This window comes from Toxorhynchites rutilus, chromosome 2, assembly GCF_029784135.1.
Source record: "Toxorhynchites rutilus septentrionalis strain SRP chromosome 2, ASM2978413v1, whole genome shotgun sequence".
Lineage (NCBI taxonomy): Eukaryota > Metazoa > Arthropoda > Insecta > Diptera > Culicidae > Toxorhynchites > Toxorhynchites rutilus.
Window position 1 is genome coordinate 22,863,157 of NC_073745.1, and position 576,716 is coordinate 23,439,872.

Below are 576,716 nucleotides of genomic sequence, written 5' to 3' on the forward strand. Positions count from 1 at the left end.
TTTTTTTAAGTAGAGCCAGTTTAAGACAAACAGTGCCCGAAACAATAAAATAGTTCAATAGCTCTGCCACTCTGCCACTGATTTTTTAATTGGATATTATCATCTATTATTTTTTTTTATTATCTCCTACAGGATTCCGCATATATGTAATTTATTATGGGAGAAAAGCTGTTTTTGAATTTAAGGAAATTAATCCAAAACTAAATTCTTCTTTTATATTCAAAAAACCAAAAGTATCTTTATATAGAACAATTGAACTAAAACTTTGTTTCGATTCGATCAACTATATACAGTGAAAAGAATTGGAAACTATTTATTTCAACCTGAAGGGTTTCATCTTCTTTTTCTTAAATGGCACTAACTATGCCAAATAACAGGCCTTTGAATGCATTCTGAGTGGCAAGCTCTAGAATACGCGTGACCACATTGCAAGTCGGAGAAAATTTCTATGACGAAAATTTCCCCCGACCAAAACGGGAATCGAACCCGAAGCCCCGGCATGTTAGGTGCGACGCTAACCACTCGGCCACGGTCTCGTGCTACACCTCAAACGACACTCAGAAGTTGTTGCAGCAACATATGCCGTTCTAGAAAAAAAATCCATCCAGCCCCGGATCTTAATTCATTGGATTACTCAGTGTCGCTCTTTATGGAGGATCAGACACGTTTTCTACGCCATTCAAGTACTACAAGTATACCGCGAGTAATCGGTTACATATTACTAACATAGTTGTAAGCAAACATTGTCGAAATATTGAACTCCCGGCCCCGTTAGGCTGACGCCATATGAGCCTTAATAAAATATATATTTTGGATAAAAAAAATAGGAAGTGGGTTATATCGATGGTATAACCGCAATGATGACGTAGGACTATCGTTGATTTAGTGATCATTTGTTTGAAGTTGAATCTAAATCCATTCTGAATGAATGAATAAATGAATATTTGGGGGACTTCGAAAATGAGAGCGTTACGTTGGAGGCACAAGGTTTTATGCATCCAATATTGGATACGAAAATATCCTACTGATGGGGAGGAATAATCTTCAGGAGCTTTCCTGCTAATTGCACTTGATTGAAAAATCACAAAACCAATTGAGGGCCTTAGAATGCAAGGGGTGTAAGTGACTTGATCGATTTTCCTTCATCAACATTTTCTTTAGTTAATAACTCAACTGCAAAAAAGTTCCAATTTAAGTTCGCTATAGAATCCGATAGATGAGGTTCTGACCAATCTTCCACATTGTCAAATACAACTGAGAATGTATTTGCAGCTAAGTTATGACCAGAAGAGAGAGTCGAAGTAGAGAATTCGATCAAATCACTTACACCCCTTTCATTCTAAGCCCCTCAATTGTATTTGGTCGCAATATTATATGGATAGAAAACGTTAAAATAAACCCTTTCGCTTAAATGTAATTTTCAATTCCAAGAGGAACAGGAAGATTATTTTGCAGCAACGATCACTTCTTTCCGGATTCTTCTCGATAACCAGCAAACGTAGAGAGTTGCGCGCGTGTATGTGTGTGTGTTTGTGGCGGTTGCTCCGATGTCTCAAGCGGAACCAATTTTCGATGTTCGTATTCTCTCGGTCGTCTTCTCTTCTCTTTCTGATGAATCGGCTTTTCCGCGCTCCGTCACAGTCCCAAACAAACTGAATGCGTTTCAGGTTAGGTCAGGCCAGGTAATGAATCCCTTGATCCCTCACCATCCAGCTCGTCCAGCTCGTTCAACTCGTTCAGTAACGATGTTGTCTTGTCGATGTCCTCACGAAAAATGAATGCGTTTCACCACCAGAACATCGCTTAAGTATGCTTTTTGTCCGTGACTGAATCGAAAGAAGGTGTGGTTTACGATGGCAATTTGGAAGGAAAACTAGAGGCGAATGAACTCTTTGAGTTTGAAACTTTCGGCGACTGAGCAATAATTGATTGAAAACTATATGATTTTTGCGATGCGAAACATTTTCCATTGCGCACGCAAACTGTATTCGATACGAAAATATTCTACTAATTGGGGAGAATAATCTTCAGAAGCTTTCCTGTTAATTAATTGCACTTGATTGAAAAATCAAGAAAATCTCTTCTTCTGATGGATCGGCTTTTCTGCGCTCCCTCACAGTTCCAAACAAACTGTATGCGTTTCAAGTCAGGTCAGGTCTGGTAATGAATCTCTTGATCCCTCGCCGTCCAGCTCGTCCAGCACGTTTAGCTCGTTCAATTACGATGTTGTCTTGTCGATGTCTTCACGAAAAATGATTGCGTTTCACCACCAGAATATCGCTTAAGTATGCTTTTTGTCCGTGATTGAATAGAAAGAAGGTGTGGTTTGCGATGGCAATTTGGAAGGCAAACTTGAGGCGAACGAACTCTCTGAGTTTGAAACTTTCAGCGACTGAGCAATAATCGATTGAGAATTATGTTTTTCGCGATGCGAAACATTTTCCGTTGCGCGCGCATCCAATATTGGAAACGAACATATCCTACTGATGGGGAAGAATAATCTCCAGAAGCTTTCCTGCTAATTGCACTTGATTGAAAAATCACAAAACCAAATGTATTTGGTTGCAGTGTTATGTGGATAGAAAACATTAGAATGAACTCTTTCGCATCAATGTATTTTTCAATTCCCAGGGGAACTAGCAGAGTATTTTTCAGCAACGAACAGTTCTTTCTTTCCAGATTTTCCTCGATACTCGAAGCCCACCAGTGGTTAATGCTAGCTCGAAAACTACCTGTTAATAGCACTTGATTGAAAAATATTTGGTCGCTGTGTTATATAGTTAGAAAACATTAAAATAAACTCATTCACATGAATGTATTTTTCAATTCCCAGGGGAACTGGCAGATTATTTTTCAGCAACGATTGAATCTTCCCGGAATTTTCTCGATGCTGAATGGCATCCAAACGAAGAGTTCCGCGCGTGTATGTGTGTGTGGCGGCTGCTCTAATCTCTTCCCGGGGAACCGTTTGTGGCATCACCCTCCTCCTGATGGATTCCCTTCTGGCCTAAGGTGCACAAACAGGCTCTTGGTGACACCGTTCATCCACGCTTTGATGATAAACGAAGAGCTTCACCACAACATGCTCCCATCGCTGTTCAATTATAACTGAGTGGATTTCCGAGCGGCGGCCGCTTATATACCGGTTGGTGATTTCAATAGCCTGTTTTGAAAGCAATTTTAATACTATTGAAACAAGTTTTTGAATCAAAAAGTAACAAGTATATAACGCGTAGACATTTTATCTTTCGAATGAAGTGTTTATCATACCATTTCGTTCAGTCAGAGTTCATTAACACTCAAAATCTCGGTCTCCGGTGTAAGGCTTTCGTTTTCGAAACTTTGATTTTACACCCCGATATAGAAATGAAAGACGTAGTCCTACGTCAAAAAAAGTACTACAAGCCTCAGACAAACTTCAACCCACATCTGGTGCCAAATGGAACCGGACTATATTAGTAATAATAATTAGCAGTTTAATCGATTTTTTTTTTTTTTATCCAAAATATATATTTTTATTAAGGCTCATATGGCGTCAACCTGACGAGGCCGGGAGTTCAATATTTCGACAATGTTTGCCTTATAACTATGTTAGTAATATGTAACCGATTACTCGCGGTTGGCTCGAGGTTAGTATTACAAGTGTTCTCATAATTGGTATGTTGCAGTCTTCGATGCTCTGTACGTGTGCCCGACACGGGATACTTCCTTTTGGGATGCAGCTGACCATTAATCAGCAACGCCCCCTAGTCTGTACCCCATATCTAGCGTGGTGCGTCTTCTCGACTCGAGGAATCCAGGATAGAATGGTCACTAGCCGGCGCAAACATCAGCTCGTGTAGAGTTGTCATGAGCGGTACAACCTTTGGCTCTTGTTGAATGATCAGTGAACTGCACAACCTTTGGCCCGTGTATCTGTAAAGAGTGTGTGTATGTATTGCCGCGACTAAGTAAAAGTTTATAGATCGGATAGGAGGGATATGAAACAGGGACACAACGAAGGAAACATCATTAAACGTTGACATCGGCGTTCCTGAGGAACAGGTATAGATGAAGCAGAAGATCAGGATCACGGCTACTTAAGATATCCCGGACGGGGATATCCGATTGTCTGCCTTTTGCTCTCAGTGCTCTAGAGAGCTGAGAGCGAGCAGCATGGAACCGGATACACGACCAGACAACATGCTCGATGTCGTGGTAGCCATCGCCACAATCACAAAGATTGTTTGCTGCGAGCCCAATGCGATAGAGATGCGCGTTTAGGTTGTAGTGATTGGACATAAGCCGAGATATCACGCGAATGAAATCACGACCTACATTCAATCCCTTGAACCATGCCCTCGTCGAAACCTTAGGAATAATCGTGTGTAACCAGCGACCGAACTCATCTTCACTCCACATGCGCTGCCAACTAACGAGTGTGTCCTGACGAGGAATGTGAAAAAATTCATTATAGGCCTTTCAAAAAGTGTGCCTTCTGAAGCGCCCACCTTAGCTAGCGAGTCCGCTTTCTCATTCCCCGGAATCGAGCAATGAGAGGGAACCCATGCTAAGGTAATCTTGAATAATTTTTCGACCAAAACACTCAATAGATGTCTTATTCTTGTTAGGAAATAAGATGAGCGTTTATCAACGAATTGCCTCTATTGAGCTGAGACTGTCTGAAAAAATAAAATAATGGTCGATGGGCAGTGTTTCAATGATCCCTAGAGCATAGTATATCGCACCCATTTCTGCGACATACACGGAACAAGGATATTTGAGTTTGAAAGAGGCACTGGAATTTTCATTGAAGATGCCGAAGCCAGTGGACCCGTTTATGAATGAACCGTCAGTAAAGAACATTTTATCAGATCTAACTTTCCCATATTCTGCCGAAAATATCGGCGGAATAGAATCGGAGCGTAGATGATCTGGGATTCCATGGATTTTTTGTCGCATGGACAGATCAAAATTGACAGAGGAATTGCAAAAGTATGGGAAGCAAACTTGGTTGGAGATGCCCGGGTACACTTCATGGGTAAGGAAATCATGGTACAAAGACATAAAACTTGACTGAGGAGTCAGTTGGAGTAGATTTTCGAAGTTATCAATCACCAATGGATTCATGATCTTGCAACGGATGAGAAATCTGTAGGATAATTCTGTGAATCGAAGAGTAAGCGGGGGTACTCCTGTCAAGACTTCGAGACTCATCGTATGTGTCGAATGCAAACACCCCATGGCTATATATTGTAACGATATTGTATTCTCTCCAGCTTGAGACTATGAATCCTGGCAGCTGATCGGAAGCAAAAACTGCCATATTCTAACACTGATAATATCGTTGTTTTGTATAACTGAATGAGGTCTCCTGGATGGGCTCCGGTTATTGTTTGGAGAAAATTGATTCTTTGCTGGCATTTCTGTTTCAAATACGCAATGTGTATTCCCCAGGTACATTTAGAGTCAAAATATACTCCAAGGTATTTGAAAAACATCGAGTGCCTGATCGCTTTACCGGATAGGTGAAGCTGGAATTGGGCGGGTTCGTGCTTCCTAGAAAAAACGACCATTTCGGTTTTCTCCGTAGAGAATTGGATACCCAGCTTGAGAGCCCACGTGAACAGGTTGTTCAGGGTATCTTGCAAGGATTTTTGCAGAACGGCGAGATTAGTACCGGTGATGGAAATAACTCCATCGTCTGCAAGTTGTCTCAGCGTGCAGTCTCTAGTTAGACAATCATCCATATCATTGACGTAAAAACTATACAAGAGGGGGCTTAGGCAGGAGCCTTGTGGTAGGCCCATAAAACTGTATCGAGAAGATTTCAAGCTGCCATGATTGAAAAACATGTGCTTTTCAGAGAGTAAATTGTACAGGAAATTATTCAGAATTGGCGAAAGTCCACGATTATGAAGTTTCTCTGAGAGAATTTCCATGGAAACTGAATCAAATGCCCCTTTGATATCGAGAAAAACGGAAGCCATTTGTTCTTTGCGAGCAAATGCGATTTGGATTTCAGAAGATAGCAGCGCGAGACAATCGTTCGTCCCTTTACCTCGGCGGAAGCCAAACTGCGTATTTGACAGCAAATTGTTCGCTTCAACCCACTTGTCCAAACGAAGTAGAATCATTTTCTCTAACAATTTACGAATACAGGATAACATTGCAATCGGCCTATACGAGTTGTGATCGCAAGCCGGCTTGTTGGGTTTTCGTATGGCTATCACTCTCACTTGTCTCCAGTCATGCGGGACTATATTCAGCTCCAGAAACTTGTTGAACAAGTTCAGCAAACGCTGTTTTGCCAAGTCGGGAAGATTCTTCAACAAGTTGAATTTAATCTTGTCCGACCCCGGAGCTGAATTGTTACATGAGAGGAGGGCAATTGAGAATTCCACCATCGAAAAATTCTCATAGTCGCATTGGAGCGGAATGTCGCGTACGACGCTTTGTGCAGGAACGGAATCGGGACAAACCTTTCTTGCAAACTTGAAAATCCAACGGTCAGAGTATTCCTCACTTTCATTTGTATGGTTCCAGCCACGCATTCTCCTAGCCGTATTCCAAAGAGTGCTCATAGCGGTCTCCCTTGACAAACCATTGACGAACTTTCGCCAATATCCACGCTTTTTTGCTTTAATCAGCCCTTTTAGTTTGGCTTCTAGAGCTTGGTACTTTAGAAACCATTCCACTAATCCAGTTTTCTTGAATTTTTTGAAAGCGGATGATTTTTCAAGGTAGACCTTTGAACACTCCTTGTCCCACCAAAGTGATGGAGGACGACGTCGTAAAGTGGTAGCAGGAACACGTTTCTTTTGAGCTTGAAGTGCGCTTTCGTAAATCAAACTCGATATAAAGTTATACTCTTCGAGTGGAGGAAGTTCATGCATTGAAACAAGTGCTTCAGATATTATTTCTGCAAATTTTCTCCAGTCAATATTTTTCGTGAGGTCATACGCAATATCGACTGACTCACGAGAACCTGATTCATTGGCGATCGATAAAATTATTGGCAGGTGATCACTACCGTGGGGATCTTGGGTTACCTTCCACGTGCAATCCAGGGATAATGAAGAAGAGCAAAGTGATATGTCTAGCATACTTGCCCGTGCAGGAGGGTTGGCTATCCTAGTTGCTTCCCCTGTATTTAAAACTGTCATGTTGAAGTTGTCGCACAGATCATAAATAAACGTGGCACGGCTGTCATCGTAGTGTGACCCCCATGCTGTTCCATGGGAGTTGAGGTCACCTAAGATTAGCCGCGGCTCCGGCAATGCCTCGATGATATCAAAAAACTGATGGCGGCCGACCATAGTTCTTGGAGGAATATATATCGAGGCAATGCAGAGGTCTTTGCCATTGATTTGTGTCTGGCAAGCGACAACTTCAATGCCTGTCATCGATGGGAGAGTGACTCTATAGAAGGAGTGACATTTTTTGATCCCCAATAGTACGCCACCAAACGAGTCATTTCGATCGAGGCGAATAATGTTGAAATCGTGGAAATTCAGCTCGTCGGCTGAAGAAAGCCATGTTTCACAGAGGGAAAATACATCACAGTTAGAACTATGAACTAAAAATTTAAATTGATCTAGTTTAGGGATGATGCTTCTGCAATTCCACTGTATTACAGTGGTCAAATCCTTGACCTCTTGCACTGAATTAGGCATCGAGGGAAATGAACGCTGCTAAAAAACCACATTTTTCTTTCAAAAATGTTCTCACAATCGGAAGCAAACATAATACTATGCTTTTAAGAGGGTCATTTATATTTAAAGCATTTAAAATGTTGTCCACCAGGTCAGAAAGCGTAAGCAAACCAGATTGTGGCTGTTGCCTCGACCGCGAAAATGGAACAGACGGGGTGGGTGCTGCTCCGGGAAGTGCTGAGGACCCCTGGTGCGTAGAAGAACCGCTTAAACCAGGAGGTACTTGCTTCGGCCTATTCTCAGCACGTTCAATTCGAGTTTTCATTCCAACTTGGGAAGTTTCGGTCGTCTTTCTGGGGAGTGATGGAAAAGAAGTAATTTTTCTTTTCCTGATGGCACCCTGGGATGTACCGGAACTTCCTGCATTGGGAGCGTCAGCAACAGGCTCGTCGTTCTGCAGAATGGAGTAGGGATTGTCCTGATTCGTTGGTACGGAATTCTTAAGCATTTCTGCATAAGTCCGCTTGGAACGTTCCTTTAAGGAACGCTTGATTTTCTCCCCTCGTTGTTTGTACACCGAGCATTGGATAAGATCATGAGGGGTCCCGCCGCAATGAAGACACTTGTGCTCTTTCGCGCAAGGATTCTCATCATGGCTGTCTCCACAATCTGCGCAACGTTTTTTATTGCAACAATAGGCGGCCGTGTGACCGAGTTGCATACATTTGTTGCATTTCATTACCCGGGGTACAAACAACTGAACAGGTAAACGAAGTGCACCTATTGCAACGTAGTTTGGAAGGGCGGAACCCTCAAAAGTCTCACGAAAAGAGTTTGTCCGATTGAGAACCCTTTTGTCATTTTTGTCATTTTGTGACACAGATTTCAGTCGATCGCATGCAAGAATCTTCACAGTTTTTAGTGAAGAGTTCTTGAAGCGACCGACACCATCGATAATCTCTTTTCGAGTCAAACCCTTTTCGGTTATTACGCCGTCTATTTCGACGTTGCAACAGGGCACGTATACGCGATACTAAATCGCAAAGAAAGGTCACAGCGCGTGATTTCGTTCGCTTGGGTCCTGCTTGAGACGACAACTCGTAGTTTGTCTGGCCCCATCCGTGTAATCTCGGTAACTGCAGAAAACTTCTGAGTAAGTTCCTTCGAGATACGAATGACATTGAGAGGTTTAGATTTTCGTCTAAAGTATACAATGAATGGGCCTTTGGAGCCTTCATGGTATTCTTTTGGACGAAAATCCTGTTTTTCGTCAATGTCCTCATCTTCGGAACTTCATTCGATTCAATCGATTGTTACCCGTATTTTCAGGGTGCCAACAAACATATCCCTTTTAAATAAAATGGAAAAAAATCCTATCAAACTCATTTTTGGGATCGTGCTAACGTAAGAACTAATGTACACAACACTATACGCGGGACGCGACAGGACACACCACTTATTGTTCTTACAATCGTAAAAAGGATGTTAAATTTACCTTTTTAGTCGACCGGTTTCGGGATCGATGCTGCCCATCTACGGGACGATGTCCGACTGATTACAACAAAAAGGAAAAACAGCTATGTAATGTTGTAGTACGCGTTGAAGAGTAGTCAGGTCATTGCATGTTCTGTTTCGTCAAGTTGAATAAAGATGATGCTTCAAGTTCATTCATAAGCGGCGGCTCAGCAACATGGATTCCCGTGCATTAAGATGGGACGCCTTTCTGACACACTTCTTGAGTTTCGCGTTGTCCCAGTCAATTTGATGATTTAGCCCCGTAGAGTGAGCTGCCACACTCGATTCGTTAGGTCGCTTATTTTCCACGGCGTTTCTGTGCTCCCTCAATCGTACTTTCAGCTTTGGCGGGTTTGGCCAATATACACAGCCGGGCAAGATTTACACGGAATTTCGTAGCTACCGGACTTTTCATCCGGCGGGATCTTGTCATTGTGGGAACATAGGAGATATTTCAGCATATGGACGCTCTTGTAGGCTGTTTGAAAGCCGTGTTTATTCAGGATCCCTCGAATGGCATTCGTCACTTTCGGGTAAAACGGGAGACTCATTCTTTGAAAAGCTGAATATTCTACGGCTACGAAATTAACTTAGTCAACCTTCTCGAAATTTACCGCTCCAATCACATAAAATTCACTCGAATCTCAGGAAAATATGTTCCGCCCAGGTGTACCGCCTCCCTGATCACTAACGAGCCGAAAAATGTTCACCGCCAATCTGAAAGTCTGTTCTTATACCAAACGGTAAATGCAACGGGAAATACGGAGTGAACATGTTGTTGTCAGAACCGTAAACAAGCTGGTACCCATGTTGGCAAGACAGGAAGACACACAAGAATGGAAATAACATACATTTGATTTATCCGAAACACTTGGTACCCGGAATGCCGCTGGAAATGAAAGCGAACAAGCAAAATGCCTCTGGAGCAAATAAACGCAGCTGGGTCGCAACGTATCTTCATCCACAATTGGTATCTGTTTTGTAAATTCAATGAACTTTAATAATCGCGTTAGGGCCCCGGATTCAAACTCTGTTGCAGTTTCAATCTGTCTACTGCCACGAAATGAAACGGTTCGTAGTCCTGCCAACGATGTTTGGAACGACCAAAACTAAACGTTTGCATGAAACATTAATACTTTGGGAAACTGCAAATCACACAAACACACACACGAGCTCTGGTGGTCTCTGTCACGTTCCACCGTAAATATTCTGCGACACTGCCGCTCAAAAATGCTCTTCCTCGACAGAGCGGTTATTAGCAGTCCCAATAATGGGTCGCCCTGGGGCCCACGTGTTCGCAGATCGAATTTTAAATCAGTTTCCCGAGAGCTTGATGAATAAAGCATGCACACACGGGAGACAGACGGAACACACCGTCGGACACGTCCTGGCGGCACAGCAGAAGCAGCCTGCCAATGCGAAAATTAACATGAAAACTCTCTCCGGAATGTACGGCACAAATTAGCTTTTCGGAAAATGTCAGACCGCAGTGAGGACCCAGAACTGGAGGGGCGGGAATCGGTATGGAAATAGACTGTTAGAGTCAATTGAAAGCAAAACGAACAGCTGTTTTTCAAATACACAAACGTGCGTCAAACGGTCATAGCAAACTGAAATATATTTTTAAGTGCGGTCGTTTGCTTGTGAATTGAGCGATTCCATTTGAATTCGAAGGTCGATTTTTTCTTGTATTTTTTTGTTTTGGCTCTTGGCCTTGTAAAAGATATTCATTTTGTACTTTATTCTTCTCTACTGAAGTATCTCTTGCTTCTCACTTGATAAACATTTGTTTGTTACTTGTTTATCACTTGCTTGTGTTTTTGCTGCATCGGCACTGTTTTATATACCAATATGGGTACTTGAAACATCTATTTAATATTTCTGTCTGACCACAAAAATAAACCATCATGCATACTTGTAGAAAACATCAGGTCTGTTTGTGTTGAACAACTTGGTAATGTTACTCCTCTACACATCGAGTTATTTTTTTCGATCTGAACATATTCCATTATCTTAATAATTAAGGACCGCAATGAAATCTGTAAGACATACTCCGTGGACCGCGCGTTTTGGGGCAAACTTGTACGCTTCATTTGTTCGGATTCTACGAATGAGATCGTTTCCTTCGGTGTGGATGAGACGAAGGCGAGCCATCGGTAAGCCTTGTTAGATTCTTGGCAGACCAAGGATTAACAGACGAAACGTGAAACACTAGTAAACTCGTGAACGATCTTTAATATGCTAAATCGATTTGAATATATTATGTTGGGGAAAGAGTAATCCATTATTTTTGGTTGAAATTCAAAACTTTTTCTAATATGCTTCGGATTGTCCGATTCGGGTCAAATATACACCGTTTGTTGTAAAATTTGTTGCCATTCTAAAGGTAGCTTCCTAATGTCCCTATCATAGAGGACTTGATCCTTATTGGCGAAAAACTCTAGCAATAGACTTTCACAATCTTCTCTTGATCCCAATTTCTTATAACCCTGGAAATTTCACAATGCGTGAAAAAGGTGATAATCGTTCGGTGCTAGGTTCGGACTATATGGTGGATGCATTAAAACATCCCAATGAAGCTCTCGGAATTGTGTGGCCTAGCGTTGTCCTGATGGAACACAACACCTCTTCTGTTGGCGAATTCTGGACGTTTCTGGTCAATCGATAGGCTCAAACGGTCCATTTGTTGACAGTAGAGATCTTAATTTAGTGTATTGCACTAAAATAAAAATTTAGAAAAAAAAAATTAAAAATTTGAAAAAAAAATAAATTGCACGTACTTTCCTGTGGCTGTACCGACATCATAAACACCATTCACAATTTCAGCGGCCTGACTTGAATTTCGCATTTATGAAAGAAAAAGTGTAAAATGTGCCGAATTTTCCCTTAGTTGACCTTCGTCGTTAACGCCCTGTAACTCACAACTAAATGGAACAAACGAATAACAGCAAAAGATTTTTTTTGTGTGAAGTGTACCCTTTACAACGCTACATAAAACTTTTTGTTCTGAGATGCAACATCCAAAACAATTCAAACATCAAATTGTCAGACAAAATTCGTCTCGGAAAATAAAAAAAAAATAATATAATAAGATTTATTATCTTCTTCTTCTATACAGGGTTTTCCAACTTTAAATTCCGAAAGTAAATTGAAATAAAACACACTTAGAATTCGAATTTCGATGAAACTTTTATTTCAAATTAAAGTTTGGTTTATGCCATTATGTGTGAAATATGTGTTTCAAATGTTCAAGAGTTTGCGGAGAGTTGGCATAGACACGGTCTTTCGCATAACCCCACAAAAAAAAGTCACAGGAGGGTTGTGGCCAAGACACGACCGCATAGTTGACGTAGGATTCCGTTAGGCTATCTGCTGCATGCTGACTTTGGATATGTTTGAAGAATTACATTGTTAAACTCTTCGATAATGATCTGGTTGTTAGGTTTTGTTTGTTCACTCCACCAGTGTCCATAACCGAGTGATAATGATAGAAGGATGGTGTTTAGTCATTAGATGGTGCGTATCACGTACCAAAGCCGCCCTCTGTGGTCCTGGACGAGGTGGCTCCTGTGTTTTGTGTGTTATATGTCATCAATGTAAAATAAGATAATTATCATTATCGAACACAAGTTTTCTCATCAGAAATAAGTGTTACTTTAGTATACAGAAAATATATTTGAAATGGAAAAGGTAATTTTATTTATAATTTTTTATATTCAGAGTGTTCATTCGACCCATTTCCTTTTCGCTTTAAACCCTACGGAAAACGATGCTACATGCTTCAATGCGAATTTCAATTGGGCTAACAGCACCCAATATGATATGTAGAGCATAGGTGAAATCACCTTTTCGAATATTCCTTCATTTTTCCAATTTTGCTCGTCGCATGAACTTTCCTTGGGAGAAAAAAAAACATTCATATTTCAAGTCATTTTAACACAATAGCTACCATGTACAATTTTACACTTACAGTTGTGCTAAAAGTTTTACAATACATGATCGGTCATTGATATGAAATTTCACGAAGCAACCAACATAAAAGTTCCAAATTTAAATTTTATTTATATTCTATCAAGCATAAGTTCTATTCAGTTCATTGAAACATCATACTTCAATCAACCCATCGAAAGAATCTTATTGGAAAGAAAAAACACTCGTTCATCGCTCCCAACTTATTCGCCAGCACGTATGCAATCAGCAATGCCCACGCTAGTTACAATGAGCACTATCCATTTGTGCGCGTCGTTAGTTAAACTATCGACCACAAGGGTACTTACATGCTGATTTCCCCTAGACACCTTGGATTTGAAATCTCTGTTAGGGAATACATGTCGGTGGGGAAAAAATCTCCACCTACTTACATGTATCTGCAATGCCAATTTCTTCCAGGCAGCTTGGTTTTGATGTCTCTGTTAGAGAACACATTTCGATGGAACAAAAGCTCCCCCTACTTTCATGTGTTTGTAATGCTGATTTCCCCCAAGCAGCTTGGTTCTGATGTCTCTGTTAGGGACCCGCCGCATGTGTCTTCAGTTTCTACCAATCAGAAATGGGTATTTCAGTTAGGATAAGGGTTGAGATTTTTCAATTGTTTAATAGTTAGTTTCATGACGTATATTATTTTATTCAATGTAAAAAATTGTTATGGAGTGCCGAAATTTATTGACGCAAAAATCTCATCAATCCATCATGAAATGACTGAGCAATAAGCATTTGAAATTGGACAATTTTCACGGTGCGCTCGATTTTCGATTTTCAATTTGTACCCCAATATGTTCCCGAAAGACGTAATCCTACGTCAAAAGTCTAGCGGGTTCAAATCGCATGATCTGGACGGCCAGTTGGCATCACCAAAACGCGAAATTATGCGTCCCTCAAATTTCGTTCGCAATATGGCCATGTTCGGTCGTGTTGTGTGGCACGTGGCGCCGTCCTGCTGAAACCACATGTCATCCGTATCCATATCTTCAATTTGTGGCAAAAAAAATCGGTTAACATGCGGCCATAGCGCTCACCATTCACAGTTACCGTCTCGCCGTCCTCATTTTCAAAGAAATACGGCCCGATGACTCCACCAGACCATAATGCGCACCAAACAGTGACTTTTGGCGGATGCAATGGCCTCTCAACAATCACGTGTGGATTTTCTGAGCCCCATATACGGAAACCACCTAGCCAGTGTACCAGTTGGACTTTATATGGATGTAGGTGCAAGTCCAAATGCAAAATTCGCCACAATGATGTGTTTGACAAGCCCAATTGCTGAGCACGCCGTGGAATCGAAACATTCGGGTCATCATCCACACTGGCAGCAACAGCAGCAATATTTTCGGCCGAACGCACATTACGATGATGCACAGGTTTCACAATATCCGCTACGGATCCAGTTTGTTCGAATTTACGCACTACATTAGCGATTGTGTGCTCCGTCCATGACGACCAAAATCCGTCCGTAATGCTCGAAAAACATTTGTCGGGTTTTCATCATTTTTGACGTAGGACTACGTCTAACCGGAAGATATAGGGGGTGAAATGGAAATCTAGGCACTGAACAAGTAGGAAAAAATGCAAGATTTGGAACGCTTATAACTCGAGCATTTCTCAATAGATCGCAAAGGTTTTTGCATCAATTGATAGGAAATATATCTACGCATCTATCATAACGAATAACATTTCATTTTTCTTTAGATATATAATTGAATAATTGTGAAATATCAAGCATTGTCAAAATGCACTATGTGCCCATTTTTCATTGGTCCCTTTTGTGCTCCTCAAATCGTACTGACCAAAACGGGCAACCAGAGCAGCAGCGAAATAGAATGAAGCACGATTGGAAATGAAAAAGAAAAAAATGAACGAAACATTGGTCGCAGTCTCACACATGCGTAATTCTCGAGCCAGCCAGTCAGCTTAAAAATCCCCGCTCCGCTGCCGTAACGATCATTCTCATTCAAACCGTACACCACATCGGTTCGCATCACAACACATCAACAAACCAACCCAAGCAGCCATGTCTGGACATGGTAAAGGAGGAAAAGTGAAGGGAAAGGCAAAATCCCGCTCGAACCGTGTTGATCTGGAGTTCCCCGCAAGGGTAGCTAGGCCGAGCGCGTTAGTACCAGTGCACCAGTCCACCTAGCCGGCGTTATATAGTTTCGGCCGCCGAAGTGATCGAGTTAGCTGGTAAAGCAGCTCGCGACGATAAGAAAAACCGCATTCGGAACAGAACACATCAAGACAACGGGCAGTTGCAGCGAGTGGCGAGTGGCAAACGCAATCGCAAAACGGCATCAGGTAGCAGAAGAAAAAAGTTTGTTCTTTATACAAACTGCTTTGGTGGCAAATCCAGAACAAGGCGGCATCGAGGGCGTTCGAAATGGTTTTTTTTTTAAAACCACGTGTACTAAGTTTTCTAAATTGGAACCATTCCATAAAACAAGGCGCTTTTCAGGGCCATTAAACCTTCCAAAAAAGAGTTTAGGAAATACAGCTCAATGCTTTCTAAAACATTATCCAAAATAATAATAAAACACAAATTGATTTTTTCATAATTTGTTTGCCAGGATCTGATGAGTATGTGAATCTGGCAGTTGTTCTGAGCTTATTGATAGTTGGGGACTTTCCTGATTATTCAATTTTCACCAATTCTTAAATTGTTTCCAGATTGAAATTACAGTAATTTACAATTAGTTCGACATTTAGCTAATTGGACGGACATGTAATGCGACTTATTATGACCCCACATTGAAAGTCAACACTGTACCACTGTCATCGCAAATGTTCAATTACAGGTTAAAATCGCCTCCAATGCGACACTGAGTGGCGCTTCGGCACGTCGCATTGAATGTAATTTACTGTACAACATGTCACATAGCTGGATGGGATGAAATTTTCCAACTGTGAAAGCTGTGGCGAGTGGCAAACGCAATCGCTAAACAGAAAGGTTTAGCTGAACAAGATGGGGATATCGAGTGATAACAATACAATAAACTCTTTAGATTGAAGATAATTTTGTGATCCTGAAAAGGACCCTTTTTAGCCTGCATGTGAATCCAACGAGCGAACAAATCGTAATGAATTTTTTTTTTGCCATCGCTCCCTTTTAACGCTCATTCGTTCGTCTCGTTGGACTCGCCCCTCTGGCTGAGTCTGCCGATTTGCCTCTATTCTGTGAGTGTGTACCGCTAGAGTATAAAACACGCGGCCCCAAAAAAATATCTTATTTTCTTTCAAACCGTAAACCCGTGTGGTTGTACGGCATCGGCATCGTGGACGTAACAAAGGAGGACAAGTTAAGGGAAAGGCAAAGTCCCACTCGAACCGTGCAGGTCTCCAGTTCCCTGTTGGTCGCAATCACTGATTGCTCCGCAAGGGTAACTAGGCCGAACGGATTAGTGCCGGAGCACCAGTATACCTAACAGCGATTATAGAGTTTGCGGCTTGGCTTGCAAAGCTGTGGCGAGTGGCAAACGCAATAGCTAAACAGGAAGGTTTAACCGAACAAGATGGGAATATCGAGTGATAACAAAAACACGACACCAAAGGTTCTTTTCAGAACCATCAACATGTTCATAAAGAGTAAACAGTAAACTAATCCATTTTTCAGGTGGATAGATAGGTATTCACGTAGGAGAAGAAAATAAAACAATATATTTAAAATATATATTTAACAAAAGCTGTCCCTTTTGTATAGTCCTACGTCACTCCGGTTATGTCCCCGACATTACCCACCCGTCTTTTATAGTATAATTTAACAAAATTAACACGTTGTGCGATACTAAAACGATCCATATTGTAAAATGGCAGACATTCAACTAACGCTATGACGCTTTGGTTGACAGCTATGTCAAACGGTTGTCAGCGCAGGGCTGTATACTTTCGGAAGCCCGAAATGGAAAACCCTGTATATATGCCATATAAATGGAACACAAATTTATGAAATACTCGAGAATTAATGAAGCAAACAAAACAAATTTGGCATGTGGATATTTTAGGGTGCAATAAATGGTTTTATGGTGGTTAGACACAAAAAAAATCCATCTTCACGTACGTTTCGTCAGCCATGAGGACCACTTTCCCAAAATCCATCTTCACGTACGTTTCGTCAGCCATGAGGATGCATCCGTCGTACTTCGTTAGAACCTTGTTGTATAACTTCCGGGCACGTACTTTGGCTACTACATTCTGCTTCAATGTCCGGTTTGGTTGCTTACTGGCCCGATAAGATCGTATTCCTTCGCGCAGACGAATCCTTCTGACGGTGCACCGGTCGGCATTGAATTTCTTGGCGATGTCATAGTCCGACTGCCCTGGGTTTGCCTTGATCGTTCTGCACCTTCAAATGCAGTTTCCGATCCTTAGTTCCACTATGACGCTTGGTATGAACCTGCCGATCGATAGTATGCATCTCACGGAAACGTTTGAGAACGCTGCACACGGTCGATTTGGCCAATTTCAACGATTTCGCGATTTTTGAACATGACCACGTCGGGTTTTTGACGTGGGTGTCCAAAATTAATGTTCGTTTCGCGGCTTCCATCACGTGTTAATTTTTTCGAAGCAAAACGAATCGTAATGAAATTTTCAGCACTGATAGAGGAAACATTCCAAAACAAACTGCTGTCAAAACATTCTAGATCCGATCACTAGGAGCGCTGTGGTATAATATACAGTGCGTTCAGATTTAAAATGAACTATGCTTTACAAATGAAACACAAATGTCTGCATAACTCAAGAACTAATCAAACAAATGAAACCAAATATGGTATATTGAGGTTTTAGGGTGCAATAAATGTTTCTATGGTGGTTTGACACTCCTCCTCTCTCACTGAGAGGGGGCTGTATTACTCGAGAACTACTCAAGCAAATGGAGTCAAATTTGGGATGTGAGGGTTTGTGGGTACAGCAAATGTTTCTATGATGGTATGATACCCATCCTTCCTCTGGAATGGAGAGGGTCCCGTGAAAATAATACACATATTTCAACCAAACATATTCCAACAAAACATGACAATTGAAATTTTTCGAAAACTCTGGAGGAAAATGGGAAAATTCGAAAAATTCAATTCGCATATGTTCTACAATTACATATTGACAAGCTTTGTTAGTCCATTTGATGTTTGCGCTAACGAAATTGATTTTCGCTCGAAAGTGGAAATGGATTTTAATGGGATAAAATGCACTCCTACATCTTCTTCTATCTATATAAATAAAAATAGATCACCGAATGTGTTGATACGAGCAAAACTCGAGGTAGGAAATGTCCGATTTAGGGCTGTTTTTATTCTATTATATTTTCTGTACCAAGCATTTATTCCATGTAACGGACAAATCTTGCACGAGAATTGTGTCTGAAAACTAGAGTCAAAATGACAAACCGATGATGCAAACTGTCCTTTTCGATTATAAAGAATGCGTCTGCATTATTTGAGCCAAATAAAAAATACAAAGAAAACAAAATTTGAAAAAAAAATCGTTTTTGCTGTAGAACAGCTCAAAAGTTTTTTTTTTTTATGTAGGACAATGTCTCAGATTTCTATATTGAGGGTAACATTAATTTTGAATTAAAATCAATAAAATCGATATGTGTAACAAAAATTGGGAAGATATCAAACGCATTGATGCAAAATTGTTATTGTGACAGCCCTAAGCTGGTTTTTTCATATTCAACTTAAGTTACCTACAGGTTTTCCATTTTCGAAGAACTGAGCAGGAAATCAGGGAGCAGGAAAAATTTCACCATACAACCAAATTGTCAGCATTGCAACTCTTTTCCTTCGATACTATTGAAAATTCGGTAGGTAACGTCATTCCTAAGATCCAATGGACTACCAATTTTTGTATGAAAATTGCAGTGAACAATGGAAAGAATGTAAGCAAGCGATTGTTTGTATTCATTTTCTAATTTATATTAAACCAATTCATGTTTGTTTCAAAAGGGTTTAGCCTCCTTCCCGCTTTTGTTTGTAAACCATCCCCTCTCACACTCTTCGCCATTTACTAAAGATACGGGCTCACCTTAGTAATACTTTCTATTCGCCTGGATTTCGACGAGTCCGAATCTAGGTAGTGCGGACTTAATCAAAACGGCTGTCAAAAAAGATCCAATGATCAGGAGTGTTATTTTTCTTATGATAATCAACACTATGAAAATGGTATTGTTATCGAAGGCAAAAATAATTAAACTTATAAAATGAACGAACTACATTCTTCCGTCAATTTTTTATTTGACCATTGCATCTCTGAAAGAGCATCTTGTATTGCAAGGTATCAGAACCTGACAGAATATAAACAACCTACGAATAACGCTTAGTTCACTACAAGATTTTAATGTGGGAGCAAAAATAGACATCGCCGAATTTCGATACGTACATGCATAGCAAAAGTTTTGGAGACGTTTTTTCTAACTTCGGTGAAAACAACTTTGCGAGTGAAGCTGGCCGAATGAAATCCGCTTAATTATGATCCGCTAGTCCTGGTGATGAATATAACGGTAAAGCAATCTGCGCTTCGTGTTGATGATGGACGTAATCTTCTGAGTCAACTACCGGCTTAATTGTGGAGAAGGCATAACGGTTTCTCACGAGGTTTCTTTTCCGGTATAAATGTAACGATGTATTTCTATCAAAATAAACCTGAAAATGTGTATGAAAGGTTTGCTACACTTTTGGTCTCCAATGATTGAAACATCGTACTTACTCCACAGATACGGGAACCCTTATTCGGAACTAGATTGTCTTCTCAGCAAAAATCGACCCAGCGCGTCTTTAAATATGTTTCCGAGGGTATGCGATCAAACCTAACACGAACATTTTCACTCGTTTTCGGGCGGCCATTCACTGAGCAACGCATTTTTAATGTCCGCTTTCCCTGATATAATATTTCTCCGAACGAAATATAAACAACCGAAGCCACAGTCACGTAAATGTGTACTCCTGTGATTTGAAAATATTCGATAAAAAGTGGAACGAAGAGTTGCTAGATGATTTTTTGAAAATGTCTGTAAAAATATGTGGAAGTCTGTTAGAAGTGTGGAAATGTCTGTAAAAGTGTGCGGATCTGTAGAAATGTCTTTTAACGTTAATTTTAATAGATTCATTAATATTTTGTGCATCGCGATGCACGTAAGATTGTCTTTTGTGTATTATTGTATATTTTGTATATGTATATTGTTTATATATACAGCTATTTCATGCCAAACCGATATACTGGTTCTCAGATTTCGATGGAAAGTGGTAGTTTTGTTCTTTATCGCATAACATTAGACCAGTATTTTTTTATTTTTTCGTTAGGGTGACCATTTTTATTTTAGGGTGGTCCGAAATTTTTGACGTAGGATTACGTCTTTCGGGAACATATTGGGGTACAAATTGAAAATCGAAAATCGAGCACATCGTGAAAATTGTCCAATTTTAAACGCTTATTGCTCAGTCATTTCATGATGGATTGATAAAATTTTCGCGTCAATCGATTTCGGCACTCCATAACAATTCTTTATATTGATGAAAATAATATATGTCATGAAACTAACTATCTAACAATTGAAAAATCTCAACCCTTATCCTAACGGAAACACCCATTTCTGAGTGGTCGAAATTTACGACACATGCGACGGGTTCCTAACAGAGCCATTAAAACCGAGCTGCCTGTGGGAATTCGGCATTGCAAATACATAAAAGTAGGGGGAGCTTTTGTTCCTACCGAAATGTATTTCCTTACAGAAAGCTTTCCCCCAGGCATTTGACTTTAGCGTCTGATCCCTTCCTCGCAACTACCAACGGAGGTTCTTGCATCGATCACGTTCACCAGGAATGTGTGAGTGGAATGTAAGAGATATTGCTCATACTTCTTATACCGCAGACCTATTCTCACAGTACTGGAAACATAAAATTGTGGTATGTTTTACAACTTACACAAAGAAATTACTGTTTATTCATTCATTCTCCGTATATATTTTCATTATCTCATACATACAGAACGCAGGAGCTCGTTCAGGCCAACAGAAGGCGGATTCCAACATATTACATTCCACTATCGTGATATCGCATCACCCAAGGACTAATCACTGGTGGAGTGAACAAACAATACCTAACAATCAAACAAAATGGCTCTTTTCAGAGCCACCAAATCATTATCAAAGAGTTTAACAATAAAGTTTCTCAAACGTATCCAAAATCAGCATGTGGCAGATAGCCTAACGTAATCCTACGTCAACTATGCGGTCGTGTCTCAGACACAACCCTTCTGTGACTTTTTTTTCCCAAAACTGCCTTTTTTCAAAAATTCATAACTTCAGAACCGCTGAACCGGTTTAGATTATCGACATATCTAAATGAAGCCTATGAAAAAAAAATGGATTTTATTTTCGTAATTATCGATTGTATTTGTTTTTTATTGTATTGCTTTGGGCTAGAGGGCGACATATTTTTTATTTTTGAGATATGATTTTTCAAAGTTAACTGGTGGTCCGAAAAATCATTTTTCCCCTTGAGAACGCATGGAGTGGCTGTATATCTATATATATATACTAGCTGACCTCGCGAACTTTGTCCCGCCCAAAATTATTGTTTTGATATGAACTCTTTAGCTCTTATCACAACATTGTTCTAGGGGCAGAATACAAAAAATACAACAAAATGAAGATGGCTCAAAAGGAACCTTTCCACCATCGGATTTTGCGATCAGTAACACATTTGGCCTTCCATTTGATGATGTAATTTTCGGTCATACGGGAATTCAATTTTCCAAATTTTCCGACATTCCTTCAGAGTTTTCCGAAAATTTTCCGATTTTCCTCACCACTATATTGATCTACGGGAAGAGACGAATACAACAAAATAAAGAATGCTAAAATCGGGCCACCCCTTTTTCGAGTTTTCCGCTTACGAACAGATTTGACTTTCCATTTTTATTTATAGAGATAGATATAGGCTAACAGTGCGAGGTTGAAGGGACGTCCATGAACTGGGATGAAACGATCTCCGTTATCACTTGGATGTAGTCAATCTTAATATTACTCAAAGATGTTTAGTCAGGGCTTTGAGAATCAAGTCATTGTCGTTTACTCAAAAGAGACCCCTCTAGAAGAGTTACTTTTAAGGAAAGTAGCGACGCACATGTTGCCGTCCGCACGTTTGCTAAAAAATGATTCGCTTGGCGCTGGCAGCGCTAATTCGGTTTACTTGGTTTGTCGCCGGCCATTCTTGACATTATCGGGAAATTACAATCTGTTAAGTATTACCAGTCTCATCGATAGTTCTCATAGATTCTCGACACTGTTCCCTCACTGTCTTGATTTTTCGAAGTGTAAAGGGTGTGTCACATCAAATTGCATCACGGAAAAAACGCTGTAGAAATTTAATTTTTAGGAAGTATATCTTCAGCTTTCACTTCCTACCGAAATGTATTCCCTTACAGAAAGCTTTCCCCCAGGCATTTGACTTTAGCGTCACTTATAATCAGATAAGAGTGTATAGATCACGTTGGCCATGCTTCACTGTCAATTTTTTGTAAATTTGGAAAAATGTCGTCGAACGAAAAAGAGCGTCGTGAATTAATCCTGCGCACTCATTTCGAGAATCCGGAGTTGTCACATTGGGACATCGGTAAGATGCTGGGAATCGTCCAATCCACGGTCAGCAGAGTACTAAAACGATACTTCTAGAACCTAACCATCGACCGGAAGGTGAACAACGGCAAAAATGGATGCTCCGTCAGTGAAAAAGATCACAAGCGCGTAGTTAAGCAGTTTAGACGTGATCCGAGAAGTTCGGTCCGAGATGTCGCCAATAAGCTGAAGTCAAGTTCATTCGTCCAGCGGACCAAGCAGCGGGAGGGCCTGCGTACATACAAGGTTCAGAAGGCTCCTAACCGCGACGAAAGGCAAAACATGGTGGGGAAGACGCGAGCCCGGAAGCTGTACACCGAAATGTTGACGAAGCCGCATTGCCTGGTAATGGACAACGAAACCTACGTCAAAGCGGACTTTCGTCAGCTGCCGGGCCTGTTGTTCTTCTCCGCAGAGGACAAATTCAGCGTTCCGGAGGAGATTCGCAAGCAGAAACTATCCAAGTTTGCCAAAAAGTACATGGTGTGGCAAGCGATCTGCTCTTGCGGAAAGCGGAGCGCCCCCTTCGTGATGACCGGCACGGTAAACGGGCAGGTTTACCTTAAGGAGTGCCTACAGAAGCGCTTACTACCACTATTGAAGCAGCACGAGGGCCCGACCATCTTCTGGCCGGATCTCGCTTCGTGCCACTATTCAAAGGACGTGTTGGAGTGGTACGAAGCCAACGGGGTCACCTTCGTGCCAAAGGAAATGAACCCGCCCAACGCGCCGGAGCTTCGCCCAATAGAGAAATATTGGGCGATTATGAAGCAGGCCCTCCGGAAGAACCCAAAAGTTGTCAAATCGGAGGCGGACTTCAAGAGAAAATGGATTTCTGTTCAAAAAAAACTACAACCCGACGTTGTACAGAACCTTATGGACGGGGTAAAGAGGAAGGTGCGAGCATACGGGCTTGGGCTCGAAGTATGAATAAAAAGAAAATGCCAAAAGTTGTTTAATAGTTTTTATTTTACTGTCTAAAATTTTCAAAAGGATCGGTCTACTGGGCGAATTTCTACAGCGTTTTTTCCGTGATGCAATTTGATGTGACACACCCTTTAGTATAGTAAATGTATGGTATCTATAGCAAATGAATGCAATTTTTCATTCATCGTGAAGAATCGTATCGTCTCTTTCATCTGCAATGATGTCAGGGCAAAAGTACTTATGAAATCATAAAAAACGTTGACGTGTACAAGTTATTGTTACCAAACAAAACACCAACAGAATGCAAAAGATACTGAAGTACTGTCGTCGGCCACTGAGCGATACTATGCTCACGACATCACTGCTACATAAACTAAATATGAAAACTTTTTATGTATTAAAACTATGGAAAAAATGACATACGGTGGGTAAAATATCTTTGATGTGATCTATTCATTTTTCATAAACCTGTGAAATATTGTTATATCCAAAAAGTATGCAACAAAAACAAAAAGAATTTCACAGATATGTCTGTGAATTTATCTCTGGTGGTCTGGGAATTTATTGCAAGAAATTGCTCGAAAAAATGTATGAATTTGCTTGAAATTGAAGTGAATTGAGTCCGCACCACTTAGGTCCGAATGAACCAGCGTTGTTAACTTTTTTTTTATTTTTCAACAGCAAATCGACAGAGCTTCAGAAAAATTTGTAAATATGCGTGAATATGCAGTGTAGTGGTATTTATTGCATCAAGATATTCTGACTAGATTATGTAGGGTTGATCAAATTACCTACTTTATTGTTAATATTCGATTAATCGTTATTGGTAGCAAAAATGTTTACTTTTCTTTTTTCCAATACTGTACACGTGGAAGTACCTTTTAGTTGGGCTCATGAACCATACCAACAGGTAGAAACGATAGTAAAAGAGTCTTACTGTACATTTCAATACTGAAGTCTTCAAAAACAATTATTTTAGGTACATAATGGTCTTTACACTTAAGGAGTCGTTTAAGTTAAGCGCACGTCAAACGAATTTTTTAATTTACAATATCCACTTTTTACTGAATTGGATGTTTCATTGTCTATGATATGTGTATCATTGAACTAATTACTTGTGATATTGATTTACGCCAAGACAAGGCGATAGAAATACCCATCGTAATTTTATTCATGGGAGACTCCAGAAAGTCACTTGTGTATATCATCGAAAAACCAACTTAAACTGAGATTGAAGTCGCTAAACGGATGTATGCTGCAGTGACAATGAACGAGATGGAGAGGAATCCCAGAGAATGCAACCAGCGCATGGTGCGGTGCACCGATGTGGGATCTTCTGGGGGCTGAGTATGGTTTCCATACTCAATCGTTCTACTGAAATGACTCGATGAAGGAGTGATGGAGCTGAGGGCAAGCATCGGCAGCCATGGAATAACCGAACACATGAAACAGAAGAAAATGGGATCATCGGTTGCATCGGAGAGGTCTTCATGCGCAAAGTGTCCGAATACACCCACGGTCAGTTCTGAGTTCATGTTTTGCCACTGGCATTTGTTTGATACATTTATGCCATTCCCGTCGACTACATGCCGCCCAGAGCGAACTGCATTCCCATCGGACATGGCTGATCCCAGTCAACAACTATTATGCACATACGTAAGCAGGGTTTCCCGACCGTTAAACCCACCTACCAGATAGGGACGGAAGGCAAGTGCAGAACGAGAGCAGCACCAGCAGCTCGACACAAGACATTGTTTGAAAAATAGATTGATTTTGCTGATCTTCTTCTCGCTTCGGCTCCGATTGGGGTTGCAGCAGCGAAAGACAAATGGAAACATGGATTTTAAAATGCAAAAACTTTGTACGGAACGAACTGTAATGCTGTCCTCTTCATTTGAAATTCAATTTCCCTGTCAGCAGCGCAAGTAATGTACGTATCCATCGTAAAGCGGCGGAATTCCTCGGAGGGAATCTTCCCATCTCGTTCAATTTATTCAAAATGGGTGACCATCCTGAAACGTGCGGGAGAGGAGAGGAGGTGGGACGGAAAATGCACCAAAATTGGACCGTCATTAAAGTCCTGCCGGCTGTTGAACGGGAGCGCAAACACTCGACTTTCGTCTATTCGGCACTCCGAAGCGCGGGAGTGTCATCGACGGCTAATGGGCTTCCTGGCAGTCACGTGGCGAGGATTAGCAATCCCGTTTTGTTGGCTCTCTAATGAAGTGTTGATCAAACCACTTGAGCGCACTTTTTGGTGTGACAAATTTTCGGCCGGCACGGCTGCAGGGATGGGGGAGAGAGTGTGAGTGCATCGTGTCTCATTCGGCAGAAACGTTTATCTCCCCTTGCTTTCTGTGATCGGCGCATTATTACGGAATGTTTTGGATTGTTTCCTTTTTTGTTGGCTGGAGGGTGGAAAAAGATGAAAAGGTATCTCTTCCCCTATAAATGATTGATTCGATTGGATGTGGGATAAGGGTTTGATAGGATTCATTAAGGTGGAATTTATCGAATACCAGTCGACTGAATCTTTGGAATTTAACGAGTCCCCCGAAAGTAATATAATCTAATACGTCTATATTTTCTACTTTGTTTTCTTGTGGCTGACTAAGAAGATTAAATGTGAAATAAAAGGATAATAGTCCTTGTCTTGTCTTTTTCTTTTGAGGAGCAAAAGATTTTGTTTCTCTCTGTTTATCGCTTGCACGTGTATAGTATTCAAGCCAAGTAAGCCAAATTTCTAAACAAAAATATTCCAAAATATTCGTTAAACATGGCCATTGGACTCACCGAATAGTAGCCGTATTCCTGAATGCCGCCAGATCACGCACGTTCCCGCACTCGCACTGTCAGTAGATATTACATTCCTCGTAAATCCTGCACCTCGTATCCCATTATTGAAATGAAAACTGAAAGCCCTCCAAAATGAAAACCAAAAAAAAAAAGAGAATGATCCAAACAATTCCCTCTTCAGGCGGAAGCGAATTTGTGTGTACGGAAGGGATACTTTTATCACCGGTAGCATCTTTATGTCTCCTTTCGGGGCAGTTCCGAGCGCTTCGCCGTGTTATCGCCGACGGCAGATCATTATCGCGTCATGGTGCCAGTGGGTGATCCTTGCTAATTTGTGCGTATGTGTTTTGTGCGAGGAGAATGGACATAAACGATCCTTCCATTAGTCAAATTGACCAACGCACGGAACTGAGCTGTGTCTTTCCATAAAACAATTCGCTACATTTATTTCCGGTGTTAAACAGGGCAACATGTTGCCGCCCAGTGACAACGCCGACCAAAAATAGATACAAATCAACCGAATAATCACAGAGCGATGCGAGTAGATAAATTCCGCAGAAGTGAAATCGCAGGTCCGAATATGGTTCCGAACAATCAATCACGCGAGCTAATTAAAATTTTGATTCCGGCTAGCGGGAGCACCATTCGCCCACAGCTGCAGAGTGATTGGGAGCTGTAAATTACCGAACATTCATTAAGTTAATGAGAAAAAATGTTGCGCAATTGAAAATGAAGAAAATTGTCCATGCCCGGGTCGACTGCACACCGGTGATTGCTACAGATTGCAAATGTGTCACACAGATTTCGATGACAGTCGGGTAATTACCGCTGCAGGGCAGCTTCCTTTTTCCCCGCTCGTTTTCCTCACCGGCATTCCGGTCTGAGTGGACAACGTCCGGTCGCCATATAGGTATGTGCGCGAACTGATTGGATTGGCAAAATTGATTGAGCGTGAAAATTGCACCAAACCCGTCGTCACACGTCATCCACTGTGGGTGTGAATAGAGGTAAACTTCAATGGGAAAGTGCGGCTAATGGTTCGATCAAGCTGATAATGATTCTGTGTAATACGCATTTTTGCTTTTCCAAATTAATTAGAGCAAAATACAAGCGAATGATTAAATACGCATATTATAGTGATCTTTATCTATATTCAGCTCGATTGCGATTTGTTGACGAAGGAGTACGTCTTTCATTAAGGGTGCCTAATCAGAAAACAGGCCACGTTTTTATGAAATGAAATCAACGTTAATAACTGTTTTTGCTGCGAACGGATTTTGACGATTTGCATAAGAATTGAATCAAAACTTCTCTAAGATCTGTTTGATATGCTATACATTGCAATCCCCTAGTCGGTAAATTGCTTAAATTTGTGAAAATTTGAAGCATTCGCATTTTCCCATACATTTGTTTTGTCCAATTATGTGCTTACCTAACCGTCCTATCAATAACTCGCAACTCATGCAACCTCGATAGCATGAACGACGAATACCACCCTTGCAAATGTAAGTGCGCTGTCGCTAGCGTATAAATATTACATCTCCTATGAGGACAATTCTCAGTCTCTTTCTATATCCAAAGCAGCGAATATCACTCAAGCCGATGACATAGTGAACGCGATTCGATGCGGAATTCAATGCGGCGAAACTGTTTGTGGAGTGTTTTGCCACGTGTGAACGCAAGTGATGGTTGCCAGATGATTTTCATAAATATCTTCACAATCGAGCTCATCGAACGAAAATAAAAATTGAGTTGTTAACATATTAGTTTCGTTTTGTTCGATAAATCATATAACTTTATTCTAATTTATATCATGCATATAATGCAAACGTTACGTTGAACGTTATAAGAACGATCTCACAATCCAACTGTTTAGAAAATAAAGACATGTTATCATATCTGGCATCCTTGTGCTGGGTTGTTTACATGTAGAATGAAGTGGAATGAAACGTCAAAAAACTCGCGATCTAAAGCGATCAGTATGTCATAGCATCGCAAAACGTTAGACCCGTATTTTTTAATTTTTTCATTAGGGCGGGCATTTTGGGGTGGTCCTAAAAATCAATTTTTTGACTTTTTCCCAAAAATGACTTTTCAAAAATTCATAGCTTTTGAACCACTTAACCATTGCAAGGAAAATGAGTTTTATTTTAGTAATTATTGATAGTAGTTGTTCGATAGCTGGATGGGGTTGCCGACTGGATTCCGATTGGATGATGCCCCACCAAAGTATTAGCGTTAATCGCCGATGCAGTCCTGCCGATTCGGTTGGATACCCTGCCGAAATGTGGGTTGAACTCCAACGCAGTCCTTGCGTATCCGTTAGATCGTGGATATTTTCAGTACACGAGTAAAAGCGCGGTTTTAAAGAAATCACTTCACAACAACTTCATAACTTTATTAATAAATTTAAATAATACAAAAAAAAACTTTCTCGATTTCTCTAACTGATTTCAGTATTCCAAAAGGTGTGTGTGTGTTGAACAATAGAATGATACCAGTATATATACTGATTTTGTTGGTAGCAATCGTTGTTGCATAGCTATCACGCGATGATGACGATACATCAAGTTGAGGGGTTTCTCGATTGGTCATTTCGCTCACCAACAGTAGTAGTAGTAGTTTTTATTGCTTTCATGACTTTGGACTAGAAGGCGCTATATTTCTTTATGTATATTCTTGAAAGCTGAGGATTTTTCACATAACATATCTCAATATCAGAGATGCCTTTTTTTCGTTTTCGAGATATGATGTTTCAAAGTTAATCGATGGTTCGAAAAAACAAATTATATCAAATTGAAGCTGGCAGTTATGTTTCTTTGAAAAAATATTACAAGGTGGATTTTTCGTTTTTGCAATTACTGATTGAGTTAGTTTTTCATTGTATTCTCGATTAAAGATAGAGGTTGCTATATTTTTTATAGAAAGCTGAGGATTTTTTACATAAGATATCTCGATATCAGAGATGCTATTATTATCGTTTTTGAGTGTTAATTTTGCAAATCAATTGCACATTTTTCTATACAACTACAGATCGGACTTGATTATATACAGACTCGATTGTATACAATTTTGAACTCGATTATGTACAGTTTGAAAAAAAATGTTTTTTACATTTTAAATATGACTTTTTTTCAAGAAAAAATGTAACCTTTCAACGTTAAGCTGAAATTAATGTAGCTATTATAAGTACAGCTGGGTCAAAATTGTGATTTTTGAAAATTTTGCTTGAACTTTCATCAGAAATTGTTTATATCGATATTGTAGAGAAATTAAGAAAGATAGATAGGGTGTCAAAGAACAAATTGTAGAGCGGTTAGAGAGCTTTAACTCAATGTATAGAAACAATCAAGTGTACTATGATTTTTAGGATAAAATTAATAATAGCACATTAAAAAATCCTAACCTTTAAGTTTTCACTTCCAAAATGTTATTTAAATACACTAATTTAGATGTTCCACTATTATACCCTGTACTAATTTTCCTCAACTTTCAATTGGAAGCAACAGAATCGTTTTCGGTAGTGTACTTTTAAATGTTTTTTTTTATTAAATCGTTTATTTTTACAGGCTCAGTTACATAAGTTTAAAGGAGCCAAACTCCTGACTGTATTGTTACAAGTATATATAAACATTTTTCCTTAATTCTAATGTTAATGGTGTAGAAAACCGATTACTCGCGGTCTACTCGAGTTTAGAAGGGTGACATATTTTCTTCAGGAAAAGAAAGGGATAAAAGGATATGTTAACAATGTTCACTCTCACATTCACTCTCACATTCATTACACTCAATTCTTAAGCCTATCTTATATCTAATATGTATTTACATTTCACCTTATTCTATTGTTAATGAGAAGGGATTTGATTTCTCGCGAAGGAAAAGGAAAAGGAGAATATAAGGATATAAGGACAATCAGACACGAAGATCGATAACATTTAGGAAGACATATATTTGGGACATGTAATCAAGGTCTAAACCAGCCAACACATCTCTCACCGTTTTTAAATGTTGAGCCAGTTCGAGATAATAGAGTCCGAAACAAAAAAAAAGTTCTATAACACTGTCATTGTTGGAATTCGAACATTTGCGTAGATATTTTGCGTAGATATTTTGCGTAGGCTAGTGACCATTCTATCCTGGATTTCTCGAGTCGAGAAAGTCGCACCACGCTAGATATGGGGTACAGACTAGGGGGGCCGTTGCTGATTAATGGTCAGCTGCATCCCAATAGGAAGTATCCCGTGTCGGGCACATGTACAGAGCATCGAAGACTGCAACATATATTTTGGGAAAAAAATTAAATTTGCGTAGAAGGATTATTTTCGTCGAATATGATCGTCTATCACCTCCTGAGAGATTCTGGATAAAATTATTGTTTTTCATGTGAGAAAGGTGTTTTCTGACTTTAAGGGGATGGATAAAAAATTAAATTCTTCTTTTATATTCAAATACAGCGCGGACTCGATTATATACAATTTTTGATATATAATGGAGTCAAAAAAATATTTTTTATTCGTTTTTTTTGCATGTATTTTTGGTTTTTTGAATATAATTTTTTTTTGAATTTGAATTTAGATTCATCCCCTTAAAGTTAGAAAACACCTTTTTCATTGAAAAATATAAATTTATCCAGATTCTCTCAGGAAATGATAGACGATCATATTTGATGAAAAAAATCCTCCTACGTGTATGGTCGAATTTCTACAATATAGAACTTTTTTTCTATTTCGGACTCTGTTGCCTCAAACTGGCTCTGCATTAAAAAGTACGCTACGAAAGACGATTATATTGCTTTCATTTAAAAGATGAGAAAATCCAGTACAGGATGTACTAGTGGATCATCTAATTTAGTGGATTTCAATAACATTTTGGAAGTGAAAAACTTAAAAGTCAATAATTTTTGATGCGTTATCACTAATTTTATCATAAAAACATTATATTAAACTAGATTGCTTTTATCAATTAAATTGAAGCTCTCTATGTGCTCTACAATTTGTCCTTTGACATCCAACTTCTATCATTCTTAATTTGGCTGCAATATCGGTATAAACATTTCCTGTTAAAAATTAAAGCAAAATCTTCAAAAATCACTACATAAAATACATGCATGAAAAACGAATAAAAAAATGGTTTTTTGACTCGATTATATACAGGATTCGATTATATACAGTGAGAAGCAATCCGAGACTGTATATAATCCGGGGGCGGTTGATCTCACGTGCTAAAGAAAACAAACTGAAACCTTTGAAGGCATTCTTTAACTAAATTAAAAACTTTTATATATGACAAGTTCAATAATCATCTGTAGGTTCTTTTCGTCAGTCTGATCGAATCGCTTATTTGCACGAAATATTGCTTATACAGGTCGGATTCAATTATATACAGACTTGATTATATACAGACTCGATTATATGTGATTCGATTATATACAATACAGTTTGGAAAAAAATATTTTTTTATATTTCAAATATGACTGATTTCAAGAAGAAATGTAACCTTTCAACGTTAATCTAGCATATCCGCCTGAGTCCGCACCTGAAAATAGAGCAATTAGTCTAGCTATTTAACTTAATTTAATATTGTCATTTACCTTTTCATCGGGCACAAAAACCTGATATACATTATACCTCTCGAAACACAAGAGCACAACAAACAATATGTAAATAATCACAACCCACAAACAATAACTCAATTGTCAGAATAGGAACAGATGGAAATGAATCCGCTATATAAAGCGTATTGATTATAGCGAACATTCGAGAAGGAACCCGACCAAAAAATCAATCGCAATTATAGGCTATTCAGATGACTATGGGACCTATCATGTTAAGAAATGTTAAGAACGAGCTCAGTTGCGAATCAACAATCGATTAGTATAGATCAGCCTTTGACTATATTCGATCTCATTTCTTATCATTCAACGGGTAGCCAGTCTATCCTCATCTCAACACTCTGGAACTCCGCTTAGAAACTATCAGGGCGGAGACAAAGGTGTTTTTTGACTTCAAGGGGGTGAGTCAAAAATCAAATTCCTCTTTTATATTCAAAACACAAAAAATGCATGCAAAAAAACGAAAAAAAAATTTTTTGACTCGATTATATAGGATTTGATTAAGTATAGTGAAAAGAAATCAGAAACTGTATATAATCTAGTCCGCCCAGTATTGCACGAAAATTTATATTTTTCTGAACAGCAATTACGTTTCCATTTTTAATGGTGAAGAAACAGGTATTCAACACATCAAAACGATTTTAATAGACGCTAAACACATTGATTCACACTCAGTTGATTCTTTACGAGATTAAATAGTGATCAAATAGTTACCCTTATGTACTATTCAAACGAGCGAGAAAAAATAATTTCACAAAAAAGCATGAAAACTATGTTTTAGTAATACATAAATCATCAAACTATCCATATATAAGGTAATGTACACAAGTGGTCAGATAATCTAAAAATCAAGATCAAAGTTAAAGAGCAAGTGCCTTCCTCTCACTGACAAATTTTTGGAAGCTCTACACAATTACTTTGGAACTCGCTTTTGCGGATAATCCGCACCGCAGATCAAAACATCTGTTTTCAAATGGTTGTTTCCTATATCAACTATTGATTAATTGCTTCAATGATACATAGAAAATCTTTTTTTTTTTTGAGTAAGTGCGAAAATATTCAAAAGATGAAAACTGGTTTTGAAGATAAATGAGGGGCTCAGAATGCAAGGGGTGTAAGTGACTTGATCGATTTCTCTTCATCAACTTTTTATTTAGTTAATAACTCAACTGCATAAACGTTCCAATTTAAGTTTGCTATGGAATCTGATAGATGAGGTTCTGACCTATCTTCCATATTGTCAAATACAGCTGGGAATGTATTTGCAGCTAAGTTATGACCAAAAGAGAGAGTCGACGTAGAGAAATCGATCAAATCACTTACACCCCTTTCATTATAAGTCCCTTAAATGGCTTTGAATATTCCGTTTTTGCAGTTTGCAGTCGCCAGGTGTTAATCCGTTAAGTTTCATTATTTGGGTCGATTAATCTATTCCTGAGATTCCTGACCACTTGAAATGCTATATCAGAGAACTTGAAGGCAATCATAGCAGATAAATGTTAACGAATTGAGTTATAAGTGTATCCAGTACAACACTTATTTTTGTTATTTTTGCTTCTCCGATTAAGGCTCACTCTGTGAAAAGTAGTTCAACCGATTAAGGCTCACTCAGATGTTTTTCCTTCGGCCAATCGACATGCACTTAATTTGAAACTAACTTGCAACCCCTATTCAAGGTCCCAATATATGGTCAGGATGATATGCCGAATTCTGTGAAACTATTTGCAAAATTGGAACTGCTTTAAATGCAGATGCAGAATGCAGAAAATCCTTTTACGAGATTGAAATTTTTTTGCTATTGATACATAACCTCTTAATCTCTTTGTTTCGGTAAAAAATCAATGGTTGATCAGAATAACTCAGTTCTCTGGAAGCAGAAGTTACTCCCCGTGCGATTAGTCCTTCGAAAGTATATCATCCAACGATCAAATTACGTCGACTAAAATTAGCACCGCAAACAATTGAATACTGTTGGCACAGTTCCTAGAACAAACAGAAAAAAAAACTTCTACCGACGCTCTATTACCAGCATTCAGCGCAAAACAGAGAGATGAATAAAAAATGTAAATCACTCGCAAACAAAATTCAACAAGAATTCTCAATGCTTTCCGCGAAGCTACCATCACAGCCCATCGAGCAGCATCCACTGTGTTGGGGTATAATTATCATAATTGCAAAAACAACATTACGAGTGAAAATCCTCTTAAATACGTTAGGTTCGAGTGGGTGGGGAAAAAAGGTCCGCCACCGTCATCCAGTGCCATCAGTTAGTGCAAAACCGACTCCACTCGACTCCCGAGCAGGGAGGAATAAATGAATGCGGATGAATGATGCTTTTTTGCTCCAAATAAAGTAGATAGATGTGAATGGGAGGCAAAGTCTCACTAGTGGCCACACAAAAAAAGTCCTTCGCTTGCTCTCTCTCTCTCTCTCTCTCTCTCTCTCTTGAATGAAAAGTGACTGGAAAAACGAGTTGTACCATATCATCACTCTTCTCCCCCAGCGTACGGAAGCAAAAACTGCTCCAAACGCAAACCATTAAAATGAAGAAGAAAAATCTTTCCGTTTGTCGGTCTTTTAAACCCTTTAGTGGTTGCAGCAAAACATTCTCCCACTCACTCTCCCGTCCGTGGGCTCAATCAAATAGAAATGCTAGGCCATTCATCTAAAACTAGGGTGGGGGACCAGACGAGCGAAACAAAAATTGAATCATTTACACATGTTTGATGGTTCCGTTTCCGGATGACTGACTGACCGTGTTTCTGTTCACTCGCGTCCTCGCGGGATCGCGTATACAAAAATAATGGCTCCGCTGACACTTGTGGGAGAACTCGGTTATTTGACAATTTAATCCGATGCTGAAACAGTCCCGGAATGATGGACTCCGGTCAATGAAAGCTGTGGTCATCAAATCCAAATTCGGTTTTTTCCCTCTACTGTTCTCGGTTGATCAATTTCGATAATTAAAGGCTCCTAAAATGGGGCGATTGGTTCTGTTTGTGGAAGCCAAAACGAGGTTTTCCTATTGGGTAGGAGAGAGAAAACATGTGGCAGTGTTTTTGGGCCCCATCGGTGAAAGGTTCAATTTTGCTGATGAGTTTTGCAAATTTGCTGATTGATTTTTACACCTGCGGAGCATTTGGGATCGGATGAAAAAAACGCGGATCCGACGCGGATTTCACCTCACGTGACTGAATACAATGGCGGGTTTAGGAGCGTCATTCCAAGACCATATTTCGCTCATCCCTTGACAACGTTACGGTGGGACAATATATTGAAATCAGTTTGGAATTAGTTTGCCTATCAGTCCCATGCACCACCGCATTGAATCGTTCTATGTGAAGGGCTTCAAATGGTTGACAGCACTCGTCTCTTAGCATCAGTCGACAGTTTTGAACGGTATGATGATTTACTGGACTTGAGTTCGGAGGAAAGAGCGGGCAGAGGTGAGGAACGAGACGGATTTATTGTTAAATCCCGCTGTCTATATTTGACACTTCCTGGGTTTGGCGAAAAGAGGTACGCGGAAATTCCCCCGAATTAGTCACTATGGTGATCTTCAGCAGATGACGTCGCTCGAAGACTGGTTTCCTCGAATAATAATTGTGCTTCGGAGAGTTGCTCTAGAAATAGAAGTTCCAATTATTTTTTAACGTAAACATATTCAAAGAAATGTTTTTTTTTCTTGAGCGGGGTGTTGGGATGATGGTTAGGATTCATTTCTGAATCGAGGTGATTTAGATTCGGATTTGCATGCTATATATTAGGCTGTCAAAAAAGTCCTGCGGTATTACCGCGAGGTGTCGTTGTAAGCGCGTAGTTCTAGTTGTATTCATTGTATCGAGTCATACTATAGCTTGTTGGAAAGGTATTTTTGCGCGCTATAATATAGTCCTTGACAGTGTTTTGTTTGGTTAAGTCGTTCGTGAGTTATAGTGTCGCAAATATGGAGCAAAATAAAGAGAAAATCCGACATATTTTACAGTACTACTATGACAAAGGCAAAAATGCATCTCAAGCTGCCAATAAAATTTGTGCAGTTTATGAACCCGATACAGTTTCCATTTCCACCGCACAACGATGGTTTCAACGTTTTCGTTCTGGTGTAGAGGTCGTCGAAGATGCGCCACGCTCCGGAAGGCCTGTCGTCGAAAATTGCGACAAAATCGCTGAATTAGCCGAGAAAGACCGGCACAGTAGCAGCCGTAGCATCGGCCAAGAGCTGGGGATATGTCATCAAACCGTTATTAACCATTTGAAGAAGCTTGGATTCACAAAGAAGCTCGATGTATGGGTGCCACACTCGATCTGCTGAAATTTGTCAAGAACAATCCCATGACCACGGCAAATGAGATTGTAAGCACCGTTTCTCAGATCATTCAGAGCTCACTGTCTGAATTGAAAGATGATTTGCAAGAAACCAAAATTTTGACAAAATCACTTGCCGAAAAAATGCATTCGTATGATTCCGAAATGAGTTGCGATAGACCGGCCTGGCCAAAGATCAAGCGAACTCGTGCTACATCTGCGAAAGAAACGCCAAAGGCCCAACTGAGTTCAAAACTTGTTGGTGGCACCAGGTCTGTTGAGACGCAAAATATTATCGTCGAAACTGTACCCAAGCCGGCTGAAAAATTCTGGATTTACCTGTCCAGAATTGCGCGCCACGTCACCGAGGATGATGTTTCTAAACTGGTGAAAAGTTGTCTGCAAACGGAACAAATTATCGAAGTTCGAAAACTCGTGCGCAAAGACACTGATCTGAAACAACTAGCATTCATCTCATTTAAAGTTGGAATTGATCTGCAATTGAAAGAGACTGCTTTGGACCCATCAGTCTGACCTAAAGGGATTTTCTTCAGGGAATTCGAGTCTCAGGAATCTAAACGGGATTTTTGGATACCTGCAAAACATCCACGAATTGGCGAAGGAACTCCTGGCTTTTCTCACACCCCGACAGCTACTCCATCGCAATAAATGACACCTCCAGCTCATTGCCATATTTCCAACCTCATCTACAAACGGAACGCACATCAAACAGCTTGATGGAAGTCCCCGAGCCTCCCGACACAGTCGCGAACTGCCGCTCTTCTAGATACATCGACCATTCCAGCCATCCCAGTCGTTCCGTTCCTGTGATCGGAGTTGGTGAGGGGGTCTTCCAACTTGCTAACTCTGGCAAGTATAAACACTATACCGCTTCTTCGCATTATGTATTCGGACCCGTTTCCAGCGATACCGCGTATCCTCAACTCAACCTCGGTGGAACCCGCCCAGTGAATTCAACCAGGAATTATCTGGAACCGGAATGCATTGCTAAAGTTTCCATGGGAGCCCCGAATCCGCTCGACACAGTCGCGCCCTTTGAGGTATCCTGTCGTCGGAGTCATTCCGGTCCTGATGTCGACGAACGGATAGGGGTCTCCCATCCGCCTACTCAAGGCAAGTACTGCGATTCAAACAGTTTTGATTCTTCTGATGGACCTTCGCTTTCCAGCAAACGATTGTCAGTACGTACGCCAATTCACCACATCAACGTACTGAGCTACATGCGTACTACCAGAACATTGGTGGTATCAACACCCGCCTCAATGAGTATCGACTCGCGTGCTCAGATGGTTGCTACGACATCATTGCTCTGACGGAAACTTGGCTCGACAACCGCAATCTCTCTAATCAAGTTTGTGGAGATAACTATGAAGTCTTCCGCACGGACCGAGATGAATTTAACAACACAAAGTCATCCGGGGGTGGTGTTCTTGTAGCTGTCCACCGACGACTGAAAGCTCAGCTAATTAAAGAATCCGGATGGTCCTGCGTCGAACAAGTGTGGGTTTCTATAAAACTGGAAGGTAGGAAGATGTATCTCTGCACAATTTATATCCCTCCTGATCGTACTCGAGATGTCACATTAACCGATGCGCATGTACAATCGGTGTCGACAATAGCTTCACGTGCGCTTCCTGCTGATGAAATTGTTGTATTTGGCGATTTCAATCTCCCAAATTTAAAGTGGCAATTTGGTTCTGGAAATTTCTTGTACGCTGATCCTGCCCATTCAACCTTCCATGCTGGAACGAATGCTTTACTCGACGGTTATAGCTATAATTTGCTTCAACAAATCAATTCCATTAGAAATGAAAATGACCGTATGCTCGATCTCTGCTTTGTGAGCAAACCTGATGAAGCTCCGATGTTATCAGTGGCACCTGCGCCCTTAGTGAAATCAGCGCCTCACCACCCTCCACTTCATTTCACTATGAATATCAGTTTGAATAGCTTCAGCATCGTTCCTACCGCCGTCCACTATGATTCTAAAAGTGCTGACTTTAATAGCATAATTGGAGTGCTTTTAGACATTGATTGGTATGAAATCTTGGACAAGGACGACGTCGATGCTGCTGTCCAAACCTACACGAACATTGTGAACTATCTGATCGACAGACATGTTCCGAAGAAGTTTATACGATCATCCACTCATCAACCCTGGCAGACTACCGACCTTCGTCGACTCAAAACCGCTAAGAAGGCTGCACTTAGAAAATATTCCAAATACCGTCTCCCATCCTTGAAACAACGATACCTACAACTGAACCATCAGTACCAAAAATCAAGCAAACGATGCTATTCAATCTATCTACGTCGTATTCAGCGCAAATTCAAGAGTAATCCTAAATCTTTCTGGAAATACGTCGATGAGCAGCGTAAGGAGTCTGGATTACCGTCTTCTATGTTTCACGATGGACATGAAGTGTCTGACACACAGGAAATTTGTAGCCTCTTCTCTGCAAAGTTTTCCAGCACTTTCTCGAAAGAGAATCTGTCCCTAGACCAGCTCTTGAGGGCCACAAGAAACGTTCCAATACAGAACAGTTCGTTGTTCCGAATCATCGTGGATAATGCAATGTTGGAATCGGGCATCAGCAAATTAAAATCCTCGTATTCCGTCGGACCAGATGGAATCCCAGCATCAATTATGAAAAAGTGCGCAGCAGGGCTGTTATTTCCACTATGCTTATTGTTCAATCTTTCATTGACAAAAGGCATCTTTCCATCGCTTTGGAAGAAGGCTCACATTTTTCCCGTTCATAAAAAAAGAGATAGAAGAAACGTCGACAACTACCGAGGTATCTCCGCTCTGAACGCGGCTTCTAAACTGTTTGAGCTTGTAGTCATCGAATCGATTTTCACTCACTGTAAGCATTACATATCAATCGATCAACATGGTTTCATGCCGAAGCGTTCCACCACAACGAATCTTCTTTCGTTTACGACATACATTGCTGACGGAATGTCCGGAGGTATGTCCCAAACGGATGCGATTTACACGGACCTGTGCGCCGCCTTTGATAAAATCAACCATGACATTACGGTGGGTAAATTGGATAAGCTTGGCTTCAGCGGCAATGTTCTACATTGGCTCACATCATATTTGGTCGGACGCTCTCTCGCGGTTAAAAAAGGCGATTGTTTCTCCGCAGAATTCCCTGCTACATCAGGAATACCTCAGGGGAGATGCTCCTCTAACTAAACTTGACTGCGTGAAGGATCTAGGAGTGTATTTAGACTGTAAACTGGATTTCAAAACTCACGTCAACTACGTGGTTGGAAAAGCTTCCCGTAGTCTTGGATTCATCATGCGCACTGCGAGGGATTTCACCGATGTACACTGCCTCAAATCTATGTTCAGCGCTCTAGTTCGTTCAAGTCTGGAATACTGTTCAGTAATTTGGAATCCGCACTATCTGAACGGAGTCAACAGAATCGAAGCTGTACAAAAGCGAGTAACCCCCATCAGCTACCTAGCTATGAAAGCCGGTGCCAACTAATGGCTCTTGACACGTTGCACGTGCGAAGGGATGTGAACCGCGCCTTATTTGTATATGATGTGCTATTGGCTAGGACAGAATGCCCAGTTATTCTGGAGAACATCAACCTTCTGGTTCAACCTCGAACTTTACGTGACCACTCTTTCCTCCGAGTTCCTTTTCGTCGTACCAATCATGGATACAACTCAGCCATATTGGGTCTTCAGCGTCTGTTCAACTACTCTGACTTCGACTTCCACTACTCAAGGAATGCGGTTCGGCAAAAAATTTTTGAACAAATACGTAGATTTCATTAATATCATTGGGGCGAAATTCCGCCTGTTGATAACGATTGAATAAATAAAAAATAAAAATAAATAAAAAATAACTCGAAAACTAATAAAGCAAATGGAACCAAATTTGGCATGTGAAGATATTAGGGGACACGAAATGTTTCCGTGGTGAATAGACACTACTCCCCCCTGTCTGAGGGGAGAAGAGAGGAGGGGTCTGACTTTATTCTATCATATTTTCTGTATCAAACATTTATTTCATGTAACGGAGAAACATGTTAGTTGCAAGTGGTTGAAAAATCTTGAACGAAAATTGTGTCTGAAAATAATCTGATATCATAATGGTGAGTTTTGGTAAAAATACTAGGAAATTTATAGTAAAAGATAAATTTAACGAGGTCGATTAGAAGATCAATCAATAAACGCTCTGCGATTGGACTCATGAACTTGCGCTTAGTAAGAAAACGTGAATGTTTGAAGGTATTGATAACAAAAAAAAAAACAAATTTTGGGTGGGACGAAGTTTGCCGGGTCAGCTAGTGATTGAATAAAATTGTATTCCGCCCAGTATTAACACATGCGAAAAAAAGATAATAATAAAATAAACGGAACTGAATTAATTGTTTGAACACTGTTGAATGGGAAGTTATAATAGCTCTGTTCAAATTAAGATACGAGTTAACTGATTCTCGGGAGTCGCATTTGTTGCATTTTCCGGTCCGAAATGGAAGAAATTGACAAGAATTTGGTAGAAGGTTAAGAACACATTCAATGAAATAAATAGAATGGCCATAACAAGGTTATAAGTCGAATAATAAAATTCATCGATTTTTTTTTCAATTCTAAATTTCTAAACTTAAATGCATTTTATGCGTCATTTTACTACTTTTTAAGACCACTTCATTTATGATATCTATAGTAGATCGCCGTGTATCCCACATTCACATCTGTTCTAAACGTTAAGGTGAATTATTCTTAGCATGAATAACAAAATTAGAATAGTCGTCATCATCTCTGTTACGAACATTGAAAAGCTATTAGCTCAAACCGTATTAGCTAGGTATTTGAAGAGGTTAAATTTTCAGGCTCTTCAGCCTAATTTTCACGATTCGACCTTTGGAGGAAACTGTATAACGCGCACATCTGCCCATCAGGACACCGTCGTGACATTTCCACCTCGAAATGTCCTTCGCCGTAATCCCACACCGTGACAAAGTCAATTGAAATGATCATTTCCTCGCTGATATGAACGTTTCACTGAAGCTCTTAATTAACGGTGGAATGTTGAAATGTTAATCCTTCCCTCGCCATTCGCCTGACGTTGTTTGTATGCGCTGGAACATATGGCACGAGAACCAAACGTCAGGCTCCATGTTCCCTCAGCACATCCTTGTACACAACTTTTATCAAATCCAGACACATTTCAAAATTTCAATACGCTAGCAAGGCCGCTGACTGACAAGCGCATGTAAGCGCTGCTATCAGAGCGTCGTCGCATCGTGCGAAACTTTGCGTGTAAAGATTTATGATTGTCGCAACGAAAATGGGACTTATGCTCACAAGGACGCTCGGTTATTTCTCTCTCCCAGGACTGACACACTCATTATTAAATACGCTTGATTTTCCATTCCCAACCAACCAAGGAGTCGGGTTGCTTTTGCATAATTGGTACTTTCGCTCCTTTCGACGTAAAGCAGCTTAGTCGTTTAGCGACAGAATGTAAACATTTTAATGTTGATAACTGAATGAGTTGAGCCTCCACTCGGTACGACTGCAGGTTGTTTTTTTTTTCCACGAAACATTATTATTTTTATGTCAGTCGGAAAGAATGGTGAAAAAAAGTTATGCCGTGAAATGCTGACGCTGGGAACGGTTTTTCATCGTAATGAAGATACGTTGTCACATGTTTATGACTGCTCAAGATTTTGGGTCGTTAAAATATTGACGAGTTCACATATTTTTTAACACATTTAATAAAGCAATGCATCTTTGCAAATTGAAAAATCTACTCAATAAGTTTGAAGATGATTCACAGTGCATTACGATGGAATCCCCAAAACAAACCGATCAGAGAATATATCACGCCTTCTCCAGGGAGTCAAACTAAACAATATCATGCCATGTGATAAAATGCTTTCAAGCAGTGTATAAACACTGATGGTGCGTAAAATAGCTTTTTTTTCTGTACTCTTCCATTACATTTCTTTTATCAAATTGAATAAACTGCTTTGAAAGTAGATGAATCTAAAATGGATGGAAAGTGACGGGGGAAAAACACACACACAAAGTAGGGTGCACAAATGTTGTTGAAGAACCATACTTCGACCGTGGCATCAAGATGGAATTCCCGCTCCCCATAAATCAATCACATTTCGACAGCTCCGTTCGGACTGAACCGAACTGAGCAGTACGCAAATCCCTACGAGGGACCCGAGCAGGCAATCTCGTTTATCAACATAATTACATCTACGGCAGAGGAGTTTATCGAGCGACTCGCGGAAAACTTCACCGGTAACATGTTTAATTTTCTTTTGATAGCTCCGGGGGTAGTCTCCGAACGAGTGTTGTGTACCTATAAATCAATCGAAAGTATTAATAATTTCTCGATAGCCCCTCGAGACTCATTTCGCTCTGAAACACAAGTAACTGTTCGACACAGTCTTTTGTGGAAACTTTGGCGTTTCATCTCGGCCGAAGAGAAGATGTTTTCGGTGGGTTGAAAAATAATAGAAGCGAGCACATTTTTCGGGCGCCCCGAGCACTTCTAGGTTATAATTCCGAGAGCTTTGCGATGTAAATTGTTCACTGTCGCCTCCTGGGGGTCCATCGATCAGCTGCCATGATTCCCAAGTGTCGACTGTAGTGGAGATTTTTAGGAAATATCGGTAGCTTGGGTATCAGCGCTGTTTTGGTTGTTTCTGAGGAACAAAAACACCTTCAATGCCAAAGAGTTAGCCAACGTCATAATGAAGAAGTGGTCGGGGTACTCGGAACCAAAAAATTGGGCACAACTTTGTTTATTGAAAATAATTAAATATTTATCGCAAACGATCGAGATTGTAAGTACGAAAGATGTGAATTGAAATTGAGTGAAAACCATTTCCTGAAATAAGGATTTGAATACATCAAATTATGATGGAAATATTAAAAATAGAAGTTTCATCACACGAAGACGTTGACGATTGTTTGAAGTAATACCAATCATTTTTGTAAATATTTCTCATAAACAGTACATTTTCATACTTTATTTCTGCTATTTCATTGATAATATGCTGGATATGCTAAATTGGGTTACTCAGAATAATTATATTCTATTTAAAAATAAAAGACTTTCATTATTTTGATTTCGTCTTTCGGGAACATGTTGGGGGGACAAATTGAAAAAAAGGGTTGATTATATTGCTTATTGCTCACCCATTTTCGGTGGATTTAAGAGTTTCTTGCACCAATGAATTTATCTTAAAGTTAATTCACCTCCAAAAGCGAAAATCGCTAAATGTGTTGCTGAGCGCGTCCTAGAACGAATTGTCCGATTTGCGCTGTCTTTATTTAACACGTTAAACCCCAAATTTTTCTTGCTGCGCTTTCCATTCAACCCGCTTCAACAGCGTTTGCATAATATCAGTGTTGGTCCAGTCAGTCAAAGACACCTATTGTATAAATAGAATATAGTCAAAAATTTGACTAGAAAGTAGCCACGGTTTATAAAATATTGGAAAACAAACCGTATACACTTTTATTTTCTTATTTCGCAACTGTCAGTCCCAGTCAGTCAGCGCTTTCCTATCAAAAAGCTCAATGTCGGCCCCTAGGGACCGACGCGGGGCTTAACGTGTTAATTGTATTTGTCTCTATACATCGGACGAAACAACTATAGTAAAATAGATGAAATGTGGCAGCACTGTCTACGTTAGCAAACCATTTTTTTATAATCTAGCTGACCCGGCAAACTTCGCCCTGCCCAAAATTTATTTTCCGTTATTACATTCACGTTTTCTTACTAAGCACACGTTCATGAAAAAACTGTTCATTGACTGATCTTTTAATCGAACCTTTAAAATTACCTTTTACTATAAAATTCCTTTGACTTCTACCAAAACATATCAAATTATTTTCAGACATATTTCTTGTTCAAGATTTTTCAACCACTTGCAAATAAAATGTTTCTCCGATACATGGAATAAATGTTTAACACAGAAAGTATGATAGAATAAAGAAAGTCCTAAATCGTACAATTCCTTCCTCGAGATTTGCTCTTATTAACACATTCGGCGATCAATTTTTATTTATATAGATATAAGAAGCTATAGGAGTGCGTTCTATCACATTAAAATCCCTTTGCACATTCGAACAAAGATCTATTTCGTTGGCGCAAACATCAAATAGACTAACAACGCTTGTCACTATGTAGTTGAAGAACATATGGGAATTGAATTATCCTAATTTTCCCATTTTTTTCAGAGTTTTGCGAAAATTTTTACAGAAACATTTCTTGTTTCCAAAAACCCTCACATCCCAAATTTGGCTCCATTTGCTTGATTGGTTCTCGAGTTAGGCAGAAGTTTGTGTTTCATTTGTATGGTAACCTCGTTCCTCTTAGGGAAAGGGTAGTTGTGTCAAATCACATAGAAATAGAAACGTGTATTGCTCCCTAGAACCTCCGTGTGCCAATTTTGGTTCAACTTGCTTGATTCTCGAGTTTTGCAGTACAACGATAGTCCTACGTCAACCTTGCAGTTATACCACAGATATAACCCACTTCCTGTTTTTTCAGTTTTGTTTCAACATTACATATTCCATTTTGCTTCAACGAATGTATGCATCTATTTAAATAAAAATGTAAGACAAAATCTGTTGGTAAGTGAAAAACCCGAAGAAGGGATGGTCCGATTTTAGCATCCTGTATTTTGTTGTATTCGTCTCTTCCCGTAGATCAATATAGTGGAGAGAAAAATCGGAAAATTTTCGGAAAATCCTGAAGGAAGGTCGGAAAATTCGGAAAATTGAATTCCCACATGTTCGAAAATTACATCATAATAAGCGTTATTAGTCCATTCGATATTTGCGCTATCGAAATTGATCTTTGTTCGTAAGTGGAAATGGATTTTCAGGCGAAGTAACGCATTTCCATATCTAATATCTATAAAAAAAATGGAAGGTCAAATGTGTTGGTAAGCGCAAAACCCGAGGAGGGAATGGTTCAATTTGAGTCATCTATATTTCATTGTATTCGTCTCTTCCCGTAGATCAATATAGCGGAGAGAAAAATCGGAAAATTCGGAAAATTGAATTCCCATATGTTCTACAATTTGTTAAGCGTTGTTAGTCCATTTGATGTTGGCGCTAACGAAATTGTTCGAAAGTGAAAAAGGATGTTCAGACGAAATAACGCATTCCTATATCTTCTATCTATATAAACAAAAATGGAAGGTCAAATGTGTTGGTGTGCCCTAAAAATAATGGTCCGATTTGAGCTGTCTTTATTTTGTAATATTTTCTGTATCAAACATGTATGCCATGCAACGGAGAAACATGTTATTTCCAAATGCTTGAAGAATCTTGAACGAGAATTGTGTCTGAAAATAATTTTATATTATAAGGACGATTATTTGTAGAAGTAATAGACAATTTATAGTAAAAGGAAATTGTAAAGGGTCAAAGGGTAATCAGTCAATGAAGAGTTCAGTGATTGGACTCACTAACGTTCATTTAGTAAGAAAACGTGGATGTTTGGAAGTATTCAAATCAAAAAATCTATTTTGGGCGGGACGAAGTTCCTCGGGTCAGCTAGTGTAAAATAATAATGTATTATCGTTCTCTGAGTTAGAGTGAGGATTTTTTTTCTATGTAATTTATTCGGGTAATCTATAAGTGGCTTGTATCTAAAGCAGGGGTTTTCGAACAATTTTGACCAAAAGACCCCTTTTCCAGAATGGAGTGATATCTCATACCCCCATAGCCAAATTTCTTTGAGAATTCTATCTTTATTTTTTTTCCTCGTCCCCGACATTCTTCCATAAATGAAAATAATGTGACTAACCAGCCGAAAGTGTTGAAAGTCACTGTAATACAGAAAAACAAATTTCTCATCATTTCCAACAGAATAAATAGACATAAAATTCAGTAAATATCAAGTGTAATTAATAATTGTTAATACAAATTGAGTAATTAAAAAACTATAAAAAACATTCAAATCGCAAACTTATCTATCCGCAGTTACCAAAATACGGTTCAATATTGGTTAGTTAAAGCCTTTAATCTCCGCGTTCGTTGATTTTCAATGGTTCCTTCGGTTTCGGGTTGAAGCCTTTCTCGACGAAGATATTTTTCAGTAATGTTCCTCAACGCAGGATACCGTGTTTCAATATTGTGTTGTAACCAGAACTTATCACAACCGTAGTTGTACTCCTGCCTGAGCTCCTCATCTGTGCTGATGATAATCAACTTTTGTTGCATCATCTCATTGGCTCATTCCATGGCATATCCACCAGCTGACCCGACGAACATTGTCCCGCCCAAAATTTTTATTTTGATATGAATTCTTTAGAACAAATTTCTAAACTCTTTCTCAACATAACATAGTTCTATGGGCAGAATACAACAAATACAACAAAATGAAGACGGCTCAAAAAGGAACCTTTCCTTCTTTGGATAAGATTGGATAAGCATTTATATAGATTACCACATTTATATTTTCACCTTCAAACAAAGATCAATTTCGTTAGAGCAAACATCGAGTGGACTAACAAAGCTTATCATGATGTAATTTTCGAACACATGGGTATTCAATTTACCGAATTTTTCGAGGTTCCTTCAGAGTTTTCCGATTTTTCTCCCCAAAACATTGATCTACGGACAGAGACGAATACATCAAAATAAAGATGCCTCAAATCGGACGATTCCTTCTTCGGGTTTCGCGCTTAGCAACACATTTGGCCTTATTTTTTTTATTTATATGGATTGGGAAATTTGAAATTTTTGAAGAACCCAAAACATCTTAGTAATATACTCGTGTAATGCGTCCAAATGAGTGACACATGATAAAACACAAATTCAAAAAAGCTGAAAATCTTGCTAAGTAGGAGCCTCATGGTGGTCAGCGAACTACAGCGTGTAGAAGTAACCGAGTAAAGATTGCGTCGTTTTACTCATATAGCTGAGCAAATAATCGAGTGTTCGAAGAATTGCTTCGAAGCTTATTGAAAGCTTTTATAACATACTATCTTGATCAAAAAGTTCCCGGAATCACCACCGTGTGACGCTCTCGGTCACCCGTTTTTATTTTTTCATTTTTTTTTGTAGGTTGGCACATCTGTCATTGACATTCGTGGACATTTGGCTAAAAACGAAACGAATACCATTCAGCAACCACCGAATTTACCTGATTTGGCTCCCTGTGACTTTTTCCTATTCGATCGACTCAAGAAACCACGTCCCACTAACAATTTTCCCTCCCATGATAAACGCTAGGGAACCACGCTATAGAGGCGACCCTTCTGGCCTTTGGGCGGCGATTATCATACTAACATTCCTTCCCTTCCCCTGGTGACTGTAAGGACGTGGCCGGCGTCGTTATTGACCATTTAAAGCTCGAATCGCCGAAAATTGCACAAGGAGAATGATTTGCTAGTCCCAAGCGTCATTCTGCGTGTTCTTTGTGCAATTTGGTTGGTTCAAGTCAATCACGGAGAGCAACTACGAATTGTACAGTCTTCCCAAGCTCAGCTCAGCTCGATCGACTCAAGAAACCACGTTTCAGCCCCGAGATGGGATAATGGAAAAATCGAATATGGCGCTGGTGGCCATACCACAAATCGAATATAATCAATGTTTCGAGGATTGTATCAAGCGCTGGCATAAGTGCGTTGCAGTCGATGGGGAGTACTTTGAAGGGGACAATATCGAAATTGATGTATGTTATCTTGTATTTTTTGTTTCCTGAATAAACTCCGGGAACTTTATGATTTTTTCTACATAATGCTGTATGTGAATCACGCAGTGAACGACCAACCATAGATAGTGCACAATAGCCATCAGTTCCATGAAATAGCTTTGTCGGTAAGAAAAAAAAACCGTTCCGCGACATGAAAGATCGATTATCAGTGTCCATATAAGTAGCAAAAATATATCTATAATGAATTGAATAACATGTTTCCCTCTTCGAGACCCATCTCAAGTTTCCTGAATTAATTTCAAATATTTTTTTTGTTACGCCAAAAAAACGCTGTAGAAATTCGCCCAGTAGACCGATCCTTTTGAAAATTTTAGACAGTAAAATAAAAACTATTAAACAACTTTTGGCATTTTCTTTTTATTCATACTTCGAGCCCAAGCCCGTATGCTCGCACCAATCCATTTTCTCTTGAAGTCCGCCTCCGATTTGACAACTTTTGGGTTCTTCCGGAGGGCCTGCTTCATAATCGCCCAATATTTCTCTATTGGGCGAAGCTCCGGCGCGTTGGGCGGGTTCATTTCCTTTGGCACGAAGGTGACCCCGTTGGCATCGTACCACTCCAACACGTCCTTTGAATAGTGGCACGAAGCGAGATCCGGCCAGAAGATGGTCGGGTCCTCGTGCTGCTTCAATAGTGGTAGTAAGCGCTTCTGTAGGCACTCCTTAAGGTAAACCTGCCCGTTTACCGTGCCGTTCATCACGAAGGGGGCCACACCATGTACTTTTTGGCAAACTTGGACAGTTCCTGCTTGCGAATCTCCTCCGGAACGCTGAATTTGTCCTCTGCGGAGAAGAACAACAGGCCCGGCAGCTGACGAAAGTCCGCTTTGACGTAGGTTTCGTCGTCCATTACCAGGCAATGCGGCTTCGTCAGCATTTCGGTGTACAGCTTCCGGGCTCGCGTCTTCCCCACCATGTTTTGCCTTTCGTCGCGGTTAGGAGCCTTCTGAACCTTGTATGTACGCAGACCCTCCCGCTGCTTGGTCCACTGGACGAATGAACTTGACAAATTCAGCTTATTGGCGACATCCCGGACCGAACTTCTCGGATCACGTCTAAACTGCTTAACTACGCGCTTGTGATCTTTTTCACTGACGGAGCATCCATTTTTGCCATTCTTCACCTTCCGGTCGATGGTTAGGTTCTCGAAGTATCGTTTTAGTACTCTGCTGACTGTGGATTGGACGATTCCCAGCATCTTACCGATGTCCCGATGTGACAACTCCGGATTCTCGAAATGAGTGCACAGGATTAATTCACGACGCTCTTTTTCGTTCGACAACATTTTTCCAAATTTACGAAAAATTGACAGTGAAGCATGGCCAACGTGATCTATACACTCTTATCTGATTATAAGCGAAAGCTGAAGATATAATTCCTAAAAATTAAATTTCTACAGCGTTTTTTCCGTGATGCAATTTAATGTGACACACCCTTTATGTGTATTATTTCTATGGAGACTCCTATCCATTCCAGAGAAGGGAGGGGTGTTATACCATCATAGAGATATTTCTCGTACCCAAAAGCCCTCACATCCCAAATTTGGCTCCATGTGCTTTATCAGTTCTCGGGTTATGCAGAAATTTGTGTTCCATTTGTATGGTAGCCTCCCCTTAGAGAGAGGGGAAGAGTGTCGAGCCACCATAGAAACGTTTATCGATTCCTAAAACCTCTATATGCCAAGATTGATTCCATTTGCTTGATCAGTTCTCGAGTTATTCTGCGCACAGCGTAATTTCCAAGTCCATAAGAATCAGACGGACAGAAATCCATTTTTATAGATATAGATGTGTAAACACATTGTAATCTAGTGAATTCAATTAGTAGATGAGTGTAATATCATTGAAGCTCCAACGTATTTCAGAACGCAAATGAACATGCAACCTAAGGGCAAGCTTGTTAAACAGAGAAATATCAGTAGCATGTTTGGACATTAGAGTGCCAATGCAAATGGTCATCTCGAATATTCAAAGCGAACTTGATTGAAAATGTTGATTCCCACGAAAAAAAACAGGAAGTGGGTTATATCTATGGTATAACCGCAAGGGTGACGTAGGACTATCGTTGATTTAGAGATCATTTGTATGAAGTTGAATCTGAATTCATTCTGAATGAATGAATATTTGGAGAACTTCGAAAACGAGAGCGTTACGATGGAGGCACAAGGTTTTATGCATCCAATATTGGATACGGAAATATCCTACTGATGGGGAAGAATAATCTTCAGAAGCTATCCTGTTGATTGCGATTGATTGAAAAATCACAAAACCTAATGTATTTGGTCACAGTGTTACATGGATAGAAAACATTAAAATAAACTCTTTCATATGAATGTAATTTTAAATTCCCAGAGGAACTGGCAGATTATTTTCAGTAACGATTAGATATTTCCACATTTTCCTCGATACTGGAAGCCCACCAGTGGTTAATGCTAACTCGATAACCATCTGTTAATAGCACTTGATTGAAACATATTTGGTCACAGTGTTACATGGATAGAAAACATTCAAAAAAACTCTTTCACATGAATGTATTTCTAAATTCCTAGAGGAACTGGCAGATTATTTTCCGGATCTTTCTCGATCCAAACGGAAAGAATTCCGTGCGTGTATGTGTGTGTGTGTGTGTAGCGGCTGCTTCGAGATCTTCCCGGGGAACCGTTTGTAGCATCACTCTTCTCCTGATGGATTCCCTTCCGGCCTAAGGTGCACAAACAGGCTCTTGGTGACACCGTTCATCCGCGCTTTCATGATAAATGAAGAGCTTCACCACAACAGCGACAACATGCTCCAATCGCTGTTCAATTAGAACTGAGTGGATTTCCGAGCGGCGCTCGCTTATATACCGATTGGTGATTTCAATAGCCTATTTTGAAAGCAAACTATTGAAACAAAAGACTATTGAAACAAGTTTTTGGATCAGAAAGTAACAAGTATAGAACGCGTAGACATTTTATCTTTCGAATGAAGTGTTTATCATACCATTTCGTTCAGTTGTTTAGGAGCTATTAACACTCAAAATCTCGGTCTTCGGCGTAACGCTTTCGTTTTCGAAACTTTGATTTTACACCCCGGTATAGAAATGAAAGACGTAGTCCTACGTCATTACCCTATGCAATATATCAGCTCAATCGGAACTCATTTACTAGTGTCGCACAGCGGTCAAAGTTTTAGTTTTTTGAAAACCAAAAAATCACTCAAGGGGGAAATTGGGGTTTTCGATTATTTTTTTTCTGATACCAAATGTCTTCAAATTGCATGAAACAAAAAATCGACACTCTGGGACCTTACCTTGGATGTTTTTTAGATTTTCAGAAAACTCAAATTTTGACATCTGCGACAATAATAAATGAAGTCCTAATGAGCTATATTTTGCATAGCGTATTTTATCGTGCAAATCAATATTTCGCAAGGAGCAAGGAGCCCCGGATGAAAAATCGATCTGACGATTTTCATTGGCACCCTAAACCATACATTTTGCTTCGTATTCCGAAAAAACGACTAATCCCCAGAGTGTGGATTCATGACAAAAAAAATTTTTGAGATGACACTAGATCTCGACGTTTTATGCAATTTTAAGACGTTTGGCATCAGAAAAAAATCGAAAACCCCGATTTCCTTTACTCCCCCTTTGGGTGATTTTTCGGTTTTCAAAAAACTCAAACTTTGACGGCTGTGCGACACTAGTAAATGAATTCCGATTGAGCTGATATTTTGCATAGGGTAGTTTTTCGTGGAAATCAACATTTTTAATCAACAGTCAGCTCGCGCAGTTCGAAACCGCCGGACGCAAAGTTGTTCGTGTCCGTTATTGTGTTGGAACAATACCGTTATCGGTTTCGCTGAAGTGATTGTTTCGCCCTATCGGGGTTTCCTTTATTGCAAGAGTGAAGTGATAAGTAATCACAACCAGCGGGAGGGAGAAGTCCTCCACTGCGGGCGCTGTGAGCGTGTGTCGTTTCATCGTCATCGTATTGTGGTGCGATACATCATTGCTGTTGTGCCAAGCGATCATCACGTGGTACTGTTGGAGCACCGTTACAAATCATCCGCACCGTGCGCTTCAAGTATTTTAGTATATATATATATATATATATATATATATATATATATATATATATATATATATATATATATATATATATATTAGGTTAAGGGTTTTTTTTTTTAAAAAGTATAAAAGTATATCTGCCATAATGGCAGAGTGCGATCCTCTTGATATGGACATTGAGTTTGATGTTTCCTCCTCACTAACTACTGGGAAGTCGCTTAAACGCGTTCCCCCCGCAGACGATGTCTTTTCAGAGGAAGAGTTAATCAACCTCAACAAGCCCCCTTCAAGAAAATTGGCAAACTTTTCCACTTCGCCCCCTCAATCTCCCGCTCCCGCTTCCGATTATCACCCGAACTTGCCTCCCAGCCCAACTGTTCCCGCTCCCGCTCAACAATCGACCTCGTCCTCCCCCTCAGTTGTCCCCTCTCCGCGTGTCAAGGTCTATCCAGAAGATGCATCTGGATCTGGCCCATGGGTTGTTTTCTTCCGGCCAAAACCCAACGGGAAATCGCTCAACGTCATTCAGATCATGAAAGATCTGACAAAAAATTATTCCTCCGTGGTCGAAATTAGAAAGGTTCGACCGAACAAACTGCGTGTTGTCGTGGCTGACCGGAAGCAAGCTAACGAGATTGTTGTCGACAATAGGTTCGTACTAGAATATCGCGTCTATGTGCCCTGCCATAACGTAGAAATTTCGGGGGTGATTACAGAAACGGGTCTGACGAGCGCATTAATAAAAGAGGGAGATGGCAGATTTAAAAAGCTCCCTTTGACGAAAGTTAAAATTTTGGATTGCCATCAATTAGGAAAAGTGTCCCAGGAAGAGGGAAAAACAAAATTCACGCCGTCCGACTCGTTTCGAGTAACTTTTGCTGGTTCCGCCCTCCCTGACTACGTTATGGTGGACAAATTGAGGCTTCCGCTGCGTCTCTTTGTGCCAAAGCCCATGACTTGCAACAAATGCAAGTCAGTTGGTCACACAGCAGACTTCTGCGCCAACAAGGAGCGCTGTGCCACTTGCGGAGAGCAACATGTGGGCAAATCCTGCAGTGCGACTGAGCATAAGTGTCCATATTGCGGGGGGACCCCACATGAGCTCTCAGCTTGTGAAACTTACAAGAGTCGCTGGGAGAAACAGAAGCGCTCTTTAAAGGAACGCTCGAAACGCACTTTTGCGGAAATTTTAAATTTTTTTTTAAAATTTTTTTTCTCCACAGGCCCAACAACAACAACATCCAATCTCCTCACACAATATCTTTTGCACGTTGCCAGTTGACGAAATGGAAGCGGACACAGCTCACGGGGGCACACCGTTTATTTCCCAAGGGAATCCCCGGCGCAAAATTGTGACCACTCCCAAAGTTCAAGGACAAGTCCCTCCAGTGACAACCCCTGTTAGCTTGCCTAAAAAATCGAGTGCAGCGGACAAGCAAAATCAGTTTCCTCCTGGCTTCCGTGGGAATAGTTCACCTTCGAACGACCCAGCACTCGAGGGGACATCAAAAACCCCAACTGTCCCTATTTTTCCGTCCAGCTCAACTTCCCAATCGGGATTTATAAAGTTGTCTGACCTTTTGGATCAAATCTTCAAGTGTTTTAACGTTTCCGACTCCATCAGAACCATTGTCATTTCAATGCTTCCAGTATTAAAGACAATTTTGCAACAATTGATGCAAACATGGCCCCTCCTTGCAATGATTATCTCTCTTGATGTCTAATTTAAATAGAGAGGTCGGAGATATCACTGTTTTATAGTGGAATTGTCGTAGTCTTATCCCTAAATTGGATACTTTCAAATTTTTAATTCATAAGTTCAATTGTGATGTTTTTGCTCTGTCCGAAACTTGGCTTTCTTCGCGAGATGATCTCTCTTTCCATGATTTCAATATTATACGTTTGGACCGTGATGACAGATACGGAGGGGTGCTATTGGGGATCAATAAGTGCCACTCATTTTTTCGAATTGACCTTCCATCTATTGGAGGGATTGAAGCTGTTGCTTGTCATGCAAACATCAGAGGCAAAGACCTCTGTATTGTCAGCTTGTATTGGCCTCCGAGAGCTGCGGTTAGCCGCAGCTCTCGGAGTTCACTCGAATTCACTATCGTTAGATTGCAAGTGGAATGTAATCCAGGACCCCAACGGTAGTGATCACTTGCCAATCAAAATTTCCATCACCATTGGGTCGAATTCTTCTGAATCTATAAACATGGCATATGACCTCACAAGACACATTGACTGGAAAAAGTATGCGGACGCGATTGCTCTAGCCATCAATTCCATAGATGGTTTACCTCCATTGGAGGAGTATAGCTTCCTTTCTCGTTTGATCTATGACAGCGCAGTTCGCGCTCAAACGAAACCCATTCCAGGTTCCACCATTTTCCGAAAGCCTCCCAATCTATGGTGGGATAGCCAATGTTCCAAGCTTTATATAGAAAAATCGAATGCATTTAAAGCTTTTCGGAAACGTGGAACTCCTGAAAATTTTCAAACGTATTTAGCCCTTGAGAATCAGTTCAAAAATTTGATCAAAGGGAAAAAACGTGCTTATTGGCGAAATTTCGTGGGAGGTTCGTCACAAGAAACGTCAATGAAAAAATTATGGAAAGTGGCTCGAAACATGAGAAATCGCTCTTCAACGAATGAAAGCGAAGAGTATTCACATCGATGGATTTTTAATTTTGCACGAAAGGTTTGTCCCGATTCCGCTCCCGTGCAAAAAATTGTTCGAGATATACCACAAGATAGGTGCGATCTTGATTCCGAGTTTTCGATGGTAGAATTCTCTATTGCTCTCCTTTCATGTAACAATTCTGCTCCGGGATCGGATCGAATTAAGTTCAACTTGCTGAAAAACCTCCCTGATGTGGCGAAACATCGCTTGTTGAATTTATTCAATCGGTTTCTGGAGCATAATATTGTTCCAGATGATTGGAGACAAGTACGAGTTATAGCTATTCAAAAACCCGGAAAACCCGCGTCCGACTTCAATTCGTACCGCCCAATAGCAATGCTGTCTTGTATACGGAAATTGTTGGAGAAAATTATCTTGTTTCGCCTTGATCGATGGGTTGAAACGAATGGCCTACTCTCAGATACACAATATGGGTTCCGCAGGGGCAAGGGGACGAATGATTGTCTTGCGTTGCTTTCTTCAGAAATTCAAATGGCTTCAGTATTCTTGGACATAAAGGGGGCCTTCGATTCTGTTTCAATAGAGGTTTTGTCAGACAAATTACAATCTCGGGGTCTGCCGCCTCTATTGAATAATATGTTATATAACTTGCTTTGTGAGAAACATTTGAACTTTTCTCACGGAGATTCGGCAGTAAGTCGGGTCTCTTACATGGGACTCCCCCAGGGCTCATGTTTAAGCCCTCTTTTGTACAACTTCTATGTAAGCGACATCGACAATTGCCTTACACAAAATTGCAGCCTAAGACAACTTGCAGATGATGGAGTGGTGTCTGTCGTTGGATCAAACGAATCCGTCCTGCAAGGACCCTTACAAGATACTTTGAACAATTTTTCAGCCTGGGCCATTGGTCTAGGGATCGAATTCTCCATGGAGAAAACAGAGATGGTGGTTTTTTCTAGGAAGCATAGACCAGCAAAACCAAAGCTTCAACTTTTGGGTAAACCGATCACTCATGCTATGTCATTCAAGTATCTTGGGGTCTGGTTCGACTCCAAATGTACTTGGGGGGCCCATATTAGGTATCTGAGTAAAAAATGCCAACAAAGAATAAACTTTCTCCGTACAATTACCGGCACCTGGTGGGGAGCCCATCCCGAAGATCTTATAATGTTGTATCGAACAACTATTCTCTCAGTGATGGAGTATGGCAGTTTCTGTTTTCAATCAGCTGCCAAAACACACCTCATTAAACTCGAGCGAATTCAGTATCTTTGTCTCCGTATTGCGTTGGGATGTATGCCCTCAACGCATACCATGAGCCTCGAGGTTTTGGCAGGCGTACTCCCACTAAAAGATCGCTTCAATTTATTATCTCTTCGGTTCCTCATCCGGTGTAAGGTTATGAACCCATTAGTGATCGGAAATTTTGAGCGGCTGATCGAGCTAAATTTTCATTCTGGATTCATGAGCTCATATCATGAATTCGTCTCCATGCAGGTTGATTCTTCTTCGTATATTCCCAACCGTGTTTGTTTTCCTGACTACATCAATTCCTCTGTGCATTTTGATCTGTCCATGAAGCAGGATATCCATGGAATTCCAGATTATCATCGATCGGGGATCGTTCCTACGATTTTCGAAGCAAAGTATGGGCGTGTCAATTGTGATAATATGTACTTTACTGATGGGTCCTCTATGAATGAGTACACAGGATTTGGAGTGTTCAACATATTTTTAGCACCTCACACAGTCTTCAGTATCCTTGCTCAGTGTACATTGCTGAATTGGCAGCAATACACTGGGCGCTGGACAGCGTCGCCTCACGACCTGTTGAACACTATTACATTGTAACGGATAGTCTTAGCTCTGTCGAAGCTATCCGTTCAGTGAGGCCGGAAAAGCACTCGCCGTACTTCCTTGAGAGAATACGAGAAATTTTGAGTGCTTTATCCAGACGCTGTTATGTCATTACCTTTGTCTGGGTCTCTTCACATTGCTCAATTCCGGGTAATGAGAGGGCTGACTCATTAGCAAAGGTAGGTGCAATTGAAGGCGAAATTTATCAGCGTCAAATCGCCTTCAATGAATTTTATTCTTTAGTTCGTAAAAATACCATCGTTAACTGGCAACGCAAATGGAACGAAGATGAATTGGGCCGGTGGCTCCACTCAATTATCCCTAAGGTTAGCATCAATCCGAGGTTTAAAAGTCTGGACTTGAGTCGGGACTTTATTCGCACCTTCTCCCGACTCATGTCCAATCACTGTTCGTTAGACGCGCTGCTTTTTCGTTTTAATCTTGCCGACAGCAATCTCTGTGGTTGTGGCCATGGTTACCACGACATCGAACACGTTGTTTGGTCGTGCGAGTTGTATCTTGTCGCCAGATCGAATTTAGAAAACTCCCTTCGGGCTGGAGGAAAGCAGTCCAATGTGCCAGTGAGAGATGTGTTGGCTCGGTTAGACCTTGATTACATGTCCCAAATATATGTTTTCCTTAAAGCTATCGATCTTCGAGTGTGATGTTCTTACATCCTTTCCCCCTGCTTTTCGTCCTTCGCGAGCTATCGGTTCCCTTCCTACTAACATTAGAATAAGTTAAATTGTAAATACATATTAGATGTAAGGATAGTTTTAAGAATTGAGTGTGAAGTGTCAGTGTAAATGAGAATGTGAATGTGAATGTGAGTGCGAGTGTAAACACACATCTCCTTACATCCCATCCTTTTCCTAATGAAAATGTGTCACCCTTCTAAACTCGAGTCGACCGCGAGTAATCGGTTTCCTATTTCATTAACCATAGAATTAAGGAAATAACATGTTGATATATGCTAGTTGAAATATACGTAAGAGTTTGGCTCCATTAAACTTATGTAACTGAGCCTGTAAAAATAAACGGATTAATAAAAAAAAAACATTTTTAATCAAGTTCGCTTTGAAAATTCGAAGGTCATTTTTTCCCATACATTAATTGGCACTCTATTGGACATGAATTTGCTGATGACTTCTTTCGTGTTAAATCGCGTGTTTAACACGTTGAGCTCAGCGTCGGTCCCTAGGGGCCGACGATTTCTTTCTAGTCGAATTGCTGACTATTTTCTATTTATACAATAAGTATCTTTGGGAACTGGGACCAACACTGATATTGTGCAAACGCTCTTGATGCGGGCTGAATGAAAGGCGCAGCAAGAAAATATCGAGGCTCAACGTGTTAAAATACAGAGAAATTTAAAACGTGCCTGAAGGATTTGTACGCTCAAACACATTATCTTGCGCGAGCCTGTTAACGTTTTTTTACTTGCCGAATTTTTCATCTTGTACTTTTTGTACACTTTTCTTTTCATCTTGCGCACGCTCATCGCCTTGTTGAGTTTTTAAAATGTACAGCAATAATACTTTCTACTTAAACTACAGGGTGGGCCATTTAAAGTGGAAGCATCTGGCAACCCCATAACTTTTGACAGAGATGTTAGATTAACAAATGTCATACCGCGTTGGAAGCGTCATTTCAGTACAATTTTAACCATGGAACAATACACACCTAAACAACGCGCTGAAATTGTTCAGCTGTACATTCAAAATAACTTCTCAATTGTGTTAACTAAACGTGCGTGGAAAAATAAAAATAAAGTTAAAACATCGCCTGGAGACAACACTATACGTCGATTATATGCCAAATTTATATCGTCTGGTAGTGTTGGTAATGCCAGTCATCTGTCCAGACAACGACCAAGACGTTTCGACGAGAATATTGATGCCGTTCGAGCCAGTGTTGCAGAGACTCCATCGACATCAGGTCGCCATCGATCGCAAGAGTTAGGCATCGCTCGAACCACTCTCCGACGCATAATTCGTGTTGATTTGAAAATGTTTTCGTATAAAATTCAAATGGCGCTACAACTTAACCCATCTGACTTACCACGTCGACTTGATTTTGCGAAATGTTCCCCGGAAGATTAATATCGAAAAACGGCGATTATGACTGGCCACCGAGATCACCTGATTTGACGCCTCCTGACTTTTTTTTATGGGGATATTTAAAATCCAAGGTATAAACTGGTAAACCAAGGACCCTGGCTGCGCTGAAAGACAATATCCGACAAGCAATTGCTGCCATATCGGCCGAAACATTGGGCAAAGTGATGGAAAATGCCGAAAAAGGGCACATTTTGCGGTCAAGGTCAGAGGCGGTCATTTACGAGATATCATAATCAAAAAGTAGTTAGAACAAATCTCCTTGGACCAAAATAAATGAATTTCAAAAAAAATAATTTAAAATTCCACTTCTTTACTTTGCTATTGCAAAAACAAATCCTTCCACTTTAAATGGCCCACCCTGTACTTACTACTTTTAAACACGTAACATAATATGCAGCTTCTTAAATATTTCAAATAGGAACTTTTGTTATTTTATAGTGGTCGATTTTCAGACCTTGTCGACCCCCAAAATCAATTTTAGTGTGTGTCGACACTTGGGAAACCGAAATCGACCCCAGGGGGTCAATATCGACCACTTTGAGAAACCCTGATCTAAACTAACCTTGCTAACATAATCTATCTTCAGGTCGCGGGAAACGAAGATTGTTTGCTTAGGTGAGTGGAAGAATATATGTATTTGTTTTTGTTTTTCGAAAGATTCAGATTCTCTTTAAAATACATGCGAAGAACAGTTAGATCATATGCAATATTTGAGACGACAGATCAAGGCAAGAGCAAGGATAACATAATGCTGTTTCGTCAGCAAACAGGCTTATTGTACCTATCAATGGCAGGTTCTTCTTCTTCTTCAATGGCACTAACGTTCCTAGAGAAACTTCGCCGTCTCAACGTAGTATTACTTGCGTCATTTTTATTAGTACTTAGTTGAGATTTCTATGCCAAATAACACGCCTTGAATGCATTTTGAGTGGCAAGCTCTAGAATACGCGTGATCACAGTGCAAGTCGGAGGAAATTTCTTTGACGAAAAATCCCCCCGACCAGAACGGGAATCGAACCCGAACACCCGGCATGTTAGTTATGACGCTAACCACTCGGCCAAGGGAGCACAAAAATGGCAGGTTACCGATATCATTGATTTACAATAGAAACAACAGAGGTTCAATATTACTACTCTAAATAACGCCAGTATCTATTGAAAGTAGGATACCTTGCTTTCTACTGATGAGATAGCAAATAACGAGAACACTGGATCTTCCTCGGATATCTCATGTATTCATCTCGAACTCAAGTAAAAAGAAAATGAAATCTCTTTTGGTAGCATTTCATTGACAACCACCGAAAATCGACTCGTCGGAATAATCAAAACATTTCAGAATCTATTGAAAACGAACCCAACAGTATGAACGAACTAAACTCAATCACTTTAATGTTCCCCACTCTCCGAGTGCTTGCCGTAAAAACCTTTACTGCGCGAGCAGCCATCAATCCAACAAGTACATCAGCCAGCGGGAATAAATAACTAAACGGCAAAAACCATTCATTCCAGCACGAAAAATCATTACCGAAATCAGCTCCTCCGGCCAGCGGATGACCCGCGCGTGAGAAGAACCACTCAGCCCGGACTGACGGTTGTGTCATAAAGTGAAATAAAATAAAATAAAATAAAATAAAGTAAAATAAACAAACACGCGAGTGCCAACGAAACTCCGGTATCCATCCTTCGGAAGAACGTGTCAAAGCAAAGCAAAGCCGTTTCTGACAGCATAGAAAAGTTTTGATGACGCGGCACGAGACGCGAGAATTGCACCTTCAGCCCGCTGAAACAAAAACAGAAAACCTGAAAAAGTAAAGTACGCCACCTCCCTCCCACCATCATAGAGCGATTCACCGCCACCGGGTGGGTGGTGGAGTTTCTCTTCCCAGCAATTTTCCACGCTTCCTCGCCCACATCATCAACACCACCGGCGCGAGAGTGAACAAATATAGCGTGCCGAGGGTAGCTATAAATTGAAAAAGCTTTCCGCTTGCATTAAATTTTCTGCTATCAAATCGAACATAATAATAATAACATTTCATCGTGACGATGTGGAATAGAGGGCAGGCTCTTCTGCCATCCAAATCGATGGTGGGGTTTGCAGGTTGTATGAATTCTAAAAAAAAACACTTGAGAGTGGGGAGTTTGCATTTGAAGTAAAATGTTTCTTCACCGTAAATTATTTAAATGTAGACAGTTTTCTGGAAATGGCATCGGACAGATCGGACGGTTTGCATTGCATTCGTGGAAGCTTTTCATTTTCACCAACGTTTTTATTACAACATACTCCTCGGATGGTTACACTTGCCCAGTGCCTGAACCAAAATGTGGGGCATTATTACGTATCAAAATGAGAACTTTTTCATTACTCAACATTCCGATTGAAGCGTCGGGAGCAAATTCACGAGGTCGCTGTGTTATCGAAATGATCAAGCCGAAACAAAGATTACAGTACAGTGATAGACATTCGTTTAGCCGCACTTGGAAAAAACTTGAAACACTTACAAAACAACAAGGAATGTCCTTTTTTCGGGATATTTATTTGCTGTAGTTGTAGTATATTTAAGCCAATTTTATTAAAAGGACAATCACACACACAAGGCGGCATCGGTGGATATAAACATTCAAACGTTGTTTTTCCCCGAGACATACGTTTAGCCGCGGGGCATAAAAATCAGGTTTTCACATAATCACCAAGCCTTTATCTATCTTTTTTGAAAAAAATACTTGGGAATGTTTAATTTACAAGGTAAATATTAGATGTGCAACGTGAGAAGATTAGTGATCTACGTAAGGTATTCTATTGACGGAAGGGGGGCGGATAATAATAAAGATATTAAGTGAACAAAAATTTCCTAATCGCTCGATCGTAACAAAAATTGGTCGATCTGAGAAAGTGGTAAGGAATTTCTCTAAATAGTGCCAGAAATATGGGATATAACGAAGCTATAAATTGAAAAAGCTTTTCGCTTGCATTAAATTTTCTGGGAACACCAAAGTTACTTTGCGTCTTAAAGGTCGAATAAGACACGAAGTACCAGGAAACGATGTCCTGCTCATACATTAAGGCAAAATCGGTTATTCCAGTGACGAAGAGGCATATTGTGCGCATCTTGAATGAGTCACCAAACATCATGTGGAAGAAACCTCAAGGGAAGCCGAGACTGACCACCACCCATAAGCAGAACCATCTCATTTTCGCCCGGCAATACTTGGAATGCAAACTGGAATGGAGAAATGTTGTATCCGGCGAAAAAAGTTCAATTTGGATGGACCGGACTGTTACAGTTGCTATTGGAATGAACTCCGAAAAGTATCTTCAATTACTGGAGGACCATATTGAGAATAACGCTACCGAGGATATCGTTTTTTCAGCAGGATAATGCATAGGTCCACGTTTCCAAGCAAGGCATGGTTTGCTGAGAAGGACATTCCGCTTCTTGAATGACCTGCTTGCAGTAGACTGCAATCCCATAGAGAATCTATGGAGAATCTTGGCCGAGATGGTCTAAGCAAACGGATGACAATTTGACAACATTTCCAGCCTCAATTCAAGAGTCTATAATCAATATGGCAACACTTTAAAAGCTGTCTGACTCGATGCCAAAACGAGTTTTCACAGTGATCCGAAATGGAGGTGGACATACTAAATATTAGCTACCGATTGGACTCGAAATTTGCCGCACAAATTTTCTTATATTGAAATTTTAGGATGCGGCTAAACGAATGCCACCCTGATTCCACATATTTCAACTACTTAGAAAACAAAAAGTGAATTTATCCTTTTTTTTTAGAATGAATTCGATGAAAATAAATAATAATAATCTTTTATGAACAAAACTGTGCAAATAATTGACTTATTTTTAAAAATATTGAGGAAAAATTAGGTGCGGCTAAACGAATGTCCACCACTGTAGTAGAGTATTTTTTGAAAATTAAAAAAAAATGAGCCTGATGAATAAATCATCAATAACGTCGCCAAATCGAAAAATAAATTATCACCCGTCCCCATTCGCTCCACTGCCGGTATAATGAGCACTTCCGTATAGCGGGATCGCAACGCTGGATTAAAAATAATGGCTCTGAAGAGATATGACCTACGTTGTACTACGTGGAATTTATGATTGGTACGTGATTATATTTTTTACTTCCCACTCGCCAGTTACTCATTCTCCTCCCGAGAGGATGAGTGATAGCAGCTGCTTAAATTGCTTTAACAAGTTAAAATTCATGCTAAAGTCGTTCGTTTCGTAAAACTTTCATACCCGCGATACGGTCGTGTCTATTTTTTTCTTCTGTAAACTGCTCCCGCTGTAATTACAGCTCAATAGTTGAATGTTATGACAAGGTAATTATAGCAACTACAGGAACAAAAAAAAACAACAAAAACAACAAAGAATAATGGTTCACATTTTTTTTTTGCTCTAGAGAGTGAAGGCAATTCATTTGCTAGTCGTGAGAAAGCGCTCGACTGAATGACAGACGAAAACAAACATTGAATCAACTCGTTCATTCTAGCTCCCCTTGTTCTGTGGAAACGATTAGAATTGTTTTTAATTTATTTTTTCCGATTCGCTTGCTGTAATTATCTGTTGCCAATGGTATATAATTGGCACTATTATTAACTTGTGGTACCTCCGGGAAAAGCGACACCTGATGACTATATTACTAACGTAACAGTTAAACTAGAAGGAGAAGAAGATCATTGAGTGGCGGACAAAAAGGGCATCCATTCCGCCCAAGGGTTCTTGTCATCAGGCATATCAATATGCTCCGTTTTACGTTCCGAACTCGACTGTCCTGTTGTTTATTCACTTCACCAAGTTTTATCAATTCTTACATTTTGTTTCCTTATTCTAAGTTAGTAAGAGAAATGAACATAAACATAAACATAGAAGTTTGGTTTGTTTGGCGCGCGCTTGTTATGTTTCATCGAGTATACGCGCACGGTCGTAAAGTGGGTCAGTTTATTACGCTCGCTTATGGTCGTAAAGTATGTGTTGCGCGCTGCGCTGCAATTATGCGTCAGCTTTACTATGATGATTGAAAAATAATCAACATGACTCACAGTCATTGTTCCGCCTTAATCAGTATGTCGATTGAAACAGAATAATGTTAGTAAGCACATGTCTAGGAAATGAACTGATTTCGTTGTATAGTGTTTAAGATTCGTTCCAGAATTATATGGGTGTAAAAGTCCAACAAAGTCATAAAGTCATAAATGATAGTCGGATAATTCATGCGTATGCTACAATTGCATACAATGCCAAGTTCATATCGTTTTTTCTCGTCCAATTCGTTTGTTGTGAAAGAAATCGGGGATTTCGAAAAAAAAAGTTGATGCCAAATGTCTTAAAATCGCATGAAACGTCGAGATTTTCTGTTATCTCGAAAAAAAATGTTTCGTCAAAAATTGACATTTCAGACGAAAAAACGACCAAGTGCCAAAAAGTCATTTTTTGACAAAAAAATTCTTTTGATAACAGTGAATCTCGACGTTTCATGCAATTCTAAGACATTTGGAATAAAAAAATGGGTGGGTTATATCTATGATTTAACCGCAAAGTTGACGTGAGACTAGCTTAGCTTAGCAATCATTTGTTTGTATTGATTCATTTTTTGATTGAATGAAACAATTTCCGAATTCAATATATTTGCTTTTCGAGTAAAGAGATTGAATAAATGGCATGTGAGGTCGATTAATGCATTGTGATTATGGTCTTCGTCACAAGTAAATTAAATGACAGTCCTTCTACGTTTGGTACGATACCTAGGACAAAATATATGAATGGCAAAATTATCAAATTTTGATTATTTTATTTTACATTTCCCTCTGAAGTTTGTATCTCTCAAGTGTACGTACTTCTCGACCGCGAATTTGCTTGATTTGATGAACTTCAGGTACTCAGTGCCAGAAATTCAGTGAGCAGAAGATATGAAGTCATATCCTTCAATGCAATCTTGAATAACCGAGCCAAAGCGTTGTGTTTGTACCCGTTTTGGTAATCCGTGTTAGCAGAACACTTTTCGGAGTGCAAAAAAAAGAACATGCGGGTGCAGAAGTACCCCCGGCTTGCATGAATCAACAACTTCAACTTATACCATGTTCAGGAAACATATTCTAGCCTGCACAAAGCCAACCGAGTACAAAAGTACTCGCAGTTTGCATTTATTTTTGCAAAACCGATTTCCCCAGACACCTTGGTTCTGAAGTCTGTGTTAGACAAACACATTTCAGTCGGAACAAAAATACCCCCGACCTGCATGAATTTGCAATGCCAATTCCCCCAGACACCTTAGTTCTGAAGTCTGTGTTGGGGAAACACATTTCAGTCGGAACAAAAGTGCCCCCGATCTGCATGAATTTGCAATGCCAATTCCCCCAGACACCTTAGTTCTGAAGTCTGTGTTGGGGAAACACATTTCAGTCGGAACAAAAGTGCCCCCGATCTGCATGAATTTGCAATACCAATTTCCCCACGCTCCATGGATTTGAAGTCTTTGTTGGGGAAACACATTCCAGTTGGAACAAAAATACCCCCGACTTACATGTATTTGCAATACCGATTTCCCCACGCTCCTTGGTTTTAAAGTCTGTGTTAGGGAAACACATTTCAGTCGGAACAAAAATACCCCCGACTTGCATCAATTTGCAATTTCAATTTCCCCAAGGCTGCTTGGTTAAGATGGCTGTGTTGGGGAAACCTTAAATCGAGCCAATCAAAACGAGGTAGTTAGAGCGTTTAGATAACGCTTAACATTTTACAGTTATTCAATTGTTTATCTAATGATAAATAACATTTTATTAATTGTGATAGATGCGTAGAAATATTCACTATCAATTGATGCAAACATCTTTCCGATACAGTAAGATATGTTCGAGTTATAAGCATTCGGAATCTTTCATTTTTTCCTGCATGTTCTGCGTTTAGGTTTTCATTTTACCCCTCATATACTCCGGTTAGACGTAGTCCCACGTCAAAAATCCCTCCGATTTCCTTTGCTCCCTCCTTGGGCGATTCTTCGATTTTCAGAAAACATAAATTTTGAGATCTGCGACAATAGTAAATGAAGTGCGAATGAGTTAATATTTTGCATAGGGTATTTTATCGTGCAAATCAACATTTCGCAGGGAGTCCCGTATGAAAAATCGATATCACGATTTTCATTGGCACCCTAAATCATACGTTTTGCCTCGTATTCTGAAAAAAAAAACCCAGAGTGTCCATCGCAAAATTTTTACTGGCTTTCGGTCTGTTTCAATTGCAGTAAAAACCATTGAAAAACTCTTCTTTGTTAACACATTCAGCCGAATAAATCGAAAAACTGTATATTGAATTGCAATAAACTGCATTTAAGTTCTTCTAAAAATGTCCGTATTCCACCACCTTCCCTACTTATAGAAAAAGAAAACTTGTTTTAAGTGTAAGTGTGTAAGTTATTGTAACCTAAACAAGACATCAACAGAATGCAAAGCTCATGTACACCAGTGTTCAGATAATGTGAAAGGCAGCACCAAAACAAAAGAGCAAGAGCCTACCACTCACTGACGAATTTAGAGAAGGTCACGAGAATTACTATGAAACTCGCTTTCGCGGATAATCCGCACCGCGGTTCATCCACTCGCGGATAATCAAGGTTCCACTGTATAACAAATAATTAATCAAATAAGACATAGACACGAAAGAGTAGAGTCGAAAGCTATCAGACCTTCTCGTTTATTCGGATCAACTCGCATCAGACTTTCTCCTTCCCACTCAGATATCGATCACAAACTATGAACCCTTTTGCTCCTATATTCCGCTTGAGATGTGATCGAACCCTACAACATGCAACAGTAAGGTTACCCTGCTGGAATTTTAAAGCACACTTTCATGAAATATACGTTTACCTAAATAAATGCAGTGTATATCTATATTCCAAAATACTGGATTAGAGACGTCGGTTAATCGTTCAATTAATCTAAATATATCTGCAATTATAATCGAGTAATTTTGTATCGAATAATGAAAAATCAAAATATAATTAAAATATAATCAAAAATGAACCATTTTCAAGGTGAATATATTTTTAGGTTAACAGTTAGGCCATGTTCTCACTGCAGCGGGGCGTCAACGTGGCGTGAGTGGGGCGTGCTCACTTCTCGCAACGAAATTTTAATTCACTCACATTGCACCGTGCCAGCGTGTCTTCGGCGTGTTTTAAACAAATTGTCAATGTGTGTTTTTGAATGAAAAAATGAAAATTGGTTTATTTCTAAATATTCCAGAACCGTTGGACGTATCCGGGACAAAAATCGGACGGTAAAGAAAAAACGCGAAAAATTAAAATCATGTCACTACTACAAAAAAAACATATGCAAGAGAGAAGCGGAGTGTTTGTACAAATATCGCCGGCATGAATTGTTTTCGTTTGCACGCCAGCCACACGCTCACGACACGTCAGCCTGGTGTGAACACATCGGTAAGAACACACACGATTAATCGTAAGTATCACACGCCCCGCCCAAGCCACGCTGACGCCCCGCTGCAGTGAGAAAGAGGCCTTAGGCTACGCAATTATTTTATTCTCGCTATTATTATACATTTTAAATCTTACGGAATCGTAAATTCCGTAAGATTTGTTTAATATGCCATACATTAGAATCCCCTTGTTAGTAAATGGTTAAAATTCATGAAAACTTTAAGTGTTTCTATTTTCCCATACATTTGTTCTGTCCATTTGAGTGCTTTCCCGAACAGAGCTATCAATAACGAGCAACTTATCGACGACCAACGGAGGGGAAATCGTAGGATTTAAAGTCTCCGTGAACAAAGGAAAAGAAGAAGAATGAAGGGGAATACTTGCCTAGAGTATAAACAGTGGATCTCGCAAACTTTCATTCGGCATTCTTTGTGTGGACACCGACTGGACAACATCGTTGCTGGACGAGCTGGACGGCGAGGGATCGAGTGCCTTTCTCAAGGCAAGAGGGTGGAGGTGGTAGCGCTGGAGTAGAGTAGAGTAGAGTTTTCAAAGGGCCTTTCTCAAGGCTAGAGACGAATGAACTGCAAAAGTTTAAAGCCTCTATAATACAATACCTTCCTTCCTTCCTTTCATTCGGCATCGGACTGTTGAGTAATCCAGTTCACTTTGCTTTCGCTGCGCTTCGATCTAAGATTGGACCACTGGTGGGAATCCAACTTGGAAATCGTCGTTTGATTTTTCTGTTCGTTTTTCGCGATATTCATATCGTGTGTTCTTCTTTCCGCGTCATAAATTGGACGCTTCGCGTAGTGTGCAAGAAGAAGAGGAAGGCAGGATCGAGCCCTGCAAAAAACGAACGCATTGCCAGGGGCAATAAAATTTCGAGGTAAGCGTCATCTAATGATGCACGCGGTGTTGGTGCAGTGAAAAGCGCTCGCACTGAACCAAGCCTTCGCGAATGTGACACCGCACCGAACAACAGCGTAGGCGATTTCGGCGCGTCGGTCGAAAATGTAAACGCCCAGGCAGCAACCAAAATCAAGCTCCCCCCGCTGGTGGTGAAGGCGGTCACTCTTGACAAACTCATCAGCGAATTCGCATCGATGGGTGTTATTGCAGAGTACAAGCTGTGTGGCATAATTCAGTCTTTTTCCAAGCAGTTAACATTGTTTATTTTCCGTCTTCATAAGGGCTTTGTTTGTGCCCTTGAGAATGCATCAATGCATTAAACTGACGTTATGGCGAAGCAGACGTTAAGGTTGTGCACCAAAAAATTATTTGAGAATACTAAGCATCTTGAATATCTTACTGGAATGTTATAAGTTATTTGGGTTCGCGTGCCAGTCGCAAAACTGCCTTCAACTAGAATTGCATTTGCGCTAATCTTGATCTTAATGAAGCATTGCTACTGTTTTCGAGGTTGTTATTAACAAAAAGAGTTTATTTCTCTTGTTTAGTCATCAAGAAAGTAAATGTTCTGGAATTTTGTATGTGATTAGGTTTTGCTTGCCAGTAGCAAAACTTCCTCCACTAAGGGTGACAGCTGCGCTTATCTCGAGCATGAGAAAGTAATGCAACTCTTTTCGAGGCCAGTAATATTAACAGAAGCGTTTCTTTTGAGAATAGCGCAAAATGATGAGAAATGTTTATATTGCTAGTAGTTTCAAACCACCAATGTATGGCTCTGTATGCATGCTATGGTGAACGCTTGTTTGGCGCTTAGTTTACGCTTAGTTTGTACGAACGATATCTAGAGGTGCGATCCCTTTGAAGCAATACTAAATAACATGTAGCATGATATTTGATACTTGCAAAGTGTTGTCATTGTTGTTGTTTACATGCGGTGCCAAAGATATATTGATGTAGTTATGAGATATGGATTAATGGTGCTGGTGCAACATGTATATAATCGACTGTAGCCGAGTCTATGTCAATTTCGAAAAAGACCACCGGAATAGCCTTCGAGGTAAATTTTCAATGCATTGACATGAAATAAATTGCGACATACGATTGTTTTGCGAGGGCAAGAATGAATCATCAATCAATTATCGTCAACTGATTCTACAATGAAAAAATAATTTCAGAGATTATTCTACTAAACAGTTGTTTCTAAAATTTCACAGCATTATAGAATAATATCCGAAGGTATAAACAAGCGACTTACATAAAATAACAGCGTAGTTCTACGTCAACAATGCGGTCGTATCTTGAACACAACCTCCTACAATTTTTTTTTAAATTTTCATTTGTTCATAAAATTAGTTGCAATCATCTGTTTTAAGTCAAATATGCGCCGTTTTGTTCGATGACTTGTTCCCAACGAGATGCCAACTTCATAATACCCATGTTATAGAAGCTCGCTTCGTTATTGGCAAGAAACTCGGATAGCCAATTTTCACAGGCTAACTTCTGACTACCTAGCTCGTTCGCCATGAACAAAAACAGGTGGTAGCCACTTGGTGCAAGGTCCGGACTATACGGCGGATGCAAAAGAACCTCCCATCCGAGCTCCCGGAGCTTCTGGCGCGTCACCAAAGAAGTGTGTGGCCTGGCGTTGTCCTGATGGAAGACAATGCGGCCTCTGTTTATCAAAGATGGCCTCTTCTTCATGAGTGCTACCTTCAAGCGGTCCAGTTGTTGGCAGTACAGGTCCGAATTGAGTGTTTGGCCATAGGGAAGCAGCTCATAATATATTATTCCTTGACAATCCCACCAAACACACAGCAGAACCTTCCTGGCCGTTAATGAGGGCTTGGCCACCGTCTGAGCCGCTTCAGCGGGCTTCGACCACGACCGTTTGCGCTTCACGTTGTCGTAAGTGACCCACTTTTCATCGCCAGTCACCATCCGCTTCAGAAAAGGGTCGATTTTGTTGCGATTCAGCAGCGATTCACATGCGTCGATACGGTCAAAGATGATTTTTTTTGCGTCAACGTGTGTGGCACCCATACATCGAGCTTCTTTGTGAATCCAAGCTTCTTCAAATGGTTAATAACGGTTTGATGACTTATCCCCAGCTCTTGGCCGATGCTACGGCTGCTACTATGCCGGTCTTTCTCGGCTAATTCAGCGATTTTGTCGCAATATTCGACGACAGGCCTTCCGGAGCGTGGCGCATCTTCGACGACCTCTACACCAGAACGAAAACGTTGAAACCATCGTTGTGCGGTGGAAATGGAAACTGTATCGGGTCCATAAACTGCACAAGTTTTATTGGCAGCTTGAGATGCATTTTTGCCTTTGTCATAGTAGTACTGTAAAATATGTCGGATTTTCTCTTTATTTTGCTCCATATTTGCAACACTATAACTCACGAACGACTTAAACAAACAAAACACTGTCAAGGACTATATTATAGCGCGCAAAAATACCTTTCCAACAAGCTATAGTATGACTCGATACAATGAATACAACTAGAACAACGCGCTTACAACGACACCTCGCGGAAATACCGAAGGACTTTTTTGACAGCCTAATATATGCTTTTAGTGCTATCCCGCTCACTCTTAAAAAGTTCGAAGGAAAATATACCATACTAGTGGTCAACGATTGTATATTTTTTTTTTTCTACTCTTAGTTATAGGAAGCTATAGAAATTTTCAAACAAATCTGCTATTTCAACAACATTCGAAGGACAGGTAATTTTGAACAGAAAAAAATGTATTTTTGTGCAAGAAAAAATATTGTGTATCATTTTCATGATGTGCTCTTTTATAAATCGTCCGCAAAAAATCATGAAATGGTGAATTTATTAATCTACTGAAATACCATTTCATTCAAAAACTATTATTTTATCGAATACTGAAAGACAGTTGTTCGAATGAATCGAATATTTAAAAATGGCCCCACGATTAATCGACAATCAAATAAACGAAAAATTTAGACATGTCTTTTCTGGATACTCTCCCATATCCGCACTAGCAAACAAAATTATCGTATGGTGCTCTTCTTTGTCTCGATACAGAGGGCTTCCTCTCCTTGTATCGAGCTGTGTGTGTATGTGTGTGAAATCAGCATTAGGCATGAATGATATTCGCTCGTTGTGTTATGCTAGCTCACTCGCATCTGTGTTTTCATTCAATCCTATTTTTGGTTTCAGCCTCTAGCCCTGAGATGGGCCCGTGTGGAAAGAAATTGTATTCCATACTCCTTCTTCACCCGACAAGAAAACAATCCTCTCCCGTTCGACGCTCTGCGGCAACCAAACGAGAAGTGGTGTGGCTTCAGGTTAGGTTAGGTTTTTGACTTTTTCAGTTCATTCGCCTTTAGCCTTGAGAAAGGCCCTTGGAAAACTTTACTCTACTCCTGCATCACACCTCCACCCTCATTGCCTTGAGAAAGGCACTCGATCCCCCAAAATATAAAAAAATATAGCGCCCTCTAGTCCAAAGCCATGCAAACAATAAAAAACGACTATAATCAATAATTAAGAAAATAAAATCCATCTTTTCTGCAAGTTCAATATTTTTTAATAATGGCTTCAATTTGATATACATTTTATACCACCATCTCTGTGTCGATTGCTCAATATTTCGATATTTCTCGATTGGGCGAAAAGGGAGGCAATTGAGTAGGTTTAGCTCATTTACGATTACATTCACGTCGCGGTCACAATAATGTGGCAAGTGACCGAATCTTGCCAAATTATCGTCGTATTATTGCTTCAGACGCTCCTCCTTCAAGATTCATGAGTCCGTAGTCTTACCTCTTGATTTCACATCTGCAAATAGCTTCCCAGATAAAGAGTTTACCTGCGAATTTAATGATCACCAAGTCGTTTTAAGTCGGATATTTTTGAAACTCTCTGAAAATAAATAAACACATATTAGCTATGGTTTTGCAAAGTTGTTTTTTTCAACCTCCTCTCCTAGACTAAATGCCCAGTACCTTGGACTTAAGGCTACCCATCAAATCCTGTGCAAGACGTGCGCCATTTTTCTTCTACACTATCTAGACACTAGACTTTCTAGACTTTCTAGACTTTTTAGACACTCTTTCTTCAAATCCTGGTCGTTAGGCAGTCTGCAGAGTGGCACTGAGGATTATTTTGAAGACTTAGACGTTTAGTACTACAGGAGAGGAATCGAAATGTTGAAAACTCGCTATACCAAGGGTAGTGTCGAAGGAAATCATGTTGAGGCTTTGCCCAAAAAACAATTGTTTTCATTGAAAATCCTGGTACTTTTCAGCTTTTCAGTACCGTTCCGAATCATATTTCGGACGCTTAAGGCATATGATGCAGAAAACAGATATAAACTTTATGCACAGGTATTATTTGGTAGATATTTGTAATAAATTAGTTAAATATGCTTTCAAGCTTTTTACTTTGGTACCTATTTGATTGAAAATATAAAAAAATCATCGAATAAAATGCTTTTCAAATAAAGCGAATAAGAATCAAACTTCGGACACTAAATCAAATTTCGGACAGATTGAATTCAACTTTCGGACACTTTATTTTGTAATTTTATGGACGAAAATTACATTACACTTGATTATATTTTATAGCCAACTGCGAAACACTTACCAAGCAATCACAGTAAACTGTTAACGTTGATGAGAACTGATGAAACACGGGAGAAATTTTAATATTTATTAACGGGTAAATTCTACGTGCTCACGCTAATGAAACGTCAAACACAAACGATAATGAGTGGTGCTGTTGATTTTTTTGACGTGGGACTACGTCTAACCGGAGTTTATGGGGGGTGAAATGAAAACCGAAACACAGAACATGCAGGACAAAATGAAAGATTCCAAATGCTTATAACTCGAACATTTCTTACTGGATCGGAAAAATGTTTGCATCAATTCATAGGGAATATTTCTACGCTTCTATCGCAATTAATAAAACGTAATTTTTCATTAGATAAGCAATTGAATAACTGTAAAATGTTAAGCGTTATCTAAACGCCCTAACTACCTCGTTTTGATTGGCCCGATTTACGGTTTCCCCAACACAGCCATCAAAACCCAGCAACCTTAGGGAAATCGGCATTGCAAATACATGAAAGTCGGGGGTATTTTTGTTCTGACTGAAATGTGTTTCACTAACACAGACTTCAAATCTATGGAGTGTAAGGAAATTGGCATTGCAAATTCATGCAAAATCGGGGGCATTTTTGTTCCGACTGAATTACACAATCTTTTTACTCACAAAGCAAATATATTGAATTCAATTGAATTCGGAAATTGTTTCATTCAAACAAAATTTTAATCAATACAAACAAATGATTGCTAAGCTAAGGTAGTCCCACGCCAACCTTGCGTTTATATCATAGATATAACCCACCCTTTTTTTCTACTATGTGATAATTCAAATGTTATTTTCAAATAAAGTGATAGTGAAACTAAGGGATCACTCTAAAGAAACAATTGTGATATTGAATTTATAGTTATATCATCAGTGCATGAAGCATTTCAAGATATTAGAACAAAGTGTCTGAAATATGATTCAAAACGGTATGCTATTCGGAATAGATGAGTTATGCTATTTGATCAAGCAGTTTGGGAATTTATCTTTGAAGAGTTTGTGGCTTAGGATGTGATATTATTTAACTTTTTTTGACGTAGGACTACGTCTTTCATTTCTATACCGGGGTGTAAAATCAAAGTTTCGAAACCGAAAGCGTTACGGAGACCGAGATTTTGAACGTTAATAGCTCCTGAACAACTGAACGAAATGGTATGATAAACAGTTCATTCGAAAGATTAAATGTCTACGCGTTATATACTTGTTACTTTTTGATCCAAAAACTTGTTTCAATAGCCTTAAAATTGTTCTCGAAACAGGCTATTGAAATCACCAATCGGTATATAAGCGAGCGCCACTCGGAAATCCACTCAGTTCTAATTGAACAGCGATTGGAGCATGTTGTCGCTGTTGTGGTGAAGCTTTTCGTTTATCATAAAAGCGCGGATGAACGGTGTCACCAAGAGCCTGTTTGTGCACCTTAGGCCAGACATGAATCCATCAAGAGGAGAGTGATGCCACAAACGGTTCCCCGGGAAGACATCGCTACACACACATACACGCGCGGAATTCTTTCCGTTTGGATGCCATTCAGCATCGAGAAAGTTCCGGAAAGATCTAATCATTTCTGGAAAATAATCTTCCAGTTCCTCTGGGAATTTAAAAATATATTCATGTGAAAGAGTTTATTTAAATGTTTTCTAACCATGTAACACAGCGATCAAATTCATTTGATTTTGTAATTTTTCAACCAAGTGTAATTAGCAGGAAAGCTTCTGAAGATTATTCTTCCCCATCAGTAGGATATTTCCGTATCCAATATTGTATGCGCACGCAATCGATTATTGCTCAGTCGCCGGAAGTTTCGAGCTCAGAGAGTTCATTCCCCTCTAGTTTGCCTTCCAAATTGCCATCGTAAACCACACCTTCTCTCAATTCAATCACACACAAAAAGCATACTTAAGCGATATTCTGGTGATGAGACGCATTCATTTTTCGTGAGGACATCGGAAAGACAACATCGTTGCCTAACGTGCTGGAGGAGACACATTCACGCGCAGAATTCTTTCCGTTTGGATGCCATTCAGCATCGAGAAAGTTCCGGAAAGATCTAATCATTGCTGGAAAATAATCTGCCAAATATTAACCACTGGTGGGCTTCCAGTATCGAGGAAAATGTGGAAATATCTAATCGTTGCTGGAAAATAATCTGCCAGTTCCCCTTGGAATTGAAAATTACATTCAAGCGAAAGAGTTTATTTTAATGTTTTCTATCCATAAAATATCCATATAATACATTTGGTTTTGTGATTTGTCAATCAAGTGCAGTTAGCAGGAAAGCTTCTGAAGATTATTCTTCAGAACAAGGTTTTTCGTATCCTATATTGGATGCATAAAACCTTGTGCCTCCAACGTTACGCTCTCGTTTTCGAAGTCCCCCAAATATTCATTTTCTCATTCATTCAGAATGGATTTTGATTCAACCCATAGTCCTACGTCACCCTTGCGGTTATACCATAGATATAACCCACTTCCTGTTTTTATCCCATTTATTTATTTTAGGCTCATTAGCATTTTAGCTGTAACAGAGCCGAATTTTAATCGTGTACATGTCACATGGTTATCATATCTATAATTAGCACATTACACAGTTGCCATTCGCCAGTATTCCTTCTATACCATTACATATGGTACATTCACACAGTAGCCATTTAGGCGTAAGAGTTATTCTTTCTGTTCTTCCATTATCCAGTTGGACCACCGGACAGCGGAGACAGTTGATTGATCATTGTTGAGTTATTTATAGAACAGTAGCCCGATGTGTCTGGCAGAGCAGAGCAGTTGTATGGATGAATCGATCTTGTTTCGACCGTGGATCGATCTCCATCGCTGATGATTGTTGATGTGGCTACGGAGACCCCCTGATTATTTAACATTGTTTTTCGTCAAGGGATACATAATTATAGAGCGGTGGAGTTTATCATCTGGAGACTGAGTCATAATAGAAATTCAATATATGCGTATTGGCAACGGCTAATCAACTCAAATATGAATTTTATTTTTTTCCTGGACTTATTAGATGCTGTAAGCTTCAGTGTTAACGGTCATTCCCAAATGGAAGATGATTAAACTCAACATTCCACCTAATATTAGCCAGAAGAAAATCTTGGAATTGCTGGAAGAATATCTGAAAAACAAGTTGCAGTTTTAGCCAAATTCACAGTAGTGTTAGAATGCATCTTCTTAGTATGTTAGCATTTTTGTTTTTGAAACAAACAATGAGCTTTGATGAATATAAGCTCATATAATCCAAACCTTTTCCAGCTGTGTGATACAATCTAAGTAATACAGGGTAATATTTTGGATCCCATGAAAAAAACAACGGGGACGGTCCGAATTCTTCGGTGCGACTCTTTCCCTTCGCTCATAATCATTTGCACGTAATTCTTGTTTAGCACCCAAATATCATCACCCACACGAGGTCAACGTTTTATATATTTATGTACGTATGTGGGTTGGTTTTTTGTCGCCAACCGCCCCCCCCCCCAAAGGGGGACCCAAACGAGGCGAAGAAATAATTCAATTTGCTTCAATCTCGCCCTAGGTCAATTTCGCCTTCGTCAGACACTGGGGGATCGTATGCGTTCCCCACAGTCTCGACGTCTCGGTGAGAAGTAAAATGGCGCTGTACGAGATAACGATCAAATCCGAGACAGGACGTAATCTAATTTGAATAAAGAATCACACTGTTTGCTGTCCTTTTTGGCGTCTTTCTGCTTTCTGCATGGGGCCTTGCAACCGGACGGTCTCACTTCCCTGCGGCATCAATTTATTTTCATTTTTTATTTTTCATTTTTTGATAAATATATTCGACAGACGTCGGCTGTCTCCAGAGGGAAAATAACACGCGGATATTTCCACAAGTGCTATCATTTTTCTCCTGGGGACGTGGAAATTTGACTTTCGATACTTGGGATGGTAATAAAGCAATCGTTTATGCGTTTTCTCAAGTGCTCCGGAAACGGATCATAAAATTGCGTTTTACGGTCAGCTGGCTCCGGGTGCAGCTTCGTGAGGCAACGTGAGTGGACGACGATCAATGGCGGTAAATTTGATACATAAATTTACAGTTTATGGGTCCCAAGGCCTCGACTGGAGGGCTCATCGATTCTGCGAAAGCATTTATACATTGGGCTCGGACAGGAAATTATTGCTTTTTTTTTGCAATTACGGATGTTTTTAATGTTTGTCAGTATCCTTGAAATGTAATTTCGACTCGGAAAAAAGTCTGTGAATTTCTATATAAATTGGGTAAATTTTTATTGCAATCACAATGGCTGCAAAGCGAGTGGCGCAAATTATTTTGAATGATGTCAAAAAATTGATACAACGAACCAACAGAAGGATCCGCTTCCACCGAGGTGGAATTGAGTTATTTCCAACCGTCTTTCTCTCGTTAATTTGCATGCTCTTGAAGCTTACTTTTGCGGTTTGATTCCGAAGCGAAAATATGTTGACACGTGTGGAAACATGAGTGTAAAAGTTTTGCATAGGGCAAAAGGAGTTCGCCCGTTGTCGGATTTTTCCAAGCGTGTCTAAGAGGATGTTCTTGCGATATGGAGGAGAAAGTTCTCGGAAAATGCTCCGAATTACTCGCACCGTCATGGTGCGATGCCGTTTACAAGTTCCTCGGCATGGCATGTGATGCGAACATGTGGTGTAAACATTGTCGGTAGCAGGTGAAGTGAATCGGAATGACTCCTTGTTTTTTGCCGCATATTTAAACCAGAGGAGTTATAAGTTTATCGAAAGGTTCCGCTGAGACACCCCCTCAATTTAATTTAATCACACCTTACGAAGTGGAGATAGCTATCTCCAATTTTCTGAAAGTTCGCACTTTACCTATATTCTCTTTTTTTGCTAAATTTGAGAATTGAAGTCTAATCCCCAATTATCCTCTTCGGCTGGACTTCGAACGATTTTTCCAGCTCTTCATTTGGGGACGCGAAATGAGTGTAACAGCTTTCCCAGAAAAGGGTGGTCCTCGCGCTGTTCTCGTTGTTCTCGGGAACAAGAGCCGAAAGACGATAAAAATAAAGACAACGCATTCAATTTATTTTAGTGCTCGGTGATCATTAATTTATATTAGCATCCGGCAGGAGGCCACAAACAACCACAAAAGTGTGCTTCCAGCGGCCACACCGTCTGAGCCAGGTGACAGCGGGAGCAATGACCATCAGGCTCTCTATTATGGATGGGCAAATAAAACGAGGCGATAATCCTACATCTTATTTATTTCCTGCACTTCGCGTCGACTGAGACCGTAGCTTTGCACGTCCTGTCACGGAACAGTCGTCCAGGTCCATCGTCAAATCGTGGAAACCCCCCCCCCTCCTGCTCCAGGCCAGGCGTCGGCATGGAAAATAAGGCCTTTTTATTTCTACCTTTTCCCCATCATCCATTCTATTTCGCAAAGATAGCACACGTTGAGTCAGATTTTCGAAATAAAATTGATATAAAATAAACATGAGCACTAAAGCCCCATCATATCGACTGGGGCGGAGGGGGACACAGGAAGGTACTTCAGGTGGTGAGCCCATAGTCGGGAGTGGTGTCATGTTAAATTATTTAGTTGTTTTTTTTACATGACAGGGAACTGTAAATATCGGAAAATAAATTTAACAGAAACAAACACTACAGATAGGGTGAATTGAGTCATAACTTCCTAGTTCAAAATTATAAAGTTGAGTTCATCAAAAAATCGAATGCACTTTCTGTCAAGATGATTGTTTTACATCTCATGAGAATATAACACAGATAATGGTCCATATACAGATATCAATGTTCTCACTTCATTCTACTACAAAGATCGAGTAAACTTTTAGATAATTAAATATTTGGATGTTTTTTATAGCATCAAACTGAACCAGTATGTACGATAAAAAAACGAACTGGATGTGCTACAGTTATAGAATTTCTAAAAAATAAAAAAATAAGGCATTAATATGCATTTTCTACCCGAAAAATAAAGTCTTTCCTGGTTGAGAATTTAAGACAATACCTACATCCGTACTAGCCGTGAATTGACAAGACAATTTCTGCTATATTAGATTATTGATAACGGTCTGCTGATGCGATCGTTTTTCAGTTAAGACAGCTGAGCTAACGCCAACCTATAATTAGGCAATAATTAGGGCTTTTCAGCATCGGCGTATAAATATGACTATTTGAACTGGCGATCTCGGATTGATTCTAAGAAGATCGATCTTTTTTATTGCGATTTCCGATTTTTTAGATCGATCGTTTTTACTCGAGAAAATCGAGAAAATCAATTTTTTTGCATTCGATCTTTTCGTTCTTGGAAAAACTTTTTGTAGATTTGTTTTTCAGTATTCATCGATTTATTATCTCACCAAAGGCCACATTACGTTTTTGTTAAACATAATATCAACATTAAAGGCCTCCCAATCCATGGTTGGATAGCCAATGTTCCAAGCTTTGTCAGGATAAATCGAACGCATTTAAAGCTTTTCGGAAACGTGGGACCATTGTAAATTTTCAAACGTATTTGGACCTTGAAAATCAATTTAAAAACTTGATCAAAGGGAGAAAACGTGGTTATTGGCGAAATTTCGTGGAAGGTTTGTCACGAGAAACGTCAATGAAAAAATTATGGAAAGTGGCTCGAAACATGAGAAATCGCTCTTCATCGCATGAAAGCGAGGAACATTCACATCGATGGATTTTTAATTTTGCACGGAAGGTTTGTCCCGATTCCGCTCCTGTGCAAAAAATTGTTCGAGATATACCACAAGATAGGTGCGATCTTGATTCCGAGTGCGATCTTGATTCCGAGTTTTCAACGGTAGAATTCTCTCTTGCTCTCCTTTCTTGTAACAATTCTGCTCCAGGATCGAATCGAATTAAGTTCAACTTGCTGAAAAACCTCCCTGATGTTGCGAAACATCGCTTGTTGAATTTATTCAATCCGTTTCTGGAGCATAATATTGTTTCAGATGACTGGAGACAAGTACGAGTTATTGCTATTGAAAAACCCGGAAAACCCGCGTCCGACTTCAATTCGTACCGCCCAATAGCAATGCTGTCTTGTATTCGGAAATTGTTGGAGAAAATTATCTTGTTTCGCCTTGATCGATGGGTTGAAACGAATGACCTACTCTCAGATACACAATATGGGTTCCGCAGGGGCAAGGGGACGAATGATTGTCTTGCGTTGCTTTCTTCAGAAATTCAAATGGCTTACGCCAAAAAAAAAACAAATGGCTTCAGTATTCTTGGACATAAAGGGGGCCTTTGATTCTGTTTCAATAGAGGTTTTGTCAGACAAATTACACTCTCGGGGTCTGCCGCCTCTGTTGAATAATATGTTATATAACTTGCTTTGTGAGAAACAGTTGAATTTTTCTCACGGGGATTCGGCAGTGAGTCGGGTCTTCTATATGGGCCTCCCTCAGGGCTCCTGTTTAAGCCCCCTTTTGTACAACTTCTATGTAAGCGACATCGACAACTGCCTTACACAAAATTGTAGCTTAACACAACTTGCAGATGATGGAGTGGTGTCTGTCGTAGGATCAAAAGAATCCGACCTGCAAGAACCCTTACAAGATACTTTGAACAATTTTTCAACCTGGGCCATTGGGCTAGGGATCGAATTCTCCACGGAGAAAACAGAGATGGTGGTTTTGAAAAATTAATTTCAATTTTTAAAACAATTTAGTTCAATGTTCAATTTTTATAAAAATTAGAACAATTTTCTACATTTCATCCTTTGGCCAGAATTTCGTATGTAGTATAATTTATGAGTTATATTTTTTTTATAAAAAATATAGGAACAAATTTTTAGCCCTTTTCAAAAAGAAGTTTATTCATTTTTCGAAAATTTCAATCATGCAAAGTTGCATAAATGTCCAATGTTCTTACACCCACAACGTAGCACTGCAATCTAAGATTTTGCTGTCTATGGACAGCGGAGTTGACATGAAGTACATCTCTTATCCCCTTTTAATTTGGATTACACCTCGCTTTTGAAATATCAGTGAACAGAAGCGAGAAACAAAGAAGGGTGATATAAGAACTGCCAATTGGGGAGAAACGAAAAACGCGGGATTGATCAACGGACCAAGGACGATAGAGAGAGAGAGAGAGAGAGAGAGAGAGAGAGAGAGAGAGAGAGAGAGAGCGAAAAACGAGATAAAAATTGATTGTGTTTACCAGTGGTCAATCTATTAAATCTACTACATGGTCAGAGACAACATTGAAGTGAATAAACTTAAATACCTTAGACCTTATTTTATGATAATATAATAATAGTATACAATGACTTTTAATTCACTAACCACAAACCCCATAGCGACCAATGATTTTTTTTTCAATCAAAAGCCTATTTTGCACATTATCATCATTCTAACCTTTGCATTAATACCACATCAATTAAACCAAGCCTAACTATGCGGAACGTTATGTGTTTCATACTACGTTTTTATATGCAAGGAAACATTTCAATAATTACTCTTGGTGAGTGGCCCCATCATATTTCATACATGTACCTACTGTTTCAGACTTATCTCACTTCTTAACTAGGCGAACCTAGCCAGAATTTTCACCTGCCCCCGGGCTTCTGAATGCCAAAGGGGGACTAGGCTCTGCGGAATGCACGTATCTGCATGCTCGTGCTGTTTTAGTCCTGACCGAGGAATTGTCGGACAATCGCGCAGGTGCTAAGGATGACCGACTTTTGGATGCCGGCTAATTCCTTCTCGATGTTCAACACCTTTAGCGCTTCCAGAAGTGTCTTCGGGATAATTCCAGTTCCAGAGAGAACGACTGGAACAATTCTTGGGACCTCCCTTAGCCCCCACAGTTCCTTGAGCTCCACGGCCAATGGTCGGTACTTGCAGATTTTGCGACCGTGGGTCTCCTCCAGATTCTGGTTCAGTGGAATAGCGACATCGATGATGGTGACTTTGCGGTCGCTCTTGTCGTAAACCATTATATCTGGGCGGTTGTGGTGGATCGAGAGGTCGGTCAGAACAGTGCGATCCCAGTACAGCTTGAAACGGTCATTTTCCAGGACAGGTGCAGGCAGGTACCGGTAGTTTGGTACGTTGTCTTCCAGTAGAGCACATTGGAGCGCCAGTTGTCGATGAACAATACGGGCCACGTTGTTGTGGCGCTCGGTGTAGGCTGCGTTGGCCAAAACGGGACAGCCTCCCATAATGTGCTCTATGTTTTCACCTGGTTGATGGCACATCCGGCAAATGTCATCAACGTCTTGATGCCAGACGTACCGCCTGCAGTTTCTCGTCGGCATTATCCTGTCCTGGATGGCTATCATGTCGGCTTCTACTACTGAAGAGAGTTCACCACGCGTTAGCCACAGATTAGATGCGGCCTTGTCGACGTGTGGCCGGTCCAGTTGATGGGGGTGGGCACCATGCACTGCCTTCTGCTTCCAAGCTGCAATCTTCTCCTCCACTGTCTGCAGATTGCAGTTGAGTTGGTACTCCGCTTGCGCCAAGTGCAGAGCGCTGTATCCTCTGTCGGCGGCGCAGACAGCCCGGTATAGCGCGTTTTGGTTGGCGCGTTCTGCGAAGTACTCGCGCAGTTGTCGTACCTGGGCAACACACAGTGCAGAAATGTCGACGATTCCAAGTCCCCCTTCTTTGCGTGGTAGTGAAACTCTCTCCAGTGCCGATTGAGGATGGTGCATTCCGGCCTCTTTGAATGCTTTCCTCATCCTCCTCTCAAGGTCTTCTAGGTCAGTTTTGCTCCATTTGACTACACCAAAACTGAAGGTCAGCAGGGGAACCGCGAATGTGTTGATCGCGCGTACCTTGTTCCCCGCGTTGAGGAAAGTCCTCAGGACACAGTTCACTCGACTCAAGAACTTGTCTCGCAGCTCCGTCTTGATGTCGGAGTGGCGAATCCCGGTGAGCTGTCGGAATCCAAGATATTTATAGGATTCGCCACGAACCATGTCTCTTATAAACTCGCCGTCATAGACCTCGTAGCCTCCGGATTCGGTAAGTTGTCCTTTCAGCAGGTGGACACAGCGACACTTGTCGAGGCCGAACTCCATACAGATGTCCCTGCTTATGTCTTCGACAACCCGGATAGCTACACCTAGACGCTGACGTGAATCAGCGTAGACCTTGAGATCGTCCATGTAAAAGGTATGGGTCACTTCTTCGTGGGCGCCGTCGCCATACCTTATTTTATAGCCATGACCGTTTCTATTGAGCGTCCTACTGAGGGGGTTCAGTGCCAGACAAAACCAAAGCGGGCTGAAAGAGTCGCCTTGGAATATCCCCCTCTTTATCTGCAGCGTTCTAGACTGCAACACATTTTCCCCATCACTGAGGTGCAGAGACGTACTCCACTGCCTCATCGCATGCTGCAGGAACCTAACGACGACGGGATCAATTTTGTAGAGCTCCAATACCCGGACGAGAAACGAGTGAGGTATGGAGTCATAAGCCTTCCTGTAATCGATGTAGGCCATACTTAGGTTCCGCTGGTTATATACCGCCTGGCCGACTATGGCTGCGTCGATGATGGCCTGGTCTTTGCAGCCATGCGTATTTTTCCTGCATCCTTTCTGCTCTTCTGCGATGATGTGATGCTGTTCGCAGTGAGCAGAAACTTTGGCGGTAATTATGCTGCTCAGTATTTTGTACAGACTCGATAGGCACGTTATCGGTCTGTACTTTGATGGGTTCAATGTGTTGCTGTCTTTCGGGAGGAGGAAGGTGACGCCACGGGTGGCGAATTCAGGAAGGTTGTGTGGGTCACGTAGCACCTTGTTGAAGCACTCAGCTATCTTTGGATGTGCGACGGTCAGCTTCTTGTGCCAAAAGTTCTGGACACCATCGGGGCCCGGTGCTGCCCAGTTCCTCAGGTACCGCGAGGCTTCGCGGACATCGTTCTCTCCGACGATGATAGCTGGCATCTCTCCAATTTCACCACAACTCTCCTCCTCCCGTCTTAACCACATTTGCCCGTCGCGATGTTCTACTGGGGTCTCCCAAATACCAGCCCAGAAGTTCGTCACATCGCTAATATCTGGCAAACCTTCGCGGTAGTCGGGCTTCTCGTCGCTAATGTGGTCGTAGAACGCTTTCTCGTTATCTCTGAACATCCGATTTTGTTCCTGGCGCTTTGCAGAGTCAGAGTAACGTTTCAGCCGTTTAGTTAGGACGCTCAATTGCTGTACCAGTGTGTCGAGTTTTTCCGTCAGCTGGTGAGCTCCCAGCTGGCGAAGTTCAGTAGGCCGCACGATCACAGCAACTTGGCGACATAATTTCGCCGATCTGCTGCCTCTTTTGTACGCCATCAGTCTTCCAATTGCGGCGCGCTTGTTTAGGATCCGTTGCTCCAATCTCCTTCGCCATGGAGGCTCACGCCTTTCACGGAGATGTTGGAGCAGTCCGCCTCTTGGCCTAATACGGTATCCTAAACTTTTGGCGGTCGCCACAGCAGCACAGTAAACTTTCAGTTGCAGCTCCTCCATGTTCTCAGCATCAACCAAGTGCAGCGGAAGAACGTGCTCGTTCATGAGCTTTACTGCACTTGTCAGCCTGCGGGAATGCTGCAACTTCGGGATCCTGGGGCGCGACAAAGGGTCCGTGTCGCGGAACTGTGAGATCGCCTCGTCGTAATGGAAGACCAGATCGCGTAGTAGTTGTTGATCTGGCTGTGGATCTTCCGGCTCAGGGGGTTGTTGTACTGTGGCCTCCACTGGTGCTGATTCGCGTGCCCCACTCGCGAATGAATTGCTCAGCCGTACTGAACTTCGTCTCGACACATCGCTTGCTCTGCTTGTTCTGGAGCTTAGTTCTCTCTGCACCTGCTGCTTGATCTCGTCGACTTGCGTTTGGGAGAGCATATTGTTGCGTACAATCGCTCTACGCCTCGCGTTCATCGCGTTTTGGTCAAGCCTCCCGACGAACTCTGGATACGCTTCCTCGAACATTGCGAGTATTCGAGGGCGACCGCTCATGTCCGTCTCCAAAGCAGTGCAGATGTAATAGGCGCGGATCACGAATTCATTCATTTCATGTGTCCACATGATCCGTCGCCTAGTAGTACCCACAAGTGTGGACGACTGTCGTCTGACAGTCGCAACACGCCTCGTAGGCGCAGCGTTTCGTTGGTGATGTCGATGGCTGCTGTTTCCGTGTGGCGGTAGCTCTTCGGGTTGAACCCGGCTGGTGGCCCGCTCTTGCACATCGCCCTCCAGCCGCTGGCCGCTCGCTCTTACGCCCGTTCCAGGACCAGCTCCAGTTCGGGGACCCTCCTCGGGCGATCGCATTCTGAGTATTCTTCGTGAACGTAGCTCCATTTTCTGGGTGTATCTCCTTTGCCCGGGAGACAGCGGGTTGGCAAGGCCTCCATGACCCGGGAGGCCTTCCCCGGGAGAGATATAGCGCTCTGACTCGCTCGCACCCCCTCACTTAGCCACTTTCGACACCCGTTCTCGGAGCCAAGACCAGGTGTGTGTTTCCAGTTCACGCCCGATCTAAAAATGTCGTCATATGATCAATAGTTTTTTTTTTTTTATATTTTTTATCCCTTTTGTTTATTTTAGGCTAATTAGCATTTTGGCTGTAACAGAGCCAAATTTCAATCGTGTACATGTCACATGTTTATCATATCTATAATTAGCACATTACACAGTTGCCATGTTTTCGGCGTTAGAGTATTCCCTTCTATACCAATGCATATGGTACACATTTACACAGTTGCCATATAGGCGTAAGAGTTTTCGTTCTGTTCTTCCATTATCCAGTTAGACCGGACAGCGGAGACAGTTGATTGATCATTGTTGAGTTATTTATAGAACAGCAGCCCGATGTGTCTTGCAGAGCAGAGCAGTTGTATGGATGAATCGATCTTATTTCGACCGTGGATCGATCTCCATCGCTGATGATTGTTGCGTGGACGTAGCTATTCTGTAACAACACAAAGATGCTCAATTGAGGGCCCTGAGTTTGAACTCACGATCGATCGCTTACTAAGCGAACGCGCAACCAATGTGGCTACGGAGACCCCCTAATTTTTCAATAGTTATTTGAACATATTTTGATGAAAAAACGCGTGAATTTACATCTTTTAACATGACATACGCAAGTGACCACTTTTCCACCACACCAAAAAATGTTCGATCTTTCAACTTTTTTTCCAATGATGAAAAATGCACTATTTTAATTTTTTTTATAGTAAAAACCGTTTACTATCTTGAACAGCCAGCAGGCTACATTCTTCGAAAAACGAGGATTTGAACGGTATATGGACACAGGAAATGGACATATTACTTAGGGTGACCATTATGCCCCCACTTTCCTTAAAGCAACTGTGCTCCATGGTTTGTGCGTACAGGGAACTCCACTTCGTTGCGAAGAAAGTGAACATTGTAAAGTACTTTGAGCCCACCGGATACGCCAGTTCCGGTATTTATAATATCCTTACACTTCTGGAGAAGAATGAGAGTATTGGAGACCAATGAATTCAAATATTTAAAGTGTAATACCTCCGACAAGTAAAAATTACAGATTGTTGTGTGCTATACCTAAAGGGTGGAGCGAACAAAATTTAGTGGAAGAAAAAATTTGTGTAGTTTGATTTTTTTTTATTTGATCAATAATTTTTAAATGATAGAATAATAGATAGATAATTTTTGAATGACTCACTAATTGCAATATCCTAATCCACAATTCTGGAAAAAAGAACTTGGATTGTGGGTAGACACTTTTGTCGCGACCTTACATTAATATTCCTGCTGAATTACATTATAACCACAATCCTTGATTGGGCACGAAATCCCCCAACAGTTTCCAGCATCTCACACACTGGCAACATTGCGGCAGCCGCTGTCGCTGGCGGGGCATAAAAAGGATAATCTGCTACGGTAAACCTAGGAGCTAACAAGGCCTTGTTTTATTTATATTTTCGCTTTTTACAGGAATCGGCCGTCAATATGCCCGCGGAGAGCAGGGATCGAAAGCCCCGGAAGCCGGTTGTGGTGGTGTTGATTGAATATTTCCCCTCCCGGCTGACCTACCTTTTCCCGATCCTTCGAGTGGGCGAAACTGCCCCTTTTATTGGTTGGTCCAACCCAAACAACAACAACGAAAAAAAAACCTGGAGGATAGAGTGAGCGTCTCGTTATCTCTGACACTTGAGCGGTGAGATGCCAGCGATGAAAGTATGCGTTTATTCTTCGGCCGCTTCAATCCGCCCAACGCACGTATTTTCACGCAAAGCGCGAAGGTATTACGGATTGATGGTATTCCACAGCCATTCGCCACTTTCCACGTGGGTGGCTGATTGAATTTGGTGTTTTTATCTTCGCACTCGGTTTTGGGACCCCCATCCCTATGGGTGGTCGGTAGTTTTATTCTGATGCTACCGGGATCGATGGAAGATTACTCACTGACGATGATGAACTTGTTATTCAACGAAGAAAGGGAAGGTGGACCAACAAAGAAAAGAATCCGATTGATTGGTTGATTTCTCCGGTTGGTGGGTTCGGGAGTACTGTTGAAAGTTATATTGAATTTATTGAGCTGGTTGAAGATTTCTATCTGAAGTTGTAGACCAAATCTATAATGTTTTGTGGCTACAGGATTTTTTTTAAAAGACAAGCATAGGTGAAGGTATTAAATGAATTAACATAGTCATTGTCTAACATTGACATAAAAGCGAAAACCAGTCTCTAGATTTTATCTCATTCCGAAAATGTTCAAAAGAAGAGTTTGATTGTTTTTCTAGCGAGTGTTCCTTCTATTTAATGTCAATTCATCAGTAATCACTCACATATCCTCAGCGATGCTATTCAATTGCAACATCAGGTAAAAACGTTTTACAATGCTACATCCCGACATTCCACCATCCTCAATTTGTCTAATGACACATGAGAGCCCTAATAGCTCTTGACAGCATCACTTTTTCCCCGGAATCATATCCCTAGCACAGGGTAAGCTACACCCCTAATCGAAACCGATCGTCGTCACCATTATCATCCACTTCGATTACACCCCCCATCCTCTATCAGCATGTTTACAATGGCAACGACAGCATCGCCCGAACAGCGTTGACCCAAAGATAAAACAGAGCATACAAACGTCCACCCATATCCCTGCCCGCTTTTCGGAGTGAGTCGAGCTGGTGGGACCGAGTTGAAAATTGACTCACCTGGCAAAGGCAAACAAATAAACTTAAGTTTATTGTTTTTCTTGTGATCTTGCTACGATGGAAACCACAGCCTCTCTTACTTCTCTGATATGCTTTGGGAAAATTGGTATCATCTCGCAAACAACTTTAACTTGTCACCAACTTGGGCAGGTCGTCAGGTGAAGTGGTAACTGTCGGGTTCGGGTGCTACATCCTTCCATCCTTCCCGCCGAGATAGTTCCATTGAACTCCCACTACAGAGCATGCAATGCGACGAAGCAATTCGAAGACAGCTCAGACAAGAAGCGGGTCCCCGATCGTCAAACAACACTTCACTCTAACTGGATGACAACCGAGACACGGCACTATCGCATTTACTAACAATAACGGTGGTGGTAGCCAGGATGAAAAGCTACGCCAGGGCTCGGTCGGGGTTGGATAAATTTCTCCAGGGAAGGCATCTGGAAGGTTTGCAGGCTCCAAAGCAAACAAAGCTGAACGATGACACAGTGTGGAAGCTGTGTAGATGTTGACTTTTGATTAGATTATTGAATGTAATGTCTTGCTCTTCGATGCATACATTCCCGGCGGCAGGAGTACGACTTCTGGGTTGCTGGATTGCTGACTGGTAGGGATGATAGTTATTGAGTGTGTTATAAAATTGCCTTTCAAAATTGATAAATAAAACGGTTTAGAAAAGCGCTGCAACCATTATTTGATTGGATGAATTTAAATATCCATATTGTGTACTCATTTTTGCAGCTTATTTAGTGTTTCTACGTGAAGAAGTGGTGAATAAATACACGAAAGAGTTTGCATTATAACTTTCATAAACTATCGATTATTGACTTCCAACAATTGGAGTTTTTTTTGTTGTAACATGTTGTCATCTAATGTGAAATACCATAATTTTTACCGTTCTGTATTCCTACTTGAGCTTCTAAAAACGGACTAGTTATATACAGTCAAAGCTCTCTATAGCGACAAAAATCTATAACGACATTACCGCTCATACATATCTTTCCCTATTGCGACAATTTTCATTGCAATTCCATTCACAGTGCTATGATAATGAGCCGAATTAAACTTAGTATATGACTATGAACGAAAATAGTCGATGTTATGTTTTGTGAACATTAATCATAACAAGCTAAGCGATACTGTGTGGATAAAAAGGAACACAATACAGATTGGTTGATGTGGATCACGTTCTCAAGATGCTCAAACTGACTTTGTTAAAGAAAGGCAAAAAAGAAATGTGTGGAATTTAACACAAAGTCAGTGAAAATAAAATATTCTCACTACAAAAAAATATCACTATAAATACCGTTCTGAATCATATTTCGGACACTTTGTTCTAATATCTTGAAATGCTTAATGCACTGATGATATAACTATAAAATTAATATCACAATTGCTTCCATAGAGTAATCCCATGATTTCACTATCATTTCACATGAGAACTACATTTAAATCATAACATAATCGGCAGAAATCTTACAACACTACTCATTATCGTTTGTGTTTGACGTTTGCTTAGCGTGAGCTCGTAGAATTTACCCGATCATAAAAATTTTAATTTCTCCCGTGTTTCATCAGTTCTCATCGTTGTTAACAGTTTACTGTGATTGCTTGGTAAGTGTTTCGCAGTTAACTATAAAATAAAATAAAGTGTCCGAAATTTGAATTCATTCTGTCCGAAATTTGATTTAGTGTCCGAAGTTTGATTCTTATTCGCTTCATTTGAAAAGCATTCTATTCGATGATATTTTTTATGTTTTCAATCAAATAGGTACCAAAGTAGAAAGCTTAAAAGCATATTGAACTAATTTATTAAAAATATCTACCAAATAATACCTGTGCATAAAGTTTAGATCTGTTTTCTGCATCATATGCCTTAAGCGTCCGAAATGTGATTCAGAACGGTAAAGGCGCAAAAAAAATTCGTGTTCAAAAGCGCGGTGTAAATAAACAGAGAGAATACAGTGAGCAGTGATTGCTGCGATGACAAAATGTACAAGAGAACGGTGCGGTCGTAAACACTCAGAGAAGCTTATCCTCAACTCTATAGAGGAAGTCTAGATCAACATGTCAAAATGGCCTATCTTCTTTGATCGATTCTCTTCATCGACTTTCTCTTTCGATAACCACGGCCTTTCAGACAGACTTAGCCCCAGTTTTGCCATGTAGTTTGTTAAAGAGGTCCCCTTTTACACTTGAGGGGCTCAGAATGAAAGGGGTGTAAGTGATTTGATCGATTTCTCTACATCGACTCTCTCTTTTGGTCATAAAATAGCTGCAAATCCATTCCCAGCTGTATTTGACAATGTGGAAGATAGATCAGAACCTCAACCATCGGATTACATAGCAAACTGAAATTGAAATGTTTTTGCAATTGAGTTTTTAACTAAAGAAAAAGTTGATGAAGAGGAATCGATCAAGTCACTTACACCTCTTGCATTCTAAGCCCCTCACTTCTTATCGTCGAACACATCTGGAAATGCTGTTACAGCTGAGTTATTAATGAAAGAAAATGTAGATGAAGAGAATCGATCAAAGAAGATAGGCCCTTTTGACATGTTGATCTAGAAGTATTAATTGGTTGCCGTTGACACCAATGTTTTTGTTATATCAACATTTAAAGTCCCTTTCTAATCATTGTTTCTTTAATGAGCCCCCACAGGAAACATCTCTCACTCTCCCATCGTCGAAGCGGTGTTTTTGAAGACAATCATCGACGATGGTGTGGCTGAGCAATGGAAAGTAACAGTCCCACTATCGGTGATTGACACGTAGGTAATCGACCAGATCACCGCGCACTATCAAATATTCTCCCATGGAAATCGTATGGTAGCATTCAAATACAACATCACCGGCAACTTTGACGTCGGCAAAATAAGTCCAAGAGAATAGTTGACGGTGATTTGTATGTGTAGCGCACTTAAGGGGGGACCCCGGTCTGGAAAATCGAAAAAATCGAATTTTCGTTTTTGACGTAGAACTACGTTTTTCATTAAGGGTGCCAAATCAGATCACAGGTCACGTTTTTATGAAATAAAGTTAACTTTAATAACTTTCTTTGCCGCAAACGGATTTGGGCAATTTACATACTAAACGAATCGAAAACTCCCTAAGATTTGTTTAATATGCTATAAATTAGAATCCCCTGGTTTTTAAATGATTAAAATTCATGAAAACTTTAAGCGTTTCCATTTTCCCATACATTTGTTCTGTCCATTTGTGTGCTTTCCCGAATAGAGCTGTCAATAACGAGCAACTTATCGACGAGCAACTAAAGGGAAATCGTAGGATTTAAACAAAGGAAAAGAAGAAGAATGAAGGGGAATACTTGTCAAGAGTATAAACAGTGGATCTCGCTGAGGCAAATATTCATTCAGCATCGGACTGTTGAGCAATCCAGTTCACTTTGCTTTCGCTGCGCTTCGATCTAAGATTGGACCCCACCAGTGGTAATCCAACTTGGATATCGTCGTGTGGGTTTTTCGCGTTATTCGTATCGTGTGTTTTTCCTTCCGCGTCATAAATGGGACGCTTCGCGTAGTGTTTGATGAGCAAGAATTTCGAGGCAAACGTCATCTTATATTGCACGCGATGTTGGTGCAAAAGCGCTCGCTCTGAACCGAGGCCTTCGCTAGTGTGACACCGCATCGAACAACAACGAAGTAGGCGACTTCGGCGCGTCGGTCGAAGATGTAAACACCGTTACCTAGGCAGCAACCAAAATCAAGCTCACCCCGCTGGTGGTGAAGGCGGTCACTCTTGACAAACTCATCAGTGAATTCGCATCGATGGGTGTTGCAGCAGAGTACAAGCTGTGTGGCATACTTCAGTCTTTTTCCAAGCAGGGTTTCGTTGGAATGTTGGAATGGAATGTTATAAGTTATTTGGGTTCGCGTGCCAGTTGCAAAATCTGCATTCAACTAGGGTTGCATTTGCGCTAATCTTGATCATAATGAAGCAATGCTACTGTTTTCGAGGTTATTGATATTAAAAAAAATTTATTTGGCTTGTTTAATCACCAAGAAAGTGAATTTCGTTCTGGAATTTTGTGTGTGGTTAGATTTCGCTTGCCAGTAGCAAAACTTCCTCCACTAAGGGTGACAGCTGCACTTATCTCGAGTATGAGAAAGTAATGCAACTTTTTTCGTGGCCAGTAATATTAACAGATGTGTTTCTTTTGAGAATAACGCAAAAATGATGAGTAGTGTTTATATTCCTAGTAGTTTCAAGCCACCAATGTATGACTCTGTATGCATGCTATGGTGAACGCTTGTTTGGCGCTTGGTTTACGCTTAGTTTGTACGAACGATATCTAGAAGTGCGATTCCTTTGAGGCAATACTAAATAACATGTAGCATGATATTTGATATTTGCAAGTGTTGTGATTGTTGTTGTTTACATGCGGTGCCAAATATATATTGATGTAGTTATGAGATATGGAATAATGGTGCTGGTGCAACATGTATATAATCGACTGTAGCCGAGTCTATGTCAATTTCGAAAAAGGCCACCGGAATAGCGTTCGTGGTAAATTTTCATTGCATTTACATGAAATAAATTGCGACATACGATCAGCTAGTGTATTGTTCTGCGAGGGCAAGAATGAATCATCAATCAATTATCGTCAACTGATTCTACAATGAAAAAACAATTTCAGAGATTATTCTACTAAGCAGTTGTTTCTAAAATTTCACAACATTATAGAATAATATCCGAAGAAATAAACAAGCGACTTATATAAAATAACAGCGTAGTTCTACGTCAACAATGCGGTCGTATCTGGGACACAACCTCCTATAATTTTTTTTTTGCATTTTTAGAAATCTTATGCTTTTAGGGATGTTGTCCTAAAAGTATTTTTCGATATTTGATTTCGTTGGAAAGTTACAGCCAAAAGTATAAATCACCTCAAGGGATGTAGTATTGCTGTACGAATTTCTGAACGCGTTTTTCTCGAAACAATGTTTTTTCAACTGATGGTATCGATATCTCAGGGTCTACTCGACCGATTCGGCTGGAATTTTATATCAGCATGTAAAAATTAATTATCCAAAGCGTTACATAGCCGTTTTTCGATATCTAATTTTTTAATTTTTTATTAGCTTCTAAACAGCGATTTTTCATAAAAAATGTCTAATTTTTAACAAAAATGACCGTCGTTTTGGCAATTTTTCGAATTTTCAAAAAACCCCTATGTAACGCTTTAGGAATTGTCCTAAAGTTTCAATATATTCATTGGAATTCGTTCTGAGACAGAACCTGTACCACCAGCAAGGTACCGATTTCAAATCATCAAACTGTCAACAGCGTAATAATCATAATCAGTGTTGAAAAAAATCATCTTCGTTAAGCTCAAAAGCTTATATTTTCGAGCTAGGTTGCATTGACACCAGTGTTGCTAATGGTCACCATCGTGGAGACGTATGTGCTGTGTCATTAATGAACATCATAAAATGAACAGTCAAACATCCGTCGAACTAAAAATGTCATATGACATTTCGGCTTTTTTTCGTCCTATACATTTGATATCCATCGCCCCGTAATTAAACAACAGTGTTCACGGGGAATGCTCACCGCTGAAAACGTTCATTCAACACATTCGCACTTGATAGGGGAGAGTTCAACGGTTGCTTTGATATAGCAATCCGTCTGAATACCATCCATCGTGTATAGATGTGTGAGTGAGCAGGTGGATGTATATGTGCAGCTACGCTTGAATGCAGAATAAAGGGAGAAAAAGAATGCACACCACTGCAGTTTTAATGTCAAATGACATTAAAACTACAGTCATATTAGCCGGAATTGAGGGATGGTTATGAGCACGAATGGTAGAATGGAAATAGCATATTTTCATCGCTCTTCTGGGTACGGTCGACAGAAAGAGAAAACATATAAACGTTCAATTGATAGTCGTGTTTGCGGCCGTGCGTTTATTTCTGATGTGACTGTTAGACCCGAGCAATGCATTCTTGGTTACATTCGCAATACATATTGAGCCGTAACTCTTGAGCAAGGGCAGTATGTGATGGTTGAGAGAAATGTCGACCGTTTACAACACTGATTGAAACCCTATATACTCCAAACGAAAATCAAAATGACAGATCCATACAACCAGTGAATATGAGCAAATGAACTTTTGTTCATCAATATGTTTTGATGTTTATTTTTCCACCCAATGTCATTTTCATCTTGATTATTCAGGATGCCAGAACTGAATTTCATTTTAGCCAAATGAATATCAGCTGTTGTTACTTTTAACCAGATGTAGCTGTGTGCGGCTGGTTTTTATGTAGGTCGGATTGTACTGATGCCTAAGTCCTTCCGAATCAACGCAGGCAACAAGAAGATTATGATATGTTGTAATCAATTTGACCATCGAGTCTAGGAGCAATTGCAATACGATGTTTAGGGATCGTTCGCGATGCCGTTGTTACCGTCTCGCCAAACAAAATCCTGCGCGATTTCTTGCAAAGATCATTTCATCGAGCTCTGGCGTTTTTGTTTTCTAAATGGTCTAGCCTGACTAATTTTATTTTATTTTTGAATTTTGGCTCAAAATCAATGTCAGAACGAATATCGTTTCGAATGTGAGGAATATAAATTTGTTGCTTTTGATATTAAAAGTATAAATAACAGCGAAGTTATGAACCTCACTCAATGCCGCATTCATTCATTATAGCAAATTTGTTCATGCATCAGCGAAATGAACAAAATGAACTCGTTTGTTATTGTCATCAATATAATGAGGGCAATGTGTTTCGAGCTGAAAAAAAAGTCATTTACACCGAAATAAAATCATATTCGTTACTCGTGAATATTTGTTGATATTCTAAGACACTGATCATAATTCGTGCAATCAAAAAAATCGAGAATACATCTTCAAATATACCTTAAACAATAACCAAAATACTCGAACACTTCACTACATTCCCAACATCCGAAAAAAATCACAAAAATTCATTATTTTTCGACCTTCCTGACAGGGTTCCCCCCTTAAATTAACAAAAACCTCTAAAATTTCAGAGTCTGCTTACAGTAATCTACTTTATTTTCATAATGTCGTTATTCTAGTACTTCTTTGTCAAGGTTTTATACTGTCTACTTATTGATGAAAAACCACTGATTTCGGGAATAATTTACGTGTTTTTTCCCGCTTCATTGAAGCTGCCAATTTAGGTTGGTTGGTGGTGATGATATTACTGCTGTTGTTGCAAAATCGGATGTGACTGAGGAAGATGTGAATAATGAGTCTGTTCGAGGGATGCTACCATTGCAAAACCCGCAGTGGTGGACTACCATGTCTAACAGATGGGTTGAATCACTTTGATTAGTACGGTCATGATCGGCCATCGTTGCCATTGGTTATAACACTAAATAGAAAAAATCGCTACTCCCCCACGAAGCAATCGATGATACCATCCTGGGGCAAGAACCAGTAAGGGAACTTGTTTTCCAGCATAGATAGATCTCTTTCAAATCCGCTTCTCGTATTTTGCGGAAACCAGGTGTTTTCGTATCATCTGACAGTTTATGCAGTTTGATTGTTCTCTGCATCGTCATGTTCCGTAAGAGATGTGGAATTTCAACCTGCAGCCATTTGATCAATAAGCCAATCTGCGAAAAATCTCTCAAGCCAAACCGAATTTACCTCAACCAGCTTCTTCGGGTTCAGAGACCTATTCCAGTGGCGAAGAGAAGCGACCGGTTTTGGCAGCACAACATCTGCCGTATAGACCGCTTGAATGATCCCAGTGAGATTTACCCTTCTGATTCTGCATTGAGAGTGCCAGGAATAGCCGAAATGAATCCTATCAGCCGACCGAACTTGACTACTCTTACTCCACAGTGGCATTCCGGGCACCAACCATATGGTTGAAGTGCTCACTTCAAGAAGGTTAGCTGATAATCGAATGTAAACATGGATTTGTCTGCCCCTATCGGTTCTATTCATCCGTGCCTTAGGCACCTGCTAATAGTTGGTCGATTCATTGGTTCCAGCGGACGAACAAAACACAGCGCTATTTATCGTCCTTTCAATTGATCCTCGGCCCACCTTAACGCTCTTGTCATTGTGAACCTTGTTTTTCTTTTTCTTATTTAACTTAGCAGCGTTTCCTGGGCCGCTCCAATTTGTCGTGCCTGATATCACACCATTTGTCAGCGTCACAGATTTTTTCTCAAAATAAAATTTATGTAATGCTGCTCGGTGAAATTTGAAACGGTGGTAGACATATATTTTCTTAGCGGTTGCCAGGAATGACAATCGTCAAAGTTACCAACACCGTGCAGTAAAATATATCAATCGTTGGTAGGGGTGTATACACTGCGTTAGAACCACTCATTTTTTTCTGAGTTTCCAGAGACATGTATTCTCGGATGAATTGAAGTATATAGTGTAGGACATAACAACTAGCTTCATATAAATTACTGGTCATTTGAACTTTATTGTTGTGTTCAGGCGAGAAACAATCAAAAAACAGAAATTCTAGTGTTTCATAACTATAGAACCAGATTGAAAAACTTTCACTCCTTTACAAAATTAACTTCTATTTCACATGAATTACAATAAGTTTCTAATTCGTAGGTTATCTATAGTTCTTCATCAGTTCAAATAACCCATTAGGGTTGATTTCGACCAAGCTGCGCCATGTTGTAGTGTGTATCTCGTTCTACGCAGAGGATATTTCTCGTTTAAGCTTGTAGCACGGTACAGATTTGAGTATTTGGAAGCCCCTCGTTCCTTAGATTTGAAGTTCAGATTCAACACAAACTCGGTTGTGTTAATCTGAGCTCCTCCTTCTGTATTTGTTTGGATGAATGGCTGAGCGAGCGCCTTTCCTTTTTTAGATTTGAGCAGCTTGCCATAATGGGTGCTGGATGTGATTCGGCGGCTGTGTTTTAGCCAAGACACCCACATACCAATACACCCGAAAGACTCATGCTTTCCTTTTTTTCACTTTTTGTCGTTTGGATATTTCCTCCAAACAGCAGAGTCTTTCGGCGGGGGTTTTCTTGTTCTTGGATCCTCAAAAATCCGGCAAGCGACTCGATTTGAACTGCGCTCGGGAGGTTAAAGGTGATCGCCCGAGAATGTTTTAATATGAGATCGATGTAGGGGCAAGGGAATTTGACATGACTAGCGTAATTATTAACTTCGTTAATAATTACGCAGTTCCGGTCCTATTGATTAGTGCGCTGATCTGAGGACCAAAAATTATGTTCGTCCATTCCAACGAGGACCGTGGAAGAGGTCGGAGTGGTGTTAGTTTTTTTGAACCGCGAGGAAATTCAGAAAGGTAGTCTGTGCTTTTTCATATCGCTAGTTTTTTTTTTTTTTTTTTTATCTTCGCTTATTTTTCGTCGGCCTATTTCCGCCACTTCAGTGCCAATCACCGACATCAGGGAGGCGACTCCACCTGTTCCTACCTATCAGACTCAACAACTCATGAGCCGGGCCAACTTCTTTTACTCATATCGCTAGTTAGTAGTGTTCAAATTGAGTTTTTCCTTTTTTTTTGTTTTCCGTTAGTTGTTAAGAAATCGTAGTAGGCGAATATAAATTTATCCTCTTGTGCACCAGCAACACGTAATTAGAGGTAAGAATGGTATTGTGACATTGTAAAATGTAGCGTGCATTTAAATGGCTTTTTGTGTGTGCTTCTCGTGTGACGTCATTAGAAAGTGCCGCTTCTGACCCACGGAGTCAATGTTGGAATTTGCCCAAAAATCAAGCCTGGGCTCATCGAACTCGCATGTTTGGGAAACAGCGCTGTTCTCAGACAAATTGCAGCAGCGGCACGCGAACCGGTAGTTACAGCTGCGCATCGTCCCCCCCGCTTGGAGAAGGAGCCACCGCCGCATCACCTCACATAAAACCATGGTAATGAGTACCTTTGTCCTTATTAACATGCGCATGTAGGATAAGAGAATTTTGAGCGAAACACTATATATAGCCACTAACAAAAAGTCACACACCGAATGCATTCATCGGAAAGCTCACTCCGTTCACTTATTTAAGGTCAACCGATATGAGCAAAACCATTCTTATCTGAACTGATGGAGTAGTCAGTAGAGGCGTCGTTATACCAAGCTTAGGGTAATGAGTTCGAGGCTGGTTAAGTAGTTTAGAAACATAAATGGATTTTGTGTGGATAAATATTCAATGTTTATGTTTTTTCGATGGTTAGTTGATGCTTGATGTAGTAACGAGTTCATAGCATGTTGTAGTATAGAAGAATAAAATCGTTGAATTGAGTTAATGTTTCTGTAGTAAGACACTTTGTTTATTTACTGGCTAGCGGTGTGGCCTAAGTATCGTCAACCCGATTGATTTTATTGGATGAGTAGGTCACGAGTCTGAGTGGAGACTCCTTTTTTTTTGCACTTCCACTCTCACTCGTACGCTCCGAAGCGAGCTCTGAAGTTGAGAAGGAGAACATTTTTAGTAGGTCCAGTGAGGAGACTTCAGTATAAGCGGTAGTCATTGGGATCGACTCAGACTCCCTTGTGTCTGCATTTGTGTCTCGTAGACAAACGGTGTCGCGGGTCCTCCAGAGAGCGCAGAAAAAGTCGCGGGTTCAACCGGGTTTGTGAGGGAAAAAGGACAAACCCGCCCTCAGTGGGTGTCTCATTGCCGGGCAATTCAGGAACAACACGGCGGTCGGTCTCCCTCGCGGGAGTGGCGCTTAAGCCGACCGCTTATCTGCGCAAAACCCCCGGTAGCGACGAACTCGCACGCTTTTCCGGCGTCGCGGGTTACAAGCTTTTCAAATCACTCATACTGCTTGTACGCTGCGTCTACTATTCGTACGATCACTCCTCATAAGTTCTTGATAGGGTTTCGATCTGGTAAACAAGCTGACCAGTTCAGAATCTGAAGCCTATTCAATAAACCATGCCTTAACTTTCCGGATTTTATGAATCGATGCCAAATTACCCAATTATCACATTGTTTGTCACGTAAAAACAGCAGTAAATAATTCTGAAGAACTTCTTTGCACTTCTGACTGTTCATTCGTGTTGATGGTAAGGTTGATGGAATGGGTTGTTTGAACTGATTGAGAACTAAAGATGACCTACGAATTAAAACTTATTGTAATGCATGTGAAATTGAAGTTAATTTTGTAAAGGAGTGAGAGTTTTTCCATCTGGTTCTATAGTTATGAAACACTGGAATTTTTGTTTTTGGAATGTTTCGCGCCTGAACACAACAATAAAGTTCAAATGGCCAACGAGATGCCAACTTCATAATACCCCTGTTATAGAAGCTCGCTTCCTTATTGGCAAAAAACTCGGATAGCCAATTTTCACAGACCTCTTTTGTGGCTAACTTCTGACTACCTATCTCGTTCGCCATGAACAAAAACAGGTGGTAGTCACTTGGTGCAAGGTCCGGACTATACGGCGGATGCAAAAGAACCTCCCATCCGAGCTCCCGGAGCTTCTGGCGCGTCACCAAAGAAGTGTGTGGCCTGGCGTTGTCCTGATGGAAGACAATGCGGCCTCTGTTTTTTAGTGCTACCTTCAAGCGGTCCAGTTGTTGGCAGTACAGGTCCGAATTGAGCGTTTGGCCATAGGGAAGCAGCTCATAATAGATTATTCCTTGACAATCCCACCAAACACACAGCAGAACCTTCCTGTTCGTTAATGAGGGCTTGGCCACCGTCTGAGCTGCTTCAGCGGGCTTCGACCACGACCGTTTGCGCTTCACGTTGTCGTAAGTGACCCACTTTTCATCGCCAGTCACCATCCGCTTCAGAAACGGGTCGATTTTGTTGCAATTCAGCAGCGATTCACATGCGTCGATACGGTCAAAGACGTTTTTTTGCGTCAACGTGTGTGGCACCCATACATCGAGCTTCTTTGTGAATCCAAGCTTCTTCAAATGGTTAATAACGGTTTGATGACATATCCCCAGCTCTTGGCCGATGCTACGGCTGCTACTATGCCGGTCTTTCTCGGCTAATTCAGCGATTTTGTCGCAATTTTCGATGACCTCTACACCAGAACGAAAACGTTGAAACCATCGTTGTGTGGTGGAAATGGAAACTGTATCGGGTACATAAACTGTACAAATTTTATTGGCAGCTTGAGATGCATTTTTGTCTTTGTCATAGTAGTACTGTAAAATATGTCGGATTTTCTCTTTATTTTGCTCCATATTTGCGACACTATAACTCACGAACGACTTAACCAAATAAAACACTGTCAAAGACTATATTATAGCGCCTTTCCAACCTTTCCAACAAGCTATAGTATGACTCGATACAATGAATACAACTACGCGCTTACAACGACACCTCGCGAAAATACCGCAGGAGTTTTTTGACAGCCTAATACTTCGATTCATCCGACTTATTACATATCTCTGGAAACTTGGAAAAAATGAGTGGTTCTGTAGTTGTGAAACGCAGTGTACGGCATCTGATATTCATTTTTCATACGGTTAGTAATATGTACAGACAATATGTACATTCTACTAATGTTTGCATTACCAAATATTTGGTAAATTCTTTTACCCAGGATTTTTCTGGGTGTGTGAAAACTGGTGTATCAATTTGCTAAACCTACCTACGATCATATTGAAGGTCTACTGTAATCTAGTGTATTGTTTGTGAACTTTTTAAAAATCCGACCAGAAATGATTGGAACGTATATTTCCATTTTTTTCAAGTTTGAGGGATGTTACCAGTACTTCGCATGAACATTTTCAAACGCTTCTGCTTTATACAGAACAGAACTCCAAATGTCCTAGGCAACTTTGGCAGTTCGGGTTTTTATCGTTTTCGAGGTGTTGAGACCAAAGAGACAGTTAGTATCATGAATGAAACTTTTCTTTAAAAGAAAATCCCTAAAAAAATATGTTTTTATCAGAATCTCTTACAATTGTGTTGTAGGGTTACGAGTTGCAGAAAGCATAACACGAAACAAGACAAACGATATATCAATCTAAAGACAATTGTGAATTATTCTTAAAGGCGGTGAAAAAAAGGCGGTTATGATTATTTGGAGTTTTTTCTATAGAAAGTATGCCAAATTTGTTATTCCATTTAAGATGAAGATATTTTAATTTTAAATAGGGGAATGGGGGTATGCCCGACCCCCTAAGGGAAAGAATTTTTTTTATGAGATCTGCGAGCACATATTCATTGTCTAGTTTATTTGCCATGAGATAAAAGAAATATCAGTACATTTAAACGGTAATTTTCTCAAGTAATAGTCAATTAAAAAACTGCCATAAAAATGAAGCTCATCCACCAGTGCGGGTGGAACCGGCACCCCTTGGGGGTAACATCTCAATTTCTCAATATATATACTTGGCAACAGATGAACCAGTTTGAAAGTGACAGTCGGCAAATAGAAGGTATTCTAATTCTAAATGTCGCTGTCGAGTATAGCTCGAATCGCTCAACTGATTCCGGAGATATGGAATCACCATATCTGCCATAATGAGTATAACACAAGAGTCGAGACGCGTGAACTTTGTCTGGTATATTGATCGAAAACAGCATGAACGAATTTCGAAGAGCCTATATTCAGGCACTATCATTACTGTCAATAAATTTAGGTGATTATCACGTACGTTAAGTTGATCTTCATCGCTCGCAGTGATTTTTTATTGAAAACGTGTCACCCATTGCGTGTCATCGTGCTCCCGTGGCCGAGTGGTTAGCGTCATAACTAACATGCCGGGTGTTCGGGTTTGATTCCCGTTCTGGTCGGGGGAATTTTTCGTCAAAGAAATTTCCTCCGACTTGCACTGTGATCACGCGTATTCTAGAGCTTGCCACTCAGAATGCATTCAAGGCGTGTTATTTGGCATAGAAATCTCAACTAAGTACTAATAAAAATAACGCAAGTAATACTACGTTGAGACGGCGAAGTTCCTCTAGGAACGTTAGTGCCATTGAAGAAGAAGAAGAAGTGTCACCCATTGCACACATAAATGGTGGTGTATGCCATTTCCAAGCAATCGTAAGTAGATTTATAAAACGTAGCAAGAGTTGTTCTATACATTCCATTGCAGAAGTCGTCATAAACAAGAATTTTGTGTGATGAATTGCCATCCTTTACCATCAATCGATTGCACTCTCAATTGATGACGTTGAATTTTATGCTCTGATTTTCACTAACACGCAATGATCTTCATTTTCGACCTTACGAATACCATGATGAAAAGGAAGATGCAAATGAAAAATGAACTTCATGGCAAGCTGATGTTGATATTCATTCCACTGGGGTTCATTGATAGTGTTGTTTCATATTTATCGACTCTCGCTCGAGCAGTAGATTATCAATACAAGGAAGGCAGAAATTCGCCGAATTTGGATGTCGTGAACGTGACTCATTTTCAGTACTGCTCAAAATCAGCTAGAAGTTGCTTCCCAAACTCTTTATCCTGATTTATCAATTAAAACAAACTAACCAAAGGAGAGTATTTTTTTTTATTTAAAAAAAATGTTTTAGGGAGAAGATGAGCTGTATTTTGTATCTATTGTTCAGTGTTTTATTGTTTTTGTTTCAAGATAGTATAATTTAATTGTTTCGTTTGACATTGAGCGACTCTCTCTCTCTATAACGACATCCGAATTCTCTATAGCGACAGTTCTTTATAGCGACAATTTCTTATAACGACGGTCCCTTGCGATGTCGCTATAGAGAGCTTTCACTGTAAGTGCAAATCGACAAATGACAAAACACGAGTATTTTTGATTAGAATGAAAGTATGTATCCCGTTTGGGCTGGAGGAAATATGAGTTTTCCACAGTTATTGGAATTTGTTTTAATCAAGCGTAACTTTTGAAAAGGGCGTATCGATTTTAGTAAGAGAAATCTTCGATGACTTTTCCAAATACATAATTATGGTAAAACTATATGTTTTGGAGTTGGAGAACATCTGAAATCATGTGGGTTAATACAAATCGTGGCTAGATTAAAAAACCTTTTTTTTTTATTCTAACACATTAAGGACCGAACGTTTTGGGGCAAACTTGTACGCTTCATTTGTTCGGATTCCACGAATGAGATCGTTTCCTTCGATGTGGATGAGACGAAGGCGAGCCATCGGTAGGTCTTGTTAGATTCTTAGCAAACCAAGAATTCAACCTTCAAGTGTAGAAAACACGGATTGTTTCGTAATCCATCTGTAACAGACGGAACGCGAAACACGAGAAATCTCGTGAGCGGCCCGCAATGTGTTAATACAAACCTTTAACATATTACTCGTGTTGCACAATCAAAACACGAACAGTTTCAAAAGTAGAATTGAAATCCCGATAACACCAACAAACCTCGTTGAATCAACCGGACGTTATGGATACAGAAACAATTAACTTGTTTACGTTATGCCTAGATTGTACCTGAAGTCAGGTATTTTAAGGGTACCTCTGTATACAGCCATTCCATGCCAAGCCGATATAGTGGTTCTCAGATTTTCGTCAAAAGTGGCAATTTTGTTCTTTATTGCAAAACATTAGACCCGAATTTCTATTTTTTTTATTTTATGTGTCGATCGTCTGTATCGGTCCAGTAGATCAAAAGTTATGAATTTTTGTGTTGGAAAAAGAGGAAAAAATTGATTTTGAAAAACTTTGAAAAATCATAACTCAAGAACGAAAAAACGCCTCTATGGTTTCGACATATCTTATGTGAAAAAACCTCAGCTTTCCAGAAAAAATATAAAAAATATAGCGCCTTCGGTCCCGAGACTATGGAAACAATAAAAAACGAATACAATCAATCGAATACAATTTTTCGGACCACCCTAAAATCAAAATGGTCACCCAAACGAGAAAAAAAATAAAAATACAGCCAAAAAAATTTTTGCGATGGGGAACAAAATTACCAATTCTGATGAAAAACGGAGAACCAGTATATCGGTTTGCCATGGAATGGCTGTATAAAAAAACAGCTCATTGCAGGATCACCATTTGGAGTTTCACAATAGTTGAAACAACAAATTTCCGAACAATTAAAAGAATTACATTGAATAATAATTGGTCTGAACAATCAAAGTCCTACGTCAAACTTACGACCGCGCCGCTAGGGTTAGACCCTTCTACTTGTTTGCTGTTGTGTGAGCTAACTACGCTAGTAATGATGTTGATAACCCCAAGAAAAACCCAATATGCTAGTAAGATCGTAAGCTAAAACAAATGTCTATCATTCATTACCGATAGCATAATATAAAACATTGATAAGCTAATCTAAGCTACCTTTGCGCTAACAAGCAGTCACCGAGATCAGTTATCTCTCAACTCGCAAGCTACCAGGAACATTTTTTAACATGAAAATGTTCGATGTCTTCATCTCCACCAGATTCGCCAACGGCGTATTATCGTTGGTAATATTCTGTTTCGTTGGCTCATGTTCTGTTTCATCAAATAGTACAGAGCTAGCGGATAATATGGGATTCGGGTTTGAGTTGATTCTCGCTAAGTTGGAACACCTAGAGCACAAGTGAGTATGGATCGTTATGTAAAAACAGTTAGGTTCCTTCGCAATTCCTTATCAATGCAAATGTACGTTTATATTCTTGATTGAAAGAATGAATTCAATGAATGAATTGTTGATTAAAATGTTGCCAACTCGGGAGAATCCACGGAATACACGACCGGCTAGTACACAACGGCCGTATACACGACCGCTGAATACACGACCGCTGGAAACACGGCCACCAAAGGTCGGTGACAGCACGGTTTATAGATTTTGTTCTGAAGTTCCTGTAAATAACACGGCTATTTATCTGATTCAACCATCGGAGCGAGCGGATCCATTCAACGCGAGATGTGTAACAAACTATGACGGGGAAGGATGGACTATCATACAGCATCGTAATAGAGGTTCAGAAAATTTCAACAGAAGTTGGGTGGATTACAAAAATGGATTTGGCATTTTGGAGGGAGAATTTTGGTTTGGATTGGATAAGATACATCTTTTGACAAGTTCTCGAATGCACGAGATATCTTTCTATCTAGAAGACAAGGATGGCTTAGTGAGGACAGCAAGGTACGATCTATTTGCAATTGGTGACGAATCGGAGGGGTATGCGCTCAAAGCTGTCGGAAGATATAGTGGTACTGCAGGTAACGTGTTCCACCCTCAATTGGGAACGAAATTCACCACGTATGATCGTGATAATGACTTATGCCCTACAAACTGCGCTCAGGATCATGGGGAAGGATGGTGGTACACACGTGGTCACAGGTAACCCGTTTTGATGTCTATAAACTCGCCTCATTTACAATTGATTCTCACATTACAGCAGACTCAACAGAGGACAATTGTTATACTATGGTGATTCCAAATCCATATGGATGGATTTCCGAAGCCAAATTGGGCTGGATATGTCAACGATCATGATAAGAGAAATTTCATTTTGATGACTGGTTTCGCAGTAGCGTCCTATCGCGTAGTGTTGGAATTATTCGCCGAAAAAATCATGAAATACTCGAACATGACAAATTCCAGGTTATTCCCTTACTCTGCGCAACTCTAATACAACATTTGAATCGAATTTGACGATGGTTAACGAGGTTGACAATGACAATTGTAGATATATAACTCATAAAAACAGTTCCGAATCACTCTTAGTAATTTTATGTTAATTTTTTAATGTACATTCGCGGTTCTGAAATGAAGTTGGCGAAAATAATAAATACATTAATAAATTAAGTAATTTTTCCATGCTTGCGTACTGTTTTTAGTTGCCGGATGCTGTGATATAACGTCATAACGAACTGCGGAAACTCAATTCTTTGGGGGACGGAGACATAATCGGAATTTATCTGTGTTAGTCATTAGGAAAGTTTTTTTTGTGGAAGTTACTGTTTTCCAGGAGGTAAAAAAAATAAATACACTACTAAAAAAGTTTAAAAAAAATCAACCAAACTTTTTTTCTGTACATATCAATACAAAAGTTATCTTTTACGTTACAAAACTCACTTTCGATATTGCGTGTCAATATTTTCCTTTATTTCGTAGAACCATATTCAATCTTCATGGAACGCTTGCCATCAATTTTTTACAAGTAGAACTTGGAACGTCCATTAGTCTGTTTTATCATTCGAATGAGGTTTTGCAACCGCGACTATCACAATCTTCCATAGATTTTCTATAAGGTTTAAACTGGAGACTGTGCTGGCCAAACCAACAGTTTTATATTTTCGTTTGCAAACCATCTTCGATTTTTCAATGCTGTGTGTTTAGAATCGTTGTCCTGCGAAAAGATCCAACGAAGTGGCATGTCCTCTACGGAAGCATCACGATTCGTAAAATATCCACATAGCTGTGAGCATTCATCCTCCCTGTTACCAAATGAATTGGTCCTAACACCAGCGTCAGAAAAGCAGTCCCACACCACTGTGTGCCCACCTCCAAATTTTATTATTTTCTTGACGAATCGTTGGTTGAGGGCAGTATTTACGGATCTTTCCACTAGCTGCCGGCCAACTGAACCAAAAAGGTTAAATTTCGACTCTTCCGACTATGAAACAGTGCGTCATTTAGTTGCACCCCAGTGCAGCGACCCCATAATAATAAACGGGGGTTTTACCCAAGTTTATGATAGGGCCCGAGCGAAGCTAAATAAACAGATCTTTATCGCACAATCCCTTTTGCAGATTGTGTGGATCATAGAACATAGTTTTATGATAGGGACGGATCGATCCCAAATAAATAAATGCATCTCTCTTACATGATCCCTCTTTGTGGATCGTGTGATTCATAGGTCTAGTTTTACGATAGGGTTTTGTTTATGTTTTAGTGTTACGATAGTGGGAAGTTTATCGTAAGTTCGTTTAGTTTTATGATACCTCAAAGAGTAGGTAACAGATTAGACAAACTCTACCTGGAGTTTGTCGATAGGATTTAGAATAGTGTAGGTTTCGTTAAGATGAATGAGATAAAATAAAAGGGAGTTGGTTCTGAGACACAGAGGAGGATGGTTGTGACGTTAGTGTTTTAGTAAAAGAAATCCAGTGCGAGTCTTTGTCGTCGGTGGTGTTGCTGTCTTCCTGTAAGTTAAAGTGTTGTGTGCTAAACGGTTTACACATTTTCCCCAAGAGTAACTTTTAGAGTTTGTGTACGATCGCGAGTTACGCTGTGAGAGCAAAAAGGAAAAAAAAATCCTACTGAGATTGTTGCTGTTGTCGCCGAAGAAAGTAGTGATAAAAGTTGGACCCAATTTAGTGCTTGAGTGTCTAAAATCGGCGCCTAGACCGCGAGGTAAACGCCGCACCAGTCTAGGTACTTTTTAGCAATTTCAGTTCTTGAACACAACACGACACTTAGTAGGTGCATTCGAAGGTCGCAGGTCGTAGAAGGTCACTCATCAAGCACAGAACGCATGATGAGGCAAATACCATTTAATGATAGCTGTAGGATCCTTGCTAACATCCACTTCTTTGCAGTGATCAAGACTCTCGTACTCCTCTATAAAGTCTTGGTATTGCTTTCTCACATCTGGATGCTGCGAAAGTATTCGTTCTAGCGCATAGAACCTTCTTAATGCAAGTGGTTTGGAATCCCCAACTCGCTTACAGACTTCTTCAAGGGCAGTTGGACGATGTATTGTCCGAAAGTATCTCTAATTCATCCATCGAAACGGTGTGCGACCCGACCAAATTTAGTCTCACGAATCTGTGAAGATTGTGAGCCAACGAAAATTCTCCGGGTAGTAATAAGCTAAGAAAACATTCGTTACACAGGAGCATATCCACTTTACTTGGACAGAAAAACTTCGGATCCGCTAGCTGAAATTCTGTGGGAATCTCCAATACCCTGATGTCACCTTGTGAGTCACAAGACAGTTTATCTTCGCTTGAAAATCATTGTACCTTGATGAAAGATGTATAACCCCACAATGATGATGATTCAGTCCTCATACTGTTCACCTCGAATACTGTGAAGTTTGATGAATCCAGTTTCAAGCCCAACTTATTCAGTAGAAAGCATGTAATTAAATCGGCTTGAGAACCACTGTTTAACAATAATCTACACCAGCTAGAATCAAACAGCGGGTGGCGGACCGCATATTATTACATATTACGCATCCACACATTAGTTCATTGTCTAGTTAAGTAGTATTAGTAGATCAAATATCTATTGAGTATATTTAATACGATCATTAGAGATAATCCTGTTGGCGTTAGTGAATAAAACCATCGTTAGTGTTTCCGAGGCCGAATTTGCATCAGATACAATATTTAAATATCACTGTTAATAAGACGAGCGTAAATCGGATGCTCGAAATGCAAATGCAGCATTCGTTCTACGGACAATGTGGATAGATAAAATATTGCAATCTAAGCTCCACCGTATTCTAATCATTGAGTTCAAGTGATTCAAATTACAGTATTCACAATCAATCAGTCATTGAACTAGCGACCAGATGGCAGCAAGGCTTTCGAAATTACCTTTCTCAAGGCCGAGTGTTTAGTTTAGCTTTCCAAATTGATTTTTTTTTCCAAATTGTATTTTTTATGCCTGCGATGCACTGCTGAAACGGAACGAACTCGACCCATTTTTGAAGAAGATGGTAATTGGTGATGAAAGTGTATCACGTACGACAACCTAAAGCGAAAAAAGTCGTGGTCGAAACGCGGTGAGCCGGCCCAAACCATCGCCAAAACCCGGATTGACGGCCAGGAAGGTTTTGCTGTGTGTTTGGTGGGATTGGAAGGGAATCATCCGGTATGAGCTGCTCAACTATGGCCAGACCCTCAACTCGGTTCTCTACTGTGAGCAGCTTGACCGTTTGAAGCAGGCGATTGAACAGAAGCGGCCAGAAATGATCAATAGGGATGGTGTTGTTTTCCACCAGGACAACGCTCGGCCTCACACATCTTTGATGATCCGCCAGAAGCTACGGGAGCTCGGATGGGATGTCCTATTGCACCCACCGTATAGTCCAGACCGGACTCCAAGTGATTATCATCTCTTCCAGTCCATGCAAAACGCTCTTGTTGATACTAAGTTGGCCTCAAAAGAGGCTTACAAAAACTGGCTGTTTGAGTTTTTTGCAAATAAGGGGGGGGGGGGGGGGGCGGTTATTATAAGGTGGGATAATGAAGCTGCCTTCTAAATGGCAACAAGTTTGCGAACAAAACGGCGCATATTTGACTTAAATTGGATAATTTTAAGTTTGTTAGATAAAGCGTCAAATTTCGATCAGAAATACGACATTTCTTTTTCCCCAACCCTATATATAATAACGGTACCGGTAAGTTTCTTCATTTTTATTCAAAAATTTATGCTTTATTCTGTAAAAATGGTTACAAATTTAATATTCAAAGTATTGCCCATCGCTAGTCACAACTTTTTTCTATATTTCTGGCAATTCACGGATACCTTTGCGGAAATAATCGGCCGGTCTGTCGATTAACCACGAATCGATTAAATTTTTGACTTCATCAAAATTGGAGAAGTGTTGGTCAACCAGGTCATGTTGTATCGATCGAAGGTAATCGGACTAAGAAATGTCTGCAGAATACGGCGGGTGGGATAGGAGCTTTTGGAGCTTTTTCTTCATATTGAAGTAACACACCCCGCAAAAACACTCTCGTTGGTACGAAATTCGACATATTCGAAATGGCAAAACACTATGTTGTATACGCTTATGGCTGAATTATTATATAACAATATTTATAATATTTTAGGTTCTTCGAAAAATATTATTTTCTTGATATTTCTTCCCTACTTGTCCTGTTTTTATTCTGGAACTATTTGGTCAGCTTACTATGTTTGTCACGTTGATTTCCCATCGGAAACCTGAACAGGTTTATATAGATCTCAACGGTACGAACGTGTTGAATTATAGAGGCTTTCAACTTTTCAAATCATCCGCCTCTATCTCTATTTATTCATTTATTCATTTATTTATTATGGTTATACTCATCTAGCTGACAAACCCTAATGAATAATATCACAGTACATCATAAAAGTATTCATATCTAGCCACACTTCTCGAAAAACAGTTGGAACGCTCGACAAACTCGAAAAAATCCTCAACGTGAGTAAACGAGCGAATCATCGATGATATGGGCTCATTAGGGGCCATATACCACGTGGACAGAAAAAGCACGATTTTAGACTCCCCCTCTCCCTCCTTGGACAAGCGTGGACATTCTCATACACCTACCTTCCCTTTTGTCCACGTGGACATTTTTATTTTATTTCAAATTTTATTTCAAATTTCATTAGTAAAGATGACCAGATGAGGAATAATCCGCACCTGAATATAAACTACACAGCTTTAAAGATTGATCTTGAGCTTTACTAATTGTGATTGCAAACGCCAATCGAATAAAAATAAGAGGGTTTAAAATTATTTTCAAACACAATTTTAGTTCAGGATTTTTTCAACACTTGAAAAAAACACAATGAAATGTGTTGATATCACATATAATACATTAATACAATAATGTTAATTTGAGTTCTCAGCTTCATTCAGCATTTCAGAAGTGTACTTATTCCAGCTGGAAATCGAATGAAAAATTATCCTTTCATTTCGGATTATGCATATTTCATGACATAACGATCGCATAGCAGATCGACGGACAGTTTTGAAATGTTCTATACAAGACCCAGTTATTGCTTTGACAAATGCATTGTTTTATGACAGAGTTACAACGTTCCAAAACCCACTCAAAATTTTTAATGCCGCATTTTGGCCCGATTCATCTTCACTCTGGATCTCCGATTCACCTTTAGTCGGTAGCGCAATACAAAACCTTTTTCGCCATAGTTCGGAGAATTTTCAGAGGGTATTGAAAACGTAGTAAAATATTTTATCATTTTTAAAAGCCTTATCGATCATTCTGCAATTAATTAACCCTTTGAGGTCGTATGTCTGCTCTCAGCCACCACAGCAAGGAATCATACCAAATATTTTATCCAACCACATGCAATAATTTACACTTCTTTTGTACGAATTTTAATGTCTAGTGAATTTGATTACGGATTAATACGCAGTTTCTATGGATAAATGCATGAAAAACTATACTGACATTTTTATTCTAACACTAACTGTTCTCGAGTTAGAAAAAAATCTATAGAAAATTATGTTTGATGAAAAGACCATATTCGTAATATCATGAAAACTCAGCCATTATGAAATTCTCGCGTAACTTTTGAAAAGGTCCTATGTAACAAATCGAGTTAATGTGTGCACGCTATTAGGTTTCAATCATTGAATGCATTACAAAAAAAAAATCGTTCACGTATCTATCTTCTTCATCTTTTTATCGCCGATACAGAAAATATCCAATGTATAGATTAGGATTTTAAGCACCCGGCTGTTACTTCGGACGCCACCTTCCTCCGACGCCAAAGTAACAAAGCAGTCAAAACAACACGAAGTCGTACTTCGGTCGTTTTGAGTTTGTGTTTCTTTCAGGTGTTGTTATCTATTTCAGTGCAAATCAACGAGTGATAACAGCTTTGCGCAGTGGCGATATCGTAACCAATGAGGTTCTACCGAGGTGCGATTATTGCTAGTTGAAAAAAAAAAAAAAAAAAACGAGTGATAACAATGATAATCTGTCTTTAGAACCAAATGCTGATATTTGGATTGTCGTTTAGTAGTGCAAACGCGAGCAGTCGACACGTCCAATGTAACATTTTTCGCTCCGAGGCTTCAACTTTAATCTCAAATCACGGAACAACAGTTACGATTGGTTTTTCAGGGTTATTCTTGACTGCTAGTGGTGAAAGTAGCGATAAAGATCAATAACTTTTAAGACAATTCGCGGAATAATGTTCGGGTCTTCTCGAGTTGACGAAAATGTTACATTGGAGTTTACGTGAGTTTTTTTTTTCAGAATATGGATTTCAGTGAAGAAGTCTAATGATTTAGTAAAAATATATGAAGTACTCTCAGGCAACTTAATCAGTTTATTGATAATTACGGAATACTCAGGTTGGGCGGAGTTTTAAAACTCTTGAATACGGAACAGTTTTTATTTAATTTAGAATGTATCGGTGATTATTTTTGAAAAATATTTATTCTCCGTGTCCACGTGGACATAGTCTATACCCCTTCCCCCCACCGTGGTCAAGCGTGGACATTTTGATACCCCCTACACCCCCCCACCCCCCTTAAAGTTGTCCACGTGGTATGTGGACAGCCCCTTATATCCAAAAGCTGTGCGATGAACTCTTGGATGGAGCAAAACGGTGTTTCGTAGAGCTCGAGATGGAACTCGCAAATCGAGTAGCGACAGCAATCGGGGACAGTCAACTTCATTGTTCAGCAGCTTCGCCACAAATGCTGAATCCTGCTGAATCTTCCCACGTCTGGCACCAGTCTACGAACACAGTTGTCGATTTGATCTCGTTGTGTGAGGACGTGCTTTCAAATCTCTTAATCACATTGTTTTCAACCTTAAGCGTCTCATCGGTTTAGCCACTTGGTGGCTGTTTTTTCCTTTTTCTTCTGTAAGGGAAGTGTTACAATGAATGACGGACTCGTAAAGAATACTCTGGCTTCCCGGTTCCCTATGGGAGCAATAGCACCATCCTTGGTGGAAGTTGGGAGATTTGTGAAAGATCTCGATGCAGATTTGGACACAATCGAAACAACAAATTTATGCCGCGTTGAGAGGTATTGTAATTCAAACTCGGTTCATCAAAATAAGAGCATTCGCTGACGACTTGACAATTGTAATTAGAAACAATGATGAATTCGATACCGTTTTGAAGATTATTAGTGATTACTCCATTAGCGCTAGAATAAATCTGAATTTTAAAAAATCTGGATATCTTAGGTTCAACAATTGTAATATTGGGCCACAAATGGTGGCGGAATGCAAAGAATTGAGAATTTTAGGTTTGTTGGTCACAATTTCATGGAAGGAAATGGTTGAAATCAACTTCAGGAATGAGTCTCGAAGTTTTGGCAGGAGTACCCCCGCTTACTCTCCGGTTCACAGAATTATCCTACAGATTTCTCATCCGTTGCAAGATCATGAATCCATTGGTGATTGATAACTTCGAAAATCTACTCCAACTGATTCCTCAGTCAAGTTTTATGTCTTTATACCATGAGTACCTTACCCACGACGTGCACCCTTCACCAGGCATCTCCAACCTAGTTTGTTTCCCATACTGTTGCAATTCCTCTGTCATTTTAGATCTGTCCATGCGACAAAAAATCCATGGAATCCCAGATCATCTACGCTCAGATTCTATTCCGCCGATATTTTCGGCAGAATATGGGGGCATAGTTAGATCTGATAAAATGTTCTTTACTGACGGTTCATTCATAAACGGGTCCACGGCTTTGGCATCTTCAATGAAAATTCCAGTGCCTCTTTCAAACTCAAAGATCCTTGTTCCGTGTATGTTGCTGAACTGGGTGCGATATACTACGCACTGGGGATCATTGAAACATTGCCCATCGACCACTATCATTCAACAAGAGCCAAAGGTTGTACCGCTTATGACAACTCTACACGAACTGATGATTGCGCCGGCTAGTGACTATTCTATCCTGGATTCCTCGAGTCGAGAAAGACGCACCACGCTAGATATGAGGTACAGACTAGGGTGGCGTTGCTGATTAATGGTCAGCTGCATCCCAATAGGAGGTATCCCGTGTCGGGCACACGTACAGAGCATTGGAGACAGCAACATCCCAATTACGAAAACACTTGTTCGCACGATCACAGCACCGGCAACCCGGCCCACAGCGCCTTCACTGTAACCGACTTATCGAAGATTGGTTCGCTCCATCAACGGTAGGTTCGCTATCGTTGATGAAGCGAACCAATGCAACAACAATAGAGCAATACATCAATTGATCATCTGCCCACGGGAAAAATATATTGTTTTTATAGAGATATTATGCAAATTTGAAATTGTGCCTTAATTTACCTTAAATCTATACTTGTAAGTAGCTTATGTGACTATGTGAATTAAATTAAGTAACTACTTATATCCTATTCTTAAACTACAGCTTAAATTAAATTATATCTAGCTAAAACAGTGAATTGAACTCCGAATAAGGAATTTGAACTTCGGGTAGGTTAGAAAACCATTGAAATAATTCCTACAATTGGATAACCTAAATTAAAATAACTGAATTTCTACAGAACAGGATTCTAATTAAAACTAGATGCTAAAGCATACAGGATTGATCGATCGATTAATCGACGGATAAAAAAGCTGTCTAATTGCACTATAAAATGTAAGTGAATCAAGTGAATTTACCGCAACCAATATTTATGTTTCAAATAATTTTAGCTTTAAGCAATTACAAATTAAATTGCTCTAAAGAGTAGTGCTTGTTTGTTGATCGCAACAACACTTGTAATACTAACCTCGATCCAACCGCGAGTAATCGGTTACATATTACTAACATAGATAATAAGAAAAATTGTATTGAACTCCCGGCCCCGTGAGGCTAACGCCATATGAGCCTTTATGAAAATATATATTTTGGAAAAAAAAAACTTCAGGAAATTGATGAATAGCATAAAGCTTTCCATTCACTTATTTTCGTCACGAAGGTTAATCTTATTGTAAAAAGTTATAGTTTCAAATACCTTCTTGTTATCTAAACCATGGTGCATAGCCCAGGTAATTCCGCCAAATAACAAGCAAATAGCAGAAATTAAAATGATTACATGACAATTTCTATGGAGTCATCATACAATGTTCAGAGTTCATCGAGATCAGTTGTGTTTGGACGCCACGCAAGGTGGTTTGAATTTGATTGACCCTGAAACGCAATGTCAATCCTTATGTATAAGAAATTTAATTTACAAAAGCGAAAAAAAGATAGATCATCCTCTGATTAAGTTGAATAGGTGGAGAAATGTAACAAGTTATACTAAAAAAAAACACATTAAACCTCGCCTCAACGATTAAGACAATGGATCATATAAGAACGAATAAGGCAATCTATAATTTTCTACTTACAAAGAAAGCAATTGAAGTAAAAATCGAGCAAAAATTTCCGAATCTTCCATGGAAAGTTATTTGGGAAAATTTATCCAAGAACTTTATATCTACTCAGGCGAGGTCATTATTGTATGAAGTATTCAATGATTCGTTTCCTAACAGAGTTAAAATGAAAAATCATAATATTGCTAATGTTGAAAATTATCTCTGTGATGTTTGTGGTGAGGAAGATACAAATTTCCATAGAATCAAAGAATGTAAATTTTCGAGGAATATATGGAATTGGATGTCGAACATTGTCAAAACGAAACAGCAACAAGTCTTAGATTCATCGAAAGATATGCTATACTAAGGAATTAAAAAAAAACTTTGAAGCAAAAAGTGCATTATGGCTAGTAGCAGAAACAATGTTTTACAATATGAATAATTCTAAAAATGCCAACCTATTTTTTTCAAAAAGCATATTAGAGAGATAAAATAGGATAACAAGGAACTATTTGAAAAACACTTGAACAAATTTCTTAATTTTTGTTAAGGATGGAAAATATGGATAGGTGATTTCGAACTTAATATTAACATCATGATTGTATGGGTAATACTATTGTATGCATCTCTAAGTTATGTTTGTAAACTGATATATGTAAATAAAGAATAAAAAAAACATACACACATTCAGCAAAGGTTGATTCACATAAATCATAGCGCAATTTCGAGTAATTTTGTTCTGACCAACACACAAAATCCAAGAATTGATTGAGGTTAGATTACAGTACCAATCGTCATAGATTCAGCAATTAACCATAAGCATTCCTTCCTCAGCATCGTCCAGCATGGCCAGATTCTCCACCATTTGCCCTGCTAGTCGAGATGAGACCGAGATTGAATGATGATGGTGAAAGTGAGATAAAGCACCACCACAACTGGCAGCTGGCGGTGGATTGCCCTCCCACTGCGACTCCGCCGCGCGATCCCTTCGGGCATTCACGGATCTATGGATATGGTTCCGAGGAGCAATAATATCCAGCTGTCTTTGTAGCCACTGGGGATGGGATCACCCCTCACCGCGCGCCGAGGCGAACATTCCTTGTGACGGTAATTTGTTGTTTGCTATGGAATAACCCCAATTATGTTTTGATGCTTTGTGACAAGACAATCAATTGTGATGGCGAGTGGTGTTTATTCGAATATATGATGGGTCGCTAGAGGCGGGTTACGCGTTACGGATTAATATTATCATTATTGCTTGATATGGTGTGCGAATGAATGCTGCCGCCGCTGTTGATTGAAACAGTTGTTTACAATACCGATGCCGCCGAAAATATAGCTGGGAGGAGGCATTCATTTCGGCAAATAAGAAATCCCAATTAAAAACACTCATTAATTATTGGGAAATTTAAAATCAACACTCCATCTTGGCCGGCTGACAACAAATACTAGCTCCGGGGGAATAACTTCCGGAGCCAATATCCACACCACAAGGACAACGGTGTCGTTGAGTTCAACGCAAATCAGGCCAAAGCGTGTCGTTGTATTAATTTTTCACTTTATTATCCAACTGTTTTGTGAGACGGTTTGCGGTGTATTTTTATCGGCGTGCGCACCAGAGACGAGGAGAGGTGGTTTATTTATTGGAAATAATTGTTTGGCGAATAATTTCCACTCCCTCGCAGTATTTGCCCGGATTGACGAGGCGGTGGGTGAACGGAAAAACAGTGTGCCTTTCAGTTCCCACTCAGTGTTTCGCCTGCGGCGAGGTAAAGTTTAGGGTCTCGTTTGAAATTCAATTTTCAATTTGTACATGCGATTGTTTTATTCATATTGTTCGACCCTTCTCTTCGCTGCTGTCCTTCATTTAGAACGTGGAACTTTTATTTGCCACGCGGATACCGCGATGAAAAATGGGCGTATGACGCAGGCTAGGGGGAAGCTAAGAAAAAAATAGTTTTCACCTTTGATATGTTTTGTTGGGAGGTAATTAAGTTGTTGTTTTCAGCTCAATGGAAAGTGGCAACATGCTAGTTACGCCCTTCCTTTGATTTCAACAACAACATTTTCATCACGTCGACTGGAAGTTGTTCGGAACAAAAAAGAAAAATTACTTTAAAATGATGATGATGGTCCCGCCTCCTTCCCTGACAGAGATTTGAGTAAGACGAGTTATTTAAAAGATAATTTAGTTATTTTTTCAGCATTGGAATCAGTTAGACAAACAAAAAGAACAACGAACTGATTTCATTTACAGATATTTACATTTACAGATAAAATCGCAATGTCAAATGACAAGCCAATACTCAGTCCGGCACAGAGCCGATACGGTCCCGATGAGGCCCCTGCAGCCAAGTGGTCCACCAGAGCACAAGCCCAACCGCCAGCCTTGTATTGGATTGACTATGAACATCCTCATCCAGAGAAATCGAGAAAATTTCTTTAACGAAAATTTCTAAACCGGCACTTAGAAAACTTTCAATTTAATACTCTTTATATTTGTGTTACGTGCGCGACGCTCAAACTTATGTAGACTACTTTAATTTTTTTTAACTAATACAATATCAAAACAACAAAATAAAAATAAAAATAGTCGATCATCACCAGGATCATGACGGACATAATAGAGAGGTCATAAATATAAATTAGAAAAAAAGGTAGTTCAAATTAAATTAATCCGTTCAAAAAACTTAGTCAGGTTCATTGAAAATATTAAAACAAACTTAAAAAAAATCCCACATTAGATTATCCGTTCGTATAAAACTTCGTCAGTAACAATCTTCGCCATAAAATTTAAAAAATATATCGGTCAGCTGTTAATGACAGCAGAGATACAGTGCCTCTTAAATTATGTAAGTGTTGTTGCACGTTTAATATGTCTTGGCATCGAGTTGAACCCATTTATACCTTTGTAATACAACGAATTTTGTGAAGCACATGTCAAGAAATTGGGTGTTATCAATTCATTCGCGCTGACGGCGCCAGTGGTTGTATGGTTAGCGTAACAGCCTCACAATCCGATCGGCCTGGGTTCAATCCCAGCTGGCGTCGTTGGGATTTTCTGAGGCGAAAAATCTCTGGTTACGTCTTCCTTCGGAGCGGAAGTAAAAGAAGTTGGCCCGGCTCATGAGTTGTTGAGTCTGATAGGTAGGAACAGGTGGAGTCGCCTCCCTGATGTCGGTGATTGGCACTAAAGTGGCGGAAATAGGCCGACGAAAAATAAGCGAAGATAAAAAAAAAAAAAAATTCATTCGCGTTTAGTTGTTTTATAACCAGTGCCACAAATTATCAAAATTTCTTCACGGGTGAAGGAATTAGATTTTTCCCAGTATCGGATGAACTCTCTTCTGTTTAAAATTCAACACCATATCTGCCATAATGAGTATAACACGAAAGTCGAGACGCGTGAACTTTGTCTGGTATATTGATCGAAAACAGCATGAACGAATTTCGAAAAGCCTGCATTCAGGCACTTTCATTACTGTCAATAATTTCAGGTGATTATCACGAACGTTAAGTTGATCTTCATCGCTTGCAGTGATTTTTTATTGAAAACGTGTCACCCATTGCGCATATAAATGGTGGTGTATGCCATTTCCGGGCAATCGTGAGTAGATTCATAAAACGTAGCCAGAGTTATTCTATACATTCCATTGCCGAAGTCGCCAAAAAACAAGAATTTTGTGTGATAAATTGCCATCCTTTACCATCAATCGATTTCACTCTCAATTGGTAGCGCTGAATTCCATGTTTTGATTTTCACTAACACGCAATGATCTTCATCTTCGACCTTACGAATACCATGACGAAAAGGAAGATGCAAATGAAAAATGAACTTCATGGCAAGCTGATGTTGATGTTCATTCCACTGGGGTTCATTGATAGTGTTGTTTCATATTTATCGATTCTCGCTTGATCAGTAGGTTATCAATACAAGGAAGGAAGAAATTCGCCGAATTTGAATGTCGTGAACGTGAATATTTTCAGCACTGGTTATAACAGTGAAAGTCACTTCCTCTTTCAACTCGATCACACAAATATCGAGGCAGCAAATCGTGAACTACTAATGAACTCCACAGTTGAATAAGCAATTCTTTGCTTCACGGATAACCATTGCAGAGCGTTCAACATTAAAAATAGGGAAGTGAATCTGTTACATTTTAGTATCAACCGCATTATTTTGTTTTGCAAGCGCTGTAATCTCAATATGTGTATTTCATTACACAATGGTCCAGGAGATGCATTTAAGTGGAAATTAGCATTTAGAGCTCGACAGTTATTCTCTAGACAAAACCAGTCTTATACAAAGTTGTTACATATGATACAGCGCTCATTATTATGTTATCAAAAATAGGGTGACCAAAATTGTCGATGGAATAAAAAAATATAACTTTCTTATCTTTAGAGATAGGGGTAAACATGGTTCGACAATGTTGTAGTTCTAGTTATTTGAGATATCTTTGTAGAACAAAGTTTTTCTCTATATCTTGAAATAATTGAAATTGAAAAAAAACCATGAAAAAAACTATTTTTTCGCTCTAACTTTTATATTTCACATTCTACATGCAAACTGTCTTGGAAAGACTTCTAGAGCTTACTAATACAAACATTTTTCGATGCAGAACTTGTCAATATCTCAACTTCAGTCAAAGTTATTGATATTTCTCCCCAAAAATACGCTCTCTTCAATTGTTTGTCATTCTTTCTTGGACAAACGTAAACAAAGTTTATTGGCATTATCTGAAAAAGCATATTTCACTCTACATGATGTGTGATTTTAAAAACTATGTTATTTTTCACGTTTGAGTAAATTAAAATTGAAATCATGAGCTTTTGGGTAAAAATCCATCAATAACTTTGGGTAGGATTAAGATATAGACAAGTTCTGAATCGCAAAATGTTGGTATCGATAAGCTCTAAAAGTCGTACGAAGACAGTTTTGATGTGAAATTTGAAATATGAAAGTTAAAGCAGAAAAAACACGTTTTTTCATGGTTACCCTAATGCAACTTAGAAAAAAGCGCAAAATCGATTATTTTAAAAGATAGAAAAAATCTTTGTTCTACAAAGTTGTTGAAAATAACCGGTGCTACAACATTGTTGAACTATGTTTATCTCTATCTATAAAGATAAGAAAGCTAGATTTTTAATTTCATCTATAATTTTGGTCAACCTATTTTTAATAATATATAAATGAGCGCTCTATCATATGTAATAACTTTGTCTAAGACAGTTTTTGTCTAAACAATAAATATCTTCCACAAAGTTGTTTTTAGCACTTTGTATCTGAGTTGCATTAGGGTAGCTATGAAAAAACGGGTTTTTTTACTCTAACTTTTATATTTAAAATTATACATCAAAATGGTCTTCGTACGACTTTTGAAGGTTATCAATGCCAATATTTTGCGATACAGAACATGTCAATATCTTAATCCTGCTTAAAGTTGTTGATGGGTTTTCATCCAAAAACTCATGATTTCAATTTTAGTTTACTCAAACACAAAAAATAACATAGTTTTGAAAACCACATATTACATAGAGTGAAATCTGTTCTTTCAAATTCCATCAACAAACATTTTTCATGTTTGCCCCAGGAAGAATGACAAACAAGTGAAAAGAGCGTGTTTTTAGGGAAAAAATATCAATGACTTTGAGTAAAGTTGAGATATTGACAAGTTCTGCATCGAAAAATGTTAAGCTCTAAAAGCTCTAAAAGACTTTTATTTCGAAGACAGTTTGCATGTAAAATTTAAAATATAAAAGTTAGAGCAAAAAACCAGTTTTTTTTCATGGTGACCCTAACGTAACATTGAAAAAAGGCGCTATATCGGTTATTTCAAGAGATAGGGAAAAACTTTGTTTTACAAAGATGTCTCAAATAGTTGGAGCTACAACACTGTCGAACCATGTTTACCTCTATCTATAAAGATAAGAAAGTTATATTTTTATTTCATCAACAATCTTGGTCACCCTATTTCTGACAACATAAAAACGAGCGCTCTATCATGAGTAACAACTTTGTCCAAGACAGTTTTTGTCTAGAGAATAACTGTCAAGCTCTAAATGCTAATTTCCACTTAAATGCATCTCCTGGACCATTGTGCATTGGCCAGAAATAAAATGGACGAGCAAAAGTCTAAATGAGGAGAGACGATTGATTTGTATAGCTGTATTGACGAATTTCATGCACACTCGTCTTAGGAGTTGGCAGCACCATCTCAGATAGTAGTGAAACGTTGTGGGTGTAAGGACATGGGTCATTTGAGCAACTTTGCATACTTGAAATATTCGAGTTAGAAAAATTTAAAGTTAGACTACTTTTTGGAAAAAGCCATTCCTAATTTCATTTCTTAATTTTTACAAAAAAATATAAATTAAAAATTCACAAAAAAATTACCAAAAAAAATTTGCTGACAAAATTTAAAAAAAAAAATCAAAATTCATTTTTCTCAAAAACGTATTTTTGAAATTCCCAAAAATAAATATAAATAGCCCTTACAATTAACAAGTCGTTCATACATCGGAAGATGGGCACTTCCACAGGGAAAAAGTTTTTCGAACAACAACTTTTTCATGTTTTCTTTGAAAAAAATACATCTAATCCTAATTTTGTTTAAACTCAAGATAGCGATATAGTATATTCGACAAAGTTTTAGATCTTATTAAAATATAAACTTTTGTCGAAGACATCAACTTTCTATCTTCAACAGTTTTTGAAATAAAAGTCATTTTTGTATGAATATTCCTGAAAAAAATAATGTTTTGTTCGTTACTTTTTTGTGTGTAAATTCTCACGTTTGACATGTTCTCGGCATTTTTCTAAATAGAGAAAAGTTAGCAGAGCATTTAAAATGCGAAAATTTTTACATAAAAATGTAACGAATTGAGCATATTCAAAGAAAAACATGAAAAAGTTGTTGTTCGAAAAACTTCTCCCATGTAAATGTGCCCATTGTCCGATGTATGGAAAACTTGTTGGAAATTTCAAGGGCTATTTATATCTATTTCTTTCAGAATTTTGAAAACATATGTTTTCGAGAAAAATGAATTTTAATTTTCAAAATATTTTTTTTAACGAAATTTTTTCCCAATTTTTTTTTTGATAATTTTTAATGAAAACCAAAATAATTTCCTACATTTCATTCTTTGACTGAAATTTTGTAGGTTTTTTTTTAAATTTTGAGTTTTTTCAACTTTTTTCGAAAAATCTTAATTTAAAAACTATTACATCTACAAAAAGATGGCCAGGGAATGAATGTAGGAAATTAATTAGGTTTTCATTAAAAATTATACCAGAATTTTTTGGAAAAAATTTCATTGAAAAAAAAATATTTTGAAAATTAAAATTCATTTTTCTCGAAAGCATATGCTTTTAACATTCTGAAAACAAGATAGATATAAATAGCCCTTAGAATTTTCAACAAGTTTTCCATACATCGGACGATGGGCACATTTACATGGAAAAAGTTTTTCGAACAACAACTTTTTAAATTTTTTCTTTGAAAAATACTATTAATGTTTAATTTGTAACATTTTTATGTATAGATTATCGCATTTTAAATGCTCTGTCTACTTTTCTCTATTAAGAAACATGCCAAGAACATATCAAACTTGAGAATTTTTTTTTAAATTTTATTCAGGAGTTTTCATACAAAAATGACTTATATTTCAAAAACTATAAAAGATAGAAAGTTGATGTCTTCAACAAAAGTTTATATTTTAATAAGATCTAAAACTTTGTCGAATACACTATAAAGCTATTGTGAGTTTAAACAAAATTAGGATTAGTTGTATTTTTTTCAAAGAAAACATGAAAAAGTTGTTGTTCAAAAAAAAATTTTCCCTGTAAAAGTGCCCATCTTCCGATGTATGGACGATTTGTTGGAAATTGTAGGATATATATATATATATATATATATATATATATATATATTTGGGAATTTAAAAAAAATACGTTTTTGAGAAACATGAATTTTAATTTTTAAAATAACTTTTTGGTCAGCGAATTTTTTTTCAAAATTTTTTTGGTAATTTTTTGTGTTAAACAAATTCCTACATTTCATCCTTTGACAAGAATTTTGTAGGTATCATAGTTTTTGCGTTATAATTTTTTGTAAAAAATTAAGAAACAAAATTTGGGTTTTCCAAAAAGTAGTCTAATTGTTTTTCGAAAATTTCAAGTATGGCAAAGTTGCTTAAATGACTCATGTCTTCACACCCACAACGTTTCACTGCTATCTGAAATGATGCTGCCAACGGCAATTCGAGTTATCATGAAATTCGTCTATTTTGCTGCAAATAGTTAAATCGTTTTTCAATCGGCATAAAATTCCATACTTCTTGGCAATTTTCTTGATGACATTGTCAATGTGAGTGTTGAACTTGAGTTTGTCATCAATAATCACGCCAAGATATCTAATTTCCCGAACGCGATCAATAGTTTCATCATCAATAACAATAGAGACGTTTTCATTTGAACGATTTCGCGAGATTACCATATATTTAATTTTACTGATGTTCAATTTCAATCGCTTATACTTCAACCATCTACTTAAAGAATTAAAATCTTCATTTAAATGTGACGCGACCTGATTTAAATCATTAGCTGCAATGAACAACACAGCATCATCTGCAAAAAGATTGATATCACAAAATCGTAAAACTCATCGCATGTCATGATTGTACATAATAAATAAAATGGGCCCTAATACACTTCCCTGGGGTACTCCAAGATTATTCCCTACGGGTCTGGAAATGAAATCGTTTAAAATAGTCCGTTGAGTTCTGTCATACAAATAGCTTTCAAACCATTTATATGCAGTACTCGTAATTCCAAAGTGCTTAATCGTGTTCAACAAGGGTTTAGAAATTGTCTCGAAAGCGTGTTTTAGATCCAAGAAAACATCAATGATGGTATCTCTACATTCTAAATTATCTTTCCATTTTGCTAACACCAAGATCAATGCGGTTTCACAGGAATGACCTTCCCGATATCCCGATTGTTCTGGTATTAGCAAAGTGTTATGATTAAAATATTACAAGAGCGGGCCTTTAACAATTAATTCCAATATTTTCTCTAATGTGTACAACATGTTGTTGGGACGATGGGACTTCGGCTTTAATCGTTTTAGCAACCTTTCGAATAGGGACTATCAGAGATTCCTTCCACACCTGAGGTACATGCCCAGTTTGTAAAGATTTATTAATAAGGTCCAGCAATATGAATTCAATAACATGAAAGCAATATTGAATAACTCTAGCATTAAAACTATCCACTCCAGCCGTTTTCAAATAGTTCTAGGTTCATTCAATGTAATTGGGTGAAAACTTTCATAACTACAATTACTATTGACCGGCTGTTTTATTTCATCAGGTTCATCGACCAATTTAATAGATTGATTGATCAATGAAACACTATTGACAAAATAATCGTTAAACTTAGAAGCTATTGTATGTTCAGACTGTTCAAGTGTGCCATTAATAGTTGTGGAACGCGGTTTGCTAGTATTAGGTTTCAAAAGGGATTTCAAAATTTTCCATAACTCTTTGCTGTTGCTTTGATGCTGATCAATCTTCCTCTGAATATATTCACAACGAGTTTTCGAAATAGATTGTGAATATCTATTGCGCGCGTTCGTGTCCATACTGCAATGATTTTCCTTATTAGTTCTACTAATTTTATTGTACCATCTGTCTCTCTTACGTTTAAAACGCAAAAGATCCAAATTGTACCAGCTGTTCGAGTTTTTCACACATACAAACTTTTGCGTAACTAATCGATTGGTACACGTTTTCAAGACATCAGTTAGAAAAACTGCTGATTCATCTAAATTACTAGTCCTGAATGGTAAATTCAGGCTTCTTAACACAAGATTCGAGACGGCATGTTTCGAATATTTCCTCCAGCAATTTAATTTCACAAAATCATCGTTATAAACGAAATTATCTACTACATTAATAACTAAGGTCTCGTGATCGGTTATTTTCAAATTTGTATCAGTGACAGAGCAGCAACTGTATCAACATTGGAATAAACATGATAAATTAAAGTTTTACTGTGCCTGGAAATACGCGTAAAATCATTTACTGTTTGTTTTAAATTGAAGAAGTCTACTAAGCGCTTCAAATGGTTTGAATTACGGTTGTCTCGCCAATTGATATTTAAATCACCAGCCAATATATTTCATATGCTGGAATCAAGGAACATTTCTAGCCAATTTTATAAAATTTCAACAAAACGTTGGTCGCTGGAGCTTGGAGAATGATACAAAACACCATAGTTACCCATCTTCATGCCACGTTCAACTGTAATGTCCAAAAACCAGTTTCTATCCATAACTTCGTTGAGGCGAATATTGAATTGAACTTATTCTATGACATAAATAGCAACACCGCCAGTATGTCTAGAATGTGATAGACAAGCAGCAACATTATATCCCAGAATACTATACTAATCAAACGCTTCTATTTCAACGATGTGTGTTTCCGACCAGAGGACCAAAAGTGGACGCTTTTCTTCAACAATCTGACGCAAAGCTACAAAGTTTTCTTTCACATCTCTATGTTTTCGATGGAACTAATAGTAATAAATTCTCAATTTCATCACAATTAAAATGATAAAGGCATTGATAAATGACGTTCCAAAGGGAATGGTACAGATTCTTCCGATCCGATCGAATCGTAAACTCCCTATCGATGTTTAAATACTTTGGAGTAGGTGAATGGCCATTATACGGCGGCCAATTAAGGCCTGTTTTCGTAGAGTTGGGTTTTCTGTAATGACATTTTGGGTTAAAGATCCTTTTCCTAGTTTCGTGCTACACACTTTCATTTACCCGTATTTAACAAAATTCGCCACCAACTCCACCGTCCGTTCGTGAATGTCCCACTCGAGGGCGAAGGCGCTCCGGTTCGCCAGTGCTTCCTGCAAATTGTGCGGTGTGAAAATGTACCCCAGCTCGTCTCCATGTATCGCCCCATAATGCTTAATATCGGACACTCCCTCGTAAAATTCTCGCTTGAAGCGACCAAACTTTCCATCGTACTGAAACCTCAAGAAGTACGTCTCGTTCGGCGCCCACTTGGAGTATTCCTTCAGCAGATGTTTGCTGGGGAAGAACCAATTCGCCGTGTTGGCCAGCTCGAGATAGAAAGTATTCTTCTCCGTTTCGATTCCGTTTCGCACGGCTAGATCGGCCGCACTATCCACCATCGATCTGATGGAGCTTTTCAGCGTTTCATTTCTAATGTTGGGATAATTTTCCCCCATCCAGTAGCTGTGAACATAGCTCAGAAAGAGTTCAAACTCCTCCGAGGATTGGCCGAATAGTAGCGGCACAGAATTGATCGGTTTCTCCCGAACCAGCTCCTGGGGCGATCTGGTTATGAATGCACCTGGACTGTCGTTTTCCGCGCTGGGAACACAAAACCCGTAGAACACGGTTGCGAATTTGTACACAACATCCTGACTCCACAGTGTTTTGAAGGGAATTCGCTTGAGCTCCTCTACCGAGGTCACGTTAAGATCGCTAAAATACTGATGCGAGTAGCTGTCGGCATCGTAGAGAAAAGCCCACGGAGCAAGCATGGAACCGCCGAGAGCGAACGCTTGCTGGAATAGTCCGGAGGAACTTCTCGAATACAGGTGGTACGTCACAGAGGCAGCACCTGCGCTGTGTCCCATAAGTGTGACCCTGCCGGGGTCTCCACCGAAGTGGGAAATGTAACGCTGAATCCATTCCAGTGCGGTCCGCTGATCCTTCAGACCAAAATTTCCGCTAATATTGAACTGGTTTGATCGGAGAAAACCCAGAGGATCAAGACGATATTGAATGCTGACCACGATGATGCCCTGCATTAAAAACATAATGTTGCAGTATATCGTTCCTAGCGGAATACTTCACAGTCTTACACTATCGAGTAGCAGATCAACTCCGAAGAAATCGCTCGACGTATTTCCAACGGCAAAGCTACCTCCGTGGACGAACACCAAGACGGGCAGCTTGTGTTCTGCGCCAACACCACCACTGGAGGGTTTATAAATATCTAAAACTAGGCAGTCTTCATCCCCTAAAATGTCCGTGGCATAATTTAATTCGTTGACCTGAGGGCACATGTGCCCAGGTTTTGTGAAGTTCTGCAACCCTTCCGGGGAAACAAGAATTGGGTTCTGCAATAAAATGGTCAACCTCAGTAATCTAATATGTGTATTTATTCTTCAAGCATTATTTACCTCGAATCTAAGAGCCCCTTTCGGGGGATGCGCGTAGCGAATTCCCAAAAACACGCAATAGTCGGTTCCATTGAAAGTTTCCTTCGCCAGTCCTAGTCCTTGATTGTCCGGAGAATCACCGAATTGTACTGTGCAGGAACGCTCTGCAAGAGTACTCACCGCCAGCAGACTAACGAGAGTGCATAACGCAATCACTACAGGCACAATCGAGAGCATTATGCAGGTATCTCCACTACTCTATACTCGAGTTGAAGGTTGTTCAACAACATATATTCCAAGTAGCGCACTGAGAGTGTGGCTATAGTGAAAAAGAGTAAACAGCCAAACTCAACCTCCCTAGACACAACATATCAAGGTCAATCTTTCACGTAAAGCGCAATCGATATCGCTAGCAGTGTGAATCATTTACGTTAGCAATTGATTTTCTACTTGTGGATTTTGAAATGGAAATAACGAAAACAATCTTGATCATTGGAATTTTTCTCCTGGAACGACATACTGAATGGAGCGAAGTCTTGTAAATAGGTCGTACCTGAAAGTAAATCCAAACAAAACGATTATAATGACAATAAAGACATTGTAAATTCAAATTAGTGCGACCCTGCATATCTTTGTTTTTCGATGTGACAAGATGTAAGATTAGCCTTTCAAGTCTGGACAGCGCAAGCAATCAGTCGTTTACTTTCGCGTTCCCGTAATCGTGATCGAGTGCCGTAAGCTGTGATTATTTTTTCCTCGCCCTGTGGTTTTTTTTATCACGCGTTTACCGTGGTCTTGTAAACATTGTGTTCAACCTCGCCATCAGCGAGTGGGAGGCCGCAACAAGGCCTGCCAAAGTGGCTGGCTTTCATTTCTTGCCAATTCATCGCCATTGGAATTGGAGTCGGACATCGGTGATCAGTCGCACGCACACGATATCAGTGTAGAGAATCGCGCTTAGGTGTGTGACATATCATCTTATTTGTGCCGAGCGCCCAGCACGTGATCAGTCGATCGCTGAGTTCAATTGTACTGGTGCATTTCGTGTGAATCATTGTGAGTGAGAATGAGCACCGAACTGAAAAGTGCACAATTGCAGTGGAGTCTGCGATCATCCGATCGAGCAGCAGCCGTTACCGCAATCTTCTTACAAGTATGCGCTAGCAAGCAGTTTTGTTATTCTTATTGATTTTTCTTTTTAGTTTTTAGAAATCATTTCAAATCATTGTATTTATCAGCCAAATAAATGATGGACGAAGGTGAGGGGTCTTTTAATATGGAGATCTCTCACGATGACTCCCTTTCGGTTGCACAAAAAGGTGCCGTAAAGTTGCTTAAGCACGTTCCGTCATCAGTAGATGTCCCCCTCAACCATCCACCTCATCTCCTTCCTCTATCACCACAGTTCCCACTCAACCCTCAACCTCGTCTTCCCCCTCAGTTGTCTCCTCTCCCCATGTAAAGGTCTATCCAGAAGATACACCTAGAACTGGTCCGCGGATGGTTTTCTTCCGGCCCAAACCCAATGGGAAATCGCTTAACGTCATTCAGATTATCATAGATCTGACACAAAATTATTCCTCCGTGGTCGAAATTAGCAATGTTAGACCGAACAAACTGCGTGTTGTCGTGGCTGATCGGAAGCAAGCTACCGCGATTGTTGCAACAAATGCAAGTCAGTTGGTCATACAGCAGATTACTCCGCCAACAAGGAGCGCTATGCCACTTGCGGAGAGCAACATGTGGGCAAATTCTGCAGTGCGACTGAGCATAAGTGTCCATATTGCGGGGGACCCCACATGTGCTCACAGCTTGTGAAACTTACAAGAGTCGATGGGAGAAACAGAAGCGCTCTTTAAAGGAACGCTCGAAACGCACTTTTGCGGAAATTTTAAAGGGCGCTTCTCCACAGGCCCAACAACAACAACATCCAATCTCCTCACACAATATCTCATTGCCAGTTGACGAAATGGAAGCGGACACAGCTAACGGGGGCACACCGTTTATTTCCCAAGGGAATCCCCGGCGCAAAAATTTGACCACTCCCAAAATTTAACCACAAGTCCCTCCGGTGATATCCCCTGTTAGCTTGCCTAAAAAATCGAGTGCCGCGGACAAGCCAAAACATCAGGTTCCTCCTGGCTTCCGTGGGAATAGTTCACCTTCGAACGACCCAGCACTCGAGGGGACATAAAAAACCCCAACTGTCCCTATTTTTCCGTCCAGCTCAATTTCCCAATCGGGATTTATAAAGTTGTCTGACCTTTTGGATCAAATCTTCAAGTGTTTTAATGTTTCCGACTCCATCAGAACCATTGTCATTTCAATGCTTCAGTATTAAAGACAATTTTGCAACAATTTATGCAAACGTGGCCCCTCCTTGCAATGATTATCTCTCTTGATGTCTTATTTAAATAGAGAGGTCGGAGATATCACTGTTTTACAGTGAAATTGTCGTAGTCTCATCCCTAAATTGGATACATTCAAATTTTAAATTCATAAGTTCAATTGTGATGTTCTTGCTCTGTCCGAAACTTGTCTTTCTTCGCGAGATTATCTATCTTCCACGATTTTAATATTATACGCTTGGACCGTGGTGATAGATACGGCCTTCCACCTATTGGAGGGATCTAAGATGTTGCTTGTCATGCAAACATCAGAGGCAAAGACCTCTGTATTGTCAGCTTGTATTGGCCTCCGAGAGCTGTCCTTAGAGAGGGGTGTATGGTAGACCCCCCTTAGAGAGGGGGGAGGAGAGTCTAACCGCCATAGAAACATTTATTGCACCCTAAAACCTCAGTATGCTTAATTTGGTTTCATTTGCTCGATTAATTCCCGAGTAATGTAGAAATTTGTGTTTAATTTGTATGGTAACCCCCCCTTATAGAGGGGGGAGGGGTCTCAAACTATCACGAAAACCTTCCCCGGCCCCAAAACCCCTACATACCAAATTTCCAGTTGATCGGTTCAGTAGTTTCCGAGTCCATAAGAATCAGACAGACAAACAGACAGACAGACAGAAATCCATTTTTATATATCAGGCTGTCAAAAAAGTCCTGCGGTATTTCCGCGAGGTGTCGTTGTAAGCGCGTAGTTCTAGTTGTATTCATTGTATCGAGTCATACTATAGCTTGTTGGAAAGGTATTTTATAGTCCTATAATATAGTCCTTGACAGTGTTTTGTTTGGTTAAGTCGTTCGTGAGTTATAGTGTCGCAAATATGGAGCAAAATAAAGAGAAAATCCGACATATTTTACAGTACTACTATGACAAAGGCAAAAATGCATCTCAAGCTGCCAATAAAATTTGTGCAGTTTATGGATCCGATACAGTTTCCGTTTCCACCGCACAACGATGGTTTCAACGTTTTCGTTCTGGTGTAGAGGTCGTCGAAGATGCGCCATGCTGCGGAAGGCCTGTCGTCGAAAATTGCGACAAAATCGCTGAATTATCCGAGAAAGACCGGCATAGTAGCATCGGCCAAGAGCTGGGGATATGTCATCAAACCGTTATTAACCATTTGAAGAAGCTTGGATTCACAAAGAAGCTCGATGTATGGGTGCCACACACGTTGACGCAAAAAACATCTTTGACCGTATCGACGCATGTGAATCGCTGCTGAATCGCAACAAAATCGACCCTTTTCTGAAGCGGATGGTGACTGGCGATGAAAAGTGGGTCACTTACGACAACGTGAAGCGCAAACGGTCGTGGTCGAAGCCCGCTGAAGCGGCTCAGACGGTGGCCAAGCCCTCATTAACGGCCAGGAAGGTTCTGTGTGTTCGGTGGGATTGTCAAGGAATAATCTATTATGAACTGCTTCCCTATGGCCAAACGCTCAATTCGGACCTGTACTGCCAACAACTGGACCGCTTGAAGGTAGCACTCATGAAGAAGAGGCCATCTTTGATAAACAGAGGCCGCATTGTCTTCCATCAGGACAACGCCAGGCCACACACTTCTTTGGTGACGCGCCAGAAGCTCCGGGAGCTAGGATGGGAGGTTCTTTTGCATCCGCCGTATAGTCCGACCTTGCACCAAGTGACTACCACCTGTTTTGTCCATGGCGAACGAGCTAGTAGTCAGAAGTTAGCCACAAAAGAGGCCTGTGAAAATTGGCTATCCGAGTTTTTTTGCCAATAAGGAAGCGAGCTTCTATAACAGGGGTATTATGAAGTTGGTATCTCGTTGGGAACAAGTCATCGAACAAAACGGCGCATATTTGACTTAAAAGAGATGACTAATTTTATGAACAAATGAAAATTCAAAAAAAAAATACCGCAGGACTTTGTTGACAGCCTAATATATAGATTGTACGTGATAGAATCCAAGCGCAGCAAAAATATTTTGTCTTTGAAAATCCATGAAAATGGAGAACTATAAGGACAATAGAAATGGAGAACCATAAGGACAATAGAAAGTGTTGAGCAAACTGAGTCAAGAGGTACTTCTTCTGTATCTTTATCGATGTCTAATATAGTCAGCTCCGGCTCCTGCTCCTTTTACCAGATTTTTGTATTCTTTTTTTAATTAAAAAAGCATGTAGATTGTTATCCAAAAACGTATTTTCAATTGCTTTCCTCAGTTTGTGGAATCGTTTAACCCTCCTGTACTCGCGTGCAAAATTATAACACGTATACTCGCGCACGTTGTCACAGACCGAAAATTGAACTTCTCTGTAATATTGCCATTGTGTATTGGTATTTATTTATATTGGTATTGGTATTTATTTGAAGAAGATGGTATGATTGAATGAAAAAACTCCAAAAAATATGTTTTCTTCATCTTTATTATGCTTTAATAGTCATCTAATTCAGCCTCCTCAATACAGAGTAATTTTTGATACTCCAACACAAATAATGAAATTCGAATTTTTCACTGTTATTAATTAAAAGTAAGCAACTGAATATAATTCATGGAAGTATAAAGAGCTATAAAACAACATAAAAACGTATTAATCGATTGTGGTTTCATTGGAGTAAGAATCAGAACATAGCATAACTGCATGCTCGAAACAAACATATTTTTTACATTCCATGCGGTGGTTGCGTATTTTTCGGGTCTTTTATAAAAGAGAAGAACGTATAACGGCCTTCTAGACAATTACCAGATGATAAAGTTTCTGGAATACAAAGCTTGCATATTTCTCATATTCTTTGTCCCTATATTCTTGGTTAACTAGAAATTAGTGCCTTTTTTTAGATGGGGCATAAAAAGATTATATAAAAGGATTTCTAGGAACATCGTTTTCTTTTTCTTGTTTTCTTGTCGATATTGTCCATTATAATTAAAATATCCCCGAAACTGTAACTGTTAAAATTACCATAAGCCACCGATTAGTTTATATTTTTTGTTTATTGTTTACAACTATTCCACAAGTGAAATTCTTCCACAAGTGTGTATATGTATGACCATTATATTTAGCGAATAACTATACGAAAGTAAACATTTATATTTTGCTTTTGAACTTATGAATCTAACGACGAATATATCGACGAAAAGTTAATATATGGATCCGTTCAATCCAGTTACAAAAGGGACTGCAATCAAATAAGAATAGTCCGGTAATGATCTTATGCATTATATGCAATAAATATTCCACGCCACTAACATTAATTTATACATTTCATTCAACAATATTCTAGAATATGAAAAAAGGCACTTGTCCAAAAAAGTTACTCCTACACTCGCGTCGGTGTGTCAGACCGAAAGCGTTAAAAAAGTGGCACACGTCCCCTTTGTACCAACGCATGCGATACGCTAAACGATGACGAACGACGAAAAACGAAGCTAGAGAGAATCGCAAAGTCGTAGTATTGATATTTTCTAAAAAATGAACGAATTATTAATTTCTCGGTCTGACAGACCAATGCGCGAGTATAGGAGTGTTAAGCATCGCTTCTAATGCTTTCCACCTCGTCTTACAATCCAAGGTCAGCTAGACAACACTTTTAAAAATTTATTTTTAAAAGGTATTTTACCGATTTTCTCCAATATGAATTTTTAGAGCCCTACCAACAATCTACATACAAAAACTGCCTTTCGATTTGCTGTGGGGCATTTTTGGAACATACTTGGAATCAAATGAAATCAAATTCATGAGTATTATTTCTGTGTTTATTGATGATCCTACCTAGAAAACTCATTTTTAGTTCCTGAGTGGCAATCCTTGGGTCTTCGAATTCGTCCGATTCTACAATACTTTTCAATCTCCTCTATAATTTTAATAGTCACTTGAACCAATCGTAACCGAACAACCGAAACCAGATGATTCTGAATGAATGAGCTTATCAAAATATAGTGGCTTGTGGTCTGCCACGTGGTGACGTATTCCTCGCGATAAGCATTCCTGAGAAAGGAAATAAAATACTACAACACCGATAAGAATTAGCACCAGACGGGTAGTAATCAACTCGCGCACATATGGCTTGTAGAAGCTAGTCGTCAGTGATACTAGAAGACCAGTGAGTGACAATGTAACGATTGAAGCTCTACGACAGAGTTCTACCGGAAATAAATACTCAAATCGCTAGATTCGCATTCCTAGGTTAGCTCAATCCAATTACAGCTTCTGTAGACATTGCGTTTCTCTGCGTGGCAAAAACGACCATTCCGTGTAATTACCTTCTCCGTGAGCCATCCATTTTGCTTATTCATTCGGCAAATATAAATTAGGTCCGACTAAACGAAACGAAATGATTGGTATTTTTCTGTGTATTTTTTTTTCTTTTGGTGTCCTCCAGCTGTCTTCCAGCGAAAAAGATGAACCAGGGTGATTAAACGTAGAGTTTGCGCGAGACCTTCATCTCATTAGAACGAAACGAAAGTCTGTCGGAGGCGAATGACTTGCGGGTTCCGTGCGCGCTCTGTTACGAGATATTTTTTTTTCGTTCGTTCCTTCACAACAACACTTCGTGGAAAGTGGCACGATCTTCTAAAGTCACCGCAAATCTCCTCGGGCAAATTACGCCACACAAATGGTTCCCTGCTTTTCAATGTTCTCCAACCCTTCCCAGTAGTGCATTATTTTTCCACCGCACCGCGCTATGGCAAATACTGGCGTGGCGAAGGCCACCTTTTGAGTAAACTTTTCATTTTCACACGACCAGATGCAATCCTGGATGTGTGCGCGCATGTGTATGTGTGTGCCTGTGTGAGCGGGTAGATGATTTACTGCTTTGGTTTACATTAGGGTGCAAGCTGAGGTGAACAAGTGCTGTCATTAATTTGGATTTTCCCGAGTATGTTGCTTTCAATGCAAATATGTTTTTTTTTTGCTCCAGCTCTATGTGAGTACTTGATGAATTAGAAGAGCTGTTACGGAAACAAATATGTAGTCATTACGTGGAACGGATGGATGGCACAAAACCATTCTGCACCATCATTCAATGTGTGCAAATGCATGAGTGGAAGTCGTAGGAGATAAACTGTATCTCGATGCATTTTAAAATCGCATGTTGTGATGGAATCATTTATGCAGCGCTTAGAATTACTTTGTTATCATATCTATAGTTCGATACAGAGCAATTCCACGCCGATTCGCTGACATCTCTCTCTTAGTTTTTAAATGTAATACATAAGGTGGCAGCTACCTAAAATTACAATTATTATTATCCAATTTTAATTACGAATGAATTTTTAAAAGAACATATCCATAATCATCCCTATGGATCATCGTGGGGCTCAACATGTTAAATTTCTAATTTTCAAGACATGAGAAAATATCTCATTTTCCGTAAATTTGTTTTTTTTTTACAAATTTTGTCATTTTCCAAAGTTTGTAATCATTCAAATTCAGGGCGGACTCGATTATATACAGTTTTGAATTCCTTTTCACTGTTTGTATTTGGGTAGGAAACATTTTTTGTTTGATGTTTTCTGACTTTAAGGGGAAAATCAAAAATAAAATTCTTCTTTTATATTGAAAAAAAAAAATACACTAAAAATATTTTATGCATTTTTCGTTTTTTTTTTCAATATAAAAGAAAAAAAAATATTTTTGATTCATCCCCTTAAAGTCAGAAAACACCTTTCTCAAGAAAAAATAAATAAATTAATCCAGAATCTCTCAGGAGGTGATGGACGGTCATATTTGATGAAACAAATCCTTCGAATGGTCCAATTTCAACATTGACAAAGAAATAGAACTTTTTTTTTGTTTTAGGCTCTGTTTGCCTTAAACTGGCTCTTCATTCAAAAGTACGCTACGTAAGATGATTCTGTTCCTTCTGTTTGAAAGAAAAGAAAATTTACAAAAATAGAATACAGAATATAGTTGTGAATCATCTAAATACGTTGATTGAAATAACATTTCAGAAGTGAAAAAACTTGAAAGATAGTGATTTTGAAGGTGTTATTATTATTTTATTCGAAAAAATCATAACAAACCTGATTGTTTCTATCAACCAAATTAAAGGTTTCTAACCGTTCTACAATTCGTTCTTTGACATCCAACTCTCTATCTCTTTTGATTTCGCTGCAATAACATTTGAAACAATTCCTGGTGAGAATACAATCAAAAACATCAAAAAACACGATTTTTGCTCCACTGTACTTTTAATAGTCGTTGTTATATAACTTTTTTTTTCTTGAAATAAGTCATATGTGGAATACCTATTTTTGAAACTGTATATAATCGAGCCCGACCTGTAGTGCCATTTTTCATTTTTTTTGTAACGTCCGAATTTTCCGAATTTCGCAACTTCTATTTTCTTCAATTTTCTGAATTTTGAAGTTTTTAGTTTTTTTCCAATTTTTTATGTGTCTAGCTTCCAAAATCTTGTAATTTTTCAAGTTCTGTATTTTTTACAATTTTCAAAATTAAAATTTTTAAATTTTTAAATACCTAATTTCCGAAATTTTCTTTTTTTCACATTTTGTAGTTTTTCAAATTCTCTAATAATACAAATTGTAGAATTTTTCAATTAGTTTAATTTCCCAAATTATTTCATTGTCCAAATTTTGTAATTTACCTAATTCTATTATTTTCCATTTTTTGTAATTTTACAGATTATACAATTTCCGAAATTCGTAATTTCCCAAATCTCAAAATTTTCTAATGTTGTAATTTTGTAATACTGGGTGGACTCGATTCTATACAGTTTCCGATTTCTTTTCACTGTATATAATCGAGTCCTGTACATGACCGAGTAAAAGAAAATTACAGGGTAACTTCGATATAACGTTCATTTTACTTTCAAAATTGTACGTTGTATCGAATTGTACGTTATATCGAAGCATAATAAAGAACTCTGAAACGTAGCTTATATTACTTTATTGTGTTGCTATTTGAGTAAGGTTGATGAATAAAATCAATAAGAAGACGAAGCCAACTTTTCTCATGATGTTTCCCTTCGTTCTGTTGATTGATGTTTGATTCATTTAGAATCCGGAACCACAAAACAGTTGTATTTCGGTGAAAGTTACAATACAAGCTTTAGTATCAAAATACAGATAACTTATTGTTCTTTCAGAAAAACAATATTAAAAAAATATTTTTTTAGACTTTCATAATGTGTACGTTATATCGAGCGACGTTATATCGAGGGTACGTTATAACGAGGGTACGTTATATCGAAGTTTCCCTGTAGTTTGTTTTTCATGCATATATCGTTTCTTGAATATAAAAAAAAATTTTTTTTTATTCATCCCCTTAGAGTTAAAAACCTTCTTTCTTACATAAAAAAAAAAATCATCCAGAACCTCTCAGGAGGTGATAGACGATCATATTTGATGAGCAAAATCCTTCTAAGCATATGGTCGATTGGTCGAGTTATAGAACTTTATTTGTTTCGGGCACTGTTTGCACAGTTTGAGGCAAACTGGGAAAAATACGCTACGTATGACAAATCTGTTGCGTTTGAAAGATAATAAATTGTAGTACAGAAAATAGTTGTGAAATGTCTGAATTAATGGATTCAACAACATTTTTCAAGTGAAAAACTGAACTGAGAGTGGTTTTGAAGGTGTTATTATTGATTTTATCCCAAATAATTATGATAAACTTGATTGATTCTATTAACCAAATTAAAGGTTTCTATTCGCTCTACAATCTCTTCTTTGATACCCAATTTCTATCTTTATTAATTTCGCTGCAATATCGTTATAAACAATTGCTAGTGATAATTCAATTAAAATCATCAAAAAACACGATTTTTACTCCCCTGTACTTATAATAGCCAATTAAATTTCACCTTAACGTTGAAATATAATTTTTTTTCTTAAAATAAGTCATATGTGGAATAATTTTTTTTAAAACAGTGATTATATACAGTTTAAAAAAAATTATTAAAAAAATTAGTCCAAAAATGTATATAATCGAGTCAGTATATACAGGTCGGAGAGCTCGATTGTATACAAATTCAATTATATATGATTCGATTATATACAATTTCAGACTCGATTATGTACAGCTTAGATTATTTTTTATCTTTCAAAGACGGTTTATTTCAAGAAAAAATGTAATATTTCAAATTTAAGGTGTAGTAAAGTAAAAACCATTGTTTTTGAAGATTTTAACTGAAGAATCGCCAGGAATTGTTTAAAATTATATAAAAAGAAATTAAGAAAGACAAAAGTTTGGTGCCAAAGAACAAATTGTAAAGCGGTTAGAGAGCTTTAATTTGAATGATAGAAACAATCATTTTTATTATGCATTTTAAGGGTTAAATTAATACTTGAAAAACTATTAACATCTAAGTTTTTTACTTCCAAAATGTTATTCAAATCCGCTAATTCAGATCCAGTACTAACACATCTTCCAGATGGGAGCAATTTTGTAATATCCTCCTACTTAGCTTACGTTTTGACATACGGAACAAAAAAGAAGTTCGATAACTCTGTCAGTGTTGAAATCCGATCACATGCGTAGAGGGATCATTTTCATAAAATATGATTCTTTATCTCGTTCTTGAAGATTTCGAAAATGCGTAAAATTTTTGTGTGAGAAAGCTGTTTTCTGACTTTAAGGAGATAAATCAAAAATTAATTTCATCAAATTCAAAAACACACAAAAATATGTATATAAAATGAATAAAAACAAATTTTGTTGGCCTGGATTATATAAACATAGGATTCGATTATATACAGTGAAATAAAATTGGAGACTGTTCATAATAGTGTGATTGGGTCTGTATATAATCGAGTCCGACCTGTACTGTTGTTTTTCCTATTTTGTTATATTGTATTTTGTATATTTGGCTTGTAATTTTCCAAATTTTGTATCTACTCAAATTTGAAAATTTTAATTTTTTTTATTATTTTTCTTATTTCCTATTTTTTTTGATTTACTACATTTTGTAATTTCCCCCATTCTTTAATCATGCAAACTGTAGAATTTTTTAATTAATTTAGTTTTCCAAGACATAATTCCCCAAATTTTGTATTTTGCCAAATATTTTGTTATTTTCCAGATAATGTAATTTCCAAATTTAACAATTTTCCATTGTAATTTTGTAATTTTGTTGTAATTTTTTAAGCTTTCGTTGAAGACATCAATTTTCAATCTTTGTTAGTTTCTCGAATACATGGCATTTTCGTATGGAGACTCCTGAAAAAAATAATGTTTTTCTCATATCAGTTTTGTGTGTAAATTACAGCGTTTGACATGTCTCTTGACAAGCTTGCAGAATATGCAAATCGCAATAATTTATACAAAAAAATGTTACGAGTTTAACGTTAATAATAATTTTTCAAAGAAAACATGAAAAAGTTGTTGTAGGAGAAACTCATTTCCTGTAAAAGTCATCCATCTTTCGATGTAAAGTCACCCATGGAAATTGTAAGGGCTATTTCAAAGTTCAAAAAAACATATTTTTAAGAAAAATCGATTCTAATTTTCAAAATATTTTTTTTCAGGGAAGTTTTTTTTCTAAATTGGTTTGATATTTTTTAATGGAACCATAATTAATTCATTTCGTACATTATATTCTCTAACCAAAGTTTTTGAGTCCAAATTTTTCGAAAAAAGTAAAAAAAACTCAAAATTTCAAAAAACAAAAACACTCGAAAACTGTAAGACGATAGATAAGCGGATCTCTTTCAATGGAATTAACTTCACCCACAAAGGTTTAATTTGTATTTTTTGCAATTTACTATTTTCATTACTCGCCAGTTTTTGTTTCTGATTGTGTGTTTTTTGCATTTGTCATTTTTATTCAATTTGTCAAATTTTTTAATATGTAATCTTGTTTTAATTTGTGATTTTTGTAATTTGCAATTTATTTGAATTTTTTTTAATTTGTCAATTTGTTAAATTTGTTTATGTTTAAGAACTATACATTTTTGAGCTTGTATTTTTTTAGATGCAAAGTGCAAGAAAACACATCATTCATGCCACGCAGATTTGTAGCTATATCGGAAACTTGTAACCCGTAGCAGCAAAATACAAGATTTAGACCTGGTTTATCCATTCCGTTGTGTTGCATATGTCACAATTTTCCCACCCAAAACCACCCGTCGCCCAAACGAAAACATCATGCCCTAAACACAAACGTACCGAAAGCCGCGTCTCGTTCGGTAAGACATCGTCGCAGCATCTGAATGTTTAACAAGTGCTGCAATTCGCACACATTATCCAGCCTCTCCCCACAACCGAACCTACCGTTAATGAGCTGAGACACCACCGGAGTGTACCTTCCCCTGCTTTTCCAGGACTTCCACTCAACAACAACGCTGTGCCGTAGTCGTCCTCGTTGTCCTCGTCGTTACCATCATCATCATAAGGTTTCCATTGTTTATAGCTTTACGAGATGCGCGGGTATGTGTTTGTGTGCCTCGGTTGGTGTGGTTGTTTCTTTTTCCGCTTGGTTTACACGCTGTCAGAAGCTTCCATTTGCATACAAATTAGCTAATACACTTTGGTTATGAAATAATTTGCATGTAGCGCACCGAGCCCCTCTTCGTATCTCTAGCTGTGTATGTGTATGTGTTTGACAAGGATAAGCAGTCTTTCCAAGATTAATTCCCGTGAGGTGAAGGCGGCAGTGGGTTGGGGGGGGTTGGTGTGTAGTATTTACAGCAGGTATCGTTAGGAATAAGAATTTTACCATCAACAAGCGAAGTTCTGAAAGTGTACATATATTTGCATGCCAAACAGCGGGGTGACACAGCTTATTTACCGACCATGTTAATCTTCAGCGGGGAATGGTGGATGCAACGGCGGAATGTTCGGTTCGACGTGATTTGATATTCCATTAAATACAAATCTTACAGACTATTATTCTCTTTCAATTAAATGTATGACAACTTAATGAAAAGCAAAGTTCCACAAAAAATGTACTCAAACCTCAATCCCATTTCCTTTCAATGGAACATTGTTGCGAGTGAATGTTAAAGCTCAAAAGAAACTGCTAATCTGCGAAAGCAAGCCACAAAAAGACTCTGGAAGTGTGGTGAGAGCAACTTGGACAACTAGGAGTCACAGGATAAACACAAGCATCGCGGTATGCCAGGGCCGAAAGTGGGCGGATGTGAGGTGGACAAACAAATCAGTTCATTATTTCACTTACTCGCTTCGCTCGTGGATCGGTCAACCCAAACTGCTTGGTTCAGGTTCTCTGGGGGTTATTTGAGCTTGTCTGCAAGCGGTTTTCAATGTCGGAGCTGGTCATCCTCGAAGCGGTGCCCGAAGATGGAACAATTCTGGTTTAAAAAAATATATAGAAAAAAACTCATTTTCTATTTCCAATCTATAATGTTCCAGAGCGATACAGAACGTAATCAATCTTAGGAAAAAGCTCCAATTAGCCAAACACCGCTAAACACTGTTCACATTACGACTAATGGTAATGTTAGAGCTCGACATTGCCGGGTGGCTCCGACTCCGGCTCCGCACACACCGCAAGAACCGATCGGACTCTGTCGCTGGCGATGTTCCATTACCGTCATAGTGCAATGATTGTCGGTCAAGTAAGGCGGATCCACCCAACGGCTCGACTCGAAGCTCGCATGCAGACCGTTATCACCAGCACGAGCAGAGGAAGAGGTGGGAACACAGAAAGAAAAACGAAAGGACAATGTTTTATCTGATGTCCTAGTACTTAGGCTGGAGTGCGTCCTTCCAGCAGGGGATGGAACGGAACGGAAATAAACCTTGTAGTTAGCATAAATTTCTCTTTTAAGTAGCAAGCGATGCAATGCGATAAGAATGAACGAGAGGAAAATATTTAAAGACAATTTAATTGAGATTATAGTGGGAGCCGGGGGCGATGACAAGAGTAATTGTCGTATGGTGAACGTGGAAAGATAGCTGTGATTTATACGAATCGTAATTGGACGCAAATGGCTTTAGAGAGGGGAGCCTGGTTGATAGACTCATATCGTACGAATGGAGTATCTTCATTTAGCTTGCCAGCTAGTACTTCATTTCAGACCAAAATGAAGATATAAAATGAGATGATAAAATGAGTATTTATTTTTTTTATTCAATATTTTTGACGTAGGACTATGTCTTTGATTTCTATATAGGGGGTCACTCTGCGAAAAATTTATTAAGAGTTTATTAAGAGTTTTCAAATGTATATTACGCAGAATCGTTCTTACGATGTATGTTATAATATATACAATTAGACGGCAAATTTATCCACATTTTTTTTTCGCCTGAGACATCAACAGTGGAAATAATACAACAAGAGAGCAATTTAACAAATATAAGGGGTATTTTTAACGAGCGGATGCGAAGGTAAATCATGTATTATGCATTCTTTCTTCCAACTTCGTCCCCATGAATGTTGTATGTAACACAAAATTGCGTGCAATAATTCGTTCTATCTAACAAATAGGCAAGATGTTAAAGTAATCACATGCAAGATGGCATGCATCACTCAAACTTCATTCAAGATTTAATCAAAGCAACGAGGAAAGTGTTACCCATACAGTGATCGTTTATTAATTAGGAGGTGGCAGCGATTATGTGAAGACTTATTGAAATCTGCATTACATCGCAACACAATAATGAAAGGAAATGAAATATTAATATTCTCAATGACTCAATTCCTTCTATGATAGATTGAGCAGTAGAACCAATACGACTTGATTGTGATAGTCTGCAAACGAACATTATTTCACCGAAAAAGCTACTGCTCCCGAAGCCTAATAATAAGAATAAGACAATGGAAAGAAATCCCGATAACATAGCTATCCATTAAAAATAAAGCAACTTCATGATTTCATGTGTATTTTACCTCAAAATATCACGAAATCGTGAATATTTTCAACTTGTTTTTCGTTTCTTCCCCATAAATTTCATATTCAATTTAATCAATGACGATATATTTTTTGTTTACCAATTCACATATACTTCATCTACCATTCCACCATTCATTAATCATTTCCAATTAGACAGTTGAATTTCCTGCCAGTAGCTTATTGTCTTTCTTTGTTCGTTACAAACCATTTGAAGATTATGAGTAGATACAACAAAGGGCTCTTTTAGCGCTACTATTTAGAGTTCCGAAAGAGTTAAACCAACAGAATTCTGAACAATGAAAACACACATTTAGAATAACCAATCACAGTCCTACGTCAAACTTCCGTCCGTGCCCCTAGGCTCAGACCCTTCTACTTTTTTCAATTATTTTTAAATCAATGTTTGTACCGTCGAGCGGTAACCGGACCCTACGTTGTGTTATCTTTCTTTTCCGGATCCACTCCAAGCGTTTTATTTTTACTTAAGTATCTCTTCGGTTAACCGATTCCATCCACCTGTAATTTGACTACGGGAGATGGAATGAAGAGAGCGAAGTAGGAAAGATGGCGATGTTATTTGCGCACAACTTTTAGCATAGACCACACTACATCGACTGACTTGTATATACTAAAAAAAGTTAACTATGCTACCGACCGCCGTCGCTGCCAGTGCGCGCTTGTGTTGGTGCAAGCGTTAATCGCATTTGTCAGCGACGGGGTTCGGCTCCTAATGTCAACTAGGCATTACACCGCAAGCTCAAAAAAATAGCAGTGGGCGCAACATACCCGCCGCCTTGAATTGTTATGATTCAACACTAATACTAACATAATTTGTTTACAAACATCAATCATGCGAACTATTTTCTAAAGCTTACTCCTAAACACGTAACAATTAATTATTTTTCAGGATTGGTACATGAAATATTCGTTGCTGTTTGGTCTGCTGTTTGTTCACTGGTCGCTGGACTTCCCTCTGTGTCGGTGCTGGCATCGGAGAACGGCAACAAGCAGATTTTCGTGACGGTGCGAGTGATGATTCCTCTCGCTGTTCGAAGCGATACGACACGGACGATTTTGTCTTTTCCTGGGTGGACTCCAGTTATTCGCGCAAGAGGCCACCTGAGAGGAGCCTGCATCTCATCCACTACGACGACCATCCGGCCCGGAATGATTTCGTTGTTTCGGCTGCGATGTTTCGAATCCCGCTGGAGTTCGTGCAAATATTCATCACGCCAACGGATCCAGAATTGTTGGACGTGCATCTGGAGCTGTTGGTAGTGCGTGAGCCGATTTGTTGGGACTGTGCTGATGTCTGGGTCGGGCAAAGCTGTCGCTGAAGTGCCGATGAGAAAGTGTGTAGGCGTTAAAACGCTGAGGTCGCACGGATCGTCAGAGATGGAAAGCAGCGGGCGTGAATTCATTATTGATTCAATTTGTGTCAACACCGTTGCCATATCCTCGAACGATAGTCTGGTGGACCCCAGCTGGCGAAACAAGTGCCTTTTGGTGATCTTCACGGCCGCCTCCCACAGCCCACCGAAGTGTGGGGCTTTCGGGGGCGTCAGATGCCATTGTATGCCAATTTCGGCGCAAGCGTTGCGAATTTTGTCTTGGTCGGAGTTACTGCGAAGCATCCGGTACAGTTCAACGAGCTCATTTTTGGCTCCCTCAAAGTTTTTCCCATTGTCTGAGTGCAGATGAGAGGGACTGCCACGACGTGAGATGAAACGTCGCAACGCCTTCAGAAAGGTGTGGGTGGATAGGTCGCTGGCAAGCTCAATATGGACACCCTTCGTTGTGAAGCATACGAATATGCAGATGTACGCCTTCATCGCAGGCGCCCGTGGGTGTGTTGGTTTGAGATAAACCGGGCCGGCGTAATCTACTCCGGTGACTTCGAACGGTCTTCCTGGCACTACTCGTTGGGCAGGTAGCTGGCCTATTTGTTGCTCTACGGGCTCTGGATTGAGACGAGTGCAACGGAAGCAATTGCGAACAATGCTTCTAACCAGTCGACGGCCATCCAAAGGCCAGAACTCTTGCCGTATGGTGGCCAGTAGATGGCGCCCGCCGCCGTGGAAGAACTTGAGGTGGTAATGTTCGGCAATTATGCGAGTGAAGGGATGATTGGCAGGAAGTAGGGAAGGATGTTTCGTGTGGTAAGGCAACTGGGACAAGTTTAATCTCCCTCCAACCCTTAGAACTCTCTCAGAATCTAGAATAGGATTTAATAAGCGAATGGTTAACTTTTTTGAAATGGATTTTCCCTTCTCGAGTTCCCAAATTTCGTCGTTGAAAGCATCTTCTTGCGCTAAACGAGTGAGGCGTGTTTTTGCGATTCGTACTTGTTCCACGGTTAGAGATATGCTGTGGGAAGTATCGGGTGATGCTTGCAGGCTGTTCCTCGCCTGAATCTTCGCTCTGCTGTTGGAAATGAAGCGCAAACAGTAGCCGACGATGTGCAGTAGACGGGTGAAAGAACTGTAGCGAAGGAACAGCGGGTTGATTGTAGTTTGTATTTGCACAGCTGCTACGACTTGACGAATCTCCAGTTCTTCGTCGGGAACACCTGGTAGAGTGAGTATGGGCCATTCTCGGGACGGAAGTGCTAACCAGTGTGGTCCGTTGTACCAGTAGTCAGAGCTAAGAAGTCCTTTAACTGTCGTGCCTCGAGATACCAAATCAGCTGGATTTTCACTTCCCGGAACGTGCCGCCATTGGCAGCCGTGTGTGTGGTGTTGCACTTCAGCCACTCTGTTGGCCACGAAAGTCTTCCAGACGTTTGGTGGTGATTTTAGCCACTGAAGAGTAACCGTGGAATCTGTCCAAAAATGGGATGACTCGATCTGCAGATCTAGGGCTTGCTTGACGTGGTCGTAAAGGTGAGCACCGAGAACAGCAGCACATAGTTCCAGACGTGCGATACTCAAACGCTTCAGAGGGGCTACTCTAGATTTCGCGGCTAGTAGTTGTACTCGGACATTTCCCTTGGGGTTTTCGCATCGTGCATAGACGCACGCTCCGTATGCATCCTCGGAGGCATCTGTGAATGTGTGCAGCTGCACCTTAGATCTGGGTAGAAAAGCGTAGCGTTGAACGCGAAAAGCAGACACTTTTGGTAGGTCTTGACAATAATGTTTCCATTTAGTTTGTAGGTTGTCCGGTACTGGATCGTCCCATCCGCACGGAAGCACCCAGAGTTGTTGCATGATGATTTTCGCCGTGACAACCACCGGAGCAATTATTCCCATCGGATCGAAAAGCCTCGCTATTGTAGACAAGATCGAGCGCTTGGTCCAAGGGTCACTGTTAGGCTCGATCAGAGAATCAAAGCGGAGGAAACCAGCCTCTGGTTCCCAACCAATTCCCAGCGTTTTCACAGTTTCGTTGGGACCAAACTGCAGAGAGGATTGTGTCCCGATCTGGTCGTCGTGCAAACCGTGAAGCACTTCGAGATGGTTCGAAGTCCACTTTCGCAATTCTAGACCTCCCTTCGCTAATAATTCGGATAATTCGGTCCTCAAACGAATAGCTTCCTCAACCGAGTGTGCTCCTCCAATGAAGTCGTCTACATAAAAACCTTTTTCGAGAGCCGGCCGTCCGAGAGGATAGGATGTACCTTCGTCAGCCGCTAGCTGTTTCAGTGTGCGAGTTGCGAGGAAGGAAGAGGGAGCTATCCCGTAAGTAACGGTGAGCAACTCGTAGGTCTGGACTGGAACCTGCCTCGAGAACCGCCAGAGAATTCTTTGCAGTGGTGTATCCTCAGGATGGACAAGAACTTGTCTGTACATTTTGGCAATGTCACCGATGAGCGCTACAGGAAAAGTACGGAAGCGAAGAATAAGCGTGAGCAGATCGTCCTGCACTACAGGTCCAACGCAAAGAGCTTCGTTGAGGGAGAAGCCGGACGAAGTCTTGGAAGAGCCGTCGAAAACGACTCTGACCTTGGTGGTCGTGCTTGTGTCCTTAATCACGGGATGGTGAGGCAGGTAATATGACACGGGAGCTTGATCGTCTTCCGCGTTGACCAGTTTCATGTGGCCAAGGGAGAGATATTCCCGCATGAATTTGTCGTATTCTTCCTTCAGTTCTGGGTTCCTATCCAGTCGTCGTTCAAGTAGTTGATAGCGATTGAGAGCGCTTGCTTTCGAGTCATTCAGCATGATGTTGAAATTGGGTTTTCGGGGCAAACGTACTACGTAGCGTCCTTCATTGTCACGGGTTGTAGTGGACTGGTAGAACGTTTCGCAGAATTTTTCTTCTGCCGAGTAAGTGTCGTTGGTAGATAGACTCTCAGTCATCCAGAACCTTTCGATGATCTGCTCGAGGGAAACCATTGAAACTACCGTCGATTGTAGCTCTTCATCACCATCTGAATCGCCATCAGACCTAATACAGGGAGCGGATCCAGCAACAATCCACCCGAATACACTCTCCACCAGCAACGGTAATCGGTCGTCGTTCTGTAGTCGAACAGCAGTGGGGAAGAAGGTGTGAAAGTGCTTGGCACCTAGCACCAAATCTATCGGTTGACTTCGATGGAACTCGGGATCGGCAAGCGTGATTTCCTTTGGAATCCTCCAACCTATTCTAGACACGTCTTGTGCGGGAAGATTAGCAGTAACCTTGTTCATCACGAGGAAACTGACGTCACAGCAGAAATCACTGGACCGAGACTTCACTTGGGTGAAAATCGATTCACGAACGGGCTTCGACATTTGACCAGCGCCCATAATGGTAACGTTGACTCGATCGCGCTTCACGCGCAGAAGTTGTGCTAGACGTTCGGTAATTAAATTTGGCTGAGACGCGCTGTCTAGGAGAGCACGAGCTGGGTGCATTTGTCCGAAGGCATCCACAATATTAACGATGACCGTCATCAAGAAAACGTTCTCCTTTGTTTGGTTGACAGGTGTACTGCTTTCGACACGTGGGACGACTTCGGCAGTCGCCGCAGCTGTTTGCTTAGCTGACTTGGCTCGTGGAGCGGGTGTGGGTCGGATTACTACTGGCGTCGTGGAATTGTTGATAGAACTTACTCCGTTGGATCTTCGGTCTTCTTCGTGAGGGTTGGTGTGCAAAAGCGAATGATGACGGCGATTGCAATGCTTGCAATTGTAATTTGACGAGCAGTCACGTGCAATGTGATCTGCGCGTAAGCAATTATTACAGAGTCGCTTTGTGTTGACTACCTTTAGGCGTTCGATGACAGTCAGTCGATGAAATTTCTGGCATTTCAGCAACGGATGCTGCTGACCACACGCTGTTCATTTCCCATTAGAACTTGCAGTGAATGGGTAGGATGAGACCCGCTGATGGTTGTTGAATCGTTTATGGTTTTGTTGCTGCGTGTTGGTGATAGAACTCGTCGGGTGGTGGTTTACCGAAATTGATTCCAACACTCGGATTCTTCGCTGAAGGAAGTCGATGAGGCAGCTGTAGTTCGGGTCCTCGACGGTTGACGCGTAATCCTCCCACGCCTTGAGAGAATCATCGTGCAGTCGCGTGCACAACAGGTGCTCCAGAATCGTGCTCCAGCTGTCAGTTGGCTCCCCCAGTTGGTGTAAGATTTTGGTATGTCGTTCGAAATCGTCGACCAGGCTGTGGAGCGTAGCGGCTGTTTCTTTCCTCACATGTGGTACGTCGAACAACGCCTGTAGATGTCTCTTCTTAAGCAGATACTCGTTAGCATACCGACCTGTCAGCGTGTCCCACGCTAAACTGTAGTTGGCCGACGAAATGGCAATCGACTCAACTAACTGAGCAGCTTCGCCTTTCAAAGCTGCTCGTAAGTAGTGGAATTTTTGTACTTTAGGAAGGTCGGGATTATTATGAATGAGAGCGACGAATGTGTCGTGAAATGGTAACCATTGAGCATAGTCACCATCGAATTCGGGTAGCGAAATCGTTGGTAGCTTTATTCCAGAGAGAGAGTTGGTAGAGAGAGAGGGTGGAGGTACTTGTGAATTGATGGGAGGAGAGGTAGGTAGTTTGGAAATCAAGCTTCCTTTTATTTGAAACAATCGTGGTTCAAAATACGCTCGCTTTTCGGCATTCTGTGCCCTACCTTCTTCTGTTGTTTCGATGTCCTCGAGTTGACCCTGTACCTGCTCTAGCGACGCCCACATCGAATCGAGGTACTCTAAACGCAGCTGTACTTGCGACTGGTCCCGTTGTTCGTCATATCCAACGAGGAATGCCTCTGCCCGACCCAGGGCAGCAATCATCGTATCCCTCCGTGAGAGCAACTGGGCTCTCTGAAGCTCGTTGGCCATCCTTTAACCACCGGCGGGAAGAGAGGAGCGGAGCGGGAATCGATCGATGATTCTGTGGAAATACGGACCAAAGTAGCTCTGGTACGCCTCACATAGAACGGTCGTCTAACGTGGTTTGATAGTATCCGGGAACCTATCACGTGGCCTGGTGGCCCAGGTGCAATGGCTGGATTGCAGGAAAAAATCTTTGGCCAGAAGGTATCAGGCCTTGTATAAATTATTAATCATCTGTCCGGCAAGATGGCTGGCGCAAAACGTGGTCGATGCTCCAATGAATGGAGAACAATAGCGATCGCGATGGCGGCTCCAGAAGCGATCCTGGTCACGGCACCAATGTACCGTCGAGCGGTAACCGGACCCTACGTTGTGTTATCTTTCTTTTCCGGATCCACTCCAAGCGTTTTATTTTTACTTAAGTATCTCTTCGGTTAACCGATTCCATCCACCTGTAATTTGACTACGGGAGATGGAATGAAGAGAGCGAAGTAGGAAAGATGGCGATGTTATTTGCGCACAACTTTTAGCATAGACCACACTACATCGACTGACTTGTATATACTAAAAAAAGTTAACTATGCTACCGACCGCCGTCGCTGCCAGTGCGCGCTTGTGTTGGTGCAAGCGTTAATCGCATTTGTCAGCGACGGGGTTCGGCTCCTAATGTCAACTAGGCATTACACCGCAAGCTCAAAAAAATAGCAGTGGGCGCAACAATGTTATATAATAGAACATAATAAACAGTTATATATATATTTTTTTTATTAAATCGTTTATTTTTACAGGCTCAGTTACATAAGTTTAAAGGAGCCAAACTCCTATCTGTATAGTTACAAGTATACATAAACATTTTTTATTAATTCTAATGTTAATGAAGTAGAGAACCGATTACTCGCGGCTTGCTCGAGTTTAGAAGGGTGACATTTTGTTTCAGGAAAAGGATGGGATATAAGGATATGTTGACAATGTTCACACTCACATTCATCATACTCAATTCTTAAGCCTATCTTATATCTAACATGTATTTACATTTCACCTTATTCTATTGTTAGTACGAAGGGATTTGATTTCTCGCGAAGGAAAAGGAAAAGGAGAATATAAGGATATAAGGACAATCACACACGAAGATCGATAACTTTTAGGAAGACATATATTTGGGACATGTAATCAAGGTCTAACCGAGCCAACACATCTCTCACCGGCACATTGGGCTGCCTTCCTCTAGCCCGAAGAGAGTTTTCTAAATTCGATCTGGCAACAAGATACTCCTCGCACGACCAAACAACGTGTTCGATGTCGTGGTAACCTTGGCCACAAGCACAGATATTGCCATCGGCAAGATTAAAACGAAAGAGTAGCGCGTCTAACGAACAGTGATTGGACATGAGTCGGGAGAAGGTGCGAATAAAGTCCCAACTTAAGTCCAGACTTTTGAACCATGGTTTGAGGCTAACCTTAGGGATAATCGAGTGAAACCACCGGCCCAATTCATCTTCGTTCCATTTACGTTGCCAGTTAGCGATGGTATTTTTACGGACTAAAGAATAAAATTCATTGAAAGCGATTTGACGCTGATAAATATCGCCTTCAATTGCACCTACCTTTGCCAATGAGTCAGCCCTCTCGTTACCCGGAATTGAGCAATGTGAAGGGACCCAGACAAAGGTAATGACATAACAGCGTCTGGTTAAAGCACTCAAATTTTCTCGTATTCTCTCAAGGAAGTACGGCGAGTGCTTTTCCGGCCTCACTGAACGGATAGCTTCGACAGAGCTAAGACTATCCGTTACAATGTAATCATGTTCAACAGGTCGTGAGGTGACACTGTCCAGCGCCCAATGTATTGCTGCCAATTCAGCAATATACACAGAGCAAGGATTCTGAAGACTGTGGGAGGTGCTAAAAATATCGTTGAACATTCCAAATCCTGTGGACTCATTCATAGAGGACCCATCAGTAAAGTACATATTATCACAATTGACACGCCCATACTTTGCATTGAAGATCGTAGGAACGATCCCCGATCGATGATAATCTGGAATTACATGGATTTTCTCCTTCATGAACAGATCAAAATGTACAGAGGAATTGATGTAGTCAGGAAAACAAACACGGTTGGGAGTATACGAAGAAGGATCAACCTGCATGGAGATGAATTCATGATATGAGCTCATGAATCCTGAACGAAAATTTAGCTCGATAAGCTGCTCAAAATTTCCGATCACCAATGGGTTCATAACCTTACACCGGATGAGGAACCGAAGAGATAATAAATTGAAGCGATCTTTTAGTGGGAGTAGGCCTGCCAAAACCTCGAGACTCATGGTATGCGTTGAGGGCATACATCCCAACGCAATACGGAGACAAAGATACTGAATTCGCTCGAGTTTAATGAGGTGTGTTTTGGCAGCTGATTGAAAACAGAAACTGCCATACTCCATCACTGAGAGAATAGTTGTTCGATACAACATTATAAGATCTTCGGGATTGGCTCCCCACCATGTGCCGGTAATTGTACGGAGAAAGTTTATTCTTTGTTGGCATTTTTTACTCAGATACCTAATATGGGCCCCCCAAGTACATTTGGAGTCGAACCAGACCCCAAGATACTTGAATGACATAGCATGAGTGATCGGTTTACCCAAAAGTTGAAGCTTTGGTTTTGCTGGTCTATGCTTCCTAGAAAAAACCACCATCTCTGTTTTCTCTGTGTAGAATTCGATCCCTAGCCCAATGGCCTAGGTTGAAAAATTGTTCAAAGTATCTTGTAAGGGTCCTTGCAGGTCGGATTCGATTGATCCTACGACAGACACCACTCCGTCATCTGCAAGTTGTCTTAGGCTGCAATTTTGTGTAAGGCAATTGTCGATGTCGCTTACATAGAAGTTGTACAAAAGGGGGCTTAAACATGAGCCCTGGGGGAGGCCCATGTAGGAGACCCGATTTACTGTCGAATCCCCGTGAGAAAAGTTCAACTGTTTCTCACAAAGCAAGTTATATAACATATTATTCAACAGAGGCGGCAGACCCCGAGAGTGTAATTTGTCTGACAAAACCTCTATTGAAACAGAATCAATGTTTATGTCCAAGAATACTGAAGCCATTTGTTTTTTTTCGGCGTAAGCCATTTGAATTTCTGAAGAAAGCAACGCAAGACAATCATTCGTCCCCTTGCCCCTGCGGAACCCATATTGTGTATCTGAGAGTAGGACATTCGTTTCAACCCAACGATCAAGGCGAAACAAGATCATTTTCTCCAACAATTTCCATATACAAGACAGCATTGCTATTGGACGGTACGAATTGAAGTCGGACGCGGGTTTCCCGGGTTTTTGAATAGCTATAATTCACACTTGTCTCCAATCATCTGGAACAATAAATAATTAATATATTCAACAAGCGATGTTTCGCCACATCAGGGAGGTTTTTTAACAAGTTGAACTTAATTCTATCCGTTCCTGGAGCCGAATTGTTACAAGAAAGGAGAGCAAGAGAGAATTATACCATCGAAAACTCGGAATCAAGATCGCACCTATCTTGTGGTATATCTCGAACAATTTTTTGCACAGGAGCGGAATCAGGACAAACCTTCCGTGCAAAATTCAAAATCCATCGATGTGAATATTCTTCGCTTTCATTCGTTGAAGAGCGATTTCTCATGTTTCGAGCCACTTTCCATAATTTTTTCATTGACGTTTCTCGTGACAAACCTCCCACGAAATTTCGCCAATAAGCACGTTTTTTCCCTTTGATCAAGTTTTTAAATTCATTTTCAAGGTCCAAATACGTCTGAAAATTTTCAGGGGTTCCACGTTTCCGAAAAGCTTTAAATGCATTCGATTTTTCTACATAAAGCTTGGAACATATGCTATCCCACCATGGATTGGGAGGCCTTCGACGAATAGTGGAACCTGGGATGGGTTTCGTTTGAGCGCGAACCGCGCTGTCATAGATCAAACGAGAAAGGAAGTTATACTCCTCCAATGGAGGTAAACCATCTCTGGAATTGATGGCTAGAGCAATCGCGTCCGCATATTTTTTCCAGTCAATGTGTCTTGTGAGGTCATATGCCATGTTTATAGATTCAGAAGAATTCGAACCAATGGTGATGGAAATTTGGATTGGCAAGTGGTCACTGCCGTTGGGGTCCTGGATTACATTCCACTTGCAATCTAACGATAGTGAATTCGAGCAAAGCGAGAGGTCAAGAGCACTTGGGTTAGCAGGAGGTTTAGGTACACGTGTTGTTTCCCCAGTGTTCAAAACGGTCATATTGAAGCTGTTACAAAGGTCATATATCTACAATGAACGATTGTCATCGTACTGTTCCCCCCAGGCAGTTCCGTGAGAGTTGAAGTCTCCCAAGATCAATCGTGGCTCAGGAAGAAGTGAGCACATGTCATCAAGTTGTTTGCGGCTAACCGCAGCTCTCGGAGGCCAATACAAGCTGACAATACAGAGGTCTTTACCTCTGATGTTTGCATGACAAGCAACAGCTTCGATCCCTCCAATAGGTGGAAGGTCAATTCGAAAAAATGAGTGGCACTTATTGATCCCCAATAGTACCCCTCCGTATCTGTCATCGCGGTCCAAGCGTATAATATTAAAATCGTGGAAAGAGATATCATCCCGCAAAGAAAGCCAAGTTTCGGACAGAGCAAAAACATCACAATTGAAGTTATGAATTAAAAATTTGAATGTATCCAATTTAGGGATAAGACCACGACAATTCCACTGAAAAACAGTGATATCTCCGACCTCTCTATTTAAATTAGACATCAAGAGAGATAATCATTGCAAGGAGGGGCCATGTTTGCACCAATTGCTGTAAAATTGTCTTTAATACTGGAAGCATTGAGATGACAAGGGTTTTGATGGAGTCGGAAACATTAAAACACTTGAAGATTTGGTCCAAAAGGTCAGACAACTTTATAAATCCCGATTGGGAAGTTGAGCTGGACGGAAAAACAGGGACAGTTGGGGTTTTTTATGTCCCCTCGAGTGCTGGGTCGTTCGAAGGTGAACCATTCCCACGGAAGCCAGGAGGAACCTGATTTTGCTTGTCCGCTGCACTCGATTTTTTAGGCAAGCTAACTGGGGGTATCACCGGGGGGACTTGTTCTTGAACTTTGGGAGTGGTCACATTTTTGCGCCGGGGATTCCCTTTGAAAATAAACGGTGTGCCCCCGCTAGCTGTGTCCGCTTCCATTTCATCAACTGGCAACGTGGAAAAGCTATTGTGTGTTGAGATTGGTTGTTGTTGTTGTTGGGCCAGTGGAGAAGCGCCCTTTAAAATATCCGCAAAAGTGCGCTTCGAGCGTTCCTTTAAAGAGCGCTTCTGTTTCTCCCAGCGACTCTTGTATGTTTCACAAGCTGAGAGCGCGTGTGGGGATCCTCCGCAATATGGACACTTATGCTCAGTCGCACTGCAGGATTTCCCCTCATGTTGCTCTCCGCAAGTGGCACAGCGCTCCTTGTTGGCACAATAATCTGAAGTGTGACCAACTGACTTGCATTTGTTGCAAGTCATGGGCTTTGGCACGAAGAGTCGCACAGGTAGTCTCAATTTGTCCACCATAACGTAGTCAGGGAGGGCGGCACCAGCAAAGGTGACTCGAAACGAGTCTGACGGCGTGAATTTAGTTTGGTCCCCATCATGGGAGAGTTTCCCGAGTTGGCGACAGTCCAAGATCTTTACTTCCATTGAGGGAAGCTTCTTGAACTTGCCTTTTCCTTCTTTTTTTATTTGTTCGCTCGTCAGACCCGTTTCAGTTATCACCCCCTCAATTTCTACGTTATGGGAGGGTATAAATGTTCTATATTCGAGAGTGAAGTGTTGGTCAGCAACAATCTCGTTTGCGTGTTTCCGTTCATTCACGACAACCCGCAATTTGTTCGGTCTAACCCTGCGAATTTCAGATACAGAAGTGTATCTGGCCAGATCTTTCATGATCTGAATCACGTTAAGGCTTTTTCCTTTTGGTTTTGGCCGGAGGAAAACAACCCACGGGCCAGTTCCAGGTGCATCTTCTGGATAAACTCTGACACGTGGAGCGGAAACAACAGAGGGAGAAGACGAGGACGAGGACGAGGACGAGGACGAGGATTGGGTTGGATCGGAAACATCAGAAGGGTGAAGCGAATTCGATGATGGGAGAGGGGGAGTGGAAGTAACAGTCGGTTCAGAAGGGAGGCTTGCTATTTTCTTAGAGGGGGGCTTGGAAGGATGAGCAGATTCGTCCCCAGAAGAATTATCTTCTTTTTGAGGGACTCGTTTATGTTTTTTCCCAGATCTTAAATGGGATTCATTATCGGAGATCTCCATCTCTGGAGATCCTCCACTATCCTCCATCTTACAAAAATTTCTGTCTTATTTCTAATATATTATTGATTTTAACAATAATCTCGAAAAAAAAATTACAAAACAAAAATAAATTATGATAATAATATTAAACAATGAACAAATGAGTTGAATAATAATATTAATATTAAATATGTGTACCTTAAAATAAAAGTTGTTCCGATACTGCGCTCTACTGCCCTAACCAGGGAGAGACAGAGGCTACGCGCTATGGATCAACACAATAGCGCAAGAATAGCTCACACGGTCACGTGATGATAATTCCCGTTAACGACAGCCACACGATGGCGATCCCGTTATGCCGATGTTCAACAGCCGCCAAGGGCTGCAAGCTGCAAGAGCGCTGCTTCCTTTGCTCCACTTCACAAAAGGTCAATTCGAAAGCGGACAGCAATGACCTTCACTCGTACACTACACCAATCGCACAATAGTAAAAGTGGCAACGCAAGCTCGATGTATGGGTGCCACACACGTTGACGCAAAAAAACATCTTTGACCGTATCGACGCATGTGAATCGCAACAAAATCGACCCGTTTCTGAAGCGGATGGTGACTGGCGATGAAAAGTGGGTCACTTACGACAACGTGAAGCGCAAACGGTCGTGGTCGAAGCCCGCTGAAGCGGCTCAGACGGTGGCCAAGCCCTCATTAACGGCCAGGAAGGTTCTGCTGTGTGTTTGGTGGGATTGTCAAGGAATAATCTATTATGAGCTGCTTCCCTATGGCCAAACGCTCAATTCGGACCTGTACTGCCAACAACTGGACCGCTTGAAGGTAGCACTCATGAAGAAGAGGCCATCTTTGATAAACAGAGGCCGCATTGTCTTCCATCAGGACAACGCCAGGCCACACACTTCTTTGGTGACGCGCCAGAAGCTCCGGGAGCTCGGATGGGAGGTTCTTTTGCATCCGCCGTATAGTCCGGACCTTGCACCAAGTGACTACCACCTGTTTTTGTCCATGGCGAATGAGCTAGGTAGTCAGAAGTTAGCCACAAAAGAGGCCTGTGAAAATTGGCTATCCGAGTTTTTTGCCAATAAGGAAGCGAGCTTCTATAACAGGGGTATTATGAAGTTGGCATCTCGTTGGGAACAAGTCATCGAACAAAACGGCGCATATTGGACTTAAAACAGATGATTGTAACTAATTTTATGAACAAATGAAAATTCAAAAAAAATACCGCAGGACTTTTTTGACAGCCTAATATATATCTGGAATGGTAAAGATTCTTTCGTTACTTTTGGTACAGATTCTGTACGGTACAGTATACAGATTTTCGTCAAAAAGTACAGATTGGTACAGATATTTTCCATTTGTGAAATTTCTTACATTTGAACAAAGCAACATTGAGGTACATGAAAACTTTTACGTTGCAGTATCGCTTGGTGCTGCTGGTCATAAAAGCATTTTCAATGCAATGATTGATCAGTTTCATAAGAACGAAATTCCTTATAAGGACCGTCTGAAAGGATTCGCGTGGGACGGTGCGACGTATGTTTTGCCCCAGATCAACATATTGAATCGTTTGTTCCAGGCTGTGAAACCTGAATTCACGATGCTACATAAAGACATAATGATCGTTTCTCATTAATATCTGCGAGGAATCTTACGTTGTTTCAATGTCCAGTGTTTAGGTTGGAATAGTAGCAGAAGAAATTATCTGAACAATAGACAGCAAAAAGCAGATCATTTTAAAGGATATTTGTCGCAGTGTTTTCGTGAAGCTGATCACACAAATGAGAAAAAAGATTCGATTTTGATGATTCGACGCTCAAGTCTACGGCGATGTTAAATTCCAGAACAAATTTCCAATTAGACTAGCATTAACGTTGTGTTAGAAGCGTTTCCAGGATTCTACAATGGGGATGTACAAAATGTGAAGAATTAATTGTGTAGCCTAAAGATAAAAAGATAAGGAAATCACAATTTCAGAAAACGATCATGTGCAGGGTTGGTGGACAAAAATCGGATGCCTAAAAAGAATTGACGGTCCGCTCGCTTTCCGACGCATCGATGCCTTATTTGTACCGTTCTCCCTATACCTCACTCCTCACTTTTCTGAATATAATCAGAACAAAAAAAAGCTTTGAAATCGGCTCAGCAACGATACGATGTACGCTATTTTGAGATCAAACGATTTGGTCAAACATCGTGGTGGCAGCTCGAAAATTTTAAGAAATTGTAGTATACAGTCTAGATTCGAAAAAAAAAACTATCTATAAGCATCATCAAACACACGAATGACTTGCAAATGTAGTTGTAGTATTTGTAGTAAATAAATGAGAATTTTTGTAAAAGCTAATAAATTTTTTTTTCTCTGCAACGTATTTTTTCGATGGTTCAGATGTTTGGTACAGATTGTTGGAAAAAAAAGTACATATAAGAAAGATTTTTGACCTCTCTGGCACAGATTTAAACGTGGCAAAACTGCTTGTAAGATTGCTGGCCTCCCCTTTAAATACCGTGATCAAAAAAATCGGTCATCCGTTTGATTGGTCGGATTTAATTGGATCATAGTTTTTAGTGTATTTAAGTGCACCCATGGCCGAGTGGTTAGCGTCTCACATTATCATGCCGGGTGTTCGGGTTCGATTCCCGTTCTGGCCGGGGGATTTTCCGTCAGAGAAATTTTCTTCGACTTGCACTGTGGTCACGCGTATTCTAGAGCTTGCCCCTCGGAATACATTCAAGGCGTGTTATTTGGCATAAGAAATCTCAACAAAGTATTAATAAATGACGCTAGGTCATGCATACGTTGAGACGGCAATAGTTCCACAGGGAACGTTAACGTCATTCAAGAAGAAGAAGAAGTTTAGTGTGTGTTTCGGGAGCTGCAAAACGAGAGATGTAAAAAAGATCGCGAGAGTTGAAAGGTTGACGTGCAGATGATAAAATTTTTTTTTATGGATAAAAGTTATTTGTTTTCGACCAGGTTTTCTTTCAGGTTCCTTTTCCCCCGCTGAAAATAAGAATTTCTATTTTTCGACGTGGGATTATGTCTTTCGGGAACATATTTAGGGTACACATTGAAAAAAAAAAAATATATATATACAATGAAAATGGCCATCTCGAGTTCCAAAAAGCTACCCCATAAAAATTTTCACCACCTCGAAAAAACACCCTATGCCAAATATAAGCTCAATCGGACTTAAAGGAGAGTGGCGCAAAGCGGTCAAAGTTTGAGTTTTTTGAAAATCGAAAAATCACCCAAGGGGGGGGAGGAAATCAAGGTTTACGAAAATTTTTTTTGATTCCCAATGTCTTAAAATTGCATGAAACGTCGAGATCTAGTGTCATCTCGAAAAAAAAATTTTTGCCAAAAATCGACACTCTGGGACTTTTTTCGGCATGCGAAACGAAAAGTATGGTGATAATAAAAATAGTTATCTCGATTTTTCATTCGGAACTTGCTACGAAATGATTTGCACAATAATATACCCTATGCAAAATATTAGCTCATTCGGACTACATTTACTGGTGTCACAAACGTAAAAATTTGAGTTTTTTTAAAATCCCAGAGTGCCGACGTTTCATGCAATTTTAGGACATTTGGCATCAAAAAAAAAAATTTCGAAAACCTCGATTTTCTTTACTTCCCCCTTGGGTGATTTTTCGATTTTCAAAAAAATCAAACTTTGACCGCTTTGCGCCATTCTCCCTTAAGTCCGATTGAGCTGAAATTTGGCATAGGGTGTTTTTTCGAGGTGGTGAACATTTTGTATAGGGCAACTTTTTGAAATTTTAGGGTCGATTTTTTCCCATACATTCATTGGCACCCTAATATACAGCCATTCCATGCCGAACCGATATAGCGGTTCTCAGATTTCCGTGAAATCATGTGATGGGAAGATTATCTTCACATTCGTGTTTGTTCAACTGGACGGAGCTGAAAATTCAATAACATATCTCTACAATCTTCGGACGACTACGCAACACGTACGAAGACAACAAGTATTCAGTCGGACATTGTCCCGTAGATGGGCAGCTTCGCGCCCAAAACCGGTCGACATTAGAAAATTTAATAAATTTTTAATCCGTTCAATAAGTAAGAACCATAAGTATTACGTCCCGTCTTATGAGTGTCGTGATGTCTTACGTTGCACATGAATTAAAAATAATAAGTTTAAGGCTAGCCTTCTCTGAAAAAATAAAATACTTGCCAAAAATCGGATTTTGTGTTTGTAATAATTGTTTGTTTTTGTTTTTCATAGTTTGCATGGTGTCGGGACCAAGGGAGCTATATAACTTTGAAAAATCATAACTCATAAACGAAAAAAGACATCTGATACTCGGATATGTTATGTGAAAAAAAACCTCAGCTTTCAAGAAAAAATATAAAAGAATATGATGCTCTTGGTCACGAAACCATGTAAACTATGAAAAACAACCAATAATTACGAAAACTTTTTTCTTTTTTTCCCAAGTTTAAGGTAAAGGTGGAAGGAAGCCATTGTAGTAGTATAGGTAGAAGCACTTGTAAAAATTGAGTAATAGTGTTTGTGAGAGATAAGCGAAGCACACGAAAGTAGATCAATTCAATTATCAGACTGTGTGGCGTGTATTTGCATAAAAGTAAAATTTTGATTATGCACGAGCGTAACATGAGCAAATTTATAACACATGCGAATTGGGGCTCTTTTGGTATTAACAAGTTCTTCCGCACAGTAACTCGATGTTGATAATTCCTTAATATTTTCATTCGTTGATTGTGTTATTTTGACATATTCACGTTGAAGAGCCTTAACCCTTCTCTTCGTTGGCCGAGGCATTTTGATTGAATGTAATACTTTTCCGTTTACTATCTTTGAAAGCATAGGCAGCCGTGGCAGTGTTCCGAGCTCTGCAATACAATTTTCTTACTCAATGTTAAAGTTGCTAAAACTTACATTATAGACCCATTAAACGTAAAACAATAATTGTATTGATATTAACACAAATTTATTTCATTGATTTTCATGACATGAAACGCTATGGCTCAGGAAGAATATTTTATTGAGTGGTTTTTATAGCTGTTTCGAAGATGTTGTCTGGCATCAGTGTCGAAAAAATATCGATGCTTTCATCAATACAAACAAAACCATTGTGGAAAATTGAAAAATGAAAATTTTACTTCTAGAGCACTAGCTCGAGTTTTTCGACGTTTTTCACTGTGCAGTGCGACGGCAGATGAAAAGTTAACATCTTGTGAGTAATTGATTAGAGTTTGGTTGATATTACTTGATGGAAAGTGTGCGAAAACGATCATTTCCATCACACTGTTTCGCAATATTATTGATTTTCGGGCGTGGGATGAGGGAGGGAGATGAAAGAAATGAGCGCCATTGTGGAAGCCATTTGTGGCTTCCTTCAACCTTCATCTTGAGCGCGATTTAAGCGCATGGTTATCCCGGAACAAATGCACTATGTACATCCATTCCATGCCAAATCAATTTACTGGTTCTCAGATTTTCGAGAAAAGTGGTATTTTTGTTCTTTACCGCAAAACATTAGACCATTATTATCCTATTATTTCATTAGGGTTTTTTTTTTGAAAACAGGAAAATCACAGGAAATCGGGGTTTTAAAAAAAATGGAGCCAAATATCTTAAAATTACATAACACGTCGAGATTTACAGTTATCATAAAAAAAATTGTCTAAAATCTACTTTTCAGACGGAAAAATGTTCAACAGCTGACCCGGTGAACTTCGTCTCGCCCAAATTGGATTTTTCAATATAAATTCTTTCGAACATTCACCTTTTTTTTATTAAGAGCAATTCGAAATGAAATCGACAAATGACAAAACATGAGTATTTTTGATTCGAATGAAAGTCAGCATTCCGTTTGGGTTGAAGGAAATTTGAGTTTCCCACAGCAATTGGGATTTTTTAAACTCAAGTGTAACTTTTCAATAGGGCGTACCAATTTTAGTAACAGAAATCTTTGATAATTTATATCTCAAAAACTATGAGTCGTACCGAAATAGTGTCTTTGAAAGAGTTATGTAGTATTGATGTTTAAACGTGAAAAAAATATACACTGAGAATAAAAACAAATTAGTACTCTTTTTTTATTCACAAAAAAAAACTAACATTTTCAAAAATTTTATGCTATTTTCATACAACATAGAAGTCATATAGAAAACTCAAAAAATGAGTCCAATATGGTAAAACTATTCATGGAACATCGAATTTCTATGAATTAACTTCAGTTTCTCGATCACTGACACGTTTCAAAAACGTTTTTCAGATGAAAATTTCTTACCGTTTTTTCGGGAACGGTCTGCAACACGAGAAAATTTTGTTGAAGTCCATTGTGGTATACTGTTATTTACTCTATAAGGGAGATTGTTCGACGGATGAACGATGTTTGAATTAGAGTAACTTTAGATACAGGTACCTTAAATATACCTGACTTCAGGTACAATCTAGGCATAACGTAAACAAGTTCATTATTTTTGTACCCATAACGTCCGGTTGAATCAACGAGGTGTATTTGTGTTGTTGGAATTTCATTTCATTGCATTCGTACAGCTGAATTCGTCGCGATCCAGTACATTCAACATACCATCTGGTGTACCACAGGGAAGTGTGCTGGGTCCATTGATATTTGTCCTATTCATCAACGACTTATGCTTTCGTATATCCTCCGGTAAGCTACTATTTGCTGACGACCTTAAAATCTTTCGAGTCATCGCATCTCCATTAGACTGCATATTATTGCAAACCGACATTGACGTTGTTCTGAGCTGGTGCAGAGAGAATGGTATGAGTGTGAACATAAAGAAGTGCAAAACGATCACCTTTAGCCGCAGTCGATCTTTAGTCTCACACCAATATCTGATCAACAATACTCCATTGGAACGCGTACAGTCCATTCGCGACTTGGGAGTTATAATGGACTCTAAACTTCGTTCTCATGAGCACGTTTCTATCAGTATTGCCAAAGCTTTTTCCGCACTTGGTTTTATTCGTCGTAATGCTGCTCAGCTACCCGATGTATATGCACTGAAATCGCTTTTTTGCGCATTAGTGCGTAGCATTATAGAATACGCTGTTCCGGTTTGGGCACCTTACCACACGTATCGGATAATCCGCATTGAACGCATCCAGAAGGTGTTTATACGTTTCGCACTTCGAAACCTGCCTTGGAATGATCCACTAAATCTTCCTGACTACCAAGATCGTTGCCGCTTGATTATTCTCGAGCTCCTGTCGATACGACGACTAAGGCTGCAACAGCTGTTCGTATTCGACGTCCTGACGAACAACATTGACTGTCCCGATATACTACGTGAAATTCCACTTATTGTACCCCCTCGCCAGCTGCGACACTCCGCTCTAATCGCCATTCCTAGGCACAGGACTAATTACGGATACAACAGTTCTCTATGCTCATGTCTCAAAGCTTTCAATGCCATCTGTGATAAATTTGATTTCAATATAACCAGACAATGTTTCATCTGTAGACTTAAAAATTTTGTATAGGTTAGGATTAGTCTGTACGGTACCACCGAAGACCGAATACAACTAAATAAATAAATAACAAGTCGTTTTGTGAAGACTTTTTAAAAGAAGTAACAAAACATTTACCATCAATGAGTACATAAGAATACAATTCTTCATACCGCAAATTCATAAAATTTCATGAACACGACAAACATATTAAAAGAATATATTTACTATAAAAAAAACAAAAAATTAAAAATATTTTTATAAATATCTCTAGAATGGCTGCATCTAGAAGGAGATTGGTAAAGAGCTCTATTATTTTAAACCATACGAGGATCCATAATTTGTGGCTAAAAATGATTCTTAACATATACAAATTCTAAGTTTCCAAAACTCATAAAAATTCGATGTTCCACAAAGTACGTCAAAAATAGTTTTACTATCTTGAACTCATATTTTGAATTTTCCACATGAGTTCTACTTTAAATATAACTATAACTATAACTCTCTCTGAGACACTATTTCGGTACGACTCATAGAAATAATTGATAATTTATATCTTAAAAACTCTTACTAAAATCGATAGATCCTATTGAAAAGTTATACTTGAGCTGAAAAAAATTCCAATTGCTGTGGAAAACTCATATTTCCTCCAACCCAAACGGAATACAGACTTTCATTCGGATAAAAAATTCTCATATTTTGTCATTTGTCGATGTCATCTGGAATTGCTCCATTACCGATTTAAAATTAAGCAAACGATTCTTGTACATAAACAATTTTATAATCTTAAATTTTTCATTTGTTCTTTCCTCGAAAGACTTTGAGAGTGTATAACAATAACGGATTTTTTTTGTTTTTTTTCAAGTTTGTTTTAAATTTATATGCTTTCTGGAGTGTAGTACATGATAAAATATTGTTCGAGTTGGAGAATTTAGTTTCTACGTTTCGAACTATTATGGTACATTTAAATTGGGTGTGCAACTTAATTCTTTCCGTTTCCATAAGATGGCTCAGGCTGCTAAAAATAGCGGACGATGACAGTTGGTTTTTGCTGAATCGTGAAGTGTCGACATCTGTCAAACAAATATTCTTCAGAAGTCTTTGAGTTTTGCACAACAAGTTCAACTTTTACAGCGTTGAAAATGTCGAGTTTCGTTGGTAACAAGCACCATTCGCGGGAAGTTTTGATTTCCTGTTTCCATTGAGAGAAAAGTGCATCGAATGCTTGTCGAAGTTTATGATGACTCTTCACCATCCGACAGTGTTTGTAGGAAATGGCTTGGACGATTTGACAGACAGAGCTTGCGGAATCTGTGAAAGTAACTTGACAAGCTATTTCTAAACTTTGAGTCGTTTAGAAATAGCTCGTGCAGGATACATCCATATGAATTGAAAAAAAAAGCTGTCGAACGGTGATGTTTCATGTCCGAAATGTTTCTTGAATGGTGCGGAAGAAAGTCCTTTTTGCATCGAATCGCTACCGGGGTCGAAAAATGAATTCACTACGACAATAAAAAACAATCAAAAGATCGTATGTAAAGCCCAGCCAACCAGGAACATCAACAGAGAAGCCGAATATCCACGTCGCCCAAGTAAGGTTTAGCATTTGGTGGGATCAAAAGGATCCACAACGATCCGTTTGAAGTGAGCTACTGCCGAAAACGTCCAGATTATGCGACCAGACACGAGACGATAATATTGCATCGTGACAATGCTTGGCCTCATGTTGCTGTTCGTGGTTCACGATTATTCAATTTTTGCACTTTCGTGCATTGTCTCCGGGTTAAAAGTGACTCTTGATGTCGGGAATTGTCGGGATGTCATGTTGATCACGAACAACGACCTGACTATCCAAAATGTCAGTAAATAAAAAAAAACCTATCGCTTGCATTGATTTTATTGTAACTACTTGTGGAAGTATATTTTCGTGTCCCTAATCCGTTATAAAAGGGTGTGAAGTCGACCAATCCTGTAATATGTATATTTGAAGGTATTTCTTAATACTTTTCTTCTTTTCTTTTAATGTAGAATCATATGGTCCTAGGTTATTTTGGTATAGACTTCAAATGATTGGTCAATATTAGTCATGAGGTAGTGTTATGATCGTAAGTCGTTTTCTCTTACTGGATTTTGTAACTGCTTTCCCATAAATTCCACATTCCGCATCCAATTATTCGAAAAACATCCAATTTTCGGATTTTTTCAACTTTCGAAACATTATCCATGTGACAAAAGTATCCACAATCACCTCGAAATCAACTTTTTTATTTCGCAAATTTGTAACTCGAAGGCCAAATGTCTCGTAAAAATGTAATGTTTGATACATTTGTTTGAGTCAATAATTTTCCTTGGAAAAAATCAACACTTCTATAATTGACTAAATTCTCATGTATAATCCAATATACAAAAATTAAACATTTTTACGTACTTACTTTACTCAGCGTAGTAAGAATAATCAGATTAAGATTAACTGATTACCGTGTTGCCATTTCGGAGGTACTTCCATTATGTCTCTTGCTATGAAATCCAGTAATCGTTAGCAAAAAATCTGATCAGTAGATTTTCATAAGCTTCTTGAAAAACGCAGGTTTTTTTTCACCAAAACCATCCTCACCGTGAAACCTTACAAGGCCACCGTTTGCGACCGTTTTCGAGCTTCAACGACTATTTACCAGTCATCATATGCCTAAGGATGCGTCAATTTTGTTGCAACTTACCACCGATTCGATGATGAAAATGCATCCAGTATTTGATGTCTCTACAGTTTTAGTTTGGGCACAAACAATTTGTTAGAAAAACTTTTTACCTTACAATCGTCCATTTTGCGGTTCATGCCTGATTTGAACAAGCATCAAGCAATTTTTTCATTTTTTGTGGTAAGTGTCATTTTCGAAATAACCGTTTTGAGGAAATCGAACTTTAGTTTTTGCAATCCTGTTTTTCGGTGGTTTTTTCATATTATATCTTTATTTGTTTTAAATTTAGATGATTTACGAAAAGTCTTTCATTGTGCAATTTTTTGTAAAGTGTATCAGAAAAGGTATTAGTTATCCGCATCTATAAAATGTACAAAAAATTAAAAAGGAGTGATTGCAAAAAGTTTTTCGTCAGAAATACTTATTTTGGCCGATTTGTAACGTGTTGTTTTTAAAATAATAAAAATGCTTTTTTCCCCATGTAAGGGAACCGCGGGTAATACGGACATTTGGTTAATTTGTATAGTTACATTTTGAATTCCAAATTTCTGTTAATGAGAACACCTTCTTCATGTTATTCTATAATATTTAAGCCAATGGCAATGAATACTGATCAAAAGTGGAAAAGGGAAACAAAAACCGAAAATCATACATGATTCCGCGTGTGGATGTAATTTTAGCTGCTTCGATATTAAGCATTTTGAGTGGTTTAATTTCAAAATTCAATTCGCTAATGGTAATATTTCGGTTTGTGAGTTAACAGAGAAGCAATATTAGGTATGTACGGAAAAGTAATTTCATTTTTGAGTGGAAAAATTTAAATTATTTAAATATTTCTTCTGGTGGGGTAAAATGGACAGTTGCCACTGGGAGTGAGATGGACTGTGAAAAGTCTGTTTAATCTATTCCTAAGGAATGCCCTGCGTCTATAAACGGACATTAATTCGCCAAATTTGGACTGTTTAGAAGCTGACTGGAACCAAAAGCAAATTCGTTGAGGGTCTGTCCGTTTATACTGATGAAAAGCACGATATCACTTCTAGGTTGATTAATTCGTTTTTTCATCATTTTACGGACATTCGTGATGAGTTCAGACCTTGGTTGAATAAAATTATTCCTCTCGCGATCGATAAACCTTTACGCTTTATGCGTTACAAATCTGTCCATATTACCCGCATCGAAAAAAAAAATGTATTTTTCGACCTGTTTTAATTTCAGTAAAAAAACCCTTTTTTTACCAATTAGGTTGAAATACAGTATATTAAATTGCAAGAAACTGCATCAAAATTTTGGGAAACATGACTTTCCAAAGATATAATTGAAGTTTTTTTTAACATGTCCGTTTTACCCCCACATTTCCAGAATTCCAGGTTATGAAGGTTATGAAAATGCATTTTTTCTCATATAATGTTTCAATTATATACATATATATTTTACTGCGATATATAACTGGACCTTGTATAAAATATTTTCAAGTTTGCGATGGGCAGATTTGACTATCGATTTGCTGTGCGTTCATTATTTCATGAAATATTCTCAATTCAAAATTAAAGGAGAATTTTTAATTCGATAGAGAATACCTCTATAGTAAATATTTTTACTGAAACTTTCTTTGAATCAAATGGAAGCGAAATAGCAGGTTGATTGAATTGTTATTGGGAATACATTTTCAAAATCTATAGAAGATTTGAAAGAAAACCAAAAACGCTTTATCTTTTCTTGAAATTCTTTTTAATTGATAACGGGTGTTAAATAAAAAACGAGAATTGTTTCAATACTTTTCAGTAACTCAAATAAAGAGCGTAAAATTTTCTTTCTCCAAGAAAATTGCTCTTTGGGCTCCCTAGAAACAGTAGGCGTGTTTGGTTTTGCTAGATTGAATTTAGTCAAAGCAAATATGGCGTCGAAACAGCACGTGCTCCGCGAACGCATTGTACGGTTCTACGAAACGCATTTCCAGCAAGGAAAAAAGTTCACGGTGGCACATTTTAAGGAAGACAATGTACCTGTCAGTACGGTATATCGTATCCTGGGTTCCCTGAACGTAGAGCGGAAGGTCGGAAGTGGTCGTCCGGTGACGATAATGACGAAGCAGAGGAAGACATCGTTAAAGAAGCTGTTTGACAACAAGGATGCAACCAGCCTGCGTGACGCCGGTCGGAAATATGGCTGCTCCCGAGTATTGATCCATCGGACCCTCAAGATGGAAGGATTCGTCTGCAGGAAGAAGACGAGGTCGCCGGAGTACACGGAGGAGCAGATTGAGACGGTTAAATCATAGTGTCGGTGGATGACCAAAAAATACCGCGAGACGTCTTTCGTTCTGGACGACGAAAGCTTCTTCTTCTTCTTCTTCAATGGCACTAACGTTCCTAGAGGAACTTCGCCGTCTCAACGTAGTATTACTTGCGTCATTTTTATTAGTACTTAGTTGAGATTTCTATGCCAAATAACACGCCTTGAATGCATTCTGAGTGGCAAGCTCTAGAATACGCGTGATCACAGTGCCAGTCGGAGGAAATTTCTTTGACGAAAAATTCCCCCGACCAGAACGGGAATCGAACCCGAACACCCGGCATGTTAGTTATGACGCTAACCACTCGGCCAAGGGACGACGAAAGCTATTTTCCGCTGTTCAAAACGCATATTCCAGGAAATGATAATTACTACGCCAGCGACAAGTCATCCACACCGCCTGAAGTGAAATACAAGTTCAAGCACAAGTTTGAAAAAAAGGTTAAGTTGTACATCGCCATTTCCGACCGGGGCATTTCAAAGCCTTGGTTTAAGCCGAGCGGTCTGGCAATCAACCAACAAATCTATCGAGAAGAGTGCCTCGATAAAATCCTGATGCCGTTCCTGAACGAGCATTACGCGGATGGGAAGTACGTCTTCTGGCCGGACAAGGCGTCTTTCCATTACGCCAAGAAGACGCTGGCGTATCTTGAGGAGAAAAAGATACCGTTCGTGCCGAAAGATCGTAACCCAACAAACTTGGCCCAATGCCGCCCAATAGAGGATTTCTTTGGCTCACTCAGTGCCCTAGTGTATAAAAACAATTGGAGGGCCAAGGACACGAAGCAACTGACTACAAGAATCCGGAACTGTATCCGGAAAATGGACGTAAGTGCAGTACAACGTTCTTGTGAGAGCATCGCGACAAAGTTGCGTCGAACAGCAGACCACGGCCCATACTCAAACATTCACCGACATTTTTTTGAAGAAAATACATCATGTTATTAATAAAAAATATTGAAATAGATGAAAAAAATAATTTTTTTTGTATGTGATTGAAAAAAGTCTCATTTTATATTTAACACCCGTTAAAAAAATTTTTCTATGTATATAAAATTATTCAAAAAAAATAAGGAAAAATGTCCACGTGTCCACGCTTGTCCACGGAGCGGGAGGGGGAGTATAAAATCGTGCTTTTTCTGTGCACGTGGTATGTGGACAGCCCCTAAGCAATTTTGAATGTTTTGAATTTTTAAATTCAAAATTCAATCCACTGATATTACGTATTTAACAAACAAGTAAATTCATTTTATACTGAAAAATTTTAATGATTGTACCGGTGGGCTGGAACGGACAGCTGACGGTGGAAATAAGACCGGTTTTGTTTCTGAATGTAATGACTAGGTTCCGAATTTGATTCAGAAAGTTCATAAACTATATTTACATCATGATTAAATCAGGAATACCCGTTGAAGATCAGTCCATGAAATACCGATAAAAATTCATCGAAAAAAAAACATATAACAGTGAACCTTTATTAGTTCAAGGCGGAAAGAAAATATCACGATAGAATGATTTTTCAAAAATACTAAAAATGTGAGGTGCTACAAATGAAGAGTACTTCGAATGGAACAACAGTAATTTATTAAAAGTTATTTATTCAATATTATTATTATGATAATCAGCTCGTGTACTCAGTGATCCAACCTCGTATGTTATAATCAGTCGGCTTTCACTGTCAAACGCATTGTGAGCTTTGTGTTACCTTGTCGAAATAAATTTACGGTATAATCCCTTCTTCCAATTATTTATGTACGAATGTACGAATTAATATAATGTTATGTTCATTAAATTGCTTACCTCTGATTGGCACCTCGTGAGATCTGTACACGTTTGCTGGTGGAAGCGCATGAGATGCAGAGCACTAATTAAAAAGTCCGACAGAGCGTACCGAACTCGCATATTTCCAATTAAGTAAACAGTAATTAATTTATAGCGAATTGGATTGAACTTTTCCGCAGAACGCAAAAGTCAACAGCAAACTCGAAGCGTTGTGGAGTTGGGGGCATGGGAATTGGTGATACTTTCGATTGTGCTCTTACCATACATTCATTGCAACATTGTAAGTTGGGTTTTGAAAATAGCTTTATTAAAAAATCCATTTTATTCGTAGCTCTAGTCTTATTTCGTTTCTGTGTTTTTTTTTTTGCTTTTTTTTCTTCATTTTTAGTCGTATTCACAAAGGATAATCTAGTCAATTTCCAGAAATAGGATTGCTCTCTACAGTACACTTACTTATTCTCTAAATTACACCTTCTTTACATTATCAATAAATTATCGTTTCTCTGTGTGTTGTTTGTATTTCATCCCTCGTACGATTTACATCAATGCTCACCCAACAAAATATGCTTCGATTTGAGCTCTGATGTAACTCCGATGAATGGTTACTAAATGGGAGGGGGGTGGTGGCAATAAGAGCTGTTTCATACGGAAAACTGGAACTCTATCTTTCTATTCAAGCTTGCTCCCAGCTGTACTACCCTAAATATGCGTCACATAGAGAAAAATTAACAGGTGGTGCAAAAAGCGATTTGCGAAAATAATTATGCATATTCGGGGTCGAAGTACTATACTGGCGTAGCTGAAACAAGCTTGTATATTTTTTTCTTGTATTTTTATATAATTTTAGCACAACTGACGAATGACGTTAATTGTTTCCGAAGATGTCGAATAGCTCTTGTTGCCATACATCTCAATCTTCAATAAAACAAAAACAATGTTATACAAGTTTTAAAATACAGTTTCATCATCCTTAGCCTAGGAATGTTATTTTTATTTTCAATATACAAAAGAAAATATTTGCTCTAAATCGCTAGAAACAAATAAGCTACCATAAAAATATGCAAACTGAAGCGAGGCTCGACGAAAGTTTTGCTCCTTAGAAACTACCAAAAACTTTGATCGAAAAAATCACCGCCGTCAACAGAAGCATCCAGTTTCGGTTGAGGCTCGGTTGGATACTGCTGGCCCAGCTGAAGGGATTGCCGAAAGCGGTCGAACCTAAGGTCTGCTCCACGTCCTCCTCTGGCATATCGGTACTCAGCGTGTAGAACTGGAAAATATCGCTGACCTGCAGGATGAAAGGGAAAATCTAGTATCCACAAAAACAACGACTCAAAATTGGCCGAACTGCTGCTGCTGTTATTCTCGGAACATAATCTAAATTGTTTTACATTTTTGAAGCGGGAACAACGCCGATTATGATTAATTAACGCACACAAATTCACCGGTGGGAAATTTGATTCAATTCAATTTGAGCTCAACGAGGCTTAAACTTTCGCATCATTTTCCGACTGCAAAATTAATCCCATCGTTATCTACAGTGTCTCGCTTCTGGCCGGAAACTGTGCTCTGAATGCATCATCACCCACTGAAATTGGTAAATCGGTCTTCCCTTGCGGGGGTTTCACGAAAAGGATTATAACAACATCATAATCAACAACAACAACAACAGCAGCAGCGGCGGCCGGAAATGATTTCATCGAAAATTAACATTGATCCGCTCGCCGCTCTTTTTGCAGTTACGAAATCGAAGCGCAGGCCACGCTTACCTCATTCCAGCCGTATCGGTTCTTCGCCTGCACGATGGTCTCGTAAACCGAGTTCGGGTCCAGGCCCCGGATTGTGTACGTCATTATGTGACGGAACGATTCGGCTCTGGTCGACGGGGGGTTCAGGATGACGTCGTGCCATCTGCCCGGATGCTGATAAGACTCGTTCATCTGCAAAGTGGACACGGACAAGCAAACAAACGCATAAATATTAAGGATGTGAGCGGGTGAGTGCTGCTTTGGCTGTCCGACATGCGGAATTAGCCATTTGCAGCAAGGTCAAGTCCGATTTATAGAATTAGGCTGGAACTTATATTTTGGATGCCACCATCGTTCGCTTCCGTAGGGTAGGATTTGGACACAAACAGCGTTGACACGATATAAACGATTACTGACGTACTAATTTGAATTATGGCTTATATTGCACGATACGAAAATTCATCTAAAAAGTGATATAATATAGGTAAAAACTGGGCATACAAAAAACATCAAATATATTTTTGAATTGATGTGTACATATTTTTTTATACTACTTGTTGTCAATTTTGTTGAGTATCTAAGAAATATTTTTTATGTTGTGACCGTTGTGATCGAATTCAATAAAAAATAAAATGAAAGAGGCTTATATTCTAATAGTAAATTTCGTTAAAGTACAGTAAAACCTGTTTTTGTGCGGTTTTTTTTTGTGCGATTTTGTTGTTTGGATTAATATTCTTGTGCGGTTTTTTGGTGCTATTTTTTTTCTGCGGTGTATCAAAATAAGCATATTTGACGAAGTTATCATCCATTTAGTTTTTTTCGATGGTTTATATGCATTTCAGTGCAAAAAAAGCATATTTGCGTCTCAATTATCCACTTCTGAAATCATTCCCCTCCTCTCATCAAATGCTCTAAGTTTTTGCATGACATGATTTCTAATAGCAACACGTTTCGACATGCAACTAAAACCACAAAACAGCCACGCTCAACCGAAGAGGCAAAGTGTCCCATCGCAAAGCAGGGAAACAAATGGAAATTGTGAATGACGTGGATTTGCGTTATTTTCTTGGGGGAAACTTTTTTTATGCGGTCCCTATCTACCGCATAAATTTTTTTTTTTCAAAATGTGTACCGAACACGATTTTTTAAAGCTGCTGGTGAAGTTTTGCACGATTTTTTAGAATTTGATGGAGATATACAAAGTGAGGTTTTTTATATAGTATATAGTCGATAGGTTGTTATTTTGAAATTTCATAACTGTTGAATATTTGCAAAACACTATTACAGTCAACTCTCCCTAACTCGATATCCAAAGGGACCATCGAGTTAGGGAGGTATCGAGATACAGAACATTTTTGCCTAATTTTTTTTATGTCTCAATTTGTCATATATTAGGGTAAGTGTCCCAATTATGGTATGAATTTGAATTTTTGATTCATTCCCTTAAAGTGAAAAAACACCTTTCTCATATAAAAAAATATTTTTTCCAGAATCTTTCAGGAGGTGATAGACGGTTATATTTCACGAAAAAAATCCTTCTACGCATATGTTAGAATTTCAACGATGACAGACTTATAGAACTTTTTCTTTGTTTCGGATTCTGTTGGCTCAAACTGACTCTACATTGAAAAGTATGCTAGGTAATCCGATTTTGTTGCTTTCACTAGCGGCCCAATTCTATGTTTGATTAAGTTTACCACAAAGTCATTGGAGTAGCTTTGCTGTTGCACTCAAACAGACTCTCGCAACTTATTTTCTTTTCTTTTATTCAATGTTTCTTTTTTATCCAAATATATGTCTCGAACATCTACTCTTTCTCTGCGATCAATTGTTGCTCTTCCAATTTTGACTTTGAATTTCAACTCTCTACTCTTCATTTCCTACTATCTACTCTATACTTTGTTCTCTCTTCTCTCTACTCTCTGCTCTTTATTTTAAACTTTCCACTTTCTCTCCACTCTCACTACTCTCTACTCTTTCTACTCTCTACTTTCTCTAATCTCTTTACTCTCTACTCTCTCTATTATCTACTCTCTACTCTCTACTCTCTCTACTCTATCTACTCTATCTACTCTATCTACTGTCTACTCTATCTACTTTCTACTCTCTCTACTCTCTCTATTCTCCTTACTCTCTACTCTCTCTACTCTCTCTACTCTCCTTACTCTCTACTATCTCTACTCTCTACTCTGTACCGTCTCTACTCTCTACTCTCTCTACTCTCTCTACTCTCCCTACTCTCTACTATCTCTACTCTTTACTCTGTACCGTCTCTACTCTCTACTCTCTCTACTCTTCATTCTCTCTACTCTCTACTCTCTCCACTCTCTACTTTCTACTATCTCTACTCTCTACTCTCTCTACTCTCTACTCTCTACTCTCTCTATTCTCTACTATCTCTACTCTGTACTCTCTCTACTCTCTCTACTCTCTACTTTCTACTCTCTCTACTCTCTACTCTCTACACTCTCTACTCTCTACTCTCTACTATCTCTACTCTCTACTCTGTACTCTCTCTACTCACTCTACTCTCTACTTTCTACTCTCTCTACTCTCTACTCTTCCTACTCTCTACTCTTTACTCTACCTACTCTCTACTCTCTCTATTCTCTACTATCTCTACTCTTTACTCAGTACTCTCTCTACTCTGTACTCTCTCTACTCTCTACTCTGTGCTCTCTCTACTCTCTCTACTCTCTACTTTCTACTCTCACTACTCTCTACTCTTCCTACTCTCTACTCTCTACTCCCTACTCTCTACTCTTCCTACCCTCTACTCTCTACTCTCTACTCTTCCTACCCTCCCTACTTTCTACTCTCTCTACTCTTTACTATCTCTATTCTCTACTCTGTACTCTCTCTACTCTCTACTCTCTCTACTCTCTACTCTCTCTACTCTCTACTCTCTACTCTCTCAACTCTTTACTCTCTTTACTCTCTTTACTTTCTACTCTCTACTATCTCTACTCTCTACTCTGTGCTCTCTCTACTCTCCCTACTCTCTCATCTCTCTACTCTCTCTACTCTCTCTATTTTCTACTCTCTCTACTATCTATTCTCTCTACTTTCTACTCATTCTACTCTCCTTACTCTCTACTCTCTCCACTCTCTCTACTCTCTATTCTCTCTACTTTCTACTCATTCTACTCTCCTTACTCTCTACTCTCTCCACTCTCTCTACTCTCCCTACTCTCTACTCTCTCTACTCTCTATACTCTCTACTCTCTGCTCTCTACTCTCTACTCTCTACTCTCTACTCTCTACTCTCTTCTCTCTACTCTCTACTCTCTACTCTCTTTTTTTTTTTTTTTTTTTTTTAAAGAGGTGAGGAACGCTCTACCAGCCTTACCTGGGAAGGGTTAACCCAGACGTCGAGTGGGGATCGCACCCACAAAAACCAAGCCCTCTACTCGTTGCCTTATTCCCCCTGGGACCACATCTAGGCGACTACTTCAGGGGGCGGCTGTGCTCATGCACTTCTCGAGTTTTCAACGCAAACTAGCGTTGTCCTTCCCTTTTTCTCAATATTTTTTTCTTTCCATTCGTTATTAATTCCACTGCGCTGATGTCCTCTTCGCAGGCATTTTGAATTTACCCGTCGAGACGTGAACCGATTAGGAATTGCCCTCCAACTTGACGCGCAACCCGTCACAGCCACCCTCGCGGGGTTTCTCACCTGTCGAGACGTGAACCGATTAGGAAGCGCCCTCCAACTTGACGCGCGCCCCGTCACAGTCACCCTCGCAGGATTTCTCTTCCCAACGGAGCGCCGATTAGGCAGTGCCCTCCAACCTGACGCGCACTCCGTCACAGCTACTCTCGTGGGGTATTCACCATTTTGATCGTGGCTTCATCCTTGATGCTCGTTCCTTCGAAATGTTCGCGGTGTTCCTCCATCCAGGCCACGATCAGGCGTTGTCAGGTAGGCCTTTTGCTGTTCTCCGCGGCAGTATCCGTTTACCTGTCGAGACGAGCACCGATTAGGAAGCGCCCTCCAACTTGACGCGCGCCCCGTCACAGTCACCCTCGCAGGATTTCTCTTCCCAGCGGAGAGCCGATTAGGTGGTGCCCTCCAACACAACGCGCACCCCGTCACAGCTACTCTCGTGAGGTACCATCTCTTGCAACAGCCGTCGCCGTTGTTCACCTTTCACCGTCGGACGTTGTCAGCACTTTGGTCAGCCCTCCACCTTCGCTGCAGCTCCGACATGATTTGTGTGATTGCACTGCTCACGGCATTCCAGATCATCTCGTCGCGACACATCTCCTCCACAATATTCTCGACATGAAGTGCAGGCAGCCCCTCGCGCCTTTCGATGAACCTGGGACAGACAAAAACGACGTGCTCCGGTGTTTCCTCCATATCTCCACAGTCCGGACAGAGGGGTGAAACTGCGTGCCCGAACCGGTGTAGATATTGCCTGAAACAGCCATGCCCAGACAGAAACTGCGTCAAGTAAAAGTTAACTTCACCGTGTTTCCTGTTCAACCAGGTCGAAAGTACCGGTATCAGCCTGTACGTCCATCTACCATTTTCTGCCGTATCCCATTCATACTGCCATTTGTCCAACGACTCCGCTCTCATCAATTTCCGGATACCTCTGCTTTCCCGTCGCTTGTAGCACTCGCTATCTTCCGCCAGAGTGATGCAGATGGGAATCATTCCGGCGATTACACACACAGCTTCTGTCGAAATGGTCCTATAAGCACTTACGACTCGCATGGCCATGAGTCGGAATGTGCTGTTCAGCTTCCTCCGATTTCGGTGGGTTTCCAGAGCCGCCAACCAGGCAGGGCCACCATACCTCAGTATCGACGAAGATACACTTGCCAAGAGACGCCTCTTGCTGCTGCTTGGGCCAAAGCTATTTGGCATGATCCTCGCCACCACGTTGATGGCCTTTGACGCCTTCCCACATGCATAGTCGACGTGCTGGTTGAAGTTCAGCCGGTCGTCGATCATGACTCCGAGGTACTTCACCGCCCGCTTCGAAACGATGGTATGTCCTCCGACCGATACCTCTGCCCGCAGCACTGCCTTACAATTGCTCACTAACAGCACCTCGGTTTTGTGATGTGCCATCTGGAGCTTTACGCTGTCCATCCAACTACCGATCATGTCTACAGCCTCAGTCGCCAACATTTCCACCTCCTGAAGCGTCTCGCCGATTACCGTTGTTACGATGTCGTCCGCGAAGCCCACGATCTCCACACCTCTGGGTAGCTTCAGCCTTAGAACACCGTCGTACATCGTGTTCCAAAGCGTAGGACCTAGGATGGAGCCTTGTGGAACTCCCGCCGAGATATTCTTCACTATCTGTCCCCTGTCTGTGTTGTATACCAGGATCCGATTCTGGAAATAACTCCTCAGTATCCTGTACAGGTAGCTAGGGACCTTCAATCTGTGTAGCGCCTCGGCGATGGCCTCCCAGCTGGCACTATTGAAGGCGTTCTTCACGTCAATCAAAATCACCGCGCAGTAACGGTCGCCTCTTCGTTTTTGTTTAAGCGAGACCTGAGCTTTCTCGATAACTGTCCGAATAGCGTCCACTGTCGACTTTCCTTTCCGGAACCCGAACTGCATTTTCGACAATCCGTGGTCATCCTCCGTGCATTTCACCAGTCTGTTGAGAATAACCCTTTCCAAGAGCTTTCCCAAAGTATCCAACAAACAAATAGGCCTATACGACGCTGGATCTCCAGGTGGCTTTCCTGGTTTCGGGAGCAGCACCAACTTTTGTATCTTCCATTCCGCAGGGAAGAGACCGTCATCCAGGCATTTCTGCAGCACCACCCTGAACATGTCGGGGAAAGCAAGGATCGCCGATTTCAGGGCCACATTGGGGATTCCGTCGGGGCCGGGTGCTTTTTTCAACTTTAGACCTTTTGCCACCGCGATGAGTTCTTCGTTGGTGACTTGTGCGTTCTCTGCTTCGTCCTCACCGTACAGTGTGGGTGGCCACGTCGGTGGGTCGTGCTGCGGAAAGAGTCCATTCACAATGACCTCGAGTTTTTCCGGACATAATTCCATGGGAGTCGTTGAACTACGGAATTTCGCCATCACGATTCGATATGCTTCACCCCAAGGATTTGCGTCGACGTCACGACACAGCTCCCTATAGCAGTTCGATTTGCTCCTACGTATCTCTCGTTTCAAGGCGGCTCTGGTCGCTCGGAAAGACGCGCGGTGCTCCTCTCTCTCTACATCGGTTCGTGCCCTCTGGACTCTTCTTCTGGCTCGTAGACAGTTAGCGCGGAGGATGCTGAGTGTCTCGTTCCACCAGTAGGCTGGACGTCGTTCATTCGTCGGGTTCAGTCTTCTCGGCATCGCTGTATCGCATGCCCTCACCAATGTTCCTGTTAGCCCGTCGGCGCTCAGATTAAGAGTTCTGCTGTCTATGCGTAGTGCTTCGACGAAAAGCTCCTTGTCAAAAACCTTTGTCCTCCACTTCCGCTCAAAGGTTTTTGTATTCCGTACCGCTGCGGGATTCCGTTGGCCGACACTATACAGGATTGCCTGGTGGTCGCTGTGTGTGTATCCCTCCGACACTCTCCACTTCGTATTAGCCGCCAGTGATGGACTGCAGAAAGTTACATCGATGATGGATTCGCGGCCGTCCCTTCGAAAGGTGCTGCTAGTGCCTTCGTTCAGAAGTGTGACGTCTAGTTTTGCGAAGGCTTCTAGTAGGCTGTACCCCCTGGCGTTGGTGCATCTGCTTCCCCACTCCTCAGCCCAGGCGTTGAAGTCTCCTCCGATGATGACTGGTTTGCGGCCGCTGACCTTATCCGTGAGTACGTCCAACATCTCGTGAAACTGCTCCGCTGACCATCTTGGGGGTGCATAGCAACTACACATGAAGATTCCGTTGATTTTGACGATCACGAAACCTTCCTGTGAGCTTTCCACCACTTCTTGGATGGGGTACCTTCCCATCACTAGTATTGCAGCCATCCCTGCTTTATCCACCACCCATTTTCCGTTATCGCGAGGAACTCGGTACGGTTCTGCGATCATTGCAACGTCGCATTTAGTTTCAGTTGTTGACTGCCACAACAATTGCTGTGCTATGTCGCAATGATTGAGGTTGAGCTGGGTAACCTCCATTACTGCGAACCCGCAATCGCCTTTTTGTACGCCGGACATTTGAAGCTACCTGTGACGTGGTCGTTTCCGTCCTCCTCCTTGCACAACATGCACCTCGGTTGCTTGGTGCAGTCTCTAGCAACGTGACCTTCCGTCCCGCACTTCCTGCACAATTTCGATCTGTCAGGACCACCGCAGTTTTTCGCCTGGTGACCGAAGCCCATGCATTGAAAGCATCTCTCCATTTGCTTGGCCATACGAGGGGGAGCTTTCATCGGGCACACGGACCACCCCACTTTTATTTTACCCTTCTCCACCAGTTTATTCGCAGCTTGTTTCGAGAGCCGTATCGAGGCCGTTTGTGTCCCACCGTATGCCTTTCTCAGTCGGATTGTCATTGGCACATCGCCAAGGTCACATTGTGACTGTAACTCAGTTCTCAATTCCTCAACAGTCGTGATCTCGTCCAGATACCGGCACTCGATGGTTGATTCCTGAGAGAGAGCTCTCACCTTCGCCTCCTCCCCTAGTGACTTCTCAATGAGTTGTTTGAAAGCGGAGCTCTTAACCGCTGGATCTTTTTTAAGCTCGAAGAGCATCTCGCCTTTCTGCGTGCGCCTAGTTTTCACGACGTTCTCGCCCAGTGTCTGCAACTCCGGATCGTCTCTCACTTTCCGAAGGATAGCTGCATACGATACTCCTGCTGACACTTCAACGATCAAAGCATCGCCCTTGATTCGCTCCACTCGAGGTCCGAGTTTCTTCTTTTCCTGCTCAACTTTTTTCTTCTTCTCCTTCTGTTTTTTGCGTTTTTCTGCCTGGTTATCGACAGTACGCCATTCACTGCTTTCACCTCCTTTCGCGTTACTCAGATCGTTCTTGGCCTTTTTCAGCTCTTCTTCTTCTCCTGGGGTGTCCCTCCTTCTCTTGTCCGATCGTGTGTTCAGAGGACCCTTCGGCGTCTCAAGTATCTCGACGGGTTTCTCATTCGCCTCGAGCAGAGCCTTTTCAGCACCCTCTGCTCTCATCTGCAGCTCCTTATGCTCGCGTTCAGCAACCATGACGACCGATCTGATGCTCGTCACCAGATGTTTTATTTTTAAGTGGACATTGTTTTTGTCCTTTACGAACTCGTAAAGTTCGTTGACCTTTTTCCTAACGTCCGTGATGCTGAGCCTCCCAAGTTGCCCTTCTTGGGATGCGCTTGAGGTCAGCGTAAACAACTGGCTCTGTACGGAGCCAAGATCTCCTTGGAATGCTTGGGCAGCAAACACTTCTTGTGGTTTTGTGTTGCTTGTACTCGTTGTGGCTACTCGAGTGACAGGTGACCTCAGCATTCGTCCGCTTCTCGCGAACACATTCTCCTCTCCATCGTTTGTTGGTGTGTTATTGCAACTATTCATATTTTTCTGGGTCCCAACTTCGGGCCGCTATCTCCGCTCGTTGTACATAGTCGCTACCAGTGATCCCATGGTTATCTATGCAAGCAGTGAGGCCATGCAGGGGTTGACACGGTCCTTCATGGGGACCGTGTTCAGAGCCAGATCAGCGCAAGTCAGGAATGTGACATCTGACGCCTAGTACCTAGTGCCTGGGCCTAGACGAGCATCGAACGTACCCGAAGACTTGCCAAGTTATTACCGGGACGGGGGCAACCGCACTATTAGCCCAAACGCCATTTCAGGACGGTGTCACCCTTCCTTACTCAGGGAACAGGATAGTACGACTGTCAGCCTTTAGCGTCGTGTTGAAATCGTTTCCGTATCGTGTCCGTTTTCTATGTCGTAACCAGTATGTCGTAATCAGGATCTTACTGGCGTCAATCCTGATGTGCTTGGCACTCCTTTCGTGGCTCCTGTACACGGTATTTCCCCCGTGCAATCTCCAATAGGCTTTACCGCGCCCTTACTCGCGTTGTCACCCGATTAGTCGCCTCATACGACAGGGACAGGGACCAAGACCCGAAGTGCTATTCTAGGCCGGCAACTCCACGGCCATACTCTCTACTCTCTACTCTCTACTCTCTACTCTCTACTCTCTACTCTCTACTCTCTACTCTCTACTCTTTACTCTCTACTCTCTACTCTCTACTCTCTCCTCCCTACTCTCTCTACTCTCTACTGTCTCTACTCTCTCCTCTCTCCTTTCTACTCTCTCCTTTCAACTCTCTCTACTCTCTACTCGCTGCTCTAAAAAAAACGCACACACAAACACATACACGCACATGAACGCACTAATGAACACATGTACACACGCAGACGCGCACAGTCTCACACACAAAAAAACGCATCGCAGCTGCTGACTGCTCAATCTCTCAAACTGTTTTTGATTACATCAATCAATCAACTAACCAAAACACACACTCCCGCAAACGCACACGCACACGTACATGCAAACACACACACACACGCACACACAAACACATACACGCAAATGTACACGCAAACGAACACACGCAGACGCACACACTCTCTCACACAAAAAACGCATCGCAGCTGCTCACTGCTCACTCTCTCACTATGTTTGTGTTTACGTCAAGAATACGAACATTTACGATCGTTTACGACTGTTCACGACGACCGCGCTTTATTTTTTAGCGATTTTATTTATAGTAAGATTTGAAAGATGAGAAAATTTAGATATAGTAGTGGAACATCTAAATTAGTGGATTAAACATTTTTGAAGTGGAAAATTTAAAAGTTTTTTTTTATTTGTAATTATTAATTTTATCCTAAAAATTCATACTAAACTTGATTGTTTCTATCAATTAAATGAATGCTCTCTAACCTCTCTACAATGTGTTCTTTGACGCCCAACTTCTATCTCTCTTAATTTCGCTGCAATATCGATATAAACAATTCCTGATGAAGATTCAATCGAAATCTTCAAAAATCGCGATTTTTAACCCACTGTACTTATAAAAGCCACTTAAATTTCACCTTAATGCTGAAAGGTTAATTTTTTTTCTTGAAATTATTCATATTTGAATTATAAAAAAAAAAACTTTTTTTTTCAAACTGTATACAATCGAGTCCTAAATTTCACATAATCGAATCATATATAATCGAGTTTGTATATAATCGAGTCCGACTTGCATGAGGCACTAGGTTAACAAAGAAAATATTGATTAAGTATGTTACTCAAACTGAATTGTAACGATCACGCAGGAACTGTTCAATCACAAAGAAATGTTCGAATAGTTTCTCAGAAACATTTTCAGTTGATTTCAATATTCCGGACATATTCTTCAGGTTTGATTAAACGTTCGAATTAACATCTCAATAGAACTACTCTCTTCAGCGTTTTTCTCAGGTTTTTCAACACTTTCCAGTATATCGGTATCTGGCATCAGATCACAGCAAATCACGCTTTGGTCCTTTTTGCACTAATTATTAAAAGACATTGAGCAATCGAACGGTATTGTACCGTCGATATCAGCAAGCTCATGACGCATTAATTATGCCAGCGGAATATCACTCCCGTCCATGTTGGTTGTGCTTTGAAGTTAGGAATTCCCAGTTTCTGGACAAATTCTCAAGCCATATCCCGAAGAATAGAAGAGGGGTAAATTATTTTGTCTAGCTTGACAAGACAAAAATCCATTGACCGCTCCAGCTTCTCGATTCTGACCAACCTTGCTTTTGGTCTAGATACAATTTTCCATTCCGATTCCATTTTTACTTTAGTTTGAGTAGTGTTGATACCGCACTTTGTGCAATACTGCAATTATTTGCAGCTTCAGACCCCTTCCGACCATATTTTTCGACCTGCTCGATGATGCTCAAACCTTGCGCAATGGTTAGCGTTTTGATTGTTCGCTTGAAAGGTTTCTCGTGGTTTTCCATACTTGAAAAGAAATTGTTTGATGACACGAACACTCCGTCTTCACTTTCAAGGGCAATTGAAATCTGAGGTAATAACGCACAAAAACATGTACGCGAAAATCAATCGAGTTAGGGAGGTGAAAATCCATGGAAAAATGAATCAAAACACATCGAGTAAGAGAGGCATCGAGTTAGGGAGGTATCGTGTTATGGAGAGAAGAATGCTTGTAAAATCGAAGGTGCCATGAAATCCATCGAGTTAGGGAAAATATCAAGATACAGAACATCGAGTTAGGGAGAGTTGACTGTAGTAAGGTAAATGATTTTGGCTTGTCCAGTCGAAAATATGATCATGATTTGTCCACTTTTTTGAATGCTGTAATTCAGCGCTCCTGTGTCAAATAAGGTATTCTAATATTTCAAAACATGTAAATAAAATTGTCTTTTTAATGATTTACAGTAGTTTTATAGTATATTTTTACGGAATCACATGTTTTAAAGGATTATAAAATACACCTTCTATTTGTGTCAATGCGCCCCTCATTCGAGCTAACTTTTAATCAATCACCAGATGATTATTTGGCACGTATTCAGACCTTTTCTGGATTGTAACACCTACAAATATTGTAAACATCATGCTTGCACACCATATGTATAAGATTTACATAGCTAAACCATTAAATTAACGCATTTTGATGAATTCAATTCTGATCATGAGTTGTCCAATTCAATGATGTTATTTTGTCCACATGATTTCTATGACAACCGCTTAGCGCGCTGCAGTTTGTTTATTGTGTCCTTCGCGGATAGCAGAAATAAAGTTTCTCTGTGTTGAGTGTGTTGAGGGTAACACTTTTAAAATGCCCAAGAAAAGGTAATATTCTGAAGAAAGCCTAAATTATGAATGGATCAATATGATGACAGTAATCTCAAGCAATGATAAATGCAACATCTATTTGTGAATTCGAATGTTTTCATTCAAAAATTGGGATTTTCAAAACCGGACAAACCATGATCATTTTTTTTTTTTACCGGACAAACCATGATCAGAGGTGGTAAAACCATGATCATAATTCCTCTTTAACACTACTATACTCGCGCATTGGTCTGTCAGACCGAGAAATCAATAATTCGTTCATTTCTCAGAGAATATCAACACTACGACTTTGCGATTCTCTCTAGCTTCGTTATTCGTCGTTCGTCATCGTTTAGCGTATCGCATGTGTTGGTACAAAGGGGACGTGTGCCACTTTTTAACACTTTCGGTCTGACACACCGACGCGAGTATAGGAGTAACTTTTTTGGACAAGTGCTTTTTTTTCATATTCTAGAATATTGTTGAAAGAAATGTATAAATTAATGTTAGTGGCGTGGAATATTTATTGAATATAATGCATTAGATCATTACCGGACTATTCTTATTTGATATCAGTCCCTTTTGTAACTGGATTGAACGGATCCATATATTAACTATTCGTCGTTAGATTCATACGTTCAAAAACAAAATATAAATGTTTGACTTTCGTATATTTATTTTTTTTTTTTTTTTTTTGTAATGTCAATTTATTGTCAATTTATTTACAAGTATTCCATTTTTTTAATTTTCACCATTTAATTCATTTTGGAGAGTTTCACCTGAATGGTCATACATATACACACATGTGAAAGAATTTCACTTGTGGAAGAATTGTAAACAGTAAATTATCAACTAATCGGTAGCTTATGGTAATTTTTAACAGTTACAGTTTCGGGGATATTTTGTTACTATGGACATTATCGACAAGAAAACAAGAAAAAGGAAAGGAAGTTCCTAGAAATCCTTTTATATCATCATTTTATGCCCCATCTAAAAAAAGGCATTAGTTCTTAGTTTACCAAGAAACAGAGACAAAGAATATCAGAAATATGCAAACTTTATATTCCAGAACATTTATCATCTGGTAATTATCTAGAAGGTCGCTATAAATTCTTCTCTTCGATAAAAAACCCGAAAAACACGCAACAACTGCATGAAATGTGAAAAATATGTTTGTTTCGAGCATGCAGTTATGCTATGTTCTGATTTTTAATCCAATGAAACCACAATCGATTAATACCTTTTTATGTTATTTCATAGCTCTTTATACTTCCATGAATTATATTCAGTTGCATACTTTTAATCAATAACAGTGAAAACTTCGAATTTCTTTACTTGTGTTGAAGTATCAAAAATAACTCTATTTTGAGGAGACTGAATTAGATGACTATTAAAACATAATAAAGACGAAGAAAACTTTTTTTTTTGAGTTTTTTCATTCAATCATACCCTCTTCTTCAAATAAATGCCAATAAAGTCTGAAAAATACACAATGGCAACATTACAGAGTAGTTCAATTTTCGGTCTGTGACACCGTGCGCGAGTATACGTGTTACGATTTTGCACGCGAGTACAGGAGGGTTAAGGAAAATCGTTAAAAAACATAAAAATTTGAATAATTTCAACACCTTATGGTAGTATTAGCAACTAGAGACTTGGGGCTTTTCAACAAACCCAAACTCATATCGGTTATGTGCGATTTTCATGAAGAAAAATCGGTTTGCATTTACTAGTAGCGTGAAAACACCTCAAATCGGACAAACCAAGATCATTTACCCTACATCAGAAAAATACCTTAAACAGTCGAGAAAGCAATCATGTTCTGGGAGGATGGAATTTTCAAACTACGCAGATTGAAGATTGCAAAAAGAACTTTGTATAAAATTGTATGTCTGCCTATAGAAAAGATACTTTAGTTTTCTCAAAAAATCGTCAACGAACTCTCCGGAAAACCCAATACGGACTGTCCTGATTTCTATTTTCGTTCTTCCTCATTTTTGAAAATTATAGTTGGCAACCCTGCACACAACATATGTTTTCGAAAATATTTTTTACATATTTTCTCAGAACCCCATCTATCTGGGTATCAAATGAAGGGGCTTGACTAGTAGAATTCAGTTATTTATGAAAAATGCAAATCCAAGATGGCCGCAGTCCCCAAATAACTAATTACTTTTTAAATGGTTTCATTCAGCATGACCTGTTTCTATGGTTGTTTGAAAATTGACCCCGTTCCTGTTGAATGATTGATCTGAAATTTGGAACATACATTTAATTCTACTGTCATTATAAAACTGTGTATTCCATGATCTTGAAAAATTCAATTTGGGCGCCGCTTGATTTGGAGAATACACTACACTATGAACACCATAATTTCGAAAAGGTTGCCGCCACAAAATGGTCGACTATGTATTTTTTTAAATCCACTCAATATTGTTATCCAATGAAATGATTTGACTAATAGGATACAGTATATCATCAAAATATTCCGAAGAAAATTAGGTAAGAAATAGAAATTAAAAAAAAATTATTTTCTGAATGGTTTTAATGTAGAAAAGTATACAGATAATTAACTAAAAACTGTAAATTAAAATAAGTAAAAAAAAACTTTTAAGTTAAACGGTTTAATGTACTAAAAGCTAGCAAATAATTAGACAAGTAGCAGTTAGTAGTTATCACATCCGTTCCTTCATTAATCTAGGGCAATGATGAGATTAAAATAAAATCGTGGGGTATATGATGAAACAACTGACTGTGGGTAATGGAAATCCAACGTTTATTTCTTACCGAATTTTCTTCGGAATATTTTGATGATGTAGTGTATTTTATTAGTCAAATCATATCATTTAATACCGATATTGAGGAAACTGCAAAAAGTACATGGTCGGCCATTCAGTGGCGGCGACCCTTTTGAATTTATGTTTTTTATTATGTTTCGTTTTCTGCAAGTCAAATCATTCAGCCATTTTTTAAGAAGGCCAAATTGAATTTTTCAGGATCATGAAATACACTGTTTTATAATGACAGTAGAATTAAATGTATGTTTCAAATTTCAGATCAAGCAGTGAACAGGAACGGGGTCAATTTTCTATTAATGTGGGACAACCCTACAAATATTCAAACATACATAGAAACAGGTCAATCTGAATGAAACCATTTAAAATGTAATTAGTTGTTTGGGGACAGCGGCCATCTTAGAATTGGATTTCTCATTATCTACTATGTTCTACTAGTCGAGAACTTTCTTTTGATACCCTTATTGATGAGGTTTTGAATAAAAATATATATGGCGCCATTTTGTGGTGGCGGTTTTTTGGATTTGCATTTTTCATGAATAACTGTGTTCCACCAGCCATTCCCTTTCATTTGATATACATATTGATGGGGTTCAGAGGATAACTGTAATCCGCCATTTTGTAGTGGTCGCCATCTTTGATTTACATTTTCCATAAATAATTGTGTTCTACTGGTCAAGCCTTAAGAATTCGATACCCATATTGATGGGCTTTTGGAAAAATATGTACATAATCCGCCATTTTGTAGGGGCCGCCATCTTGCATTTTGAAGATCATGGAATACACAGTTTTATAATGACACCAGAGATAAAGATGTGTTCCAAGTTTCAAGGCAAGTTACAAAGTTACAAAGTCACAAATATATAAACGGGTCAACTTAGACAAAACCGTTTAATAAATAAGTGCAAATCATAATTATATTACGTTTATCAGGAAAATTGTTTTTTTTTATGACTCGAGTATCCGGAGGATTCGGTTATCCGGAGTGAAAAAAATCAATACTCCGGATAATCGAGTCCGACCTGTATTGTTATTTTTCAAAATATGATGGGAAAGATTAGATCGTTAGTTCATGGTGATCTGAAGAACAGACTGCCTTTCGAGAATTTTTATACGAGGGTCGTTAAAAAAATAAGTTTCAGTGCCTCAGAAATACCGGAAAAATAAAGTTAGGACACTTTTCCTAGCGTGGCACGAGTTTTTCTATTCCGAGCGCGAAGTGCGTCCAACTTCGATGTAACTGCTTCACGAATTTCTTCGGTGTTATCGAATCGTTGACCATCGAACGCCTGTTTCATCACCGTACTATTGTGAAGTTTTGAACCGATTAAGAACCGCGATTAAGAACAAAAGGCCAGGTTTATTGACGAAAGGAGAGTTCCTCATCCACGATAATGCGCGGCCCCATTCTGCTCGCGTAACTCAAGAGCAATTGAAAAAATTTTTTTTGACCTGGCCCATAGCTACTATGACTTATTCTCGGTGATGAAACAGGCCTTTGGCGGTCAACGATTCGATAACACTGAAGAAATTCGTGACGCAGTTACATCGTACTTCAAGAAGTTGGACGCTTCGCGTCCGCTGGACTTCGCGCTCGGAATAGAAAAACTCGTGCCACGCTATGAAAAATGTCCTAACTTTATTTTTCCACGATTTCTGAGGCACTGAAACTTATTTTTTTGAACGACCCTCGTATTTTAGTTAGGAAACTATGCTTTTGTTACTTTCGAGGTTCGAAATATCATAACATCTTATTCAAAATCAAAGTCTGGGCCAATAAATGCCTTAACATGTTCAATTAAACTTCTAACCAGTATTTCTGTATATCACTCTGAGTTCATTTTTATTGTATTCATGCTATTGGAATCTATCTCCGGAAATTTTTAATCCTCAAAGTGTCCCAACAAAGTTCACGCTAATTTTTATATTCGACTCTTTAACAAATCATGCCAATAGTTCTATCTGGTTCACCATGGTTTACTTTTTATCAGAAAAGAGCACTCATATTTCGGACCAAGTTCCATGTTTCCACTGATTGATAGAATTTGTTCTACACAATGTGAGGTTTCCGGAAGCTCCATATCCTGGCGAATTGGTTTCCTCCGATTCTCATTAGAGAAACCTGCACAATTGTATCCTATAATTATTATTTCTCTTCGAAGTTTGAAAATTTGGGAAGAATGAAAATCGAAAATCTGTTATTTTTTCGGCTCAAGGCTTAAATAAAAATAATCAAAAATGTCCTGCAAACCAATGCATACATGGGAAGTATAATTTTTAAGAAACGAAGTGCGAAACCAGTTTTCATTCAGGACAATAAAAAATCAGGAAAATTGACGATTCTATTTCTTATTCCGCTTAGCGCAGCACAAATAGAATCCCCGTTCGGAAACATAAAGAACGGAGTTTCCGCTGTCGGAACGTGACAACGATCCAATAATCATCAGCCGGTCATGAATATATCAACAGGATCTTCCTCTGTGTCGCAATAAAGACGCCACGTCGTTCAAAAGTCATAAATGAATAAATCCCCGCATTCGCAATCTATGTCGCTCTGTTCCTGCCCCACTGAGCATCCAATTCCATCTGGCGCACAAATTGTTTCAATCGTGCAATCGTTGAGAGAACAATTTGCATTATTCAACTCATTTTACTTGCGTTCTACACGTTCCCCACCCTCGCGACCTTCGTTCCACTCAATTTCGGAGGGCTCCGGAACGAGGTCCAGCATCAAAGTTAAACTGCACACTCAATTCCGGACTAATTTCAATGGAATTAAAAACTTTCCCTACCAAAACTCGATACCCCACCCCCCGAAACAGCCACGAGACTCTGGATCAGATAGCGAGGGCAGAGGACTGGACGTTTCCCGGGGCAAACAGCGAACAATGAAAGCTCACGCGAAAGGCATACAATAATTACATTTAACTTTCATTCTGTTTCGTGGGCCACAGTTCCCTCCACGTTCCGCTGGCCAAAACGCCCCGGAAATATCCGCTCGACAAGCTTGGTTAGTGCAATCTGAGCCGGAAAATCGGTGCCGCCGAGCGATGGGAAAATCGTGTCTGGGATCGAGTGGAGCCAGGCGAGAATTGGCGAGCGGGGAGCCTTATTTATCCTAAGCATGAATAAATTATAACTTGAAGCGTTATTTAGGCTGTCAGTTTGGGACGAGTGTTGACCACTCCTCCTCCCTGAATACGCTCTGGAACTGTGGGAGTTACGCGTAGTATGGGACATAGACGAAACAATTAGAGATAGACACTTTCCTGAAGTTTTGTTTACGAGCATCTAATAGGGAAGAAATTGAATGACCCGCACAATATTTGACCAGCTTTGTCTACTTACCAACAATTTTCGGTACAACAGCCGAATCTCCTCAATCGGAGGGAATGACTCGACGCTCCAGGTGAGGTTGTACATTTCCCGGTAGCGGCTGTACATCGGCGAGTGGAACTGGGCCGCGCCCGGTCGGCCCGAAACTTCGATGTACTTTTTGGCACGTCCGAGCGAGTTTTCCGCCACGCAGCTGTTGGCGAGAGCACAATTATCGGGGTCGGGTAGGAAAATTCAAGAAGCGAAATTATCATCTCATTAGTTCGTTCCGCAGCGCAGGCAAGAGGAGCAGCAAAAACAAAACAAAAAAAAAATAAAAGGAAAAACCCTTACCTGTAATTGCCAAAATCAGACGGGCGCACATTCCGTATCGTCAGGTAGTGGTTATCTCCTCGGGTATCCATCGTCCGTCGGTCGTTCGGGTGGAGCAGAAACGAGTCCTGGTACCACATCATCTGCAAATGGTGCAAATGCACGAACTTTGAGATAATATTGTTATTCAGGGTGGGAATGCTCAAACAGTTCGGAACAGTTGTTATTGAGTGTGCTCTTGTTCGACTTTAATATAGGAAGAAAAATAAACCCAAGGTTGTAACAAATTAACTCACCCAAATTAGGACAAAAGAGATTGGGTTGAACAAGATACATATTACTATAAGATGGGAAACGTGTAGTTGTTCGGACAAATATGGTATGGTTGATCAGGAATTGATTTCACCTTTTTTTCAAAGTGTAGAAATAATTAGACAATCTCTGACAGGAAAATTATTGTACCCATTTATTGTATTTTCATTTGAAAGTTTTCGTCGTCTAAAATAATCCTGTTTTAATAATAACCGTTGAACTTGGATGTCATACACTTGTGATTCGATTAGTTTCAGAATATGGATTATCTGTAAGATTTGTCAAACTATTTTACAAAAAAAAAAAAAATCAACGAGACTACATTTTGCATTTCACATTGTGCGAAAATTCCGCGAATCGAGTAATTTCGAAATATGCTGATATCAATTAGCGGCCATGTGATATTACGATGCTGGACTGTTTCCTGATATCCGACTTCCTGTACGAAAGAGCTGTATCAATTAGAGATGGGCAAAACAGTTCACTTTGATGAACGGTTCACTCATTAACCGTTCATCTAAGTGAATCAGTTCTTTTGAACCGTTCTTTCGCTCTTTCGTTCAGCGGTATTGACGAATTTATGTTGGATTTGACAACCAGATGGCGCAGCGAGTAAAATGAGGATGTTTTATTTTTTTGGTATGAAATTCGTTCAAATTTTCTAGAAAAATCAGAATTTATCTTCAAATTTCCCGGTTTCATGTATTCTTTCCCCGCTGAAAAGGTTAGAAAATCATCATTTTACAATGTGCTATGTGTATTACGAGGAATGGCTTGTTATGAGTATTGTAACTTTAATTTTTTTCAACTAAGTTAACGATTAATAGAGTGTATTGCGCTAAAAATACTGCAAAGTCTTCTAGTATTGGCCCCTACATAATCAATGATATCAGCCAATTTGATATAATATCGATTTCATCGCAATTATCCGTAGTATCAATAACCGATATGCATTATCAAACATACAATTTTCGAAGATTATCTATGACTTTGGTCAAATCGCGTGTTGAAACCATCGTAAATATACAAAACTCCAACTTTCTTACCATATACTGACGACATTCAATGGCTGAAGTGAATCTAAATTGAAATAAAATGAATAATCACCACCGAATCTTGCTTTTCAGTGCGTAAAATAAACAAACACCCTCACTTTTGTGGTTCTGAGCTCTAATGTAGATGTCGCATGAGCTGATTCAGCTTTGCGTAAATTCGTCAATTAAGAACAACATAGAATGTTAGCTGGAACCCAACATCAATAGACCGCTATTAATTGATATCGTTGGATTGTATATTGTACGTATGGGATTTATATTTTTGAAAGTTAGTGGGGAAAGATAAGCTGTTTCTTCATTCAAAGTCGCAAACTGTATGTGAAAATATGTTTATCGGTCGATAAAAGTTTATGTAATAATTTGATGTGCACAAAATATGTGCAATTTTTCATATTCTCTTTTTGGACAACACACAGGTTCCATGTGAGATCATATTTCATAATGTTCATTCAGGGGAAAAAATCAGCAGTGATTTTCACTAACAATCAATCATACAAATAATCACGATAACATGTATACGCAATAGGCCAAACAATGAATTGAAAGCAACGAAAAAGCTTTGCTCTCACTATAAGATTTTGAGTTTACCTAATCCATGAATCGCCCCAGCTTCCCCCAGTTTTTTTTTTCTGATAATCAGGAAATATATGAATGTTACGCGGAATTGATAGAATACATGTAATTGAAAATATATAGTTTTGCTTTTAAAACTACGAAAATCTAATTCAATTTTTAACACAAAATTGAGTATACATTAACAAATACATTAAAAAAACCCTGCGTTAGATGCATTTTGCTCATCATGACAATATAGTTCGTTCGCAAACTGTGCGCCCGCAAACACTTCGTTCTCAAACAGTTCGTTCCCAAACAGTTCACTCTCAATCAGTTCATTCCCATACAGTTCACTCGCAAACAGTTCGTTCTGAACCAGTTCGTTCACAAGCAGTTCACTCTCCATCAGTTCACTCTCAAACAGTTCACTCGCAAACCGTTCTTTCGGAATCAGTTCGTTCACAAACCGTTCGCTCGCAATCAGTTCGTGGGGAGAACTACCGTTCTTTGAAAAAGGACGACCGTTCGTTCACTCTTTTCGGCGAACTAGTTCGTTCGTACCGTTCATGAACAGTTTGCCCATCTCTAGTATCAATAGTAACACAAAAATCTCGAAATTTTTGAGCGCGGCTTATCGCTTCACTCCAACAGTGTAATGTAACGATAAAAAGTTTATCTTACGGACAAAGATGACGAAGAAGTATTTCGAAATTCTGATTTGCATCCTGATTACTCGACACCATGCTACAAGTTCATTGATCATATTTTTTAAATTCACCACAATCTTCTATGCTGTTGACCACAATGTACAGCTTTAAATCATGATGCTACCTTTAGGAACTCCGAAATAGGAACTGAACAGTCGAGGAAAGAAAACACCATCATTGAGCTTTGTTCATTACGACATTACGAAGATAAACGACACTATTGGGAAGATTAAATATTTAGTTGCAATTTTCAAGTGCAATATATGATAACAAAAATATACATCAATCTAGGATAAATTGTCTCTTTGGGAAAAATCGATTTTTTGTTTTTTTTTGTATTTTTGGCAATCCAGAAATATTGTCTCAATAGGATTTATCGATATTTTATTTCGTTGGAAAGTTCGCCAAAGCAGCCAAATTTATGAGGTTACCTCAAGGGATATAGTGTTGCTGTACGAATTTTCAAACGCGTTTTTCTCGAAAACATGTTTTTCAAACGGTGGTATCGAAATCTCAGGATCTACTCCACCGTTTTGGCTGTAATTTATTATCAGCATGTAAAAATGAATTATCTAAAGCGTCACATAACCGTATTTTGATATCGATATTTTATGAGCTTCCGAACAGCGATTTTTCATGAAAAATAACTCTTTTTTAACAAAAATGGTCGGTATTTTGGCAATTCTGAATGAATGGTTTGCAGCTCTAAAACAACATTGTTATCACAAACGTAGCCTTGCGTGAGTATGGACTGTTTTTCATTAAAACATCTGATGAGCTTTCCGAAAGAGTGGTTTCTTACAAGAAAGAAGACATGGGACTTTCATCATGCTAAACGTCCACTACGAAATATGTTGTTATGTGAAATTTACTATCCCATCATGTTCATCCAATGCCGTTAAATTAGATCAAAAATCAGATCGTATCACATCGTCACATCGTAGTAGAAATGGCGCTTATGTCATTCATCTGCTGGTCATCTGCTTGTTTTGTAGTATAACTATTGACTATGGATACAGTATTGATAGTCAACTTTTGTTTGAAGAATTTAATGACTTTTGGAACACCCTGTACTTCAGTAGAGCTGTCGCATGTCAAAATATAAATAAAAACAGGAATTGCTCTCTCGATAGCCATTCGGCCGTAGTTCTGTGCGCATGGTATCTAAGGTATTTCTCGTGAAATTTAGTTTGTTCAATCCGATATATTGGACAAATCATCAGTTTAGACGACTGTTCACATATTTTAGAAGAGAAGAACAGATATTTTGTTTAATCTCAACGATTAATTAGCAAAGAAATTACTTTGATGTTTGGGGGCAAAGTGGTCATAGGTGGATAACGACTTACATTGTTCTGTTTACTATAGCTGATATACCACATCACATTCTTCTGTGGCTTTGACCCTGAAAAATATAGCACTCCAATTAAAACCAAGCTTCATTGTGCGGAACGTTATGTTTTTCTTACTTCGTTTTTGTATGTATGAGAAAATTAAAGTTTTTCGAAAGATTTTTCGAATTTCTAATGACTTTCTAAGTTTGAGTGCCGCGGTATCTAATCTAGTGCGTATTTGATTCAAAACGATTAACGCGCTTTTCTCGAAACTACTTTTTCCAAACTGACGTACACAACATCTCCTGACCCGATCTACTGTACCACTTTATTTTAAAGCTACTAAGCAAATGATCATGAGTTCATAACTCAGGGCCCTCAACGAATACGGCTCGGGACCACCGTATGGATACAAAAAAAAAAACGGAAAGAAATGCGGATCGGGACGACCGTGCGGAGTAAAAATAGAATTGAAAATATTTTCGGATCGGGACGACCATGCTGTGTAAAAATGTCTAATACAGGTCGGACTCGATAGTCCGGAGTGTTGATTTTTTTTTCACTCCGGATAATCGAATCCTCCGGATAATCGAGTCAAAACATTTTTTTTTCTTTATCTGTTTTTTTTGCATGTATTTATCGTTTTTTGAAAATAAAAGAGGAATTTGATTTTTGATTCATCCCCTAAAGTCAGAAAACATCTTTCTCACATGAAAAAAAATATATATCTAGATTCTCACAGGAGGTGATAGACGATCATATTTGATGAAAAAAATCCTCATTGCATATGTTCGAATTTCAACAATGACAGAGTTACAGAACTTTTTTTTTGTTCCGAACTGTGTTGCTTCAAACTGGCTCTACATGAAAAAGTACGCTACGGAAGACAATCCTGATGCTTTCATTTGAAAGATGAGACAACTTCGTACAGGATATAGTAGTGGAACAAGTCAATTAGTGAATTTTAATTTTGGAAGTGAAACACTTAAAAGTTAATAATTTTTAATGTGTTATTATTAATTTTATCCTATAAAATTATATTAAACTAGATTGTTTCTATCAATTAAAATGAAGTTCTTTAACCGCTCCACAATTTGTTCTTTGACGCACAACTTCTATCTTTCTTAATTTGGCTGCAGTATCGATATAAACAATTCCTGGTGAAAATTCAAGCAAAATCTTCAAAAATCACGATCTTTACCCCACTGTACATGTAATAGACACTTAAACTTCACCCTTACGTTGAAAGGTTACATTTCTTCCTGAAATAGCCATATTTAAAATATAAAAAAAAAAACATTTTATATAACCGAATATAATCGAATCACACATAATCGAGTCTGTATATTAGGCTGTCAAAAAAGTCCTGCGGTATTTTTTTTGAATTTTCATTTGTTCATAAAATTAGTTACAATCATCTGTTTTAAGTCCAATATGCGCCGTTTTGTTCGATGACTTGTTCCCAACGAGATGCCAACTTCATAATACCCCTGTTATAGAAACTCGCTTCCTTATTGGCAAAAAACTCGGATAGCCAATTTTCACAGGCCTCTTTTGTGGCTAACTTCTGACTACCTAGCTCGTTCGCCATGGACAAAAACAGGTGGTAGTCACTTGGTGCAAGGTCCGGACTATACGGCGAATGCAAAAGAACCTCCCATCCGAGCTCCCGGAGCTTCTGGCGCGTCAGCAAAGAAGTGTGTGGCCTGGCGTTGTCCTGATGGAAGACAATGCGGCCTCTGTTTATCAAAGATGGCCTCTTCTTCATGAGTGCTACCTTCAAGCGGTCCAGTTGTTGGCAGTACAGGTCCGAATTGAGCGTTTGGTCATAGGGAAGCAGCTCATAATAGATTATTCCTTGACAATCCCACCAAACACACAGCAGAACCTTCCTGGCCGGTAATGAGCGCTTGGCCACCATCTGAGCCGCTTCAGCGGGCTTCGACCACGACCGTTTGCGCTTCACGTTGTCGTAAGTGACCCACTTTTCATCGCCAGTCACCATCCGCTTCAGAAACGGGTCGATTTTGTTGTGATTCAGCAGCGTTTCACATGCGTCGATACGGTGAAAGATGTTTTTTGCGTCAACGTGTGTGGTACCCATACATCGAGCGAGTTAATAACAGTTTGAAAACTTATCCCCAGCTCTTGGCCGATGCTACGGCTGCTACTATGCCGGTCTTTCTCGGCTAATTCAGCGATTTTGTCGCAATTTTCGACGACAGGCCTTCCGGAGCGTGGCGCATCTTCGACGACCTCTACACCAGAACGAAAACGTTGAAACCATCGTTGTGCGGTGGAAATGGAAACTGTATCGGGTCCATAAACTGCACAAATTTTATTGGTAGCTTGAGATGTATTTTTGCCTTTGTCATAGTAGTACTGTAAAATATGTCGGATTTTCTCTTTATTTTGCTCAATATTTGCGACACTATAACTCACGAACGACTTAACCAAACAAAACACTGTCAAGGACTATATTATAGCGCGAAAAAATACCTGTACAAATACCAACAAGCTGTAGTATGACTCGATACAATGAATACAACTAGACCTACGCGCTTACAACGACACCTCGTGGAAATACCGCAGGACTTTTTTGACAGCTCAGTTTTTTTGTGCACAGTTTTCTTGAAAATCCATTGTTGTCGGCATCTAAGCTAGCTAAACAGCTTAAAATGCCCAGAAATACCGTATGGCGTGTTATCAAGCAGTACAAGGAAACATTGACGACGGCTCGGAAGCCGCATTCGAAGCGTCGGAGTGGAACTGTCGACCGGAAACTGCGTGGGAAAGTCATCAAGGCCGTCAAGAGGAATCCCAATCTTTCAGACCGCGATTTGGCCAATAAGCTCCAGGCCGCTCACAGTACGGTGCGACGAATTCGTCTCCGGGAAGGAATAAGGTCATTCCGAGCCAGCAAACAGCCAAATCGGACGCTGAAGCAGAACAATGTGGCCAGAATCCGTGCTCGAAAGCTGTACGACCAAGTGCGGACCAAGTTCGACGGATGTATTCTGATGGACGATGAGACCTACGTGAAGGCGGACTTTGGGCAAATCCCAGGTCAAAAATTTTATTTGGCGACGGCTCGGGGGGATGTACCTGCAAAATTTGAGTTCGTGTTTGCGGATAAATTCGCCCGCAAGTACATGATTTGGCAAGGGATATGCAGTTGTGGACAGAAAACCAAAGTCTTTCTCACTGACAAGACAATGACATCAGAAGTCTACAAAAAAGAGTACCTACAGAAACGGATTCTGCCGTTTATTCGTGCCCACGACCGTCCAGTAATGTTTTGGCCGGACCTCGCAAGCTGCCATTACAGCAAAACGGTTATGGAATGGTACGCAACGAACGGGGTCAGCGTAATACCGAAGGACCTCAACCCCCCAAACTGCCCCCAGTTCCGGCCGATAGAGAAATACTTGGCAATCACGAAGCGGAGGCTTAAGGCAAAGGGAAAACTTGTTACGAACATGACTCAAATGAAGAACTGGTGGAATCAAATCGCCAAAACGGTGGACGAAAAGGATGTGCGCCGCCTAATGTGCCGTATTACGGGAAAAGTACGAGAATTTCTTCGAAACAGCAATGAATAATTTTTTTAATTTTTTTTTATGAAAGAGTAAAGAAAATGCTACATTTGTATGAAAAACAAATTATGAATTCGTTAATAAATGACTGAACTACACGCAATTGTTTGTGTTCCAATATTAAATGAAGCAGACTTTAATCAATTAATTTTATAGATCGTTGAAACATTTGAACACACATGTATTGCAATACATCAGTTATTTTTTATTCAACAGTCAAAATATTCACTAGAAGTAATTTATATGGCAGAACAACGTTTGCCGGGTCAGCTAGTATTTATATAAAAACCGTAATTTTTGGGAGCTTCAAATCATCTTCGTTCGAATAATACGTTGCCAAAACTTGCAAAGTGGTCTAAGTTGGTGAGTCAAGTTGATGTCATTCGTAACGCCTGGACCTGCTCAAAAACAAATATGTTAACCATCACACCAGCTCAATTGTCTTTACCCTTCCTTTGCCCGATGAATATATCAAATGAAAAATAAACAAACGAAGGGCGAAAGGCGAGAGCTCGAGTGGAAATCATTCAAACTTTTCCCAGGGCAGTTGGGGCAAACAATTTGTATGTATGTTTTGTTTTCCCAGTTCCTCAAACTGTCGATACGGATTGATTAATGCTTCGTGTTTGTTTCCGTGTTAGCTTGGCTTGCTCATACAATTTACTGCCCCATTGTAGGTTAGTTAGTTACCAAGGGGAGAGGTAATGACGATCTTTCAGGTTAATTGAAACGGTAGTTGTTGCTGAATTCGCGCAATTTAGTTTTATGTAATGGGAATTTGAAACTGTTCATTGTTTTGTCAAAACAAGAGTCGCCTCCTCAAATCGACCAGCCCCTCGGGACAGTGGTCGTTCATTTTCGCTTCCTCGGGAAAACCACAACACACCTTGCCATCCAATACTTCCGGTACAGCTGAAAGCTATATACGAGCTATATACGAGAATATATGTTGTGCTGCCACTTGTTTTCTCCGGTAGGGGAAGGGGGAGGTACAGCATCCATTCTCTTCGCTTGGAATGTAGTAACCAATGCCAACCAGAGCGAAGAAAAGATACAGTTTGAAAGTATGTTTGTTCTTCTGATTTGGGAAGCTTCGGATGCCACTTTTGGCAAGATACGGTTATAATGGAAATTCCTTGGCAGAGATAGATGGGAATGCTCTAATCTCATTATTCGGCTGTTGATGGGAGCAGATTCAACTGGAGAGAACATGTTGAACTCTATGAGATTGTTCACTCTCCACACAGTATCAAAAACAAGTAAATTATCGAGCCATGCTTTCGAAATAATAAATAAACCTTTGTTTGATTCTTGCGAAAACTAGCAAAAAGCGTAATATATTATTGTGACATCATACAAACTTACCTCCGGGGTGGAATCTCCGTGTACGGTACAAACAAGTTGCGTCTCGTATCCTTCTCCGGCGTGAACCCAAGTTTTCTCCACAGTTATTTCCGGTGGGGCTGCAAAGTATCACAAAAAAATCCAATTCAAAAAACTCATTACGATTAACATTACATCAAACGACGTTTACGAATGTTTGATTCATTTTTCTTCCCCACTTCAAAACCCACATAACAGAACCAAACAAAACCGTTTCAAGCTCCTGGCTGAAAGGTCAGCAGCTCCACCGCATGCACACAAAAAAAGGCAATCATTTTAATCACAAATCTCATTCCACTGTTCGAACACTTAACAAAATCAGTAATCCGTAAAAGGGCAAAATTCGAATTTTCTAACGCCCACGGGGCGGACGGACCGAGTCTTTTTCGTATCAAACGAAAAATGTCCGTGATTGGACGAAGGGACGAAAAACGGGAAAACCCCGTACGCAAATTATGATGGAAAAGCAACAATAAACAGAAATTCACGCAGACATCACTACTTTCACCGCCCTCATGTCTATCGGTCGAGTCGGGGGAAGGAACAGGGAATGAGTTTCATTTCTGGGAAAATCTTCTTAATCCAACCCAGTGACTTGTTGCGCATCGTGGGAGCAAAAAAAAAAAGAGCAGACGAAAAAGGCACAGTTTCCTTGTCCCGAACATAGGGCCCGGCTTCTGCTTCGGGTCTGATTTGAATTTTTGAAGTGCTTGACTTGGATTCGCTCCGACAGAAGAACGACTTGGCGAACCCTTCTCAAAAGCGTTTCTGGCTTTCTGACAGTCATTGCTCAACTTTTTCGAGGTAATAAAGCGAAGGCTCCGATTGGAGGCTTTCAATGTGCTCGAAACAAAACGGGGAACGGAGAGAGATAGAGGGAGCAGCGGTAAGAACAACAAAAAAGATTATAAATTTGAGTGAGTTTTCCCGAATCATCCTTTATCATTGTCAGAAGTTATTGGAATCAGGGCTCGGGTAAAAGTTTTTTGTTTGTTTGTTAGAGCTCTTCTTGAGCACGTGTTTAGTCAATCAAATATTTATTCTGTTTGCGGTTAGGCTGGGCGATGATGATAAAATGTGATACCGGTTCTTGGAAAAATGTAACGATTCGCTCGGTACGCATCGGAAACAGGAAACATTCCAAGATGACAGTATAGATGATAGCCACTAGTGTCCTTATAATGACACAATTGGAAAAGATACTTTTAGTGAAATCAGATTAACCATCCTCTCAAACAAAGTTTCCGAATCACGTGATCTGATTCAAAATACAACAAAATACAAAGTATAGATCAAAAAGTTGCTCCTTTTCGGCTTAAATCAAATTTATTTATTCGTTCACGGAAAATTTTAGGCCCACATTCTTTTTTAATTGGTATCAATGTACACCTTCTAGAGTCAGCATTGACTTTTTGCCGATTTTGCTAGAAAACGCATTTCCAAAACACCCAACAGATTCTCGATCTTCATCAGCAAACAAAATTCATATAAAAGTCGTATTTATCGTATTAAAAAAATGTAAGATGGATTTCTATTTCAGTCTCGCCATAGACAGCAAGCATGTTACGGCTGATAGACTAATTTCCGGATCTACAGAATAGCTTTTCAAATGCCACGAAAGAGTTGCGAAAAAAAAACATGCATCACGTTCACCAAAAACAAGTTATTAAATTTCTTTTCTTTCAGAGATTATATCAAAAGTTATGGTGAACCGTTTAGAAAAAAATTGTAATGATGCCTAGGACAACCAATATCCAACCAATATGTGAACGGAAGCATTGTCAAATGATCATTGTATTTTTTGTATTTTTGTATTTTCCTTTGACATTATTGCACATCTCATGTTTACGTAGTTCTCGAACCGCGAAAGTCGCGAAAGTCACCTCTAGTATCTGAAATGACGATTTTCCCAGGCTTCTCAGTTTAAAAGAACGTTTTAGGCAAACATTTTCCGGTCTGCACAACGACAAGCGAGTACAAAAGTACTCAACAACAAAAAACACCCCCGACCTGCATGTATATTTACAGAGCGGATTTCCCCAGGTACATCGATTTTAAAGTCTGTGTTGGGGAAACCGTAAATTGGGCCAATCAAAACTTGCCAGTTAGGGCGTTTAAATAACGCTTGACATTTTACAGTTATTCAATCGTTCATCTCATGAAAAATAATATTTTATTAATTGTGATAGACGCGTAGAAATATTTCCTATCAATTGCTGCAAACATCTTTCCGATCTGTTAAGAAATGTTCGAGTTATGAGCATTCGAAATACGGGTCCAAACCGGCAGAACAAATGTATGGGAAAAACAAAAGTTCTTCCAGTTTTCATGAATTTAAACCGTTTAGAGATTAGCGATTTGTAAAGTATAGCATATCAAACAAATCTTAGAGAATTTCCGATTCGATTGGTATGCATATCATGAGAATTCGTTCACAGTGAAAATGGTTATTAACGTTAACTTTATTTCATAAAAACGTGACCTGTTGTCTGATTTGGCACCCTTCCTGAAAGACGTAGCTCTACGACAAAAAATCGTAGTTCAACGGTAATAACGCGGTCGTGTGTTCGATACCATCCTTTTAATTAATGTGGTTCTTGAGGTATCGGGATCAAAGAGATTCTAGCTGTTTACATCATCTTGGGGTCATTTAAGCAATTTTTTATGCTTAAAATTAAAAAAAAAAATTACTACTTTTTGAAAAAGGCAAAAAAAAAAGTTTTTTTAATTTTTTCACAAATATTTAAAACTAGGAAGCTATGCTATCTACAAAATTATGATCAGATGTGGAAAGTGATGCAAAGTTGAATTTTTATAAAATACAAAACAAAAATTTCAAAAATTCAAAAAAAAATTTTTTTTTCTTGAAAAAAAATATTTTAAAAATTAAAACTTGTATTTTTATAAAATTCACAACAAAATTATGCCGTTATATTTTCCAAAAAATCGTCCATACATCGGAAGATGGACATTTTACAAGGAAAAAGTTTTCCAACAACAACTTTTTTATATTTTATTTGAAAAAAACACAATTAATCCTAATTTTGTTTAAAGTCAAGATAACGATATAGCGTATTAGACAAAGTTTTAGATCTTATTATAATGAGAACTTTTGTCGAAGACGTCAACCTTCTATCTTTTAAAGTTTCAGGAATATAAGTCATTTTTGTATGAAGACTCCTGAAAAAAAATGATTTACTCGTAACATATTTGTGTGTGTGTTTTTTTTTAATTCTTTATTTTTGAGACTTTCAGCATCCTGGGCTGGTTCGTCTCAGATATTTGTGTGTAAATTCTCGAGTTTGACATGTTTTTGACCTGTTTCTAGATAGTAAAAAGTTTTCGGAAGATGTTATTTGCGATAATTTATACATTAAAATGTTAGGAGTTTAACATTAATATTAATTTTCCAAATAAACCATGAAGAAGTACTTGGCAGAAAAACTTTTTCCATATAAAGGTGCCCATCTTTCGATATATGGACGCCTTGTTGAAAAAATTGTAAGGGCTATTCATATCTATTTATTTTCAGATTTTTGAAGGCATATGTTTTCGAGAAAAATGAATTTTAATTTTCAAAATATTTTTTCCACTAATTTTTTTTTCAAAAAATTGTTTGATATTTTTTAATGGAAACCAAATAATTTCCCACAACCAAATTTTGTGGATCTTATAGCATTTAAGTTAGATTTTTTTCGAAAAAAAAAGAAAAAAAAACTAAAAATTTCAAAAACTATCAGACCAACAAAATTTTAATAAAAGAATGAAATGAAGGAAATAATTTATGTTTTCATTAAAAAATATCAAACATTAAAAAAAATATTTTGAAAATTTAAATTCATTTTTCTCGGAAATATTTTTTTTCAAAATTCTAAAAAAATAGATATGATTAGCCCTTATAATTTCAAACAAGTCATTTATACATCGGAAGATGGCCACTTTTACAGGAAAAAGTTTTTCAACAACTTTTTCATGTTTTACTTTGAAATATTACTTTTAGTGTTTAAATCGTAGCATTTTTATGTATAAATTATAGCGATTAACATAATCTGCTAACTTTTTTCTACTTGGAAACATTTTACACAATTTACACACAAAAATGTTACGAAGAAAACATTATTTTTTTTCATATAAAAATGCCTCATATTCCAGAAAAGAAATAATGTAATTTTTTCAAAGAAAACATGAAAAAGTAGATGTAACATCTGCCCGAATGCGATACCTACCTGAAAAAATGATATGTTCGAATAATACGCAAATTTTATTATCATGAAGTGTTTGCATATTTATTTCTGATGAGTGTTATATGAAGATAATCCCCCTTATTCTACGCGGCGAGTGACGTGAGATAGCAAAGTTCCTCGCTTCATTGTGGAAGCTACATTACTTTTCAACTTCTTTTTGATACCCGAGTCGATAACATAAGAGGACACGACTTCAAATCTCACCTAGTGACAAACTATAGTCACGCCATTCGCCTGCAGGAATGCAGTGATTTGAGCCATCTCACCTCATTCGCCGCGCGGAATAAAGGGGAATATCTTGTACGTTAATTTCCATTCAGAAAGTATTTCTCGTAGGTAGTGCAATTTGAGAAATAGGGGCGTTGAATATAACGTATTATATATTTATAACGTATTATGAAGTTCATCCATTCATATGGATGACGCAGCCCGTTTACTTTAAAGAAAACTGACAATGTTGGTACATATGTATTATGGCACCGAAGTGCAATTTTGATTATGAATTTATTTTTTCGCAATAATTTTTTTCTGAAATCAAAATACATGACATGAATAATTAACCGGGCAAACCTAATGCCCTAACGCTCGGTCGGACCTGACTAAAGGATCGTCTCCCATGTTTCAAACAAACCGGGCAATCGGTGGAATACAGGTTTGATTGCGAGAGGCCGCCGCTTCCGACGGCGGGTCGGCGGCCGACCTTAGCCTCGTTAAATGGGGATTTCGGCCCCATTACATTGATCTCAGAATGAATTCCATCACGAAATAGTAAATTCATGATAAAAAAAGGTGGGTTATATCTATTATATAACCGCAAAGTTGACGTGGGACTACCTTAGATTAGCAATCAATTCATGCATTGTATTAGATTATGTTCTTCGTTACAAGTAAGTTTAATGACAGTCCTTTTACGTTTGGTATGATGCCTAGGACAAAATATGTGAACGGAAGAATTATAAAACGATTTTTTCGTTTTAAATTTCCCTCCGAAGTTTGCATCTATCAAATGTACGTACTTCTCGAACCGCGAATTGCTTGATTTGATGAACTTCAGGCACTCAGTTTCGATTTTGACATGTACGTCGAACGCATATTGTTTAATCAATAGGCGTTATCGCAGCAAATGGCTATCAACATTTTACCTAATCATCAAATGGTATGCGTAAAAATTCAGTGAGCAGAAGATATGAAGGCATATCCGTACCGTGTTTTGAATTTCGTGTTAGGAAAACACTTTTCGGAGAGCAAAAAGCATGCAGAACCTCCGGCTTGCACGAATCAACAACTTCAACTTCAACTTTTTATACTATAGAGGCTTTAGATTTAGAATGCCAATATCTCCACGCTCCATGGATTAGAAGTCTGTGTTAGGGAAACACATTTCAGTCAGAACAGAAATACCCCCAGCTTACATGTATTTGCAAAGCCGATTTCCCCCAGGCACCTTGGTTTTGAAGTCTGTGTTAGAGAACGCGTTCCCGTGAGAACAAAAGTCCCCCTACTTTCATGTATTTGCAATGCCGATCTATCCGAGGCTGCTTGGCTTTGATGCCTGTGTTGGGGAAATCGTAAATCGGGCCAATCAAAACGAGGCAGCTAGGGAGTTTAGATAACGCCTAACATTTTACAGTTATTTAATTGTTTATCTGATGAAAATTAACAAATTTATTAATTGCGATAGATGCGTAGAAATATTCCCTATTAATTGATGCAAACATCTTTCCGATCCAGTAAGAAATGTTCGAGTTATAAGCATTCGCAATCTTTCATTTTTTTTCTTGCATGCCCTGTGTTTAGGTTTTCATTTTACCTCCCATATATTCCGGTTAGACGTAGTCCCACGTCAAAAATTGCCCTGCGGTGTTAAATACGTGAATACCATTTTTTTTCTTATCTATTCTTTTCATATTTTCATTTTAATTTTTTTTTGTTAAACTTACCTGCTTAATTTTCGCAACCCATGCTCATTTCTTAATGATCTCTTATCCTTGAAAAGCAATAGGGAAAGGAAAGACGACGCCATGTCAATTGTGCCTACACTAATTTCTAAAAATATCACAGCGAAGTCTTCAACATCTTTTTCGAGTTTCCTCATTACAATTTCTCATTTTACTCCGTAACTTCGTAACAGGAGATTCGACAAAACTCATAAGCTGATTTGTCGGAATTTTTCCTTCTTCATTCTGGTAAACATAACATTCGGGTGAATGTTGCATTCGGGTAAATGTCGCATTCGGGTATTTGTTGCATTCGGGTATTCGTCGCATTCGGGTAAATGTCCATTCGGGTAAATGTCACACTCGGGTATTTGTTACCTTCGGGTGAATGTCATTCGGGTAAACATGTTTCGGGTGAATGGGACACAACCGTAGAAACGGCCAAGCAGTTCCTTAATTAGAAACCTTTTCGAAGATTAGATAATAAACATAAAAATACAGTCATTGCATGCCAAACCGATATAGTGGTTCTCAGATTTTCGTTAAAATTAGTGATTTTATTTCTTTTCGTAAAATATTAGACTCATATTTTTTATCAGAGTACTCATTTCCGTTTTGGGGTGGCCTAAAAAACCATTTTTTCCCTTTTTCCAAAAATGATTTTTTTTTATATGCATAACTTTTGAGCTACTTCTTGAAAAAATATTGCACATCCAAAAAAATTGGATTTATTTCCGTAATTATTGATTGTATTTGTTTTTTTATTGTTTACATGGTTAAAGATAGAGAATTTTTTGGTTAAAAAATAGAGAAAACGTGACCAAATTATTTATTCGCTGATGTCTCGGGCATTGCAATCATTGCATCAAACTGACGCCATTCCATTAAGGTTCTGAACTACACAATTGTGTGATGAATCATCAAACTAGGCTATCATCGGCTCACCAAGAAAATAATTGTTCAGGAATTTTGTGTGTGATTTGGTTTCGCATGACAGTAGCAAAAATATCTCCACCAAGGATAACGGCTAAGCTAATCGAGACCAGAAATATTAATAGAAAGAGTTTCTATTGAGAAGAGCGCAAAGCGGAGATAAGTGTGGGTATATTTAGTTGCTTCAAGCCATCGATATATGGCTTAGTGTGCGTGCGTGCGTGCTAACCCGTATGTTCAAATAGCACGTCTCCGCTATGCTGAAACCCCATTTGTATCTGCTACCATGTGCATTGGCCCTGTTGCGATGCAACAATCACCTTATATTTTGATGCCATGATGGACGATTGTTTGGTGGTACAAATTATGCAGCCGCTATAATAAATATAAACAAAGAAGAAGGTAGCAGTAAAGGAATATCTGCGCTAGGGTATGAATAATAAATCTCTGCTGAGGCAAATTTTCTCACTTTTTCTTTATTCGAAGCAGTAAACATCGCTTGTTTTCCGTCGTCATAAGGGCTTAGTTGGTGCCTTTGACATTGCATCAAAGCATCGAACTGACGCTATGACAAAACAGGCGTTAAGGTTGTGCGCCACATAATATTTTGAGGAATATCGAGCTAAACCATAGTGAATGTCGTGCTGGAATGTTGTGAGTTATTTAAATTCGCGGGCCAATCGCAAAACTGCCTTCAACAAAGATGGCATTCGCGCTAAACTTGATCATAATGAAGCAATACAACTCTTTTCGCGGTTATTGAGATTGCCGGACAGAATTTATTTCGTTTATTTAGTCACCAAGAAGGTAAATGTTGTTCTATAATTTTGTACGTTATTGGGATTGGCTTGCCAGTAGCAAAACTTTCTCCACTAAAGATAACAGCTTCCTTTATCTTGAGCATGAGAAAGTAATGCAACTTTTTTCGAAGCCAGTAATATTAAGAGAAGCGTTTCTTTTTAGAATAGCGCAAAATGATGAAAAGTGTTGATATTCTTAGTCGCTTAAAGCCACCAATGTATGGCTCTGTATGCATGCTATGTTGAACGCTTGTTTGGTACTGATAGAACGATGTCTAGAGGGGCGATTCCACTGAGACAATACTAAATAACATGTAGCATGATATTTGATACTTGCAAGTATTGCCATTGCTGTTTCCATTCTGTGCCAAAGAAAGATTGATGTGGTTATAAGATGTGGAATAGTGGTGCTGGTGCAACAAGTATATAATCACTTGTAGCCGAGTGGATTTCAATTGCAAAAAAGGCCATCGGAAAAGCGTTCGCGAAAAATATTCAATGAATTGACATAAAGAAACAAATTGCGACATATGATCAGCTTGTGCATTGTTCTGCGAGGGCAAGGATGAATCATCAATCAATTATCGTCAACTGATTCTACAATAAACAACCATTTCAGGGCAAACAAACCATTCCACTAAACAGTTATTTCTAAAAATTTGACTGCATTCTAAAATAATATCTGAGGTAATAACACTAGGTTTACGGACGTTTCTTATATACCATCTTTACGAATACACGTCAATTTGAAGGAAGAAAAAAAAATAGACATCAATATACATTTATCTCGATCAATGCATAGAAGTAGAATATAAGGAGATGGAATATAAATGCAGCCGATTTTTGTAGTTTTCCTTTTAAAATTCGAAATGCGTCAAAATGACAAAATAACATCGTAGTTCTACGTCAACAATGTAGTCGTGTCTCGGTCACAACCTCCTATATATTTTTTTAATGAAAACAACAACAAAAATGCTCGGCGATATTCCAAAGTAACATGAAAATGGAAAAACTAAAATAAAATAAAGTAGAACCCCGATTATCCACGGAATTAAGTGACCACAGATAGCTAAAATTGCAGATAATGCAATAAAAGACTCGAAATGAGGAGCAAACACAAAAAAAAACGGTCTGAAAACTATAATTTATCAATACAGAATCAATACATATTTCAATACAACAATGACCAATGGGCAGATAATGCGAAAGCCATGACCAAAACAAAAGTGCAAAAACCACCCACTCACTGACAAACCATGGATCTTGCTTTTGCGGATTATGCACGCCGCGGGTAATCGAAGTTCTACTGTACTATTTTATGGTATTGTTTCACCTGAGAAGTTGATGTCATGACGCTATGATACTTTATCAAAATATTTCATTTGCTTCTAAAAACAATATGGCTAGAAAAGAACAATAATTCATTGAGTTCTCCATATAATTTGTATGATACATTCAATCAATTAGTGTGAATGTAGAAACAATTCTCAAGTGTTATTCAGCAGACACAACTGGCATAATCAACCTGAAAGGTAAATATACAACAAAATATCGATTTCATATATTTCATTGTTGGATATTTTTCATGCTAAAGTGTTGTGCCCAATTTGTCATTTTCCCCAATTATTCTCGCAGCCTAAATTGAAACGATGACACTACGCAGAGCCGATATTTTGTTCGGGCTCCCCAGTCAAAAGTGATGGATTTGTTTGAACTTACACAGCACAATCAGCTGCATGTCGACAAACACGGGCTCCCGGATCCCGTTGTCCGCGTAGCATCGATACGTGCCACTGTCCTGCCGGTTGACATTCTCCAGCACCAGCGTTGGTCCCTCGGCCAAATGGGGCGAACCGTGCAGTGCATCCTGTAACAAATCCAAACATTATTCAAAGGATTTGCACCCACTCACGGTGGGGCGCGATGGGTCCTTCAAACTTGCCTTTCTGCTCCAGCTGATGCTCGGGACCGGATTTCCGCTAGCCTTGCACTCTAGCGTTGCGGTGCCGCCCTTTCGCACCGTCACATGTCCCGTTTCGGGGTTGGAGCGCACCGACGGGGGCACCAGAATCTCGACCGTATGCACCAGATCTCGATTGTCGTGGTCACCCACCTGGCAGCTGTAGTCACCGGCATCCTGCGGTCGGACATTCTTGATCTGCAACGTGTACCCTTTGAGCAGTTTGAAGCGTAAATCCCGGGTGATTATCAAATTGGCCGCCGTCACCACAGCGCTCCCTCTGCGCCACAGCAGGATGTTGTTTCCTGTGGAAGAAGGGAGAGAGGTGGATAATCAAAGCGAGATAATTAGCCATCATGTTTACACAAACAATGCGGTAAAATAGTCGTATATCAAGCGAAAAATGCTAATAAAAACAAGCTCGGGATTGTAATTCATGATACTTCCAGCTTCTATTTCAGATTGAGAATTGTTCAATATTTGCAGTTTTGCAACAGCTGCCTTCCACTCGGAATGTGGTTTGTGCAAGAATCCCTTTCTCCGTAGTTGCAAATAATTCAACAGTGAGAAAAAAGAACGATACAACGCCTGAAGTGGAACGAAACTAGAACGAACGAGAGCACGAATATTAAGTGCATTTTAATTCGCTCATTAACGTACATATCTCTATTCAATTAGGGTGCTAATAGAGGAAGCGAGTTGAAAGTCTATGCTAATGATACGGAGGAAACTCTCGACTCGAGTCGTTCACAGCGCGGAAAACTTTCCGCAATAACTCTTACGAAACAAAATTTCCCGGCTCGGTATGTGTATGTGAGTGTAAGTGCGCCGACGAATATGAGTGATTTTTGCATTTAAAGTGATAATGAATTTGCAATTAGGCTAATGAATAATAAAGTCGTTTTGTGTGGGTTCGTTCATACGGGAAAATTCATCACAGCTCATGGCTAATTTACTTCAGCTGGCCCGCGAAATGAGTTCCATTTAACAGTCCGCTGAGCCGTTTCGACCTCGCGCTGTTATTCTAAACGGACAAATTAAAAGACCATTTCCAAACAGCTTCCGACCGATTGCAAACATAAACATAAACGACGGCCCGACCCAAGTGAACTGCGGAACAATTATTTGAAATGTAATTATCATTATTATCATTGTCGCTCTCTCGCTCGCTGGCCCACTTGGACAGACAAAATATGGAAATTCATATAGCATAAAATAAACACGATTTGTCGACCCACCCTATGGTCTGTGTCCCCATCGCAACCCGCGCTGCCGCCTGAAAGTCGGATAAATAGTTCCCAATTTTGGTGAATACAGCGCAAAAAGCGTTCGAAAATTTCGGAAAACATTATTCCACCGACTGAGTAGACACAACTTTTCGTCTCGATGTGGCGTACATATGTATGTAAATATGTATCGAAGTTCTAGTTCAGCTCAGCATTCGATGCAGACTCTGGTGTAGGGAAACGGTTCGCACTGTGTGTGCGGTCAACGATGAATAGGGTCTTTTGGAGGAATTAATTATTTATGGTTGTTTGTACTGCAAGTGTACAAATAGTATACTTTCGTGAATTCCTGAAGAGAAATATTTTGGAACTGTTTCTGATGCGTAATCCCTGTGGCATCAGAAACAAGTAGGTGTGTGCATCTACGAAGAATCTAATTCTTTGTGATTAATTCGATTTCGTTCGAATTTTCAGACGTACGATTGACTAAGGCTTCGATGTCTAGACTGAGGTTTACTTAACGAAATTGAAATTGAATTTCGAGACAAAAGTTGGGTAGATTTGAAGAGTGTATTTCACAAAATCATTTATTATACAATATACAATTAGAAGGGATTCTTTAAATATTATTGTTCATTTTCCTTTAATCTATAATTTATTTTGGTGAGCCAACTACACGTGGCATACCCGGGATCAGTGGCACTTTACACGCTTAACACGCACACTCTCACTCACGTATATACACGATCTTTCGAACACTCCTACTAAAAAAAAACGAAGAACGAAGGTGTCTCCGCCTAGATAGGTTCTAAGCGGAGTTCCAGAGTGTTGAGATGAGTAGAGTAGAGAATCCTGTCTACAGCGCCAAAATGTCTCTGCCCAGATAGATTATGAGCAGAGTTCCGGAAGAGAGATTAGAGTAGACTGGCTACCCGATGATGCGGTGAGATGAGAACGAATATAGCCAAAGCTGGTTGGTCTATACTGATCTAGAGTTTATTGCGACTGACTTGCTCTGAACATGCTATTGGCCCATAGTCATTTGAATAGTCTTTAGCAACTGTTTCTTTGGTCGGGTTCCTTTCCGAAAGTTCGCTATAAACAATTACGCGTTGTATAGCGGGTTCGTTTCCATCCGTTCCCGTTCTGTGACAATTGGGTTGTTATTGTTTATTTGCATAGAATTGAATTGTTGTGGTTTTGTCTGCCGTATTCTGAGCTGGTAAGTATTATGTTGTATATTGTATTCTATTAATCATCGTTCATTTCTAGGTTTTGCTTAACAGGTTTCAGAGGACGATGGAAAAGGTAAGTAACAATTGTTAGTCATTTTTGTGAGATATTAATTGTCATTCTTTTCAGGTACCGTAATTTGTGTAGAGTTGTTGTAGTGTTTCGTTTAGTTTTGTTTAAGTATAAATAAAAATTTATAAAGTGTGTCGTTAAATAAATTGATGTGTTTTTTGTTTGTTTTATAGTTGTCCGGGCCGTAACAGGAGGGATAAAGCAACTAAAACTACTTAGCCCAATTTGACATTCTGTAACAATTAATACTAGAAAAAAGTGTAATAATTACCTAATTTTTTTCTAAATATACTCTTATAGTTGCTTTGTACAATTCTTTTTTTTTTGTTTTTATTCATTAATATTATGTTGTCTTTTACTTTTAAAGATAAATGATATATTTTATGTTACTAGCCTCAAAACAACTTTAAGTCTATTTTTTTGTTGTTTTCAATACTGTGGAACCTTTTCAATTTTAATCTTGTTCGTTAAAACAGCCTTCAGCTACCGTCACTGTCAGAAAAAAGTGCCCACCTATCTAAGTCTGCGATATAAGTGAAAGGTTTTATTTGTTTTTGTTTTTGTTTTTATTGTTCACTAGCTGACCCCGCAAACTTCGTTCCGTCCAAAATGGATTTTTTTGTCATCAATACCTTCAAACATTCACGTTTTCTTGCTAAGCGAACATTCATTGGTCCAAACGCAGAACTTTTGATTGATTGATCTTCTAATTGACCCTTTACAATTTCCTTCCACTATAAATTTCCTAATAATTCTACCAAAACTCGTCATTGTAACATAATATTATTTTCAGACACAATTCTCGTTCAAGGTTCTTCAATCACTTGCAAATAACATATTCCTCCTTTACATGGAATACATACTTGATACAAAAAATATACTAAAATTATGACATCTCAAATATGACGTTTGCTTCTTCGAGTTTTGTGCTTACCCCTTTGCTTGATTAGTTCTCGGGATATGCAAAAAATTGTGTTTCTTTTGTATGGCAGCCCCCCTTTAAAGAGAGGGGAGGAATGTCGAATCACCATATAAACATTTTTTACCCCCCAAAAACCGCAACATGCCAAATTTGGTTCCTTTTTCTTGCTTAGATCTTAAGCTATGCAAAAATTTGTGTTTCATTTGTATGGCAGCCTCTCCTTAAAAAGGGGGAGGAGTATCTAACCACCATTGAATCATTTATTGCACCCCAAAAACCTCTAAACCTCTACATGCCAGAATTCGTTTCATTTGCTTGATAATTTTCTAGTAATGCAGAAATGTGTGTTTCATTTGTATAGCAGCCACCCCCGCCCCTTAGAAAGGGGGGAGGAGTATCTGACTACCATAAAAACATTTATTGCACCCTAAACCTCTATATGCCTAATGTGGTTTCATTTGCTTGATTAGTTTTCGAGAAATGCAGAAATTTGTGCTTCATTTGTATGGCAGCCTCCCCTAAGAGTAGGAGGTAGGTAGGAGTATCTAACCACCATAGACTTACTTATTGCATCCTAAAACCTCCACATGCCAAATTTAGTTTCATTTGTCTGATAAATTCAGATAAATTAGGTTCAGTAGTTTCCGAGTCCATAAGAATCAGACAGACAGACAGACAGACAGAGAGATAATAATTAATATATATATATATATATATATATATATATATATATATATATATATATATATATATATATATATATATATATATATATATATATATATATATATATAAGTTATAATCACCTAAGGTTCTGAAAGATGGTTGAACAAGAACATGTTGGATGGTTGAGCTCTAGGCTAGAACTACTTTATTTTGACATTGCTCCATATTTTATATCCAGCGAGAACTTGACTAATCTACCCGTTGACTACACTTTCAACTACCCTGCTTAAAATCATTACCCTCGTTCAATGACTACCCGCTCGACAACACGTGCTCTGTGTTGATGGTTTTGAAGGTTAAGCCTGGTTTCGCTTATAACTTATATATATATATATATATATATATATATATATATATATAGACGACTGATAACGAAATGTGATAACGAAAAAAACATTTAGGGTGGGACGAAGTTTGCCGGGCCGCCAAGTAATAAATAAAGGAGATTCGCAAGCAGAAACTATCCAAGTTTGCCAAAAAGTACATGGTGTGGCAAGCGATCTGCTCTTGCGGAAAGCGGAGCGCCCCCTTCGTGATGACCGGCACGGTAAACGGGCAGGTTTACCTTAAGGAGTGCCTACAGAAGCGCTTACTACCACTATTGAAGCAGCACGAGGGCCCGACCATCTTCTGGCCGGATCTCGCTTCGTGCCACTATTCAAAGGACGTGTTGGAGTGGTACGAAGCCAACGGGGTCACCTTCGTGCCAAAGGAAATGAACCCGCCCAACGCGCCGGAGCTTCGCCCAATAGAGAAATATTGGGCGATTATGAAGCAGGCCCTCCGGAAGAACCCAAAAGTTGCCAAATCGGAGACGGACTTCAAGAGAAAATGGATTTCTGTTCAAAAAAAACTACAACCTGACGTTGTACAGAACCTTATGGACGGGGTAAAGAGGAAGGTGCGAGCATACGGGCTTGGGCTCGAAGTATGAATAAAAAGAAAATGCCAAAAGTTGTTTAATAGTTTTTATTTTACTGTCTAAAATTTTCAAAAGGATCGGTCTACTGGACGAATTTCTACAGCATTTTTTCCGTGCTGCAATTTATGTGACACACCCTTTATGAGCTGCTTCCCTATGGCCAAACGCTCAATTCGGACCTGTTCTGCCAACAACTGGACAGCTTGAAGGTATCACTCATGAAGAAGAAGCCATCTTTGATAAACAGAGGCCGCATTGTCTTCCATCAGGACAACGCCAGGCCACACACTTCTTTGGTGACGCGCCAGAAGCTCCGGGAGCTCGGATGGGAGGTTCTTTTGCATCCGCCGTATAGTCCGGACCTTGCACCAAGTGACTACCACCTGTTTCTGTCCATGGCGAACGAGCTAGGTAGTCAGAAGTTAGCCACAAAAGAGGCCTGTGAAAATTGCCTATCCGAGTTTTTTGCCAATAAGGAAGCGAGCTTCTATAACAGGGGTAATATGAAGTTGGCATCTCGTTGGGAACAAGTCATCGAACAAAACGGCGCATATTTGACTTAAAACAGATGATTGTAACTAATTTTATGAACAAATTAAAATTAAAAAAAAATACCGCAGGACTTTTTAGACAGCCTAATATATTAGAATGGGTTCCAGTGATTCCACTACTACGCTTCTTCATTTCCTTGTCATTTCTCTGTATATTCCTATTTTCCATGGTTTTCGTTAAATTGTTTGATGAAGCCCAACTCACACTTAATTGTGAATTTTCATCTTTTTTTTGTGTGATTTGACGAACCACATTTACTCCGTTACTCAAACGTTATCGAATTTTCACAAGAAAACGAAAAAAATGGAATGAAGTAGTTTACTCGGTCGGTTTCCTTTTTATAATGTTCGTCATGCTTGAAATGAAATGTTACAAATATAATTAATATATAGAGACTAATTGAAACCATGTTGCTATCAATTAAAAAAAAACGTTCCTTTACTTTTAAAAACATTTATTACTGTGACACCTTAATTTTACAATATTTACATTCTAATATCATGATCAATTTACTTCGCTACACTCGATACTCTTATCTACACAGCTCCAATTAATTACAGCTGCGAATCCCCAACGACGCCATGCCTCTTTCGATTGCTCCCAGTGAGATAGCTCCTCCACTTAGCTGAAGTTTCTCGAGTCCTCCCTGTTGTCCTCTATTACATTGCGCAGTTATTTTATGATCAGAGTGCTCTTCCAAACAGCATTTGCGGCAAACGAACTTTTGACAACTGTAACACAGTAATTGGGCTACTTGCTTATGAGATTCGTCACAAACGCTACTTTTCAACGTAACGGAAGCCAAGTGGAATGCGCAACATATCCTATCGGCCACACTGGGGACGATCCGCGGAAGTTTACGGGTTAACTTAGGCATTTTGCTGGTTGGGTGCTAAGATCTTCTGAACTAAATGAAGGCGAAGCTCTGAATGCAGCTGATAGTTCACTGTCTAGCTTACATAGGCATTTCGCACAGGTAAATTCTTGTGGGAGGTAGATAAGGTAGACCTGTAACACCGACATTAACGAGGTAGATTTTAGGTTGTGCTTCAACGCTAGGGCTGCTGCGTCAAATATGCACCTAAACTCCTAACTGCTCTACATAAAAACACATAGCCTCTGGCTAACTCATTCAGTTCTCGATCCAACGCTCACAGTTCATCGTATCCGAAACGGGACAATCTTCAGTCTTCAAATCTTCAGAGATGCCAAAACTAACACGCAATCTACCACGCATCATCCCCAAAGCTCACGACATTGTCTGCTGCGAGCACCATTCGGAATACTATACTTTGGAGAGTAGTACATGCAGCGAGCTTTTAAGTATGAAAGCGCAGTGCAATTTAGATCGGACCGGAATGGAGCCAAATATAAAGCAAAATTTGCAAACCATCAACCGAATCATGACGACGGCGGAGATTATTAACAAAAATTAAGTGCAGCGTTTCGAGCTTGACAATTCCCTTGGAGCGCAGTGGTATGAACTTTTAGAATATATTGTAAACCGAATAAAAATTAAACTTTTATATTTGAGAAATTGGACTTTTTTTTTTAATTATGTCTGTCTATCGAATTGGAGCGAAAATTTCATCCAGAAATCCGAAATATTCAGTCATTTAAAAACAACAAAGCATAATCAATCAATACAAGCAGAATCTGAAAAAATAAAAAGTTAATTAATTAAACAGATACTTCAATTCAGTAAAAAAAAAACATCTTTCTTATTCAAGGTGTATTCATTCCTGCTTCATTTTGGATAAACATAATTGCCCGAAACTGCTTCATTGACAGGAGTAGACAGTTTTGCGCATTTGCAATCTTAAGGTACGAAAACAGTATTGTTCGATCGGTACTGATTTTGTACGGCTGATAAATCAGGTAAATTGACTGTAGAGGGACTATGCTACCTGGAATATTTGGTTAACTGTTGATTTTTAAATTTATGATGACGCGCTATTATTCAACGATTTTCACACCACAATATGTGTTTTTAAAATCTTTCTCGGCCATTGATGATGACGATGTGTTCAATTAAACTTTAAATTCAGTTCTTTCATCTCCAACCTTGAAAAAATATAGGGGGTTGTGCCCAAGAAACGACCGCATTGTTGATGTAAGACTACACTTCTCATCGTTTTACTCTCTTATCAGAAGAAACTCTTTCTGTTAATATTACTCGCCTCGATTAGAATAGTTGTCATCCTTGTAAAGACAGTTTTGCTACTGGCACGCGAAACTGAATCACACACAAAATTTCCGAAAGACATTTATTTTTTTGGTGTCCTGACGATTTGATGATTCCCCACACAATTGTCTAGCATTGCAGTGAATGCAATGCCAGAGACAACGAAAGTGATGGCGCCAAAACAAGGCAGAACAAGCAATATTCGTTGCTTCGAATATAGAACGAGACTGAAAATTCGCCTCAGCAGAATTTCACTATTTATACTCTAGCAAATATTCCCATTCGTTGTTTATATTATCGTGACTACATAAGTTGCTCGTTATTTACGGCACGGGTATGTAGTTTCACACTTGAGCATAACAATGTATGAGAAAATGGGAATGCTTCTAGTTCTCATCGATTTAAAACATTTTTACACACAAGGGTATCGTAATATATAGCGTATCAAACAAATCTTAGGGAACTTCCGATTTGTTTGGTAAGTATAAGGAAACTTCGTCACGTCACTCGATATAACGTACACATTTTGAAAGTCCAAAGGAATAATTTTTTGCATATTTTTTTTCTGGAAGATCGGTAATTTATCTGTATTTTGATACTAAAGTTTGTCTTGTACCTTTAACTAATCCCGGAATACAACTGTTTTGTGATTCCGGATTCTAAATGAAACAAAGTTTAATCAACAGTACGAAGGAAAACATCATTGGAAAGGTTTGCTTCGTCTTCTAGTTGAATTTATTCATTAACCTTATTCAAACAGCAACACAATAAAGTAATATAAGCTACGTTTCTGAGTTCTTTGTTATGCTTCGATATAACGTACAATTTTCAAAGTAAAATGTACTTATATCGAAGTTACCCTGTAAATCGTCAGAATCCGTTCGCAACAAAAATATTAATATTAATGCAAAACTTCAGGTATATATTTTCGATGACAAATTTTGGGAGTGGTACAATAAATTAATTTTATTCTAATCGTGATGATAAAATAGTTAAATAATAATTGCAGTCAATCAGTATGCGAATTCACTTCAATACCTAGCCAACGATTGTCTTCAAACAATGCGGTCTTCACTGATCAGTGATCAGTTCAGCAATTTCTGTTCGCCACAGACGAAACTAAAGTATATTTCTTCAAAATTCAAAATTTACTTGTAATTTACAACGTATAACTCTCATTGTTTGTGATATTATCTTCGGCGAAGTTTACTTGGAATGTATAAAAGATAGCAGAACAGATCTTTACTGACGCTGATATCACACACACCGTTTGTGCAAAGGAAGGAAGGAAGATTGAGAAAGAGAAGAACCAAAACGAAACATTGTATCGCAAGGTCCACCCCCGTGTGATCGTCCTGTCTGTACATATAAAAACAGCTGCCCCGCAGCGAAGCAATAAGTTATTTTCTAAACGTGAAGTAATTATCACCATCGACCAGAAGTAAGAATAACCAGGAAAGTAGCAGAGTATGTAACAAATTAGCAACAGAAGCGTCAGCAGCAAAAGAGTTTATATTTTCTAGCTACAGCCTGAACAAAAATATAATGTGTGTGTTTCTGCTTCGCTCGTTTACCATCCAGCTAGCGACCAGACGGTAGTGGCTTTACAAATGGCCGAAAGTTCGGTACTCCAAAATGATCTTATTGAATTAAGGGTGCCAACAGAACACGTTTTTCTGAAATAAAATTAATATTAATATTTTTGTTGCGAACGGATTCTGACGATTTACAGGGTAACTTCGATATAAGTACATTTTACTTTGAAAATTGTACGTTATATCGAAGCATAACAAAGAACTCAGAAACGTAGCTTATATTACTTTATTGTGTTGCTGTTTGAATAAGGTTAATGAATAAATTCATCTAGAAGACGAGGCAAACCTTTCCAATGATGTTTTCCTTCGTACTGTTGATTAAACTTTGTTTCATTTAGAATCCTGAATCACAAAACAGTTGTATTCCGGGATTAGTTAAAGGTACAAGACAAACTTTAGTATCAAAATACAGATAAATTACCAAAATCTTCCAGAAAAAAAATATGCAAAAAATTATTCCTTTGGACTTTCGAAATGTGTACGTTATATCGAGTGACGTGACGAAGTTTCCTTATACTTACCAAACAAATCGGAAGTTCCCTAAGATTTGTTTGATACGCTATATATTACGATACCCTTGTGTGTAAAAATGTTTTAAATTGATGAGAACTAGAAGCATTCCCATTTTCTCATACATTGTTATGCTCAAGTGTGAAACTACATACCCGTGCCGTAAATAACGAGCAACTTATGTAGTCACGATAATATAAACAACGAATGGGAATATTTGCTAGAGTATAAATAGTGAAATTCTGCTGAGGCGAATTTTCAGTCTCGTTCTATATTCGAAGCAACGAATATTGCTTGTTCTGCCTTGTTTTGGCGCCATCACTTTCGTTGTCTCTGGCATTGCATTCACTGCAATGCTAGACAATTGTGTGGGGAATCATCAAATCGTCAGGACACCAAAAAAATAAATGTCTTTCGGAAATTTTGTGTGTGATTCAGTTTCGCGTGCCAGTAGCAAAACTGTCTTTACAAGGATGACAACTATTCTAATCGAGGCGAGTAATATTAACAGAAAGAGTTTCTTCTGATAAGAGAGTAAAACGATGAGAAGTGTAGTCTTACATCAACAATGCGGTCGTTTCTTGGGCACAACCCCCTATATTTTTTCAAGGTTGGAGATGAAAGAACTGAATTTAAAGTTTAATTGAACACATCGTCATCATCAATGGCCGAGAAAGATTTTAAAAACACATATTGTGGTGTGAAAATCGTTGAATAATAGCGCGTCATCATAAATTTAAAAATCAACAGTTAACCAAATATTCCAGGTAGCATAGTCCCTCTACAGTCAATTTACCTGATTTATCAGCCGTACAAAATCAGTACCGATCGAACAATACTGTTTTCGTACCTTAAGATTGCAAATGCGCAAAACTGTCTACTCCTGTCAATGAAGCAGTTTCGGGCAATTATGTTTATCCAAAATGAAGCAGGAATGAATACACCTTGAATAAGAAAGATGTTTTTTTTTTACTGAATTGAAGTATCTGTTTAATTAATTAACTTTTTATTTTTTCAGATTCTGCTTGTATTGATTGATTATGCTTTGTTGTTTTTAAATGACTGAATATTTCGGATTTCTGGATGAAATTTTCGCTCCAATTCGATAGACAGACATAATTAAAAAAAAAAGTCCAATTTCTCAAATATAAAAGTTTAATTTTTATTCGGTTTACAATATATTCTAAAAGTTCATACCACTGCGCTCCAAGGGAATTGTCAAGCTCGAAACGCTGCACTTAATTTTTGTTAATAATCTCCGCCGTCGTCATGATTCGGTCGATGGTTTGCAAATTTTGCTTTATATTTGGCTCCATTCCGGTCCGATCTAAATTGCACTGCGCTTTCATACTTAAAAGCTCGCTGCATGTACTACTCTCCAAAGTATAGTATTCCGAATGGTGCTCGCAGCAGACAATGTCGTGAGCTTTGGGGATGATGCGTGGTAGATTGCGTGTTAGTTTTGGCATCTCTGAAGATTTGAAGACTGAAGATTGTCCCGTTTCGGATACGATGAACTGTGAGCGTTGGATCGAGAACTGAATGAGTTAGCCAGAGGCTATGTGTTTTTATGTAGAGCAGTTAGGAGTTTAGGTGCATATTTGACGCAGCAGCCCTAGCGTTGAAGCACAACCTAAAATCTACCTCGTTAATGTCGGTGTTACAGGTCTACCTTATCTACCTCCCACAAGAATTTACCTGTGCGAAATGCCTATGTAAGCTAGACAGTGAACTATCAGCTGCATTCAGAGCTTCGCCTTCATTTAGTTCAGAAGATCTTAGCACCCAACCAGCAAAATGCCTAAGTTAACCCGTAAACTTCCGCGGATCGTCCCCAGTGTGGCCGATAGGATATGTTGCGCATTCCACTTGGCTTCCGTTACGTTGAAAAGTAGCGTTTGTGACGAATCTCATAAGCAAGTAGCCCAATTACTGTGTTACAGTTGTCAAAAGTTCGTTTGCCGCAAATGCTGTTTGGAAGAGCACTCTGATCATAAAATAACTGCGCAATGTAATAGAGGACAACAGGGAGGACTCGAGAAACTTCAGCTAAGTGGAGGAGCTATCTCACTGGGAGCAATCGAAAGAGGCATGGCGTCGTTGGGGATTCGCAGCTGTAATTAATTGGAGCTGTGTAGATAAGAGTATCGAGTGTAGCGAAGTAAATTGATCATGATATTAGAATGTAAATATTGTAAAATTAAGGTGTCACAGTAATAAATGTTTTTAAAAGTAAAGGAACGTTTTTTTTTAATTGATAGCAACATGGTTTCAATTAGTCTCTATATATTAATTATATTTGTAACATTTCATTTCAAGCATGACGAACATTATAAAAAGGAAACCGACCGAGTAAACTACTTCATTCCATTTTTTTCGTTTTCTTGTGAAAATTCGATAACGTTTGAGTAACGGAGTAAATGTGGTTCGTCAAATCACACAAAAAAAAGATGAAAATTCACAATTAAGTGTGAGTTGGGCTTCATCAAACAATTTAACGAAAACCATGGAAAATAGGAATATACAGAGAAATGACAAGGAAATGAAGAAGCGTAGTAGTGGAATCACTGAAACCCATTCTAATATATTAGGCTGTCTAAAAAGTCCTGCGGTATTTTTTTTTAATTTTAATTTGTTCATAAAATTAGTTACAATCATCTGTTTTAAGTCAAATATGCGCCGTTTTGTTCGATGACTTGTTCCCAACGAGATGCCAACTTCATATTACCCCTGTTATAGAAGCTCGCTTCCTTATTGGCAAAAAACTCGGATAGGCAATTTTCACAGGCCTCTTTTGTGGCTAACTTCTGACTACCTAGCTCGTTCGCCATGGACAGAAACAGGTGGTAGTCACTTGGTGCAAGGTCCGGACTATATGGCGGATGCAAAAGAACCTCCCATCCGAGCTCCCGGAGCTTCTGGCGCGTCACCAAAGAAGTGTGTGGCCTGGCGTTGTCCTGATGGAAGACAATGCAACCTCTGTTTATCAAAGATGGCTTCTTCTTCATGAGTGCTACCTTCAAGCTGTCCAGTTGTTGGCAGTACAGGTCCGAATTGAGCGTTTGGCCATAGGGAAGCAGCTCATAAAGGGTGTGTCACATCAAATTGCATCACGGAAAAAACGCTGTAGAAATTCACCCAGTAGACCGATCCTTTTGAAAATTTTAGACAGTAAAATAAAAACTATTAAACAACTTTTGGCATTTTCTTTTTATTCATACTTCGAGCCCAAGCCCGTATGCTCGCACCCTCCTCTTTACCCCGTCCATAAGGTTCTGTACAACGTCAGGTTGTAGTTTTTTTTGAACAGAAATCCATTTTCTCTTGAAGTCCGCCTCCGATTTGACAACTTTTGGGTTGTTCCGGAGGGCCTGCTTCATAATCGCCCAATATTTCTCTATTGGGCGAAGCTCCGGCGCGTTGGGCGGGTTCATTTCCTTTGGCACGAAGGTGACCCCGTTGGCTTCGTACCACTCCAACACGTCCTTTGAATAGTGGCACGAAGCGAGATCCGGCCAGAAGATGGTCGGGCCCTCGTGCTGCTTCAATAGTGGTAGTAAGCGCTTCTGTAGGCACTCCTTAAGGTAAACCTGCCCGTTTACCATGCCGGTTATCACGAAGGGGGCGCTCCGCTTTCCGCAAGAGCAGATCGCTTGCCATACCATGTACTTTTTGGCAAACTTGGATAGTTTCTGCTTGCGAATCTCCTCCGGAACGCTGAATTTGTCCTCTGCGGAGAAGAACAACAGGCCCGGCAGCTGACGAAAGTCCGCTTTGACGTAGGTTTCGTCGTCCATTACCAGGCAATGCGGCTTAACTACGCGCTTGTGATCTTTTTCACTGACGGAGCATCCATTTTTGCCGTTCTTCACCTTCCGGTCGATGGTTAGGTTCTCGAAGTATCGTTTTAGTACTCTGCTGACCGTGGATTGGACGATTCCCAGCATCTTACCGATGTCCCGACAACTCCGGATTCTCGAAATGAGTGCGCAGGATTAATTCACGACGCTCTTTTCGTTCGACGACATTTTTCCAAATTTACGAAAAATTGACAGTGAAGCATGGCCAACGTGATCTATACACTCTTATCTGATTAAAAGCGAAAGCTGAAGATATAATTCCTAAAAATTAAATTTCTACAGCGTTTTTTCCTCGATGCAATTTGATGTGACACAACCTTTAATAGATTATTCCTTGACAATCCCACCAAACACACAGCAGAACCTTCCTGGCCGTTAATGAGGGCTTGGCCACCGTCTGAGCCGCTTCAGCGGGCTTCGACCACGACCATTTGCGCTTCACGTTGTCGTAAGTGACCCACTTTTTATCGCCAGTCACCATCCGCTTCAGAAACGGGTCGATTTTGTTGCGATTCAGCAGCGATTCACATGCGTCGATACGATCAAAGATGTTTTTTTGCGTCAACGTGTGTGCCACCCATACATCGAGCTTCTTTGTGAATCCAAGCTTCTTCAAATGGTTAATAACGGGCGCATCTTCGACGACCTCTACACCAGAACGAAAACGTTGAAACCATCGTTGTGCGGTGGAAATGGAAACTGTATCGGGTCCATAAACTGCACAAATTTTATTGGCAGCTTGAGATGCATTTTTGCCTTTGTCATAGTAGTAATGTAAAATATGTCGGATTTTCTCTTTATTTTGCTCCATATTTGCGACACTATAACTCACGAACGACTTAACCAAACAAAACACTGTCAAGGACTATATTATAGCGCGCAAAAATACCTTTCCAACAAGATATAGTATGACTCGATACAATGAATACAACTAGAACTACGCGCTTACAACGACACCTCGCGGAAATACCGCAGGACTTTTTTGACAGCCTAATATAATAAAAGTCAACTCAGATACATCAGATATATCTCGACGTAACTACGGGGAATCTTACACATGAAATATTGCAATTTTATTCTAGGGATTACATTCTATACATTCCAGACGAAAAACACGATCGAATTTTAGCAGTGATTAGAAGCTTTTTAAGAACTTTCAATGTCTGCGAACTTTCTGGAATTTGAGACCCATGAAAACGCGTTGATTCTCTTTACACTAACTTTATTATAAATCGAATATCGATGCAATTATCGGTATTCGATTCATTCTCTTCAAATTCCATTACAAACAATCGCAACGCTGACTTCTTACAGTACTATAGTCATTTCTTATCTTATTTTTAGGCTGCACAAACATTCCTTTCACTTTGTATGCATGCGCCATGTAGCTCTCGTCGGAGAATTGGAAACATATTGAAAAGAAAGTTTACTTCAAATATACCGCCATCACATTTAATAGGAAAAAATCATGCAACACAGTTATGCATAGAAAACGAAACCGTTGGAAAACACCTCCTTATATCCTATAATCGATGAAAAATGTTACAGAGTAACTTATACACTTAAAAATTAAAAGAATATTACTCCCAATACAATTTTACTAGAGGCAGTTGAAAGAGACTTTTTATATTATAAAAAATTGGAATTCGTGTGACCGTGTTAGAACTACCCCCCAGCATGAAGTTACCAAAATATGTCTACCTGTTTTGAATTAATTATGTGGGCAGATAAATGCAGGAGACCCAATAATTACATTTATTTAATATGTTTTAGATCACATCGAAATAACTTGAGGCATTTTAAACTACCAAAAGCTGAAATAGTCATTCAAATTATTATGAACAGCAAACTAGCGACAATTTTGAAGCATGGAAAAATATACGGAGTTCAGGTACATTCTTGTACCTCTTAGCTACAGGTAGGAGAATGTTGCTGAACTCCGTATATTTCTCACATTTCAGCAGAAAACAAACACGTCCCCCTTTTCTAAGGGCGTTTTTGATTCAATAACTAATGTATTCAGGAAAGCGCGTCCAATTTTTCCGTTGCCAAAAAAAAAAAAATAAAAACTAAACAAAAAAATCAACATTCATTTTATTCAATGAACATTACAATCACTGATTGATAAATTTCGTGATTTTCTTTGACGAGGTTTAGAATATTTTCACGTTTTGTTTGAGTGAAGAATAGAAAAATAAAATTGTCTCCATCTTGTTTCTTTCTATTTCTCTACGCGAAATACTATTAACTGCGTAGTTTTTTTTGCAATTAAAAAAGCTCCAGAGATGCCGATGTTATCATGTCCAATGGGTCTAATTCAAAAATTCAAATAAAAGCTTTCTTCGAAATTCATTGATTCATTCTAGGACCTCTCATTCGTTTTCTGTTATTACAGTTTATCCTAAACAAGCTTCGCCTAAATTTAAAAAAATAAACATGGTAATTTTTTTTCCATTTCATTTTAATATCAGAGTAACATGTGCAACGCTGTCATACAAATTCACGAAGTTCCGGTACAACAAGTACACTAAGATCAAACATGGGGAGCACTTAAATATTCGAATAAATAAATAAATAAAAATCAGGCAGATATTATTGCATAGTACTTTATTTTCTTAACCCATTTTATGCCAAGCCTTCGAAAAATCGAACAGCTACTTTGATAATTTTTCATGGCTTTGGAAAGCAGCCATATGGTAAGGTGTTGGCAGCAAATGACAGCTTAGTTTATTAGCTACCACTTACTATCATTTCATTTTATTTTGTATAACTTCATAGGGCAATAAATTCGATATAAAGCAACTATGTGCGGAAAGTACATAACCTCACATAATCTAACAAAAAACAAAACCTTATAAAATTCAAAAATATGTAAACTTTTCAACAATATTACTTTGATAAAAGATCACACATTGTGATGTAAGAAAAAAAACCATTGGATTGAACCTACTACAGGAACAAAAATGTAGGTTTTGGCCAATGTTTCTGTTTGGCGATTTTTCGTTTTTTTTTGTCATTTTCCGGAAAACGGAAGGACAGAGAAAAAAATCTTGTAGATTGGTGTTTCTTTAACGCCAATAATCAAAATTACACCAATGGCTTTTGTTAAAAAAAATAATTTTTACATCTTGATCGTTAATGGATTAATATGAAATCCGAAATCAAATATAGAAAATAAACTACAACGCTTCACGACATACATTCTAGCCTAATTTGAAAACCTAAAAAAGGGATATTTTAAGAAAACGTATATAGTAGAGTCTGGACTGAGAAAATACTGAACGCAAAATGCTACCTCCAAACAGGTAAACTTTTGGAGTCATTTTTTTTTGTGGGTTGTACGGTGTTGATTTGATTGTAAACATGATAATGGAATAAACAATTAAATAATAATTGCAACCAATCAGTATGGGAATTTTCTTTATTTCAATACATTTAGTTCTTAGTTCGAGTATATGTTTTTCGAAACAATATTTCTTGATATTTTTCTAGGCGTCGTTTTGTTTGTAGTTGGTGCGTGTGTGTGTTTCGAAGCAAACGTTCCCTTCATATAATATTCTAGTCTTTAACGAGAAATATGTCCATCTGCTGCGTCCACACGCCGCTTTTACCACTGATTGTTTTAGAAGGGTTCATTCAAAATCATTGATCTTTTTTTTTAAAAAAAATCCAGATGTCTGGCAAAGTTATTGGGAAATTAATTAACAATTTGAGAATAAAATACATTTCAAGTACACTGCTAAAAATCTCACTCAAATATTGAATTTAATATTAAAAACTTTTTATATCTCAAAACACCCCCCATTTATTTTTTTTTTTGTATATTTTTGTTGGAGAACCATCCCAAATTAACGAAGTTTGGCGGCGCGGTAAATTCACCAAAAACGAAGATATGAAGTAACCATTTAGGAAAAGAACATAACAAATGGAATCTACATGTGATTCTACAATAACAACTTTCTATGATGTTTTATCCTAGAACCGTTAGTAAAATTTATATGCGATGTCGAAAACTTATTTGTAACGTCCAACAGCATTTTCCAATAGTTCACGAACATAATTTTAATTATATTAAATTCTCGAGAAAAGTTTATCATGGCACTACTGTCAATCTTTGTTAAATTGGAAGAGTTTTCCATTGAAAATATACAAAAAAAAATCAAACGGAGTGTGATTTGAGATATAAAAGTTTTTAATGGTGAAATCAATTTTCGAGTAAGGTTTTTCAACAGCTCATTTAAAATATCATTTTTTCCTAAATAGAATTTATTTTTCAACATAATGGCTCAAACAGACATCTGGATTTTGAATTACGAATTTTTGGAATAAGGATCAATGATGAATACGCCCTTTTAAAAAATAAGCCGTAATTTGAATTGGTAATATTACAATGGAAATTGTGGTTATGGGTAGTTTCCATCATAACAGTTCTGCTGAAAAAAATTATAAGGTAACACAGTAAAACAATTTTTTTGTTGTTGCAAAATTCAATTTTATTATTCAACATAATTGCCTTCGAGGGCGATACAGCGGTTATAGCGATCTTGCAACTTTTCGATACCATTTTTATACTACTCTTTCAGTTTTTCCAAAACAGGTCTCAGTTTCAGAAATCACTACATCATCGGTCTTAAATTTCTTGCCAGCGAGCATTCACTTCAGGTCTGCGAACAGAAAATAGTCGCTGGGTGCAAGATCTGGAGAGTACGGTGTCATCATTTTGCCGTCAATGCACGAAATTCGGATTTTTCCTTTTTTTTTCACAATAACAAAAGTTGCATCACTCTCAATGCTGTAACTCACGAACCAATCGACCGAGTGCTATCAAATCCATTGAAAGATGGTGCTTTGTGATAGTCAAGTAGATTTTTGCAAGAGGCGCCATCTAGACGTCAACCTTATGAACTTTCCAGCCGAACTGTTAAGTACCAAGTTTAAGATCGAGTTAGCGGCCGGATGATTTGGCATAGAATTGCTCTGTAGTGAAAAAACGTGTCAATTCGCAGAAAAAAAAGCTTCAATGTTTGTGTCGTGTTTTTTTATGTTGGTTACAACATTGCAATGCATCTCTTTTTATGTGTACAGTTAACAAAGAATGAACTATGGAGTTATTAATTTTTATTAATTGAATTGAGAATTGAAGATTTCTTAAGGACAGTAATAGGTAATTTCAATAGGTAATAATTGGTGCCCCCGTGGCCGAGTGGTTAGCGTCTTCGATTCCCGTTCTGGCCAGGGGATTTTTCGTCAAAGAAATTTCCTTCGACTTGCACTGTGGTCACGCGTATTTCTAGAGCTTGACCCTCGGAATACATTCAAGGCGTGTTATTTGGCTTAAGAAATCTCATAAATGACGCTAGTTAATGCAAACGTTGAGATGGCAAAAGTTCCACAGGGATTAACACCATTCAAGAAGAATAGGTAATCAAAATAAACCTTTATTCTACAACGTTTTTTACTTTAAAAATTGTGACCTTATTTTCTGATGTAATATTATCTAATATTATGTCGGATTTATTCATATATGAACAATATTCTCGATTATATCAATTGAAATTAGAATTTTGTATGAGTGTGCATTTTTATTAAATCTACACGGTATCATTAATTTGAAAGATTTGGTAAGTATTTTCCGGTTGATAAGAATGGATCATATTTTCTGGCCAACAAAAAGCAATAAGGTTTCAAAATCTTATTTTTCATTCTGATTGTTCGACAAAGATGTTCTTAAATTTTAAAAATTGGACCCGTATAGCTATTTTGATTGAGTAAAATAGTCCTTCCAGCCATTCCATGACAAACCGATATAGTGGTTCTCAGATTTTCATATCAAATTGAAGCCAATAAGCCTTTTACTAAAAAAAAATTTGCAAAAAAAAATTAAGTAATTACTGTAATTACTGATGGTAGTCGTTTTTATTACTTTCATGGCTTTGGACTAGAGAGAGCTATAATTTTTATATTTTTTCTTGAAAGCTGAGGACTTTTACATTGCAGATCTCGATGTAATTTTTTTTTTCAATTTTGAGATATGATTTTTCAAAGTTAACCACTGGTTCGAAAAAATAATTTCTCCTCCTATTTTCCACTGCGAAAATACATAATTTTTGAACTACTGGACCGATTCAGATAATGGACATATTGATATTGAAGCTTATGAGTCATTTATTTTTTTTTTGACGTAGGACTACGTCTAACCGGAAGATATAGGGGGTGAAATGGAAATCTAGTCACTGAACAAGTAGGAAAAAATGCAAGATTTGGAACGCTTATAACTCGAGCATTCCTCAATAGATCGCAAAGGTTTTTGCATCAATTGATAGGAAATATATCTACGCATCTATCATAACGAATAACATTTCATTTTTCTTGAGATAAATAATTGAATAATTGTGTAATATCAAGCATTGTCAAAATGCACTATGTGCCCATTTTTGATTGGTCCATTTTGTGCTCCTCAAATCGTACCGACCAAAACGGGCAACCAGAGCAGCAGCGAAATAGAATGAAGCACGATTGGAAAGGAAAAAGAAAAAAAATAACGAAACATTGGTCGCAGTCTCACACATGCGTAATTCTCCAGTCAGCTTAAAAATCCCCGCTCCGCTGCCGTAACGATCATTCTTTGTGTGGACACCGACTGGACAACATCGTTGCTGGACGGGCAGGATGGCGAGGGATCGAGTGCCTTTCTCAAGGCAAGAGGGCGGAGGTGGTAGCGCTGGAGTAGAATAGAGTAGAGTTTTCAAAGGGCCTTTCTCAAGGCTAGAGACGAATGAACTGCAAAAGTTTAAAGTCTCTATAATTCAAGACTTTACCTTACCTTACCGTAACGATCATTCTCATTCAAACCGTACACCACATCGGTTCGCATCACAACACATCAACAAACCAACCCAAGCAGCCATGTCTGGACATGGTAAAGGAGGAAAAGTGAAGGGAAAGGCAAAATCCCGCTCGAACCGTGTTGATCTGGAGTTCCCCGCAAGGGTAGCTAGGCCGAGCGCGTTAGTACCAGAGTACCAGTCCACCTAGCCGGCGTTATATAGTTTCGGCCGCCGAAGTGATCGAGTTAGCTGGCAAAGCTGCTCGCGACGATAAGAAAACCCGCATTCGGAACAGAACACATTCGGTTCGGTGGACATCAAGACAACAGGCAGTTGCAGCGAGTGGCGAGTGGCAAACGCAATCGCAAAACGGCATCAGGTAGCGGAAGAAAAAAGTTTGTTATTTATACAAACTGCTTTGGTGGCAAACAACAAGCCGGCATCGAGAGCGTTCGAAATGGTTTTTTTCAAAACCACGAGTAATAAGTTTTCTAAATTTGAACCATTCCATGAAAAAAGGCGCTTTTCAGGGCATTTAAACCTTCCAAAAAAGAGTTTAGGAAATAAAGTTCAATGCTTTCTAAAACATTATCCAAAATAATAATAAAACACAAATTGATGTTTTCATAATTTGTTTGCCAGGATCTGATGAGTATGTGAATTTGGCAGTTGTTCTGAGCTTATTGATAGTTGGGGATTTTCCTGATTATTCAATTTTCACCAATTCTTAAATTGTTTCCAGATTGAAAGTACAGTAATATACTATTAGTTCGACATTTAGCTAATTGAACGGACATGTAATGCGACTTATTTAGTTGGACATTTTTGTAAACATAGAGATCCAAATTATGACCCCACATTGAAAGTCGACACTGTACCACTGTCATCGCAAATGTTCAATTACAGGTTAAAATCGCCTCCAATGCGATACTGAGTGGCGCTTCGACACGTCGCATTGAATGTAATTTACTGTACAACATGTCACATAGCTGGATGGGAAGAAATTTTCCAACTGTGAAAGCTGTGGCGAGTGGCAAACGCAATCGCTAAACAGAAAGGTTTAGCCGAACAAGATGGGGATATCGAGTGATAACAATGCAATAAACTCTTTAGATTGAAGATAATTTTGTGATCCTGAAGAGGACCCTTTTTAGCCTGCATGTGAATCCAACGAGCGAACAAATCGTAATGAATGTATTTTTTTTGCCATCGCTCCCTTTTAACGCTCATTCGTTCGTCTCGTTGGACTCGCCCCTCTGGCTGAGTCTGCCGATTTGTCTCTATCCTGTGAGTGTGTATAAAACACGTAGAGTATAAAACACGCGGACCCCAAAAAAATATCTTATTTTCTTTCAAACCGTAAACCCGTGTGGTTGTACGGCATCGGCATCGTGGACGTAACAAAGGAGGACAAGTTAAGGGAAAGGCAAAGTCCCACTCGAACCGTGCAGGTCTCCAGTTCCCTGTTGGTCGCATTCACTGATTGCTCCGCAAGGGTAACTAGGCCGAACGGATTGGTGCCGGAGCACCAGTATACCTAACAGCGATTATAGAGTTTGCGGCTTGGCTTGCAAAGCTGCTCACGACAATCAGAAAACCCGCATCAAGAACAGAGCAGCTTCGGTTCGGCGCTTATCAAGGCATCAATTAGTTTCAGTGAGTGGTAAAGTGTTTCTCCGGCATGTCGCATTAAATGTAATTTACTGAACAAAATGTCACAAGCTGGATGGGAAGAAATTTTCCAACTGTGAAAGCTGTGGCGAGTGGCAAACGCAATAGCTAAACAGGAAGGTTTAACCGAACAAGATGGGAATATCGAGTGATAACAAAAACACAACACCAAAGGTTCTTTTCAGAACCATCAACATGTTCATAAAGAGTAAACAGTAAACTAATCCATTTTTCAGGTGGATAGATAGGTATTCACGTAGGAGAAGAAAATAAAACAATATATTTAAAATATATATTTAACAAAAGCTGTCCCTTTTGTACAGTCCTACGTCACTCCGGTTATGTCCCCGACATTACCCACCCGTCTTTTTAATATTACTTTCGCGAAAAATTTTCGTTTTTGTAATTATTGATCGGTTAATAATAGAGGGCACTATATATTTTTAATTCTTTTTCTGGAAAGCTGAGCTTTTTTACTTTATATACCCGAAAATCAGAGTGGTATTATTTTTCGTTTTGAGTTATTGTTTGCACATTTATCATGTTTTAAGTCATCGTTCAATATTCCTATGTGACTAGACTAGACCTATGTGACTAGAATCCAATTTTCCCGCAAGTATGACATTTTTTCAAAGAAGAATAGCTTATTGGCTTCAATTTAATATGCCGATCATCAAAATCAGTTCATAAGTTCAAATGTTATGAATTTTTGAAAAAAGTCATTTTTGGGGTATAAAAAATAATTTTTCGGACCACCCTAAAAGTACGAGTATAATGTTTTACGATAAATAAAAAAATTACCACTGTTAACGAAAATCTGAGAACCACTATATCGGTTTGGCATAGAATGGCTGTATAGATTCAAAAATCACTAATTCGAAAAAAATGATCGAGATATTAACAAAAGTGAATATCAAAAAATAACGCTTTGAAAACCATTCATTCAGATTTTTCATGAAAATGTACCATTGAAAATACCATTAAAATAGGGTAAATGATCTTGGTTTGTCCAGTCGAAAATATGATCATGGTTTGCCCAACTTTTTGAATGCTCTAATTCAGCGCTCCTGTGTCAAATAAGGCCTTCGAATGTTTCGAAACATATAAATGAAATTGCCTTTTACATGATTTATAGTAGTTTGATAGTATATTTTTACGAAATCACATGTTTAAAGGATTATAAAATACACCTTCTATTTGTGTCAATGCGCCCCTCATTCGAGCTAACTTTTAATCGATCACCAGATGATTATTTGGCACGTATTCAGACCTTTTCTGGATTACAACACTTATAAATATTGTAAACATCATGCTTGCTCACCATTTGTATCGGATTTACATAGCTAAACCATTAAATTAACGCATTTTGATGAACTCAATTCTGATCATGAGTTGTCCAATTCAATAATGTTGTTTTGTCCACATGATTTCTATGGCAACCGCTTGGCGCGCTGCAGTTTGTTTATGTTTGTTTATGGTGTGCTTCGCGCATAGCAGAAGTATGGTTTTTCTGTGTTGATTGTGTTGAGGTGAACACTTCTAAAATGCCCAAGAAAAGGCAATATTCTGAAGAAAGCCTAAATTATGAATGAATCAATATGATGACAGTAAACTCAAGCAATGATAAATGCAACATCTTATTGTGAATTCGAATGTTTTTCAAAAATGGAGATTTCTAAAACCGGACAAACCATGATCATTTTTTTGGGCAAACCATGATCATAATTCTTCTTTAAGGAAAATCGTTAAAAAACATAAAAATGTGAGTAATTTCAACACCTCATGGTAGTATTAGCAACTAGAGACTTGGGGCTTTTCAACAAACCCAAACTCGTATCGATTATGTGTGATTTTCATGAAGAAAAATCGATTTGCATTTTGTTGCGTAAAAACACCCCAAATTGGACAAACCAAGATCATTTACCCTATGATCATCTTAATCGAAGTTGGTCATATAAGAGTGAAACTTTGAATTTTGGATGAACATTGTAATATGGAGAATGTGAAAACACGGATTTGAGATGTCAGTAGGATTATTTTTAATGTTGTCTACAATGAGCAATTATTTTGTATTTTACGAATTTTTACAATATCGATGATAATTTGAAACACAATCCTTTGACAACAAATTAGAGGACAAAGTGCTACATCGAAATTTTCAAGTGATTTCGGAAATTTCGCTATACATAAATGCGCAAAGAAAAAAATCTCGAGAGAAATTCAGCTGTTTTTTTGTCAAAGTTTTCAAGTTTGATAGATTTATTCTATTACATAGGCTTGAAAAATACCTATTAGAAGATCATTCAATGGAAAGTCTTGGGATTGAAACCACGGGCGTTCACTGAATAAGCGGACGGAGACCGTTTTTCTTACTAAAAGTCTTTAAAACCTATAAAAGTCTTTAACAATCGTTCATTTACATTATGATCCCAATAAAATCTGCAATGAACTCCGCTAATTTTCACAATCAATTTGAATAATTGATATTTTTGTCAAAGTAATAATTGGACCTTATACACCCATACCTCGCTATACGGCTGCTCTTTATACGGCATTTCACCATAACGGCCCTCTTCAATTAAGGCACGTTTTCAATTTACGGTCTAAAATGTTTTGCTATAACGGCAAATTTTATTTTTCGATGTCGATATTAATACATAATTCATGGAACATGAAGTTGTTTCATTATTGTTTATAGATTACTAGCTGACCCGCCAAACTTCGTACCTTCAAACATTCACGTCAACCAAACAGGACAGAACAGAACAGAACAAACCACCCCCCTTCCCCCCCCCCCTCAGAAAGGTGGGAGGAAAAATTAGAAATTATTCTTGCTCCCTAAAACCTCCACATGCTAAATTTGGTTCAGTTTGCTTGATTAGTTCTTGGATTATGCGGAATGTATGCATCATTTGTATGGCAGTAATCCCCCTCCCCTTCACAGAGAGAGAGAGAGAGAGAGAGGAGGAGTGTCTATTCACCATGGAAACGTTTCGTGTCCCCTGAAACATTCGCATGGCAAAATTTGGCTCCATTTGCTTGATTAGTTTTCGAATTAGAAAGGGAGGGTGGAGTGTCTTACCACCGTGTGCACATTTATTTCACCCTAAAATCTCCATATGTCTAATTTGGTTTCATTTGCTTGATTTATTCTCAGGTAATGCAGAAATTTGTGTTTCATTTGTATGGCTGTATGACTCTCTAAAGGGGGGCTCTTTAGAGAGGGGGTGGAGAGACTAATCATCATAGAAACATTTATTGCACCCTAAAGCCTCAATATGCCTAATTTGGTTTTATTTGCTTGAATAATTCTCGAGTAATGCAGACTTTTTTGTTTCATTTGTATGGCAGCCCCCCCTTAGAGAGGGGGGGGGGGGGAGTATCTAACCATCATAGAAACATTTATTGCACCCTAAAAGCTCAATATGCCTAATTTGGTTCCATTTGCTTGATTAATTCTTGAGTAATGTAGAAATTTATGACTAATTTGTATGGCAGCCCTTAGAGAGGGGGGAGAGGTCTAAAACTATCACGAAAACTTCCCCGGCCCCAAAAACCCCTACCTATCATTTTTCGTGTTGATCGGGTCAGTAGTTTCCGAGTCCGTAAGAATCCATTTCCATCCATCCATTTATATATATATATATATATATATATATATATATATATATATATATATATATATATATATATATATATATATATATATATATTATATATATATATATATATATATATATATATATATATATATATATATATATATATATATATATATATATATATATATATATATATATATATATATATATAGATTGTTGGTTTTTGGAGTCTGTTATTATTTTATGTACAAATAAAATGAAAACATGATATGTATTTTAAATGGTAGACCATTATACATATTTTCCATATTTAGAACCGATCCGATTGAATTTGTGAGAATTTGTATTAGAATAATTGATTCCTTATACGGCTTTTCGCTTTGCGGCCAAGTTTCGTGGAACGTATCTAAGCCGTAAAGCGAGGTATGGGTGTACAGAATTTTCTCAAGTTTGTTTTCGAAACTGAACAATTTCTAATCTTCTATTCGATTATCATTGCTTTAAATATTTTAAATCGATGACAAAACAATAATTTTTCGTTTAATCCGAGATACCTTTCTTGTTAGAGGAGTTCGGGTTGAGCTGCGGTGGACGTGTGCGTTTGCGTTCTGCTCTATTTTTCCAGTTATTGTGTTTTTCTGGCTCAAACAAAGTTCAGTGCTACGATAAAGTGATTCAGAGTTGCGAAATAATCCATTGTGGTTTTTTGGAAGTCTCTGGATAAGTGTATCTAGTTTGATCATCCACTTGGAGAAAGCTATTTTTCTGTTGGAGAGACACTTGAGGAACATGAAAGAACATGTTTTTTGCGTGTGTATATATTCCATTCAACGATGCTCGTTATAAGTGTGAGTGTGTTAAGGAGGTGCAGACAAAATCTCGGTGGCTGCCCGAAGAGCGGTTGAATAATTTTATTCCTGTTGTCATTATAACGTGATTTTGTGCATGTTTAAATCTCTCAATTAATATGAAATTAATAATGTGATAGTGACGCGTATCTTGTTCTGTTTTGTGTATTTTTCCGTTTGTGTCCGCGCGTGTGTGTATGTGTGTTTCGCTTAATTTAACACAGCACAATCGCGAAACTTTTGATAGTGATTGTTTATACCGCAGTGGTCTTTGGTCAATGATCACATGTAGTTAGCAGTTTCAAAATGTATATTTTGACAGTGTGATACAGTGAATACAACCAGAGTGATGTATATTTTATATGAAAGAGTTTTTAATCCATAAGAACAAAATCTACATTCGGACAATAATTTGGTGAGATCATTAAAAATTAGTAGATAAAATTATTTTAGTATGCTCGATCATCATAATATATTGCCGATTTGTTTTGGATGAGCTGAGTTCTGTCGGTTACCTTCTCAGGTTTCATAAGTACAACTCTTTGCCGTCGCAATAGAAGCTCGATAAATAGTATGCTGGATAATTAACAGTTATTCCGGACGTGATCACCGGTCCGATTGATTTTAGAGAAGTTCTCTCAGTTACCTTATCAGATTTCCCAAAAATAAATAATGTAATAAATAACATAAACATAAATAACTAATAAATAAACAGAATAGAACAGCCGTTCCATAGGTTTTCTATAGGTTTTCTATAGATTTTCTTCCACAGGCAACCTAAAGCTTGTTATGACACATGAGATTTTCGGAAAATCGCTACTCTGAGTGATCGACAGTACGCGTTTACATAATCACATCACTTACCTCAGTAAATCCTGATTCTCACTTCTCCCACTAACAAATATCCCCTCCTTGATAAACACTAGGGAACCACGCTATAGAGGCGACCCTTCTGGCCTTCGGGCGGCGAATATCATACTAACAATCCTTCCCTTCCCCTGGTGACTGTAAGGACGTGGCCGGCGTCGTTATTGACCATTTAAAGCTCGAATCACCGAAAATTGCATAACGAGAATGATTTGCTAGTCCCAAGCGTCATTCTGAGTGTTCTGTGTGCAATTTCGTTGGTTCAGGTCGATCACGAAGAGCAACTACGAATTGTACAGTCTACCCAAGCTCAATCTCAAGCCCAACCCGAAATACCTTTCTTGTTAGAGGTCCTACTGGAACTGGATGAAATTAATTACGTACGATGTATATTTCAAAAATCGTTTCAAAAAATTACTTGGAAATTGTGGTGAATCACCCTGCCCCACTAATTTATTTGTCGAATGTTATGTGTAATTTACTCAGTATCGATTCAATTAATCAGGCCATATACTTGTCCGGAATATCGAATTGCGCGTTTGATGGTTTCCCTTGAATTGACTTTCTAATCTGATTTCATGGAAATTGCGACGCGCAAATCCTAACCCATGTAGAATGTACAAGACGGATGTTTTCGACATTCCCTCGAATATGAACAGTCTACTGTTTTCAACCAATGATTCGATCAGAAAAATGTAGATTCTGTATGATTTTCTCCTTACAATTTTTTTTTCAAATTTATAACTCAAACACACCGTTGTGCATTTCAATGAATCATATGTAACTGGCACTTATCGTCGAAATTGAAAAACCAACCACCCTCCCTGAAGGTGTAACAAAAACCAGTAGTAATCGAACGCCTGAGCAATACATTTGCATTACTATCGAAATAAAAACAATGACCATTGTCCAAGGGGAGTGAAGTGACCAAACGTTTGACATATTGTAGCTGCATAAAATTGCAAATTGAAACCAGCTGAGAGGCAGACTTGGGATGGAACACAACATTTCCTATTCATAGAACGCATTGAAATGCAAAATATTTCCCGGGCTGTTGTGCTGTTTAGTGTTTGTAATATATACAGAGCACTCTTTCGGTGGATTGCTATCAAACGTCAAATGGCCAATGGCACTTCAAACTTTTATGTGGCTGTATGATACATCGATGGAACGAGGAATCCATTGCTAGACCATCATTTAAAACAGCAAATTGATATTCGATATAATGAATGGCGTCAATACTCAAATTTGACTGCTGTTGTTCAAACATTATATATGCGAGTCTGCGTATTTATAGTTCGTCCGAACTTCATTAGCTTGGGCCCCTTGAGGAAACGATTGCGTCACCAAAACGAATTCAATTGCACACAAACAAAGGGGATGCTATGTAATGCTTTCCACGTGAGTTCCTGAAACAAACAGTGAAAAATTGCTCGACCATTTCATGTGGATGGAATTATTTAAAATTCTAAACTAAATAAAACCCACAAACAATCGAACGGTGATTTCCAATTCAATGATTGGTTCCCCTGGGCAATATTTCATCACTATAAACAATAGTCCAGTTTCTTTACCATAGCAAATACCGAAGGGTAGGAAAAACCAAACGGAGCTACTCGGTATTCAGTCCGGTAAAATAATTCCGACAAATTAGAACAATTATCTCTTGATTGGTCAGATGTTGCATTTTCTCTTTCCAACAGCTCAAAATTCACATATGTTATGCCTCTTTAATAACAGTACAAATTGAAAATAATTAACATTCTTATCGAACCCGTTTCATCACTATCACAATCGTTCAGCGCACTGATCCACCGAGGATCTCATGTTTCCCTTTGCCACAAAAACGAAAAAGCACTTCCCATCGGTTTTCTCCACCCGCCTCGAGCGCCCCGACGGGGAAAGCCACTAAATCTGTCACGTTTCCCTTCGGAAAGCAGAATGAAAATAAAAAAAAACAACAACAAAACACAAAGAATGACCCGATGCTACGCCCGCCGCCCCCCGAGGGGCTGTCCCTACCCGGCAGCGCTCGTGGGTCGGTGTACCCATAGACAATAAAATCAACTGCATATTTCAGTGCAATCCGGCACGGAACTGCAATGCTCGGGCGCTATAGTGCCTTGCCATTCGCGCGTCCCTTTCGCTGTAGCTGCTTTTCGGTTCGGGTATTTTATTTATAATTTTTATGTTCGTTTTAAGTTTTGATTTTCGCATCGGAGTTAAAAAAAAATAAAATAAAAATTAATATGGCTTCGGTAAAATATGTTAAGTAACAATGGAATAAAAATGTGGTTCCCCAACAACCTTCTAAATCAGTGAAAAGCACACTCAGCTCCACTAGATGATTTACTGCTTGCTGTCTGCCACCGCGTAGAGGAATTTGCATATTGCGTGGTGCAATCATTCGAAAGCAAATTGAAGAGGCACCGAGCCGGGCACAATCCGAATGGCGAATGCAAGGATGCGTGGAGTGTGGGTGGTGTGGTGGTACTTACCTAGATTTTCAACGTCACACGGCAGTGTGATCGTATCGCCTATGACGGCTCGTATCGACTGTGAGCGGGAGGTGAATTTGGGCTGAATCATCGGCGGACTGTCGATGAAGTCTGGATCTGACAGTGAGTCGGACAGCGAGTTTCCGAATGAAGTACCTGAAACACACGGAATAGAAGAGAGGGAAAAAAAGATAGTTAGAGATGGTTCCAATGATTCGTTCGAGGGTTTTAATCGGGGCAAGAGAAAACGGACGCCAATCAATCAGAGTACGGGCTCGAAAGTGGGCCAGCATTCACAGTGCGGATAAATCCATTCCATGGAACGCCAGATTCTCGTTGTTTATAGGGAAATCTTTCGAGAGCAGTTTACAAAATCTATAATTAGTCAATTCATGCGTGTTGTGGGTGGTTCTCGAGTGCGGATTGAGGTTTGGATTAGGAACAGAAACAATCTCGAGGTTTCATTTTCTAGTTTTCATTTTAGACATATCTTTGATCAAATAAAACGCTGGAACCCACTTTGAATATCTGTAATTTATTGCTTCCTTTGTTTACCATAGGGAAATTCCATGCCAAATTAACTTGCCGCTGTCTCGACCCTCTCGGTTTTTTGTTTCACAATTTGGACATAACGTGGCTGCTACCAAAAACAGCCATCTTCATTATTATATGACCAATTTAAAAATTAAAGGCGTATCAAAACTCACCAATCATTTTTAAAATTTGTAAATCGAATGCAAGCTGTCCAATTAAAAGTTTGTGCTCCACAAAGTAGTAACCTTTCAACCTTTTTTTGTAACAGAAAGAAGGAACAATATGGGCCTGATCACGAACATCACTGCCACGTACGCTTTCACGCCACTTACACTTCACTTAATTTTTTTGTGTCTATCATCATCATTGTCACGGACAGTGGCGTGTAAAAATGAACTCCGTGAAGTGAAAGTGTTCATTCCCTCATTCCCGTTTACAAGAGACATGTTGGTTGCATAATGTCGGGTATTTGAACGTTGTGTCGGTTGTATAATTTCGGACGTCCTTTCAACATGAAATGAAGAAAATCGATGTTGTTGCTTACTTCTCTATTATTTCTTTTATTGCTGAGTGTATTATTGTAGAGGTCTATAGATAATTATAGGTACAGGTCGGACTCGATTACATGAGATTCGATTATATACAATTTGAAAAACAAATATTTTTTATGGTTCAAATATAACCAATTCCAAGAAAAAATGCAACCTTTCAACGTTATGGAGAAATTTAAGTGGCTAAAAAAATAATATAAATACAGTGGAGTAAAAATCTTTTTTTTTAAGATTTTGCTTGAATTTTCACCAGGAATTGTTTATATCGATATTGCATCGAAATTAAGAAAGATATAAGTTGCGCGCCAAATAACAAATTGTAGAGTTTGAGAGCTTTAATTTGATTGTAAGAAACAATCAAGTTTAATATGATTTTTTAAGGATAACATTAATGATAACGCATTTAAAATGACTAACTTTTAAATTTTTCACTTCCAAAATGTTATTCAAATACACTAATAGTTCCACTACTATATTCTATGGTAAATTTTCTAATCTTTCAAATGAACGCAACAGAATTGGATTACGTGGCGCACTTTTCAGTGTAGAATCAGTTTGAGGCAACCGAGTCCGAAACAAAAAAAAAAATCTATAACTCTGTCATTGTTGAAATTCGAACATATGCGCAGATGGATTTTTTCATAAAATATTATCCTCCATAACCTGCTGAATGGATTCGGATTTTCTATATGAGAAAGGTATTTTATAACTTTAGGGGGATGTATCAAAAATTAAATTCTTCTTTTATATTCAAAAAACGAAAAAAAATATGCATAACAAACGATTAAAAAAAATCAGTGGAAGAGAAATCAGATGGATCATCGTTTTGACGTAGGACTACGTCTTACATTAAGGGTGCTAAATCAGAAAACAGGTAACGTTTTTATGAAATAAAGTTAACGTTAATAACTATTTTCGCTGCGAGCGGATTTTAACGATTTGCATACCAATCGAATCGGAAACTTTCTAAGATTTGTTTGATATGCTATACATTACAATCCCATAATCTGTATATGGTTTAAGTTGATGAAAATTGGAAGTATTCCCATTTTCCCATACATTTGTTCTATCCATTTGTGCGCTTTCCCGAACAGAGCTGTCAATAACGAGCAACTTATGCAGTCGCTAGAATAGTCGGAGACGAAATCGTTGGATTCAAAGTCTCCGTAAATAAAGGGAAAGAAGAAGAAGAATAGAAACAACGAGGAGGGATAGAGAAAAGAGAATATTTGCGATGTAAGTAAGCTGTCGCTAGCGTATAAGTATTGCATCTCCTCTGAGGAAAATTCTTAGAATCTATCTGTGCCCGAAACAACAAAGGTTACTTATTCTGCTCGATTTGTGTTTTATGTTTCCCCTCGAGCTGTGAACGCTAGCGAATATTTCACTTGAAGTTTATCGCTGCAACTGTGTGCATCTGTTAGATGCGTGTTTGATACTTGTTGAATGGCGATGCACGGAAGATGCCTCTAGTTAAATATTTAGTGCAATGGGTGCATTGATATAAAGAAACAAATTGCGGCATATGACCAATTAGTGTATTGTTCTCGCGAAGGCAAGAAAAAATCGTTGCTTCTCGAAATGTTTCTACAAAACCACGCAAGCCATTAAACCATTTCTGGGTCCCGGAACTTTTTACTAAAGAGTTATGTATGAACTTTCGACGTATTCGCAAATAATATCCGAAATGATAAACCAACAAATTTCAAAAAAAAAAAGATTGCGTAGTCCTACGTCTTAGGCGGACGTGTCTCGGATACAACCCCTCGAATTTTTTTCTATGTTCTTGTTCATCTGTTACCTGTTTTTAAACTTTCGGTGAACTTTACCGGTTTTTACAGGATACTGACGGAAGTAATCGGAGTGTTTCCCGACACGTAGTTTTGAAGGATGGTTCGGCAAGAATGTTGCTCTACAGGTAAGCTTAATTTTGCGTTCACATCATGTAAGATGAGCTCGTCAGATTACATTCCGGTTACGGAAAATGGTCCGAACAATGTATCACCCCACAATATTCATATTTCAACAATATAACGTCTGAATTATTCAACTACAGTTCAACTACAAAATCAGGGGTTGACACCGGAATTACGGGTGCTACAATATGTGTGCAGTAGAGTGCCAATGGATGTATGGGAAAAAAGTGACCCACGAATTTTCAAAGCGAACTTGATTAAAAATGTTAATTCCCACGAAAATCTACTCTATGCAAAATATCAGCTCAATCGGACTTCATTTACGAGTGTCGCACAGCAGTCAAAGTTTGAGTTTTTTAAAAACCGAAAAATCACCCAAGGGGGGAGTAAAAGAAATCGAGGTCTTCAAAAAAAAAAAATTGTTCGATTCCAAATGTCTTCAAATTGCATGAAACGTCGAGATCTACTATCATCTCGATTTTTTTTGTCAAAAATCGACGCTCTGGGACATCAAACAAAAAGCGACCAAGCGCCAAAAAGTCAATTTTTGATAAACTTTGCAATTTTTGCATGCAATTCTAAGACACTTGGCATCACAATTTTTTTTTCGAAAACCCCGATTTCCTTTACTCCTACTTTGGGTGATTTTTCGGTTTTTAAAAAACTCAAACTTTGACTGCTGTGCGACACTCGTAAATGAAGTCCGATTGAGCTAATATTTTGCATAGAGTAGATTTTCGTGGGAATTAACATTTTTAATCAAGTTCGCTTTGAAAATTCGATATAGCCATTTTCATTGGCACTCTAGTGTGCAGCTATGGAATGTTATCGAAGTGTAAAACATAAAAAGGAACTAAATTTGATTAAAATTAGAAATTCATTATCTACACTTTTTCAAAACAATACGACCTAACTCTTCAGGAAATGACGATGAGTAATCCCCGTTATTTATTACGTACTAGCTGAGTGATTCCAATGTGATGCGTACCGGTTTTGCGGTATGTCATGGAACATTGTTGTCTATAGAAAGGTATATTATCAACCGTTCCACCTGCTCAGGATTTCTATAAACTTTTACTCTCTTCGTAATATGATCAGGCTTGATAGGCTTTTTTCTGAAAGACCGAAGCAATTTGATAATGTGCTCGATGCGGATTGTGTCTCGAGGTTACCCACGATATTTTTTTTATCCCATTTGTTTACTTATTAGGCTCATTAGCATTTCAGCTGTAACAGAGCCGGGTTTTAATCGTGTACATGTATATTAGGGTGGCAATGGATGTATGGGAAAAATTTCATCGTCGAATTTCAAAAACCGACCATGTACATTTTGTTTATTGGTCCAAAAAACGATCTGTGCAAAGTTTCAGCTCGATCGGACATGATTTAGTGCTGCCTCAAAGCGCTCACAGTTTTGATTTTTTGATCCTCGAAAATCTTCCAAGGGGGGAATTTTTTTTTTCGAGATAACACCAGATCTCGACGTTTCATGCATTTTTAAGTCATTTGGCATCGAACAAAAAATTCGATTTTCCAAATCTCCTTTACTCCCCTTGGAAGATTTTCGAGGATCAAAAAATCAAAACTTTGAGCGCTTCGAGGCAGCCCTAAATCATGTCCGATAGAGCTGAAACTTTGCATAGGTCATTTTTTGGGCCAATACACAAAATGTACATGGTTGGTTTTTGAAATTTGACTCGACCATTTTTGCTGCCACCTCAATGTATAATGTTTATGATTCTATAAATTATAAATGACACAGTATTAGTAGCCATTTAGGCGTTGGGTTTTTCTGTTCATTACACTATGGTAAATTACACAGTGACAGCCATTTAGGCGTAAGGGTATTCTTTCTGTTCTTCCATTGTTCAGCAGATTGGTCAGCGGAGACAGTTGATATTGATCGTTGTTGGGTTATTTATAGAACAGCAGCCCGATGTTTCTTGCAGAGCAGGGCAGTTGTATGGATGAAATCGATCTTTGTTCCACCGTGGATCGATCTCCATCGCTGATGAGGTTGCGTGGACGTAGTATTTCTATAACAACACAAAGATGATCAATTGAGGGCCCTGAGTTTGAACTCACGATCGATCGCTTGGTAAGCGAACGCGTAACCAAGTGGCTATGAAGATCCCCCTACCCACGATACTTGACGCTTGGGATTCTAAAAATAAATCGCTTTCCATTACATAAACCAATACGATACGAGAATTACTTTTTTCTTGCATGGTAGAGCAAAGTTTTTTGTAAGCAATGATCATACTGTAGATTTGAAACAGTTCATTAATTTCTGTACCTTTGTGCTTTTTTTTTGTTGAAATCAGAAACATTGTGGGAAACTGTACCTTTCTTCTGAAATATGTGCTTGACAATCGTCCAGTAGCGTTAGATCGCATTTGAGTTCAATTTGGTGGGTTAAATTCTTTTTCGACGAACTCAATATTGTTTTCTAAAAACCTTCCTAGAGTAGACTTAGCATAATGCACTGACGCCAAATCTAGCCTAACAAAAAGTGCTTCAAACTATGCTTCAAGCACTCGCCCAAATTAAAATTGAACATTTATTGGTCGGTATCTATAAAATTTACTTAGTCACGGCAATACATACACACACTCTTTACGCAGATACTTACAACACCGGATGCAGAAACTGATAATCTACGGCTTCAAAACAAAAACCCTGTGTAGCAGGTTGTGAAACAAAAAACAAATTGCATTAAACCAGAGCGAACCATAAACCAACAGCATGGCATCGGGGAATAGTGATCGTTTTCACCGAAAACATAGTTTTTTCCTATTTCTTCGAATCTTTACAATTTTTTTCTATTCCGGTCAGCTCTTGGAAACAGTTTTTTTTTTATCCAAAATATATATTTTATTAAGGCTCATATGGCGTCAGCCTAACGGGGCCGGGAGTTCAATATTTTGACAATGTTTGCTTAGACTATGTTAGTAATATGTAACCGATTACTCGCGGTTGACTCGAGGTTAGTATTACAAGTGTTCTCATAATTGGTATGTCGCAGTCTTCGATGCTCTGTACGTGTGCCCGACACGGGATACTTCCTATTGGGATGCAGCTGACCATTAATCAGCAACGCCACCCTAGTCTGTACCCCATATCTAGCGTGGTGCGTCTTTCTCGACTCGAGGAATCCAGGATAGAATGGTGGCGCAATCATCAGCTCGTGTAGAGTTGTCATGAGCGGTACAACCTTTGGCTCTTGTTGAATAATCAGTGGACTGCACAACCTTCGGCCCGTGCATCTGTAAAGAGTGTGTGTATGTATTGCCGCGACTAAGTAAAAGTTTATCGATCGGATAGGAGGGATATGAAACGGGGACACAACGAAGGAAACATCATTAAACGTTGACATCGGCGTTTCTGAGGAACAGGTATAGATGAAGCAGAAGATCAGGATCCCGGCTACCTAAGATATCCCGGACGGAGATATCCGATTGTCTGCCTTGTGCTCTCAGTGCTCTAGAGAGCTGAGAGCGAGCAGCATGGAACCGGATACACGACCAGACAACATGCTCGATGTCGTGGTAGCCATCGCCACAATCACAAAGATTGTTTGCTGCGAGCCCAATGCGATAGAGATGCGCGTTTAGGTTGTAGTGATTGCACATAAGCCGAGATATCACGCGAATGAAATCACGACCTACATTCAATCCCTTGAACCATGCACTCGTCGAGACCTTAAGGATAATCGTGTGTAACCAACGACCGAACTCATCTTCACTCCACATGCGCTGCCAACTTACGAGCGTATACTGACGAGGAATGTGGAAAAATTCATTATAAGCAATTTTCCTTTCGAAAAGTGTGCCTTCTAAAGCGCCCACCTTAGCTAGCGAGTCCGCTTTCTCATTCCCCGGAATCGAGCAATGAGAGGGAACCCATACTAAGGTAATCTTGAATAATTTTTCGACCAAAACACTCAATAGTTGTCTTATTCTAGTTAGGAAATAAGATGAGCGTTTATCAACCTTCATTGAGCAGATTGCCTCTATTGAGCTGAGACTGTCTGAAAAAATAAAATAGTGGTCGATGGGCAATGTTTCAATGATCCCTAATGCGTAATATATCGCACCCAGTTCAGCGACATACACGGAACAAGGATCTTTGAGTTTGAAAGAGGCACTGGAATTTTCATTGAAGATGCCGAAGCCAGTGGACTCGTTTATGAATGAACCGTCAGTAAAGAACATTTTATCAGATCCAACTTTCCCATATTCTGCCGAAAATATCGGCGGAATAGAATCGGAGCGTAGGTGATCTGGGATTCCATGGATTTTTTGTCGCATGGACAGATCAAAAATGACAGAGGAATTGCAGAAGTATGGGAAGCAAACTTGGTTGGAGATGCCTGGTGAAGGGTGCACGTCGTGGGTAAGGTACTCATAGTATATAGACATAAAACTTGACTGAGGAGTCAGTTGGACTAGATTTTCGAAGTTATCAATCACCAATGGATTCATGATCTTGCAACGGATGAGAAATCTTTAGGATAATTCTGTGAACCGAAGAGTAAGCGGGGGTACTCCTGCCAAAACTTCGAGACTCATCGTATGTGTCGAATGCAAACACCCCATTGCTATACGCAAGCAACGATATTGTATTCTCTCCAGCTTGAGAATATGAATCCTGGCAGCTGATCGGAAGCAAAAACTGCCATATTGTAGTATGATTTCAAACCCCGTTCCAAAGTCCATCTTAAAACTCCCAATATACAAATTATCCTTCTCCTCATAAGCAGTTGATTGTTTCAAAATAAATGACTCATGCGTGGTCACTTCAATTTACGATTCCCACGAAACATTCCTCAAGCGCAACTGCATTATTTCGTTAATTGTTTTTCTCCCACACTCGTCCATGCCAACATGCGCGGGCGATATGAATGCACCCTTACATCATGTCGCGCGCAGCTAAAGGCAATAAACCAGAAACCAAAACAAACCCAGTTCTATTCTGATTAAATACGCGACCGTACACAAAGTCGTCGTGACACTTTACGATTTCCCATGAAATCGATATGCGCGCTTATGAGCGCAGTAAGCAATTTTATTTCTTGACACCATTCACATCGAACACTGCATTCGATTGATTGGCTATTCCCCTTTGAAATCGACTTGGCTCCTCCCAATGAAACTCTCCACAAACTGTTGGCTAAGTTAGCTTAAGACACATGTAACTAGCATTAAGACAGTTCTTGTATGACACTCGACGCGGATGCACGCGTGGAGTGACGAGAAATGAATAAAACCCTTTTTGAATAAAAGTATAAAGCAAATATAAGACATGGCGACCGTGAAATTAAACCTGCAATCTTCGGAAGTGATTTATGTGAAGAATATTGAAAATAAGTACAAGGCCGCGTGTGATGAACAATATTGGTGATGTGAACAATATTATTGGCATTACAATATAAACTATATAATTACATGGCGAGTGGTAAACTTGAGTGCAATTACCGCCACAGCTCAATGGAAAAGCCAAAATAAAAGTATGAGAAGAAAAGTTAAGGAAAGGGAGAAAAATCCCCGAAGTTTGTGTAATCAACTTTAGCGCAGACTGAAAAAAAAAAATATATATGAAATATATATTTATTATGGACAACTGGACAAGCTTAAATAGTGAATATTAAGTGTCGTGCCAACAGGCGAGTGATAATTCGAACAGCAAACATTGGAACAATAGCGAAATCTAAACAAATAGTGCTGGGAGAAATTCAAAAAAGTGTTACAAACAATGTGATCGGAAAAGTGCCAGAAAAGCGGTGTAATATAAATACTGACACTGAATAGGAGGGAAACAAAATAAAAAAAAACTCCTTACGAAAATAATTTCAATGAAGATCAAACCAAAAGTGCTGGGAGAAAATCAACAGAGACAACTTATTTTCCCATGTGAATAAAATGAAAAGTTAACCTTAATAAGGAGAAACAGCAAGAGCAGCAGCGGAAAGTGTAACGCGAAGATAAATGAACAGAAGCAGGAACATCGGAAGGCGAGACCATTGTCAGCAATAAGGAACTGACAGGCGGGACCAACAGAGAGCAGAAGGAGCTAAATCTGGAATGAAACCGACGATATGAAGTAAGCAATTGAAACTGATGTATATCAAAATAAAACGTACAGCACTTATCGAACTGAACGCATAGGCTAGAATGATTATATGTTTCTTTATGAAGTGTTCGAATTACATACCCTCGGTTACAAAGTATTTATAAAAATTATTTCCAAATAATGAGTTTTGATAATAATATATTCGGTATAGAAACAATAAATTTCGATACATTTACCAATGACTATAATGTATAATGCATAATGAAAAACAATGCATGTAATTAATTGAATATGCTTCGAGAAAGTAGAAATGGGCCTGTTTGACAAGAAAACTATTCAAAATACAGGAGACCCACAAGTAAATATCCTAAACCACGTGGAACAACACACTTTATTCCACGAAACGCAAGAGTTATTATTATGGATTATACTTGCGATTTTATTAATATTTGCTTTCATTAAACTATACAAGAATTATAAGCAGTGTGTACGTAAAGAAGCACTGAAAGCTGCACAGTCGGCACAAACTATGGCATCAATTGCCTAAAGCTTTAGACTATATATGAATGGCCGCTAATAGAATAACTTAATATACAAAAATTACAGCAAAGAAATAATATCATAAGAAAATAATATAACGAAAATTATATATTATTTTTTTTTACCTCTACTTCAAAAATCTTATAAAAATGATTAAAGACGATTTTGAAGATTTTCTGAAATTATTAGCCGATGTAAGCAAAGGAAAGGGCGAAGGAGCTTTCGCACCTGATATAGTAGTATTTGGAGAAAATACTAAACTCGAATCGTATGAAGAATTACTAGACAGAATAGATGAATTACCCGGATGTGATCCGATTACGTGGCTAAAACTTCCCGGCCAGAAAGAGAGAAGACGACAAAGATTGGCCGAAGCAAAAAGGAATAGAAGGCAAATGAAAAATAATCAATAAAATAATATATATATTTTTTCGCAAATTTGTTCTTATCATTAGTCCGAAAAGATAAAATTCTGAGAATTTATGAATAAAAATGAGTCTTCCTAAATGGAACAACTAAAAGAAATTGAATCATATCTGAAAAAGGGATATCAGAATTTGAACAAAAATAAAAACAGACCAAGAACTTTACATAATATTGAAGTCAAAAGGCAACAGTTACAAGAAAACTTAGCCAAATATCGAACAATACTAAAATCTTTCGAGTATAGACTTGGAGCTTCAGTCTGGAATGACGAAGTTGAAACTTATGGTGCACTGAAACAAATATATCAGAAGGCCATCAAAATTTTAGATGAATCAGAAGTAATACAAAGGGAATACGATAGTGAACCAGAGACACTTGGTAAATCAAGTGGTTTACTAAAACCCTATAAATTAAGCACTGACGATTCACTATTGAGAGTGAAAAGTGAAATTAATTTAAAACAAAGAAAAATTAAATTTAAAATATTGACAAAAATTTTAATTTGGTATATTAAAATACACAAAGTATCCAACATGGCTCTTAATATTAAAACAGCCGCTGAATTAGCAACGCTGATACCCACTTATGACGGAAACGCAAGTGGTGTTAAATCATTTATAGACGCGGTGAACTTGGCAAAGACCATAGTTCCAATCGAAAGCAAAGCAGCCGCAATTCAAATTATACTGACAAAATTAACTGGAAAAGCGAGAAATTTATTCTCAATATCTCCAACGGATTATGACGAAATAGTCGCAAAAATCCAAACAAATTGCGAAGAGAAATCAAATTCAGACATAGCCTTAGCTAATCTGATGAATTTGAGACTCAAATCGACAAATGAAATCGAGAAATTCACTAAACAACTCGATGAATTGACAGATAAGCTCAAAGATACCTATATAAGAGAACAAATTCCCGACACAGTCGCAAGGAAAATGTCTCAAAAGGTAGCGATCAAAACACTTATCAAAGAAACACCCAACAGAGAGACCAAAATGATGCTGAAAATTGGCAAATTCGACAATTTACAAGAGGCCATCAACGTAATGGTAGAAAATGAAAAGGACAATACTGATTCAAACGCAGTCGTACTGCAGTCGATTAAGGCTAGACAACCAAATCATTATAACACAAACCGAAATTTCAATTACAGAAACCCTATGGTTTATGAAAGAAATAATCAAAGAAATTATTTCCATGGAAGATATCAAGCAAGATATCCAAATAACCTCAATAGAAACCTCAACCGACAATATCCCATTAACCATCAGTATCCTACTAATAGAAATTCAATCCAAAATTCCCGACAACAACCAAATTTCAATCAAAATTTACAACAATACCCTTTTCAACGAAATTTCAATCAAAATCAAAACAGAAACGTTAACAGAAATTTCAATAGAAATAATGTACCAGCGAGAATGTACGTAGTAAATCAGCAAGACATTCCTCGACTGAATAATCATGCAAACAATAATGGATTTCACCCACAAAACGAATCAGATAATACTTGCCAAGCTATGGTACCGTTCAACAACAATATTGCAAATAATGGGAACAATCAAGCAAATACCGATTATTTTTTAGCCAACCAGTAACAATTGCTAACAGATGTCGACTAACTGAACAATTGTTACGGACAGGCATACCGATTTTGACATTAAATTTAAATGCATCAAATTTTATCCAAGTCAAAGTGCACATGACTGGAAATAAAATATGCAACTTGATCATTGACACCGGTGCAGATATTTCGTTGTTCAAAGCACGAAATATTCTCCCAAATCAACATGTAAATACTAACAATAAGATTAAATTAACCGGCATTACGGAAAATAGTGTAGAAACATTAGGTTTAACAAATACATCTTTATGCTTTAATAATACATTAACTTTAAATCACGATTTTCACCTAGTTACCGCAGACTTACCAATTACGGCTGATGGTATTCTAGGTCGAGATTTTTTAATAAATTATAAATGTTTAATAGATTATGAACATTGGCTACTTACATTTAATATAGCCAATATACAAATTTCAGTACCAATAGAAGACAACTTAAATGAAGGCTTCATGCTACCAAGTCGTAGTGAAGTTATCAGAAGGATACCATATTTAAACATTAGAGAGGATATGGTAGTCCATTCAGAAGAAATTTACCCAGGAGTTTTCTGTGGTAACACTATAATTTCACCTTTAAAGCCTTATGTAAAATTTGTAAATACTACGAATAAACCTTTGTACATACATTATTCTAAATTTAAGCCTACATTAAGTATTTTAAACGATTATTCTATTCTTAATGTAAATACCAAAAATATTAATAATAAGAGATCCGAAGAGATTTTTAAAAGCATAAACACGGACAAAATTCCTCCATATGCTAAAGATAAATTTAAAAAATTAATTAATGATTATCAAGACATATTTTGTCTTCCAGAGGAGGATGTTACTCAAAACAATTTCTATTCACAGAACATTGTTCTAAGTGATAAAGTTCCTGTATATATTCCTAATTACAAGACGATTCATGCGCAACAAACCGAAATTAATCAACAGGTAAACAAAATGTTAGAGAGTAATATAGTGGAACCTTCAGTTTCACCATACAACTCTCCTATACTTCTAGTACCGAAAAAATCCCAAAATAATGACAAAAAATGGCGTTTAGTCGTTGATTTTAGACAACTAAATAAAAAAATTTTAGCAGACAAATTTCCTCTACCAAGAATTGACGATATTTTAGATCAACTTGGCAGAGCAAAATATTTTTCAACATTAGATCTCATGTCAGGTTTTCATCAAATACCTTTGGACAATGAGTCTAGAAAATTTACGGCATTTTCAACACAAAACGGACATTATCAATATACAAGATTACCGTTTGGATTGAATATAAGTCCAAACAGTTTTCAACGTATGATGACAATTGCAATGGCTGGTTTAACCCCAGAATTAGCTTTCATTTACATCGACGATATTATAGTCGTAGGATGTTCTGTAAACCATCATATTTCAAATCTAAATCAAGTTTTTGAAAGATTAAGATATTACAATTTGAAGCTAAATGCGCAGAAATGCAAATTTTTTAGCACTGAAGTTACCTTTCTAGGTCATAAAATAACAGAATATGGCATGTTACCAGATGATTCCAAATTTTCAACTATTCAAAATTATCCAGTTCCTAAAAATGCAGACGAAGTTAGAAGATTCGTTGCATTTTGTAATTATTATCGTAAATTCGTACCAAATTTTGCATTAATAGCAAATCCCCTTAATCAACTATTGAAGAAAAATTCACAATTTATATGGACCAATAGTTGTCAAAATGCATTCAACACCCTAAGAAATTCATTAATGTCACCAAGATTATTACAATATCCAGATTTTACGAAGCAATTTATATTAACAACAGATGCTTCAGATATAGGTTGTGGAGCTGTATTGTCTCAACAAACACAACATGGAAATTTACCAATAGCTTTTGCAAGCAAAACTTTTACACCTGGTGAAAAGAATAAACCAGTGATTCTAAAAGAATTAACAGCCATACATTGGGCTATTAATTACTTCAAACCTTACCTGTACGGTAGAAAATTTTTAGTACAAACGGATCATAGACCGTTAGTTTTCTTATTCGGTATGAAAAATCCAACTTCAAAATTAACTAGAATGCGTCTTGATTTAGAAGAATATGACTTTACAATTGAATACATAGCAGGAAAATCAAATGTAGGAGCAGATGCTTTATCAAGAATAGTAACCTCCTCTGATGAATTAAAAAATTTAAATATATTAGGAGTAAGCACAAGAGCGATGACTCGTAATTCGAAAAATAATTCAAATATGAAAACATCTGATAATCAAATTTCTGTACCACGAGAAACTGATCACTTCTCTACGTACATGACAAATAATCCATCAGAAACGAAGAAATTAATTAAACTCGAAACACGCGTCGACAAATATGGAATGATATTTTATTTAAAGAAAAACAATAAAATTATTGCCCAAGTGCATCAACAAATTTTACATGGAAGTCAGACATTAGAATCTGCACTTCTGAAAATAGAAGGAACAATGATTAAAATGAACCAAAAGAAATTAGCGCTGTCGACAAAAGACGAAATATTTAAAATGATATCAATTGAAAACTTTAAAATATTAGCGAATACTCAAGTGTATTCAATAGAAATTATTATTTACAATCCACCAATGTTTTTAACAAAAATAAAAGACATCCAAAAAGTATTGAATGATTACCATAACACCCCTACAGGAGGTCACATTGGTCAACATAAGTTGTACCTTCAAATTAGAGAAGTGTATAATTGGAGCAATATGAAAAGATCGATTGCAGAATTCATCAAGGCCTGTGAATTATGCAAACGAAACAAAGTCATAAAGCATACAAAAGAAAAACAAGTAGTTACTACAACACCAAATCACCCATTCGAAAGTATTTCAATAGATACAGTTGGACCATTACCAAAAAGTAACAACAACAATAGATATGTAGTTAGTATTCAATGCGATTTAACGAAATATGTCGTATTAATTCCAGTACCTACTAAAGAAGCAAACGTAATTGCTAAAGCATTAGTAGACAATTTTATTTTAACTTACGGAACATTTTTAACTTTACGTTCTGATCAAGGAACTGAGTATAATAACGAAGTCTTTGAACAGATCTGTGAAATGCTTAAAATTGAACAAAAATTTAGTACAGCCTATCACCCTCAGACGATTGGTTCTTTGGAGAGAAATCACAGATGTTTAAATGAATACCTGAGATCTTTCGTTAACGAACATCAATCGGATTGGGATGAATGGTTAAAATTCTATGCTTTCAATTATAACACAACCCCACATTCACACCATGAATTTACCCCTCATGAATTAATTTTTGGAACTAAAGCTAAATTACCACAAGAATTATTTGAAAAAGGAACTGAACCAATATATAATTTTGAACAATATAGTAAAGAACTAAAATTTAAATTACAACGATCTAATGAAATAGCAAGAACCAAATTAATTGAGCAGAAAATTCAAAGAGCAAAAAACTCAGAAAATGTCATTAATCCAATTCATTTAACAGTAAACGACAAAGTTTATCTAAAAATAGAAAACAGAAGAAAACTTGATCCATTCTATGACGGACCATATATAGTTCAAGAAATACTAGATACAAACTGCAGGATTCAGAACCCCAAAACAGAACATACACAGACAGTACACAAAAACAGATTGATAAAAATATAAAATCAAACAACATTCATTTTTAGAGAAGTTACTTCATTCGCAAAAACCAATTATATTACAATTATTTATAGAAATCTTTAGAAATATATCAAATTACCAATATTATACAAAACCACATACCATTGTTTACAATATACCAACAGCTTTGGAAAATAAAAGTTTAGAAACCTATAAAAAGTCTATAAAATATTTGTAACATTGAGAGAAGCCAAGGAATAATTAATCCATAATCTGAATACTAAGAATGATTCCATTGCATTACATCATTCTCTTAAAGAGGGATGGTGTAGTATGATTTCAAACCCCGTTCCAAAGTCCATCTTAAAACTCCCAATATACAAATTATCCTTCTCCTCATAAGCAGTTGATTGTTTCAAAATAAATGACTCATGCGTGGTCACTTCAATTTACGATTCCCACGAAACATTCCTCAAGCGCAACTGCATTATTTCGTTAATTGTTTTTCTCCCACACTCGTCCATGCCAACATGCGCGGGCGATATGAATGCACCCTTACATCATGTCGCGCGCAGCTAAAGGCAATAAACCAGAAACCAAAACAAACCCAGTTCTATTCTGATTAAATACGCGACCGTACACAAAGTCGTCGTGACACTTTACGATTTCCCATGAAATCGATATGCGCGCTTATGAGCGCAGTAAGCAATTTTATTTCTTGACACCATTCACATCGAACACTGCATTCGATTGATTGGCTATTCCCCTTTGAAATCGACTTGGCTCCTCCCAATGAAACTCTCCACAAACTGTTGGCTAAGTTAGCTTAAGACACATGTAACTAGCATTAAGACAGTTCTTGTATGACACTCGACGCGGATGCACGCGTGGAGTGACGAGAAATGAATAAAACCCTTTTTGAATAAAAGTATAAAGCAAATATAAGACAATATTCTAACACTGATAATATCGTTGTTTTGTACAACTGAATGAGGTCTCCTGGATGGGCACCCCACCATGTTCCGGTTATTGTTTGGAGAAAATTGATTCTTTGCTGGCATTTCTGTTTCAAATACGCAATGTGTCTCCCCCAGGTACACTTAGAATCAAAATATATACCCAGGTATTTGAAAAACATAGAGTGTTGGATCGTTTTGCCGGATAGGTGAAGCTGGAATTGGGCGGGTTCGTGCTTCCTAGAAAAAACGACCATTTCGGTTTTCTCCGTAGAGAATTCGATACCCAGCTTGAGGGCCCACGTGAACAGATTGTTCAGGGTATCTTGAAACGACTTTTGCAGAACGACGGGATTAGTACCCGTGATGGAAATAACTCCATCGTCTGCAAGTTGTCTCAGCGTGCAGTCTCTAGTTAGACAATCATCCATATCATTGACGTAAAAACTGTACAAGAGGGGGCTTAGGCAGGAGCCTTGTGGTAGGCCCATAAAACTGTAACGAGAAGATTTCGAGCTGCCATGAGAGAAAATCATGTGCTTTTCTGACAGTAAATTGTACAGGAAATTGTTAAGAATTGGTGAAAGTCCACGATTATGAAGCTTCTCTGAGAGAATTTCCATGGAAACTGAATCAAATGCCCCTTTGATATCGAGAAAAACGGAAGCCATTTGTTCTTTGCGAGCAAATGCGATTTGGATTTCAGAAGATAGCAGCGCGAGACAATCATTTGTCCCTCTACCTCGGCGGAAGCCAAACTGCGTATTTGACAGCAAATTGTTTGTTTCGACCCACTTGTCCAAACGAAGTAGAATCATTTTCTCTAACAATTTACGAATACAGGATAACATTGCAATCGGCCTATACGAGTTGTGATCGCAAGCCGGCTTGTTGGGTTTTCGTATGGCTATCACTCTCACTTGCCTCCAGTCATGCGGGACAATATTCAGCTCCAGAAACTTGTTGAACAAGTTCAGCAAACGCTGTTTTGCCAAGTCGGGAAGATTCTTCAACAAGTTGAATTTAATCTTGTCCGACCCCGGAGCTGAATTGTTACATGAGAGAAGGGCAATTGAGAATTCCACCATCGAAAAATTCTCATAATCGCTTTGAAGTGGAATGTCGCGTACGACGTTTTGTGCAGGAACGGTGTCAGGGCAAACCTCACTTGCAAAGTTAAAAATCCAACGGTCAGAGTATTCCTCACTTTCGTTTGTATGGTTCCAGCCACGCATTTTCCTAGCCGTATTCCAAAGAGTGCTCATAGCGGTCTCCCTTGACAAACCATTGACGAACTTCCGCCAATATCAACGCTTTTTTGCTTTAATCAAACCTTTTAGTTTGGCTTCTAGAGCTTGGTACTTTAGAAACCATTCCACTAATCCAGTTTTCCTGAATTTTTTGAAAGCGGATGATTTTTCAAGGTAGACCTTTGAACACTCCTTGTCCCACCAAAGTGATGGAGGACGACGTCGGAAAGTGGTAGCCGGTACACGTTTCTTTTGAGCTTGAAGTGCGCTTTCGTAAATCAAACTCGATATAAAGTTATACTCTTCGAGTGGAGGAAGTTCATGCATTGAAACAATTGCTTCAGATATTATTTCCGCAAATGTTCTCCAGTCAATATTCTTCGTGAGGTCATACGAAATATTGACTGACTCACGAGAGCTTGATTCATTAGCGATCGATAAAATTATTGATAGGTGATCACTACCATGGGGATCTTGGATTACCTTCCACATGCAATCCAGGGATAACGAAGAAGAGCATAGAGATATGTCTAGCATGCTTGCCCGTGCAGGAGGGTTGGCTATTCTGGTTGCTTCCCCAGTATTCAAAACTGTCAATTTGAAGTTGTCGCACAGATCATAAATCAAAGTGGCACGGTTGTCATCGTAGAGTGATCCCCATGCTGTTCCATGGGAGTTAAAATCACCTAAGATTACCCGCGGCTCCGGCATTGCCTCGATAGTATCAAAGAACTGATGGCGGCCTACCGTAGTTCTGGGAGGGATATATATCGAAGCAATGCAGAGGTCTTTGCCATTGATTTGTGTCTGGCAAGCAACAACTTCAATGCCTGTCATCGATGGGAGAGTGACTCTATAGAAGGAGTGACATTTTTTAATCCCCAATAGTACGCCACCAAACGAGTCATTTCGATCGAGGCGAATAATGTTGAAATCGTGGAAATTCAGCTCATCGGCTGAAGAAAGCCATGTTTCACAGAGAGAAAATACATCACAGTTAGAGCTGTGAACTAAAAATTTAAACTGATCTAGTTTAGGAATAATGCTTCTGCAATTCCACTGTATTACAGTGGTCAAATCCTTGACCTCTTGCACTGAATCAGGCATCGAGGGAAATGAACGCTGCCAAAAAACCACATTTTTCTTTCAAAAATGTTCTCACAATCGGAAGCAAACATAAAACTATGCTTTTAAGAGGGTCGTTTATATTTAAAGCATTTAAAATGTTGTCCACCAGGTCAGAGAGCGCAAGCAAGCCAGATTGTGGCTGTTGCCTCGACCGCGAAAAAGGAGCAGACGTGTTGGGAAGTGCTGAGGACCCCTGGTGCGTAGAAGAACCGCTTAAACCAGGAGGTACTTGCTTCGGTCTATTCTCAGCACGTTCGATTCGAGTTTTCATTCCAACTTGGGAAGTTTCGGTTTTCAATTCAAGTCCCGATTTGATGATAAAATCACACAAAAAGAGTCATATAAACGAGGAGTTGCACAAAAAGGGATCGCACAAAACCAGGTTTGTCTGTATAGTATACAAATTATATACAATTATATAATTTATTTTTATTTTTAGTTATTTTTAGACTCATTTAATGTGATAAATCAATAAACCAAAACATGTGCTAAACATTTATGTTGGGTGCAGAGTAACTTCAATGCTCCAAAGTAGTATTACTTGCGTAATTTTTATTATTTAATTGAGATTTCAATGCCAAATAACTGTATTTCGAGTGAAAAACTCGAGAAAATGCGTGTACTAGTGAAAATCGGAAGAAATTCTCTTAACGAATAATTCCTCGGCCAGAACGGGAAACGAACATGAACCCTCCGACATGATATGTGTATGAATAATTCGTCAAAAGTTTTACACACTCCAGGCCCCTCCTCCGCATACAATAATCAATCCTCCAACAACGAAACATTCAAATCGATGGAAACGACGAAAATGGTATCGCGATAAGTCATTGAAATTATTGCCATCTATATCATTGTCGCGGCATCGGTACCCGGTCCCGGAATATTCCGGAAACAGCGATATCATCGATCAAGGGACTAGAATATTGATGGCACACAATATTGCGCTGTTCCAGAGGAATGGTTCCATATACACACTCACTCACGCCGTTGGCACCGGAATATGAATCGGTTGCGGTTGGTGGCGGTCTCCTGGTGCAAATCAAGCACCCCCAGAGAGCGCACACAGCGCAAATATGAATCAAACATGACGAATTATGGCAGAGACAACAAACATAAAATAACCTCGTCAATATTTGAGTTTGCCTGAATGCGAACTGTAATTTTGTTTCATTCCGCACGGCAGCCGATGCTTACAGCACGATTGCCGCTTGTTTAATTATGGCTTTGCGATGATGAAAAGCCACTTCCTGCCAATGCTTTTGTCGAATTGTGCTGCGTTCAGTATTTCCCAGATGCTCTAGTTGCTTGCTTTTAATCAAAACTTTTCCAGTGGACCCACCGCTTCATGTGTGACTGAAAATTTGAAGACCGCATCCAAATTTGGGGGGGAATGTTATTGACTAAACATAACCTGCGGTTATTACACATCACGTTGTCGAGGAAACAACTGATTAAAAGTCAGCACTCAACGTTTTCCCGGTACCTCATTAATTAAGACTTGATATCCAGGATTTGTCGTTCGGTGCCTCCCACGGCTCATATAAAATTCATGAGCGCGCATTTTCGTTCGAAATAAGAAAAAAAAACTTCTGAAAACATTTTATGACATCTCTTCATACCCTTCAAACAGGAACAAACTTTTTATGTTTGCAATGAAGTCAACAGACTTGAAAAACAAAAACAGAAAATCAACACTAACATCTTGATACCACTTTACGGCCCATTGTGAAATCGTTAAATGGAACGGACATCATGCAACGATTCCCACTTCGCTCAGACGCGTAAGGAACACTGAACTCCCCCTCACCAAGTGGCAGCAGAAGCAGCTGGGGAACTCGTTGCTGTCAAATATTCGCAAAACAAAACCTACAACGCGCACTTCCCAGCCGAAACTTTCACACCCACTAAGCACCTTTAGAAAAATGTGTTGCGAAGTATACATTCCTGCCTCTATTATGACTATGACTATAGCGGGAGTCTCGGCATCGGGGAAATATAATGCAGGAGGAAGTTTAATTTTCAATTTACGGCCCATATCTACATGCCTCCCCATTAGTGGCGAAGGATCAACTCGCGAAGGTACTCGCAGACGTGACGTGGGACGCGGTAAAGAAAAGTGAAAAACTTTGCTCCGATTGTTCGTTTACCGTCACCTGCAGAAAGAGCACTGCAGTTTGGGTGGGTGGTTGGTAGCAACACCTGAACAAAGTTTGTTAGCGTGAATTTGGATGGTGGGAAAACAATTGGTTTCAGTTTATTTTGTTTTAAGTGCGAAACGGGAATGGGCGTTGAAAACAGAATAACGCCAATTGAAAACGTGTATTGCTCGATGTATTTCGAATCAAGGGGAAATTGCAGTTTTATTAGATTTCATATGCATGAATATGTTTCAACACCGTTCTATGGGTAGGTACATAATGTGTGGTATGCAAATGAAATTGATACAGAAAAACAAGCGATGCACAAACTGAGAATAATAAAAAAAAACTATTTTTGGTAATTTTTTTTTGTACGATTGTGAGCCTAGCGTTTGGGAGACATATGTTATTTTGTATACTAATTCGTGATATTTAGATATTTTTGTAATCCATTTTTTACAAGCTCAGTTACATTGGTTTTAATGAACCAAACTATCAAGGGGTTATTCTAGTGTAGAGACACGAATTTCGGACGTTTTTCCGAGCTCCGTAAAAATAAAACAAAGAATATGTCTACTATCCATTATATCATAATTTGTTCATCTATCTTTTAACAATATAACCAAAATTGAACGGAGAAAAAATATTCATAACTAGAATAGTTAAGAGAAGTGAGCCCTACGGGTTATCTGAAACAAAAAAAAATGAAACAGATTCTGAATCAGTAAAGATGCCGCTATCGCATAGACCAAGTCAAAAACATCTTTTTTGACAAAATGGCAGTCAAACGGCGGCAACAAAAAAGGGTTCAAAACGTTTTTTCTTACGTTTTCCGATTTTTTAATAAGAGTAAAATTTCAAAAATATCATTTTCAGAGGTTCATGCGATAGAGAGATGCTTGCAGATTGTATCCATATAAATTCGACATTAATCGGCTCAGTACAACTTGAGATATCGTGTACGCCAGTTTGAAAAAACTAGTTTCGAGAAAAACGCGTTTGAAGTTCATTGTTATGGCCGTACCAGGTAAGATAGCGCATCACTAAAATGGCTCTAACTGGGGTAATAATAGGATTTTCGATTAGTCCCTTCTAGGGTATATTTTTGAATGCCTAAACTACAGAAATGTGAAGGAAAAAATTTATTTTTTTCAAATGTCTATCTGAGAAGTGGTATATTTGTTCATTATCGCAAACAACTAAACTCGTATTTTTTTATTTCTTCTTTAGGGTGATCCGAAAAATCACTTTTTTTCACTTTTTTCCTAAAATGCCTTTTTTCAAAAAATCATAACTTTTGAATCACTAAATGATCGATATACCAAATTGAATCCAATGAGCTAGCCTTAAAATATTGAATTTGCTAAAAAAAATATTTAATTTTCGTAATAATTGATTGTAGTCGTTTTTTATTGTTTTCGTGACTTTGGACTAAAGGGCGCTATCAGAGATGCAATTTTTTCGTTTTTTAGTTATGATTTTTCAAAGTTAAACGATGGTTCAAAAAAACAAATTTTCCCCATTTTCCACTACGAAAAATCATAACTTTCGAACTACTGGACCGATTGAGATAATCGACATATATATATATATATATATATATATATATATATATATATATATATATATATATATATATATATATATATATATATATATATATATATATATATATTTATATATATATATAATATATATATATATATATATATATATATATATAAACATCCATTTCAAACATCCACGTTTTCTTACTAAGTGAACGTTAGTGAGTCCAATCACTGAACTCTTCATTGATTGATTACCCTTTGACTCTTTACAATTTCCTGTTACTGTTAATTGTCTATTACTTCCACAAAAAATCGTCCTTATATTATAATATAAAATTATTTTCAGACACAATTCTTGTTCACGATTCCTCAAGCATTTGGAAAAAACATGTTTCTCCGTTGCATTGAATACATGTTTGATACAGTGAATATTACAAAATAAAGACACCTCAAATCGGACCATTACTTCCTCGGGTTTAGGGCACACCAACACATTTGGCCTTCCATTTTGGTTTATCTAGATAGAAGATATAGCAATGCGTTATTCCGTCTGATAATCCTTTTCCACTTTCGAGCAAAAATCAGTTTCGTTAGCGCCAACATCAAATGGACTAACAACGCTTAGCTAATTGTCCGAAATTTTTTCGGTTTTTCTTCACACTATATTGAACTACAAGAAGAGACGAATACAACAAAATAAAGAAGGCTAAAATTGGACCATCCCTTCTTCGGGTTTTCCGCTTACCAACAGATTTTGCATATACATATACATATATATATATATATATATATATATATATATATATATATATATATATATATATATATATATATATATATATATATATATATATATATATATATATATATATATATATATATATATATATATATATATATATATATATATATATATATATATATATATATATATATATATATATATATATACTAGCTAACCCGGCAAACTTCGTCCCGCCCATTTACTTGATTAATTCTCGAGTAATGCAGAAATTTGTATTTTATTTGTATGGCAGCCACCCCTAACAGAGGGGGGAGGGGTATCTAACCACCATAGAAACATTCATTGCACTCTAAAGTTTCCATATGCCTAATTTGGTTTAATTTGCTTGATTAATTTTCGAGTAATACAGAAATTTGTGTTTCATTTGTATGGCACCCCCCCCCCTTTGAGTGGGGGATGGACTGTCTAACCATAATAGAAACATTTATTGCACCTTGAAACTTTCACATGTTTCATATATATACATATATATATATATATATATATATATATATATATATATATATATATATATATATATATATATATATATATATATATATATATATACAGGGAAACTTCGATATAACGTACATTTTACCTCGATATAACGAACACATTTTCAAAGTCCAAAGGTATAATTTATTAAATATTGTTTTTCTGAAAGAACAATAAATTATCTGTATTTTGACACTAAAGCTTGATTCGTACTTTTAACCAATCTCGAAGTACAACTGTTTTGTGATTCCGGATTCTAAATGAATCAAATTTTAATCAACAGTATGAAGGGAAACATCATGAGAAAGGTTGGTTTTGTGTTCTAGTTGAATTTATTTATTAACCTTACTCAAACAGCAACACAATAATGTAATAAAAGCTATATTTCTGAGCTATATTTATAGCTATATTTCTGATATATATATATATATATATATATATATATATATATATATATATATATATATATATATATATATATATATATATATATATATATATATATATATATATATATATATATATATATATATACACTAGCTGACCCGGCAAACGTTGTTCTGCCGAATAAATTGTTTCTAGTAAATATTTTGGTAATTCAATAAACAATAACTAATATATTGTACGTATGTTTGAATGGTTTTACGTTTTCGATCCATTCGTTGATAAAAATCAAACGAATATGTGGCGATAAGAGCTATGCCATATAGAGTAATTGAGCGCTTTGGACGATGACCGCCAACAATAACAAAAAATCAAATCATTCAAACCATCTTATTTCAATGTATTTCATTTACGTATTTCATGGGTTTGATGTAAAATATGTAAATAAGTAAAAAAAAGAATAATGTTAATACATAAAATGTGAAGTGAAAGAAAGTAATATATTTTTATCTAAAAGTTTAAAATGAAATAAAGAAAATCAATATTGTTTTTTTTTCAATTACGGTTTCGTTAGTGAAAAATAGGTTTTCTGAATGGATAGCCAAAATCATGACTGTTGGGTCCCGTTCATGGATTGTGAAACCAAAGATATGACAACTTCATTGGTGTTGATATACTGGCCAATTTGTTGGCGCATTATTTTATCGTTGTCATTCAATCGAGAAGTAGTCAAATCGATATTCTGAATTTGAAACACAGTAATATTGCTTGCCTTATTCACGGACTTTTATACTGCTTTTCGCTGAACAGCGAAACTCAACACTAATATAAACATTAAACGTTTTGCTCAGCTGAGACGAATGTGGTTATACCTAACGATTTTCAGTCCGTCAAAGTCTGCGTTACTGATATTTGTCAATGGTTGTCCGTTTCTTCGTTTTTACATTGGATATTCACCTACCCTTGTGATCGTGTTTTCCATCTGCAACGCAAGGCGGTAAAAGCTTCAGATCACCGCATAGGCCATAAACCATGTTTGGGGGGAACAATATCAAACACTAACCCATATCCCGGAATCCGATTGGTCTGAAAGCCGATCGGATTCCACGATTTGAACGAAATCGGCTTTTGCATTCTTAAATCTGTTCGACTCAAATTTAATCGATCCATGGAAATGCAGCAACCTTGCCTTAATCAAAAACAGAAGTTGTGGAGCAATCTACTCTCTATCCGATTAGCAAACCGAAAACAATTTTACATTGGTAACATTTGAATACAGATTATTTTTTCATGTTACTTGAATACTTAGATGTCATAGTCCTGACCCTAACTCAACTTTTTTTTTTTTCTATATTTTTTAACTACATTTTCGCTAAAACTTTATCCATAATATAAAAAACATTATCATACAGATATTTTGAACACTACCCAATTGTAGAAAATGTGTCACTTTGTTACATACAAAACATATTTGGAAGAGTATAGCAAATTTCCATCAATATTTTTCGTTTAAAAAGTGTGTTTATTCCACCCAAAATTCCGTTTCTATTTCACAGAAATAGAACACGAAGCTCAATGTTGTTAAGTTTTTTATTTGGATATTGTGTTTATCGCATTTCGTTTAAAATCGTGAAATAAAAAATAAAGAAAATGGGACGGGGTTAAAAGGATGAAAATTTGGGTTTTTATTATTTTTTTTCTGGAACCAAATTTAAATAAAAAAGTATACAGCCCTGCGCTGACAACCGTTTGACATAGCTGTCAACCAAAGCGTCATATCGTTAGTTGAATGTCTGCCATTTTACAATATGAATCGTTTTACGGACGGATTTTGGTCCTCATGGATGGCCTACAGAGCACACAATCGCTAATGTAGTGCGTAAATTCGAACAAACTGGATCCGTAGCGGATATTATGAAACCTGTGCATCATCATAATATGCGTTCGGCCGAAAATATTGCTGCTGTTGCTGCCAGTGTGGAGCATGACCCGAATGTTTCGATTCCACGGCGTGCTCAGCAATTGGGCTTGTCAAACACATCATTGTGGCGAATTTTGCATTTGGACTTGCACCTACATCCATGTTAAGTCCATCTGGTACAAAAATTAGAGCGCGGTGACCATGGAATGCGTCGGGCATACGTCGATTGGGTGAACGAACAACAGCAGCAAAATGCTGAATTTTCGCATCAAATTTTCTTCAGCGATGAGGCACATTTCGAGCTCGGTGGCTATGTGAACACCCAAAATTTCCTTATATGTGGCTCAGAAAATCCACACGTGATTGTTGAGAGGCCATTGCATCCGCCAAAAGTCACTGATTGGTGCGCATTATGGTCTGGTGGAGTCATCGGGCCGTATTTCTTTGAAAATGAGGACGGTGAGACGGTAACTGTGAATGGTGAGCGCTATGGCCGCATGTTAACCGATTTTTTTTTGCCACAAATTGAAGATATGGATACGGATGACATGTGGTTTCAGCAAGACGGCGCCACGTGCCACACAACACGACCGAACATGGCCATATTGCGAACGAAATTTGAGGGACGCATAATTTCGCGTTTTGGTGATGACAATTGGCCGTCTAGATCATGCGATTTGAACCTGCTAGACTTTTTTTTGTGGGGTTATGCGAAAGACCGTGTCTATGCCAACTCTCCGCAAACTCTTGAACATTTGAAAGACAACATTCGTGAAGTTATGACCGAGATACCGCCCCATATATGCCGAAAAGTCATCGAATATTACCTGTTCCGTATCAAGGTGTGCGAGGAAGCTTTTTTCTTTGTAATAAGAGTGCCTCATTTACAAGTAGGTGCGTCCTTGATGAGAGCACACGTTCATTAGAAATGTATTCTCCATCCAGCTTAAGGTGCTCTAACAACGCAGACTGATTAGAACACCGTAGAAAACTCCGATTTAATTAGAGTGCAGGGTTTCAAACTTTTCCAGAGTGGAGAAACAAACTTTTTGAGCATTCACTTCTACAAAGGCATCAATACGAGCATATTCGCTTCCTTTGGAAGAGTTTGATTTTCACTATAATGGTATGCTCTGCTCATAAAATGGAATTAGAGTCATGTCTGTTTGTTTGTTTGTTCAACCGTTTTTATTCTTCTGTTTGTACAATCATTGATTTACATCACAACTTGTATATTTGATTCCGATGAAAAAAACACAATCTAACTTTGTTTTCACACAAAAAGCAGGAGAAAAAACACAAAACAAATCAAATATTTCCAAGAAAAAAAAATCTATATATTCTATTGAATGCCATTAGTGGTAAACGTTGTCACGTTTTGCTCGGAAGAGAAAATTAATTGAACTCAATTACAGTTTATGATAAGCATCGAGAGCACTGGTTTGGGGCGTACCGTCGTCGGAACACGAAGCCATAATAATAGCCGCTTGTGTCCCTCCTACTTCTGATCCAGCCAGGACACACCGCCCACTACCTTTCGGACAAATGAAATCGGCCGTCCATAACATACGTTTACCCGAGTCGAGATGATTGATTTTTAACTGGATTATTGCAATTAACTGGCCGGTCTTTTTCCTGGTTCTCCCGGTCCGCCAGTTAGAACGATTTAATATCGGCGGTCGAGATTGGTGATACGTTATGAAGAGCCCTGGACGGGCTTAATCCCCTCGATTGAAGTTCGCTTTCAACTCCACCCGCCCACATTCAGACAAAGCTCTAATGTGGGACGTTCTCAGCAATTACGCAGTTGGAAATTATGACGATCGGTGCTCCTGTGCACGACGACGACGACTACCAACGGGCGGTTGATGTGTTCAATCCGATTAATTTTACCTGGCCCACCTCGTTCGCACGGTGGATCAGTTGGAAACTCAAGTGTTACGTAAAACCATCATGACCTCGCGGAGCCATTTCTGCATTCCCGTCATGCGCTATTTCCCCCCTCCATTTGGACGAATATTTCCAGCGTTGTTTTTTTTTTCTCCCATCTCATACCATACCAGTTCTGTTAAAATAAATTATTCATCCGCGTGATAAGTAATAAAAAAAGCCGATTACCCGGAGAAGAATAACACCCGGGGCTGGGAGGCGGCGGAGGCGGTGGTGCGTGCAACAGGACCCGCGAGTTACGCACGATGAATGAGATTACTGGAAAATAAAAGCAAAAAATTGCTATTTGCGCCGTGGGAAATATATGAAAAAGGTGCGACATTGGTGCGTTCGACCTGCTGCTGGCGATGCCGCGCGCGGCCATTAGCCATTCCCGGGAAGAGTGGTGACACTTTCGGTAGCGGATTTTCGGTGAGCACTCGGAATCTGGGTAACCGTGGTTATTTACTGGGTTTAATCTTGAGGGTTTGTGTAGATACAAGGTGAAGATTTATCTCCGTTCTACGCAGCTAGGGAAAATTTTATTATGAGAAAAATGATGAATAATTTTGGTATCATCGTGGTTCGTCTTACAATAGATATCCCGAAAATGGTTCTAGAAGATTTAGATTTTTTTATCTGGTAAAAACACAAGAATTTTTAAGGAAATCAAAAAATATTAGATCTTCAACAAATTGTACCTTTCAACATGCCTATTCGGATATTTCGGTTCATTCGTTGCATTTTTTTTATCTTAGCACAACTGTTGGCGACAGCGATTCAGTTATGTTTAACTGGATTCAAATTTTGCGAGCAACAATATATTCGATGAAGAAAAACAGAATCAAAATGTTCGTCAATTTTGTATGTAGAATCGAGTTCAAGCCCAAATATTAATGATTTATTTGCAAGGCATTGACAATATATTAGAAAACCTTGTCAGAATAAGTATGTATGTTACGTACGTTAAGATTGAATTTGGGAAGCACAATATCTTGTATTTATTTTTCAATTATACAGCAACGCATAGTGTTCTGTACAGTTAAATGTGACACTAAATCAGCATACTTCTTCCACTTTTAACGCATCATTTTTTAATACTGTTTATGATTTTTTTAGTTTGAATTGCATCTTCTGGACATACCCCGATTGAAAATACCACGTATAATTTATTATCTTTCTTCTTAGGTCACATTCTCAATTTCCCGTTTTTTAGAGTTGACGCCCTTTTTGACGGTTATTTGTTCAGCAATTCCATAAAAAAAGAAACTCCTCCGACTTGTTTTTCCAACCTAAATTTATATGTCCAAGTGCCTAATGTTTCAGCAAGCGTCAAGTATATTTATTGACAAATTTAGGGGATCAGTGTTACCCCCATGGGGTGCCGGTTTCACTGGTTGGTGAACTCTGTTTTTACGTCAGCTTTGAAAATTGACTATTACTTGAAAAATTGCCGTTTAAAAGCGCTGTTATATCTTATAACTCATGGAAAATAATCTAGACAATGATTTTGTGAGGGAAACATAACAATATGTGCCCTCAGATCTCACAAAACAATACTTTCCCTTGTGGGACCGGGATTTGCCTATTTCTTCTTCTTCTTCTTCTTCAATGGCACTAACGTTCCTAGAGGAACTTCGCCGTCTCAACGTATTATTACTTGCGTCATTTTTATTAGTACTTAGTTGAGATTTCTATGCCAAATAACACGCCTTGAATGCATTCTGAGTGGCAAGCTCTAGAATACGCGTGATCACAGTGCAAGTCGGAGGAAATTTCTTTGACGAAAAATTCCCCCGACCAGAACGGGAATCGAACCCGAACACCCGGCATGTTAGTTATGACGCTAACCACTCGGCCACGGGAGCACAATTTTTGCCTATTTACAAAATCTAAAATTCAAAATGGTCTGACCAGCAGAAGTAAATATGTTCAAGCCTCAAGAGATATTATATTCAGTATTTCAAGAACATCAGAACATCATCTGGATGTTTTGCAGGGTTTGTAAGTCGAACGAAGCACCATTAGTCGAAAGAAAATTCATGAATTTATCATCATAATAACACACCACACAACAAGACTATCATTTTGAACGAATCCGTGATCAATGTCAATATCGGCTCCAGCTTCCAAAGATATTTATTTGTTAAAAATAAGATAGTCAGAAATTCGACTGAAAAGTAGTCAGATTTTGTAGGACATCCTAAAACTTAAAATTTTGTCCAAACGTTTTTTTATCAGACTCAATTACTTATCATCTAACATTCTTAAAACGCCTGCGAATGACGGATCTTCATAAAGGAGAATGGTTTTTATAGCTGTTGAATGGCGTTAACGTTCCCTGTGGAACTTTTGCCATCTCAACGTATGCATTAACTAGCGTCATTTATTAATACTTAGTTGAGATTTTCTAAGCCAAATAACACGCCTTGAATGTATTCCGAGGGGCTCTAGAATACGCGTGATCACAGTGCAAGTCGAAGGAAATTTCTTTGACGAAAAAATCCCCCGGCCAGTACGGGAATCGAACCCGAACACCCGGCATGATAATGTGAGACGCTAACCACTCGGCCACGGGCGCACCAAGCTGTTATCCATGGTTATTATGGAAAGTAAGTAATGGACAAACCCCTAAGCCAAGGTATGACGCGTTCCATGCCGAGGAATGAATGGCAGGGGGGGGGATTTAAACCCTACCGTTAACGGAGCCTGTGGAGCACCAGGGCACCCTCCACAGTATCGTCTGCCCTTATCGCATTAAGCCGGTCACTGATGCAGCGGACCTACTTTACCGCGAGACTCGTGGGACTTCTATGAATAATCAAAATGACAACAACAACAAAATTTCGGGTACCGGCAGCCTCTCTCTGTCGGAAAAACCTCCATAGAGATCGACTATATGAGTGTAGCAGAGAAAGAAGTACTTAGCGACGCACCTGTGGATGTCCTGTACTGCTCCTCTTGCATCCTCAACACTCCGACTCGCTATGAGTCGCTAGAGGATGATAGTGACGAATGTAGCGTCACTATCAAAACTGAATCTAAAGTTGTAGATTCAGCCGAGGTCCACTCTAAGTGGAAAAATAAAACCTCACCAAGGGTCGGAGAGAGAGAAGCTGAAGAACTCTGCCCCCATGAAAGAGCGGGGTTGAATTAGCAGACAAAGGATGCCATAATACTATTGCTCTAGACGCAAAAAATATACCGCGTCCAGAAATTCTTCATGGCGTTTTTCCCACAAAGTGCAGCATTCAGCGACGAGAGACTCAAAAGTCTCATAGAGAGCCAAAATGAAAATGAAGATACAATCCCAATGAAATCCACGCGGATTGGACGCTAAAAGTCGACGAAGCTTCAAAGCGTCAACTCGTTAGCAAGAACTTCAAGATATTCTTCCGATTTGGCGAAACTAAGCTGAGGAAAATACATCCAAAGCAGCGCCAGAGCAAAACTCAAAAAAACTCCAGTGTTTTTCAAGGTAACTCCTAAACATATATTTTTACCATAATGATGTATTTGGAAAAGTTGTTGAAAATTAGAGGTACACTCATAAAATTCCACGAAAATGGCGGTTTAACTCGACAGACATATTAAAAGAGTCTATCAACTATAAAAAAGACAATAAGTTAGATTTTTTTTAAATATCTCAAGAATGGCTGCATTTAGAATGAGATTCATGAAGAGCTTTTTTGTTTAAAATCACATCAGAACTCATAACTTTTGGTTAAAAATGATTGTTAACATACAAAAATTCGAAATTTCGATAATTCATAAAAAATCGATATTGCACAAAGTTCGTCAAAAATAGTTTTAACATATTGTACCCATTTTTTAAATTTTCTATATGACTTCTATTTTATACAAAAAAAAAAAAAATATATATATATATATATATATATATATATATATATTTATATACAATTTTAACCATGGAACAATACACACCTAAACAACGCGCTGAAATTGTTCAGCTGTACATTCAAAATAAATTCTCAATTGTGTTAACTAAACGTGCGTGGAAAAATAAAAATAAAGTTAAAACATCGCCTGGAGACAACACTATACGTCGATTATATGCCAAATTTATATCGTCCGGTAGTGTTGGTAATGCCAGTCATCTGTCCAGACAACGACCAAGACGTTTCGACGAGAATATTGATGCCGTTCGAGCCAGTGTTGCAGGGACTCCATCGACATCAGGTCGCCATCCTTCGCAAGAGTTAGGCATCTTTTTATTGCCATTTGTTCGTGAAAATGAATTGGACAATTACTGGTTCCAACAGGACGGCGCTACATGCCATACAGCGGCTGCCACGACCAAATTATTGCGCGAAATGTTCCCCGGAAGATTAATATCGAAAAACGGCGATTATGACTGGCCACCGAGATCACCTGATTTGACGCCTCCTGACTTTTTTTTATGGGGATATTTAAAATCCAAGGTATACACTGGTAAACCAAGGACCCTGGCTGCGTTGAAAGACAATATCCGACAAGAAATTGCTGCCATATCGGCCGAAACATTGGGCAAAGTGATGGAAAATGCCGAAAAAAGGACACATTTTGCGGTCAAGGCCAGAGGCGGTCATTTACGAGATATCATAATCAAAAAGTAGTTAGAACAAATCTCCTCGGACCAAAATAAATGAATTTCAAAAAAAAAATTTAAAATTCCACTTCTTTACTTTGCTATTGCAAAAAACCAATCCTTCCACTTTAAATGGCCCACCCTGTATATACAGCCATTCCATGTCAAACCAATAGAGTAGTTCTCAGATTTTCGTTAAAAGTGGTAGTTTCGTTCTTTATCGCAAACTATTAGACCCGTATTTTTTTATTTTTTTGTTCGAGTGCCCATTTTTATTTTAGGGTGATTCGAAATATCGACTTTTTCCCCTTTTTTCCAAAACTGAAATTTTTGAAAAAATCATAACTTGTGAACTACTGAATCGATTTAGACGGTCGATAAAGCTAATTGGCCAGTCATTCTCAGAAAAATACTAAGCTTGCAAAAATTTCAGGTTTTAGTCTTGCCATTATTGATTGTATTTGTTTTTTATAGTTTTCATGCTCTCGGGACCAAGGGTGCTATATTTTTTATATTTTTTATGGAAAGCTGAGGTTTTCTCACATAAAATATCTCGAAACCAAGGAGGCGTCACTTTTTGTTTTTGAGTTATGATTTTTCAAAGTTACCCGATGGTCCAACAAAACCATTTTTCCCTTTTTTCCCAAAATGACTTTTTTTCAAAAAATTATTACTTTTGAACTACTGGACCGATTGTTTCGGACCATCGGTTAACTTTGGAAAATCATAACTCAAAAACGAAAAAAAACGCCTCCCTGGTTTCGAGATATATTATGTGAAAAATCCTCAGCTTTCCAGCAAAAATGTAAAGAAACTATACATCATAGAAACATTTATCATACAAAAAAATCCTCATATCCCAAATTGATATCCCAAATTGATATCCCAAATTGATATTGAAAATTGTGTTTGATTAGTTCTCGAGTTATGCAGAAGGTTGCGTTTTTGTGCCCCCTGTTATTTGTGTTTCATTTGTATGACAGCTCCCCCTTAGAGAGTGGGGGGAGAGTCTAACCACCATATAAACATTTATTGCAACCTAAAATCTCAATATGGCTAATTTGGTATCATTTGCTTGATTAATTCTCGAGTAATGTAGAAACTTGTGTTAAATTTGTATGGCCCTTTAGAGAGGGGGAGGGCTCTCAAACTATCACGAAAACGTTTCCCGGCCCCAAAAACCCCTACATACCAATTTTCATGTTGATCGGCTCAGTAGTTTCCTAGTCCATAAGAATCAGACAGACAGACAGAAATCCATTTATATATATATATATATATATATATATATATATATATATATATATATATATATATATATATATATATATATATATATATATATATATATATATATATATATATATATATATATATATATATATATATATATATATACACCTATATATATATATATATATATATATATATATATATATATATATATATATATATATATATATATATATATATATATATATATATATATATATATATATATAGATGATATAGCGCCTTTGGTTCCGATACCATGAAAGCTATGAAAAACAATTTTTCACATAACATAGCTTGAAACCAGGGAGGTGTTTTTTTTCGTTTTTGGGTTATTATTTTTCAAAGATAACCGATGGTCCGAAAAATCATTTTTTTCCATTTTTTCCACTACAAAAAATCATAACTTTTGATCTACTGGACCGATTCAGATGATCGATGCATCAAATTAAAGCCAATGAGCTAGTCTTGTTTGAAAAAATATTACACTCTGAATGGAAATGGATTTTGTTTTCGTAATAATTGATTATATTTGTTTTCTATAGCTTACATCGTTTCGGGACAAGGATCGCCATATTTTTTTATATTTTTTCCTGAAAGCTGAGGTTTTTTCACATCTGAATACCAGAGAGGTGTCATTTTTCTTAAGTTATGATTTTTCTAAGTTAACATGTTTTCAGTTTTCGTTCAATATTTCTATGCGAATAGACTGGATGTATGTGACTATAATCCAATAATGGAGGCGATCTGGCGTAGTGGTAACATACATGCCTCTCACGCTGAAGGTCACGAGTTCAATTCTCACTCCCGACATTCTTCCAAAAATGGAAGTAAAAAGTGACGAACCAGCCAAATGAGTTGAAAATCACTATAATACAGATAAAAAAAAAAAAAAAAAAAATTTGATCCAATAAATTGGCAGATGTGTTATTTTTTCAAGAAAGGCTAGCTAGTAGGCTTTAATTTGATATATCGATCATCTGAATCGGTCCAGTAGTTCAAAAGTTCAAACCATCGGGTAACATTAAAAAATCATATCTTAAAAACGAAAAAAAAACGTCTCCTTGGTTTCGAAATCCTTAGCTTTCCCGAGACCATGACAACTATGAAAAACAAATACAATCAATAATGACAAAACCAAAACCTGAAGTTATTGAACGACTAGCATTTAAGCCTTTAATTTGATAAGTCGACCGTCTAAATCGGTTCAGCAGTTCACAAGTTATGAATTTTTGAAAAATGTCTTTTTTGGAATAAAGGGGAAAAAGTCGATATTTCGGATCACCCTAAAATGAAAATGCGCACCCTAACAAAAAAATAAAAAAAATACGGGTCTAATAGTTTGCGATAATGAACGAAACCACCACTTTTGACGAAATCATCTCGAATTTCAAAAAGTTACCTCATAAAAAATGTCCACCACCTCGGAAAACACCCTATGCAAAATATCAGCTCAATCGGACTTAAGAGAGAGTAGCGCAAAGCGTCCAAAGTTTGAGTTTTTCGAAAATTGAAAAATCACCCAAAGGGGGAGTAAAGAAAATTGGGGGTTTCGAATTTTTTTTATGATGCCAAATATCTTGAAATTGCGTGAAACGTCGAGATTTTTTTTTTTATAAATTCGTTATAACATAAGTTTAAAGGAGCCGAAATCTTAAATATATTTTTAAAAATATATATATGAACAATTTTCTTAAATCTATGGTTAGTAATGTGGGAAACCGATTATTCGCGGTGGACTCGAGATTAGAAGGGTGACATATTTTTCTCAGGAAAAGGATGGGGTATAAGGAAATTATTACAATGTTGATAATCACACACACTCAATTCTTAAATCTATTCGTACATCTATTGTGAATTTACATTTCATTCTCCTGTTTATAGCAAGCGGACCAATTACTCACAAAGGAAGAAATGGAGGGTATAAGGATATAAGGATAATCACACACGAACATCGATAGATTTAAGGAAAACATATACTTGGGACATGTAATCAAGGTCTAACCGAGCCAACACATCTCTCACCGGCACATTGGGCTGCCTTCCTCTAGCCCGAAGGGAGTTCTCTAAATTCGATCTGGCAACAAGATACACCTCACACGACCAAACAACGTGTTCGATGTCGTGGTAACCTTGGCCACAAACGCAGATATTGCTGCCGGCTAGATTGAAACGAAAGAGTAGCGCGTCTAACGAACAGTGATTGGACATGAGTCGGGAGAAGGTGCGAATAAAGTCCCGACACAAGTCCAGACTCTTGAACCATGGTTTGAGGCTAACCTTAGGGATAATCGAGTGGAGCCACCGGCCCAATTCATCTTCGTTTCATTTGCGTTGCCGGTTAGCGATGGTATTTTTACGGACTAAAGAGTAAAATTCATTGAAGGCGATTTGACGCTGATATATATCGCCTTCAATCGCACCTACCTTTGCTAATGAGTCAGCCCTCTCATTACCCGGAATTGAGCAATGAGAAGGGACCCACACAAAGGTAATGACATAACAGCGTCTGGATAAAGCACTCAAAATTTCTCGTATTCTCTCAAGGAAGTACGGCGAGTGCTTTTCCGGCCTCACTGAACGGATAGCTTCGACGGAGCTAAGACTATCCGTTACAATGTAATAGTGTTCAACAGGTCGTGAGGCGACGCTGTCCAGCGCCCAGTGTATCGCTGCCAATTCAGCAATATACACTGAGCAAGGAAACTGAAGACTATGGGAGGTGCTGAAAATGTTGTTGAACACTCCAAATCCTGTGAACTCGTTTATAGTGGACCCATCAGTAAAGTACATATTATCACAATTGATACCCCCATACTTTTCATCGAAGATCGTTGGAGCGATCCTCGATCGTTGATGAAACGTCGAGATTGAAAAAAATCTTTTTTTGTCAAAAATCGGCATTCTGGGACTTAGTTTTTTTTACGGAGTACGACACGAAAAGTATGGTTTTGGGTGCCAATAAAAATAGTTATTTCTAATTTTCATTCGGAACTTGCTACGAAATGTTGATTTGGACGATAATATACCCTATACAAAATATTAGCTCATTCGGACTTCATTTACTCGTGTCACAAACGTTAAAATTTAAGTTTTTTTGAAAAACGAAGAATCACCGAAAATCGAGGTTTTAAAAAAAATTATGCCAAATGTCTTGAAATTGCATTACTCGTCGAGATTCACAGTTGCCGTTCTATTTCATTTTCATATTTCGTTCATATTTCATACACTTTGTTCTAATATATTGAAATGCTTGATGTACTGATGTTATAACTATCAAATTAATATCACTATTGCTTCTTTAGAGTAATCCCTTGGTTTCACTACCATTTCAAATGAGAAATACATTTGAATTTTAACATAATCGGCAAAAATCTGACAACACTACTCATTATCGATTGTGTTTGACGTTTGCTTAACGTGAAAACGTAGAATTTACCCGTTCATAAACATTTAAATTACTCCCGTGTTTCATCAGTTAACATCATCGTTATCAGGTTACTGTGATTGCTTGGTAAGTGTTTCGCAGTTGACTATAAAATATAATCAAGTGTAATGTAATTTTCGTCCACAAAATTACAAAATAAAGTGTCCGAAATTTGAATTCAATCTGTCCGAAATTTGATTTAGTGTCCGAAGTTTGATTTTTATTCGCTTCATTTGAAAAGCATTTTATTCGATGATTTTTTTTTATGTTTTCAATCAAATAGGTTCCAAAGTAGAAAGCTTAAATGTATATTGGACTTATTTATTGAAAATATCAACAAAATTATACCGTTGCATAAAGTTTAGATCTGTTTTCTGCATCATATGCCTTAAGCGTCCGAAATATGATTCAGAACGGTATCTTGAATTTTTTTATTGTTTAAAAAAATGTTTATTTGGCACTTGGTCGTTTTCCGTCTGAAAAAATCGATTTTTGAGAAAAATAAATTTTGTGAGTGAACTGTAAATCTCGACGAGTAATGCAATTTTAAGACATTTTGAACGAAACATAATTTTTTAAAACATCAATTTCCTGTGATTTTTCGGTTAAAAAAAAAACCCAAATTTTAACGCCTCGACACCAGTAAATGAAGTTGGAATAAGCTAATATTTTGCATAGGGTATATTATCGTCCCAATCAACATTTCGTAGCAAGTTCCGAATGAAAAATCGAGATAACTATTTTTATTGGCACCCAAAACTATACTTTTCGTTTCGTACTCCGAGAAAAAAACGAAATCCCAGAGTGCCGATTTTTGATAAAAAAAAATTTCGAGGTGACACTAGATCTCGACATTTCATGCAATTTTAAGACATTTGGCATCAATTTTTTTTCCGAATCCCCGATTTCCCCCCTTAGGTGATTTTTTCATTTTCAAAAAACTCAAACTTTGACCGCTTTGCACCACTCTCCCTTGAGTTCGATTGAGCTGAAGTACGGCATAGGGTGTTTTTTCGAGGTGGTGAACATTTTGTATAGGGTGACTTTTTGAAATTTTAGGGTCGTTTTTTCCCATACATTCATTGGCACCCTAATGTATATGTTTAACATTTTGAGAACCAAAATTCGATTCCGGAAGATTAGTTTGAAAAATATTTTGATAATTAGTGATAATTGATAAAATTTTTTGGCGAATGATATTTTACGACTCGGGTCAACTTTGAATGCGATACAATAATTTTGAACAATTTCGAATGACTTCTTTTCTGCGCACCAAAAAGTATGAGTGCTCGATAACATATTGTGAAGTGCAACATTTCGATGACACCAAAAGCTCCCTTCCAATTATAGCCTATCCCGAGGAGGTCCACAACTCGAGGTGTGGGTAACGAAAAAACGGCAACGAATTGCTGAAAATCCAACATCTCTCGTCTATCCCCCCACCCCCTCCCCCCTTTTTGCACGACATGTAGTATTATGCAACAGCTCTCCGAGGGGGTAGAGGCATTGATTTTTCACTTCTCAGCTGTGTATGTGTCAAAAAATTACACATGTGAGAAAAATCTGTCTCGCTGGCACAAACAATGGCCGACAGGAGCCGGGGACCCTCGTACAAAAGCTGTTCGTCGTTATTCATGCACGGCTGAGTGTAGGGATCATTCACTGCTGACGTCGCGCCGCTACTGGGAATTGTGATGCCGGGAGAGCTGTAATTGTCGTGATCGCAGCCGGATGTGAATTATTGTCGCCGCTGCTGCCAAGAGATGAAATGAGATTGAATGACCCCCTGGGGGGTCAAACCGCCCACTCTGGCCGTTCGTTCAACGAATTCAGGGTGAGTTTCGGGACTGGTTTATTGTTACATTTCGGCAGGATGCACATTATATGAAAACATCAGTCAGCAGCACCCCATTGGAACTCAATCTCGAAACTCATATCGAGCCTCAAGTGAATGTAATGTCCATTGGGTTCCATTTCGAGCGCCGGCTCTGAGTAAATTGATTCAATCAGTCAGTCTGCATCAAAGCAGCATTGGTTGACAGGATTTAAGTACTTGCCATTGCAAGAAGCTCACCCTGCGGCTCTCCGCCGAGAGACAAGTGACGACGATTGCCGGGTGGTTTGAAGATGGATAAATGGATCCTCATTTATCCTTCCCGTCTCGAAGCTGCTGTTGCTGTTGCTGCCATTGCATTGGTGTCATAGAGAAAGAAGATCCATTTTCCAGCTTGAAGAACTGAGTCAGTACTGGCAGCAACAGCAACAGCAGCAATACAGAGAATTATGGGGAAACAATTTCCGCATGACTCTTTCCCATTGTCATTTGATTCTCACTGTTTGCAGCGTCAAAGAGATAAGCTGGAAATCGTTTACTTTATGATTTTTCGTACACATACACACATATGTATGCTCGAGAATATCCGACCCGACATACATAGGCCGATGTTGGCATTGCATTTTGCTCCATTGGTGCAGGTATTTAAATGACGCGAACACAGAGACTGAGACAAAGCACATTCGATGCATCCATTCAACTTTGCAAAAGAAAGAAACGAGAGAAAAACAAAAAAAGCATTAGTCAAGAGATAAGCGAAGCAAGCGTAGGTGGCACGAAGTTATAGAGATGAACCGAGCCGGGGAAGGAAACTCTGCCCTCAATCTCGGCGAGGAAATTGCACCCCATTGCGAGGATGAACGAAAGCTTTTAGTGTAAATTAGTGCAGCAGGATGTGCCGCTTCTTTCTGCCGCTCACTCACAAGTGATGGCCATTATCCTGTTCACTCGCTGAGATGGCGTTTGTCACTTGGCACTTGATTGCACTACAGAGCTTCACAGTGGAACCGAGCTGTAATTAGTTTGTGGGATTTTGATTTCTTTTTTTTTTCAGTGAAAGAATTTCATGCTCTGGATGACAGATTAGGGTTTCTCGGAACAATTACACTGTTATTATACTCGAGCTCCAATCGATCAGTCTAACAGGTGGACGAAGAAATAAAAAGCTAGGGAACATACCTTGCAAAAATATCTTTCCTCTCACGAAGGACCGAGTCGAGCGGTCGGCTCGTGGGAATCGTTCGGCAGCGAGCAGATGTCTAGCAGGGAAATGAAGACACCGCAGCTAATTTATGTTGACTAGTATAATTAATTTATATTCGCATTACCTTGTGCTTAATCCGAAACATTCCCAGGCGCGCACATACCACAGGATTAGAAGGTTTCCTTGCTCTCCCATTGACCTGTTCCATCGTTCGGGGATAAGAAAAACGTTGGACGTGTAATTAGGAAACAAATCGGATTTTGTGTTTCCCTGTTCGCTGTTATTGCTATTGCTATTGCCATTCGGCTGAATAGCGGTGAGCATTTTTCCGGTCGAGTTGAACATTAGTTGTACACGGACGAACGTGTTTGGGGGTGAACTGTAAATGAATTCACGTGATTGGCCAAAAAGGTGATAGACAGGGTAATTTGTGATTATCCGTTTTGCGAAAAAAAATCTGTATTGTGTGGTTGAAATGTTCATTCATTAATTTATTTCAAAGACAAGATTTCGATGTTTTATTTCTCATTTTACTTTTCATTGCTACAGAGCAGTAGTGCACAACCGATTTCATTAGCTGCATTTGCATAAAAAACCTTAAATTAAATTTTGAAATTGTTCATAGAAACTAAAAGATTAGGATAAATTTTAATATGAGAAAAAATGAAAATAAGATGAAAAGCAGAAACGCTGTATCACTTTGAAAGAAATTTTAGTTGTGTAAATACCCAAAAATCATTAATAAAATGAAATTTCAAGTAAGTAAGTGCACAACCGATGGACCGCGATCATCAGGAGACCGCAGGTATACTTTGTAAATTACTCTTTCCCCGTCCGTTAAATATATTTTCAATATATTTAAATAAATTCAGTGTTCATGGGTCACGATATGCTAGTCCACCCGCAGTGTATCTTATTCTAAAATATCTGAGTGCGAAGTGCGAAGTACCAATACTAACCCATTAACGATCAAACCAAAAACATTTTTTTTTTTTTGGAGAAAGTTATTGGTATAATTTTGATTATTGGCGTTGAAGAAACCCCATATATTCAAGAATTATCATTTTCCGAAAATGGCGAAAAATCGAAAAATCTAATGATTCAATATTGACAAAAAACCTGCATTTTTTTTCCTGCATGAGGTTAATCGAATGTTTTTTTTTTCTACATCACAATGTGTGTTCATGAAAAATCGTCAAAAATATGCAATTTTTCGAACAGCTGGTCGTTAATGAGTTATTGAAAAATTGTTAAGAAATCGGAAGAGTTTGGAAAATTCTACTACTTAATTTAATGATTTTTTGGAATAAAATCAATAAATTCTATAGTAAATCGTGATTTCCCATGGGAAAAGGTAGCTGGGGTTTGTACCGAAGGCTGAAAAGTATTGCCTGCTCTAAGATGCCCAATTTTTGTTTTGTTTCAATTATTTTGTGATATATATATTTGAGAGTATATTTACACACAATTACAGAGTATTTGTTTTTGAAAATGTTATGAAAATTAGCTCCTTGAAAATTTTATTGAGGCAGGCATTTAGCTTACATTGCATATATTTTTGAGAATCTGAATTGAAGCTATAAGGCAAACGATTCAATCTGATTCTGTTCCAATCTTCAAGAATTTGATTTCGTTCCAAGATAATCTTCAAGCAAATGTCAAGATCGGAAACTGGCAGCGCTGCCATGGTCGAATTTATCTACGGTATCATTATCAAAGAAGGTTGATTCTGAACTTATATTGGCATTTTTTTACCCAATACTATAGTATAGTAAAACATTTTTCGAACTGGTTTTTGTGCTTACTTACTTTCGTGAGAGCTGATTCTGAACGCTTCTTCAAATAAAGATCAATGCAACGAGCTAACTGGATCTTGAAAGCGATATTAGGAAGGCATTGCCACAAACGCAGCATCGTATTATGAAATTGGTATCCAGTATGCAGTCCCATTTAAAGAGTTCTATCTTTATGATAATATGATCGGTGTAAAATGTGTGTAAAAAATAAAATTCGAAAATTTCAAAAAATGGCGAAAACTTGAATAGAAATAAGTTAAAAAAACTTTTTATTTTATACGGTTTCATTGTGATTAAACATAATAATAATACATGATAATGTCATTAGTATATTGAAACCATTTTACAATTGAAAAAAAAAATTCTCACCTGACGGATTTCATGCCAACCCGACTGGCCTTTGGCAGCACCATCTCAGATAGCAGTGAAACGTTGTGAGTGTAAACACATGGGTCTTTTAAACAACTTTGCATACATCAAATATTCAAAAAGATCTCAAATATTCAAAACAAAATTTTGAAAAAGACAAAAAAAAATTCTTTATTTTTTACAAAAAAAAATACAATTCCAAAACTATAATACCTACAAAATTATGAACAAAGAATAAAATGTAATAAATTTTCCAATTTTTCATAAAAAAAGATACTAAATAAATGTTTTTTAGAAGAAATTCGCCAAAAAAAATATTTTAAAAATTGAAATTAATTTTTTTTCAAAAAAGTATTTTTTTTAATTCTCAAAAAAGTTATGTGAATAGCCCTCACAATTTCCAACAAGTCGTCCATACATCGGAAGATGGGCAGTTTTACAGAAAAAAAATCTAACTACTTTTTCATGTTTTCTTTGAAAAAATTACAACTAATACTATTCTTGTTTATAGTCAAGACAGCGATATAGCGTATTCAACAAAATTTTAGATCTCATTAAAAATGAACTTTTGTCGAAGACGTTAACTTTCTACTCTTTATAGTTTCTGGAATGAATGGCATTTTCGTATGAAGACTCTTGAAAAAAATAATAATAATGTTTCACTCGTATGTGTAAATTCTCGCGTTTGACATGTTCTTGACATGTAGAAAAAACAATGTGCCGGTGAGAGATGTGTTGGCTCGGCTAGATCTTGATTACATGGTCCAAATATATGTTTTCCTTAAAGCTATCGATCTTCGAGTGTGATTGTTCTTACACCCTTTACCCTTCCTTTTCGTCTTTTGCGAGCTATCGGTTCCCTTCCATTAGGATAAGTTGAATTGTAATACATATTAGATGTAATGATAGTTTTTAAGAATTGAGTGTGAAGTGTGAATGTGAATGTGAATGAGAATGTGAGTATGAGTGTGAAAATTGTTACAATCTCCTCACATCCCATCCTTTTCCTAATGAAAATATGTCACCCTTCTAAACTCGAGTCGACCGCGAGTAATCGGTTTCCTATTTTATTAACCATAGAATTAAGAAAACATGTTAATATATGCTAGTAGAAATATAGTTAAGAGTTTGGCTCCTTTAAACTTATGTAACTGAGCCTGTAAAAATAAACGATTAAATAAAAAAAATGTAGAAAAAAAGATAACAGAACATGTATATTATACATAATGTAATTAATAATAAAAATGTTACAAATTAAACATTAATAGTAATTTAAAAAAAAATATGAAAAGGAAAAAAAACACGGGAATTGTAAAGGCTATTCATGCCGTTCTGAATCATATTTCGGACGCTTAAGGCATATGCATATGCAGAAAACTCATCTCAACCGAATAAAATGCTTTTCAAATCAAGCGAATAAGAATCAATCTTCAGACACTATTTATAAAAAACCAAATTGCGGACAGATTGAATTCAAATTTCGGACACTTTATTTTGTAATTTTTGAACGAAAATTACATTACACTTGATTATATTTTATAGTCAAGTGTGGAACATTTACCAAGCAATCACAGTAACCTGATAACGATGATAAAAACTGATGAAACACGAGAGAGATTTAAATATTGATGAAGAGGTAAATTCTACGTGCTCGCGCTAAGCAAACGTCAAACACAAACGATAATTAGTGGATTTGGGATTCTGGATGGATTTTTCCCTACTATGTATTAATTCAAATGTAATTCTCAAATGAAGTGATAGTGAAACCAAGGGATTACTCTGAAGAAGTAATTGTGATATAATTTTAAAGTTATATCATCAGTGCATTAACCATTTCACGATATTAGAACAAAGTGTCCGAAATATGATTCAGAACGGTATTTATTTTTTTTTTCAGAATAATATAATATAAAAAAAACATGTTTTCTAGAAAAATTAATTTCAATTTTCAAAATATTTTTTTTTCAATGATTTATTTTTTCAAAAATTTGATACTTTTTAATGAATATATAAACAATTTCCTACATTTCATTCTTCGAATAATATTTTTTAGGTTTGATAGATCTTTTTAGAGATTTTTTTTTTTTTTGAAAGTTTAAGTTTTTTTCAACTTATTTTCGAAAAATCCTTATTTAAAAACAATAAGCTCTATAAAATGTTTGTTATACAATGGAATGTAGAAAATTATTTAGGTTTTCATTAAAACATATCAAACAAATTTATGTAAACAAATTTCATTGAAAAAAAAAAGATTTTGAAAACTAAAATTCACTTTTCATGTGTTCATAAAATTCTGAAAAAAAATAATATAAATTGCCCTGGCAATTTCCTACAAGTTATCCATACATCGGAAGATGGGCTCTTTTATAGGGAAAAAGTTTTCCCTATATAAGTTTAGGATCTATTCATATATATTTTTTAGGAATTTAAAAGAATATATTATGGAGAAAAATGAATTTAAATGTTTAGTTTTTTTTCAAAGTGTTGGTGTTTTCATTTCCTACATTTCATCCTTTGACCAGAATGTTTTAGGTGTTATAGTTTTTGAGTTATAATTTATTGTAAAAAATAACGAACATTTTTTTACCCTTTTCAAAAAGTAGTCTAATTCTTTTTAGAATATTTCATGTATGCAAAGTTGCTTAAAAGACCCAGTTACTTACACCCACAACGTTTAACTGCTATCTGAGATAGTGCTGCTAAATCCTAAGACGAGTTGGCATGACATTTGACAATAATTATATTTTTTTCTAAGATTGTCCTATGAAAAGGTAGCGGACGAGACGCCACTGGCATTGGTGCTCATTAACGTTTTTGAATTGGAGGATAAGATCGAAATATTGTTGAAAGCGCACAAAAAATAGCCTGACAAATTTTATTGAGAAAGATTGAAAAGTTACCTTACTGAATTGGAGGACAATCTTTCAAGAATTAAAATTTGCAAGAATCAATTCTCAACTTTTCTTCAAATTAAAACCTATGCAAGAAGCTAACTGGACATTGAAGGCACTATGAGATTGGTATTGTCGAAAAGGCAACTTCTCCTTTCTTTCACATAGTCAATATGGCAGATGAAAAAAAGGATTTTATTTAGAAGATATTTAATTTTGTGAAGAAATTTCAAAGTACGTTAAAATCTTTGTATGAGTGATTCATCAAACATGGTATAAAAACAACGTGATTGCTTTTCATTTTTGTTCAATATGATAGTATTTGAAGAAATTTGTTCATACCATGTAGAGTTATCTTAAATAGTCACCTGGCATCTACTACCAGCAAGCTGTTTTATGCTGCTGAGTGAGAATATCAATGTGTGTGTATTTCCACCGATTTTCTAGCTAGAAATTAAAAAATCTCAGTTAAATTCTTCAGAAAGGTGTTTAGATCGAAATATGCCAGCAATGAAATGATAGAAAAATCTTTGTCATTGAAATATACTGAGCGAAAATATTTCACAGAAAAAAATAAATGATTTAAATTTTAAAATAAAATGAATTTTTCTACCGAAGATGAGATTTTTTCTGTCAACGCTAGTTTGGGTTTAGGTGAACTTGTGTATGAAACTTCATAGAACTTAAGTCTCAATTTGGTTGAACCGCCAATTGAATGATTGCACATAAGCTTTAAGTATTTTTGGACCAAAGTCAAAAATATATTTCAATTTTTATGATAATCTACTGAATCCATTATTTGTTTTGTTCTGTTATTTGAGTTAGAAATTTCATTTAAAAGCAAATGTGTAACTCTCTCACGAACACATCTTCAGCGCTCGTAAGTTATCTGTGTAAATTAACATCGTTAGATAGCAATGACGTTGGCAAAATGTTGAGGAAACCCCTTATCAAAACAATCTCAAAATTCGGCCTGAGCAGTCTAGTTTGCAAGACTGAGTACCTTCAGTGCCTCATTCACATCGCATAGAGGTTGAATCTGTCAACAAGCAAACCAATCGTAGTTACCATGTATTACTAAGTACTAGAATAAAATCATATTGAATTATACCGTCAACCGAACAAGTCGTCTTTCCTTTGAACTCTGTAATCAAGAGAGGTTATGGGCCCAGATAACCCGTAACCCGGAGACGAACATTGTTGATTAAAAAAAATGCAAGCGGAAACTCAAAAAGTATATTTTTTCGATGGGAAGAATTTCCCGAATAGGAGTTTTCGTATGGAGACATTACTGGAGGATAAACAGTTGATTGATTGCATCCGGAGAGAAGCGGACGAAATTGCGGAGTTCCGGGAGGCCGACACGGATTCGGAGCAGGTAAAGGCTCAAAAGGGAACCAAAGTGGCGGAGCGGAAATTGCAAGAAGCAAGATGCAAGTCGTTGTTGGTGGAAAAGATCGCGGATTCACAGCTGGAGTACATCAAGGGTAAATCCACTCCGAAGGCGATCTGGACAACGTTGCAGAAACTTTTTGCGAAGAAGGGGATTTCCGGCCAATTCTATCTTCTCAAGCAACTGGCTGTGATGAAGTACTTTGAAACGGATCCGATGGAGGAGCACGCGCTACGATTCGAACGGATTAGCAGAGAGTTGGCCACCGCGGATATAGTCATGCCCGATCGGCTGGTCATATTCAATTTGCTCCAAACCATGCCAAGGACATTTCAACAGTTGGTGACGGTGCTAGAAACTCTTTCGCCGGAGCAATGCACTCTGGATTTCGTCAAGGCCAGACTACTGAGCGAAAGTGTCAAGCGGAAGAACAACGGAGAGCCGGACGTAACGCTGGACAGCGAGTCGGCCTTCTATGGAGAGCGGTTCAGGATCAAGTGTTTTCTTGCGGAAAAGTGGGTCATAAGAAGTCATAAGAAGACAAAGAAAGACAAAGGAAACGAATCATCGAAGGACCAAAAACCAAAGAAAAAGGAAAAGGCCAATTTTGCTGGTTCTGAAGTGGCGTTCGTATCAGAATCAGGAAGTGCTGCGAAGAAAGAAGGCGGGAATTCGAACCAGTTTAAGTGGATTCTCGATTCAGGTGCATCGGAACACATGGTTCAGACTAAGAACTGTCTACGAAACATTGTGAAGCTTGAGGAGCCTGTACCAATCGTTGTCGCTTCTGGGAAAGTAGTGTACAGTCATCACTCTGGAACGATCGAGATGGTGTCGATCGTAGGCGAACGTCGAATTAACAGCGTGGTGAACGATGTCCTTTATGTGCCGGAACTACAGTACAATTTGTTTTCCATTCGGCGCGTGAGCAAGCTTGGAATGCGTGTAACGTTAGAAAACAATATTGTGGAGATCAAACGAGGCAACGAGGTGGTTGCTACTGGGAAACTTACTGGAAAGCTGTATCTGTTAAATGCAATCTTCAAGAATGGACCAGAAGAGGCGTTGGCAGTTCTACCGGTGAACGAGTATGAGCTGTGGCATCGGAGATTCGGTCACATTGGCAAGGGGGGCCTGAAGATGTTGGTTCGGAACAACATGGTCAACGGAATGGTTCTCAACAAGGACGCATTTAAGGACACCGAATTATGCGAACCTTGTGTGCTAGGAAAGCATGCGAGACAACCATTTGGAGACGTTCCGATTCCAAGATCCAACAGACCATTGGAGCTGATGCACAGCGACGTTAGCGGACCTTTCACCCCGGCGGCTTGGAATGGTAAAAGATTCTTTGTTACATTCACCGATGATTTTACCCATTTCAGTGCCGTATACATCCTAGCGTCGAAGGATGAGGTACTGGAAGCTTCCAAATACTATTCAAGCATGGCTGAGGGACACTTTGACAGCAAGATCGGTCGCCTCAGGTGCGATAACGGCGGAGAGTATGTGAATAGCGAATTCGGGCAGTACTGTAGAGATCACGGGGTGCTGATGGAGAATACCATTCCATATATGCCACAGCAGAATGGCGTGAGCGAACGCCTTAATAGGACGATTCTGGACAGAGCAAGGGCGATGGTGGAGGATTCGAATATGCTCTGGTGCGAGGCGGTTCAATCAGCGGTGTACATCATCAATTGGAGTCCCACGGTGGCGTTAGACAAGAAAACACCGTATGAGATGTGGTTCGGATACAAACCGGATGTGTCAAAACTTCGGATCTGGGGTAGCAAGGTATGTTACTTCGTAGGCTACGGGGTAAACGGTTATCGGCTGTGGGATGGTCACAAGAAGAAGGTTTATCTTGTACGGGACGTCGTCGTGAATGAGATGAAGTATTCGGACACTAGCGATAAAGTGGAGCAAAGTAACCAAGAAGAGGAGCAATTTTGGACTCCACCAGAACCACGGATGGAGGAATCAAATGAACCGGTAATCGAGCCGATAATTCCAGCTGAACCAGAGATCGAAGAGCAAATCGGTGAACCGATAGGCGATTCTGAAGATAACAGTGATGGGTTCGTTTCGCTGGACGATGAAGAAAAAATCGAACCTAGAAGAAGCACACGTGTACGTAAGTCTCCGACCAGGCTGAACTACCATTCTTGTCTGGCGTATGCGTTGAATGCAGAAAACTATGTGCAGGACTTGCCAGATAATGTTGAAGAAATGAGGTCAAGGGACGACTGGCCACAGTGGCGCAAAGCCATCGAGGACGAGTTGAATTCGCTAGCTGAGAACAAAACCTGGGAACTCGTAGATCTACCGGTAGGAAAAAAGCCTGTGGATTGTAAATGGGTCTTCAAGTTGAAGCAAAAACCAGATTGAACTATCGACAAATATAAAGCATGATTAGTTGCCAAGGGTTTCACGCAGCGGTACGGATATGATTATACCGAGACCTACGCGCCTGTGGTGAAAATGACCACGGTTCGTATAATGCTGGGATTGGCGAACCAGGAGAATTTTCTGATTTACCAGATGGATGTCCGAACGGCATTTTTGAATGGCAATCTATCGGAAGAGATCTTCATGCGCAGCCTCGAGGATTTGAGGAGGGGAATAAGGTCTGCAAGTTGAACAAATCCATCTACGGTTTGAAGCAAGCTTCGAAGGCATGGAACGACCGATTCCACGAGTTTGTGTCCCGGATGAAGTTCAAAAGGTGTGAAAGCGACAGTTGTCTATACTACCGTGAGCAAAATGGCGAGAAGATTTTCCTGTTGTTATATGTGGACGACATCCTCGTAATTTCCCGGAGTCTTTCTGTGATCGGTGTTATCAAGAAGCTACTGAAGTCGGAGTTTTCAATACAAGGCATGGGTGAAGCTGAAGTCTTCTTGGGCTTTAAAATTGAACGAGATATACTGCGGGGACGTATGCGGCTAAGCCAAGAACATTACACCAGATCGGTTCTAGAACGTTTCGGAATGGAACAGTGCAAACCAGTATCAACTCCCATGGAAGCTGGACTTCAACTTCTGAAGAGCGAAGCCGAGGAGAAGCTGAACAAGCCATACCGAGAGCTGATAGGATGCCTAACGTATTTAATGGTCACGTCTCGTCCGGATATCAGTGCAGCGGTGAACTATTTCAGCCAGTTCCAGAGTAATTCGTCTGAAGAGCATTGGGTGCACGCCAAAAGGATGCTACGTTATCTACGTAGGACAGCAGACCATGGATTAGTCTATGAGAGGTCATCGGTTCCCATTCGTCAGGTGGTTGGTTTTGCGGATTCAAACTGAGCTACTGATGTGAATGATAGGCGTTCAGTTTCGTGAATCTTGTTCAAGCTGTATGGAGCTACGATTTGCTGGAGCACCAGAAAGCAAAGCACCGTATCGTTGTCATCGACCGAAGCTGAATGTTCTGCTCTAGCTGACGCTGCTTTTGAAGCCATTTGGATTCAAAAGGTCCTGAATGAGTTGGGTTTGCTAGAAGCAAAGCCGTCATTAGTCTATGAAGATAACCAGTCGACCATTGCGATTATGAAGTCAACTGGACCTTCAAAACGACTGAAGCACACTGATGTCAAGATCGAATATGTAAGTGAGTGTGTGGCCAAGAAGAAGCTAGTAATTTGCTATATTTCAACAAGCGAGCAACAAGCTGATCTCCTAACTAAAGGTTTGTCAGCGATACCGTCCCGGAAGCTTTGTTGTAATATCGGAATCTTTCCACAAACTCAGAGCAACAATTAGTTTGAGGAGGGGTGTCAACAATCCAACCAATCGTAGTTACCATGTATTACTAAATATAAAGTGACCAGATGGTCAGAGGTCTAACGCGGGACACAAAAAACAAAACGTTATGTATATACGTTATGTTAACATAAACCATAGTTTAGCGAGACTAAACTGATCGCTATTATTTCTTTCTGAGTATCGGCACTCAGTTGTGATTTTTCGGTGGTTTAGATTTTTTTTATGCCCGAAAATCACTCGATCAATCAGAGCATTTACGCCTGGCAAGCACTATTCAAATTCTACAATTTTTTTCAAATTACCGAATGGAATGCTCGAAAATTCCAATTCATTTTTCATCGATTTTAATGTTAACGTATGCATTCAAAAAATGGACTAATTTCGGATGGCGATGAAAGATAACTTATAGGAACAAATTTTCTTTAAATCTAACGTTTATTTAGTCTACAACAAAAAATTTAGTCTACGACAAACAGCGCTACTGCAGCGAATCAACATCTACAAGGATGTTGATTCGCTGCAGTAGCGCTGTCAAGCAACTTGATGACTTTTCCATACTGCAAGCTCCACCCCACATCTGAGCAGCAGGCAATCACCCAGAATGAGTAGCTTGAGGGCTGGTAAAAAAACTTCTTTCCGGCGAAAGAAGTTAAAAACTTCTTTTCGTACTCATAATGAAAGACGAGACGTACTTGATGCTAGAATTCAACGAATGGCAGGGGATCGGGTACTTAACGTTCCCCAGGTAAGCGATGACGTCGAATATATCATCCACATCAAGTTCTCGAAGAAGGTCCTTCTCTGACAGACGTGAAGGGAATGTCCAAGCCGCTCTTCTTTCGAGTCATATGGTGAACGGGGATATATATAGTACGAAGTGCTTGCCGAAGTTGGGAAGGTGATGTGGTCTTTATGCCGAACCTGGGATCAACCCATTATGCCAAAAGATCACTGGAGAATGGATCGGCTGGAGGTAAACATTGTCGCGAAGACCACCAACCTTCCCAACATTTCCCAGCTTCACCCAATAGAAAACTTTTGGGCGAATGGCCGAAATAGAAAGACAGACGACCACCAAAGCCACGGAAAGGTGAAATAACACGCCGATATACATATTTTCATCGGTCATGGTTCAGGTTCCGGCCAACTTCCGTAAGACCGCCCAGCGCTTCATTTACGATACTTCATCAAACAACTCTGCCTCTTCCTGTCGAGTATACACTAGTTCTTCCGGCTTATTTAAAACGTGAAGCCCTGACCGAGCTAGGGGACCAAAGATTCTAATTTTGTTGCTGTCGCTTTCAGTTCTCTCTCTAAACTCTCTAAACAAAAAACCCAATGTCGGTGCGATGAAACCAGCTCAACGTATTAAGGTATGATTATATTATCAGGCACGTAGCGTAACCGGCACGGCACGTTTCATGCAAGACAAATATTATTGCGTGTGTTTCAAATGTGTATGCGTATATATTCGACATTCAAGCGAAAGAGTTTATTTTAATTTTTCCTAACCATATAATACTGCGATCAAATGCATTTCGTTTTGTGATATTTTATTTCAATCAAGTGCAATTAACAGGAAAGCTTCTGAAGATTATTCTTCCCCATCAGTAGATTTTTTTCGTATCCAATATTGAATGCATTAAACCTTGTGTCTCAAACGTAACGCTCTCGTTTTCGAAGTCGCCCAAGTATTCATTTGTCCATTCATTCAGAATGGATTTAGATTCAACTTCAAACAAATGATCACTAAATCAACGATAGTCCTACGTCAACCTTGCGATTGTACCACAGATATAACCCACTTCCTGTTTTTTTTTTGGGGAAAGGGTTTCAATCAAAGATGGTTGGTCCCTTACAGAAAGCATGAGGAAGATGAATTGAAGCACCCGCAAAATTCATGCCTTGGAAAAAACTCGGGAGAGGTTCCGTAAATTGTTGATCACTTCGGATCTCGTTGTGTTCCGTTTTGAGCAAACCCAAACATGATTTTCCGAACGAAGTGCAAATCTTTTCGATTCATGAGAATGATAAAGTCGAAGTGATGAACATGAAGAAGATGATGATCGGTAAGATGTCAGAGCACGAAGAAGTAATGTTTTGAAAGTGATCAAATAGTTTGAAATTGAACAGAAAATACATCTTTCAAAATTAATGTATCTCTACTTCCCTATCCAGTAGCTGATTCGGGAGTCACACAAGAAACGAGCATAACCTTTTGATTTCGCTGGCGTTTAACTAGCATAATAGAGGCAAAAAAACTATCGACAGCCTTCTGTGTAATCTCCAGCTAATCGCATATTTTGCATTGAATATAAGAACCACAATGGAATTTTACAACTGACCACCATGCGCTTCCATACCATTGGTGTTTTCGGAAAATACGTTAAATTTTCCATGTAATGTCCGATCGTTCCAAACTGTGTGGGCCACTGTGCGCGGCTAAAGTTCAAATCCGTTTTAGAGAGACCGACGATAGGTTTCCCTGTATTCTCGTACAGTTACAGAATTCATATGAAGTAACATTAAAAAAGCCCAGTTGATACGAGTACCTATGTTTGAAGCTGTATATCCAGTAAAGCAGTTGAGCTCTGATGAGGTGTCCGACCAAATATTATGGTTTTCAATTTAAATTTTTAATTTTACTCATGTCGACTTGATTTTTTTCTCTTCGTTTTCTTTCTCATTTCGCCATTTACGATCCCGCTCTTCATCACCATAAACATGCAACTCAATTTTCTCCTCAGTGCCAATTTATTGCAGCATCACATCACCCTGGCGTATTTCTCCGCCGCATAAAAACAGCCCACTCACCTGCCATAAAGCATCTGCCCTGACTACCTGCGGAGACCATCGATTTTAGGGGCAAACAAAAGACGTTGGCGAAAAAAATAACAACAGCGCCAATGGAAATGCGATCCCCAGAAAAAGAAATACTTGCCACCGGAGGAGCACCTTCACGGAACATTAATCAAAAGCGGCGAAACTCAATTAATGAGAGAATAGGAAATCGATATTTTTATTACACCTTTGCGTGTTTTGTTTCCGTGCAGTTTCGGGCGAAATCTAATTTGGATGGCGAAATCGGAACGGAGGAGAGGGAGAGAAAGGTGTGCGCTGTTTTGTTTCGCGAGCTTTCTTCATTATCCCAGCTTAAGATGCTCGAGGGTAGAGCTGCTGTTGCTAATTTACTTTCGGTGTTTGTGTTTTGGCGAAATCATGAATAAATATAATCGAAATTGGCACTTTTTCGCCATTGAAGGATTTCTCTAAACCTGTTGTTCCATTTCCGGCGGGCATTCCCTAGAGAAACGAGCCAAACTTTTCCCGCTCAAACAATGTTTGGCACCTGGGTGATTCAGGAAATCGAATTCAATTAGCCCCCCACACCTCCGTTCCCATCCTAATCCACCCTCTCCCTTTTTCTTCGAGGCGTAAAAATTTATCACAGGAAGCAAAACTAGAAGATTACCAAAAGACTTCCAAAGGTCACGCGCTTTTCTTCGCTGAGTGGCGGTGGGATAACGCATGGCGGAAAACTATAAAACACCGAACATAAACACGTTTTTCGTCAAATAAGCTTTTTACGATCGCTTCCGGTCATCGCTGAAACTGTCTTTCGATAACAACACTATCAGCGCAGCGCCAGTGTTGGCTGCAGCAACATAAAAAGAAAACAAAGAAGCTTTCTCTTGTTTCCCAGCGAACTTTTATCTTCGCCTAATATATCCATCCGCTTATTTCTCACTCCATTTGGCAATGCCTACAAGAGCTTCGTTTCCTGCTGGGGGCCGGATTTATGCTTTCTGGCATCAAGCTCAGGCTTATGCTTGTTTTATGCTCCGGAAAACGACGGATCACTTCAGCCAAGTGGAAATGAAAAGTAAAATGTAGATCCGATGCCGCGCCTCGTTCCTCGCTGCCATCCCATACGAACCCACCATCGGCTTCCTCCGAAGTAGCGGAAATGAAAGACCTGCCGCCGAGGCTCCCATTCATAATAAAAACATTTGTTCTTAGCGCAGTCATTTGATAAAGAAAACGAAAGCCCATTAGACTTTTTCGTTTTTTTTCTTCTTCTTCTCTTCATTGGATGGGGTAGGAAAGCGTTGGGTCATCATGGTCAGTGGGAGGGATATAAATAGCTAATCCCTCAATGCCGCTCCCACTGCACGACGGAATAAGCTGAAGTAATGCTAATATAAATTAATGATTTCAATCAGCATGAATTAGAAGTGGTGTCTTTGTTACCGAGCGATTTTTGGTTGCCGCCTCTCTGAAGACGTGGGTTAATTATTCGTTTGGTTGGATGGGGGGCAAATAGATCACGGTATCGGGTATTTTAAATCTCAAGTTGCGTATGCTACCACCAAATAGACTTGTTGTTTCATCAAGAGTGTTTATTGCCATTCTTCCGATGAGATTTCTGAGATCACTGAATTCTGATATATATCACTGAATGAGTGCAAGTATTCAGGAGTTGAACCGAACTGTTCACAATATGGGTGATATTTAATGAAGAAAAATTTACCGTAAAAATAATTACTCCGGTTATACCTAAGCCTTGTATTCTCTATCGGAACATTTTAGACCTGTACTTTTCTTGACATTTTGATAGAGCACCATCTTGATTTAGATCTGGTGGTCAGACGGCATAAACTTCTGGCCGTGAATATTTGTGATAACTACTAACTGCTACTCGCCTGATTATTTTCTAACTTTTAGTACATTAAACCGTTTAACTTAAAAAATTGTTTTTTTTCCTTTTTTTATTTTCTAGTTTTTAGTACATTATCTGTATGATTAGTATACTTCTCTACAATAAACCCATTCAACCTTTTTGTATCTTTATCTTTATCAAAATATTCTTTGGTATGACGTACTGTATTCTATTAGTCAAATCATTTCATTCGATACCGATATTGAGGGGATTACAAAAAAATACATACACCTATTTGAATTTATGTTGTTTATAATGTAGTGTGCTCTCCAATTTAAGCCATTCAGCCATTTTTTATCGACGGCCAAGTTGGATTTTCAAGATCATTTTTATAATGACAGCAGAGATAAAAGTTTGTTCCAAATTTCAGACCAATAAATGAAAAGGAACGGGGTCAAGTTTTTATTGATGTGGGACTATGTGGGACAGAGATACAAACATACATACAAACAAGTTGAATGAAACCGTTTCAAAAAGTAATTGACTGTTTTATTACAGCGGCCATCTTGGATTTGAATTTTCATAAATAGCTGTGATCTACTGGACAAGCTCCTTCATATTAGGCTGTCAAAAAAGTCCTGCGGTATTTTTTTTTTGAATTTTCATTTGTTCATAAAATTAGTTACAATCATCTGTTTTAAGTCGGGGGTCTTCGTAGCCACTTGGTTATGCGTTCGCTTACAAAGCGATCGGTCGTGAGTTCAAACTCAGGCCCCTCAATTGACCATCTTTGTGTTATTATAGAATAACTACGTCCACGCAAACATCATCAGCGATGGAGATCGATCCACGGTCGAAAATAGATCGATTCATCCATACAACTGCTCTGCTCTGCAAGACACATCGGGCTGCTGTTCTATAAATAACCCAACAATGATCACTATCAACTGTCTCCGCTGTCCGGTCTGCTGAACAATGGAAGAACAGAAAGAATACCCTTACGCCGAAATGGCTACTACTGTGTAATTTACCATAATGTAATGGAACAGAAAACTTAACGCCTAAATGGCTTCTACTAACTACTGTGTAATTTACAGTTTATAGAAACATAAACATATGTACATGTACACGATTAAAACCCGGCTCTGTTACAGCTAAAATGCTAATGAGCCTAATAAATAAATAAATGGGATGAAAAAAAATCTGTTTTAAGTCAAATATGCGCCGTTTTGTTCGATGACTTGTTCCCAACGAGATGCCAACTTCATAATACCCCTGTTATAGAAGCTCGCTTCCTTATTGGGAAAAAACTCGGATAGCCAATTTTCACAGGCCTCTTTTGTGGCTAACTTCTGACTACCTAGCTCGTTCGCCATGGACAAAAACAGGTGATAGTCACTTGGTGCAAGGTCCGGACTATACGGCGGATGCAAAAGAACCTCCCATCCGAGCTCCCGGAGCTTCTGGCGCGTCACCAAAGAAGTGTGTGGCCTGGCGTTGTCCTGATGGAAGACAATGCGGCCTCTGTTTATCAAAGATGGCCTCTTCTTCATGAGTGCTACCTTCAAGCGGTCCAGTTGTTGGCAGTACAGGTCCGAATTGAGCGTTTGGCCATAGGGAAGCAGCTCATAATAGATTATTCCTTGACAATCCCACCAAACACACAGCAGAACCTTCCTGGCCGTTAATGAGGGCTTGGCCACCGTCTGAGCCGTTTCAGTGGGCTTCGACCTCGACCGTTTGCGCTTCACGTTGTCGCAAGTGACCCACTTTTCATCGCCAATCACCATCCGCTTCAGAAACGGGTCGATTTTGTTGCGATTCAGCAGCGATTCACATGCGTCGATACGGTCAAAGATGTTTTTTTGCGTCAACGTGTGTGGCACCCATACATCGAGCCTCTTTATGAATCCAAGCTTCTTCAAATGGTTAATAACGGTTTGATGACTTATCCCCAGCTCTTGGCCGATGCTACGGCTGCTACTATGCCGGTCTTTCTCGGCTAATTCAGCGATTTTGTCGCAATTTTCGACGACAGGCCTTCCGGAGCGTGGCGCATCTTCGACGACCTCTACACCAGAACGAAAACATTGAAACCATCGTTGTGCGGTGGAGATGGAAACTGTATCGGGTCCATAAACTGCACAAATTTTATTGGCAGCTTGAGATGCATTTTTGCCTTTGTCATAGTAGTACTGTAAAATATGTCGGATTTTCTCTTTATTTTTCTCCATATTTGCGACACTATAACTCACGAACGACTTAACCAAACAAAACACAACAAGCTATAGTATGACTCGATACAATGAATACAATTAGAACTACGCGCTTACAACGACACCTCGCGGAAATACCGCAGGACTTTTTTGACAGCCTAATATGATACCCATATTAATAGGGTTTTGAAAAAAATATACATCGCCATATTGTTGTGGCTGCCATTTTGGATTTGCGTTTTTCATGTATAACTGTGTTCTTCTAGTCAAGTGCATTTATTTGATACTCATATTGATGGGGTTTTGAGAAAATGTGTAATCCGCCATTTTGGATTTCAATTTTTTATAAATAACTGTGTTCTACTAGTCAAGTCCTCTCATTTGATGCCCATATTTGGAAAAAATATATATTCACATTTTGTTGTGGCGGCCATATTGGATTTGCGTTTCTCATGTATAACTACTAGTGAATCCCTTTCATTTGATACCCATATTGATAGTGTTTGGAAAAAACCCATATTAATGGGGTTTTGAGAAAATAGGTAATCCGCTGTTTTGTAGCGGCCGCCATCTTGGATTTTTAAAGTCATGAAATACGCAGTTTTATAATGACTGCAGAGATGAAGGTGTGTTCCAAATTTCAGATCAATCGATCAACAGGAAGGGGTTCAAATTTCTATTAATGTGGTAAAGCGCTACAAACATGTTGCAAACGTACAAACATACAGATTACAGGGCAAGCTGAATAAAACCGTTTAAAAACGGCTTTCGACGTCTCGTGGCTTCAATTCATACGGCACCCAATGACCCAATGATCATTCCCATTGCTTTCAAACGATCGGATATGGTTTGCTGAGCTACTCCAAGTGTATCTGCAAGTTCTTGTTGCATTTGTGAAGGATCTTGATCGAGTAAAGTCTCCAATTATTCATCTTCAAACTTTTTTGGCTTTTTTGGTCCGGAACGTTCTTTGTGTTCCAAGTTAAAATAACCACTTTTAAACCGTGCAAACCACGTCTAACACGCTCGCTCAGTTGGAGCATGATCCCCATAAACTTCCACCAAAATGCGATGATTTTCCGCATTTTTTTTTCTTCATATTGAAGTAAAGAAGTAACACTCTCCGCATAAACACTCTCGTTGGTATGAAATTCGACATATTCGAAATGGTAAAAAACTGTGTTGTTTACGCTACAACTTTTTGACATATACTGAAAAAGACGTGTAATGACAGTAGCTTTCCAACGAATGTCTGGAAATTTGATTCACCGGAATAACAATCAAGTTACGCCATCTGTTGTGAAACCGAAGAAAATTACCGGTACATCTAATACTAAAAACAAAGAAACAAAAGAAACAAAAAACAAAAACTATAATGTTATGTTTAGCACATGTAGCCTTTAACCTCAAGGGTACCTTTGCCCTCGCGATACCAGAAAAAGAGACTGTTCCGTTCCTTCCTCTTCCAAAGTCGAAGTCGGAATGGGCGAACATATCTCAAGAGATCAGTGAGAAATTCATTGAAATCGGAATTACTTATTAGTTAACAATGTTAACTATTCCATATTCATAGGGGAAGTGGGGGCATAGTGGTCACTCTAAGGAATATGTCCATTTTCAGCGTCCACACACCGATTCAATTCCCGTTTCTAGAAGAATATTATAGTTCAACTCATTGTTCTTACAGATAGCAAACGACAAACCGAGTAAAAGGAAACCGCGTAAATTCAAAAAACCGCGTAAAAAAATGTAAGGGGTTGTATCTAGGACACAACCGCATATTTTCGACGTAGAACTACGCTATTATATTACACAATCCACTTGTTTACCACTTCGAATATTATTTTAGGATGCATCGAAATTTTTGTAATAGATTATGTTCTTCGTTACAAATAAATCTGATGAACGTTCTTTTACGTTTGATATGATGCCTAGGACTACCAAAATATGTGAACGGAAGAATTGTCGAACGATCATTGTATTTTACATTTCCCTTTGAAATTATTGCATATCTCATGTTTACGAAGTTCTCGAACCGCGAAAGTTCATTCACCTCTAGTAGCTGAAATGGTTATTTTCCCAGTCTTCTCAGTTTAAAAGTACCTTTTAGGGAAACATATTCCGGGTAGATGATAACGAACAATAGAATAATAACGTTAATAACTATTTTCACTGTGAACGAATTTTCGTGATTTGCATACCAATGAAATCGGAAATTCTCTAAGATTTGTTTGATATGCTATACATTACAATTGGCTAATCTCTAAATGGTTTAAATTCATGAAAACTGGAAGAACTTCCTTTTTCCCATATATTTGTTTTGGCAATTTGTGTTCTGCCCTACCCGTATTTCGAATGCTTATAAATCGAATATTTCTTAACAGATCGGAAAGATGTTTGCATCAATTGATAGGCAATATTTCTACGTGTCTATCCGAATTAATAAAATGTTATTTTCCATGAGATGAACAATTGAATAGTTGTAAAACTTCAAGCGTTATATAAACGCCCTAACTGCCAAGGGTTGATTGGCCCGATTTACGGTTTCCCCAACACAGACATCAAAATCGATGTACCGGTGGAAATCCGCTTTGCAAATACATGTAAGTCTGGGGTATTTTTTGGTGTTGAGTACTTTTGTACTCGTTTGTCGTTGTGCAGATCGGAATATATTTCCCTAAAACGTACTTTTAAACTCAGAAGCCTGGGAAATCGTCATTTCAGATACATCTTTAGCGGTTCGAGAACTACGTAAACATGAGATGTGCAATAATTTCAGAGGAAAATGTAAAATACAACGATCGTTTGACAATTTTTCCGTTCACAGATTTTGGTAGTCATATCAAACGTGAAAGAATGTTCATAAAATTTATTTGTGACGAAGAACATAATCTATTACAAAATTTTCGATGCATTCTAAAATAATATTCGAAGTGGTAAACCAAGTGGATTGCATAATATAATTGCGTAGTTCTACGTCGCAAATATGCGGTCATGTCCTAGATTCAACCCCTTACAATTTTTTTTATGCGCATCCCTATCTACCGCACAAAAAAAGTTTTTTTCACATTGTGTACCGAACAGGATTTTTTTGTGCGGTCCCTATCCCCCGCACAAAAAAGGTTTCCCTGTATTCGATTTCAGTTGTTGACGTGCTCGGGCTTTCGGCAAGCTTTGCGTCGTTTACATCTTTTCGACCCTCCGTGAACATTTTTTCGAACTCCGACAAACGTTGTTTCGCTCCAAGGTAGGTTCACCAGATGTGTCACAATCATCATTTGGAATGTGTTCGCGCACTTAATTTTGTTTATCACACAGGATTTGATACAGACTCTTTCATCAATTTTTGCAATAGGCAAAAACCGAAGATGAAACAAAACACGTGTAAGACAACACATCCGGTCGTCTATGGTTACTTCCAATGGAATGCACGCAAAACAGCATAATGGAAGCTCCCACGCCACCCGGCACAGTCGAGCACCGCTCTCGTCGCTCCGCTGACTTTTCCTGCCATCCAAGACATTCCGTTTCTGTGTCCGAAACTGGCGAGGGAGTCTTCCAACTTGCTACCTCAGGCAAGTACGACTACAGTACCGTTTTTTCGATCCCTGATACTGGTCTCATTGACAGTGCCGCTTATTTCAACGATGGGGTAGATATCGTACCGAACCCTGATGTCTCCTTGGATTCCGCTGCACCAATCATCAAACCACCATCACCACTGATCGATTCTGGCGAATTAACAGTTTATTACCAGAATGTTCGGGGAATGCGCACAAAAATTGACGACGTTTTTTTGGCGGTTTCATCCTGCCATTATGACATAATTGTGCTCACGGAAACTTGGCTCGACGATAAAATATTTTCATCGCAACTTTTCGGAGACCTCTACACAGTTCATAGAACTGATCGCAACCATGTTAACAGTCGCAAATCACACGGTGGTGGAGTGTTGATTGCCACTTCAAATAATCTCAATGGTCGCATCGATCCCACACCTGTAAATGATACACTAGAACAGATTTGGGTTAAGGTGAAACTGCAACACTGCCTTATTAGTGTCGGTGCTATTTATCTCCCACCTGATCGCAAAAATGATTTTGTAAGCATTAGAAATCATACTGAATCAATTGAAGCGATATATTCCCGCCTTGGAGATACCGATCTTGCCATTTTGCTTGGTGACTACAATCAGTCGGGACTTGTCTGGAACACTTCAACCAACGATTGCCCTTCCGTTGATGGCTTACTATCTAGCATTTCTGTTGCTTGTGCTTCGCTACTAGACGGCTTCAGCTTACATGGATTGTCTCAAATCAATTATATTACTAATCGAAATGAACGAATTTTGGATTTTGCTCTGGTGAATGAAACTACGCTCTCTCGATGCCATCTCGAAGAAGCTGCAGAACCGCTTTCCGCTCTTGACGCCGACCATCCTGCTTTGGAGGTAACGATTAGTCTCTCACAGTCCATCGTACTTATAAACATTCCGGATGAGCCTGGACTTGACTTTCACCGAGCTAATTCTGAAGGATTACTAGAAGCCCTACGCCAAACTGATTGGCATTTCCTAGAATCCGCAGATGACATAAACGTTGCAGTTGACTGCTTTACAAGTTTGCTTAAAGGTTACATGGTTGATTTTATCCCATTGCGTAGACCATCCCCCAAGCCACCCTGGGGAAACGCACACCTGAGACGTTTGAAACGACCGAGATCAAAGGCACTTCGAGACTATTGCCAGTCCCGCTGTGTATTCACCAAGCAATGTTTCGCACGGGCTAGTAACAGTTATCGAACGTTCAACCGCTATTTATACAAACGCTACTGCATAAGAACTCAGAAAGATTTACGTAGACAGCCCCGAAATTTTTGGAAATTCGTGAATTCAAAACGGAAGGATAGCCATAGACTACCCGCGGAGATGTTTCTGGGCAGTGAAGTAGCCAATTCCACCGCAACAAAATGTAACCTTTTCGCAACTCACTTCAGAAGTGCGTTCAATGATTCGACTTTGTCGGGATGCCGTATTATAGACGCTTGTAGAGATACACCTAGAGAAGTGTGTCATCTGAGAAACCTCGCGGTCTCACCGGACCAAGTGAAATTCGCCATAAACAAATTGAAGTGTTCAATGTCTAGTCCCGATGGCATTCCCTCCTTCATCCTTAAAAAATGTGGCGAGGAGTTGATTCGTCCATTCACTGCACTCTTCAATCTCTCATTAAGACAACGTTGCTTTCCCACCTGTTGGAAGACGTCAATCATGTTTCCTGTGTTCAAAAAAGGTGATCGACAGAACATCGAAAACTACAGAGGCATAACTTCGCTTTGTGCGTGTTCCAAAGTTTTCGAAATTTTATTGAATGACTTGCTTTTTGACTCTTGCAAGAACTACATTGCCACCGATCAATATGGATTCTACCCCAAAAGATCGACTACCACGAACCTGGCTCAGTTCGCCTCGTTTTGCATAAGCAACATTGATGCTGGTGCTCAAGTCGACACCGTCTACACAGACTTGAAATCAGCAATTGATAGAGTTGACCACGGAATACTACTGGGACGATTTGGACGAATCGGTGTCTCAGCGGATCTTGTCAGCTGGTTCGAATCATACCTAACGAATCGTATGCTCACCGTTAACATTGGATCGGAAAGATCAGAACAATTTTCGAACCTGTCAGGCGTGCCACAAGGGAGCAATCTGGGCCCCTTGCTATTCTCAATTCTCATTAACGAGCTTTCTATCGTACTACCACCTGGCTGCCGATTGTTCTACGCTGATGACGTAAAAATTTACATGGTCATCCGAAGCTTTGAGGACTGCCACGCTCTACAACAGCTGCTGGATCATTTCACCGAATGGTGTACACGGAACATGCTAACGCTAAGCATTCACAAATGTAATGTTATTACGTATCACCGCAAGCTTAATCCGATAACATTTGATTATTCAATTGACGGACAGTCTCTCGATCTTGTTCCTAAAGTTCGTGATCTTGGCGTCATCCTAGACTCATCATTTACCTTCAGATTGCACTACAACGACATGATTTCTAGAGCCAACCGGCAGCTGGGATTTATGTTTAAAATATCCCGAGAATTTAATGACCCGCTTTGCCTCCGATCTCTATACTGCACTTTGGTGAGATCGATTTTGGAATCTAACTCTCAAGTATGGTGCCCATATCAATCAACGTGGACTGCTAGGATCGAATCAATACAACGGAAATTTGTAAGACATGCCTTTCGTCGTCTTCCATGGCGGGATCCTATGAACCTTCCCCGATACGAAGATCGATGCAGATTACTGGGATTGCAGACATTACAGCAGAGAAGGAGCATTGCTCAAGCTATGTCTATCGCAAACATTTTAAACGGTGAAATAGACGCACCTGAATTGCTAGGGCAACTCAACATTTACGCCCCTGAACGATTGCTTCGCCAACGGAATTTCCTGCTGCTTGAGCCCCGGAACACTCTATACGGACTACATGACCCAGTGCGCTCCATGTCCGCTAGCTTCAATGAATTATTCGTCTATTTTGATTTTGTCTTTACTGCGTCTGCATTTAACCACCGACTCCAGGAACTGAATAGGTACCACTGACAACGAGGACTGCCATGGACAAGGGCTCAGTTTCCATTCAGTTATTTTGTTTTTTATGACTTGACTTCAGTTGATGCTCACTGTTAATTTTTTTTACTTTAAGTGGCTTATATGTTGTATTCAAAATGTAGTGTTTGTTTATATATATTGTTTGTAAGTTATGTAAAATGCGTATTCTAGAGCTTGCCACTCAGAATACATTCAAGGCGTGTTATTTGGCATATAAATCTCAACTAAGTACTAATAAATATGACGCAAGTAATACTACGTTGAGACGGCGAAGTTCCTCTAGGAACGTTAGTGCCATTGAAGAAGAAAAGAAGAAGAAGTCATGTTAAAGATGTGGGGTTTTTATGCCTTCCCTTGTCTGGCTTTTCCCCATCACATGTTTAATATTTCATTAAGACAGTAAAAAGTCAGATGAATAAAGAAATAAATAAATTAAAGAAATAAAGAAGAAAGGCAGTTGTCAAAAATTAACTTCAAAATAGCCGTACTCGTCAGCATAAGCAAGAGACATGAGTACCAACATAATGCCACAAAAAACTCTAGGATCGAATATACGTAGCTCACGAAAATTCGAAAGTCGCGATACTTTTTGAACAGACCTCGTATATTTGACATAATGTATCATGAGCTGCTCAAATTAAACTGAATCATCACGAGAGATCGCTTCCATGTGCATTGAACCGATTATTCAATGGAGAAAGGCCACTATACGAACAGATACACTACAAAGTGATTCTGATACAAAGCCTATGAAAACCCAATTGGGCTTCCAATTTTCATCACTATCATTGTCTCTTCTGATTATCTTTTTTTTTTGATTGAATAAGACATGATCTGCAATGCTTTCATTTTAATGAGGATGCCAAAAAATTGATCTTGAAATCAGCGTGGGATTCAGATGTGTAGAAGCAGTGGCTAGTGATAGTTGGGACTTATTTAAACAGAGCATTGATTTGCAAGAAAAAAAAACAGCGAAAATTTATTTAGGGTTTTCTACGGATTATGCTCAGAGTATCACAGCTGGGTAAGAATCCCCCAATATTGTGTTGAAAGAAAACTATGAAGCAAATGATACTCACAAATTTTTGGTTTAGCTTATTGGCATATTCCAAGTATTCCTGATTTATGAATGAAATTATTTGAATTATTTTAAAAGAAAAAAAAGAAGGATAATCAAACATCTACTGCATAGTTGCCTCCCAGCGAGCAGTAACATTTAATGTTTGTGATTAATTCAGATGGTTTCTTCATTAAAAAATCATTATTGATAAGATTTTCGGTCACAATTCGTAGATCGCAATCATTCTTATTGATTATAAGAATATCGACGCAATCAACAAACAATTTGTTTCATGTTGATGGTGTTCGACAAATAAAATAACACAAAAACACCATCGCGCGAAACGCGCGTAGCAACTGCCCGATGCTGCAACAGGACAGCTCTCGCTTCACCAAATCCTCGAGCGGAAGAGATTTATTAGCAGGAATTAATTCCTATTTCCATTTCCATTAGAATTAACGACATAAGCCACGGATAGAGGCCATCACCGGTGGTGATCCCTCGGGAAAAGCCAGAAAGCACCACGTAACGGGAGAGTGGAATATATTTGGAAAAAAATTCAATAAACTCATTTTTTCACGTTACAATTTATGGTTTTAATATTTGTGGGATTAACATTTAACCCAACCCATTTATCGCCATTTTCATGTGTCCCTGTGTATAAAATGATCTATAAACTGAGCAACCGCCAACGGTCGTCAATGTGGTGTCTCTCAATGGGGGAAGATTTAGAGTTCCCTAGGCGGAGGGCTCTTAGAAACGGACCACATCAATGACAACGTATGTGATACCAAGGGGTGGTTGGGGTGGTTGCAGCCTAGGAAGGAAGTGCGCGTCGTTCAGAGCGGAAGTCGAAGCCAATAACCGAAACACATTACGAAGCCATAGTTGGCAAGTTATTTTCTCCGACTTGCCAAGTGTATAACAAATAGCGAACAGCGAGGATATTTCACGTCGAGCGCATCGTCGGATATAAAACCGATAGGAAAAGCCATGGTGCTCTCTCATCACGGGAGAGTGGCGGAAGCGCCGGAACAAAGGCGATGGCATGACCCGGGAGTATCGGCGGAACGTGTGTAATGAAATTAGCGGCCAGCATGCAAAAGGCACAGATGATGTTCCGCTCCGATGGAAGCATTTTCAGATAGATCTCCAGGGCAACCTTACAATGATTAATATTTGAACAACCTCCGAGTTCGAGTTTTTTTTTCAGTTTTCTCCGGTCCTAAGAAGCAACCGGGGAAAAAGGCGGTGTAGGATAACTTCTGTTCGGCGCGAGATGTTTTTTTTTCTGTTTGTCTTACGTGGCTCGTGCTATGCAGCAGTTTCTTTTGACTCTGAAGAACAACTTTTTGCCCGTTGGCATTTTTCTGTTTCCCAAAGAATAGACACACACAGTTTTGATGAATAATAAATTTCCAAGAGATGTTGGCAAATATTCATGAAATCATGTACCTCTTCTCCTACGGAATTCCACCTAGCTAGATAGCTGGACTTGTGAAAGGAATGTAAAAAATTGTTCCTTGAGATTTATCTTTTTTATTAGCGAGATTCGTCTAAAGTTATCCTCTAAACCTTAAATCGTTTAGAAATGAGACAAATTCAATTGGGTTTATTTTTTTCGTCGTTGTCTCGTCCTTCAGATACTACAATCAAGCGCTCTAAGACACCATCATCATGGGTCGTCCTGTACAAAATCCCAAAGGAGCAATTCCCAATGAAATCGACAAATGACAAAACATGAATATTTTTGATTTGAATGAAAGTTTGTATTCCATTTCGGTTGGAGGAAATATGAGTTTTTCGCAGCGTTTGGGAATTTTTTGACTCAAGTGTAACTTTTGAAAATGGCGTATCGATTCTAGTAAGAGAAATCTTTGATAATTTATATTTCAAAAACTATGAGTCGTACCGAAATAGTGTCTTAAAAAAAGAGTTATAGAGTATTGATGTCCAAATATAAAAAATATATATGCAGGGTAACTTCGATATAACGTACATTTTGCTTTCAAAATTGTACGTTGTATCGAATTGTACGTTATATCGAAGCATAATAAAGAACTCAGAAACGTAGATTATATTACATTATTGTGTTGCTGTTAGAGTAAGGTTAATGAATAAATTCAACTAGAAGACGAAACCAACCTTTCTAAAGATGTTTCCCTTCGTACTTTTGATTCAAATCTGATTCATTTAGAATCCGGAATCACAAAACAGTTGTACTTCGGGATTGGTTAAAAGTACAAATCAAACTTTAGTACCAAAATACATTTATTGTTCTTCCAAAAAAACAATATTCAAAAAAATATTCCTTTGGACTTTGAAAATGTGTACGTTATATCGAGGGTTATATCGAAGTTTCCCTGTACTGAGAAAAAAATTAGTACTCTTGTTTTTATTTACAAAAAAAAATTTATATATCTAAAACACATATTTTTTTTTATTTTTTTCTATTTTTTTCATATAAAATAGAAGTCATGTATAAAATTGTAATGTAAATGTAAAACTATTTTTGGCAAACTTTGTGGAACATCGAATTTTTATGAATTTTCGAAACATGGAAATTTTGAATGTTAACAATCATTTTTAGCTACAAATTATAAATCTTGATATGATTTGAAATAAAAAAGCTCATTAACAATCTCTTTCTGAATGCAGCCGTTCTCGAGATATTTGAAAAACATATTTAATTTATTGTCTTTTTCAATTTTTTTTAAATTTATGTATGTATTTTTTAATTTTCCATATAAAATAGAAGTCATATAGAAAATTAAAAAAATGAGCCCAAGATGGTAAAACTATTTTCGACGAACTTTGTGGAACATCGATTTTTTATGAATTTTCGAAACATGGAATTTTTTAATGTTAACAACAATTTTTAAGCACAGATTATGAATCCTTATGTGATTTAAAACAAAACAGCTTCTCCATCTGAATGCAGCTATTTTAGAGATATTTAAAAACTATTTCTAATGTTCATCTTCAGGTTTATCATGTTCATGAAATTTCATGAATTTCCTTAAATTTTCAACAACTTTTCCAAATGCATCATTATAGTAAAATGTATATGTTTAGGAGTTACGTTGAAAAACATTAGAAGACATGTGGGTTAATACAATACGTAGCGATAATGTTTTTCAACGTAACTTCTAAACATATAGTTTTACCATAATGTGGTATTTGGAAAAGTTGTTGAAAATTATAAGCAAATTCATAAAATTTCATGAACATAATATAATACGATACGGTATAATACGACAAACATATAAAAAAAAAGCCTATTTGCTATAAAAAAGACAATAAACTAGAAATACATTTTTAAATATCTCGAAAATGGCTGCATTTAGAAGGAGATTGATAAAGAGCTTTTTTATTTTAGATCACATCAGGATTCGTAATTTGTGGCCGAAAATGATCGTAAACATACAAAAATTCGAAGTTTGGAAAATACATAAAAAATCGATGTTTTTTTAAATCTATTTTATATGAAAAAATAAAAAAAATTAAAAAAGTATGTATTTTAGATATTGCAAATTAAAGTTTTTTTTTGTAAATAAAAAAAAGAATACAAATTTGTTTTCTCAGTGTATATTTTGTTCACGTTTTAACATCAATACTCTATAACTCTTTCTAAGACACTATTTCGATACGACTCATAGTTTTTGGGATATAAATTATCCCAAAATCGATACGCCCTTTTCAAAAGTTACACTTGAGTCAAAAAATTTCCAAATGCTGTGAAAACCTCATATTTCCTACAACCCAAATGGAATACAAACTTTCGTTCGAATAAAAAATACAAGTTTTTAAAATCGTCATTCTTAGTTCGATTTCATTTGGAATTGTACAAAGTTAATGAATACCATTATACCGTTCTGAATCATATTTCGGACGCTAAAGGCATATGATGCAGAAAACAGATCTCAAATTTATGCACAGGTATTATTTGGTTGATATTTTAAAAACATTAGTTCGATATGCTTTGAGGCTTTCTACTTTGGTAGAGGAACTGGTACAAATTCGGACCCCATTTTGTTTATTTGGACTTAGCTCTGGGCCAATGCTCGGAATTTCTTCATACTACGTCAGCTTATGAAGGAATCTATTGCGGACATTTCCGCGCAAACCGATTTCAAAAATCTTGATTTGGCTCAGACCTTTGAGCATAGAAGTGAAACAACTCAAATTCGAGTACCCGACATGCAGTATATAAATTTGGCACCCCATTTTTTTTTTAAATTAAAAGAATCGTCCTGAAATCACTGAAAAACGTATTTTTTGACATTTTCATACAAAATAGAAGTGAAGTACACTATCTTACGTAAATTAACTTCACTTTAACGAAAAAGCATGCAATTTTACAAAACAAAGAGGAACAAAAAACGAATTTTTTCAAGAAAAAGTGAACAAATTTCATTGGGGTGCCAAATTACCCGCATACCGAATTTTCACTTTAGAATGAAATCTATGAAATTTGTGATTAAAATCTCGATACACTTACTCGAATTCGTTGAAGAACATCAATTTCTTGATCCAAATCAGCATTAATATTTAGAATCGGCTCACTATTCGATTTAAATGATTTTTCACAAGACGCACATGAAAAATTTTCGCGATTTCAAAAACAACTAAACTTGATTTTTTTTTAAAAACACAGATTTTTTGGATTTTTGGCATCTGACGTTTGTTACTACATTACTAGAACACTTTTTTTTATTCACCACCAGAGTGCGCTCATTACCGCCGGAGATCCGGGTGGGTACCAAATTACCCACGGGGTACCGAATTTGTACCAGTTCCTCTACCTATTTAATTGAAACCATAAAAAAATCATCGAATAAAATGCTTTTCGAATCAAGCGAATAAGAGTCAAACTTCGGACACCATTTATAAAAAAATCAAATTTCGGACAGATTGAATTCAAATTTCGAACACTTTATTTTGTAATTTTTTGAACAAAAATTACATTACACTTGGTTATATCTTATAGTCAATTGCGAAACACTTACCAAGCAATAACAGTAACCTGATAACGATGATGAGAACTGATGAAACACGAGAGAAATTTAAATATTGATGAAGGGGTAAATTCTACGTGCTCGCCTAAGCAAACGTCAAACACAAACGATAATGAGTGGATTTGGGATTTTGGATGGATTTTTTCCTACTGCGTAATAATTTAAATGTAATTCTCAAATGAAGTGATGGTGAAACCAAGGGATTACTCTAAAGAAGCAATTGTAATATTAATTTTATAGTTATATCATCAGTGCATCAAGCATTTCAAGATATTAGAACAAAGTGTCCGAAATATGATTCAGAACGGTACAAGCTGTATGAAATGGGTGGTTAAAGGAGACTGAATCGCATATATCTCCAATAAGCACACTTTTTGCAACAAAAAGTTCATTAACGAGAACATTGAAGTTATTTGTGCGTCATCCTGGACGCAATCTAAATTCACCTTGCGTTTAAGCGAAGAGAAAACTTTCAATACTTTAATCTTGTCCCAGCAACTTCACTTTTAATCTGCAACATTGTCCGTAACGAAGCCAACTCCACCATTATGGAATGTCAGTTAGTCATCCTTCATTTTGCCACACTTCATCTCGGTTACATCTCGGCTCTTTCATGCTCGGGGCGCCATAAAACATTCCTTTTTTTCCTTTCTTTTCTTCTATTTTCAAACATAATTGCGGTTGGAATTTAATATTCTTCCGTTGATCCGTCCTTCGGTTTGCGACAGATCACATCCAATCGCTCACTTTATGCTACCGTAATTACACTCTGTGGTGGGGAATGGTTGCCCAGGGAATAAAGAGCGATCCCAAAATAAGTGCGGTTTCTGCATCGGAAGAAATGCGAAAAAGTGAGGGATGCTATATCGCTGTCATCGCGCGGAACCAGATGATTCCCTGTTTGCGGAAGTGATTCACTATCGGAGGGGACGAGATTAAATTGATTCCGTAGGTTGCGGACCAGCGGAGATACCACAAAGTGGTCGCCCGTACGAACAAGCTGGCGGCCAGGATGGCATAATAATGAAGAAATTGTGGATCGGAATTTGGTGCGAGCCTTATTTATGACGCCATCTATTTTATTGCAGAGCTATTGAGCGATATATTCTCGCTGTGGGTGATTTGGTAGAAATTTATAAAAGATAAGAAGCGTGAAAGAATGGTCTGTAAACAATCCACATCGATGGCGGTGATGATGATGATGTTCGCTGCCAATTTGTGGATTTTCGCTACACAAAAGTACTCCGGAGGGAATCCACGGGAGAACATTACATTTCGTTCCGAAAGCCGGCTTACGATTGCCGGTCACCATCGGTCGCCATTGTTACAACGGGAGCGCAAAATGTACAGTAAAAATAAATCTCACATTTCTTAACACTGACACCGCACGAAAATCTAGCGAACAATAAAATGTCAAGACAGAAAAGTATCCTTACCGTAAGCCGTTTCCTGGGCGAAGAGGAAAAATAGTAAGATATGACACACATTTCCGGCCATTATATTCCACATTTAGTGTGCTGCCTTCGTTTCCTGACACACACACACTCGGGGTGCCTTTCGGGAGCCTGCTGGCGAATTTGCCACACGTTCGCTTCTCACCTTCCGTCCGCCACTCGACGAGGATATTCACCGGCTGTATCTGATCTCGCTGGGAGGGATTTACCCTCTTGTATGTTTTGTAGACTATTGTGGTTATTGTTACGGTATTCTGTACAATCCCACGCTCCTGCCACCCAGGGAGTATGCTGTGTGTGTATGCACACCGATGGTTTTTCTCACTGTTGGCCGTGAGCCAAAGTCACGGGACGATTCCCCAGTGCCGCGGCACTGTTTACTGTTGCACTCTACTGGAACCACTCTACAGATCACTTCCTCTTCTTGCTCAATCCAAACACTCACGAGCCAACTGCTCCACTATTATTATTGCAATTATTATAATTTCTGCTGTTTGTGTTATTCTTCCCCTTCGCGCATGGAATTTTGCTTTGTAAACTAAACTTTTACTTTATTGTTTCATTTATTCATTCGGCACATACCTACACACACACACACTCTCTCACTGTTGTCTTTTTGTTTTCCACTGGACCTGAATATGGGACAGAAGGCATATGTTACAAACGAGGCACTATGCGTGAAGTTTCACTTCCGACCAAATCGGGCAAACGGAGCTTTTGTGGATGTTTTTAATATTTGTTATTTCTGCGCCCCTCAAACAAAACTAAAAAGTTAGATACCGTGCTTAGGAGCAGTTTTCATCACATGGAATGTGTAAAATGTTGGGCTTGCTGGTGTCTGGTAGAGCGCTTTGCTTCGCCGGGGTCAAGTTTGATCCCTATATCATGTTCATGAAATTTTATAAATTTCCTTATAATTTGAACAACTTTTCCAAATACATCATTATGGTAAAAATAGTAAGTTTCGTTGAAAAACATTTGGAGACATGTGGGTGAATACAATACGTAGCGATAATGTTTTTAAACGTAACTTCTAAACATATAGTTCTACCATAATGATGTATATGGAAAAACTGTTGAAAATTATAAGCTAATTCAGAACAAGTTTGATCCATATATAGCTTTCAAACAACATTTAAATTAGAAGAACGTTGTATGAGGATATGATTTGGTTCAAAATTTACCTTTTTTTCAATACGCTAAAAGTAATTACAAAAATTCAGTAAATCCGAATTGACCACATTATAACTTCGCCTACTTTTGACGTAGGATTACGTTTTTCGGGAACAAATTGGGGGTATTGAATGAATGTATTCCGAGGGGCAAGCTCTTGAATACGCATGACCACAGTGCAAGTCGAAGGAAATTTCTTTGACGAAAAATCCCCCGGCCAGAACGGGAATCGAACCCGAACACCCGGCATGATAATGTGAGACGCTAACCACTCGGCCACGGGTGCATCAATCTGTGCACTCTATAATTATTCATCACAATGAATAAGATAATATATTAGGCTGTCAAAAAAGTCCTGCGGCATTTCCGCGAGGTGTCGTTGTAAGCGCGTAGTTCTAGTTGTATTTATTGTACCGAGTCATACTATATCTTGTTGGAAAGGTATTTTTGCGCGCTATAATATAGTCCTTGACAGTGTTTTGTTTGTTTTAGTCGTTCGTGAGTTATTGTGTCGCAAATATGGAGCAAAATAAAGAGAAAATCCGACATATTTTACAGTATTACTATGACAAAGGCAAAAATGCATCTCAAGCTGCCAATAAAATTTGTGCAGTTTATGGATCCGATACAGTTTCCGTTTCCATCGCACAACGATGGTTTCAACGTTTTCGTTCTGGTGTAGAGGTCGTCGAAGATGCGCCACGCTTCGGAAAGCCTGTCGTCGAAAATTGCGACAAAATCGCTGAATTAGCCGAGAAAGACCGGCATAGTAGCAGCCGTAGCATCGGCCAAGAGCTGGGGATAAGTCATCAAACCGTTATTAACCATTTGAAGAAGCAACAAAATCGACCCGTTGCTGAAGCGGATGGTGACTGCCAACAACTGGACCGCTTGAAGGTAGAACTCATGAAGAAGAGGCCATCTTTGATAAACAGAGGCCGCATTGTCTTCCATCAGGACAACGCCAGGCCACACACTTCTTTGGTGACGCGCCAGAAGCTCCGGGAGCTCGGATGGGAGGTTCTTTTGCATCCGCCGTATAGTCCGGACCTTGCACCAAGGGTAGTCACCTGTTTTTGTCCATGGCGAACGAGCTAGGTAGTCAGAAGTTAGCCACAAAGGGGCCTGTGAAAATTGGCTATCCGAGTTTTTTACCAATAAGGAAGCGAGCTTCTATAACAGGGGTATTATGAAGTTGGCATCTCGTTGGGAACAAGTCATCGAACAAAACGGCGCATATTTCACTTAAAACAGTCTTGAAAATTACTGCAGGACTTTTTTTAAAAAATACCGCAGGACGTTTTTGACAGCCTAATATTATATTATTCACTACTAACTATCAAACAATCGAAAAACATCCAAACGGAAATACCTCGTTCTGATTGGTCGAAATTGAAGATACAAGCTTCCTCTTGTACTCACAATTATTGCTCAGTTTCTGATAGATTTACGAGAGTTTTGCATCAACCATTTTGAGCTCTCCATAACAATTCATTACAGTGAAAATGAATGAAATTATATATTTTATGAAACTACAAATTTTGAAATCAAAGTCATTGCAAATACATGAAAGTAATGGGAGCTTTAGTTCCCACCGAATTGTGTTCTCTAACAGAGATGTCAAAGCCATGGAAATTGGCATTGCAAATATAGGCAAGTCGGGGGCATTTTTTGAATAACAATCAAGGTGAGTGACTAATTCTAGCGAGCAAAATTTAATTTGGAACTTCAATGTTGGTTGCTTCTTGAAATTTCATATCAATGACCGATCATGCATTGTGAAACATTTAGCCCAAGTGTAAACGTTAAATTATACATGGTAGCTGTTGACGATTTGAAATATGAAACGATTTATTTAAATTTTAGCATAGTGGCATATAGCATAGTGTTCCGTTGGATTTGAAGCGAAAATGGAAAAAAAGGAAAATGGTTGATTAAACACTCATAAAGTAAAAAGTTGATGGGTCTGAGCCTAGGGGCACGGACTGGACCTTGACTGTGATTATGTGTAGTAATTGCATTTAAATTGAGTTTTTCATTGTTCAAAATCTGTATTTTTTTCTCTTTTGCTACATCAAATGGATGCCCTGGAAAAACCGTTTCCTGTATGTACTTGTATCCTATAAACGTGTTAGATGACATAACGTGGTAGAATTTGGTACCGCATTCTGTTCAAAAATGTACACAAAATACCATTAAAGCCATTACTACCCTTTTCTTCTGTTTATTCAATCATGCAGAATAAGACGAAGAGTCATCACGTATCATTTTTAAACACAAGTCTAAATAGTTAAGACCTACATAAATATAAGCCTGAGTCAAATCAATCTATGACTACAAAAATATATTATTAGCCTGTCAAAAAAGTCCTGCGGTATATCCGCGAGGTGTCGTTGTAAGCGCGTAGTTCTAGTTGTATTCATTGTATCGAGTCATACTATATCTTGTTGGAAAGGTATTTTTGCGCGCTATAATATAGTCCTTGACAGTGTTTTGTTTGGTTAAGTCGTTCGTGAGTTATAGTGTTGCAAATATGGAGCAAAATAAAAAGAAAATCCGACATATTTTACAGTACTACTATGACAAAGGCAAAAATGCATCTCAAGCTCCGGAAGGCCTGTCGTCGAAAATTGCGACAAAATCGCTGAATTATCCGAGAAAGACCGGCATAGTAGCAGCCGTAGCATCGGCCAAGAGCTGGGGATAAGTCATCAAACCGTTATTGACCATTTGAAAAAGCTTGGATTCACAAAGAAGCTCGATGTATGGGTGCCACACACGTTGACGCAAAAAAACATCTTTGACCGTATCGACGCATGTGAATCGCTACTGAATCGCAACAAAATCGACCCGTTGCTGAAGCGGATGGTGACTGGCGATGAAAAGTGGGTCACTTACGACAACGTGAAGCGCAAACGGTCGTGGTCGAAGCCCGCTGAAGCGGCTCAGACGGTGGCCAAGCCCTCATTAACGGCCAGGAAGGTTCTGCTGTGTGTTTGGTGGGATTGTCAAGGAATAATCTATTATGAGCTGCTTCCCTATGGCCAAACGCTCAATTCTGCCAACAACTGGGCCGCTTGAAGGTAGCACTCATGAAGAAGAGGCCATCTTTGATAAACAGAGGCCGCAGTGTCTTCCATCAGGACAACGCCAGGCCACACACTTCTTTGGTGACGCGCCAGAAGCTCCGGGAGCTCGGATGGGAGGTTCTTTTGCATCCGCCGTATAGTCCGGACCTTGTACCAAGTGACTACCACCTGTTTTTGTCCATGGCGAACGAGCTAGGTAGTCAAAAGTTAGCCACAAAAGAGGCCTGTGAAAATTGGCTATCCGAGTTTTTTTTGCCAATTAGGAAGCGAACTTCTATAACAGGGGTATTATGAAATTGGCATCTCGTTGGGAACAAGTCATCGAACAAAACGGCGCATATTTGACTTAAAACAAATGATTGTAACTAATTTTATGAACAAATGAAAATTCAAAAAAAATACCGCAGGACTTTTTTGACAGCCTAATATAAATAAAAATAGCTTTGTCTCCTTCGTTACCACTTTGTCCGGAATATTATAATAACTTTATAACCCTGTAAGATCGCAACTACTCAAGCTATCATAATTTGATTTACGTGGGTATACCCTTTCGATCTTCTAAATCAGCCAGCTGTCATACAAATGAAACACAAAGTTCTGCATTACTCGCAAATAAAACTAAATTAGGCACATGGAGGTTTTAGGGTGCAATAAATGTTTCTATGGTGGTTAGACTCTCCACCCCCCTCTCTAAGGGGGGGCTGCCATCCAAATGAAACTCAAATTTCTGCATTACTCGAGAAATCATCAAGCAAATAAAACTAAATTAGGCATGTGGAGGTTTTAAGGTGCAATAAATGTTTCTATGATAGTTAGACACCCTACCCCCCTCTCTAAGAGGACACTGCCATGAAAATGAAACACAAATTTCTGCATTACTCGAGAATTAATCAAGCAAATAAAACCAAATTAGGCATATAGGGGTTTTAGGGTGCAACAAGTGTTTTGGCGGTGGTTAGACACTCCCCCCCCCCTCTCAAAGGGGAGCTGCCATACAAACGGTAAAAGGTAATTTTCAAGGGTAGATTTGAAAATCAATCAATGAACAGTTCTGCGATTGGACCTATGAACGTGCGCTTAGTAAAAAAAACGTGAATGTGATAACGAAAAATAAATTTTGGGCGGGACGGAATTTGCCGGGTCAGCTAGTAGAATATAAAATTAATGCTTATTATCGAGAATAATTCATTTTACGCATCAAACCACATTATGAGCTAACGCCCAAATTTAGGTAAAAAGATTGCTCGTTGCGTCGGGAAGGAAGTGAGTGGATAGAGCAATCGAAATAAAGCATATCCAATTATATCGTCAAATTGTTAACTTTTTTTACTATATGCACTGTTAATGTTTCAAGCAAAAAAAAAATCTGGATTAATTTCCTGTCTAATGATATATAACACAGCATATGTCGCAATAACCATGTTGAGTAATATGCGTTTGAAAACTCTTAATAAATCGTTACATTTTTCGTAGAGTGACCCCCCTATATAGAAATCAAAGACATAGTCCTATGTCAAAATCATAAATGAAAATTTCCTTTTCCATTTCAAATGTGTTTTCTCTATAATAAAATAACATGTTTTTCTGATTTAAAAAATGATAATTGTGTTCTATAATGATAATTATCTTATATTACATTGGAGAGTTTTTTTTCTGACGCACCATTCCATCCATACAGAACACAGGAGCCATCTTGTCCGAGGCCACAGAAGGCGGCTTCTCATATCTTTGGCATCTTCTATCGTGATACGCACCATCCAACGACTAATTACCATCTTTCTGTCATCATCACTCGGTTGTAAGCACTGGTGGAGTGTACAAACAATACCAAACAACCAAACAAAACGGCCCTTTTCAGAGCCACCAAATTATTACCAAAGCATTTAACGTTAGCTCAACGGAACCCTACGTTAATTATGCGATCGTGTCTCGGACACAATCCTCCTGTGACTCTTTTTTATTCACACTAAATATGGTACCACTGTTAAATCTATCCATCGACAGTACAAAGCAGTATTTTGCTGGTCAAAGCAGGCAAATTATGTCAAATGACAATCGAGCATTGTATTGTTTTTACACTGAGGGTGATATATTGATCTTTTAACCCATGTCTTTCAATTAGGGAACGAAATATGTTGCTGAATCTTGACAGTCTGATTGTTTAGAAAAAATAGTCTACAATGTTTTTCAGAAACAAAATAACATATCATTTATGTAAAGGATCACCGAACATTTCAAGAAGACTGAAACAACTGTTTTCAAAAAGAAACTGAGTCAAAAAAGAAATGTTCGGACTGCAGCGGTAACCAAAGTGGGCAACAAAGTATCCTACAAAGTCTAGCGCGTTCTTTAAAAAAATGCGCGTTAAATGAACATGAGCATGCATCCCAATAGTACATTGAGCCGGAGGGACCGTTTGTTTTCGTGATATTTTGTTTGTTCTATCGCTGTGACAACTTGTCAACTGTGACAACGATTAATTTTCAAAAGAGCGTGGACCACCAGCAAACGCATCGAGTGATTTCACTACCCTGCTGACCTATCTAGCACCCTATGTCGAATGAAGGCTGTCGCGAGGAAGCTGTCACGTGCAGGCAGTAACGCATGCATTACGTAATGTATGCACTCGTGCTTTTTCGACAATAAGCTTCGGGAGGTGTATATATCCTATGGCTGTGAGTACTAGTTACGTACAAACAGAGACAGTCGATTCGATTTCATACCGACTGAGCGAGACGGCTGTATTATAGAGATGCCTACTTCCACAAACACTGCTTCCACTCGTAACACTTTCATTTGGACCATACACTCCACACCACTGCCATTAGCACTTCTTTTATCTGTACGTCATAATATATACGAAGATAACCGATATAGAGAAGATATGCCTTCGGAATACTGTCTCGAGGTAGTGCATTGGTACGCCTGAACATGAGCCATAACTCTAGATATAAAATAATTTAAAAATACCTTCATTTTGAAACTTTTAAAAGAACAATAGATTCACGGTTTATCTCGCAAAAATATTCCCGACACCAAATCTGCGGACTGCTGAAGATGCCCGCTGCTCACAATATAATTTTTGAGGTATGAGGTCCGGTCCTTTTCAGGGCCACCAGAAACTTTCCACTAAAGAGTTATTCGTAAAATTTCGATGTATTCTGAAGAAATATCCGAAGCGAATTGATGTTTATAATTTTTCGACGGGAGAGAGATCGTGTGAATTTAAATGTGTGTTCAGACTTATTGATGACTTCTTTTTTGAGATCTATCGATAAATTTTCGTGGATTAGTGCATTGTTAACGGGTCAAAATTGGTGTCATAGTGCAGCGCATTTCAAGCCGAATGTAGAAAGGTATTTTTTCAGCGATAAGATTTGTGTTGTTTTGTAGAAAATTGAAGGTGAAAGTAAATAAATAAATAGTTGTACTAAAGAATTTATATTTACATTTCTATAATGTTTGTTCTCGCGGATGGCAATTTCGTAGTCATATGTAAACAAGCATCCTTATTTTTTTTTTAATGAATAATTGTGACTTTGAAAGTATGTCTTCGTGATATTTTAGGTGATAGAAAAGGAGCGGAACGATTTCAGAAAGCTTCAGCTGTGATGGACATCCACCAAACAACAGTACCACTGCCATTCATCGAAAATGACACGAAAATCAATAGTTCTACTTAGTTCTACAAGTTCTACAAGTTCTACTTACAACACATCATCAAAGACCATTTGATTTCTCATGCCAAGGAATTATTTGGGCTATGAACAATAAGTAACTTGAAGCTTGACTTCAGTCATTCTCGAGTCGATTGAAATCGCGCATTACAGAAGTCAGAAGCAGGGTTGCCAAAACGAAATCTGTGTTGGTTTAAAAATCTTTTCATTCTGCTTTTGAAGTGGGACTACCTCAAACCTTTCAATATAGGGGCCTATTCCAAAGTTTCGGGTGGAAAAGGAGAAAGATTTTGAACGTTAATATCTCTTCAATTAATGGATGTATTTTGATTCCGATTTAAGAGAAAAGCTCTCCACGTATGTTTTTGTCCGCGACTTATATAGTGGAAATAGTGAAACAAGCGAACAATGTAACGATGAAAGAGGTCGATTCTACTCGTATATGCTTTACAATGCATCATTACTCCATTTCGTTCAATTCGAGAGTAAGCTTACATAGCATGGCTTCTGGGAATATTATTACTATGCCCATTCACGCGCCGCTCTGAGAGTTATCTTGCATCGAAGCGTGATACAAATATAAGAGAAGAGCGGAAGATACAACATTTAGTCAAACCTTGACCAGCATGATGAGTGTTGAGAGTTTGAGCGGCGCGAAAATGGACATAGCAACAACATTCCCAAATAAACTCTCGACGTAAACACATCAAGCTGATCGGGGTGTGACTGGATGTTGTATTTTTTTTTACTTAAATTCTTTTCATTTCTTAATTTTGTTCACATTATAACTAGTACTTCGTTTCATGTGATCAACACTGGGTTCTTCATCTTTAAGTTGCAATGTCAAGTTCTGTACATGATTTTTATCATACACATTATTCGTTTGTTTCATATTCCTATTGTAAAACTGAATGTTGTATCTCCCGCTCTTCTCTTAAATATGCATCGTGCTTCGACGCAACATGATTCTCTGAGTAGCGTGAAAATGGGCATAGCAACAATCTTCCCATATAGGGAATCACGTTGCTTCGAAGCGCGATGCATATATAAGAGAAGGGTGGAAGATACAACATTCGTTCAGGCTCCGATCAGCTTGATGTGTTGACGTTGAGAGCAGTGTTGTCACATTTTTCTGTACCAGAGGGGTTAAAAATCTTTCTCATCTATGCTTTCCTTTCCAAAAATATGTTCCATCGCAAATATTCGTTGTAGAGAAAGCCAACGGGTGGCCGAATGGTGCATGATTTTAAGCATCTTGAGTTCCAAAATTTCCCGTATTACCTCGAATTCGTTATTTTTTTTTGGGCTACAGGATATAAAGGTCCCTCAATAAAAGCTCAAGGTAGTCAGGGATTTTATCACAAGCATAACTAGCACACGAAGCCAGTAAATGGCATGTATATTTGACGACTACCAGATCTGGGCAATCGATTTTTATCAAGCGCTATACGGAATGTGAAACCCCCAGGATCACGGTCGCACCGTCCGACGCGAATCCCATCAGACGGACGGAATTCCTTCCGAATGGAATTGATCAATTATTGCATTGAAAATGCTTTTATGATCAGCAGCACTAAGGGATACTGCGGCGTAAATGTCGTCATGTACCTTAATGTTACTTTGTTCAAATGTAAGAAATTTCACATGCGGAAAAATCTGTACCAATCTGTACTTTATGACGAAAATCTGTACCTTTCCAGATAAATCTGTACGTGTGGCAACACTGGTTGAGAGTTTATTTGGGAATGTTGTTGCTTTGTCCATTGCTCGCCCGCTCAGTAAAAGCGTTCTTTTCGATGAAGGATGCATTGATTAAATAGAATAAGTTGCATCGAGAGTAAAAGATGTATACATTGTCCGTTCCATGGTTTAAATTAGTCCGTACGTTGTCCGTTCCATGGTTTAAACATGGTAAAAATCAATTACAATTCGACAGTCAGCTGGTACATGAAAATGACGTTTTCGTTTTTTTTCATGCCAAATTTCTTAAAACTACACGAAACGTCGAGATCTACTGTCATCTCGAAAAAAAGGTGAAAAAACGACACTCTGGGACCGAAAATCGGGGTTCTCAATTTTTTTTTCTGATGCCAAAACGTCGAGATTTACTGTTATCTCGGAAAAATTAATTTGTCAAAAAAAATTGTTGCCACTCGGTTGTTTTCCCATCTGAAAAACAATCTAAATGTTGGATGTATGAACATTAGGGTGGCAATGGATGTGTGGAACAAAATTCATCATCGAACTTCAAAAACCGACCATGTACAATTTGTTTATTGGCCCCAACAAATGACCTGTGCAAAGTTTCAGCTCAATCGGACATGATTTAGAGGTGCCTCAAAGCGCTCAAAGTTTTTATTTTTTGGCCACTCAGGCTAAGTCCCAAAAACTCGATTTTCAGCCAAAACATTTTTTTCGAGATAACACCAAATCTCGACGTTTTATGCATTTTTAAGTCATTTGGCATCGAAAAAAAATATTCTATTTCCAAATTTCCTTTACTCCCCCCTTGGAAGATTTTCGAGAATCAAAAAATCATAACTTTGAGCCTTTGAGGCACCCAGAATTCGCTGCCACCCTAATGAACATAAACAAAAATGAAAAATATGCATATGCAATAAATGACACTGAGGGAAAGAAAACATATCGGTTATTCTTCAATTTCGAGAATGTCGGTCAATGTTTAGTATTCTAACGAAAACATGTAAACATTCAGGTACCTAGAATATCTTTACAAAATTAAGAATTCACAAGTATCTACAGGGCGAATACATGTCATCACATCTAGCATCCCTGATGGACCGAAACGTACAATGTGATGAGCAATTTGATGTTTTCCTTTTTAACCAGTTTTTGAACTAAGTAACCCTCTGTGCAACTGCCGAAAAAAATAGCCACAAGGGTAAAAATTTATTGTAATTTATTTTTGCAGTTGCATTCAATTATTGTTATTTACTTTGGCTATTTATTTTCGCAAAACTGCTGCAGCAGCTTTTTTGTGCATTTGTTGTTTCTTCCCACCGCTATCATTTGCAGGCACTATAGAGTATGTGTCCGTGCTTTTTCCCTCAGAAATGGGCACTCCTTTTTCGACCGCACTCCTATCGCCAAAAAGTGGAGGCCATATGTTTGGTGAAAAAACAAAGCACAACAGCAACAAAAAAAAACAAAATCATGAAAACAACTCATAAAATGCAGCACTCAAATTCCAATGCTTCCCGCTTCACTTTTCGAACAGTCGAAACAGCAACACCGAGAAAAAAAAGTTAAAAAATGGGACGCACAATTGTTCCGAATTACTTCTGGTTCCACCAAAGCTCCGCTCCCGGTGGCCTAGGCCAATAAATTAGGTTTCTTTATAGAGTTACAATTTTCGTGGCAATTTTCTGCCGTTTTTCTCCGCCGGTGGAGAGACTTCATCAATTCCGGCAGGTCCGGCAGCAACAGCACGGATTCAGTGAGCGGGGAAAACTTTTTTTCCTCTTCCCAGCCAGAGTCTTTTGCCATCCGTAAAATTAATCTGTATGTTTCTCCCCCTTCCCCGTTCTTCTTTTCTCTTCTGGTATCCTTACATCAACGGTGTGCCGAAAACAGCTTTCGAGCCAAACTGTGTTATCGTAATTTTTTTCCGCCAGCTTTTCCTTTTCCTCCGCTGCTCACCGGTTCGCCAATGTCAGTAAGAGCTTTAATTTCTCCGTTACGATGTGATTACAGCTTCATTGAATTTTCCTCCAGTGCCAGGCGGAACGTCGTCGTGGTCTCTCGCAACGGCTCAGACCAGAACCGGGAAGAACAGCGCCAGTGTCACTTGGCCGGATGGAAAATAATTTGGCACAATTTTCGCCATCTTTATCAGCAGTTTAAATGCATTAACCTAAAATGGAAGAGAAAGAGAACGAAGAAAAAAATAAATGACTGGTGCAAAAAGCATTAATGGGAAAAAATAACGATATATTTTTGGGACGGTGGAAATTGATGGAAAACTTGGCCGAGACAGAGCAATAGAGCAGCCGGTCGCAAGCGATGAGGCGGAAAAGAAAGATTGTCCCGACTGCATTCGTTCTTCGAGGAAATGTTCCTGCATTTGGGAAACGGCCATTACAGTTGGCGGTTTGATTTATTCCTCCGATTCTGCTGAACAGAGCGAATTTTTCGCTTTATTGGCTACGAAACCAATTGATTACCGCTTGGCGTGACATTTCAATTCCTGAGAATTAATAACAAGCATCAGAAGTCGTCGTGCCTTTTGGCCGAAGCGCAAAACATCGCACTGTGCTCTCGACATGGTTCGCAGAACATATCAAATTGCGCTCTTGACACCAGAAACACTATTGGCAACCAAAAGACGAGCTTAAAAGAATCTTCAAAATCACCCTCACTTTTCGGTTTATGGTTCTCAATTTCTCAAAACCGACATGGATCAATCAATTCCATCCTATTCCGAGAGGGCGGGAACAAAAACAACATCTTAGTTTCGGAAAAACCAACATTAGGCAATTGCGCTCGGGCCACGTGCCATCGGCACGTGCGATACTTGAAAGCGTTTAGCAAGCAGCAGATCACTCAGCCAGATTGACCCGGAGAACCCTTGCCCGATTCATCAGCAAAACCGTGAACTAGTGGCAACCCCTCTCCGAGTGTTTGCCCTGAGAACACAGTGGCGAAAGTGTTATGTTTGTTCTGAAGTGCATGTGGGGGTGTGTGAGCCTTCGTGTGCATACCATAGCAGGAGCAGAGCACATATGGATACATTATTCATAATGTTGGCAGTTGGCATGTGCCGGACGATTCTTTTTTTCCATGCAGCCGTCGTTGTGACGGTCGCCACTTTCTTGCAAAGAAATCAGAAACTAGTGTATGTGTGGGTGAGCGCTGTAAAAAATGTGATTTATATCTTATAAACTCGATTGTTCGATTCCAACGATGCTTGTGTTTCACATTTTGTGAAAAATTATTACCCCCCAGCGGGATGTTCAAATTTTCCTCTCGTGTTATGAATATGATTTGGAGACTTCATATAGACAACTCATTTATTGGAAGCGATCAAATATTTTCCATTTTGATGTAAAATTAGAAGAAATAATATTTGCAATTGAACAAAAAACACGAACATTTTGATCCAACTCCATTAGTTTTCAGAAAGATGGAGAGATAAGAAAATGAATTTGTGTTTTAATAAACTTCTAATGATGATATTTGTACACACCACTAATAAAACGAGAATGAATTGAAGAAAACATTATCACTGATATTAAAAGCACATCATAAATACCAATTGTATTCAATTGTTTATGCGTTTAGTGAAATTTAACACGGGGTGAGTTGGACATACGGGGTGATTTGGACCACCCCATTATCTCAAAAAGTACGGCTCAGCTTGGATTTTTTATAATGTCATCTTCTTTTATTAATTAACCGTATGTAACTAACGGTAAAAAAACTTTGGTAAAATTCGACAGGTGGAAGGAAATGGTAGCATGAACACAGCAAGCACTTTGACTGTAAAAAAATGTGAATTTTCCTATCGTGGTTTTAAGGTTTTTCCCGCTGATTAAACAAACTTTTCGTGTATTGTTCAGTAAACTTCTGTTCGCCTACAGAAGAGGAACAATTTGATGCAGCGAAACTGTAAGTTTGATAACAATAAATGAAATTAATTGCATTTCAATTTTCGCATGTTGTGTGGGGTGACATGGACATGTTTTTGTGGGGTGAATTGATCCTACATATTTGAGGTTTTTGTTAGGTCTAATTGATTCCAGATGTCGCTGAATTACAAAAATAGGATGGGCGGACAACGTTGGAAGAAGGAGGAGCCTGAAAGAGCAAAGCAGGGCATCAAGAACGCATTTTCTTTGACCAAGCATCGAATGTGTTCGAAAATGCTCGAACAACAGTGAAAAAATCCATGCAGAATTCGAGATGGTCTCAATCCAATTTTTCTGGTCTGGAATCTGGCCAAGACACCTGGTATCGATCCCAGAACACTGTTACTGATAGTAACATTATTCCAAAATACTTTTCATAAACATAAGTATGTTTTTGACGTAGAACTACGTCTCTCAGGAAGGGTGCCAAATCAGAAAACAGGTCACGTTTTTATGAAATAAAGTCAACGTTAATAACTATTTTCACTGTGAATAAATTCTCGAGATTTGCATACCAATCGAATCGGAAATTCTCTAAGATTTGTTTGATATGCTATACAGCACAATTCGCTTATCTCTAAACGGTTTAAATTCATGAAAACTGGAAGAACTTCTTTTTTCCCATACATTTGTTCTGCCGATTTGTGTGCTAACCCTACCCATATTTCGAATGTTTATAACTCGAACATTTCTTAACAGATCGGAGAGATGTTTGCATCAAGTGATGGGAAATATTTCTGCGCGTCTATCATAAAATGTTATTTTTCATGAGATAAACAATTGTGTAAAATGTCAAGTGTTATCTAATCGTCCTAACTGCCATGTTTTGATTGGCCCGATTTACGGTTTCCCCAACACAGACTTCAAAACCCATTGTCCTGTGGAAATCCGCTTTGCAAATATGCATGCAAGTAGGGGGTATTTTTGTTTCCACCAAGCTGTGTTACCCTAACACGGACTTCTAAATCTAACTTCTTAATTCTAATGTGCCTGGGGGAATCCGTTTCGTCAAAACATGCAAGTCGGGGGTACTTTTTCCCTCTGTGTTGTGTTTCACTAACACGGACTTCAAAATTAATGTGCCTGAGTGAATCCGATTTGTAAATACATGCAAGTCGGGAGAAATGTTTGGTGTTGAGTACTTTTGTACTCGCTTTGTACTGAGAAGCTTGGGAAAATCGTCATTAAAGATACTAGAGGTGAACGAACTTTAACGGTTCGAGAACTACGTAAACATGAGATGGTGCAATACTTTCAGAGGGAATTTTACATTGACATTTTTTCCGTTCAAATATTTTGGAAATCCTAATCCTGGAATTTATTTGTAACGAAGAATATAATCAATTACAAAAATTTCGATGCATTCTAAAATAATATTCGAAGTAGTAAACAAATGGATTCCATAATATAATTTCGTAGTTCTACGTCGAAAATATGCGGTCGTGTCTTAGATACAACCCCTTGATCTTTTTTTTCGATAAAACACATACTGGACCAAATCACCCCACAGATGGTCCAAATCACCCCGCATCAAATTTTAATGTCCAAAAATCATCTCTTTTATTTTATGATATATTTGGTAGTTTAAAGCTTGATGTAATAATTAAACATTATTGATTGAGAGAAAACAAGTGTAGCTTACTATACAATGTGGCATTTTTTATTTAGACCGTATTGGTTTGGAAATATTAGGCGATTTGCTTAGGTGGTCCAAATTCCCCCCTTTTCCCTACTGTAGCTACATCGAATATTTTCCAATTTTGATTCTCCTTGTCGCGTTTAATTGTGAATATTATACAATGCTTGAATCAATATTGCCAAGGTCGCAACAAACTTCAACAAATTCCATTGAGTTAGCTATAATCTTAAATAAATGCATTTTAATACCATCATTCTCATGAATGTTGAAAAATAATAAGCCTTTATTTTTGTTGGAAAAATTACATTAATTTAGTGTAATTAAAAATGTATCGCAATTGATGTACCCTTCCAAATTAAGGGGTATTTGATATCGGTGAATATAGCCATTTACTTATTGCATACCTATCAGAAGTTATTTTTAAATGAAAAAATATGTAGAATATGCAAGTGGCGTTGCGTACAAAAATATATTTAAGAAGTTTTTCCACCCTTACCTGATTGATGGTGATGTTCATTCTTTTCCATTGAATAAAAAACAGGCTAGTTTGAAGGTATTTTTATTCGGTTGCAGGTTTATGATTTTCTCATTGAATGTATATTCTTTCTTTTGAAAAATAAAGTTATGAACGGATGAATAGAGTAGAAAACCATACTAAAAGATTTATGCACTCAAATCTGCCCAACTCCAATCTGATATGATTCAGTCCATTTCTGTCACTTATTGATAACAAAACATTGTTCATAATTGTTATCACATTGTTTGGAAGTTAACGATATACTTTTCCTTCTTGGTTTTTTTGTCTTTTTTTTTAAATGCCTAAGAATTTTCTATTCAAAAAAAAATATCCAGGAATAGATTATACATTATGACCAGTGTTGCCACATGTACAGATATATCTGGAAAGGTACAGATTTTCTAGATATGTTTGGTACAGATTCTGTACGGTACAGATTACAGATTTTCGTCAAAAAGCACAGATTGGTACAGATTTTTTCCGCGCGTGAATTTTAAATTTTCGAGAGGAATAATTTTGTTGAATGATAGTACACAATCTAAACTTAGAAATACTATGTATAAGCATCATCAAACAAAATTGAGTTGGCATACCGTATAGCTGAAATTTTTAATGAATATTTCATAAATGTAGGGTATGTCAATGTATCACATTTAAATCAACATTTCACTAAATATAATGACAACAATAATGTATTTCAGTTCACACAAGTTGAAGAATCAGACGTTGCACAAACCATCATAAACCTCAACCGTACTGCAGCAGTTGGAAAAGATGGTTTATCAGTGAAATTTCTCTACCGCACGAGACATTTTGTGACAACAGCATTGACAAAATTAGTAAACCATATGTTGGGAAATAGTATTTATCCTAATTCGTTAAAAGTTGCTAAAATCATTCCTCTATTTAAATCAGGCGATTGTACATCGAAAACATGTTTTAGACCAATATCTATCCTACCCGCGACATCAAAAGTTTTTGAGAGTATTATAGAAAGACAAATGAAAATATTTCTACTCGAGAATAAAATTATAAACGCAAACCAATATGGATTTCTGCAAAAATCGAACACTATAACAGCTTCTGCCGAGCTCATGAATACTATATATAGCGTAAGAGATAAAGGTTCAAAAGTCACATGTCTATTTCTGGACCTAAGAAAAGCATTTGATCGTATATCCCATTCAATACTACTGCAAAAAATTCGAATGATTGGATTTACAGGATCCGCATTAAACTTGATAAAGACTTATCTAGACCAGAGACCACAGTACGTTTTCACTAATAATTGTTATAGTTCATTCAGATTAATCAAATCAGGCGTCCCGCAAGGTTCAATTACTCATTCTCATTACTTTTCCTAATTTTTGTTAACGACATGTGGAATCTGCCTCCAAAAGGTCGCTTACAGTTGTATGCAGACGACTCATGTCTTGTTTATGAGGCCAATACAATTGAAGAATTGGAAGGAATTATGCAATTTGATATGAACCTACTGTTACAATGGTTAACTACAAACAGGTTAAAGCTGAATGTTGAAAAATCTTGCTATATGCTTATGAATAGTACCGCTTCAATAGATTTGAGTATTAATTCGATGCCCTTGAAAAAAGTAGATTCTGTTTACTATCTCGGATTGATGATAGATTCAAATTTATCATGGTAAACCCACGTAGCTCACATTATAAAGAAAATTACACCTTACGTATTTGCTATTCGGAAAGCAAGACCATTTATTAGTGAAAATACTGGCTGGAAATTGTATAACTCTTTTGTAATGCCACACCTTGCTTATATGAGCTGTTTATGGGGATGTACAGGTGAAGTTCATTTGAAGCCTCTAAAAGTGTTACAAAACCGTGTAATCAAATGTATCCGCAACCAACCGTTTCGTTTTCCATCGATAGAGCTCTATGATGAAAAAACTCTTCCCGTTCAACTTTTATGTAGATATAATATGTTGTTGCATATTCATAAAATACGTCATAATTTGATCAAAACGAACGTAACACTAGTGTATGTATCTACGGTACATTCGCATAATACAAGATCTTATGTACATAACTGGTCCGAGAACAACTTTTGCTTCTAAAAATTTGTTCTATCAAGGTGTTATAATGTATAATGCTTTACCATTAGAAATGAAAAATTTGAATATAAGATTATTTAAGAGAAGATTAAGGCAACATTTGTATAATTAGAATAAGAAGGCTGTGTTAGCCAACTGATAATTCAAGATCACTGCATAGGTAGCTAAAAACAGTTTTTTTTTCTAAACTATTAGCTATAAATATTATAAATAAAGAAAAAAAAACACGAGTGATTCGAGGCTAGAAAATGTTAAAGTACATTGAATTCAACTTCGATTGCGTCATCTCGGCGGTTTGGGGCTGTCTCCTTGATAGATGGTGACTTCGCCCTCCTTGTATGACATCAGAACAAATTTTATTACGCAAAAAAATTGTCGGCGACGTTAATGCATAAGTACTAGTATTGTAGTAAGTAAATCTAGATATAGATATATCTAGATATAAATGATATAATATTTTCTAGTAAACAAATGAATATTTTTTCATATTTCATGATTTTTCTGTACAATGAATTATTCCAATGGTACAGATTTTTTGAAGAAAAAGTACAGATGAGAAAAATTTTTTCCCTTCTGGTACAGATTATAATGTGGCAACATTATAATCTGTAGCACACATGTTTCAGCCATATTTTTTGGAGCTGGTTTTTAAATTGAGCCGCTTGTTATAAAAAAATAATTAAATAAATTCGAAAATAAAACCATTCAGGATAATAATAATAGTTTGTAGTTTTGAATTCATTGGTTGTTCTCTATAGTCTCACTTTCTTCCATAATCAATACGTGGTCAAATATTCAATGATATTTTTTATTTATTTATTTATTTCTATAAAATTCATAATACAAGTAACCTAATAATGGTTCTCAAAGTATGTATTACTACCGCTATCTATAAAGAATCTATTCACATAAATGCATTTTACACGCTCTTCTGAATTTATGGAATGATGTTGTTGATTTGATCGTTCGTGGAAGGCTGTTCCATAGCCTTATTGCTCGATGCTCAAAAGAAACTCTCAAAATATTTGTTTCACATCTTGGGAGTAGCAAATTATGAGTTCGTGGAAGTGATGACGCAACGAAAAGGTTTTCCAAGTATTTTGGGGCATTTCTTAGCATTTTAAAAGTCATAGTGCACGTTCGGAAATCCAAATATTCGCTGTAGCTACAGTTGAGGATTGATTTTGAAAATTCAGAGATATGGTCAAATCTATTGAGTCCATACACAAATCTGGTAACTGAATTAAAAGCCAATTGCAATTTGCGAAAATTTTCGCTCATTGATTTGGCATAAAGTACATCTCCATACTCAAATAGTGGAATGATTAATGCTCGAACAAGTTTCAATTTGATATGCTGAGGGGTAAATTGTTTGAGAGCCACCAAGGTCTGCATCGCATAGTACACTTTTTGACACACTGCATTAGTCTGAGCTTTCCAGTTTAGGCTACTGTCCATTAAGATGCCTAGGTTTTTCACAACTTCGGAGTAACTTATGTTCTTGGTATCCATTTTGACAGACGGAGCTCCATGTACATCCATGTGTCTTGATTTAAAAATTATAGCTAGAGTCTTACAAGCATTGAGGATTAGTCCATTGTTATTGCTCCAAGAAATAATATTTTCAATATCAATGCTGATCATGTTTACAATGTTCGTTAAGTCATTCAGCTTACCTGATAGGTATAACTGGCAGTCATCGGCATACAGGTGAACCATGCAGTGGTTCATACGGTTAGGCAGGTCATTTATGAACATGGAAAATAGTAGAGGGCCTAAGATCGATCCTTGAGGTACGCCACTTTCAACCTGGACAATATCAGATTTTGTACCGTTGAAGTCAACATATTGAGAGCGGTTCGACAAATAGCTTGAAATCAATGCAACAGCAGATCCATGCAGCATAAAACAGCGTGCAAGTTTTTTGTAAAGTAACAGATGATTTATAGAATCAAACGCTTTACTGAAATCAAGCAGTACTAATACAGTTAACATCTTTTTGTCCAGTGCGCGTCGAATATCGTTATCAATTTTTATCAAGGCGGTCGTAGTGCTGCAGTTTTTACGATAGCCTGATTGAAAGCGACAAAGTAGTTCATTCCTATTTAAATATTCGTTCAACTGGTTTGAAAGAATCTTTTCAAAAATTTTAGAGATGGCTGGCAGTATGCTAATTGGTCGGTACTCTGACTCGTTTACAGGATTATCAACCTTTCCAATCGGAACTACTCTAGCAATTTTCCACATGCTTGGGAAAGTTGATGTCGTGACACAACAATTGAAAATATCAGTAATGTACGGTAGCGTTACTGAGAGAGACATCTTTAATATTTTTAGTGGAATTTCATCATTTCCAACCGAGTTACATGAAGCAGATGTAATTTCAGTAAGAACCTCATCTGTGGTAATACCTTGGAAAGAAAAATTTGTAGTAAAACTATTTTCTAAAGGAAACTCGATAAGAGTACGCGGAACATAATGAGATACGAAAAAGTTATTCAAACTCGTTGCTGAAACGTCAATTCCAGGGGATCCAGTTGGAGTTCGTTTGAGGCCAAGTCGCCTTATATTGTGCCATAGTTTATTTGCTGGAAGGTTTGCATTCAGTTGAGAAGTGAAAAATTCTCGCTTAGATAAACGGATATGACGGTTTGTTATATTTCTCAATCGAGCAAAAGTGTTCCATTTTGTTTCATTTTCTTTATCTTGCTTCCAACATGCATAAGCTTCAGATCTGTTCTTAAACAATCGTCGAATTTGGGAATTGATCCACGGGGCACAAGGATCATGAATTAGTTTTTTCGTAATTGGTGCATGTCTCGGAATCACTGCAAGGAGTGAATCATTGAAAACAGCCAATTTGTCATCAACATTATGACAGCAATACATTGCATTGAAGTTCGAGTGACTAAGATCACGTGTGAATGCATGAAGATCAATCTTGTTATAGTCTCGATACCAGTGTTCTTCAGGTGGTAATTTCTTATTTTTAACGCGATAATCCACACATAAGAAATCATGATCACTAATTCCAGCCATCGCCGACTGATAACAATTGTTCACTTTACTTAGACAGTTTCCACTCACAAAATCAATCTGGGACGAGCGACATCCACGTTTATGGCATGTTGGGGATGAGGGAACAATTTTAAAGATTAACGAATGTAGGTTGTCGAACAATATGCGAGTTTTCGGCAAGTCAGTATCAAGTAAATTGATGTTGAAATCTCCCATCAGCATGATATTAGATTCTGTCGATGAAATGTCTGAAACCAGCTCGTAAATCCCATTCATCAAACCAATGGCACTATTTGGTGGCCTGTTAACAATGCCACACAAAAGATTGACAGATTTAAGTTTTAAAGATAAAAAATCGATTTCACTCCCAGGTTTAGATCGAGCAACGACCGAATATTTCATACCTTTCTTCACATACAACGCTACACCGCCTCCTCGTTGCTTTGTCTTCGAGTAACGATCCGATCGAACTATATTATATCCATTCAATTCCACAGATTTATTTGTGTTGGATTGTTTCAGCCAAGTCTCAACAATCCCAATTACTGTTAGCTTAGAAAATTCAAAAAACAGTCGATATTTGTCAATGGTTGCTAGGAGACTACGAGCGTTTTGAAACCCAACTTTAACAAAATTCTTGGAAATCTTTTCAACGATTACTTTCATTTCCAAATCACTTATGTCGCGTTGTTTAATTTCATAACAAAACATTTGATCAGACACAGAGCGAGAAATAGTGCATTCATTTGATTGAGTCGAGATTACTGGCGCTACAACTGCGCTTTCATTCACGCTAGTAACAAAGGTGGTCGTAGATTCAAAGGAGATTTGTCGTTTTTTGGAAGAAATTCTCGTACTTCTACTCCTTCAGGCCAGTAGAAAGTATCGCTAACCTGAGCTACTAATTCAGTTGGTACGGATAGCTTGAATGACACGAATGTCAGTTCACTCACGTTTTTACCTTTCGGGACTAGTTTAACACATTCGATTGTATCAGCGTCAGCATTGATTGTTTCACGGAGGTACTGCTTGATGTCATCTTCAGTCTGTTCATTATGAAATGGTGTGATGTAGAATGATTTCTGGGTTGCGTCGTTGTTCGTTCTCGGAGCTCGGGGATACTGGTTTTTGTTGACTACTCTCAGGCGACGGACGATCGGATCGTTCGCATGTGACACGGTCGGCGGGTTCATGGAAGAATTACCAGTGCTGATCGAAGCGGTAGCAGCAGTGACTGCGGCATATGTAGCACCAGTAGATGCACGAGATGTAACAATTGCGGTGGTGTTGGCTGAAGCGATATTCTTAGCAGCAGCAGCAGTGGGAGTGATGATGACGTTGGATGTAGTGGGAAGAACCGAGGTGGCGACGGTAGTAGCAGTGGCAACGTGTTCGGTAGTGGTAGTGGCGGAAGTAGTGATTTCGGTATTCGAATCATCCAGAAGCGTGTTGTTTGCGGAGTTCGAGAGCAGAGAGGTATCGAAATTCATCTGATCGATGCTGGTACAAAAATCTACTGTTTTCTTCTGTATCGGTGTTCCTGTAGCAAGATGTCGTAATCGTGATGAAATGCTTGATCCTCTAACAGTAGTTGGATTGATGGTCAGAAGACTGTTGAGCACTTTTTAATTTTCATGATATGATTATGTTTTGACTGCCAATTATTATTTGACCTTCCTGGACGTGCAATAACCTAGAAAATATCGTTGGGCACACTAGAACCCAAGTTCTTCGAAATATTCGATCCATCAATGGTGTTGTTTTGTTTCTTAATTACCGTTATTCCCGAAAATCGATTTCATGTGTTTGTGGTAGAGATGGTGTGAATGCTGGCGGTATATTGTGGAAATAAAGTCTGCTTCATTTAATATTGGAACACAAACAATTGCGTGTAGTTCAGTCATTTATTAACGAATTCATAATTTGTTTTTCATACAAATGTAGCATTTTCTTTACTCTTTCATAAAAAATTTTTTTAAAAATTATTTATTGCTGTTTCGAAGAAATTCTCGTACTTTTCCCGTAATACGGCACATTAGGCGGCGCACACCCTTTTCGTCCACCGTTTTGGCGATTTGATTCCACCAGTTCTTCATTTGAGTCATGTTCCTAACAAGTTTTCCCTTTGCCTTAAGCCTCCGCTTCGTGATTGCCCAGTATTTCTCTATCGGCCGGAACTGGGGGCAGTTTGGGGGGTTGAGGTCCTTCGGTATTACGCTGACCCCGTTCGTTGCGTACCATTCCATAACCGTTTTGCTGTAATGGCAGCTTGCGAGGTCCGGCCAAAACATTACTGGACGGTCGTGGGCACGAATAAACGGCAGAATCCGTTTCTGTAGGCACTCTTTTTTGTAGACTTCTGATGTCATTGTCTTGTCAGTGAGAAAGACTTTGGTTTTCTGTCCACAACTGCATATCCCCTGCCAAATCATGTACTTGCGGGCGAATTTATCCGGAAACACGAACTTAAATTTTGCAGGTACATCCCCCCGAGCCGTCGCCAAATAAAATTTTTGACCAGGGATTTGCCCAAAGTCCGCCTTCACGTAGGTCTCATCGTCCATCAGAATACATCCGTCGAACTTGGTCAGCACTTGGTCGTACAGCTTTCGAGCACGGATTCTGGCCACATTGTTCTGCTTCAGCGTCCGATTTGGCTGTTTGCTGGCTCGGAATGACCTTATTCCTTCCCGGAGACGAATTCGTCGCACCGTACTGTGAGCGGCCTGGAACTTATTGGCCAAATCGCGGTCCGAAAGATTGGGATTCCTCTTGACGGCCTTGATGACTTTCCCACGCAGTTTCCGGTCGACAGTTCCACTCCGACGCTTCGAATGCGGCTTCCGAGCCGTCGTCAATGTTTCCTTGTACTGATTGATAACACGCCATACGGTATGTCTGGGCATTTTAAGCTGTTTAGCTAGCTTAGATGCCGACAACAATGGATTTTCAAGAAAACTGTGCACAATTTTATCTCTCCGTTCGGCTTCCACGGCGGTTGTTTACAAAATGCTATCGTTTGGTGTTATGACATAAATACATGGTGAAAGGTAATGAATTTCCCGACACGTGGGTGAAAAAAGTTTCCAAATCCGTCCACTAGGAGCGCCACAATGAGCAAAAGAATTTGTTCCAATATTAAATGAAGCAGACTTTACGAACTTTTTGGGGCAATGCTTTGGTCCAATCTTTGCTCAAGTTCGTCTTTCAATGTATAAATGCCAAACCAAGTTTGCCTGTAACTTGGTTTGGCATTTACAGGGAAACAGACTGATTGCAAGTTAAAAACAATTCAGGAAAAACATATTATATGACCGGCGTGTTTTCTAAGTTGTTTTCATCGTGCAATCAGTCTGTCTTAAAGACGTACCATGTTGACTCTGATGAATACAGAGTTTGTGTTTGTTCATAAGAGTAGGTTTTGTTGTTGGGGGTGGTATGCACAACCTCGAAAATCGTCCATTTAGTGGTTGGGATATGGTTGGTTGAAATATAATATTCTTTTGGGACTCCCACTCCATTCTGCAGGAGGGAGGGGTATCATACCATCATAGAAACATTTCTCGTACCCAAAAATCCTCACGCCCAGTTCTCGAGTTATGCAGAAATTTATGTTTCATTGGTATGACTCCTCCTCCTATGGTGTCTATTTACCATAGAATCGTTTTTTACCTCCTACCTTCACATGCCAAATTTGGATTCATTTGCTCAATTAGTTTCCAAGTTAAGTGCGATTCACATACAACATCCGCGTCACGTTCACGTTCCGTCCCATCACGTTGCGTCAATTATTCTTCCAAGCAGTTCTTATGCAAACATTCACATACACCGGCAACGGCAACTTCGACTTGCCGTTGCTGGTGTATGTGAATGCTTCAATAGGAATTGCATGGAAGAATAATTGACGCAACGTGACGTGACGGAACGTGAACGTGACGCGGATGTTGTATGTGAACCGCGCTTTATGCAGAAAATTGTGGTTCATTTGTATTAGAGAGGGAGTAGGGGTCTCGAGCTATCGTAAGAACCTTCTCCGGCCTCAAAAACCACTACATATAAATTTTCACGACGATCGGTTCAATAATTTCCGAGTCTATAAGAATCAGAAAGTCAGAAAGACATACCGACAGACAGAAATCCATTTTTTTAGAGAACGGTTGGTCCTAGGATAAAACGTTATTTGTAGGTTTACATTTAGATCGTTATTTGTTGTAATTTTGTATGTTACTTCTTTAGAATGCTTATGATTTCACAAAGTACTTGCTAGTAAAAATACAGAAAAAATATCAAATGTGGGATGATTTGAGATGTATTTTTTTTAATATCAAATTAAATTTCCAAGAAAGATATTTCACAGTGTATCAGAAACGTTATTTTTTCTAAATATTTCATTGACTTTCCAACAATTTTGTCAAACATCATATTTTGATCAGACATCTGGATTTTTAGTTACGATGTTTTGGAAATAATCATCAATGTTTTTGAATACGCTCTTTCAAAAATCAGTTGTAAGTAGAATTGCTCTTATGATAATAAAAATCATGATTTTGGGTAGCTGATCGGCTTTTTTTCGGCATATTTGATGTGGAATCGCTCCTTATAGTCCAAGAGAGATGTATTACCAGGATCTAATCAATCTAATTAATTTATGTGATACAAAAGCAATCACCGAAATTGTTCCAGGTCTCTATGTGCAACATGATAGTCTAGGTCTAGAAATTATAATGAGAATTGATAATACAACCATGTTACAGACGCTATCTTTGATTTTGGGATATGTTATGTAAAAAAACCTCAGTTTTCAATAAAATATAAAAAAAAACATATAGCGTCCTCTGTCTCAAAACCAGTTAAAGCATAAAAAACAAATACAATCATTAACTACAAATTTCAAATGCGAGTGTTATAGTGCTAATTAGCGATTAGATTATTAGCGTTAATTTGATATATAACTTATTCGAATCGGTCCAGTAGTTCAAAAGTTATGAAATTTTGAAAAAAGTCATTTTTGGAAAAAAAAAAAAAGGGGGGGGGGGAAATTGATATCAGTTTGGCATGAAATGGCTGTATATATATATATATATATATATATATATATATATATATATATATATATATATATATATATTAGGTTGGGGATGAAGTTCTCCATTATTTTCTTCATAGCTGTCTTTAGTGATCATTATCGCGCGTAATATCGATCCTACAATTCCAAATTTAGGCTCTTTGTAAAGGTGACATTTCACACTAAAAAAATATTTTGCTGTTTTTTGGTTGTTCCATCCAGTTGTGAGTTACAGGGTTTTAACAATGGAGCTCAACAAATAGAAAATTTGCTAAATTTTACACTTTTTCTTTCATGAATGCGAAAATTCGAGCCAGGCCGCTGAAATTGTGAATGTTGTTTATGGTACCGATACTGTAACAGGAAAACACGTGCATTTATTTTTTTTTTAATTTTTAATACTTTTTCTATATTCTTCTGTTAGTGCAATACACTAAATTGAGATGTCTACAGTAAACAAATGGACCGTTTGAGTCTGGTGATTGACCAGAAACGTCCAGAATTGGCCAACAGAGGAGGTGTTGTGTTGCATCAGGATAACGCAAGGCCACACAACTCCGGGAGCTTGATCGGGATGTTTTAACCCTTTACGGTGGGAAATGATTTACCTTTGAATATATCGTCTTATCTTTCGACGGAATAATTTATTATTTAAACCTAGTACCGTTACCTATTATTCATAGAATCGATGTATTAGTACGTGAACAGGATCACTAGATAATCAAATTCACTTAGAAATAGTGTAAACTGTTACATTGTTGAATAAAGTGTTCAGTATAATTCCTAGCTGTGGTGGCTGAGAATAGACAAGCGGCCGCAAAAGGTTAATGCATTCATCGTATAGTCCGGACCTGACACCAAGCGATAACCACCTTTTCCTCGCATTGTAAAATTTCCAGAGTAATAAGAAATCGGGTTCAAGAGAAGATCTTTTGTTAGAGTTTTTCGCCAATAAGGACCAATAGCTCTATGATAGGAACATTATGAAGCTACCTTTAGAATGGCAACAAATTTTCCGACAAACCGGTGCATATTTGACCCAAATTTTCCCCAATCTAATATATTTTTTGCAATCAAAACAAGTCGAAGTCCCCCTTATCGTATCGTACCGTATCGACAGGATTGATTGGTCCATAGTTTTAAATCTTATATATAAAACAACTGTTTTTGTACGTTTAGCTGATCATCACAAGGGAACGTATGGTCAGATTTGAGCTGTCTTTATATCGTTGTGTTCGTCTCCACTGAAATTGAAAAGATATAATAAATTGGAGAATATTGAAAAAATGAGAAAATTCGAAAAAAAAACAATTAAGCAACACTTCTGCAGCGGAAAGTATGTCCAATTGGAGTGAATTTCTGCAATTGGAAATAACGTTAACGATGGTGAGCTTTGTGTTCCGTTATTGACGAATTTCATTTCAACTAGTCTTAGGAGTTGGCAGCACCTCGTCAGATTGCAGCGAAACTTTATAGGTGTAAAAAGCCATTTAAGTAGTTTTGCATACTTTATATTTCCAAAAAAAAAACTACACAAAAAGCCAGTTTTCTTTAAAAATTTTACAAAAAAAATCTTACTCAAAACCTACAAGATCAACAAAATTCCAGGCAGAGAATGAAATTTAGGAAATTATTTGACTTTTCGTTAAGAAAATATCAAATAATCTTTTAACAATAACATTTTTGTGAGTAAATACTGGCGATTGAAATCCTCTGCGAACTAATTTCCGAATTTATATGTAGAAGTGTTTATCATTCAATATATGGATGACTTGTTGGTTATTATATGGACTGTTCATATGTTTTGTTTTCAAAATTCAAAAAAAAATCTAGTTTGTTAAATATGAATTTTAATTTTTGAAATATATTTTCAGGATATTTTATTAACATTTGTTTAAAATCTTATCTTTTTAATTAAAATTTGAAGAATTTCTGAAAATTCATTCTCACCATCACAAAATAACGGAAGGTTAGATTTGGGCTGTCTTCTTTTCGTTGTGTTCGCTTCCATCCAAATTAGGTTAATAAGATAAATTGGAGACTATTGCAGAAAAAAGGGAAAATTCTACAAAATGATTAGTGGCACAGAATGCGAAGACTACAAGACTACTAAAATTTTCGACTTCGTACTCTGGTCGTCTATTTTTTTTTGTCGAGTGTATATTACGCATGTGCAACGCAGTGAAAAGTTTTTTCAATTTAAGTTGTTTTCTTCATTTTGAATTAACATTGATGATAAGATGCTTCGCGTTCCATTATTGACGAGATAAGGGATTTTCAAGAGGAATAAGCACTTCGAATAGCGTTTCATTTATTCAGTTATTGAAATTCAGGAAGCGTCGTCTGTTGTCGAACACGAATGATCGGAAATATAATTTCAGGAGAAAACTCAAAACACCACATTTTCGGCGGGACGAAGTTTGCCGTGTCTGCTAATTTGTTCATATTTACAGGCTCAGTTACATTGGTTTTAATGAACGAAGTTTTATTACATTTACATTTTTGTTTACAGTCTATTTGAGTAAATGGGATGGGGAACCTACTTCTCCAAATGACTCGATTAATAAGGTAACCTGTGGTCATCACAAGAATAGGGCATTGATTAGCCTCTGAGTTAACTTATTATATCTCTGGTAATCTGACATTAATGAAACTACTTCATTCGTCATTCTTGATAGGTTATTTCATACGCGTATATAAATGAGTTTGTGAGTATAAGTACACAAATGTTGTTGCTTCAAGGTTATATCTTCAACCTCAACATCAGTCGTGATAGAATTCGTTCATCAGTCGATTTGTTGTAAATCCCCCAGTTTCTTTAAATTTGAAATTAATATTCAATACAAACTCATTTGTGTGCTTTATACTCTTTTTTCTCATAATCGGTATTGGAAGTACCTTGCCTCTTTGGCGGCTAATTATATTGAGTGCCACACGTAACTCGACGACTAAATTTAGCCAGAGTGCGAAAGAAATTCGCTAGCTTCAAAAATTCTTTCTTCCATTCTGCCAAATATATATTTTGCCACAAATGAAAATCTTTTGGTGGGGTTTCTTGTTCCAGGAACACTAAACCCAACAAGCGACTCGACTTGAATTGTGCTCGGCGGGGGTTAAAGGTTAGCGCCCGAGAATGTTTCAACACGAGACGTACGAAAGCACAGAGGGACATCGGCATCATTCTGGAGTCATTAACTTCATTAATATTTACGTAATTTCGGTTCCATTGACTGCCTCGCTGATCTAGGTATCAAAAAGTATGTACTTCCATTCTGACGTGAAATGTTTGTGGACCGTGAGTCTACCGTTCAAGAGTAATGAATTATTAGTTATGATCATTAGCGACATTTATTTCCTTTTTTCAAAGCTTGTCTCATTTAGATTGTGCTGAACTTAAACAGTATCAGCTACGAGTGCGCGCTGACTCGAGGAGAAAAATCCCCCCATACTCATCGGTGTTGTTGGAACAAACTTGTTGCTACCAACAGTACATGACAATCATGTGTGTCACCCGATCATTTTCATAAATGGCTAGAATGTAAATAAAATGAAGGATGGTGTTGTGAGATTATTTTTTTTTGAATTTTCATTTTGATAATTATATCACTGAAAAATAAAGTTAGTGGAAGAAGCTCGACGAATGTATTTTAGACGATTTTCGGAACGCTGTAACTTTGAAAAATTGTAACTTTGAAACATAAGGAGCGTATTCTAGTGTAGAGACACGAATTTCGGACGTTTTTTCGAGCTCCGTAAAAATAAAACAAAGAATATTTTTACCATCCATTATATCATAATTTATTTATCTATCTTTTAACAACAAAACAAAAATTGAACGGAGAAAAAATATTCATAACCCGAACTGAGCTGATGAAGTGAGAGGGTTCAAAAAAAAGTTGTGCCATGGCGTACACGATTCCAGCCCTTCTGGTTATCTGAAACAAAAAAAAAATCGAACAGAGTCAGTAAAGTTGTCACTATCGCATGAACCTCGAAAAAGTCAAAACATGTTTTTGACAAAATGGCCTTCATTTGAAAAGTCAAATGGCTTCCGTTTGAAAAGTCAAAATGCGGTTCAAAACCATTTTTTAAAGTTTCCCGATTTTTTAAAAATAGTAAAATTTAAAAAAAATCACTTTCAGAGGTTCATGCGATAGAGAGATACCTACAGATTGTATCCATATAAATTCGACATGAATCGGTTCAGTAGAACTTGAGATATCGTGTACGCCAGTTTGAAAAATAGAAATAGTTTCGAGAAAAACCAGGTTAGATGCCGCATCACTAAAATTGCTTTAACTCGGATTTTCGATAAGTCCTTTTTAGGGTATATTATTGAATGCCTAAACTACAGAAAAACATACACACACTCTTTACAGATACACGGGCCAAAGGTTGTGCAGTTCACTGATCATTCAACAAGAGCCAAAGGTTGTACCGCTCATGACAACTCTACACGAGCTGATGATTGCGCCGGCTAGTGACCATTCCATCCTGGATTCCTCGAGTCGAGAAAGACGCACCACGCTAGATATGAGGTACACACTAGGGGGGCGTTGCTGATTAAAGGTCAGCTGCATCCTAATAGGAAGTATCCCGTGTCGGGCACACGTACAGAGCATTGGAGACAGCAACATCCCAATTACGAGAACACTTGTAATACTAACCTCGAGCCGACCGCGAGTAATCGGTTACATATTACTAACATAGATAATAAGAAAAACTGTCAACATATTGAACTCCGGCCCCGTCAGGCTAACGCCATATGAGCCTTGATAAAAATATATATTTTGGAAAAAAAAATACAGAAATATGAAGTAAAAAGTTTGTTTTTTTATTTTAAATTTCTAGACTAGAATACCGTTTTGTCTCAAAGTGTCTCAAATAGTACTCTTTCGCAAAATTAAATTGATTTTTGGATACAATAGAGCCTTTTTTTTCATTTGACTACAATCAAATTGATTTACAAATACATTTTCATAGTGAAAAACTAAAAATATGTTTAATCACTTTTGTCACATGTTGCACTCGCAAAAAATTGGATTTTTAATTCGTAATTATCGATTGTATTTGTTTTTCATAGTTTGAATGGTTTCTGGATCAAGGGGGCGCGATATCGGTATCAATACCTACAAATGATGTTCAAATGAAGTCTATAATCAAAATAATGTCAAGGTTTTGATTATTAAATTATTTATAACATTAATGTTCAGTAAATTTATATTGGAAAATGAAGTGTTCGCAATTTGAATCATGCGTAGAAACTTGATTCATATTCCGAACACTAGTTTTAATGAAGATTTCTGCATTAAATATGGTTTTTTCATCCATTTATTGTAGATTCGTACAACTTCTAGCACTTAATATGAAAACAACAAACAAAATAGCTGGAAAAACTGAAAAATTAACAATGCTTGGTTTTTACAGAATTTGCTAACGCAAAATTTAATCATTGGTTTGGACTGTCACTTTTTTGCAAATGTCTAATATTATAAATTATAGGCTGTATTGATACTTGTAAATGGTGTCAAAATGAAGCCTATACCTCATAGAATGTCTGTGTTTTCATTATTCAATTATCTATAACATGAAAGTTGAGTAAATTTATAATTAAAAATGTTCGGAATATAAGACAAAACGGTACTGCCTAAAAATAAATTTAAAATTTATTTTTGCCTTCGTAGAACATCGACTGCTGATTTCCCGCAAAACATCACAATGAAGCTGTTACGTTAATACTACCGCATTTTATGTATGGAGATGTATTACACTTTAACATGAGTTCTGCGATGAGATCAAAGCTAGAAGTGGCATTGAACGATTGTGTGAGATACGTGTTCAATTTAAATCGTATGGCCACAGTGCGCCATTTGCAAAAGGACCTAATTGGTTGCCCTTTCCGTAACTTCTACAACATGCGTGCTTGTTTGTTTCTAGTCAGGATATTGAATCGTCACAAACTCACCTACTTGTTCTCCAAACTACACCCATCTCGAAGTCAGCGGACCTGCAACCTTGTGGTACCTTACCTATCCATAGTACAGCTAGGTACGGCAATTCATTTATAGTGAGGAGTGTGGTGAACTGGAATAGTTTACCTTCCAATTAGAAACGTATGAAACATAAAGTAATGTTCAAAAATGGCTGCTTCTCTTTTTTCAATCAATAGATTAGATTCAAGTTGAATAATATGTAGTAATGATTGCTAGTCATTGTGTGAATAATTTTGCTGCGTTAGTGACACTTTAAAAGACAAATGTCTTATATCATGTATTCTGGTTAATTAAATAAATAAATAAATAAATAAATAATTTTAGGTTTGTTCTTGTTTACTCGTTTTCTTGCGACTTTTTACTACAAAGTAATTTTTGATAGAATCTTTTTGTTTCATGAAAAAATGATCGTACCATGAATATAATTTCAAAACCTCAAATAACTCTAGCTGAAATTATTCAAATACGAAAACTGGTATTGTGTGTATTCACCATCATATGAAGAACCGAAAAAAGCAGAATTAAAGATTTTTCTGTGATTTTGTCTCGAGTTACTCTAAAGAGCAATTCCGTATGAAATCGACAAATGACAAAACATGAGTATTTTTGATTCGAATGAAAGTTTGTTTCGAATGAAAGTTTGTTTTCCACAGCATTTGAGAACTTTTTGACTCAAGTGTAACTTTTGAAAAGAGCGTATCGATTTTAGTAAGAGAAATATTTGATAACTTATATCTCAAAAACTATGAGTCGTACCGAAATAGAGTCTTGGGAAATAGGATTGGGCGATTTAGGATCGATCTTCAGAAGATCGATCTTTTCCATTTCGATTTCCGATTTTTTGGATCGATTCTTTGTACCCGAAAAAATCGTAAAAATCGATCTTTTTTCTTCGATTTTTTTTTCAATGTGCATCGATTTTAATCTCACCATCTGACAAATTTTATGAACATAATGTCAACATTTGGATAGTTTTCGAGAATGTCAAATTAGTGACAGTGAATAAGATTGAGCTATCGTGAATCGATATTTAGAATATCGATGTTTTCCTCTCCGATTTCCGATTTTTCGGATAGATTCTTCCTGCTCCGAGAAAAAATCGCGAAAATCGATCTCTTTGCTATCTTTCCGGTCTTTTTGATCGTAGAAAAAAAATTATAAATTTGTTTTTCGATGAGCATTATCATTAAAAACCACTTGAAAAATTTCATGAGTATTGATGTTTCCACCAGTACTTCTGGCTATGTCGAATTTCACTTTCAGATGGAGATAACGTTAACCGGAGAGTCTACAGAAATTTCCTTCTTCCGACATTTGAATTGGCAAATGTCAGTCAGACTATACTCTACGATGGTCTATCAACGAATGAAGATCTGTACATTACGCGCCCTATTTATATGATACACGCTCTAGTGAATTATATTGTGGATGGTATCTCTGCTCGGGTTGTTCTAGAATGTTCTAGCGTTCTAGAACGCTTTAAGCAATAGACCTTATATTATAGCAATAGATTTTCTCTGTCCCTGTCTGATACCGTTCTAGAAAATTCAGTTTGTTCTCTGGTCAGTTGTTATTGTTTCGATATCGCTTTTCGAGGTGAGTTGGTTGTTTTTAAATAATACCTTTGAGTTTGAATTTACTTTTCAGGTAATTGTGTACCCTTTGGACAATGAAAATGAAATGAAATTCAATTAACAAACTAATCCATATTTTTTTTTCAGGTGAGCCTTTGGTGTTTTAGTGTTCAGTTTCAGTGTTTATAAATTCAAGTGTTTTTTTATAAAGAAGTGAATAAAGTGTGAATTAATAAATTGTGTTTTTTTCTTATTTAAGTTCCGCCTTGGCTCTGGCCGGAGCAATTGGATCTCTTTCAAGGTTGTAAATTTAGTGAGTAAATTTAGGAGAAGCAGTTTTGTAAGTGTGGTCATTACAAAACAAGTGGTCACAAGTTATATTTTTTCCATCACATTCACTGGGTTGACAGTGAGAACTGTGACGAGATGGGATGGTGACATCAGGTCAAGGACTGGGACTACTAGCAAGATTACGACTGAATTCCAGGCGTATGATACGATTCGATTCAACTGGATTATTTTCAGCAGAGTTCTGGATGATTATCAGTTGTTGAATTTCTAATATAAATTTTCAATTGATTTATTTAATTAAATAATTCCATGACGATTCAAGATGAATTCCCTGGAAAATACATTTTTTTCTGGGCTTTCAAGTTTTTTGATGTGGCCTTCATTTTGACAATCAAACTGAAATGCCTCTAATGTTTGAATAGAAATGTGAAATGTTTATTTCGTGTTTAAAAGAAAGACAATATTTATATAGAAGAAGTCAATGAATTTTCAAAGGGCATTAGATTTTTCGAAGATCGATTCAGCAAAGATCGAATCTTTGGTACCGATTTGATCAGTGAATCGATCCCTGCGCTGTTTAGAACATCGATCCATCTAGATCGATCTTTTTCTAAAGATCGCCCAATCCTACTTGGAAAGAGTTATAGAGTATTAATTCTAAAACGCGGAAAAAATATCTCAGTATATTTTTTCGCGATTTAAGAAAAGAGAAAAAGAATCATTACTATTTTGTTTATCTAAAAAAAAAACTTAAATTTGTAAATATGTATCAAAAATAAATATTTTTTTTAATTTTTAATTTTTTTTCATATAAAATAGAAGTCATGTAGAAAATTTAAAAAATGAGTCCAAGATGGTAAAATTATTTTTGACGAACTCTGTGGAGCATCGAATTTTTATTATTTTTATGAATTTTCGAAACTTTGATTTTTTGTATGTTCGAATTGTGTATGCCACAAATGAATCCTGATGTGATTTTAAAATGAAAGAGCTCTTCATCAATTTCCTTCTAAATGCAGCCATTTAAAAAAATATTTCTAATTTATTGTCTTTTTTATAGTAAACTAGCTGACCCGGCAAACTTCGTCCTGCCCAAAATTTGTTTTTTGTTATCAATATAATTACACATTCACGTTTTTATACTATGAGCAAGTTCATGGGTCCAATCGCAGAACTGCTCATTGATTGATCTTCTAATCGACCCCGTTGAGTTTACATATTACCACAAAATTCCTAGTATTTCAAGCAAAACTCATCATTATAATATCAGATTATTTTCAAACACAATTCTCGTTCCAGATTTTTCAACCACTTGCAAATAACATGTTTCTCCGTTACATGAATTAATGTTTTATACAGAAAATATAATAGAATAAAGACAGCCATAAATCGAATAATTCCTTCCTCGAGTTCTAATCTCATCAACACATCCGGCGATCCTTTTTTTTTTGGTATAGATAGAAGAAGATATAGGAGTGCGTTTCATCACATTAAAATCCATTTCCAGTTTCGAACAAAGATCGATTTCGTTAGCGCAAACATCAAATGGACTAACAGCACTTGTCACTTTGTAATTGTAGAACATATGGGAATTTAATTTTCCGAATGTTCCATTTTTCCTTCAGAGTTTTCCGAAAATTTTCGATTGTCATGTTTGGTTGGAATATTTTTGGTTGAAATTTGTGTAATATTTTTATGGGACCCCCTCTCTATTCCATAGGAGGGAGGGGTGTTATACCATCATAGAAACATTTCTCATACCCAAAAACCCTCACATCCCAAATTGTACTTGATTAGTTTTCGAGTTATGCATAAATTTGTGTTTCATTTGTATGGAAGCCCCCCTTTAGAGAGGGGGGGAGGAGTGTTGAACCCCCTTAGAAATGTTTATTGCCCGCTAAAACCTCAATATGCCTAATTTGGGTCCATTCACTAGAATAATTCTCGAGTAATGCAGAAATTTGTGTTAAAGGCAGCCCACCCTCAGAGAGGGGAAAGGGGTCTCAAACTATCACGAAAACCTTCCCCAGCCCCAAAAACCCCTACATACCAAATTTCATGTTGATCGGTTCAGTAGTTTTCGAGTCCATAAGAATCAGACAGACAGACAGACAGAAATCCATTTATATATATATATATATATATATATATATATATATATATATATATATATATATATATATATATATATATATATATATATATATATATATATATATATATATATATATATATATATATATATATATATATATATATATATATATATATATATATATATATAGGTGTATAGATAATATATAGATAAAATTATTTTGAAATTTTAACTTTCCTCATAAAGTGGATAATGAAATTTGAAAAAAAAAACGGAAAAAAATTACAAAATCACGATTTTTCACTTTTTTTGTGATAACGTTTTCGGCAGAGTTACCGAATACATAGTTTGGCCTTGTTATGATGCATCTTCGGTAAAAAGTAGGTGGCGCTACCTCCATTACAACGGGTCAAATTACCGATTCTTCATTTTGCCTCCCTCTCCCCTACTCTTTTTTTATTTCAAAAAAAACTTTAATTTGCAATATCAAAAAATAATATTTTTCAATTTTTAAAATTTTATTTTCATATAAAATAGAAGCCATATAGAAAATTTAAAAAATGAGTCCAAGGTGGTAAAATAATTTTTAATTTTTTTTTATGATTTTTAGGAATTTTCGAAACTTGGAATTTTTGTATGTAAACAATCATTTTTAGCCACAAATATGAGTCCTGATGTGATTGCAAATAAAGAAGCTCTTTATCAATCTCCTTCTAAATGCAGCTATTCTCGAGATATTTGAAAAAAAAACCTTTCTAATTTATTGTCATTGTTTTTGAGATATAAATTATCCAAGCTTTCTCTTACTAAAATCGAAACGCCCTTTCCAAAGTTACACTTGAGTCAAAAAATTCACAAATGTTGTGGAAAACTCATATTTCATCTAACCCAAATGGAATACTAACTTTCATTCGAATCAAAAATACAAGTTTCAAAATTCAGCATTTTTAGTTCGATTTCATTTGGAATTACACTGTAACTCTATTAAAATAAACACGTAGAATTTTTTTTCAATATGTTTATGCGTGTTGAACAACAATATCGGCAAAGACTTTCTAAGTTTTTTTTAAATATTTTATCAATCAATTCAATAACTAATTCTACTTTCTTTTGCTCCCTAGATTTTTTTCATATAAAACATTTTACTGAAAAGTTATATTTGATTGTATAGATATATTCTTCTTCTTCTTCTTCAATGGCACTAACGTTCCTAGGGGAACTTCGCCGTCTCAACGTAGTATTACTTGCGTCATTTTTATTAGTACTTAGTTGAGATTTCTATGCCAAATAACACGCCTTGAATGCATTTTGAGTGGCAAGCTCTAGAATACGCGTGATCACAGTGCAAGTCGGAGGAAATTTCTTTGACGAAAAATTCCCCCGACCAGAACGGGAATCGAACCCGAACACCCGGCATGTTAGTTATGACGCTAACAAGATATATAACAAGATATATACTTTTGTATTTTATTATCACCACTTCGAGAAAAATTATAACACAATCATAGACAAAATATTTCTTTATGTTGTTTGAAGAATAGGCTCCTGATTTCTGATATACTGTTATGAGATATTAATCTTTAAGAAAATTAGTTAAATACGAAAACTGGAAATCTGGATATCAACCACCATATGAAAAAATGGGTGGGTATCATCTATGATATAACCGCAAGGTTGACGTGGGACTACCTTAGCTTAGCAATCACTTGTTTGTATTGATTACATTCTTGATTGAATGAAACAATTTCCGAATTCAATATATTGGCTTTGTGAGTAAAAAGATTGAACATGTAAGATCAATTCATGCATTGTGATAGAATATGTTCTTCGTTACAGGTAAATTAAATGACAGTCCTTTTATGGACGAAATATGTGAACGGAAAAAATAATTAAACGATTATTTTATTTTACATTTGTCTCTGAAGTTTGCATCTCTCAAGTGTACGAACTTCTCGAACCGCGAGTTTGCTTGAAACCTGAAAGTTCATTCGCCTCTAGTGTCTGCACCATTTTTCCAGGTTCCTAAGTTTAGAAGACCGTGTTAGGGAAACACATAGGCAAGCGAGAGCAAAAGTACTCGCAGTTTGTATTTATTTGCAAAGCCGATTTCCCCAGAAACCTTGGTTCTGAAGTCTGTCTTAGGGAAAAACATTTCAGTCGGAACAAAAATGCCCCCCGACCTGCATGAATTTGTAATGCCCATTCCCCCAGACACCTAGATTCTGAAGTCTATTTCATTCGGAACAAAAATACCCCCGACTTGCAAGTATCTGTAATGCCAATTTCCTCATGCTCCATGGATTTGAAGGCTGTGTTAGGGAAACACATTTCAGTCGGAACAAAAATACCCCCGACTTGCATGTATTTGCAATGCCTATTTCCTCCAGGCACCTTAGTTTTGAAATCTCCGTTAGGGAACATATTTTGATAGGAACAAAAACTCCCTCTGCTTTCATGTGTTTGCGATGCCGATTTCTCCAACGCTGATTGGTTTTGCAGTCTGTGTTAAGGAACACATTTCGGTAAAAACGAAAACCCCCCTACTTTCATGTATTTGCAATGTTTTTTTTTTTATATCTGTATTATAGTGATTTTCAACTCATTTGGCTGGTTCGTCACTTTTACTTCCATTTTTGGAAGAATGTCGGGAGTGAGAATTGAACTCGTGACCTTCAGCGTGAGAGGCATGGATGTTACCACTACGCCAGATCGCCTCCTCTTGCAATGTCGATTTCCCCAAGGTTGCTCAGTTTTGATGGCTGTGTTGGGGAAACCGTAAATCGGACCAATAAAACGAGGCAGTTAGGACGTTTAGTAACGCTTAACATTTTACAGTTATTATATTGTTTATTTAATGAAAAATAACATTTTATTAATTTCAAGAGATACGTATAAATATTCCCTATCAATTGATGCAAACATCTTTCCGATCCGAGAAGAAATGTTCGAGTTATAAGCATTCGGAATCTTTCATTTTTTCCTGCATGTTCTGTGTTTAGGTTTTCATTTTACCCCCCATATATTCCGGTTAGACGTAGTTCCACGTCAAAAAAGTTTAAGAAAAATGAGAAGAGACGCATCGAATTATTTTTCGTTGATTCTACCTCAAATTATTCGAACTGCTGCCGTGCAACGAGACTCGCATTTCTTTAAGGTGTGAATAACACACACGTAATTGTTATATTGGAAGTTCCGTAAAGTTTCATCAACACGCGTACAATAGTGACGTGATGACGAGGGGTGACGTCTAATGATATGCTAATGTCACACTCCTGTGTGATGATTCTGATACTCCTGTTGACCCGCTTTAATGAATACATCAGTGGTATCGCAAACTAATTACAGACCGCGTGGCGTGCGCCGAAGATATAAACATCATTTCTATGTTTACGCTGACTTAATTTCCAATAAATAGAATAATTACCGTCTCCGAATTGATGGACGGCGTGTTTGCGTGCCCGGTGCTATCATTTTGGGGCCGAAACCCTATAAAGAAGGAATCACTAAAATCGGGGAAAATAATCATAAAAAAGTTTTCATCTTCATTGGTGGAAATCTCCCACTACCGTTCACCGCAGCATCCACAAAACCTCAGCCGCAGAGTTTCAGTGGAGTAATTACCGGCTATTGTGCGAAGTGGAGCGACAGCTGCTGATGGATGGAAGCAGATTTGCCGGAATGGGACTGAGGCTGTTGGGCCATCCCTCGTCCTAATGAGTCATTCCAGCCGAACCGTGACATACAGATAGGATTCCACCAGGAACGCAATCAAGACTAAATGAAGGACAATAAAGTTCAGAGCGACCTTTTTATCCTAACCGAACGGGATCCTCGGTGGAAGCACGCACCATTTGAAAGCGTGCTCAATCCTTCCGCCGGACACCGGCCGTGGGTGGGGGTCGGGTATCTCGTCAATTTTCCGCTTCCACAGCTACTAATTTGTTATTTTGCCTTGCTGTGAGCATTAACATAATGAAATTATAAACCGGATAAAAAGCCCTCACGTACCAGCTCAGGAATGTGTCCCCGAGAGGATCGATACCGAGGACACCCAGCTGTGCCGTTCGATTCACTCACTCAGCACTGACTGAGTTTGGGTATTAAATAATTTAATTTGCCATTTAATAGTCAAAATTGGCCAGCATTTTTCAACGTATCAGCGGGAAAACTCGTCGAATCATGAATTCAATTAGGGTTGATCGTGTTTCCACTCGGCGTATTTCCAGTAATTAGAGAGGAATATTTTCAACATACGGCTAAAGGATTATACCACCACCAAGTGTACCCGAATTATCCTTGTTTAACGGTCATTCCCGTATTGTGAGGCCTGCATCGATTCTCTTATAAAAAAGCGAACTATCGATCCGTGTTAAATGAATCGAGTACTTTTTCTACCTGCCAGCACAGCTGGTGACGCATTGTGGACGTTTCGAGTGTGTCTGACAGATTCGTTCCGAGATCCAACTTCAGTTTCGTTCGTTCAACGAAAAACTGCGCGCTATATTCATTGTTTGGCAGCATAGAATCGAACCTGGAACCTGGAAGGGGCGTTGTTATTTTTACTCTGCCGCACGGAAACTTTTCCCGTCGTGAGTGCGATGCAGTGACGCAGTGTGTGAAACCTTGTCAAACACACAAACATCATCAGGTACTACCGAGCCCAGTTCCAAATGAAAAAAAAAGCCACCAACAGTCCGAACACAATCTGCAGAACAGGAAACTTGCCGTTCCACCACCCACATTCCGACCGACACTGGTTTTTTTTTTTATTCAACCATCCGATTGCCATTGCCATGGTTCGCTCCGTTTTGTGGCTTCTGCAAAACTCGAGCCTTCAAGCAAACAGTATATGGCCAAAGACCAACAACACGTCGAACAATCAGCAAAGTTCTCCTCCAACACGTGTGCACACCCCCATCCACACACACACACACACACACACACACACACACACACACACACACACGCACACACACGCACACATACGCACTTTTGACGACTGCAGAATTTCGCTCCAACGAAGCGAGAGTTTTTGATTCCGCTGGATGCTGGTGAAATACAATAGCGCACTCGAAACGATCGAGGTCACATCAATGGATCGATGTTTTCGCGGTTTCGGCAGAAGGCACGGGGTGTGGAGGACGGTGGAAAACAAACGGAAGTAAGAGCAAGCTGGGTTCAAAACGGGTGAACAGGAAGGTGGTTTCGGTTCGAAGCGCGGTTCGCTTCGCACTGCACGAATTCCGTTTGATTCGGGGTGGTGGTGGAAGGGGTGCGGCAGGGATGTTTGTGAACAAATAAAAATAATGCGAACGATTTGTGTTGGGTTTTAAGGTGTACGGAGAGCATGGCTCTTCAATCGGTGGTAATTCCATTAAAACTGTTGAGGAATAACATGTCGGAATTCTTCAATATGATTGCGTACTACAGCACTCAATTTGGCTTAATTTCAATTTTACAACACTCATAACATTAGTTTGTATGATGAAGTGTTCCAGGTCATTTCCCGAATTCCATTGTTTTGACGTAGGACTACGTCTTTCATTTCTATACCGGGGTGTAAAATCAAAGTTTCGAAAACGAAAGCGTTACGCCGGAGACCGAGATTTTGAGCGTCAATAGCTCTTAAACAACTGACCGAAATGGTATGATAAACACTTCATTCGAAAGATAAAATGTCTACGCGGTATATACTTGTTACTTTTTCATCCAAAAACTTGTTTCAATTGCTTTAAAATTGATTTCAAAACAGGCTATTGAAATCACCAATCGGTATATAAGCGAGCGCCGCTCGTAAATCCACTCAGTTATAATTGAACAGCGATTGGAGCATGTTGTCGCTGTTCTGGTGAAGCTGACTTCGTTCATCATGAAAGCGCTGGTGCGCTTATTACCTGACCTGACCCTATGTTTTCTAACCATATAACACTGCGACCAAATACATTTGCTTTTGTGATTTTTAAATCAAGTGCAATGAACTAGTGGTTATCGAGTTAGCATTAACCACTGGTGGGCTTCGAGTATCGAAGAGAAACTGGAAGGACGTTATCGTTGTTGAAAAATAATCTGCCAGTTCCCCTGGGAATTGAAAAAAAAACATTCAAGCGAAAGAGTTTATTTTGATGTTTTCTATCCATATAACACTGCGACCAAATACATTTGGTTTTGTGATTTTTCAATCAAGTGCGATCAACGTAAGACCACGTCTTTCGGGATGTTTACCCAACAATTTCTCAAATGAGAAATGGGTGTTCTGAGAAAGGATGAGCGAACGCAAAAATAATGTAGACTAATTTGATGCAACAGATTTTTTGTCTATTGGAAATGTAATACAAATCATATCACAATACAAGCAATGTATTATGCATTATACAACTTTCGTGTGATTGCTTTTTTGCTAAATATTGTGCCTTCAACGTAACGCTCTCGTTTTCGAAGTCCCCCAAATATTCATTTATTCATTCATTCAGAATTGATTCAGATGCAACTAAAAACAAATGATCACTGAATCAACGATAGTCCTACGTCACCCTTGCGGTTATACCACAGATATAACCTACTTCCTGTTTTTAGCATAAGCTTTATTCGTATTGAGTTTAACGATTTTTAATTGTAATCATTGCTCTACAATTCACCCCATCGGTTTACGGTTTTGTTCTGTTACAGATGGAAAAAAATTCTTACTCTCTTTTTTTAGGCTATTTCATTATTTTATTCAGATAATCTTGGGTAAAAATATTTACGAAATTTGGCTGAAAAGTAATGTGCGCAGGATCGCTTAGCGCGAACGAACGAAGAGATTCAAAAATCATATTAGGTCAGTATCGCCACAAGTACAATATTGGTATAAGTAATGGTATAAGTATTTTTATCATAAAGTATAGATAGGTACATAGTTTGTTAGTCTAACGTTTATAATGTGTATAACAATCATCAAACAAATGATCAACAAATATTTTGAATTGTTCAGATTGCGATACAGAATTTTGAAAGGAATAGTATGTATGAAATGATTTCAGTATAACTGTGACAAAAATAAGACTGCTAGCGCATACTGACTGACTGACTTTCGATTCTAAAGATCCAACCTTTAGCTGCTGCAATGTTAAATCTCAAAAGCTGTTCCAATTTAACAAGCTTCGACATTGTTAGGAAGTGTTTCCTTGGGTCTACGATGGGATTCAACAAATTTTATAGAAGGATTTTCGTGTCTTAAACCTAAAATTACTCCGGATGAAAATAACGGTTCCAAAATACAAACATTTGCCGGATTGATGGAAATAAAAAGAAAAAAAAATTGAAATCAGCTCTCCAACGACAACGCAACTTTATCATCAAAATATTTGATTGAACATCTTTGCATATAGATGCATATAGAACATATTTCAGATTGTATTTCAGTATGCAAACTAAATCTAGAAAAACTATGTAGAAGCATTATCAAACGCACGAGTGAATCAATTAACATTATCATTCCTAAATGTTAATGTACATTTACAGCAAATCTCAAGTAACTTTTGAAAAGGTCCTAAATAACATTTACATCAACTCGAGAAAAATGAAGTTGAAGACCAAAAAATCGTTCCGCGATTTGTTTTGAAAGGAAACGACTCATCACTGCTTTCACCACCAGCAGTCAATAATAACTCTGAAAAACCAAGCCTCCGAGCGAAAAATGTTACAGTGAACGTTTTGACTAACCGCGTTTGTACATTGGATAAATTACGTTGCGCGATAGGGATTAGAAAATAACTACTGCACAACTATCGAAATATATGCAGTTCGAGCTAAAGTGGTGTCCGAACTAACAGTTGAGTCCTCAAAATCCGAATCTGTACATTGGACATTTTTGTATCGGTGATAAAAAGGTGAAAAAATAGATACTTGAACGATTGTTTCCACAATGCATTCAATGATTGAAAACTAATAGTATGTATGCATTGAAACGATTTGTATACATTTGTTTCATAGGACCTTTTCAAAAGGTGCGCGTAGTTTGTTATAGTAAGTAAAAGTAAGTATTAAATTAGTAACTAAATTTAATATTTTGTAAAAAAAAATATTTTATTTTTCATGCTAATAAAACAGATTTTCAAGTAAGATTACGTCTTTCGGAAACATACTGAGGGCATAAATCGAAAAACGAAAATCGATGGTGAAAAATGTCCAATTTCAAACAATTATTGCTCAGTTATTTCATGATAGATTGATGAGATCTTTGCGTCAATCGATTTCGTCACTCCATACAATTCAGCAGTCATCGAGTACAATCGCAGTGTAAAATTATTTACGGAAACGGTTGTGTTGAAAATGACTTGAAATATTAAACGATTTATTTCAATTATCATAAATAAAAACCAATGTGTGTTCCCGCTCGAGAACGGATCGTTCGATTTGAGCTGTTTATTTTGTTGTGTTTATCTTCACCCAAGATAATTTCGTGTGGTGAGAAAAATTGGAGAAGTGAAGCAATATTCGAAAAAGTGACTTCCCATATGTCGTATTAGGTGCTGTAAGTCCAATTGAAATTCGCATTGAGGCATATAGCATCTTGTTCCGTTGGGTTTGAAGCAAAAATGGAAATGGGTTGAACAAATACTCAGGAAGTAAAAATTATAAAAGAAAATTATCTTTTTCATTCCAAAAATATTTTCTCTACAATAAAGTAACTTTTATTTCTGATGAGAAAAATTTATAATTGTGTTCGATAACGATAATTATCTTATATTACGTTGGTGGATTTTTTTCTGATGGACTATTTCGTCCATGCAGAGCACAGTAGCTATCACGTCCAGGGTTAGAGAGGGCGGCTTTCATCTTATCTCAATCCACTTCGGCATCTTCTATCGCAATACACACCATCCACCATCCATCCTTCTGTCATCATCACTTGATTGTAAACACTGGTGGAGTGCACAAACAGTATCCAACAACCAAACAAAACGTCCCTTCTCAGGGCCATCAAATCATAATCAAAGAGTTTAACGGTGTAATTCTTCAAACATACCCAAAATCAGTATGCAACAGATACCCTAACGGAATCCTAAGTCAACTACGCGGTCGTGTCTCGGACACAACTCAATTTTCTGTTGATGGGAACCCCTTCTACTAAGGCTCCACTCAATTATCCCTAAGGTTAGCCTCAATCCGTGGTTCAAAAGTCTGGAATTGAGTCGGGACTTTATTCGCACCTTCTCCCGACTCATGTCCAATCACTGTTCGTTAGACGCGCTGCTTTTTCGTTTTAATCTTGCCGACAGCAATCTCTGCGGTTGTGGCCATGGTTACCACGACATCGAACACGTTGTTTGGTCGTGCGGGTTGTATCTTGTCGCCAGATCGAATTTAGAAAACTCCCTTCGGGCTGGAGGAAAGCAGTCCAATGTGCCGGTGAGAGATGTGTTGGCTCGGTTAGACCTTGATTACATGTCCCAAATATATGTTTTCCTTAAAGCTATCGATCTTCGAGTGTGATTGTTCATACATCCTTTTCCCCTCCTTTTCGTCCTTCGCGAGCTATCGGTTCCCTTCCTACTAACATTAGAATAAGTTAAATTGTAAATACATATTAGATGTAAGGATAGTTTTAAGAATTGAGTGTGAAGTGTCAGTGTGAATGAGAATGTGAATGTGAGTGCGAGTGTAAACACACATCTCCTTCCATCCCATCCTTTTCCTAATGAAAATGTGTCACCCTTCTAAACTCGAGTCGACCGCGAGTAATCGGTTTCCTATTTCAATAACCATAGAATTAAGGAAACAACATGTTGATATATGCTAGTTGAAATATAGTTAAGAGTTTGGCTCCATTAAACTTATGTAACTGAGCCTGTAAAAATAAACGAATTAATAAAAAAAACCCTTCTACATGCTATTCTATAATATTTAAACCATCCTAAGACAATGAATACTGATCAAAAGTGAAATAGGGAAACAAAAACCGAAAATCAAACATGACTCCGCGTGTGGATGTAATTTTTGTGGCTTCGACGTTAAGCATTTTGAGTGATAATTAGTGATTAATTGCAAAAATGAATTCGCTGATGGTTTTTTTTTTGCTGATGGCTATATTTTGGTTATATTTCGGTTTGTGAGTTGACATGGAAGCGATATTAGGTATGTACGGATAGGTAATTCTTTCGTAAGTGGTAAATTTAATTATTCAAATAATTACATAGGTGGGGTTGAAATGGTCACATCCATTATCACATCCAATGCATGATGGAAAGTAAAGAGAATAGTATTGAACTCCTTTTAATATTGCTTTCTCTTTTTGTTCTATTTCAGTTACTGGACGCACAAACACTGAGAGAGAGCGAAATTATTCCTCTCGCGAGCGATAAACTTCTTCGCTTCATATATTATTGACCTGTCCATACTCCCCCCACTACATGTCCATTATACCCGCATCGATAAAAATGGTCTACTTTTCGGCTTGTTTCAATTTCAGTAAAAAAACATGAAAAACAAATTTTTCTAAAATATTTGGCCAATTATTTCGAAAACCAGTATATTGAACTGTAAGAAACTTCTTTTAAGTTTTGGAAAACATGAGTTTCCAAAGATACAATTGCAGTTTTCCTTAAGATGTTCGTCTTACCCCCATCTCCCCTAAGAGTTTTCATATCTGTGTTTTCATACATGTGTAAATTACACAATGCCGCCTTTTGCGGCGTAATAATATTCTTATTGTTCGAATATTCACAGTTGGACCGTACACAGCGGGACAGTTGATACAAGGCTTTCATTGTTGTGTTATTAATAGCACCATCGTTGTTGTCCACGAATTGACTGTTTGAATTTTGAATTGTTTCTTTCAATTCAACAATTCAATTGAAAAACAGAAAAGTATTAGGTAGAGTAAGAAAAGCAGTTATTCTGTGAATTTTGTTAAATTATTGTCCTGAGTCTTCGAAGAACCTTCAAACGATACGTATCCCAATTTCAGGAAAACCTAATGTTTGGTTCACAAAATGACCAATTTCCAGTGGCGCCAATTTTTTACACATCGTTTTATTTGTATATTCGAGTATCGCTCAGAATGTTTTTTGGGATAACTAGTACAACAACATAGCATTATCAACATTTTAGCATTATCTCTTGACGTGTTATCGTTAATCACACATCAACGCGTCATCAATTCACAAATTTTTAGTCATTCTACCCAAATCGTGAGATGTATACTTTTTATTTTATACGCAAATTAGGGTAATATGTAGAAAATCAATGCACCAGCTTTCCAAAAACTGATTACGTAATTTTGTTCTGGAAAATTTTATTTTGCTCTCATGTTCTGGGAACCAGTTGAAAACTGTGAAATATCAATTGCATTTCAAAAAATCTTTAGATGTAGCAGTGAAAAATATTATATTTCGAAATGTGACAGTGTTGCATTTATCACAAACTGCGAGGTAATACTGTTGAATATTAGTACTAGCTGAATGTCTCTAAAATATTGATGTTTAACCTACACACAATGACATTATTATTATAAAAAAAACTAAGGGATAGAACATGACCCTTGCAACAGCAAACATTTTGCGTCACGTTCTTCATTTAAATATCTCTATCCGAGCCGTTCGATAGTTCGATAGCACATACACAATGGGACACCTGTTGATCATAATCGAACGCTAACGGACAGTAGTTCCTAAACTTCGACCCTTGCATGACACTCTTCGCACACACCCACGCACTCAAGCATAACACACCGCTTTTCCGTCACAGAAAAAACGGCTCGCCGTTAGAAAATCGATGTCAACGAGTGGCAGCAGATTATACAAATCGACTTTCTCGAATTAGCCCCTTCCGAAACTCGTGCCCCGTGTGGCTCGCTCGGGTGCAAGGAGCAAACCAAACGGACTCCACTTCTGGAGACATTCGTACCAACATAATCACCAACGATTAGTCACAGCGAGACGCGTTCCTTCCGTCCCGCGCGCCTCCCGAGTGCCTTTTCCGGAGTCATATTTCGCGCCACCCATATATCATTGCGGCACATAATTCGCTCCCGGGGCCGAACGATGATTTGTGGCCCTTCCCTTCGAACAGGACGCAATGGCGCAGCGTGTTTGGACTGTCAATAGTCCACGTTCGCCAATATGCTGGAACGATGTGAGAGAACGGTCGTAAAAATTGAATTATGGATTCCGAGATTGGATCAGTATTGACTCAACAGCGGAGCAGCAATAGCGAGCGCAGTGGCAGCGTTTGCGTGGGAGGAGAGCACCCATTTGTGGGATCGCTTGAGCTGGGGGGAGGAAAATTTACTCTCGTCAAATGAAATCACCGAATTAATCCAACCAATGTATCATAAACTGTTATTTTTCTGTCTGAGGGCGAGAAAAAACACAACAACGGTTGCTGCTGGATAACCACTTTCGTGTGTCCTTCACGCGTCCCTTAATTCGAAGTTCGGTGTCGCTTTTCTTGACCGAAACCGACAGAGTAACTTGGAGTTAGTCTGAGTAGTTACTCGCTCGAAAAAATAAAGTTCCGGACCACTTTCACCGAGTGAAGGAGAAAATAGGACAACCCAAATCAACATACAGGCGCCACGGTGTGACTCGAATCGGTGGGTGGTAGCGCCGGCTGAATTAAAAGTCCGGAAATGAGTTATGAGGTTGTTGTTTTTTCGATGTTGTTCCGAGCGCCCGTGATTAGGGTTGATTCCTCCGAGAGTCCTTAGACGGCGGGTAGTGGTTTTGTAGGAGCTTCCAAAAGCCCGAAAAACGAAGGCGGCGATATATCCATTGACATGTTTGCCAACTTTCCGAGCAGCTTACTGCTCAGCTCCAGCTGAGTGACATGATTTATTCCCGGGCTTTGTGTTCTCAGGACCACAGCCCACGGGGATGAGTTGTTTTTCGTGAGAACTTTTCCATCGGTATTATATTTTTCTCCTATCGGACTAATTGAATATACGGTGTTTTTAGTTTTGGCACGTGGATGTCAAGATGCTCTCTATTGAGGCTAATCAGAAGATATAAGATTAGGTTGTTAATTGGAGGATTATTGCCTCGCACATTTTAGCTGGCCCATTAGTTGATAAGTTGATTGATGTAAATTTCATATTTCACTCGACAAATAAATTCAGCCATTCCTTGCCAAACCGATATAGTGGTTCTCAGGTTTTCGTCAAAAGTGATAGTTTTGTTCTTCATCGCAAATTATGAGACCCGTATTTTTTTATTTTTTTTGTTAGGGTGACCATTCCCATTTTAGGGTGGTCCAAAAAAACAATTTTTTCGCATTTTTGCCAAAAATGACTGTTCAGTCCCTGAAGAGATAATCGAAATTCCATCGCAACCCCCACCTCTATGTTATTCTCCTGCCAGCTGAGAGAGCAGCCTAGCAACGATGAGAGGCAGTATTTTTCCAACCGCAGAACGTAAACGTGTTGAAACGTGTTTTTTCCCAACCAAACATCTAGAGTGAGAGTTTGGAATCCTGTCAAAGGTGAAATAAAGGAGATCGTATGTTTTTATGCTGCAAACCTGTCGCATAGTGTTTTTCTTCGTGTGAAAGCTTATTTCCAAGAGTGTTTCCGCTGTGGACTTTATGTTCAAGCGTCCATTGGCACGTTTCCCCCAGTGAAACGGTGCATCATCCGACCAGAGCCTCCGCTCTCCAACTATCGAAATCAACAATGACTTTTTACAAAAATTCATAACTTTTGAACTACTTGACCGATTCAGATGATCGACATATCAAATTAAAGCCAATCACCTGGTCTTTTTTGAAAAAATACTAGTCCTGCAGAAATTTGAATTCTGCTCTCGTTATTATTGATTGTATTCGGTTTTCATCGTTTTCATAGTCTCGGGACCAAAGGCGCTATAGTTTTATATATATTTTCTGGAAAGCTGAGGATTTTTCACACAACAAATCTCGAAACCAGTGTAGCGTTTTTTTTTTCGTTTTTGAGTTATGATTTTCCAAAGTTAGCCGATGGTCCGAAAATCATTTTTTTCCCATTTCTTCCACTACAAAAAATCACAACTTTTGATCTACTGGACCGATTCAGATGATCGATATATCAAATTAAAGCCAATGTCTTGTTTGAAAAAATATTACACTCTGAATAAAAATGGATTTTGTTTTCGTAATTATTGATTATCTTAGTTTTTTATAGCTTACATCGTTTCGGGACCAAGGGCGCCATATATTTTTATATTTTTTTTCCTAAAAGCTGAGGTTTCTTCACATAATATATCCGAATACCAGAGAGGTCTTATATTTCGTTTTTAAGTTATGATTTTTCAAAGTTAACATGTTTTCAGTTTTCGTTCAACATTTCCATGCGACTAGACTGGATGTATGTAATTATAATCCAATTAATCGGCAAATGTGCAAAAAAAGCTAGCTAATAGGCTTTAATTTGATATGTCGATCATCTGAATCGGTCCAGTAGTTCAAAAGTAATAAATTTTTGAAGAAAGTCGTTTTTGGGAAAATAGGGAAAAATGATTGTGTGGACCATCGGGTAACTTTGAAAAATCATAACTCAAAAACTAACAAAAAACGCCTCCCTGGTTTCGAGATATCTTATGTGAAAAATCCTCAGCTTTCCAGAAAAAATATAAAAAAACTATGGCGCCTTTGGTCCCGAGACTATGAAAACAATAAAAAACGAATACAATCAATAATAACGAGAGCAGAATTCAAAAATTCTGCAGGTATAGTATTTTTTCAAAAAAGACCAGGTGAGTGACTTTAATTTGGTATGTCGATCATCTGAATCGGTCTAGTAGTTCAAAAGTTATGAAATTTTTTAAAAAGTCATTTTTGGCAAGAAGGCGAAAAAAATGTTTTTTTTGGACCACCTTAAAATGGAAATGATCACCCTTACAACAAAATAAAAAAAATATCGGTCTCATAATTTGCGATAAAGAACAAAACTTCCACTTTTGACGAAAATCTGAGAATCATTATATCGGTTTGGCATGGAATGGCTGAATTAGAAGAACGAAGTGTGATGTCGAAAAGTTTAAATGATTTCCATGCTTGACATGCATGCTTGTTGTTATTAGAGGAAGCTAGAAGAACCCCTCACATCATTGTATCAGTTTCCTGTAGGAGTATATACTGTACTAAATAAATATAATGGTAGACAACACACAACATTTTTCATTTTATGGTACATTGCAAATGAAATTGAAGATTTTGAATACTCTAGAGCAGGGATTCTCAAAGTGGTCTGAAAATCGACCCGTATTAATAAACACAAGTACTCATTTGAAACATTCAAGATACTGTATAAACTGTGTTACGTGAACCATCTTGTTATAAGAATGACTAATATTTTAGTGGAAAGGTTTATTGTTGTAATTTGTAATAAATTTGTAAATATCGATTGTAAATCATAATGTAATTATGATTTACAATCGATATTTACTGCATATTATGTCTTTTTATTGTTCAGAAAATGATGTCAAACTTACTCACTAAACTAACAGCATTGTTTTTGAATTTGTAAGTATTTTGTATGAATAAGATAAATATAATTTATATAAAGTTTCTTGGCTATAGGGGTCGATGGTATCACTTCATTATGGAAAAGGGATCTCTTAGCCAAAATAGTTTGAGAATCCTTGCTCTAGAAGATGAAACAATTGACACTCGTGTTTCAGCCCGACTCGAAAACTTGAGAAATTGTGGGAAAATGTTAATAAAGCCATAAAAGACATCAAAATGCATGACGACTATACCAACGAAGATGATATTCCAAACAACGCACAGTGTGTTGAGCCGTAGACAAAAATCAATTTTTTAGTTTTTTTCTTCGGATGGATTTCAACTCGTTTTTACAAGTTTTACAAGTTTTTACAATCCTGTGTGCCATCAAATCAACTGGAATGGAATGCAATTATCAAGAGAGATTATAAGTAGAGAATATTCTAATGTAAAAGTGGCTTGGTTCTAGTAATACTCTTGAGATACGGGCAAGTTTAATTTGCAAAGAATTAAAAAATGATGACAACTATAGGTATTGTTTAAAAAAAAAACTTCCACCGACTACCGCTCTCAAACCACCGTAGAATTATTGCAAAATATGTCCTCTTTGTAGTCATAATGACTTAAAGGGTGTGTCACATCAAATTGCATCACGGAAAAAACGCTGTAGAAATTTAATTTTTAGGAATTATATCTTCAGCTTTCGCTTATAATCAGATAAGAGTGTATAGATCACGTTGGCCATGCTTCGCTGTCAATTTATCGTAAATTTGGAAAAATGTCGTCGAACGAAAAAGAGCGTCGTGAATTAATCCTGTGCACTCATTTCGAGAATCCGGAGTTGTCACATCGGGACATCGGTAAGATGCTGGGAATCATCTAATCCACGGTCAGCAGAGTACTAAAACGATACTTCGAGAACCTAACCATCGACCGGAAGGTGAAGAACGGTAAAAATGGATGCTCCGTCAGTGAAAAAGATCACAAGCGCGTAGTTAAGCAGTTTAGACGTGATCCGAGAAGTTCGGTCCGGGATGTCGCCAATAAGCTGAATTTGTCAAGTTCATTCGTCCAGCGGACCAAGCAGCGGGAGGGCCTGCGTACATACAAGGTTCAGAAGGCTCCTAACCGCGACGAAAGGCAAAACATGGTGGGGAAGACGCGAGCCCGGAAGCTGCACACCGAAATGTTGACGAAGCCACATTGCCTGGTAATGGACGACGAAACCTACGTCAAAGCGGACTTTCGTCAGCTGCCGGGCCTGTTGTTCTTCTCCGCAGAGGACAAATTCAGTGTTCCGGAGGAGATTCGCAAGCAGAAACTATCTAAGTTTGCCAAAAAGTACATGGTGTGGCAAGCGATCTGCTCTTGCGGAAAGCGGAGCGCCCCCTTCGTGATGACCGGCACGGTAAACGGGCAGGTTTACCTTAAGGAGTGCCTACAGAAGCGCTTACTACCACTATTGAAGCAGCACGAGGGCCCGACCATCTTCTGGCCGGATCTCGCTTCGTGCCACTATTCAAAGGACGTGTTGGAGTGGTACGAAGCCAACGGGGTCACCTTCGTACCAAAGGAAATGAACCCGCCCAACGCGCCGGAGCTTCGTCCAATAGAGAAATATTGAGCGATTATGAAGCAGGCCCTCCGGAAGAACCCAAAAGTTGTCAAATCGGAGGCGGACTTCAAGAGAAAATGGATTTCTGTTCAAAAAAAACTACAACCTGACGTTGTACAGAACTTTATGGACGGGGTAAAGAGGAAGGTGCGAGCATACGGGCTTGGGCTCGAAGTATGAATAAAAAGAAAATGCCAAAAGTTGTTTAATAGTTTTTATTTTACTGTCTAAAATTTTCAAAAGGATCGGTCTACTGTGCGAATTTCTACAGCATTTTTTCCGTGATGCAATTTGATGTGATACACCCTTTAGGTGCAATTTCCTGCAGTTCTCAAAGATATTCAATTATTTGTACGGAGACAAATGGATCGTAAGATTTAAAGTCTTCGTGAACAAAGGGAAAGAAGAAGAAGATTATTTGTAGTTCAAAGCCAATTACTCCTTAATCATTTTCATTAATTTTAATTAATTTTTGAAAAGTGGACTGAAAGTAGTGAGAATAACCGAACATCATGTGTATTCCGCTATCTGATCACTTATCTGCCAAAAGATAGTCCGGAGCGTGTTTACAAAAAAAATTGTCACACGTACTGTTCTAAACTCAACAAAAAGTGGAAAGAATACCATCGGGGAGAAAAAAATCGTGAAGAAACATCAAACGAGGCTGCGGTCACCAGACAGAAACGCCGCGTGCAATTTGTTTTCCGATCCTACGACAAGTGCTGCAATCCCTGGAATAGATGTAGGTCTGTAATCCAGTAGCAAGCAAATCGGTTTGAAAAATATCAAGCAATGTTGCTGGAAACAAGAATCTACTTGACTATCACAAAGCACCATCTTTCAATGGATACGTGTAAAAAAATGGAAAAATCCGAATTTCTTTATAGTTGCTACTACATGTGCACAAGCTTCTGATCCACAAAGCCAACATTATTTCGATGTTCGATCTACTCATATGGGACTTCTCTGAAGAGGCCTTGGAAGCTATCCATAAAATTATCAGAAAAAACCCGTGTAAATCACACGAGGAAATCATCCCGAGTCAACTCAAACGAAGATCTGTTGCGATCATTGCTCTTAAGCTCCGATCCATCAATATGCCTCAAGCGAAAATCGTCAGTTTTCAAGCATCAGAAAGATAACGAAGAATTATCCCTGTATTTCTCGACTAACCCTGAAAAAGAAAACGTCGAAATCGAAATTTTGAAAGACGTAGATATTTCTAGTGACGATGACATTAAAAATGAGAAAGAAGAATAGATGTAGAATGCAAAAGAAAAACTGCTGCAATTTTGTTTATCAATTAAAAAAGATGAAAATGCCATATATTTTTTTTCAAAATCACATGAGGAATAATCAATACATAATTTTATTTTTATAATCCGTTGGATATGAGATACTTTTGCCATTGATGCAATAAATGTGTTATTAATGCCAGCATTGTGTATCCGAAAAGATCAGTACTTTTCATGAGAGATTCAAATGACATAGACACTTATGTAAACAGTTATTCTAATCTTTAGAAATAACTCATTCAACAAAATTTAAACCAGTAGTTACTCAAATCATATTTTCTGCGTGTCCGAAATGATCAGAACTTTTCACTTTAGACGAACAAAGGTTTTTTTCGCTTGAGACACTTATGCGATTACCCAGATGACATGAGACATTCATGCAAACAGTAGTTCTGATATTTATGAGCAATTTTCGCACCACACCAAAGTGTTGCGATGACTAAATTCTGTTGTTATGATTTTTGCCCCACATTCCTATGCATTCAACGCGCTGTACGACGCAATGAAAATTGGATTTTCTTCTTTCGTAAGACTCCGCCCAGAGCAGTGTAACAATTCGGCTAAAAATTTCATAAGGTGGTCATCTAGATGGCGCCTCTTGCAAGAATCTACTTGACTATCACAAAGCACCATCTTTCAATGGATACGTGTAAAAAAATGGAAAAATCCGAATTTCGTGTATTGATAAAGCATTGTTTTTTGATGGGAAAAAATACAGTGCAAACCAAAGCATGGCTTGACAAACGTTATCCGATCTCTGCTCCAGCTTTTGCAACTGTGAAATATTACCGAAATTGTCGAAATTACCGAATTACCGAAACTGAGGCCTATTTTGAAGAAAAACTGGAGGAGTACTATAAAAATGGCATCAAAAAGTTGCAAGATCGCTATAATCGCTGTATCGCCTTCGAAGGCAATTATGTTGAATAATAAAATTGAATTTTGCAAAAAAAAAAATTGTTTTACTGTGTTTTACTTATAAACTTTTCAGCCGAACTGCTAAGCTTTTAATTAACCTAGGAATCCGCAACGAATGTATGTACACAACACATGAAAACATAAAACAAATTCTACACAGTTTACTCAAATTCATCATTTCCATCGATACGGAAACAAGACCGCGAATTGCTATTCACGGCATTGTACCTAGAATGTCAACATGGGACAATTGAGCTTGATGTTGTTTTTTTAATAACTGGGAACAAACTATAACTTTTTTTATGTTTTTTTTCCGGAAGAGTAGGCATAAAGCATTGTTTCATGAACAAAAGATAAATTGTACAAAGTGACATGGGACAACTATGCGTAGAACGGCAGTATAAACTGTTAATGAATTGGCTTCGGCAGAAATTTGAAAAAAAAGCATGAAAATTTCAAAATATCATAAACAATTCATTTTTCATCTGCCCAGGATCAAATTTATACCAATTGTTGAAGACAATAAGTGCTTTATTGTGTCAAAAAGTTAGCTTTTTGAAAAACGTAGTCATTGAGATATTTCATTTTTAAACTTTATTCTCAATTTTCAATAATTTTTTTACAGGGTGTACTTTTCCCAGAACCGCAAATTCTCTAACTTTCCCCAGGATACCATTTCGATCAAATAACCCGGTTTGGCGTTATAGTTTACATATTTTCCGAAATGACACTATTTTTACATAAGCTCTTTTCAAAAATTGGTCGCGATCGCATTTGAAAAAATAGTACCGTAAAATGGCATGCCGATTATTGAAACAATCAATTATTGGACAATTATGATACATAAGTTTGGTGTATTACATTACACTCAATCATGTATACCCATTTTTGCGTGTGTAGGTGAAACGTCATGATAAACAATAAAAATAAACTTTTCAGATGACGACGAGCACCGATTTGTTATTTGCATGCAAGAAATTTGGCGTTTTAGTGGTGTATATGGACATGTCCTGTAAAACCAAAGTTACAATAGTAAACACACAGGCCTGTTAAGTGTGTTTGTATAGAAAACGGTATTTTTTATAAAGCATTTCATAGAATTATTGAAACACTTTTGCTTGACTCGTAGCGGGGATAAGGTGGGCACTATTGTAAGTGATGTGATTTGCCTTAAAAGCACCTTTGAACGCGCCTAATTGACGAATTCAATGAGAACATCGCACCACTTGAATTGTTGATTGAAAAACTCAAGGCGCATTCATAATAAATTTGATGTTTTTTTCAGATACCAAATATAATAATTTTTAATAATGATAATTTAGTAAGGGTTGCACATTCAGCACGTTATAAGTAATTCAGGAAAAATAACACCGCCCACTCTTGTCACGCTTGATCTAAAATACAACTATTTTGATATGTAGGGTAACACGGGGTGATTTGGTCAAATGGGGTGATTTGGACCACCCCTTTATCTCAAAAATTACGGCTCAACTTGGATTTTTTATAATGGCATTCCCTTCTATTGTTGAACCGTATGTAAAAAACTTTGGTAAAACTTTACAACTAGAGGGAAACAGTAGCATGAAGACAGCAAGCACTTTTATCGTCAAAAAATGTGAGTTTTCCGATCGCGGTTTTAAGGTTTTTCTCGCTAATTAAACAAACTTTTCGTGTATTGTGCAGTGAAGTGCAGTCTGTTCGCCTACAGAAGAGGAACAATTTGATGTAGCGAAACTGTAAATTTGATAACAATGAAAGAAATTAATTGCATTTTAGTTTTTGCATGTTGTGTGGGGTGACATGGACATGTTTTTGTGGGGTGAATTGGTCCTACATATTTGAGGTTTTTGTTTGGTCTAATTGATTCCAGATGTCGCTGAATTACAAAAAGAGGATGGGCAGACAAAGTTGGAAGAAGAAGGAGCTTGAAAGAGCAACGCAGGCCATCGAGAACGGATTTTCTTTGACCAAGCATTAAAAGTGTTTAAAAATGCTCGACCAACAGTGAAAAGATTCATGCAGAATTCGAGATGGTGTCAATCCAACTTTTCTGGTCTGGAATCTGGCCAAGGCACCTGGTATCGATCCCAAAACATTGTTACTGAATGTAACATTACCCCAAAATACTTTACATAAACATGAGTATGTTTTTTTCGATGAAACACACACTGGACCAAATCTCCCCACAGACGGTCCAAATCACCCCGCATCAAATTTTAATGTCCAAAAATCATCTCTTTTATTTTATGATATATTTGGTAGATTGAAGCTTCATATAATGATTAAACATTATTTATTGAGAGAAAACAAGTGTAGCTCAGTATACAATGTGACATTTTTGATTTAGACCGTATTGGTTTAGAAATATTAGGCGTTTTGCTTAGGTGGTCCAATTTTGCCGGATACAATCATCCTCTACACGCCTAGATTCACAAGTCATTTCATGTTGCCATCTCACCCTTAGTGGTGGCCAACTTGACCCGACATGATTTTAGTAGCCTATTTTAGTGCCTCAATTTTGTATGCAATGTGTTTAATTGTACTCTATGCTTAGGGTGGCCGTCTTACTCCGTCTTCCCCTATATACAGCCAATCCATGCCGTACCGATACAGTGGCTCTCAGATTTCCGTGAAAAGTGGTAATTTTGTTCTTTATCACCAAACATTATTTATTTATCGTTTCGTTAGGGTGCCCATTTCCATTTTAGGGTGATTCGTAAAAACAATTATTTCCACTATTTCCCAAAAATGACTTTTTTCAAAAAATCATAACTTCTGAACTACTAAACCGATTCAGACAAATTGAACAAATATCTATTGTCGGCATATTAAATATTACTTTTGGGAAAAATTTAAATTTTCGTTTTTGTAATTATTGATTGAGTCAGTTTTTCATAGTTTTCTCGGTTAAAGATAGAGCTGAGAAAGCTGAGGATTTTTGACATAACGTATCTCGATAGCGGAGGTGCTATTTTTTCGTTTTTGAGATATGATTTTTCAAATTTAACATGTTTTAAGTCTTCGTTCAATATTCCTCTTTGACTATACTAGACCCATTCGACTATAATCCAGTCTTCCCACACGTGTGATATTTTCTCGAAGAAGGTTAGCTTATTGGCTTCAATTTAACATGTCAACCATCCAAATCGGTTCAGTAGTTCAAATTTTATGAATTTTTGCAAAAAGTTATTTTTGGATATGAGGGGAAAAATGATTTTTTTGGACCACCAAGGTTAACTTTGAAAAATCATCTCTCAAAATCGAACATGAACATAACATCTCTGATATCGGGATATGTTATGTAAAAAATCCTCAGCTTTCCAGAAAAAATATAAACAATAAGGCGCCCTCCATCTTTAACCGAGAAAACTATGAAAACTGGCTCAATCAGTAATTACAAAAACGAAAATCAAATTTTTTCCCAAAAGTAATATTTAATATGTCGATCATCTGAATCGGTTCATAAGTTCAGTCGTTATGAATTTTTGAAAAAAATAATTTTTGGGAAAAAGGGGTAATAATTAATTTTTCAAACCACCCTAAAATGGAAATGGAAAAGTTGAAAAAAATATTTTTCGGACCACCATAAAATGGAAACGGTCACCCTAACGAAAAAATGAAAAAAAAAAATACGGGGGTAATATTTTGCAATAAAGAACAAAACTACCAGTTTTCATGGAAATCTGAGAACCACTATATCGGTTTGCCATGGAATGGCTGTATATTACCTTCAAAACGTTATTCAAAAATAATAAATTTTATTTGTGATTGGACAAATATCTATTGTAATACAAATTGACAAATGTGAACTTTTGTCCCATAGTGCGGGGTAAAAGTTCGCACTTATTGAGTTGAGGTCTTGTGAAAACTTGGAACAAAAATCAATGATTTATCATTAGTTGCGTACGATGACATCATCGAAAAGAGGGTGAGATATTAATGACTTGCTTCTTGTCGAATTCCATGATTCGATATAGGCTGATTTAGTGTAGGTTTCGAAGAGACACACGATACACTCTAATGAAGCTAGATATCCAATCTCTTCCTGTCAGTTAACTAACCTGGTTGGATCAGTGCGGGATTTTGTTGGCTTCCGCAAAAACAAACACCAGACACCATCAAGAATCGCTTTGACCAACGGTCTGCAATGGTTGGCCAGTTTCTCAGACCGCTCACTCTCAAATACTGGTCCGAACCTTCCAAAGTACTCATTGACACATCATTGCAGAAGCTGAAATGTCCATAAACGAAAGATTTCAATAATAGACTTATTTACTAATATGACCCTCTTTCTCTCGGTTCTTTATTTGCGAATAGGAAACTGGGAGAAACTGCATGTGTGCATGAAGTTAATAAAAGATTTCATTTTTGGGAATAATAAACACATCTCTACATAAAAATAGTGAGCCATGATTTAGTTTTCCGCATAGAATGAATATCTCTTAATAGAGTATCAAGTTTTCTGCAAGGAATATTGAACCCTTTTTTCTGTTCAAATAAGCAAAGAACATCAATTAATTATATCCATTCACGTTTAAGAAACTTGGAACTGTCTTCAAGAATGACAATGTAAGGGACTTACTTCGTCACAAATCAAATTAAATGAAGCAAAAAGACGAAACTGAATTAACTCTTCGTCGTTTGTCTGCTCTCAGCCACCACAGCAAGAAAACATGTTAATCTTATATTTTACTCAATCAAGCATCAGTTTATGCTCTCCTGAACGAAGCTTGATGTCTAGTGAACCTGTTCACGAATTAATGTGGTGCTCCTATGAGTAATAGATAACGGTACTCAGTATCAAACAAAGTAATCAATAACCCACACAAGACTACGTACAGTGCGTTGAATACATAAGAATGTGGGACAAAAATCATAACAGCACAATTTAGCCATTGTAACACTTTGGTGTGATGGAAAAGATTGTTCATAAGTATCTACTACTGTTTGCATGAATGTCTCATGTTATTTGAATAATCGCATAAGTGTCTCAAGTGACAAACTCTTTGTTCATCTTAAGTGAAAAGATCATTTCGGATACGCGGAAATCATTATTTGAGTAACTTCTGGTTTAAATGATATTGAAGTATTTGTTTTTAAAGAGCAGAATAATTGTTTATTGTTTTCAGTGCATTATGTCATCTGAATAATCTCATGTAAAAAATCTTTGTTTGTTTAAAGTGAAAAGTGCTGATCTTTTCGGATACACATTGCTGATTACACATTTATTGTATCAATGGCAAAAGTATCTCATATTCAACGGATAATAAAAATAAAATTCTGTATTGATCATCCTCTTATGATTTACTATTGGAGACTGTTTCGAAAGATTTCACTCGAAGACGAATTTTTTTATTATTTAAGTCATTTATTTTTACAGGCTCAGCTACATAGGTTTAAAGGAGCCGAACTCTTAGCTATACTTTTATTAGTATATATCAACATGTTTCCTTAAATCTAGGGTTAATAAAGTAGGAAACCGATTACTCGCGGTCGACTCGAGATTAGAAGGGTGACATAGTTTCTTTTGGAAAAGGAGGGGATAAAAATCGAAGACGAATTATAAAATATATTTTTTTATATAAAAACATCACATTACAATACATGGTTTAGTAAATACATATATATAGTTCACAAAACAAAATTTAAAAAATGTATACTTTTCGTAATCTTGCATATATCACTGTTTTGTTCGAGAAAAAATAATTCCGACCAGTACGACACCCATGCCCAAATTTAATACGACCGCAAAGGGTTAAACCTTACACGTGAAGCTCGCGACATCTTTTGAGACTGTTTCAACGAAGTGACAAATGAAAATGATAGTCATCGTCGCGTTCATGGAAAAATCCCATTACTAACGAAATCGACTGATACGCCAAAACATTTCGAATTGATTGCAATCACGTTCCTTACGTTTTATAGTCATTAAACTCTAAGCAGTACCCCAATTGGGTAGGTTTGCAAAAGTTTATCTTTCAGCTTCTTACAGTAGTGTTTACAAAGAAAGACTGTTCTATGGAGCTGACCAGGTGTACGAAGCAAAGCGTCGATCGTTTGAAAAATTTATAATACAAGTAGTAGTGTTAATGAACTATTCTTATGTGTTAATATTAATTTGATTTTTTATAAAAATATGATTTATCTTGTGTTTATGACAAATTATTGATTTTTTTTATATCCGGTATCCGGCCGGATAGTTACCGGATATCCGTTTCATCTCTACTTTATAGATATATTAAGTGGCAAAATGGTGCGAACTATTGCCCCAAAAGCATTTTTTTAACCAATCCGATATCTACCAAAAAAGTTGAAGTTTTTCACAAAGCCAAATACGCATTACGAACTCCTATAGAATGGAGGAATTCTTGACACTGTGGTATCGAACTTTCTAGTTAATTCAAATATCTTATTCCTTACATGGGCCTCCCCCAGGGCTCATGTTTAAGCCCCCTTTTGTACAACTTCTATGTAAGCGACATCGACAATTGCCTTACACAAAATTGCAGCCTAAGACAACTTGCAGATGATGGAGTGGTGTCTGTCGTAGGATCAAACGAATCCGACCTGCAAGGACCCTTACAAGATACTTTGAACAATTTTTCAACCTGGGCCATTGGGCTAGGGATCGAATTCTCCACGGAGAAAACAGAGATGGTGGTTTTTTCTAGGAAGCATAGACCAGCAAAACCAAAGCTTCAACTTTTGGGTAAACCGATCACTCATGCTATGTCATTCAAGTATCTTGGGGTCTGGTTCGACTCCAAATGTACTTGGGGGGTCCATATTAGGTATCTGAGTAAAAAATGTCAACAAAGAATAAACTTTCTCCGTACAATTACCGGCACCTGGTGGGGAGCCCATCCCGAAGATCTTATAATGTTGTATCGAACAACTATTCCCTCAGTGATGGAGTATGGCAGTTTCTGTTTTCAATCAGCTGCCAAAACACATCTCATTAAACTCGAGCGAATTCAGTATCTTTGTCTCCGTATTGCGTTGGGATGTATGCCCTCAACGCATACCATGAGCCTCGAGGTTTTGGCAGGCGTACTCCCACTAAAAGATCGCTTCAATTTATTATCTCTTCGGTTCCTCATCCGGTGTAAGGTTATGAACCCATTGGTGATCGGGAATTTTGAGCAGCTGATCGAGCTAAATTTTCGCTCCGGATTCATGAGTTCATATCATGAATTCATCTCCATGCAGGTTGATCCTTCTTCGTATATTCCCAACCGTGTTTGTTTTCCTGACTACATCAATTCCTCTGTGCATTTTGATCTGTTATGAAGGAGAAAATCCATGATATTCCAGATTATCTTCTATCGGGGATCGTTCCTACGATCTTCAATGCAAAGTATGGGCGTAACAATTGTGATAATATGTACTTTACTGATGGGTCCAATATAAACGAGTCCACAGGATTTGGAGTGTTCAACAAAATTTTCAGCACCTCCGATAGTCTTCAGTTTCCTTGCTCAGTGTATATTGCTGAATTGGCAGCGATACACTGGGCGCTGGACAGCGTCGCCTCACGACCTGTTGAACACTATTACATTGTAACGGATAGTCTTAGCTCTGTCGAAGCTATCCGTTCAGTGAGGCCAGAAAAGCACTCGCCGTATTTCCTTGAGAGAATACGAGAAGTTTTGAGTGCTTTATCCAGACGCTGTTATGTCATTACCTTTGTCTGGGTCCCTTCACATTGCTCAATTCCGGGTAACGAGAGGGCTGACTCATTAGCAAAGGTTGGTGCAATTGAAGGCGACATTTATCAGCGTCAAATCGCCTTCAATGAATTTTATTCTTTAGTCCGTAAAAATACCATCGCAAACTGGCAACGTAAATGGAACGAAGATGAATTGGGCCGGTGGTTTCACTCGATTATCCCTAAGGTTAGCCTCAAACCATGGTTCAAAAGTCTGGACTTGAGTCGGGACTTTATTCGCACCTTCTCCCGACTCATGTCCAATCACTGTTCGTTAGACGCGTTACTCTTTCGTTTCAATCTTGCCGACAGCAATCTCTGCGTTTGTGGCCAAGGTTATCACGACATCGAGCACATTGTTTGGTCGTGCGAGGTGTATCTGGTCGCCAGATCGAATTTAGAAAACTCCCTTCGGGCCCGAGGAAGACAGCCCAATGTGCCGGTGAGAGATGTGTTGGCTCGGTTAGACCTTGATTACATGTCCCATATATATGTTTTCCTTAAAGCTATCGATGTTCGTGTGTGATTATCCTTATATCCTTATACCCTGCTTTTCTTCCTTTACGAGTAATTGGTCCCCTTGCTTTAATCAGGAGAACAAGTTGAAATGTAAATTCACAATAGATATACGAATAGATTTAAGAAATAACATTGTAATAATTTCCTTATATCCCATCCTTTTCCTGAAAAATTATGTCACCCTTCTAAACTCGAGTCCACCGCGAGTAATCGGTTTCCCACATTACTAACCATAGATTTAAGAAAATTGTTTGTATATATATAGTTTTAAAAACATTTTTAAGAATTCGGCTCCTTTAAACTTATGTAACTGAGCCTGTAAAAATAAACGAATAAAAAAAAAAATATCTTATTCGTTATTCCGAAAATTGAATAAATAAAATCAAAACAAAGCAAAACACTTCTAAGCTTGAAACTTTCCGCTACTGTTATGGAATGTATCTTGTATACGTGCGGGCTACTGGTACAATATTGTGTTAAACGAATGCGGTATTGCAAGTTTTTTTATGCTTGTATATTTCGAAAAAATCAATGAGAAATTTTGCCCCTCACTACTCTATAGCCGCTATAAGCACTGCCCACTCTTTCGAATCACCCAACTGCATATGTTTTATAGATAAGTGGAGAATAAATTTTCACATGTAAACGGCTTTCAAAAATGTATGCTAACAAAATCAAAACCTCCCCCTCTTTCCTTCCTTAAGCGATGTTACTGGGTCGCTGAATATCCATAACGAAATTTGATGATCCACCTCTGATTGTTGATTCCACCAGCGTCGGCAATTGATAATAGACGTCTCCAGCATCGGCGGATTCATGCTCGATTCAACCCCCGGCCCTCTCAACCCAACGCACCCTGGAATCCTCATCGCAAAACCCAACAAAACCCTACAGGGCGACCCGCTAGCGAGCAAACCGAAAGGGACAGAGATTTGGTTGGCACTTTCATGAATATCAATGAATAAATGGCCCGTGTTGCGTTTCAATGGGACATGGCATTGGCAGTCGCCAGTCGTCATCGTCAAAAATTGGAAAAAAAAAAATGAATGTAATGTTTAATGAAAAAACGTGCGATTTTTTTTTCGCTCGGTATTTGGGCACCAACCCCCTGAGGGATCGTTTTTCGTCGGTGATCCGAGAGGAGCTATTTCCTGTCATCAATCATTCACACTTTCCGCGTCTGGATTTGCGTAGGAGCGAAGGACGCCGCGTTTTTGTCTTGCCAACGTTCCGGCACAAGCTTTCGAACTGCGGCGAAACTCTTCAAAGGGTTTGCGATTAATCATGGGAGTGACTCATAACCAACTGACGACGCCTGTTGTTGCCCGATATGATTGACAAGTTTGAGGCTTTTTTGTCAAAATTTGCCAGCTTTTATTCACTCGCAACAATTTTTGTTTCGAAAGAAGCGAGAAATCTTCGACTCGCACAGCTTCCACCTCTGAAATTAACAATTTTATCTGATCAGCAATCGAACACATGCTGTTGCTGTCGGAGAGATAAAGTTTCCCATCTCAAGCTTCCTGTTGCAGTGAAACTTCGCCGGCAAAGAAAAGCCACTTGTAATCAACTAAGAGGACTTGTACTGTACTCAATGCATACACTGGAAAACTTACTCTCCCGGAGTTTTTGAGCTATGCCGGAAAATGGGACTCGTCTTTGAATGAACAGCAAAATTCGAAGCCAGGAAAAAGACTCCCGTTTTTAGCACTTTTTACCATCGTCTTCATCAATAGCCGGTGCTGATGCATGCCGAAAGTGCGACGGGAAGAAAACTTCAACCGAAAAGTGGCGAAACTTTTCATCTTTTCTGACATCTCCTCCTCGAAACTTCCTTTGAATACCGGCTCCACAAAATAGATTTAAACTCGGAACGGGAGACAAGTTTCCGGATGCTGGAAAGGAAGGAGGTGCGGGGGGGCTGAACTACAAGTACTTTACTGTGGTCCACGTCATGGTTTTTATTTCAGCTTAACTTTCATGTGTGAAAGGATTTTGTGTTGGTTCTTGCACGGGGATGCCGGAAGTTTCCCACAGTTGCACAGGGTTGCGGGAAAGTTACTCCATTCTTGGAATCATCTATTGGTTAGGGTACGCTTTCATGGTCTGCCGGCGGAGAAAGTTTCTGTTGAAGAGGGTGGGGGTTTTAGGCTGACAGTCTTTTGGCTTGTTTCCGAATCGGATTTAACTCTAATTTGATTATTTAGATGCGTGCTTGCAGATTTGTTCCGATTGGTTGCGACTTTGGTTGTGGACCGTTATTGTGATGGTGTAGTTAGAGCAACGAGGGCAGTAGGATTTCGATCAGCTGCGTGGCGGCGATGACCTCCTCATTTGACTCAAATTTCTGCCCGGCGAGTGAATTTTTCAAGTTTGGAAACAAAAAAAGTCGCACGGGGCCAAATCTTGAGAATACGATGGATGGGGCAGCAGTTTGTAGTGCAATTCGACCAATTTGGCGACAGCGGAATTTCCCTTTTTTCCATTTTTCTAAAATCCGCGGACACCTCCGCTGCCACACACGGTCAAAACAAAACTACGAGTCCGATTCGGCTTATTTGGTGAATTAGTGAACGTGAATCACAACAGAAGAAATAAATCCCAATTGAATAAACTTCTCTCTGCAGAACATATGGATCTGATCAGTTTGACATTTACTACAGCTTTACTGGATTTTTTGAATCATACGCTCACTCACACATTTTGTGTCATACATACAAAAAAAAAAATACTGATAGTATACAGATAGTAACAATTTTTTAATTTAAATACGTTTTTCCATCTGTTTTTTTTTCTGTGTTTTCGAACTAAAAAGATGAGATAAATGATACAAGAAAACTATCATACCTGTGTAATAAATGTTAAATTTTTTTTTTTTGAAAATACCACTATTTTCTGTCATTCGAACATGGAGATGAACACAACGGAATAGAGACAGCTCAAATCTGACATCCGTTCTGTTGTGATTAGTCATATGAACGAACCGAACCTCTGTTTTTAAACGGTTTTATTTAGCTTGCCCTGTAATCTGTTTGTATGTTTGTATGTTTGTATGTTTGTATGTTTGTATGTTTGTATGTTTGTATGTTTGTATGTTTGTATGTTTGTATGTTTGTATGTTTGTATGTTTGTATGTTTGTATGTTTGTATGTTTGTATGTTTGTATGTTTGTATGTTTGTATGTTTGTATGTTTGTATGTTTGTATGTTTGTATGTTTGTATGTTTGTATGTTTGTATGTTTGTATGTTTGTATGTTTGTATGTTTGTATGTTTGTATGTTTGTATGTTTGTATGTTTGTATGTTTGTATGTTTGTATGTTTGTATGTTTGTATGTTTGTATGTTTGTATGTTTGTATGTTTGTATGTTTGTATGTTTGTATGTTTGTATGTTTGTATGTTTGTATGTTTGTATGTTTGTATGTTTGTATGTTTGTATGTTTGTATGTTTGTATGTTTGTATGTTTGTATGTTTGTATGTTTGTATGTTTGTATGTTTGTATGTTTGTATGTTTGTATGTTTGTATGTTTGTATGTTTGTATGTTTGTATGTTTGTATGTTTGTATGTTTGTATGTTTGTATGTTTGTATGTTTGTATGTTTGTATGTTTGTATGTTTGTATGTTTGTATGTTTGTATGTTTGTATGTTTGTATGTTTGTATGTTTGTATGTTTGTATGTTTGTATGTTTGTATGTTTGTATGTTTGTATGTTTGTATGTTTGTATGTTTGTATGTTTGTATGTTTGTATGTTTGTATGTTTGTATGTTTGTATGTTTGTATGTTTGTATGTTTGTATGTTTGTATGTTTGTATGTTTGTATGTTTGTATGTTTGTATGTTTGTATGTTTGTATGTTTGTATGTTTGTATGTTTGTATGTTTGTATGTTTGTATGTTTGTATGTTTGTATGTTTGTATGTTTGTATGTTTGTATGTTTGTATGTTTGTATGTTTGTATGTTTGTATGTTTGTATGTTTGTATGTTTGTATGTTTGTATGTTTGTATGTTTGTATGTTTGTATGTTTGTATGTTTGTATGTTTGTATGTTTGTATGTTTGTATGTTTGTATGTTTGTATGTTTGTATGTTTGTATGTTTGTATGTTTGTATGTTTGTATGTTTGTATGTTTGTATGTTTGTATGTTTGTATGTTTGTATGTTTGTATGTTTGTATGTTTGTATGTTTGTATGTTTGTATGTTTGTATGTTTGTATGTTTGTATGTTTGTATGTTTGTATGTTTGTATGTTTGTATGTTTGTATGTTTGTATGTTTGTATGTTTGTATGTTTGTATGTTTGTATGTTTGTATGTTTGTATGTTTTTTTTTTTCAGACTTATCTCACTTCTTAACTAGGCGAACCTAGCCAGAATTTTCACCTGCCCCCGGGCTTCTGAATGCCAAAGGGGGACTAGGCTCTGCGGAATGCACGTATCTGCATGCTCGTGCTGTTTCAGTCCTGACCGAGAAATTGTCGGACAATCGCGCAGGTGCTAAGGATGACCGACTTTTGGATGCCGGCCAATTCCTTCTCCATATTCAACACCTTTAGCGCTTCCAGAAGTGTCTTCGGGATAATTCCAGTTCCAGAGAGAACGACTGGAACAATTCTTGGGACCTCCCTTAGCCCCCACAGTTCCTTGAGCTCCACGGCCAATGGTCGGTACTTACAGATTTTGCGACCGTGGGTCTCCTCCAGATTCTGGTTCAGTGGAATAGCGACATCGATGATGGTGACTTTGCGGTCGCTCTTGTCGTAAACCATTATATCTGGCCGGTTGTGGTGGATCGAGAGGTCGGTCAGAACAGTGCGATCCCAGTACAGCTTGAAACGGTCATTTTCCAGGACAGGTGCAGGCAGGTACCGGTAGTTTGGTACGTTGTCTTCCAGTAGAGCACATTGGAGCGCCAGTTGTCGATGAACAATACGGGCCACGTTGTTGTGGCGCTCGGTGTAGGCTGCGTTGGCCAAAACGGGACAGCCTCCCATAATGTGTTCTATGTTTTCACCTGGTTGATGGCACATCCGGCAAATGTCATCAACGTCTTGATGCCAGACGTACCGCCTGCAGTTTCTCGTCGGCATTATCCTGTCCTGGATGGCTATCATGTCGGCTTCTACTACTGAAGAGAGTTCACCACGCGTTAGCCACAGATTAGATGCGGCCTTGTCGACGTGTGGCCGATCCAGTTGATGGGGGTGGGCACCATGCACTGCCTTCTGCTTCCAAGCTGCAATCTTCTCCTCCACTGTCTGCAGATTGCAGTTGAGTTGGTACTCCGCTTGCGCCAAGTGCAGAGCGCTGTATCCTCTGTCGGCGGCGCAGACAGCCCGGTATAGCGCGTTTTGGTTGGCGCGTTCTGCGAAGTACTCGCGCAGTTGTCGTACCTGGGCAACACACAGTGCAGAAATGTCGACGATTCCAAGTCCCCCTTCTTTGCGTGGTAGTGAAACTCTCTCCAGTGCCGATTGAGGATGGTGCATTCCGGCCTCTTTGAATGCTTTCCTCATCCTCCTCTCAAGGTCCTCTAGGTCAGTTTTGCTCCATTTGACTACACCAAAACTGAAGGTCAGCAGGGGAACCGCGAATGTGTTGATCGCGCGTACCTTGTTCCCCGCGTTGAGGAAAGTCCTCAGGACACAGTTCACTCGACTCAAGAACTTGTCTCGCAGCTCCGTCTTGATGTCGGAGTGGCGAATCCCGGTGAGCTGTCGGAATCCAAGATATGTATAGGATTCGCCACGAACCATGTCTCTTATAAACTCGCCGTCATAGACCTCGTAGCCTCCGGATTCGGTAAGTTGTCCTTTCAGCAGGTGGACACAGCGACACTTGTCGAGGCCGAACTCCATACAGATGTCCCTGCTTATGTCTTCGACAACCCGGATAGCTACACCTAGACGCTGACGTGAATCAGCGTAGACCTTGAGATCGTCCATGTAAAAGGTATGGGTCACTTCTTCGTGGGCGCCGTCGCCATACCTTATTTTATAGCCATGACCGTTTCTATTGAGCGTCCTACTGAGGGGGTTCAGTGCCAGACAAAACCAAAGCGGGCTGAAAGAGTCGCCTTGGAATATCCCCCTCTTTATCTGCAGCGTTCTAGACTGCAACACATTTTCCCCATCACTAAGGTGCAGAGACGTGCTCCACTGCCTCATCGCATGCTGCAGGAACCTAACGACGACGGGATCAATTTTGTAGAGCTCCAATACCCGGACGAGAAACGAGTGAGGTATGGAGTCATAAGCCTTCCTGTAATCGATATAGGCCATGCTTAGGTTCCGCTGATTATAAACCGCCTGGCCGACTATGGTTGCGTCGATGATGGCCTGGTCTTTGCAGCCATGCGTATTTTTTCTGCATCCTTTCTGCTCTTCTGCGATGATATGGTGTTGTTCGCAGTGGGCAGAAACTTTGGCGGTTATGATGCTGCTTAATATCTTGTACAGACTCGATAGGCACGTTATCGGCCTGTACTTTGATGGGTTCAATGTGTTGCTGTCTTTCGGGAGGAGGAATGTGACGCCACGGGTGGCGAATTCAGGGAGGTTGTGTGGGTCACGTAGCACCTTGTTGAAGCACTCAGCTATCTTTTGATGTGCGACGGTCAGCTTCTTGTGCCAGAAGTTCTGAACACCATCGGGGCCCGGTGCTGCCCAGTTCCTCAGGTACCGCGAGGCTTCGCGGACATCGTTCTCTTCGACGATGATAGCTGGCATCTCTCCAATTTCACCACAACTCTCCTCCTCCCGTCTTAACCACATTTGCCCGTCGCGATGTTGTACTGGGGTCTCCCAAATACCAGCCCAGAAGTTCGTCACATCGCTAATATCTGGCAAACCTTCGCGGTAGTCGGGCTTCTCGTCGCTAATGTGGTCGTAGAACGCTTTTTCGTTATCTCTGAACATCCGATTTTGTTCCTGGCGCTTTGCAGAGTCAGAGTAACGTTTCAGCCGTTTAGTTAGGACGCTCAATTGCTGTACCAGTGTGTCGAGTTTTTCCGTCAGCTGGTGAGCTCCCAGCTGGCGAAGTTCAGTAGGCCGCACGATCACAGCAACTTGGCGACATAATTTCGCCGATCTGCTGCCTCTTTTGTACGCCATCAGTCTTCCAATTGCGGCGCGCTTGTTTAGGATCCGTTGCTCCAATCTCCTTCGCCATGGAGGCTCACGCCTTTCACGGAGATGTTGGAGCAGTCCGCCTCTTGGCCTAATACGGTATCCTAAACTTTTGGCGGTCGCCACAGCAGCACAGTAAACTTTCAGTTGCAGCTCCTCCATGTTCTCAGCATCAACCAAGTGCAGCGGAAGAACGTGCTCGTTCATGAGCTTTACTGCACTTGTCAGCCTGCGGGAATGCTGCAACTTCGGGATCCTGGGGCGCGACAATGGGTCTGTGTCGCGGAACTGTGAGATCGCCTCGTCGTAGTGGAAGACCAGATCGCGTAGTAGTTGTTGATCTGGCTGTGGGTCTTCCGGCTCAGGGGGTTGTTGTACTGTGGCCTCCACTGGTGCTGATTCGCGTGCCCCACTCGCGAATGAATTGCTCAGCCGTACTGAACTTCGTCTCGACACATCGCTTGCTCTGTTGTTCCTGGAGCTTATTTCTCTCTGCACCTGTTGCTTGATCTCGTCGATTTGCGTTTGGGAGAGCATGTTGTTGCGTACTATCGCTCTACGCCTCGCGTTCATCGCGTTCTGATCAAGCCTCCCGACGAACTCTGGATACGCTTCCTCGAACATTGTTAGTATTCGAGGGCGACCGCTCATGTCCGTCTCCAAAGCAGTGCAGATGTAATAGGCGCGGATCACGAATTCATTCATTTCGTGTGTCCACATGATCCGGCGCCTAGTGGTACCCACAAGTGTGGAAGACTGTCGTCTGGCAGTCGTAACACGTCTCGTAGGCGCAGCGTTTCTTGGGTGATGTCGATGGCTGCTGTTTCCGTGTGGCGGTAGCTCTTCGGGTTGAACCCGGCTGGTGGCCCGCTCTTGCACCTCGCCCTCCAGCCGCTGGCCGCTCGCTCTTACGCCCGTTCCAGGACCAGCTCCAGTTCGGGGACCCTCCTCGGGTGATCGCATTCTAATTATTCTTCGTGATCGTAGCTCCATTTTATTGGGTGTATCTCCTTTGCCCGGGAGACAGCGGGTTGGCAAGGCCTCCATGACCCGGGAGGCCTTCCCCGGGAGAGATATAGCGCTCTGACTCGCTCGCACCCCCTCACTTAGCCACTTTCGACACCCGTTCTCGGAGCCAAGACCAGGTGTGTGTTTCCAGTTCACGCCCGATCTAAAAATGTCGTCATATGATCTTCGTGGAGGCGTGAGATAGGAACATTTGAGACCAACAGGTAGGCTCCTACCCTAGTGTTGATCCCCATTTGAGAATTTTTTTTTTTTTTTTTATAGAGGTGAGGAACGCTCTTCCAGCCTTATCTGGGAAGGGATAACCCAGACGTCGAGTGGGGATCGCACCCACAAAAACCAAGCCCTCTACTCGTAGCCTCATTCCCCCCGGGACCACATCTAGGCGACTACTTCAGGGGGCGGCTGTGCTCATGCACTTCACGAGTTTTCAACGCTAACTAGCGTTGATCCTTCCCTTTTTCTCTATACATCTCATTTACGTTACCGTTGTACTCCGCCACGCACATCCGCAGCACAGGCTTCCTTTTACCCGTCGAGACGTGTACCGATTAGGAATTGCCCTCCAACTTGACGCGCAACCCGTCACAGTCACCCTCGCGGGGTTTCTCACCTGTCGAGACGTGAACCGATTAGGAAGCGCCCTCCATCTTGACGCGCGCCCCGTCACAGCCACCCTCGCAGGATTTCTCTTCCCAACGGAGCGCCGATTAGGCAGTGCCCTCCAACATAACGCGCACTCCGTCACAGCAACTCTCGTGGGGGTACCCACCGATTTGATGATGCTCTCCTAGGCTCTCGCTCCGCCGAAACGACCCTCGCAATGTTCCTCTCTCAATCCACCAACAGGCATTGCCAGCATTTTCTTGACCCTGCTCTCCAGATTCCGCTTATCCGTCGAGACGTGTACCGATTAGGAATTGCCCTCCAGCTTGACGCGCAACCCGTCACAGTCACCCTCGCGGGGTTTCTCACCTGTCGAGACGTGAACCGATTAGGAAGCGCCCTCCAACTTGACGCGCGCCCCGTCACAGCCACCCTCGCAGGATTTCTCTTCCCAACGGAGCGCCGATTAGGCAGTGCCCTCCAACATAACGCGCACTCCGTCACAACGACTCTCGTGGGGTACTACACTTTGCAACAGCCCTCGCATTTGTTCCTCTTCTATGGTCAGGGGTTATTACTACGCTGGTCGGCCCTCCACTTCCGCTGTAGCTCGGACATGATGTGTATGATTACACTGTTCACAGCGTTCCAGGTGCCCTCGTCGCGACACATTTTCTCTACTATGTTCCCGGCATGAAGGGCAGGCAGCCCCTCGCGTCTTGCGGTGAACCTGGGACACACAAATACCACGTGTTCTGGTGTTTCCTCCACATCTTCACACTCCGGACAGAGTGGCGACGTTGCGTGCCCGAACCGGTGCAAATATTGCCTGAAGCAGCCATGTCCAGACAGGAACTGTGTCAGATGAAAATTCACCTCCCCGTGCTTCCTGTTCAGCCAGGTCGATAGTACCGGTATGAGCCCATACGTCCACCTGCCTTTCTCCGCCGTGTCCCATTCCTGCTGCCACTTCAAGAGTGATTCTACTCTCGCTGTTTTCCGGATACCCCTGATTTCCTTTCGTCTGTAGCACTCTCTGTCTTCCGCCAGAGTGATGCCAATAGGGATCATGCCGGCGATAACGCAGACTGCCTCCAACGAGATCGTCCTATACGCGCTCGCAACTCTCATCGCCATGAGCCGAAACGTACGGTCCAGTTTTCTACGATTCCGGTGGGTTTCGAGAGCCGCCGACCAGGCTGGTGCTCCGTACCGCAGTATGGACGAGGATACAGCAGCCAGGAGACGCCTTTTGCTACTGCAAGGTCCTGCGTTATTCGGCATTATTCTCGCTATCGCGCTAATGGACTTCTCTGCTTTCTCGCAGACGTAGTCGACGTGGTTGTTGAAATTCAGCCGGTCGTCGATCATAACTCCCAAGTATTTCAACCTACGCTTAGAAGTTATCACGTGTTCCCCGACTGTGATTTCCGCTCGCTGCACGGCTTTGCAGTTACTCACCAACAATACTTCCGTTTTATTATGAGCAATCTGCAGTTTCGCTGCTTGCATCCAGTTCTCTACTGAGACGATGGACTCGATTGCAAGCATCTTCACCTCTTCGAGTGTCTCGCCTGCCACTGTGAGAGCGATATCATCCGCGAAGCCCACGATCTCCACGCCTTTGGGAAGCTTCAGATTCAGTACTCCGTTATACATTACGTTCCAGAGCGTTGGGCCCAGGATAGAGCCTTGTGGTACTCCGGCCGTTATATTCAACGTTGTCTGCCCCGTGCTCGTCTCGTAGACTAGGACGCGGTTCTGGAAGTAGCTTCCTAGAATTCTGCACAGGTACCCAGGAACCTTCATACGGTGTAGGGACTCGGCAATGGCTTCCCAGCTAGCGCTGTTGAAAGCATTCCTAACGTCGATCGTTACTATAGCACAATGTCGGTCGCCCCTCCGCTTTTGCTGTGACGCCTTCTCTGCCTTTTCAACCACTGTCTGGATAGCATCAACGGTGGACCTACCTTTCCGGAATCCAAACTGCATCTTTGACAGACCATGGTCACTCTCCGTACATTTCGTCAGTCTGTTGAGGATAATCCTTTCCAAGAGTTTCCCAAGAGTATCCAGCAGGCATATAGGCCTATAGGATGTTGGTACCCCCGGGGGCTTTCCTGGTTTTGGCAGCAGCACTAACTTTTGGATCTTCCATTTCTTAGGAAAGTGACCATCATCCAAGCATTTCTGTAGCACTATCCTGAAAATGTCCGGGAACGCCTGAATCGCCGTTTTCAAGGCCGCGTTGGGGATTCCGTCGGGGCCGGGCGCTTTGTTTACCTGCAGTCTCTTCGCCACTGCTACCAGTTCTTCACTGGAAACTTGAGAACGTTCGGTAGCTATTTCGGCGTACGGTGTCGGTGGCCATATCGTAGGATCATGCATCGGAAATAAACCCTCCACAATGACCTTCAGCTTCTCGGGACACGATTCGACGGGCGTCACAGGTCCTCTGATCTTCGCCATCACGACTCGATACGCGTTGCCCCATGGGTTGGCATCTGCATCTCGGCACAGCTCCTTGAAACAGTTCGCTTTGCTCAGTGTAATTCCCCGTTTCAAGGCGGCTCTAGCTGCTCGGTACACCGTATTTCGTTCCTCTCTATCAGCGCTATTTCGTGCTCTCTGAACGCGTCTTCTGGCTTGAAGACAGCTAGCGCGAAGGTTGCGAAGAGAGTCGTTCCACCAGTAAGCTGGGCGTCTTCCATTTTTTGGTACAACTTTCCTCGGCATGGTAGTGTCGCATGCTCTCACCAGTAGATCTGTCAACTTTTCTGCGTTCCAATCTGAAGCTCCGCCAGCTAGACGAAGTGCTTCGACGAAAAGGTCATTGTCGAAAGCATTCGTCTTCCACTTCCGCTCACCGCTTGTTGTCCTCCGAACTAGCACGTGGTTTCGTTGACCGATTCTGTACCGGATCGCCTGGTGATCACTGTGCGTATACGACTCGCACACTTTCCACTCCGTACTCGCCAACAGCGACGGACTGCAAAAAGTAACGTCGATGATGGATTCGCGCCCATCTTTCCGGAAAGTGCTAGTGGTACCTTCGTTTAGTAACGTTACTTCCAGCTTTGCTAGAGCTTCCAGTAGACTGTACCCTCTGATGTTGGTGCATCTTCTTCCCCACTCCACCGCCCACGCGTTGAAGTCGCCTCCAATGACGATCGGTGTTCTACCGATTAGTTCCTCGGTCATTGCGTCTAGCATCTGGTGGAATTGCTCAGTTGTCCATCTCGGGGGTGCGTAGCAACTACACATGAAGATTCCATTAATTTTGGCGATTACGAAACCTTCATGTGAACCTCCAACCACTTCCTGGATAGGATATCTGCCCATCACCTGTATTGCAGCAATCCCTAAGCTATCCGTCGCCCAGCTGCCATTATCACGGGGTACTCGGTACGGCTCCGCTATGATTGCAACGTCGCATTTTGTCTCTGTTGTCGACTGCCACAACAGTTGCTGAGCTGTGTTGCAATGGTTCAGATTGATCTGAATTATCTCCGTTACTGCGATTCTGCTAACGCCTTCTTATACGAGGGACACTTGAAGCTTCCTGTCGCATGGTCGCTGCCGTTCTCTGGTTTGCAGAGCAAGCATTTCGGTTGCTTCGTGCAGTCTCTCGCAACATGCCCTTTCTCACCGCATCTCCTGCACAGTTCAGACCTGTCGGGGCCTGTGCAGCTTCTTGCCTGATGTCCAAAGCCCATGCACTGGAAGCATCTCTCCATCCGCTTGGCCACCCGGGGCACCATCTTCAGCGAGCAAACCGACCAGCCAACTTTTATTTTGGTCGTTTCTACCATCTTATTGGCTGCGACTGTTGAGAGCCGTATCGACGCCGTCTGCGTGCCACCATACGCCTTCCTCATACGGATCGTCATTGGTGTATTGTCCAGCTTACACTGTTCTATTAACTCGCGCCTTAACTCCTCGTCTGTCGTGATTTCGTCGAGATTTCTGCATTCGACCACTGATTCCTGGGATAGAGCCCTCACCTTCGCCTCCTCACCGAGCGACTTCGCAACCAGTTCCTTGAAGGCTGAACTTTTGACCGCCGGATCCCTCTTGAGCTCGAAGAGCATCTCTCCTTTCTGGGTGCGCCTGGTTTTCACCACATTCTCTCCCAGTTCTTTCAACTCCGGATCGTCTCTCACTTTCCGCAGGAGTGATGCGTAAGTCACTCCTTCCTTCACCTCGACGATCAGAGCATCTCCCTTACTTCGCTCGCGTCTGGGCCTGGTTTTTTTTGTCTCCTGCACACCTTTCTTCTTTTCTTCTTTCTTCTTCCGTTTCTCCGTCTGTTTTTCGACAGTTCGCCATCCACTGCCTTCACCTTCCTTTTTGTTTTCCAGGTTGTCATTTTTAACCTTCTTCAGGTCTTCTTCATCCCCTGGGGTATCCCTCTTCCTTTTGTCCGATCGTGGGTTTCGTGGCGTCTTAGGCGTCTCCTGTATCTCGACGGACATCTTCTCCCTTGCTTCAGCGAGTGCTTTTTCAACAACCTCTGCTCGCGTGATCATCTCCTTCTGTTCGCGGTCAGCAGCCGTAACGGCGGATTTGATGCTTGTGACTAAATGTTTGATCTTAGTATGGACATTGTTTTTGTCCTTAATGAACTCGTAGAGCTCGTTCACTTTTTTCTTGACCTCCATCAAGCTTGACCTCCCGACCTGCAGCCCTTCTAAAGAAGTGGTGGTGTTGGCTTTATGCACTTGTATCAGGCTAGTCTCTCCTTGTTGTGGATGCTGTTGGTGTCCTATAGGATTCGCTATGGTTGTCTGGTTGCGAATTGGTGATCTCTGGAGCTTACCGCTCCTTGCGAACACGCTCGCCTCTCCCGTTGGTGTGTCTTCATTACCGTCGTTTCGTCTGTTGAATTGTTCGATGATATTCATGTCTGTTGGGTCCCAACTTCGGGCCGCTATCTCCGCTCGTTGTACATAGTCGCTATCAGTGATCCCATGGTTGTCTATGCAAGCAGTGAGGCCATGCAGGGGTTGACACGGTCCTTCATAGGGACCGTGTTCAGAGCCAGATCAGCGCAAGTCAGGAATGTGACATCTGACGCCTAGTACCTAGTGCCTGAGCCTAGACGAGCATTGAACGTACCCGAAGACTTGCCAAGTTATTACCGGGACGGGGGCAATCGCACTATTAGCCTACACGCCGTTTCAGGAAGGTGTCACCCTTCCTTACTCAGGGAACAGGATAGCACGACTGTCAGCTTTTAGCGTCGTGTTGAAATCGTTTCCGTATCGTGTCCGTTTTCTATGTCGTAACCAGTATGTCGTAATCAGGATCTTACTGGCGTCAATCCTGATGTGCTTGGCACTCCTTTCGTGGCTCCTGTACACGGTATTTCCCCCGTGCAATCTCCAATAGGCTTTACCGCGCCCTTACTCGCGTTGTCACCCGATTAGTCGCCTCATACGACAGGGACAGGGACCAAGACCCGAAGTGCTATTCTAGGCCGGCAACTCCACGGCTTTGTATGTTTGTATGTTTGTATGTTTGTATGTTTGTATGTTTGTATGTTTGTATGTTTGTATGTTTGTATGTTTGTATGTTTGTATGTTTGTATGTTTGTATGTTTGTATGTTTGTATGTTTGTATGTTTGTATGTTTGTATGTTTGTATGTTTGTATGTTTGCATGTTTGTATGTTTGTATGTTTGTAACATGTTGGTCTGTAGCGCTGACCCACATTAATAGAAATTTGACCTCCTTTCTGTTGCCCGATTGATCTGAAAATTTAAGCACACCTTTATCTCTGTAGTCATTTTAAAACTGCGTATTTCATGACCTTGGAAATCCAAACAAAAAGGTGGATCACCGCTACAAAATGGCGGATAACATATTTTCTCAAACCACATCGATATGGGTTTTCCAAAACCCCATCAATATGGGTATCAAATGAAAGGGCTTCACTAGTAGAACACAGGAACTACATATCATGTCAAAACTCAGTTAATATGGGTATCAAATGGAAAGGCTTGACTAGTAGAATACCGTATAGTCCGGACCTGGCTCCAAGTGATTATCATCTCTTCCGGTCCATGCAAAACGCTCTTAATGATACTAAGATGGCATCAAAAATGGCTTGCGAAAACTGGCTGTCTGAGTTTTTTTGCAAATAAGGAGGTGGGGTTTTATAAAGGGGGGATAATGACGTTGCCTTCTAAATGTCAACAAGTTTGCGAATAAAACGGCGCATATTTGACTTATATTGGATAATTTCAAGTATGTTAAATGAAGCGTCAAATTTCGATCAGAAATACGACATTTCTTTTCCCCCAACCCTATAAGTTCATATTGTGGATCATTCCAAAATCATTCCAAAAGAAATGTTTCCATACATTTACGCGTATAAAAAACAAATACTATCAATAGTTACGGAAACTAGATCCAATTTTCTACAAGTGTAATATTTTTTTAAAAGAAGACTAGCTAATTGGCTTTAGTTTGATATGTCGATTATTGGGATCGGTTTAGTAGTTCAAAATTTATGAATTAAAAAAAAACATTTTTGGAAAAAGCGCAAAATTTTATTTTTCGGATCATTGGTTAACTTGGAAAAATCATAACTCGAGAACGATAAAAATTACATCTCTGATTTTTGAGTATATTATGTAAAAAAATCTCAGCCTTCAAAACATTGTTTTTCACGATTTAATTTTAGTCTCACTAATGGCATATTTTAATGAAGGAAGAGGTGTGATTACTGCTAACTGCTTCTACCCTAATTATTTTCCAGTTTTGAGTACATTATCTGTATTATTATTACGTTCAATCACTATGAAACCGTTTAGCTTCAAAAGATTGTTTTACTCATTTTATTTTAAAGTTAAAGAGAATGGATTGAATAATATTTACGTTGGACATCTTCTATATTTAACGATTTCAATCAAGAAAACATGTAAAGCTTTTTTTCCATTAAATAGCAATAATATTCTTTACACTCTACACCAACACTCTTTTTGTTGCATACGGATGATGACGATGATGATTTGCATGCAAATCTTACCGGAATTGCTTTATGATGTATTTGTGTGTTATAAATTACGATTTCATAGTCAGTGACTAGTTTGAATTGATGAAAATTGGAAACATATTAGTTTTTTCTATACGTTTGTTCTGTACTTTTCTGAGTAGTCGCACATATATCATGCTTTCGCTAGGGTATAAGTTTTCTGCGAAGTAAATCGTTGTTTTTTTTTGTTCAGATCGTGCTTTCTGTACCTTCGTCGACTCGCGGTATGGTATGTGTGTACATCACTGCGTATAGATCCTCATGTTATCATGCTTAAGCTTGTGTGTTTCAGTCGCTTCGTTTGCGTAATTGTCTTGTTATTTCTGTAGGAAAGAACGCAGAGAATGCCGAGACTCTCGCGTTCATGATAATACATTTACGTGTGACCTTGGCTTTTAATGCGTCACAAAACCTCACAAACCGTCAAACCTTTTCAAAATTAAGGAGTTTAAGGATTAGAACCTTAGAAATGATTTAAAAATTCCGTTTCATTCTATAATTATATTCGAAGTGAAAGAAAAAAACGGATTGAATAAAATAATGTCGTAGTCCTACGTCAACAACAAGATCATATGTTTAACAGAACTATCTATCTAGACGTCTAGAGACTTCGTACAAAGAGAAAAATATGATTTTTCTTTCCCTATACAGAGCGGACAGTTTCTGATTTTTTTTCACTGCATATAATCAAATCCTGTATATAATCGAGTCATAGAGGCGAATGAACTGAAAAGTTTAAAGTCTCTTAAAAACAAAGAAGAAAGATCGAGTCAAAAAACTTTTTTTATCCGTTTTTTACGCATATATGTTTCGTTTGATGAATATAAAAGAGGAATTTGATTGTTTATTCATCTCATTAAAGTCATAAAACACCTCTCTAACATGAAAAAAAAATAAATTTATCCAGATTCTCTCAGGAGGTTATAGATGATCATATTTGATTAAAAAAATCCTGCTTCTTCAACTTCTGTACGAATTTCAACAATAACAGAGTTATAGAACTTTTGTTTGTTTCGGATTCTGTTGCCTCAAACTAGCTCTACATTAAAAAGTACACTACAGAAGACGATTCTGGTGCTTTCAGTTGAAGGACAACAAAATTTAATGGATGTGCTCCCGTGGCCGAGTGGTTAGCGTCATAACTAACATGCCGGGTGTTCGGGTTCGATTCCCGTTCTGGTCGGGGGTATTTTTCGTCAAAGAAATTCCCTCCGACTTGCACTGTGATCACGCGTATTCTAGAGCTTGCCACTCAGAATGCATTCAAGGCGTGTTATTTGGCATAGAAATCTCAACTAAGTACTAATGAAAATGACGCAAGTAATACTACGTTGAGACGGCGAAGTTCCTCTAGGAACGTTAGTGCCATTGAAGAAGAAGAAGAAGATATGGTAGTGGAACAGCTAAATAAGTGGATTTTAATAACATTTTGTAAGTGAAAAACTAAAAGTTAATAATTGTTAATGTGTTATTAATAATGTTATCCTAAAAATTCATATTAAACTACATTGTTTCTATCAATTAAACTGATGCTCTCTAACCGTTTTACAATTTGTTTACCCAACTTCTATCTTTCTTACTTTGGCTGAAATATCGATATAAACAATTCGTAGCGAAAATTCGAGCAAAATCTTCACAAACCACGATTTTTACCCACTGTACGTTTAATAGCCACTTAAATTCCACCTTAACACATATAACATTAAGGTTACATTTCTTCCGGGAACAAGTCATTTTTGAAATATAAAAAAAAAGTCCAGAGTCCAAAAATATATATAATCGAATCACATATAATCGAGTCTGTATATAATCAGATAATCAGACCTGTATTTTTGGGGCACCCTTCTTCGCGTAATAATACAATAAGTTAAAATCATAAAAACGTAGCTTAACATGTAGAAATTATGTTCCCGAAATCAAACTTCAGTGTTGGAAATAAAAAAAAACTAAACGACTGCCACCTTTCGTTCCGATCGTTAATCGAATATAAACAACAAAGAATATAATTCGATCACCCCTACATTACATATGTGAACTACACTGACGGAACAATTACAACTGCACTTCTCGTTCAAGCATACTCAAACGATAGAAGAGTTTGTCCGAAATGTTGTTAGTTTATCATCAGAAAATAAAACAAAACTAGCCAAGACGCTGGCGGAAGAATTCGTCCTCGTCCGAGTATTTACCAGTCTGGTCTCTTGTTGTTTTTTTTTATAGATAACTAGCTGACCCGGCAAACTTCGTCCCGCCCAAAATTTGTTTTTGTTCTCAATACCTTCGAACATTCAAGTTTTCTTACTAGGCGCAAGTTCATGAGTCCAATCGCAGAACTGTTCATTGATTCATTTTGCAATCAATAATTATAGAATAATTACTAAAAAATTCCTAGTACTTCTACCAAACCCCATCATTATAATATCAGATTATTTTCAGACACAGTTCTCGTTCAATATTTTTTAACCACTTGTTTCTCCGTTACATGGAATAAATGTTTGATACAGAAAATATGATAGGATTAAGACAGACCCCTCTACTCTTCTCCCCTTAGAGAGAGGGGAGGAGGAGTATCTATCTACCATAGAAACATTTATTGCACCCTAAAACCTCCACATGCCAAATTTGGTTCGTTTGCTTGATTGATTCTCGAGTTGTGCAGAAATTTGTGTTTCATTTGTATGGCTGAACACAATCCCCATGGACACATGGAGGAAAGCATGAAACCGTCCTAGGAAACTCAGGAAAATGAATCTGAGTTGGTATATTTTCCAACATGGCAATGATCTCAAGTACACTTAGAAGACTGCGATGCGTTATTTCAGTCCAAGAAGTCCCCAGCCTACTGACCTCGATTCAATTTGGTATCTGTGCACTATATTAGATGGTGAAAGTCCTTTGGACTCGCGGAAAAATCACAACGAGTTTTGGCAGGGTATCCAGCCAGCGTGGAACACAACACCTCAACAAGTGTTACAAAACTAAGTGGTAGAACTCATGGCAGTAATTGAGAATCATGGGGGACATACCGAATGTTATTACTTTTTTACTTTTTTGTTTCCTAAGTTGAATCGATATGTTTTGAAACGAAACTCGGAGGAAAAAACGTTGCATGCACTCTTTCCATTGAATGACCAAACGGTTGTTGTAGAATATCTAATCAATGTTTTGAGACATTTGATGAGCAGTGCCCGACGAGTTTAATCCGAATATCGCAATCCAGAAACTGAACTTATCTACAAAAATCACACATCATTGATAATGCCTCAAAACCCCGGCTGCATTCATCCATAATCCGCCGTATTCATCTGATTCGACACTCTGTGACTTTTATCTTTTCCCAAAATAAAGGACATTTTTGTTGTCATTAGAGTCATTCTAACGGTTTCAACCGAAACGCAGAGCGCCATTTCTCAAAATAAGTAAGAACGCGCATTTGAATTATGTTAATTCAATGTAAAATACATAGTTGAGAGAAACCACTTTGAATGATGAGATCAACAGATGCTGAATTCAAAAAAATGTTGCCACGACTTCGATTTTTGCCTATTCTAAACATGCATTCTCGCAATACAAACGGTCATCAAACTGCAAGTACCCCAAAGCTATATAGACGCTGTTTTAACGCAAACTTAGCAAATGTATAATAATTACCCAGTCAAATAGAACCAAAGCTAAAACACATTGTTCCTTGTCCATCCTCGATAATTACAAGATGTGACGTTCAAAGAAGAAGAATGACTACCGAACGGTTGCTCTTCGCTAAATAAAGTTGGCAAATTTGAAGATGCATCAATGCAAATGCTGCCAATCGAATCTCTGCTTATTAGTTTCAATGGTTCCCGATGGTAATGGTACGCGACATTCACCAAGGTACGCTCTAACCAGCAACGCTCCGCTTTCACTGACATTCCGAGAATAGTGCGCAGAGGCTTCCAAAAAATGGGAAAATTATCATTGCAGATTTTTGTATGTTTTTTTCCGTCGGCCCTTTCGTTCCCTCCATCCATGGGACCCACTTTCATTCGTTATTGCTATGTACAAAAGTGCGGGAGTGCCACAAAACTCACTTCACTTCGAACAGTGTGTGATGGAATCTGTTTCTACATGGCCGGCATTCCGGCACGATTCACAGTCCCCGAAATGTGTTTATATGGGCCGTCTATATGTGTCTGGCGTTGGTGCCATCGGGCACAAACTATGCTTCACACAGCTGAACCTGGGGCTCTCGAGTGCCGAGTGCCGTGGAAAGAACGATGTGTCAGATCGAACAAACTGTTTCAATTTTGTTGCAGGCATTCTTGTTATTTTTTTTTTGTGATTAAAAATGTTCCACGCCGACGTCGGGTGGAACTAATGTTTGATTGGGAAAATAATTACACCGATAGATGGGAGGCATTTCTAATTTTCGTAGTGGTGCTCCCGATATTGATTATCAGTCGATTATTGTTCCGAGACAAAGATTGAATAGATTCAATCATGGAAAAAATTACCTCGATTAACCTAGAATCGGTTTCCCGCGACCGAGTGAGCCTTCCAATTTCGTTCCATCGACTGTGATCAGCTGTGTGAATGTGACTGTGAATGGCGTTGGCGTTGGATTGTTTCTCTTACTGTGTAATCTAGCGTGTTTTTTTTCTGCCGCAGCCGTAAAAGGAATTTGGTTCAGACTTTTCTGTTTTTGGTTTTTCGGTCTCGACACGGATCGATGCGGAGTGGGCTCGCAAAAAGACAACATTCCTGCCTGAAGTCTAACAGGCAGAGTGGTATGGTATGTGCTTTTCGGGGAAATTGGGGATGGGGAATGAGGCGAAATCAAAAAGATTTAGCATGATTAGAGAGGAAACAACAGATGGGCTAGCGAGATGGGTGTTGTTGGCTGCTAGCGTTTTGGAGATTTACTGACGAGACAGCGGGAAATTAAAAATGGATGGCATCGTGAGAACTGTTCATTTCAAACCAACAACCGCTCGTCTGGTTGTTGAACTGATTTCGAATGCGAGTCTGCTTTCGAATTTCGCTCTGCTATCGCTCGGTGGCATCGATTCCATTCACACTGCGAAATGAGAATTTTTAATGCTGATAGGTTCAGAGAACAGAGATTATCATTTCATGTATACCGGGAATTTGATGTGTGGAAACACATTCAGCTTCGGATAATACGCGTATATCAAAGATAATATATTCAACAATTTTTAGCAATTCAAATCGCAAACTACTATTTCAACCGAGTGCCAAGTATGGAAGCTCATTAACATTTGAATATGTGGAACTATCGGTTAATTGTTATCAATGTGGAATCGCTGCTGCCACAACATATTCTATCATCGATTCCGGCACAATGTTGGCGAGTTTTCCGATATAGACGAATTTCATGCTAACTCGTCTTAGAAATTGGCAGCACCATCTTTTTTTTTTTTTGTTAGAAAGTGCTTCAGCTGACCCGGCAAACTTCGTCCCTCCCAAAATTAATTTTTCGTTATCACATCCACGTTTTCTTACTAAGCGCACGTTCATGAGTCCAATAAAAGAACTGTTCTTCTACCATACCCTTTAAAATTATTTTCTACTATAAAATTTCAGTACTTCTACCAAAACTTGACATTATAATATCAGATTATTTTCAGACACAATTCTCGTTTAAGATTGTTCAACCACTTGCAAATAACTTGTTTCTCCGTTACATGGAATAAATGTTTGATACAGAAAATATGATACAATGAAAACAGCCCTAAATCGAACCATTCCATTCTCGAGTTTTGCTCTAATCAACACATTCGGCGATCCATTTTTATTTATATAGATAGAAGACGATATAGGAGTGCGTTTTATCACATTAAAATCCATTTCCACTTTCGAACGAAGATCAATTTCGTTGCTGCAAACATCAAATGGACTAACAACACTTGTCAATATTTGTAGAAATTGTAGAACGAATTGAAATTTTTCGAATTTTCCCATTTTCCTTCAGAGTTTTCCGAAAAATTTCAATTGTCATGTTTGGTTGGAATATGTTTGGTTGAAATATGTGCATTATTTTTATGGGACCCCTTCTCCTTTCCAGACGAGGAAGGGGTGTCATACCATCATAGAAATATTTTTCGTACACAAAAACCCTCACATCCCAAATTTGGCTCCATTTGCTTGATTAGTTTTCGAGTTATGCAGAAATTTTTGTTTCATTTGTATGGCAGCCTCCCCTTACAGAGGGGTCTCGAACTATCATAAGAACCTTCCCCGACCCCAAAAACCCCTACACATCAATTTTAATGTCGATCGGTTCAGTAGTTTTCGAGTCCATAAGAATCAGACAGACAGACAGACAGACAGAAATCCATGAATCAGAACTTCTATTTACGTCAGAGCCTTCTAAAATGCACATAATGTATGTCATAAAAATTGTCAGAATTTTATATTTTATGTTTCTTTCACAGTTTATGTTAGGGAAATGTAGATTCTCAAAAAAAAATTTTTTTGCTGCTGACTTATTGCGTGAATATTTCTTATAATTACTTGACACAAAATGTTCACATTTTGGCACCCAGAAAATTCATGTTCTATCGTTTCGCATTGTCCGTACTCCTGGCAATTCGGGTCATCCCTTCTCTCCTGTCTGTAAAATAACTCATTATGTTGTAGTTTGCCATGAACAAGCAGATAATATATTAATTTTTCGTCATAAGATAACTGTTTGTTGTTTATTCCCTTCCATATCAGCTTCGAATTTCTAGTGCACCGTGTGGTGACTCCAACCGCTGGCAGCTGATTAAGGAAATGATGATAAATAATTGGTAGCCATCTCAGGTAGCAGTGAAACGTTGTGAGTGTAAAGACATGGCATGTAACATGTGAAACAACTTTGTATACGTGAATATTTAAAAAAATAATTAGACAACTTTTTGTAAAGGGCCAGAAAATGTTTCTTGATTTTTTATAAAAAAATATGACTTAAAAACTATGATACCTACAAAGTTCTGGTCAAATGACAAAGTTCTGGTCAAAGGATGAAACATAGGAAATTATACAAATATTCATAAAAAATGCTAAAATTGAAGAAAAAACGCTAAAAACAAAAATTAAAAAAAAAATTAAAATTCACACTTTCGAAAAATCTTAATTTTAAAACTAAAAGATCTACAAAATGTTAGTCAAAGAATGAAATGTAGGAATGTAGTTTACATAAAAAAATATAAAGCAAATTAAAAAAAAATTATTAAAAAAAATATGTTTAAAATTCAAATTCATTTTTCTCGTTAACATGATTTTTTTAAATTATGAAGAAAAAAAAAGGTATTAATGGCCCATACAATTTCCAACAAGTCATACATAGGAAGATGAGCACATTTACAAGGAAAAAGTTTTTTGAACATCAACTTCTTCATGTTTTTCTTTGAAAAATTACTGTGAGATTGAAATATACTGTCGGCAAAATCGGATTTATTTGAAATATATCTGTTCACGTCAATTTTTGTATTTGAATTTAAATATCTGTTTTGTCTGTGAAGTATCCGAAAAATCAGAACAGTTGCGCGCAAACATTTTGAAACTGTGACTGGGAAAAAATACTGGGTAAGTTTTTAGAGTGCCAATGAAAGTATTAGCTTATCTGAAGCGCGGGGGTCTTTCGACCCCGCCGGTGGAGGAATCCATGTCCTCCCCTTATAAGTTACAACAAATTGAACAACACCCATTGATTACCGATAATAGCTCCTCGTCGATTCCCTATCCGCTTCGTCTACTCAGTTCGGTTCTTCTGAATTGCTGGATGTTTAAACCGGCCACCGACGCAAATATAACCGATTCCTTCTTCCATCGCTGTGAATCTGTTTTGAACTGCTGCTTCAGTGAATTGCTGGGTACTTCAGTTGTGATGAATCCGTGTATCTATCTCCGATTTGTCAGCTGCTGTAGACATCCGTAGTCCAGAAGCCCAATTCGCGAAAGTGGATAGAGTTGCATCTCGTGATGGCGCCCGAGTTGATTAACAATGGCATCAGGAGTCCAGAAAATTTCTGCACAATTTTCTGTAGCTGTTTCCATAATTGAGTTTCGGCAAATTCAGCACCTTTACAACAATTATACTGTCCGAAACACACTATCTCGTATTATTTTATTCATAACTAGCTAACCCGGCAAACTTCGTCCCGCCCATTTACTTGATTAATTCTCGAGTAATGCAGAAATTTGTGTTTTATTTGTATGGCAGCCACCCCTAAGAGAGGGGGGAGGGGTATCTAACCACCATAGAAACATTCATTGCACCCTAAAGTTTCCATATGCCTAATTTGGTTTAATTTGCTTGATTAATTCTCGGGTAATGCAAAAATGTGTGTTTCATTTGTACGGCAGCCCCCTCTAAGAGAGGGGGAAGGAGTATCTTAACACCATAGAAACATTTATTGCATCCTAAAACCTCCACATGCCAAATTTGGTTTCATTTGCTTGATTAATTCTCGAGTAATGCAGAAATTTGTGTTTCATTTGTATGGCAGCTCCCCCTTTGAGTGGGGGAAGGACTGTCTAACTATCATAGAAACATTTATTGCACCCTAAAACTTTCACATGCCAACTTTGGTTTCGTTTGCTTGGTTAATTTCCGAGTAATGCAGAAATTTGTGTTTCATTTGTATGGCAGCCCCCCCTTAGAGAAAGGGGGAGGGGTCTCAAAATATCACGAAAACCTTTCCCGGCCCAAAAAACCCCTACATACCAATTTTCATGTCGATCGGTTCAGTAGTTTCCGAGTCTATAAGAATCAGACAGACAGACAGACATCACTCCATTTATATATATATAGATTCGCGAACTCTTTTCGCGAATTTGAATTTAATTTGAACTCCAATGCGAGCGGAATTGTTCTCTATTCACGCATTGTCGCAAATGAAAAATTGTTCTCATCACATAATTCACGCACATGAATTTGAACAAAGTATCCGAAATAATTCACTAAACTGATTCGGCTCGAAGGACTAAAATATTCGCGCGGAACTGTTCTTAGTGTTCGTCTACTTCACAGACAAAACAAATATTTAAATTCAAACACAACCTTCCCCTTCACTTGCTTCTATGTAGTGATACTAATGGTATAGCCACTTAGAATGCGAAACCATAAAATCAGGTCCATCTCGAAAGGACTTCAATGGAATAAAAAAATTTGATGAGACAAAATGAAGCTTATTTATTACACCATCGAAGAAACCAATGAATAAAAAAAATATTCTGATGTACTTTTGTCAAAAAAACAAACTTTAGAAAGAAGATCCTGGAATCATCTGTTGGCGTACGATTTCAATACTTATGTTTGGAGAGGAGAATGAGATGAGAATATTCAACTTGCATTTTCTGGCATAAAATACGAATACAGTATAATCCGTTTATTATGACTCCGCCTATTATAACTTAATTACACAACGAAGTTTGGTTTTCATATAAAATTCTTTGTAAAAAGATCGGATACAATGACTTCTTTACAGTGACATGTCGCTTATTATGACCCATTTTTATTAAATTATGTCCAGTTATAGTGACCGGCATGATTCTTTACACCTTCGATAATGTTCGTTGATTCCCGCCGATGTTCGGCACGTGGCTCGTTTTTGTTTTGAATGTCAATTAGCAATTGACACTTAAACGTCAATGATAGCGTGTCATGGTAGCAGCAAATATGAGTGGCACAGAGAAAAAAAAAATTACTCGTTAATGAAACGTTACAAAAACCAAGAAATTTTTGCAGGGTCAAATCGTTACCTGTCAACAATTGTAGAGCTTGGATGAGGTCAGAAATTTTTGAAAAATGGCTTCGAGATTGAGATCGTGATTTGATTAAGAGGAAAAAAAGGTTTTATTGCTGGTTGATAATTGCCCGCTACATCCTAAAGTTACTGATTTAAAGTCTATAACACTTGCTTTCCTTCCGCCAAATACAACATCAGTAGTACAGCCAATGAATCAGGAAAAGATATGATCAGTCAAAACTTATTTTCGAAAGAACCTTGCAACGAACAAAAATAACGGTGCTAGATGTAATTCTGATGGTTTGTGATGCCTGGCATAAAATGTCATAAAGTACCATTCACAGCTGTTTCAAACATGGATTCATTGAAAACCACGACGATTTACCTGTTCAAATATAAAAAAAATGAATTTGATGAAGAAGATGAAGTTCCTTTATCTTTGTGGTCACGAAATATGAATTTAGATTCTTTAGCAGTACCGGAAATGTGGAAACATTATGTTGACATGGACATGTCAACAATTCTTAATCAAATTAAGAAAAATATAGGTATTACATACATACATGTATCGTACTTATTACGTGCAATTGTTATTTTTATTTATTATGCTCTTTTTCTTTATTAAAATATGTATGTACATGAGCACATATTTACATAAGAAAGTTTTCTTTTATCACAAAACGCTTTGTATGACGTCCGCTCATTATGACGAGTTTGTCAATTCCCTTCGATGTCATTATAAAAGGATTCCACTGTAGTAGTCATTGTTGAACCAATTAAAAATTTAACATCGACCATTGATTCATCATTTGATTGGCCTTTCTAAGGCTGCGGAAATTACATTAAGTTTCAACTCTCTATAATAGAAAGAATCATTACGCGCATATTGGCAAGTAAACCGGACCGATCGACAGAGATACCAGGTCTACAGTAATTATACAGAAATGTAGACAAAATTGACGGCGTTTTGGACCACTTCTGTGGATTCAAACGGATTTTTGTCTTCAGGGTTTGTCCGTTTACAACACCGGTACTCAACTTTTTTTTTTCATGTGGCCACAAACACGTGTTAGTGATGGTGCCGCGGGCCGCAGATAAAAATAAAGATAAATGAAGAAGGATGATGTTCAAGACACGCACTGTTAACATAGAACTACGAAATTACTGCCGGCGAGCACAAACTTTGTAGAAAATTAATAATAAAACTCTTTGATACAAATATTCGATAGCAATGACAAGCGCCGACAAATGAATGATTTCACTGGGTGAGGAGCGCGAACGCTTCGCGAAGCAAATTGAGTAGATTGCCAAATTGATTCAGAGCATCAACATGTAGGGTAGCACGGGGTGAGTTGGACATACGGCGTGATTTGGACCACCCCTTCATCTCAAAAAGTACGGCTCTACTTGGATTGTTTTTATTAATATTTATGTCATCTCCTTTTATTGTTGAACCGTATGTACCTAACGTAAAAAACTTTGGTAAAATTCGAAAGGTGGAAGGAAGCAAGGTAGCATGAACACAGCAAGCACTTTGATTGCCAAAAAATGTGAGTTATCCGATCGTGGTTTGAAGGTTTCTCCCACTGATTAAACAAACTTTTCGTGTATTGTGCAGTAAAGTTCTGTTCGAGGAACAATTTGATGCAGTCAAACTGTAAGTTTGATAACAATGAATGAAATTAACTGCTTTTTAATTTTTGCATGTTGTGTGGGGTGAATTGGTAATACAGCTTAGAAACTTTTCTTTGGTCTAATTCATCCCAGATGCCGCTGAATTACAACATGAGGATGGGCAGACAATGTTGGAAGAAGGATGATCTTGAAAGAGCAAACCAGGCCATCGGTAACGGATTTTCTTTGACCATGCATCGAAAGGGTTTGTAAATGCTCGAAAAACAGTGAAAAGAACCATACAAAACTCGAGATGGTCTCAATGCAATTTTTCTGGTCTGGAATCTGGCCAACACACCTGGTATCGATCCCAGAACAGTGTTACTGATTGTAACATTATACCAAAATACTTTACCTAAACATAAGTATGTTTTTTTCGAACAAATGGAACACTGGAACAAATCACCCCGCATCACATTTTAATGTCCAAAAATCATCTTTTTTATTTTATGATATTTTATGATATAGTTTTTCAGTATCTCCTAGCAAAATTACATCTCCAATGCAGAACGAAACTTCTCAGCAGACGTAGAACGGTAACAGAAAATCCGAACCGAACCTATTATGTTTAAGCTGCGGAGAATCATCACAAATCAGTCATTCACGATTTATCAGTCATCCAAGCAACAAGGGTTTCCAAATAGTATTTCTCAAGGCCGGGTTGTTTACTTTGGTATTTCTAATTGGTCTTTTTCAATGCTAGAGGCGAATAAACTGAGAAAGCTAAAACCCTCTACAATTCAAAACAACAGAATACCGATAAATCCAAACACACTCCTGAATTCACCGAAGCTCTCTTCAGACAAACATAAACATTTAATAGATTTTTAGAATGTATCGAAAATTCTTAAATAACTCTGAGATGGCCCAGGGTGAGCACAATATTTAGAGAACTTTCGATGACAGTTAACGACATGCATCGACAAATCTTGACTAAGATGGACTTTCAAGCAGGGAATCATATTTTTTGTGATTTGTGATTCGATAGTTTGCTTTCGAAGCAGTTTTGAAATATTGAAAAAAGTTATAGGGTCAATTAATAAACAGCATTATTCATATACCTTTTATCTTTCCAAAGAAGTTATTGATACACCACTTCGTACAGCTGACAAAGAGGTGTTAACACTCGAAACATTGCACCCCAAAGAAAGTTTCAGAAAGTTTAAACCAGTAGAGATTCAAATATGGTGTAATGTAAAATACAGTGCCTCTGTATTTTACATTACACCATATTTGAATCTGTACTTCACCTGATGGCACGCAACTTGACATGGTGCCTCCACCGAACCAAATTGCACCATATAGTGCGATTCAAGATCGCAATATAATGTCTATCCACATTGTCCGTAGAACGAATGCTGCAATTGCATTTCGAGCGTTCAATTAACGCCTGTCTTATTGACAGTGATATTTGAATATAGTACCTCTGTCATACATACTTGACCATAAGAACACGATAGAAAAATGTGTATTCTTCCAATTTTCCTCAATTTAATAATGGGTTAGTAACGTATAAATTACTCAAAAAAAATTAAAGAATTCCGATTGGATTGGAATACAAACCACCAACATTCATTCATAGCTGATATAAATATTAACGGTAAAACTATTTCATGGGAAACCGTCACCAGTTTTGACGTAGGAATACGTCTTTCATTTCTATACTGGGGTGTAAATTCAAAGTTTCCAAAACGAAAGCGTTACGCTTGAGAGCGAGATTTTGAGCGTGAATAACTCCTAAACAACTGAACGAAATGGTATGATAAACACTTCATTCGAAAGATAAAATGTCTACGCGTTATATACTTGTTACTTTTTGATCCAAAAACTTGTTTCAATAGCCTTAAAATTGTTTTCAAAACAGGGTATTGAAATCACCAATCGGTATATAAGCGAGCGCCGTTCGGAAATCCACTCAGTTATAATTGAACACCGATTGGCGCATGTTGTCGCTGTTGTGGCGAAGCTAACTTCGTTCATCATGGAAGCGCTGATGAACGGTGTCACCAAGAGACTGTTTGTGCATCTGTGTCCAAAAGGGAATCCATCGGGAGGAGAGTGATGCCACTGAAAAGGCGACCAAGAAAGTATCAGCATCGAGAAACGGTTTCGCTTGAGGCATTGGAGCAACCACCACACACACATTCACACGGGCAACTTTTTTCGTTTGGTGATTATCGAGTTAGCATTAACCACTGGCGGGTATCGAGCATCGGGAAGAATCCGGAAATGTTTTCTATCCATATAATACTGCTACCAAATACATTTTGTTTTGTGATTTTTCAATCAAGTGCAATTAACAGATTTATTCATTTGTTTATTAATTCAACAAATACATGTCTATGAGCCATTGGCTCTAAAAACTGACTGACACCGAGTTTTCGTTCAGGCTGCGTAAGTCACCGTTGACTGACAGTATAATGTATGATAACAAACGTAACTAATATAAATATATAAGCTTTCAAGCATTCCCTTTCGAATAAAAATACCTTACAATACGGTAAGAAACGATGACCCTAATACGTTTAAAAATTTCCATAGAGTCGCCATAAAACCATAGCATTCAACATGTGAACTAACAATATTTTGGCATTTCTAAATTCAAAACATTAATCAGTAAATAAGGTTCATATACATTTTAACAAAACCATACAATTCTGATCGAAACTGACAAAAAAAAAATCAAACATTCGGAAACAGCTCTGACAATAGACTTGTTTTTAACTGTTTTTTGAAGGAACATACGTTACGAGATTTAAAATTGTCCCTAAGGTTGCAATTAACAGGTGGTAATCGATTGAGCATTAACCACTGGCGGGCATCGAGCATCGAAAAGAATCCGGAAAGATGTCATCGTTGCTGAAAAATAATCTACCAGTTCCTCTTGGAATTGCAAATTACATTCAAGCGAAAGAATTTATTTTAATGTTTTCTATTCATATAATACTGCGATCAAATGCATTTCGTTTTGTGATTTTTCAATCAAGTGCAATTAACAGGAAAGCTTCTGAAGATTATTCTTCCCCATCAGTAGAATATTTTCGTTTCCAATATTGGTTGCATAAAATATTCTGTAACGTAACGCTCTCGTTGTCGAGTACCCCCAAAACGATTTATTCATTCATTCAGAATGGATCAGATTCAACTTCAAACAAATGTTCACTGAAACAACGATAGTCCTACGTCACCCTTGCGGTCATACCACAGATATAACCCACTTCCTGTTTCATTTTCTGATTTGGTACCGTTACTGAAAGACGCAGTCCTATGTCACAAAAAAGATAATGATTTCATACATCGATATCTTCAATTTTATTCGCTAATGTCGACGAAATTACCCTATTGATTGGATAAAATGTATATAATAGAAATTTAATTCACTAATACCACTAGAAAACTAACTAATATGTAGATGTGTAATGTGTAATGGGTTAAACTCCATTATTTTCATCTCATGATTCCTAAATGAGGGGCTCAGTATGCAAGGGGTGTAAGTGACTTGATCGATTTCTCTTCGTCAACTTTTTGACGTAGATCTACGTCTTTCAGGAAGGGTGCCAAATCAGAAAACAGGTCTCGTTTTTATGAAATAAAGTTAATAACTCTTTTAACTGTGAACGAATTCTCATGATTTGCATACAAATCGAATCGGAAATTCTCTAAGATTTGCTTGATACGCTATGCATTACAATTCGCTAATCTGTAAACGGTTTAAATTCATGAAAACTGGAAAAAATTTCCTTTTCCCATACATTTGTTCTGCCGATTTGTATGCTAACCCTACCCGTGTTTCGAATGCTTATAACTCGAACATTTCTTAATAGATCGAGTAGTTTGCATCAATTGATAGGAAATATTTCTACGCATCAATCACAATAAATAAAATGTTATTTTTCATTAGATGAACAAACACTTGAATAACTATAAAATATCAAGTGTTATCTAAACGCCCTAACTGCCAAGTAGTGATTGGTCCGATTTACGATTTCCCCAACACAGACTTCAAAATCGATGTACCGGTGGAAATCCGCTTTGGGGGGGTATTTTTGTTCCCATAGAGCTGTGTTTCCCTAACACGGACTTCAAAATCAATCTGCCTGGGGAATTACACTTTGTCAAAACAAACAAGTTAGGGGTATTTTTGCTCTAACACGGACTTCAAAATTAATGTACCTGGGGAAATCCGCTTTGCAAATACATGCAAGTCGGGGGTATTTTTTGAAGTTTGTACTCGCTTGTCGTTGTGCAAATTTACTTGTAACGAAGAACATAATCTATTACAAAAAAAATTCGATGCATTCTAAAATAATATTCGAAGTGGTAAACAAGTGGATTGCAGTAGTTCTACGTCGAAATTGCGGTCGTGTCCTAGATACAACCCCTTACAAATTTTCTTTGATTAATAACTCAACTGCAAAAACGTTCCAATTTGAGTTTGCTTCAAAATCTGATAGATGAGGTTCTGACCTACCTTCCACATTGTCAAATACAGCTGGGAATGAGTTTGCAGCTAAGTTATGACCAAAAGCGAGAGTCGATGTAGAGAAATCGATCAATTCACTTACATCCCTTTCATTCTAAGCCCCTCAAATGATTTCTCAAGTTTTCGTGATTGTTTTACATACAAAATGATAACGGACCAGTCGGTCAAATCTAGAGAGCTTGGTGGGCCATAGGTTGAGTTTACACTCTTAAAAATATAATATGATTTTGAAACAAGCGAAGGTTAACAGAACAAGGGAGATTTCCTTTCACATTGTACATTATTCGTTTCTAACGAGATTGGATTAGCTGGTGTTGATTCAAAAGATCATTTGATCCGAGCTTTAGAGGGATTTGGAACATTCTATATACATGACAAATAATCGTACGTTGTGTCACTGTATTTTGTGAACCCATTGGCTTATGTTCTCATTTTTGACCAAGTTTTGTCCTTTACATTTATTCATGAAGTTTTCATAAGGCTAGATTGTATTTGTTTCCGGGAAAATCAATTTGTTTGGTTACTAGTCGTCCGCACAGCTCAAATTGGGAATATTTAGGAAAAAATCTTGAAAACAACTACAATGTTCAAAATAATACTAACCAGACCATACGGAAACTAGATTTTTAGCGGGAAATGTTACTTCTCCAATAAGCTAAAAAAATTGTTAGATCGAGAAGTAGTAGTAGAATTTCGACAGCTAATAGCGGCCATATTGGATTCGGTCATTTGTATCTGTCATTGGTTTTCAGCCACGCGTGTCATTTATTTTTTGATGTAGAACTACGTCTTTCATTAAGGGTGCATAATCAGAAAACAGGTCACGTTTTTATGAAATAAAGTTAATAACTAACGTTAAAACTAACGTTAATAACTATTTTTGCCGCGAACGGATTTTGGGTATTTACATACCAAACGAATCGGAAGTTCCCTAAGATTTGTTGGATATGCTATACATTACAATCACATAGTCTGTATAAGGTTCAAATTGATGAAAATTGGAAGCATTCCCTTTTCCTCATACATTTGTTCTGTCCATTTGTGTGCTTTCCCGAACAGAGCTGTCAATAACAAGCAACGAAGGGGAAATCGTAAGATGTAAAGTCTCAACAGATGTAAAGAGATGTAAAGATCAACAGACAGAGTTTATTTCGTTTATTTACTCACCAAGAAAGTAAATGTCATTCTGGAATTTTGTATCTGATTTGGTTTCGCTAAGGATGACAGCCGCGATTATTTCGAGCATGTATTATTCTGCGAGCACAAGAATGAATCATCAAACAATTATTGTCAAATGATTCTACAATAAAAAAAAACATTTCAGGGCGACAAAACTGGTAGAATGTTTTTTTTTCAAAATTTTCGTAGCATTATAAAATAATATCCGCAGTTATAAACAAGCGACTTCAAATAAACTAGCCTAGTGTCTTGAACACAACCTCCTAAAATTTTTTTTTAATAATTTCTTTTTTTTACAGGCTCTTCAGAATATTTTAATCTATCACACATACACATTGTTTTTATGCTGGCACATTCACACGCGTGTCACTTAATCGGGAATAATTTCACGCCATCGAAATGGAAAGTGATCCCGATCCCAATCCCGGAAGCAGAACAACAACTGACGGTTTTCCGCAGCAAACGCACTATTTACTGCGCGCGTTTCTTTCTGCATGAGTTTGCTGATGCACGATGTTTAGCTACGATTGGTTTCACAATGGTATTGGTACATGAAAATTGACCTCACCGCTATGTTATGTTCCCGCCATGAAGCAATATCAAGGGGGGATATTTGATTAGAAAGTACTTGACATTTTTTAAATACTAAAAAGTTTTTTCGAGAAAATTATCATCGTCCTTATTGTAATATATGCGAAGAAATATTTCTTGTCGATTGATGTTAGCATCATTGCGGTCTACCTAAACAACTGCCGAGTTATAAGTGTTCGAAAATATTCATTTTATGTTACATCTTGAATTTTTAGATTTTAATTTCACGCCCTACGTTTTTCTGTTGAGCCTATTTGTTACCATTGTTATCATTACAGTGGAAATGGTGCATCAAATCATTGACAATAGGATCACGCAAATACACCAAAGTAAACAAGCTGCGGTGGAAATTTGAACGATGTTTTGTTCAAATCATAAATGACATCACATTCTCCACTGAATACAATTATTCGGCATCATCATTTGCCGAAGTTTCTGGGTTTTCTGTGAATTTCAAATCCTATCCCTTTCGGTGCTGATAGTGAAAATGAAACTCTGAATTAGTTATTTTTTTTAAATTTGTTGATTTTATTATTCAAAAGAGTCTCAACGCACTTTCTATTCGAATTAAATAACGATTCGAATTCGTGTTATGACTCATTTTGCGGAATGGCGTCCAACGCTTCGTTCGAAGTTGTTCGAACAGCCCTAATATCATCAAAAACGTATTTTTAATATCGTCTTCATTTTTGGGAAAAGTGAAAATTCACAGGGAGCCAAGTCAGGTGAATACGGTGGATGATTTACGACACAGACACGCAAAAAAAATACGCACGGAAGGAGCTTGAGACTACGCACATTATAGTGTAGAAAAGACCAATTTTATGGATTGTGCTGTTCGGGTTGATCTCGGCGGATCTCAACCATCGAATGATTCAAAACAGTTAAGTCAGGTGAAACAAACTCCATCTTATTGACACAGGGTGTCACACACCATATCAGATACGAACAATTCAAGTGATCCATATTTGTTTCTACCATCCTGAGAAAAAAAAAACTCTCAATAGTTTTCCAAATAAAATATGGAATGAATATCTGGCTGATTATAATTCCGTCACACAGAATAATAACACTTTTCAGAAGTATCCTGCTCGAATTTTGTCCTGCGAAATGTTATCATATAAGTATCAATCCACCTCGAATGCTCGCTCTTCATTTTCCTTTTCCGCCAACGCGAATGCAAGTAAATAAAGAACATTTTTGCTGTTTTTGATTATATGCACACATCATTATTCTCTACTCGTATTTTTTTTTATTATTATCTACCACACGGTACTCCTGCAACTGCACTCACACTTCATTGCGGGCTCCACTGCTGCTCTCGCGTCGCGCGGCTCCTGGAATACACGAATATCGGGAACCGTTCTGTATGCACACCAAACTTTCCGTCCCAATGCACGGATTTAATCCTTTAATCCTTTTTTAATTTAAATTTTCTCTCACAAACAGCACCCACACATAGCCGCACGCACACACGAATCATAAAGCGTGCTATCGGACTTTTCAATTACAGCGAACACAAAAAAGGATTCTAACAAACACTGTCCATTCAGGGCCAAAAATCACTACGCGTTAATCTCCCTGCTGGGAACCCTAGCATTCCATGTTGCGCCCAACTATTTTCCTCTTTTTGATCCCTCTTTCGGTGTCATTCACTCTGTCACTCTGGCATCACAACAAACAGCAGCAACAACAAATAAAGATCAGGTTGAATCAAGTCTTGCGTCCTGAAATTTTCCAACTGCCAACACTCTTTACAGCATGTATCTTCTCCTTCGAGCCACAACGGCATCCACCCAGACAAAGGCTAATCCACAAATTGTCAGTTGATCCGGGGGTATTAAAACTTGAAGCAATCCACAGCAGACTCCTGCAAACACCTAGAAGCGCTCGGCTCAAAATGTCCTTATGTAGTTAATCACACACCAAGTAGCTCTAGCACAGGAGTTTCACCGCCACCGAGGAGATCCCGAGAGCTCTAATCCGAGAAAAGTCCAAACTGCTACTGAGCGCAAAAACGTCGAGTGTCAAAAGTAAAAAGGATCCTCGACGCAACACATTTTCGGCAAGCGGCGGTCCCCCGCGTTCGGAAAAACTCGGAGAAAAAGTATGTTGCATCATCGTCATCATCGCCTGGATCACGTCATGTTCCGACGCTCTGCTCCGCTGGAAAAACATTTACTCTGTTGCTCCGGTAAGGTCGCAGCGCGAAAAACTCTCTGTTTTTATGTTGCACGAAGCGGAAAGAAGGGTTGTTTTTTTTTTGCTGCTCACGAGAGGAAGAGAGAGAGAGTAAAAATGGAACTCTCTTGCTCTTCGATTTACAGCCATGGTTTATGTTTTGCGCTCGAAAGTGCGGGGGTGTGGGGCGCAATAAAAACAGAGAGCCAATGCCACGTGCTTTTTCCCGGCATGGATGAGGGTATCGAAAATGTGCCATGTGCGTTTCAAGTGGAGTCCTTCCTCTGCGCGAAGTGTTGGTTTTTGTCGTTCTCTGGAAACAGTGAAATAGGATGTATGTTATGATACGAGCACAGTGACATGCAACAATGTGTTGGCCGGCGATTGCTTCTCGAACATTATTTTGCTGTCGTTGATGATGAAAAGTTATTTGTCTTTCAGTTTAGTATATCGTGTTTCGAAGGATATTACGGATGGGTTTTCCAATGTGAAATACTAATTGCGACTCTCAGTTTTTGATATTACGTAATTCAATTCTATGCAATATAAATTTAATTCTAATTAATTTGGAAATATGGTTGTAGTTTTGTTGGATTATACAGTTGTACAAGTGTCATGATATACTACATTAGAAGGTGTGATACGACCAAGATTACCAAGATTTCTTAGAGCATGAAGCAACGAAGAAAAATAAACTTATACCTCAAAAAGCATGCCGGGAATGATAGTTAGAATAAAGAGGGTCTAACTTCAAACATACTACATGGGCTGAAAAGTCCCGGGATTTTTCAACAGATGGCACCACTAAAAAATAAGCAAGATTCATTTCGAGAGGTTCATCTGTCATTAGCTTATGACCCATTCCATGAGGTTATGCACCAGAGAACCAAATTTAAAATCTAGTTTTAGGAGAAAATTGAAAACGTTATTTGAATAAGCACTAGTAATATCATAATTTTTTTGTAACAAGTTTAATTTTTATGCACCAACCTTTGATAGAGACAAGTTTAAAAACTACATAATTATATTTAAAATATTTTAGGTTTTCACTATTTTTGTGTTTCTTGAGATATCTCTGCACATGCTTAACTAAACTTCAATGTCTACATAACATCGAATGGGTGATTAAATGCTTGTTTGAAGATCCGTGGGTAGACCTACGTTTCATTATGTAATTTATGAGAAACAAACATTTTAAAAACAGGTATTTCGAAGCGTTGTCACGTCACAAAAATATACGATTTTTTCAGTTTATTAAGTGAATATAGGTTCAAACATTTTTATGCTTGGTTTTCTCTGAGCTAACAATGAAGGTCAACAACCCACAAAATTTGGTTTAGATCGGTCCATAAATAGAGGAGTATCAACTGTCTCCAGAAGTTTTTGTCACGTCACGAAAAGTATACGATCCCTTACAGTGTGACGTAACAACATTTTGACTTACTACAAACACTTTTTTTTACGTTTTCATGAATAAAGCACACAAAATTAAACGATGTTATAGTAATATTAAGAAAATTTCCAACAAGAATCATCTGTTGGAGAATATTTTATAGTTAGATTGGTTTTTTTTATTTAAATCGTTTATTTTTACAGGCTCAGTTACATAGGTTTAAAGGAGCCGAACTCCTTACTGTATTGTTACTAGTATATAAACATTTTTCCTTAATTCTAATGTTAATAATATAGGAAACCGATTACTCGCGGTCGACTCGAGTTTAGAAGGGTGACATATTTTCTTCAGGAATAGATTGGCTTGTTGTCAGTCAAATACTTTTGTGACGTGGCAACACCTGATTTTTTGCTGTTTCGGACTGTTGAACATTGATGACTAATTTTTGACAAATGATCTTTCTCCTATGTTTTATCAACAATATATGAACGTAGATTCCATAATATAAGATACAATCTTATTTTGTTTGCGGTTTGATGATGATAGTATTGAATGCTAAAGAAGTATGGAAAACCCATACAATATGGGCTTACTAGCGGTAGTCGTAAATCGTATTCCGATGCCATTTTGGAATCGAGGATGGTGACTTCTGATTCGTTAAAAACGTATATAAAAGACCGGGAATGACATGAAATCCCACAATACGATCGTGAATGGTAATGTTGGCATATATCCATGGGTGCGCGAAGAGAAATAAAAAACATTTTTTTTTTATAGTGAGAGATTGGATTCAAGTGAAAGAGAGATAATGTTTGAGTGGAAAGAACTAAGCCTTAGAGTGACGTGTGTGGAGTTATACAAAGAAAGTGCACATACAAATGCACACGCAAACATCAACGAACAACGATCAACTATCAAAATCAACGTCAAAGTCAAAGTCATCTTCAACACGCAAACATAAACGCCCTTGCACAGGTATGTGCGCGGATGCATACAAAAAGTTTATCATCAGTTTCTGATTGCTAAATCAAATGCGTTCCCCCTGTAGTGAGCGCCACTCGATGAACTAAGATTGTGCTAGCCATTGATGGCTAGCACCAGAGTGAACATGTTAAACAGTCACGATATAAAAACTGGAGGTCGGTTTATAACTACTTCCACTTTTCCCAAATAAAGACATACCGTGTATTACAGGTAACAGGTAGATTCAATTTATATAGCTTATTTTGATGAACATACCATAAACAATGTTTCACAATCTAAAAGAACATAGAACTCATTTTGCACACAGGTCGAATATGTTTCTTCTCTGTTTTTGAAGGAGTGAAAACGTAAAATGGCGTTTTAGCTAGAATGAAGAGCGCCAGGAAAAAGTCACCATATTATCAAATTGTCAGCGTTATGACACCTTTCTTTCAACACTATTGAAAATTCAGTAGGAAGCACCGTTCCTGAGATACAAAGGAGGATATATTCAGGACCACCGGTTGCGTTAGGATCATCTTCCCCTATAGGTTGGAGACCTATTGGAAGGGGAGGGGGAGATATCAGAGGAAAGTAAGAAGTATTCGGATAATAAAAAACATAAAAATAGTATATCGCTTGCTACAATAGGGTGAAATTCTTATTTAATACAACTTATTGATTGTGTGCCGTGACAACGCTTCGTGGAGACTGTTTACTCGCACAGAGCGCGTTGTCACGTCACAAAATGCACACGGTAAAAATGCATGTTCTCGCGAGTTTTTTGAAAAACTGATTATACATTTATTTGTATGTTTTGAAACAGAACTGAGAATACAACATTAATGTTCAAAAGTCGGAACCCGCAAAAAGACAGGTGTTGTCACGTCACAAAAGTATTGGACTGGCAACAAGCGAATTCAACTGCAAAATATTCTCCAGCTTAAGATTATTGTAGGAAAATTTTCTCAATTTCACTTAAAAATCGTTTACCATTTGGAAATCGTATGATTTATACATGAAAACGAGAAAAACCCTGTTTCTAGTGAGTCAAACCGTTGTCACGTCACGCTGGAATGGGTCTTATGTGTGAGATTTCATTACATTTCGTTCAATTGTTCACAAACTTCAATTGTTTAAGTGTCACTACCTGAGCATTCGTATAGAAAATGGAAAAAAGGAATTACGTATTTTGATCAAACACTGTTTTTTTGATGGGAAAGACTCCTGCACAATCAATGTCGTGTTTGACAAAATGTTATTCCTCTTCTGCTCCTTCGAGAACAACAATTTATCATATTACAAATTTCTTCCGACGGGAACTCAGGAAAACTGAGAAAACGCGGAAACCACCTGTTCAACTAAAATACTGAGGAAGCGCATTTAAACGCCGTGCATTGTAACGTGCTATTCATACAGTACGGTTCGGCGGTACCTCCGAAAGCCATCAAAACCTTTTGAACCAGAACCCAGCAATCTGTTTCTTCGGAAGTGGATGCCAAAATCGAAGAAGGGATTTTTTACATGTCCAGAGCTGAGGTTCCAATTAGTAAATCGAATCATACATGCAATTATTTTGACATTACCCTCTCGATCGCTAATCAGTAGGGGAAGGGTGGTAAAGACGGACACCTTAACTGCCCATGTTTGCATAGGAGACGTTTTCCACAAAATGGACAAAATCGACTTTTTGACCGTTATGCATTCTACTCAATGTAGTACGTTTGCTCAACATGCAAACAAAAACTTTTTGTTCGAAAACATTTGAGCAATTTTTTCGAAAAATCACTTTTTGTACGCATAACGAACATAGTTCCATACAGCTTTCATACATCGTTCGAATATCAACAATTATAAGTATTATGTGCTACAAGCTAAATCTACATTTGCACCACATTCTTTGTAGAGTCCAAACATGCCTTTCATGATGGTGTCTTATTACTTAGTGTTTCCTAATAGATGAATATAAGAAACATTCGAAACGCTGTTCATATAATTACTATTTTCTGTAAACTGCACTGCAAAATGAAGAGAAGCGATTGTGTCTTTTAATGTTTAAATTACCTAAATTTCTGCATTTGAATCTTCAAGTAGATAATGAAACAATCAGAAAACTATTAAAATTAAAATAATATTGATTCTTAGCATTATAACTCCTCGGATTCAACATCGAATTATTCCACATACTCAGCATTTACTCATACCGTTGGTGTAAGTCACTCCACCATCTTAATGCGATTGATCGTGATATCGGTAGATGATATTGCTAACATTACCAACATAGCAGATTGCATTAGCATTAGCATTGAGCAAGTTGCACAATATCGTAGGTGGTACGAATTCAGAACTGTTACTTCAATAGCTCACCTCCATCCGTTACTGACGATTGGAAGTATCTCTTAGATGAAGGCTTGCTTTCTCCAACAGTTAAGAATTGTCCTGGCCACGTCCTTGCAACTGCTGAGGAAAGGGAAGGAATGTTAGTTCGATATTTACTTAAGAGAGATGCAGAGAACTCTACGACCTCTCATAAATATCTCGGGAATTTAGGAAATATGTTAGTAGGGAAGGTTAGCCATAGAATACACTCAGTCAGTGTTAGTGACACAGCTTGTGATTACTATTTCTATTACTATTACTATTACTATTACTATTACTATTACTATTACTATTACTATTACTATTACTATTACTATTACTATTACTATTACTATTACTATTACTATTACTATTACTATTACTATTACTATTACTATTACTATTACTATTACTATTACTATTACTATTACTATTACTATTACTATTACTATTACTATTACTATTACTATTACTATTACTATTACTATTACTATTACTATTACTATTACTATTACTATTACTATTACTATTACTATTACTATTACTATTACTATTACTATTACTATTACTATTACTATTACTATTACTATTACTATTACTATTACTATTACTATTACTATTACTATTACTATTACTATTACTATTATGAAAATTGCTCCAACCTTCCGTTGTTGTCACCTTATTAGCTGAGTTAAAAGACGAGATTTGTTAAATTTTTTTTTTTTCCAAAATATATATTTTTATAAAGGCTCATATGGCGTTAGCCTCACGGGGCCGGGAGTTCAATACAATTTTTCTTATTATCTATGTTAGTAATATGTAACCGTTTACTCGCGGTTGGCTCGAGGTTAGTATTACAAGTGTTTTCGTAATTGGGATGTTGCTGTCTCCAATGCTCTGTACGTGTGCCCGACACGGGATACTTCCTATTGGGATGCAGCTGACCATTAATCAGCAACGCCCCCCTAGTCTGTACCCCATATCTAGCGTGGTGCGTCTTTCTCGACTCGAGGAATCCAGGATAGAATGGTCACTAGCCGGCGCAATCATCAGTTCGTGTAGAGTTGTCATGAGCGGTACAACCTTTGGCTCTTGTTGAATGATCAGTGGACTGCACAACCTTTGGCCCGTGTATCTGTAAAGAGTGTGTGTATGTATTGCCGCGACTAAGTAAAAGTTTATAGATCGGATAGGAGGGATATGAAACGGGGACACAAAGAAGGAAACATCATTAAACGTTGACATCGGCGCTTCTGAGGAACAGGTATAGATAAAGCAGAAGATCACGATCACGGCTACCTAAGATATCCCGGACGGGGATCTCCGATTGTCTGCCTTGTGCTCTCAGTGCTCTAGAGAGCTGAGAGCGAGCAGTATGGAACCGGACACACGACCAGACAACATGCTCGATGTCGTGGTAGCCATCGCCACAATCACAAAGATTGTTTGCTGCGAGCCCAATGCGATAGAGATGCGCGTTTAGGTTGTAGTGATGGACATAAGCCGAGATATCACGCGAATGAAATCACGACCTACATTCAATCCCTTGAACCATGCCCTCGTCGAGACCTTAGGGATAATCGTGTGTAACCAACGACCGAACTCATCTCCACTCCACATGCGCTGCCAACTTACGAGCGTATACTGACGAGGAATGTGGAAAAATTCATTATAAGCAATTTGCCTTTCAAAAAGAGTGCCTTCTAAAGCGCCCACCTTAGCTAGCGAGTCCACTTTCTCATTCCCCGGAATCGAACAATGAGAGGGAACCCATGCTAAGGTAATCTTGAATAATTTTTCGACCAAAACACTCAAGAGATGTTTTATTCTTGTCAGGAAATAAGATCAGCGTTTATCAACTTTCATTGAGCGGATTGCCTCTATTGAGCTAAGACTGTCTGAAAAAATAAAATAGTGGTCGATGGGCAATGTTTCAATGATCCCCAATGCGTAGTATATCGCACCCAGTTCAGCGACATACATGGAACAAGGATCTTTGAGTTTGAAAGAGGCACCGGAATTTTCATTGAAGATGCCAAAGCCAGTGGACCCGTTTATGAATGAACCGTCAGTAAAGAACATTTTATCAGATCTAACTATGCCCCCATATTCTGCCGAAAATATCGGCGGAATAGAATCTGAGCGTAGATGATCTGGGATTCCATGGATTTTTTGTCGCATGGACAGATCAAAAATGACAGAGGAATTGCAAAAGTATGGGAAGCAAACTTGGTTGGAGATGCCTGGTGAAGGGTGCACGTCGTGGGTAAGGTACTCATGGTATAAAGACATAAAACTTGACTGAGGAATCAGTTGGAGTAGATTTTCGAAGTTATCAATCACCAATGGATTCATGATCTTGCAACGGATGAGAAATCTGTAGGATAATTCTGTGAACCGAAGAGTAAGCGGGGGTACTCCTGCCAAAACTTCGAGACTCATCGTATGTGTCGAATGCAAACACCCCATGGCTATACGCAAGCAACGATATTGTATTCTCTCCAGCTTGAGAATATGAATCCTGGCAGCTGATCGGAAGCAAAAACTGCCATATTCTAATACTGATAATATCGTTGTTTTGTATAACTGAATGAGGTCTCCTGGATGGGCACACCACCATGTTCCGGTTATTGTTTGGAGAAAATTGATTCTTTGCTGGCATTTCTGTTTCAAATACGCAATGTGTATTCCCCAGGTACATTTAGAGTCAAAATATACTCCAAGGTATTTGAAAAACATCGAGTGCTTGATCGTTTTGCCGGATAGGTGAAGCTGGAATTGGGCGGGTTCGTGCTTCCTAGAAAAAACGACCATTTCGGTTTTCTCCGTAGAGAATTCGATACCCAGCTTGAGAGCCCACGTGAACAGATTGTTCAGGGTATCTTGCAACGACTTTTGCAGAACGGCGGGATTAGTACCCGTGATGGAAATAACTCCATCGTCTGCAAGTTGTCTCAACGTGCAATCTCTAGTTAGACAATCATCCATATCATTGACGTAAAAACTGTACAAGAGGGGGCTTAGGCAGGAGCCTTGTGGTAGGCCCATAAAACTGTATCGAGAAGATTTCAAGCTGCCATGATTTGATTGAAAAACATGTGCTTTTCTGAGAGTAAATTGTACAGGAAATTATTCAGAATTGGTGAAAGTCCACGATTATGAAGTTTCTCTGAGAGAATTTCCATGGAAACTGAATCAAATGCCCCTTTGATATCGAGAAAAACGGAAGCCATTTGTTCTTTGCGAGCAAATGCGATTTGGATTTCAGAAGATAGCAGCGCGAGACAATCATTTGTCCCTTTACCTCGGCGGAAGCCAAACTGCGTATTTGACAGCAAATTGTTCGCTTCAACCCACTTGTCCAAACGAAGTAGAATCATTTTCTCTAACAATTTACGAATACAGGATAACATTGCAATCGGCCTATACGAGTTGTGATCGCAAGCCGGCTTGTTGGGTTTCCGTATGGCTATCACTCTCACTTGTCTCCAGTCATGCGGGACAATATTCAGCTCCAGAAACTTGTTGAACAAGTTCAGCAAACGCTGTTTTGCCAAGTCGGGAAGATTCTTCAACAAGTTGAATTTAATCTTGTCCGACCCCGGAGCTGAATTGTTACATGAGAGGAGGGCAATTGAGAATTCCACCATCGAAAAATTCTCATAGTCGCATTGGAGCGGAATGTCGCGTACGACGCTTTGTGCAGGAACGGAATCGGGACAAACCTTTCTTGCAAATTTGAAAATTCAACGGTCAGAGTATTCCTCACTTTCATTTGTATGGTTCCAGCCACGCATTCTCCTAGCCGTATTCCAAAGAGTGCTCATAGCGGTCTCCCTTGACAAACCATTGACGAACTTTCGCCAATATCCACGCTTTTTTGCTTTAATCAGACCTTTTAGTTTGGCTTCTAGAGCTTGGTGCTTTCGAAACGATTCCACTAGTCCAGTTTTCCGGAATTTTTTGAAAGCGGATGATTTTTCAAGGTAGACCTTTGAACACTCCTTGTCCCACCAAAGTGATGGAGGACGACGTCGTAAAGTGGTAGCAGGAACACGTTTCTTTTGAGCTTGAAGTGCGCTTTCGTAAATCAAACTCGATATAAAATTATACTCTTCGAGTGGAGGAAGTTCATGCATTGAAACAAGTGCTTCAGATATTATTTCTGCAAATTTTCTCCAGTCAATATTTTTCGTGAGGTCATACGCAATATCGACTGACTCACGATAACCTGATTCATTGGCGATCGATAAAATTATTGGCAGGTGGTCACTACCGTGGGGATCTTGGATTACCTTCCACGTGCAATCCAGGGATAACGAAGAAGAGCAAAGTGATATGTCTAGCATGCTTGCCCGTGCAGGACATTAAATGAGACATAAAATAAATGTATTTGTATAATATACATGGTACAGCAAAATAAGATTAATACGAGCGAGCGAAACAAAAGACAAAAAAGCTTTCCGCATACCGTATCGTATTCCAAACACTTAAGCTTTGATTGCCATAAAACACTGTATCATCATTCAGAGTGTCGCAGGTCGCAGGATCGCCATGTGGACACCCAGTAGTTTCTTTCGGTTATATGAAAAGACTTTCACGTACGCGTTCATACTGAGTCCGCCCAACTGGGTCAGACTCCCTTTTATTCAATTCGTTTATTTCTTACAACTAGCTACAACCTAAATTCTATTATTATGCGTGGTCAGGCGAATTGTAGTAAAACACATAACACATGTGTCCGAAAAGATGTCAACCGGAATCGAAAGCATAAATAGGAAACGTTTGCGCATTTGCGCAAGCATGTGTTTGTCATTAAATTCACGCTAGCGAAGCTAGCGAAGAAGTGCAAAAGTAAACAAAGGAAGTTAATGGTCAGCGCGTCATATTATGCAATAAATAACCATCGGAACCTTGGCCTGAATTTACGACATGGTTCGCATGTTTATTTTGGTTGCACAGCGTGACGCACTTGCTAGAATTTTGTTGCCATAAGGGCATGTGTATCGGGTTGTAGGTGGTCCAGTGATCCTGTTACACCTTCCCTCTTTTTGAGAATGATGTAATCTAATGGAATCATTCGTGTTCAGTAAATTTCGCCTAGAATTCGTCTGACCTTACAATTATTCTGGTTTTTGTATGTATAAACATGTTTGTTTAATATTTGGAATATGTACATTTTTTTTTTTGTATTCGAGTTAATTAACTAACTAATTACTAACTTGGTAAACTGTTGTAGTATACAATACAACATAGGTATTTGAATAGGTAATATTATAAACTCGTGATCGTCTGGGAATTTAATCTAGTTATGCATTCCCTTCCCCCTAATGGAGATGGGTTGCTCATTAGTTGCATTTTATTATGCGATTTTTATGTATAGTCTGTTTGTTTTTAGTTTTAATGTCTACAATTGTGACATTGGGATGCTCAATTGATATTATTTGGAATGGTCCAAGGTATATTTTATCTAGTTTTCTTCTGTTCTCATTCGTTAACAGGACTGAATCTCCTATTTTTATTTGTATTGGTTTGGCAAGTTCACTTTGTTTATCTGTACGCTTCTTTTTTATTTTATCAATTAACTCTTTAGTAGTCTTTGCTGTAACTTTTAGTTTGAACTGTAGCTCTTTGTGGTAGTCTTCGAGATTGTATATTGGTTCTATATGTGTAGGATTTTGGATATTGAAGGGTAGTATGGCGTTTCTGCCAAAAACGAGTTCGAAAGGTGTGTAGGAAAAGTCTGTGTGAGGAGTCGTGTTGTAACAGAATGTGTAGTAAGGCAGCCAGTCATCCCAATCACTTTGTGTAGGGTTGACAAATTGTCTTACGTATTCATTCAGACAACGGTGATTCCTTTCTAGTCCTCCTATGGATTGGGGGTGATAGGGTGTCGAAAAATTTTGTTTTATCTGTAATAGTCTAGATATGTTCTCGAATAATTCATTCTTGTATTCGGTTCCTTGATCTGTTTGGATAACAGAAGGAGTGCCGTAAACAAGGATGCAGTTTTCGACGAAAGCTCTTGCTATTGTAGATGCTTGTTTGTCGGAGGTTGGTTTTATTATTACATATTTGGAAAGGTTACATTGGATAGTTAGGGCGTATCTGTTTCCGGAATTTGATTTATTGAAGGGGCCAATCGTGTCCATGGATATATGGTCGAAGGGTTTTTGAGGGGTTTTGGTTTGTATATAATTTTCGTTAGATGTCGTTAAGTATTTGTTCTGTTTGCACTGTATGCAATTTCTGACGTAATCATAAATTTCTTGTTTCATTTTTGTCCACGAATAGAGTCTACTGAGTTTTTTGTATAGTCGGCTGGCACCAACGTGTCCGCCTATTGGTGTGTTGTGAAAATTTTTTAGGATACTTAGTTTTTCTTCACTGCTTTCTATCACACGCTTGGGTGTGTAGAGCACTATTTGCAAGTCTTTTAGTGAGTCGTTACAAGTCTTCTTGAAGAGTTGAACGCTGCATAATTGGAATATTGCGCTCGATAACGCTAGAGCTATCACGCTTATTCTCAGTTTCTTGGTCATATTTTCAATTTTTTGTAATAAGTTTCCTAGGGATTTTTCGTCATTGCTTGCAATTTCAGTGTAAGTCGACATTTTTTCTCTATATCCTGTTTTGTTTGTTATTGCGCATTTTATTATTTCAGTTTCATTTTCACAAGTGATTTCATTACTTTCAAATGCGCGTCCGCATTGAAGTTTGGGTAGACTCTCCCATTCTCTAGGTTCGACTGCCTCGTACACTTTAAGTTGATCAGACTCGGTGTTGTCGAGTGCAGTGAAATTCGCTTTTTCGGGGTTATTTTCAATTCTTTGTGTTTTCCTAGTCATGGCTCTAGTTTGCATGGCCATCACTGTTTTCAGTGTTTCAGAGTCAATTTTTATTCTTGATAGGGCATCAGCCGTTACATTTAGTTTTCCTTGTAAGTATTCTACGTCGAAATTAAATTCCTCTAGATCCAGCCTCATTCTAGTGAGTTTTGATGAGGGGTCTTTCATAGAAAATAGGTAAACTAAAGGTCTATGATCTGTCTTCACAGTGAATTTTCTACCATAAAGATAGGGTCTAAAATACGTTATTGCCCAGTGAATTGCAGTCAATTCCTGTTCAATCGTTGATTTATTTGCCTCACCTTTCGTGAAGGCTTTGCTCGCATAGGCTATTGGAAGTTCTATTCCGTCTTGTTCTTGGGTTAATACTGCGCCACATGCCACTTGCGAGGCGTCAGTTATTAGTTTGAATTCTCGTGTAAAATCAGGAAATTGAAGTAACGTTGGTGAAATGAGTTCATTCTTTAATTTATTAAATGCTATTTGACATTCGGGGGTCCAGTCAAATTTTACGTTTTTTCTTAGCAGTTTGTTCAATGGGTGTGCTATTTCTGCGAAATTCGGTATAAACCTTCGATAATAATTGCAGAAGGCTACAAAACGCCTGACTTCATCGGGAGTCGAAGGTGTGGGGTAATTTAATATTGCTGAAAATTTTGTTTGGTCGGGCTGTATGCCGACAGCTGAAATATTGTGTCCTAGGTATGTCACGTCGGGTCTAAAAAATAAGCACTTTTGGGGATTTAATTTTAGGTTATACTTTTGTAGTTGTTGAAATACATTTTCTAAATTGTTGAGGTGATGAGTTACAGAACATCCAACAACGATTATGTCGTCAATATAAAGAAATGCACATTGGGGAGGTAGTCCGCTGAGAGCTATGGACATCATTCTCTGGAAACTGTTTGGGGATATATTAAGGCCGAAAGGTAACCTAGTGAATTCGTAGTGGCCGTTAGACGTTGAAAATGCTGTGTATTTTTTTGATTTGTCGTCAAGTTCTATTTGGTGAAAACCTGACATTAAATCTAATGTGGAAAAGTATTTTGCTCTACCTAAATTATCAAGGATTTCGTCTATTCTTGGAAGTGGAAATTTATCTGGTGTAATTTTTTTGTTTAGTTGGCGGAAATCAACCACCAATCGCCATTTCTTATCTTGGTTGTTAGATTTTTTGGGAACCAGTAATATTGGTGAGTTATATGGTGAGATGGAATGTTGAATTATTTTATTATCGAGCATGTGATTAATTTGTTTATTTATTTCTGTTGTTTGGGCTTCAGGTGTTCTGTAATTTTTTATATATACTGGAGTTTTGTCTTCTAAACATATTTTTTGCTTGTAGAAATTGTTTGTTGTTAATGTATCTTTTTCCAAAGCGAAAATGTTGTTATAAGTTGTACAAAGTTTGATAAGTTTAGTTTTCGCATTGTCTGGTGTGTTTTCCAGTTTTAATTCTTTGAGTAGTTGGGTAATTCTATTCGGAGAATCCTGATTTATTGTTGTGTTAAGTTGATTAATGGAGTATTCGCTTAAAGGTATTGCTAGTGGTTTGAAATCTGTTGGTATTGTTGTTTCACTTGTATTAGTGTTTATGAGATTAATATATGATGAATTTTTAGAGATTATTGAGTTTGCGCAGAATAGGCCTGGTTTAATTTCTTGTGCTATTATGACGGTATCCTCTTCTATGTTCGGTAAGAAAAATTGTTTTATTAACTGACATCTTGGTGGGATAACGTAATTATTATCCCAGTTATCTTGAATTGGTATCTCTATCTGCGTATTATCATAAAAGAATGTCATTAGCCATGTTTTCAGACATAGGTTACATTCAAATTTGGTTAGAAAGTCTCTACCTAAGATGCCATCAGCTTTTATTGGAAATTTATTGCTGACGATTTGGAATTGATGTGGAATTTCTATGTCATTGAATATAATGTTTGTGCATGTGCTTGCAATTGTTTCTATTTTTCCTTCTGTAACTCCGTTAATAATGCATTTATTGTTGGTGTCTATTATTTGCTTTCCGTTAATTGGGTCTTCTTTGATTATAGAGATGTCCGCACCTGTGTCGATTATTAATGTGCATGGTCTTTTAGTCATTTGCATTTTTAGGGTGACGAACATTGAACAAGTTACGTCACATTTGTAAATGTTTAACATCGGTTTCCTAACTGTTGGTTTCCCTCCAATGACATAACCGGCTCGGACTGGAGGTCGTCCGTCGGAATTTCTTCGTTTCCCGTCAATCGGATGTATTGTACCGGACGGTTAAAATTAGCATTGTGTTGGTTGTTGTGATATCGCTGCGTGTTATTATTTGTAAATTGACCTCGAACTTGGTTCTGTCGGCCCTGGTTGTTATTATTTCTTTGAGGAAAAGTTGAGTTGTTGAAAAATTGTGCGTTTCTGCGTTGTTGATTATTAAAGCTGTGTTGGTTTCTACCTCTGTTGGTAGAATTAAATGGATAACGCTGATAATTGCCCCTGTTAGCAGGGTGGTTGAAATTGTTATTGTATCGATTTGTGTTTCTGTTAATTTGCGAATAGGAGAGAATGTTAACGTTCGAACTTGTGGAATTTTCTTCCAGTGCTTTTGTTGTTGCATCTGAAAATGAGTTGAAAGTACCCGCTCTGATGATTAGAGAGGTTTTTTCGTTTTTCAGTCCGTTAGCTAGGCTTTTTATTCCTTCCTTTGTTGCCAATGATTTAGCAACCTGTGTTGGAACTTCAATTCCGATGTACGCATTTTCTAATTTGTTGACCAGTATTTCGAGATCTTGGCAAAAATTTTCTATATTACCATTTTGTCTCAGACCGGTCATTTTTGCTATTATTTGAGCGGGGGGTGTGGATTTAATTGTCGATTTAAGGGTTTGAATGATTTCTTCCAAAGAAGATGGTGTGTCGGGGAAGGCATTTCTAGCTCTTCCTTCGAGTTTTGTTAAAATAACTGTTATGATAGTCGTTTTATTGTCATTTGTTTCTAGTGTTTTTACTAGGTTCAGTGCGTCCAAAAATGATTTTAGTTTGTCGATTGTTCCGTCAAATTGAGGGACTATGGAGGAAGTGAGTTTAATAGTTTCTGGAAGGTTTGCCATTTTTGATTTTATTTTGTTCAATCCTACTGTAAATAAAACCGCTAGTCCAATCTCTTTTAGGCTACGTCTTTTATACTGTTTATTACTAGTTATAGTTTCTCTAATATTTTGGATAGCTTCTTTAGCTGTTGATATGTAGTGGGTGCAGTCCGATCCCTTAATAGTATTTATATTTAGTTTTAAAATTCGTTTTACTTCGGCATATAATTGCTCTGCTTCTTGTAGTTTAGCCCTCAATGTAGTTTTTCTAAGATTTTTTTACTATTTCTTGTTGGATCGTCTTGTTGATTGTTTGTAGTTTTTGGACGTTTTTATGTAACTTAGCTGTAGTTTGATCCATCTGGTTTTATACTAGGTCGGACGCCGCTTGCATTTTACGTGCCGCCTCCACAGCTTGAGCTGTTACCCATGTTTTGTAGGCTTTAAAAAGTTTCATGAGCGTTGTTATGATAATTACGCCTAGAAGAATACAAAGGATTGTTCCTTGGTATTCGTGCATTTGACCATGATTTTCTAAGTGGTTCAATATTTGGACCTGAGGGTCTCCTGTATTTGCTACAGTTTTAGAGCTAAAAAGACCCATGCTGGTCTCAAAACACATTGGGCAACAACTATCTATGTATTTATTTCGTTTTTTTTTTTTGGCAGACTTATCTCACTTCTTAACTAGGCGAACCTAGCCAGAATTTTCACCTGCCCCCGGGCTTCTGAATGCCAAAGGGGGACTAGGCTCTGCGGAATGCACGTATCTGCATGCTCGTGCTGTTTTAGTCCTGACCGAGGAATTGTCGGACAATCGCGCAGGTGCTAAGGATGACCGACTTTTGGATGCCGGCCAATTCCTTCTCGATGTTCAACACCTTTAGCGCTTCCAGAAGTGTCTTCGGGATAATTCCAGTTCCAGAGAGAACGACTGGAACAATTCTTGGGACCTCCCTTAGCCCCCACAGTTCCTTGAGCTCCACGGCCAATGGTCGGTACTTGCAGATTTTGCGACCGTGGATCTCCTCCAGATTCTGGTTCAGTGGAATAGCGACATCGATGATGGTGACTTTGCGGTCGCTCTTGTCGTAAACCATTATATCTGGGCGGTTGTGGTGGATCGAGAGGTCGGTCAGAACAGTGCGATCCCAGTACAGCTTGAAACGGTCATTTTCCAGGACAGGTGCAGGCAGGTACCGGTAGTTTGGTACGTTGTCTTCCAGTAGAGCACATTGGAGCGCCAGTTGTCGATGAACAATACGGGCCACGTTGTTGTGGCGCTCGGTGTAGGCTGCGTTGGCCAAAACGGGACAGCCTCCCATAATGTGCTCTATGTTTTCACCTGGTTGATGGCACATCCGGCAAATGTCATCTTGATGCCAGACGTACCGCCTGCAGTTTCTCGTCGGCATTATCCTGTCCTGGATGGCTATCATGTCGGCTTCTACTACTGAAGAGAGTTCACCACGCGTTAGCCACAGATTAGATGCGGCCTTGTCGACGTGTGGCCGGTCCAGTTGATGGGGGTGGGCACCATGCACTGCCTTCTGCTTCCAAGCTGCAATCTTCTCCTCCACTGTCTGCAGATTGCAGTTGAGTTGGTACTCCGCTTGCGCCAAGTGCAGAGCGCTGTATCCTCTGTCGGCGGCGCAGACAGCCCGGTATAGCGCGTTTTGGTTGGCGCGTTCTGCGAAGTACTCGCGCAGTTGTCGTACCTGGGCAACACACAGTGCAGAAATGTCGACGATTCCAAGTCCCCCTTCTTTGCGTGGTAGTGAAACTCTCTCCAGTGCCGATTGAGGATGGTGCATTCCGGCCTCTTTGAATGCTTTCCTCATCCTCCTCTCAAGGTCCTCTAGGTTAGTTTTGCTCCATTTGACTACACCAAAACTGAAGGTCAGCAGGGGGACCGCGAATGTGTTGATCGCGCGTACCTTGTTCCCCGCGTTGAGGAAAGTCCTCAGGACACAGTTCACTCGACTCAAGAACTTGTCTCGCAGCTCCGTCTTGATGTCGGAGTGGCGAATCCCGGTGAGCTGTCGGAATCCAAGATATTTATAGGATTCGCCACGAACCATGTCTCTTATAAACTCGCCGTCATAGACCTCGTAGCCTCCGGATTCGGTAAGTTGTCCTTTCAGCAGGTGGACACAGCGACACTTGTCGAGGCCGAACTCCATACAGATGTCCCTGCTTATGTCTTCGACAACCCGGATAGCTACACCTAGACGCTGACGTGAATCAGCGTAGACCTTGAGATCGTCCATGTAAAAGGTATGGGTCACTTCTTCGTGGGTGCCGTCGCCATACCTTATTTTATAGCCATGACCGTTTCTATTGAGCGTCCTACTGAGGGGGTTCAGTGCCAGACAAAACCAAAGCGGGCTGAAAGAGTCGCCTTGGAATATCCCCCTCTTTATCTGCAGCGTTCTAGACTGCAACACATTTTCCCCATCACTAAGGTGCAGAGACGTGCTCCACTGCCTCATCGCATGCTGCAGGAACCTAACGACGACGGGATCAATTTTGTAGAGCTCCAATACCCGGACGAGAAACGAGTGAGGTATGGAGTCATAAGCCTTCCTGTAATCGATATAGGCCATGCTTAGGTTCCGCTGATTATAAACCGCCTGGCCGACTATGGTTGCGTCGATGATGGCCTGGTCTTTGCAGCCATGCGTATTTTTTCTGCATCCCTTCTGCTCTTCTGCGATGATATGGTGTTGTTCGCAGTGGGCAGAAACTTTGGCGGTTATGATGCTGCTTAATATCTTGTACAGACTCGATAGGCACGTTATCGGCCTGTACTTTGATGGGTTCAATGTGTTGCTGTCTTTCGGGAGGAGGAATGTGACGCCACGAGTGGCGAATTCAGGGAGGTTGTGTGGGTCACGTAGCACCTTGTTGAAGCACTCAGCTATCTTTTGATGTGCGACGGTCAGCTTCTTGTGCCAGAAGTTCTGAACACCATCGGGGCCCGGTGCTGCCCAGTTCCTCAGGTACCGCGAGGCTTCGCGGACATCGTTCTCTTCGACGATGATAGCTGGCATCTCTCCAATTTCACCACAACTCTCCTCCTCCCGTCTTAACCACATTTGCCCGTCGCGATGTTGTACTGGGGTCTCCCAAATACCAGCCCAGAAGTTCGTCACATCGCTAATATCTGGCAAACCTTCGCGGTAGTCGGGCTTCTCGTCGCTAATGTGGTCGTAGAACGCTTTTTCGTTATCTCTGAACATCCGATTTTGTTCCTGGCGCTTTGCAGAGTCAGAGTAACGTTTCAGCCGTTTAGTTAGGACGCTCAATTGCTGTACCAGTATGTCGAGTTTTTCCGTCAGCTGGTGAGCTCCCAGCTGGCGAAGTTCAGTAGGCCGCACGATCACAGCAACTTGGCGACATAATTTCGCCGATCTGCTGCCTCTTTTGTACGCCATCAGTCTTCCAATTGCGGCGCGCTTGTTTAGGATCCGTTGCTCCAATCTCCTTCGCCATGGAGGCTCACGCCTTTCACGGAGATGTTGGAGCAGTCCGCCTCTTGGCCTAATACGGTATCCTAAACTTTTGGCGGTCGCCACAGCAGCACAGTAAACTTTCAGTTGCAGCTCCTCCATGTTCTCAGCATCAACCAAGTGCAGCGGAAGAACGTGCTCGTTCATGAGCTTTACTGCACTTGTCAGCCTGCGGGAATGCTGCAACTTCGGGATCCTGGGGCGCGACAAAGGGTCCGTGTCGCGGAACTGCGAGATCGCCTCGTCGTAATGGAAGACCAGATCGCGTAGTAGTTGTTGATCTGGCTGTGGGTCTTCCGGCTCAGGGGGTTGTTGTACTGTGGCCTCCACTGGTGCTGATTCGCGTGCCCCACTCGCGAATGAATTGCTCAGCCGTACTGAACTTCGTCTCGACACATCGCTTGCTCTGCTTGTTCTGGAGCTTAGTTCTCTCTGCACCTGCTGCTTGATCTCGTCGACTTGCGTTTGGGAGAGCATATTGTTGCGTACAATCGCTCTACGCCTCGCGTTCATCGCGTTTTGGTCAAGCCTCCCGACGAACTCTGGATACGCTTCCTCGAACATTGCGAGTATTCGAGGGCGACCGCTCATGTCCGTCTCCAAAGCAGTGCAGATGTAATAGGCGCGGATCACGAATTCGTTCATTTCGTGTGTCCACATGATCCGTCGCCTAGTAGTACCCACAAGTGTGGACGACTGTCGTCTGACAGTCGCAACACGCCTCGTAGGCGCAGCGTTTCGTTGGTGATGTCGATGGCTGCTGTTTCCGTGTGGCGGTAGCTCTTCGGGTTGAACCCGGCTGGTGGCCCGCTCTTGCACATCGCCCTCCAGCCGCTGGCCGCTCGCTCTTACGCCCGTTCCAGGACCAGCTCCAGTTCGGGGACCCTCCTCGGGTGATCGCATTCTAATTATTCTTCGTGATCGTAGCTCCATTTTATTGGGTGTATCTCCTTTGCCCGGGAGACAGCGGGTTGGCAAGGCCTCCATGACCCGGGAGGCCTTCCCCGGGAGAGATATAGCGCTCTGACTCGCTCGCACCCCCTCACTTAGCCACTTTCGACACCCGTTCTCGGAGCCAAGACCAGGTGTGTGTTTCCAGTTCACGCCCGATCTAAAAATGTCGTCATATGATCTTCGTGGAGGCGTGAGATAGGAACATTTGAGACCAACAGGCAGGCTCCTACCCTATGTTGATCCCCATTTGAGAACCAAATCGAAACCAAAAAAATTTTTTGGCAGACTTATCTCACTTCTTAACTAGGCGAACCTAGCCAGAATTTTCACCTGCCCCCGGGCTTCTGAATGCCAAAGGGGGACTAGGCTCTGCGGAATGCACGTATCTGCATGCTCGTGCTGTTTTAGTCCTGACCGAGGAATTGTCGGACAATCGCGCAGGTGCTAAGGATGACCGACTTTTGGATGCCGGCCAATTCCTTCTCGATGTTCAACACCTTTAGCGCTTCCAGAAGTGTCTTCGGGATAATTCCAGTTCCAGAGAGAACGACTGGAACAATTCTTGGGACCTCCCTTAGCCCCCACAGTTCCTTGAGCTCCACGGCCAATGGTCGGTACTTGCAGATTTTGCGACCGTGGGTCTCCTCCAGATTCTGGTTTAGTGGAATAGCGACATCGATGATGGTGACTTTGCGGTCGCTCTTGTCGTAAACCATTATATCTGGGCGGTTGTGGTGGATCGAGAGGTCGGTCAGAACAGTGCGATCCCAGTACAGCTTGAAACGGTCATTTTCCAGGACAGGTGCAGGCAGGTACCGGTAGTTTGGTACGTTGTCTTCCAGTAGAGCACATTGGAGCGCCAGTTGTCGATGAACAATACGGGCCACGTTGTTGTGGCGCTCGGTGTAGGCTGCGTTGGCCAAAACGGGACAGCCTCCCATAATGTGCTCTATGTTTTCACCTGGTTGATGGCACATCCGGCAAATGTCATCAACGTCTTGATGCCAGACGTACCGCCTGCAGTTTCTCGTCGGCATTATCCTGTCCTGGATGGCTATCATGTCGGCTTCTACTACTGAAGAGAGTTCACCACGCGTTAGCCACAGATTAGATGCGGCCTTGTCGACGTGTGGCCGGTCCAGTTGATGGGGGTGGGCACCATGCACTGCCTTCTGCTTCCAAGCTGCAATCTTCTCCTCCACTGTCTGCAGATTGCAGTTGAGTTGGTACTCCGCTTGCGCCAAGTGCAGAGCGCTGTATCCTCTGTCGGCGGCGCAGACAGCCCGGTATAGCGCGTTTTGGTTGGCGCGTTCTGCGAAGTACTCGCGCAGTTGTCGTACCTGGGCAACACACAGTGCAGAAATGTCGACGATTCCAAGTCCCCCTTCTTTGCGTGGTAGTGAAACTCTCTCCAGTGCCGATTGAGGATGGTGCATTCCGGCCTCTTTGAATGCTTTCCTCATCCTCCTCTCAAGGTCCTCTAGGTTAGTTTTGCTCCATTTGACTACACCAAAACTGAAGGTCAGCAGGGGAACCGCGAATGTGTTGATCGCGCGTACCTTGTTCCCCGCGTTGAGGAAAGTCCTCAGGACACAGTTCACTCGACTCAAGAACTTGTCTCGCAGCTCCGTCTTGATGTCGGAGTGGCGAATCCCGGTGAGCTGTCGGAATCCAAGATATTTATAGGATTCGCCACGAACCATGTCTCTTATAAACTCGCCGTCATAGACCTCGTAGCCTCCGGATTCGGTAAGTTGTCCTTTCAGCAGGTGGACACAGCGACACTTGTCGAGGCCGAACTCCATACAGATGTCCCTGCTTATGTCTTCGACAACCCGGATAGCTACACCTAGACGCTGACGTGAATCAGCGTAGACCTTGAGATCGTCCATGTAAAAGGTATGGGTCACTTCTTCGTGGGCGCCGTCGCCATACCTTATTTTATAGCCATGACCGTTTCTATTGAGCGTCCTACTGAGGGGGTTCAGTGCCAGACAAAACCAAAGCGGGCTGAAAGAGTCGCCTTGGAATATCCCCCTCTTTATCTGCAGCGTTCTAGACTGCAACACATTTTCCCCATCACTGAGGTGCAGAGACGTACTCCACTGCCTCATCGCATGCTGCAGGAACCTAACGACGACGGGATCAATTTTGTAGAGCTCCAATACCCGGACGAGAAACGAGTGAGGTATGGAGTCATAAGCCTTCCTGTAATCGATGTAGGCCATACTTAGGTTCCGCTGGTTATATACCGCCTGGCCGACTATGGCTGCGTCGATGATGGCCTGGTCTTTGCAGCCATGCGTATTTTTCCTGCATCCTTTCTGCTCTTCTGCGATGATGTGATGCTGTTCGCAGTGAGCAGAAACTTTGGCGGTAATTATGCTGCTCAGTATTTTGTACAGACTCGATAGGCACGTTATCGGTCTGTACTTTGATGGGTTCAATGTGTTGCTGTCTTTCGGGAGGAGGAAGGTGACGCCACGGGTGGCGAATTCAGGAAGGTTGTGTGGGTCACGTAGCACCTTGTTGAAGCACTCAGCTATCTTTGGATGTGCGACGGTCAGCTTCTTGTGCCAAAAGTTCTGGACACCATCGGGGCCCGGTGCTGCCCAGTTCCTCAGGTACCGCGAGGCTTCGCGGACATCGTTCTCTCCGACGATGATAGCTGGCATCTCTCCAATTTCACCACAACTCTCCTCCTCCCGTCTTAACCACATTTGCCCGTCGCGATGTTCTACTGGGGTCTCCCAAATACCAGCCCAGAAGTTCGTCACATCGCTAATATCTGGCAAACCTTCGCGGTAGTCGGGCTTCTCGTCGCTAATGTGGTCGTAGAACGCTTTCTCGTTATCTCTGAACATCCGATTTTGTTCCTGGCGCTTTGCAGAGTCAGAGTAACGTTTCAGCCGTTTTGTAAGGACGCTCAATTGCTGTACCAGTGTGTCGAGTTTTTCCGTCAGCTGGTGAGCTCCCAGCTGGCGAAGTTCAGTAGGCCGCACGATCACAGCAACTTGGCGACATAATTTCGCCGATCTGCTGCCTCTTTTGTACGCCATCAGTCTTCCAATTGCGGCGCGCTTGTTTAGGATCCGTTGCTCCAATCTCCTTCGCCATGGAGGCTCACGCCTTTCACGGAGATGTTGGAGCAGTCCGCCTCTTGGCCTAATACGGTATCCTAAACTTTTGGCGGTCGCCACAGCAGCACAGTAAACTTTCAGTTGCAGCTCCTCCATGTTCTCAGCATCAACCAAGTGCAGCGGAAGAACGTGCTCGTTCATGAGCTTTACTGCACTTGTCAGCCTGCGGGAATGCTGCAACTTCGGGATCCTGGGGCGCGACAAAGGGTCCGTGTCGCGGAACTGTGAGATCGCCTCGTCGTAATGGAAGACCAGATCGCGTAGTAGTTGTTGATCTGGCTGTGGATCTTCCGGCTCAGGGGGTTGTTGTACTGTGGCCTCCACTGGTGCTGATTCGCGTGCCCCACTCGCGAATGAATTGCTCAGCCGTACTGAACTTCGTCTCGACACATCGCTTGCTCTGCTTGTTCTGGAGCTTAGTTCTCTCTGCACCTGCTGCTTGATCTCGTCGACTTGCGTTTGGGAGAGCATATTGTTGCGTACAATCGCTCTACGCCTCGCGTTCATCGCGTTTTGGTCAAGCCTCCCGACGAACTCTGGATACGCTTCCTCGAACATTGCGAGTATTCGAGGGCGACCGCTCATGTCCGTCTCCAAAGCAGTGCAGATGTAATAGGCGCGGATCACGAATTCATTCATTTCATGTGTCCACATGATCCGTCGCCTAGTAGTACCCACAAGTGTGGACGACTGTCGTCTGACAGTCGCAACACGCCTCGTAGGCGCAGCGTTTCGTTGGTGATGTCGATGGCTGCTGTTTCCGTGTGGCGGTAGCTCTTCGGGTTGAACCCGGCTGGTGGCCCGCTCTTGCACATCGCCCTCCAGCCGCTGGCCGCTCGCTCTTACGCCCGTTCCAGGACCAGCTCCAGTTCGGGGACCCTCCTCGGGCGATCGCATTCTGAGTATTCTTCGTGAACGTAGCTCCATTTTCTGGGTGTATCTCCTTTGCCCGGGAGACAGCGGGTTGGCAAGGCCTCCATGACCCGGGAGGCCTTCCCCGGGAGAGATATATATATATTTTTTTTTGGCAGACTTATCTCACTTCTTAACTAGGCGAACCTAGCCAGAATTTTCACCTGCCCCCGGGCTTCTGAATGCCAAAGGGGGACTAGGCTCTGCGGAATGCACGTATCTGCATGCTCGTGCTGTTTCAGTCCTGACCGAGAAATTGTCGGGCAATCGCGCAGGTGCTAAGGATGACCGACTTTTGGATGCCGGCCAATTCCTTCTCCATATTCAACACCTTTAGCGCTTCCAGAAGTGTCTTCGGGACAATTCCAGTTCCAGAGAGAACGACTGGAACAATTCTTGGGACCTCCCTTAGCCCCCACAGTTCCTTGAGCTCCACGGCCAATGGTCGGTACTTGCAGATTTTGCGACCGTGGGTCTCCTCCAGATTCTGGTTCAGTGGAATAGCGACATCGATGATGGTGACTTTGCGGTCGCTCTTGTCGTAAACCATTATATCTGGGCGGTTGTGGTGGATCGAGAGGTCGGTCAGAACAGTGCGATCCCAGTACAGCTTGAAACGGTCATTTTCCAGGACAGGTGCAGGCAGGTACCGGTAGCTTGGTACGTTGTCTTCCAGTAGAGCATATTGGAGCGCCAGTTGTCGATGAACAATACGGGCCACGTTGTTGTGGCGCTCGGTGTAGGCTGCGTTGGCCAAAACGGGACAGCCTCCCATAATGTGTTCTATGTTTTCACCTGGTTGATGGCACATCCGGCAAATGTCATCAACGTCTTGATGCCAGACGTACCGCCTGCAGTTTCTCGTCGGCATTATCCTGTCCTGGATGGCTATCATGTCGGCTTCTACTACTGAAGAGAGTTCACCACGCGTTAGCCACAGATTAGATGCGGCCTTGTCGACGTGTGGCCGATCCAGTTGATGGGGGTGGGCACCATGCACTGCCTTCTGCTTCCAAGCTGCAATCTTCTCCTCCACTGTCTGCAGATTGCAGTTGAGTTGGTACTCCGCTTGCGCCAAGTGCAGAGCGCTGTATCCTCTGTCGGCGGCGCAGACAGCCCGGTATAGCGCGTTTTGGTTGGCGCGTTCTGCGAAGTACTCGCGCAGTTGTCGTACCTGGGCAACACACAGTGCAGAAATGTCGACGATTCCAAGTCCCCCTTCTTTGCGTGGTAGTGAAACTCTCTCCAGTGCCGATTGAGGATGGTGCATTCCGGCCTCTTTGAATGCTTTCCTCATCCTCCTCTCAAGGTCCTCTAGGTCAGTTTTGCTCCATTTGACTACACCAAAACTGAAGGTCAGCAGGGGAACCGCGAATGTGTTGATCGCGCGTACCTTGTTCCCCGCGTTGAGGAAAGTCCTCAGGACACAGTTCACTCGACTCAAGAACTTGTCTCGCAGCTCCGTCTTGATGTCGGAGTGGCGAATCCCGGTGAGCTGTCGGAATCCAAGATATTTATAGGATTCGCCACGAACCATGTCTCTTATAAACTCGCCGTCATAGACCTCGTAGCCTCCGGATTCGGTAAGTTGTCCTTTCAGCAGGTGGACACAGCGACACTTGTCGAGGCCGAACTCCATACAGATGTCCCTGCTTATGTCTTCGACAACCCGGATAGCTACACCTAGACGCTGACGTGAATCAGCGTAGACCTTGAGATCGTCCATGTAAAAGGTATGGGTCACTTCTTCGTGGGCGCCGTCGCCATACCTTATTTTATAGCCATGACCGTTTCTATTGAGCGTCCTACTGAGGGGGTTCAGTGCCAGACAAAACCAAAGCGGGCTGAAAGAGTCGCCTTGGAATATCCCCCTCTTTATCTGCAGCGTTCTAGACTGCAACACATTTTCCCCATCACTAAGGTGCAGAGACGTGCTCCACTGCCTCATCGCATGCTGCAGGAACCTAACGACGACGGGATCAATTTTGTAGAGCTCCAATACCCGGACGAGAAACGAGTGAGGTATGGAGTCATAAGCCTTCCTGTAATCGATATAGGCCATGCTTAGGTTCCGCTGATTATAAACCGCCTGGCCGACTATGGTTGCGTCGATGATGGCCTGGTCTTTGCAGCCATGCGTATTTTTTCTGCATCCTTTCTGCTCTTCTGCGATGATATGGTGTTGTTCGCAGTGGGCAGAAACTTTGGCGGTTATGATGCTGCTTAATATCTTGTACAGACTCGATAGGCACGTTATCGGCCTGTACTTTGATGGGTTCAATGTGTTGCTGTCTTTCGGGAGGAGGAATGTGACGCCACGGGTGGCGAATTCAGGGAGGTTGTGTGGGTCACGTAGCACCTTGTTGAAGCACTCAGCTATCTTTTGATGTGCGACGGTCAGCTTCTTGTGCCAGAAGTTCTGAACACCATCGGGGCCCGGTGCTGCCCAGTTCCTCAGGTACCGCGAGGCTTCGCGGACATCGTTCTCTTCGACGATGATAGCTGGCATCTCTCCAATTTCACCACAACTCTCCTCCTCCCGTCTTAACCACATTTGCCCGTCGCGATGTTGTACTGGGGTCTCCCAAATACCAGCCCAGAAGTTCGTCACATCGCTAATATCTGGCAAACCTTCGCGGTAGTCGGGCTTCTCGTCGCTAATATGGTCGTAGAACGCTTTTTCGTTATCTCTGAACATCCGATTTTGTTCCTGGCGCTTTGCAGAGTCAGAGTAACGTTTCAGCCGTTTAGTTAGGACGCTCAATTGCTGTACCAGTGTGTCGAGTTTTTCCGTCAGCTGGTGAGCTCCCAGCTGGCGAAGTTCAGTAGGCCGCACGATCACAGCAACTTGGCGACATAATTTCGCCGATCTGCTGCCTCTTTTGTACGCCATCAGTCTTCCAATTGCGGCGCGCTTGTTTAGGATCCGTTGCTCCAATCTCCTTCGCCATGGAGGCTCACGCCTTTCACGGAGATGTTGGAGCAGTCCGCCTCTTGGCCTAATACGGTATCCTAAACTTTTGGCGGTCGCCACAGCAGCACAGTAAACTTTCAGTTGCAGCTCCTCCATGTTCTCAGCATCAACCAAGTGCAGCGGAAGAACGTGCTCGTTCATGAGCTTTACTGCACTTGTCAGCCTGCGGGAATGCTGCAACTTCGGGATCCTGGGGCGCGACAATGGGTCTGTGTCGCGGAACTGTGAGATCGCCTCGTCGTAGTGGAAGACCAGATCGCGTAGTAGTTGTTGATCTGGCTGTGGGTCTTCCGGCTCAGGGGGTTGTAGTACTGTGGCCTCCACTGGTGCTGATTCGCGTGCCCCACTCGCGAATGAATTGCTCAGCCGTACTGAACTTCGTCTCGACACATCGCTTGCTCTGTTGTTCCTGGAGCTTATTTCTCTCTGCACCTGCTGCTTGATCTCGTCGATTTGCGTTTGGGAGAGCATGTTGTTGCGTACTATCGCTCTACGCCTCGCGTTCATCGCGTTCTGATCAAGCCTCCCGACGAACTCTGGATACGCTTCCTCGAACATTGTTAGTATTCGAGGGCGACCGCTCATGTCCGTCTCCAAAGCAGTGCAGATGTAATAGGCGCGGATCACGAATTCATTCATTTCGTGTGTCCACATGATCCGGCGCCTAGTGGTACCCACAAGTGTGGACGACTGTCGTCTGGCAGTCGCAACACGTCTCGTAGGCGCAGCGTTTCTTGGGTGATGTCGATGGCTGCTGTTTCCGTGTGGCGGTAGCTCTTCGGGTTGAACCCGGCTGGTGGCCCGCTCTTGCACATCGCCCTCCAGCCGCTGGCCGCTCGCTCTTACGCCCGTTCCAGGACCAGCTCCAGTTCGGGGACCCTCCTCGGGTGATCGCATTCTAATTATTCTTCGTGATCGTAGCTCCATTTTATTGGGTGTATCTCCTTTGCCCGGGAGACAGCGGGTTGGCAAGGCCTCCATGACCCGGGAGGCCTTCCCCGGGAGAGATATAGCGCTCTGACTCGCTCGCACCCCCTCACTTAGCCACTTTCGACACCCGTTCTCGGAGCCAAGACCAGGTGTGTGTTTCCAGTTCACGCCCGATCTAAAAATGTCGTCATATGATCTTCGTGGAGGCGTGAGATAGGAACATTTGAGACCAACAGGTAGGCTCCTACCCTATGTTGATCCCCATTTGAGAACCATGAACCATTTTTTTTTTTTTTTTTTTTTTTTTTTTTTTTTTTTTTTTTTATTAAGAACTGCTTATATATATAATGATTTCAGGAGCTCACCCGCCTTGCTTTTCCATCCGGCACCTCTGCATGTGATGGCTGCTTCCTGTCTGACTTAGTTGATTTCCTTCTATGTTGACGAGGGGGTAACACTTAGCGATGCTGTGGTGAAGTAACGCTACTGCTGCAGGTGGTACCAGTACGATTGCAAGTACCAACGGAATCACTGTATTGCGGGAACGCCTCTTTAAATGGGAATGCCTTGCTGACCGTTGAGGCTACCCAGTGGTGTGTTTTAGCGTCATGCCCTCGCGCACCTGTTTTGCTGCTTTCAATATCGATTCGCTGATTCTGTCATGCGTCTCATTTATCAGCACTCACAAATCACAAATCACTCTCTTTGTTTTTTCACCAGCACCAGCTAAAATAATTTTTTTGTCTTTTTGTCTCGCGCTGGGCCCCGACGGCTCGGTGGTTCTGATGTAAGGATAGGTTTGTTCAGTTAATGACTCTTTAAGGATTAGAGCACTTGCAGTTCACGTAAACATCGATCGTGAATCAAACTTCTCAGCAGACAACGATGGCACAAACAAATGAGCTTCTCCAACCGACTCCGTGCAGGAATCATTTTCCTTCAACATGCTTTCCACTTTGCTGTATATGCTCGACAGCATGTCTTTATTGTTCAATCAATCCGGAACAAGCGATTCATTGTCGGAATTTTCTTCTTCTTTCACTACAATCTTTGACCAACGTCTATCACTCACTTTATTCTTTCGAGAGAAATAAATTTGTAGATCACTGTTTGCACCTTAATTTGCTTAATTGGTTTCTGTTCAGTCGCACAACAACACTTTCCGGCTCACCCTTAGTACCGCACAGATCACACTAGTCCCGGTCTCGGTCGCCATGTCGCAGGTCGCAGGATCGCCATGTGGACACCCAGTAGTTTCTTTCGGTTATATGAAAAGACTTTCACGTACGCGTTCATACTGAGTCCGCCCAACTGGGTCAGACTCCCTTTTATTCAATTCGTTTATTTCTTACAACTAGCTACAACCTAAATTCTATTATTATGCGTGGTCAGGCGAATTGTAGTAAAACACATAACACATGTGTCCGAAAAGATGTCAACCGGAATCGAAAGCATAAATAGGAAACGTTTGCGCATTTGCGCAAGCATGTGTTTGTCATTAAATTCACGCTAGCGAAGCTAGCGAAGAAGTGCAAAAGTAAACAAAGGAAGTTAATGGTCAGCGCGTCATATTATGCAATAAATAACCATCGGAACCTTGGCCTGAATTTACGACATGGTTCGCATGTTTATTTTGGTTGCACAGCGTGACGCACTTGCTAGAATTTTGTTGCCATAAGGGCATGTGTATCGGGTTGTAGGTGGTCCAGTGATCCTGTTACATATCCATACTCTTTCTCGAAATTAATTTGATTTTTGGGTACAATAGAGCCTTCTTTCCTTTTTAACTACAATAAAATTTATTTACAAATACATATTCATGATGAAAAATAAAAATATGTTTAATCACTTTTGTCTCAAATTCCGAACAACAAAAAAGGCAATTTTTTTTTTCTTTTAAGCTACTGGACCGATTCAGACGATCGATATGTCAAATTAAAGACAGACAGAAATCCATTTTTAGATTGTGTTTATCTGCGTTAATGAGGTATGAAATGAATTTTCGTGATTTTGTTTTCGGTTGTTAGTAATAAAATTAAGTGTTCGGATATTTTGGTTATTGTTTGAGGTGTATTTGAAAATGTATTTTCCATTTTTTGTGTACACTAATATTGATTATTACGCTGTTGACAGCTAGATGCGTAGAAGCTGTCTGAAAATCAGTACCTTGCTGCTGGTATCGGTTTTGAAGCAACGGGGTGTCACAGAACGAATTCCAATGAACATTTGGAACTTTAGGGCAATACCTAAAGCGTTACATAAGTGTTTTTGGAAATTCAAAAAAAAATGACAAAATGGCGGTGTTCAAGGGTTCAAAATGAGTTTTTTTTTTTTGAAAAATCGCTGTTTAGAAGCTCATATAGAATTCGAATTAATGAGATATTGAAAAACGGCTAAGTAACGCTTTAGATAATTTAAAAATGAATGATTTTTTTTTTTATCCAAAATATATATTTTATTAAGGCTCATATGGCGTCAGCCTAACGGGGCCGGGAGTTCAATATGTTGACAATGTTTGCTTAGACTATGTTAGTAATATGTAACCGATTACTCGCGGTTGACTCGAGGTTAGTATTACAAGTGTTCTCATAATTGGTATGTCGCAGTCTTCGATGCTCTGTACGTGTGCCCGACACGGGATACTTCCTATTGGGATGCAGCTGACCATTAATCAGCAACGCCCCCCTAGTTTGTACCCCATATCTAGCGTGGTGCGTCTTTCTCGACTCGAGGAATCCAGGATAGAATGGCGGCGCAATCATCAGCTCGTGTAGAGTTGTTGCAAAATGAATGATGTTTATAAAAAGTTTCAGTCAATTCTGTCGAGTGGATCCTGAGATTTCGATACCACCATCTGAAAAACATGGTTTCGAGAAAAACGCGTTTGAAAATTCGTACAGCAATACTATATCCCTTGAGGTGACCTCATACTTTTTGCTGTACTTTTCCAACGAAATCAAATATCGAAAAACCTCTTAGGACAACATTCAAGAGGGCATAAGCTTCCCAAAAGTACAAAAATAAAAAAAAAATCGATTTTTTTTTCGTGAATTTCACAAAAAAAATATACAGCTATCTCACGACAAATTTATAGTCTGGGTAAAAAAAATAGTTTTATTGAGTTTATATAGTCATAATAAAATTAGTTTATTGAGGCAGAAATTTTGCAAAATGAATGTGTCCGGCATCTTTGAAAAAATAAGATTCAGTCGAGAAAGACGGACACTTGGCGGGAAAGATTGACACTAACTGAAAATTCCAGTTTATGTACTCAATAAGTTTTGGAGGTCTTCAAATAGGCCTTACAAATGATCGAACAACAAGGCAAGCCTAAAATCATCTAGAAGGGCTTGTAATTTTTCTCATTTTTTTCGGAATGACAAATTCGGATTACGTATTAAAAACTGTTCTGCTGATTCGCCCATGATATCTGGCTGCACTTGCAAACGTAGTTAGTGTGCATATGTTGCAAAAAGAAGAAGGAGATAATCTAATTGTTTCAAAACAAAATTCCTTTCCCTTCGGTGGAATGTCCGTCTTACCCGATTTGATTAGTTTTTTTTTATAAATATTTCTGGAGTAAAAATGAGAAATCTTCACCGCTGATTCGATAAACTGGTAGAGTGATGTGATGGTAAAATACTCATGTAACGAAAAATATCCCAAAAAATTACTCGATAACAATGAGAACGTTATTTTCTGCAGACGAAAATATATATCAAGCTACTCTTTGTAGATTACTTTTTTGTTCTTTATTTACAATTTTAACAGAAGGGGCACACGAGGGTGACAATGCATGTATGGAAAAAAATCATCATCGAATTTCAAATACCGACCATGTACATTTCGTTTATTGGCCCAAAAAAATAACTTGTGCAAAGTTTCAGCTTAATCGGACATGATTTAGGGGTGCCTCAAAGCGCTAAAAGTTTTGATTTTTTGATTCTCGAAAATCTTCCAATGGTGGAGTAAAGAAAATTTGGAATATCGAAAACAAAATTTCGATGCCAAATGACTTAAAAATGCACGAAACGTCGAGATCTGGTGTTATCTCGAAAAAAAATTTTGGCCGAAAATCGACCTTTTGGGTCTTAGCCTGAGAGGCAATGAAGGTATGGAAAAAAATAATTATCGAATTTAAAGAACCGACCATGTACATTTTGTTTATAGGCCCAAAAAAAAATTACCCATGTGGAATTTGTCCATGAAATGTAGAAAAGGTTTGCTTCTAACACCTTACCATCAAATGTACCAATGACAGGAATCGGAATAACCAATGCAAGATCAATCAATCGATCGTGAACACTACCCATGTGGCACAAGAAAAACCTCTGTACTAACAGTTACAATCGAATAGAGAGGTTATTTTTATTTTGATAGCTTGTAACCTGATTTCCAGGCTCCTTGGCGACAGATTGAGGAAGTCCGTCGATTGACATATAAATACATCACACTTACACAACAGAACAACAGAACAGAACATACCTTGGCTGGGGCAAGCTGGGAAGAGAATCAGTAGTGGTCAGTGGGTATAATTTCATCTTCTCTACTCTCTCTAGAGAACTGGAACCCAAGAAGGAAGCTGGTCACTCAATTTCGAGGATATAAAAGGAGCCAGTGTAGAAAGACGAGGCCTCTTATTTGCTGGATCAAAATTTGAAAACCGGCATTCTACGCGCGCACCCAATGGCTGAGTAGACCAGCTAACATCAGCCTTCTTCCATCCTGGCCACGTTCCGTTCCGTTCATCGAAAAGAGGACCACATACCCAGCCCAGCCCGATTGGAGACACACTACACAGACATACATACACTGATACACTTTACATGAATTTCAAATAAATATTGTAAGTACATTTAAAACCCTTGTCATCATTTGTATGGTATCGCACAGCTTTCCCTTTTGTGTGGAGTGACGTAGGAAATCATCAACGGTTCCCTAGACTTCGGACCTGGACGTCGTCTCGTAGAGGGCACCTGGGTCGAGAGACCAGGTTCTTCGCGACGCCCGAACAATTTATAAATTGTTTTTGTCTCCATCTCATGCGCTTCCGGGCAAGGAGGTGACAAGCTACATAATGGTTTTTTATCGCCCTGTAGAAGAGCTGGCGCATCTAATGTTTTGAAAAAATATCAAAGAAAAGTCCAAACATCTAATGCTGTTGTCTCAACCAGTGCAGCAATATTTCCATGAACTTAACGTTAGACGGAAGCGGCATTCGTATTTCTACTGAAATAGTAAATGAACAATTTTTGGTTAATTTAATGAGTTGGTTCTTCTAGGTAATGAATGGAAATACTGAATCAGCAAACGAAGAAGTGTATCTAGCATGCAAATGCCAAACTGGTTAGTGGTTAACGTATACCTCTTACGTCAAAAGACACGAGTTCAATCATAACTCCCGACATTCTACCTTCGGAATGGAAGTGAAGCCGTGGTCCGAGTGACGAACCAGCCAAGCAGTTGAAAATTTCTATAATACAGCAAAAAAACAGTAATCCTTTTTCCGATGTGCTTCTTCAATGTGGAGAACAAGAAGTTGATAACAAGCGAAAAAATCAAGAACATGTTTCTGCTGCAGCTACGTGTCCCAAAAAATTAAAATGATAAAGAATTGATAAAAATGAATGGTAAAGAAATAACCACGTGGTATGTCACGGCACCTTCAAGGTATCAAGCAATAGAGGTCCAATTCGATCTGGCAGAGTCTCTCGAATATGGCAATATTCCCAAAATTGACCTCGTCTGGATACTGAATCGAATTATTTTACTCTCCTGTAGCTTCAAGTACAGTGATTTCAGCTGGTGAAAAATATTCGCAAAGTTTGCATGAAACGTTTATATCAAAATCATCATTACGCTTATTTTTCAGTAAATTTTCGAAAGAAAAATCGTTTTCTAGAACATCCCGTCCTCGTCCTTCGATTTAGAAACTAGGTATGGGCAAAATCGCATCGAAATTCATTCAACAACAACTCATCCACAGATTAAACTCACCCTTCTATTCTCCGTTTATGCCTCACTTTTTAAGACAGAAAACATTCCCCTATCATCTTTGCAAAGAGTTAAACGAAAAAATACTGTATCGATTCCGCTCATAATTTTTTTATTAAATTCGTTTATTTTTACAGGCTCAGTTACATAAGTTTAAAGGAGCCGAATTTTTAATTATATTTTTATTACCATACATAAACATTTTATTAAATCTAAGGTAAGTAATGTAGAAAACCGATTACTCGCGGTCTACTCGAGTTAAGAAGGTTGACATATTTTTCAGGAATAGGATGTGATATAAGGAAATTGTTACAATAATGATAATCTCACACACTCAATTCTTAAATCTATTCGTATATCTATTGTGTATTTACATTTCAACTTATTCTACTGTTTGTAGCAAGGGGACCAATTGCATTCCGCTCATCTATTCTCAGAGAATTTTGCATTCTCTCATTTGCCTCTCGGAATGACGTTTATATCTCATTTATTTATTTATTAGGCTCATTAGCATTTTAGCTGTAACAGAGCCGGGTTTTAATCGTGTACATGTACATATGTTTATGTTTCTATAAATTGTAAATTATACAGTAGTTAGTAGTAGCCATTTAGGCGTTAAGTATTCTGTTCCTTTACATTATGGTAAATCACACAGTAGTAGCCATTTAGGCGTAAGGGTATTCTATCTGTTCTTCCATTGTTCAGCAGACCGGACAGCGAAGACAGTTGATATTGATCATTGTTGAGTTATTTATAGAACAGCAGTCCGATGTGTCTTGCAGAGCAGAGCATTGTATGGATGAATCGATCTTATTTCGACCGTGGATCGATTTCCATCGCTGATGATGGTTGCGTGGACGTAGTTATTCTATAACAACACAAAGATGGTCAATTGAGGGCCCTGAGTTTGAACTCACGATCGATCGCTTGGTAAGCGAACGCGTAACCAAGTGGCTACGAAGACCCCCCCTCGGAATGACGTTAGATGCTGATAGAATCAAAATGAAAACTTTTGCTTGAGCTAGCGAGTGTCTCTGTAAATTCATTCGTTTTTCACTCAATGGGCAATCATTGAGCCTCGATCGCGGCAGTAAAATATAGGTAGATACACCCATACCTCGCTATACGGGCTCTCTTTATACGGCTTTTCGTTGAACAAGCTTGGAACCGATCCGATAGAGTTTCTATGAATTTGTATTGGAATAATTGATTCACTATACGGCTTTTTTTTATTAACGGCCCAGGAACGTATCTAGGCCGTAAAGCGAGGTATGGGTGTAGTTGGAATCGAGTTGTTTCCTGTGCACTATTGCAATGACATTTTTTTGTTTCTAGTATGAAACGATTTAAGCCAACGCAAAAGACCATATTAACGCAAGTTATTGATGAGCGGGAAGGTGGATTCATGTGCACTTGAATGCTGACAAGGAAGAGTACAAGGGAAAATAAAATCATACATACACGCAGATTCAGTATATTTTGACTCACTCGTTATTTTGTTTCGTGTGATCCTTCCTAAGGAGTATTCATTCATTGAATGTTGTTTTCCACTCTTTGTTTTGTTATGTTCACTCTCAGTTCCGAATGAAGATGGTCGGAGAATGAAAAATGATTCATCGTGCTTTTAATAAAACCGATTTAGCGCTTTTCTCTAAGTTGCATTAGGGTGACCATGAAAAAACGGGTATTTTTTGCATTTACCTTTTTATTTCAAATTCTACATCTAAACTGCTCTTGGGCGACTTTTAGAGCTTATCAAGACCAACATTTTGCGATGCAGAACGAGTCAGTATCTTAATCATACTCATGATTTCAATTTTTATTTACTGAAACACAAAAAATAACATAGTTTCTAAAATCACACATCATGTAGAGTGGAATATGCTCTTACAAATGCCGCCAATAAACTTTGTTTATGTTTTCCCCAGAAAGAATGAGAAACAATTGAAGAGAGCGTATTTTTTGGGAAGAAATATCAATTACTTCGAATGAAGTTGAGATATTGACAAGTTCTGCATCGCAAAATGATTGTATTATTAAACTCTAATAGTCTTTTGAAGGCAGTTTGCATGTATAATTTGAAATATAAAAGTTAGAGCAAAAAAAAAAACAGTTTTTTCATGGTGTCCCTAACGCAAAAGCGCTGTATCGGTTATTTCAAGAGATAGAGAAAAACTTTGTTCCACAAAGATGTCTTAAATAACTGGAGTTACAACATTGTCGAACTATGTTCACATCTATCTACAAAGATAAGAAAGTTAGATTTTTTAATTCATCGACAATGGTGGTCACCCTTTTATTTTTGATAAGATAAAAATTAGCGATTTTGATAACAAAATTATATGTCACTTTGTCGAGGACAGTTTTGGTCTAGAGAATAACTGTCGAGCTCCAAATGCAAATTTCCACTTAAATGCACCTCCTGGACCATTGTGTAATGGTTTTAAAAGGAAGTGTTTTCATGAGTTTTTCTATCTTGTATTAGAAGTAATTTTGGTTATTCGTCATAATTCATAGAAAAATACCAAATTTGAAAACCTTTCAATATTTTTTCTTCAATAAACATTTTTTTAGGTTCTGTGCTCTACAGAACACTTTGAGTCATTATTCGATTGGTTTAATTATTTCAGAAATATTGTACATTGTACCTTGAAAAAACTTGAAATTTGAATATAAGATGTATTTTTTTTTTATTTTAAAAAGCGTATTTTTTTCTTCAACGAGCATTTTTTTGTGAAACCTAGTCATTTATTTACTAATTTTCTCAGACTTCATTGTACTAGCAAGAACGGTTTTCAAATTACAATTTTTTAAAAACATTCATAAGTTAAAACAGAATGGAAGAATTAGGCATAAATCAAAATGGTCAATAGACATGCATAATGTGTAATAATCTCTACCGTTTTCAAAATTTCCATTCGCTTGAAAAGCGTCAGTTTGAGTTGTTTGCTCGGATAATTGCTTTATTGCTTGAGTTATTGACGAATAATTGACAAATAATAAGAAATAAATATATTCAGAGAAAAAAGAAAACAAATAATGCGAAAGTATATCGTTCTGCAAATAACGTAATAATAATCATGTCTTTTTTCGTAAAAGCATTTAAATTCATCCTGAAACATTGTATGTATTGCAGCCAAACATTCTTATCAACATGTTCACTGCCATCGAAACTAGCATGACATTTTCTTCCGTTCAATTGAGTGTCCATAATGACACACTTTACGAAACATTAGCTATTCCCGGTCCATCTTGAAATGAAACCGCAAAATAGTGAAACGGAAACCGCAAATCTGCAACAATCAGAAGCACTCACTCTTTGATGTCTCACAGCCTTTCAAACTCCCCCACACATCCAGCCATGTTCATTAATGTCGCTGTGCCACTCATTGGTCCAGGCTGTCATATCTATAAATCAAATCGTGGGGGAATCCTCGTTCGCCGAACGACGGCTCGGGGATCGTACGATTTATGTCGGCGTCAGTCTGCCAAGGACTGAATGGAAGCCGCAGTTTATAAAACTACCTTTCATAATAATAATAATCATGGAACGCACGCTATATTCACGGAAGAGGATCGATGGAGAAAAGTGGAAGTAGGGAATCCTTATTTCATACTTTTTCTGAATAGCCACGACAAGGGGAGATTTTTGCGGTTTGATAAACGATAATCGTCTTGCAAATTGTTACGTAAATTTTTGAGTGATTTTTTTTGCTTGAGTGTCTGTGCGTCGACAGATGAGCAGAACTCACGGTCCATGGTAGATGGAGATGAGATTGCGGCATCGCGATTATTCTTATTGTCCTCCGATCAGCCGCATAAATCTAAGGGAGGGAACGGTAGATTAACTACGAATGATTAGCTTCGCTGCACCAAATTCCAAAACGGTAACCAGGGAGTGGCTTCACCCCTCGCTCGCTATGTTTGCAACATGTTACAACAACATAATGGAACCAACATCTGTCAACCCAATTTCAGGCTGTCCCCTTTCGCGAACGATGTTTTTATCCTCACGGGGATAGAATTTTTCGGAGCGAAACTCTACCTCGGGGAATCACTGTAATGAAATTTTGACACGCTAAATTGGCCAGGAAGAAGTCAAACTGAACATTTATTTCCAGCGTCACAGGGTGGTTAATTTGAAAAAATACGACTGCAAGTGATCAGGGTTCCTAACTTACGATACCTATTTGGAGCCGCCGTTGAACTTCGGAGAATTTAGTAAATCATTGCTTGAAACCCCTGCTAAATCCAGCAGGTGTGCGTTGATAGTCCATAAATCAAGCCAACTGGAAGAAGCAAAAAGAAACGCTTTTACCGCATTGTTTACGTTATGCCACTCGCCTATTGCTAAAATTACCTTATTTCATCCCCCAACGGATTCGTAAAAACATTCAAAGTAGCAATAAAGCAACATCACTTATTGCAAATGATGTGTTTTGTTGGTCGATTTGATTACGGGGTTTCTACGGCTTTCGTACGTCAGCTGCAAGGTGGGGGAGGAGAAAGCAGAAATTGAAACAAAAATCATAGTGCTGTTATAACCCTCGGTTGTAGCGCCATTATGTTCGCACAACGTGGAAAAGTGGAAGATTTCCGAAGGGGGAAGCAAGTTAATTGGTGTAATTGAGTTAAAAATCAATCATCACTTCTGACGGGGAGGGGACGGTTCTTGAATAATGCTTTGTTATGACGTCGCTGAAGTGTGGGTATATTCTCATATCGTTCACAACTTTTAATTAAATATTAATCCATGGCTGTGATTGTTAGTCGGCGAAGAGCTACGAAAGACAGGCTGGAAAGCATACATTTTTTTCAAAATTGTACTTTTAAAAGATTGTTCCATCAGAAATTTGAACATTTTGAGTTTATTACCTGTGTAAAAAGTTTCACCATGAATGCGAAATATTGCCCGCGCATATTTGACTACAGGTGAAGTCCAAGGAACTGTACCGAACCACCACCAGCTTTATCAAATCATGATTTTATGAATATTACGCGGATCTACCCCGCCAATATTACCATCACTCGTTGTGGGGCCCGCTGTAACTGTTGCAATGAAAATGCATAGCAAATTCATGCCCTAAGTGGAAAAGCATACAATGGTTCCTAACGTGCTAACATGTCGCTCAAATATTTCTACCGGGTAACACCTATGCACCAGCGTTGGATCGCAACACCAACGTGGAACGGGATAGACTCCGCAACTGTAATAAATGTACGAATGTCTTGGTACAATCCAATCGCCCTAAAAGGGATTTGTTGGACTCTAGAATTGAAAACAATGAATTGTTAACTTGAGGATCAACATAGCGTACCAGTGAATCAATTATTACACTTGAAAATGAAATACTGTTGACATTTGATTGATTAATATTTGATGAATTGATTAATACATTTCTGTTTGCAGATCTGAAGAGAACGCTGGCAAGAAATTCAAGACCGATGATGAAGTGATTACCGAAACTGAGGCCTATTTTGAGGAAAAATCGAAAGAGTACTATAAAAATTGTATCGAAAAGTTGCAAAATCGCTATAGTCGCTGTATTGCCCTCGAAGGCAATCATGTTGAATAATAAAATAGAATTTTGAAATTTGATATTTCAAAACAAAACAAGTTTTACTGTGTATCCTAGTTTTGGAGAGTTATGATTTCTCAATTCCTTATCTCTTTCTTTTGGCATCTTCTTCTCCTTCTTGGTGTTTAATTCAAACTTTGTACTCAAACGTTCCATCGACGGGAATGGTTGATGATGATGATGATGGTGATGTCTCGAAATGAACTTTGAACTTCTTCAGTTATTCTCATGTAGCCTTGAAACAGAACAATTTGGGAAACTAAACCTGAAATCTCATCTCCCGGCCAGGGTTGCCATAATTAAATCAGTATTTTGACATAGGACTATGTCTTTGATTTCTATATAGGGGGTCACTCTACGAAAAATGTAACAATTTATTAAGAGTTTTTCAACGCATATTACTCAAAATGGTTATTGCGACATATGTTGTGTTATATATCATTAGACAGGAAATTTATCCAATTTGTTGCTTGAAACATGAACGGTGAATATAGTAAAAAAAAAGTTCACAATTTGACGGTTTGATTGGGTATGTTTTCTTCCGATTGCACTATCCACTTGCTTCCTCCCCGACGCAACGAGCATTCTTTTGGCTAAACTCGGGCATTAGTTCATAATGTGAGTTGATGCGTAAAATGAATTATTCTCCATTTACCGATAATAGGCATTAATTTTATATTATATTGTATGTCGTCCAATCAATTTGTGCTCAATTCATGTTTTTATCGTGTAGGTCTCACTACTAACAATTTGTGTGATTGTGGTCCAGGATGTCATAATATCGAGTATGTTGTTTGGTTATGTAAAAATGCAATGAATGAATTTAAATGGCTGCTGATTTAGAAGATCGAAAGGGTATACCCACGTAAATCAGATTATGATAGCTTGAGTAGTCGCGATCTTACCGGGCTATGAAGTTATTACAATCAATGTTCCGGACAACGTGGTAACGAAGGAGATAATGCTATTTTTATCTATAATATATATTTTTGTATTCATAGAATGATTTGACTCAGGCTTGTATTTATGTAGGTCTTAACTATTTAGTCTTGTGTTTAAAAATGATACATGATACCTCTTTTATCTTCTTCTGCATTGCTTTATTGTATAAACAGAAGAATAGGGTGGTAATGGCTTTAATGGTATTTTTGTGTACTTTTATGAACAGAATGCGGTAACGAATTCTACCACGTTATGTCATTTAACCCATTTAAAAGATACAAGGACATATAGGAAACGGTTTTTCCAGGGCATCCATTTGATGTACCAAAAGAGAAAAAAAATACAGATTTTAAACAATGAAAAACTCAATTTAAATGTAATTACTACACACAATCACAGTCCTATGTCAAGATCCCGTCCGTGCCCCTAGGCTCAAACCCATCAACTTTTTCGTCTGAAAATCATTCATCTTAGTTATTTTCCAGTGAATCTGTATTGAAATCAGAATTAAATTTATAGGTCCAATTTTAAGGCACAATCTTAGCATAATTGATTGGCGTAGTTATTATTGATTTGACGTTTTTTATGGTATTTATGTATCGTCAGCAAGCATGTGCACTGTAACAAAAATACAATGCTTCATTGAAGTGTAATAGAAGTTTACACTTCTGCCAAAATATGATTGTTACATTGCGCAACGTGTAAAGCAGGGTAGCAGCGAAAATGTTCGTATCAAATTTTAAAAACCGATCATGTCTCATGTTTGTTTATTAGCCCAAAAAATTACCTGTGCAAAGTTTCAGCTCAATCGGACATGATTTAGGGGTGCCTTAAAGCGCTTTAAATTTTTATTTTTTCAATCTAGAAAATCTTCCAAGGGGAGAGTAAATGGATTTTTTTCGATGCCAAATGACTTAAAAATGCATAAAACGTCGAGATCTGGTGTCATCTTGGCCGAAAATCGACCTTCTGGGAGCCGGAGTGCCACTGAAGGTATGGAAAAAAAATAATCATCGAGTTTAAAGAACCGACCATGTACATTTTGTTTATTGGCACAAAAAAAAGGCCCAGAAGGTCGATTTTCAAGATGATACCAGATCTCGACGTTTTATGCATTTTTAAGTCATTCGGCATTGAATTTTTTTTTCGACTTTCCATATTTTCTTTTACTTTCATTTTGGAAGATTTTCGAGGATAAAAATCAAAACTTTGAGCGCTTTGATCATGTTCGATTGTTCGATTGAGCTGAAACTTTGCACAAGTCATTTTTTGTGCCATTAAACAAAATGTACATGGTCGGTTCTTTAAACTCGATGATTATTTTTTTTCCATACCTTCAGTGGCACTCCGGCTCCCAGAAGGTCGATTTTCGGCCAAGATGACACCAGATCTCGACGTTTTATGCATTTTTAAGTTATTTGGCATCGAAAAAAATCCATTTACTCTCCCCTTGGAAGATTTTCTAGATTGAAAAAATAAAAATTTAAAGCGCTTTAAGGCACCCCTAAATCGATAATTTTTTTTCCATGCAATGGCAATGACCCTAGTGTATACCCTATAATATATATCTCTATTTAATTTCTATATTTTTGACATACACAAAAATGTTGTGCTTGTAATGAATTGAAAAGTAGTTAAATAAAGTAATAATTCAAATCTGATTAACTGTCAACGCATGGAAAAAGAACATCATGGACAGACTGGTTCTAATAGTTTTTGTTCATTCTGAATGACATTCATCCGTTTGACGATTTATTGCGGCAGTTGGTCCTTGAGTTATTCGTCTGCTCTCGTCCAGTTCACAGTTTCAGTTCGTTGATCCCCGCATCGCCAACGTTTTCATGGTTCCCAAGTCGGTAGTCTTTTTAATAATGATTGAAAAGCCCTAGTTTTTATTTTGTCTTTTAGCTTCTCGCGATGATTTGATGCATTTGCCCCATTCGAGAAAGAAGCAGCCTCCGTTCGGTCTCATCTTATAATTGGCAAAACTTTGGAATCAAGATTGAGTGTTTTAAGAACATTAATCAGCTTATCGACATGCCCGAATGGGATGTCGTGTTTCTCCGCTCAACAAGAAATATTCAATTCCATTTCATATAGTTTGTTCCTAAGATTCTACAAGTGTAAGAAATCGAAAGAATTAGGCAATTCAAATATAATTTCGTAAACGATCGAGAGAAGGACCGAAGGAAAACATTAGGGAAAAGTAGGTAAAGACGGACACTGCGGGTAAGATGGACACTTGTAATATTTCATTAACTAATTTTTTTTGAAATATTTTAGTTATGCAAATACTTTCAATAAAGCGTATCAATACTTTCGAGACACACTGTTGATTTCCAGCTAGCGAACTGTCAAGCTTGTAAACAAAACAAAAATTATCTTCGCGGGTGCACCATTCGATGTAATTTTTACTCCGTAGAAAATAGCGAAAAGTTCGTGATTTTTGTTTTTTACGTGTTCCTCCAACGGGTAAGTGTTTATTTAGTCCATCATTAACTATCCAGTGATAAATCAGAGGTTTTTCAACGCTTATAGGAAGAGCTACGGTCATTCGAAAAAAAAGCTGCCAGTTCGGGCAAGACGGACACTAGTATTTTCCTAGGGTATTTAACAAAACTTTTTGGTTTTACTATAAAGATGCCTACAAATTACAAGCGCAAGAGTAACCGGCAGTCAAGGACCGCTCAGCAGTTGGAACAAGCCATTAAGGCTGTAAGAAGTGGATCGCCGGTGAAGACAGCAGCAAGAAGTTACGCAATTCCAAGATCCACACTGATTCACCACCTCACAAGTCCAACTGTATCAACTCGGCTAGGACCTCTTGATTCCGTATTCAATTCTCAACAAGAAGAGGAACTGGTACAACATATGTTGCCAAATCCCACATTGTCGTTCCGTAAACCTGAAGCTACCTCTGCCGCCCGAGCCAGAGGCTTCAATAAGCCAGCAGTATCTGCGTTTTACGATTTGCTGGAAGAAGCGCTGAAAGATCCCAAATTGACGCCAGATCGTGTTTTGAACGCCGATGAGACTAGTGTTTGTACCATTAGTATTTGTTTTGGCATTGTAGTTGGTTTAAAAATCAGTTTAATTTTTTATTCATACTTTCTTACAGGTTCCTCCGAAGAAGTCTAAGGTAGCGGCATTGAAAGGCAAAAAACAGGTTGGTGGTATTACATCTGCGGAACGCGGAGAAACAGCTACGGCAGTAATGTGCATGTCCGCAACCGGACAGCACTATCCGCCGTTCTTCATTTTTCTTCGCATGCGAATGCACGAAGTTTTGAAGAAAGGGGCATCACGTGGAAGCAAATTTGCCTGTAATGCATCGGGTTACATGACGGTCGAAATATTCAATGAGTGGTTCGATCACTTTTTGGAGCATGTAAAACCTTCTGAGAACAGTCCTGCCTTGCTCATAATTGATGGCCTGCCTTGCTCATAATTGATGGCCACTCGTCGCACACGAAGAACCTAGCTTTTACCGAGAAAGCTAGAGCTAACTTTGTTAAGGTTCTAGTTTTACCACCTCACACTAGCAACAAACTTCAACCGCTTGATGTATCCTTTATGGCACCTTTCAAGACGTACTACGCACAGGAAGTAGAGCGTTTCCTACAACAGAATCCAGGTAAAGTCATCAGCCAATATGACGTTGCCGAGCTCATGAAACCTACATTCTTCAAGGCGGCCACTACGGAAATTGCTGAGAGTGGGTTCGAAAAAACAGGAATTTGGCCATTTGAACGCAATATTTTTTCCGATGATGACTTTGCCCCGGCCACGGTGACTGATCAATCCGATCCTGAGATTCTTCGTGAAGAAGACATCCCGAAGACATCATGGCTGATTTCGCAGAACCGGACAGCATCTCAACGGCCAATAACCCGGTGTTCATACTTCCGTTACCGAAAATGGTCACCCCGAGAGTCACGAAGAGAAAACGCCAAGCAGAAAAGGCAGATGACATAACGTCTGCTCAATACGCTGACACTTTGAAGAAGGCGAAAGCATCGAAAGACATTAAATCCATCAAAAAAGAACAAAAACAACGCTCTTCGAAGAAGCCTAAGCAAAATCAGGGCAAAGGGGACACCTCATCTGATAATCTATGCGAGAAATGCGGAAGCCAGTTTTCTGATTCAGATTTCGGGACAGGTTGGACAATATGCTTACAATGCCTTTCATGGTTCCACGCTGAATGCTTTACTTCTGCTGCAACTATTTGTCAGAACTGCTCTTGATTCTTCTTTTTTTCTTATTTTTTTATTCCCACTGAAAATTGAACTAATTTAAATACTCAAATGAACTTAAACCAGCGATGAATTGTTTTTAATGCTTTATAAATAAACTTTCGTTTTGAAATATTTTTAAGTGTATCATTAAACTTTACAAATGAATTATCGTCTTCTTAGGAGGTCATTTAAAATATGCGTGGACAGGTTGATGGCTATTTCAGATCCTTTTCCTTCCTTTGCGAGGACAATGGCCCGCAAAAATCCAGAAATTTTTGCATGTAGTGTATGTATTTGACCTCTTCTGTCGTTCCCTTCCAAGGATGAAACTGTCCACGAACAACATGAGTAGCCTTTCGAATCGTAGCGTAATTTAAGAACACTCTCCAATGCTGAAAACACTAAAATACGTACAAAAACTACAACTTTTCCGTAAGTGTCCATCTTTCCCACCTCAGTGTCCGTCTTACCCATTCCAGATGTCCGTCATTCCCGACCATGTGAAGAAATAGTATTTCGATGCATTTTTTTCAATGACCCAGAATACATCAATGTTGGAATAAATTTACTAGTATCAACGGTAATTATGATAGAAAAGGACCTGAAGTTTCAATTTGTACAACAACTGCGATCATGAAAGATATATATGTGTAAAAATTGAGATTACACCTTAGGGTGTCCGTCTTTACCTACTTTCCCCTACACGATAAAACGCGAGTCGAGTGTACGATCCTAAAATAACAACCTATAGGGATCGGGTGCAATGAAACCCAGTGCAATAAAATAACGAAAAGGAAAGCGACCAAAAAGATCGCACACATCTCCTATCGCGCTTAGCCCTTAGAATTTATGAGTGAAAGATAAGCTTTAGCCAGGAGTTGCATGTCAAATACAGATAAGCGATAAGTGAAGGACTTTCATGCAAAGGAGCAAGAACGTTTATAGTTTTCTCTTTCCTTTACACATTAGATTTGAATTTATAGGATAAGATAAAATTTATAGGATAGGATAAAAATTGTATAAAAACCCAAGGTTCTCTGAATAAAGTAAGTAGTCATTGGAATCGTGTCGTACGATTAAATCCGAAACTTCCTATTGAATCGACTGACGAGAGTTCTTCAGATTCAAGTTTTCCAACGTCCGCAGCAACTGTTGTATAATTTGCGCTCGGAGTTCGTGAAGATCTTGTACTCGTTGATCCTTGGTAGATTGATTCTGCTCCCGTTCGTTGCTCGTTCCGTAGGGAATTAGTGCGAAGGCAGTCAATTCAGTTTGTTCCAGGATCAAGGGCATTCACTAGACACTTTTTCTTACTTCAACCCAGTAAAGTGCCAATCCTGATTCGCAAGGTTGATTCCTTCGCATCAACCGAGTTTGCGTATTGGACATCTTTTACAACTACTTGTTATAATCACCAATCCGATCGGCTGCTTGATTTGTGTCAATGCTCTTTCCAAACATGGAGTAGACCGATATTTTTCAGAAAGTAGAACATCACATATCACATCACATAGTACATATCAATGTAACAAATAGATGGTTTCCATTCAGACCGATTCAAATGTTATATAAATGGAATAGCTGAGGTAGGGAAATATTTCTAACATACAATCATAACTAATATTAGACCGTTTAAAAAAAATTATAGGAGGTTGTGTCCAAGATACGACTGCAATGTTGACGTAGAACTACGCTGTTATATTATAAAAGTCGCTTGTTTAAACCTTCGAATATTATTCTATAATGCTGTGAAATTTTAGAAACAACTGCTTAGTAGAATAATCTCTGAAATGATTTTTTATTGTAGAATCAGTTGACGATAATTGACTGATGATTCATTCTTGCCTTCGCAGAACAATACACTAGCTGATCGTATGTCGCAATTTATTTCATGACAATGCATTGAAAATTTACCTCGAACGCTATTCCGGTGGCCTTTTTCGAAATTGACATAGACTCGGTTACAGTCGATTATATCAATATATCTTTGGCACTGCGACGAAACAACAACAATGACAACACTTGCAAGTATCAAATATCATGCTACATGTTTTTAGTATTGCCTCAGTGGAATTGCACCTTCAGGCATCGTTCGTACAACGTAAACCAAGCGCCAAACAAGCGTTCGCCATAGCATGCATACAGAGTCATACATTGGTGGCTTGAAACTACTAGGAATATAAACACTTCTCATCATTTTGCGCTCAAAAGAAACACTCCTGTTTATATTACTTGCCTCGAAAAAAAAGTTGCATTGCTTTCTCATGCTCGAGATAAGCGCAGCTGTCACCCTTAATGGAGGAAGTTTTGCTACTGGCAAGCGAAACCTAATCACATACAAAATTCCAGAACGAAATTCACTTTCTTGGTGATTAAACAAGCCAAATAAACTTTTTTTAATATCAATAACCTCGAAAACAGTAGCATTGCTTCATTATGATCAAGACTAGTGCAAATTCAATCCTAGTTGAAGGCAGATTTGCGACTGACACGCGAACCCAAATAACTTATAACATTCCAGTACGACATTCATGATGCTTGGTATTCCCCAAATGATTTTTGGTGCACAACCTTAACGCCTGCTTCGCCATAACGTCAGTTTAATGCATTCATGCAATGTCAAAAACACCAACGAAGCCCTTATGATGGCGGAAACAAACAATGTTAACTACTTGGAAAAAGACTGAATTATGCCACACAGCTTGTACTCTGCTGTAACACCCATCGATACGAATTCGCTGATGAGTTTGTCAAGAGCAACCGCCTTCACCACCAGCGGGGAGAGCTGGTTGCTGCCTGGGTAACGGCGTTTACATTTTCGACCGACGCGCCGAAGTCGCCTACTTCGCTGTTGTTCGATGCGAAGGCTCGGTTCAGTGCGAGCGCTTTTCACTGCACCAACATCGCGTGCATCATTAGATGACGCTTGCCTCGAAATTTTCCTTGACCTCTTGACGTTCGTTTTTAGCAGGGCTCGAGCTTGCCTTCCTCTTCTTCTTGCTCATCACACACTGCGCGAAGCGTCCCATATATGACGCGGAAAGAAAAACACACGATACGAATAACGCGAAAAACGAACTGAAAAACCCACACGACGATATCCAAGTTGGATTACCACTGGTGGGGTCCAATCTTAGATCGAATCGCAGCGAAAGCAAAGTGAACTGGATTGCTCAACAGTCCGATGCCGAATGAAAGTTTGCCTCAGCGAGATCCACTGTTTATACTCTAGGCAAGTATTCCCCTTCATTCTTCTTCTTTTCCATTGTTCACGGAGACTTTAAATCCCAAGATTTCCCCTCCGTTGGTCGACGATAAGTTGCTCGTTATTGACAGCTCTGGTCGGGAAAGCGCACCATTTACAAACCAAGGGATTCTAATGTATAGCATATTAAACAAATCTTAGGGAATTTCCGATTCGTTTAGTATGTAAATCATCAAAATCCGTTCGCGACAAAAATAGTTATTCCCGTTAACTTTATTTCAAAAAAACATGACCTGTTTTCTGATTCGGCACCCTTCATGAAAGACGTAGTTCTACGTCAAAAATCTGTAAATTCTGTATGAAACCCCAAAAACCGGTGATCTGTATGACAGATTCTTGGTTTAAAAATTTTCACCTTCTATTTCAACCGAAGAAAACAGCTTTCGCCGCCGGAAAATATATTCTTCTCATCCAGCTTGACTTGTAACCCGAAAAGAATGCATGAATACGGAAAAGTTGAATAATCGGAACTAAATTTATGTCACGTTTTCTGCCACACGCTAAAGCCAAACAGTTGTGTGTGGTTTTTTCTCCACTTTATGAGCGTGCTAAATATATTTTCGTTTGTTTACGATGAAGCACGTCTTTCGGATGCTTGAACATCATTAGAAATCGGAGGTGGCGTTTCTTAATTTAATCACAAGGATTATGACACAAGTCTCATGGAGGAGTCCTTCCAAGTTCAATGAGGTATGCTGACCCCAGGTTGAAGAATATTGGTATTGGTCTAAAAATATCTTCATACCGATCCCGACATATATCTAAAGATCACCCACATTTGGTTAGACAGATTACAACCACTTTCCCGACCTACTGTTAACGAAAAAATATCCTTCATTTGCGAAAAATGATTCAAATCCGTGCCTTCTTGCTCGTCATCAGCAGCAATGAGTTTACATGATTTCACGCTTCCCAGGAGGGATTTGCAGGCTTTGTTGGAGTGCTGGCGCACGGCAAGGTTCTGCTCCCGCTATTACTGCCGGATCCAACGTACGGAACTACAACGGCTACAGGGTTCGGCACCGGTGTGTTCGAAGCAGCGTGTAAGCCCCATTACGACACTCTCTACTAATGCCCTTTCGGATGAAGGAAACACGATTTTGGGTACACGTTTGAATATGAGAAAAATAAAAGTTCCCTGGAAGAGAGAGCCTGGAGCTAGTCGCAGACAAGCAGCAGAAATAAAGCTTCGGCTTGGCGGGCAAAAAAAAGTTCCGCCAGCCTGCATGCCCTAGGCACCCGTTCCGACCACGGTGAGTAAGACGTGCGCTTCGAATCCTTCTCTGGTTTGTATCATTTTTTAATGTCTGTGTCTGTGTGTTCGCTACAGGCGTTGGATCCAGAAAGGAAAGCTCATATTTTAACACATTTCACAGGCAGCTGATTTCTTGCACGATGTTAAGGATTAATGGGAGGAGCGGGAGGTAAATTTTATGGAGTGTGTCCTTCTTGTGAGGATTTCGAGTTCGTTGTAATTGTCCTGTAAAGGAATACAAAAAAACTACAGAAGGATTGTTAGGAAGACATTAATCACCATGAATATGATTAATAACATAGAAGAAGAACCCTGAAAAGTTGTTTGAAGTTTGTTCATTTAATTGCTCGTTACCTCATGATTCAATAATCTTTTTTTTTTCTTCTAATCACGAAGCATATTGCAGAAAGAATAACCGGATAACCTTTTTCGTCCCTACCGAACAAACACACCGTGCGGCAATCGTTCCCTGTCAAATCAATTTCCTCTATCCCATAAATTTTGCTCGTCAACTTGACCCACCTTATTCGTGTTTCAACCCCCTCTATAGCGGCAGCCAACCGTCGATAAACGGTATTCCATCCAACCAGTAGTCTAGCCATCCTCATTTAATCCCACCGTTCGTGGTTCGAACGCAACCGGCAGCCTGGAAACGGCGCGCACCAGATGAGAACTCGCAAATAGAATATAAAAGATCCTTTCGGTGTAGGTCCCACTGTTGGGTGGCCGGGAAAAATGCTTAATGCCCACTGATTTATTGGTCAAATATGTCGCTGTTTAGCTGAGGGATTTCCCAGCGGAACACCAACTATCATCTCGGGATTCCGTCTCCGCTCACCGGATGTGGACAGCAAATTGCTCACAACTGTTCGGGAAAGTAGTTATAATAAATATCGGTCTTGAGCTCTCTGGATACACGACCGAAACACGCTGCACGGTTAGGGGTTATCGCTCTCCCGGTGGCAACTAGTTCGAAATTTGCGAAACAAAACGGTGGATAGAAAAAAAAACCGAAAGACACAAATCGAAACTACGAGGGTGAATGGTCGGATGGTAACAAGAGGAATGATAATCCGCACGGTTGTTGTGTCCTTGCATTGTTGCTGCTGAGCTCTAGCTCAGGATATCGGATAGCTTCGTACAGGCTAAGGCGAGAGGGTGGTCCCGAAATGAGTGCAGTTAATTGGATTTGGGTAATTGGTTTGATCCGGTAAACCGTTATGAGGTCAGAATGTTCAGAATGTTAAATTATCTCGTGTACCTGAAATCAGAAAATTTAGTAGAGATTTTTCTTGATTTAATTTCATTTATTTTATAATTAACTAAGTTTTATAATTTTCATTTCACACACTTAAAAATATACATAAATCAAGAGCCTAGTAAAATTCTGTTGAACTTTTGATATACCCCCTAAAATCCAGAGGATCTCCAATGTCTTCTGGTCATCCCAGGCTAATGAAACCAGATAAGTTTCCCCATCAAATGCAGACTTGTTATTTTATTACAGGACCTTGTGTTACTTAGTAAAATATTTCTACGCCATAATTTTTTTTTCTTTTGTTGTTTTTCAACATCTCTCGAGCTCAGTCATTAAAACACAAAATTATATTGGACGAACCCCGAGTTGATTTAAGTGCTTATTGTTTGGAAAACGACTAATTATTTCATTTTGTGTTTGACACCTGTTGATGCCACTACGAAAAAACTTTCTTCACAATTTTTTTTTATATTATTCATTTAAATATTCATCATAACCGGGAATGCCATATTTACAGACATGTCTGTGACACTTAATTTTTGACACAGACACTTGGCACATTTAATATTTATATTGCCAATATTTACAATAAATTTTGGGAAATATACATAAAAGTTTCTGGTTACACTGACTTCAAACTTAAGGTCTAGCAAATATTAGGTTAGGTAAAAATGACACCATTATTTCAAATTAAAAATAAATTTGGGACTATATGAAGCATAAGAAATATGTTATAAAAATTAAAAATTCTTGCGAGATAATTCGAAAACGGTCAACCGGTAAAACGTTGAAGATAAAAACATTCATAAAGTTATGTACCTTATGCTTTGAATGACCCTGTAAAAATAAACGAATTATAAACAGAGCGAAGTATATTTTTTGTATTACAATTATTCAAATTCAATTCTTGTTTCTATGGTAAAATAAAACTTTTTTTAGGAAAATAATTTCTGCATAACTTTGCAATTTGTATTATATGGGTACAATATAATTTTTGGTACTTTTTGCCGAAGCGCTACTTCTTTCTTCAAGTAAAGCAGAAATCAGATCACGTTTTAGTGAAATAATTAAACATTAATAACAATTTTTGTTGCGAAAGGATTTTGTTAATATTACTCGAACATTCTCTTAAATTTTTTCGATATGATATAAATCACTATTTCCTTATCCGAAAAAAAAGGTTTAGACTATGTTGAGAAATAAATCGCCACTTTTCCCAAATTTTCATTTTTTTTTTTTTGTAGGCTAAGTACTTATCGGACTGCCCTCGTATATAGCAATGTGAATTAGAAACGCGTGAGTCACTTGCTCGAAATTATTAATTCTCGGGTCATACGGACCTCTCGCAATACGTCGGTTCTTGGTCATCAGGAAACTTTGAGGTTGGGTTCTCAAGGGCTTTTTTAATAAAGCTTGAGACCAATCGCTCTCAGGGTCGGCTCTTCGGTGGAAAGCTGATCAAGGCTAGGATTGTAGAGTGTAAACAAAAGTGCACAAATGTTTTTTTCGTTATTATTACCTACTCTGTGTGGTGTGTGTCGGTTCGTGGAGTGATGTCCTTTACTGGTATACTGAGTCGGTGGTTAGATGCGATCTTCGCACCCTGTTGAACCCAACTCAACGGGTCCTAGTCGGACGGAGAGGAAGAGAATTTCCACTATGAGCCGCTTTTTCATTTAAATCCAGTCTAATTGTATTTTTTTATATTTATTTATATTCGATCAGTTCCTGTTATTTGAACAATTTTGTCTATAACTTGTAAAGACTTAATAACTCATTAAATTTTTGTAAATATTTTCTAAGTGTAATCTTTGAGTCGCACTCAGTTGCCGTTCTGGTCAGGAAATGATTCACTATTTCAGCGATCATTTCATCTGACCGCTGTTGTTCTCATTCTCTTTTTCTATCCTTTCTTCTATATATTCATCATTGTTCATTTTTAATAGGTTGATAGGGATCCCTACTTTCGTTGCATCCTCTTCGTTCTCTCATTTCAACTTTTATGTGAATGTGTAAATGTTACTTAACCTAATCCCTTACAGTTGTGAAAAGTATTTTCATAACACACATAACTCAAAACACAAACAAAAATCGAATGCGGCGTTCGTTATACAGACAAATTAGAGAGAGGAAATATTTCAATGTAAGCTCTGCCTATAAAAAAGTCATTCACGTTTGCCTATCATATCCTCGCTCCAGTTTTTCCTGATCGTGATATATCAACAACGATGTTGCTCGATACAAAGAAAAAATGGAAGATGTCGCACAAAGTGGTCCAATGTTGTGGTTTTGGAATAATGATGTTGATGGATCTTCCAATTAACGTAGTTTTTACGCGGATTTTCGAATAACCCGGTTTTTTACGGCGGATTTTCTAATTAACGCGGTATTTTTACGAGGTACCTATCTCCTGCGTAAAAAAAATTGGTGTGAACATCTACATATATAAAAATGAAGTGATGTCTGTCTGTCTTTCTGTCTTTCTGTCTTTCTGTCTGTCTGTTCTTATGGACTCGGAAACTACTGAACCGATTGACATGAAAATTGATATGTAGAGGTTTTTTGGGGTCGGGGAAGGTTCTTATGATAGTTCGAAACCCCTTTCCCCTCTCTAAGGGGTGGCTGCCATACAAATGAAACTCGAATTTCTGCATTACTCGAGAACTAATCAAGCATATAAAAGCAAATTAGGCAAATTAGGCATATTGAGGCCATAATTCGAAAACTAAATCCTTTTAAAGTAAAAGATAATGTTAAAAGGTAGATTATAAAATCAATCAATGAACAATTCTGCGATTGGACTTACGAACGTGCGCTTAGTAAAAAAAACCTGAGTGTGATAACGAAAAATAAATTATTGGCGGGACGAAGTTTCCCGGGTCAGCTAGTTGTATATATAAAACAAAGTTGCGTATGTATAACTCACCATCACTCGAGAACGAATTTCCCTATTTGAGTTGTCTGCATTTTGTGGCGTTCGTCTCGCTCATGGAGAATTGAAACGATGAGAAAAATTGGGAAATGTTGAAGGAAAATTGAAAAAAATAGAAGGGCAGCGTCCAGGATGGTCGTATTGTTAACGTTGGACTCAAAACTATTGCCGGAACAAATATTACGGGTCTGCTAAGTTGGGCAGATTGTCAAATTAACTAGCAACAATTAACTAGAGCAAAAATTATTGAGTATCCGAAAAGTTTTTTAGTTTCTTTTAGCAAAATTACATCTCAATAATGATGCCAAACCAGAAAATAGGGCATGAATTAGAAATAGAAATGCAGCGCTCATTCTACGAACAATGGGTATAGAAAAAATACTGCAATTTAAGCTTCGCCCGTTTTCAATTTATCGAGTATAAACAAGCTATTTGTGAATTCAAGATTCATCAGCCATCCTGCAAGTGACCAGCCGGCAGCGAGGTTTTCCAAATAACTGAGAGTTTTATTTAGTTTTCAAGATTGACCTTTGAACTGAACTGATAAGTTTTAATATCCCTATAATTCAAACCAGCACACAAATTATCGACCGGTGGCTCGGGTCCAATTTCCGCTCTGATCGGGAGACTTTTCGTCAAAGAATTTTTTTTCTGATCTACACTGAATCACTCGCATTATGGAGCTTTCCACTTAAAATACATTCAAGGCGTGTTATATGAGAGAGTTTCTATGAATTTCGGAACGTGTTCGAATTTATTGGTTTGACTATGATTATGTTTTGAATTATAGAGGCTTTCTCAGACTCTCAGACTGTCTCAGTTCATTCGCTTTGCAAAGTCTCGCTGCCACTGCCATCTGGTTGGAGATGACTGATATACGCGAATGACTTATAGGCGACTTTTTTCCGATCCGATCAACTAACTTTCGTGAATTCGAGCATTATTTCCGAGTTATAAAAGGCGTCAAAGTGCAGCGCATTTCAAGCTGGATGTGAAGAAAGTATTTTTCAGCGGTGAGCAGTTTCTTAGAATATCAACAAATATTCACTAGTAACGAATATGATTTTATTTCTTTGTAGATGACTTTTTTTCAGCTTGAAACACACTGCCCTCATTATATTGATGACAATAACAAACGAGTTCATTTTGTTCATATCGCTAATGCATGAACAAATTTGCTATAATGAATGAATGCGGCATTGAGTGGGGTTCATACCTTCGCTGCTTTCATACTTTTAATATCAAAAACAACAAATTGATATTCATCACATTCGAAACGATATTCGTTCTGGCATTGATTTTTGAGTCAAAATTCAAAAATAAAAAAAATAGTCAGGCTGGACCATTTAGAGAACAAAAACGCCAGAGTTCGATGAAACGAAATCGTACAGGGTTTTGTTTGGCGAGACTGTAACAAGGGCATAAATAAAAACCAACCGCGCACAGCTGCCTCAAGTTAAAAGTAAACAACAGCTGATATTCATATGGCTAAAATGAAATTCAATTCTGGCATCTTGAATAATCAAGATGAGAATGACACTGTGTGGAAAAATAAACTTCAAAACATATTGAAGAACAAAAGTTCATTTGCTCATAATCTCTGGTTGCCTGGGTCTGTCATTTTGATTTTCGTTTGGAATATACAGGGAAACTTCGATATAACGTACCCTCGTTATAACGTACATTTTACTTCGATATAACGTACACATTTCCAAAGTGTTAAGGAAAAAAAAAATCAATATTTTTTTCTGTTAGAACAATAAATTATCTGTATTGTGATGCTAAAACAAGTTTTGTACCTTCAATCAATACCGAAATACAGATGATTTTGTGATTCCGGATTCTAAATGAATCAAGCTTTAATCAACAACACTAAGGGAAACATCATGAGAAAGGCTGGCTTCGTCTTCTGATTGAAGTTATTCATTAGCTTTACTAAAACAGCAACACAATAATGTATTATAGACTACGTGTGTGGGCACTTTATTTTGCTTCGATATAACGTACAATTCGATACAACGTACAATTTAGAAAGTGAAATGTACGTTATATCGACGTTTACCTGTATAGGATTTCGATGCAACCTAGTCCGAAAATCTATGCATTTGAGTTTAACGAAGATGATGTTTTTCAACACTGGCGGTGAGAGCTCCGTTCTTCGGTGGATAACTGAAAAATGTTTCGGTTCCGCAGCGGCTGCTGTCGACACCGCCACTCTACCACACATTCAATTCGGTTCGGATTTCGTAGTTCTATGTTAACAATGCGGTCGTATCTTAGACACCACCCTTCTTTATTATTATCTGCGGCTCGCAACTAGTGATCCCCGATTTTTGAAATTAAGCGTTCATCAGCTAATCGAATACTTTTTAGCAGTTTGTTATTCGATACGATTAATCGCCCCAAATAATCGATAAATCGATTAATCGTCACACTGAGATAAATAATTCGTTAGACTAATATTTCTCATTTACTAGAAAGCCATCTGGAATCAAAAAGTGTTCATTTCGCCTGAAAATCAATTATTATCTCTTACCCTACCCTTAACTCGTAAACGAAGCTCAATTCGCGTTGAAGGCATTGAGCTTCTTTTACGAGTTTAGGGGGAGCGTCAAAGACAATGATTGAATTTCAGGATAAAACTGCAGCGGCCGTACGTTTTTTATTCTCTGGGTTAGGATCGATTAATCGACGTAAATTATTCGTTCGCTTCGATTATTGGTTGCGCAGTATTCGTTCGATTAATAATCGATTTCTGTAGGAAGTATTCGATTAATCGATTTATCGAACGATTATCGGGGATCACTAATCGCGACGCCAAGATTAACACGTTTTTGTGGCACCTCTGACAAAAAGGTTGAGTACCACTGATCTAGATAATATTACAAGTTCAATTTAGTTTCGCATTTTTTCCTCGTCTCATCGGTCATCATCGGAATAACAAAATTTTAAGTTGGTTTACAAGATATCTAAAAATTCACAACAATATTGTTTCTGAATATGATTTAAGGTGCATCGCATCAGTATATTGTATATATAGTATATATAAAATGTATATATAAAATGAATTGAAAACCTGAAACTCAATTTTCAATTTTAATGAAATATATTTCAAACATATTTCTCATAGTTTATTGTTCAGATAAGGACAATTTTGAATTCATATGAGAAACAATTTTTGGCTTCCGTCTCATCTTGGAATGTTGGATTGAGATGAAAAAATTATTCATCCTCATGATTTATTTTCCCACTAAAAAAAGACATATGACAAAATGCAAACAGCACTTAACTCAAAAACAAACTAAATGTTTTTTTTCCAAGCTCAACCTCTGCTAGCAAAAGTTTCGGAAGGTTGCCTGAGGTCCCATATGGTCCCGATATTAAGCGATTCACAAGTGTAATTTATAGTCCCTAATTCAATTTTCTTCGCAGTCACCCTAAGGCATCTCCACACCACCAACCACTCCATTCGGCTCGGCTCGCGCCAAATCCCGCAGGGAGGGAGAAACCCATCCAATGCCCGTTGTTTCGGAACCAGAAAGGGAAGGACAAAGCCGATACACACCGATCATGTGTATTAAACTGTTGACAAATGACAAGCAATAATGTTAGGTCGAGTGTGTGCTGTGGACGGAAGAGGGTGAAGAAAGCGAAAACAAGCGAGAGAGTGAGAAAGCATAAAAACGCGACTCGTGGAGGGGTGTTTCGAAGCAACCCGGCTGCAGCGAGGGATGGAATTGAAACTTTAATCCGAGGGGACATAATTATGAAGCCGTGGCACATGTCGAGACGGCCAAGGGATGCGAGTGTATCTCCCGGAGGAAAGTGATTTGACTGATTGCCAATAATTGCGGTCTGCTGGTCCCCTAGTGAAGCTTTTTTTTTGCTTCTTTCAAACTGTTTTGATGAATTTGACGAATTATTTTGCCAAGTGCAAATATTTGACTTCCATCAGTCGGCGAAAGCAAGGGGCGTTTCGGTCGTTCTGATTCGAAACCCCTCCTTTTTCAGGGCGCTCTCTAGACTCGCTGGTGATGAGGATGATGATACGATGTTTTAGGAACAGTTCATCAAAATAAACACATAATGGTTGGGATGTGTAAACAGAGGAAAAATGTGTAACCTGGTGGGATGCATGATTCCGGTGAAAGATGAAGTGGACGAGTCGTTTAGGTTGGACAAAAGTAGGACACGTAACTCGGACCGGGTTGGTGCTTCCACGCCAGGGTCAATTGACGGAGAGCAAAAAAAAATTAAGTCAATAGTCTGGAAGGAGTTTGTTGTCCCTGAATTTGATTACTCAGAGAAGTTGATGGAATTCATTCCGAATGTTTTTACTCGGTGTGTGTAACATTACGGACCTATGGGAATGTTCTTTGCAACATTTAAAGCTCTCTCTCCACATAATTAATCCAGAATTTCCCATGTTTTTTTTTTAATGACGATCGTCCTAAAAAAATCCCGCACCCACCTTTTTATGAAACTGCCGTTATTTTCGGTCTCGGGATTGAGTTCCCCCTCACCGAGCCATGCATCCACCGAATATGTGGCGCAATTTCTCCAACTGATTACACTACGTCTGGGTAAAAAGCCCCAATAACTCAGATGGATGAAAGCGAGTACTCCTGTGAGAGAAAATAGAAATAGCGCTCGGTGCAGCTGATGCTGCTTGTTTGGTACCCCGTGAAAATTATTCCGAAGCGTCCAGGCTGGTAGTGGGCCAAACACGCAAACAGGAAGGACACACAATATGCAGTCGGGGCACGGAGAAATGATAAAATTTTATGGGAATTACATCCCCCGGTCGACCTTCGTCCTCGTTCACCCGCCACACAACTCGAAAAGGATTCCCGTATGACTCTCGTGTGCTCGAGAAAGAATGCACATTGTTGCAGCGATTGTTGTGTGGCGATGGTCTTGTGTAAATTTCGCATTTTACTTGTTTTTTTTTCTCCACCGAAGTTGAGTCTCGAACAAAGAAAGTGATTTACGGCACAAGTAGGTGGTTAACACAAACCTGGTGGGCGGCCTCGCACCTCGCAAGTGCCCTTCAGCCCGAATCGACGAGTGAAGTCATGTCTGGTTGCGTCCGTGTGAGGAAAAAATAACGAGATTTACATACAACCAGTATATCAGAAAATGGCACGAACGGGATTCAATAGCTGTCATAAAGTTCTCCTCGCTCGACTTACTTTTTTTCTCTCAATGGAACCGCTCCGATGCTCTGATGCTGGCAGTGAGTGTTTTGAGAAGTCACATGGAATGAAAAACAACCGGGTGGCTTTCGTTTTTTCTTCTCGTTGAAAACGCCTTCAGGCATGGAATTATATAACAGTCTATAAAAGTGGCATGATGCGAGGAGTCAGGAAGTCGTTCTCATGGGAACGCCACGAGTCCTCTGCAGCACCTGCAGCGAGTATTGATTTGGAGAGATAGAATTTATGCTGCTTCGGTTGCTGCAAGGAACATATAATCTTGGAGGTTTTTATCTTGGGTGAGCACTTGTTCGGATCGGAGTGCCATTGTGTGCCTGTTTGTGTTCATAGCGGAACATCGTGACACGTTTGTTTTCCGGTGCAGTGAGCTTACCCTCGACACCCGAGCGTGATGGGCGGACATGTAGCAACAATGTTTCCCCCATTTACTTAGAATCCGTTGAAGATCCGTGCTATTATTTTGATGTATGTATTCCACATGTATTGTATAACCTTATTTACAATCCAAATTAAGGTTTGTTCGATAACGAGAATAATAATGAAAATAACAAGGTCACCTAACACACAACATTAAAAGTTTTAACAATCATTTAATTAAATCTAACTAACAACCGAGTGATCAATTCCTTGTAAGAGCTGAATCGTATGCTAATAAATCATCAATAAACTATCTTTCACCAATTCTTCTTTTGAAAAATTCTTTTCCCACTATACAGTTCCACTATGAAAAACTCTAAATTTCAATACCAAAATTTCATACCAAAACAACCTATTAGTTTATTTCACCATTAAAAAGGTTGTTCATTAAAACTAAAAAACTTGTCCACCCAGAAGCTTTGCGCAAAAAGCGTCGAGTTCGCCGCGAATATGGTTTGGTCACCTAAAAATCAACAAAATGTAATAACAATTATTTATTTATCCTTGGTTGGAACAGTGGAAATGCCATTTTCATCAACACTGTAAATGTCACACGCAGGAAAACAATACTGAGCTCGTATATCCCCCACAGTTCGAAAAAATAAGTCACAATTTTCTTTATTGAACGCCATTAATCGAGCCGCTTAGGTATTTTCTGGCTTTCTCAAAGATAGCTTTTGAGCCTTCATAAACATTTCAACCCGTCCAGCGCATGTTCCTACGAAAGGGTGCTCTATGCCATTTTTAACCGCAAACGAATAGGCAATTCTTCGAAGTTGGACCTGAATGTGGCTTTAAAGCGGCCTTTATTGGACGACGTATCCTGGAATTGATACAGATTTAATATTTCTTGCATAAAGAACATGGAAACGCAAATGCTGAATAGAAAATCTAACCTCCATGTCTGGATATTTTCGTCGATTCTGGCACACCGAACTGTTTTGAAGCACCCAGAACAGACAAACCTTCTTCTATAGCTTTCATAACATTCTCCATACTGGTGTCCGACCAATATTGTTCTCTTTTTCACGTATAAGTTCTAACCATCAGCAATAAAAAACCAAAAATTAACATAATGTTGCAGTTCGCCAACTTGCGACTTTTTCAATAAAAAAAATTTAGCTGAAAAAAAATTCATGATTGAAACTCGCCGGAAACAAACAGATTATGTACAATAGAGTACCTTTATCATGTATAAAATTATTTTGAAATTTTAACTTTCCTCATAAAGTGGATAATGAAATTTGAAAAAAAACGGAAAAAATAACAAAATCACGATTATGTTCACATTTTTATTTTTCACTTTTTTTTATGATAACGGGTTTCGGCAGAGTTACCGATTACAAAGTTTGGCCTTGTTATGATGCATCTTCAGTAAAAAGTAGGTGGCGCTACCTTCATTACAACGGGTTAAATTATCGATTCGCCTCCCTCTCCCCTATACAAACGTGTTCTTGAATATATCCCTGTTCCTGTTTGTGTTCTTTGTGTAAATGAAAACATTATGAAATGTAATCTAGAACGTTGAACATAGAATAACAAAGGTAATAACGAGGGCACACCGTTTATTTTCAAAGGGAATTCCCGGCGCAAAAATGTGTCCACTCCCAAAGTTCAACGACAAGTTCCATCGGTGGTACCCCATGTTAGCTTGCCTAAAATATCGAGTGCAGCGGACAAGAAAAATCAGGTTCCTCCTGGCTTCCGTGGGAATAGTTCACCTTCGAACGACCCAGCACTCGAGGGGACATCAAAAACCCCAAATGTCCATTTTTTTGCGTCCAGCTCAACTTCCCAATCGGGATTTATAAAGTTGACTGACCTTGTGGATCAAATCTTCACGTGTTTTAATGTTTCCGATTCCATCAGAACCATTGTCATCTCAATGCTTCCAGTACTAAAGACAATTTTGCAGCAATTGATGCAAACATGGCCCCTCCTTGCAATGATCATCTCTCTTGATGTCTAATTCAAATAGAGAGGTCGGAGATATCACTGTTTTACAGTGGAATTGTCGTAGTCTTATCCCTAAATTGGATACATTCAAATTTCTAATTCATAAACTCAATTGTGATGTTTTTGCTCTATCCGAAACTTGGCTTTCTTCGCGAGATGATCTCTCTTTCCACGATTTTAATATTATACGCTTGGACCGTGATGACAGATACGGAGGGGTGCTATTGGGGATCAATAAGTGCCACTCATTTTTTCGAATTGACCTTCCACCTATTGGAGGGATCGAAGCTGTTGCTTGTCATGCAAACATCAGAGGCAAAGACCTCTGTATTGTCAGCTTGTATTGACCTCCGAGAGCTACAGTTAGCCGCAAGCAACTTGTTGACATGTGCTCACTCCTTCCTGAGCCACGATTGATCTTGGGAGACTTCAACTCTCATGGAACTGCCTGGGGGGAACCGTACGATGACAATCGTTCATTGTTGATATATGACCTTTGTAACAGCTTCAATATGACCGTTTTGAACACTGGGGAAACAACACGTGTACCTAAACCTCCTGCTAACCCAAGTGCTCTTGACCTATCGCTTTGCTCGAATTCACTATCGTTAGATTGCAAGTGGAATGTAATCCAGGATCCCAACGGTAGTGACCACTTGCCAATCAAAATTTCCATCACCATTGGGTCGAATTCTTCTGAATCTATAAACATGGCATATGACCTCACAAGACATATTGACTGGAAAAAATATGCGGACGCGATTACTCTAGCCATCAATTCCAGAGATGGTTTACCTCCATTGGAGGAGTATAACTTCCTTTCTCGTTTGATCCATGACAGCGCGGTTCGCGCTCAAACGAAACCCATCCCAGGTTCCACCATTCACCGAAGGCCTCCCAATCCATGGTGGGATAGCCAATGTTCAAAGCTTTATGTAGAAAAATCGAATGCATTTAAAGCTTTTCGGAAACGAGGAACCATTGACAATTTTCAAACGTATTTAGACCTTGAAAATCAATTTAAAAACTTGATCAAAGGTAAAAAACGTGCTTATTGGCGAAATTTCGTGGGAGGTTTGTCACTAGAAACGTCAATGAAAAAATTATGGAAAGTGGCTCGAAACATGAGAAATCGCTCTTCATCGAATGAAAGCGAAGAATATTCACATCGATGGATTTTTAATTTTGCACGGAAGGTTTGTCCCGATTCCGCTCCTGTGCAAAAAATTGTTCGAGATATACCACAAGATAGGTGCGATCCTGATTCCGAGTTTTCGATGGTAGAATTCTCTCTTGCTCTCCTTTCTTGTAACAATTCGGCTCCAGGAACGGATAGAATTAAGTTCAACTTGTTGAAAAACCTCCCCGATGTGGCCAAACATCGCTTGTTGAATTTATTCAATAAGTTTCTGGAGTATAATGTTGTTCCGGATGATTGGAGACAAGTACGAGTTATAGCTATTCAGAAACCCGGAAAACCCGCGTCCGACTTCAATTCGTACCGCCCAATAGCAATGCTGTCTTGTATACGGAAATTGTTGGAGAAAATGATCTTGTTTCGCCTTGATCGATGGGTTGAAACGAATGGCCTACTCTCAGATACACAATATGGGTTCCGCAGGGGCAAGGGGACGAATGATTGTCTTGCGTTGCTTTCTTCAGAAATTCAAATGGCTTACGCCGAAAAAAAACAAATGGCTTCAGTATTCTTGGACATAAAGGGGGCCTTTGATTCAGTTTCAATAGAGGTCCTGTCAGACAAATTACACTCTCGGGGTCTGCCTCCTCTATTGAATAATATGTTATATAACTTGCTTTGTGAGAAACATTTGAACTTTTCTCACGGGGATTCGACAGTAAGTCGGGTCTCCTACATGGGACTCCCCCAGGGCTCATGTTTAAGCCCTTTTGTACAACTTCTATGTAAGCGACATCGACAATTGCCTTACACAAAATTGCAGCCTAAGACAACTTGCAGATGATGGAGTGGTGTCTGTCGTAGGATCAAACGAATCCGACCTGCAAGGACCCTTACAAGATACTTTGAACAATTTTTCAACCTGGGCCATTGGGCTAGGGATCGAATTCTCCACGGAGAAAACAGAGATGGTGGTTTTTTCTAGGAAGCATAAGGAAGCATAACCAAAGCTTCAACTTTTGGGTAAACCGATCACTCATGCTATGTCATTCAAGTATCTTGGGGTCTGGTTCGACTCCAAATGTACTTGGGGGGCCCATATTAGGTATCTCAGTAAAAAATGTCAACAAAGAATAAACTTTCTCCGTACAATTACCGGCACCTGGTGGGGAGCCCATCCCGAAGATCTTATAATGTTGTATCGAACAACTATTCTCTCAGTGATGGAGTATGGCAGTTTCTGTTTTCAATCAGCTGCCAAAACACACCTCATTAAACTCGAACGAATTCAGTATCTTTGTCTCCGTATTGCGTTGGGATGTATGCCCTCAACGCATACCATGAGTCTCGAGGTTTTGGCAGGCTTACTCCCACTAAAAGATCGCTTCAAATTATTATCTCTTCGGTTCTTCATCCGGTGTAAGGTTATGAACCCATTGGTGATCGGAAATTTTGAGCAGCTGATCGAGCTAAATTTTCACTCCGGATTCATGAGTTCATATCATGAATTCATCTCCATGCAGGTTGATCCTTCATCGTATATTCCCAACCGTGTTTGTTTCCCTGACTACATCAATTCCTCTGTGCATTTTGATCTGTCCATGAAGCAAGATATCCATGGATATTCAGATTATCAACGATCGAGGATCGCACCAACGATCTTCGATTCAAAGTATGGGGGTATCAATTGTGATAATATGTACTTTACTGATGGGTCCTCTATGAATGAGTCCACAGGATTTGGAGTGTTCAACGAAATTTTTAGCACCTCCCACAGTCTTCAGAATCCTTGCTCAGTGTATATTGCTGAATTGGCAGCGATATACTGGGCGCTGGACAGCGTCGCCTCACGACCTGTTGAACACTATTACATTGTAATGGATAGTCTTAGCTCTGTCGAAGCTATCCGTTCAGTGAGGCCACCTTACGGTTTTCCACCTTACTAACCATAGTGTTAGGAAAATTATTTATGTATAGTTTTAAAACATATATTTAAGAATTCGGCTCCTTTAAACTAATGTAACTGAGCCTGTAAAAATAAACGATTTATATATATAAAAAAAAGGTAAGGTACACTGGGGCAAGTGGAACCCCAAAAACCATTATTTCAAAAATAAAGTGTCCTATTTTTCCTGTTTTTGATTATTTTTCAAAACGAATTATACACATCACTACTGTAGCCGATTAGCTATTAATATATGGAACCGAAAAATGAATTCCTCAACTAGATTTTAAGTTTGGCCAAAAATAATCTCCAAGTCCCCAAAGTCCACTTACCCCTTGATACGGGGGTTAGTGGAAACCTGGAATTTTATGTTTACAACAAGTTAAACTCTGTTAAAAAGGTGTTTGGGAATGAATAAAACAAACTGTATTCACTTTCTTTTATTCTTTGATAATACAAAATTAATTAATCAATGCATTTAAGGAAATAAAAAAAAAATGCAATAAATATCGTTATTGCTTCGCAAGTCTTCAAAATCAGGTCAATAGATAAAAATAGCAGGTACATCGCTAACCACAGTTATGATTTCTTCGAAGCTCTCTTACGCTTTGCTTTCTGTGTCGCCTCTTTAACCGATTTGATCGTTTCCAGCTTCACAACGGCATCAGTCGATGTTATAACTTCTGCCCCAGGACAAACTTTTTTTCTCTGCGCTTTGGAAACAGGAATCTGTTTCACATGGTCAAGGAGAATCGCTTCAAAAGAATTATTTTGTGGATTATCATTTTCCATTTGGTCATTCCCTGTTGAGGAAGCAATGCAATTACAAGTTGCTGAAGCTGCATCTCTGGTGTTTGTTACTCTTGGAAGCGCCTTCTTCGATCCTTCGACGATCTCAACAGTGTTGTCATCTAACGTTTGAGCTGCTTGCTGTGATGCGATGAAACGTGCCCATGCTCTCGGTTCGTATTTGTCTTCCGGAATCACCTTATCGGAAAACGGGTATACGCCGGCCTTGCGGAACCCATTTTTAATTATTTGTGAATCAAATGATCTCCAAACTTTGGAGATAATGTTTGAAAAAGCTGATTTAGACAGCTTCGTCCCATAGTGATTCCGTTGCCACTGGATAACGCACTTGTCATAGTCTTGCTTCAATGGTTTAAACACCGCCAGGTCCATAGGCTGCAAGAGATGACTTGTGTGGGGCGGAAGTTTGAGTATCACAACATTATTCTCGATTGCTTTTTGGATGAGAGCAAGAGAAACATGTGATACATGGCCATCGTAAAGTAGGACCAATTGTCCCTCAGCGGTAGCGCTCAGAAAGGACCGTTCGAAGTAGTTGGCGAAAACATCCGTCTCCATCCAGCCGTTTTTGGTTGCAGCATAAACTATTCCAGGAAATTCATCACATTTACTAGCCATCCAGCTGTTCCATACGTTGGATCCTTTGAAAATAATAAGTGGTGGTAATTTGTCACCAGCCGCATTTCCTCCCATCAATACAGTAAAATTTTCTTTTCCTGAACCGCCCGTGACACGATGAGCAGCTCTTCCAGTTTCTCCCACAGTCTTAACCCGACTCGGATCGAGGCAGAAGCTAGTCTCATCGATGTTATATATCTGCTCTGGAGGAACGTTCGTGGTCACCTGTTTTAGGAGCTTGAAGTATTCGGTCATCACGAAAGGATCAGCTCCTCGTTTCCGTGCGACCTCAACGGCTTGGGGCTTTTTTTGCGATAGATGATGCCGGCGCTTAAAATTCCGGAAAAAATCGTCTCCCGGAACACCGCTTACAAACGGTGTTTGAAGCTTGTTAACTTTTACGTACTCTGCTATTGCCAAAATTGTCTCCTCTTTGGATAGTCCAAAGCCCCACTTATCCATTTTCTTGATACAGTCGGCGATCTGTGTTTCAACCTTCAACGGCAAAGCAGTGGGTCGGCCTCCCGTTATACTTTTAATGCCTCTCAGACCTTTCACTCGCTTGAAGAGTGTTGCATATGGGATTCGGAAGTGCTTTGCTGCCGCTTTTATCTTCATCTTGCCGTTTTTTACATCATCCATCGCATCTGTCAAGTCCTGTCCACTGTATTTAGCAGGAGAACGCTTGCGAATGTATTTGCGAACCATTCTTCCGGTGGCTGTAAAGATTAAAAACATTCAATAAGCAATGTTTACTTTCACGTATTCCACTTAACCCAATTACAAAAACATGTGGGGCAAGTGGAAACAGGCCGATTTTTATAGTAAAAAGACAATCTTTCACATTTTGTATCGGTAAACACAAAAATAAGCATTTTTCAATTACCTAGTAGTGAAATGTAACCAGTTTTCCGAACTGCCGATCGTCGAAAATGTAATTTTACTGACAGCGTAATCGACTCTGATCGCAGCTGCAGAAATGCGATTGTAAACAAAGCAATATTTGGTTGCGTCTGGTGGTTCACAACGACTAAAAAGTACGTTTAGTAGATGTTTATTGATTGTTTGGCAGATGTTGTGTGGAAACAAAGCAAAATATTTTTTGTTATTTGTTTACTTTATATTTGATCCACTTACCCCCAAATTCCACTTGCCCCAGTGTACCTTAATAACAACTCGCGCAACATCGAAAATCGTACTCATAAACTGTGCGTGTCTCTGTAATGTTGCGATTGTGTATTTCTAGGCGCTATTGATATATATTTGAAGGAAAAGGTATAAAAAACCCCAGAAAATATTTCTTCATTTTTTTCAACTTCATTCAGTTTTAATAGTAATTTAATTCAGCAACTTAATAGATTCTCGGTCTGTCAGACTATATGCGCGAGTAAAGAAAGGTTAAGGGTAAGAATCTGGACCATTGAACTGTTTTTGTGAAAAATCAACTATAAATCCATAATTATTTATTACTTACTGGCATACCCGGCAAACTTCGTCCCGCCCAAAATTTATTTTTCGTCATAAAATTCACGTTTTTTACTAAGCGAACGTTCATGGGTCCAATCGCAGAACTGTTCATTGATTGATCTTCTAATCTACCCTTTAAAATTACTTTTTACTATAAAATTCCTAGTACTTTTACCACAACTCGTCATTAGAATATCAGATTATTTTCAGTCATAATTTTCGTTCAAGATTTTTCAACCACTTGCGAATAACATGTTTCTCCGTTTCATGGAATAAATGTTTGATACAGAAAATATGATACAATAAAGACAGCCCTAAATCGGACAATTCTTTTCTCGAGTTGTGCTCTTATCAACACATTCGGCGATCCATTTTTATTTATATAATTCGAAGAAGCTATAAAAGTGAGTTTTATCACATTAAAATCCATTTCCGCTTTAAAAAAAAGATCAATTTCGTAATCGTAAACATCAAATGGACTAACAACGCTTGTCACTATGTAATTGTATTGAATTTCCCGAATTTTCCCATTTTCCTTCAAAGTTTTCCGAAAATTTTCAATTGTCATGTTTGGTTGGAATATGTTTAGTAGAAATATATGAATATTTTCGGAAACCCGCTCTATTCCAGAGGAGGGAGGGGTGTCATACCACCATAGATACATTTCATGTAACTGAAAACCCTCCCATTTGGCTCCATTCGCTTGATTAGCTCTCGAGTTATGCGGAAATTTGTGTTTCATTTGTATAGCAGCCCCCTCTTAGAGAGGGGGAAGGAGTGTCTATTCACCATAGAAACGTTTCGTGCTCTCTAAAACCTTCACATGCCAAATTTGGCACCATTTGATTGATTAGTTCTCGAGTTATGCAGAAATTTATGCTTCATTTGGATGGGAGTCCCCCTTTAGAGAGAGGGGAGGAATGTATAACCACCATAAAACATTTATTGCACCCTAAAACCTCCACATGCTAAATTTGGTTTCATTTGCTTGATTAGTTCTCGAGTAATGCAGAGATTTATGTTTTGTTTGTATGACAGACGTGTTTGACGTTTGCTTGGCGTGAGCACGTAGAATTTACCCCTTCATCAATATTTAAATTTCTCTCGTGTTTCATAAGGTTCTCATCATCGTTATCAGGTTACTGTGATTGCTTGGTAAGTGTTTCGCAGTTGACTATAAAATATAATTAAGTGTAATGTAATTTTCGTTCAAGTATTTTTTGATTTTTTTTGAAGGTTTGGTTATAGGTGGTTGATATTTCCAAATATCATACACTCTGTCCAACTTCAATGAGTCCAGTGATGATTTTGCAGCTTTGTGTCATTGTAAATAAACAACGCTTCAATTTATATTCTAGTGTGTAGGTATTGGTGACTACTAATGTAGTTTTGACATGTGCATCTCCAACTGGATACATGCCATGCTAACCAACCGACTAATAACAGCTAAATTAGGAGGATCTACTCTAACAACGAAACCAACTAGAGGTTGCCCTCAAGGAGGAGTTCTGTCTCCTCTGTTGTGGTCCCTAGTTGTCGACGATCTTCTTAATAACCTAGCTAATTTAGGATACGAAGTCATTGGTTTTGCTGATGACATAATCATCTTAGTGAGGGGTAAATGTGAGTATACTATTTCCAATAGAATGCAAACAGCCCTTAGCTACACACTCAAATGGTGCAACTTGGAAGGACTTAGTGTTAATCCTTCAAAAACAGTCATAATTCCATTTACCAGAAAAAGAAAGTATAGGATTCCACCTCTTAGATTAGGAGGTGTACAATTGTAGCTTTCAATACGAACCAAATATTTAGCTGTCATGCTTGACCAAAAACTAAATTGGAACGACCAACTGGAGTATGCAATATCTAAAGCCCAGACTGCTCTCTGGAGTTGTAGTAGTATATTCGGGAAAAAGTGGGGACTAAAACCGAGAATGATTCACTGGATTTACTCGGCAATTGTGAGACCCAGACTAACATATGCTTCACTAGTGTGGTGGCCTAAAACTACACAAATATCAGCTCAGAAAAAGCTCGATAAACTACAACGTCTGGCATGCTTATCAATAACTGGAGCAATGCCTAGCGCACCTTCCAAAGCCCTAGATGCTCTTTTATACCTTCTACTCTTGCACCAATAGGTGCAACTTGAAGCGAAAAAATGTGCTCTTTAGGTTGAAACGAATAAAACATTTTCTAGAAGGAGATCTCACAGGGCATTTACAAATCCTGAAAGATTTTTAACTGAACACTATAGTAAGCATTAATGAAGACTGGATGGAAACAAAGACTAACTTCAGTGTCCCCTTCAAAGTGATTGAATTCAAGCACAACGAATGGGAAGAAGGTGGTCCCAAAACTCGTCCAGGATCACTCTTGTTTTATACCGATGGATCTAAAATCGGTAAATCTACGGGAGCTGGTATTACTGGACCAGGAATCGACATGACAATTCCAATGGGACAGTGGCCTACAGTTTTTCAAGCAGAAATACAAGCTATTCTAACATGTACAAATATTTGTTTGACTAGAAAATACAGGTATGCCAATATCTGCATCTTCTCAGATAGCCAAGCAGCTCTTAATGCAGTAAAAGCATACACATGTCAGTCAAAGCTAGTTTGGGAATGTATTTTATCCTTAAAACAAGTAGCTGCTATTAACGAAGTTAACCTATACTGGGAAGTGCATCCATGGCCGAGTGGTTAGCGTCTCACATTATCATGCCGGGTGTTCGGGTTCGATTCCCGTTCTGGCCGGGGGATTTTTCGTCAGAAAAATTTCCTCCGACTTGCACTGTGGTCACGCGTATTCTAGAGCTTGCCCCTCGGAATACATTCAAGGCGTGTTATTTGGCTTAAGAAATCTCAACTAAGTATTAATAAATGACGCTAGTTAATACATACGTTGAGACGGCAAAAGTTCCACAGGGAACGTTAACGCCATTCAAGAAGAAGAAGAACCTATACTGGGTGCCTGGTCACTGCGGTATAGAAGGTAATGAAAAAGTCGATCTCTTAGCAAGATTAGGATCTTCAACTAAATTCGTCGGGCCTGAGCCATTTTGTGGATTATCTACATCATGCATGAAATCGGAGCTCAAAACCTGGGAAATATCAATGATTGAAGCCAACTGGAGGGCTCTATCAACGCCATGACAATCCAAATTATTCATTACACCTTGTAACAGAATAACACCTACTCAGCTTGAATAAGGCAGATTTGAGTACATTAACCGGTCTATTGACCGGACACTGTCCGAGCAGGTATCGCCTTAAAAAAAATCGGAAAACTGGCAGATGATAACTGTCGTTTCTGCAATTTCGAAGCTGAGACTTCGGAACATTTACTGTGTCAATGCAGTACACTAATTCAGCGAAGACTGCGAATTCTTGGAAGGGCATTCTTATGCCTAACGAGATTTGGTCTGCTGAACCAAAATAGGTAAGGAACTTCATAAAGGAAGTCATACCTTCGTGGGGGGATATGCAAAGTCCTGGTGCGACTATCACTTATTCCCTGCATGATGGAACGAACTGACACTGCATACATAGCAAACTGGAGTGCACTAAAGGGTGTGTCACATCAAATTGCATCACGGAAAAAACGCTGTATAAATTAAATTTTTAAGAATTATATCTTCAGCTTTCGCTTATAATCAGATAAGAGTGTATAGATCACGTTGGCCATGCTTCACTGTAATTTTTTTGTAAATTTGTAAAAATGTCGTCGAACGAAAAAGAGCGTCGTGAATTAATCCTGTGCACTCATTTCGAGAATCCGGAGTTGTCACATCGGGACATCGGTAAGATGCTGGGAATCGTCTAATCCACGGTCAGCAGAGTACAAAAACGATACTTCGAGAACCTAACCATCGACCGGAAGGTGAAGAACGGCAAAAATGGATTCTTCGTCAGTGAAAAAGATCACAAGCGCGTAGTTAAGCAGTTTAGACGTGATCCGAGAAGTTCGGTCCGGGATGTCGCCAATAAGCTGAATTTGTCAAGTTCATTCGTCCAGCGGACCAAGCAGCGGGAGGGCTTGCGTACATACAAGGTTCAGAAGGCTCCTAACCGCGACGAATGGCAAAACATGGTGGGGAAGACGCGAGCCCGGAAGCTGTACACCGAAATGCTGACGAAGCCGCATTGCCTGGTAATGGACGACGAAACCTACGTCAAAGCGGACTTTTGTCAGCTGCCGGGCCTGTTGTTCTTCTCCGCAGAGGACAAATTCAGCGTTCCGGAGGAGATTCGCAAGCAGAAACTATCCAAATTTGCCAAAAAGTACATGGTGTGGCAAGCGATCTGCTCTTGCGGAAAGCGGAGCGCCCCCTTCGTGATGACCGGCACGGTAAACGGGCAGTTTTACCTTAAGGAGTGCCTACAGAAGCGCTTACTACCACTACTGAAGCAGCACGAGGGCCCGACCATCTTCTGGCCGGATCTCGCTTCGTGCCACTATTCAAAGGACGTGTTGGAGTGGTACGAAGCCAACGGGGTCACCTTCGTGCCAAAGGAAATGAACCCGCTCAACGCGTCGGAGCTTCGCCCAATAGAGAAATATTGGGCGATTATGAAGCAGGCCCCCCGAAAGAACCCGAAAGTTGTCAAATCGGAGGCGGACTTCAAGAGAAAATCGATTTCTGTTAAAAAAAAAAAAACTACAACCTGACGTTGTACAGAACCTTATGGACGGGGTAAAGAGGAAGGTGCGAGCATACGGGTTTGGGCTCGAAGTATGAATAAAAAGAAAATGCCAAAAGTTGTTTAATAGTTTTTATTTTACTGTCTAAAATTTTCTAAAGGATCGGTCTACTGGGCGAATTTCTACAGCGTTTTTTCCGTGATGCAATTTGATGTGACACACCCTTTACAATAGATCAAACTAATGGTCGCAGTGGTACAATGCTCCTACAGGAGAAGATTGGTGACTACCATACACTGCATGATTTTGTGTATGTGCGAGCGCTGAGCGTAAACGAATGTTTTTGTATTTTTCAAGTGTCAAGTTTCTATAAGACCAGCTACATTTTTTGTTGTTTTAGCTGTTTTCATCAATAAATCTGGAAAATTCCGAAAGGGAAAGCGCTCACGGAGAGAGAAGAAAGACAAATCGATGCATTTTACCAGAAAATGTTGGTATCAGAGAATTTGTTCGTAGGATTGGAAGATCCGATCATGTTGTGCTCAATTATTTGGCGAATCCTCAAGGATACGGTAATAAGGAGAGAGCTCCACGTAAATCGAAGCTCTCTGACCGGGATAAGCGGGAAATTGCTAGAACAGCTTCGAATACTTCAATACCGCTTATGCAAATAAAGCAATATTTCAATTTAAGTGTTACTCGGGTGACAATTCGTCAAGTTTTGGTAAAAAATCCTCACATAAAGAGGGCTCGAAAGCTTAAAGCTCCTCATCTTACACCATCTCACATTGGAAGACGTCTGAGTTTTGCCAAAGCTCACATGAACCTACAGTGGGACATGGTATGTTGTGACAAAGAATATTTCCAAAAGATTACATTTTGCTATATACCATAACGAAATGTTCTTCAATATATAGGTTATCTTCACTGACAAAATTCTTCAATTTTGATGGTCCTGATGGTTTCAACGAGTACTGACATGATTTACGGACGGGGGAACAGTATTTTTCAACCAGAAATTTTGGTGAAGGCTTGTGCATGGTTTGGGCGAGATTCTGTGCAACCGGAAAGCTCAAGATAGCCACAAAAAAAAATCACATTCAAGTAAAAAAATGCTACTATTCATACCAGCAAGGAAGCTAAGCAATTAAAATTAGTTTTTTAGACTGGCCGGTTCGCTCTCCAGACTTGAATCCTATTGAGAATCTTAGGGGGACCCTTGTACCCAGAATCTACACTGAGGGAAAACGGTACGCCACGATTGAAGAGCTCAAGGTCGCAAATTCGGAAACATGGAAAAAATATCGAGAAATCCATTCAGCAAAATTTGGTAAATAGTATTCCAACACGAATTTTCCAGGTTATTAGTCGAAATGGCAAGGTTGCCAATTATTGACATGTAAATCAGCCGATTGTTTTGAATTTTTCATTGATAATACTTATGATTTTTGAAGTGGTCGCATAGAAACTGGACAGCTGAAATTATTATATTTGAGCACAATAAATGAACAAGCAACTCTTTTGAACGAAACTGACGTTAAATGTACTTTATTTTAAGCATTCAACAATGTATGAATGTATCTTGTTGAAATCCTATTGTTGTGTTGCAACGAAATCCTGTTTGTGTTGCAACGAAATATAATCAGGTGGTCTTATAGAAGTTGGACAGAGTGTATAAGGTATAATCGTAATTTGTGTTTTGCAGACTACGTGACTTTTGAGCTTTTTCCTGACGATGACAAAAAAACAGCTAGAACATGCTTTGCAAACTATTTAGGCTGGTTTATTAACTAAAAAGAATTTACCAAAGGACAACTTTTCAAAAAAAAATTATTTGAAGAAAATGTGTTAGGGGACAAATGAACTGAATTTTATATATATTGATCAATGTTTTGTTGGTTTTGTTTCAAGATAATTTAATTCAATAGTTTCGTGTGTATTGAGCGTTTCTCTCTTTTTAACGACATCCGAATTCTCTATAGCGACAGTTCTTTATAGTGACTATTCTTTATAACGATGCTCCCTTGCGATGTCGCTATAGAGAGCTTTCACTGTAGTTGTATAGGCTCAACTTTATGCTTGACCCATTCTCACCCCCACTCAGCGTGAACAAGAGATGATTTCGAAAATGTTGAAATTCCCATGTAAAAACGTTTTTGATATTCAAAAACAACAATGATTCATCTAGACATGACATAAAAGAATCATTCTATGAAATATTTTACCTTATAGTAGTTCTGTGTAATCCTAAGCATGAGATTTACTTGGGGAGTTATTTGATTGGACTAAAGGGTGTGTCACATCAAATTGCATCACGGAAAAAACGCTGTAGAAATTCGCCCAGTAGACCGATCCTTTAGAAAATTTTAGACAGTAAAATAAAAACTATTAAACAACTTTTGGCATTTTCTTTTTATTCATACTTTGAGCCCAAGCCCGTATGCTCGCACCTTCCTCTTTACCCCGTCCATAAGGTTCTGTACAACGTCAGGTTGTAGTTTTTTTTTAACAGAAATCCATTTTCTCTTGAAGTCCGCCTCCGATTTGACAACTTTTGGGTTCTTCCGGAGGGCCTGCTTCATAATCGCCCAATATTCCTCTATTGGGCGAAGCTCCGGCGCGTTGGGAGGATTCATTTCCATTGGCACGAAGGTGACCCCGTTGGCTTCGTACCACTCCAACACGTCCTTTGAATAGTGGCACGAAGCGAGATCCGGCCAGAAGATGGTCGGGCCCTCGTGCTGCTTCAATAGTGGTAATAAGCGCTTCTGTAGGCACTCCTTGAGGTAAACCTGCCCGTTTACCGTGCCGGTCATCACGAAGGGGGCGCTCCGCTTTCCGCAAGAGCAGATCGCTTGCCACACCATGTACTTTTTGGCAAACTTGGATAGTTTCTGCTTGCGAATCTCCTCCGGAACGCTGAATTTGTCCTCTGCGGAGAAGAACAACAGGCCCGGCAGCTGACAAAAGTCCGCTTTGACGTAGGTTTCGTCGTCCATTACCAGGCAATGCGGCTTCGTCAGCATTTCGGTGTATAGCTTCCGGGCTCGCGTCTTCCCCACCATGTTTTGCCTTTCGTCGCGGTTAGGAGCCTTCTGAACCTTGTATGTACGCAAGCCCTCCCGCTGCTTGGTCCGCTGGACGAATGAACTTGACAAATTCAGCTTATAGGCGACATCCCGGACCGAACTTCTCGGATCACGTCTAAACTGCTTAACTACGCGCTTGTGATCTTTTTCACTGACGGAGAATCCATTTTTGCCGTTCTTCACCTTCCGGTCGATGGTTAGGTTCTCGAAGTATCGTTTTAGTACTCTGCTGACCGTGGATTGGACGATTCCCAGCATCTTACCGATGTCCCGATGTGACAACTCCGGATTCTCGAAATGAGTGCACAGGATTAATTCACGACGCTCTTTTTCGTTCGACGACATTTTTCCAAATTTACGAAAAATTGACAGTGAAGCATGGCCAACGTGATCTATACACACTTATCTGATTATAAGCGAAAGCTGAAGATATAATTCCTAAAAATTTTATACAGCGTTTTTTCCGTGATGCAATTTGATGTGACACACCCTTTATTTGTACTACATTTAAGTATTATACATTGGAAGTAGAGGAAATATGTCTCCTATTGAACAGTTCACAACTTTCATAAATATTCGCAATATTTGTCAAGATATCACTAATGGTAACTTTCTTCGGTTTTGACCCAATCTCACCCCCTTCGACGTATGCAAAATTGCTTTAATGTGTCATGTCTTTACAACCACAACGTTTCACTGCTTTCTGAAATGGTGCTGCCAACTCTCAAGACGAGTTGGCATGAAATTCGTCAGCAACAAGTATGTTGAACGATTACCATGAACTTGGCATTCAAAACAAAAAAATATACGAAAAATCACAAGAAAACAAATTGAGGAACTGCCAATTATAAACATGCCGCTCATACAAGAAGTTTCACGAATGCCTTACACTCTTGAAATTTGTTTTCCATCTCCGAAAATATTTACTGTGATTTGCAACTGGTACGGATTGGTATGGTATGTATGGTATGGATTCTTCAGTAAAAGTGCATCACATCTTTCAACCAATAAAAGAAGAACAATAAAAAGTTTGGAAGTTCACCAACCGATTTCTGATAAAAAGTTTGATTTAGTTGGCGGGATGGATTTTCAAACCAATCACATGATACAGCTAGACTGTTTTTGTGATGGGAATTAGGAGCGCAATCTGTCAAAAGTTCTAAGAATCCTCTCGATCGAAAGTCTAACAGAAATCAACCGTGTTCATCGACAAAATTACAAAATCCCTTCAACTATTCTACATGAACTTTTATACCGTTCTGAATCATTTTTCGGACACTTTGTTCTAATATCTTGAAATGCCTAATGCACTGATGATATAAATATAAAATTAGTATCACAATTGCTTCTTTAGGGTAATCCCTTGGTTTCACAATCACTTCATTTGAGAATTACATTTGAATTATTACATAGAAGGAAAAAATCCTACAGCACTACTCATTATCGTTTGTGTTTGACATTTTCTTAGCGTGAGCACGTAGAATTTACCCCTTCATCAATATTTAAATTTCTCTCGTGTTTCATCAGTTCTCATCATCGTTATCAGGTTACTATTATTGCTTAGTAAGTTGACAGTTGACTAAAAAATGTAATCAAGTGTAATGTAATTTTCGTTCAAAAAATTACAAAATAAAGTGTCCGAAATTTGAATACAGTCTGTCCGAAATTTGATTTTTTTTTTATAATTAGTGTTCAAAGTTTGATTCTTATTCGCTCCATTTGAAAAGCATTTTGTTCGATGATTTTTGAAAGTTTTCAATCAAATAGGTACCAAAGTAGGAAGCTTAAAACCATATTAATCTAATTTTTTTTAAATATCGACCAAATAATACCTGTGCATGAAGTTGAGATCTGTTTTCTGCATGATATGCTTTAAGCGACCCAAATATGATTCAGAACGGTACATATATGAAAAATGAATCATGATAATGATAACACAGAGAAGAAGAGAAAATTAAATAATGAACTATAATTTGTTTACTTGATAAAAAAAATTAATTGAAAATTGAATCATGTTACAATCACCGTATATTCTAGTTTTATTCTTGCACACACACTCTTTTCCGTAGGGGATAGTGATGTTGTGGTACGAGCGATCATTATCATCTCGACTTTGTATATCTAGGATTCAGCCTCATGGGAGGTAAATCCATAAACATGGCGAGACGTCCTTATGACTTGTTCGTTTCATGCCATCACTAAGCAACACAAATAAGCAGGTAGAATAGGTTCAAAATAAAATAAGTAGATGTTAAAAGAGTGAGATGTGCATCCGAGAGTCCCCTGACAATAGTTCATTGAGTTTCCAACAACTTTTTCGAACATCATATTTTAATCAGACATCTGGATTTTGAATTACGATTTTTTGAAAGAAAGACCAACGATTACGATTAGGCCCTTTTCAAAAATCAGTCGTGATTTAAATTGGTCATATGATAATGAAAATTGTGTTTTGGGAAGCTTCCATCATAAGTTTCAAGTTTAAAAAAAAAAGGTTGGGTCAAAAATTCCTGTTTTTTGGCTGATTTGGCGTAGAATTGCTCTACATACTGAAAATACGGTACAAATTGAAAAAAGTACGGTCGAAAAAACAGTACTGTCCCGTTCAAAACGATACGTTTGGTCCGCCTACTCTCACTGCCTCAATAATTTGTTGAGTCGAGTGTCTTTTTCACGATTATCAATTCGTACAATATTTACGCATTTTGTTGACATTTATTTGATGATTAGATCACAAAACTTTAAACGAGCGGATGTGGTGTAATGTAATTCTCTTCAAATTTAATTGCATTCAGTTGATTGCATAATCCTACACGGGGTTTTCAAATGTTCAGACGTGGGCAACCCTTGAAGCAAACGCAATGGAACAATTAACACGTTCAGTGCCTCATCGGGGGTACACGTTAGACTTGATCATCAAGCCACGTGTACCGTCGGTGCCGGATATATTTATTTAAGAAGCTGAAAAAATAAGTTTATGACATATTGAATTGTGTTAAAAATATTCCTACTCTAACTCTACTACTCTAAACAAAATGAATGTTTGTCGATTGATGATATATATTTGTAAAACGATACGACCTAACTCTTCAGGAAATGACGATGAGTAATCCCCGTTATTTATTACGTACTAGCTGAGTGATTCCAATGTGATGCGTACCGGTTTTGCGGTATGTCATGGAACAATGTTGTCACTTCTGATATATTGGTTGTTTTTCAAGCGTTGAAAGGTATATTATCAACCGTTCCACCTGCTCAGGATTTCTATAAACTTTTACTCTCTTCGTAATATGATCAGGCTTGATAGACTTTTTTTCTGAAAGACCGAAGCAATTTGATAATGTGCTCGATGCGTAATGTGTAATGTATATCTTTAATCGAAATGGTGTGAACGACAAATCAGGAAAAAATGCTTGGTGCCGAGGGTGTTGAACAAAATTCACACTACCCGTGATATTATCATAATACAAAACTTTGATAACGATATTGTGTTGAAATCCTGTTTAAAACCATTATATAAATCCGGCGCTTGGCTTCATTAAAGTGTAAAAGAGAATGCAGGAAACATTCTCGCATCGATTAGCTCTTTTGTATCCGGATGAAGCTCGAACAACATGTTGACTTAACATACCCAAGAAAACTTCCCTAGACTGATACAACTTCAAAGTTGCGTTATCAAACAGCCCGTTTATCTCGGCTCCCATTCTCTCACTGACCAGCCGGTTATCGTCTCGCCGATAGCGAAAAACAATAGCCGTAAAAAGGAAACGAAGAAGTAAACTTATCTTTCACTGCCCCCGCAAAATGATGGCTAATTAATGTCAAACTTCCTACCACCCCCAAAACAGTCAACGATTTCGACTGCCGACTGTCTAACATGTGTACTGGGTTAACCATAATCAGATCGAATCGATGGATTTCTCGCAGGCTTGGAAAACTTTATCTCCTCGATTAGGTCGAAAAGTTTGGACCCATAACACGAAAAGGATACAGCCAGCCACTTAAACAACACGGGAATGGAAAGCGAGCTGTGCGGGAGAGGCGATGGGAATATTCTCATGAAACAAACAAACACGATTTTCCCAAGAAGTTTTCCCTCTTTCACTCTCTCTCCCCAATCTTCGTGCCATGAAGGAAACACTCCTAAAAGTCGTGCATTAAACGGAAGAAGCGGGGAATAGTCCACTAGTTTTTCTGCGCCTTTGTGTGAGTCCGCAATGCTAGGAGAAGAAAGTTGTTTTTGCTTCTACTGCTGCTGCTGCTACAAAAAAAGTAAAAGTTTTCTCGTGGAAGCTGTAAGGGGCAAAGTTTTCTTTTGATGCTCCTTTCAGTGTGCGGAACCGTTTATACTACTGCCACTGATAAAATGTTTAAAGCCATGTCGAGCAAATGCATTCAAAACTTGAATCACGTTTTCGCAGTTCATTTGGGGATGTTAGTGGAAAGTTTGTTTTCTTCTGCGAAGACGTTTCGCAGTGGGAATTTACGAGTGCCACCATTTGTGATGATAAATTGGGTAAGTTGTAGAAGGTGGACTGCACAAATCAGTCGGAAGAGGAAATTATTGCATAATTTTTTCACGTTCCCCAGCAGCTAGGAAGCATTCTGCATCCTGCTTATCGCTTTTGGTAGTTTGAAGTAGCAGCATGAATGATTTTTTTATGGTTACTGCTAGTGACTCTGGAACGCGGTAATCGATCTGAAATGATGATTGCCCAATGAAGTGCAACTGCTGAAAATATCCTTCCGTGAAGCTGTCTGATAACAACATCTTGATCGTATAATTTTACGCAACGGCAGATCAAGGATGTAGAGTCAAACCTGGATGGAGCTGAAATTTCGGAAGCGTTCAATCGTAACGAAAATGCTGACGAAAATCTATCCTTCCTCTTTGGCGGCGTCGCTTCGGTTGATTAGATTCTCGGGTGGGATGGCGACGGGAAATGATAACTATCTGTTGCTGGTCGTTTCCTCTTCGGGAACGATGTGTCATTTGGGCTGATGCGATCGAAGTTTTAAAGTGTTCTTTAAGATTTTCATCGGTCGGTTTGTTCTGTAGCTTTAAGTCATTCTTTCAAATCGTTAGGCTGACACGTTCGCTGAAGCATACAGTCGACGAGATATAGGCGGCAGAAAAGTTCACGCAGCATCCTCACTCTCTTGTTATCACAGAAAACAACAAGCTTAACATCAATCGCAGAGCTCTTCATGATGATATGTACGCTTCTAGTATAAGGTAATGAACTCAGCCTATGCCCTTAGCTAATAAAATTTCACGTTATTCTCCCATCCGACAACACACTGGCTGACTTCATTACGCTCAATTGATTTATGCAAACGAAGCTTCCCTCACAAAGGAAAATCAAAATCGTTGCCGCATCTCCACCTTTTATTTCGCAGAATGTAGCGAATAAGCGGCGGTCTCCTTCGAGCCGGATCCGCACGAGCCGCGAAGTGAAAAAAAAAAATTCATGCGAAGAGGAGTTCAAAAGATTATCGAGACGTTGTTTTAATGTTTGATAAAAGCTAACAAAACCTGCCTGCGGCTGATTGCAAAATACATCTTCAATTTTGCGCCGCGGACGGAAGATCAAAAACGACGACTCGCTCGGAAGATTCGCCGAATGGTGTGATTCGATGTGCTCGCATCCGATGCGAAGTGAGTGGTGAAGAGCTGATTTCATCTTCATTTTTTTTTTTGCTTAAAGAGATGCAAGAAAAATAGGTGAGTGTTTTAAAATCTGTCATCTGTCATCCGTGAGTGCAATTACTTTCCGCTAATGTACACATTGATCCATTCGTTGATTGACACTTGTTCTGTTTGATTTTCATGGTGTTTTTTTTTCTTTCGTATCATGAAGTTCAGGCAATACTGTGAGTAGTTTATATTATATGTTCATTTAAAAATGAAGTGTTCGGAATTAGTTTCGATGTTTCGATGATCATTTCGATTTGATGCGATTGCCAAGATTGACAAAAATGATCACTCTCGCGCAGTTACTTGGAAGCACGCAAAATTCTTTGTGTGGAATATCCACATCTGTGAGGCTTCTTGCTCTATCCCGTAACCATGCTGAGAAAAAGATACCTGAATATTGCATTTCTCCTTATTGTTAATCTCGCTTTTAGAGGTTCTGACTAGAATTTCCTCAATCAACTCCTAATATATTTGAGAATTTGAACACAAACTTACAGAGTATAAACTCATATTTTCCCGAAGACACAAAGTCAAAAGCAGACAAACGACAGATAGCTACGGTGCGACCGTCTGGTACACTATTTTCGGGGTGCACAATGAACCGAATTTGTATAAATGATTTGAATAAATATGGTTGATTCCATTTCTGGCCGAGGGTTGGGGTGCAAATCAACTCTTCCGTCCAAGTGCGAAAGCTTCTCTCAATGCCACTCCTTAGGATGTAGGCAGTGCTTGGAAATCTATCAATAGCCAATGAATCACAATGTGTCATGCTACCATCCATTAATATAGGGTTGGGGAAAAACGAAATGTCGTATTTCTGATCGAAATTTGACGCTTTATTTAACATACCTCAAATTATCCAATTTAAGTCAAATATGCGCCGTTTTGTTCGCAAACTTGTGGCCATTTAGAAGGTAGCTTCATTATCCCCCCCTTATAAATCAACCCTCCTTATTTGCAAAAGAAAACTCAGACAGCCTGTTTTCGCAAGCCTCTTCTGAGGCCAACACCAAGAGCCTTTTGCATGGACCGGAAGAGATGATAATCACTTAGAGCCAGGTCCGGACTATACGGTGGGTGCAAAAGGACATCCCATCCGAACTCCCGTAGCTTCTGGCGGGTCATCAAGATGTGTGAGGTCCAGCGTTGTCCTGGTGGAAAACAACACAATTCGTATTGATCCTTTCTGGCCGCTTCTGGTCAATCGCCTGCTTCAAACGGTCAAGCTGCTCTCAGTAAAGAACCGAGTTGAGAGTCTGGCCATAGTTGAGCTGCTCATAGTGGATGATTTCCTTCCAATCCTACCAAACACACAGCAAAACCTTCCTGACCGTCAATCCAGGCTTAGCGATGGTTTGGGCCGGCTCACCGCGCTTCGACCACGACTTTTTTCGCTTTAGGTTGTCGTACGTGATCCACTTTTCATCACCAGTCACCATCTTCAAAAAAGGGTAGAGTTCGTTCCGTTTCAGCAGTGCATCGCAGGCGTTGATTCGGTTTAAAAGATTTTTTGCGTCAACTCGTGTGGCACCCATACATCCTTTTATTGGAATCCAATCTTCTGCAAATGGTTCAAAACGGATTTATGGTCTATACCCAGTTCCTGGCCAATCGAGCGAGTTCTCACATGCCGTTCTATTTGGATGATTTCAACGATTTTATCGGTTTCCACGACGATTGGCCTACCAGTACGGGATGTGTCTTCGACAGCCACTACACCAGAACGAAATCGATCAAACCGACGCTGTGCTGTGCGAATCGTTACAGTATCGGGTTCATAAACTACACGAATTTTTTCGGCCGCCTTCGTTGCAGTTATGCCTCGCAGGTAGAAAAAACGTAAAATATGGCGAATTTCTTGCTTGGTGGACTCCATCTTTGACGCGCTATAACTTGAGACTGAAAAGGACAATCACAACACTGTCAGAATGACACTTGTAGCACAGATTGTCGTCTTTAAATAGCCGTATAGTATGACCCGATGCGATAAGTACAACACAAGATATGTTTCAGTGTTGCCATATATTGACGATATACGACATTTCTTTTTCCCCAACCCAATATATAACCAAAAATGAGTGGATGATTCAGAAACTTTAATACTCTCATTCTGGATATTCACTTTTGTTGCACCAAGTGGAAAAACCAAGTCTGTTGATTGAATATCCGAACTGAACCTAGCAACGGGCATCACATTTTATAATTGTATACTGCTTTAAACTGCACACATCATCTCTTTCAACATATTGTAAATCAATTCTAAATAGCCGAGCGTAGTGCCATGAATGATACATGAAAAATTACAAACTTCATCATTCAGTGCTGGCTCTCAGAGCGAAAGAAGCGAGCGGCGAATGAGAAACGAGAAAAGTTTCGTTTCTCACTGGATCGATGTTGCTAGTAACACTTTTCGGCTTTCATGAGTGCAAATTGTGTGACAAGTGAGGAGCTTAGAATGAAAGGGATGTAAGTGATTTGATCGATTTCTCTACTCTCTCTTTTGGTCATAACTTAGCTGCAAACTCATTCCCAGCTGTATTTGACAATGTGAAAGGTAGGTCAGAACCTCATCTATCAGATTCTATAGCAAACTCAAATTGGAACGTTTTTGCAGTTGAGTTATTATTAATCAAAGAAAAAGTTGACGAAGAGAAATCGATCAAGTCACTTACACCCCTTGCATTCTGAGTCCCTCAAGTGGGATACTGTAGTCAGTGGTTCTATTGCCTGACACACGAACGCCAATTTTGCTTACGACACAGGGGAGGTGGGGGTAAAACGGACATGTTAAGGAGAACTTCAATTATATCTTTGGAAACTCATGTTTCCCAAAACTTTGATGCAGTTTCTTGCAATTCAATACACTGTTTTCCTACCTAATTGGCTAAATATTTTACAAAAAAGTTTCTTTCAATGTTTTTTACTAAAATTAAAACAGACCGACATTTTTTTCGATGCGGCTATAATGGATATATAGTGGGGGTAATATGGACAGGTTTGTTATATATGAAGCGTAGAGGTTTATCGATGGCGAAAGGAATAATTTTAGTCAACCAAGGTCTGAACTCATCACGAATGTCCGTAAAATGATGAAAAAAATTGAATTAATCCACCTAGAAGAGATATCGTACTTTTCAGCAGTATAAACAGACAGACTCTCAACTATTTTGCTTTTAGTTCCAGTCAGCTTCTAAACTGTCCACATTTGGCGATTTGATTTCCATTTATAGACGCAGGGCATCCCTTAGGAATAGATTAAACAGACTTTTCACAGTTCATCTCACTCCCACTGGCAACTGTCCATTTTACCCCACCTGTACAATTATTTCAATAATTAAAAATTTTTCCACTCAAAAATTAATTTACTTTTCCGTACATACCTAATATCGCTTCTCTGTTAACTCACAAACCGAAATATAACCATCAACGAATTGAATTTTGATATTGAGCCACTTAAAATGCTTAATATCGAAGCAGCTAAAATTACATCCTCACACGGAATCATGTATGATTTTCGGTTTTTGTTTCCCTTTTCCCGTTTTTGATCAGTATTCATTGCCATAGGGTGGCTTAAATATTATAGAATAACATGTAGAAGGTGTTCTCATTAACAGGAATCGGAAATTCCAAATGTAACTATACAAATCAACCACCTGTCCATATTACCCCCACTGTCCGTATTACCCGCGGTTCCCCTACAAACGCGAATGAAATTGATTTTTGCTAGAGATTTATAGCAAGTAATGCCGGCGCGAACGAATATTATTGAAATTAAGGAATTATGTACTCTTTAGTACCAGTTTTTGGAAGCCCTGACAAAGCCCAATGACATCGAAATTCCGACGATGACGATTTCTCCAGGCGTCTTTCTTTTGCATCCGCATTAGGGAAACACATTCTGATGTACAAACGCATGCGAGTTCATGCATCGTCAGTGAGTGAAAATAATTAAAATAATAAAGTTATAAGTCCCGGATCCAAGCTGAGTTCGTCTTCTGGGGTGTTATTACCATGATTGGGACGACGCAGCTTCGTCAGCTTCAGGACAGCAACTAAGCTATTTTTTTCCTCTTCCATCGTATTAATATTAATAGATATGTGGCTCCACGATAGCAGCTGCTTTAATAAATAGCAATATTTTCTTTTTTGGTTTTACAGTAGTCGTTCGCTAACTGGGCCTATCGCAACTGGACTACTTTTTAACAGAGCGTACGATAACTATGCTGTAATCCATTTATGTATTAATGATAGACGTAATATTCAATTTGAAGTTTTGCTATTTTGCATCGTGTGGAATTCGATAATTGGGTTGAACTGGAAAAAAGCCCCGTTAGTGAACGAGTACTATTTTATTTTGTCTAATATTCGTGTGTGTATATTTGTGTGTATAAATATTCTAGAAGTAGATTCAATTTCAGATACATTAAATATATGTAGAATCGGAATTCTGAATATTTCAAAATATTTTTTATGTTTCAAATTTTAGTTTTCTAAAAGTTTTCTAAACAACATTGGATTATCTAATTTGATAAATTCCCTTTTACACCAGATTCCGGAGGCATATCACATAACATATAATTCAGAGATTCCATATTTCAGATGTTGGATTTTGAATTTTATGTTCGAGTTTATGAATATTTCCGAGTTTCAGTGTTCAACTGCTGTACAGGTTTTTCATATCTAGATATGTTATTATGTATAATATAATTTTGATTTTTTTTTTGTGTAGAATCTTGTTTTTGACTAAAGTTAAACTTCTCCAGGAACACGCAAAATATCTCTGTCATTAAGATGAATGTTCATACCTATTTTAGAAGCGATAGTTGGAACACACACCCGAGAATTTTCCAATCTAGCAATGAACAAAATCCATATTGTTATTGTTCCATGTTAAGATTTGATAAAAAACTTGTTCCACAGTCGCGGCAGCAATTGGAAGTTCGGAGTGCACTACTACTAATATCACTAACCAATTATTATTTATATTTATATTTTGAATTTCATAATATCTTTTATACTTATTATAATAATACTTTTCATGCAGTTGCCAAAGTGACAACGGTCGGCAGGCAGAATATTTGTTACATTCTACGATTTAATTTTGTTTTATTTTACTAACCAATTCCCCCAGCAGACACCATTTTCACTAAGTAATAGTATTACTATAACTATAACCATAAGTAGTTATAGTTATAGTTATAGTTATAGTTATAGTTATAGTTATAGTTATAGTTATAGTTATAGTTATAGTTATAGTTATAGTTATAGTTATAGTTATAGTTATAGTTATAGTTATAGTTATAGTTATAGTTATAGTTATAGTTATAGTTATAGTTATAGTTATAGTTATAGTTATAGTGGAGCTGCCGGCCTAGAATAGCACTTCGGGTCTTGGTCCCTGTCCCTGTCGTAGAAGGCGACTAATCGGGTGACAACGCGAGTAAGGGCGCGGTAAAGCCTATGGAGATTGCACGGGGGAAATACCGTGTACAGGAGCAACGTAGGGAGTGCCGAGCACATCAGGGTTGACGCCAGTAAGATCCTGATTACGACATACTGGTACGACACGGAAAACGGACATGTTAAGGATGAGAACTACTTTCGACGCTAAAGGCTGACAATCGTGCTATCCTGTTCCCTGAGTAAGGAAGGGTGACACCTTCCTGAAACGGCGTGTGGGCTAATAGCGCGGTTGCCCCCGTCCCGGTAATAACTTGGCAAGTCTTCGGGTACGTTCGATGCTCGTCTAGGCTCAGGCACTAGGTACTAGGCGTCAGATGTCACATTCCTGACTTGCGCTGATCTGGCTCTGAACACGGTCCCCATGAAGGACCGTGTCAACCCCCTGCATGGCCTCACTGCTTGCATAGATAACCATGGGATCACTGATAGCGACTATGTGCAACGAGCGGAGATAGCGGCCCGGAGTTGGGACCCAACAACAAAAATGAGTTTCCAAACAAATTCAACAGAAATCGAGAGCGAAATCGAAGAGGTAGGCATCTTTGCCAGAAGGGGACAGGTGATGAGATCTCCGCCGCTGAGCCAACCACCAGCACCAAAATCCACAAGCGATAAATACATCGGAGAGCAGCCAAACCTGCAACACGAGAAAACTAAGCTGGGTGAGGCCAAAAGGGCATCTGATGAACTCTACGAGTACATTAAGCCTCGCAGTAACGTTCACGCCGTCATAAGGACCTTGACGATTAAAATCAAATCGGCGCTTGCAGCAGCCGAACGCGAGCAACAATTCTGGAGAGCAAAAGCTGAAAAGGCGGAGAACGCACTGAAAGAGAATGTGCAGAGTAAGCCGATAGAAGCGATCTCGACACCAATGAGTGACAGTACCCCGTTAACCGCGAAAAGGAAAAGACTAACTCCTGAAGAGAAAAGGGCAGCAAAGAAACAGAAAGATGGTAGCGAAGTGGCTAATGATGAAAGCAAACAGAACAACGAAGAGATAAATGAGTGGAAAAAGATCGAAAGAAAGAAAAAAGAAGAGAAGAAGAAAGAAAAATTAAAGCCTAGGCTGGAGAGGCCAAAGCCGGACGCTCTGATTGTGGCTACAGCGGGCGCTGCAACATATGCTGAGATCTTGCGGAAAGTAAAAGAGGATCCGTCCCTGAAAAATCTCGGAGAAAACGTGGCCAAAGTAAGGCGAACTCAAAATGGACAATTGCTGTTCGAATTAAAGAAGGACCCAACGATTAAAAGCTCAACTTATAAAGAGCTTGTCGAGAAATCGTTGGGCGAAACAGCGAAAGTGAAAGCTCTGTCCCAAGAAACAGTGGTAGAATGTAGAAACCTGGATGAGATCACTACAGATACCGAATTGAAAGAAGCCCTGAATGAACAGTTTAAGCTGGGAGAAGTCCCCATATCAATCAGGTTGAGGAAAGCATTTGGAAATACCCAAATAGCAACCTTAAGACTGCCAAGAACCGCAGCCAGCAAGCTGTTGGAGGCTGGTAAGATGAAAGTCGGATGGACGGTGTGCTCCCTGAGAGCTATCCAGCAAGTATCTAGGTGTTTCAAATGCATGGACTTTGGCCACCAAGCAAAGTACTGTAAAGGACCTGACAGATCGGAGCTCTGTATAAGATGCGGCGACAAGGGGCATTTGGCAAAGAATTGTACGAAGCCCCCAAGGTGCTTGCTCTGCACGACTGAGGAAGAGAAGGACCACGCTACAGGGGGACCGAGATGCCCGGTCTTTAAAAGGGCGATGGCAGCAATAACCAAATGGAGGTAACCCAGATAAATCTGAATCACTGCAACACGGCGCAACAATTGCTATGGCAAGCCGCATCAGAAACAAAATGCGATGTAGCGATCATAGCAGAGCCGTATCAAGTACCTCCAGATAACGGAAACTGGGTGACCGACAAAGCTAGAATAGCTGCAGTGAAGACAACGGGAAGATACCCCATCCAGGAAGTGGTATCCAACGCATATGAAGGGTTCGTGATAGCCAAAATAAATGGAATCTTCGTATGTAGCTGCTATGCCCCCCCGAGATGGACGATAGAGCAGTTTGATCAGATGCTCCACAATCTAACCGAAGATCTCGTAGGAAGGAGCCCTATAGTCATCGGCGGAGACTTCAATGCCTGGGCAGTGGAATGGGGTAGCAGATTTACCAACACGAGGGGCTTTAGTCTGCTGGAAGCTCTGGCAAAGCTGAATGTGAGACTGGCCAATGAAGGTTGCACCAGCACCTTCCATAGAGATGGTCGAGAATCAATTATTGATGTCACATTTTGCAGTCCGACACTGGCATCAAACATTAATTGGAGAGTGTGTGATGATTATACTCACAGCGACCACCAAGCAATTCGCTATACCGTCGGCAGCCAGAACTTAGTAAAAAGACGAATAATGAGAACAGAGGGTCGAAGATGGAAGTCGAAGGAATTCGACAAAAATCTCTTCCTGGAAGCACTCCGAGAGGAACGATCAGTCAATAACACGAGCGCCAGTGAATTGACAAGTATAATGGTGAGAGCATGTGACGTCGCCATGCCGAGAAAAAGAACACCGAAAAACGAACGCTGCCCAGTTTATTGGTGGAACGAGGTGATTAACTCCCTTCGCTCGGACTGTCTCCGAGCGAGAAGGAGAATGCAGAGGGCTAGAACTACTAGCGAAAGAATAGAGCGTAGAGAATTATTCAAAACGGCAAAAGCCGCCCTTAAGCACGAAATCAGATCCAGCAAGAGAAACTGCTTCAAAGAGTTATGTCGCGATGCCGATGCGAACCCTTGGGGCACAGCATATAGGGTAGTGATGGCCAAAATCAGAGGCCCATCGATGCCCCGTGAAAGCTGTCCGGATAAGCTGAAGAAAATCGTAGAAGGTCTCTTCCCGAAGCATGATCCGATTACCTGGCCAGCAACGCCATATGGCGATGATGAAGAACGCGTCGAGAGAGTGTCAACAGAGGAGCTGATTACGGCAGCAAGAAAATTAAAAGTCAACAAAACACCTGGCCCCGACGGAATCCCAAATGTGGCGGTTAAAGCCGCAATACAAGCGAACTCTGACATTTTCAGGGCAACGCTGCAAAAGTGCCTGGATGAGGGGTACTTTCCAGACATGTGGAAGAAGCAGAGACTGGTGCTACTGCCAAAATCAGGGAAGCCACCAGGAGATCCATCCTCGTATAGACCGATTTGCCTCCTTGATACCCTTGGGAAACTGTTAGAGAAGATCATCCTCAACAGGCTGTCGAGATGCACAGAAAGTGAACACGGACTCTCGAGGATGCAGTTCGGATTTCGGAAAAATAAATCTACGGTGGATGCCATCTTGTCAGTTGTCGAAGCAGCTGAAAAAGTGTTGAAGCAGAAAAAACGTGGAAATCGATTTTGCGCAGTAATTACAGTCGACGTAAAAAATGCGTTCAACAGTGCCAGCTGGGAAGCTATCGCCGAAGCGTTGCACAGACTGACGGTACCAAACTATGTTTGTAAGATCCTGAAAAGCTATTTCGAGAACCGAGTTTTGATTTATGACACAGACATGGGACAGGAGTCATTTAACATAACAGCGGGTGTCCCACAGGGTTCCATCTTGGGTCCAACACTATGGAATGGAATGTACGATGAAGTGCTGAGGTTGAAGCTTCCGCAGGGTGTAGTGATTACCGGCTTCGCCGACGATATATCCTTGACGGTAACAGGCAAGTCCCGAGAGGAGGTAGAAATGTTGGCTACTGAGGCAATACAAACTGTTGAAGATTGGATGAACGATGCTAAACTGAGGATCGCACACCACAAAACAGAAATGGTGATAATCAGCAACCACAGAGCAGTACAGCAGGCAGAAATAACAGTTGGGGCGCATACTATCGTCTCCAAACGCGAACTTAAATACCTGGGTGTTATAATAGACGACCGACTCAATTTTAAGAGCCACGTGAAATACGCGTGTGAAAAAGCGGCTAAAGTTTCCACGGCGTTTGCTAGGATAATGCCCAATAATGCAGGGCCAAGCAGTAGTAAGAGGCGCCTTCTGGCCAGTGTAGCCACTTCGATATTGCGATACGGTGGTCCGGCTTGGACAGCAGCGCTTAAATTACAACAAAACCGTAGACTGTTGAACAGAACTTACCGGATGACGGCGATGAGAGTAGCCAGTGCCTATAAAACGATATCTGCGGAGGCGGTATGTGTCATAGCCGGATTGGTTCCTATCGAAATCACTCTGAGCGAAGATAGTGTGTGCTACAATCTGAGAACGACAAGCACACAGAGCAATAGAGCAGCTCGAGTAACAGCAAGAGCCGACTCCATGAGGAAGTGGCAGCAGGAGTGGAACAGCACCCCTAACGGTAGATGGACCCACAGACTGATCCCAAATATAATCAATTGGGTACAAAGAAAGCACGGTGAAGTCAATTTCCACTTGACGCAATTCTTATCCGGACATGGTTGCTTTAGACGGTACTTGCACAGATTCGGCCATGCAAGTTCACCGTTTTGCCCTGAGTGTGATGGAATAGAGGAAACGCCGGAGCACGTGGTTTTCTACTGTCCTCGCTTTGTCCAAGAAAGAGAACAAATGTACCGGGAGATCAGCCCAGATGTGAACGCTGGAAACGTTGTTCAACGAATGTGCGAAAAAGAGAGCACGTGGAATGCGGTTAATTCTGCTATTACCAAAATACTCACGATGCTCCAACGAAGATGGAGAGAAGAACAAAGAAGTAGCAATTCATAGAGATGAGTGCATGAGCACAGCCTCCTCCCGAAGTAATACCAAACGGTGGTTCCGGGGGGGGAAAGGCAAGGCGCATAGGAGGTGGTTTTAGTGAGTAAGAATCTCACACTACCCAGTCAACATGGCGACTGGGTGTCTATGAAGATCTCCACCTTCTTCACCAAAAAAAAAAAAAAAAAAAAAAAAAAAAAAAAAAAAAAAAAAGGTTCTCAAATGGGGATCAACACTAGGGTAGGAGCCTACCTGTTGGTCTCAAATGTTCCTATCTCACGCCTCCACGAAGATCATATGACGACATTTTTAGATCGGGCGTGAACTGGAAACACACACCTGGTCTTGGCTCCGAGAACGGGTGTCGAAAGTGGCTAAGTGAGGGGGTGCGAGCGAGTCAGAGCGCTATATCTCTCCCGGGGAAGGCCTCCCGGGTCATGGAGGCCTTGCCAACCCGCTGTCTCCCGGGCAAAGGAGATACACCCAGAAAATGGAGCTACGTTCACGAAGAATACTCAGAATGCGATCGCCCGAGGAGGGTCCCCGAACTGGAGCTGGTCCTGGAACGGGCGTAAGAGCGAGCGGCCAGCGGCTGGAGGGCGATGTGCAAGAGCGGGCCACCAGCCGGGTTCAACCCGAAGAGCTACCGCCACACGGAAACAGCAGCCATCGACATCACCAACGAAACGCTGCGCCTACGAGGCGTGTTGCGACTGTCAGACGACAGTCGTCCACACTTGTGGGTACTACTAGGCGACGGATCATGTGGACACACGAAATGAATGAATTCGTGATCCGCGCCTATTACATCTGCACTGCTTTGGAGACGGACATGAGCGGTCGCCCTCGAATACTCGCAATGTTCGAGGAAGCGTATCCAGAGTTCGTCGGGAGGCTTGACCAAAACGCGATGAACGCGAGGCGTAGAGCGATTGTACGCAACAATATGCTCTCCCAAACGCAAGTCGACGAGATCAAGCAGCAGGTGCAGAGAGAACTAAGCTCCAGAACAAGCAGAGCAAGCGATGTGTCGAGACGAAGTTCAGTACGGCTGAGCAATTCATTCGCGAGTGGGGCACGCGAATCAGCACCAGTGGAGGCCACAGTACAACAACCCTCTGAGCCGGAAGATCCACAGCCAGATCAACAACTACTACGCGATCTGGTCTTCCATTACGACGAGGCGATCTCACAGTTCCGCGACACGGACCCTTTGTCGCGCTCCAGGATCCCGAAGTTGCAGCATTCCCGCAGGCTGACAAGTGCAGTAAAGCTCATGAACGAGCACGTTCTTCCGCTGCACTTGGTTGATGCTGAGAACATGGAGGAGCTGCAACTGAAAGTTTACTGTGCTGCTGTGGCGACCGCCAAAAGTTTAGGATACCGTATTAGGCCAAGAGGCGGACTGCTCCAACATCTCCGTGAAAGGCGTGAGCCTCCATGGCGAAGGAGATTGGAGCAACGGATCCTAAACAAGCGCGCCGCAATTGGAAGACTGATGGCGTACAAAAGAGGCAGCAGATCGGCGAAATTATGTCGCCAAGTTGCTGTGATCGTGCGGCCTACTGAACTTCGCCAGCTGGGAGCTCACCAGCTGACGGAAAAACTCGACACACTGGTACAGCAATTGAGCGTCCTAACTAAACGGCTGAAACGTTACTCTGACTCTGCAAAGCGCCAGGAACAAAATCGGATGTTCAGAGATAACGAAAAAGCGTTCTACGACCACATTAGCGACGAGAAGCCCGACTACCGCGAAGGTTTGCCAGATATTAGCGATGTGACGAACTTCTGGGCTGGTATTTGGGAGACCACAGTAGAACATCGCGACGGGCAAATGTGGTTAAGACGGGAGGAGGAGAGTTGTGGTGAAATTGGAGAGATGCCAGCTATCATCGTCGGAGAGAACGATGTCCGCGAAGCCTCGCGGTACCTGAGGAACTGGGCAGCACCGGGCCCCGATGGAGTCCAGAACTTTTGGCACAAGAAGCTGACCGTCGCACATCCAAAGACAGCTGAGTGCTTCAACAAGGTGCTACGTGACCCACACAACCTTCCTGAATTCGCCACCCGTGGCGTCACCTTCCTCCTCCCGAAAGACAGCAACACATTGAACCCATCAAAGTACAGACCGATAACGTGCCTATCGAGTCTGTACAAAATACTGAGCAGCATAATTACCGCCAAAGTTTCTGCTCACTGCGAACAGCATTACATCATCGCAGAAGAGCAGAAAGGATGCAGGAAAAATACGCATGGCTGCAAAGACCAGGCCATCATCGACGCAGCCATAGTCGGCCAGGCGGTATATAACCAGCGGAACCTAAGTATGGCCTACATCGATTACAGGAAGGCTTATGACTCCATACCTCACTCGTTTCTCGTCCGGGTATTGGGGCTATACAAGATTGATCCCGTCGTCGTTAGGTTCCTGCAGCATGCGATGAGGCAGTGGAGCACGTCTCTGCACCTCAGTGATGGGGAAAATGTGTTGCAGTCTAGAACGCTGCAGATAAAGAGGGGGATATTCCAAGGCGACTCTTTCAGCCCGCTTTGGTTTTGTCTGGCACTGAACCCCCTCAGTAGGACGCTCAATAGAAACGGTCATGGCTATAAAATAAGGTATGGCGACGGCGCCCACGAAGAAGTGACCCATACCTTTTACATGGACGATCTCAAGGTCTACGCTGATTCACGTCAGCGTCTAGGTGTAGCTATCCGGGTTGTCGAAGACATAAGCAGGGACATCTGTATGGAGTTCGGCCTCGACAAGTGTCGCTGTGTCCACCTGCTGAAAGGACAACTTACCGAATCCGGAGGCTACGAGGTCTATGACGGCGAGTTTATAAGAGACATGGTTCGTGGCGAATCCTATAAATATCTTGGATTCCGACAGCTCACCGGGATTCGCCACTCCGACATCAAGACGGAGCTGCGAGACAAGTTCTTGAGTCGAGTGAACTGTGTCCTGAGGACTTTCCTCAACGCGGGGAACAAGGTACGCGCGATCAACACATTCGCGGTTCCCCTGCTGACCTTCAGTTTTGGTGTAGTCAAATGGAGCAAAACTAACCTAGAGGACCTTGAGAGGAGGATGAGGAAAGCATTCAAAGAGGCCGGAATGCACCATCCTCAATCGGCACTGGAGAGAGTTTCACTACCACGCAAAGAAGGGGGACTTGGAATCGTCGACATTTCTGCACTGTGTGTTGCCCAGGTACGACAACTGCGCGAGTACTTCGCAGAACGCGCCAACCAAAACGCGCTATACCGGGCTGTCTGCGCCGCCGACAGAGGATACAGCGCTCTGCACTTGGCGCAAGCGGAGTACCAACTCAACTGCAATCTGCAGACAGTGGAGGAGAAGATTGCAGCTTGGAAGCAGAAGGCAGTGCATGGTGCCCACCCCCATCAACTGGACCGGCCACACGTCGACAAGGCCGCATCTAATCTGTGGCTAACGCGTGGTGAACTCTCTTCAGTAGTAGAAGCCGACATGATAGCCATCCAGGACAGGATAATGCCGACGAGAAACTGCAGGCGGTACGTCTGGCATCAAGACGTTGATGACATTTGCCGGATGTGCCATCAACCAGGTGAAAACATAGAGCACATTATGGGAGGCTGTCCCGTTTTGGCCAACGCAGCCTACACCGAGCGCCACAACAACGTGGCCCGTATTGTTCATCGACAACTGGCGCTCCAATGTGCTCTACTGGAAGACAACGTACCAAACTACCGGTACCTGCCTGCACCTGTCCTGGAAAATGACCGTTTCAAGCTGTACTGGGATCGCACTGTTCTGACCGACCTCTCGATCCACCACAACCGCCCAGATATAATGGTTTACGACAAGAGCGACCGCAAAGTCACCATCATCGATGTCGCTATTCCACTGAACCAGAATCTGGAGGAGACCCACGGTCGCAAAATCTGCAAGTACCGACCATTGGCCGTGGAGCTCAAGGAACTGTGGGGGCTAAGGGAGGTCCAAAGAATTGTTCCAGTCGTTCTCTCTGGAACTGGAATTATCCCGAAGACACTTCTGGAAGCGCTAAAGGTGTTGAACATCGAGAAGGAATTGGCCGGCATCCAAAAGTCGGTCATCCTTAGCACCTGCGCGATTGTCCGACAATTCCTCGGTCAGGACTAAAACAGCACGAGCATGCAGATACGTGCATTCCGCAGAGCCTAGTCCCCCTTTGGCATTCAGAAGCCCGGGGGCAGGTGAAAATTCTGGCTAGGTTCGCCTAGTTAAGAAGTGAGATAAGTCTGCCAAAAAAAAAATCAAAACCATCAAAGTACAGGCCGATAACGTGCCTATCGAGTCTGTACAAGATATTAAGCAGCATCATAACCGCCAAAGTTTCTGCCCACTGCGAACAACACCATATCATCGCAGAAGAGCAGAAAGGATGCAGAAAAAATACGCATGGCTGCAAAGACCAGGCCATCATCGACGCAACCATAGTCGGCCAGGCGGTTTATAATCAGCGGAACCTAAGCATGGCCTATATCGATTACAGGAAGGCTTATGACTCCATACCTCACTCGTTTCTCGTCCGGGTATTGGAGCTCTACAAAATTGATCCCGTCGTCGTTAGGTTCCTGCAGCATGCGATGAGGCAGTGGAGCACGTCTCTGCACCTTAGTGATGGGGAAAATGTGTTGCAGTCTAGAACGCTGCAGATAAAGAGGGGGATATTCCAAGGCGACTCTTTCAGCCCGCTTTGGTTTTGTCTGGCACTGAACCCCCTCAGTAGGACGCTCAATAGAAACGGTCATGGCTATAAAATAAGGTATGGCGACGGCGCCCACGAAGAAGTGACCCATACCTTTTACATGGACGATCTCAAGGTCTACGCTGATTCACGTCAGCGTCTAGGTGTAGCTATCCGGGTTGTCGAAGACATAAGCAGGGACATCTGTATGGAGTTCGGCCTCGACAAGTGTCGCTGTGTCCACCTGCTGAAAGGACAACTTACCGAATCCGGAGGCTACGAGGTCTATGACGGCGAGTTTATAAGAGACATGGTTCGTGGCGAATCCTATAAATATCTTGGATTCCGACAGCTCACCGGGATTCGCCACTCCGACATCAAGACGGAGCTGCGAGACAAGTTCTTGAGTCGAGTGAACTGTGTCCTGAGGACTTTCCTCAACGCGGGGAACAAGGTACGCGCGATCAACACATTCGCGGTTCCCCTGCTGACCTTCAGTTTTGGTGTAGTCAAATGGAGCAAAACTGACCTAGAGGACCTTGAGAGGAGGATGAGGAAAGCATTCAAAGAGGCCGGAATGCACCATCCTCAATCGGCACTGGAGAGAGTTTCACTACCACGCAAAGAAGGGGGACTTGGAATCGTCGACATTTCTGCACTGTGTGTTGCCCAGGTACGACAACTGCGCGAGTACTTCGCAGAACGCGCCAACCAAAACGCGCTATACCGGGCTGTCTGCGCCGCCGACAGAGGATACAGCGCTCTGCACTTGGCGCAAGCGGAGTACCAACTCAACTGCAATCTGCAGACAGTGGAGGAGAAGATTGCAGCTTGGAAGCAGAAGGCAGTGCATGGTGCCCACCCCCATCAACTGGATCGGCCACACGTCGACAAGGCCGCATCTAATCTGTGGCTAACGCGTGGTGAACTCTCTTCAGTAGTAGAAGCCGACATGATAGCCATCCAGGACAGGATAATGCCGACGAGAAACTGCAGGCGGTACGTCTGGCATCAAGACGTTGATGACATTTGCCGGATGTGCCATCAACCAGGTGAAAACATAGAGCACATTATGGGAGGCTGTCCCGTTTTGGCCAACGCAGCCTACACCGAGCGCCACAACAACGTGGCCCGTATTGTTCATCGACAACTGGCGCTCCAATGTGCTCTACTGGAAGACAACGTACCAAACTACCGGTACCTGCCTGCACCTGTCCTGGAAAATGACCGTTTCAAGCTGTACTGGGATCGCACTGTTCTGACCGACCTCTCGATCCACCACAACCGGCCAGATATAATGGTTTACGACAAGAGCGACCGCAAAGTCACCATCATCGATGTCGCTATTCCACTGAACCAGAATCTGGAGGAGACCCACGGTCGCAAAATCTGCAAGTACCGACCATTGGCCGTGGAGCTCAAGGAACTGTGGGGGCTAAGGGAGGTCCCAAGAATTGTTCCAGTCGTTCTCTCTGGAACTGGAATTGTCCCGAAGACACTTCTGGAAGCGCTAAAGGTGTTGAATATGGAGAAGGAATTGGCCGGCATCCAAAAGTCGGTCATCCTTAGCACCTGCGCGATTGTCCGACAATTTCTCGGTCAGGACTGAAACAGCACGAGCATGCAGATACGTGCATTCCGCAGAGCCTAGTCCCCCTTTGGCATTCAGAAGCCCGGGGGCAGGTGAAAATTCTGGCTAGGTTCGCCTAGTTAAGAAGTGAGATAAGTCTGCCAAAAAAAAAAAAGAAAGGTTTTTTTTGGTTCTCAAATGGGGATCAACATAGGGTAGGAGCCTGCCTGTTGGTCTCAAATGTTCCTATCTCACGCCTCCACGAAGATCATATGACGACATTTTTAGATCGGGCGTGAACTGGAAACACACACCTGGTCTTGGCTCCGAGAACGGGTGTCGAAAGTGGCTAAGTGAGGGGGTGCGAGCGAGTCAGAGCGCTATATCTCTCCCGGGGAAGGCCTCCCGGGTCATGGAGGCCTTGCCAACCCGCTGTCTCCCGGGCAAAGGAGATACACCCAATAAAATGGAGCTACGATCACGAAGAATAATTAGAATGCGATCACCCGAGGAGGGTCCCCGAACTGGAGCTGGTCCTGGAACGGGCGTAAGAGCGAGCGGCCAGCGGCTGGAGGGCGATGTGCAAGAGCGGGCCACCAGCCGGGTTCAACCCGAAGAGCTACCGCCACACGGAAACAGCAGCCATCGACATCACCCAAGAAACGCTGCGCCTACGAGACGTGTTGCGACTGCCAGACGACAGTCGTCCACACTTGTGGGTACCACTAGGCGCCGGATCATGTGGACACACGAAATGAATGAATTCGTGATCCGCGCCTATTACATCTGCACTGCTTTGGAGACGGACATGAGCGGTCGCCCTCGAATACTAACAATGTTCGAGGAAGCGTATCCAGAGTTCGTCGGGAGGCTTGATCAGAACGCGATGAACGCGAGGCGTAGAGCGATAGTACGCAACAACATGCTCTCCCAAACGCAAATCGACGAGATCAAGCAGCAGGTGCAGAGAGAAATAAGCTCCAGGAACAACAGAGCAAGCGATGTGTCGAGACGAAGTTCAGTACGGCTGAGCAATTCATTCGCGAGTGGGGCACGCGAATCAGCACCAGTGGAGGCCACAGTACAACAACCCCCTGAGCCGGAAGACCCACAGCCAGATCAACAACTACTACGCGATCTGGTCTTCCACTACGACGAGGCGATCTCACAGTTCCGCGACACAGACCCATTGTCGCGCCCCAGGATCCCGAAGTTGCAGCATTCCCGCAGGCTGACAAGTGCAGTAAAGCTCATGAACGAGCACGTTCTTCCGCTGCACTTGGTTGATGCTGAGAACATGGAGGAGCTGCAACTGAAAGTGTACTGTGCTGCTGTGGCGACCGCCAAAAGTTTAGGATACCGTATTAGGCCAAGAGGCGGACTGCTCCAACATCTCCGTGAAAGGCGTGAGCCTCCATGGCGAAGGAGATTGGAGCAACGGATCCTAAACAAGCGCGCCGCAATTGGAAGACTGATGGCGTACAAAAGAGGCAGCAGATCGGCGAAATTATGTCGCCAAGTTGCTGTGATCGTGCGGCCTACTGAACTTCGCCAGCTGGGAGCTCACCAGCTGACGGAAAAACTCGACACACTGGTACAGCAATTGAGCGTCCTAACTAAACGGCTGAAACGTTACTCTGACTCTGCAAAGCGCCAGGAACAAAATCGGATGTTCAGAGATAACGAAAAAGCGTTCTACGACCACATTAGCGACGAGAAGCCCGACTACCGCGAAGGTTTGCCAGATATTAGCGATGTGACGAACTTCTGGGCTGGTATTTGGGAGACCCCAGTAGAACATCGCGACGGGCAAATGTGGTTAAGACGGGAGGAGGAGAGTTGTGGTGAAATTGGAGAGATGCCAGCTATCATCGTCGGAGAGAACGATGTCCGCGAAGCCTCGCGGTACCTGAGGAACTGGGCAGCACCGGGCCCCGATGGTGTCCAGAACTTTTGGCACAAGAAGCTGACCGTCGCACATCCAAAGATAGCTGAGTGCTTCAACAAGGTGCTACGTGACCCACACAACCTTCCTGAATTCGCCACCCGTGGCGTCACCTTCCTCCTCCCGAAAGACAGCAACACATTGAACCCATCAAAGTACAGACCGATAACGTGCCTATCGAGTCTGTACAAAATACTGAGCAGCATAATTACCGCCAAAGTTTCTGCTCACTGCGAACAGCATCACATCATCGCAGAAGAGCAGAAAGGATGCAGGAAAAATACGCATGGCTGCAAAGACCAGGCCATCATCGACGCAGCCATAGTCGGCCAGGCGGTATATAACCAGCGGAACCTAAGTATGGCCTACATCGATTACAGGAAGGCTTATGACTCCATACCTCACTCGTTTCTCGTCCGGGTATTGGGGCTATACAAGATTGATCCCGTCGTCGTTAGGTTCCTGCAGCATGCGATGAGGCAGTGGAGCACGTCTCTGCACCTCAGTGATGGGGAAAATGTGTTGCAGTCTAGAACGCTGCAGATAAAGAGGGGGATATTCCAAGGCGACTCTTTCAGCCCGCTTTGGTTTTGTCTGGCACTGAACCCCCTCAGTAGGACGCTCAATAGAAACGGTCATGGCTATAAAATAAGGTATGGCGACGGCGCCCACGAAGAAGTGACCCATACCTTCTACATGGATGATCTCAAGGTCTACGCTGATTCACGTCAGCGTCTAGGTGTAGCTATCCGGGTTGTCGAAGACATAAGCAGGGACATCTGCATGGAGTTCGGCCTCGACAAGTGCCGCTGTGTCCATCTGCTGAAAGGGCAGCTTACCGAATCCGGAGGTTACGAGGTCTATGACGGCGAGTTCATAAGAGACATGGTTCGTGGCGAATCCTATAAATATCTTGGATTCCGACAGCTCACCGGGATTCGCCACTCCGACATCAAGACGGAGCTGCGAGACAAGTTCTTGAGTCGAGTGAACTGTGTCCTGAGGACTTTCCTCAACGCGGGGAACAAGGTACGCGCGATCAACACATTCGCGGTTCCCCTGCTGACCTTCAGTTTTGGTGTAGTCAAATGGAGCAAAACTGACCTAGAGGACCTTGAGAGGAGGATGAGGAAAGCATTCAAAGAGGCCGGAATGCACCATCCTCAATCGGCACTGGAGAGAGTTTCACTGCCACGCAAAGAAGGGGGACTTGGAATAGTCGACATATCTGCACTGTGTGTTGCCCAGGTACGACAACTGCGCGAGTACTTCGCAGAACGCGCCAACCAAAACGCGCTATACCGGGCTGTCTGCGCCGCCGACAGAGGATACAGCGCTCTGCACTTGGCGCAAGCGGAGTACCAACTCAACTGCAATCTGCAGACAGTGGAGGAGAAGATTGCAGCTTGGAAGCAGAAGGCAGTGCATGGTGCCCACCCCCATCAACTGGACCGGCCACACGTCGACAAGGCCGCATCTAATCTGTGGCTAACGCGTGGTGAACTCTCTTCAGTAGTAGAAGCCGACATGATAGCCATCCAGGACAGGATAATGCCGACGAGAAACTGCAGGCGGTACGTCTGGCATCAAGACGTTGATGACATTTGCCGGATGTGCCATCAACCAGGTGAAAACATAGAGCACATTATGGGAGGCTGTCCCGTTTTGGCCAACGCAGCCTACACCGAGCGCCACAACAACGTGGCCCGTATTGTTCATCGACAACTGGCGCTCCAATGTGCTCTACTGGAAGACAACGTACCAAACTACCGGTACCTGCCTGCACCTGTCCTGGAAAATGACCGTTTCAAGCTGTACTGGGATCGCACTGTTCTGACCGACCTCTCGATCCACCACAACCGGCCAGATATAATGGTTTACGACAAGAGCGACCGCAAAGTCACCATCATCGATGTCGCTATTCCACTGAACCAGAATCTGGAGGAGACCCACGGTCGCAAAATCTGCAAGTACCGACCATTGGCCGTGGAGCTCAAGGAACTGTGGGGGCTAAGGGAGGTCCCAAGAATTGTTCCAGTCGTTCTCTCTGGAACTGGAATTATCCCGAAGACACTTCTGGAAGCGCTAAAGGTGTTGAACATGGAGAAGGAATTGGCCGGCATCCAAAAGTCGGTCATCCTTAGCACCTGCGCGATTGTCCGACAATTCCTCGGTCAGGACTAAAACAGCACGAGCATGCAGATACGTGCATTCCGCAGAGCCTAGTCCCCCTTTGGCATTCAGTAGCCCGGGGGCAGGTGAAAATTCTGGCTAGGTTCGCCTAGTTAAGAAGTGAGATAAGTCTGCCAAAAAAGTTATAGTTATAGTTATAGTTATAGTTATAGTTATAGTTATAGTTATAGTTATAGTTATAGTTATAGTTATAGTTATAGTTATAGTTATAGTTATAGTTATAGTTATAGTTATAGTTATAGTTATAGTTATAGTTATAGTTATAGTTATAGTTATAGTTATAGTTATAGTTATAGTTATAGTTATAGTTATAGTTATAGTTATAGTTATAGTTATAGTTATAGTTATAGTTATAGTTATAGTTATAGTTATAGTTATAGTTATAGTTATAGTTATAGTTATAGTTATAGTTATAGTTATAGTTATAGTTATAGTTATAGTTATAGTTATAGTTATAGTTATAGTTATAGTTATAGTTATAGTTATAGTTATAGTTATAGTTAAAGTTATGGTTAAAAGTATTAAGTACCGCTAAATAATTAGTAATAACAAGCTACGCCAGTAACACCGGCTGAGTGTATCCTATGGCTTACCTTCCATACTAACACATAACAGTTCTCTGCATCTCTCTTAAGTAAATGTTGAACTAACATTCCTCCCCTTTCCTTAGCAGTTGTAAGGACGTGGCCAGTACAATTCTTAACTGTTGGAGAAAGCATGCCTTCATCTAAGAGATATTACTAATCATCAGCAACGGATGGATGCTAGCCTTTAACTTGATAGTTCTGAATTCGTACCACCTACGATATTGTACAACTTGCTCAATGCTAATGCTAAAGGTGAACCAGGCGGATGAATTTGTAATTGTTGTTTACAATCCTGATACTGTGTCATCCAATCACGTACACTTTGGTTTAGTATTTTCGCAGATGAGCATGACTTCGCACAGATAGGATCGTTGACGAAAATGGAAATTATTGAAGTTGACCGGAATGTTGTCGTTCGAAGCATCGCCGAGAACTAAACACGGACCATGAAACAGCTTTAAACTATTTGCACAAAGATGGGTTCAAACAGACAGAATCGACCAACTGAAGAGGTACTGTGCTCCACTGGGGCAGATTCACAAAAAACTCGGGGACTTTGGTTAGGATGTTCTTTTGCATCCACCTTATAGTTCGGTGATATTTTGCTGGTGATAAATTAGCCTCATGCTTGTGAAAATCAACTAATAAGAAATAGGATTTCTATGAGAGGGGTTTGAGAGGTTTAAAATGGGTGCCCAAACAATGATACTTCGTCTATAAGTCGAGTATATGAATCTGCTACGATCGCTAATGATCGCTAGTTGTCTTAGATGGGTACATGAGCGGAGGAAAGGAATTGGATGGACAGCCAATACCCTAGGGAATCTAGAAAATCGAAATCAACAGAGATGTGTTTAGACATTCGTTGCTTGTAACTTCATTACCGATATATCATGCAGACATCCTGATAATCTCCTACAAATATGCATATTGTTGGCCATTGTTGGAGGAAGATGTATGTAGAAGCGTTGTATGAACGGTTCAGGCTCAGGATAGCTCGGTAAATACGCAATTCAGTGTATCACTATTTTTTTTCTTCCAATCCGTTGACAATGATTCTGTACTAACTACATGTGAAATAGTTTTGTATAAAATTTCGCATTTCCAGCTCTATAACCTCCTGAAGGTCGAAATAAAACTTTGGATCTTATTGTCCTTGAGATCCTTTGGCCAGGCTTGATCTCACTTTTATGTTTCACCTTCTTTTGTGTCTCATCTTCTTCTTCTTCAATGGCACTAACGTTCCTAGAGGAACTTCGCCGTCTCAACGTAGTATTACATGCGTCATTTTTATTAGTACTTGTTGAGATTTCAATGACAAATAACACGCCTTGAATGCATTCTGAGTGGCAAGTCTTAGAATACGCGTGATCACAGTGCAAGTCGGAGGAAATTTCTTTGACGAAAAATTCCCCCGACCAGAACGGGAATCGAACCCGAACACCCGGCATGTTAGTTCTGACGCTAACCACTCGGCCAAGGGAGCACATAAATATTGCTATTAATATTCAGAGTTCCCCTCTTCTTAAGTGTCTCCAACGCATCATTCATAAGCATTTGTGATATTTTTTTTCAGGTTTCTATCAATCAAAACTATATTAGTACATATTTCCTCATGTGTAAAAGTAAAACTTTTTGATTTTTGATAGTGAACAGAATATCACATGATGTTTGATACAGGGTGGCGCTTAAGTCACGTAACCGATTTGCACAAAAAAATCGTTTAAAAAAATGTTCCACGATACAAAATCATTATTCTCGAATAAAAAACGATCCAAAGTCGACAACTGAACCGCTTAGGAACCAACACGCTCGATAGTTGCTGCGCCATCGTAATTTTTTCCTTCAGAGACTTATGCGCCACTCTGTAGATTCTATGTTTCGGCTAAGCTGAAATTTAGGCTATTTGTCAGAGAATGCAGGGTACATACATAACAATTGTGTTCTACCGATCGTTCGGAGTTTTCCTCACGAGTTAACGTCTACTGATCATCCGAAATAAGCTTCGTTTCACTATTGAATGACGGTTTTCAAATCTTCAGTCTATACATGAACCGACACCGTACTGTCTGCCAATAAAAATTAGTCTGCCATGTAACAATTTATCACTATTCGTTCACTTCGAATTTGAAGTTTGCTTCGTTAGTACTAACTAGAATAAATATTGAGCGTAAAATGTTCTCGCCAAACAAATATTAATACTTTTTAACAATTTTCTAGAAACTCGTAAGTTTTAAGAGAACATATCTACATAATCAGAGGTGCGTTCCACTCCAATTTACGATAGTTATTCAATAAAAATCGAATACTTCCTTTTATGACACATTCTCACCCCAACGACGGTACTTGAAATCTTCAAAAAAGAATTAGACAGATCAGAAAGAATTTAAAAAAGTAACACTAAAAAAATATAAAAAATATTTTAAAAATTGAAATTCATTTTTCTTAAAAACGCATTTTTAAAACTCTCCGAAAAGATATATGAATAACCCTTTCAGTTTCCAACAAGTCACATCAAAAGATGGGCACTTTCATGAGGAAAAAGTTTCGCTAACAACAACTATTTCATGTTTCTATTGAAAAAAATTACAACTAATCCTAATTGTAATAGCCAGTCGAGTTGGTTTGAAATTCTTCTGCCATGATTGTCGAGATATCCAGGTCGAAACAATAAGACTATTTTTTTAGTGTAAGGAAAATGAGAGCGCTACCTAGCTGATGGCTGAATGAATGAATATTTAAACAATTTCAAAAAAATATTTTTGACTCGAAACGAAATCCGAGACAGTATATAATCGTTATAATCAATAACTACGACAACAAAGACAATTTTTGTTGCGAGTGTAATAATTATAATAAAATAAGTAAAAAAAAACTTTTTAAGTTAAACGGTTTAATTATGATTAAACATAATAATGTACTAAAAGCTAGAAATAATTAGGCAAGTAGCAGTTAGCAGTTATCACACCTCTCCTTCATTAGTCTAGGGCATTGACAAGACTAAAATACAATCGTGGGACATATGAAGAATTCGCTAATTTTTTTTTTTTTTTATCCAAAATATATATTTTATTAAGGCTCATATGGCGTCAGCCTAACGGGGCCGGGAGTTCAATATTTTGACAATGTTTGCTTAGACTATGTTAGTAATATGTAACCGATTACTCGCGGTTGACTCGAGGTTAGTATTACAAGTGTTCTCATAATTGGTATGTCGCAGTCTTCGATGCTCTGTACGTGTGCCCGACACGGGATACTTCCTATTGGGATGCAGCTGACCATTCTACGTGTTCTACTAGTCAAGCCCTTTCAAATTCGCTAATTGTGGATAATGGAAATCCAACGTGCCCCACGATTTTATGTTAGTCTTATCAATGCCCTAGACTAATGAAAGAGAGGTGTGATAACTGCTAACTGCAACTTGCCTAATTATTTTCTAGCTTTTAGTACATTATTATGTTTAATGATTCATCTTCATCAACCTGATGGTTCGTTTGCGCTCTGTCTTTTTGTCGTAGATTTCGGTGCATTATTTGGTGTTTCAGTTGAAAATGCGTCTATCAAACGGATAAGTGAATTTCCTGCCTCGATACAAAGAAATACCGTGGAGTTTGTTCAATTTCTGTGGATAGTTTTCATAAATTTATAATCGAAAATAATTTTTTCGAAGGAAATAATCTGCTTCCATGCTTAGTGCCGTTTAGTGTGTGTGTTCAGCTCATTCGTTTTCATGTTATGATTTGTTTCTCGTTCCGTCGCGTATTGCGTGTGTGAGTTCGTGTATAAAATGGCTCTATGCAAATATACGAAATCTTATTATTTGTGCATCGGAGCCTTGTGCTGGCGGAGTGTTTGAGTGTTTCAGCGCCCCGTGCGTGTGTGTTTGTTGTGTTATTCAAAGTAAACGCACACACATCTGATATACAGCAGTGATTCTGTCACAGAGGAAGGCGGCTCGCGTTCCTGGTGCGGCATTTGTGCTGGGAATCATTGCAGCTAAGTTTAGCTATTACCATTTATATCTTTTAACTAAGCCTCATACTCAGATATTTGATGTAAATAATAAATAATGATGTCAGGTTGGCGTTCCTGAATTATATTCGCTTTTCGCTAGCTCCATCGAGTCATACGATGCACAGAGAGGAAGCAATCAAGTACAGTAGAACCCCGATTTTCCGCGTAATAGTCTGGCAAGATCATCCTGGATAAAATAAATCGCAGATAACGCAATGATGCACTAAAAATAAGTTGCAAACGCGAGAAAAAGATGTTTTAGCATTAAATCTTTGTTTTATCAATATAGAAATCATTAGTCTACGCAGCTCGAAGGTCGTGTATATTAGCCATGACCAGAACAAAAGCCTACTCCTCACTCGAAAATTTCGTGAAGCTCTATTGAATTGCTATGGAACTCGCTTCCGCGGATAATCGGACTTCCACTGTAGCTTGCTCTATACGGCACAAACAAGACAGAACCGTACACGAATACTACCACACGAATATATGCGCATCGCTAGTTACTCGTGCTGGCGTTTCACAATGGGCGAGTGCAAATGATTCGTCGTTATAATATTAACATGAGAGTTGAGGTTCAGTCTTGCTTGTTAATTTTTTTTTTCAATTTCCTTTACACCATATTCCGGAAGCAAATTGCAGTTATGTACAACATATAATTTACAGATCACATATTTTAGTTGCTTAATTTTTTAATTTTAAATACTATATTCAGATTCCTGAACATGAAAATTGAGGGTCTTTTCCTTTGTAGGTCCCGGTGGTTCCACTACATATATATAATGCTCTGTGTTCGTCTGTAGTTAGTATTTATAATATAATTGTGTGCATTTGTGTAGAATTTTGGTTATGTTTGAAATAGAACTCCTCCAGTACTACGCAGATCATCACGGTTAGAGAATTTCCTACATTATTCGTTATTTATATTAATATATTCCATTTTATATTATATTTACTATTTACTTTCAAATTTTCTATATTATCAAACTAAATGTCAGTTATATGATTAGGTATTGAGGTTTGTGCTTATGAGAGAAGAGAAAACTGCAATGTCACTCCCACAGCTTAACCTATTCATCAATAAAGATGGTATCAAAATTTTTAAATCTTTTCTTTTTACACAGCAATTAACGAGACGATAGTCGGAAGTTTGGAGTACATTTGTAGTTATAGTTATAGTTATAGTTATAGTTATAGTTATAGTTATAGTTATAGTTATAGTTATAGTTATAGTTATAGTTATAGTTATAGTTATAGTTATAGTTATAGTTATAGTTATAGTTATAGTTATAGTTATAGTTATAGTTATAGTTATTAGTTAGTTGTAGTTGTAGTTGTAGTTGTAGTTGTAGTTGTAGTTGTAGTTATAGTTATATTTATAGTTATAGTTATAATTATAGTTATAGTTGTAGTTGTAGTTGTAGTTGTAGTTGTAGTTGTAGTTGTAGTTGTAGTTGTAGTTGTAGTTGTAGTTGTAGTTGTAGTTGTAGTTATAGTTATAGTTATATTTATAGTTATAGTTATAGTTATAGTTATAGTTATTAATAAAAACTTGCTACGCCAGTAACACCGGCTGAGTGTATCCTATGGTTTACCTTCCCTACTAACACGTTCCTAAATTCCCGAGGCATTTATGAGAGGTCGTAGAGTTCTATGCATCTCTCTTAAGTAAATGTCAAACTAACATTCCTTCCCTTTCCCTTGCAGTTGCAAGGACGTGGCCAGGACAATTCTTAACTGTTGGAAAAAACATGCCTTCATCTAAGAGATATTACCAATCATCAGCAACGGATGGAGGCTAGTTTTTAACATAACAGTTCTGAATTCGTACCACTTACGATATTGTGCAACTTGCTCAATGCTAATGCTAATGCTAATGCTAATGCTTTAGTACATTATTATGTTTAATCACAATTAAACCGTTAAACTTAAAAAGTTTTTTTTACTTTTTTTATTTTCTAGTTTTTAGTACATTGTCTGTTTCATTAGAATATTTCTCAACAATAAAACCATTGTACTATATTCTATCAGTCAAATAATTTCATTTGATACCGATATTGAGTGGATTGCAGAAAATACATAGTGTGTTCTCCAAGTCAAGTTTGTTCGTTTGATACACATATCTCAATCAACCTTTTTTTGAGATGATATAGAATCAGCTATTTTTTAGCTACGGCCAAATTGGATTTTTCAAGATAAGCAGTTTGAATATGACAGCAGAGATAAAGGTGTTTTATAAATTCGGTCAGTTCGTATTGGTCAAATTTCTATTAATGTGGAACAACCCTACAGACATACAAACAGTTCAAGGTAAATAAAACCGTTTAATAAAGTAATTTGCTATTTTGTGATTGCGGCCATCTTGGATTTGGACTTTTCATGATCTACTGTGATCTACTATTCAAGCCCTTTCATTTGATATCCATATTAATCGGGTTTTGAGAAAATATGTAGCCCGCCATTTGGTAGTGGCAGTCATTTTGGATTTGCATTTTCCTTAAATAACTGTGTTCTACTAGTGAATCCGTTTCATTTGATACCCATATTAACGGGGTTTTTACATAATATGTAGTCCGCAATTTGGTATTGGCAGCCATCTTGGATTTGGATTTTTCATAAATAACCGTGTTCTACTAGTCAAGCCCTATCATTTGATACTCATATTACTGAAGTTTTGAGAAAATATGTAGTCCACCATTGTTCGCGCACGACGATCCGAGTGCCGAACAAAATTTTAGCAAACGTACCACGCCCACCGAAAATGCGCAACAATGCAATCCGCTATAAAAGTGGCGAGCACGATGCGCTCCACATCTAGTATTCCGCCGACCACCGAACAGTGTTTTGATAACCATCGTCCAGTATTCCGACTGTTACCGAGCAGTTAAGTGCAGTATTCGGCAATCATCGTGCAGTTTTCTTTCCACCAGTAAGCAGTAACCAGGTTTACATCAACCACTGCGCAATAAGCAGCAGCAGGAAAAACAACATCAGCAGCAGCAGCAGAAGAATACAGAAGCAGAAAGTCCAGTTGCGTTTTCTGACGGTGCAGCTATTCCATGTGTTAACGCAATGGTGTGATTCCTTCCAACACAGAGAATAAAAAATACAATTTGTTAACCAAGACAACACCATTCGTTCTTCCTTCCAATGCAAAAATACAGAGTTTCACCGCAATTATCACGAGCAGTTCATCTTTGAACTACTTCTAAGAGTTTAAGTTTTCTAGCGAGTGATAATTTGCAATTTATTTTGACGGTTTGCGCCTGCGCCCGAACAACCATTTTGTAGTGGCAGCCATCTTGGATTTGCAATTTTCATAAACAATAGTGTTCTACTAGTCAAGCCCTTTCATTTGATACCCATAATGATAGAGTTTTGAAAAAAAATATATACATGCCGCCATTTTGTGGTGGCGACCATTCTGGATTTGCATTTTTCATAAATAACTGTGTTCTACTAATTAAGCCCTTTCATTTGATACCCATATTGATGGGGTTTTGGAAAAACCCATATTGATAAGGTTTTGAGAAAATATGTAATCCGCCATTTTGTAGCGGCCGCCATCTTGGATTTTCAAAATCATGAAATACGCAGCTTTATAATGACTACAGAGATAAAGGTGTGTTTCAAATTTCAGATCAATCGGTCAACAGGAAGGGTTTCAAATTTCTATTAATGTAGTAAAGCGTTACAGACAAACATGTTACAAACATACAAACATACAAACATACAAACAGATTACAGGGCAAGCTAAATAAAACCGTTTGAATAGTTAGGTGTTCTTGCATCATTCGCGTTTCTTGTATTATATGCATGAAAATCACTTCCTCGTTCAATTCGATCACACATGTATCGAGGCAGCATTCCATTTAAAATTTTATAGAAGAACACCGCTGTCAAATAATGAATTCTTTGCTTAACAGATAACCATTGTAGCGCGTCCAACATTATGTGAGAGGAAGTGTATCTATGACATTTTAAAACTAATCGCATGATTTTATTCTGTAAGCGCTGCAATTTCAATAATTGTGTGCTATCATCAAGAAACAAGATGGATGAACAGAAATCTATGCGAGGTGAGACGAGTGATTTATACAATCTGATATTACTTTGTACGGTTAACTCGCCGTATTTCTTGGCACGCTTTTTGATGACATTATCAATGGGAGATTTAAAAGTTAGTCTGTCATCAATAACTGCTCCCAGACATTTTATTTCAATCACACGTTCAATAGTCTCACCATCAATTTCAAAATTACCGTTAAATCTGGAATTTTAGTCTTACTAACATTCAACTTCAATTGTTTAAATTTTAACCACCGAGCGAGAAAATGAAGATCTTCGTTTAGGCGCTACGCGGTTTCATTCAATTCTTTAGTTGCGATGAACAGAACTGTATCGTCCGCGAACAAATTAATATCGCAAAAATGTAAAACCCGCCGCATATCATCAATATATTGAATGAATAAAATGGGCCCTAACACACTCCCCTGTGTGTGTTACCTAAGGGTGCCGAAAAAAATCGTTGAAACGAGTCTTCTGGGATCAATCACACAAGTAGTTTTCAAATCATTTGTATGATGTCCCTACAATTCCAATCCACTTCAATGTTTGTAACAACAAGGCCCTAGAGATTGTTTCAAAAGCGCGTTTCAAATCCAAAAACACCGCAAAAATAGATTCTTTAGCCTCGATATTCTCTTTCCACTTTGCTAACACCAGATTCAGAGCGGTCTCACAAGAGTGCCCCTCTCGGTATCCCGACTGTTCCGGTATCAGCAAATTATTGGTATTAATAAACTTCATCAGCTGGCCTTCCACTACAAGTTCTAACATTTTTTCCACGATGTGCAACATGTTTCAACACAAAACACGTAATAGAATATCCATAACCAAAGGTCGAAAGAACTCTGAAAGGGTGCTGCCAACTTCGAGAGGAGATAAATACCCATACATATTGATAAAAAATCTTCTCGATTCTTAAAATGAGATTTTTGTGTTTTAAAATAGCTTTGATACCGAATCCTGTCTAACATTTTTTTTTCATTATGGTCATCCGAAAAACATCTGATCGACGAGGACATAGATTTTCTATCTCGACAACGATTATTACCTCCATGTCGAGTGAATTATACAATACGAGAAAGCCAATCAAAAAGTTACCATATAAAAGGACAAAATGTAACAGAAAGTTCGGCGGACTTTTGGCACGGTAGTAACTGTTTTTTTTAGTTATTGCAAGGATGCACAAGATAAAACTGAGGCATGAATTTAAATCTAAATCTGAAATAAATAAATCTAAATTCAAGTAATCCAAGAGAAGAAAGAATGAATCTGCATTTATTCAAAATAACATAATGACATCATCTGTAAAAACATTGTAGGGCACACCGTTGACAAAATTGGCTGAGATTACATAACATTCATACAATTTCGTAAACTAGCATTATCATTGCCAGCTGATTACATGATCCATTCACGAAAAAAAAACAAGCTGAGATTTACACATGATGCGATTAGCGCCATACATATGTGCCCTTCCCAGCGTCGCTCGCTAATCAAAGCCCTGACAGCCGGATGATTTAATAGCAATCTAAGCGAGATAACGGGGCGCCCGCGATCTCATGAAAACGAGCCAGACAATTCTGTCAACCTCTTGAGACATCGGCTGTGGGGGGGACGGGGAGGGGGTACGAACGACGGTTGTGAGGCATCTGTAAAGATGATGGTTTTGTCATCATTTACCGGGGAGAGCTTTGCCGGATTTTCGCCCCCTAAGCCAGCCTGACAAAATAAGCTTACACAGTTCAACCTGCTGAAAATGTGTGGTGAAAAAAACAGAATCTCAGCATTATTGCGAAGGAGGGATTTATTATATGCGGCGAGGATTCCACCAGCCGAACAAATACATACACACCCACACAATAACGATGGCTGTGGCTGTCAGTCAGTCTGCGATGAATCGCCGCTTATGATGTATTGTATCTTTTTTTCCGATTTCGGGAAAGTCCCATTCAAGTGGGAATGGTAAAAAAATACATCACATAATTTTCATAAGCAGCACAAAAATGCCACGAGATGACTGACGAGAGCCGAACACTTCGGACTTGGCACGCTTGGCGATGATTGATGGTGATAAGGATGTGAAGTCGTTTACAGCTAAATTTCCCGGCGCATGAACTGTCGTATTCAACAAAATGTGTTCCGTGCTCTGGTGCTGTCCCAAGTAGGGAGTGTAGGAGTGTAAATCGTGGAAATCGTTCGAGGCAATTTTAGCGGAAAAATATGATTCCGTCGAAAGCCTAACGATGGTTTGATAAATATTTGGCGTTGAATGAATTTTTTTGAATAAGTGGCAGCTAGATCACTGATTATCTACGTTGATGGACGGAAACGACGGGGAGAATTGTTTCGTTTCACTGGAGGCAGGACATAACAGGACATTATTATTGGAAAAATACAATCAAAATTTGAATTCGCTTTACAAGCTCCTTGTTGTAAAGTATTTCCAACCATTCCAACCAGCAACGAGTTTATTCACGTCAGATAAGAGAAACTACACCCTGTTGAATTCGAAACATATCAACATACATCAACGGCTTAATGGGAAATCGAACTTACGGAACAAGCCCACAGCATTAATAGCAAGCGGAGATAACAAAGGGAATACCCCGTTTGTACATCCGAAACAAAGACAGCCGTAAAGATATTATTTTCATTGAAAACATCACAAAATTAAAGCGCCCATAATCCTTCTCGTAAATTCGAAACCAACAAGCGCCAACGTCCGATACAAAGCCACCAAAAACTCGGGCGCCCTCTGCTCGGCATAATGACGAGGACTCGATGTTTAACAGTGGCCGCGTTGTGCTGTGCTGCCACGGAACGGTTGGGGTTGGGGGAGGCGATCCCATGGTTCATTATTTTATCCGACGTTTGTTTTCGGGTGGAATTTCCCTTTTGTGTGTCCGGCTCATTGCCACCAGGCAATCGTGCACTGCCATGGAACTTAATGAGACATTTCGCGTTATGAATGCCTTTAATCTTTCCTTTTTTTATGAAAATTTGCCGAATTTTCTCCAGCCATACTTGAATGAAGAACGGGACGAGGAAATGGGGGCAGCACAACAACCCAATCTCGAAATGAAGTGTCGTGAGAATAGCATGTTAATACAAATATAATTCGCCTCTTTCTTCCACGGATTGATCGTCGCCACACTGCTAGGCAGTGGGTGTGATAATTTCTAATCAGAGTGGATAATTTATGCGGCACGTGTCCTTTGAACAACGGTTTCTCATCTGGCGACAGCTGATAAGCGATGCCGTGTCGCATGGATACTCAATTAGTTGGGTTTTGGAAACGGGAATCAAAACAAACAGCGCCAAACGGCATAAGTGCGATGCCGGAAGGTCAAATTGTATCGTCATCGGCGAGAAGTAATCACGCGAAGGGTGGAATGTCGCATCGCACACGCGATGGGTGACGACGCAACACGTGCTGCCCGTGATACACTAGTTGAGAAAAACAAAAAAAAAAGAGAAAGAGCAACATTTCTGTGAGAGGAATTGGTTGGTGGCAATCATAGAAGAATGCACAAGTTAATGTTGTTTTTACTACGATTTTATCGTAACTGATATGACGATTTGAAGGTGGACTCGAATTCACCTCAAATGAATTTCTGATTGATACTGGAACATGATTTTTGACAATACATCGAGTTCGAACATAAAACATAATAATTCAGAAGCAGCGAATATGAAAGATAAACTCTAGCAAACCCTGACAAATTAGGGTACTGCTTGGAGTTTAATGACCAACGTGATTGCGATCGGTTCGAGATGCTTTCGCTTAACAGTTGTTTTATTTCGTTAGCAAAGGACTACACTGACTATCATTTATATTGGTCACTTCGTTGAAACTGTCCCAAAAGTTGTCGTGAGCATGTAAGGTTTAATTTAGTTTCGCCTCTTTTGCTTCGTTTAATTTGATTCGTAGTGAAGTAAATGTTCCCTATCTCTGATTATCATCCCTGAAGACAATTCCAAGTTTTTTTATGAAAATAATTAAAATAATTGATTGATGTTCTTTGATTATTTAAATTCGTAGTACTTACTTTTACTCGACTGGTATTTATTTAATATGTCCACAAAAATTTCGTCATTGTAAAAATTCTTAACAGAAAATGTTCAGTTCAATATGCCATGCAGAAAACATGATACTCGATTAACACTTTAAGGACCGGGATGAAATATGTAAGACATACGCCTGGGACCGCACGTTTTGACCTAAGACAAGACGTGACAACTGGCTTCTTATTCTTCTTTCTGCGTTTTCGTCGACCAAGTGCTAGATAACAGGGAAACGAGATGTGAAGGTTGCCAAATGTTATAATATTTCGAAAGTTTATTTTCCCATGAAAAACATGTGTTTTTCGTTTCATGTATTTTCTGAGCTGCACCATTTTTTTGTATTAATTTTTCAACCGAATGTCACATATTTTAAACAATAAGTATTTTCCTGTTATTTTGGTATGGAAAAAAATTAAATGTGAAGAGATAAAGAAAACTAGAAAACGTAGATTTGATAGTAGGAGTATGATATGTTGAAATACATGAATGCAATTCAAAGTTCATTTCATTTATCAAGAGATTATGGGCCTTACCGTTTACACTTCACGATGAAAACGAAATGAACAACACGCCTTTAAATTTCGTTTTACGAGTTAATGAAAATGATGGGTTTTCAGGTAGAATGAACGTTTTTCAAATAGAAATTATGAATGAAAAGTAACTTTTCCGTTTCAAATTTGTGTTCAATGGGAATGGAGAACTTTGCTCTCTTCATTTGGTAAAATAATCTCGTACAAAAATTGTATCTGAAGATAATTTTATATTATAATGATAAGTTTTAGTGAGAATATCGGAGTGTATAGAAAATAGATCATGTTAGGGTAAGAAAGACGAGCTTCAAGTGAATAAATAACGCCAAGTAAAAATTTTCATTCAGATTTTAGCAATTTGAAAGTGCTTTCGGGCCGGGAGTAGTAAGACTTGTTAAAAATTAATTTCGTATGCAGATATCGACACCGTATCGTTGTCATCGCGGATACACTTCAATTCGTTTTCACCTAATAATTCAACTTTTATATCGTTTATATACTAACAGTACTGAAATATTGATAAAATAATACATTCCCACATTATAACATAGCGTTTATTCAGGTTTTTTTTGTAGGTATGTAGGTATGTATGTTTATTCAGGTTCCATGATTTTAAATACTTTTTCTGCTGTTATATCTGTTATTTGAACCTAATTTTATAGCTAACTGCTCTACAGTTGGAAAATAATTTAATGTTCTTCTTTGCTAGGCCGCTGCTATTATGCTATGCTAGATGGCAAGAGAATTACAAAAAGATGTAGGGTGGAAATTCCGATGCAATGTTCCCCTCTCTTCGGAAACTGAAAACCGGACGTAATAGAAACGAAAAAAATACAAAGAATCCATTATAGGAATTATCGCTAAATTGAAATGTGAACGCAACTATTATTCCACTTTGAATATATTTGGAATTAGGAAATTGTTCCTATATAGTTATAAAAATATAGTTAAGAATTGGGCTCCTTGAAACTTATGTAACTGAGCCTGTAAAAATAAACGAATTTATAAAAAATAAATTGAATGGGAGAAATTAATTATTTTAAATAAAATTGAAAAAAGTTATTTGAAATGACCGAAAACACATTCTCGAGATAGCACACATTCGATAAAGAATATTTTTATTTATCTTTAGCCAAATTTTCATTGGTCGGAAAAGGGTCTAAGAAAAGTTATAGGCCCAAACCTGTACAACTTGTATGGGTGAAATAAATTAATTTAAAGAAAATTTAAAAAGGTTATTTGAAAGGACCCAAAACACATTTTCGAGATAGTACTCATTCGATAAAGAATATTTTTATTTATCTTTAGCCATAAATTTGGTCTGAAAAGGGTATGAGAAAAGTTATTGGCCAAAACGTTCACGAGTTGTACGGGTAAAAAGTAAAAAGGAAGTAAAAATTTCCATTGTATAGAAATTTTTACTATTTCACTATGACTATCCTATGACATACTATGACACATCCATAGGAATTTTTACTTACTTTTACTATGACTATCCATAGGATCTATGGTGAAAAACGTACCTTTAAATTTTTAGCACGCCATTCTCAATAGCTTCGAGATAAAAAATTGAAAAAAATAAATTCCTAAAAAATTGAAGTACTGTATTTCAGTACTGAATGGTCCACAACAACGTTATAGAATCAAATATAAGATAGTTGATAACGTTAATTGGATTTGCTATCTTTGAAAAAATAGAAAGAAATCGATTTCTCATTTCTTCCCGATATTTTTAACCACTACATCTACATACATCGAAATAGAAATTTCTCTGTAAAATATTCCATGTAAATCCTTGTAAATTATGCTTTAAAAAGATTTATATCGCATCTTCATGCGTTGATATTTCACGATTTTAAAACATTTCAAAAATCGACTAAAAATTTCGACTTCGCACTCTGTTCCTTCAAATTTTTTTTTTTCGAGGGTGAAAATATTTAATTTCCATGTTCGATAAATTCATTAATTTCCCTCCTACAACTTGTATACATTTTGACCCACATCTTTTCTCAAACTCTTTTTCGGCCAACGAAAATTTGGCTGAAGATGGAAAAAAAAATTCTCTATCCAATGAGTATTATCTCAAAAATGTGTTTTGAGTCCTTTGAAATAACTTTTTTAAATTTTCTTTTAATTAATTAATTTCCCCCATACAAGTTGTATAGGTTTTGGGCTATAACTTTTTTTTTTCACTTTTCAACTATTGTATAAAGGACAGTGGGGGAAAGATGGACAGGTGATTGATTTGTATAGTTACATTATGAATTTCGAATTTCTGTTAATGAGAACCCCTTCTACGTGTTATTCTATAATATTCAAATCACCCTAAAGGCGAAATTCCATCTATTCAACATGCTAAATGCTACAAGTCAATGGTTCTTGCTTCTTAGAGTTGCTTCTTCTTGCTTCTTTAAAAGGACAAAATTGATCTTGTTGAGCAATGTAGGCCATATCCAATGGCCTGCGGATCGGTGCGGCGTGTGTAGCACAACATGTACGACAATATTGAAGCAACTACGTCATTTATTGACGATTATTATAGTTCACCACAAAAATTTACAACAAAGTATTTTATCATAAAAACAACAACATCAGAACAGATATGTTGGAGCAGTGAGAGTTCGCATACTACTGTGTAGTGGCTGTGGTAGAAACAAAATAGAAAATTGCGCAAATATTATATTCAATGTTGTTTACCATTGACTTGTAGCATGTAGCATGTTGAATAGATGGAATGCCGCCTTAAGCCTTAAACAAAAACCGAAAATCATACTTGATTCCGCGTATGGATGTAATTTTAGCTGCTTCGATATTAAGCATTTTGAGTGGTTCAATATCAAAATTCAATGGTTATACTTTGGTTTGTGAGTTAACAGAGAAGCGATATTAGGTATATACGGAAAAGTGATTTAATTTTTGAGTGGAAAATTTAAATTATTGAAATAATTATACTTTTGGGGTAAAACGGACAGTTGAGAGTGGGAGTGAGATAGACTGTGAAAAGTCTGTTTAATATATTCCCTGCGTCTATAAACGGAAATCAAATCGCCAAATGTGGACTGTTTAGAAGCTGACTGGAACCAAAAGTAAAATAGTTGAGGGTCTGCCCGTTTATACTGCTGAAAAGCACGATATCACTTCTAGGTGATTTAATTCGGTTTTTTTTATTTAACGAACATTCGTAATGAGTTCAGACCTTGGTTGAATAAAATTATTCCTTTTTTTTATTTTGAAACCAGTATATTGAACTGTAAGAAACTGCTTTTAAGTTTTGGAAAATGAGTTTCCAAAGATACAATTGAAGTCCCTCCTAATATGTCCGTCTTACCCCCATTTCCCCTATACGTTTGACAGATTAGTGCACTAGTGCAGCTCGCACGGGTAAACAAGATACATTTCATAACAGTAGCATAACTTTCCATGAGGTAAGAAGTGTTTTGCGTTATTTGATCTAATATTTTCAATTTTGGGAATAACTATTGAGATATTTGAAATGTTTGGAAAGTCCGAAAGCAAAGTTCAAAGGGGAGCTTCATTCTATAGTAGTTCATAGTGCGTTTTCTTTTATGTGAAAACTTTCAAGAGCTTTTCATAGAACTCCAAAAAAGCTCAAAATGGCTGGGAGGGAGTAAGAAGATGCTCATATGAGTAAATGATTTTATGATACGTAAACCATGATTTATCATTTTACGTTTTACGAGTGAGGAGTCTGAGTAACTGGCCAACCATTGCACTGCCGTTCTACGCATAGTTGTCCCATGTTACATTTTAACAATGTTCACTTTTTTTCATAAAATGATGTGCCAAATCTTCCGGAAAAACACAAAAAAAACTTATTGTTTGTTTCCAGTTGCAAACAACATCAGGATCAATTATTCCATTTTTAAGCCGTAACCAAGATTTATTGACTCGGATGAGGGGATCTTTTCAAATTTGATTAAACAATAGTTTTCTACTTGTGAAAAAACAGTGTATTGCTAAACCGAAATGCTTCAAGCTTCTGGTAGACAAATATGCTAGAAAACTCTGATTGCGTGTTTCTCAGTTGCTGATTTTGAAACATAGAACAACTATGCGTAGAACGGCAGTGCAGAACATTGAACAAAACGTCAAAGATTTGCGGCGCTTGGCTATTGATTTTGTAGAAGCCAACGGCATGCAGATTCAACCGAGCTACAAAACTGGCAGGAAGAGATTGATCATCTAGATCATCATGATATATTATATTTAGTTATCAATTTTATATCTACATTTTCTTATTACGAATACTACATTTACCGCAAATGTACATTAACATTTGCAATCTTCGAATCACTCGTGTGTTTGATGATACTTATACATAGTCTTTCGAAATTTAGATTGAATACTATCATTCAAAAAAAAATTCGACCTGCCGCCACGATGCTTAATCGAATCTTTCGATTTTTGTAGTGACCCTTTTTACGTGTCCCACAAGAAATATTTTAATAAGAATTCTAATGGTGAAGATTCCTACTAGAGATAGGAAATAAACTAACCAAGGATCTTCCAATAGTAATGTAATTCCATAGTAATGAAAAATTCCATATATGCAGAAGGTAGCAAATAACATAATTTTAGTTTTGAGAGATGTACATTAGAATGCCAATGGATGTATGGGAAAAAAGTGACCCTCGAATTTTCAAAGCGAACTTGATTAAAAATGTTGATTCCCACGAAAAATTACCCTGTGCGAAATATCAGCTCAATCGGACTTCATTTACGAGTGTCGCACAGCGGTCAAAGTTTCAGTTTTTTGAAAACCGAAAAATCACCTAAGAAGAAAGTAAAATAAAAAGGAAATCGGGGTTTTCGAAAAAAAAATTGATGCCAAATGTCTTCAGATTGTCTGAAACGTCGAGATCTACTGTCATCTCGAAAAAAATTTTTTGTCAAAAATACACAAAGATACTTTGGGTCGTTTTTCCGGAATACGAAGCAAAACGTATGGTTTAGGGTGCCAATGAAAATCGTCATATCTATTTTTCATACGGGATCCCCTGCGAAATGTTGACTTGCACGATACAATACCCTCTGCAAAATATTAGCTAATACGGACTTCATTAACTATTGTCGCAGATCTCAAAATTTTAGTTTTTTGAAAATCAAAAAACCACCCAAAATCAAAAAAGGAAATCGGGGTTTAAAAAAAAAATTGTTGATGCCAAATGTCTTAGAATTGTATGAAACGTCGAGATTTGCTGTTAACTCGAAAAAAAATTGTTGTCAAAAATTGACTTTTCGGCACTTGGTCGTTTTTGTCTGAGAAGTCGATTTTTGACGACATTTTTTTTTCGAGATGGCAGTAAATCTCCACGTTTCATGCGAAAAAAAATGGTCAACTATATAAATATAATCGAGTCCGACCTGTATTCCGAAAACCAACCAAGTCCCAAAGTGTCGATTTTTGACAATTTTTTTTTCGAGATGACAGTAGATCTCGATTTCGATCTCGATCTCGTTTCATGCAATTTGAAGACATTTGGCATCAAAATAAATTTTTCGAAAACCCCGATTTCCTTTACTCCCCCCTTGGGTGATTTTTCGATTTTCAAAAAACTCAAACTTTGTCCGCTGTGCGACACTAGTAAATGAAGTCCGGTTGAGCTGATATTTTGCACAGGGTAGTTATTCGTGGGAATCAACATTTTTAATCAAGTTCGCTTTGAAAAATTCGAGGGTCACTTTTTTCCCATACATCCATTGGCACTCTAATGTACATCCTCAGCGAAGGATTAGGATAAGGGAGAAAAATAAAAGGAGTCGATCGTCTGTCACGGAGGAAGTATTTTATTTTGAATACCGTTCTGTCTCATATTCCTAACACTTAAGCTTTGATGGCCATTAAACAGTGTCTCATTACTCAAAATGATACTCTTTCGCGAAATTAATTTTGGATACAATAGAGCATTCTTTTTGATTTGACTACTATAAAATTGATTTACAAATACATATTCATGGTGATAAACTGAAAATATGTTTAATCGTTTTTTTCTCAAATTCCGAACAGCAAAAATACAATTTAAAAAAAATACTAACTTTTAAACTGCTGGACCGATTCATATGATCGATATATCAAATTAAAGTCAATTAGCTAGTCTTTTTTGGAAAAATATTATGCTCGCGAAAAATTGATTTTTGCTTTTGTAATTATTGATTGTGTTTGTTTCTCATAGTTCACATGGTTTCGAGACGAAGGGTGCTATATCGGTATCGATACCTGTAAATGATGCTAAAATGAAGTCTATAACCCAAAAAATATCAGGGGTTTGAATATTAAATTATTTATAACATTATAGTCCAGTAAATTCACATTGAAAAATGAAGTGTTCGCAATTTGAATCATGCGTAGAAACTTGATTCATGTTCCGAACACCAATTTTAATGAACATTTCGTTTCTAGCACATAACATGAAAACAACAAACAAAATTTTTGAAAAAACTACAAAAACTGGCTTGTTTTTTACGAAATTTGCTAATGCGAACATTTTATCGTTGGTTTGATTGCCACTTTTTTGAAAATGCTTGAAATTATAAATTATAGGCTTTTTCGATACCTGTAAATGATGTTGAAATGAAGCCTATAACCCAAAGAATGTTGAGGCTTTCATTATTCAATTATTTATATCATTAAAGTTCAGTAAATTTACATTTAAAATTAAGAGTTCGGAATTTGAATCATGCGTCGAAGCTTGATTCAAATTCCGAACACAACAGCAATGCGAATTTTAATGAGTATTTCTGCATAAAATTGCATTTTATTCATCCATTTATTGTAGATTCAAACCTTTTCTAGCACTTAACACGAAAAAAGACAAACAAAATAGTTGAAACAAGTACGCAAATTGAAAAATTGACGATGCTTGTTTTTTACGGAATTTGCTAACGATAAATTTTTTTTTTTTGGTTTTGACTGTCACTTTTTTGCAAATGTTTAATATTATAAATTATAGGCTGTATCGATACCTGTGAATGATGTTAAAATGTAGCCTATACCCCAAAGAATGTCTGGGCCTTTATTATTCAATTATTGATGACATTGAAGTATAGTAAATTTACATTCAAAAATGAAGTGTTCGGAATTTGAGACAGTTCGGAATATGAGACAAAACGGTAATTAAAAGAAATGCCGTAGACCGCTCGGTCCGTTTCATCTTAAAATTACGTTCGAACAACGTTAAATTGTTGTTCAGCTGATTTCGGAGCTTTTTTGTTGTTTCTACTGTATCTTTACTTTATGGTCAAAATCTGTAATCTGTACCGTACAGAATCTGTACCAAAAATAACTAAAAAATTTGTAGCTTTCCAGATAAATCTGTACGTGTGGCAACACTGATGGTAACTTTGTTCTTTATCGCAAAACATCAAACCCGTATTTTTTATCTTTTCATACACTTGCAAAAAAAAAGTATTTTGCTTTCATAATTACTGTATTGTATTTTTTTTTGTATTTGTATTTTTTTATATAGTTTTTGACGTGGGAATACGTCTAACCGGAGTATATGGGGGGTAAAATGAAAACCTAAACACAGAACAAGCAGGAAAAAATGAAAGATTCCGAATGCTTATAGCTCGAACGTTTCTTACTGGATCGGACAGATTTTTTTTTTCCAATATATATATTTTATTAAGGCACATGTGGCGTTAGCCTGACGGGGCCGGGAGTCCAATATTTTGACAATTTTTGTCTTACAACTATGTTAGTAATATGTAACCGATTACTCGCGGTTGGCTCGAGGTTAGTATTACAAGTGTTCTCATAATTGGTATGTTGCAGTCTTCGATGCTCTGTACGTGTGCCCGACACGGGATACTTCCTATTGGGATGCAGCCGACCATTAATCAGCAACGCCCCCCTAGTCTGTACCCCATATCTAGCGTGGTGCGTCTTTCTCGCCTCGAGGAATCCAGGATAGAATGGTCACTAGCCGGCGCAATCATCAGCTCGTGTAGAATTGTCATGAGCGGTACAACCTTTGGCTCTTGTTGAATGATCAGTGGACTGCACAACCTTCGGCCCGTGCATCTGTAAAGAGTGTGTGTATGTATTGCCGCGACTAAGTAAAAGTTTATCGATCGGATAGGAGGGATATGAAACGGGGGCACAACGAAGGAAACATCATTAAACGTTGACATCGGCGTTTCTGAGGAACAGGTATAGATGAAGCAGAAGATTAGGATCACGGCTACCTAAGATATCCCGGACGGGGATATCCGATTGTCTGCCTTGTGCTCTTAGTGCTCTAGAGAGCTGAGAGCGAGCAGCATGGAACCGGATACACGACCAGACAACATGCTCGATGTCGTGGTAGCCATCGCCACAATCACAAAGATTGTTTGCTGCGAGCCCGTTTAGGTTGTAGTGATTGGACATAAGCCGAGATATCACGCGAATGAAATCACGACCTACATTCAATCCCTTGAACCATGCACTCGTCGAGACCTTAGGGATAATCGTGTGTAACCAACGACCGAACTCATCTCCACTCCACATGCGCTGCCAACTTACGAGCGTATACTGACGAGGAATGTGGAAAAATTCATTATAGGCAATTTGCCTTTCAAAAAGTGTGCCTTCTAAAGCGAGTCCGCTTTCTCATTCCCCGGAATCGAGCAATGAGAGGGAACCCATGCTAAGGTAATCTTGAATAACTTTTCGACCAAAACACTCAATAGTTGTCTTATTCTTGTTAGGAAATAAGATGAGCGTTCATCAACTTTCATTGAGCGGATTGCCTCTATTGAGCTGAGACTGTCTGAAAAAATAAAATAGTGGTCGATGGGCAATGTTTCAATGATCCCTAATGCGTAATATATCGCACCCAGTTCAGCGACATACACGGAACAAGGATCTTTGAGTTTGAAAGAGGCACTGGAATTTTCATTGAAGATGCCGAAGCCAGTGGATCCGTTTATGAATGAACCGTCAGTAAAGAACATTTTATCAGATCCAACTTCCCCATATTCTGCCGAAAATATCGGCGGAATAGAATCGGAGCGTAGGCGGATCGGAAAGATGTTAGCATCAATTTATAGGGAATATTTCTACGCTTCTATCGCAATTAATGAAATGTTATTTTTCATTAGATAAACAATAGAATAACTGTAAAATGTTAAGCATTATCTAAACGCTCTAACTGCCTGGTTTTGATTGGCCCGATTCACGGTTTCCCTAACACAGCCATCAAAACCAATCAGCCTTGGGGATATCGGCATTACAAACACATGAAAGTTGAGGATATTTTTGTTCCGACTAAAATGTGTTTCCCTAACACAGACTTCAAATCCATGGAGCGTAGGGAAATCGGCATTGCAAATACATGCAGGTCAGGAGTTATTTTGTTCCGACTGAAATATGTTTCCCCAACACAGACTTCAGAACCAAGATGTTTGGGGAAATCGGCTTTGCAAACAAATGCAAATTGCGAGTACTTTTGTACTCGCTTGCCTTTGTGCAAACTAGAAAATGTTTCCTTAACACGGTCTCCTGAACTTAGGAATCTGAGAACTAGAGGCGAATTAACTTTCAAGTTTAAATCCTCTATAAAAAAATAAGTTGAAGTTGTTGATTCATGCAAGCCGGGGGTACTTTTTTTTGCACTCCGAAAAGTGTTTTCCTAACACGAAATACATAAGCGGGTACGAACACAACGCTTTGGCTCGGTTATTCAAGATTGCATTGAAGGATATACCTTCATATCTTCTGCTTACTGAATTTCTGTGCATACCATTTGTTGATTAAGCAAAATGTAGATAGCCATTTGTTGCGAAAACGCCTTTGAATTGAACAATATGCGTTCGACGCACATGTAAAAATCGAAAGTGAGTGCCTGAAGTATATCAAATCAAGCAAATTCGCTGTTCGAGAAGTAAGTATCAAGTGTACGCAAACTTCAGAAGGAAACGTAATATAAAATAATCGTTTGATAATTCTTCCGTTCACATATTTTGTCCTAGGCATCATACTAAACGTAGAAGGACCGTCATTAAATTTATTTGTAACGAAGAACATAATATATCACAATGCATGAATTGACCTTACATGGCATTATACAATCCTTTTACTCACAAAGCAAATATATTGAAGTCAATTGAGTTCAGAAATTGTTTCATTCAATCAAAAATTCAATCGATACGAACAAATGATTGTTGGGCTAGGGTAATCCCACGTCAATCTTGCGGTTATATAATATATATAACCCACCTATTTTTTGAGTTATGATTTCTCAAAGTAAACCGATGGTCCAAAAAGTCCATTTTCACCCTTTTCCAAAAATGAAAAATTGATAATTTTTGAACCATTGGACCGATTAAGATGATCGACATATCAAATTAGAGCCAATGAGTTAGTCTTTTTTGAAAAAAAAAACTATACTTGTAAAAATGGATTTCCCATGTTCTTATTTTCTGTACATGAACTACCGCAACCAAAACGGTTCTCAGAATGAATGGCTGCAAAAAACTACTGCAACAGAAACAGACACTCAGCAAAGGTGTTGTAGGCTAGATTTTTTTTTTATCTGTATTTTAGTGACTTTCAACTCATTTGGCTGGTTTGTCACTTTTACTTCCATTTTTGGAAGAATGTCGGGAGTGAGAATTGAACTCGTGACCTTTAGCGTGAGAGGCATGGATGTTACCACTACGCCAGATCGCCTCCACATTAGGCTAGAAATATTCTGGCGTGGTATTGTATTCCAAAACAAAAAATTACCGGGCAAACGTATGCCGTCCGATGCTCGTTAAAGGACGACATTGTCAAAGGATCGTACACCTCTCTGATTTTCGGATATGTTAGGTAAAAAACCTCAGCTTTCAGGAAAAAATATAAAAAAATATGGCCCCTTGGTTCCGAGACTATGGTCTACGAGTCTACGGTCTACGCTCTCTGCGTGAGAGGTATGGATGTTACAACTACCCCAGATCGCCTCCTGCATTGCCTTCAATACGATATGTCTATGATTTAAACCGGTCTAGTAGTTCGAAAATTATGAGTTTTTGAAAAAAAAAACATTTTTGGAAAAAAGGAGAAAAGAAATTATTTTTCGGACCACCCTAACATGGAAACGGTGAAAAAAAATACGGGTCTAATGTTTTACGATAAAGAACAAAATTATCACTTTCCACGAAAATCTGAGAACCACTATATCGGTTTGGCATGGAATGGCTATGTATACAATTACTAATCGGTAAGCGAACTGAACCTAATTTGCTTTTCTTTCAAAAATTATTGGATGAACAGTTAGGTGCTCACCGCACTACTCTTATACATATAATGCAAGTGATTCAAATATCTACTATTTTAAATAATTCAAAAAACCTCATATCAGATATTAAAAACATAAAAAAACGTATTCTCAAGTCACTGATTACATCATTGCATCTGGTTGAACCAGCAATGACTCTTTCCATAAATTAAAGTTTCATTTGAAGCTCACAACCGGCATCGGCACCCAAAGGACAAAACCCCCAAAATAAAGCAAAGTATCGTCCAAACAACATCACCGGAGGAGACACCGGAGGGACGAACCAAAACAGAGGCCACTAGCCGCCATTATTACAGCGCGGGTATACTCTGCTCACTGCTGCACCCATATAGTAGTACCAGACGGAGGTGTGTCCGTCCCTTAGTTGTGACAGTTTTCATTAATTTTAATAGCATAAATAATGAATCAATTTATATGTATGAGTGCCATGCTGGGTAATTGATTCATTATTGCATTCATGGCAATACACGCACGCAGTTGTGTTCCAGTTTTGGATACTCGTTGTTGAACCACAGTAAAGCTGCTGAAAGTATATAGAAAAAACTTCTCACACTTGTGGTATATCTGTGAAGTTTCGATAAAAATAATCGAAATGGATACGATCCATTCAGCGCTTCTCACATCAAAGCCCTCTGTTTTCATACAAATTCATTCACCAAACAGACCCATTTGAAGCTGTCTTCTAAAAAAGACACCTTTTCGTCGATAATCATTCAATATCACGCTCACCGGAGCGACTCGAATGCCGGAGAGGCCCCACTGAAAACGTCAAATGAAGCGAGTTCGTCAACACGATTTATCGTAGGAGTGCATGGCGCTAAGCCCCCAGCATCCCGAGTGCAGCACATGCATCACATTGAGCTCTTCAAACGACACCTTTACGACAGTGCATCCTGCTTCCATGCATCGTGCCATCGTAGCTCGGTGAATGTTTGCGGCCGATGGCAGCCAACGATGGCGATTATGAGGGTTGTGATGGTTTCTGAGTTGCAATGACAATGTGTGGACGGCTTGAATGGGTATGATAAATGTATTCGGGAGGAGTAGTGAAAAGTAGCCGTCGTTGAAGGTAATCTCAAGGGATTTCGAAACAGTTTAAAATAGAACACATACATAGCGTGCATTGTGTGGTATTGAACGACAACGTTTTCAATTCAACATCAAATTATGTTTCTGCTGACCGCTCTCTCGTATGTTGCATGTCAAGAAACAATTGTGCTTTCCGTCTGAGTGGCACGATGAAAGCGCACTCAGATAGAATTGGTTGACCGGTCCTATAATCATCCTTTCTGTGGCCAATCGATGCGTGGCTTACTGCTGCCCTTCGTGACGCTGTCCAGACATCTTCCACGTGTTCTCGTACTCCCAAATGAGATTCGATCAACGATCGAATAATTTCCTAATAAAATTACTGACTTGTGGCTACTGTTAATGTACTTTCTCCGTCTGGAAGCGAGGCGCAATTCTTCGGAAAGTGGATTTAATGTGTTCCGCTCCGTATCCACCGCCCCCTTTGCACGACCAATGCTGCCTAAGCTTTGCGATTCCAAATGCGATTGCTAATGTGGGGCAGGTCGAAGGATGGAAACGGTAAATTTTTTTTTCGCCCACCGCATCGACGACGGCGTCGACGAGTTTCGGAAACAGGATTCTTTACGTATGGAATTTTATGTGACCATTTTCCGAATGGGATTAGTGTTATCATATAAATCTCCTTAACTGCTTACCGGAAAGTGAGAGTCGCGAGCTAAGCGTTGGTCAAAAGGTGATGTTATTTATGTTCTCCACATCCATATTTTGGCTCTCTCTTCGAAAGACTCATTGAAGGTGTGAACATGAGTTCGCTTCAAGATGTGTGCCGAAATAATCTTCGTAAGCTAATGCGAATATGAGCGCGGAACCACTTGTGGGGCTGGTTTCCGTTCGAAGGATGAAATTTATGCTGTGTCAAAATACACGTTCGACAAACAGTCTGCTCCCTGCACGTGCCGGTGGTAATCGATTCAGAGAATATCATGAGCCGGAGAATATGTTACGGATGTAATCATATGTCTGATGATATGCGATCGTTTCTAAACTTCCCGATGCTTGGTGTTTGCAGAATTGAATTTCCATTATCTGCATCGAAAAGTGCTTTGCTGTGCAGGTGAATTTATGAATATTCATTAGATGTATGTGATGTGAAAGGTGAGGCTTCGAAGAGAACTAGGTTTTGGTATACAATACATGGTATGTCCACAAGAATGCTAATTGTAATGCGTGATACTGAACAACAAGAAGTATCGTCAGATGCTATCGGACTATCACCCCAGCAAACAATTTCTACAGAAAAACGAGAATAAAATTAACACAAAACATGTATGTTGCATTTTTGCTAATTGATTCACTTTTTATCGATATCCAGATCCTAGAACCGTTATAAAATGACGGATGCATAAAATGTACATTCTAAATGCATTTTCAACAAACAAAAGGGGTTTGTGCTTCATTATTGATGATTAAAGATAAAGTTTGTATTTCTTTGTATTTGCCAACAGATGATTTCCATCCCAATGACATTAGTACTTAAACTAACTTAAACTAACAACACAAATTTTAAAACTGACAACACCGTAAGCTAACAAAAAAAATCGTCTAAATTCGCGCTTATTCGATTCTTGTGACACATTGAAATCAAACACAAAGTAACACTTATTGAAAACACGACACATACTCCGCACTGGTTCATGTAGGCCATAGTTCGTTCTAGCATGAGGTATGATGAGAAATGAGTGTGATCGTAGATGACGACGACGGGTATTAATGTGCAGCATACTGAGCAGTATAGGACAATCGATATTGCCCTGCAAGAGATTTGCAACGAAGCATGCTTTCGTTACCTTGCGTCTCGCGTAGTTCCAGGTTGATGAGCTTACATCGGCTTGTGTAGCTTGGCAAATTCAAAGGATCCCTCCAGCTGAGGTGACGAAGTGCAAACCTGATGAATTTCCTTTGAACAGATTCAATGCGTTGTGTTCCATTTTGGTAGTGCGGTAACCAAGCAATGGATGAGTATTCCAGGATAGGACGCACAATTGAACAATATAAGGCTTTTAGGCAGTAAACGTCCTTAAATTTTTTGGCAAAGCGAAAAAGAAACCCCAATTGCGAAGTGGCTTTAGATACAGCATATGTGACGTGATCTTTAAAACTCATTTTAGCGTCGATCAGAATCCCCAAGTCCTTGACTGTTGATTCGCGTTTGAGTTGTACGCCTGCCAATGTGTAGTCAAAGCAGAAGAGTGTGTGTTTACGCCCAAATGAAATAACGGAGCACTTCGACACGTTAAGCGACATACGGTTCGTTAGACACCATTCGGCAAAAGCTTCCAATTGTTGTTGCAGGAATAATGCGTCTCGCGGTTGCTGTATCACATAGTAGAGCTTCAGGTCATCGGCATACGAGAGTTTCAGACATTTCATAGTGAAGTTGACATCGTTCATGTACAGCAGGAATGAAAATGGTCCTAGGTGACTGCCCTGCGGAACACCAGACCAAACCGGAAACGGTAATGAAACATGATCTCCAATTTTGACTGCCATGCTACGACCAGTGAGATACGATCGGATCCAGATGACCAGCATCTCGGGAATACACCGGAAGATAAGGACAGATTGAGCAGTGTCGCTAGAGGTGACGCAAGTGTGTCTACACAACCTTTCAAGACGAGTGATGGAATGCCGCCCGGACCACATCCTGTGGAGGTTTTCATGTTCTTAGTTGCTGCAATTACCATATCGTCAGTGATAACAAAATCCAGCTCAGAAGCAAGAAGTCGAGGTACGTTTCTGGTAGAAGCAGCAACATCCTGCGGATCGATGTGTTCATTGACAAACACATTACTGAACTGAGAGCGAAACAGGTCAGCGATGTCGGTAGTCGTATCAGCTTCCAATAAACCGTTGGTCAACGTAGATGGTAGACCGGATTCCTTACGTTGGTCTTTGACGTAACGCCAAAATCCTTTAGGATTTACCTTAAGGCGTCTCTGCAGACGGTCTTGATAAGCACTGAAGAGACGATTATTGAGCTGTTTATACTCAGCATTCGTCTTTAGATATTTCGCTCTTGTTGAGTCCGTACGGTGCTTGCTGAACTGTCTTAAAGCAGACTGCTTCACTCTTTTAAGATACTTCAGGGTACCATTTGACCAGGCAGGCTTGGTATCCTCACGTTTCGTCTTCAATGGAACAAACTGATCGATTGCATACAGCAGAATACTCGACATGATCGATGCAGCGAGGTTAGCGTCACAGCCTTGAAAAACATCTATCCACTCGATTTGTGCGAGGAAATTGTTCATCGCGGTAAAATCAGTTTTACTGAAATCGTACGAAACACTTTCAGAAGCATCGTGAAATTGTCGGAAAGGTTTCAAATTGAGATTCACCAGTATAGGAGGATGATGTCGCACTATTTTAACAAGTGGTGATGGTCCTTGCATGACTGTGCAGTGCTCACATAGTTCTTCGTTGACGAAGCACAGATCAAGTATGCGATCGTTTTCATTTTTGATTCCTATCATTTGCCTCAGTCCAGCGGTGCAATAGGAATCAAGCAGTTCTTGTGACGTCAAGCAGATCGAGGATTGAGAAGAAACCGGGTAGAGAAAACCATGCGAGTTATGCTGCCAAGAGATTGAGCTCAAGTTGAAGTCGCCCAGGATCATAATGTTGTCTCTCGGTTCTAGTTGTGAAACAACCCAATAGAGAGAGTCAAGGTGTTGGTTGATCAAAGGTCCATCGTTTACCCTATCAGGAGGCATGTAAACTACGCACAGGTAAAGTGTAGCGTCCAAAGTGGTAATAGCGATCCACAGATTCTCTACCGTCGAGCAACTCGGAGGATTGAGCGTACGGGATTTGATCCTTGAGTGAACAGCCAACAATACACCACCTCCCGTGCGTTTGTTACTATTCAGCGACGAACGATCCTGCCTGTAGACGGAGTAAGAGTTGTCGAACAGCTGACTTGATGCAGTGTTTCCATTGAGCCAGGTTTCGGAAAAGACGTAAATGTCGTAGGAGCCATCACTCAGAGCCAATTGGTACTCTACGAGAGAGCTGTTGATACAACCAACGTTTTGGTAGTAAATTAAGATATCCAAGGAATCAGGACTGCCATTTCTCTGTTGTTGCTCATTCCTGTGGGGTGAGTAGACATCAGAACAAAGTTTGCCGTTTCTTATGGAGTACTTTCCATGGGAGGCAGATCGGAAGACCCCTTCGTCAACACTATACTCAGGGCCGGGACGACTTGAAGGACAAGAGTGAAGGTACTGTGGCTGTTCGAAGATAGTTGGCACGACTGAGCAAGGTGATTCAGGGACTTCCTTACTGCTTTGTGTCCAGCGTCCCGGGTCGGATGATGGTGTTCTTCCAAGATGAAGAGACGAATCTGAGGTGACATCTGTTTTCTGTTTCGCAGTCCTGCTGGGTGAATGTACATCAGGACAAGAATTACCATTACCAAGTAAATACTTGCCATGAAAGACAGTTCGGAAGACCTCTTCGTCAACGCTATACTCAGGGCCGGGACGACTTGAAGGACAAAAGCGAAGGTACGGTGGCTGTTCGAAGGTAGTTGGCACGACTGAGCAAGGTGATTCAGAGGCTTCCTTACTGCTTTGTATTCTACGTCCCGGGTCGGATAACGGTGTTCCTTCGAGATGATGAGGCGACGATACGTAGAAAGTTAGTTGCTATGTAGAGTAATCAACCATCTTGTTACGTCTGTCTCGCTGGCTGATGTAAACCGGGCATTCGCTACTCCAGGCAGAGTGCTCGACGTCAATATTTAGCTTTCGTTCTACTCGTATTTTTTCGCAGTTAGCGCATTTTTCTGTACGAGATTTACACTCTTTCACTTGATGGTTTCCACTGCATATAGGGCAAGTCACAATTTCTGCCTTGCAGTCGGCCATCTTGTGATTAAACCCACAACACTTGTAACACCTAGTGACCTGAAGCCCATCTAAAACACGACAACGATTCCAACCGCAGTTCAATTTCCCAACATTCATAACTTTAAAAAATGTGTCTGCGTCGAGCTCGACAATCGCACTATAGTTATCATATCGCCACTTCTCATTGCAATATGTTTTACGAAGTTTGAAGTGTTTCAGACTAGTGAGAGCATCGTTCTGACTAACAAATTTTTGCTTCAGTTCATCTTCATCAAGTTTGTCACTCATTCCAATTATTTTGATTGTGGGTTTCATACACTCCCTAACTTTCACCTCAAATTGACCCCCCAGTTGCTTGTCGATGTTTTCTTCAAGCAGTTTGATTGATGATTCATCCTTCATAGACATTATAACAGATCCGTCTTTGCCACTTTTCACTCGACCAACGTTTAGGTTTTTGATATCCATTTTCTTCCTCAATTCAGCTCTAGCATCTTCAATTATTACACCTTCTTTCGGTTTAATAACGATAACGGTGTCTGGTTTATTCTTCGGTTTCTTTACACGTTCTGTTTCAGTTACTTTTAGATTTTTTTTTAGCACATTCGCTAAGCTCGTTTTTGGGGTCTCGATCATATTTTCTTTATCCACTACGGATTCAATTCGTCTTTTCTCTGCGGCAACTCCACGAGTTACATCATCGTTAATGTCAACAGCAATATTAGACATTGTATTCACTCGCACTAATTCGTTTCTTACAATTTGCTTCACCTTGTCTTCAAAGTTTTTGGCAAGTTCAATCACGCACAAAAATTCATCCAATTTTTTGACAATATCACCCAACAGTTTCTCACTGTGCCTATCGTCATAATCATTCAGCGCTAAACACGCGTTGTTTGGCGCTGAATGTACCAAAGAAAGCAACAATAAACGTAAGAAAGAAGAGAATGATACAAAAACAAATGTAGATTCTTCCAGCCTTTTTCCAGTTTTTAAAATTTTTTTGTAGCTTTTTCCTGTTTTATTTTTAATTATTCCAGATTTTTTCAAAATTTTGGTTGACATCTCTAATTCTTAGATAATCAGAAAAACTTTTGATTTCGAATTGATCAATTGTTCGATCTAGTGTAGTGAAACAAGGACTGATTGTATGTGTTGGCGAATTGGCGCCAACGCGCCGCTACTGTAGTACACTTTCAGCGAGCACACAGCAACCCAGTTCCGACGAGTATGGTTCGTATAGTTTCGACATGGTTTCCATGGTTTCCATAAAAACCACGAAAAGTTATCCTTGAGAAAAAAGAGAAGTTATAGAAATCAAAAAAGCAAAAATAGGAGCAAGTGAACCTCGTGAGTTGAAATTAAAACAAAATCAGATCGTTTACTACGCTATTGTGTTATATCAAGAACACCAACAGTGAATTCACACACGCCATTAAAATTATTAATATTTTGAACGTAACCTTAAATGGACTTAAAACTAGTTGCAAGTTTAGACAAATACTCATGCCTAAATATGTAATGCGAACAGGAAGTACGGTCAGATCAAGATAGATTGCCAGTGCAACTTACTAAAATTATATATATATCCTGAATTGACAGACAATTTATAAGACACAAGAAGGGACTAAACGTGTGTCAGAGAAACCGGAATAGGTTTCATGCAAGCTTTGTATATTTAATCAACTAATGTAGTGAAAATTCACAGGAAAATAATAATTCATCGCCAGAGCATAAATTCTCAGTCTTCGGTTGTTTTATTGTGGAATTATTATTTCGGAACACCCCGATCCGTGAATCTGTTGGCAATCACCAACAGTATGTATAGTGGGTTATATTAATAGGAGTACCGGTAAGTTTCTTGTTTTTTTTTAAAAAAATTAATGCTTTATTCTACAAAAATGGTTACAAATTTAATATTCAAAGTATTGCCCATCGCTAATCATAACTTTCTTCCATCTTTCTGGTAATTCACGGATCCCTTTGCGGAAATAATCAGCCGGTTTGTCGGCTAACCACGAATCGATCCAATTTTTGACTTCATCAAAATTGGAGAAGTGCTGGTCAACCAGGCCAAGTGGCATCGATCGAAAAACGAAGTAATCGGACGGAGCAATGTCTGGAGAATACGGCGTGTGGGATAGGACCTCCTATTTCAGAATATTTTTGACGTGGGACTACGTCTAACCGGAGAATATGGAGGATAAAATGAAAACCTAAACACAGAACATGCAGGAAAAAATTAAAGATTCCGAATGCTTATAACTCGAACATTTGTTACTGGATTGGAAAGATGTTTGCATCAATTGATAGGGAATATTTCTACGCATCTATCGCAATTAATAAAATAATATTTTGAATTAGATAAACAATTGAATAACTGTAAAATGTTAAGCGTTATCTAAACGCCCTAACTGCCTCGTTTTGATTGGCCCGATTTACGGTTTCCTCAACACAGCCATCATAATCAAGCAGCCTTGGGGAAATCGACATTGCAAATACATGGAAGTATGGGAACTTTTGTTCTCACCGAAATGTGTTCCCTAACACAGACTTTAAAACCATACATGATATACATGAAAGTCGGGGGTATGTTTGAACCGACTGAAATGTGTTTCACTAGCACAGATTTCAAATCCATGGAGCGTGGGAAAATTGGCATTGCAAATACATGCAAGTCGGGGGCAATTTTGTTCCGACTGAAATGTGTTCCCCCAACACAGACTTCAGAACCAAGGTGTCTGGGGAAATCAACTTTGCAAATAAATGCAAACTGCGAGTACCTTTATACTCGGTTGTCTCTTTGCAGACTAGAATGTTGTTGATTCATGCAAGGCGGGGGTACTTCTGCACCCGTTTTTTTTTGTACTTCGAAAAGTGTTTTCCTAACACAAATTACAAAAGCGGGTACGAACACAACGCTTTGGCTCGGTTATTCAAGATTATATTGAAGGATATGCCTTCATATATTCTGCTCACTGAATTTCTACGCATACCATTTGATGATTAGACAAAATGTTGATAACCATTTGCTGCGATAACGCCTATTGATTAAATAATATGCGTTCGACGTACATGTCAAAATCGAAACTGAGTGCCTGAAGTTCATCAAATCAAGCAAATTCGCGGTTCGAGAAGTACGTACACTTGAGATATGCAAACTTCAGAGGGAAATGTAAAATAAAATAATCGTTTGTTAATTCTTTCGTTCACATATTTTGTCCAAATATACACCAAACGTAGGAAGACTGTCATTAAATTCACTTGTAATGAAGAACATAATCTATCACAATGCTTGAAACATGGCATTTATTCAATCTCTTTACTCACAAAGCAAATACAGGTAAACTTCGATATAACGTACATTTCACTTTCAAAATTGTACGTTATATCGAAGCATAATAAAGTACTCACAAACGTAGTCTATATTACATTATTGTGTTGCTGTTTTAGTAAAGTTAATAAATAACTTCAATTAGAAGACGAAGCCAGCATTTCTCATGATGTTTCCCTTCGTACTGTTGATTAAAGCTTGATTCATTTAGAATCCGGAATCACAAAACCAGCTGTATATCGGAATTGATTGAAGGTACAAAACTTGTTTTAGCATCACAATAAAGATAATTTATTGTTCTATCAGAAAAAAAATATTGAAAAAAATTTCCTTTACAATTTGGAAATGTGTACGTTATATCGAGGTAAAATGTACGTTATATCGAGTGACGTTATATCGAAGTTTCCCTGTATATTGAATTCAATTGAATTCGAAAATTGTTTCAATTAATCAACAATTTAATCAATACAAACAAATGATTGCTAAGCTAAGGAAGTTCCACGTAAACCTTACGGTTATATCATAGATATACCCAACCCATTTTTTGAATTAGTATTATCGTGAGCCTCAACTTTACATATTTTAATTTTTTACTATGTGATTAAATTGCTTTCTAAGTGTTGTGTGTACTAGTGTTGCGTCAAAATGATATGAGAAACGTTCGTAAACCTTGTGTTTAAAATGTCGCTTTCCACAAAAAAACTACCCTGTGCAAAGGATCAGCTCAATCGGAGTTCATTTACTAAAGCTGCACAGCCGTCAAAGTTTGAGTTTTTTTAAAACCGAAAAATCGCTTAAGGGAAAAATGAGTGGGTTATATCTATGATATAACCGCAAGGTTGACGTGGGACTACCTTAGCTTAGCAATTATTCGTTTGTATCGATTAAATTCTTAATTGAATGCAACAATTTCCGAATTCAATTGAATTCAATATATTTGCTTTGTGAGTAAAAAGATTGAACAAATGCCATGTAAGGGCAATTCATGCATTGTAATAGATTATGCTCTTCGTTACAAGTAAGTTTAATGACAGTCCTTTTACGTTTGGTATGATGCCTAGAACAAAATATGTGAACGGAAGAATTATCAAAGATTATTTTGACGTAGGACTACGTCTAACCTTTCAATATAGGGGCCCATTTCAATATTTCGGTGTGAAAAAGTGTTCAGTTTTTGAACGCTAATACCATCTCAATTGATGAATAGATTTTGGTTCCAAATACACACATTGAAAGGAAATATCCTCAGCAATTGTTTATATGCTGCACATTACGGTTTTTCGGCTCATATTAAGTTCAAATTTATGAAAAATTGGAAGAAAGAATTCCCTACTCTCCCATACATTTTGTCTGCGCTCCCGCAACAAACAGCTATTCATTACAAGATACCACGGGTACGGGTGAAACGTATGGACAAAGTGAAGAAGGGAGACAAAAAAGAGATTATAAATAAATATAGGCGGTCGTTACAACGTTAACTATATAGCTATATAAAGTGAGCGATGGTGGGGCTTGGCCACATTCTATCATCGGACGCCACGCAGGAAAGACGCTATCTTGAAATTGATTTTCAGCATAAGAGATATCGCTGCATTTGCCGAGGATGTATGCGGTGCGATACCGCATGAGTTAGATACAGGAGTTTCAATGGGATGTGGAGCAGGAGAGCCTATCGAAGTGTGTTAAAAGCGGTGAAAGCGTCGCGCCGGGTGAATGAGTGGCTAATAGCGCTCGATTTGATAGAATGCTGGAGTTTTTAAACGGTTTTATTTAGCTGTGACATATTTGTATGTTTGTATGTAACATGTTTGTCTATGGCGCTGTACCACATTAATTGGAATTCGACCCATTTCCTGTTGACCGGTTGACCTGAAATTTGGAACACACCTTTATCTCTGCAGTCATTATAAAACTGCGTATTTCATGATCTTGAAAATCCAAGATGGCGACGGCTACAGATGGCGGATTACATATTTTCTCAAAGCCCCATCAATATGGGTATCAAATGAAGGGCTTGACTAGTAGAACACAGTTATTCATGAGGAGTGCAAAGTCCAATTATGTCACAATACCAGACGGTAAATTCCTATTATTTATTCGTATTCGTTGTCGGCTGAACAATAACCCCTACAACATTTGCACCATACGACATTTGCACGACAAATTTTGATTTTTCCGTATTTGAAAAGTTTGAGTGTTTGCTGAGTGCTGAGATTTTATTTTATCCTTTGATTTTTTTTTCTGTAATTTTGTACATGAAAAGTTGGTCATTCTGGGATCTGTGCTCCATGATATTCGAATAATGGACACCCCTTGGTGTAGTCCTACGTCTTTCCGGTTATATCCCCGACATTACTCATCCGTCTTTTATTTCACACTAGCTGACCCGGCAAAATTCGTCCCGCCCAAAATTTATTTTTTGTTATCACATTCACGTTTTCTTACCAAGCGCAAGTTCATGAGTCCAATCGCAGAACTGTTCATTGATTGATCTTCTAATCGACCCCGTTGAATTTACCTTTTACTATAAAATTCCTAGTACTTCTACCAAAACTCATCATTATAATATGTTAATATGATTATATATGATATGATTAAATATGATATGATAATATGATTATGTTAAGACACAATTTTCGTTCAAGATTTTTCAACCACTTGCAGTTAACATGTTTCTTCGTTACATGTGTAGCGCCCGAGCGGTCTGGGGCACTTTTCTTTTTTGTTCTATCGAGAGAAACAACTGTTCTTCTCGATGTTCAACTATCAACCCCTTTATTTTTTCTCTCTAATCCTCGATCCCTCTGTGAGGATGTACAGAACTCTAAAAACGTTAGAACTAACTTACTGGCTACCTGCTATGTGTAGGGAATTTTCAACTTGCACAGTATGGAAAATTACATGTTGGAAAATCCTTGGTTGGATTCTCCCCTATCTTCAGTAGGAATCTTTCTTATTGTAAATACTTATTCATATTGAAATTATCTGAGATGTTCTATTCGTGGGAGAGGGTCACTGCACATGGAATAAATGTTTGATACAGAAAATATGATAGAATAAAGACAGCCCCCCCCCTTCTATTCCACCTTAGAGAGGTGGGAGGAGTGTCTATTCACCATAGAAACGTTCGGTGCCTCCTAAAATGTTCACAGGCCAAATTTGGCTCCATTTGCTTGGTTAATTCTCGAGAAATGCAGAAATTTGTGTTTCATTTGTATGGGAGTCCCCCCTTAGAGAGGGGGGAGGAGTGTCGAGCCACCTTAGAAATGTTTCTTCCCCATTAAACCTCCACATGCCAAATTTAGTTCTGTTTCCTTGATTAGTTCTTGAATTATGCCGAAATGTATGCTTCATTTGTATGGCAGCCCCCCTTCCTCCTCAGAGAGACGGGAGGAGTGTCTATTCACCATGTTGTGTCCCCTAAAACCTTCGCATGCCAAATTTGTCATTTTGTTAATTAGTTCTCGAGCCATGCAGAAATTTGTCTTTCATTTGTATGGCAGAGGGGGGGGGGGTTGGAGTATCTAATCACCGTAAAAACATTTATTGCGCCCTAAAACTTCCATATATCTAATTTCGTTTCGTTTACTTGATCAATTCTCAAATAATGTAGTGAACTTGCAAAAACAATTGATTTTAAATTCGTTATTATTGATTATAGTCGTTTTTTATTGTTTTCATGGCTTTGAACTAGAGTGCGCTATATTTTTTTATATTTTTTTCGGAAAGCTGAGGAATTTTACATAACATATCTTGATATCAGAAATGCTATTTTTTTTTGTTTTTGTTTCTGTTTTTACTGTACAATTGTTTCACGCACAGAGGTTAATTTGATCAAAAATGTGTAATATTTCAGAGTCTTGGATACATAGAGAAGTATGCCAAATGAAAAATAAAATACATTTTAGAATGTATATAATTTCGATTTCATTATTGTGTTCACAGTTCATGTGTTACTGTATGTTTGACACATTTGACAGTAGCAAAAATAGTTCATTTCAGTACTGTTTGAATTGTCTGATTGAGTTTGTTAATTGTTGCGTAAATGATCAAAAATTTTAAAATTGGTTTATCTTGTTACAAAATCTGTATAAAATCTGCATGAATATCTAATAATCTGTAATCTGTATATACAGATTCTTGGTCAAAAATCATTCTGAAAATCTGTCTAATTACAGAAAAATCTGTACATGTGGCAACACTGGTGTTTGCGATGCCGATTTCTCCAGCGCTGCTTGGTTTCGAAGTCTGTGTTAGGGAACGTTTTTCGGTGAGAACTAAAATCCTCCTACTTTCATGTATTTGCAATGCTGATTTTCGCAAGGCTGCTTGGTTTTGATAGCTGTGATGGGGAACCGGTAAATCGGGCCAATCAAAACGAGGCAGTTAGGGCGTATATATAACGCTTTACATTTTACAGTTATTCAATTGTTTATCTAATGAAGAATAATATTTTATTAATTGCGATAGATGCGTAGAAATATTCCCTATCAATTGATGCAAACATCTTTCCCGATCCAGTAAGAAATGTTCGAGTTGAAAGCATTCCAAATCTTTCATTTTTTCCTGCATGTTCTGTGTTTAAGTTTTCATTTTACCCCCCATATATTCCGGTTAGACGTAGTCCCACGTCAAAAAGCTTCACGTTATTGCCATATAAGAAAAAGACGAACAAAATCATGTAAATTGGTAGTGCAAAAACTAAATTTAGATCATTGTCATTTAAATCACCAGTTCTAATTAGGATAGGTCTGCAATTATTCAACATTTTATTCATACCAACTATCATCAACTGTTTCGGTCTGCGTCAATGTTCAACATTACGTTTTTATGTATTGTAAAAGCACTCATACACTCTCCTTCATTCGTATTTTTCTCCGACACTTCCGAATGTAGGCTAATTAAAAACGCAAATTATCTCCACAGGGGGCGCAAGGGGGTGACAATAATGAATAAATATTTGCCTGCCCCAGATGATATTTTAAAGCTGTACTGCGCGAGGATAAAATAAATACCGTGTGTTTTTATTGCCAAGAAGGAGCACTCGTCGAAGCTCTCTGTTTCGCTGCGTAAAATTTTCCCAGTTTAAAGTTAAAAAGCGAGCTGCAGTATTCATTGAAGATAGATGAGGAATATATAATTCCGCTCAAATTTCATTACGTGGATATTGACTCTCTAAACCTCCCGTGGCAGTTTTTACTAGGAAAGTTGATAAGTTAAAGTTCTGTTCCTAAACTTTGGAGGTGAAATAATAATTGAAAATTTAGTTTACGAGAATGTTCAGAAGCGTTGGTGTATGAGTGAAGATATACGAAATTTTCCCGGTAATTGTTATGTATACCGTCTATTTTAAAATACAAATTGAAGATTGGGTTATTTTAGAATAAAACACTCATTACTTGAATGGCTTTTTCACTCCTCTCTATCGCAATAACTTAAAACATACGCTAAAGAAAAAAAACATTCACCAAAAGCCTACGTAAATGGTAACAAAGAAGAGAAATACCTACTGTTCATACCATTAAAATTTCGATAAATTTCCCGAAACCGAATCACTGGTTACGCACACGAAATCCCCACAATATTCTACTGATCCGCAAGCACGTGCCGGCGGACATAAAATAACCATTCAAGAGAAAGAAAAAATGCTTAAATTGCAATAGAAACTGTTCCAATCACTGATTCCTAAAAGATAACGATATAATCCAGGAATATTGATTACTTCGCAGAAAGATGGCAAGCATTATGCAAACTCAACCCCTCGTTCCACCCTACCACTTAGAAGTCCCACTGAAGAAATAGTACACTTGCGAAAGCGAGAGCATCCCATTGATTATCGACAGCATCGGATCGAACAGGAAAATCCTGCGGAAATTCATTACGTCTGTTTCCTCGCTCTTCTTTTACTTCTTCATGAAATCAATCAGTGCATGACAGCCCATTGCAAGAGAATGAATGGAAAGGATAGGGATTTTCCAATCTTCAGCAGAGAAAAAAAACATTTACATTTACTATTTCCCCATCGGCAGATGAAAGCATCGGCTCAGGTTGGAAAGGGAGTGTCCAGCCGCAAACTTCCGGCACAGGTGTTTTATTTCCGTCGGAATGTATCCCCGGTTTTAAATCAACGTTTGGTTGCGATAATAAATAACAAGCTTAATTAAAGTGATTTTTCTTCGTGAAACATTTTTCGATTATATGGCAAAAGAAAACGTTTCCGGTAATTGTGTATCAGGTTGTGTTACCAATTTTCCTCTTCGCAAAATACCAAGGTCCAAAGTACTCACCTATTCCATTTATTCCAACATATCGCAAAACATTCATCCCATCAAAAGACACTTTTCGTGTCATAACAATGTCGTTTCTTCCTTTATCGCCATCTTCAGCTGATGCTGCTGCTGACTCTCAGTAGAGTGATTTCGCGCCGTTCCATTTTATTGTCCCCATCAAGCCAGCAAATGGAAGCAGCTGCACTTTTCGTCAACTATTCATACGGAAAAGTGCCACTAGTGCATCGTTGTCTGAGTCTCAGTTTGCCCTTTATCGAAGCGAGATTTTTGCTCTTCCACTGTTTCCAACTTTCCGATTTTTCTCGGTTTATTTTTTTTATTTATTTTTTGCTCAGCCCGTCAACTCGTCGTGAAGCACCATTTCCTTTCTGCAGCATTTGTATTAAACTCTCGCTCTTCCCCCCCCCCCCCCACTTCACTGCCCGCTACTGGGTGCTTCCCGTCGGAATGTCTTCCGGAAGAGCACAAAAACTGAAAATTGGAGGAACACTGGTGGAGCCGGGTTATGCCCCCGCTTTTTTGTCCGCAGATTAAAATCGATTGTAGTTGAACTGACACTATCCCATCATGGCAGCACATTGGTGTGACCTTTCCGTGCGGCAAAACAATTTCGCAGAACAAGGAAGGAAGGTTAGTAGTGCAGTCGGGTGTAAGCAATGGAAAATTCGTAATAGAAACGAAACGGGGACAATGCGAGAAAGGTTCAATCGTGTATTAGTTCTCATTGAATGAGATTGGCTCCTGTTCGCGTAATGTGCAAGTGAAGGATGCTATTATCCCTGGGTAAGCAGATTTTATGACGACGGAAGCTGCCAGATTATGTGCTGTTTACTAAAAAGTAGTATTCGATGGGTTGGAATGATTTTTATTGTTGAGCTCACGAGAACGAAGTGTGTCTCCCCTATTCATGGATGGTCTTTTCTATACTTCGCGAATATCCAAAATTGGTTCAACAATTGTTTCCGCCAAGAACAATTATTTCGCATGAACCAATTCATATTCCTCTCTTTCTAATTTGTTTTTCTTTTTCAAATTCTAGAAGAAGCAAGAAGCAGCTATTTTGAAACGGATAATAGCTGGTAGATGATATGATAATATACATAAAACTGGAACAGCTCGTTAGAAAGGTCTGATTCTATAAAATATTCGATTTTACCAAAAGGAGAATAGATCATTATCTATTATTATTGTTGAACATACGTACTGAATAGTGGACTACGTAAAGGTTATATGAAAACATGTAGAAGAGGTACGGTAAAGACGAACAGAATTTTTTAATTCCTATTATTCTATAATATTTGAACCATCATATGACAATGGAAATTGATCAATCTTTGAAAAGGGAAACAAAAACCGAAAATCATAGGAGATTCATCGTGCGGATTTATTTTTTGTGATTTTGATATTAAGCATTAAGCATGATAAATCTTTCATGAAAAACCTCAAAGCTAAAAGTTCATTTTGGCTAGTCGCAGAAACTTTCCAGCGCTATATGAATAACTATACAAATACCGACATTAGGGTGACAATGAATGTATGGAAAAAATTTCATCATCGAATTTCATAAACCGACCATGTACATTTTGTTTATTGGCCCAAAAAATGATCTGTGCAAAGTTTCAGATCAATCGGACATGATTTAGGGATGCCTCAAAGCGCTCATAGTTTTGATTTTTTGATCCTCGAAAATCTTCCAAGGGGGGAGTAAAGGAAATTTGGAAAATCCAATTTTTTTTCGATGCGAAATGACTTAAAAATGCTTAAAACTTCGAGATCTGGTGTCATCTCGAAAAAAAAATTTCGCCTAAAATAGTCCTTTTGGGACTTAGCCTGAGAACCAATAAAGGTATGGAAAAAAAATTATTATCGAATTTAAAGAACCGATCATGTACATTTTGTTTGGTGGCCCAAAAAATTATCTGTAAAAAATTTTAGCACAATTGGACATGATTTAGAGGTGGCTCAAAGCACTCAAAGTTTTGATTTTGTAGCCACTAAGGCTAAGTCCCAAAAAGTCGATCTACGTCCAAAAATTTTTTTCCGAAGTAACACTCGACGTTTTATGCATTTTTAAGTCATTTGACATAAAAAAATCGATTTTCTAAATTTCCCCTTTGAAGATTTTTGAGAATCAAAAAATCTAAACTTTGAGTGCTTTGAGGCACCCACAAATCATGTCCGATTGAGCTGAAATTTTGCACAGGTAATTTTTTTGGTCCAAAAAACAAATTGTACTTTAATAAAAAAAAAATTCCATACCTTCATTGCCTCTCAGGCAATGTCTCAAAAGGTCGATTTTCGGCCAAAATTTTTTTTTCTAGATGACAGCAGATCTGGACGTTTCATGCATTTTTAAGTCATTTGACATCGAAAAAAAAATCGATTTTCCAAATTTCCTTTACTCCTCCCTAAGAAGATTTTCGAGGATCAACTTTGAGCGCTTTGAGGCACCCCTAAATCATGTCCGATCGAGCTGAAACTTTGCACAGATCTTTTTTTTTTTTGGTCCAATAAACAAAATGTACATGGTCGGTTTTTTAAATTTGACATGACTATTTTTGCTCACACCCTAACCGACATATATTGTTTCAAAATCGTTTTAAAGAAAAGAAAGATGGGAAAAAGGTTGACAAACAGGTTTTCGGAAAGTAGTTCGACAAGACTCTCTACATTTGAAAAGAAGTTTGAGATAGTTAAATTTGTACTTAACTTTAACGTCATGATACAATGTAGTATAATTCAATGAATGCATATCCAAGTTAAGTTTGTAAACCGATAATGTGAATAAAGAACTTACTTAGAACCAGAGACGCCAAACTTCCTGATTTTTCAGGATATCCCAGACTTTTCATCACGTTCCCTGACACCCTGATAAACATTCGATTTTACTGAAATGATCCTGATTTATCCTGATTTTTGCAGATTTTGTACTTTTTACTTCATCGAAATAAAAATTATCCGTCATAAATATGCTGTCACTGTTTTTTGGAAATGAGAATTGTTGTTTCAACCCTTATCGAATTCTTCAATTCACCGGATTCAATAGTGCTGACAATTCCTGGACGTCCCCGTGATTTGAATCTGTTCTCATTCCAACTGTCCCTTCCAATACGTTACGTGATACGGGAAACGATACGAGACTTAGGATAAACGAATAACACCAAATACGTAGCAGATGAAGAACACTTTATTCGCGGAGTACAACCATTTAATTTATACCAAACTACATTTATTTCTACAATTGAGCCTTTGAGAATGATGATACCGAGTTAACTATGGCGAACTAAGAGAGACATTCTTTTTTCTACTACATTTTCTACTACTAAGATGGAAAGCGTTACTCTTTCTGGCTGCGTTCTTGTTTCTAAGCTCCGTATCTACTATCAACTGTAACAATTGTCATAACAGTCGACATAAAAATGCTCTCCGATCCGCTTACTCTTTACTTTAATTTGTTTATTATCTATGAATTTTGAAGCAATTCGCTTTATCGGAAGTACATTGCCTAAATATATTGAAGTATGATGTAGGCGTGAAAGAAAGATATGTTATCTGTGCGATATATAATTATATCAGATTAAAACTCCATATGAGCATATGTAATATGTGTTCCATCAGGGCATTGCCAAAGCACATATTCGACAACACTACATATTATTTTGGAGTTTGACTCGAAGGTCTATATCACCAGCTAAACTGCACCTAGGTTCAGGTCGCTGTAAAATTCTCTCAAGAAAAAAATCTTGGACTCTATGGGTACCATAAAAAATACCTTGAACGGTTTTCGACGAAAAAGCAAACATGTTCTGAAAGGATATTATCTTTAATTTTGCATATAAAAATGTCTGCCTATTTGAATGATGCATTTGTTCCACAAAAATCGGCACAAACTTTCCGGACAACACAATCCTGATTTTTATTTTCAATTTTCCTGATATTTGAAAATTATAGTTGGCAACCCTGCTTAGAACATAAAAATATCCCTTGTTTTGTTATTTACGATCAGCACCTGCATTATAAGAAAAATATTATGTACAATTAGTTGTAATATTTCCATGAAATACAATAAAAACAGAAGTAACGTTTGCAGGATGCGTCTGTGAGATGTTTGTCGTTCCCTTCCAGACGGAAAAGAACCAAACCGTACGCTGAAGCAGACCAGCTCAGTCTGTTTCCGGTTAAAAGTTTTACAAGGGGCTGGAGACTAATGGTTAAGAAAGGTTGTTGTCGATAAATTATCAGTTGCGGACAAAAAAAAAATTTAACAGTTGCCACAACTGTTTTCATCATGTGATATTTTTGGATTATTTATTTACTTATTTATTATTGGTGTGCATATTTATTGAGTGTTGTTTATTTATTTCTAAATTTGTTCATTTACAATATTTTTGTGTATTTATAATTATTTATTTATTTATATATATATAGTTATTTATTTATTTATTTATTTATTGGTTAGGATAGTTAGTAATTATTCAAATATAAAAATTTAAATTCAAAAACTCACACTGAAACATTTACAGTGTACCTGTACTAAGTCACAACCGAAAGTAAACTAAAAGATACTCCAGAAAGTATACTTAAGAGCTTAGATTTCCCATCCCACCTCCCTGGAGCTGGACGAAAGCTCAATCGCCAAAGTTGTTCGGCCAATGAGTGTCTGTTCGCGCAGCGCTTACTTTCGTGGCCTTGAGTTTGGGGAGGGGAATGAGAAGGTCGTATTCAAGGACGGTTAGTTGAAGCAAGATGCACACAAGGGGATGCTTTGGGGAAATTATCTTCGGCTGAGCTTGAGCTCTGAATCGCGAGATACCCTGCGGTTTATCTGAGGACTTCAATGTTCTTCGACCATTTTACTTAGAACTGTCCGACATCGCGGAACCATTGTGCGTTTTGTTCGCGATCGGTTAATTGTAAGTTTTCTTTATAACGTGGAGTCTTTGTGATAATAAATTCGAATTGTTTCAGTGTGATCATTGTTCTTGATTAAACAAATAAACGCTCAATTAATTTAAAAGAGCTAATAAAACAACAGGTAAATTTGTGCAATTAACGGACTATAATATGCTAACGATATTCCGTTGGCTTACACTGTTAGGGAAATTCCTTTCTTGGCGAAACCCGGCGAACCCAACACGTCGGAGAAAAGGCTGCGCCGTACCCTCGCGCCTTCAACGGACCCGCTGGAAGCTACCAACCGGCGGAGAATCCGCCGCAAAGAAGCAGAAGGAGTCGGTGAGGAAATTTGTGTCCTCATCGCACTCCCCAGGTACCCTGTATTGTATAGTTTTGTCCATGTGCACATGTGATGTCCCCATAGTTTAAGCAAAAGTAAATGTACAAATAAATTGTAGAAATGTAAAATCATAGTCTACCCAAATGCAGAAAGTTTTGTAGTGTTGTCTAGGAGTAACAGTCGCTATAATACATGTGATCCTGTGAACATTCAATTTATTTTTATTAAGGTTTCACGTTATCCGTGTTTCGTAGTTGATGTCTGGAGTTGTTTGTGGTCCGCCTTTGTTTCCCAGATGGCCGTGCCAGTCTGGTAATTTGTTAAAGTAACGTTGCCTGTGATGAGAAAACCCTGTAGTGGTTTTCCGTCGTATTCTGAGTAATTCTGGGTTGTTGGTGGTTTTCTTGGAGCTTCCTGCGGGTGTCTTCTGTCAGCCTTCGCTGACTGTAATTCGTACGGCTCAATCGTCCCCCAATCCTTATAAAAGGACACAAATTAGGCCTGCGTGTCAGGCCTCTAGCTGGGCAACGAACGCGGCGATTGGTCTTCGAAAGAGGTGGCGCTTAAACCAATCGCTTAAGAGAGGTCGGGTGGGAAAGCTAACTTCTTAGCCTTCTTCGAGCTGGCCGTAGGTTCCGGGTTGTCTTTTGAAACCCGGTCCGCTACAACAAGGTTTACGTTACAAACCATACCATGAGCCGGGAAATTCAAAAGGAAAACTCGTGCTATCATATATAAAATCATACATGAATCACGTTAAATTTTGTCCTGATTTGGCTAGCTACCACAGCTAGTGATTCCAGTGATATTCTACAATTATGTGTAATAAAATATTAAAACATTATTTTTCAGATTGTTTTCAGGTGTAAAACCAAAAGTAATCATAGGTATTTATAAATAACCAGCTTACCCGGCAAACCTCGTCCCGCCCAAATTTTATTTTTCGTTATCACATTCAACTTTCCTTACTAAGCGCACGTTCATGGGTCCAATCGCAGAACTGCTCATTGATTGATTTTCTAATGTATCCTTCAAAATTACCTTTTACTATAAAATTCCTAGTACTTCTACCAAAACTCGTCATTATAATATCTGATTATTTTCAGACACAATTCTCGTTCAAGATTTTTCAACCACTTGCAAATAACATGTTTCTCCGTTACATGGAATAAATGTTTGATACAAAAAATATGATAGAATGAAGACAGCCCTAAATCGGACAATCCCTTTTTCGAGTTATGCTCTTATCAACACATTCGGCGATCCATTTTTATTTATATAGATAGAAGATGATATAGGAGTGCGTTTTATCGCATTAAAATCCATTCCCACTTTCGAACGAAGATCAATTTCGCTACCGCAAACATCAAATGGGCTAACAATGCTTGTCAATATGTAATTGTAAAACACATTCAAATTGATTTTTTTGGATTTTCCCATTTTCCTTCAAAATTTTCTGAAAGCTTTGTCATGTTTGGTTGGAATATGTGCATTATGCGGCCCTCTCTCCTTTCCAGAGGAGGAAAGGGAGTCATACCATCAAAGAAACATTTCTCGTACCAAAAAACTCTCACATCCCAAATTTGGCTCCATTTGCTTGTTTAGTTCTCGAGTTATGCAGAAGTTTGTGTTTCATTTGTATGGCAGCCCCCATGCCCTCAGAGAGAGGGGAGGAGTGTCTATTCACCATAGAAACGTTTCGTGTCCCCTAAAACTTCTTCTTGGAAGGCACCACCATAGAAACATTTATTGCACCCTAAAACCTCCACATGCCAAATATGGCTCAATTTGCTTGAGCCCCTCTTGAGAGAGGGAGGAAGAGTGTCGAACTACCATAGAAACGTTTATCGATCCCTAAAACCTCTATATGCTAAGCTTGATTCCATTTGTTTGATTAGTTCTCGAGTTGTTCAGCACCCTCCCCCCACCTCTTTAGAGAGAAGAAAGGAGTGTCAAACCACAATAAAAACATTTTTGACGTAGGACTACGTCTAACCGGAAGATATAGGGGGTGAAATGAAAATCTAGGCACGGAACAAGTAGGAAAAAATGCAAGATTTGGAACGCTTATAACTCGGGCATTTCTCAATAGATCGCAAAGGTGTTTGCATCAATTGATAGGAAATATATCTACGCATCTATCATAACGAATAACATTTCATTTTTCTTGAGATAAATAATTGAATAATTGTGAAATATCAAGCATTGTCCAAATGCAATATGTGCCCATTTTTGATTGGTCCATTTTGTGCTCCTCAAATCGTACCGACCAAGACGGGCAACCAGAGAAGCAGCGAAATACAATGAAGCACGATTGGAAAGGAAAAAGAAAAAAATGAACGAAACATTGGTCGCAGTCTCACACATGCGTAATTCTCGAGCCAGCCAGTCAGCTTAAAAATCCCCGCTCCGCTGCCATAACGATCATTCTCATCCAAACCGTACATCACATCGTTTCGCAACACAACACATCAACAAACCAACATAAGCAGCCATGTCTGGACATGACAAAGGAGGAAAAGTGAAGAGAAAGGCAAAATCCCGCTCGAACCGTGTTGGTTTGCAATTCCCCATAGGTGTATTCGCCAATTGCTCCGCAAGGGTAGCTCGGCCGAGCGCGTTAGTCCCAGTGCACCAGTCCACCTAGTCGGCGTTATATAGTTTCGGCCGCCGAAGTGATCGAGTTAGCTGGCAAAGCTGCTCGCAACGATAAGAAAAACCACATTCAGAACAGACCATATTAGGTTCGGTGGACATCAAGACAACAACAGGCAGTTGCAGCGAGTGGCGAGTGGCAAACGCAATCGCAAAACGGCAGCAGGTAAAAGAAGGAAAAAGTTTGTTTATACAGACTGCTTTGGTAGCAAAACCAGCCACCGTGAAACACGGCGTTTTTCAGGGCAATTAAACCTTTCAAAGAAGAGTTATTAAAAGTTTTTCACAATACCAATGCATTCTAAAGTGACATAATATGACATATAATATAAACTGATTTATTTTGTTTATGCTTGTTTTTGAACTAATTGGTGGTTGGGGTCTTTCAAATTGATCATTCAGTTTTCACATACCCATGCATGGTTTCCGAATTAAAAGTGGCTTCAAATTACAACACATTGTATACAGGATGGCATTAATTAATTTTCTCGGTAGCAAGAACTGCCTTCTTTGGTTGATAACTGATGTTGAAAATTGACTGACGTTACATCTGCATTGTATAGAAAAATAACTAAGGAGCAACATGATGAACTATGTATTTCCTGCTGCTCTGTTCTTTTTTTAAAGGACTTTAATCCGAAGGTCATCCGTCCCTGTATTTACTGTTGGTTTGTCAGAACGCTTATAGCTCGTTTGTTTTTCGACAGATCGTAGACTTCGTCTCCAAAAGCTCAGTTCTTTTTCATTTTTATTTACTTTGTTTGCGGAGACTACAAATCTTACAATTCATTCGTCTCCGAAACCACAGTTTAAGGTACGGTAATGTGCTCACTAGTGAAATATATGATAGTGTATGAGCTGATGACCACCTATGCATTCCCTATCACAGCCATCATTTTGATTGTACGATATGTGCAAACGCCGAAAGATGCCCGGCGTTGAACATTTAATAAGTACAAAGCATTCAGAAAAAAAATCAAGAATCAAGTTTGTAAAAAAATCGCAAAAACACAACAAAGGTTCTTTTCAGAACCCCCAACATGTTCATGAAGAGTAAACAGTAAACTAATCCATTTTTCAGGTAGATAGGTAGGTATTCACGTAGGAGAAGAAAATAAAACAATATATTTAAAATCTATATTTAGCAAAAGCTGTCCCCTTTGTATAGTCCTACGTCACTCCGGTTATGTCCCCGACATTACCAACCCGTCTTTTTTTTTTCCTGAAACCTCCATATGCCAAATTTGGTTCTATTTGATTGATTAGTTCTCGAATTTGTGTTTCATTTCTATGACAGCACCCCCTTAGAAAGTTGAGAGGAGTGTTAACCACCTTAGGTATGTTTCTTGCCCCCTAAAACCTTCACGTGAAAAATTTGGTTTCGTTTGCTGAATTAGTTCTTGAATTATGCAGAAATGTAAGCTTCATTCGCATGGCGCTTTTAAAATTATTTTTATTGAATTTCCATAAATATTGTTATTCATATATAGAGGGGCTAGTTGGTCACACAACAGCGAGGCTAGTTGGGCATGCGAAAAGCACCGTTGTAGAAATTGTTCGTTTGAGAGCAACGCATATCAAATATTCAGGTATCCCGCGTTTCATTACGCAAGCTATAAACACATATATAAAGCATATGTTTTTCTGCTCTGTTTTTCTGCTAATTTAAAAAAAAACACAAATATAAAAAAAAACATGGAACAAATTGAAATAAAAGTTAGAGTTTGTGTTTTTAAAATTTTGGTATTCCATACAAATTTATTTGTACCGGTATTTAAAACAAGACAACCAGATACTAACTACAGCACAAACCATTTGCAATATAATTTTCATATTTGTATTTTTTGCTATGAAATTTTCATTAAATAGAATAAACACTTACATTGAATATCAACAACTCACAATAATGCATCGAGTAATGCAGCAGAGGTTATTTCAATATACTCTGGGGCGAACTAAACAAATGTCAAAACAAATGCAAGCAAGAAACCGGCTGTGCGTAGAGACGTCGGTTAATCATTCGATCAGTTCAAATAATCGAATATCTGCAATTTTAATCGAGTAACTTTGTATCGAATAATGAAAAATCAAAATATGAATACATCGAATAATTAACACAGTAATCGCGATTAATGAAAAAGGGAATAATTTTTTCAAAAAATGCAGTGCAAATTTGTACAACCGTCAATACATTTTTGTGCATACGATACTAGAAAATCCTGAAAAATATAGATTGATCAGTTTCATCCCGCAGCTACTGATTTCAATTTTTTCTGAAATTAGTGATCAATTTGTCCCCGGTTTACGGTACTACCCAATGAGGTACATATGAGGTGGAGCAGTAGGCAGAGTATATTTGTATTGTTAAACAAAATATGGTGTTGTCATTATTTGCATTCAATATGGAATGTGTATGAAAGAGACGAAACAATATTTAAATAACTCAGAATTTTATGATATCATGAGAAAAAAGGCTCATGAAATCTTGTAACTGATTGTTTTTCAGTAGATGATAATTGTATTGTGACTTACTTCCATCATTTAAGGAGCAAAAAGCCCAGAGAACAGTATTATTCTCAGTCCTCGGAAATAGCAGAATTTTCTATGAAAAGTTGCTTAATTGTAAACTATTTTCCGCAAATCCCATACACCTGTACTGGGAGCCTTCAAAATATCATCACATCACCGCGAAAATAACGAAAATTTGTTTCTTTCTATGAAGGTGAGAGAGTGAAAATGACGAACAAAAATATCACTTTTATTCGTCTTTTCCAACATCATTTCACGAATATCCACTGCACACTGTCACATTATATGCATATTCAGCGGGACCCACCTAGAAATATTGAAATAACTGCATGCTTATATTTTTTTTTTCGAAGCAGTTGGCAACATCCTTAGCACATGTCAGAAATATATTCGATTGCGTTGGCAAGATTTATCATCATAAAACATAGAGGGTATCAAAATTAAAAATAATCTAAATTCCCAAACAATAAAAATTTAAAAAAATCGTGGCAATAAAAAAAAATAAAAAAATTGCGCATATCAAAAACACGTTCTAATACATTGAAATAAAAATTAAACCAAAAGTGGGTCCAAAAATAAATAATAATTCATTCACATTCACATGGACTATCTCAAATGCAGTCGCGTTCAGCATTTGCATTAAAATTTTCTCAAAAAAGTGAATGACAGAAACAAACTTATCAATTCAACTTAAAAAAAATACTGTTTGAAATTTTATGTGTGTTTCATATCAAAATGAAAAACAAACCTCTTTAAAAATTATGATCCACGTGTTGTAAAGGGCTTGGCCGGATAATGGAATCAAAAGTGTCCCCAAACCAAATCACCAGCTGTATGGCGAATATTGTATAGAATATTGAATAAGAAATTTTGGCGGATTTTTGAACCCCTATGCTGTTTAACATAGGATCAATAGTAAAAAACGTACTTTTTCGTTTATTTCATGCCATCCTCAAAAGCTTCGAGATAAGAATTTGAAAAAAATACTGAATGTGCATCTCACTAAGATGTATCAAAAAAAATATGAAAAAAAAAATTCATGAAAAATTGAAGAACAAAAAAAATAGTGAAATTTTGATTTTTTTTTTGGGTTTTGAGATTCATAACTGCTCTAATTCATATTTGAATGTGTTCCCACGGCTTTTTACGCGGTATAATTTTTTTTTTTTAATTTCCAAAGGGTCTGGCTAGGTAAGGGAGTAAAAAGTACCCCCAAAGCAAATCATCAGCTGTATGGAAAATATTGTATAGAATACTGAATAAAATATTTTGGCAGTAGTACCATATATTTGAGTCCTTATATGGTATACCATAGGGTCTATGGTGAAAAATGCACCTCTTCTTTTTTTTCACGTCATTCTCGATAGCTTTCAGACAAAAACACGAGAAAAGTACTGAAAGTTCATCTTGCTAAGGTGTATCGATCAATATTTTCAAACAATTTGTTCATCAAAAAATCAAATACTGAAAAAATAAATAAATTGAGTTTTATTTTAATTTTAAATTATTTTTTTTATTTTGAAATTCAGTACTGCTCTAGTTTGTATTCAAATTTCTTCCTAAGTCTTTTTTTAGGTATTTGTGATTTTTTTTTCAGAATTTTTAGAGTGTTTTTGTTATATATTTTTTTCAGGCATTTTGAAATTTTGAAAAAAAAGATAATAAAAAAAATATTATATTAAGACCCTCTTTTACTCTAATTTTTATTCAAATGCGTTCGTATGTGTTGTTTTTTCCACATGTAACGTAATTTTTTCTTGAAGTTTCAAAAGGATTGCGCGAGAAAAAAAATTGTTTGGCCTTTGAGCATTTTTAGTTTATTTTGGATTCAGAGATACAGTACTGCTCTAATATTTATTTAAATTTTGTTTTTATATGTCTAAATTTTGTCGGTATATTTGGAGCATTGCGCTGTACAAAGATTTTTTTTTCATTTTTTTTCTCGTATCTTAAAATATATGAGATTATCTTTACATTGGACTTAAATGGTTTACCAAATTCATAGAAGTCAGCAGTACGATAGAGCTCTGTGAGAAATAAAGTCCTTGATTCGGATTAATGAGAAGAACACTTAAAAAATCCAAATTATTATTACTTTTTATTTTAATCTTACAATTGAAAACCGCGAATACAATAAAATAATCGATTTCAAGAAAATAAAATAATAATGCAGAAGGTGAAGAAAATTATTTTTGTGTCTCGCAATGCTCTTAAAAATTCAGGATAAAATAACGCCACATGTAGAAAAAATACACATACGAACGCATTTAAATAAAACTTAGAGCAGAAGCGGGTCTCAAAGTTATATTTTTTGTTCAAATTTTCGAAATGTCAGAAAATATATAAAATCTGTTTGTACCGCATATTTATTTTTGACGTAGGACTACGTCTAACCGGAAGATATAGGGGGTGAAATGAAAATCTAGGCACTGAACAAGTAGGAAAAAATGCAAGATTTGGAACGCTTATAACTCGGGCATTTCTCAATAGATCGCAAAGGTGTTTGCATCAATTGATAGGAAATATATCTACGCATCTATCATAACGAATAATATTTCATTTTCCTTGAGATAAACAATTGAATAACTGTGAAATATCAAGCATTGTCCAAATACACTATGTGCCCATTTTTGATTGGTCCATTTTGTGCTCCTCAAATCGTACCGACCAAAACGGGCAACCAGAGCAGCAGCGAAATACAATGAAGCACGATTGGAAAGGAAAAAGAAAAAAATGAACGAAACATTGGTCGCAGTCTCACACATGCGTTATTCTTGAGTCAGCCAGTCAGCTTAAAAATCCCCGCTCCGCTGCCGTAACGATCATTCTCTTTCAAACCGTACACCACATTAGTTCGCATCACAACACATCAACAAACCAACCCAAGCAGCCATGTCTGGACATGGCAAAGGAGCAGAGGAGGATCGCGACGATAAGAAAACCCACATTCAGAACAGACCACAATCGGTTCCGTGGACACCAAGACAACAGGCAGTTGCAGCGAGTGGCGAGTGGCAAACGCAATCGCAAAACGGCAGGTAGCAGAAGAAAAAAGTTTGTTCTTTGTACAAACTGCTTTGGTGGCAAATCCAGAACAAGGCGGCATGAAGTGCGTTCGAAATAGTTTTTTTTCAAAACCACGAGTACTAAGTTTTCTAAATTGGTACCATTCCCATAAAACACGGCGCTTATCAGGGCCATTAAACCTTTCAAAAAAGAGTTTACGAAATACAGTTCAATGCATTCTAAAATAATATCCAAAATAATAATAAAACACAAATTGATTTTTTCATAATTTGTTTGCCAGGATATGATGAGTATGTGAATTTGTCAGTTGTTCTGAGCTTATTGATGGTTGTGGACTTTCGCAATTATTCAATTTTCACCAATTCTTAAATTGCTTCCAGATTCAAAGTGCAGTAATTTACATTTATTTCGACATTTAGCTAATTGGATGGACATGTAATGCAACATATTTATTTGGACATTTTTGTAAACATAGAAATCGGGGTCCAAATTATGACCCCACATTGAAAGTCGACACTGTACCACTGTCATCGCAAATCATCAATTACAGGTTAAAATCGCCTCCAATGCGACATTGAGTGGCACTTCGGCACGTCGCATTGAATGTAATTTACTGTACAACATGTCACAAAGCTGGATGGGAAGAAATTTTCCAACTGTGAAAGCTGTGGCGAATGGCAACAAATCGCTAAACAGGAAGGTTTAGCCGAACAAGATGGGGATATCGAGTGATAACAAAACAATAAACTCTTTAGATTAAAGATGATTTTGTGGTCCTGAAAAGGACCCTTTTTAGGGTTTGCTTCCGGATCAGCAGTCGGAAAACGCTCTTTACTTGGAGCTGGTATACTTCGTCACCGCTTTGGTACCTTCGGAAACCGCATGCAAGTTCACCGGGCAGCAACAGACTGATCGCAATCTGAATTTCCCACGCCGTAATGGTTAACCGCTTATTGTAGTGGATCAGACGCGAGGCTTCCGCTACGATACGCTCAAAGATGTATTGACGAAGCTCATGACGCTCATTGCCTTCTATGAGAAACCGGTGTCGGAATGAACCTGCTTCAGCACCTTATGATGTAGATAGCATATGATTCCTTCTCTTTTTTCCTGTCGGTTTCCGAGATATTCTTCTGCGCCGTGCCGAACTTTTTGGCGGCTTTTCCACTATTCCACTAGTCTTCGGTGCCTTCATGTTTGTTAGAAACAACTGCATGTGAATCCAACGAGCGAACAAATCGTAATGAATATATTTTTTTGCCATCGCTGCCTTTTAACGCTCATTCGTTCGTCTCGTTGGACTCGCCCCTTTGGCTGAGTCTGCCGATTTGTCTCTATCCTGTGAGTGTGTACCGCTAGAGTACAAAACGCGCGGACCCCAAAAAAATATCTCATTTTCTTTCAAGTCGTAAATTAGTGTGGTTGCATGGCATCGTTTCACATCACATCGCATCAACGGATTGGTGCCGGAGCACCAGTATACCTAATAGCGGTTATAAAATTTCGGCCGCCGGAGTGCTCGAGTAGGCTTGCGAAGCTGCTCACGACAATAAGAAAACCCGCCTACAGAACAGAGCACATTCGGTTCGGTGGCAACAACTAGTTTCAGCGAGTGACAAACGCAATCGCAAAACGGCAGCAGGTAGAAGAAGGAAAAAGTTTGTTTATACAGACTGCTTTGGTGGCAAAACCAGCCACCGTAAAACACGGCGCTTTTCAGGGCCATTAAACCTTTCACAGAAGAGTTATTAAAAGTTTTTCACAATACCAATGCATTGTAAAGTGACATAATATTACATATAATATAAACTGATTTATTTTGTTTATGCTTGTTCTTGAACTTATTGGTGGTTGGGGTCTTTTATTTTATATTGATCATTCAGTTTTCATAAACCCTTGCATTGTTTCCGAATTAAAAGTGGCTTCAAATTACAACACATTGTATGAAGGATGGCATTAACGAATTTTCTCGGTAGCAAGAACTGATTTCTTTGGTTGATAACTTTAGTTGAAAACTGACTGACGTTACATCTGCATTGTATAGAAAAATAACTAAGGAGCAACATGATGAGCTATGTATTTCCTGCTGCTCTGTTCTTATTTTAAAGGACTTTAATCCGAAGGTCATCCGTCCCTTTATTTACTGTTGGTTGTTCAGAACGCTTATAGCTCGTTTGTTTCTCAACAGATCGTCTCCAAAACCTCAGTTCTTTTTCATTTTTATTTACTTTGTTTGCGGAGACTACAAATCATACAATTCATTCGTCTCCGAAACCACAGTTTAAGGTACGGTAATGTGCTCAATAGTGAAATATATGATAGTGAATGAGCTGATGACCACCTATGCATTCCCTATCACAGCCATCATTTTGATTGTACGATATGTACATACGCCGAAAGATGCCCGGCGTTGAACATTTAATAAGTACAAAGCCTTTAGAAAAAAAATCAAGAATCAAGTTTATAAAAAAACGCAAAAACACAACACCAAAGGTTCTTTTCAGAACCCCCAACATGTTCATAAAGAGTAAACAGTAAAGTAATCCATTTTTCAGGTAGATAGGTAGGTATTCACGTAGGAGAAGAAAATAAAACAATATATTTAAAATATATATTTAGCAAAAGCTGTCCCCTTTGTATAGTCCTACATCACTCCGGTTATGTCCCCGGCATTACCTACCCGTCTTTTTTATTTTATTATTAGATTTTTTGATTAAACAATTGTTTGAAGATATTTGTCGATACACCTTAGTAAGATGTACTTTAAGTATTTTTTCTTATTTTTGTCTCAAAGCTATTAAGAATGGCGTGGAATAGATCCTATGGTGTACCATAAAAGGACTCAAATATATGGTACTACTGCCAAAATGTTTTATTCAGTACCCTATACAATATTTTCCATACAGCTGATGGTTTGATTTGGAAGCACTTTCAGTCCCTCACCCAACCAGACCCTTTGGAAATATAAAAAAAATATTTTTTTGTACTGCGCAACACTGAAAAAAAATCTGGAAAAAAAAACCATACATATCTGGAAAACTGTAGGAACACATTTAAATATGAATTAGAGTAGTACTGAATCTCTAAATCCCAAAAAAAAAATTTCAAAATTTAAATATTTTTTAATACTTTAATTTTTCATAATTTTTTTTTTTGATAATTTTTCTTGGTACACTGTAGTGAGATGCACATTCATTTTTTTTTTAAATTTTTATCTCGAAGCTTTTGAGGATGGCGTGATATAAACGAAAAAGTACGTTTTTCACTATAGATCCTATGTTAAACCAAATAGGGGTTCAAAAAAAACCGTCAAAATTTCTTATTTAATATCCTATACAGTATTTGCCATGCAGCTGGTGATTTGGTTTGGGGCACTTTTTACTCCCTTACCCGGCCAGGCCCTTAGTGAATTTTTCACCGCTCAATTAAGACGCTGCAAAAAATCTCGTTTTATAAAAATGTTGGAAGTATGATATAAATTCAAAAAGTATTATTAGTAAGAAAACGTTGGAGAACCAGTGAATAAAAATGAACAAAACAATTCCCTGGGATTCCACAAAGTGTTTTGCTTATATATCTCATTACATTCGTAAGAAATTGTTGACGCACATAATCTCTCAATAAGAAGTCTTATATCGATTCCTTCCCAACAACATCTGGAGTTTGACGAAGCTTAAACACTGAGAGATGTTTTTCTTTCACATAATAATCCTTTCTTCGTACTTTGTGCAACGTTTGATGCATTTCATTACACCTCATAAAATGATTGAAACAGCTTCCCTCAGTTGTATTATTTTTCTATCGCTCTCCTTATGCTGAAATTTATTGTCACATCACACCGAAAGTGCATATGTTGACTCGCTCGAAAAGCTCCAGCGCGATCAAGAGTCCTCCTCAAGAAAATGTGCAGCAAAACATGCTCCACTATATCATCCCGAACCGTCGCTGGCATCGTTTCGCCGGCATAAACTTGCAATAAAATATAAGCGTAACATGGTCGCACTTGACTTGCCATTAATTTTCCTCCATTAGATCGGGCCATATAAAGAGAAGCCAATATAATCCTATTTCTTCTGTCGCTATCCGAGCTCCGGTATGCAGAGCGACGATACGCGTTTTTATCGCCGGAAGACAGCGTCGACCAGATTCACAGGGATGGCCACAATTCTCCCGCTGCATACCCGCTTTCGAAGGTTCCCACCCTGTCTGGGATCTCTCGTTCCGGAGCTTTGTCGAAAGCATCATGTTCGGTGCAAGAGGAACGCCTTGCCGCTTACAACGGAAATTAATTGAGCGGGATTTGCCACACATAAAACGAGAAAATTGAAACTATTCTCCTTTCTTTGTGCCGCTAGCTGCACTTAAGGAAAGGCGAACGATTACTACGAAAGTCAATTTTTAATCAACACTTAGAGCACCAAGTGTTTTACGTTTAATATGAGCAGGACTAGAAGCTCACGCCGTGCCTACCGGCACTGATTAGGTCTGTGCCTAAAATTAATGTTGTTTGCGTTTCGGTTCAGAAATCCAATTAGTTACTTTGCATCGAAAAACAAACTACAAAATAACACACGCTCAGAATCTGTTATCCCAGACAGTTTCAGACGAGTATGTGTATGTGGAAAATTATGATAATGATGTTTCGTCTGGTAATCTATTCTAAGAAATTAGACACAAAGAGCTGATTTTTTTCAGAATCATAAATCGCGAAGAAAAGTATCTTAAGAGATACGCGACACAGTGATTACTGGAAGCACATTTCGAAATCGAATTACGTCCTCAAACGATGCAATAAATTTCACGAGATTGGAACGATTGTGATGATCATTAGAGCCCCAATAAAATGGAAGATGTTGGTTACTCATGCACTGAATATCTTACGATCCGAAAATAGTTTGATTATATTGTTCGTTTTGTTTACAAAGCTTTGAACTGAAGCTGGTACCATTTGTCAACACACAGCTTCGGAGATAACCTCCCCAACGGATGCTCATTCATTTGATTTTGTGTGTGTGAACTTTGTCACAACCGCCGTAAACAATTGAAAAAGATAGGCATCCTGGTCGGGATAACCACCTCTTCGGAACGTATGCACGGACAATCCACTGGCTGAGCAGCAACAAAACAGGACTATATTTATTATAGCATCTCGGCATCGTCCCGTCTGCGGTCTGGTCGACAATTGCGGAACAGAAATACGAAAGCATACTCCGAGATGCAAATTGGCTGTTTTATCTCTGTCAGAAGGAATTTGCATACAACTCTCTGCACACACAGACACCCCCTCTCCATCTTGTTTTCACCCACCGTGATGTCAACCGAATTCAGTTTTTCTTTTGCTTCTCAGAGACACATACATACACACACACCTCTCGAGATCTCAAAGAATGTTGTTTCTGTTTTTTTCAATGAATGTCGGATTTAACGAGATCTTTTTAGCTCTCGAATTTTCTCCGTAACGCAAGGCTCTGTCGATTTCCGAGTTGAGCTCTGGTATTTTCATCACGAAAAAACCCGGGCGAAACGAAATTCATCCAAGGTGGATGCTATCTGATCAGCCGTCATATGAATCCGTGCTTGATGTTTGTTTTGTTATTACCATCTCTATTTACCCTGACGCCGCAAGGACGAACTGTCTGTGTAGAATCGCTTCCCGAGTGACACATTAAACTGGCCCCTCTGACTCTCTCACTCTTACTCGTTCTTCATCCTCATATGTCGTCTGGCTTTGGGTTCACATTCCCGTCGTTGAGGATAAATGAGGGGATAGCTCGTGACAAGTCACTCATCACATTCCGGTTGACCTGGAAAGAAGGCAAAAAAAATGACACTGCCGAGTTCGGAAGCTCTCTGTGCTGGAGACAGTTTTGTTTTTGTTCCATCATTGGGTCGTTCCGCTGAAGTTGATGGATTCGAGATTTGTGGATAGTAACTGTTGTGCTTCCAGTTCACTGTGATTCACTTATGACTGGAATAGGCAAATTGGTTTTTTGAAATAGCAAAGTGTATAGCAGTTTGTCGGTTACCAATCTAGAACATAAGCATCACTTTTTTCGGTCACGGTGAAACCAAATCTACGCACTGCTGTTTGTGTCACTGTTTAATGTTAGATATTTTTTTAATTTTCAGAGTAATGGTTGATAAATGGTGAGGACAAGAATGGATCATAAATCAACCGTCTTCAGCTGCTTCTACAAAGCTACACAAAACATTCTCCCTCCTCAGGGCGACCAAAACTGATGATAACCGATATCCGAGAGGTCGTGTCCTACTAATCTACCATTTTATTTTTTTCTTGTAATCTATTCTATTAAATACCACTATATGAACTTGCCATGCAATTAGATCTACCAAACGAGACGCCAATTTTCAGTTAGCATCACCGCTTACCCTGAAAATTTCGAAGATATCTTCTCGGAAGTTTTTCATGGAATTGGAATACCGCACAACGATCCCAAAAGCTCCCTTTTCCCTGAAATTATCGCTCATTTTGTGATGCTGTTAATTTGTTTTCAATTACAGTTGTTGAGAGGAAACCATTTTCGCGGTCACGCCAAACTGTATCCTTACCGAATACTTAATTTCTCGTTCACCCAGAAGCATCATAAATCATGGAACGGATCTTTAATTACTTTTTTTTTCTCCACCAGACCAAGCCTTTTTTTAGTTTATTTGTATTCTTTCCTTCCGCTGCAGCAAGCCCTTCCACCAGGAAAAGTGATGACAACACACCCACACACAAACATAAAACTCCGCAACACGAAATGAAACTGAAAAAGAACCCACCACAAGGACGCTTGCTCGCTTGCTCGCTGCTGTCTTCCCAGACGGCATACGTACCCTAGCCTCCCACGAACGCCGCCGGAATTATTAATGACCGACTTAAAAATTCATCGTCAAGATTATCGCTCGCATTCCAAGCACTGAAAAAGTGCTGCGCATTAATAATTAATTCTCAAATTGACTCGCGGGAGATTTTTCCCGTTTTGTGCATTGGAATCGTGGGCCGCGGTCCCGCGGCAGCCTACTCCCGACGGGATGAAGGAGGTAAAATTTCGGCAAAATTTTATTTTCATGCACCGAAACATAAAAATTATACGATCATTGACCAAAATTAAATTTCGCAATCCCCTTCCTGATAATCATCTATGAACGGGTGGGTGGAATGCAGTGGGATGCCGCCTCCGTAAGGTGGAGGTGACTTCGGGGTCTAGTCGGAAAAACGTATATTTTCTTCGCAGAGAAACGTTGAATTCACTAAATTTGATAGTTTTGTGGTCAATGTTTGCAGAGTTGTACTTTAGATCACTCTGAGTATCTTTAAGTTATATAGATTACTAGCTGACCAAGCGAACGATGTTCTGCCATATAAATTATTGCTGGTGGATAATTTTTTTTTCATCCCATTTGTTTATTTATTTAGGCTCATTAGCATTTTAGCTGTAACAGAGCCAGGTTTTAATCGTGTACATGTTCCTAGCGTATCTATAAATAGCACATTACACAGTAGCCATTTGGGCGTAAGAGTATTCCTTCTGTTCTTTCATTGTCCAGTTAAACTGGATAAAAATAAAAAAAGGATAATATATGTGTGTGTTAACTATCAATAAAATCGATCGAATGTGATCGTTAGAATAGAACGAATTAAACGATTTGGACGGACGTGAGTTTGGTTGTTCATGCTGCCGAAAGTGACGATGACATCGTCATTCGATAAACAACATACCGAGGAATGGAGCGCCAAGACGATGAAGGCCGACGAAAATTGGAAATAGAAAAACAAACCATTACTTTTCTTAATTCAATGTATTGAATGACAGCATGTTTGATTTCTTAAAAGTTAAATGTAAAATTAAAAAATAATATATTTTTTCCGTGAAATAAAGAAGATCAATATTATGATCTTTTAAGTGCTGTCTCGTTGGTGAAAAATCATCTTTATCAGATCATCAGACCCGAGAGCAATTTTAGATTGTTAAAATTTGAATGAAAATTATTACTAGAAGTTGTTTAAATACTCAAAAGACATAGTCCTGACCTAAACTAACTATCTTTCTATAAATCTCGTTGCATTTCCGCCAAAATGTTATCAATTACATAAAATTACTAGCTGACCCGGCAAACTTCGTCCCGCCCAAAATTTATTTTTCGTTGTCACATCCACGTTATCTTACTAAGCGCATTTCATGGGTCCAATCGTAGAACTGTTCATTGATTGAAAAAAAAAATACCTTTAAAATTAAATTTTACTATAAAATCCCTAGTACTTCTACCAAAACTCGTCATTATAATATCAGATTATTTTCAGACACAATTCTCGTTCAAGATTTTTCAACCACTGACAAATAACATGTTTCTCCGTCACATGGAATAAATGTTTGATACAAAAAATATGATAGAATAAAGACAGCCACAAATCGGACAATTCCTCTCTCGAGTTTTGCTATCATCAACGGATTCGACGATCCATTTTCATTTATAGGGGTAGTGGGGGCAAATTGGTCACATGCTTGTTTGGTAGTATAACTATTGACTATAGATGCCGTATTGATAGTCATCTTATGTTTGAAGAATTTAATGACTTTTGAGTCACCCTGTGCTTCAGTAGAGCTATCGCTTGTCAAAATACAAATAAAAACAGAAATTGCTCTCTCGATAGCCATTCGGCCATCTGTGCGCATGGTATCTAAGCAATGTCTCGTGAAATTCAGTTTATTCAATATGATATAATGGACAAATCATCCGTTTGGACAACTGTTCACATATTTTAGAAAAGGTGGACATATATTTTGTTTAATCCCAGCGATTAAATAGCATAGAAATTAGTTTGATGTTTGGGGGCAAAGTGGTCATAGGTGAATAACGACATACAATGTTCTGTTTACTAAAGCTGATATACCGCATCACATTCTGCTCTTGTAGAGGGTCCTTCTGTGGATTTGACCCTGGATAAATATGCCACTCCAAATAAACCAAGCCTCATCATGCGAAACGTTATGTGTTTCTTATTACGTTTTTGTATGCATGAGAAAATTTAAATTGAGACTCTAGGTGAATAGGCCAAGTCTATTTCATACATGTACCTACTATATCGAATATGATTTGAACAAATTTGGACGAAAAAAACGCATAAATCTATGCCATTCAGCTTGATATGTGTGAGTGACCACTTAGCCCCCATTAGGTGACCACTTTACCTCCGAGCAAAGAAAAAAGTTCGAATTTTCACTTTTTTTTTAATAATGAAAAGTGTACTATTTTGAATTTTCATAATAAAAGCCGTTTGCTATCTTGAACATCAATAAGTTGAACTATAATATTCTTCGAGAAACGGGAATTGAAGAGTATGGACGGTGGAACCAAAACTACCTTATTCCTTAGGGTGACCACTATGCCCCCACTTCCCCTATAGATAGAAGACGATATAGTAGTGCGTTCTATCGCATTCCATTTCCATTTTCGAACGAAGATCAATTTCGTTAGCTCAAACATCAAATGGACTGAAAACGCTTGTCAAATGGACTAAAAACGCTTGTTGACTTTTTTACACCCATCTATTGTTTTTATAATTGTTTATATTTATGACCGTTGACAACCCCATGTTCGACAAATGGGCGGGATCGTGTTCACGCATTTCTGTCAATCATAGTAGAGACGTTGGGGCTCGTTGGGTCACGTGGCGGGCTCAACACTGGGGATTAGGGTAATGACCAACCCATAGCATAAATCATTCGCACAAAGGTTTTATTTCACGAATTAAATACACTTTGACCACTTTTTATAGCCCTTCTCATATTTTAGACGTAATTTCGGAGGAGGTTCTTTAATTGAGCCTCTTGTTACAAGACATTTTTATATGGTAGGTTGCCCGAAAAGTAATTTCCAATTCTTTCCATTACAAATAAAATACTTTTTCTTGTACATAGAATGAACGCACAAAAATGGGATGTACATCATTTTAAAACCTAAACTCTCAAGTTTAGGAACATTTTACGAACAAATTTTTATCTTGGTTTGTGTAGATGTAGTGGACAAAAATATCGGGAGGTAATAAAAAAAAAGATTTCTTTCTGTTTTTTCGAAGATTTTGTGAATTAACACAATGTTTTGCCAACAAATTAGATAGCAAATTCAATTAGCATGATCAACTAGCTTTCATGTAATTCCTATAATGTTCCAGTAGGACCTTTCAATATACATATATTTTTGTTTGAATGAAAAATTTCCCCTTCGTCTTTGATAATGAATCATTCAATAAACGGATATGCGTCAATTTAAGGCGATCGTAATGAAGACAATGTTTTGAGTAAACATGTAAACGCCAATAATGTATGATTAACGTATAGGAATGTACCGACACTTCGATCCGCTATCTCCGTTATCCGATATCTTTATCGCAAATGAAACAAGCGATAAACAACAATAGAAAGAATGAAACGCAGAATATAAATTGATGTCAGAGTGCGAGGCGGTTTGGAAAGTTTCAGTAGCTAAGTTCAATTTTTTGAATCAGTAATATTATTTTGTTCCTAAATTTTACATATTTTCATCTTTCACTTATAGTATATAATTAAATTGCTTTCTATGAGTTTTAACGTAGGGCTACGTCTTTCATTTCTATACTGGGGTGTAGGTTCAAAGTTTCGAAAACGAAAGCGTTACGCCGGAGAACGAGATTTGAGCGTTAATAGTTTCTAAACAACTGAACGGAATTGTATGATAAACACTTAACTCGAAAGATAAAAGGTCTACACGTTCTATGCTTGTTATATTTTGATTCAAAAACTTGTTTCAATAGCCTTAAAATTGCTTTCAAAACAGTCCATTAAAATCACCCCAACCTTGTATAAAAGCCAGTGTCGCTCGGAAATCTACTCAGTTATTATTGCGCAACGATTGAAGTACCATCGCTGGAATGAATGGATGTTTCTCTAACACAGACTTCCAAACCATGGAGCCAGGGGAAATCGGCATTGCAAAAAAAGACAAGCAGAGGGTACTTTCGTACTCGCTTGCATTTCCGCAAATCGGAATGTTTCCATAACACAGACTACAAAACCATGAAACCTTAGGAAACTTGTATTGCAAATTAGATGCTAGCAGCGGGTATTTTTATACTCTTTTGCGCTTTTGCGTTCTACGTCATTGTTGACGTAGAACTACGCTGTTATTTTATATAAGTCGCTTGTTTAAACCTTCGGATATTATTCTATAATGCTGTGAAATTTTAGAAACAACTGCTTAGTAGAATAATCTCTGAAATGATTTTTTCATTGTAGAATCAGTTGACAATAATTGATTGATGATTCATTCTCGCCCTCGCAAAACAATCGTATGTCGCAATTTATTTCATGTCAATGCATTGAAAATTTACCTCGAAGCTATTCCAGTGGCCTTTTTCGAAATTGACATAGACTCGGCTACAGTCGATTATATACATGTTGCACCAGCACAATTATTCCATATCTCATAACTACATCAATATATCTTTGGCACCGCATGTAAACAACAACAATGACAACACTTGCAAGTATCAAATATCATGCTACATGTTATTTAGTATTGCCTCAAAGGAATCGCACCTCTAGATATCGTTCGTACAAACTAAGCGTAAACCAAGCGCCAAAGAAGCGTTCACCATAGCATGCATACAGAGCCATACATTGGTGGCTTAAAACTACTAGCAATATAAACATTTCTCATCATTTTGCGCTATTCTCAAAAGAAACGCTTCTGTTAATATTACTGGCCTCGAAAAGAGTTGCATTACTTTCTCATGCTCGAGAGAAGCGCAGCTGTCACCCTTAGTGGAGGAAGTTTTGCTACTGGCAAGCAAAACCTAATCACATACAAAATTCCAGAACATTTACTTTCTTGTTGACTAAACAAGAGAAATAAACTCTTTTTGTTAATAACAACCTCGAAAACAGTTGAAGGCAGTTTTGCGACTGGCACGCGAACCCAAATAACTTATAACAATCCAGTAAGATATTAAAGATGCTTAGTATTCCCAAATGATTTTTTGGTGCACAACCTTAACGTCTGCTTCGCCATAACGTCAGTTTAATGCATTGATGCATTCTCAAAGGCACAAACGAAGCCCTTATGAAGACGGAAAATGAACAATGTTAACTGCTTGGAAAAAGACCGAATTATGTCACACAGCTTGTACTCTGCTGTAACACCCATCGATGCGAATTCGCTGATGAGTTTGTCAAGAGCAACCGCCTTCACCATCAGCGGGGGGAGATTGATTTTGGTTGCTGCCTGGGCGTTTACATTTTCGACCGACGTGTCGAAATCGCCTACTTCGCTGTTGTTCGGTGCGGTGTCACATTCGAGAAGGCTCGGTTCAGTGCGAGCGCTTTTCACTGCAGCAACACCGCGTGCATCATTAGATGACGCTTACCTCGAGATTTTATTGCCCCTGGCAATGCGTTCGTTTTTTGCAAGGCTCGAGCCAGCCTTCCTCTTCTTCTTGCTCATCACACACTATGCGAAGCGTCCAATTTATGACGCGGAAAGAAGAACACACGATACGAATAACGCGGAAAACGAACAGAAAAACCAAACGACGATATCCAAGTTGGATTACCACTGGTGGGGTCCAATCTTAGATCGAAGCGCAGCGAAAGCAAAGTGAACTGGATTGCTCAACAGTCCGATGCCGAATGAAAGTTTGCCTCAGCGAGATCCACTGTTTATACTCTAGGCAAGTATTCCCCTTCATTCTTCTTCTTTTCCTTTGTTCACGGAGACTTTAAATCCTACGATTTCCCCTCCGTTGGTCGTCGATAAGTTGCTCGTTATTGATAGCTCTGTTCGAGAAAGCACTCAAATGGACAGAACAAATGTATGGGAAAATAGAAACACTTAGTTTTCATGAATTTTAACCGTTTACTAACCTGGGGATTCTAATGTATGGCATATTAAACAAATCTTACGGAATTTCCGATTCGTTTAGTATGTAAATCGCCAAAATCCGTTCGCGGCAAAAATAGCTATTAACGTTAACTTTATTTCATAAAAACGTGACCTGTTTTCTGATTTGACACCCTTAATGAAAGACGTAGTTCTACGTCGAAACACAAATGATTGCTAAGCCAACGGCAGTCCTACGTCAACCTTGTGGTTATATCATAGGTATAACCCATCCATCGGTTTACTGGGTGTGTTGCGTTAAAATGACGCGTGTTCGAGAGATAGGTATATAAGAAATGTCCGTTGACCTAGTGTTAAAAACAAGTCTTTATCAATTTTTTATGACGATTTCCATTTTTTAAAATAGTAAAATTAAAAAAGTGTAATTTTTTATTGATTCATGCGATAGAGAGAGTTCTTTATACGAACAGGGCTCTTTATAGTCATAGTCAACTGAGGATAGTCAGCTGACTATCTGACTGACTATATCCGTATTCAGTTAGTAATAATTTTTGGCTTCTTCACACAGTTTATCCGCCAAAATGAGTAAACAGTCAGTCGGGAGCATAGTCGCTATCTCCCTCTACCGACTCGACTATATCATTTCATTCTTCCCAGTCAAATTGTCCTCATTGCATTTTGAAGTGACTTCCCCTAAAACCAGTCTTCAGAATGCAACCCGGTGCTGATGTGTAACAAGACACGTATAAAACAGCCTACAGTGTGTGTGCGCCATTTTGCACGCTGTTTACTAATACTAACGCGAGGACCTTTAAATCATACTTGGTAAATGTCTAAGTTCGTTGGTTTGAGTTCACGATGCGTAGACAATAAACCGTCCATTGATGGTATAACTTCTTTTTTGCATCAGTAATCATGTTTTCGTTCGATTCAGTAGAACTAAAGGTATCATGTACGCCAGTTTGGTAATAGTAGTTTCGAGAAAAATGCGTTAAAAGTTTTGAATTAGGAACGTACTATATTAGATACTGCGTCACTAATTGGCTATAATTCGGTAAATATTTTTTTTTGTCTCTATTAGAGTGACTTTCAACACCTTTCGGCTGGTTCGTCACTTTTACTTCCATTTTTGGAAGAATGTCGGGAGTGAGAATTGAACTCGTGATCTCTGCGTGAGAGGTATGGATGTTACCACTACGCCAGATCGCCTCCACCCGGTAAATAATAATAAAAAAATCATAAAATTTGTAAAGTGAAACTTTCTCCAGGTATTTGTTACTGAATATCTAAACTTTACAAATGCGGAGAAATAAAATTGATTTTTTTTTCGAATTTCTAAACAAGAATATCTCCTTGAAATAATCTTTTTTGTCAAAGCTAGTCATTCATGAACGATTGATGTCTTCAGTCCAATTGTGTACTATACAGGTTCAAATAAGCAATTTCGACGATTTCCAGCATTTTCTTGACAATTTCTACACATGGCCAGTGTGGTAAAACTCTGGCATGAACATTACTGAAACGGGCGAAATTAAAAATGACACTTTACTAACTGTTACAGTATCGATACCTTAAATACCATTCATAGATTCAATCGCCTCGTTTTTAACTCGATTTTGAACATTGTTCACATCATTTTTAATCAACATAATTGTTCTAGAGCGAAATATCACCTTTTCAAAGACAAGACCTAAAACATTTACTTTTATCTAGTGAATACC

At 39.1% G+C, this 576,716-nt stretch overlaps 7 protein-coding genes, 1 long non-coding RNA gene, 1 other non-coding gene and 1 pseudogene across 16 annotated transcripts; 5 read left to right on the plus strand and 5 right to left on the minus strand.

Annotated features, from left to right (window-relative positions):
• Positions 1-104,195: 104,195 nt before the first annotated feature.
• LOC129767668 (fibrinogen-like protein 1) lies at positions 104,196-105,652 on the plus strand. 3 transcript variants are annotated; one of them, XM_055768789.1, is made up of 4 exons: positions 104,197-104,425; positions 104,513-105,172; positions 105,231-105,377; positions 105,437-105,652. In XM_055768789.1, the coding sequence occupies exons 1-3, from the start codon at positions 104,253-104,255 to the stop codon at positions 105,346-105,348; spliced, it is 951 nt and encodes a 316-aa protein (XP_055624764.1). In that variant the 5' UTR covers positions 104,197-104,252; the 3' UTR covers positions 105,349-105,377; positions 105,437-105,652. The 3 variants fall into 3 exon arrangements, with proteins under 3 accessions (XP_055624765.1, XP_055624764.1, XP_055624763.1); XM_055768790.1 differs by having other exon boundaries at positions 104,196-104,425; positions 105,234-105,652; XM_055768788.1 differs by having other exon boundaries at positions 105,231-105,652.
• Positions 105,653-111,402: 5,750 nt separating this feature from the next.
• On the plus strand, positions 111,403-111,543 carry LOC129772046 (U4 spliceosomal RNA). Its single transcript, XR_008742550.1, has one exon. It is a non-coding gene; the product is annotated as a U4 spliceosomal RNA (small nuclear RNA).
• A 12,451-nt stretch (positions 111,544-123,994) lies between these two features.
• Positions 123,995-127,524, minus strand: LOC129770399 (cholinesterase 2-like). Of its 2 annotated transcripts, none has more exons than XM_055773223.1 (4): positions 127,086-127,524; positions 126,765-127,022; positions 125,689-126,704; positions 123,995-125,626 (listed from the first exon to the last, which is right to left on the minus strand). In XM_055773223.1, the coding sequence occupies exons 1-4, from the start codon at positions 127,299-127,301 to the stop codon at positions 125,413-125,415; spliced, it is 1,704 nt and encodes a 567-aa protein (XP_055629198.1). In that variant the 5' UTR covers positions 127,302-127,524; the 3' UTR covers positions 123,995-125,412. The 2 variants fall into 2 exon arrangements, with proteins under 2 accessions (XP_055629198.1, XP_055629199.1); XM_055773224.1 differs by having other exon boundaries at positions 125,489-125,626; positions 125,679-126,704; positions 127,086-127,502.
• Positions 127,525-143,146: 15,622 nt separating this feature from the next.
• LOC129765594 (uncharacterized) lies at positions 143,147-147,521 on the minus strand. Its single transcript, XM_055766008.1, has 2 exons — positions 147,443-147,521; positions 143,147-147,399 (listed from the first exon to the last, which is right to left on the minus strand). Exons 1-2 carry the CDS (start codon positions 147,519-147,521, stop codon positions 143,147-143,149), a joined length of 4,332 nt encoding a protein of 1,443 aa, XP_055621983.1.
• On the minus strand, positions 147,518-148,525 carry LOC129765596 (uncharacterized). The gene has a single exon (XM_055766009.1). It carries the CDS (start codon positions 148,523-148,525, stop codon positions 147,518-147,520), a length of 1,008 nt encoding a protein of 335 aa, XP_055621984.1.
• A 20,856-nt stretch (positions 148,526-169,381) lies between these two features.
• On the minus strand, positions 169,382-408,181 carry LOC129764224 (protein amalgam-like). 5 transcript variants are annotated; one of them, XM_055763092.1, is made up of 11 exons: positions 407,481-408,181; positions 320,869-321,170; positions 309,340-309,989; positions 237,977-238,132; positions 207,843-208,165; positions 207,620-207,767; positions 197,969-198,066; positions 189,066-189,187; positions 188,745-188,925; positions 170,859-171,029; positions 169,382-170,377 (listed from the first exon to the last, which is right to left on the minus strand). In XM_055763092.1, the coding sequence occupies exons 3-11, from the start codon at positions 309,410-309,412 to the stop codon at positions 170,186-170,188; spliced, it is 1,464 nt and encodes a 487-aa protein (XP_055619067.1). In that variant the 5' UTR covers positions 309,413-309,989; positions 320,869-321,170; positions 407,481-408,181; the 3' UTR covers positions 169,382-170,185. The 5 variants fall into 5 exon arrangements, with proteins under 5 accessions (XP_055619067.1, XP_055619062.1, XP_055619063.1 ...); XM_055763087.1 differs by having other exon boundaries at positions 189,066-189,211; XM_055763088.1 differs by having other exon boundaries at positions 189,066-189,211; positions 320,665-321,170.
• On the plus strand, positions 398,296-406,541 carry LOC129765597 (tigger transposable element-derived protein 6-like; annotated as a pseudogene).
• Positions 408,182-450,547: 42,366 nt separating the features above from the next.
• On the plus strand, positions 450,548-452,221 carry LOC129771546 (uncharacterized). Its single transcript, XM_055775296.1, has 2 exons — positions 450,548-450,988; positions 451,068-452,221. The coding sequence occupies exons 1-2, from the start codon at positions 450,590-450,592 to the stop codon at positions 451,395-451,397; spliced, it is 729 nt and encodes a 242-aa protein (XP_055631271.1). The 5' UTR covers positions 450,548-450,589; the 3' UTR covers positions 451,398-452,221.
• Positions 452,222-471,700: 19,479 nt separating this feature from the next.
• On the minus strand, positions 471,701-474,152 carry LOC129768136 (uncharacterized). Its single transcript, XM_055769576.1, has 2 exons — positions 473,884-474,152; positions 471,701-473,716 (listed from the first exon to the last, which is right to left on the minus strand). The coding sequence occupies exon 2, from the start codon at positions 473,703-473,705 to the stop codon at positions 472,149-472,151; it is 1,557 nt and encodes a 518-aa protein (XP_055625551.1). The 5' UTR covers positions 473,706-473,716; positions 473,884-474,152; the 3' UTR covers positions 471,701-472,148.
• A 79,378-nt stretch (positions 474,153-553,530) lies between these two features.
• Positions 553,531-553,978, plus strand: LOC129769476 (uncharacterized). The gene is made up of 3 exons (XR_008741889.1): positions 553,531-553,579; positions 553,635-553,701; positions 553,765-553,978. It is a non-coding gene; the product is annotated as an uncharacterized LOC129769476 (long non-coding RNA).
• The last annotated feature ends 22,738 nt before the right edge of the window (positions 553,979-576,716 follow it).

Bases quoted from the DNA above. Each gene is read 5' to 3' on its own strand.
- LOC129767668 (XM_055768788.1), top strand. From the start codon at position 104,253: ATGAAAATGTTCGATGTCTTCATCTCCACCAGATTCGCCAACGGCGTA. The intron at 104,426-104,512 runs GTGAGTATGGAT...CTTGATTGAAAG, and splicing joins TTGGAACACCTAGAGCACAA to AATGAATTCAATGAATGAAT. The intron at 105,173-105,230 runs GTAACCCGTTTT...CTCACATTACAG, and splicing joins TGGTACACACGTGGTCACAG to CAGACTCAACAGAGGACAAT.
- LOC129770399 (XM_055773223.1), bottom strand. From the start codon at position 127,301: ATGCTCTCGATTGTGCCTGTAGTGATTGCGTTATGCACTCTCGTTAGT. The intron at 127,023-127,085 runs GTAAATAATGCT...ATTTTATTGCAG, and splicing joins AAGGGGCTCTTAGATTCGAG to AACCCAATTCTTGTTTCCCC. The intron at 125,627-125,688 runs GTAAATGAAAGT...ATGTCATTACAG, and splicing joins GCGAATTTTGTTAAATACGG to AAAACCCAACTCTACGAAAA.
- LOC129765594 (XM_055766008.1), bottom strand. From the start codon at position 147,521: ATGAACAGCGTGTGGTCAGCAGCATCCGTTGCTGAAATGCCAGAAATT. The intron at 147,400-147,442 runs GTAGTCAACACA...GCTTACGCGCAG, and splicing joins CTGTCATCGAACGCCTAAAG to ATCACATTGCACGTGACTGC.
- LOC129765596 (XM_055766009.1), bottom strand. From the start codon at position 148,525: ATGGCCAACGAGCTTCAGAGAGCCCAGTTGCTCTCACGGAGGGATACG.
- LOC129764224 (XM_055763087.1), bottom strand. From the start codon at position 309,412: ATGTGGAATATAATGGCCGGAAATGTGTGTCATATCTTACTATTTTTC. The intron at 207,768-207,842 runs GCAAGTTTGAAG...GATTTGTTACAG, and splicing joins GCATCAGCTGGAGCAGAAAG to GATGCACTGCACGGTTCGCC. The intron at 171,030-188,744 runs GTAAGTAGACAA...TCCACTTTGCAG, and splicing joins TGTTGTACCGAAAATTGTTG to ATGAACGAGTCTTATCAGCA.
- LOC129771546 (XM_055775296.1), top strand. From the start codon at position 450,590: ATGCCTACAAATTACAAGCGCAAGAGTAACCGGCAGTCAAGGACCGCT. The intron at 450,989-451,067 runs GTTTGTACCATT...ACTTTCTTACAG, and splicing joins TGAACGCCGATGAGACTAGT to GTTCCTCCGAAGAAGTCTAA.
- LOC129768136 (XM_055769576.1), bottom strand. From the start codon at position 473,705: ATGGTTCGCAAATACATTCGCAAGCGTTCTCCTGCTAAATACAGTGGA.